General features: G+C 41.5%; 4 protein-coding genes, 2 non-coding genes and 1 pseudogene across 12 annotated transcripts; 6 read left to right on the forward strand and 1 right to left on the reverse strand.

Annotated features, from left to right (window-relative positions):
* The first annotated feature begins 4,431 nt into the window (after positions 1 to 4,431).
* On the forward strand, positions 4,432 to 388,319 carry RANBP17 (RAN binding protein 17). Of its 6 annotated transcripts, none has more exons than XM_059878829.1 (29): positions 4,432 to 4,598; positions 18,666 to 18,812; positions 22,319 to 22,409; positions 31,031 to 31,197; positions 35,733 to 35,798; positions 40,087 to 40,185; positions 41,508 to 41,612; positions 42,390 to 42,555; positions 45,721 to 45,794; positions 47,989 to 48,108; positions 49,462 to 49,608; positions 50,128 to 50,300; positions 52,508 to 52,701; positions 93,520 to 93,625; positions 113,850 to 113,985; positions 276,940 to 277,013; positions 278,037 to 278,117; positions 287,974 to 288,037; positions 288,130 to 288,238; positions 305,484 to 305,587; positions 311,259 to 311,347; positions 320,992 to 321,099; positions 323,245 to 323,327; positions 335,330 to 335,544; positions 339,445 to 339,583; positions 356,590 to 356,756; positions 383,832 to 383,930; positions 385,801 to 385,928; positions 387,902 to 388,319. In XM_059878829.1, exons 1-29 carry the CDS (start codon positions 4,581 to 4,583, stop codon positions 387,990 to 387,992), a joined length of 3,360 nt encoding a protein of 1,119 aa, XP_059734812.1. In that variant the 5' UTR covers positions 4,432 to 4,580; the 3' UTR covers positions 387,993 to 388,319. The 6 variants fall into 6 exon arrangements, 5 of the variants coding, with proteins under 5 accessions (XP_059734812.1, XP_059734813.1, XP_024837191.1 ...); XM_059878830.1 differs by lacking the exon at positions 40,087 to 40,185 and adding an exon at positions 268,478 to 268,537; XR_009491905.1 differs by lacking the exons at positions 356,590 to 356,756; positions 387,902 to 388,319 and adding an exon at positions 268,478 to 268,537 and having other exon boundaries at positions 385,801 to 385,888.
* Positions 115,286 to 115,358, forward strand: TRNAC-GCA (transfer RNA cysteine (anticodon GCA)). Its single transcript has one exon. It is a non-coding gene; the product is annotated as a tRNA-Cys (tRNA).
* A 9,629-nt stretch (positions 388,320 to 397,948) lies between the features above and the next one.
* On the forward strand, positions 397,949 to 400,115 carry TLX3 (T cell leukemia homeobox 3). The gene is made up of 3 exons (NM_001193191.2): positions 397,949 to 398,369; positions 398,726 to 398,969; positions 399,905 to 400,115. Exons 1-3 carry the CDS (start codon positions 397,949 to 397,951, stop codon positions 400,113 to 400,115), a joined length of 876 nt encoding a protein of 291 aa, NP_001180120.2.
* Positions 400,116 to 412,580: 12,465 nt separating this feature from the next.
* On the forward strand, positions 412,581 to 412,651 carry TRNAK-UUU (transfer RNA lysine (anticodon UUU)). Its single transcript has one exon. It is a non-coding gene; the product is annotated as a tRNA-Lys (tRNA).
* A 31,688-nt stretch (positions 412,652 to 444,339) lies between these two features.
* Positions 444,340 to 457,226, forward strand: NPM1 (nucleophosmin 1). 2 transcript variants are annotated; one of them, NM_001035441.2, is given in 11 exon segments: positions 444,341 to 444,497; positions 446,275 to 446,354; positions 446,911 to 447,030; positions 447,323 to 447,416; positions 447,617 to 447,723; positions 447,819 to 447,889; positions 451,360 to 451,414; positions 451,767 to 451,850; positions 452,604 to 452,705; positions 454,468 to 454,542; positions 456,870 to 457,226. In NM_001035441.2, coding segments are annotated over 11 exon segments (885 nt in total). In that variant the 5' UTR covers positions 444,341 to 444,439; the 3' UTR covers positions 456,909 to 457,226.
* Positions 457,227 to 465,793: 8,567 nt separating this feature from the next.
* Positions 465,794 to 501,425, forward strand: FGF18 (fibroblast growth factor 18). The gene is given in 5 exon segments (NM_001076007.2): positions 465,794 to 465,943; positions 466,115 to 466,151; positions 480,963 to 481,143; positions 493,808 to 493,914; positions 500,787 to 501,425. Coding segments are annotated over 5 exon segments (624 nt in total). The 5' UTR covers positions 465,794 to 465,911; the 3' UTR covers positions 501,054 to 501,425.
* On the reverse strand, positions 491,170 to 491,635 carry LOC781186 (40S ribosomal protein S15a pseudogene; annotated as a pseudogene).
* Positions 501,426 to 576,716: the final 75,291 nt, after the last annotated feature.

Raw genomic sequence — 576,716 nt, forward strand, 5'->3', positions numbered from 1 at the left:
CAGTATCCGCAAATCAATCAATGTAATACACCACATTAACAAATTGAAAAATAAAAACCATATGATTATCTCAATAGATGCAGAGAAAGCCTTTGACAAAATTCAACATCTATTTATGATAAAAACTATATGATTATCTCAATAGATGCAGAGAAAGCCTTTGACAAAATTCAACATCTATTTATGATAAAAACTCTCCAGAAAGCAGGAATAGAAGGAACATACCTCAACATAATAAAAGCTATATATGACAAACCCACAGCAAACATTATCCTCAATGGTGAAAAATTGAAAGCATTTCCTCTAAAGTCAGGAACAAGACAAGGGTGCCCACTTTCACCATTACTATTCAACATAGTTTTGGAAGTTTTGGCCACAGCAATCAGAGCAGAAAAAGAAATAAAAGGAATCCAAATTGGAAAAGAAGAAGTAAAACTCTCACTGTTTGCAGATGACATGATGCTCTACATAGAAAACCTTAAAGACTCCACCAGAAAATTACTAGAACTAATCAATGAATACAGTAAAGTTGCAGGATATAAAATCAACACACAGAAATCCCTTGCATTCCTATACACTAATAATGAGAAAACAGAAAGAGAAATTAAGGAAACAATTCCATTCACCATTGCAATGAAAAGAATAAAATTCTTAGGAATATATCTACCTAAAGAAACTAAAGACCTATATATAGAAAACTATAAAACACTGGTGAAAGAAATCAGAGGACACTAATAGATGAAGAAATATAGCATGTTCATGGATTGGAAGAATCAATATAGTGAAAATGAGTATACTACCCAAAGCAATTTATAGATTCAATGCAATCCCTATCAAGCTACCAACGGTATTCTTCACAAAGCTAGAACAAATAATTTCACAATTTGTATGGAAATACAAAAAACCTCGAATAGCCAAAGCGATCTTGAGAAAGAAAAATGGAACTGGAGGAATCAACTTGCCTGACTTCAGGCTCTACTACAAAGCCACAGTTATCAAGACAGTATGGTACTGGCACAAAGACAGAAATATAGATCAATGGAACAAAATAGAAAGCCCAGAGATAAATCCACACACATATGGACACCTTATCTTTGACAAAGGAGGCAAGAATATACAATGGATTAAAGACAATCTCTTTAACAAGTGGTGCTGGGAAAACTGGTCAACCACTTGTAAAAGAATGAAACTGGAGCACTTTCTAACACCATACACAAAAATAAACTCAAAATGGATTAAAGATCTAAATGTAAGACCAGAAACTATAAAACTCCTAGAGGAGAACATAGGCAAAACACTCTCCGACATACATCACAGCAGGATCCTCTATGACCCACCTCCCAGAATATTGGCAATAAAAGCAAAAATAAACAAATGGGACCTAATTAAACTTAAAAGCTTCTGCACAACAAAGGAAATTATAATCAAGGTGAAAAGACAGCCTTCAGAATGGGAGAAAATAATAGCAAATGAAGCAACTGACAAACAACTAATCTCAAAAATATACAAGCAACTCCTACAGCTCAACTCCAGAAAAATAAATGACCCAATCAAAAAATGGGCCAAAGAACTAAATAGACATTTCTCCAAAGAAGACATACAGATGGCTAACAAACACATGAAAAGATGCTCAACATCACTCATTATCAGAAAAATGCAAATCAAAACCACTATGAGGTACCACTTCACGCCAGTCAGAATGGCTGTGATCCAAAAGTCTACAAGCAATAAATGCTGGAGAGGGTGTGGAGAAGAGGGAACCCTCTTACACTGTTGGTGGGAATGCAAACTAGTACAGCCACTATGGAGAACAGTGTGGAGATTCCTTAAAAAACTGGAAACAGAACTGCCTTATGATCCAGCAATCCCACTGCTGGGCATACACACTGAGGAAACCAGAAGGGAAAGAGACACGTGTACCCCAATGTTCATTGCAGCACTGTTTATAATAGCCAGGACATGGAAGCAACCTAGATGCCCATCAGCAGATGAATGGCTAAGAAAGCTGTGGTACATATACACAATGGAGTATTACTCAGCCATTAAAAAGAATACATTTGAATCAGTTCTAATGAGGTGGATGAAACTGGAGCCTATTATACAGAGTGAAGTAAGCCAGAAAGAAAAACACTTATACAGTATACTAACGCATATATATGGAATTTAGAAAGATGGTAACAATAACCCTGTATACGGGACAGCAAAAGAGACACTGGTGTATAGAACAGTCTTTTGGACTCTGTGGGAGAGGGAGAGGGTGGGATGATTTGGGAGAATGGCAGTGAAATATGTATAATATCATATATGAAACGAGTCACCAGTCCAGGTTCAATGCACGATACTGGATGCTTGGGGCTGGTGCACTGGGATGACCCAGAGGGATGGTATGGGGAGGGAGGAGGGAGGAGGATTCAGGATGGGGAACACATGTATACCTGTGGTGGATTTATTTTGATATATGGCAAAACCAATACAATATTGTAAAGTTAAAAAATAAAATTTAAAGAAATAAAAGCCTAAAGCCAAGTCAATAGGATTGAAGTGATCCCCTGGTATTCTATCTGCCTACTACAATAAAAATAAAAAAACCTTCCATGGAGAAAGTTCATATCATCCAGAACTTCTACAGTTTTTCTTCCACACTAACATTCAATAAGAAATCATGAGACAAGCTTGAAAAAATAGGACCAAATTATGGAAGACAGAAGGACCCACATATTGACTCAGATACTGTAGATATCAGATGCTAAGTCACTTCAGTTGTGTCCGACTCTGTGCAACCCCATAGACGGCAGCCCACCAGGCTCCCCCGTCCCTGGGATTCTCCAGGCAAGAACACTGGAGTGGGTTGCCATTTCCTTCTTCAATGCATAAAAGTGAAAAGTAAAAGTGAAGTTGCTCAGTCATATCCGACTCTTAGCGATCCACGGACTGCAGCCTACCAGGCTCCTCTGTCCATGGGATTTTCCAGGCAAGAGTACTGGATTGGGTTGCCATTGCCTTCTCCAGATATCAGATAAGGGCTTTAAATAATATCATTAAAATATTCAAGAAAATAAAGGAATGATACATTTCACCAGAACCTTTGAATCTATTCAAAGAATTGAAGGGGAGGTGTCTAATGAAAATTCTGGAACTGAAAATATTATAACTAAAATTAAGAACTCAATAGAGCGGTTGTATACCAGCTCAGACACAGCAGAATAGAGAGTTTCTATTGACTTGGGTGAAAGGTCAGTAAAAAATATGCAGATGAAACCATGACAAGAAAAGAAGACAAAAATACAAAAAAGAGTATAAGAGACATGGAAAACTCTATAAAAGGTTTAACATACATGTAATTGGAGTGCCAGAAAGAGAAAAATGGGACAGAAGCAGTTATTTAAAGACATACTGACCAAGAATTTTAAGAAATTAGAAAGAAAAAATCGGATATCACATTTAAGAAGCTTTATGAATCCCAAGCAGGAACACCCCCCCCACACACACACACACCACACTCACAGTTACATCACACTCAAAATGCTGAAGACCAAAAAGAAAGAGGAAAAATTTTAAAGCAGCCAGGGGTGGGAGGAGACATATTACCTTCAAAGGAGCAAAAATCAGACTGACAGCTAATTTCTGAATAGAAATAATGGCAATCAGTAATCAAGAGAAAGGCATTTTATAAGTGCAGAAAAAAATTTTAATGTCAAAATAGAGTTCTATACCCAGCAAAACTATCCTTTAAAAAATGTATGTGAAATAAAGACATTTTCATGTTAAAACTGAATTTGCCACTAGTAAACCTGAACTATATGAGGTATTATAGGAATTTTTCACTCTAAAGTACAATGACCCTAACTTTAAGTATCAAACTTCAAGAGGAAATGAAAAGCACTGGAAAGGAGTGACTCTGACCTACTTCTCAAATAAATTCTCATTTCAATGGAATTTTTTAGTGTGAAATGTAAGTTCATGTTAAATGAAATAGAGACAACAAGTAAGTGAACTAGAATTTTACAACTTGACAATATATAGATACTGTCAGTTTAATTTTAACCAAAGTTTAAAAAACCTGAAACCTGGGTTCTGGGAGTCAGGGACCAAGGAGAGCAGTTGACCTGTAGGAGTCAATTAACAAGTGAGTGTTAGGAGACAAGAAAACTTGTGGAAATGGGGGAGTCAGAAGCTGCAGGCAATAGCTGTGCTCTAGGAGTTACGGGTCAAAGAGAGTCTGTGGGAGATGTAGTCAGGACCCTCGGCTGGCAGTTGTGCTGGGGGGTTGTGTCAAGAGGCAGAGGTCTGACATCGCCACCCACCTGAGGCAGCGGCCGTTGAAACGTGAGCGCGGTGGGGGAGGGGCAGTTTAGATTCCTGGCCCCCGGTCCCCGCCCCGTCGGGCCCGCCCGCACGCGCTCGCCCCGCCCCGCCGGCCCCGCCCCGTCCGGAGCTTCGAGCGCGACAGTCGCGAGGTTGAAGCGAAGAGCGAGCGAGCGGCGCAGGGACCCCGTGTCCGGCTGGGGCTTCGGTGGCACCCGCCTACGCTCCCTCCCCTCGGGCGCTCGGGGCGCTGACCGGCGCCGCCTCCTGGGAAGATGGCGCTGCACTTCCAGGTCAGTGCGCTCTGCGCCGCGGATCCCCGCCCCGCCGCTCCGGGAATCCGGCGGGACGCTGGGGTCTGGAGACTGAGGGCCGAGTCCGGCGACGGAGGCCGCGGGGCCGCCGGCCGGTGTGTCGGAGCCCTAGGCCCCGTTCCTGGCCAGGGACCAGGCACTGGTCTGGGCTGCCCACCCCAGGCCCGGGCCCGAGGAAGGGGCGGCCCGAGCTCGGGGATGGCGGGTGGAGGGGCAGGGGCTAGGCTGGAGGTCGAGAGAGAGGTGCGGATGCTGAGGACCGGCCGCGCGGGAGCCCGCCCTCCCGGGTGCCGCCGCACGGCGCGCACCGAGGTTCGGCGGCGCCCGAGCAGGTGGGAGACCGGCAGTACCGATCAGCTTTCCCGCCGCGTCTCCGGCCGCGGCTCCATCGTCAGCCTCCACACAGTTCGGAGGGAGCTCGAGAGGGGCCTGGGTCCGCCGAAGGAGCGGCTCTGCATTTGGACTTGAATTGGCTGGAGTCGGCAGGGGCTCTGTTTGTGGGGAGTTGAGAAGGAGGGCTCTGCAGCAGCCTCTTTGGAGGAGGAAACCGGGGCAGGACGCGCACTAGGAGCGCAGAAACGGTCAGGGTGGGATGCGGGCTGGAGGAAGGCTCAAATATTCAGATATTCTCGGGCACTTTGGCATATGCATCCAGTTATTTATTCAACAAACATTGTAGAGCCTCCTCGGCACCCACCCCGGTACCCCCCCACCCCCAACCCCACCCCCGGGTCTCAAGCACTGTGCAGAGTTGTGGGATAAAGAATTACATCATCTTATTAGCATCCTTGCCCTCATGAAATTCACAGATAATTACAATAAATGTGAAAAATGATGTGATAGAATTAATCACAGGATATCATGGGAATATTGAAAGGGGCACTCAACTCTGGGTGTGTATGTTGGGAAGCAGTGAGGCACAGATGCTGTGCTTGTCAGGCAAGCTTTTTTGAGCTTCCGTTCATCCACTTGTTAATTGAGTTCCTACTTTGCTAGGTACTTAAGATAAAACTCTCTCAAAACTTTATGATTTGTACAGTCAGGGAACTTGCAGTCTAGTGGATCTTGAAAGAACCGAGCAAAGAGAAAGGGAAGGGTAGAGGCGAAAGGACAGTGTGAGTCAAGTCAAAGAATTGTGGAAGAACATGGCGCACTGGGGTAGTTCAGCCTGACTGGAGCTTAGGTTCCTATGAAAGGGAAGGGAGGAGGGGAGGCTGTGGAGGCAGGAGATGACCTTGGAGAGATAGGCAATTTCATAACGTGGTGATAGTGTATCTAAGTGTCCCAACCCTTTGTAGACTTCTTTGGGCCCCCTGAGACTACAATGATTCATTACCTAATTATTGATTCTTCCAAAGGGTACTTTCTTTTCAACCATCCACTCTCCTATCAGGTAATTGACAGCTCAGGAGATAGTAAGCCTGACACATTGTTTTGATTCCTTGCCATTGCTAAGGGTCTCCAGGTCAAAATAATGTTATTTATTGCCACTTTAGTAAAAATGCCCTTTGGGAAATCTTCACTGGCAGAATCTCACAGGGAGGGCTTTGGGATTGTAAATAGATGAACAGTTGTTCATAGTTCAGGTGTAAATCTTGAGGGCAATTAAAAACTATGGTGGAAGTTTGGAACGGTTTCAGAATTGGAAAGATATGCATAATAGTAAATCACCCAGTCGGGAAGATTTCTTCATACTTTAGGTAATGGTGGAAAAATTAGCTCCTAATGGCAGAACTACCGAAATTAGTTTCTTCAGACTCTATGTCACAGCAGCTCTGGGCAGCTTAAAAGTGAAGTTGGACAAATGAAAGACGTGACAGTTTGAGGGGCCTGAAAAAAGCTCTGAACCTTTTCAGTTTGAATTGTTTTCAGTATATGGATCATATTGTTACCCAGTTAACTCAAGGAACATTTATTACTAATAATAACTGGTACCTAGCATTTGGAATTTTTCCATGCTTGTAGATTTTGAATCATACAACTAGCTTGAGAGGTGTGTGTATACAGTTGGCTTGTTGTATCTGTGAGTTTTGCATCAGTGGATTTAACCAACTGTGGATTGAACATATTAAACAATTCCAGAAAGTTTAAAAAAACTTGAATTTGCCACACCCTGGCAACTATTTACATATCATTTACATTGAATTTACAACTATTTATATAGCATTTATATTGTATTAGGTATGGGCTCCCCAGGTGGAGCAGTGGTAAAGAATCTGCCTGCCAACACAGGAGCTGCAGGAGACACTGGGTTCAATCCCTGGATGGGGAAGGTCCCCTGGAGGAGGAAATGGCAACCTACTCTAGTATTTGTTCTTGGAAAATCCCATGGACAGAGGTGCCTGGTGGCCTATAGTCTATAGGGTCACAAAGAGTAGGACGTGACTGAGCAGCTGAGCACGCACACACGTGTATTAGGTAGTAAAAGTATTATGAGATTATTTAAATTGATAGAGATTATATGCAAATACTGTGCCATTTTATATAAGGAATGAGCATCTTTGGGTTTTGGTTATCTGCAGGGTGGCCTGGAACCAGTCCCCCTACTGTATGTGCACACATACATTTTATTCCTGAAGACACTGAGTCTTAGAACAATTGTGACTTGCCCAAGTCTACAGAACTAGAGTAACCCTGCTGCTACTGCTGCTGCTAAGTTGCTTCAGTTGTGTCCGACTCTGTGCGACCCCATAGACGGCAGCCCACCAGGCTCCCCTGTCCCTGGGATTCTCCAGGCAAGAACACTGGAATGGGTTGCCATATCCTTCTCCAATGCATGAAAGTGAAAAGTGAAAGTGAAGTCCTTCAGTCGTGTCCAAGTCTTTGCGACCCCATTTACTGCAGCCTACCAGGCTCCTCCATCCATGGGATTTTCCAGGCAAGAGTACTGGAGTGGGTTGCCATTGCCTTCTCCGAGAGTAACCCTAGTAATTCATAATTCCATATTCTTTCATACCAATATCTTGCAGTCATCTACCCAAACAGGTAGTTAGTAAAAAATTATGCCATTTTGGCATAAGTGGATTTGTGTGAGATTAGGTTACTACTTCACAATCTTTTTCAAATTATGGCACACATAAAGAATGGTAATTGGGTGGTCCATTGATGTAAACTACTCATAACTAAAAGCCTGGCTGCCTGAAGGGCAAGGGGATCAATATCCTAGACATTCCTATAATCCATTCAAGGCACGTGCATTCTGATTAGGAAGTTGTGAGTTAGGATACTCTGTCCCAAAGGAAGAAATGAATCTGGATTGTCTTAGAGGAGACAGTCCAGTTAGTGGGCAAGGAAGAGAGGAAAGAGGTTTCTAGGATCAAGGAAGAGGTAGGCACTTTAGATTTCACAGAGGAATCTTGGAGAGAATTAAGAGGTAACATCAGGAAAACTTTAGGAGATGCAGTTTAGTTGATCTTTTTAGCTTCCCAGAACCTGGGACTATATGCTTCTTAATACCCAGCCAGGCTGCTATACCTGATTTGATCTAGATATGATTATTAACAATTAGAATCATGAGGAGAAAGGGGTTTGGCAAAGATGGTCCTGGGGTTGTGGAGTTGAATGGGTGAAACTATAGACAAAAGAGCAACGTGGTGTTTTATAGTTAACTGAAGAAACTATTTACAGTTTGTGTAGATCTGCTATTTGCCAGGAGCTAGATCAAGCTTTCTCTTGTCGTTTCTATCTTAATCTTCATAATTATTTTGGAAGGTGGTTTTGAAACCTGCAGTTTCAAAAGTGAGGTTTAGAAAGGTTAGATAATTTGCTTGAGATCACTTTAATAATAGTGACTTTTTAAATAGCTGGACAAATTCTAGGCTTCCACAATGATTCCAGAAGAAACCCCTAAAGAAATCCAGGGCACTGTAGGCCACAGTTGTAAAATACTGTTCTGTTGGTCTGCTGTCTATGAATATCATGTAGAGGTGTTGAGTATGAGTCTTTATTTTAAAGGAATTGGTAGGACTCTATGATAAATTGTTATATACTTGGCATCAGCTAAACTGCAATGTTTGAGGGCACAGTTTGCAAGACTACCCTCACTACTGACGCCACTTGCATATTTGAGAGTTTCCCAGTGCCATTCTCAGGGTTAACAGAAGGACTCACACAATTCACTGAAAGCTATCATACTCAAGTTTCTTATTGGGAAAGTACACATACTAAATTGATTGATTGATTGAAAGAGAGGTGCATAGAGCAGAATCTGGGCGCATTCTGAAACAAAGCTTTTTGGTCCTCAGGGCATGTTACTCTCCTATCATATTTGTGTGGCAGTAAGCACTGAATATTGCAAACCAGGGAAGCACAACCTGAGCTTTGAGTTCTGGAACTTTTCTTGGGGCTTCTTTTTGTAGTTGTGATTGGTTGGGTGCCACATGATTGACCTGAGCGTTTAGGTCAAATGAAACCATGCCATGGTGGCTGAGTGGTAAAGAACCTGCCTGCCAGTGCCGGAGATGCAGGTTGGATCCCTGGTCCGGGATCCCTATGTGATGGAGCAGCTAAGCCAGTGTGCCACAGCTATTGAGGCTGTACACAAGAGCCCCGGAACTGTAGCTACTGAGCCCATGTGCCACAACTGCTAAAGCCAAGAAGAAGAAATTTATAGGTAAATATAAAGATGGTGAACAGACAAGGTTGAAAGTATGGACTAGGATATCATCTGCAGGTTGATGATGACTAAAGTAAAAGGTCAGCCTCTGTTTCCACTGTTTCCCCATCTATTTGCCATGAAGTGGTGGGACCAGATACCATGATCTTAGTTTTCTGAATGTTGAGCTTTAAGCCAGCTTTTTCACTTTTCTCTTTCACTTTCATCAAGAGGCTCTTTAGTTCTTCTTCACTTGCTGCCATAAGGGTGGTGTCATCTGCATATCTGAGGTTATTGGGATTTCTTCTGGCAATCTCGATTCCAGTTTGTGCTTCTTCCCGCTCAGTGTTTCTCATGATGTGCTCTGCATATACGTTAAATAAGCTGGGTGACAATATACAGCCTTGAGGTACTCCTTTTCCTATTTGGAACCAGTCTGTTATTCCATGTCCAGTTCTCACTGTTGCTTCCTGACCTGCATACAGATTTCTCAAGAGGCAGGTCAGGTGGACTGGTATTCCCATCTCTTTAAGAATTTTCCACAGTTTGTTGTGATCAACACAGTCAAAGGCTTTGGCATAGTCAGTAAAGCAGAAATAGATGTTTTTCTGTTTTTGCTTTTTCGATGATCCAGCGGGTGTTGGCAATTTGATCTCTGGTACCTCTGCTTTTTCTAAAACCAGCTTGAACATCTGGAAGTTCACGGTTCACGTATTGCTGAAGCCTGGCTTGGAGAATTTTGAGCATTACTTTACTGGCATGTGAGATGAGTGCAATTGTGGGGTAGTTTGAGCAGTCTTTGGCATTGCCTTTCTTTGGGATTGGAATGAAAACTGACCTTTTCCAGTCCTGTGGCCACTGCAGATGGTGACTGCAGCCATGAAATTAAAAGATGCTTACTCCTTGGAAGGAATTAAAAGACACTATGACCAACCTAGACAGCATATTAAAAAGCAGAGACATTACTTTGCCGACAAAGGCCCGTCTCGTCAAGGCTATGGTTTTTCCAGTTGTCATGTATGGATGTGAGAGTTGAACTATAAAGAAAGCTGAGCGCCAAAGAATTGATGCTTTTGAACTGTGGTGTTGGAGAAGACTCTTGAGAGTCCCTTGGACTGCAAGGAGATCCAACCAGTCCAGGGTGTTGAGACAACGTGTGGTTGGGGTCTATAGATTTGTATGTGGCTCAGAATTGACCATTTGCTCTATTTGAGCTATATGTGTGTATATACACACAGGTGCGCACACACACACATATGTATTTGATTGCTCAGCCTCAGGGTTGTTTTTTTTTTGTCTGTAAAATGGATATGCTAAAATATGTAATTTACAGGAGTCTACTTTTTGGATTCGTTTAAAAAATAGAAGATGGAAATACTTTTGTAAACTGTAAAGCACTAAAACAAATATGACCCAATTCATTGTAGAAGGAGAAGTTCTAAGAGGCCCAGAAATAAACCTTCGGGTGCTTAGGAAAAGTTAATAAAGGGAGGAAAAAACAAAGAGTTTGTGGGAAATGAGTAATTGTAAGATAAAGGCACTTTATTAATGGCAGTTAAGAGGTTTAATTCCAGAAGGCAGGAAAGATACAGGGAAGTAATTGAAAAGAATTTAAATTTAATTGAGGTGGGATTTTTGTAGTTCATCAATTTATTGTTTCATTATGAGGGAACATTTTTCTCTAGAACAAAAGAAAAAAACCCTTCATTTTTTCAGCTTTCTTGAGGTTTTCTTGTTATTGCTTAGTGGCTAAGTTGTGTCCAACTCTTTTGTGACTCCGTGGACTGTAACTCATAGGCTTCTCTGTCCATGGGATTTCCCAGGCAAGAATACCATTTCCTTCTCCTTCTTGAAGTTTATTGACAAATAATAAACCACACATATTGGATGAATTTTGACATAGTTTATAACTGTGAAACCATCACTGAAATTAAGATAATGAACATATCTATCACTCCCCAAGTTTCCTTATATCCCCCTTGCTTAATCCCCCCTTGCTGCTTCCCTATCCTTCCCTATCTTCCCATTCTGCTCCCTCCCCAGCCTGAAACCACTGATCTGCTTTCTTTTACTATAGAATCATACAATATATACTCTTTTTTTGGTCTTGCTTCTTTTACCTCTTGATGGATACACGATGAGAGTTACTGTATAGAAAGAAGTTGCATCATCTAGGGGTTAATTGTATGTCAGGTACAAAGGGCAGAAATCAGTCCAGAATAACTTGAAGATCCTTATTTAGACTGTAGGCAGGATTATATCATTGTCTCCTAGGCTATGGAAATTGGGTACTGTCCTTGAATGCTTGATAGTAAATCTATGGGAGTTAGGTGATGTCCAGTGCTACTTGTTATTTATTTGTATGGGCTTCTAATGTTGATACGAAGCCCAGTAGAAAATTTAATAACTCAAACCCAATTTGTCAACACATTTAGAAGGGATCCATTTCTCTGAGGCATGCTTATGTTAACCATATTCTCAGACATCACTATAAAACTAAGATGCAGTTTATCAGTTCACCGTGAAAAGTAAAGTCTCTATAGACAGAATCCCTGTGAAATCAAATGCTAATCAAAAGATTGCTTAGTCGCTCAGCGATCATCACATTATGAGTTTAACTCTATGAAATGTTCACATAATGCTTTTCCAACAGGGTAAGGATTTTTGTGTATGTATCTTTTTCTCTAAAAATGATTTCATTTGCCAGGCATTTAATTGTTATCATTACAGAGAAAGAATAACTTGATTTTTTTTTTTTGCCCTTTGTTTCAGTCTTAGGAGATAGTTCAAATCTTTACCTTTATATCTTGCACTGCCCTTCAGTGGTTAATAATTTGAAAGGCATTTGGGAAAAAAGGGTCATTGATAACATTGTTGATGTAAACAAGCCTGTGTTGGAGTTCTCTAAATCAATATAGCAAAAAGGACAAAATTCCAGAACTTTTCTATATTTACTTAGATATTCTTGAATTGATTAATATTAATGTTTATGTTTCCTGGGGCTGTTATGACAAATTACCACAAACTGGGTGAGTTAAAAAAATGAAATTTTTTTCTTTTATAGGTATGGAAGCCAGAAGTCTGAAATTAATGTGTTGACAGGATTGGTCTCTTCTTGGAGCTCTTGAGGGAGAAACTGTTCCATACTTTGCCCCTAAGTTCTGATAGCTGCTTGCAGTTCTTGGTGGTCCTTGGCTTGTAGATATATCACCCCAGTCTTTGCCTCATCCTTCCTGAGACCTATTTACTTGTGTCTCTGCACCTCAAATGTCCCTGTCTCTTTTATGAATGACTGGATTTAGAGCCTGCCCTAAATCCCTCGGTTTGATCTCATCCCTCCATCCTTAATTTAAGGATTTACAAAGACTTTATTTCCAAATATTTCAAAGGTATTGGGGGTTAGGACTTGGATATATCTTTTAGGAGGATACAGTTCCATCCATTACAATACTATTATTAGGTAATACTAGTAATAAACAACTAATCTTTATAGGGTGTAAAGTGTGCTAGAAGTTATGTGGCCCTAGCTCATTTAATCCTCCCAGCAAACCTATAAGGTATATGCTATTATTAGTCTCAGTTATTGCTGCCTTTTGTTTTTCAGTAGTTAGATTTTGTCACTATTTCTGGCTTCACTTTTTTACACTCAGAGTCTACTTCATCGGAGTCTAGACCTATTGATGTATAGTTGAATGCATGATAGCAGGATCAGTTTATCATTAAATTATTCTGGGCATTATCAGCTCGAAAATTCAGCCCTTTAAATTTATTAGATGAAGGAAAATACTTCTGAGGTTGATCATGAGTCACAAGAGGGAAAGTGGTAGCTCTTTTCATTTTTGTTTCTTACCCTTGGAGGAAACATGAGAATTCATATGTATTCATGAACCATACGTTTTCTACACATTTTAATGTTATAAACAGTATGTAGTAGCACTATTAGGGCTTGTTGGGACAATCCAGGTAGAGGAAATGTTTAAAATGTGGTTCATTTGAGGTCCTTTATCTTAATTATCCTTTTGAAACCTTTCTTTTGTACTTTTATTTTCACTATAGCAAAAAATTCTCTAGTCTGGGATGTTGTGCTCTGGCCTGTATAAAGAAGTGGAAAATGCTGTAAAAAAACAAGGAGCGAGAACTGTAAAGAATAAAGGGAGTTAGAGGAGGTTTCCTTTCAGTGTTTCTTATGTATTCCTATTTGTTGTTGTTTAGTCACTAAGTTACAGTTAGTTGTGTCTGACTCCGTGACCCCATGGACTGCAGTGCGCCAGGCTTCTCTGTTCTTCACCATCTCTCAGAATTTGCTCAAATTCATGTTCACTGAGTTGGTGACGCTATTCAACTTTCTCATCCTCTGTAGCCCTCTTCTGTTCTTTGGCAAAGGTATATGCATCTGAGAGAATGCTTAGACTAGTGTAGCTGTAAACTGCTACATAAGAATTCAGGCCAGAAAGCATAAAAAAATGGCATTACTTTTGAATATCCCATTACTTTGATATGCCTACCTGACATTAAAATCTGTGCCAATTTTTCTTGACCTCCAAAGAATAATTCTCTAAGTTCAAACTGAAGTAGTTTTAGTAAGATGCCTTTAGCAAAAATTCTCTACAGCTGAGAGGAATACCAAACTCATTTAAAAAGTTTTCTTTCAGATTTTATCCATGTATCCTGTATCTTCTGATGAGATTATATTTATAAATGAACGATTACAGAATGAATTGTTCTTTTTTTATTTTTAAAATGTACTTGTTTATCCTCCACCTATATTTTTATACAGTTTTTAAAGGTTAAAGTCACCACAAAATGTTGCCGGTATTGCCTCTGTTTTACAGTATGTCGTAGCCTGTCTTACACCCGGTAGTTTGTGCCTCCCGCTCCCCAAGCCCTGTATTGCCTCTTTCCACATTCCCTCCACAGGTAACCACAAGTTTGTTTTCTGTATCTGTGAATCTGTTTCTTTTTTGTTATATTAACTAGTTTGTTGTGTTTTTTAGATTCTGCATATATAAGTGATATCATTCACTATTTGTCTTCCTCTCCTCTGACTAATTTCACTTAGCATAATGCCCCCCAATTTGGTAAAAGAATCTGGTAATGCAGGAGACCCAGTTCGATTCCTGGGTTGGGAAGATCTGCTGGAGAGGGAATAGGCTACTGACTCCAGTGTTCTTGGGCTTCCCTTGTAGCTCAGCTGGTAAAGAATCTGCCTGCAATGTGGGATACTTGGGTTCAATCCCTGGGTTAGGAAGATCCCATGGAGAAGGGAAAGGCTACCCACTCCAGTATTCTGGCCTGGGAATTCCAGGGACTGTATAGTCCATGGGGTCGCAAAGAGTCGGACACGACTGAGCAGCTTCCAGGTCCATCCATGTTGCTGTAAATGGCACAATTTCATTCTTTTTTGTGGTTGAGATATTCTGTTGGTATGGCAAACCACTTTAGTATTCTTGCCTTGAGAATCCCATGAACAGTATGAAAAGTCAAAACGATATGCCACTGAAAGATGGTCCCCAGGTCAGTAGGTGCCCAGTATGCTCCTGGAGAAGAGTAGAAAAATAATTCCAGAAAGAATGGAGAGATGGAGCCAAAGCAAAAACAGCACCCAGTTGTGGATGTGACTGGTGATGGAAGTAAAGTCTGATGCTGTAAAGAACAATATTACATAGGAACCTGGAATGTTAGGTCCATGAATCATGGTAAATTGGAAGTCAAACAGAAGATGATGGCAAGAGTAACATCGACATTTTAGGAATGAGTGAACTGAAGTGGACTGGAATGGGCAAATTTAACTCAGATGACCATTATATCTACTACTGTGGGCAAGAATCCCTTAGGAGAAATGGAGTAGCCCTCATAGTCAACAAAAGAGTCTGAAATACAGTACTTGGATGCAGTCTCAAAAATGACAGAATGATCTCTGTTCGTTTCCAAGGCAAACCATTCAATATCACAGTAATCCAAGTCTGTATCCCAATCAGTAATGCTGAAGAATCTGAAGTTGAATGGTTCTGTGAAGACCTACAAGACCTAGAACTAACACCCCAACAGGTTGTCTTCTTAGTTATAGGGAACTGGAATGCAAAAGATAGAGATACCTGGAATAACAGGCAAATTTGGCTTTGGAGTACAACATGAAGCAGGGCAAAGACTAATAGAGTTTTGCCAAGAGAATGCACTGGTCATAGCAAACACCCTCTTCCAACAACACAAGAGAAGACTCTACACATGGATATCACCAGATGGTCAAAATCAGAATCAGAATGATTATATTCTTTGTAGCCAAAGATGGAGAAGCCCTATACAGTCAGCAAAAACAAGACCAGGAGCTGACTATGGCTCAGATCATGAACTCCTTATTGCAAAATTCAGATTTCAAGGAAGTAGGGAAAACCACTAGACCATACAGGTACGATCTAAATCAAATCCCATACGATTATACAGTAGAAGTGACAAATTCCAGGGATTAGATCTGATAGACAGAGTGCCTGAAGAACTATGGACAGAGGTTCAAGACCATCCCCAAGAAAAAGAAATGCAAAAAGGCAAAATGGTTGTCTGAGGAGGCCTTACAAATAGCTGAGAAAAGAGGAGAAGCTAAAGGCAAAAGAGAAAAGGAAAGGTATACCCATTTGAATGCAGAGTTCCAGAGATTAGCAGGGAGAGATAAGAAAGCCTTCCTTGGTGATCAGTGCAAAGAAGTAGAAGAAAACAATAGAATGGGAAAGACTAGAGATCTCTTCAAGAAAATTAGAGATACCAAGGGAACATTTCATGGAAAGATACACACAATAAAGGACCAAAACGGTATGGACCTAACAGAAGCAGAAGATATTAAAGAGGTGGCAAGAATACACAGAAGAACTGTACAAAAAAGATCTTTATGACCCAGATAATCACAATGGTATATTCACTCACCAGGAGCCAGACATTTTGGAATGCAAAGTCAAGTGGGCCTTAGGAAGCATCACTATGACCAAAACTAGTGTAGGTGATGGAATTCCAGCTGAGCTATTTCAAATCCTAAAAGATGATGCTGTGAAAACGCTGCACTCAATATGCCAGCAAATTTGGAAAACTCAGCAGTGGCCAGGACTGGAAAAGGTCAGTTTTCATTCCAATCTCAAAGAAAGGCAATGCCAAAGAATGCTCAAACTACCGCATGATTGCACTCATCTCACACGCTAGCAAAGCAATGCTCAAAATTCTCCAAGCCAGGCTTCAACAGTATGTGAACCGTAAACTTCCAGATCTTCAAACTGGATTTAGAAAAGGCAGAGGAACCAGAGATCAAATTGCCAACATACTTTGGATCATCAAAAAAGCAAGAGTTCCAAAAAAACATCTACTTCTGCTTTATTGACTATGCCAATGCCTTTGACTCTGTGGATCACAACAAACTGGAAAATTCTTAAAGAGATGGGAATACCAGAGCACCTGACCTGCCTCCTAAGAAATCTATATGCAGGTCAAGAAGCAACAGAACTGGACATGGAACAACAGACTGGTTCCAAATCAGCAAAGGATATGTCAAGGCTGTATGTTGTCACCCTGCTTATTTAACTTCTATGCAGAGTGCATCATGCAAAATGCTGGGCTGGATGAAGCACAAGCTGGAATCAATTTTCCGGGACAAGTATCAATAACCTCAGATATGCAGATGATACCACCCTTATGGCAGAAAGCGAAGAACTAAAGAGCCTCTTGATGAAGGTGAAAAAGGAGAATGAGAAATCTGACTTAAAACTCAGCATTCAGAAAACTAAGATCATGGCTTCTGGTCTCATCACTTTATGGCAAATAGATGGGGAAACAGTGGAAACAGTGACAGTGTTTATTTTGGGGGGCTCCAAAAATCACTGCAGATGGTAACTTCAGCCATGAAATTAAAAGACGCTTACTCCTTGGAAGGAAAGTTATGATCAACCTAGACAGCACATTAAAAAACAGAGACATTACTTTGCCAACCAAGGTCTGTCTAGTCGAAGCTATGGCTCTTCCAGTAGTCATGTATGGAAGTAAGAGTTGGACTATAAAGAAAGCTGAGTACTGAAGAATTGATGCCTTTTGAACTGTGGTGTTGGAGAAGACTTGAGAGTTGAACTTCAAGGAGATCCAACCAGTCGATCCTAAAGGAAATCAATCCTGAATATTCATTGGAAGGACTGATGTTGAAGCTGAAACTCCAATACTTTGGCCACCTGATGCAAAGAACTGACTCATTGGAAAAGACCCTGACACTGGGAAAGATTGAAGGCGGGAGGAGAACAGGACAACAGAGAATAAGATGGTTACATGGCATCACCAACTCAATGGACATGAGTTTGAGCAAGCTCCAGGATTTGGTGATGGACAGGGAAGCCTGGAGCGCTGCAGTCCATGGGGTTGCAAGGAGTCGGACATAACAGAGTGGCTGAACTGATGCATGTGTTTGTGTGTGTACCACATCTTCCTGATTCATTCTTCTGTTCGTGAACACTTAAGTTTATTCCATATCTTGGCAGTTGTAAATCATGCTGTGAACGTTGCGGTTCATGTAGCTTTTCAAATTAGTGTTTATAGGTTTTTTGGATATGTATCCTGGTTTTTGCTGGGTCATATGGTTCTATTTTAGTTTTTTGAGGAACCTCCCTACTGTTACCAAAGTGGCTACACTACTTTACCACCAACAGTGTATGAGGCCTCCCTTTTCTCCACATTTTTGCCAATATTTGTTATTTGTGTTCTTTCTGATGCTAAGCACAATGAATTATTCCTTGTATCTGTAACATAGAATCTGCAACATGATAGCTGGCTATAAGTAACATGGGGTTAAGTCATAGTTCCTGAGAATCATGCCAGGGTTCACCTGCAGCTCAATGAGTCATTAGTTTAGAAGACCCACACCAGTGTGTATTTATATCTTTTTTATATAGATGGAGCCATTGAAATTGTTACAGTCTGAAAAATAATGTAAATTGACATAATGTCTGCAGCTTGTACCTGGTAGTTCCCCTCAACCATCTCTTTACCTTCATTTGGCATCTCCTCCTTGCTGTCCATTTACCAGTCATACTGATCTTTTAGTGCCTTGAGATGATTACTCTCTCTTCTGGACCCCAGGAAATGCTGTTTTCTTTTTCTGGACTGTTTTCTGTTTCATATGACTGGTCCTTTCTGGTCACTGTAGATATTACCACTTTAAGCATGCCTTCTTAAACTCCTTGAATTAGGCAAGTCCCCCTCTGTACTTCTTTTCCATCACAGAACAATCAATTTAAATTTAAATAATTTAGAGCTAGGAGATTTGCCTTTTTTTCAACACTGTAACCCCTAGTAAGTAGAAGTAACTCAGTAAGCATTTATTGACTTGATGAGTACATGCATGATATTTGCATCTCTTATTTCCTGTGATTAACATATTTGTCTTATTTTTTTCCCACTTAAGTAAAATGCTAATTTTTTTTCTTCTCAAGAGTTTGGCTGAATTGGAAGCATTGTGTACTCATCTCTACATAGGGACTGATCTTACACAAAGAATAGAGGCTGAGAAAGCACTCCTGGAACTTATTGACAGCCCAGAATGTCTCAGCAAGTGTCAACTTTTATTAGAACAAGGAACAGTAAGTATTTGATAATAGCAATTAACAATGAAAGATCGGTAGGTATATGTCAGTGTTAATCAATGCATGTAGGTTAGCAGTGTCGGTTAACTGATAGGTATTACTACATGTCTTTTTACTATGGTTTATTTGACTGTCAAAGAATTGGAATGCCTAGAAAGAATATTTAAGAAAGATCCCAGGAGGTAGAAATAGCATGAATCGAAATACTTGCTTGATTCCTCTTGGTCCCCTTTTAAGTCTTCTATCAGTGGTAAAAGTTGTATTTTAAAAAGTTGGAATTAAAAAAAGTCTAGGTGGAAGAAGCAGATTGTAATTAACTCTGAAATGTGAAAGAATGATTCAGAGGAATGCTGATTACTTCTTGTCTTCCTGTATTATGCAGTTTCATATCCATTCATTCAGCATCATTTAGCAAATATTTAATTGTAAAAGCAGGCATTGTACTACCTACTTGCTTTATCCACATGCATTAAAGTAACTCATAGTTTATCTGAGAAGGCATAGATATTTAAATAAAGAGCTGTGGAGTGATATGATAAGCACTATAGTAAGAGGTTGTAGAGCAGAGGTTGGAAAAAAGCAGACTTTTTCTGTAAAGGGCCAGATTGTAAATATTTTAGTCTTTGTGGACCAAGATGAAAAATCAAGGATGTTTTGTAAATATGCCTATCAGAAGAGAGAAAAAAATTTCCATGAAGTTTTATTGATGAAATTTAAAATAATTATAATTGAGTACAGTTTTTTGTAGTGTAAGTCTACTGATGAAAAGAATTGAATTATTCTTTTAGCCATAACATTTTGCTTAATTGATGTTCAGAGTTGATATTTCCTGTCATTAGCATTGATTTTAAATGTTCATATGTTAATACTTATTTGTAAAGAGATTTTACAAATTTCATCTTTAAAAATGTCTTTTCACACAGATAGATACTGCCAAGTATTGATATCACTTTATGAGCATATGATTTTAATTAAGCATATTCATCACTTAGATGGCATGTATAAAACTGCATTAAAATTTCTCTTGATATTTGCCTTTTAGGATGTGATTATATTCTAAGTTAATCACTTGCAGTTGAAGGTTAGGTGAAGGTGCCTGAATTGCTCAGTTAAATGGATTTTGAAATTTGCTTTGCACTTATATCAAGGCCTGAAAAATGTGCTGTTTCAAACATAGTTTGAACTCAGAAAATATACTCAGGAATAGAGATTTGGCTACTTGTTTTAACATTTGACAGTGTGGAAAGTATATAAAACAGCTTGATATTATTTGTGATTTAATCAGTGTTAGTTGTTATTAGAATGACTCTTGCATTTTAAGTTTCATATTAGTACTAAGCACTATTTGCCTTTTATACAATTTTGTAATGTTAGGTTGAATTCATTAAGAGACTTTTATCAAGTTTGCAGTGAAAACTAATTGCAAAAGCCATTTAATGTTTAACAGTAGTGAATTAAGATGGTTCTTCTCATTCAGAAAATTTTCAGTCTTAGTCCTGAGCCAAAAACAAAAAATTGCAGTAAGACTTCACCACTGCCAGGCTACTCAACTACTGTATGTAGGGCAAGTCAGAATTTTAAGCTTCTGTTTCCGATAGAAATTGTCAGAACTGAAGATGAATTCATGAAAGTGAGTTAAATCCGCTGTTACTACCATTGATTCATTAACACATGATAGATTCAAATCTTTACTGCTGCTGCTGCTAAGTCTTTACTACAAAATATCTGCCGATGACAATAAGATGAATAACCAGACTCTAGACGCTTACGTTTTTACAAGCTTTGTAAATTTGTCCAACTAAGCCTTTTCTGTTCCATATATTTTTACCACTGGTTGTGACACATTTTAGCAACCACTTTAGGTTGTACAAATTAGTATTTTCTCAGCTTCTTTGAAAATATTCTGCCCAGTAGTTTCATGCAGAGTCTTCATGAAGGTTAATTCTTTAGTCCCTTCAAACTTAGCATTGGGTTCTGGAATAAGCAGATCATATTGGTAACAGTATGAGCTGCACATGTTGATAACATCTGTTAACTCATAAAGAGCTAAGGAGAGCCTCCAAATCTTTCACCTGGTTTGAAATTGAATTTTGATGTTGCTCTGTTGTTTTCAACTGTCCGGGCCTTATTCTCATTGAAAGGCAAGTAGTCTGAAATTCATTTTTTCTGCATATGTAACTTTGGCTACTGAAAATAATGGTGATTTAATTAACTCTTTGACGGTAAGTGGCTTTTCTTACTTGGCTAACAAGCCATTTCAAAACCTAACTTTGGTTGTAGTCTTTATTTTTTTGTGGAGAAATTTCAGTGTTATATATATTCTGTTTAAAATTTTCTCCTTTTTCTGACTTGATTCCCTGTGAGTTAGGAATATTGGCAGGAGTACCCAGTCTGATATTGTCAGCATATATTGTATTCTTTTAGGACAGCTATAGTCCCATTGCATAAAAAGCACATTGCTTTGCTCTCTAATTCAATAACAAAATAATCCACATTTCGCTGTGCCTTAAAAGTTAGACATTTGAAGTCTACTCCTATCTTTTCTTGTTTTGACATGACAGATATGTGCTGGTAATAATAAAAGGTACATGTCATGTCGTGCTGATACTCATGGTACTTTATATTTTGTGAGAGTTAGTAAGTACATCATAGAAGTTTATAGTGCATTGAGCAGCGGTAGAAGGCAACGAGTGCCATATACTGTTTTATATGGCACATACACTCCCGCATATTTGACTCTGCTGTCATAGTCTGAAAGCAGACATAGACAATATGTACATGAGTGAGTGTGGCTATGTTCTATTGAATTTTGTTTATGGATTGAAATTTAGATGTCATGTAATTTTCATATGTCACAAAATAGTATGAATATTATTATTTTTATTTTTTGCCAACTGTTTAAAATAGTAAAAACCATTCATAGCTCATGGGCCTTGCAAGAACAGACAGGATTTGATCCACAGGGCTTAGTTTGCTGACCTCTGGTCTAGAGAATAAAAAAGAAAGGACTGTCTTTACAAGAGATTGCTGCGGGTATAGTGAATAACTGAACAGGCTTTTGAAAGCTTGAGTGCACGCAATTGGTGGCCAGAGTGAATACAGCCAATATGGATCTGAAGGAGGGGAGAGGTCAGGATAGGAAAGACGTTGAAAGGAACTGTAAGAGGGTTGTTCTGGACAGAGGATAGTGAAGAGAAGAACCAGATGAATTTGAAGAGATAATCAGAGGCCAGATTATGCAGTACTGTGTAGACATGATAAGTGTATTTTGTTTGAACTTGCTCATTATCTTTTTTTTTCCCCTCTAAACTGCTTGCTGTTTGCAAAGGCTTCCTCAGCTACCCTTATGAGGGATTTTTTGTTCGTGTGTGTATGTATGTCTGTGTTATATTTTATCTTTTGTAGATCTGCCAATTTGGAAAACCATAAAAATAACCAATATGCTTAGGAAAAGTTCCTATCATAGTATATGATAATAATAAATAAAATATATTTCTTTACAGACATCCTATGCTCAACTCCTTGCAGCAACTTGTCTTTCAAAACTTGTTAGCCGAGTCAGTCCTTTGCCAGTTGAACAGAGAATAGATATCAGTAAGTGGTTTATTATGCTTTTTAAAATCATATTGCACTTTAAAAATAACTTCTTTTAAATATACTCAACTGTTAACAGACTTGCAAGTTATTCTGTCATTTTTAAAGATGAGTAGTCAAGTCTCCTTTACACATGTGGTGATGAATGATGATGTGTAATACAAAAATGTGTCATCAAAAAAGCATCTGTTTAGTTTGATAATAAATAATAAGAAGTAGCATTTTATTGTCTGTGCCAGGGGCCCCAAAGCCCTGGATTGCAGATCCACACTGATTCTCAACCTGTTAGGAACCCAGTCACACAGCAGGAGGTGAATGGCAGACAGGCAAGCAAAGCTTCACCTGCTGCTCCCCACTTGGATTACTGCCTGAACCATACCTCTCACCACCAGCACACCGTGGAAAAATTGTCTTCCATGAAACTGGTCCCTGGTGACAAAGGATGGGGATCAATCATCTGTACCATATACTAAGATTTGCACTATCTCGTTTTATTTACCAAACTTCTGAGATGTGCACTATTGTTATCCTCATTTTATAAATGAGGAAATTTCATTTGATAGGCTCTATAATGTACCCAAGATCACACAGGTAGAAGAAATAGAGCTGATTCAAACTTACACAGTTTGTGTGGAGTCCATGCTCTTAGCGATTGTCTTAACTTCATATACAACTAGATGATGGGAAAAGCCTACTCTCTATTCTCAGAATACTGTATCAAAATCATGTGGGATGCATATAAAATTGAAAGACGTTTCCTTCTTACTAGGGAAATAATGTGTTTAGGGAGAACAGTGCTTGAAACTTAGTGTAGTTGGAAAATTGATTCTATGATATACCAATATGTTTTTCAAAGGTAAGATATTAAAAAGATTTTAAGTGTGCGTTTGTTTTTTGTGTGGACAAAGCTCTAATAGTTGAGGTATGGGGTTTTTTTTTTTGGTTATCTTTTTCATATTGGAAGTAGACTGTTGACTCATTCTACTCTCTAGCCTCAAGGTTCACATAGTTCATGTTTGTGTAACAGAAAAATTATAGTATTATGTATGATGGTTCTTTTAAGCTCAGTTTTTGAATGATCAAATCCCACGATGATTCATCATTTGTCTTATATGTTTGATATTTCTCTTTAAGTACCTAAGAACAGAGGGGAACTTCTTCAACTTGATAAAGAACATCTACCCAAAAACCTATGGGCTGAAGACTGTCTAGAGAATTTATCCATTCTCTCATGGAGTTGTGTGTTTAAGAAAGCAAAAGAGAAATCTGCAATTTAAAAAATAAGTCAAATGTTATAAACCTGTCATAACGTGATTTTGTTTAACTTTTTACACATACACAAACATATTTTAGGTAGACTTTCTTTTGGAGCACTGTTAGCTTCACAGAAAAATTGAACAAAAAGTACAAAGAATTCCTGTATACCTCTTTGGTCCTGTACCTGTATAGCCTCCCTCAGTATTAGCATCCACCATTATTAGCATCCTGCACCAGAGTGGGTACCTTCGTTACAGCTGCTATAACCTACATTGATACATCATTATCACCCAAATTCCGTAGTTTACATTAGAGTTCATTGTTGGTGTTGTATCGTCTGTGGGGTTGGATAAATATGTAAATGACACATAGCCTCCATTACTGTATTATATATAGTATTTTACTGCCCTAAAACGCCTGTGTTCCAACTATTCATCTCTCCCTTCCTTCTAACTCCTGGCAACCACTGATTTTATTCTTTCCGTAGTTTTGCCTTTTTAGAATGTCATATAGTTGAAATTATGTGTGTAACCTTTTCAGATTGGCATCTTTTACTTATTAATATGCATTTAAGGTTCTCCATGTTTTCTCATGGCTTAGTAGATCATTTCTTTTTAATACTGACTGACATGTCATTGTCTGAATGCACCATGGATTATCTGCTCACCTACCACAGTTTATCAGTTCACCTGTTGAAGTACACCTTGATTTCTTCCAAGTTTTGGCAATTATGAATAAAACTGCTATAAAGCAGGTTTTTGTGTATATATAAGTTCTCACCTCATTTGGGTAAATACTAAGAAGAGTGCTGGATTGTATGTATGATAAGAGTATGTTTAGATTTATAAGAAATCACCAAACTGCCTTCCAAAGGGGCTGTACCAGTTTTACATTCTTATTAGTGGTGAGAATTCCATGCTCCCACATACTTGCTACATTCGGCGTTTTCAGTGTTGTGGATTTTGACCATTCTTATATGGCTTGCTAATAAAATGTCATGTTGAATGTCTTTTCATATGCTTATTTGTCATCTGTATATTTTCTTTGATGAGGTGTCTAAATCTTTTGCCTATTTTTAAGTCAGGTTGCTTTCTTATTGTTGAGTTTTAAGAGTTCCTTGTGTATTTTTTTTAATTTAATTTTATTTATTTATTTTTTTTGTTTGTTTTTTGTTTTTTATTTTATTTTTAAACTTTACATAATTGTATTAGTTTTGCCAAATATCAAAATGAATCCGCCACAGGTATACCTGTGTTCCCCATCCTGAACCCTCCTCCCTCCTCCCTCCCCATACCCTCCCTCTGGGTTGTCCCAGTGCACCAGCCCCAAACATCCAGTATCGTGCATCGAACCTGGACTGGTGACTCGTTTGATACATGATATTATACATGTTTCAATGCCATTCTCCCAAATCTCCCCACCCTCTCCCTCTCCCACAGAGTCCATAAGACTGATCTATACATCAGTGTCTCTTTTGCTGTCTCGTACAGAGGGTTATTGTTACCATCTTTCTAAATTCCATGTATATGCGTTAGTATACTGTATCGGTGTTTTTCTTTCTTGTAAATAGTCCTTTATCAGGTCTTTTGCAAAGATTTCCCCCCAGTTTGTGGGTTGTCTTCTCATTCCTTTGGTCAGAAGCTTTTAATTTTAATGAAGTCCACATTATCAATTATTTTTTAATGTTATTTGTAAAATGTCATCACTAAACCTAAGGTCACCTATATTTTATTCCTTTTATCTTCTAGGAGTTTGTATAGTTTTGCATTTTATGTTTAGAGTTGTGATCCATTTTTAATTAATTTTTGTGAAAAGTGAAGGTTTTGTGTTTAGATTTTTTTTTTTTTTCGCATGTGGAGGTCCATTTCTGCTACCATTTGTTGAAAAGACTCTCTTTACTCCATTTTATCACCTTTGCTCCTTTGTCAAAGATCAGTTGAATGTATGTGGGTCTATTTCTGGGCTCTCTCTTCTGCTCTATTGATCTATTTGTTCTTTCACAAGTACCACACAGTCTTGATTACTGTAGCTTTATAAAAATAAGTCTTAAAGTTAGGTAGTGTCAGACCTCCATTTGTTTTTCTCCTTTAGTATTGTGTTGGCTCTTCTGGGTCTTTTGCCTCTTATATAAACATTAGAATCAATTTGTCAATATCCAAATTGCTTGGATTTTTATTGGAATTGCAATTGAATCTATAGATCAGTTTGGGAAGAACTGACATCTTGACAGCATTGAGTCTTCCTATTCATGAACATGGGATATTTCTTCATTTATTTAGTTCTTTCATTTTATTCATTAGCTGTGTTTTTTTTCTATAAATGTTCTTTATGAAGTTGAGAAAGTTCCCCCTCTGTTCCTCCTGTTTGCTGAAAGTTTTTTTTTTTGTCATGAATGTCTGTTGGATTTTTTTAAAATCTTTTTTTATATCTATTATGATCATGTGCTATTTCTTCTTTAGCCCATTGATATGATGGATTACATTAATTGATTTTCAGATGTTGAACAATGCTTGCATACCTAGGATACATGCCACTTGGTTGTTATTATAAAACTCTTTTTATGCATTGTTGAATTGCTTTGCCAGTAATTTGTTGAGGATTTTTGTTTCTATATTGATAAGAGATATTTTGCTCAACTATAAGTTTTCTTGTCTTGTTTTTGTCTACTTTTGGTATTAAGGTAATGTTGGCCTTATAGAATGAGTTAGAAGGAATTCCCTCTGCTTCTTTTTGTCCTGGAAGAGATTGTAGAGAATTAGTAGAATTTCTTTCTTAAATATTTGGTAGAATTCATCAGTGAACCCATCCAGGCCTGGTGTTTTCTGTTTTGGAAGGTTATTAATTATTGACTCAATTTAATAGATATGGGCCTATTCAAATTGTTTCTTTCACTTATATTTTTTAAGTGGATACTTAAAAGTGTACTTATTAAGAATGAGTGTACTCAAAAGAAATTTGGAAAAAAGAGAAAAGTAGAAACCTGTAACACAGTTTCAAGCAACAAATGATGTGTTTCCTTTATGAGTTTCTTGGTTTGACTTAACTACTCCTGCTCCCTCAAGTAGATTGAAATGTTATGACCGGTCTGACATGTGTAGTAGAATAATTGGCATGTCAGTTAAAATGGAAAATGTGAAGGTTGCCTCAAAGTCACATTGCCTTTCTTACATCAGCTCCAAATTTTTCAGTCTTTCATGATATGGTCCCAGACTTCCATTGTTTAACTCTATTGCCTGTTCTCTGTGTTCAGGACACTATTTTCTGCCTTTATCAGTATAATTTACAATATCTTACTATTGCTCATCAATTAAAATACCGTTTCTTCTCAGCTTGGCCACAAAGTCGTTTCTTGAGCTTCACACTGGTGGATCATCCTCATAGTCTTGTGTCTTCGTTGGTATTAGCCTGTTAGGTGTACCAGAGGTATTTTTCCAGAACCATGTTATTTCTGCCTTAGTGCGTTTTCTTAGTTTTCTCTAGCCTGGAATGTTATCCTTTTAATCTTCTTTTCAGATAAAACTATTAGTCCCTCAGTCATGTCTGACTCTTTGTGATCGCTTCCTCAGGGGATCTTCCTGACCCAGGGATTGAACCCAAGTTTCCTGCACTGCAGGCAGATTCTTTACCATCTAAACCACCAGGAAAGCCTCCCCCAAAAATGTTAGTTGCTCATTCGTGTCTGACTCTTTGCGACCCCATAGACTTCTCTGTCAGTGGGTTTCTCCAGGCAATAATACTGGAGTGGGTAACTATTCCCTTCTCCAGGGGATCTTCCCACCCTGGGGATAGAACCTGCCTGGCAGACATGTCCTTTACCATCTGAGCCACCAGGTCAATCCTTAAATAAAAATGTAGCTTAGTTTAATTACCTATATAAATCAATCAGTTCTCCTTCTCTTTCTCCCTCCTTTATTCAATCCCTACCTCCCTCTTTTCTTCCTTGCTAACTTCCCTTCAAACAGCTTTATTGAAGTATAATTTACATATCATAAAGTTGATTTAAGTGTACAATTTTTTATTTTTGGTAAATTTACAGATTTGTGTAAACATTTCCATCATACCCCCAAAATGCCCATACTCATTGACAGTTAGTCCTGCTCCCATACCACCAACCTCTAAGATGTTTTCTGCCTGTATAACGTTCACCTTTTGTGGATATTTCATGTAAATCTTACCATGTGTAGTTTTTTTACATCTGACTTCTTTCACTTAACAAAATGTTTTTGCGGTTCATCCATGTTGTAGTATGTGTTGATATTTCATTTTTAGTTATAGAATAATACTCCCTTGTATAGATATGTGATGTCCTGTTATCGTTTCGCCATTTGATGGACATTTGGGTAGTTTTTGCTTTTTTGACCACAATGAGTAATGCTACCATGAACATTGACACACGTTTTGTGTGTGGACATGTTTTCATTTCTCTTGAATAGATACCTGGGAGTGCAATCGCTGGGTCGTAGGTAGGTTTATTCTTAGCTTTTAAAGAACCTGCACTACTGTGGTTCAAAGTGCCTGTACCATTTCGTGTTTTTACCAGCAGTGTGTGAAGGTTGCAGTTTTCCCACCTCTTCACCTCCTAAATCTTACCTTGATCCTCTCTTCATAGTTTCTTTCTGTGTGTATTCTCTCTCAAAATACTTCTTAAGCTAGCTCTTGAGCTCAAATGTTTGTGTTCACAGTATCTGGAATTGTTCTCTTAAAGCATTTGGAGTTAATATTGAGGTATTTATATTCTCTTCACCTTTTCCCTGAAATAACATGCTAGCCTTTTGGACCAAAGTCCAAAGAGATTCTGAATCTCAAAGTCCAAAGTATCAAGAGATTGAGTCTTTCCCCTTTCTTTTATAATCTTTTTGTGTGTTTTTTAATAGACTTTGTGGCATATTTTTTACTTGACTTCAATTAATCAGTCAAAAATATTTCATATTAAATTTCTATAATGTGTAATATTGAAAGTATCAGCTGAATGATCATAAAGTGTGACTACAAGTTTGGACTTAGTAGAGTTTTTTTTTAATTTATTTATTTATTTTAATTGGAGTCTAATTACTTTACAGTTTTGTGGTGGTTTTGCCATACATTGACGTGAATCAGCCATGGGTGTACATGTCTATATGATTTGGCTGGTATTTGAAAACAACAAACAGAAACTCAAACCAGAACAACCTGGCCTCTATGACAAGTTGTTTCACCTCTTTGACTTTCATATTTTTTGCTAAGAAACAGAATAATAATAGCAATATCTTCACGTTGTTGTGAGAGCTACATAAAGCTTTTTTCAGCTCTTTTAATTTTAACTTGTTTCATAAATGCTAGGTGTTGTTGTTATTATCATATGGGCATTTGACATGCAAAGAGCCTCTAGTGTATAGCTTTCCAACTTTCTATTAACTTTTGTCTGGGAATTTTTCCAGCTGTTTGTTTCATTCTCCCATGTGTATTTCTGAACATTTCATTTTCTTCTTGGTATGACTTTTCCTTATTATCTTCGGCTGCTGCTGATGAGATTGCTGTTGTTTTGCTTGATTGTTATCATTGGCACTTGCTTATTAAACTGGAATACTATTATAAATCATGTATTGGGTTGGCCAAAAAGTTCATTCAGTTAGTTATTCACTATAGTTCTTGGTGATAATGAAAAACGTATCTTTTATTTTTACTTAAAATCAAACAGACTTTTCCAATAATAAGCATAACATGAGAATATGTGAAACATTCAACTAACATAACAGAAATAGAGTCTATTAAATTTTTTTTTTTTTGCCTTGGATAGTAAACGTATTAGCTGGTATCTTTTCTCAAGGTGTTTGGGAGTGGTGCTTGTTGATACCTACCTTAAATGTGAAACTTGGTTTGTCTCCCATTTGGTTTTATTATTTTTGAAATTACCTTGCCAGTGGTTACTGCTACTAACATATGGTTTCCTTATGTCCCTTCCAGGTTAAAATTTTTCAGGATATTAAAAATAAAACTAATAGAAGTAAATAAGTCGATTTTCTTTTATATTCAGATGGCTGTATCATTTTCTCAAGTTTTGTCGTGGAAATAAAAAATTATATGTAATGAAGTTTAAAAGAACCATATTGTTTTAATCCATAGGAGAAACAGTTTAATGCTAGGAAAATCTGTCTTTTAATCTAATTTGTGTAAGTGTGTGATTTTAATGTTAATAAAAATTAAGGTTGAAATGTGCCAGTTGTGAGAAATTTTTTTTCTTATGTCACGATTCTCATCATAATTGTCAAGAACAGCTGTTGAAAGTGTTCTCAAATTTTGGAGTTGTTTCCATTAAAGCTATTTTTAGTTAAATAGTGAAGTATTTACTTTTTCTTCACTCTTTTCCCAAATTGTATGCTGGCCTTTGAGGCCAAAGAAGAAGTGGAATCTTTTCCTTTTATAACATTTTTTTCTTCTGTTTTTCTGTTAGACTTTATGGCCTATTTTTGCCTAAGTTACTCCTCCATCGTAGCTGGAATTTGCTACCCACTGTTAATTATTTTGGTGTATAAACTTTATTCTAGGCTTTATTATTCTGTTCATACATTCTATAACTTACATACTTATTTTATTGCATTGTTTTATATGTACTTTTTCTGTCACTTAAACAGCCAGATAGTGTGTGGTCAGTCTTGCTATAACATGACATACGTATTCCTAAAAGTGACTGCCGTGCAGTGTCATGTAGTAAAAACCACTGAGCTTATTAGAGAAATGGGGTTATAGAAATAAAATTGGAACATTTTGTCAGTGACACATAAAAAAGGATAGAAGTCAAAAGGCATAGTAGAGTTTACACATGTTAAATGACTAAGAAATACTAAATAGTAGAATAAAGATGGGGTTTTATCTTGAAGAAGACTGAAGTTTGTCGAAGTGGGCTTACAAAGGGTTGCAATTTGTGAGTGGTAGAAGGTAGAATCTACAAAGTGGTAGAAGGAAGGTGATCTGATATAGGATGGAAAATTATGAAACCAAGAGGGATGAGTGAATTTGGTAACACACGAGATGAACTGAGAAAGCTAGTAGATACATGCATTTTGAGTATGGCTTGGTTTATTTGACTTGGTTGCAGTCTTCTATATTCATCTAGTGTTTTTTTTTTTCTAAATGAAATTATGCAAAAACAAAAATGACATCTGCATTATACTCATACTGTCTCCTAATATATCAGTTGAATTGGAACAAATTTGCTTTATACAGATAAGCCTTATAGGAAAACTGACTATGTGAGCAAGTACATATCTTGGAGAAAGGAATTAACTTTTTGTCAAAGAATGGGTCATCACTGCCTGTTTTTAGATGATTCATAATATGTTACTGAAAAGTCCAAATGATGAAAGAATATTTTTTTATTTTTACAGGAAACTACATTCTTAATTATGTGGCATCACAACCCAAGCTGGCTCCGTTTGTTATCCAAGCTTTAATTCAAGTCATAGCTAAAATCACTAAATCAGGGTGGTTTGAAGTTCAGAAAGACCGATTTGTCTTCAGAGAAATTATTGCTGATGTGAAGACGTTTCTTCAGGTAAGAAGGCCTTATTACATTATAAGAACAAAAGTAATTTTTGTTTGTTTGTTTGAAAAACTGCTTTTCTTAAAGCTGTATAGTTTGTTTTGTGGCTACTAGAATGATATTAATTATGATTTATTATTTATCCTCTGGAGCCTGTATTTTTTATTGCCAGGAAAAGAGGATCATGTCGTATTAACTTCCAAACCTGAAGAATGCAAATTATGTTTTGTAGTTTCAAAAATACATGTTGTCATTTCTAACTGTGTGAGTCTGTGTATTGCATATATGCACACGTGTATATTTTCATGTATTTTATCTAACTTAATGCTTATTACATCTCTTTGAAGGGAATTACATTTTATAAATGAGAAACTGAGGCTTAGAAAAGTTAGTTAATTTGTATAGGGTTGCATAGTGACCTTGTAAAGCATGGTGATAGTACTTCAGCAGGTTTTCTAACTTAAGACACATTAAAAATTTTTTTATCTTATACCATGTTGAGTCATACTAGTTTCTCAAGAATGTTTTTAACCTAAATGACTGAAATTATAACATACACAAGTTCAGGTATTTGGGCTGGAAAAAAAAAGGGAAGAAAAGCCGTGCTGTGTTGTGCTTAGTGGCTCAGTCGTGTCTGATTCTTTGTGACCCCGTGGACTGTAGCCCACTAGGCTCCTCTGTCCATGGGGATTCTCCAGGCAAGAATACTGGAGTGTGTAGCCTATCCCTTCTGCAGGGGATCTTCCCAACCCAGGAATTGAACCAGGGTTTCCTGCATTGCAGTTGGATTCTTTACCAGCTGAGCTATCAGGGAAGCCCAAATAAAAGCTAGGGAACACTAATTTAAATTGTTCCAGTGATTCCATTTGCCATTCCACACAGTATGTTCCAGAGTTTGATATGGGGAACTTAAATCTGCTCTTTTGTGTTCCTCTGTGCCTCTTAGGATGACCATCATGCCCTGTTTGGTATGATTCAGATACTTAAAGATAGTTTGTTCAGTTTAGTTGCTCAGTTGTGTCCGACTCTGCGACCACGTGGACTGCAGCATGCCAGGCCTCCCTGTCCATCATCAATCTCAGAGTTTACTCAAACTCATGTCCTTTGAGTCAGTGATGCCATCCAACCATATCATCCTCTGTTGTCCCCTTCTCCTCTTGCCTTCAATCTTTCCTAGCATCAGGGCCTTTTCCAATGAGTCAGTTCTTTGCATCAGGTGGCCAAAGTATGGAGTTTCAGCTTCAACATCAGTCCTTCCAATGTATATTCAGGACTGATTTCCTTTAGGATTGACTGGTTGGATCTCCTTGCAGTCCAAGAAACTCTCAAGAGTCTTCTCCAACACCATAGTTCAAAAGCATCAATTCTTCAGCACTCAGCTTGCTTTATAGTCCAACTCTCACATCCATACATACTGGAAAAACCATAGCCTTTTTGTTGGCAAAGTAATGTCTCTGCTTTTTAATGTGCTGTCTAGGTTGGTCATAACTTTTCTTCCAAGGAGTAAGCGTCTTTTAATTTCATGGCTGCAGTCACCATCTGCAGTGATTTTTGGAGCCCAAAAAAATAAAATCTGACACTGTTTCCACTGTTTCCCCATCTATTTGCCATGAAGTGATGGGACCACATGCCATGATCTTCATTTTCTGAAAGTTGAGTTTTAAGCCAACTCTTTCACTGTCCTCTTTCACTTTCATCAAGAGGCTCTTTAGTTCTTCTTTGCTTTCTGCCATAAGGGTGGTGTCATCTGCATATCTGACGTTATTGGGATTTCTCCCAGCAGTCTTAATTCCAGCTTGTACTTCATCCAGCCCAGCATTTCTCATGATGTGCTCTGAATGTAACTTAAATAAGCAGGGTGACAATATACAGCCTTGACGTACTCCTTTCCTGATTTGGAACCAGTCTGTTATTCCATGTCCATTTCTAACTGTTGCTTCCTGACGTGCATACAGGTTTCTTAAGAGGCAGGTCAGGTGGTCTGGTATTCCCATCTCTTTAAGAATTTCCCAGTGTTTGTTGTGATTTAAAGATAACATACTTTTAAATATGTGGGTTTCCTAGGTGGCACTAGTGATAAAGATCCTGCCTGCCAATTCAGGAGACATAAGAGACATGGGTTTGATCCCTGGGTCAGTAAAATTGCCTGGAGAAGGACATGGCGACCCACTCCATTATTCTGGCCTGGAGAATCCCATGGACAGAGGTGCCTGATGGGGTACAGTCCATAAGGTTGCAAAGAGTCAGACATGGCTGAGGTAACCTAGCACACACACACTTTTTCATGTAAATTTTATCCCTGATCGCAAGAAAAGTACTTTAGCTGGTGTTACTGAAGAAGTGGTCTGTTATAAATCTCAAGGAAAAACTGGCAGTTTGGATTGAGAGATGTTTGGTGTTGGCTTATTGGCAATTAGAGGCAATTTGGACTTTCCGAGATGTTATTGCTTATACAGTAACTGTCAAATTTAGTCACTATGTAAGGTGTAATTCCATCGTACATTGTAATACTAGAAACCCCAGAATATCAAACTCTAGACTGTACTGCTTCTCTTTTATTCATGTTGTTGAAGTCCTGGTTAACAAATATTTGATTATCTAAAACATCAGTGGAGTAAGTGTATTTTTAGCCCTGAGGAGATCTGCTCTAGGACAGAGGAATAGTTTATTCAGTAACACATGTGTTTCTCACTTCATAGTTGTACATATAATTTTGACTAATGCAGTAGCACCCCTCTCTTGTCATTTACTAAGATTGTACACAGTTCTTCAGCAGTCATTAGTGTAAACAAGAATAGACTTTACATTTCTTTTAAAATAAAGAATGAACTGAATGAAATTAAATCATTCTTGTTGGCTAGCAATTTTTAAGCTCCCTTTTCAGTGGCTGGTAAGTTGAGCTTATTGCATTGGGCTTTAGTGTGCTTTTATCAGTTTTGGAAGGCCAGAAGAAACAGAAAATGTTTTATCTTCAAAGTTTATTATAGTATCACCAAAAAAACACTTGCTTTCTGGGTATTATGACCTCACTTAACCTGGAGTCATGAGAAAGACAATTGACTTAATGTTTTGATACTCCAAAATGATACCCCATGGTTCCTTTGGGTATTAACAGCTTCTTTGAATTTTGTACTAAAAATTATTTTAGGTTTGTGAAATTTTTAATGGCCTGAAATTTTGTACGTCTTTTTTCTCTGTTGTAACCTTCTTGCTGCCATACTTTTAACATTTCCGTCCCTCCGTTCTACGTGTGTATCCAGGAGATAATACTGTCGTCTAGGACAGTGCTATTCAGATTGCTGGTCCACAGTGAGATAAGGAGTTTATGTCAGAATAAATATGTCAGTAAATCAACATGGTCCTTACCTCATTGAGAGAGACTTGCTATGAAAAAAGTGCCAGCTGAACTACACAGTGTACTTAGTGACTATCTGTTTTATATTCTGGTGCAAATTCTTTTGTCATGAACCAGTATCAAACCATTCTCAGATCAGAATCTAGTTTGCAGACTACCGGTAGATTCATGGGCCAACAGTTGTAACCAACTGTTGGGAATGACACTTTAAGGAGCAGTGGCCTGGTTTACAAAGGAGATGGATGCTTCTGTAGTGAGATCTGTAGTTGAGTTCATAGAGTTAAGATTGTCCTAAAGGGCCATAAAGAATTAATGCAAAAATTAAAGATGTTTCCTTTATTTTCTTATTCTGAGATAATTTGAATTTAATTATACCTACCCAGTGTTAGTGAAATTCTGTAATAGAAGGAATGACCAGCTATAAAATTAAGACTTGAAAAGGATCTGTATTGCTTTTTAAAATTATTACACAGTAATTGGATGTTACATTGTTATTCTCATACTCCAGTATGATTTTGCAGTTGGGTAATTTGTTAGTAATATCCATATAAAATCTGAATTTTGATTTGAAGGAAGTTATTGAAATTAAATTGGAAACTGATTATATTAAAACATCATACTATATTGAAAGTCATGTATTTATTTACTGAGTGCATTGGACAGTTCACATGCCTTCATTATAGATCCGTATGTAAATGAATACATGTACACTATTAAATAAAATTAAAAGGGCCTAAGTGACCTTACCTGATATTAGGTCAAGGGATTTAAATTAATTTCTAAGCTATTTATTAATTATTTATTGAATGCATCTATCTCAGTAACCTTCAAGCAAATTTATAGAGCTAAAAATGGTTTTTTGTTCCTTATTTGTAGTCTTAGGAAAATGAAACTCTTGTATTAATATTTTGAGGTTTAGTTTATTGTAAGTCACGCATGCTGAAGATATTTTATAGAATGTATGCAATTCTAAGTTTTTTCCCACTCAACTATATATCTACATGTATCCTTCAAAGAATGAACATGAAATTATTTTTATCTGTGGACCTCATATTGATTTTTCTATATATTTTAATAAATAAGAAAATGTGATGTTTCATAATTTAATTACTTGTAAATATTAACTGGTTTATGCATTAAGAACCAATCATGTGTCTCCATTTAGGCTAAACTTGTTTTTTTTTTTCCAAAGGGTGCTATGGAACACTGCATAATAGGAGTTATAATCCTTTCAGAATTGACTCAGGAAATGAACCTGGTAAGCCTTTCCATCTAATGGTGACATGAAGTTTGCTAAGTAATGCTGTTTCTTTGATGTAAAACTTTGTATTGTATAAAACTCTGAATAAGCAAGTCTTTTTTTTGGGGGGGTGTATTTTCTTTTTGGGATAATTAAGTGTTGGAACACTTTTATTGTTATTGAAAATAATAACAACAAGTAAAGTACTACAAAGAACAGGAAATTAGACATGGTCCTCTATGGCAGTTGGATAATTGTTCTTTTATATTCCATGTATATAGTAATATATTAATCATACAAATAAATTGTATGCAAAAGTGAAACAAGCCTTTATTCCCTTACAAATAAAAGACAAGCAGTTTGGTGAATTGATTTCTCAATAATGGATACACAGCTGCTGCTGCTGCTGCTAAGTCGCTTCGGTCGTGTCCGACTCTGTGCAACCCCATAGACAGCAGCCCACCAGGCTCCCCGTCTTTGGGATTTTCCAGGCAAGAACACTGGAGTGGGTTGCCTTTTCCTTCTCCAATGCACGAAAGTGAAAAGTGAAAGTGAAGTTGCTCAGTCGTGTCTGACTCTTTGTGACCCCGTGGACTGCAGCCCACCAGGCTCCTCCATCCATGGGATTTTCCAGGCAAGAGTACTGGAGTGGGGTGCCATTGCCTTCTCCAGGATACACAGCAGGACTCATCAAAAAACAGGCTACTTGGCACTCACTTACTAGCTTCAGTTTTCACCCTGTAAAAGCAGAATTTGCAGAAGCTACACTTCCCCCACCAGTGCCTTTATGAGCTCAGCAGTTGAGCACATCCTCACCTGTTTTTGTTTGCTTTTGTATTTAACATGGTTCCAAACAGAACAAAAGGAGGAGATGAGTTTTATATGGAATAATGTTATAATAGAGGGAAATGTAGTGTTTATATTTAAGAATTTATATAAGTGTTTATATTTAAGAAGTACAGCTGGCATACATTATGTTAGTTTCAGGTGTAAAATATAGTGATTTGATGTATGTGTGTGTGTATATATATATATATATATATATATATATATGAATTGCTGATCACCACTTAAGTCTGGTAAGCATCTGTTGCCATACAAAGCTATTAAAATATTATTGACTATTCCTCATGCTGTACATTATATCCCTGAGACTTATTTAATTACTCGAAGTTTGTACCTCTTAATCCTCTTTACCTATTTATCCAACTCCCATACCCCATCTCTGGCAACCACCACTTTGTTCTCTGTGTCTATGAGTCTTTCTGCTTTGTTTTCTAAATTCCCCATGTAAGTGGAATCATAGAATATTTGTCTTTCTCTGTCTGACTTATTTCACTTAGCATAATACCCTCTAGGTCTACCCATGTTACTGCATACAACATGATTTCATTCTTTTTAAATGGCTGGGTAATATTCCACTGTGATGTATATATGCCACATACTATTTATTCATTGATCTATTAATAAACACTTCCATATCTTGGCTATTGTAACTCATGTTTTCTTTGGATAAATACCCAGAAGTGGAATTGCTGGATCATATGGTAGTTCTATTTTTAATTTTTTGAGGACCCTCCGTATTGTTTTCCATAGTGGCCGTGTTAGTTAACATTCCCACCAATAAGACAAGGGTTCCCCTTTTTTCACATCCTTGCCAACACTTGTTATCTGTTGTCTATGTAATAATAGCCATTCTGAGAAATGTGAGGTGATATCTCATTGTGGTTTTGACTTGCATTTCCCTGAAGATTAGTGATGTTGAACATCTTCTCATATGTCTGTTGGCCATCTGTATGTCTTCCTTGGAAAAATATCTTTTCATGTACTCAGCCTATTTTTTATTCAGATTGTTTTTTGGTACTGAAGGTAGGGAAGTTTTTAGCAATTATGGCTTCAAGTGTGTTATGTGCTCTTTTCTTTCTGTCTTCTCCATCTGGGGCCCCTATAATAATGCAAATGTTAATATAGTTGTGGTTGTCTTAGAGGTCCCTTAAACTATTTCATTTTTTAAAAAATTCTTTTTTCTTTTAACTCTTCCACTTGGGTTGTTTCCACTACTCTGACTTCCAGATTGCTCATCCATTCTTTTGCTTCCTCTAATCTGCTGTTGATTCACTCTAGTGTATTTTTCATTTCAGATATGGTATTCTTCAGTTCTGATTGGTTGTTTTTTTATATTTTCTGTTTCTTTGTTGAAGCTCTCACTGAGTTCATCCATTTGTCTCCTAATTTTGGTGAGCATCTTTTTGACTGTTACTTTGAACTCTTTATCTGCTAAGTGCTTATCTCCATTTTGTTTAGTTCCTTTTCTGGGGTTTTGTCTGATTCTTTCATTTGGAAGGTAATCCCTCATCTTCTCATTCTGTCTGTGTTTGTTTCTATGTAGTAGATATATCAGCTACATCTCCTGGTTTTGAAACATTGGTCTTAGATAAAAGGTGTTTTGTGGGGCCCTCTGGCACAGTCTCTCCCTGGTCACTGGAGTCAGTTGCTCTGGGCGCTCTATCTCCCCTGTATGGGCTGCATGTGCCCTCCTCTTGTGGCTGAGCCGGGATTGCCGTGGGGGTGCTGGCTTTGGGGCTGGTCCTGACCCAGCTGGCTGAGAGGGCTGGCTTTGAGTGCTGTAGGTAGGCTGATGTGCTGATACTGTGGTTTTCTCATTGTTTCCTCTCAGGGAGCATGTGATCTGATTTACATTTGGTCACTTGACTAAGATAGCCTCTACCAGGCTTCTTCAATTGTAAATTTATTCTTTTCTCCTTTGTAAGTAATAAATATTATGTGGGGAGGTACCTTATACTCTGAAAATACCTTATTAATACCTCATTAAATTTTTAATTTATTCATTTGTTATTTCTATCAGCACAGATTCCTGGTTTCCAACTTTGTTTAATGTGTTATAGTTTGTTAGTAACATTATATTTTGACGTCCAAATATTCCCAAATTTGGCTGTTAGAAGCCCTTTCAAACTGGCATCTCTGTTCATTTGACCTTTACTCACCATCCTTTAGGAAAAGGCAATGGCACCCCATTCCAGCACTCTTGCCTGGAAAATCCCATGGACGGAGGAGCCTGGTAGGCTGCAGTCCATGGGGTCGCTAAGAGTCAGACACGACTGAGCGACTTCACTTTTACTTTTCACTTTCATGCATTGGAGAAGGAAATGGCAACCCACTCCAGTGTTCTTGCCTGGAGAATCCCAGGGATGGCAGAGCCTGGTGGGCTGCCGTCTATGAGGTCTCACAGAGTCGGACACAACTGAAGCAACTTAGCAGCAGCAGCAGCACCGTCCTTTGGACATTTCCTTACTTCCTGTTACACGGTGTTCCAGGCTTATCTTGTGTAGAACCAAGTACATACCTTTTCAGAAGAAGCTTCAAGTTCTGAAGTGCAATTGGGTTTTCTGATAAAAAATACATGGCTTCTGCAGAGACATTTTACTCAGCCTAGTTTTAGAGCATTAACAATTTTAACTATCATTTCTTAAGTACTTCTGAACCAGGCAATAGGGAGATCTACAATCCATAATGAAGATAAAATATTATAGTTGTCAAATGTCAGCCAGGTAAATTCATGCAGGATCAGTAACATGTGTCTTTTAAGAAAAAGATCTAAACTTGAGACTTCCAAAAAATTTAGAATTTTATGTTGTCTTGCTTTTTTAACAGCTAAGACTACTTATTTCACTTAATTCTCAAAACTAACCTATATTCACATATGAGAAAATTAAAGTTTATAGGCACACCATATCTGTAAATGGGCTTCCCGGTGGCTCAGTGGTAAAGAACCTGCCTGCAATGCATGAGATGCAGGAGACCCAGGTTCAATCCCTGGGTTGGGAAGAGCCCCTGGAGGAGGATGTGGCAACCCACTCCAGTATTCTTGAAACATAGTTATACAGTAGAAAATGGATACATAATCCCTCTTCTCAAAAACATTGAACATCTATAAATGAGTAAGCCACGTAGAATGTATTTGTTGTTGTTGCTATAGTCGTTGTAGCTGCTAAGTCATGTGCCTAGAAGGTAACTCTGAAATAAGACCTGGATTTGTAGTTTAGCTCTGTTGCCTACTACTTTGTTCAGTGTGTTTAAACTTATGTATCATTATCTGTAAAGTGAGAATGACACTTTCTGAAGGTCACACTATGATTAGTTAGGTAAATTACTAGCACAAGTCCTAGTATGTACAAGTGCTCAGTAAACCCAGGGTTCTTCCCTCTGTATTATAGATGTGCATGCTGTGCTAAGTCGCTTCAAGTCATGCTTGACTCTTCGCAACTTATTGACTGTTGTCCTCCAGGATCCTCTGTCCATGGGATTCTCCAGGCAAGAATACTGGAGTGGGGCTCTTCCCGACCCAGGGATCGAACCTGAATCTCCTGTGTCTCCTGCATTGCAGGTGGATTCTTGACCACTGGGCCACTGGGAAGCCCATTTACAGATATGGTGTGCCTATGAACTTTAATTTTCTCATATGTGAATATAAGTTAGTTTTGAGGATTTAGTGAAATAATATGTGAAGGGTACATAAGTTGAGATTGTAATAATGGTATATGTTATTACTAATTTGTATTGAGAAATTTTTTTATATATTGAGGGAAACTGAAGAAACATACCTATTAAAAGACAGATGGACGTTTGATTTTAAAAAAGGGAGAAATGCTGCAAATGCTAATTTAAATATTGCATAATGGATAGAGATCCCAGTAACTGCTTTCTGTAGTCACTTTGGACTTCTGTTATGTTTCATGTTCCTGTGAGTAAGTGTGGCATCTAAGTATAGTATGATGGAGCTTAGGAAGTATCAGATAATCAATTATGATCCCACTGCTTTTTTCAAATATAAACATCAGTAAGGAAAATGGTTTATTTTCATTTTTCAGATAGCAAAAGGAACGCTATAGCAACTGTTGCCTGTGGTATTAACAAATCATTAGAGTATCAGACTTCAGTTTTATTTGCTGTTTCCTGGTGATAAATGGAAATATTAATGGTATTAATATCATACTTTTTGCCATATTATATTTTAGATTAGAGGCTCAACAACTATTCTTGGTAAAGTTATTCTTAAAAATTACTTATTATTAACTAGTAAAATATTCAGAAGGAATATATTGTGGCTTATGTAATAAATCAAATTTCTGATTATTTATAATTTATGCCTTGGAATTTTTTTAAAGAATATCAAAATATATGAATCAGTGACATACGCATCTGGTATATATAGGAATATCACTTTCATATGCAAGAATTTCCTGTAGCTGATTCAGTTTACTGATTCACAGAAGATAAAATTTTAAGATTATCTTAGAAATTTTTCTTTTTATAGATGGAGTCTGAGGACCAGGGAGGTTGTTTCTTCCCCAATGCAAAATATGCATGTCTCAGGAGTTGATAGTATCTATCTATTATTTTATAATGTGTGTTTATAATGCCTCTGAAATATTATTTATTCTTGTTTTTAATTTTAGGATCAGTATAGTTTGCAGAAAAAGCACTGAACTAAAACAATCCAGAAACATGGGATGCTAATTGTGGCTCTGCCATTATTAGCTCTTTGAGTAACCTTGAACAAATAACTTACCCTAGCAGATTTTTAAAGCTCTTCTAGCCCTATACTTTATGATTATTTGATCATTGATGTCACTCTTTCTTACATAGTGAACTTTTTCTTTGCTGTTTGGTAAGTCTGGTTAAATAAATTCATCTTGAACTTTTTAGGTTGATTATTCTAGACCTTCAGCAAAACACAGGAAAATAGCTACCTCATTTCGTGATACTTCTCTCAAGGACATTTTAGTGCTAGCATGCTCTCTTCTAAAAGAGGTAAGTTAATAATTGAGCACCCTGTTTCAGAAGAATTTCAGATGAATTCCCTGGTACCCCATTCTGCCTTTTGAGGAGTTATTATGGATACTTTTAAGTACAGTTGTTCAGTTGCTAAGTTGTGTCTGACTCTGCAACCCCATGAAGAGTAGGTATGCACAAATCTAAACAGTTCCAAAAAATTCACTTTTATTTAATAGGGATATAATAAAGTAGGATCCAAAGGTAGTTTGATAACTTGTCTTTGGGTAGTAGTTTCTTTGTTTTCTTACTGTACATTGTTGCAGAAACTAATTGAGACTTTTGAGAGGGGTCGGGATTATTCCCCAGAAGCTTACGACTGTCCCTCCATATTCAAACAGCCTCTGAGAACCTTTGTTAGCTGAATGTGTATCGTTTATTCATGAAGTCCCCCCACTTTTTCTTGAAGAATATTGTATTTTCAGTTTGTTCCAATTGCTCCTTTAAGCTAATGAATCCTGTACATTTATACATTTGTGCTGAATAAAGTATTTGTCCTAAAGTTGCTTCTCACACCTGTAAAAGGTGACCTCCATTTTGCATTTAAATAATGAAAGGTTGTTATCCCCATTTTACAATATTAAGTTTGAGAATAGTCTATTACCGCAACATCCCTTTGCAATTTCTTTTCTTTTTTATTTCTTTCTTTTTTTAAACTAATTTTAATTTGGCACTGAAGTTATTTAAATTAGATTGAGTAAAAATTTTTAATTGATATATTTCATAATATTTTATTTGACTTTGAACCTTTTTCAGATATTGGCCAAGCCTTTAAACCTTCAGGATCAGGATCAACAAAATCTAGTAATGCAAGTCTTGAAACTGGTCCTCAACTGCCTTAACTTTGACTTCATTGGCAGTTCAGCAGATGAATCTGCCGATGATCTTTGCACAGTACAGATTCCAACGACTTGGAGAGCAAGTAAGAAGAAAGTTTAGTATAAGGAATGGTCAACATAAAAGACATAGGATTAAGCAATATTGTTGCATTATGTGCAATTATCTGTTTTTTACTTGGCAATCAAAAAGTTTAAAAAATTGTAACCCAAAGTAGCTGCTGATACCCAGTGTTGAAATCTGTTTTCCTCAATTTAATTCATAGTTACCTCATATTTTGATTTTGGAAAAAAGAGAAGACAGCTCTATTGTTGGAGGAAAATAAGTTTAGGTAGGGAAATGAAGAGTTCTGTTTTCAAATTTTCAGATAAACAGAGTAGGAGAGGGTATAACACTTGGCAAGAGATATCATCATTTTTTCAAAGTTATGAAGAGAGTGAATTAGAGTAGCTAACTTAGCAAAGCAGAATTGCAATTTACTTTTTTACAGAGAGGGATACCAAAAAGGAGCAAACGCATATGCTCTTACTCATCCTGGAAAGATGGTGACAGTAGGGTTTTCCTGTTGAAGTCAGATCGGGGAGTGGGGCTGATAGGCTTGGTGAAGAGCCTGTGTTCTGCACAGACACCCCCGGGGCCTTCTGTACCATCTGTGCTGCTCTGTGACTGCCCTTTTCCCTTCTCTAAGTGCACTTCCCTCTCAGTTCCCAAGACCAGAGCTTTTTTTCCTTGAGAAATTAAACTGGAGAGGTTTCATATTCCAGGGTATCAGATACAGTAGAGAAGGACCATACATTTGGTAAAAACTTCTAATATGGAAATCAGAGACTAAAACAATTAAAAGGAACTTAGTATCTTGATAGTGGTGATGAATGCATGAACCAACATATGTTGTAAAAATTGCGCAGACTAAATACACAGATACCAACACACACAAACACCCACACAAATACATGTAATATTGGGAAAGCCAAATAAGATTGGTGGATTTTATCAATGTGCTTTCTTGATTGTAATATTGTGCTTTAGTTTTGTAGCAACTTACCATTTGGGGAAACTGGGTGAATAAAACATAAGATCTCTCTGTATTATTTCTTGCAATTGCATATGAATCTAATTATCTCAAGAAACATTTTTAAAGGGGAGAGTTAGTAGAAACAAAGTGAAGAGTAGAAATAAATTTCCAAAAGGGTTAATTAATATCCTCAGAGAGATTAAGAAAAAGTAATGCATTCCTGAAACATGAATAGAATGTTGTTTCAAAAACAGAAGTTCAGAGACTGTTCCAAATGTAAAAGTTGCCAAAATAAAACATTCAGTAGAGGAGTTGGAAGATAAAGTTAAAGAAATATCCTAGAAAGTAGAATGAAAAAAAGCAGGAAGAGATTTATAGGAGGAAAAAAATATAAGAATATTAGAGTATGAAACTAGGAGGCTTGGCATTTATTAGGAGTTCAGGAAAGGACAGGAAAAGCAGAAGGAAATTTGCAAACAATACCAAAATTTCTCAGCACTGAGACACATAAATATTCAGATTGGAAGATCCAATAAGTACCCAGTTACATCATTTCATAATGAATGAGAAAAATATATACTAAACTTCATAATCATGACATTTCAGAATAAAAGTGATAAAGATCCTAAAATCTACCAGAAACAAAGTCACCTATAATGGACTGGGATCAAGAATAGTATTAGACTTCTCAACAGTAGCACTGGAAGCAAGAGGGCAATGGAGTAATAATATCCCCAGATTTCTGAGGGAAAATAATTTTCAAACTAGACTGAAATTATCAAGTATAAGAGAATAAAAATATTTTCAGACATGTAAATTATTCTGAAATTTATCCTTTATGTGCCTGCTCTTAGGAATCTACTTGATACACAGGCCAAGAAAATAGAGGATATGGGGTTTTGGAAAGCTTTAACACAAGAAAACAGTCAGCAGACATAAGATAATTATGTAACACATTTGGGAACAGTCATTCTAAGTTGAAGAAGGCTCTGGGAGGAAGGGTGGGAAAATGGAAATGAAAGTTTTTTAATGTTATTGACTATGTGGAAAATAGCATGAAGAACATTTTACACATCTGTCAGAGCATTTGGAAAGAATTAGTGACAGATATCTGTCTATACAACTAAGTACAAAAAAGATGGTATGATTAAATCCAGGGAGTGTTAGAAATGTGATATAATCATAGTTTACTTGGCTCAGCTGTTAGAATTATTTACATAGTCATAATAAATGCATAGAATTGACTTAATCTCAAATTGTTATAATAGTAGATGTATTTTTGAGAGAAGATGGTTTGTAGGAAGAGTGGTGGGAGTAGAGGGGTGGGTGATTAGACATACACTGTAACAAGTTCATTTGATATCTAAAAACAGTCAAATAAAAACATGTAGTACATACAGCCGGAGAAGACAATGGCAACGCACTCCAGTACTCTTGCCTGGAAAGTCCTATGGACGGAGGAGCCTGGTGGGCTGCAGTCCACGGGGTCAGGAAGAGTCGGACATGACTGAAGCGACTTAGCAGCAGCAGCACTACATACAGCATGTCATTTGGAAACATATTTAAATATAGCTGCTGCTGCTGCTAAGTCGCTTCAGTCGTGTTTGACTCTGTGCAACCCCATAGATGCCAGCCCACCAGGCTCCCCCGTCCCTGGGATTCTCCAGGCAAGAACACTGGAGTGGGTTGCCATTTCCTTCTCCAATGCATGAAAGTGAAAGTGAAGTCGCTCAGTCCTGTCTGACTCTTAGCGACCCCATGAACTGCAGCCTACTAGGCTCCTCCATCCATGGGATTTTCCAGGCAGGAGTACTGGAGTGGAGTGCCATTGCCTTCTCCGTAAATATAGCTAAGAGTTGAAAAGTAGTCAGAATGGAGTAGGGGACTGCTCTTTTTTACTGTGTACTTTTTAGTACTGTTTACTTTTTGATATTGTTTGAATTTTTAAATGTTTATGTTATTTTAATATAAATGAAAACAGTGAGAAGGTTCTCTCAGTGAGAACTGTAAATGCTACATAGAAATAAGGAGCATCTGATCTAATTCTATCTTCATATTATTTCCATCTTTCAAAGGGAAATAGCTAGAAATTTAAAAGGAATTAGCCTAACTAGAAATAAAGATTGGCTACATGCTGAGGTCTTAGAGTTCTTGGTTTGTATGATAATGTCTTACTGTGCTAAATATCACTGAATGAAAAGTAATGGTGTTAGATTTTTTTTTTTTTTTTTTCAGTTTTCCTGGAACCAGAAACATTGGATCTTTTCTTTAATTTGTATCATTCACTTCCACCACTCCTATCTCAGTTAGTAAGTAAAACTCATTCATTATTTCATTTAAAAGTACCTGTGATATTTATCTCAGGGTGGTACATATTTACTGTATTTATATTCTTGATTGAGTTTACCTCTCATAAGAAATTCTTAACACCATCTATCTGGGATATGTATTGCTTAACCTATTTGTCAATTTCTACTTATAGTCCATAGTTCCTGCCATTTCACTGGTGAGCCCAAAACCCATAACTGGTGATTTAGTTCATGCCCATAGCCAAGACAACCTATCAACCTCTAAAGATCTTTTTTCCTACTCAGTCCCCAGCTCTTCTTCTGGTACTCAGTCCAGCAGTTTGCCACACCACCTGGTTCCTTCCCTTCTCTTAACCTCTCTCCAGCTCTTTCTTCACTGCGTGGCTCCATGTCAGGCTTGCCATGCAGCCCCCATCAGATGTCTCCAAATGAGAAACCAGGGGGATCTGCTCACTTGGTTTTATGTTCATCACTCCAGTTGTTCATTTTCTTTTTTGAATCAAGTTCTATTGTATGGTAAAAAATTCAGACTCTTTGGTTACATAGAAATTTGAGATTCTGGATTCCATCTTTGTGGAATCTAAAAAAGAGACCAGGCAAGATTGAAAAAAAAAGAAAAAGTTGTCACTTTAATATCTAAGCTTGTAGAAGTAAAATTGGAGGATTCTTATATTGTCATTTCCTGAAAAAAAAAAAAAGTTTGATTTAAATATGAGCGGTATGTTTGTTTAGATATGTCATTGCCTAGAAGGGAGGAATAGGTTGACAAAAACACTGCCCCCTCTCCTTAAAAACATGCTTGCTCTTGAAACGAGGGTTTTATTAAGGGGATGGTTTTTAAACTGGTTTTCACAGGACACTCATGTTTCTAGATGGTACCATAGAACTTCAGCCTTCTGTAGCTTAAAAAAACCATGGTTTCATGCTATGTTTACAGTTATGTTTAGGGATAAAACAAACAAGCTACTGGTGCTTAAAAAGTAGAATGGAAAACTGCTTTAAGAGAGTGTTGCTACCATTTACTGTGCATGCCCTATCATACGATTCTTACCTCACTTCATTCTCACAGTGGCCCTGCAAGGTGAGTATTGTTATCCTCACTATGTAAACAAGTCAACAGACCCAGAATGGCCTAAGTGACTTTCTAGATTTTAGAGCTGAGGTTCAAACTCAGTGGTTTTGGCCCCAAACCTCTACATATTTTTAACTGTATTAGTCGTTCCTAATTCTACACATTGGAAAGAAGTTTTGTTTTTTTGGGATGTTTGTTTGCTTGTGTTTTTTTGCTTTTAACATTAAGGACGGTGACAAACCGAGTAACATCTAAACTGATTTTTTTGCCCATATTCTCATCCTTGCCTTGAGACCCAGACATTTTGTGTGAAATCTCCTAACTGAAATATTTAGATATTGACAGATAATTCTATTTTTTTATAAGTGGGCAGATACACATATGTGGACCAAAACAAAACATATGTGGGCCAGTTTGGGGCCTCTCAATTAATAAATGAAAGGCTTCAGTGAATTCCAGTAGGATAATTAAGAACCTGAGTAGTGAAATTGTCTAATAAAGTATTAACTTAAAGAAGATAACTAGGCCAGGGATAGATAATCTGTGAGAATTTTTATAGGCTATCTAACTGTTTCAGGAACATTTTCCAAATTGTTCTCAAGATATTAATAAATGGTGTGGGCAAGATGGTCTGTCACCAGATATATTTGGGACATGCTAGATTAAATAAAGTTACAGATTTTTTCCTACTTATAGGATACTGCAGAGCATTTTGTGTAGTATTTCCTAAACATATTCTGCAACAACACGATGTTTTCATTTTTTCATTTTGGTGAAGCACCTGGTTCATCAGTTTGAAAAGGTTTAGGCAGCAACAGCAATTGGGAGCCTTTTGAGTGTATTCAGATCCTGGCTCTGCTCTGGTGTATCTAATATATCTAATATATACAAAAATATACAAAAATATTAGAGGAATTTTATATACAAACAAATTCTAATGGTGGGATTGAAGATTTATGGATGGTGGTAATGATCAATGATATTTAGTTTATATTGTTTTTTGGATTCTATAATGCTTTTTCATCATTAAAATTTTAAGAATTTTAATGTAAAAACTAGTGTTCCTTTCGTGTGGCCACAGTTACTTTTAAAGTTGAAATGAATTGTTGTTCCTGTTTTCAGGCACTTTCGTGTTTAGTTCAGTTTGCTTCTACAAGAAGGTCCTTATTTAGCAGTCCTGAACGTGCCAAGTACCTTGGTAATTTAATTAAGGGAGTAAAAAGGATACTTGAAAACCCTCAGGTATTTATGAAGTAATTTAATTAACATTAGCATATATAAATACAGTTTTTCTGCTGAAAGGTGCATAATAAACTTATGACATGGTTATGATTCTGGAAGAAAATACATATCACAGTCTTCTTTCTTAGCTTTCATCTGTAGTATAAATGGGCAGTTTTTAAAAGTACATGTTTTCCTGACTGATGTCTGTGTTGTTTTTATTTTTCCCATAGGAATAGAAGTTGCATATTTTATTATGTTTCTGTTTTTTTACCATTGTGTTTTGCTTGTACTTCTTAAATTACTGAAGTGATTAGAGTTATATCTGTATTCTAAACTAGAAGACAGTATAAATCTGGATGTTAATATTGAAATATGTGGCTTTAAATTATGAAATAATATCTTTTTGTCCTCTTGTGGGCAGTAAGAGTTTGTAGATTTTTAAATCTACTCTCTATGTTAACTGCAAATCTTCAATGGCAATATTCATTTCAGAGAATTGCAAAGCCATTATTTAATTAGTGATTTTGGGTGTCTGGATAAAATTTGTTTCACTTTAGTTTATATCTGTAGTGAAAGTACAGATTTTAAAAGATTAAATGATGATTTAAGGAGGTTTATCTAAGTCTTTTGGCTGTTAATAACTTTTGGGAGAGACAAACTTCTCAAACTATAAAGATAATAATACACATCCTGTCTTCAAGGGGCTCCCTGGGGACACCTTTCTTGGTCTTTCGTTTTAACCTGTCCTTCTCCCAGAGTTCCGTCTATATATTGTAGTACTTTTGTTAAACTTTCTGCTGTACATTGCAGCAGTTTATATGAATGATTTAGAGACAGGGAGTTGCTTGAGAACATCATGCCTGTGGGTACTCAATAAATACTTGTTGAATTAAAATATATTTCTGTTATTTATGTGTACACATTTAATCTAAGTGTAGTGGTATTGCTCTTTTCTAGGATTTCAAGAGCCATTCTTGTTTTCCATCTTACATATTTTTCAGCTCTTGTACTGACTTCTGTCTAACCCACAATACACACATACACATTTGCTCTGTCTGTCTCTCAATTCTCTCTCATGCAAAGTTTTTGGGTGATATAATGGTTACCAAACATTTGATTTAGTTATCATGGTCAAAGCTTCCTCCGAAGCCTCTACTATGAATTCCTTATTACTAATCATTTATGACAACATTAAGCCCAGGGGGAATCATTTTTTTTTAAATTGATACCTACCCAGTTGATGCAAAGTGCAGTAAGTACCCATGAAAACACTGAAACTTAGTAAAATACTCTTGGAATTTTATTGATGGTGATTAGTTTGGTTTATTTTTAAGTTTTTAAAATAGCCTTCCTTTTTGTCTCATAATTTAGGGTTTGTCTGATCCAGGTAATTATCATGAATTTTGTCGATTTTTGGCTCGTTTAAAGACAAATTATCAGCTAGGAGAATTAGTTATGGTGAAAGAATATCCTGAAGTTATCAGATTGATTGCCAATTTTACCATTACTAGTCTACAGGTAAGTAAAAATACATTGTTGATGCTAAACTGTAAATAGAATACTTTCTTGATAAGATTTGGTAGGGATTTTTAAAAAAGTCTGTTAAAGCACTTTGCTAAAAATATTCATTGCAAGATTTTAGGAAAAAGTTCTTTGTAACAAATTTTATAATAATAATTTAGAGGCCATCTGATTATCTAATAATTAAAGAGTGAATTGAGAAACTGTGGAAAAATCTATGTGGAGAAATAAAATAAAGTTTTACAGATTAGGCTTTGGAAAAATTCTTTTTATAAGTTTGGGGAGAAGTTTTAAAACCATATTTTCTGCATGATATCAGCTCTTAAAAAATATTCATGGAAAGAAGATTAGAAGGATGTTCACAAAGATTTAAAATTTGCTATGTTAAATGTTCATTAGTGTTATAATCAGAATAAGTTTAGTTTTAAATGTATGTTTAGTTATTTTGCCTCTGGAGTTCTTATTCTAGGAAGATATGATATCAGTTTAAATAACATTTGCTTTATTTTTTTGTAGCATTGGGAATTTGCTCCCAACAGTGTTCATTATTTATTAACTCTGTGGCAAAGGATGGTAGCATCAGTTCCTTTTGTGAAATCAACTGAACCCCACTTATTAGACACTTATGCACCAGAAATCACGAAGGCCTTTATCACTTCTCGCTTGGAATCTGTTGCCGTAGTTGTGAGGTATTGAAAACTAAATGTTTTTGTTGAATTTTCATCTTCTGCATCTCGGAATTTTTTTTCAAATGGAAGTATAATTTACCTGTGGTAAAATTTGGCCTTTTTCAGTTTTGTGAATTCTGACAAATGTATACATTTGTGTTTAACTAACGATACAATTGAAATATAAAATAGTTCCGTCACCCTAGAAAGTTTTTTTAGGTTCCTTTGTAGTCAGACCTTTCCCGATCCTTAGCCTCTAGCAATTATTAATCTGTTTTGTTTCCCTAAAATTTTTGCCTCTTTTGAATGCTTCGTAAATGAAATCATACAGTGTGTAGCCCTTTAGTCTGGCTTCTGTCCCTTGGCATAATGCATTTGAAATTTTTCCATTTTATGTCAGTAGTTCTTTACTTTTTATTCTGAATAGTATTTCATTTTATGAATATATCATAGCTTATTAATCCATTCATCTTTTGGATTCTTTGTGTTTAAGTGTTTCTATACAGATTTTTGTATGAATGTAAGTTTTTATTTCTCCTGGGTAAATACCTAGGTGTGAGATCTGGGTTGCTAGGTAAATGTGTATTTCACTTTAAAAAAAATTGCCAAACCATTTTCAAAAGTGCCCATTTCGTTCAGCATTCCTACCAGCAGTTTATGAAAGATCCAGTTGCTTTGCATCCTCATCAGCACTTGACAGTCAGTTTTAAAAACTTTTAGTCATTCTGATAGATGGGATGCCTCATTGTTGGTTTAGATTGCATTCCCTTAATGACTGATAGAGCTTCCCTGGTGGCTCAGATGGTAAAGCATCTGCCTGCAATACGGGAGACCTGGGTTCGATCCCTGGGTTGGGAAGATCTCCTGGAGAAGGAAATGGCAACCCACTCCAGTACTCTTGCCTGGAGAATCCCACGGACGGAGGAGCCTGGTGGGCCACAGTCCCTGGGGTTGCAAAGAGTCGGACACGACTAAGCGACTTCACTTTCAATGACTAATAATGGTAAGCATCTTTTTGTGCTTATTTACCATTTCTATATACTTTTTGGTAAAATACCTGTCAAATCTGTTGCCCATTTTTTGATTGGGTTGTTTGTTTTCTTACATTGAGATTTGAGAGGTTGGTCCACTTTGGTCACAAGTCTTTTTATCATATGTGTTTTGCAAATATTTTTTCCAGTCCATTGCTTGCCTCTTCATTTCCTTAACAGAGCCTTTCGAAGAGCAAGAGTTTTAAAGTTTGATGAAGTCCAATTTATCCTTAATTTTTTTCTTCTAGAAGTTTTATACTTTTAGAATTTAAATTCAGGTCCATAATCCATTTTGAGTTAACTTTTGTATATGATACAGGGTAAGTTTCCATGTTCTTTTTTTCCCTTTTTTTCCTTTATGTATATTGAAAACTGGTTATCTCTAACACCATTTGTGGAAAAGACTCTCCTTTCTCCATTGAATTGTCTTTACATTGTTTCCAAAAATTAATTGATCACATACGTATGGTTCTATTTCTGGACTCTATTCTCATTAATCTATATGTTTCTCCTGCTAATACCCTGCCTTGAGTACTGTAGCCTTATAATAAGCTTTGAGATCAGGTAGTGTGAGTCTTCCACCTTGCTTTTCCCTTTTAAAAATTATTTTGGCTCTTCTTTTGCTTAAATTTTAGGATCATCTTGTCAGTATCTACAGAAAATGTCCTTCTGGAATTTTGACTATGATTTCACTGAATTTGTATAATTTATTAATTTGGTGGAAGAATTGACATCTCAGCAATATTGAGTCTTCAGGCAATAAGCGTGTTTATCTTTTATTTAGCTCTTATTTCTTTCGTCAGGGTTTTATAGTATTCAGTCTTTAAATCTTTACATATCTTTAATTAAGATTTAATTAGTATTTTAAGTTTTCTGGTGCCTTTCGAAGGTAATATTTTTCAGATTTACATTTCCATTTGTTTATGTTAGTATATGGTAATGAGTTCTGTATATTGATCTGTATGTTAGCAACTTTGCAAACTCACCTGTTAATACGAGTAGCTTTCATATAGTTTCTTAGGTACTTTTATATACATAATCATGTTTTCAGTTATAGACATTTTACATCTTACCTTCAGTGTCTTTTGTTTCTTTATCCATGATAGAATTTTGATTTAACTTAAATAGAATTTATTTGTGGTGAGTAGAAGTATGTCTCATTCTAATGTTGTCTGTCTTCCTATTATGTATTTGCAGAGATAATTTAGATGACCCGCTGGATGACACCACCACTGTATTTCAGCAGCTGGAGCAGTTGTGCACTGTTAGCAGATGTGAATACGAAAAGACATGTACTCTTCTTGTACAGTTGTTTGATCAGAATGCACAGAATTACCAAAAACTTCTGCATTCAGCTTCCAGAGTAACTGTGGACATGGCAATTCAGGAAGGTCAGTACATTTTATATGACTATTTAGGGTATTATGTTGAATTTTAAGTAGCTTCATTAATCAATTTATTTAATAATTTTATTGTAATTTATTTTTATTTATTTCCCCAATTTCTGTTCTTCTAGTAATCAATTAATTTTATTAACCTTCTGGGTATTTTGGTGGCTTGATGATTTTAATTCTTAAAAGATTTGCAGGGAATATTTCTCTCTGGAATCAGTATTAAAAAAAGCTGATGATGATCTTTGAGTAGAGTTTATTAACTTATAACTGTCTTTTAAGTAATTATGTTTCCTTCTTAGCTATAGCTGACTAAAAATTTTGAGCCCAATGTTGGCCAGTTAAAAGTTACGTAAGACCTGATCATGGTTTTATATTTGTTTATTAGCCTTCATCATGGCTTTTTTTTATTATTATATTTTAGTTTCACAATTTCCTCTTTATTTTTCATTCTTTACTGAAGAAAGATTTATTTCTGTGTATGTCCTTAAATCCTTTCTGGAAAATAGGAAATTAAATACACTTTTCAGATTTTTATATGAGATGACTTATGAGAATGGAACTGGCTGTATATATTTCTAATAGAAGGCAGTTTAATTATAGTTCAAGGATGTTTTTCTTTTTCTTTCATGTTTGTTGATTTTATCTTGTTTGGAAAGTGAGTAGTAAGTGATGATAGTCAAACTTTCAGTGATTTTTCCATCTAAACTCTTTAAAAAAATTCTTTGAAAATTATCCTATATATGTTTACAAGATGTCATCTTAAAATGCCTTTTGTTCATTTTCTGTTTTGCTTTTTGAATCATATAGTACTGCTGAGGGTCTGGATAGAGAAATAGTTAGCCTTCTTTAAATGTTCTCTTCCATACCTCTTGTTATGAATTAAACGAGGGATAACTAGCATGTTGTTTCATAGCATTTCATCTTCATGATTGATTTCTTTCTTTAGTAGAGTTTTGAAAAGTATTAAATATCAAATACATCTAAGTATTGATATAGTAGCAGTAAAAACACTGTCACATGACTTAAACAGCAGGTCAATACCAACCTTCGCTGTTGCCTTTTTTCTGCCAGCAGAAAATGCTTGCTGTTTATCAGTTGATGCCTTTTCTTCATAGTTTTACTGTTGCTGCTGCTGCTGCTAAGTCGCATATAGATATATAATCTGAAAATAATGCATAGTTTTGCATATATTTGAACTTTATACAAATAGAATCAAAATGTATTTATTCTTTTACAACTTGCTTCATTTTTTCTGTGTTGTGTATGAGAGTTTATATTGGTGCTATAGATATAGTTCCTTCATTTGTACTGCTGTAGTGCTGCAATTTATTGATGCATTTCTTGTCAATGGGTAAAGCTTGTTATATGTATTCATTACATAGCTTCAGTAGATCATGCCAAACTATATTTTACAAACAGTGATTATACTACTTTATATCCCACCCATTTTGATCCAGTTCCTCACCAACAGCTCATAATGTTAAACTTTTTGTCAGGCTAGTTGAGGTAATATACCTCACACATATTTTACTTTTCACTCCTATGGTTATTAATGATGTTTAGTGTTTTATGTTTATTGACTGTTTGCTGTCATCATCAGTGATATATATGTTTCATGACTTTTCATTCTCCTCATCATTTGGTTTATTGGTTTCTCTCTTGCTGATGGAGTGCTTTACAATGTTTTAACACTAATCTTTTAGTTGTTTAAATTGTGAATATTGCCTCAAGTTTGTGACCTGTCTTTACATATAACTAATGTGTCTGTTCTCTTAGTTTTCATATCAAATTTTGATTAACTCACCTAACTTTTGAAGAGATGTTATATTTACATTGTCCAGAAAAAAAGAAATTAAAATGTGTTCTGTTTCAGTATTGTAATGTCTTCCTATTCTTCACTCTAACAAATTATGATTCTTGCTAGTTTTGCATCTTTCAAAATTTTCTGTTTGCATATACAGTTAATAAATATGTGAATTCTTATCCAGTCTTACATGGAATGTGGCATACCACACTCATGTTCTACTCCTTGCTTTTTCTCATTTAACAATGTATTTTATAGTTATTCTCAAATGGAGAATACTTTTTTAAAGATGAACAATATTTTATTTTTTTAATGTATCATAATTTAATTAACTGTTCTCTCCACTGCTGAGAGTCATTTGAATTGTTTGTCATCTTCTGCTATTAAAACTAATGCTATTAGTTTTAACTTTGTACTTTTACAAATTACTTTATAGTAATACTAAAGTTAATACTAAAGCATACTGAAGTGTCGGAGAAGGCAATGGCACCCCACTCCAGTACTCTTGCCTGGAAAATCCCATGGATGGAGGAGCCTGGTAGGCTGTAGTCCATGGGGTCGCGAAGAGTAGTACACGGCTGCGCGACTTCACTTTCACTTTTCACTTTCATGCAGTGGAGAAGGAAATGGCAACCCACTCCAGTGTTCTTGCCTGGAGAATCCCAGGGACGGGGGAGCCTGGCGGGCTGCCGTCTGTGGGGTCGCACAGAGTCAGACACGACTGAAGCAACTTAGCAGCAGCAGCAGCACACTAAAGTATACTAAAGTTAACCTGTACTTGTACAGATTAACTTTGTACTTGTCAGTTTATATTTATGCAAGTGTGTCTGTAGGATAATTTCCAAGAGCAAAACTACTTCTGGGAGATAGGAATAATGTATTTGTAATTTTTACAAATATTTCCAAATTATTCTCTGTAAGGACTATACCAATTTACTTGTCCATCAGCAGTCTATGAGAGTTCCATTTTATTGTCTTCCCAGAACAGTTATTACTAAACTTTTGAATTTCTGGCAGTCTTACAGGTGAAAAATGATTTCTCAGTCTAATTTACCATTCTCATATTAGTGATGTTAAACATTATTTAAGAACTGTTTGGTCTTTTTCTGTAAAAAGAATTACTCATTTTTTGGCTCATTTGTTTTGTTAGGTTTTTTAAAATTGATTTTTCACAGCTCTTTATATTTTAGAAAAATGAACCCCTTGCTTGTCTGTATTAAGAGTTTTTAATATCTTTTTCCTTTTTTTTTTCCTGAGTGTACAGTTTGATGAATTTAGCAGATACATAGCCATGTAACTAACAGCACATTCAAGATTGAAAACACTTCTTTCACTCTGTAAATAATTTTCATATGCCCTTCAATTCCATTCCGTAATGCCTGGTCCAGATAACCACTGGTTTTTGTCACTATGGTTCATTTCTTTTAGATTTCTATATAAATGAAATTATACAGTAGGAGGTCTTTTGTGTTTGACTTTGTTTCCTTAGGATAATGCTTTTGAGATTCAAATATTTTGTATATGTAAATATTTTGTTCCTTTCTATTGCTGTGTAGTATTGTGTAGTATGGTTTTCTTTTTACTTTGTTCAGCTGTTTACCTCTTAAGTTACACTTCCAGTTTTTATTGACTTATGAATAATGGTGCTATGACCACTTGCAGACAAGTCTTTGTACCTAAATTTTCCTTTCTCTTGGGTAAATACCTGAGACAAATTGTGGGGTCATGTGAGAAATGTGTGTTTAATATAAGATACTGCTATGCTATTTTATGAAGTGTACCATTTTTCATTTCCATTAAGATTGCTTCACATCTTCATCATCATTTGATATTGTCTTCTTACTTTCAGCCATTCTACTGGGTATATAGGAATAGTATCTCACTGTGGTTGTATTTTGAATTTACTTGATAATTAATGAAGTTGTGCTTTTTTAGGCCATTCTTATATCTTCCTTTGTGAAATGTCTGTTCACATTTTTTCCCCTTTTTATATTGGGTTGTTTGTTCTTTTGTACATAGTCTTATTGAAATTCTAAGTGTTTTTATATTCTGTATACAGTCCATTTTTCACATACATGTTTACAAATATTTTCTTCCTATCTGTCATTTGTCTTTTTAACTCTTAAGAGTTAAACTTTTAAAGAGTTAAGTTTTAACTGTTAAAACTTTTTAACTGTTTCAGAGAGCAGAAGTTGTAAATTTTGATTATCTGCATTTTCAGTTTTTTATTTATGGCTTTATGGTTTTTGTATTGAAGAAATCTGTGTAACTGAAGTTACAAATAGGTTTTATATTTTTCTTCTAAAAGTTTAATAATTTTAGCTATTATGTTCAGGTCTGTGATCCACTTTGAATTAATTTTTGTGAATGATGTGAGGTAAGAAGAATAAGGCCTCCTCACCAACACATATAGCTATCAAATTCTAGCAACATTTGCTGAAAAGACTTTTTTCCCTTTTGTATTATTCTGTGCCTTTGTCAAAAATCAGTTGACCATAGAAATCTAGGGTCTGTTACTGGACTCTATTCTGTACCATAGATCTAAATGTCTATCCTTATGCCAATATTATGCTGTCTTGCTTACTATAACTTTATAAGTCTTCAAATCAGGTAATTTAAGTCTTTCAGTCTTGTTCTTCTTTTTCAGAATAGTTTTGTGTTCTGCATCTTTTGCTATTGTCTTAATTTTAGCATCAACTTGTCAATTTCTTTAAAAAACTCACCAGTTTGATTGAGGTTGCCTCAATCTGTGTATCAGTTTGGGCCATCTTAATATCCAGTTCATGGACATGGTATCTTGCTACACTCATGTAGGTGTTTTAAATTTTTGTTTTACTGTATTCAGTTCACAGCTGTTAAAAATCTTTTATTGAATTTATTCCTGTATATTTTTGATGCTATTATAAATTTTGATTATTCTCTACTATCATACCTATGTAAGTCCAGAATTGATTTTTGTCTTTGTGTCCTGTGACTACTAAATTTACTTAATAGTTTAAATAGCTTTTTTTGGTAGACTTGCTAGGATTATTTTATATGATAATGTCACCTAAAGACAGTTTTATGTCTTATCTTCATGCTGTTTATTTCTGTTTCTTTCCTTATTCCTTCCACTGGTAGGACCTTTAGTAGAGTATTGAACAAAAGTGATAAGAATGGATATTCTGGCCTTGTTTCTGTTTGTACATAAAGACAGCATTAATCCCTCTTATCATTGATAATAAATTTGGTGAAGTTCTCTTCTGTTTCTTAGATTATTTATAATGAATGGGGCATACATTTCTTTGAATGCTTTTTTTGTACCTACTCAAATGAACTTTGTTTTTCTTTTTCATTTTACTAATGTAATAAATTACATTAATTGATTTTCCTGTTAAACAGACTTTATATTCCTAGGATAAATCCTACTTGGTTATGATATTGTTCTCTTATAGAGTGTTAGATTTAGTTTGCAAAAATTTTATCTTATGTTGATGTTCATGAAGGATATTTGTCTTTAGTTTTCTTTTTTTTTTTTATGATGACTTTGGTTTTGGTAACAGGGTAATACTGGCCTCATAAAAAATAAATTGAGTCAAGAAGTGTTTCTGCCTCCTTTATTTTCTGAAAGAGTCTGTGTAATACTGGTATTATTTCTTTAGAGTTTGATAGAATTCATCAGCGAAACCAGTGGGCCGGGAAGATTTATCATTATGAATGAAATTTTGTTAATTGATATGGAACTGTTCCTATTTCCTCTTGCACTTGGGATCAAATCTAATCATTTATGTCTTTCAAGGATGACTCTAATTTTAAATTTACTGGAATAAAGTTATTTCTAATATTCCATTATTATTATTTTAATGTCTATGGGATCTGAAGTGATGTACTTTCTTCCATTCTTCCTATTTTAAAAATTGAGGTACACTTGCCACATACTAGTTTGAGATGTACCATGTAATGATTCGGTATTGTATATATTGGGAAATAATCACCAGAAAAAGTCTAGTTAACATCCATCACTGTACATGATTACACATTTTTTGTGTGTGTGATGAGAACTTTTGGCAAGATCTACTGTTTTAGCAGCTTTTGAATATGCAATACAGTGTTACCATGCTATATATTACATCCTCATGACATTTATTTTTATAACTGAAAGTTTGTACCTTTTCCCCAACTTCATCCATTTGATAATTTTTGCTTTTTCTCTTTTTCCCTGATAGACTGACTGGATATTTATCAATTTTCTTAATTATTTCCAGAAATCAGCTCTTAGTTTCACTGATTAAAAAAAATTTTTTTGTTTATTTTTTATTTCTTGAGTTTTTTGGGAGGAAGATTTCTTATTTTCTACCCTATACTTTTGATTTTACTTCATCTTTTCAAATTTTGGATGGAAGTGTCACCTCTTTAATTTTTAGACTTTTTGTAATTTTCTAATTAAAAACATTTAAAGCTATAAATTCTGGTTTAAGCATTGCTTTAGCTGTATATCATGAATTTTGATCTTTTATTTTCATTATCATTTAGTTAAGATATTTTCTAGTCTCTTATTTCTTTGTTACTTTATGGATTATTAGAAGTATGCTTTTATATTCTAAATAAAATATTTGGATCTTCCTAGTTATCTTATTGTTCCTGATTTCAAATTTAATTCTTTTTTGGGCAAAATAACTTTATATGATTTCAGATATTAAGTTTATTAAGACTTGTTTTATGATGAAGCATATGGTCTATCATGGCAAACATACCATGTACACTTGAAAAGCATATACACTTTACCATAATTGGGTACAGTAGCAGTAAATAGAAATTAAGTCAAGACGATTAATAGTATTATGCAGGTATTCTTTGTTTTCATTTTTCTTTGTGTTTATTTCTTTTATTTATAGAGAAGTATTAAACCTCCAAATACGATTGTGGAATAGTCAGTTGTTTTTAATCACTAAGTCATGTCTGACTCTTTGTGACCCCAGGAACTATAGCCTGGCAGGCTCCTCTGTCCAAGGGATTTCCCAGGCAGGAATACTGGAATGGGTTGCTATTTCTTTCTCCAGGAATAGTCCATATTACTTTTAATTTTCAATTTTTGCTTCGTTTAGACTTTTATTGTCTTCCTTACTAATTGATCCTTTTATCCAGTACTGTCTCATGCTTTCTGTTTATATGGGCTATCCTTCACCATCCATTTACTTTCAGTCTGTCTGTGTCTTTATTTTTAGAGTGTGTCTCTTGTAGATGGTGTATTTGTTGTTCTTGTTTAGTTGCTCAGTCATGTCTGACTGTGACCCCATGGACTGCAGCACACGAGGCTTCCTGGTCCTTCACTGTCTCCCAGACTTTGTTCAAACTTATGTCCATTGAGTCAGTGGTGCCATCCAACCACCTCATCTTCTGTCATCTCCTTTTCCTCCTGCCTTTGATCTTTCCAAGCATCAGGGTTTTTTCCAATGAGTCAGTTCTTTGCATCAGGTGGCTAAAGTATTGGAGTTTCAACTTCAGCATCAGTCCTTCCAAGGAATATTCAGGACCGATTTCCTTTAGGATGGACTGGTTTGATCTCCTTGCAGTCCAAGGGACTCTCAAGAATCTTCTCCAATACCACAGTTCAAAAGCATCAGTTCTTCAGCACTCAGCTTTCTTCACAGTCCAATTCTCACATCCATACATGACCGCTGGAAAAACCATAGCCTTGACCAGATGGACCTTTGTTGGCAAAGAGATGTTCTGCTTTTTAATATGCTGTCTAGGTTTGTCATAGCTTTTCTTCCAAGGAGCAAGCATCTTGTAATTTCATGGCTGCAGTCACTCACCATCCAGTGATTTTGGAGCCCAAGAAAGTAAATTCTGTCACCATTTCCATTCTTTTGCCATGAAGTGGTAGAACCAGATTCCATCTGTTTGCCATGAAGTGGTAGAACCAGATACCATGATCTTAGTTTTTTGAATGTTGAGTTTTAAGCCAGATTTTTCACTCAACTCTTTCACTTTCATCAAGAGGCTGTTTAGTTCCTTTTTGCTTTCTGCCATAAGGGTGGTGTCATCTGCATATCTGAGGTTACTGATATTTCTCCCTGAAGTCTTGATTCCAGCTTGTGCTTCATCCAGCCCAGCATTTTGCTTGATGTTGAATAAGCAGTGTAACAATATGCAGCCTTGACGTACTCCTTTCTCAATTTGGAACCAGTCCATTGTTCCATGTCTGGTTCTAACTGTTGCTTCTTAACCTACATACAGATTTCTCAGGAGGCAGGTAAGGTGGTCTGGTATTCCTATCTTTTAAGCATGTTCCACAGTTATTGTGATCCACACAGTCAAAGACTTTGGTGTAGTCAGTAAAGCAGGAGCAGAAGTGTTTCTGTAACTATCTTGGTTTTTCTATGATCTAACATGTTGGCAATTTGATCTCTGGTTCCTCTGCCTTTCTAAATCCAGCTTAAATATCTGCAAATTCTCAGTTCATGTACTATTAAAGCCTGGTTTGGAGAATTTTGAGCATTACTTTACTAGAATGTGAGATGAGTGCAATTGTATGGTAGTTTTAGCATTCTTTGGCATTGCCTTTCTTTGGGATTGGAATGAACACTGACTTTTTCCAGTCCTAGCTACTGCTGAGTTTTCCTAATTTGCTGGCATATTGAGTGCAGCACTTTAACAGCATCATTTTTTAGGATTTGAATTAGCTCAGCGGGAATCCATCACCTCCACTAGCTTTGTTTGTAGTGATGCTTCCTAAGGACCACTTGATTTTGCACTCCAGGATGTCTGGCTCTAGGTGAGTGAACACACGAACACACCCTCTTCTGTGTATTCTTGCCACCTCTTCTTAATATCTTCTGCTTCTGTTAGTTTCATACCATATCTGTCCTTTATTGTGCCCATCTTTGGATGAAATGTTCCCTTGGTATCTCTAATTTTCTTTTCTTTCTTTTTTTTTTTATCCTATTTCGAGATAGTGCTTTATTTTTTCAATATAAATTTATTTATTTTAATTGAAAGCTAATTCCTTTACAATATTGTAGTGGTTTTTGCCATAAATTGACATGAATCAGCTATGGGTGTACATGTGTTCCCCATCTTGAACCCCCCTCCCACCTCGCTGCCCCATCCCATCCCTCTGGGTCATCCCAGTGCACCAGCCCTGAGCACCCTGTCTCATGCATCGAACGTGGACTGGCAATCTCTTTCACATATGATAATATACATGTTTCAATGCCATTCTCCCAAATCATTCCACCCTCGCCCTCTCCCACAGAGTCCAAAAGACTGTTCTGTACTTCTGTGTCTCTTTTGCTGTCTTGATGTAGGGCTATTGTTACCACATTTCTAAATTCCATATATATGTGTTAGTATACCGCATTGCTATTTTTCTTTCTGGCTCACTTCACTCTGTATAATAGGCTCCAGTTTCATCCACCTCATTAGAACTGATTCAGATGTATTCTTTAATATTCCATTGTGTATATGTACCACAGCTTTCTTCTCCATTTGTCTGCTGATGACATCTAGGTTGCTTCCATGTCCTGGCTATTATAAACAGTGTTGTATGAACATTGGGGTACATGTGTCTCTTTCAGTTCTGGTTTCCTCAGTGTGTATGCCCAGCAGTGGGATTGCTGGGTCATAAGGCAGTTCTATTTCCAGTTTTTTAAGGAATCTCCACACTGTTCTCCATAGTGCCTGTCCTAGTTTGCATTTCCTGTAAGAGGGTTCCCTTTTCTCCACACCCTCTTCAGCATTTATTGCTTGTAGACTTTTGGATAGCAGCCATTCTGACTGGCGTGAAATGGTACTTCATTGTGGTTTTGATTTACATTTCTCTGATAATGAGTGATGTTGAGCATCTTTTCATGTATTTGTTCATGTCTTCTTTAGAGAAATGTCGGTTTAGTTCTTTGGCCCATTTTTTGATTGGGTTGTTTATTTTTCTGGAATTGAGCTGCAGGTGTTGCTTGTATATTTTTGAGATTAATTCTTTGTTACTTGCTTCATTTGCTATTATTTTCTCCCATTCTGAAGGCTGTCTTTTCACCTTGCTTATAGTTTCCTTTCTTGTGCAAAAGCTTTTAACTTTAATTAGGTCCCATTTGTTTATTTTTGCTTTTATTTCCATTACTTTGGGAGGTGGGTCATAGAGGATCCTGCTGTGATTTATGTCAGAGTGTTTTGCCTATGTTTTCCTCTAGGAATTTTATAGTTTCTGATCTTACATTTAAATCTTTAATCCATTTTGAGTTTATTTTTGTGTATGGTGTTAGAAAGAGTTCAAGTTTCATTCTTTTACAAGTGGTTGACCAGTTTTCCCAGCACTACTTGTTAAAGAGATTGGCTTTTCTCCATTGTATATTCTTGCCTCCTTTGTCAAAGATAAGGTGTCCATAGATGCGTGTGGATTTATCTCTGGGCTTTCTGCTTTGTTCCATTGATCTATACTTCTGTGTACCATACTGTCTTGATGACTGTAGCTTTGAGGTCAGGCAAGTTGATTCCTCCACTTCCATTCTTCTTTCTCAAGATCGCTTTGGCCATTCGAGGTTTTTTGTATTTCCATTTGTTCTAGCTCTGTGAAAAATACTGTTGGTAGCCTGATAGGGATTGCATTGAATCTATAGATTGCTTTGGGTGGTATACTTATTTTCACTATATTGATTCTTCCAATACATGAACATGGTATATTTCTCTATCTCTTTGTGTCCTCTTTGATTTCTTTCATCATTCTTTTGTAATTTTCTATATATAGGTCTTTTGTTTCTTTAGGTAGATATATTCCTAAGTATTTTATTCTTTTCGTTGCAATGGTGAATGGGATTGTTTCCTTAATTCCTCTTTCAGTTTTCTTATTGTTAGTGTATAGGAATGCAAGGGATTTCTGCGTGTTAATTTTATATCCTTCAACTTGACTATATTCATTGATTAGCTCTAATAATTTTCTGGTGGAGTATTTATGGTTTTCTGTGTAGAGGATCATGTCATCTGCAAACAGTGAGAGTTTTACTTCTTCTTTTCCAATCTGGATTCCTTTTATTTCTTTTTCTGCTGATTGCTGTGGCCAAAACTTCCAAAATTACGTTGAATAGTAGTGGTGAGAGTGGGTATCTTTGTCTTGTTCCTGACTTTAGGGGAAATGCTTTCAAATTTTCACCATTGAGGATAATGTTTGTTGTGGGGTTATCATATATAGCTTTTATTATGTTGAGGTATGTTTATTCTATTCCTACTTTCTGGAGGTTTTTTATCATAAGTGGATGTTGAATTTTGTCAAAGGCTTTCTCTGCATCTATTGAGATAATCATATGGTTTTTTATATTTCGATTTGTTAATGTGGTGTATTACATTGATTGATTTGCAAATATTGAAGAATCTTTGCATCCCTGGGATAAAGCCCACTTGGACATGATGTATGATCTTTTTAATGTGTTGTTGGATTCTGATTGCTAGAATTTTGTTAAGGATTTTTGCATCTATGTTCATCAGTGATATTGGCCTGTAGTTTTCTTTTTTTGTGGCATCTTTGTGAGGTTTTGGTATTAGGGTGATGGTGGCCTCATAGAATGAGTTTGGAAGTTTACCTTCCTCTGCAATTTTCTGGAAGAGTTTGAATAGAATAGGTGTTAGCTCTTCTCTAAAGTTTTGGTAGAATTCAGCTGTGAAGCCATCTGGTCCTGGGCTTTTGTTTGTTGCAAGATTTCTGATTACAGTTTCAATTTCGGTGCTTGTGATGGGTCTGTTAAGATTTTCTATTTCTTCCAAGTTGTCCATTTTATTGGCATAAAGTTGCTGATAGTAGTATCTTTTGATCCTTTGTATTTCTGTGTTGTCTGTTGTGATTTCTCCACTTTTATTTCTAATTTTTTTGATTTGATTATTCTCCCTTTGTTTCTTGGTAAGTCTGGCTAATGGTTTGTCAATTTTATTTATCTTCTCAAAGAATCAGCTTTTGGTTTTGTTGATTTTTGCTATGGTCTCTTTTGTTTCTTTTGCATTTATATCTGTCCTAATTTTTAAGATTTCTTTCCTTCTCCTAACCCTGGGGTTCTTCATTTCTTCCTTTTCTAGTTGCTTAGGGGTAGAGTTAGGTTATTTATTTAACTTTTTTCTTGTTTCTTGAGGTAAGCCTGTATTACTATTGAACTTTCCTCCTTAGCACTGCTTTTACAGTGTCCCATAGGTTTTGGGTTGTTGTGTTTTCATTTTCATTTGTTTCTATGCATATTTTGATTTCTTATGTGATTTCTTTTGTGATTTATTGGTTATTCAACAGCGTGTTGTTCAGCCTCCATGTGTTGGAATTTTTAATAGTTTTTCTCCTGTTCAGTTCGGTTCAGTTCAGTCGCTCAGTCATGTCTGACTCTTTGCAACCCCATGAATCGTAGCACGCCAGGCCTCCCTGTCCATCACCAACTCCCGGAGTCTATCCAAACTCATGTCCATCGAGTCAGTGATGCCATCCAGCCCTCTCATCTTCTGTTGTCCCCTTCTCCTCCTGCTCCCAATCCCTTCCAGCATCAGAGTCTTTTCCAGTGAGTCACCTCTTCGCATGAGGTGGCCAAAGTACTGGAGTTTCAGCTTTAGCATCAGTCCTTCCATTGAACACCCAGGACTGATCTCCTTTAGGATGGACTGGTTGGATCTCCTGGCAGTCCAGGGGACTCTCAAGAGTCTTCTCCAACACCACAGTTCAAAAGCATCAATTCTTCGGTGCTCAGCTTTCTTCACAGTCCAACTTTCACATCCATATATGACCACAGGAAAAACCATAGCCTTGACTAGATGGACCTTTGTTGTCCAAGTAATATCTCTGTTTTTTCATATGCTATCTAGGTTGGTCATAACTTTCCTTCCAAGGACTAAGTGTCTTTTAATTTCATGGCTGCAATCACCATCTGAAGTGATTTTGGAGCCCCACAAAATAAAGTCTGACACTGTTTCCACTGTTTCCCCATCTATTTCCCATGAAGTGATGGAACCAGATGCCATGATCCTAGTTTTCTGAATGTTGAGCTTTAAGCCAACGTTTTCACTCTCCTCTTTCACTTTCATCAAGAGGCTTTTTAGTTCCTCTTCACTTTCTGCCATTAAGGTGGTGTCATCTGCATATCTGAGGTTATTGATATTTCTCCCGGCAATCTTGATTCCAGCTTGTGTTTCTTCCAGCCCAGTGTTTCTCATGATATACTCTGCATATAATTTAAATAAGCAGAGTGACAATATACAGCCTTGGCATACTCCTTTTCCAATTTGGAACCAGTCGTTCCATGTCCAGTTCTAACTGTTGCTTCCTGACCTGCATATAGGTTTCTTAAGTCAGGTGTTTTGGTATTCCCATCTTTCAGAATTTGCCATAGTTTATTGTGATCCACACAGTCAAAGGCTTTTGCATAGTCAATAGAGCAGAAATAGATGTTTTTCTGGACCTCTCTTGCTTTATTGATGATCCAATGGATGTTGGCAATTTGATCTCTGGATCCTCTGCCTTTTCTAAAACCAGCTTGAACATTTGGAATTTTCTCCTGTAGACATCTAATCTTACTGCATTGTGATCAGAAAAGATGCTTGGAATGATTTCAATTTTTTTTGAATTTACCAAGGCTAGATTTATGGCCCCGGATGTGATCTATCCTGGAGTAGGTTCCATGTGCACTTGAGAAAAAGGTGAAATTCATTGTTTTGGGGTGAAATGTCCTAGAGATATCTATTAAGTCTAACTGGTCTACTGTATAATTTAAGGTTTGTGTTTCCTTGTTAAATTTCTGTTTAGCTTATCTATCCATAGGTGTGAGTGGGATATTAAAGTCTCCCACTATTATTGTGTTATTGTTAATTTCCCCTTTCTTACTTGTTAGCATTTGCCTTACATATTGCGGTGCTCCTATGTTGTGTGCATATATATTTATAATTGTTATATCTTCTTCTTGGATTTATCCTTTGATCATTATGTAGTATCCTTCTTTGTCTCTTTTCACAGCCTTTATTTTAAAGTCTATTTTGTCTGATATAAGTGTTGCTGCTCCTTCTTTCTTTGAGTCTCTATTTGCGTGGAGTATCTTTTTCCAGGCTTTCACTTTCAGTCTCTATGTGTCCCTTGTTATGAGGTGGGTTTCTTGTAGACAATATATATAGGGGTCTTGTTTTTGTATCCATTCAGCCAGTCTTTGTCTTTTGGTTGGGGCATTCAACCCATTTATATTTAAGGTAATTATTGATAAGTCCCTTGGACTACAAGGATATCCAACCAGTCCATCCTAAAGGAGATCAGTCCTGGGTGTTCATTGGAAGGACTGATGCTGAGGCTGAAACTCCAGTACTTTGGCCACCTCATGTGAAGAGTTGACTCATTGGAAAAGACTCTGATGCTGGGAGGGATTGGGGGCAGGAGGAGAAGGGGATGACAGAGGATGAGATGGCTGGATGGCATCACCGACTCGATGCATATGAGTTTGAGTGAACTATAGGAGTTGGTGATGGACAGGGAGTTCTGGCGTGCTGCGATTCATGGGGTTGCAAAGAGTCGGACATGACTGAGTGACTGAATTGACTGACTGATGATCCTGTTGCCATTACTTTGTTGTTTTGGGTTCGAGTTTATACACCCTTTCTGTGTTTCCTGTCTGGAGAAGATCCTTTAGCATTTGTTGGAGAGCTGGTTTGATAGTGCTGAATTCTCTCAGCTTTTGCTTGTCTGTAAAGCTTTTGATTTCTCCTTCATATTTGAATGAGATCCTTACTGTGTACAGTAATTGCCCGGAGCAGGAGCTCCGCCCATGGCAAAGGTCATGAGGAAGGAGGCTCGGCATACGCAAAGTGGGGATCAAGCCTCAGGAGTCCCCCTGGAAATTCTCAAGCATCTACCCCCAAAACCAGAGTCTGCCTACTTTCTGCTTTGTGCTCTCACCTACACCTCTGACTTTATGGGGGGGCTGTCCCCCATTACCTCTCTCTGAAAAAAGAGTTAACTTATAGCTCCAGTTAATAAAGTTTCTGGGTGTGATAGTGTTTCAACCTACAAACTCCTTTGGAAGTCCTCTACCTGCCTAAACAGGTTCTCCCGGCCACATGTGATTGATTGTTCACAGCCTCCCAACCGTGAGAGGCATGAGATGTTCTTAACTGTCTAAATACAGATTCCTTTGAACAGTTAAAAGATTGATTAGAAATTGTATTGGTGAAGGGTTTTTCACTTGTTGGGCCAATGTTTGCTGCTAAGTCTTCATATCGCTTACCTGCTGTGTCCCTGGCAGTATTTGTAACCTTGGACCCTTGAGTTAATTCTTTTTCTTGTTATAGCCCACCACACCTTTGCCCTATAAGAATGCAACTTTAATGCTTTTGGACGGTGGCACTTGACTAAATCACCTTTAGAGAAAAATAAGTTTTCTGAAGAAAGGGTCTTAAAATGTTAACAGGCCTCTGGGCCAGAAGATGATGCAAATCACCTAAACTTTTGCATATGATAAGTTTGCAGGAAGAAAGCCTGGCTTATTGCATGACTCTACCCCTTCCCCCATTATCCTCTATGCATAACTTAAGGTATAAAAACTATTTTGGAAAATAAAGTGCAGGCCTTGTTCACCAAAACTTGATCTCCCCATGTCATTCTTTCTCTCACCTTCTGGCTGAATTATTCAGCCTCTTTTCTCCACTGAATTTCCTCACTGAGCTATCCTTATTTCAGCCTCTTTTCTCCACTGAATTTCCTCACTGAGCTATCCTTATTCTATTACTTTTTATATCCTTAATTAACATTTAATTAAGCAGTTGTTTCCTGATCCTCGCCGACACCGTCCCTGCTTCGAATTCCCTGGATCCACCGGGGCTGGACCCCGGCAAGTAATCTGGGCTGTAGGTATTTCTATTTCATCACTTTAAGTATGTCCTGCCATTCCCTTCTGGCCTAAAGAGTTTCTATTGAAAGATCAGCTGTTATCATTATGGGAATCCCCTTGTGTGTTATTTGTTGTTTTTCCCTTGCTGCTTTTAATGTTTGTTCTTTGTGTTTGACCTTTGTTAATTTGATTAATATGTGTCTTGGGGTGTTTCCACCTTGGGTTTATCCTGTTTGGAACTCTCTGGATTTCTTGGACTTGGGTGACTATTTCCTTCCCTGTTATCTCTTCAAGTATTGTCTCATGGACTTTCTTTTTGTCTTCTTCTTCTGGGATTCCTATGATTCAAATGTTGGGGCATTTAACATTGTCCCAGAGGTCTCTGAGGTTGTCTTCATTTCTTTTAATTCTTTTTTCTTTTTTTCCTCTCTGCTTCATTTATTTCTAACGTTCTATCTTCTACCTCACTTATCCTATCTTCTGCCTCTGTTATTCTGCTGTTGGTTCCCTCCAGAGTGTTTTTTATTTCATTTATTGCTTTATTCATTATATATTGACTCTTTTTAAATTCTTCTAGGTCCTTGTTAAACGTTTCTTACATCTTCTCAGTCTTTGTCTCCAGGCTATTTATCTGTAACTCCAGTTTGTTTTCAAGATTTTGGATCATTTTCACTATGATTATTCTGAATTCTTTATCTCTTCCTCTTTTGTTTGGTTTGGTGGGCATTTATCCTGTTCCTTTACCTGCTGAGTATTTCTCTGCCTTTTCATCTTGTTTATATTGCTGTGTTTGGGGTGACCTTTCTGTATTCTGGCAGTTTGTCGTTCCTCTTTATTGTGGAGGTTCCTCTCTGTGGGTGGAGTTGGATGGGTGGCTTGTCAAGGTTTCCTGGTTAGGGAAGCTTGTGTTGGTGTTCTGGTGGGTGGAGCTGGATTTCTTCTCTGGAGTGCAATGAAGTGTCCAGTAGTGAGTATTGAGATGTCAGTGGGTTTGGTGTGACGTCAGGCAGCCTGTATATTGAAGCTCAGGCCTATGTTCCTGCTTTGCTGGAGAATTTGCATGGTATGTCTTGCTCTGGAACTTGTTGGCTCTTGGGTGGTGCTTGGTTTCAGTGGAGGCTTGGAGGCTTTTGATGAGCTCTTATCGATTAATGTTTCCTGGAGTCAGGAGTTCTCTGGTATTCTCAGGTTTTAGACTTAAGCCTCCTGCCTCTGGTTTTCAGTCTTATTCTTACAGTAGCCTCAAGACTTCTCCATCTATACAGCACCGATGATAAAACATCTAGGTTAATGATGAAAAGTTTCTTCACAGTGCGGGACACCTGGAGAGGTTCACAGAGTTACATGGAGAAGAGAAGAAGGAGGAGGGAGATAGAGGTGACCAGGAGGAGAAGAGGGGGAATCAAAAGAGGAGAGAGCAAGCTAGCCAGTAATCACTTCCTTATGTGTGCTCCATGGTCTGGGCCACTCAGAGATGTTCACTGAGTTATACAGAGAAGAGAAGAGGGAGGAAGGAGACAGAGGTGGCCAGGAGGATAAAGCGGGGAATGAGAAGGAGAGAGACAGATCCAGCCAGTAATCAGTTCCCTAAGTGGTCTCCACCGTCCAGAACTCACAAAGAGATTCACAGAGTTGGGTAGAGAAGAGAAGAGGGAGGGAGGAGATAGAGGCAACCTGGTGGAGAAAAAGGAGAGTCCAAAGAGGGAGTGAGCAGTCAGGCCAGTAATCTCACTCCCAAGTAAAAATGGGTACTGAAGATTGGGTTCTTAAAGGTACAAAATTGATAACAAATACCAAAAAGCAAAGATTAAAAATCTAGAGTAAAGGTTAGATTCTCAAAAATACAATATTAAAAAAACAAAACCAAGTCACAAAAATTATAAAATATATATATGAAGTTTACTTTCAAAATAGGGACTTTTTTTTTTTTGCAGGGTAATAGTAGGTTATGAAAATGAAAAATGAGTAATAGAGGACTTAAAATTTTTTTTAATTAAAAAAATGATAATAGTAAAAATATGTCTAGGAATTTCTCTGGAGCCATTGCCGACAGTGTGGGGTCAGTTCATTTTCAGATAGTTTCTTGATCCGACTTATACTTCTTCTCAGGATCTATAGGCCCCTTCCTGTGTAGTTGGTTCTAACTACAGAGTGTTAATCTGTTGCATCTGTCATTTCCAAATTGGTTCCCTCTGTTTATTTTAGCTTCTCTTTCCTGGTCTCTTCAGTGTCTAATTTCCGCCTTGACACAAGGCGGCAGTGGTGGTTACTTTTCTAGCTCACTTGTTCAGTCGTGCTATGGGGAGGGAGGAACACTGCAAACAAATATCACTGGCGTGTGTGGGGAGTGCTCACAGTGTTTCAGCCGCACTGGGTTTGCCCCCTCTCATGGCGTGTGTGCTTTCATGGTCTACACTTCTCAGGCTCTAGGTTGCTCTGCCGGGAACTGTCTGAGGCAGACCCTGAGTTGTATGCACTTCCCAGGTCTAAGTCGCTCAGGTTCAGGTTCTTGGGTACTCCACAAAGGCACAGACTCAGTTGGGCCTGCGTTTTGTGCTCTTCCCAGGTCCGAGCAGCTCAGGTGACCAGGTAGTTGGTGAGCACAGTCACCCCCAGGTGGGGGTGTGTGTCTTATTGCCTCCCCCATCCCAGCCGCTTGGTTTTCTGGGTGTACAGCGGGTGCGCCTTCTCAGGTTTGTCGTGTGTCTCTTCTGGGGGGCTGATCTCTGGCTGCGACACTCCCGGCGGATGTTGACCATCCAGAATCCCAAGAAGTGTTGGTTAGCAACGACGCCTCCTTGCAGTTTGGTAGAGGATGCCTCTCTGGGACCGTGATTGCCCCTTTTGGGCTCTGGCTGCCCCCGCCAGCCTGTCTCCGGCGGGGGGATGGGCCGGTCCGCATCTGCTAGCTCTGCTCAGTCCTTTGTTCTGTGAGCAGGCCTGGCAGTATCTTAGGTTAGGGCTCTTCGCTGGATAGTTCTCTCTCTCTTTTCTCTCTCTCTCTCTTTCTGGCTGTCCCACAGTCTGGGTTGGTATCTCACGTTAGTTCCCTCAGATTGCCCTCGGGGCATTCAGGCCTTGTCCTTACCCTAAGCAATGCAGCCTGTTCCTCCCTGTCCAGCTCCTGCTTGCTAGTGGCAAATGCGAGCCTCTGGGCTGCTTCTCTGCTGGGAGTTGCCTTTAGGCACGTAATCTCTGGGTTTTAATTATTTGTTTATTTACTTTTCCAGTTATGTTGCCCTCTGGGATTCCAAGACTTGCCACAGACCTGCAGGAGAGTGTTTCCTAGTGTTTGGAAACTTTCTTTTTTAAGACTCCCTTCACGGGACGGATCTCTGTCCCTACCTCTTTTGTCTCTCTTTTTATCATTTATATTTTGTCCTATCTCCTTTCGAAGACAGTAACTGCCTTTCTGGGTGCCTGATGTCCTCTGCCAGCATTCAGAAGTTGTTTTGTGGAATTTGCTCAGCGTTCAAATGTTCTTTCGATGAATTTGTGGGGGAGAAAGTGGTCAGCCTGTCCTATTCCTCTGCTGTCTTAGGACTGCCCCTCTAATTTTCTTGAAGAGATCTCTAGTCTTTCTCATTCTATTGTTTTCTATTTCTTTGCACTGATCACCAAGGAAGACTTTCTTATCTCTCCTTGCTAGTTTGGAACTCTGAATTCAGATGGTTAAATTTCTCCTTTGCCTTTGGCTTCTCTTCTTTTCTCAACTATTTGTAAGGCCTCCTCAGACAACCGTTTTGCCTTTTTGCCTTTGTTTTTCTTGGTAATGGTCTTGATCACTGCTCCTGTGCAATGTCACAAGCCTCTGTTCATGGTTCTTCAGGCACTCTATCTATCTTAATATCACTTAATCCCTTGACTCTATTGTCACTTCCACTGTATAATCCTAAGGGATTTGATTTAGGTCATACCTGAATGGTCTAGTGGTTTTCCGTATTTTCTTCAATTTACGACTGAATTTGGCAATAAGGAGTTCATAATCTGAGCCACAGTCAGATCCTGGTCTTGTTTTTGCTGACTGTATAGAACTTTTTCATCTTTAGCTACAAAGAATATACTCAGTCTGATTTTGGTATAGACCATCTGGTGATGTCCATGTGTAGAGTCATCTCTTGTAGTGTTTTCTTAGTACAACTCTGTTAACCTTTGCCGTGCTTCTTTTGTACTGAAAGACCAAGCTTGCCTATTACTCCAGGTATCTCTGGACTTCCTACTTTTGGGTTCCAGTCCCCTATGATGAAAAGAACATCTTTTTGGGGTGTTCTGGAAGGTCTTGTAGGTCATCATAGGACCATTCAACTTCAACTTCTTCGGGATTAGTGGTTGGGGCATAGACTTGGATTATTGTGATATTCAGTGCTTTGCCTTGGAAATGAATAGAGATCATTCTGTCATTTTTGTGATTGCACCCAAGTACTTCATTTTGGCATGGGAAATAGATGGAAACAGTGGAAACAGTGTCAGATTTTATTTTGGGGGGCTCCAAAATCACTGCAGATGGTGACTGCAGCCATGAAATTAAAAGACATTTACTCCCTGGAAGGAAAGTTATGACCAGTCTAGATAGCATATTGTAAAGCAGAGACATTACTTTGCCAACAAAGGTCTGTCTAGTCAAGGCTATGGTTTTTCCAGTGGTCACGTATGGATGTGAGAGTTGGACTGTGAAGAAAGCTGAGTGCTGAAGAACTGATGCTTTTGAACTGTGGTGTTGGAGAAGACTCTTGAGAGTCCCTTGGACTGCAAGGAGATCCAACCAGTCCATTCTGAAGGAGATCAGCCCTGGGATTTCTTTGGAAGGAATGATGCTAAAGCTGAAACTCCAGTACTTTGGCCACCTCATGCGAAGAGTTGACTCATTGGAAAAGACTGTGATGCTGGGAGGGATTGGGAGCAGGAGGAGAAGGGGACGACAGAGGATGAGATGGCTGGATGGCATCACTGACTCTATGGACGTGGGTCTGAGTGAACTCCGGGAGTTGGTGATGGACAGGGAGGCCTGGCGTGCTGCGATTCATGGGGTCACAAAGAGTCGGACACGACTGAGGGACTGAACTGAACTGAAGTGCATTTTGGACTCTCTTATTGACTATGAGGGCTACTCCATTTCTTTTAAGGGATTCTTGCCCACAGTAGTAGGTATAATGGTCATCTGAATTAAACTCGCCCATTCCAGTCCATTTTAGTTAACTGATTCCTAAAATGTTGATGTTCATTCTTGCCATCTACTGTTTGAGCACTTTGAATTTACCTTTATTCATGAACCAAACATTCCAGGTTCCCATGCAATAAATATTGGTCTTATGGTATTGGACTTTACTTCCATCACCAGTCACAGTTACAACTGGGAGTTGTTTTCACTTTGGCTCCGTCTCTTTATTCTTTCTGGAGTTATTTTTTTATTCTTCTCCAGTAGCTTATTGTACACCTACCTATTTGGGGAGTTCATCTTTCAGTGGTGTATCTTTTTGACTTTCATACTGTTCATGGGATTCTCAAGGCAAGAATACTTAAGTGGTTTGCTGTTCCCTTCTCTAGCAGCCTAGTATGGTGAACAGAGTACAGGTTGGATTTCAGACCCTGTTAGTCCCTTCAGTTAGGTATCTTTTTTTTAGATATATGGATGCCCTGTAATCCTGTATTACAGTGGGTTTTTTTTTTTTTTTTTGTCTTCATCACAATGGCAGCCTTATATCATTTCAGATTTGTTTTTTACATTAATTCAGATTATGTTATAATTTGGTTCATGTTTATCCACCTGTGTATGAAATCACAGTTTTGGTTTTTATATCACAATTAGTGTTTAGTTCTTTCAAAGTAAAGAACTGATAGTAACTTTCACTTCAGTTTGGTCAACTGCATGCTCTGAAAGGCCTTTGTTTTGAACTGCAGTCAAATCCTGCGTTGTTTGGCTTGATATAGGTTCGGGAAAAATCTGTGGTTCTTTCTCCTCCAGTCTTCTACCCTTCATGTCTCTGTTCCTCCTTCTCTGATTATCCCATCTCAGAAGATGAATGTTAAGCAGAATGAAGTGGTGGGTAGCAAAGAATCAATGGTTAAATTGGTGACAAAGCTTTAGGCTAGTAACAAAGTCAGTGTACCGAACTTGGGATTCTTATATTAAGTTGGAACCTTGAGTAGTGATATGGTACTCTGAAACTGGTAGATCCCCTTGGCTTCCAGCTGAAAAGTAAATTAAAAATTTCTCTAAAGAATAGCATACTTTAGGGCCTTGAGAATACTGCAGATTAAGAGCAGTCAAAGAATTCTTCATGATTTTAAAAGCAATGAGCAGACAAATAAGAAAACAAGGTAAATTGACTGATTACTAACAAAAACAATGAATTGTTTATTTGATTTAGATCTCCTCAAGGACATAGCAGAAAGGCAATGGCACCCCACTCCAGTACTCTTGCCTGGAAAATCCCATGGACAGAGGAGCCTGGTAGGCTGCAGTCCATGGGGTCGCAAAGAGTTGGACATGACTGAGCGACTTCAGTTTCACTTTTTACTTTCATGCATTGGAGAAGGAAATGGCAACCCACTCCAGTGTTCTTGTCTGGAGAATCCCAGGGATGGGGGAGCCTGGTGGGCTGCCATCTATGGGGTCGCACAGAGTCAGACACAACTGAGCAACTTAGCAGCAGTAGCAGTAGCAGCAAAGACTTAGGGCTTCCCTGGTGACTCAGAAATGTAAAAATCCACCTGCAGTGCAGGAGATCTGAGTTTGATCCCTGGATTGGGAGGATCCCCTGGAGAAGGGAACAGCTAACTACCTACTCCAATATGCTGCTGCTGCTAAGTCGCTTCAGTCATGTCCAACTCTGTGCGACCCCACAGACGGCAGCCCACTAGGCTCCTCTGTCCCTGGGATTCTCCAGGCAAGAATACTGGAGTGGGTTGCCATTTCCTTCTCCAATACATAAAAGTGAAAAGTGAAAGTGAAGTCGCTCAGTCATGCCCAACTCTTAGTGACCCCATGGACTGCAGCCTACCAGGCTCCTCCGTCCATGGAATTTTCCAGGCAAGAGTACTGCAGTGGGGTGCCATTGCCTTCTCCGTACTCCAGTATAATAAGACACATTTCATGGTTTTAAAAAAATTGGCCAAGGAGAACAAAGCTAGAGGCATCATGCTTCTTGCTCCTGAGCTGTATTATAGAGCTATAGTGATCAAAGCAGTATGGCCTTAGCATAGAAACAGATACATAGATTAGTGGAATAGTATATAAAGGCTGGAAATAAATGCATGTTTACACAATCATTTAATATATTTTGTCAGGCTAAGAATATACAGTGGGGAAAGGACAGTCTCTTCAATAAGTGGTGTTGACAAAATTGTATAGTCACATGCAAAAGACTGAAACTGGACCCCTATCTTTCACAATACACAAAAAGTGACTCAAAATAAATTAAAGACTTCAACATAAGACCTGAAGCCATAAAACACCTAGAGGAAAACAGAGGTAATAAGCTCCTTGACGTTGATCTTCACTATGAATTTTTGGATTGACACTAAAAGAAAAGGCAACAAAAGCAAAAATAAACAAGTGGGACTGAGTCAAACTAAAAAGTTTCTGCACAGCACAGGAAACCATCAACAAAATGAAAAGACAGCGTACTGAATGGGAGAAAATATTTGTAAACATATCTGATAAGGGGCTAATATCTAAAATATGTAAAGAACTCATAGAACTAATTAGCAAAAAAAAAAAAAAAACCAGTGTAAAAATGAGCAGAGGATTTGAATAGATATTTCAAAAGAAGACATACTAATGGATATTAGGTACGAGAAAAGGTGCTCAGTGTCATTGATGTCAGGAAAATGCAAATGAAAATCACAATGAGCTATCACCTCACACCTGTTAGAATGGCTGTTATCTTAAAGACAGAGTATAATAATTGTTTGCAAGAATGTGGGGATGTAAATTGTTGTAGCCCATGTGGGAAACTGTGTGGATCACGACACACTGGAAAACGTTTAAAGAGATGGGAATACCAGACCACCTTACCTGCCTCCTGAGAAACTTGTGTGCAGAAGCAGCAGTTAGAACCAATCATGAAAGAATGGACTGATTGAAAATCGGGGAAGGGAGCACATTAAGGTTGTATACTGTCACCTGCTTATTTAACTTATATGCAGAGTCCATCATGAGAAATGCTGCGCTGGAAGAAACACAAGCTGGAATCAAGATTGCTGGGAGAAATATCAATAACCTCAGATATGCAGATGATACCACCCTTATGGCAGAAAGCGAAGAAGAACTAAAGAGCCTCTTGATGAAAGTGAAAGAGGAGAGTGAAAAAGCTGGCTTAAAACTCAACATTCAAAAAACAAAAATCACAGTATCCGGTTCCATTACTTCATGGCAAATAGAAAGGGAAAAATTGAAAGCAGTGACATGTTTTCTTTCTTGGACTCCCAAATCACTGTGGATGATGACTGCAACCATGAAATTAAAAGATGCTTGCTCCTTGGAAGAAAAGCAACAACAAACCTATTTCTATTCAAAAGAAGTGACATCACTTTTCCAACGTATAGTCCAAGCTGTGTTTTTTCCAGAGTCATGTACAGATGTCAGAGTTGGAACATAAAGAAGGCTGAGCACCGAAGAACTGATGCTCTCAAACTGTGGTCCTAGAGAAGAGCCTGAAGAGTCCCTTGGACAGCAAGGAGACAAATCATTTAATCCTAAAGGAAATGAACCCAAACTATTCATTGGAAGGACTGATGTTAAAACTGAAGCTCCAATACTTTGACCACCTGATGCAAAGAGCCGACTCGTTGGAAAAGACCCTGATGCTGGGCAAGATTGAGGGCAGGAGAAAGGTGACAAAGGATGAGCTGGTTAGATGGCATCACTGACTCAATAGACATAACTTTGAGCAAACTCCAGGAGATAGTGAAGGACAGGGAACACTGTCTGTGAGGTCATGTAGAACCCTACATGACTGAGCGACTAAACAACAACAATATGGAGGGGCCTCAAAAAGTTAAAAACGTAACAATACCGTATGACTTAGCAGTTCCATTTCTGAGTTTTTATTTGAAGAAAACAAAAACTAATTTGAAAGAATGTCTACACCCACATGTTCATTGAAGCCTTGTTTATAGTACTCAAGACATTGAAGCAACCTTTGATGGAGAGGAGTGAGTAAAGAAAATGTGATTGTGTGTGTATATACATAAACATATGTATGTAAAATTATACATTATATATATAAAAGGAATATTTTTTGACCATATATAAAGAATGACATCTTGCCCTTTGTAGCAATATGTAGTGACCTTTAGGGCATTTTAAATGAACTCAGAGAAAGACAGATACTATATGATCTCATTATATGTGAAATCTGAATAACAAGCCAAACTCATAGATACAGAGCAGAGATTGGTAGTTGTTAGAGGTGGGACTTCAGGAATGGTTGAAATGAGTAGAGATAGTCAAAAGTTATAAACTACAGTTATAAAATAAATCATGGAGATGTAATACACAGCACACCAGCTATAGTTAATAATACTGTATTGCATATTTGAGAAGTTCTGGGAGAGTAGAGTTTAAAAATTCTCACCACAGGAAAATAAAATTTGTGACTCTCTGGTGATAAATGTTAGCTAGACTTACTGTGGTGATCATTTCACAGTGTATACAAATACCAAATCATTGTATTGTACACCTGAAACTAATACATATGTTACTTCAATTATATCTCAGTTTTTAAAATTTATTAAATTCATAAAACAAGTCTCAACTAAATTCAATAATCATTGAGCCCACATTTTCTTTCCAATTTGCAATTAAAACTAACCCGCTTTTGAACTGTGGTGTTGGAGAAGACTCTTGAGAGTCCCTTGGACTGCAAGGAGATCCAATCAGTCTGTATACTAAAGGAGATTAGTCCTGGATGTTCATTGGAAGGACTGATAATGAAGCTGAAACTCCAGTACTTTGGCCACCTCATGCAAAGACTTGACTCATTGGAAAAGACCCTGATGCTGGGAGGGATTGGGGGCAGGAGTAGAAGGGGACAACAGAGGATGAGATGGCTGGATGGCATCACCAACTTGATGGACATGAGTTTGGGTAAACTCTGGGAGTTGGTGATGGACAGGGAGGCCTGGCGTGTTGCGACTCATGGGGTCACAAAGAGTCGGACACAACTGAGTGACTGAACTGAACTGCAAAAAGTATAAATTACATGTAGTTGGTAATTTTATAAACATACTTCTAAGTAACTATGGAGTAAAATAAGTCGTCTTGGGGAAAATTTAAAAAGAGAAGAAAATGGAAATATAACATGTTTGGAACTCAGCTGGAGATTTATTTCACAAAAAGAAGAAAGGCATAATTTTGTAACTTAAGCCTCCTAGTTGAATGTTAGAAGGAAGCAACAGATCAAACCCAGAGAAAGAAGAAAGAAGGAAACAACAGAAATTAATGAACCAAAAGATAAAGATTCAGTGAAATAAAAAAATGAAAAGTTGATTCTCTAAAAATACTAATAAAATTGACAGACCTCTCATGAGATAAGAAGGAAAGTGAATTCACAAGTAACATTAGGATCAAGAAGGGAAATACAGATATAACAAAGTTTTAAAAGATAAAAGTTATACATAGTATTTTTTTTAAGGTCAACAAGTTAAAAAACTTGAAAGCCAAAAGCTGGTTCTTTGAAAGGATAAATAAAATTGACAAACCATTAGCCAGACTCATCAAGAAACAAAGGGAGAAAAATCAAATCAATAAAATTAGAAACGAAAATGGAGAGATCACAACAGACAACACAGAAATACAATGGATTATAAGAGACTATTATCAACAATTATATGCCAATAAAATGGACAACGAGGAAGAAATGGACAAATTCTTAGAAAAGTACAACTTTCCAAAACTCGACCAGGAAGAAATAGAAAACCTTAACAGACCCATCACAAGCACGGAAATTGAAACTGTAATCAAAAATCTTCCAGCAAACAAAAGCCCAGGTCCAGACGGCTTCACAGCTGAATTCTACCAAAAATTTAGAGAAGAGGTAACACCTATCCTGCTCAAACTCTTCCAGAAAATTGCAGAGGAAGGTAAACTTCCAAACTCATTCTATGAGGCCACCATCACCCTAATACCAAAACCTGACAAAGATCCCACAAAAAAAGAAAACTATAGGCCAATATCACTGATGAACATAGATGCAAAAATCCTAAACAAAATTCTAGCAATCAGAATCCAACAACACATTAAAAAGATCATACACCATGACCAAGTGGGCTTTATCCCAGGGATGCAAGGATTCTTCAATATCCGCAAATCAATCAATGTAATACACCACATTAACAAATTGAAAAACAAAAACCATATGATTATCTCAATAGATGCAGAGAAAGCCTTTGACAAAATTCAACACCCATTTATGATAAAAACTCTCCAGAAAGCAGGAATAGAAGGAACATACCTCAACATAATAAAAGCTATATATGACAAACCCACAGCAAACATTATCCTCAATGGTGAAAAATTGAAAGCATTTCCTCTAAAGTCAGGAACAAGACAAGGGTGCCCACTTTCACCATTACTATTCAACATAGTTTTGGAAGTTTTGGCCACAGCAATCAGAGCAGAAAAAGAAATAAAAGGAATCCAAATTGGAAAAGAAGTAAAACTCTCACTATATGCAGATGACATGATCCTCTACATAGAAAACCCGAAAGACTCCACCAGAAAATTACTAGAACTAATTAATGATTATAGTAACGTTGCAGGATATAAAATCAACACACAGAAATCCCTTGCATTCCTATACACTAATAATGAGAAAACAGAAAGAGAAATTAAGGAAACAATTCCATTCACCATTGCAACGGAAAGAATAAAATACTTAGGAATATATCTACCTAAAGAAACTAAAGACCTATATATAGAAAACTATAAAACACTGGTGAAAGAAATCAAAGAGGACACTAATAGATGGAGAAATATACCATGTTCATGGATTGGAAGAATCAATATAGTGAAAATGAGTATACTACCCAAAGCAATTTATAGATTCAATGCAATCCCTATCAAGCTACCAACAGTATTCTTCACAGAGCTAGAACAAATAATTTCACAATTTGTATGGAAATACAAAAAACCTCGAATAGCCAAAGCGATCTTGAGAAAGAAAAATGGAACTGGAGGAATCAACCTACCTGACTTCAGGCTCTACTACAAAGCCACAGTTATCAAGACAGTATGGTACTGGCACAAAGACAGAAATATAGATCAATGGAACAAAATAGAAAGCCCAGAGATAAATCCACGCACATATGGACACCTCATCTTTGACAAAGGAGGCAAGAATATACGATGGATTAAAGACAATCTCTTTAACAAGTGGTGCTGGGAAATCTGGTCAACCACTTGTAAAAGAATGAAACTAGAACACTTTCTAACACCATATACAAAAATAAACTCAAAATGGATTAAAGATCTCAACGTAAGACCAGAAACTATAAAACTCCTAGAGGAGAACATAGGCAAAACACTCTCTGACATACATCACAGCAGGATCCTCTATGACCCACCTCCCAGAATATTGGAAATAAAAGCAAAAATAAACAAATGGGACCTAATTAAACTTAAAAGCTTCTGCACATCAAAGGAAACTATTAGCAAGGTGAAAAGACAGCCTTCTGAATGGGAGAAAATAATAGCAAATGAAGCAACCGACAAACAACTAATCTCAAAAATATACAAGCAACTCCTACAGCTCAACTCCAGAAAAATAAATGACCCAATCAAAAAATGGGCCAAAGATCTAAATAGACATTTCTCCAAAGAAGACATACAGATGGCTAACAAACACATGAAAAGATGCTCAACATCACTCGTTATCAGAGAAATGCAAATCAAAACGACTATGAGGTACCATTTCACACCAGTCAGAATGGCTGCGATCCAAAAATCTACAAATAATAAATGCTGGAGAGGGTGTGGAGAAAAGGGAACCCTCTTACACTGTTGGTGGGAATGCAAACTAGTACAGCCACTATGGAGAACGGTGTGGAGATTCCTTAAAAAACTGGAAATAGAACTGCCTTATGATCCAGCAATCCCACTGCTGGGCATACACACTGAGGAAACCAGAAGGGAAAGAGACACGTGTACCCCAATGTTCATCACAGCACTGTTTATAATAGCCAGGACATGGAAGCAACCTAGATGTCCATCAGCAGATGAATGGATAAGAAAGCAGTGGTACATATACACAATGGAGTATTACTCAGCCATTAAAAAGAATACATTTGAATCAGTTCTAATGAGGTGGATGAAACTGGAGCCTATTATACAGAGTGAAGTAAGCCAGAAGGAAAAACACCAATACAGTATACTAACGCATATATATGGAATTTAGAAAGATGGTAAAAAAAAAAAAAACTTGAGATGAATAAATTCCTAGAAAAATAACCTAAAGTCAACTCAAGATTAAAAAAAAAAAGGAAAAACACCAGTAGTGGGAGAAGATATTTGGAACACATATACACACACTAACCCAGGCAAGGTTCACCATCTAGAAGAGTCTGGAAAAATCAATAAAGCAAGTAGTTCTTTAGGGAAATGAAAAACAGAAACAAACATGTTACTACTTATAAGAGAAATGGAAATTAAGGCACATGAGATACCATTTTACTTCCAGTAGATTGGCAAAAGTAAATCTTAAAGGAGAATGTCGATCAAAAATTCTTATATACTACTGGTAGGAGTATAAAGTATAGTCAGTTGGAAACAGAATGGAAATCAGTTTGGTGTTATCTTGGAAAGTAAACATTTGAATTCCTGCTGACCTGGAGCTTCTACTCTTAGGTATGTCTTTTAGAAAATCTCTTCTAAACAAGAGGACATGTTTGAGAATGTTCATAGCCTAAATGTTATTAAAGGCAAAAAATGTTAAAAGTTCAAATGCCCATCAACATGAAAATGGATAAACAGATCATAATATGCATAATACATAATACAGTAGAATATTATATAATAGTAAAAATGAATGTACTTTAAGTATACTTAAAAATTAATTTCAGATATATTTAGTGAAAAAAAAAGCAGTTTCAGAAAACTATATATATTAATAGTATGAGGTCTTCCCCTGGATTAAGAAATGGCAACCTGATCTAGTAATCTTGCCTGGAAATAGTCCATGGACGGAAGAGTCTGGTGGCTACGGTCTATGGGGGTGCAAAGAGTCAGATGCAACTGAGCACGCACATATATATTGTGTGAAACACTTAATAGAACCCCAAAAGAAGTGAGACTAAAAATATATTGGTAGGAATATATGTAATAGTGATAAAACAAAAAATGTCAAAATATTAAGCACCAAATTCAGATTCATGGTAACTTCTAGGGTACAAGGTAAGGGGACAAGCTAGGGGAGGGGTGTGGCGATAGACGCGACAGTATTGGTAAAGCTGTGGTTAAATTGGATAGGGAGTTCATTGGATTTGTTTTACTCTGTAGTCATCCACGTATATCTGAGGTTACCACAGTTAGTAATTCAACCAACCACAGAAAATACCCTCCCCCCTCCAAAAGACTTCGAGAATGTTCCAAAAAGCCAGATTTGAATTAGCCATGTGCCTAGTGGACTGCCGTCTATCGGGTCGCACGGAGTTGGATGCGACTGAAGTGACTTAGCAGCAGCAGCAGCAGCAACAACTATTCACCTAGCATTTATATTGTATTTACCACTGTTTACCTAGGTTTTACATTTTATTAGGTTTATAAGTAATCTGGAAATGATTTAAAGCCTATGAGTGTTATAGGTTATATGCAAACACTGTGTGTGCCATTTTATATAAGGGTATTGAGCATCTGTGACTTCCCTGGTGGCTCAGACGGTAAAGCGTCTGCCTACAATGCGGGAGACCCGGGTTCAATCCCTGGATCGGGAAGATTTCCTGGAGAAGGAAATGGCAGCCCACTCCAGTACCCTTGCCTGGAAAATCCGATGGACAGAGAAGCCTGGTAGGCTACAAACAGTCCATGGGGACGCGAAGAGTCAGACACGACTGAGTGACTTCACTTTCTTTCAGTTTCACTTGAAGATCTGTAGATTTTGTTATCCAGGGGGGTTCTAGAAATAATCCCTTTGGATACTGAGAGAGAAGACTATACTTCGTATACATTACATATATTCTTTTATAAGTATCATATTACGTTACAATGTAAAAAGATTCATTTGTAAAATCAGACTTGTTTTCCTACAAAAGGATATTGAATGGAAGTATAGCTGTTCTACGATACATTAATAAAATTAACTGAAATGTAATAATTTATTGGTATTAAGTAGATCTGTCTTTTGAGTAAAATAAGTCAGATGTGATTCTTGATAAATACAATTCAAAGTTTTTACAGTGTTAATAAAACATCATTTCAGAGTTTCTAATATACTGCCTGTTCCATAGAAAATGTTTAGTATTTGTATTTTCCTTCTATTTGAAAGGTTAGTGAGAAGTCTGTCTGCTCTTTAAAAATATCTGTAGTCTGCTCGAAAATAATCGTTTTATATTATGAAAAGTGCGTAATGCAGTTCTAGTTTGTACTGCTATATGTAGTAGTGTTCAATTTCTGTTGTATAAAGACTTCAGTTAGTGTTGAACAAAGAAAATTATATGCTCTTTTATGTGTGCTTTAATTTAGATGCTTAATGGCTTTTAATGTTACAAAATAAGTTTTTATTATATTATGATCTCATTTGTATAATATTGTCTTGCTCCTCCATATTTGTGGTGATATGGTCATGGTTTAGGAAAACAATAATCCCTAAGAAATAGGTCATTAACAGTAGTTAACGATTACTTGTGATCTATGGTAATGACTGATTTCTTTGGGATTATTGAGGTTATAAACCATAATTACAGATTATTACAGCAATAATTATTTTGTGAGAGGAAAAAATGTTCTGTTCTTGAACAGCTGTGGAAACAAGTGCCCTGAACATTTCAGAGTAAATACAAAAATGGAAAGCTATAATGGAAATATAATCTCAGATCAGATTTAAAAAAAAAATTATAGATATGAAACTTACCTATAGGATATTTAAATTTCTAAATACAGTTTAGATTTATAGTTTTACTTGGTTCTTTAAACTTTCTGGGTATAATTACATAACCAGTGTAAATTTTTAACATCTATTTAAAGACCATCCCTCTAAAAATTCTAGAGCTTTAGGGAAGGATTATGTGTATGAGAAATATCATTCCCCAGTCTGTGAAATGTGAAAATTTTATTTGATAGATTAATAAAAGTACCTTTATATTTCATTGTTCCTGTCTAACACTGATGCTAATTTATTAGTAGTTGTCTATTTTTAGGGTTAAAAATATCTGCTTTTCTGTCTTGTACAATAAAAAATCACTGCTAAAACATGGAAAGAATAACTGTACATTCTACTTTTCTGTATACAAACTTCCATTCAAAATTTACCATAATTTTAGAAAAGAATGTTCACACTTGATCATATGCTATCTTTGCATGCCATTTTTTGATATCAAGTCTTAATTTCAAGGTCACAGAATAAATGAAGAGTAAAAAGTTAAAATTTGATAAATTCATGTCCTATAATTAGTATTTATTATTAGACAATGATACTCATCGCATGAATATCACATGAGGAGAAGGGAATGATAGAAGATGAGATGGTTGGATGGTACCACCAATTCAATGGACATGAGTTTGAACAGACTCCAGGAGATAATGAAGGACAGAGAAGCCTGGCATGCTGCAGTCCATGGGGTATCAAAGAGTCAGAAATGACTGAGCGACTGAACAACAACAACACTTATCACACTGCATTGAAAAAAATCATTTTTTCATTTTTTTTCCCCTCTTACTAAATTCAGTCTGCTGGAGATAGGGTCTCTCTGTCCCTTTTCACCCTGCTTCATATTTATATTCCAGTGGGCAGAACATGACATAGAGCAGATACTCAGAAAATGAAGGAATGAAACAAGAAAGCAGATTGTTGCTTTGTTTTACCTAATCTTGGAATGTGCTCATTGGGCAACTCAAATTATTTGCTGTTCTGCATTTGGCCATGAATGATCCACAAGTATTAATTTGGGTAATTACAAATGTGTAAATTTTATCAAGAAGATGAATTTGCAAATAACCGGATAGACTAGATCATGGATCATACCTTGTATTGAATGTGTGTTGAAAAGTTGCTTTTATTTAAGCAATAGAAATGGAAATACAATTAACATTCATTTTTAATAATGACTCTACATTTTAATGTTTACTTAAATTGATAAATAAGCTGTTAACTTTTTTTTGCTTGCTTCCTGCTATAGTTTCTAGGTAATGATTTCTTAATTCGATGTGTATGCATGCTCAGTCATGTCTTAGTTCAATAACGCATATCTATTTAGTAAGTTATATATGCCAGGCACTGTTTCAGGCCCTGGATAAGGCAATGGCACCCCACTCCAATGCTCTTGCCTGGAAAATCCCATGGACGGAGGACCCTGGAAGGCTGCAGTCCATGGGATCGCTGAGGGTCGGACACGACTGAGTGACTTCACTTTCACTTTTCACTTTCATGCATTGGAGAAGAAAATGGCAACCCACTCCAGTGTTCTTGCCTGGAGAATCCCAGGGACGGGGGAGCCTGGTGGGCTGCCGTCCATTGGGTCGCACAGAGTCAGACACGACTGAAGTGACTTGGCAGCAGCAGCAGCCTGCAATAGACAACCAAACAGAAACCATGCAATTTATTTTCTACTGGAATAGACAGATAACAAAGCAAAATAAATAATAAAATATATTTTGTTAGAAAGTGGTAAGTGCTAAAATTTTTTAAAAATATTAAATCAGGAAAAGGGAATATGAAATGTCAGCAGATTATGTTCTGTAATTGGGTCACAGCTATGGCCGGCATCACCTAAATGACTCTTTATTCTAAAGTCTTCTGTCCTTGCTGGGATGTTTGATGAATGAGCTATAGTTGGGCATTTCTGTCTCCATGAAGTCTCTCTACATCGCTAGGCTTTTAATAGTATGACAGTCTCAGGGTATATGGTCTTATTACATGGTAAATGGCTTCCTCTCAGGGAAAATTCCCTGAGAGCCTGGAGGAAGCTGCCAATTCTCAAAAGACTAAGCCTAGTACTGGAATAAGTGTCAGTTCTGCAATATTCTTTTAGTTAAAGTCCAGCCCAGACTTACAAAGCATTAGCAAAATAGACCCACTTCTTAATGGCAATTGCATACATGGAGGGAAGGAATTGATGATGGGTATCTTGAAGTCATGGGCTTCCCAGGTGGTGCAGTAGTAAAGAATCTGCCTGCCAAGCAGGAGACCTGGATTTGATCCCTGGGTCTGGAAGATCCCCTGGAGGAAATGGCAACCCACTTCAGCATTCTTGCTTGGGAAATCCCATGGGCAGAGGAGCCTGGTGGGCTACAATCGATGTGGTCACATAAGATTTGGACATGACTGAGCAACTAAGCAGCACTAGCAGCATCTTGAAGGCATGCTATCATACTCCAGGTATTGCAGATTTATAGGATAGCTGTGTAAGGCCTGACTGAAAAGGTGACTCCTAAGTAAACTAGTCAACATGGTTGTGTCTTTTTCCAGTTATATTAAACTGTATGCGGATAGACAGAGAGTAGGTAGGGAATTGGATTTAAACAATTATGGTTTTGTAAGATGAAAATGTGGAGGAAGAGAAAAACTGACCTATGCAGAACAGATTATAATGACTGACAACAGAACTGAATATAGGTAAGCAGGTTAGAGAAGACATGAAGGGTATAAGAAAGTGAAAAAAATCCCAAAAAACTATTACAACTAATACAAGAGTAGCAGAGTTGCAGAATACAAGATCAGTGGGTTTATATATTAACAGTGAACAATCAAAATTAAGTGAAGCCTACTTAAAATAGCATTAAAAAGAATAAAATACTTTGGTAAAAACTTTGCAAAAGTGTTAAATCTTATACACTGTAAAATGTTATTAAAGTAAATCAAAGATCTAAATAAGTTGGAAGACATCCATGGTCATGGTTCATTCAGAAGATGGTATTGTTTAGAACCATCCCTCAAATTGACCTAGAGTCAATGTAATCTCTGTCAAAATCCCAGCTGGCTTTTTTGCAGGAATTGACAAGCTGATCTTTAAGTTGATGTGGAAATCCAGGAGACCCAGTATATCCAAAATAATTTTGGAAAAAAATAAATGAAGTTGAAAGACTCATACTTAGTTATTTCAAAATTTACTACAGAGCAGCAGTAATCAAGACAACGTGGTATTGGTGTAAAGGTAGACACTAGATCAATGATATATAATTGAGAGTTCAGGTAATAAATGCTCCAGTTTGTAATCAGGTGACTTTTGATTGGGATGAGAAGACAATTCAATAACAAAGGGATTGTCTTTTCAACAAATGATGCAGGGACAGCTGAATGTCCACATGCAAAAGAATGAAGTTGGACCCCTATGTCCCACAGTACAGAAATCGAAATGAATCATAGACCTAAATGTAAGAGTTAAGGCTATGAAACTCTTGGAAGAAAACGTAGAACTAAATCTTTATGACTTTGGATTGGGCAGTGGTTCTTTAGATTTGATATCAAAAGCTGAAATATCGAAATAAAAACTAGCAGTTTTGTACCACATGAAAATTAAACATTTCTGTGCTTCCAAGGACACCATCAAGAAAATGAAAACAACCCACAGAATGGGAGAACATGTTTGTTAATCACATATCTGACAAGGAACTTGTATCAAGAATATGTAAAGAACTCTTGCAACTCAATAAATAAAAAGATAAATAGCCCAATTTTAAAATGAGCAAAGAATTTAAATAGACATTTCTTCAAAGAAGACATAAAAAAGGCCAGTAAGCACATGGGAAAGGCTCAGCATTGTTGGTCATTAGGGGAAGGCACATCAGAATTACAAGATAACCACTTTATATACCCACTAGGAGAGATATGGGAGAAGGCATGGCACCCCACTCCAGTACTCTTGCCTGGAAAATCCCATGGATGGAGGAGCCTGGTAGGCTGCAGTCCATGGGGTCACTAAGAGTCAGACACGACTGAGCGACTTCACTTTCGCTTTTCACTTTCATGCATTGGAGAAGGAAATGGCAACCCACTCCAGTGTTCTTGCCTGGAGAATCCCAGGGACGGGGGAGCCTCCTGGGCTGCCGTCTCTGGGGTCGCACAGAGATGGACATGACTGACGCGACTTAGCAGCAGCAGCAGCAGCAGGAGAGATACAATAAAAAGATAGATAATACCAAGTATTGGCAAGGATTTGGAGAAGTTGGGCTTTCATACTTTGCTGGTGGGAATGTAAAATGATACAGTTGCTTTGGAAAGTAGTTTGGTAGTTCCTCAAAATGTTAAAATACAGGTTTCATATGATCCACCAATTCCAATTCTTGATATGAATCCCAACTCTTGATATGAAGAGAAATGAAAACATATCTACATTAAAAACTCTATGCAAATGTTCATAGAAGCATTATTTACAAAGCCAAAAATGTGAAAACAGCCCAGGTGTCTATCAACTTTTGAATGGATAAACAAAATATGATATACCCCAAAAATGGAATGTTATTTGAACATGAAAATGATTGAAATCCCAATACAGGAAGCCATAATATGGTTGATCCTTACACGTTATATTAAGTGAAAGAAGATAGTCACAAAGATCACACTGTATGAGTTCATCTGTATGAAATAGAATGGGAAAAATCTAAGGAGACATAAAGTAGATTAGTGGTTGCTTGGTTTCTTAGGGCTGCAGGGGTGCGGAGTGGTACAGAATAAGATTTCAAAAGGGATGGATAGGTTCTAAAGCTAGAATGTGGTGGTGATTGTATGACCCTGTGAATTCATTCAAAAACATGGAATCATATACTTTAAGTGGTATGTGAATTATATTTCAGTAAAGTTGTTTAGGTGTTCAAGTGATTGTAGTTTCCTAATAGAACAAAGGATTGTTGGGAGTTGGAAGATTCATCTTTGTAGATAATTAGAATTGTTACTAGTTACGATAAAAATAATGTTGATAAGAGTGACAATGGACCAGCAACTAACATATTCAAAAGATAAGAAGTAACTCAAAGTAGAGTAGATAGTTGCAATAAGAAAGATAATTTGGTACTATGGTGACACTCTATGGTACTAGGAATCAGCGAACTGAAATGGACTGGAATGGGTGAATTTAACTCAGATGACCATTATATCTACTACTACGGGCAGGAATCCCTCAGAAGAAATGGAGTAGCCATCATGGTCAACAAAAGAGTTCGAAATGCAGTTCTTGGATGCAGTCTCAAAAATGACAGAATGATCTCTGTTCGTTTCCAAGGCAAACCATTCAATATCACAGTAATCCAAGTCTATGCCCCAACCAGTAACGCTGAAGAAGCTGAAGTTGAACGGTTCTATGAAGACCTACAAGACCTTTTAGAACTAACACCCAAAAAAGATGTCCTTTTCATTATAGGGGACTGGAATGCAAAAGTAGGAGGTCAAGAAACACCTGGAATAACAGGCAAATTTGGCCTTGGAATACGGAATGAAGTAGGGCAAAGACTATTAGAGTTTTGACAAGAAAATGCACTGGTCATAGCAAACACCCTCTTCCAATAACACAAGAGAAGACTCTACACATGGACATCACCAGATGGTCAACACTGAAATCAGATTGATTATATTCTTTGCAGCCAAAGATGGAGAAGTTCTATACAGTCAGCAAAAACAAGACCAGGAGCTGACTGTGGCTCAGACCATGAACTCCTTATTGCCAAATTCAGACTTAAATTGAAAAAAGTAGGGAAAACCACTAGACCATTGGGGTATGACCTAAATCAAATCCCTTATGATTTTACAGTGGAAATGACAAGTAGATTTAAGGGCCTAGATCTGATAGAGTGCCTGATAAGCTATGGAATGAGGTTTGTGACATTGTACAGGAGACAGGATTCAAGACCATCCCCATGGAAAAGAAATGCAAAAAAGCAAAATGGCTGTCAGGGGAGGCCTTACAAATAGCTGTGAAAAGAAGAGAAGCGAAAAGCAAAGGAGAAAAGAAAAGGTATAGGCATCTGAATGCAGAGTTCCAAAGAATAGCAAGAAGAGTTAAGAAAGCCTTCTTTAGCGATCAATGCAAAGAAATAGAGGAAAACAATAGAACGAGAAAGACTAGAGATCTCTTCAAGAAAATCAGAGATACCAAAGGAACATTTCATGCAAAGATGGGCTCGATAAAGGACAGAAATGGTATGGACCTAACAGAAGCAGAAGATATTAAGAAGAGATGGCAAGAATACACAGAAGAACTGTACAAAAAAGATCTTCACGACCCAGATAATCATGAAGGTGTGATCACTGACCTAGAGCCAGACATCCTGGAATGTGAAGTCAAGTGGGCCTTAGAAAGCATCACTACGAACAAAGCTAGTGGAGGTGATAGAATTCCAGTTGAGCTATTCCAAATCCTGAAAGATGATGCTGTGAAAGTGCTGCACTCAATATACCAGGAAATTTGGAAAACTCAGCAGTGGCCTCAGGACTGGAAAAGGTCAGTTTTCATTCCAATCCCAAAGAAAGGCAATGCCAAAGAATGCTCAAACTACCGCACAATTGCACTCATCTCACACACTAGTAAAGTAATGCTCAAAATTCTCCAAGCCAGGCTTCAGCAATATGTGAATCATGAACTTCCTGATGTTCAAGCTGGTTTTAGAAAAGGCAGAGGAGCCAGAGATCAAATTGCCAACATCCGCTGGATCATGGAAAAAGCAAGAGAGTTCCAGAAAAACATCTATTTCTGCTTTATTGACTATGCCAAAGCGTTTTTGACTGTGTGGATCACAATAAACTGTGGAAAATTCTGAAAGAGATGGGAATACCAGACCGCCTGACCTGCCTCTTGAGAAACCTATATGCAGGTCAGGAAGCAACAGTTAGTACTGGACATGGAACAACAGACTGGTTCCAGATAGGAAAGGGAGTACGTCAAGGCTGTATATTGTCACCCTGCTTATTTAACTTCTATGCAGAGTACATCATGAGAAACTCTGGGCTGGAAGAAGCACAAGCTGGAATCAAGATTGCTGGGAGAAATATCAATAACCTCAGATATGCAGATGACACCATCCTTATGGCATAAAGTGAAGAGGAACTAAAAAGCCTCTTGATGAAGGTGAAAGTGGAGAGTGAAAAAGTTGGCTTAAAACTCAACATTCAGAAAACGAAGATCATGGCATCCGGTCCCATCACTTCATGGGAAATAGATGGGGAAACAGTGGAAACAGTGTCAGACTTTATTTTTCTGGGCTCCAAAATCACTGCGGATGGTGACTGCAGCCATGAAATTAAAAGACGTTTTCTCCTTGGAAGGAAAGTTATGACCAACCTGGATAGAATATTCAAAAGCAGAGACATTACTTTGCCAACAAAGGTTCATCTAGTCAAGGCTATGGTTTTTCCTGTGGTCATATATAGATGTGAGAGTTGGACTGTGAAGAAGGCTGTGTGACAAAGAATTGATGCTTTTGAACTGTGGTGTTGGAGAACTCGAGAGTCCCTTGGACTGCAAGGAGATCCAACCAGTCCATTTTAAAGGAGATCAGCCCTGGGATTTCTTTGGAAAGAATGATGCTAAAGCTGAAACTCCAGTACTTTGGCCACCTCATGCCAAGAGTTGACTCACTGGAAAAGACTCTGATGCTGGGAGGGATTGGGGGCAAGAGGAGAAGGGGACGACAGAGGATGAGATGGCTGGATGGCATCACTGACTTGATGGACGTGGGTCTGAGTGAACTCCGGGAGTTGGTGATGGACAGGGAGGCCTGGCGTGCTGTGATTCATGGGGTCGCAAAGAGTCAGACACGACTGAGCGACTGATCTAATCTGATCTGATCTGATGATGACACAAGATATAAGGCTGAGTCCTTTACAATGGAGAGGGAGAATGTTCTAAAGGTAAAAATGAGGAACATCAATCTAACAGCTGGATTTGAGGCCCAAGTTACCAGAGGTGCAAAAAAAATCAGCTGCCACTTGAGAGGGTCTACAGAAGTGAGGTCATCAAAGGAGAGCATTATGTTGTTAATAGGCTTTAATACTGTTCATAAAACACATCTCAACTGCATATTGGTACCTTGTCAGTTTCCTACATGGGCCTTTTTTCTGTTAACTTTTTTTGCCCACTAATTTTACGTTGCTTGAAGCTTGAGTTTGTTTTATAAATTACTTGATCAGGGTAGTGTTCTGTTTTTACATTGCTAATATAAAGGCTGCATACTTAGCCAATTATGATTTCATAGTTTTGTGATAGATTAAGAGTATATGGATACTTATCTTACCAGGTAAGATTTTTTTTTTAATTTCTTTTTGAAAAATAATTGATTTGTTGTTAATTGCTCATAAAGATTTCAAAAATCTTGGAGAATTTGAGACATAGATGAGTGACTCTAAAGATGTAATGTGTCTAAATAAGAATTACTCAATAAATACCTTCATTTCTAAAGTCAGTTTTGGCTACTCCAGAGATTTGTGAAAGCTGTAGGTGTTGCCATTTGTGCCACTCTTGTAAAGTTATTTAGTCCTTTGCTGCTACTCCTCATGAAGTTAATTTGGTCATTAAACAATGTAATTTGCATAGTAAAAATTTTGAATTTTTAAAATACAAAAGGAGTAAATTTATTACCATCTGTTATCTTCCAAGCCTGGGCAGTATTAAAAATTATGAGACTGGTACTATCATGGCATAGACTGTTCAAAAAAACCACTGGTCATTGGATTATAGTTACACTTACTAACAGCCCTTGATGTTGACTTTACATTTGGTGTTTTGTTATCAAATTTATGTTCATCAAGTCTTCATGGTAGATATTACTTTCTGCATTTTGCAAATGAAAATCCTAAAACTTAAAGAGGTAAGTAGTTTATGTAAAATCACGTCGCATATTGGTAGAGCTGGGATTCATATTTGTTTCAGGTTCTTAAATCTCATTTGAACTCTTCTACTGCCTTGATGAACTTGATGAAAACCAGCTCTTCACTCTGTGTTAGGAGCTAAGTTCACAGTTTATCACCAGTTTGGAAGAAATTTTGCTCATTTTAGAATATTCTGAAAAATAAGCTTTGTTTCTATCTAACCTTTGTTTCTTTCTAAACTCTTCTTTTTATGTATTAGGACGTCTTGCCTGGCTGGTATACTTAGTTGGAACAGTTGTTGGAGGAAGATTAACATATACCAGTACAGACGAACATGATGCTATGGATGGAGAATTATCCTGTCGGTAAGTAGTAGCCATATAATTTACAGAAGTTTCCTAAGTACTTAGAAATTTAGTTATTGAGCTAGTACTATGAGCTCAAGCATTTTGGACTTGGCCTTTTAGGGAACGTATTATTTTCCTTTCTGTTGATGAGAAAACCAGGGCTTAGAGCTTAAGTGATTTGTAGGAGTCATATCAATGATAAATAGTACAGTCAAATATATTCATATGAATAATATGAGTGAGCTGGTTTTCCATATATTGTACTTCATCTTTAATAATGTATTTCTTTTAGAATTGATGTACTTGTGTGTTTTTGGCTTGTTGCTGCATGGACTTGTTTCTAGTCACAGAAAAGGGGGCTACTCTTTAGTTGTGGTGGGTGGGTTCTCACGGTGGTGGCCCCTCTTGCCGCAGAGCACAGGCTCTGGGGTGCACACGCTTCAGTCATTGTGGCACGTGGCCAGTTGCAGCTCCTGGCTCTAGAGCACAGGCTCAATAGTTGTGGCACACAGACTTAGTTGGTCTGCAGCATGTAGGATCTTCCTGAATCAGGAATTGAACCTGTGTCTCCTGCATTGGCAAGCAGATTCTTTACCACTGAGCCACAGGGAAGCCCCAATATCTTTCTGTATAACAAAATAATATGTATTTTTCTGAACGCTTTATAAAATAGTTTCAAATAAAAAGTTACATATTAATTTGAAGATAACTACTGTCATTTGGTAAAGATCTTTGAGTCTTTTTAATTGATATTTGAAAGTTATATATACTACATGTGTATTTTTCAACTTTTTTTAACAAAAATTGTATTATACTTAAATATTGTAAACTAAAATGGGGATACTAGTACTGATAGTTAATAATAACCCAGGAGAAAGGAGTAGTGACCCCACAAGAGACTGACCCATGTTGCTGTGAGTGTCTAGGAGTCTCTAGCAGAGGCGTGGGCTGGCGGTGGCCTGCTATAGGGTCGGGGGTGCTGAGTGCAGGAGTACGTGCACGGGACATTTTGAAGGAGATCGCTGTTATCTTCATTCAGTTCAGTTCAGTTCAGTTGCTCAGTTGTGTTCAACTCTGCGACCCCATGGACTGTAGCGCACCAGGCTTCCCTATCCTTCACCAGCTCCCGGAGCTTGCTCAAACTCATGTCCATCTAGTCGGTGATGCTATCCAATCATCTCATCCTCTGTCGTCCCCTTCTCCTTCTTCCTGCAATCTTTTCCCAGCATCAGGGTCTTGTCCAGTGAGTCAGTTCTTTGCATCAGGTGGCCAAAGCATTGGAGTTTCAGCTTCAGATCAGTCCTTCCAGTGAATGTTCAGGACTGATTTCCTTTAGGATTGACTAGTTTGATCTCCTTGCAGTTCAAGGGACTTCATTACCTCCACCATAGTGTGGTCTCAGGTCAAACAAAAGGGAGGGAACAGAGCCCCACTCATGAAGAGAAATTTGGATTAAAGATTTACTGAGCATGGCCCCGCCCATTAGAACAAGACCCAGTTTCCCCCTCAGTCAGTCTCTCCCATCAGGAAGCTTCCATAAGCCTCTTACCATTATCCATCAGACGGCACACAATCACACGAACCTCTGTCCATAGTTCTTCAGGCACTCTAAAACCACAATCACAGGAAACTAATCAAATTGATCACAAGGACCACAGCCTTGTCTCACTCAGTGAAACTATGAGCCATGCCATATAGGACCACCCAAGACAGACGGGTCATGGTGGAGAGTTCTGATGAAATGTGGTCCACTAGACAAGGGAATGGGAAACCACTTCAGTATTCTTGCCTTGAGAACCCCATGAGGCAAAAAGATATGACACTCACTGAAAGGTAAACTCCCCAGGTTGGTAGGTGCCCAATATGCTACTGGATATTGAGTGGAGAAGTAACTCCAGAAAAAACAAACAGACAGAGCAAAAGTGAAAACAGTGCCCAGTTGTGGGTGTGACTGGTGATGGAAGTAAGCTCCGATACTCCGATACAAGAGCAAACTGCATAGGAACCTGGAATGTTAGGTCCTTGAATCAAGGTAAATTGGAAGTGGTCAAACAGGAGACAGCAAGAGTGAACATCGACATTTTAGGAAATCAGTGAACTAAAATGGACTGGAATGGGTGAATTTAATTCAGTTGATCATTATATCTACTACTATGGGCTAGAATCCCTTAGAAGAAATGGAGTAGCGCTCACAGTCAAGAGAGTCCGAAATGCAGTACTTGGTTGCAATCTCAAAAATGACAAAATGATCTCTGTTCATTTCCAAGTCAAATGATTCAGTATCAGAGTAATCCCAAGTCTGTGCCCCAACCAGTAATCCTAAAGAAGCTGAAATTATGGCCTGACCACACCATAGTATGGCTACTTGGGTTCCTGCAGACATGGCTTCATTTTCCACCTTTGCCCCAAATGTTTACTTCTTGCCTGATTGAGGAGGAGGGTCTCAAGGCCTCAGATTGGAGGCCATTGAGCTTTTAACCCTGCCTCACCATGGAGAGAGATGCTATGAAGTGGTGGGACTTCCCTGGTAGTCCAGTGGTTACCACTCCCTGCTTCCACTGCAGGGGGCACGGTTTCTATCCCTGGTCAAGGAACTAAGATCTCACATGCTATAGGGCCAAAAAAGAAGTGGGGCCCCTGGGCCAAGGGACTCTTAATGTCGTTCAGAGATACTTGTCTCTTGTAGATCCAGCCTTAATGTTTTTCTGACATCCTAGTGATAGCAGACCCTGCGCAAAGTGGATATCAGAGTTAATACTGTGAGGAGACAAAATAATGAGAATAGTTTTACCAAAGATAATGAAACACTGCATAATGTCTGCATTTTACCATTGATTTGACTGCACCCTTAGAAAACTGAATGTAACAAAAACCCAGGACATTTTTTGGAAATTGTATGCCCTCTAGCAACTGTGTGAATTTTTATACAAGCACTGTTTAATGAGTTATATAAAATGTTATAAAAAAAAAAGAAGCTGAAATTAAATGGTTCTATGAAAATCTACGAGACCTTCTAGAATTAACAACCAAAGAAAATGTTCTATTCATCATAGAGGACAGAAGTGCAAAAGTAGGAAGTCAAGAGATACCTGGAGTAACAGGCAGATTTGGCCTAAGAGTACTAAATTAAGCAGGGCAAAGTCTAACAAGAGTTTTGCCAAGAGAACGCACTAGTCATAGCAAACACCCTCTTCCAACAACACAAGAGATGACTCTACATATGGACATCACCAGATGGTCAATACTGAAATCAGATTGATTATATTCTTTGTAGCCAAAGATGGAGAAGCTGTATACAGTTAGCAAAAACAAGACCGGGAGCTGACTGTGGCTCAGATCATGAACTCCTTATTGCCAAATTCAGACTTAAATTGAAGAAAGTAGGGAAACTAGACCATTCAGTTATGACCTAAATCAAATCCCTTATGACTGTACAGTGAAAGTGAGAAATAGATTTAAGGGACTAGATCTGATAGAGTGCCTGATGAACTATGGATGGAGGTTCGTGACATTGTACAGAAGACAGGGATCAAGACCATCCCCAAGAAAAAGAAATGCAAAAAGGCAAAATGGTTGTCTGAGGAGGCCTTACAAATAGCTGAGAAAAGAAGAGAAGCTAAAGGCAAAGGAGAAAAGGAAAGATACACCCATTTGAATGCCGAGTTGCAAAGAATAGCAAGGAGAGATAAGAAAGTCTTCCTCAGTGATCAGTGCAAAGAAATAGAGGAAAACAACAGAATGGGAAAGACTAGAGATCTCTTCAAGAAAATTAAGAGATACCAAGGGAACATTTCACGCAAAGATGGGCTCAATAAAGGACAGAAACGATATGCACCTAACAGAAGCAGAAGATATTAAGAAGAGGTGGCAAGAATACACAGAACTATACAAAAATGATCTTCATGACCAAGATAACCACGATGGTGTGATCGCTCACCTTGAGCCAGATATCCTGGATTGTGAAGTCAAGTGGGCCTTAGGAAGCATCACTAAGAAGAAAGCTAGTGGAGGTAATGGAATTCCAGCTGAGCTATTTCAAATCCTAAAAGATGATGCTGTGAAAGTACTGCACAATATACCAGGAAATCTGGAAAACACGGCAGTGGCCACAGGACTGGAAAAGGTCAGTTTTCATTCCAATCCCAAAGAAAGCCAATGCCAAAGAATGCTCAAACTACCACACAATTGCACCCATCTCACATGCTAGCAAAGTAATGCTCAAAGATTGAAGGCAGAAGAAGAGGACGAGAGGATGAGATGGTTGGATGGCATCACCGACTCGATGGACGTGAATTTGAGCAGACTCTGGGAGTTGGTGATGGACAGGGAAGCCTGGTGTGCTACGGTCTGTGGGGTAGCAAAGAGTCAGACACTGAACTGAACTGAGTACTAATGATAGTATCTAATTCATTTTGGGCCATTGGAAGGATTAAATGAGTTAATAATTTTAAAGTGCTTAGGACAATACATGGGAAATAGTAAGCACTGTATTACCAAAAGAAACTCCAGAACAATTATTTTTTTAAAAATCAAACATTATATTATGAACATTTTACCTGGACGTTAAATAAAAAATGAAGAAGAAATTGTTAGTTGCTCAATATTCAAGCTATACTGTAATTTAAGTATCTTTGCTTTGGGAATTTTAGGTTGTTTCTCAGTTTTTCCTTATTACAAAGGTGAATATTCTTTTAGCTGTATCTTTACATAGATCAAGATAATTTTATTGGAGTCATATCCTAAAAGCTGAGTAGCTGGTTGAATAGTATATATATGGCACTTTAAAGGCTCAGCACACATCACCACAGGGCCTTCTGGAAAAGTACCAGTTTCTCCTCTGAACCCAAAGGCTATGAGAAGTTATGGTTTTTTTCTGCAGTTGAACACTAGGTAGTAGGATTATTATCTTTTCCAACTAATGTCTCATTTTTATTTGTATTTCCTTGTTTAGAAGTGGTATCAAACATTATTTTCCATTCCTTTTCTTGTCATTTCTATTTTTCTTTGTGCTTTTTTATTATATGTAGATTGTATCATTTGGTTTTCTTTTATGATTCTTTCCTAGTTTATTCATAATTATTCAATATATATCAGTATATATCAAAGATTGTAATATTTTGCTATTCATTTTGAATATGTCTTCTGTATATATTTTAATGTCTTAGAAATTTCTTTTTTACTGGCTTTAAAATATTTATATTCCTGGAGAAGGCAGTGGCTACCCACTCCAGTATTCTTACCTAGAGAATCCATGGACAGAGGAGAGAGAGCCTGGTGGGATATAGTCCATCGGATCGCAAAGAGTTGGACACGACTGAGCGACTAAGTACACAAAATATTTATATATTCAAATGTGGATTTTTTTCTTTCATATTTTTAAAACATTAATTCATTAATTTGGCTGTGTCAGGTCTTAGTTGTGGCATAAGGGACTTTTAGTTGCATCATGCGAACTCTTAGTTGTAGCATGTGGGGTCTAAGTTCCCTGACCAGGGATCAAACCCAGACCCTGTATTGGAAGCATGGAATCTTGGCCACTGGGCCACTGAAGAAGTCCCTATCATATAGTTTTAATGCTCATATTTAGGAAGGTTATTCCATGCCTGGATAATAAAAATATTCACCTACATTTTTTCCTGGTTCTTTTACAATTTCAGCTTTTTATATTTAATTTTTAATATATTCAACATATATTTTATTTTATATGCTTTTTTGAATGTTTCCAAGGTATTAACTAGTCAATGTCAACTCCACTCTCTACCAATTTAAAATGCCACTTAAATGTTACTCAGAATTCTTATGTCCCTTTCTAGGTGTTTCATTCTTTTCCACTGACCTTCAGTTCAGTTCAGTTCGGTCGCTCAGTCATGTCCGACTCTTTGTTACCCCATGAACTGCAGCACGCCAGGCCTCCCAGTCTATCACCAACTCCCGGAGTTCACTCAGACTCACGTCCATCTAGTCGGTGATGCCATCCAGCCATCTCATCCTCTGTCATCCCCTTCTCCTCCTGCCCCCAATCCCTCCCAGCATCAGGGTCTTTTCCAATGAGTCAACTCTTCGCATGAGGTGGCCAAAGTACTGGAGTTTCAGCTTTAGCATCATTCCTTCCAAAGAAATCCCAGGTCTGATCTTTAAAATGGACTGGTTGGATCTCCTTGCAGTCCAAGGGACTCTCAAGAGTCTTCTCCAACACCACAATTCAAAAGCATCAATTCTTTGGCACTCAGCTTTCTTCACAGTCCAACTCTCACATCCATACATGACCACTGGAAAAACCATAGCCTTGACTAGATGGACCTTTGTTGGCAAAGTAATGTCTCTGCTTTTGAACATGCTATCTAGGTTGGTCATAACTTTCCTTCCAAGGAGTAAGCAACTTTTAATTTCATGGCTGCAGTCACCATCTGCAGTGATTTTGGAGCCCCCAAAAATAAAGTCACTTTTATGAAACACTGACACTGTTTCCACTGTTTCCCCATCTATTTGCCATGACGTGAAGGGACCAGATGCCATGATCTTCGTTTTTTGAATGTTGAGTTTTAAGCCAGCTTTTTCACTCTCCTCTTTCTCCTTCATCAAGAGGCTCTTTAGCTCCTCTTCACTTTCTGCCATAGGGTGGTGTCATCTGCATAGTATATCATTATTACCCTACTGAAGTCTTTAATGTGATATTCTCTCTCATTATTATTTATTATATATTCTTAAGTTTTTAATACCTTTGTTGCCACTTTAAATAGAAATTTCTCATTTCATACCATTTATAACCTTTAAGCTATCTCATTTGAAACTATCTCAATTTGAATCTGAATAGAAAGTAAGTTTTTCCTAAGATTCATTATTTCCAATATGAAACCACTTTAAAATATGAATAGGGACATTCTCAAAATGATTTGTTTAATTTTAAACCAAGTGAATAATTTGCTTCTGTACCATCTTTTAGTGTATACACAACATATTTAGTAAAGTGGGAATTAAGTATAATTTTGGCATAATTATTTTGATTATTTTTTAAAGTTTGCATCATCAAACAGAAAGTTACCTAGTGGTACTATTTCCCTAACTATATATATATAACAGGAAATAAAAGTGGTGTGTATTTGCCAAGTATAAATTTTTAATTTTTTTCTTTAGGCAGCAAACATATTTATTTAGCTTTAAATAAGATTTGTTTTGTGTTTAGTGTATATTCTCTAGAAAACAAAGCCTTAGGTGAAGTTTTATCAGCTAATGTTTTGGGGGGAATGGGGAAAAGGCTACATTTTCAGGGAAGAAAGAAGGAAGGAAAAGTGAGTGAGAAAATGAGAGAAAACAAATAGAATTAATACTCATTTTTCACAGATTCCATTTTTGCAGATTTGTGTATTTGCTAAAATTTGTTTGTTAACCACCAATCAATACTCATGGCAGTGACTGCAGCCATGAAATTAAAAGGCGCTTGCTCATTGGAAGGAAGGCTATGACAAACCTGGACAGTGTATTAAAAAGCTGAGACGTCAGTTTGCTGACAAAGATCCATATAGTCAAAGCTGTGGTTTTTCTAGTAGTCATGTATGGATATGAGAGTTGGACCATAAAGAAAGATGAGCACCGAAAAATTGGTGCTTTCGAATGTGGTGCTGGAGAAGACTCTTGAGAGTCCCTTGGACAGCAAGAACATCAAACCAGTCCATCCTAAAGGAAATCAACTCTGGATGTTCATTGAGAGGACTCCAGTACTTTGGCCAACTGATGCAAAGAGCCAACTCTTCTCACTGGAAAAGACCCTGATGCTGGTAATAGCTTACAGTAAACGGTGTCAGATTTGTAATCTCCAAAGAAGAAGATTTAGCTTTGGGACCAGGGACCAGGCTTGGTCACTCAAGAGCTTTCGTGTAGCAGAGTTTTATTAAAGTATGAAAGGGACAGTGGAAACTTCTGACATAGACATCAGAGGGGGGACGTGGACTAGCCCCCTTGCTAGTCTAAGCAAGGGAGCTATATAATTTTTCAATTGATTATTACAGTAAACCAAAAGAATGTCTCAAGGTTGTAAAGGTCTTATCAGACCCATTCCCACAATATACATTTTAAGATAATATAAGTAGTCAGAAGGTTCCCAAGAAGGAGAATCGTGTCCTCAAGCAGGATACATTGTTGTTATATAATCCTTAGTACAGAGTTTACTAAATTGGAAGTGGTCAGACAAGAAATAGCAAGAGTGAACGTTGACATTCTAGGAATCAGCAAACTAAAATGGACTGGAATGGGTGAATTTAACTCAGATGACCATTATATCTACTACTACGGGCAGGAATCCCTCAGAAGAAATGGAGTAGCCATCATGGTCAACAAAAGAGTTCGAAATGCAGTACTTGGATGCAATCTCAAAAACGACAGAATGATCTCTGTTCGTTTCCAAGGCAAACCATTCAATATCACAGTAATCCAAGTCTGTGCCCCAACCAGTAACGCTGAAGAAGCTGAAGTTGAACGGTTCTATGAAGACCTACAAGACCTTTTAGAAATAACACCCAAAAAAGATGTCCTTTTCATTATAGGGGCCTGGAATGCAAAAGTAGGAAGTCAAGAAACACCTGGAGTAACAGGCAAATTTGGCCTTGGAATACGGAATGAAGCAGGGCAAAGACTAATAGAGTTTTGCCAAGAAAATGCACTGGTCATAGCAAACACCCTCTTCCAACAACACAAGAGAAGACTCTACACATGGACATCACCAGATGGTCAACACTGAAATCAAACTGATTATATTCTTTGCAGCCAAAGATGGAGAAGTTCTATACAGTCAACAAAAACAAGACCAGGAGCTGACTGGCTCAGATCATGAACTCCTTATTGCCAAATTCAGACTGAAATTGAAGAAAGTAGGGAAAACCACTAGACCATTCAGGTATGACCTAAATCAAATCCCTTATGATTATACAGTGGAAGTGAGATTTAAGGGACTAGATCTGATAGATAGAGTACCTGATGAACTATGGACTGAGGTTCGTGACATTGTACAGGAGACAGGGATCAAGACCATCCCCAAGAAAAAGAAATGCAAAAAAGCAAAATGGCTGTCAGGGGAGGCCTTACAAATAGCTGTGAAAAGAAGAGAAGTGAAAAGCAAAGGAGAAAAGGAAAGATATAAGCATCTGAATGCAGAGTTCCAAAGAATAGCAAGAAGAGATAAGAAAGCCTTCCTCAGAGATCAATGCAAAGAAAGAGAGGAAAACAACAGAATGGGAAAGACTAGAGATCTCTTCAAGAAAATTAGAGATACCAAGGGACCATTTCATGCAAAGATGGGCTCAATAAAGGACAGAAATGGTATGGACCTAACAGAAGCAGAAGATATCAAGAAGAGGTGGCAAGAATACACAGAAGAACTCTACAAAAAAGATCTTCACGACCCAGATAATCACAATGGTGTGATCACTGACCTAGAGCCAGACATCCTTGAATGTGAAGTCAAGTGGGCCTTAGAAAGCACAGGGTAAACTGTATGGTGACAGATGGTCACTAGAGTTATTGTGGTGATCACTTTTTAATGTATATAACCATTAAATTATAACATTGTGCATCTGAAACTTATATAGTGTATACCAATTATACTACAATAAAAATTTAAACCATCTGAAAGAAAAAAAAAAAAAGCATCACTACGAACAAAGCTAGTGGAGGTGATGGAATTCCAGTTGAGCTATTTCAAATCCTGAAAGATGATGCTGTGAAAGTGCTGCACTCAATATGCCAGCAAATTTGGAAAACTCAGCAGTGGCCACAGGACTGGAAAAGGTCAGTTTTCATTCCAATCCCAAAGAAAGGCAATGCCAAAGAATGCTCAAACTACCGCACAATTGCACTCATCTCACATGCTAGCAAAGTAATGCTCAAAATTCTCCAAGCCAGGCTTCAGCAATACATGAACCATGAACTTCCAGTTGTTCAAGCTGGTTTTAGAAAAGGCAGAGGAACCATAGACCAAATTGCCAACATCCGCTGGATCATGGAAAAAGCAAGAGAGTTCCAGATAAACATCTATTTCTGCTTTATTGACTGTGCCAAAGGCTTTGACTGTGTGGATCACAATAAACTGTGGAAAATTCTGAAAGAGATGGGAATACCAGACCACCTGACCTTCCTCTTGAGAAACTTTTATGCAGGTCAGGAAGCAACAGTTAGAACTGGACATGGAACAACAGACTGGTTCTAAATAGGAAAAGGAGTACGTCAAGGCTGTATATTGTCACCCTGCTTATTTAACTTATATGCAGAGTACATCATGAGAAACGCTGGCCTGGAAGAAGCACAAGCTGGCATCAAGATTGCTGGAAGAAATATCAGTAACCTCAGATATGCAGATGACACCACCCTTATGGCACAAAGTGAAGAGGAACTATAAAAAGCTTCTTGATGAAGGTGAAAGAGGAGAGTGAAAACGTTGGCTTAAAACTCAACATTCAGAAAACGAAGATCATGGCATCTGGTCCCATCACTTCATGGGAAATAGATGGGGAAACAGGGGAAACAGTGTTAGAGTTTATTTTCTGGTGCTCCAAAATCACTGCAGATGGTGATTGCAGCCATGAAATTAAAAGACGCTTTCTCCTTGGAAGGAAAGTTATGACCAACCTAGATAGCATATTCAAAAGCAGAGATATTACTTGGACAACAAAGGTCCGTCTAGTCAAAGCTATGTTTTTTCCAATGGTCATATAGGGATGTGAGAGTTGGACTGTGAAGAAAGCTGAGCACCGAAGAATTGATGCTTTTGAACTGTGGTGTTGGAGAACTCTTGAGAGTCCCTTGGACTGCAAGGAGATCCAACCAGTCCATTCTAAACGAAATCAGTCCTGGGTGTTCTTTGGAAGGACTGATGCTAAAGCTGAAACTCCAGTACTTTGGCCACCTCATGCGAAGAGTTGACTCATTGGAAAAGACTCTGATGCTGGGAGGGATTGGGGGCAGGAGGAGAAGGGGACGACAGAGGATGAGATGGCTGGATGGCATCACTGACTCGATGGACGTGAGTCTGAGTGAACTCCGGGAGTTGGTGATGCACAGGGAGGCCTGGCGTGCTGCGATTCATGGGGTTGCAAAGAGTCGGACACGACTGAGTGACTGAACTGAACTGAACAGAGTTTAAGCTGAGTTGTTTTTGTTATGTAATCATTAGCTCTGGGCATAAAGAAAAAAATGTTTTATGTGACTAAGACTAAGGAATGTAGGAAAAAAATGTTTGTCCTTTCCTTCTCCTTGAGAATTCCCAACCCCGTATCTCCCCCTTGATAGCCCCAGACCCCTTTCTCCTCCTTGGGGATTCTGGACTTCTTATCAACCTGCCTAGGAATTGACTCTCATTTCTCCCTTTTCTTTTAGGAGAATTATGTTGTCAAGGGAAAGAGGTGTCATTTTCATTCCATAACTACTTCCTGCTGTGATTGGGCGTTGTCCCTAAATTGTCCTAACTCTCATATTGAGGGTCTCTGATCCAGGGGCCCCAAGTAATAGTTGGAGGAGGCTGTGGCACTCGTAGGAGCTTGAACAACCATTTATAACCTAAAAGCTTTCAGATGATAAGAAACAAATCCCCATTATATAGTTACAGATGTAAGGCAAGATAGTCATTAAACCAAGTTAAATCATAATCAAAATTAAAAGTTATGTTATGTCAATAGTTACTGCAGTCCATCTTAGGATCGTTAGATGTCATCAGATAAAGAAGAGACGTCACATATTGTTGGTGAAGGCATTCGCAGAATTGAAGAAAGTCCTTTCCTTGAAGTGGAGAAAGCCACCATGTTAAGCCTTCAATTGATGAGGAAGTTGAAAAGCTCAGAGCTGAGTCACATAGTTAATTCTAAGGCTTCAAGATCTATGATGATATCTCTGCACAAAAACTGTCTGTCATTGAGATAATCCCATTTTTGAGGGGCCAGTTCGAGCCCTCGTTTAAGTATGGGTTAAACTTTAAACCAGCTGTCTTGTATTTCTTGAATTAGCTTACACAGATGTCCCTTAATAATGTCATTAGTCTTTTCTCCCTTTTCTGAAGATTAGGGTCTCCAGGAACAGTGTAAGTGATATTCTATTCCTAGAGCTTTCAACACCCCTTGAATTACAGCAGCTTTAAAGAGCCATTGTCACTCTGAACTTTAGAGTTTAAGATCCCACTTACATGATGCGAAGTCCATATAGTAAGATTTTGCCCATTAGTAAACTTAGGAGCTTTAGGCATTAGAGAAACAATAGTAGCAATTACTCTTAAGGCATGTGGCCTTAGCCTTTTTTTCAGTAAGGAACTAAACTCTAATCCTGTGGGCAAGCTCAAAGTTGGAGCCTGCAGAAGAGCAGCTTGAAGAGCCTTAAAAAGCCTTTTGAGTCTGTGGGGACCAAACCCGCTTGTTAGTTTGGGCCTGCTGATTCTCAGTTATAAGTTTATATAAAGGCCGGGCAAGTTCCCCATAACCCAGAATCCAAATGCGGCAATAGCCTGTTATGCCCAAGAATCCTCTCAATTGTTTTAAAGTCATAGGTAAAGGATGATTTAATATAGGTTTAACTCTAGAAAGAAAGTGAAAAGTGAAAGTGAAGTCACTCTGTCATGTCCGAGTCTTTGCGATCCTGTGGACTTTAGCCTACCAGGCTCCTCTGTCCATGGGATTCTCCAGGCAAGAATACTGGAGTGGGTTGCCATTTCCTTCTCCAGGGGCTCTTCCTGACCCTGGGATTGAACCCGGGTCTCCTGCATTGGAGGCAGGACACTTTAACCTCTGAGCAACCTTCAAATCAATGACTGAAAAATATTTGGCTCGTTCAGGGTTTTCAGACAATAAAGTATAAGGATAAGGCACTTATTATTCATACATCTTGAACAAGTCTCCATTTATCATTTGACTCTTTTTACACCCAAAATAGGAGTGTTCATGGACTATATAGGATTATTATAGGGAATTAATAGCCCTTGTTCCTTTAAATTTTCCATGATGGGTTTTAAAACTTCCTTAACCCAGGGCTTTAGTGGGTACTGCTTTTGATGTGGAAATAGGTGAGGGTCTTTGAGCTTGATAATGACAGGAACAGCATTTTGTGTTCTACCCACAGTTTTTACATCAGAGGGGAAAGATTGTGGGCAGGAGGAAAAGGGGGTGACAGATGATAAAACTGTTGGATGGCATCACTGACTCAATGGACATAGTTTTGAGCAAACCCCAATAGATAGTGAAGGATGGGGAAGCCTGGTGTGCTGCAGTCCATGGGGTTGCAAGGAACCGGACATGACTTAGTGACTGAACAACAACAAATTGTAGTCATTCTTGGTTCTGTGCAAAGTGGCTAAAAATTTGAGTTGCCCAGTGTACATTTTCACAGCTGAGGTTGAACAGATGGTGTCTTCTTGTTTCAGCACTCATACCATAAACATGTCCTTTTTGCCTTCTGATTTAGTGCCATATTTTTCATGCCTTGTTCTTTCTGTCGGTGGTCTCACTGTTTAAGATGTCTCTCCATTATAGTGCTGAGGTGCTCTCTGGTGTCCCTAAGCACAAGAAGACTGTAATGTGCCTTACAGAGAAAGTACATTTGCTAGGCAGGCTTTCTTCAGGAGCAAATTTTAATGCTCTTGGCTGTGAGCTCAAAGTTAATGAATCAAAAATATATATTAAATAAGGTGTCTTTAAACAGAAACACATAAAACAGGTTATGTGTTGAGTAGCTGATGAAAATATTGTGACCAGAGTTCCTCAGGAACCTATTCCTTTATTTCCTCTAGGAGCAGTGGGTTAGTATTTGCTAATTCAGTTTTCACAGCAATTTTATAGCACATAACTGCCATAAATAATGAGAGTCAATTATAAAAGGTGGTGCATTCCACACCTGGTTGCACACTTTTACAGATTTCCCCAGAGACCACATGGAACAGCTATGTTTCAAAACAGTCCGTCTTGGTGGTGGCAGGGCAATGGGGACTAAGGGCAAGCAGTTTCTCTCATCACTTACTTCTGTGGCCCACTCTTTAGTGGCTGAAATCTACTCCTGGAGTGGGTAACTTTTCTGTGCTTCTTAGGTTTGTTCCTTGGCCCCTTTGAGGAGATGCTGCGTGTGCCAGAGCTTCTGTTGGTTCTATTGGTTGGAGGTGGGGGCTGGCTGGAGCTATGGTAGGCCTTTCCTCTCCCCTGAGTGAGGACTTATAACTTCAGAAACTGTATGAATCTTTCCTGGGCTACAAGGCAAGTAGTTGAGTCCAGGGATGAGAAGAGGTGGTGGTGGGGATGGTGAGTGTTTAAGCCAAGCAGATTCAAGGTGGGGTATGTACCAGGACTTACATATTTTGTCTATAAAAAAGACATAAGTATGTGTTCTAACATACATAGATTTTGAATTAGACAAGAACTATGTTTTATGTAAAAATTTAACATATCAATTTCATATGAAGAAATTCCAAGTAACTAGAACTGTAATATTATTCGCCTTCTGTGTATTATTGTTAGGTGATAACCATTGTAACTCCTGGGAAAACACTACAAAATTAGAAGTTCAGAAGTTCTTGCCAAAAATTTATGTTATTTTATCAGGAAAAGGTTGATATTCATAAAAACTTTCAATATTATGATAACGACATTTAAGACATGTTTAAAATTTCAAAATATGCTACTTTGACTTAGCAAATAAGAATATTTGTGCTCATGCCACACAATTCTAATTAAATAAAGATAATTTAATAGTGATTTTAGTTTCACTCATGAACAGAATATAAACATTTTGAGAGATTTCCTAGGGATTTGTCTTCCCCTGTGTCCTCTTTACTTTGCTAGTGATTGCTTCCTTTAGGCACACTCCTCTCGGTTAGAGCACCCTCTGTTTCTCCATGCCGTTCTCATGTACTGGCCTCCCACTCATTCCTCATTATTCACTGAAGGCTTTTGCAACTAGCTGTGTTTTGCTCTCTGTCCCAAACCCTGCTGTGGTATAGATAAGTGTCACTTCTTTCCCATTCAGTCGTTTGCTTCCTCTTCTCTACTCAGAAACTTCTGGTGGCTTTTTCTGTCCCACATGAGAGAAATTCCAAAATCTTGGCCATGGCCCAGAGTGTACAGTGCTACTTCTCTGACCTTATTTCCTATACTTTGTCATTCAGCTCAACTACATACACTGGCTTCCTTGGTATTCTTTGAGTATTACTAATATATTTTCACTGTAGGGGCTTTGTGCTTCCCTTGTGCTTGGAATGCTTTCTCCCAGATTTTATATAGTACTCTGTCACTTCAGTCAGGTCTGTATCCAGATGTCTCTACCTCTTTGACCTCCCTTTCCGAAATAACATCCTTATCCTACTCTATTTTTTCCTCTCAGTACTTACTATCTCTTAATGTTTAGTTGTTTATTTCACTAGAATAGGGAAGGAATAAGCTTTATCTGCTTTGTTTGCCCCTGTATTTTTATCTCCTCTGTGTGGCAGAACCTAAACTCAGAGTTTTCTCTTAATCTCTTGAGCAGTATGAAAATATTACACTCTTCTGTGGATAGGTACCGGTGTGTGTGTATATGTGTGTGTGTGTGTGTGTGTGCTCAGTTGCTCAATCATGTCTGACTCTTTGTGACCCCATGAACTGTATTAACCTCCTAAGATACATTTTTTTTTTAACCTTAACTGAGCCCTCAGCATGGCTCAGTAATTCTGTGTTGTTTTAGTAATTCCTATCTTCTGATTACCAAACACTTATCGAACTGGTTCTCTTGCAAGTTTTATCCCACATGTACCTCTAATTCAGTGACTAAAATTAAACTCATCTCTTCCATCCACTCCCAACCCTGACTTTCTTCATGTGTCTCATCACTGTCCACTCAGTTGCCAAGGCCTAAATCCTGGGACTTCTCCTTAACTTTTTCTTTTTTCTCTCACCAGCATCCATATGGTCATCAAAGTCTATCAACTTTTACCTTCTACTTATCCTAGCTAGTTTCAATTATTTCTGTCACCCTGCTGTTTTAACGCCTGTCATCATTTACCTAGAGTCATGCTGTAATTTGAAATCGACACTCTGTTTCCTTTCTGGCTTTCAAAAACAAAGATCTGATTATATCTGTGCTTTGCTTAAACTCTGCAATGACTTTCATTGCTATTGGGATTAAAATTAATGTGGCTTGTCAGGCTCTTCATAATCAGGGTCCTACCTGTCTCATTAGCCTTATCTCCTGCCACTAACTGCTTTATAGCCATACTGGACTTTTTTTCAGCTCTTCAATGAGTCATGCCTTTTTTTTCCCCCTGTCTAGATAACTACACACACTTGCCATTTTCTCTCAATGCTCTCTTTGCTCTGTTACATCCAAGAATGTCAGGAGTTCTTGCTAATTTCTTCATAGTGTTTATTATAGCGCTTGTCATTGCTTATTCTAATTATTTGTTTTATTGTCTTTCCCAGCATAGATTATAGATTTCTGGAGGACTGGGAATATATATGTTTTGCTCAGTGTTATTTTCTGAACTCCTAACATATACCTACCATTATAGTAGGCCTTCAAGTGTTTATTGACTGAAAAACTACTTATGTAATTGGATATAAGGAGAATGTAAAAGAGATAAAAGAGTTAATTATCCAAAAATTCATTTCTTTATACTTGTAATGGTGTGCATATACTTGAATCAAAGTTATTTAATGTATTTTGTATTTGTATTCCCTTCATGCTCCAAAGATAATTTAAGATAAAGGTAAAAATAAATGTAGGCCACTAAATTTAAACTGCAAGTGAATATTCAATAACCTAACCTAACCTATATACAATACAAACTCTGGTGTTAAGCGTTTGTTAGAGGTGGCCACAAATCTTTGAAGAGTCCTATGGCAGAGACTACTAGTTGTCTTGTATCTCTTCTTTCCTTCTTCTGCAGTAATAGAATACCTGAAATGTTTTGCTGGGCATTGGCCACCTGAATAAAGACTAGATTTACTATAATTTCTTACATCTGGGTATGGTTAAGTGACTATATTCTGGGCAGTTTAATGTAAGTAAACGTGGTGTGTGTAACATATATGCACATGGGTTTATCTGAAGAATCTATCCTAAACCATGAAGTGACTGGGCGAGTGAAGGCAATTATAACAACAAGATGGAGGGAACCTGCGTCTGGATACACCATGGCTCACCAGCTAGTCCTAGAGCGTTGCCTTGGATTTTTGCTTGAGAGAGAAATCAACATCTGTATTGTTCAAGCAATTGTTATTTTGGATTTCAGTTACTTGCAGCTGAACTTCCTGTATTAATGCAACTATCAAAGCGTATTTGACAAAAGGGTCATGTACCCCCGCTGGGAACTTTTTCCTACTCTCCTGCTTGGGATAGCATTGCCTCTTAAGCAAATGCAAATCACCAGCTTAATATGAGTTGTAAAGGCACCCCAGCAAACTTGTCTTTTGGTTTCATGTCTTCTTCAGATTTTTGGAATGTATGCTATTTAAAGGAAATGAAAGTAAACAAGCAATTGCATAGAATCAGCAAAGAACTAAAGTAGGAAAAGGGAGGTCCTACTCATAAAGAATTTAAAAGCAGGATATGCATTACTTAAAATCACCTGAATCCAGAGATGAGGCTTGGTGTCTGTATTTATTTAACTAAAACTACTTCAGCAGTCTATGCGTTGAACAATACGTAGACTTTAAAAGCTAGCTTTGTTCCTCCTTTCAAATCAAAGAATAAATACTTCTTTAGAAAAACAAACGTGGTTGATAATATGATTTTTAAATTTGATCTTTATTAAGCTTTCCTTCATAAATTTTAATAGCATTAAAGATATTTAGTGAGTGAAGTTACTTTTAAATAAGTAGCTTAATTTAGCTATTTAACTATAAAAATGGTTGCCAAAATATTATTTCATAACACTTTGGCAGTAAATATCAAGATTTATAAAGAAGTTCATTTGCTGTAAACAAGGTATTTTCTTCCTAGAACTCTTTGCTAGTAGGATAAAGGACAGTAGTTGTATTTCAATGAAATATGTTTATATTCAAAATGAGATTATTAAAACTTAACATAGCCTTAATTTTATAGTTTTAGAAAATTAATAATATGAAAAAAATAATTGGGCAAGATGTTTAGTTAGACAGATCAGTGGAATTAAATAAAATATCCAGAAAGTAATACAAATTCACAAATGGACCTAATGTATATAATAAGGGGTAATTCAAAATGGTGGGCAAAAATAGACTATATGAGAAACAAATGAAGTGTTGAAGCAGCTGGGTAGTCATCTGCAAAAAATGTTGAGCCATATCTCACAAGAGATGTTCAAGATTAAGTTCCAGTGTATCATAGCAGTATATATAAAAAGATGAAATATAAAAGCACCTCAGATTTGGGTAAGATGTTGTTCTTATGCAAAATCCATAAGAGTTGTCTGAGCAGTAGGTTTTTCATTTATTAGCTGAAAGGAAACAAGGTGATTGATGGCTAGAGTTTTAGAAGTTTTCTGCATGTAATCTTTTAGTAATTAAAAATTATAATGAATTATTAATAAAAGACACCTTAGTGAAACCCTAAGGAATAAAAGGGATTGAAGGAGGACCACAGATGATGGACACAAGGAGGTCTCCTGTTATGCAGAACATTAGTTGTTATAAGATTAAAAAATAATAAATATTAGAGATACCATTTTTTCAGATTCCAGTAAGTTCTAAAGTTTAGTATCACTCTGAATTATCTATGTGTATAGACACTCTCCTTTACTGGTGACAGGAGTATAAGTGATTTCAATTTCATTGGAAGGCAACTTCATTGGAATAGCTATCAGAATTATAAATTCATATTCTTTAAGCCAATAATTTGACTTTTACTATAAGGTTTATATTGTAACTGTAAATGTGTGGAATGATGTGTTAAAGGTTGTGAATTGCAGTGTTTTTGTAACAGCAAAATATCATAAGCAACTTTAGTGTCCATCAGTAGGGGAATGTTGAAAATAATATGGTTAATGGCAGCACACTCGAGTATTCTTGCCTGGAAAAATCCCATGGACAGAGGAGCCTGGTGGGCTACAATCTATGGGGTCATTAAAGAGTCAGACATGACTTAGTGACTGAGCACACATGGTCATGTAGTGGAATGTTAAACAGCTGTAAAAAGAGAATAAGGAAGTTCTTTATATCTGACATGAAAAATCTATAAGGTAAATGAAGAAAGCTAGGTTTAACAGTATAACAGCATAGTGTGCTTCGTATGTGTGAAGCGTTTGGAGGAGAATCATGAGTCGTATTCGCCTGCACACACATTCACCAAGTCTCTGAACGACACGCGCTGTTGACAGTGCGTGTGTGTATGTCCTTGTGTGCATGCGTGGATGGACGTGGACGGGTTAGGGCTGGGTCCAGTTGCCTTTGTACAATGAGAAATAAAAGTAGGTACTGTTTCCTCCAGAAGTTCTATTTCTGTCTCTTAAAAATTTTATTATGGTATGCTGATTTTGTTAGCACCAGCCGTTTGGCAGCCGTTCTTTGGAAAATTTTAATGAAAATAGATAATAGAAGGATTTTTTTTTTTTTTTTCGGGGGAAGGGTGGGGGAAAATCCTAGGCTAAGCTTTTTATTCTAGTAAGTTTTTCTTTAGAAATTTTAACTTAGCCTTTAGTTCATTTATGATTTTTGATATAATTGCACACTTATATTAAAAATGTTTGATTTTGTTAAGATCATCTTGTAATTTATTTCAGGTAAAATTTTTATTACTCATTAAGAAAGCGATACAGCTTAATGGATGTGCCTCTTAATTTTTTTTTTTTTGGTACTTTGAACCATGTGAGCTCAAAATATATGGTTTGATGAAAATGTGTTGTAATGAAAAAATACAAAATTACACATTCAATATCACTCTCGTTTACTAAAATGTTTTATAAATATATATTTTTATACATTTTTAAGTTGATATCTATGTTTATATGATATATAATGGTAGGTATTTACCATATAGATGTTATATATTTATATGTATATCACATGTATTTATATATAAAATTTAGTAAATTAATGACTGTTATGTCCATGTAGGTGTCTAGGCATGTATATGTATGTGTTAGGAAAAAAGGATAGAAGGAATTTGACCAGATTGTAGTATCTCTTAGTGTGGGATTTCAGATGATTTTTGAAATATTTTCTTTATAAGCATTTGTATTTTTTCACTTTTTATATTATATAAAATTGTTGATAAATGTTTTAATATTATTTCTCTAAGAACTTTTACTGAAGCCTTTTTTTTCCTTCATGAAAAGAGTTTTTCAGCTTATATCTTTAATGGATACCGGATTGCCTCAGTGTTCTAATGAGAAAATAGAACTTGCAATTCTGTGGTTCTTGGATCAGTTTCGTAAAACATATGTTGGTGATCAACTTCAAAGAACCTCAAAGGTAGGTTTTTACTAGAGATTAAAACTAGTATTATTGAAGAAAAGATGTTCACATGTAACACCTTTAAGCTGAATGATATATTTGAGCAGTTTCTACATAAAAAATTAATTGATCAATTGAAGTCGATTAATTGTTAGTAAAGGCAATGTGAGATTGCTCGCCTTATGCTTAGATTTACCGTTGTCTTTGAAGATTGATTGGCAGTTAGTGAATATTTGTTATGTAGTTAGTCATCAAATAGTTAAGGGTAAAACACTGTACTGAATTTTGCCTTATTGTGTTGTATTTCAAGGTTTAAAACATAAATTTACTCTTTTAGTAGTTCTGAGAGGTATTTGTTTTGATATTTATTTATGTGATTTCTAGCATATTTTCCACTCATTCCTCAGCATTTGTACATGATAAATGATGAGGACAAGAAGAGTAAGAAAACAAGTCTTTGAGAGGCCACAATTAACCCACCTTAGTGAAGGGAACACTTGTACTCTGCTAGTTGAAAGTTTTAGCTTGATATTTGGATAAATTGATCTTAAGGCAGTAAGGTGTTATTGAAGGCGTTTATGTGAACCTAACCAGATATTTAGTAGTACTGTGACACTTGAGTAAGATTCATGAGGTTTTTTTTTTTTTCTTCCCCACATCCTTCTCTGTAGCAAGTCCTAAGAATATTCTTACCTGTAACCTTTGTATTTGTAGTTTGTATTAGTAATGTAGAGGGATTAAGTTCTAGAAAAAGCTTTTTATATTGGACTGAGCTTTTTTGTTCTTGGAAAATTTAGCTAAACCTTCAGTTCATTTATGGTTTTCTCTTAATAGTGGTTGTATAATAGTTTGAAAAGTATTTGATTTTGTTAAGATCATCCTTTAGTTTATTTCAGGTAAAGTTTTCTTCGTTTTTCAAAAAAGTGATGTAGCTTGATACTTTCTTTGTCAAATATACTGTGATATTTTATTGCTGTTTCAGGATTTTTTTTTGTTCAGGATTAATATTAATAAAATTTTCTTAGAATTAAGCTAATACTGAATGAGACCACTAGGGAGAAAAAGGAGTAGCTAGATATAACTGTTTCAGGTTGACAATAAGACAAAGGAGAATCAGACAAAAATTACATGGTATGAAATTTATACACATGGAATTATGATAAATTGTCAGGTTTTAAATGTACCCAGAGAGTTTGTATTTTGCTTTTGCAGAAGTGAATACACTGGAAATATTACTTATCCAATATCTATTTGGTCTGGGTTTTAAATCAAAACAGTGTAATATAGAGTGGAAAAGCCTTCTAATAATTGTGGGGCTTCCCTGGTGGCTCAGACGGTAAAGCGTCTGCCTGCAATGCAGGAGACCTGGGTTCGATCCCTGGGTCAGGGAAGATCCCCTGGAGAAGGAAATGGCAACCCACTCCAGTACTCTTGTCTGGAAAATTCCATGGATGAAGGAGCCTGGTAGGCTACAGTCCATGGGATGGCAAAGAGTCAGACACGACTAAGCAACTTCACTGGTTCACTGGATTCTGTAGGGCATACACAGATTTCATGTGACTGTAGCTTTATGGGTTAAAGGCATACAGGAATTCTCAGGACCTCCAGACCAAGGTCCTGTGACCAAGGTCAGTGTCAAAACAAATAATCTGAAAGTTTCCTGGATTCCTGTACCTCCCTGGGCTGTTAACTTTGTGGCCACTGCTGTACAGTCAGGAAGTCCAGGGCAGAGAGGAGAGACTCTCTGTAGTCCTGGATGTCTTGTGACCCAGCCAGTGTTTAGGTGGGCACAGTCTTAATTGTTCTGCAGTGTTTGCTGCTACTGTGGCAGGATTGACCTTAGCAAGACATGAAAAGTGGGAGATGGTTGTGTTGATATACAGTTGATTGATTTTCCCAAAGAAATGGGAGATCTAGATTTTTATGTAGAACCATTTTATCTCTTAACAGCTTTACTGGTTTATAATTGGAATAAACTGCACTTATTTAAACTGTGGGGCATCCTAGGTAATTCAGTAGTAAAGAATCTGCCTGCCAAGCAGGGGACACTGGTTCAGTCCCTGAGTCAAATAGATCCCTTGGAGAAGAAAATGGCAACCCACCTCAGTGCTCCTTCCTGGAGAATCATGGACAGAGGAGCCTGCTGGGCTACAGTCCATGGGGTCGCGTAAGAGTCAGGCACAACTTAGCGACTGAATAACTGTCTTCTAAAATGCTGTCTACCTGCTTTTCTATTTTGAGGAAAACTGACTTTGAACTCATAAGTTTCTACTTTGCTCTTACTTCCTATGTTTGTTCTGTTTCCTAATCTTACTGGTTTTATTTTCTAAATATCTCTCAGCTCCACTCCTTTCTCAAGCCCCTTATTTTTTATCCTTGTTATTACTGCTTGTCATTTCTCACTAGATTTCAGAAGTCTTTTGGTTTTATTCTGTGTTTCCTTTTTGCCTCCTTCCAGTCCATTTTCTATACTGCCACCAGAGTAATCTTTTCTTTGGTAGAAAGACAGAGAGAATAGTGTAATGAGTCTTCCAGTTTTGTCAAATATGAATGCTTTGTCACATTTGCTTCAGATCTATATATTTCAAAATTAAACATTAAAAACATATTGGTCTGATTCTGTTCTTCTTACTTCTTGCTCAGAAATAACCACTACCCTAAACTTAGTGTTACTTTCATGCATGATTTTGTTCTTTCCCATATTTCTATATATTTGTTAATAAAACATAGTATTATTAACTTTATGGAAAATTGTTAGGTAATAACTTGCCTTTTTTGATCAACATTGTTTTTGAAATTTATCTATGATGATATATACAGTTTTAATTATTTTAATTAATAATTAAGTATAGTACTGTGATATATTACTGTAATAATTAAATATAGTACTGTAATATATTACTATGCCATTATATATTCATTTTTTCTGTTATTATATGTTGGGTGTTTCCAGTTTTAATGTTTACCAAAAAACTGCAGTATGTACTCTTAATACCTGTTCCCTCATGCATATGTGTAAGTTTCTCAAAGGTAAAAATACTAGGGGTGGAATTGCTAGGTTGTGGAATGCTCATTATCTTCAGCTTTACAAGATAATGTCAAGTCGTCCTCCTAAGTGTCGTAACAGTTTATTCTTCCTCCCCCAGCAGAGTAGGTATATGTTGCTCTATATTGTCATAATACTTGCTCTTGTCAGTCTTTAAATTTTGCCAGTCATTACAAAATATATTTCTTCATGTGCCATTTCTCTGCTTAAAATGAATGATTTTCCATTATTTACAAAATAAATTTCTTCTATGGTCAAACTTCACTTACCTTTGCAACTTTTTTTTTGATAATACATTCTCTTCTATGCATGGTGTATGTGTGCTGCTGAATATTTTCCACCCGTATATTTTAATTATCCAAAGAATATTAATAACTGAATGCAGAGTTCCAGAGAATAGCAAGGAGAGATAAGGCCTTTTTAAATGAACAATGCAAAGAAGTAGAGGAAAATAATAAAATGGGAAAGAAAAAAGATCTCTTCAAGAAAACTGGAGATATCAAGGGAACATTTCATGCAAGGATGGACACAATAAGGGACAGAAATGGTAAAGACCTAACAGAAACAGAAGAAATTAAGAAGATATGGCAAGAATACACAGAACTATAGAAACGAGGTCTTAATGACTGGTGTAGTCACTCAACTAGAGCAGACATTTCTAGAGTGTGAAGTCAAGAGGACCTTAGGAGGCATTACTGCAAACAAAGCTAGTTGAGGTGATGGAATTCCATTTGAGCTATTTATTTAAAGTCCTAAAAGGTGATGCTGTTAAAGAGCCGTACTCGATAAGTCAGCAAATTTGGAAAACTCATCAGTGGCCACAGGGCTGGAAAAGGTCAGTTTTCATTCTAATGCCAAAGAAGAACAGTGCCAAAGAATGTTCAAACTACCATACATTTGTGCTCATTTCGCATGCTAGGAAGATTATGCTCAAAATCTTTCAAGCTAGGTTTCAGCAGTACATGAACTGAGAACTTCACACGTACAAACTGGTTTTAGAATAGATAGAGGAACCAAAGATCAAATTGCCAAAATCCATCGGATCATAGAAGAAGTGAAGTGAAGTGAAGTGAAGTCGCTCAGTCATGTCCGCCTCTTTGCGACCCCATGGACTGTAGCCTACCAGGCTTTTCTGTCCATGGGATTCTCCAGGCAAGAGTGGTTGCAAGGCAATTCAAAAAAACACCCACTTCTGCTTCATTGACTACGTTAAAGCCTTTGACTGTGTGGATCACAACAAACTGTGGAAAATCCTTAAAAGAGATGGGAATGCCAGACCTCCTTACCTGCCTCCTGAGAAATCTGTATGCAATCAAGATTCATCAGTTAAAACCAGATGTGGAACAGCGGACTGTTTCCAAATTGGGAAAAGAAGTGACAAGGCTATATACTGTCACTCTGCTTATTTAACTTATATGCACAGTACATTATGCAAAATGCTGGGCTGGATGAAGCACAAGCTGGAATCAAGATTGCCAGGAGAAATACCAACATCCTCAGATGTGCAGATGATACCACTCCAATGGCAGATAGTGAAGAGTAACTAGAGAGCCTCTTGATAAGGGTGAATGAGAGAATGAAAAAACTGGCTTAAAACTCAACATTCAGAAAACTATGATCATGGCATCTGGTCCCATCACTTCCTGGCAAATAGAGGGGAGAAGAAGTGGAAGCAGTGACAGATTTTATTTTCTTGGGCTCCAGAATCACTGTGGATAGTGATTGTATCCATGAAAGTAAGAGACGCTCCTTGGAAGAAAAGCCATGACAAACCTAGACAGCGTTTTAAAAAGCAAAGACATCACTTTGCTGACAAGGGTCCATATAGTCAAAGCTATTGTTTTTCAGGCAGTCTTGTATGGATTGAGAGTTGGACCATAAAGAAGGCTAAGTGCCAAAGAATTGATGCTTTCAAACTGTGGTGCTGGAGAAGACTCTTGAGAGCCCCGTAGACAGCAAGGAGATCAAAGCCGTCAATCCTAAAGGAAATGAACCTTGAATATCCATTGGAGGGACTGATGGTGAGGCTGAAGCTCCAATAGTTTGGCCACGTGATGCAAAGAGCCGACTCATTGGAAAAGCCCTGATGCTGGGAAAGATTGAGGGCAGGAAGAGAAGGGGACGACAGAGGATGAGACGGTTGTATGGTATCACTGATTCAATACATATGAGTTTAAGCAAACTCCATGAGATAGTGAAGGCAGGGAAGGCTGGCATGCTGTAGTTCATGAGGTTGCAGAGAGTCAGACATGACTTAGTGACTGAACAACAGTTTATTCAAGCCATCCCTATCCAAAACATCAATTTTACTTTTGTTGGTTACAAAATTGCACCAAAAGTTGAATTCAGAATGTTAGTTAAAATGTGGTCATTTAATCCATTGTATATTCTTGCCTCCTTTGTCGAAGATAAGGTGTCCATATGTGCGTGGATTTATCTCTGGGCTTTCTATTTTATTCCATTGATCAATATTTCTGTCTTTGTGCCAGTACCATACTGTCTTGATAACTGTGGCTTTGTAGTAGAGCCTGAAGTCAGGTAGGTTGATTCCTCCAGTTCCATTCTTCTTTCTCAAGATCGCTTTGGCTATTCGAGGTTTTTTGTATTTCCATACAAATTGTGAAATTATTTGTTCTAGCTCTGTGAAGAATACTGTTGGTAGCTTGATAGGGATTGCGTTGAATCTATAAATTGCTTTGGGTAGTATACTCATTTTCACTATATTGATTCTTCCAATCCATGAACATGGTATATTTCTCCATCTATTAGTGTCCTCTTTGATTTCTTTCACCAGTGTTTTATAGTTTTCTATATATAGGTCTTTAGTTTCTTTAGGTAGATATATTCCTAAGTATTTTATTCTTTCCGTTGCAATGGTGAATGGAATTGTTTCCTTAATTTCTCTTTCTGTTTTCTCATTATTAGTGTATAGGAATGCAAGGGATTTCTGTGTGTTGATTTTATATCCTGCAACTTTACTGTAGTCATTGATTATTTCTAGTAATTTTCTGGTGGACTCTTTAGGGTTTTCTATGTAGAGGATCATGTCATCTGCAAATAGTGAGAGTTTTACTTCTTCTTTTCCAATTTGGATTCCTTTGATTTCTTTTTCTGCTCTGATTGCTGTGGCCAAAACTTCCAAAACTATGTTGAATAGTAATGGTGAAAGTGGGCACCCTTGTCTTGTTCCTGACTTTAGAGGAAATGCTTTCAATTTTTCACCATTGAGGATAATGTTTGCAGTGGGTTTGTCATATATAGCTTTTATTATGTTGAGGTATGTTCCTTCTATTCCTGCTTTCTGGAGAGTTTTTATCATAAATGGATGTTGAATTTTGTCAAAGGCTTTCTCTGCATCTATTGAGATAATCATATGGTTTTTATTTTTCAATTTGTTAATGTGGTGTATTACATTGACTGATTTGCGGATATTGAAGAATCCTTGCATCCCTGGGATAAAGCCCACTTGATCATGGTGTATGATCTTTTTAATGTGTTGTTGGATTCTGATTGCTAGAATTTTGTTAAGGATTTTTGCATCTATGTTCATCAGTGATATTGGCCTGTAGTTTTCTTTTTTTGTGGGATCTTTGTCAGGTTTTGGTATTAGGGTGATGGTGGCCTCATAGAATGAGTTTGGAAGTTTACCTTCCTCTGCAATTTTCTGGAAGAGTTTGAGCAGGATAGGTGTTAGCTCTTCTCTAAATTTTTGGTAGAATTCAGCTGTGAAGCCGTCTGGACCGGGGCTTTTGTTTGCTGGAAGATTTTTGATTACAGTTTCAATTTCCATGCTTGTGATGGGTCTGTTAAGATTTTCTATTTCTTCCTGGTCCAGTTTTGGAAAGTTGTACTTTTCTAAGAATTTGTCCATTTCTTCCACGTTGTCCATTTTATTGGCATATAATTGTTGATAGTAGTCTCTTATGATCCTTTGTATTTCTGTGTTGTCTGTTGTGATCTCTCCATTTTCGTTTCTAATTTTGTTGATTTGATTTTTCTCCCTTTGTTTCTTGATGAGTCTGGCTAATGGTTTGTCAATTTTATTTATCCTTTCAAAGAACCAGCTTTTGGTTTTGTTGATTTTTGCTATGGTCTCTTCTTTAACAAGTGGTGCTGGGAAATCTGGTCAACCACTTGTAAAAGAATGAAACTGGACCACTTTCTAACACCATACACAAAAATAAACTCAAAATGGATTAAAGATCTAAACGTAAGACCAGAAACTATAAAACTCCTAGAGGAGAACATAGGCAAAACACTCTCCGACATACATCACAGCAGGATCCTCTATGACCCACCTCCCAGAATATTGGAAATAAAAACAAAAATAAACAAATGGGACCTAATTAACCTTAAAAGCTTCTGCACATCAAAGGAAACTATTAGCAAGGTGAAAAGACAGTCTTCAGAATGGGAGAAAATAATAGCAAATGAAGCAACCGACAAACAACTAATCTCAAAAATATACAAGCAACTCCTACAGCTCAACTCCAGAAAAATAAACGACCCAATCAAAAAATGGGCCAAAGAACTAAATAGACATTTCTCCAAAAAAGACATACAGATGGCTAACAAACACATGAAAAGATGCTCAACATCACTCATTATCAGAGAAATGCAAATCAAAACCACTATGAGGTACCATTTCACACCAGTCAGAATGGCTGCGATCCAAAAGTCTACAAATAATAAATGCTGGAGAGGGTGTGGAGAAAAGGGAACCCTCTTACACTGTTGGTGGGAATGCAAACTAGTACAGCCACTATGGAGAACAGTGTGGAGATTCCTTAAAAAACTGGAAATAGAACTGCCTTATGATCCAGCAACCCCACTGCTGGGCATACACACTGAGGAAACCAGAAGGGAAAGAGACACGTGTACCCCAATGTTCATCGCAGCACTGTTTATAATAGCCAAGACATGGAAGCAACCTAGATGTCCATCAGCAGATGAATGGATAAGAAAGCTGTGGTACATATACACAATGGAGTATTACTCAGCCATTAAAAAGAATACATTTGAATCAGTTCTAACGAGGTGGATGAAACTGGAGCCTATTATACAGAGTGAAGTAAGCCAGAAGGAAAAACATAAATACAGTATTCTAACGCATATATATGGAATTTAGAAAGATGGTAACAATAACCCTGTGTACGAGACAGCAAAAGAGACACTGATGTATAGAACAGTCTTATGGACTCTGTGGGAGAGGGAGAGGGTGGGAAGATTTGGGAGAATGACATTGTAACATGTAAAATATCATGTAAGAAACTAGTTGCCAGTCCAGGTTCGATCCACGATACTGGATGCTTGGGGCTAGTGCACTGGGACGACCCAGAGGGATGGTATGGGGAGGGAGGAGGGAGGAGGGTTCAGGATGGGGAACACATGTATACCTGTGGTGGATTCATTTTGATATTTGTCAAAACTAATACAATTATGTAAAGTTTAAAAATAAAATAAAATTAAAAAAAAAAATAAATAAATAAACAAGCACACTAAAAAAAAAAAAAAAAAAAAAAAATGTGGTCATTTAATCTTGGAATGTATTTTCCTTTAAAAATAGATCTACAAAGAATTATTATTTAACCAATGACACTGATAAGCTCTATTTTTGATAGAAAAGTCCTGAATTCTGGCCTCCTAAACTAAGACACCAGAAATTGAGGAGGGAGCAAGTTCCCTTTCCCTCTTTGGATTTAAATTTTCAAATTGGCAAGTTAGTCTTAAGAGTTTTTCTCTCCCTTTTGTTACTCCCAGTTTTGACATCCTATACAGTCAGTCACCACCAGAGGGATATTCTTCTCTAAAATGATCTGTACCTCTCTTTTCTCCGTCACCACACTACATGCAGCAACACACATGCACACAGGAACACACAAGCACACACCTCACAAATTTGCTTTTTCCCCAGATATTTGGCATCTGCTAGGTGTCAAGAGGGAAGAATCTCAATTAATTGTATGGGTGAATTATCCTTGAAAGGATTTGCCATTTCTAAAGAAGATATTTATTAGTGCTGAAGAATTTCTAGTAGTATAACAAAGTGAAGTAAGTGAAAAATCAGGCTGTTTGAGGTAGTTACTTAGACTGAGGCATTAAATGGTCTGGAATACACTTTCTTGTTATCTCTACCTCCATCTCCCTTTTTTGGCTTCATCCTCCTGAATTAGCGGTTTACTAAAATTCAAATTGCTTTTTAGGAAGGTTCTTAGGGCATTGTTATGAAGCTAAAGGGAATGAGGGCAGCATAGTAATTTATAAATAGGTGACCATACTTCGGGTTTGCCTAGGATTGTCCCAGTTCACACTTGTGTGCGTGCTAAGTTGCTTTAGTTGTGTCTGACTCTTTGCAACCCTATGGAGTGTGGCCTGCCAGGCTCCTCTGTCCGTGGAATTCTCCAGGCAAGAATACTGGAGTGCGTTGCCATGCCTTTCTCGAGGGGATCTTCCCGACCCAGGGATCGAACCCCTCTCTTATGTCTCACTGCATTGGCAAGCAGATTCTTTACCACTGTCGCCGTCTGAGAAATGCTCACACTTGTTGCACTCGCATAACTGATAGTGTCCCTGTTTGGATAAGTTATGTGATCACTTTTATTTATAAGTCATATGTTCATAGATAAGATATTGTACTAATTCATAAGTGGGAAATAACTTCATTAAGGCCAGGCAAGTGATCCTCTTCTTTTGATCCTCTCACTCTCCATACCTGAGTAAAAGCCTTTTTTATAATCATTGTGATATATAAGCACATTGCCTCCTTGTAATTCTATGGAATAATTTGGAATTTGCACTAAGACAGTAAGTACCTATTGATGTATTTTCAAGTTATCTAAAATAGAAATAAGAACATTTCAACTTTCAGGTATTATCTTTCTTTTTGGATTTTGAAATTATTTTTCGTAATTGCTCTACCTGTTATCAAGCTTTTTTCCTGTTGAGTACCACATGAAGCAGCAGATGGCATTCTCTCTCTACAATTGTTAGATCCTTCTGTGTAGAATGTTACTAACAGCTAAGGGTAAATTGAGTAGGAAAGCACTTGAATAATGAAACAGAAAAACATATCGTAATAGTAAGTTAAGTTGACTGCTGTAAGTGTAATCCAGTGTTGAAATAATGTACTTGCTGCTTTTCCAGGTAACTTGGATATATTTTTCAGTTTTTTGTAAAAGTGTTTGTGTTTATATTTAACAACACAATTTTAAGGAAAGGTATTTAAGAAATCACAGAAAACTGTTTTGTATATAGGATTTTCACTTTGGTGAAAAATAAGAAGCAGCTTTAAAACATTTAGATAGTAGGCATTTAACATTAAAAAGTATTCTCTAGTGTATCAGATATATCATCATGCTGGTTATAGGGGAGAGAAAGTACCTTCAAAAGTTAAGATTGTCTTTTGAAGTTTGAATGTTAGAGAATAATGATCACTGACTTAAGGGACTCTTTTTTTCTGTTAAGTGTTTTAAAAGACTTAAAAAAAAGTTTTTGAACTTTAATTTTGAGCTACTTTCACGTTTCCTGTATAAACATATCATAATTTGTCCTTGTGATAGAGTGTTATTAGAGCTAGCTACACTTTCCTTCTTGGATAATGGTTAGTACTTACAGTCATAGTTAGTGCTTATACCACTGGACTGTTTTACTACTCACGGGTTTGTTCTTTCAATTGTCATATACGTCTAATACGTGCATATCAATTCAGATGGACACTTTAAAAAAATATGGTTTCTCTACATCCATTTCTACTTAATTCAACTTACATGATAATATTTTTTAACTATTGAAAAACACGTCCTGTGTCTCTGCTTAACAGAAAGTTGAGCAAAGTAGCCTAAGGCCTACTTAATTTTTTTTAATGTTTTTGCTTTGTAAATGGGTTTGCCAAGCTATACTTGGCACTCTACTCCCTAAGTGCATTTAAGTGTTGATTCAAGAGCGTTAAGTACCAGACAAGGAAGTTTGCAGCACAAAAATCTGAAGTTAAAATCTTAGCAGCTGTTAATAATTGAAATTATGATGTAATTTGGAGAAGTATAGGATTTAAGTTGGAAAAATAATGGGCTTGGTTTATTATTTTTAAACTGACTCCTGTGTGTTATTTTAAGGCTTCCCGGGTGGTGCTAGTGGTAAAGAACCCACTGCCAGTGCAGGAGATTTAAGAGACGCGGGTTCAGCCCCTGGGTCAGGAAGATCCCCTGGAAGAGGAAATGGCAACCCACTCCAGTATTCTTGCCTGGAGAATCCATGGACAGAGGTGCCTGGCGGGCTACAGTCCATAGGGTTGCAAAGGGTCAGACATAACTGAAGCAACTTAGCACGCCATGTAATATTTATCATACCTGATCAAATATACCATTATTTGACATATGTAATCATGTAATTCTTTATACATACATTCCATAAATCCTTATTGTCTTCTATGTGCTGTATATTATGCAACATCCTGTAATACAAAGACAATGATTATTTGTAAAAACTTATTAAAAGTATGTAGTTATACACAGAGTATCTTAAATCTTTATTTTTTCCATTTATTTTAAATGGTTATAAATTCTGAAGCATTTATAGAATTTAACATTTGTGGACAAAATGCACAAAGTTAGATTCCATGTGCATTTGGATTATGAATTAGATTATTTTGGCTTGTTCGCCTCATTAATTTTTACAAGTAAGGCAAAAGATAATACTTTCTTTTGGTGTTGATTTTTCTGCCTCAGATACATTTATCCTCTCATCTTTTGATGTTTGAAATTCTTCTAGTGATTCTAAGAAATTGTTGTGATAAAAATAACATGAAATATGTGGATGTGATTAAGATGTATCTTTGAAGAGTTTTCAGCACTAAAGAACACTCGGTTTAAAAATGTTTTAGTTTTTAAATTTTACAACTCAAAAATTTCTCTTCTCCCCACATTGGTCTGTAGTTTTTCTAAGTAGGCGTTAGGTCTTGTGGAAATCATACATGAGATGATCTTTTCCTACAAATCAAAAGGTGAGGTGTGCCAGTCTACTGCATTTATATTAGAAATGTATTGACCTGGGATAATATTGCTAAAATTGGTTATGTTCTTTATTATTTAGTGTCAAAGTAGTTATCAATGGGAATCTCCTCTTCATTCCAGAAAGTATCTTCTTTTCTTCTGTTGATAATTGCTTCAGGTAGCTTGCTTAAATGGAGAAGGCAATGGCAACCCACTCCAGTACTCTTGCCTGGAGAATCCCAGGGACGGGGGAGCCTGGTGGGCTGCTGTCTATGAGATCGCACAGAGTCGGACACGACTGAAGTGGCTTAGCAGCAGCAGCAGCAGCTTGCTTAAAGGGAATCCGAATGAGAGGGGATCCATCCTACTCCTGATGCATAAATTCTGAAGCTGTGTAATATTTGTAAATCATCCATCCCACATCTTTGTTTCTTTTACCTTCAAGGAATGTTTGAAAGTGAAAGTGAAGTCGCTCAGTCGTGTCTGACTCTTTGCGACCCGTGGACTGTAGCCCACCAAGCTCCTCCGTCCATGGGATTCTCCAGGCAAGAATACTGGAGTGGGTTGCCATTTCCTTCTCCAGGGGATCTTCCCGACCCAGGGATCGAACCTAGGTCTCCCACATTGCAGGCAGACGCTTTAACCTCTGTACCACCAGGGAAGCCCTTAAATACAAGAATATAGTCTCTCAGAAAACCTCCTATAGAGACACAGAACTTCAGATCCAAGGAATGCTTAGCACGTTTTATATGATGACTTGATAACTGGAACGATAAAAAAAAGTCATCTTAGCTACAAGTTTGTAAATAAATATGGTTTAAAATATTTCCAAAAGAGTCTTAGGCTTTAAGATGGTGATTCTATATTGTCAGATGTTTTCTACAAATTTAAATGAGGAATACTGTGAATTATTTTTGATCATTTATTTAATAATTTTTTAAAAGTTCTTTATAGTAACTACTTAGTCATTTATTTAATGACATGTTATGCTTTTTTGGTAGCATAAATCTGAGAAAGTATTTTGAAGACATGTTAGTATTTGAAGAATACATATTTTTAGCCTGAGAATGAGCCTAATATTAAGTGGTTAAGCCTTTTAATAATATATTCACATGTGGTTTATATTTTTCTTCCTCAAATATATTGTTTCTGCTAATTTATGTTCTTATATGATAAACAGGATGGGAAATTTACAAGGAAGGCTTATTAAAAAACATACATGAATGATAAGCCAGAATTTCAGGCTGTTTATTAATTTATACATGTATAGTGTGATTAAAATAATGTAAAACAATAAAAAATAAATATTAGAAAAGATAGAAGAAATATAATAAAAATGGCTGTCTATTAATATTTAAATAACAGGAAAAAAATTTTTTTTAATAGTTTCAGATTTTTCCTACTGGTTGTATTATATATATTTGGGAAATCTTGTAAAGTTCAGTTGAACATGCTTAAATATGCTTGTCTATGTCTGAATGACACTGTCTTTTTTCAAATGATAGTTTTAGGCAGCAATTTAATGCAGAGCATTATAGGCAGTTTATAGGATGAATTTATTTAAATGTCTTGTCAAAAATTATTCTCTCTATATATTCTAAGTCATATAAATTTAGTTTCTACTATATATAGATGGATGGAGTGTGCATTTACTAGATTCCTACTAATTTTAGAGAATATGTGTGCTTATATTCCTGCTTAATTCTGTCAAACTAGCTACCTCCAAGTTATGTAATGTTAAGCCTTTTACTACTGTGTGGCAGTAAAACAGATAAATAGAAACATCAGAAGCATGGATTATAAAAGTTAATGTTTATATTTCATCTGGTACATTTATTTTTTCTTTCTGTGGAAAGGCCAAAAAAAATTTTTTTAGCTTAAACAAAGGATAAATGAGCATTCTGAATAAGGCTCCTTTACTGTCCTCATGATTAATGATCACTGAACACTTTTGAAAGATTAGCATTTTTCAGAGCTGCTAAAAAAATATACTGTTTTATTTAATTACAAGAAAGTAAAGGCTCTTCACACTGACAGGTGGTGGAAATTAGCAGGCAGTTTTGAAATTGTGCTGTGCACAAGAAATTAGATCTCATTTTAATTCTGCTTTTCTCAACTAGCAAATGAGGTTAATGCCATACATATTCAGCTGATATGGATGAAGAAATTGATATAAAGTAGATCAACATAGCTACAGGGCTAGATTAATTTATAGGTAAAGAGGCAGTGATAAATGAAAGTAATGTAGTAGTGGTCACTAAACTCCTCTGCCATGAGGGATTCAATAGCGTTAGTTGCTCATTAAAGGCATTGTCGGGGTGCATCAAATAGAAATTTGAAAAGGAATAGCCAACTAACCCCTAATTATCAAAATACAGAAAATACTAATTATACCTTAATTAGCTTTTCTTTTAATGTACTGAAATTTGTTACTTTTTGTGTGGCACAAATGGATAGTTATATCAACAATAAATAGGTTGTTTTAATAACTTTCTTTTACCGCTGGGAAAACTACACTCCAATTTTTAATATGCAATAATGCTTCTCTCTAGCCTGTAGGAGATGAAAATTATTAAGTAGCTTTATTTTTTTGAAGATTTTACAGCAGCTTTGGGAAGAATTATTTCACTATGCATCAATTACTTTTAATTGAACTGAATATTTTTCACATTGTACCAAATGCCTCTCATTTCAGTTTAGCAGCTAGAGTTTAAGAAAGCATCATAATGAGAACTATATACGTCCTCTGTCACATGTTGTAATAAGATAAAGATGATTATTTATTTTGAATTTTTAAAAAGCAACTCAATTCGAAATTATAAGGTAGTCAGTCACCTTATTTATTTCTGGTAGTCAGTGTTAGAGAAATAGAGCTAAATGTATTTTAGAAACTTGACTTACGATTTGTTTTCTTACCCAAAATAAGGTAGCTATCAAACAATCCAGTCGAGAATGGATTTTTCTATTTAGAATAAAGATGCAGTGTTGTAGTGGGAAGCAGCTTAGAATTTTAGTCAAATAGACCTTGAGCCTGATCTGTGCCCCTCCTACTACCTTGAAAAACACATTAACTTTTCTACCTATCAGTTTTCTCACCTAATCATGAGGATGAAGTAAGATACGTGAGAAGAATTTGGATAGAATTTAATACAGTGCAGATACTTGAAAGAAAAAATGTCTATTGTAATATATAAGAAGATAGGACTAAATTTTTAAAGAGCTATCTCTATAAATCTATGTAATGGGAAAATGCTCCTTGAAAGAATTAAATGTAATCAAGTCTTTAGAATATATAATTTCTGATCTTTTTTTGGAATTCTACTGATTTATCACAGATTGATTTTGTGTGTGTGGAGGATTTGGAAATAGTTTGGCTTTGGGGCACATTGTTACAGTCATTATAATATTGGCAGATAATCTAAGTTCATGGTTTTTTCTAATGCTGGGCAGAACTGGGAACTAAAACCAAGCGGTCTGATTCTGAAACCCTCTAGAAGAAGACAAAAGTGTGACTTGTGGCCTAAATCAAATCTATAATTTGTTCAAAAATCTCTATTTTCTATCTTCTTGCTTTTGTTCTTGTGTTGGATTTGTGTTTCCTCCTCCCTCTTTTCTTTTCCTCTTTTTGGGTCATAGTCATTCAGTACACTGACCATTAAGTAGGTCTGTGATGCTAAACTCCAATTTTGTTTTTATTGTAAGTAAAATGAAAAAATATTCATTGGTCTTTTGGGTAACGAATTATATCAATATGTTATGCCAATATCAATTATTTGTCTCTTTTGTTAAAAAAAATCAGATAATTCAAATAGGAATAAAAGAATGGATCACCGGAAAAGAACAAGAAGAGCATTTTACAGTTGATTAAGATATGGATTCTAGTGCTACCTTAAAACCTAAGAACTGTCAGCCTATATTTTAGAATTATGAATGGTCACTAAATGACTATATGTGAAAGTAAGTTGTAAACTGTGAAGCATTGTATATATCACCATATTGCATGAAAAATGACAGTACTACCTTTCACTTGCTCAGTTGTGTCTGACTGTTTGCAACCCCATGGATTGGAGTCCAGCAGGTTCCTTTTCGCCTGCTTACCTGCTTTCAAACTAACCAAAAAAAAAAAAAAATTCAAGTGTGATTGTGATGAGGAGGAAAATAGATGGCTTTGTTTTCATGCAGGGTTTAAGAGAGTGAGAAAGAATGTCAGAAGGAAAGAAAGGAGGTAAGATTTTTATGTTCATCAGGAGAGGAAAGAATTTTAGAGGTTAAAAATAGGGAATTAAGCAGTGGTCTCAAACTGAGACCCCAAATCAAGAGCAATAGTCTACCTGAAAACCTGTTGGAAATGCAAATTTGGGGGCCTTTCTGTGCCTGACCTACTGAATGTGGCGCTCTGGGGGTGGACTCCAGCAATCTTTGTTGTCAAAGGCTCTTCGGGTGATTCTGATGTTCACTGAAGTTTGAGAACCACTCGAACTTCTTTGCTTGAAGATAGATGCTAATTTTTCTATCTTCATAAGGACCTAGATTGTGACTCATCCCCATCCCAGCCCCTTTCATCCTAAATATGTACTCTTTTCTTGCTTTTATTTTAACCCAAGCTCTAAAGAAGGGTAAGGGGAAAATGGCCGCTAGTCCATTATCTGTTACACATTGTGCTAAAATAATCTAGGGGAGTGTGTAAGTCAATAGGACCTACTTTCTCCTCTCCTAAGAACTAAAATGTATACTTTGTTATACAAAGTACTTATGTAATAAACTATGAGTATTCCTAATCTTATTCCTATTTTCAGCATTTCTTTTAATATTATAATTAGTGCTAAAATGAACATTTTTCTTAAAGGATATATTTTTAAAGATAAAGTTATTTTTAAATAAAATTTTTCTTAATATACTTATTTTTTTAAAAGAAGAAAACTACAATCTGAATTAATGGCTTGGACATAGTTCTTTCAAGTGTTGTGACTCTTCCCTCTTCTTGGCATTTTATATGTATTATATTGTTGGTGATCTACAGGCTCATTAATTTTAAGAAATGTTCTTCAGATACTGTAGCAAGATTAGATCAGAAGTCACAGTCTTTTCTGCTTCTAGAATCACGTAGTTTGGATTTAATTCCCAGTCCTGTCTCATAATATTCTTGTGATTTTTGTTGAATACATAAAATTTAAGTCATTCTTTCTTCATCTAGAAAATGATAGTAGTACTTATGTCTTAGTAAAGTTTTGAGATTAAATGAAAGTGCGTGGTGCCTAACACATAGTGCCCAGTGAATAGTAAACAGTAACTGCTGTGACGATGCTGCTGATGACACTTGTAACAACAGGATGACTCTCATTTTCTGCTTCAATTGAGACAGTACATAGTTTTTTTAGAGTTACAAAATGTTAGGAGTCTGAAAGAGACTACAGATAAAATTTAAAGGAGTACTTTCTAAGATGTTTTCTGCAGATCACAAGGCTCTTGGTAATAGACCTTAACAAGTTAATAGCACTTCAAAGGATTTTTGCCGTATAAATTTAGAAATTTGGAAAAACCCATGTACTATATATTTCTCTCTTGGAAATTTATAATGCATGTTAGCATATTAAAAGTTTTATGAAGGCCTTGTCTTAAATAATCCTCAGCATTTATCAGAGTTACTAAACCATAGAACCCTTTTCTATGGAGAATACTTAGTTAGGTTTTACAAAATACAATCTGGGAAATGCTTTCTAGATCATTTACAAAGAAGCATCTCCTCAACCCCATTTCATAGGAATTGGTGACTTACCTAAGGTCACACAGCTATAGATTGAGTTTGGAATCCAGAGCTATTTCTAGTCATTTTCACTTGTTTTTCTAACCAGATTCTGATGTGGAAAGGAACATATTTTGAGTAGAAGATTGGAGATGATTCTATTATGTAGGGTGGCAAGGCAAGAGGAATGAGACTTAATTCTATTTGTCTCTGATTTTAAGGGAATTCAGGATAGTTGTTAAAATATAGATTATCATACTCCTGGGCATTTTGATTTATAGGTATGAGGTAGGTTATCATTGCTAGGTCATGTATTAATAGATTTAGGATTTCCAGACATGAAAATTTACAGATTTGTAAGAATCTTCCGATTCTAAGTGTTATCTTTCTATATTGGCAGAAAGACGATTAAAAATAGACCAGATTCTATGACAAGAAAGGCACATAAACCTCATTTCATGTCCCCCTTACATCTTTTTTTTTTTTATCATCAGGAAAAAGATTGTAATTTTATTTTTTTAAATTTTATTTTATTTTTAAACTTTACATAATTGTATTAGTTTTGCCAAATATCAAAATGAATCCGCCGCAGGTATACGTGTGGAACACATGTGTACCCCTTACATCTTAACATTGTGTCCGTTTGAGAAGAATGTTACTGGTTTATTTGTTCTTTTCCTTTAAATACTCTCTGGTAGTCATTACTCTAAGGACTTAGAGAAATTGAGGAAACAATTTGAAATGCTGGGAGAATTCTGTGTACAAGGTGTTCATCTAAATAATGTTTAAAAGAGTCAAAGATTAATTAAATAAGTTATGATATGGCATTTGATGAAATTATTGGGCAGACAATGGAATTATTTAGGCTGACAGTAAAAAGTTTTTGTAGACTGTTGTATTCCCTCTTTCTAGGCATAGCTGCTGCATATCATTCCATACTTTTTTCTTTTCTGAAAAATTTTATTGACATGGTATGATGCTTTAGATAAAATGTTACATTTTTTAAAAGACAACAAATTATAAATATTTAAAAAATTCATCCAGAAGTATAGAAAAAGATATAAGAATGTTAATGAACCTTGCTTATCTCTGGGTCTATCTTATATTTTCAATTACCTTCCAAAGCCCCTCAAGTAATTTTTTAAAACTTATGGGTAAAGGATAATCTTTTATGTATTACCATATGTGAAATAGATGACCAGTCCCTGTTCGATGCATGAAACAGGGCATTCAGAGCCAGTGCCCTGGGACAACCCAGAGGGATGGAATGGGGAGGGCGGTGGAAGAGGGGTTTGGGATGGGGGCACACATGTACACCCATGGCTGATTCATGTCAATCTATGGCCAAAACCACCACAATATTGTAAAGTAATTAGCCTCCAATTAAAATAAATAAAATTTTAAAAAAGGATAATATTTCTATCTCAAATGGCTGAAAATCTAAAATTCAGAAAGATAGGATGCTTGAAGGATCCTCTTTCTTATTCTTACTGAATTTAAATGTTCAGTTCAGTTCAGTTGCTCAGTCGTGTCCGACTCTTTGTGACCTCATGAATTACAGCATGCAAGACCCCCCTGTCCATCACCAACTCCCAGAGTTCACTCAAACTCATGTCCATTGAGTCGGTGATGCCATCCAGCCATCTCATCCTCTGTTGTCCCCTTTTCCTCCTGCCCCCAATCCTTCCCAGCATCAGGGTCTTTTCCAATGAGTCAACTCTTCGCATGAGGTGGCCAAAGTACTGGAGTTTCTGATTAGTTGAAGCTATTTTCTCCTATAAAGCAAGGCAATGAATGAAAGAATATCACTGGCAGTTGTGATGACAATGAAAGAAAGATAAGTGGAAAAATTGTTTATGGAAATGTGAATTGATGGAATGATTGTAATAATACCTGAACTTGACTTCGGAAAGAGAAACAGTTTTTCTGTTTCTTCAAAAAAAGAAAAGAATGTTTCATGACATTGGTTATTTTGAACATTTGAAATCAGGAACTTATTCCATTGATGCTCTTCTAAACAGCTTTCAACCACTGTACTAAGTGAATATGAAGAAAAATTTCTAGAGGATTTTGATGTCATGATTATAACATGTCAAAGGTTTTCACAAATAGAAAGTGGTAAAACAGAATTCAGACCTAGGTTGGTCTAACTTCAGATTACTTTTTCTATAAAAGCATCATGTTTAGGAGCCTAATTCCCACCTAGACATACTGTCTGATTGTGGAACTAAAAGATGTATCTCAAATTACTTTGTCTTTATTACTACTTTTCTGATTGGAAAGTGAGAATTTATCTTTTGCTAGCTTTACTAAACGGAGTAAGATTTCTCTGTGTTCCTATTTGGAATGCAATGGTTTGTTAAAAAAAAAAAAATACTGAAAAGTGAATTGCTAAGCATAAGAAAAAAGATTTCATTTGAGTCCAGAAAGCTTTATGATGGCTGCAAATACTCAATGTGATGTTTCTGGAAAGGTGATTCCTCAGACGCTGGTGTACATAAGAATCCTGTTGCAGGAGTTTGTTAAATGTAGATTCCTCTGCCTTTTATAGATTGTGATACAGCAGACTTGGGGCAGAATCCAGAAATCTCTATTTTAATAAGTACTCCTGCTAATCTTGATGTTGGTGATCCTGAACTACACTTTAAACAACTCTCATCGAAAAGTTCTACCTCCTGGTCCATATACTGGATATAATATCAAAGAGTGAGGAATGACTCTTCACACACAAGTATTTCTAGCTTGCTTGATTACTTCTCACAGACATGTTTCTGCCGTGCGTGATTTTTTTAAGTGTTTTTTTAAATTAATTTTATTCATTTATTTTTGGCTGTGCTGGGTCTTCATTGCTGCATGTAGTCTTTCTTTAGTCATGGCGAATGGGGGCTACTCCCTGGGAGTGCGAAGGCTTCTCGTTGAGGTGGCTTCTTGTTAGGGAGCACAGGCTCTAAGGCACACGGGCTCAGTAGCTGTGGTGCTCAGGTCCAGTAGTTGTGGCATGGGGCTTAGATGCCCTGTGGCATGTAGAGTCCTCTCTGACCAGGAATCAAACCCTGCAGGGGTCGTCTCCTGCACCAGCAGGCATATTCTTTACCACTGGACCTCTAGAGAAGTCCTACTTTGTTTGATTTAGATTGCCAATTTGTCTGTTTGGCTAAGTTAATTCCGCTTATCATTTCCTCGTTCCTCATTTACTTTGGAGAATTTTATTGCTCTGTGGCATATATTTTTGAATATAGAATTTTGAACATTGTTGTCAGGTTGGAGAAATTGCCATTTCAAACAATTAGGAACTCTCAGACCATTTTGGGATGGAGCCCATGTATAAACCATGAGCTTTTTGCCTTTTTATGTTAGGCATATCTTTGTAAAATTACCAAAATGATTATGATTGGTCTTTACATTGTCATGGTATTTAAATGTTGTATGTGTGTTCACATAATGTAAAAAGTGTGTATTCACATAAAAATAGCATCAGTACTAAAAGTAGTACAGGCATTTGATAGCATTATTAATTTAGTGTTAAGCCCTTCTCGTTCAACAGTTTAATAGTCTTGTTGAGGTCCTTGAGGCATTTTAACCGCTACTAATTAAAAATGGACCTACTGACTGGTCTGTTTTATTGTGCTTTTACTTGTGTCTTGGATGTCTATCCAGATGCTTTTGCTGATGGGAAATTAAATCATCTATTACAGTTTTAATGAAAAAATAGTGTCAGAGGGGCACAGGTATTTGGGTTGTGGTTTTTAATTTGAATAAAATATTTTTTATTTAGGATTGGACATGCCAGGCTTTTTTTTTAATTTATCATTTGTATTTTTTCAAATATAGAAATATTTATGAACCTTGATAGAATATAATATTTTAAAATACTTCACTTTCATATTTCTATTTTATATTTATATACTTGTAACAGCACTGAGAAAGACTAGAGATCTCTTCAAGAAAATTAGAGATACCAAGGGAACATTTCATGCAAAGATGGGCTTGATAAAGGACAGAAATGGTATGGACCTAACAGAAGCAGAAGATATTAAGAATACACAGAAGAACTGTACAAAAAAGATCTTCACGACCCAGATAATCATGATGACGTGATCACTGACCTAGAGCCAGACATCCTGGAATGTGAAGTCAAGTGGGCCTTAGAAAGCATCACTACGAACAAAGCTAGTGGAGGTGATGGAATTCCAGTTGAGCTATTTCAAATCCTGAAAGATGATGCTGTGAAAGTGCTGCCCTCAATATGCCAGCACATTTGGAAAACTCAGCAGTGGCCACAGGACTGGAAAAGGTCAGTTTTCATTCTGATCCCAAAGAAAGGCAATGCCAAAGAATGCTCAAACTACTGCACAATTGCACTCATCTCACATGCTAGTAAAGTAATGCTCAAAGTTCTCCAAGCCAGACTTCAGCAATACGTGAACCGTGAACTTCCTGATGTTCAAGCTGGTTTTAGAAAAGGCAGAGGAACCAGATATCAAATTGCCAACATCCGCTGGATCATGGAAAAAGCAAGAGAGTTCCAGAAAAACATCTATTTCTGCTTTATTGACTATGCCAAAGCTTTTGACTGTGTGGATCACAATAAACTGTGGAAAATTCTGAAAGAGATGGGAATACCAGACCACCTGACCTGCCTCTTGAGAAATCTGTACGGCAGGTCAGGAAGCAACAGTTAGAACTGGACATGGCACAACAGACTGGTTCCAAATAGGAAAAGGAGTACGTCAAGGCTGTATATTGTCACCCTGCTTATTTAACTTACATGCAGAGTATATCATGAGAAATGCTGGGCTGGAAGAAGCACAAGCTGGAATCAAGACTGCCGGGAGAAATATCAATAACCTCAGATATGCAGATGACACCACCCTTAATGCAGAAAGTGAAGAGGAACTAAAAAGCCTCCTGATGAAAGTGAAAGAGGAGAGTGAAAAAGCTGGCTTAAAGCTCAACATTCAGAAAACGAAGATCATGGCATCCGGTCCCATCACTTCATGGGAAATATATGGGGAAACTGGAAACAGTGTCAGACTTTATTTTTTGGGGGCTCCAAAATCACTGCAGATGGTGACTGCAGCCATGAAATTAAAAGACGCTTACTCCTTGGAAAGAAAGTTACAACCAACCTAGATAGCATATTCAAAAGCAGAGACATTACTTTGCCAACAAAGGTCCATCTAGTCAAGGCTATGGCTTTTTCGGTGGTCATGTATGGATGTGAGAGTTGGACTGTGAAGAAAGCTGAGCACCGAAGAATTGATGCTTTTGAACTGTGGTGTTGGAGAAGACTCTTGAGAGTCCCTTGGACTGCAAGGAGATCCAACCAGTCATTCTGAAGGAGATAAGCCCTGGGATTTCTTTGGAAGGAATGATACTAAAGCTGAAACTCCAGTATTTTGGCCACCTCATGCGAAGAGTTGACTCATTGGAAAAGACTGTGATGCTGGGAGGGATTGGGGGCAGGAGGAAAAGGGGACAACAGAGGATGAGATGGCTGGATGGTATCACTGACTCGATGGACGTGAGTCTGAGTGAACTCCAGGAGTTGGTGATGGACAGGGAGGCCTGGTGTGCTGTGATTCATGGGGTCACAAAGAGTCGGACACGACTGAGCAACTGAACTGAACAGCACTGTAAAGTTTAGAACTGAAAAGGTTCTTGATAAATCATCTGAAGCATCATCTTGAAGCAGTTAATTTTTTTTAACCCTATTTTCATAGTGAGGACCTGTGAGAGTAAATGACTTACCCAAGTTCTCATAACTAGCATAGCGATGCATTTTCATGACTTTAACTTATGTCATTGTTCACCGTAATTAAGTTTTTAAATACACTTCTATAATTGTAAATAAAATGGTAGTATTTGTTGTAGGTTTACTTTTTACCATTTGATAATATTTTTCAATAAAAAAATAAGCAATTACAAAAATAAATAGCCTATTTTTTTCAGTTGAATAAGCCGGCTTTATTTTATACTGCTAGTAAAGGCACATTACGTTCAGGCATTGCAATTATCACTGAAATGCACATCCATTAACCGAAACATTAGGCTGAGTATATAATTACTGTCTAGAGCCAATATCTCTGAAGCTGCATCTACACAGTGCTATTAAGCTATAAGCAATATTTGTAAACTAATATTTAAATGATTCAGAATTGATACCATCTTTTGTAAACATAAAAATGAATACCATATATATTCAGCTTGATTGGTTTCTTGTGTGTTTAGGAAAATATGGGTATTGTTAAAGATGATTGAAATATGTGACTTTAGATAGGTGAATTTTAATATAATTATAGTAACCTGAAAATAGTCTTTTTCCCAGGGTTTTTTTTTTTGTAGTAAATATACATAACATAAAATTACTATTTTAACCATTTTAAGTGTACAGTGATATTAAATACATTCATATTATTGTGCAAACATCACAACAGACTATCTCCAGATCTTTTCTCAGCTTGCAGAACTGAAATTCTGTACCCATTAAACTAACTTTTCATTATCCTGTACCCCTACCCCTGGCAACAACTTTTCCACTTTCTGTCCATGTGATTTTAGCTGTTCTAATTATTCAAATAAGTGGAGTCATACAGCATTTTTTTTGGGGGGGTGGGTAACTGGCTTATTTTTACTTCTTGTTCTTCAGTTGCTAAGTCATGTCTGATTCTTTATGACCCCATGGACTGCAGCACACCAGGCTTCTCTGTCCTTCACTATCTCCTGAAGTTTGCTCACATTCATGTCCTTTGATTCAGTGATGCCATCCAACCATCTCATCCTCTGTATTTTTACTTAATGTCCTCAGTGTTCATCAATGTTACAGCATGTGTCAGAATTTCCTTAGTTTTTAAGGCTGAATAATATGGCTGCTGCTGCTGCTGCTAAGTCGCTTCAGTCGTGTCCAACTCTGTGCGACCCCATGTACTGCAGCCTACCAGGCTTCTCCATCCATGGGATTCTCCAGGCAAGAACACTGGAGTGGGTTGCCATTTCCTTCTCCAGAATACTATGGCATTTGAGTATTATTATGTATCATATTTTCCTTATGTATTCATCTATCAATGGACACTTGGATTGGCTCCACATTTCAGCTGTTTTGAAGATTGCTGCTATGCACATGGGTATACGAATGCTTCTTCTAGACCTGCTTCAGTTCTGTTGAGTGTATACTCAGAAGTGCAATGGCTGGGTCAGATGATAATTCTACTTTAATTTTTCGAGGAACTGCCCTTCTTTTTTCCACAGGGACTCTACCGTTTTATATGAGATAGGATGCATTCAGGGTGGTATGGCCATAGACTGACAGCCATCTCACAGTCCTGGTACCAGTGCACAAGGGTTTCAGTTTCTCCATATCTTTGCCAACATTAGTTATTTTTTTTTAATTGAAGTCTTTGATTCATATGAAATTAAAAAATTTATATAGTGTATTCATAGTAAAACTGAAATGTCTATATAATCAAGCTTTTTAACTCAGAAGTGCTTTGGGAGCTTATCATTGCAAAATTGCTTTTAAATTTGAATATTTATGTTTACTGTTGAAATCTGCCTGGAGTTGTATCTACAATAATAAGTACCACTTTTCTTTACTGTTAACACATTTATTAATAGAAAGGTGTTTTGACAGCTGTTACATATAGATGCTTCACAATTTCCTACAATGTACCTTTACAATTGTATAATTAGTATGTTTCAATATAACATAATTTATTTGGCCCTACTAAGTTCTCATGTCAATCTCATGTCATGTCATACAGTGTGGAAGACGGAGTTGAGAGACTTGCTGTCTAGTTTTGTTTCTACCATTAATGCCATATTTTGTGGTAAAAAATAGTTTTAGAATGTGATTAACTTGGTTTCTGTTCCTGTCTTAATCATTTAGGAGGTCTGTGGCCTTTAAGCAATTTACTAACTTCTTTGGATACCAGTTTTCCTAAATAAAACTCTGGAAAGCATTCTGCAGGGTTGTTTTGAAGGTTAGAGATAAAGAATAGAGGTTCACACAGAATTTGTTGTTTAAGTTGCTAAGTCATGTCCGACTCTTTTGTGACCCCATGGACTGTAGCCTGCCAGGCTCTTCTGTCTTCATGAGATTTCCCAATCAATTGGAGTGGGTTGCCATTTCTTTCTCCAGGGGAATCTTCCCAACCCAGGGATCAAACCTGCATCTCCTGCATTGACAGGTGGATTCTTTACCACTGAGCCATCAGGGGTGTTCCCTGTTGCTGCTGCTGCTGCTGCTAAGTCGCTTCAGTCGTGTCCGACTCTATGCGACCCCATAGACGGCAGCCCACCAGGCTCCTCTGTCCCTGGAATTCTCCAGGCAAGAATACTGGAGTGGGTTGCCATTTCCTTCTCCAGTGCATGAAAGTGAAAAGTGAAAGTGAAGTCATACCTATTAATGTTGGTGTAGTTGGGTAAGTTATTTACAGTCTAAATCTAAAACTTAGCCCATTTATAATGAAAGGATTTGAACTAGATTAAGAGAAATGAGTCCAAAGATATAAGATCCTTGAAATAATATGCTAATATTTTCATTTTGTATACTCTTGTGAAAACGTTCATAGTATTCACCAGGTTATTAAAGTGGTTTATGAATCTCCCAAAAGGATAAATATTAAAGTAAGTGAGTTCCAAATTATTTCCTAGTGATGAAATTTTGATTATATGCTACACACTCAACCTCAGTGTGGCCAGAGTTAGGGAAATTCTTTCTGAAAAAAATTTTTTACTCAAGACCTTTGTTGTCAGAGATAAACATTTTTGTTTACCTTAGGTTAGCAAATTATACCCAAAGTAAGTAGAAGAAATCGTTAAAATGTGAGTAGAAATCACTGAAATATAAAATAATCAGTGTGAGTCTCCAGTCACGTGACAACATGGTTATTTGAAAAGATTAGTAAATTATGCAAGACAGATGGGTATAAAAAAGAGAAAAACCCCATAAAATATTAACATCAGAAATGAAAAAAGAAGCATCATCACAGAGCCTACACACATTAAAAGAACAAATAGGTGCTCTCTGATGACCCAGAGGGGAGCTAATAAGGGGTGGATGGGAGGGAGGCTCAGGAGGGAGGGGATACGTATGTAACTGATTCACAGCAGATAAACTGTTTTACAGCAGAAACTAACACAACCTTGTAAAGCATTGTACTCTAGTTTTTTTAAAAAAAGGAAAATTAGGAAACCTTACAAGTAAGTTTACACCAATAAAATTGACAGCTGAGAGAAAACTAACATAAGACATGTAAATTTTAAATAGCTTAATATCTAATAAAATAAATTTATAATTAAAAATCTATTCACAAAGGAAATTTCAGGCACAGATGATGACCTTTGTCAAACATTGGGGAAGGAAATAAAACACAAACTTTCAAGAAAGAGAGAAGGAGAATAAATTCCCCATTTCTTCTGTGACTTCTTTTTTTTTTTTTAAAGAACAGAAATTTATTCTCACATATCTGGAAGCTGGGGAGTCTAAGATCAAAGTACTTGTGATGTATCATGAAAGTCTGCTGCCTAGGCTCTTCTATCTGCAACCCTACATAGCAGAAGAGATGAGATAGACCTCTTGAGTCTCTTTTTTTTTTTTTTTTTTTCAGTTCTATGAAGATAATACTTTTTTTGTTTTTTAATTTTTTAATTGAAGGATAATTGTTTTACAGAATTTTGTTGTTTTCTGTCAAACCTGAACATAAATCAGCCATAGGTATACATATATCCTCTCCCTTTAGAACCTCACTCCCATCTCCCTCCGCATCCCACCCGTCTAGGTTGATACAGAGCCTGTTTGAGTTTCCTGAGCCATACAGCAAATTCCCATTGGCTATCTATTTTACATATGGTAATGTAAATTTCCATGTTACTCTTTTTTTTTTTTTTTAAAAAAAAAAAAAAAAAAAAAACCCTCCTCCCTCCTCCCTCCCCACACCATCCCTCTGGGTCGTCCCAGTGCACCAGCCCCAAGCATCCAGCATCGTGCATTGAACCTGGACTGGCATCTCATTTCATACATGACGTTTCACATGTTTCAATGCCATTCTCCCAAATCTTCCCACCCTCTCCCTCTCCCACAGAGTCCATAAGACTGTTGTATACATCAGTGTCTCTTTTGCTGTCTCATATACAGGGTTATCATTACCATCTTTCTAAATTCCATATATATGCGTTAGTATACTGTATTGGTGTTTTTCCTTCTGGCTTACTTCACTCTGTATAATAGGCTCCAGTTTCATCCACCTCATTAGAACTGATTCAAATGTATTCTTTTTAATGGCTGAGTAATACTCCATTGTGTATATGTACCACAGCTTTCTTATCCATTCATCTGCTGATGGACATCTAGGTTGCTTCCATGTCCTGGCTATTATAAACAGTGCTGTGATGAACATTGGGGTACACGTGTCTCTTTCCCTTCTGGTTTCCTCAGTGTGTATGCCCAGCAGTGGGACTGCTGGATCATAAGGCAGTTCTATTTCCAGTTTTTTAAGGAATCTCCACATCGTTCTCCATAGTGGCTATACTAGTTTGCATTCCCACCAACAGTGTAAGAGGGTTCCCTTTTCTCCACACCCTCTCCAGCATTTATTATTTGTAGATTTTTGGATCGCAGCCATTCTGACTGGTGTGAAATGGTACCTCATAGTCGTTTTGATTTGCATTTCTCTGATAACGAGTGATGTTGAGCATCTTTTCATGTGTTTGTTAGCCATCTGTATGTCTTCTTTGGAGAAATGTCTATTTAGATCTTTGGCCCATTTTTTGATTGGGTCATTTATTTTTCTGGAGTTGAGCTGTAGGAGTTGCTTGTATATTTTTGAGATTAGTTGTTTGTCGGTTGCTTCATTTGCTATTATTTTCTCCCATTCAGAAGGCTGTCTTTTCACCTTGCTAATAGTTTCCTTTGATGTGCAGAAGCTTTTAAGTTTAATTAGGTCCCATTTGTTTATTTTTGCTTTTATTTCCAATATTCTGGGAGGTGGATCATAGAGGATCCTGCTGTGATGTATGTCAGAGAGTGTTTTGCCTATGTTTTCCTCTAGGAGTTTTATAGTTTCTGGTCTTACGTTGAGATCTTTAATCCATTTTGAGTTTATTTTTGTATATGGTGTTAGAAAGTGTTCTAGTTTCATTCTTTTACAAGTGGTTGACCAGATTTCCCAGCACCACTTGTTAAAGAGATTGTCTTTAATCCATTGTATATTCTTGCCTCCTTTGTCAAAGATAAAGTGTCCATATGTGCATGGATTTATCTCTGGGCTTTTTATTTTGTTCCATTGATCTATATTTCTGTCTTTGTGCCAGTACCATACTGTCTTGATAACTGTGGCTTTGTAGTAGAGCCTGAAGTCAGGTAGGTTGATTCCTCCAGTTCCATTTTTCTTTCTCAAGATTGCTTTGGCTATTCGAGGTTTTTTGTATTTCCATACAAATTGTGAAATTATTTGTTCTAGCTCTGTGAAGAATACTGTTGGTAGCTTGATAGGGATTGCATTGAATCTATAAATTGCTTTGGGTAGTATACTCATTTTCACTATATTGATTCTTCCAATCCATGAACATGGTATATTTCTCCATCTATTAGTGTCCTCTTTGATTTCTTTCACCAGTGTTTTATAGTTTTCTATATATAGGTCTTTAGTTTCTTTAGGTAGATATATTCCTAAGTATTTTATTCTTTCCGTTGCAATGGTGAATGGAATTGTTTCCTTAATTTCTCTTTCTGTTTTCTCATTATTAGTGTATAGGAATGCAAGGGATTTCTGTGTGTTGATTTTATATCCTGCAACTTTACTATAATCATTGATTAGTTCTAGTAATTTTCTGGTGGAGTCTTTAGGGTTTTCTATGTAGAGGATCATGTCATCTGCAAATAGTGAGAGTTTTACTTCTTCTTTTCCAATTTGGATTCCTTTTATTTCTTTTTCTGCTCTGATTGCTGTGGCCAAAACTTCCAAAACTATGTTGAATAGTAATGGTGAAAGTGGGCACCCTTGTCTTGTTCCTGACTTTAGAGGAAATGCTTTCAATTTTTCACCATTGAGGATAATGTTTGCTGTGGGTTTGTCATATATAGCTTTTATTATGTTGAGGTATGTTCCTTCTATTCCTGCTTTCTGGAGAGTTTTTATCATAAATGGGTGTTGAATTTTGTCAAAGGCTTTCTCTGCATCTATTGAGATAATCATATGGTTTTTGTTTTTCAATTTGTTAATGTGGTGTATTACATTGATTGATTTGCGGATATTGAAGAATCCTTGCATCCCTGGGATAAAGCCCACTTGGTCATGGTGTATGATCTTTTTAATGTGTTGTTGGATTCTGATTGCTAGAATTTTGTTTAGGATTTTTGCATCTATGTTCATCAGTGATATTGGCCTGTAGTTTTCTTTTTTTGTGGGATCTTTGTCAGGTTTTGGTATTAGGGTGATGGTGGCCTCATAGAATGAGTTTGGAAGTTTACCTTCCTCTGCAATTTTCTGGAAGAGTTTGAGCAGGATAGGTGTTAGCTCTTCTCTAAATTTTTGGTAGAATTCAGCTGTGAAGCCGTCTGGACCTGGGCTTTTGTTTGCTGGAAGATTTTTGATTACAGTTTCAATTTCCGTGCTTGTGATGGGTCTGTTAAGGTTTTCTATTTCTTCCTGGTTGAGTTTTGGAAAGTTGTACTTTTCTAAGAATTTGTCCATTTCTTCCTCGTCCATTTTATTGGCATATAATTGTTGATAATAGTCTCTTATGATCCTTTGTATTTCTGTGTTGTCTGTTGTGATCTCTCCATTTTCGTTTCTAATTTTGTTGATTTGATTTTTCTCCCTTTGTTTCTTGATGAGTCTGGCTAATGGTTTGTCAATTTTATTTATCCTTTCAAAGAACCAGCTTTTGGCTTTGTTGATTTTTGCTATGGTCTCTTTTGTTTCTTTTGCATTTATTTCTGCTCTAATTTTTAAGATTTCTTTCCTTCTACTAACCCTGGGGTTCTTCATTTCTTCCTTTTCTAGTTGCTTTAGGTGTAGAGTTAGGTCATTTATTTGACTTTTTTCTTGTTTCTTGAGGTGTGCCTGTATTGCTATGAACTTTCCCCTTAGGACTGCTTTTACCGTGTCCCACAGGTTTTGGGTTGTTGTGTTTTCATTTTCATTCGTTTCTATGCAAATTTTGATTTCTTTTTTGATTTCTTCTGTGATTTGTCGGTTATTCAGCAGCGTGTTGTTCAGCCTCCATATGTTGGAATTTTTAATAGTTTTTCTCCTGTAATTGAGATCTAGTCTTACTGCATTGTGGTCAGAAAAGATGCTTGGAATGATTTCTATTTTTTTGAATTTACCAAGGCTAGCTTTATGGCCTAGGATGTGATCTATCCTGGAGAAGGTTCCATGTGCGCTTGAGAAAAAGGTGAAATTCATTGTTTTGTGATGAAATGTCCTATAGATATCAATTAGGTCTAACTGGTCTATTGTATCGTTTAAAGTTTGTGTTTCCTTGTTAATTTTCTGTTTAGTTGATCTATCCATAGGTGTGAGTGGGGTATTAAAGTCTCCCACTATTATTGTGTTATTGTTAATTTCTCCTTTCATACTTGTTAGCATTTGTCTTACATACTGCGGTGCTCCCATGTTGGGTGCATATATATTTATAATTGTTATATCTTCTTCTTGGATTGATCCTTTGATCATTATGTAGTGACCTTCTTTGTCTCTTTTCACAGCCTTTGTTTTAAAGTCTATTTTATCTGATATGAGTATTGCTACTCCTGCTTTCTTTTGGTCCCTATTTGCATGGAAAATCTTTTTCCAGCCCTTCACTTTCAGTCTGTATGTGTCCCCTGTTTTGAGGTGGGTCTCCTGTAAACAACATATGTAGGGGTCTTGTTTTTGTATCCATTCAGCCAGTCTTTGTCTTTTGGTTGGGGCATTCAACCCATTTACGTTTAAGGTAATTACTGATAAGTATGATCCCGTTGCCATTTACTTTATTGTTTGGGGTTCGAATTTATACACCATTTTTGTGTTTCCTGTCTAGAGAATATCCTTTAGTATTTGTTGGAGAGCTGGTTTGGTGGTGCAGAATTCTCTCAGCTTTTGCTTGTCTGAGAAGCTTTTGATTTCTCCTTCATACTTGAATGAAATCCTTGCTGGGTACAATAATCTGGGCTGTAGGTTATTTTCTTTCATCATTTTAAGTATGTCTTGCCATTCCCTCCTGGCTTGAAGAGTTTCTATTGAAAGATCAGCTGTTATCCTTATGGGAATTCCCTTGTGTGTTATTTGTTGTTTTTCCCTTGCTGCTTTTAATATTTGTTCTTTGTGTTTGATCTTTGTTAATTTGATTAATATGTGTCTTGGGGTGTTTCGCCTTGGGTTTATCCTGTTTGGGATTCTCTGGGTTTCTTGGACTTGGGTGATTATTTCCTTCCCCAGTTTAGGGAAGTTTTCAACTATTATCTCCTCAAGTATTTTCTCATGGTCTTTCTTTTTGTCTTCTTCTTCTGGAACCCCTATGATTCGAATGTTGTAGCGTTTAATATTGTCCTGGAGGTCTCTGAGATTGTCCTCATTTCTTTTAATTCGTTTTTCTTTTATTTTCTCTGATTCATTTATTTCTACCATTCTATCTTCTAATTCACTAATCCTATCTTCTGCCTCTGTTATTCTACTATTTGTTGCCTCCAGAGTGTTTTTAATTTCATTTATTGCATTATTCATTATATATTGACTCTTTTTTATTTCTTCTAGGTCCTTGTTAAACCTTTCTTGCATCTTCTCAATCCTTGTCTCCAAGCTATTTATCTGTGATTCCATTTTAATTTCAAGATTTTGGATCAATTTCACTATCATTATTCGGAATTCTTTATCAGGTAGATTTCCTATCTCTTCCTCTTTTGTTTGGTTTGGTGGGCATTTATCCTGTTCCTTTATCTGCTGGCTATTCCTCTGTCTCTTCATCTTGTTTAAATTGCTGAGATTGGGGTGTCCTTTCTGTATTCTGGCAGTTTGTGGAGTTCTCTTTATTGTGGCTTTTCCTCGCTGTGTGTGGGTTTGTACAGGTGGCTTGTCAAGGTTTCCTGGTTAGGGAAGCTTGTGTCGGTGTTCTGATGGGTGGAGCTGTATTTCTTCTCTTTGTTCAGTCGCGCTCCTTTCGAAGAGTTGGATTGCTTTTCTGGGTGCCTGATGTCCTCTGCCGGCATTCAGAAGTTGTTTTGTGGAATTTACTCGACGTTTAAATGCTCTTTTGATGAATTTGTGGGGGAGAAAGTGTTTTCTCCGTCCTACTCCTCCGCCATCTTGGCTCCTCCTCCTCTTCTGTGACTTCTAATTTCAAAATCCAACAAGGAAATTTCAGAAAAAGATCGCTGGCCAGCATGCATCATGAATATGGATACAAGACCCCCAGTAATTTCAAACTTCATATCAATTACTATACCTGAAAGAAAAGAGTTTAATCAGTTTAAAGTTAATTCAAATAATAGATAATATACTGCTTATGTTTGTTTCTTTTATTTGCCGCTACATAGGAATGTGAATAACTGTTGATATTATTATCCAGTTTGTAATCAGAAATGACCAGGGTGTTGTATTAGGATAGCTACTTAGTACAGATTATGGCCTCTGTTGTCTCCCTTACTACTGTTCTAATAGGCAGTTAGACTCCTGTTTCTTTTTATATAATTCATCAAGAAGGAATTTAATTTCAACAGATTTTTTTCATGATAATTATGGAAAATTATTTTTTAATTGCACATTAAAAAATTTCAAATCTACAAAAAAGTTTTAAGGATACTGTAACAGGTACCTCTGTACCATACACTTTGTCACGTTTGTTTCATCTCTCATGCTTTCCATATAATACATTTACACGTATGTATTACATATAGATGTTTTGCTGAACCATTTGAATATTACACACATCATGATGATTAACCCTTAAGAATACTTTTCAGGTATCTCCTAAGAACACAAATGTTCTTATATATAAAAATATCATTATAACAGTCAAAATATATTTGAACATCACAAGAACATTATTTAATATATGGTCCATATTTTAAGTTTTTCCAGTTGTCCCAATAATTTCCTATATATTAATAATTTTTTTAATGCTAGAAATAATGATCATATATTGAATTTCCTTATTTCTCTTTAACATAAAATCTTTCTACCATCTTTTTTCATGATATTGACATTTTTGATAACTTCAAGCCAGCTGTTTTTTAGAAAGTCCTGTAATTTGTATATTTCTTATTATTGCCTTATGCTGTTCTATGCTGTCACTTCAGTCGTGTCCGACTCTCTGTGACCCCATAGACGGCAGCCTACCAGGCTCCCCCGTCCCTGGGATTCTCCATGCAAGAACACTGGAGTGGGTTGCCATTTCCTTCTCCAATGCATGAAAGTGAAAAGTGAAAGTGAAGTCGCTCAGTCGTGTCCAACTCTTAGGGACCCCATGGACTGCAGCCTACCAGGCTCCTCCGTCCATGGGATTTTCCAGGCAAGAGTACTGGAGTGGGGTGCAATTGCCTTTTCCGTATTATTGCCTTAGATTTGTTTAAATAATATTGCCAAGAATATTGCATAACTGAAGAAATATAGTTCTTAGTAGAATATTTGCAAAAAGTGCATGTTAGACCAACAGTGAATTGTGGAGCAAATAGATAAAATGATAGAAACAGCAAAGTTTCCAAGATTTTTCTGCAGATACCAATTGTTCATTAAGAGTGTTTTGGCCTACCTTCACTTACCTTATAAATATCCTATTTACTCCACATCTTTGCCAACATAGTCAATCTGGTATTGTCAACCTTTTAAATTTTAGTCATTGTAATGTATGGTGAGATTTTACTATGGTAGTAATTTGTATTTTCCTAATGGCTAATGATTTGGAGCATCTTTTCATGGACTTGTTGGCCTTTCATGTATCTCACTTTGTAAAGTATTTGTTTACCTCTTTTGCATATATCTATTTGAGATATTTATTTTTTATTATCAGTTCAGTTCAGTCGCTCAGTCGTGTCCGACTCTTTGCAACCCCATGAACCACAGCACGCTAGGCCTCCCTGTCCATCACCAACTCCTGGAGTCCACCTAAACTCATGTCCATCGAGTCAATGATGCCATCCGACCATCTCATCCTCTGTCGTCCCCTTCTCCTCCTGCCCTCAATCTTTCCCAGCATCAGGGTCTTTTCCAGTGATTCAGCTCTTTGCATCAGGTGGCCAAAGTATTGGGGTTTCAGCTTCAACATCAGTCCTTCCAGTGAACATCCAGGACTGATCTCCTTTAGGATAGACTAGTTGGATCTCTTTGCAGTCCAAGGGACTCTCAAGAGTCTTCTCCAACACCACAGTTCAAAAGCATCAATTCTTCTGTGCTCAGCTTTCTTTATAGTCCAACTCTCACATCCATACATGACCACTGGAAAAACCATAGCCTTGACTAGACAGATCTTTGTTGGCAAAGTAATATCTCTGCTTTTTAATATGCTGTCTAGGTTAGTCATAACTTTCCTTCCAAGGAGTAAGCTTCTTTTAATTTCATGGCTCAGTCACCATCTGCAGTGATTTTGGAGCCCAGAAAAATAAAGTCAGCCACTGCTTCCGCTGTTTCCCCATCTATCTGCCATGAAGTAATGGGACTGGATGCCATGATCTTAGTTTTCTGAATGTTGAGCTTTAAGCCAACTTTTCTACTCTCCTCTTTCACTTTCATCAAGAGGCTCTTTAGTTCTTCTTCACTTTCTGCCATAAGGGTGGTGTCATCTGCATATCTGAGGTTATTGATATTTCTCCCGGCAATCTTGATGCCAGCTTGTGCTTCCTCCAGCCCAGCGTTTCTCATGATGTACTCTGCATAGAAGTTAAATAAGCAGGGTGACAATATACAGCCTTGACATACTTCTTTTCCTATTTGGAACCAGTCTGCTGTTCCATGTCCAGTTCTAACTGTTGCTTCCTGACCTGCATACAGGTTTCTCAAGAGTGAGGTCAGGTGGTCTGGTATTCCCATCTCTTTAAGAATTTTCCACAGTTTATTGTGATCCACATAGTCAAAGGCTTTGGCATAGTCAATAAAGCAGAAATAGATGTTCTGGAACTCTCTTGCTTTTTCCATGATCCAGCAGATGTTGGCAATTTGATCTCTGGTACCTCTGCCTTTTCTAAAACTAGCTTGAACATCTGGAACTTCACAGGGTTCTTTATAAATTCTGTGTGGCTTCCCTGATAGCTGGTATAAATTCTGTATTCCAGTCCTTTGTCAGATGTATTTATTGCATTTTCTTCCTATCTGTGATTTGTGTTTGTGATTTACTATTTATTTTCTTAATGGTGTTCTTTGAAGAATAAAATTTTTTAACTCTGGTGAAGTTCGGTCTATCTTTCTTTTTTTTATTTTTTGTTTCTTTTTGTGTCCTAAGAAATCTTTACCTTTGCAAGGTCACAACTCTTTTCTCCTGTGTCTTCTTTTAGAAGTACTATATTTTTAGTTTTTTGCATTTGTATCTCTGATCCATTTTAAGTTAATTTTTGTCTGTGATGTGAGATAGTGATTCATTTGTTTCCCCCATGTGGACATTAGATCATTTCAGCACCAGTTGCTGAAAAGACTGTCCTTTTCTTCCATTGAATAATCTTGTTCCCTTAGTAGAAAAACTAATTTTCCTGTCCCCTTTAGAAAACTAAAAATATGTGTAACATCTATTTCTGAAATCTCTATTCTGTCCTGTGGTGATCTGTAAGACTATTATATGCCATTATTATAGTGTTTTGATTACTGTTATTTTTATTGTCTTAAAATCATATAGTGTAAGTACTCTAAATTTTATATTCTTTAAAAAAAATTACCTTGGCTGTTCTGGTTTTTGTCTCTCTTTACAAATTTTACAATCAGCTTATCTATCATTGTAAAAAATACTAGACTATTGCAGTTACATAACACGTATAGATCTTTTCAAAGGAAACTAACATTTTAATAATATTAAGAGTTTCTATATTCTTCCTGGTTTTCTGGTTCCTTGGTTTTATTGGTTATTGAGAGAGAAGTGTTGAAATCTCTGGCATAATATCTGTTTCCTCTTACAGTTCTATCTGTTTTGGCTTCATGTATTTTGAAATTCTGTTATTTAGTCTGTAAACTTCTAGAATTGTAATGTTGTATTAATGAATTGACTACCCCTTTTTCATTATTGACCTCTTTGTTCATTGAAATATTCTTTGTTTTGAAATCTAATTAGTTTGATATTAATATTGTTACTTTCACTTTCTTTTGATTACTAATACTGTTCTTTTACTTTTAACCTTACTATGTCTTTATTTGAATAGAGGAAAGAAAAGCAATGCCAAAGAATTCAAACTAACATGCAATTATACTCATTTCACATGCTAGCAAGATTAGGTTCGTGCTGTTTCAAGTAGGCTTCAGTAGTACGTGAACTGAGAACTTCACAATGTACAAGCTGGATTTAGAAGAGCCACTAGAACCAGAAATCAAATTGCCAACATCTGCTGGATCATAGAAAAAGCAAGGTAATTCCAGATAGAGCATTCACTTTTGCTTCATTGAGTACGCTAAAGCCTTTGACTTTGTGGATCACAACAAACCGTGGAAAATTCTTAAAGAGATGGGAATACCAGACCACCTGACCTGCCTCCTGAAAAATCTGTAGCAGGACAAGAAGCAACAGTTAGAACTGGACATAGAATAAAGGATTGATTCAAAATTGGGAAAGGAGTATGTCAATCTGCTTATTTAACTTACATACAGAGAATATTAGGTGAAATGCCAGCCTGGATGAAGCACAAGGTGGAATCAAGATTGTTGGGAGAAAAATCAACAACCTCAGATATGCAGATGATACCACCTTTATGGCAGAAAGCGAAGAGGAACCAAAGAGCCTCTTGATGAAGGTGAAAGAAGAGAGTGAAAAAGCTGGTTTGAAATTCAACATTCAAAAAACTAAGATCATGGCATCCAGTCCCGTCACCTCATGCCAAATTGATGGGGGAAAAGTGGAAACAGTGACAGATTTTATTTTCTTGGCCTCCAAAATCACTGTGGACGGTGACTGCAGCCACAAAATCAAAAGGCGTTTGCTTCTTGGAAGAAAAGCTATGAAAAACCTAAAGAACATTAAAGAGCAAAGACATTACTTTGCCAACAAAAGTCCATCTAGTCAAAGCTATGGTTTTTCCAGTATTCATGTATGGATGTGAAAGTTGGACTATAAAGAAAGCTGAATGCTCAAGAATTGATGCTTCCAACTGTGGTGTTAGAGAAGACTCTTGAGAGTCCCCTGGACAGCAGGGAGATCAAACCAGTCAATCCTAGAGGAAATTTAAGCCTAAATATTCATTGAAAGAACTGATGCTCAAGCTGAAGCTACCAATACTTTGGCCACCTGATGCAAAGAGCCGAGTCATTGGGAAGGACCTTGATACTAATAAAGACTGAGGGCAACAGAAGAGGGCAACAGAGGATGAGATGGTTGAATGCCATCACTGACTCAGTGGACATGAGTTTGAGCAAACTCCAGGAGATAGTGAAGGACAGGGAAGCCTGATGTGCTGTAGTTCATGGGTTCACAAAGAGTGGGACACAACTTAGCAACTGAAGAACAACAATGATGTCTTTATTTATATATAAATAGGATTGTAGGGAGCATATGGTTCAATTTTTTTTTTAATCCCAGATAGTAAGACCATTTACATTTAATGTAACTGTTGATGTGTTTGGATTTACTGAGTTATCTTGCTGTTTTTCCTGTTTGCTTCAACTGATTTTTTTCACCCCTTTTGTTTTTTCTTTGTTTTACTCTTTTGGCCTTGTTTTGGATTGAGTCCTTTTTTATTATTCCATGTTATCTCCTTTTTTGACTTGTTAGCTATAACTTCTGTTTATTGATAGTAATTCATTGGGGCTTTACAGTACACATAGTATACACTTTAGTCATTGTAATCCCCGTTCAGGTTCTATCACACAACAGTGTACTTGCATTCTCCCCCTTTTGGCCTTGTGCTGTTTGTCATAGAGTTTTGGTGTTGTTTACTTGCTAAGTCAGTTCAACTCTTCTGCAACCCTGTGGACTGTAGCCCTCCAGGATCCTCTGTCCAGGAAATTTCCCAGACAGGAATACTGGAGTTGGTTGCCATTTCCTTCTTCAGGGATCTTTCCAACCCAGGGATCGAGCCTGTACCCCCTGCATTAGCAGGCGATTCTTTACACTGAGCCACCAGGAAAGCCCTGCCGTACATTTTACCTCTGCTTAAATTACAAGCCCCACAATACCTCAATATTATCTTTGCTTTAACCAATAAATTATCTTTTAAAGAGATTTAAATAATAAGAAAAAAGTCTTCTGTATTTATCCATGTAGTTGCCGTTTTCAGTGCTTTTGATTTCTTTGTGTTAATCCAGATTTCCATGTGACATCGTTTTCTTTTTGTTTGAAAGATTTCTCATAAAAGTTTATGTAGCACAGAAATCATGATTACAGATTCTTTTAGCTCTTTGTATTTTTGAAAAAGCATTTATTTGTTTTCTGTTTTGAAAGGTATTTCCACTGGAGGTATCATTTTAGGTTGATAGTTTTTTATTTTTAATACATTGAAGTTGTACCACTGCCATCTCAGTTGTGTTTGTAGTAAGGAATAATTTGTGATCCTTTTCTCTATTCTGTGTATGCAATGCCCTTTTTCTCTGCCTTCTTTTAAGATTTTATCTTTATCACTGGTTTGATTATTATGTGCCTTGCTGTTGTTTCTTCATGTTTTTGGGGATTTATTGAGCATCTTAAACTTGTGAAGTTTTAATTTTTTTAGAATTGGGAAAACTTTTAGCTTTTATTTCTTCAGATATATTTTTCTGTCTCTCCCCTTTCTCTCTTTTGGGAACTTAGAGTTCCCAAAAGTTGCCCAACAGCTTTGACTGATGTCTTTTATCCCTCTATTTTATTTTGAATGATTTCTGTTACTGTCTTCAAGTTTACTAATATTTCCTTCGACAATGTCTGATCTGTTATTAATCACAGCCAGTGTATTTTTCAGCTTAGACATTTCAGTCTTCTTCTCTGTCTGGGTTGGGCCCTTTGTGTATTTTTTTTGTCTCTACTTAACATCTTTATCTCTTTGAACATACGGAGTTCATGTTATCATAACACACTTTGTCTTTGCTGATTCTGTCATTTATAGAATTTTCTTGTTTACATTCCTAATAATTTTTAATTGCATGGCCAATTTTTTTTTTTTTTGTATTTCAATGAATACTCTTGGGTTTTGTTCTGGGAAGCAATTAAAGTACTTGGAAACAATGTGATTCTTTCAGATATTGCTTTTAAGCTTTGCTCTGTGGAGTCAGAAAAGAAGGTTGTCGAGGACAAATTTTGCCTCAGTGCTAAAACAAAAGCTTTCTGAGTATTCTGCTCAATGTGCCATGAATTATAAAGTTTTCAACTGTGGCTATTGAGTACAGGAAATATTTGGTGGCCCTCTGTGAACCCAAAGTACTGTTCTCTCTAGTCCTTTTAAGTGCTTTTTTTTCTTTTTACATTAGATAGTTTCCTCAAATGCATGTAAGGATTGATAAGTACTCCGCTGAAGATTCAGTCCTCTATATATCTCTGAAATTCTCTCTCTTTATAATTTTTTCTTTTCCAGTACTCTTTCCTGCAAACTATAGCTGCTCTCGGCTCTGGACTATGATTTTCTCCTTCAAATTGAGGAGTCTTCTGGGTTTCACCAAGCTTCCACCTCCCTGGGCCAGCCCCAGGGATCCCTGTTTTTTGTTTCCTGACTCTAATATCTTGAAAGTTATTGTTCCATATGTTTAAATTGTCTGGATTTTTAGTTATTTCAGGTAGGAAGGTAAATATAATCCCTATAACTTTGGCAGAAGTCCTGGGTTTTCTTTTTTCAGCTTTTTTTTTTCTTTTAATCTACTTACTTCTTTATATTTAAAGTGATTTTCTCACAGACAGTATCCTGTCACACAATCATTGCATTATAATGATACATTTAGACTAGGTATCAGTAAACCTTTTCTGTAAGGCACCAGACAGTAAATATTTCAGGCCTTGAAGGGAATTTGTGTCACAACTACTCCACTATGTTATTTAGTGCAAAAGCAGCCATAGGCAGTATATAAATGATTTGACATGGTTGTGTTCCAGTAAAGCTGTTTGTGAAGATTGAAATTAGTATTTTAAAAAATTGTCATGTGTCATGAAATACTATTAATAAAAATGTTTTTCAACCATTTATAAGTGTAAATGCCATTCCTAGCTCACATGAAACAATAGATGGCAAGCTGGACTTGGCCTCTGGTCTGTAGATCACTGACCCTAGTTTAGACCATTTCTCTTTAATATATTTATTGATATTGCAGCCATCTTGTTGTTTGTTTTCTATTTGTCCCATCTTTTATTTGTTTCTTCCCCTTTCCCAACAGTTTTAGATTATTTTTAATTATTCCACTTTATCTTTACTGTTGGTGTGTTAGCTGTACTTCTTTGTTTATTTGTTAACAGTTTTTCCTGTGGTTTATAAAATGCATCTCCAACTTTTCTACTCTGAAATGATATTATAGCCCTTCATATGTTATATAAGAACTTTATAACAATATTCTTATATTTTGAATCTCTGTTCTTTATGAAAATCTCGTTTTCATAGATTTAACTTCTACGTTTTATAAACCTCTCAATACATTGTTATTGGTTTTTAGTTGTCAGTTGTCTTTTAGAGGAATTGAAGAATGAAGGGGAAAGTTTTTACATGTACCTACATATGCTATTTGTTACTTCATTTTTTGTGTGTAGTTATAGATTTCTTTATGGTATCTTTATTTTCCATATGAAAACTTTTTCTTTTTTGGTTAACATTTCTTATAGCTCAAGTCTGGTGGAAACTAATTCTCTCAGCTTCTTTTCTTTTGGTTGAAATATTCTTTTTTGCTTTTGCCTTTGAAAGATATTTTTACTGGGTATAGAATTCTGGTTTGACATCATTTTAAAAATATGTTTCATTGTCTTCTGGCTATTGTGGTCTCTGACATAAAGTCTGTAAACATTCTGAAACTCCTTCTGGAAGTCTGCCTTGAAAGTTCAGGTTACCTCAGGTTCTGAATTCTTATATTTGTCTCCTAAACTCAGTGAGAATGCTATACTATACTTAGGGTACACCCTCCTTCTCTACAGTCCAGAATATTTACCTCGTTTGTTTCCTTCTTATAGAAATCTCAGTCCTGCATGCCTGTTTTCCATTTTCTCAAAACCGTTGCTTACTATATTGTATCCAATTCTCTTGTTGCTTAAGGTAGAAAGGTGAGCAGGGTGTGTGTTACTGCATCATAGGTGAAAGACCAAGAAAATAAAAAATAAATGTTCATTGAATTATTGAGAACAACATCTCTGCTTTGAATACTAGAGATTTTAAAACATGAACTGTACAGTCTTGGTCTCTATTTTCATGAAACTTACAATCCAGAGAAAGCAGAGAGAAATAAACAACTAAGCAAATCCAAAAGATAATTTAAGTGCTGTGAAAATAGTCATGCAGGCTGGTATGATAGAGAGATGGAAAGAAGAGTCTAAATTGAAAGGTCATGAAAGACCTTATTGAGGTCATCAATATTTGATGTGAAACTTGACTGATAAAAGAATTGTCATACTGTGGTCTGAGGGCCACTGCATGTTTTGTAAATAAAGCTTTATTGGCAAACAGCCACACCTATTCCTTTATGTGTTGTCTGTAGGTCCTTTTGGACAACAGTGACAAAGCTGAGTAGTTGGCCTATAAGTCTGCCCATATCCATTCTTGCACCTCTCAAAATTGTTTATCACAGATCACAGCTAAAGTGATTGTTTTACAGTGAAAATGAGTGATTCCCATTGCTGTTTGGATAAAGACCATGTCTTTTCCATGGTATAGCATCTGCTGAAGAAACTCTTTTGTCTCCCTCTCCAGCCCTATCCTATGCCCTTTTTTTTTTTTTTTTTCCTTTTCTTTAGGTACATTCTCAGTTCCTGAATTCTTCAAATACTTTACCAGGGCCTCTGCAAGTATTGTTTCTTCTACATGAAATGATCTTTCTCTTTTTTTTGGCTCACTAATTCCTATACTGTTTTTGGTGGATGGCCTTGCTTCCTATCTTAGGGCGTCCAGTTGTATGAAGTCATATTATTTAGTCTTTAGTCTTCAAAGCACTTATCATATTGTGATTATTCACAACTATCAATATAATTAATGTAATTATGTATCTGTCTTGTTCACCATTGTGTCCCCAGCACCAGGCATATTTTCTGACAGTCAGTGTTTGTGGAATGAAATGAAATAATAAATGAGTGTATAGTATATTTCAGTTATCACAAACCCCCTGAAATACATAATTTCTCTTTGGGAGGCTATTAAATTCCTTGAGAAAAATTTAGTAAAGAATAATGATAATAGTTACCATTTATTGAGCAACTTCCACGTGCTTGCTACTCACTGTGCTACATGTACAATCTTACTTTAACCCTCACAGCAACCCTACAATGTCTTTAGCCTTATCCTAATTTTATGTGGGGAAATTGAGGCTCATGAGGGCTACTTCACTTGCCAAGAGTCATACAGCTAGTACGTGGAAGAGCCATGATTCAAACCCAATTAATCTTTCTCTAGAGGCTGTTATATTCTTACACTTTGTGTTGTAATCTCCAGATTATTACTGGGAAAACTGCAATTTCTAACTTTATCACAGGCCTCCAACTGATTTTTCCCTTTTACTCCTAAGAGATTCAAGTTAGTATCTATACATACTAGCTCATATATTCATTATTAGTTAATATTTGCAGGATAATTGTGAAAATACAGGTACTTCTTAGATTAGCAAGCATCTGTAAAATACTGTACCTCTTTTCTGGAATTTTCTATGTTTTAAAAATTCCCTTTATAAAAAAACTCATCTGTTTGTACATTCAGTATGAGTCTATAACAGAGAAAAACAAAAATCACATCAATTATTTATGGGATCTAAGAAACAATATACAAATAGCGTATTTACAAAACAGAAATAGACCCACAGACATAGAAAACAAATGTATGGTTACCAAAGGGGAAAGGGAGGGAGGGATAAATTAGTAGGTTGGGATTAGTACATACACCACTAGTATTCATTAAATAGATAACCGACAAGGACCTACTGTATTGCACAGGGAAATATACTCAATACTTTGTAATAACCTATAAAGGAAAAGAATCTAAAAAAGAATATATATATATATATATATATATATATATATGTAGCTGAATCACTGCTGTACACCTGAAACTAACATGACTTTGTAAATCAACTGTACTTTAATAAAGGATTTTTTAAATAAAACATTAAAAAGCAGAAAAAACCCTTTGGAATCTGAAATAAAAATGAATCTAAAGCATTTGAACTAATCCCAGTAAGATCATATTATGACTAATAATAATAATGTTTTAGTCATCAAGCCTTGCTTCATAATAATTTCTTTCACACTTAAGTTTAAATCCTAAACTTTGTAGCTTCATATAGTGATTTTCATTACAGATATCAACCTTTTGAACTATATAGAAGTATAGACTACTAGACCTACTAAGTAATTCCTGTTTGTTTTATAGAATGGGAGGTGAGAACTAGAATTGAGGAAGGGATTTTTATTTCGTATAAATTTATCAGCTATTAATTAGTTAATCTATTAGATTTTTATAGTAGCTATTGAACTTTTACAAACAGTCTTATTCTGAGTACTTTATTAAGGTAGCATTAATTAGCTTCTGTATCATCTCACCATATCATTTCCTTCATGTGAAATGAAATTTTTTACATATTAATTTCATTAAAATAAAACCTAAGTGATATCCATACATGGAGAATATTGAAATTCTAGAGTTTCCCATGAAGAAAGATAGTTAAATTATTATTAGACATATATGCTACATATATTATGTATACGGTACATACATATATGGTGCATATATTATAGATATATATGGGAAAAATACTAAACTTTTGTAAATAAAAAATAAAAATTTACTGTGTTTAGTAGGGCAAAATAGATGTAAAATCCTGAGTTTGCTAATTATCTAAAATAAAATTTTTTATATCTATAAAAAAGACTAACATGATATTTCTAACTATAGATTCTTAAAAGAAGTAAATCATTAGTTTTGGAGGAAAAAAAAACAGTATTTTTAGAATTCTTTTTTGAAAACTTCAATAAAGATTTTTATACCTATGGAAAACCTAATTGGAACATGTTCAGTTCAGTTTAGTCGCTCAGTCGTGTCCGTCTCTTTGTGACCCCATGAATTGCAGCACACCAGGCCTCCCTGTCCGTCACTATCTCCCGGAGTTCACTCAAACTCATGTCCATTGAATCGTTGATGCCATCCAACCATCTCATCCTCTGCCATCCCCTTCTCCTCCTGCCCCCAATCCCTCCCAGCACCAGAGTCTTTTCCAATAAGTCAACTCTTCGCATGAGGTGGCCAAAGGACTGGAGTTTCAGCTTTAAGCATCATTCCTTCCAAAGAAATCCCAGGGCTGATCTCCTTTAAAATGGACTGGTTGGATCTCTTTGCAGTCCAAGGGACTCTCAAGAGTCTTCTCCAACACCACAGTTCAAAAGCATCAATTCTTCGGCGCTCAGCTTTCTTCACAGTCCAACTCTCACATCCATACATGTTAGAGACATATCAAATCCTGGTCTTTGGAATGCCAGATAATTTGAACTCTAGAAAGCTATTTTCTTTTAAATCACCATTAGAATATAATATCTAAAGGTAATTTAATCATTTGGATTGACACCTCATTGTTGACATCTTTCTTATCTACTCCTAAGCATTTTTAGGGACTTCCTTTGTGGCTCAGTGGTTAAGAACCCACCTGCCAATGCAGAAAATGTGGGTTTAGTCCCTGGGTCAGGAAGATCCCCTGGAGAAGGAAATGCAACCCATTCCAATATTCTTGCCTGGGAAGTCCGCGGACAGAGAGACCTGGGTGGTTGCAGCCCGTGGGGTCGCAAAAGAGTTGGACACAACTTAGCAACCAAACAACAAAAAGCATTTTTAAAAAGAAATATTCTAGGACTAAGTACTTTGCCCACAAGAACAAACTTTTGATCATTAATCTTCCCAAAATCAAACTCAACATGACCATGAAAATGATCAGTAGTAACTAGCATCTTTATTACTCGAATAGCCATTCCAAAAATTTAGACTTTTGATATGTTTGTCTCTCCCAGCTTCTGCAGAGACTTTCTTTGCCTTGTGTACAGAAACGAGGTAGCTAAATAGAGAATATGCATACCTGACTTTTTTTTTCCTCTCCTAAGAAAGGAGAATTCATCCACTGCCACTGTACCTTTTTTTTCTTTTCTTTTTTGTCTTGCACAGAAGACTGACATCTTCCTGTGAAGGGCTTGTGGCAAACCTGTCCAACTCGGGTTTCCTCCTCCTTGAGAACGATCTGATCCATCATCATCTGAACCACTCTAAGGGTCCAGGTGAGGGCAAGTCAGTCTCAATGTTAAGCCAGTTTCTTTTCTGGTCAGGTAAGTCACACTCAGGCATGAATCACACAGTATCAGTCGGCCGTCGTTTTCTAAAGCTTCATAGTCCCCAGAGAGAGATGCAATTCCTCTATCCACTCATTCTAGAACCCACATAAACTATTAATGATTGATCACATCATTTAAAAATTCTCTTTGCTAAATAATGTAATCATTCCAGCATATGTATTCATTTTAAATTCTAGAAATCTTGAAAGGAGTATGTGTCTATGGTAAGAGAGAAAGACATTGAAACAGATAGATAGATAGGTATTTATAGTTACAATTTTGGTGCTGATACTTGTTTTTATTTTTGTTGAACTTGTAAGAGTTTGAAAGTAAAAGTGTTCAGTTGCTCAGTTGTGTCTGACTTTTTGTGACCTCGTGGACTATAGCCCACCAGGCTCTTCTGTCCATGAAATTTTCCAAATAAGAATACTGGAGTGGGTTGCCATTTCCTTCTCCAGCATATCTTCCCAACCCACAGATCGAACCCAGGTCTCCCACATTGCAGGCAGGTTCTTTACTTGAGCCACCAGAAAATCCCCTGTAAGAGTTTAGAGCAACTTAAAATCAATCAAGCAGATATAATCTTGTACCCTTTTAGTTTTAATAGGTTTTAACTGTGTTTGTCGGAGAAGGCAATGGCACCCCACACTGTATTCTTGCCTGGAAAATCCCAGAGATGGAGGAGCCTGGTAGACTGCAGTCCATGGGGTCGTGAAGAGTCGGATATGACTGAGCAACTTCACTTTCCCTTTTCACTTTCATGCACTGGAGAAGGAAATGGCAACCCACTCCAGTGTTCTTGCCTGCAGAATCCCAGGGACGGGGGAGCCTGGTGGCCTGCCATCTATGGGGTTGCACAGAGTTGGACACGACTGAAGCGACTTAGCAGCAGCAGCAGCAGCTGTGTTTGTAGACGTCTTGAAATCAAAGGTAGATTCAGAATATTAGAGCTAATAATATTTACATGCATGGTCATCATGAAGGTCCTTGTTGGTTTGCCATGGATTCATTTATTTAATGTCACAGTGAGTCTATGGCCATAGCACTCTGAATGCTCTGGATATTATCTAATGTCACAATGATTAGACAAGATTAGACAACAAAATTGTTCTGTACCCAATTTCCATAAGCTAGTTATAAGAGGAAATTTATGATTGCTCCTCAAGCAAGTCATCTTAGCTATTTGAAGTCTGCCTTTATACTTTGATGCTATCCTTTTAAGTTAGGTGAATTAGGTCTGTGGCTATGGGACTATTTTCAAGACGACTTATTTTTCAAAAGCTTTTTTCAATTGGAGAAAAATCTTACCTATATTCTGACATTGATAATCTATCCTTTAAAATGCAGTTGTACATTACATGTAATTTGCTTTATAGGTGATCCTTTGTATACCATAATAAATTAGTTATCAATCTTATAAAACTTTAATTTGTTTCATCTTGATAATGACAGTGTATGCATTTAATTGTGAGGAAAACAAAAGTAGTTCTGCTCTGATATACTTTGTCTCTGCCATTTGCCAACACATAGATAGGAATAAATTGGGCTTTTATTTCCTTCCATTGGCTAATTCTCCAGATGACTCATAAGTTGTGAACCAAAGTTAATATACTTCAGTCAAGTTAATATACTTAAGTTTGCTATAGTAAAGAATGACTCCTACTTATGGGAAAAAGCAGTTGTCTTTCTTTCTGAAATTTTGCCAACCATAGAGCTAAGGTTGTATTTTCCACTTTAGTATTGGCTTTTAGAGATGCATTTTTTTTTTTTTGGTGTTTATTATTCAAAAATGTCAGTATTAGTTCTGAGCAAGAGAACTTGTTTTGGCTTGGAAAGCAACTTTTTCAAGTGTTTATTATTTGAAATCACCTGATATTTTACCACTAGAACCAAAATAAAGTAGTTGTTTACTTGATTCTATATCAGTGCAATTAAATTAGTATGGACTTAGACACAGAATTTGTTGAATATAGATCCTGTTTTTTAATTCCCTTATGTTTAATGTAACATGTATAGAAAAACTGAAAATGTTCATTTGGTACTAAAAAATATTTCAAAGATACTTTCTCTTGAATAGGAAAGATATTTATTTAACTCTGCTTCAGACTGTAATAGAAAGTTATTTCCCACTAGATCATAACTATTTTAATATGATTAGGTTCCTGTATGCACACTATATGAGTCTGTGAACATGTCCTTACCCAAGCATATAAATCTGTACAGATACAAATCTGTAAAGTAGCTTACATGTTTAGAAGTCTGAATTACATTGCTTACCCAGGAATGTCATGCACATTAAAATATTTATTAAATATTAGAATCTGCATTGTAATGAATTCAGTGGCCGTATTTCAAAGGCTTAGGAAGTAGCACAGATTTCTCATCATGCTCTTGGGCTGGGGTAATGAACTGTGTTGTTGTGGGATTATAATTTTGAAGACATAAGCAAACTTGAATATCTCCTATGTTTATCCTTCTGATACTCTCTTCTGTCACCAGTAATTTTTTATGTAGATGAATATGTAAATTTTAGACATTTTCACTTTTATAGCAGTGAAATCATTGTAACATGTTTTAATAAATGATCTGAAATTTAGAGATTTAAAAGATTAGATTTTTTAGTCCTCAAAATATCATAGTAGGATCAACTCTTAATTATCTACACAGAGATTTAAAGAATTAAGTGTATATATTTAGATTACCTGTGATAGTGTTTCCATTATCTACACCAGTTAACGTATTTCAGAAACACTTGGTTTGTGTAATAAGGCACATGTTAGCCAGTTTCCCATTTATAAGCAAGACAAAGTCAGAAAGGCAGACTTGCTATGAAAAATAAGTAATTGATGAATTCCAAAACCATATATGTGACTTTTGAACTCTTCCATGCATTATTGATAGGGTTATTCTGCCGTTTCTGAGAAAAAGACATGCTAGACTCCACCATAAGCTTCAAGTTATCTTTTAAGTAAAGTACGTTAAATTTGAAATAAAAATATCTTAGACCTAAGCATTATAAAGATTACATACTGAAATCGGGGTTCTTTTCCTCATTCTCCCTTCCCAGTCAAGATCTGATTGCATTACTCACATTTTATGTTAAAATTATGTTTTGTGTTTCTTTGTTTCCATTTTCTGTGTCCTGTGTAGGGCCAAAAAACAAAAACAAACAAAACAAGCAAAGCCAATGAATGTCTTTCTTCTAAGAAACCCTTTTACTACATCCAAGATGCCAAAAACAGTCCTTTCGTCCCTCCTAAGAGTGGCAGAATGCAATTATATACACATGTTCTATCTGGCTTTTCTTTTGGTGATATCTTGCTATTAACTCATAGAAATATATATTTTACTATTATTTCTACTGTACCTTCAAGTAATTGATTGGATTGCTTGTCAGCTACTAGTATCTCATAATAATAACCAGAGAATATTTCAGATAGGTGGTGCCTGCTTCATAAAATGTCAGTGGTTGCTAAAATCATATTTGGCTTGAAACAGCTAAATTTAGTAGACTCTGGATTTGTATATTGTTAGAATATGATACTTCAAACAAACAAACTATGATTTACTTTTAGTTCTGAAAATATTCAGAAGGGTTTGTTATCTCTTGCAGACCTTTCTGCAAACTACTAATGGGATGAACACAATATATCACTTTTATAATAGTGAGCTATTAAAGGCAAGCATAAAGCAGTCTGAAGCCCATAAGTGCTGCCAACAGCTCCTGCTTTAATGAATTCCCTTTTAGATGTCCATTAAATGCTCATGGCAAATGTACTCATAATGGAAATGGCAAATCTAAATGGGTAGATATGAATAATCCATGGAGTTTAAATTCTGTTTATGATCATCTTCACATTTAGTTTTCAAGACAACGCAGTTTAGTTTTCATTACAGTTTGGAATAAAGAGGACAGGGAGTAATTGATTGCTTCAAGCAGATTAAAATCAATGGTTTTCTTTTCAAAGAACCAGTTCAATGCAGTAATTCCAACTTTAAACGTTGATTTAGGGTATGTAACACAAAATGTTTTGTGCTGTGTGAACTTTTACACAGAAAGACTAGTATTAATTTTATTTCCCTATATATCTATACAGTGAAATATAGAGGTTGTTAGTAGCATGTGCATGACTTAATAGTGATCTATATTAAGTCATTTTGATATTATTGCAGTCATATAATGAATCAATGAGATTCCCGTCATCACTGTAATATTGTTTGTAACCCATTAGCACAGAGAAATTACAGCCCATCATACATCATTACTGTGATTGAGGCTTTATTACCATATTCTCAAATTGCTTGCTTGCTATAAAACTAAATAGACACAAGACAACTATAGGTGGATATACACTATGCATTATTGTGCTATAGTAATGAGGGATTATTGTACAATAAATGGATGAAACTTATGAGGAAAATAAACTTAGCAGTAATAGAAAACTGGAGACTCTTTTTGCATTTTTTATTACTTTAAAGGTCAAATATATTTGTTATGCTTATGTTATTGTTTATATGCTACATAAATCATAGTTGTTAAACATTTTGTAAAGTTTTTTTTTCCAAATGTATCTTTTCGAAGTCTGTGGTCTAATGCACTTTCAGTGCTCAGGGCTGGATTTGGAATCTGTATTTTGCCACTTGTGAGATTAGACACTTTACTGCTGCTAAGCTTGACGTTTTTGTGGGTGGGTAATACCTTTAAACTTCAGGCTATTTTTCAGTACTCTATATATTAACAGTGTGAATAGGTCAACAGTCTTCTGGCTCTTCAGTTGAAATAATAAATGTATGAATGCAACAATATTCTAAGCCATGAAGAGAGGTAAAATACGGAACAATTGCCTGGGGCCTGATTGTAAAAGACTTTTGATGTCTCAAAGAGGGAAATGGAAGAAATATATTGCCTCTGTATTAAAGGAAAAAAATCCCACGACACTAAAACTTGTTAGTTAAATTGTGCATATGTTCATCCTCTCTCTGTTGAATCTTGTTTATGAGTTATAACATTGAGAGCATTATTTAGAACAATAAAAAGCCCAGTGCATTGACTTTTGAGCTAAGATCATTGCTTGGATTGAAAGCTCTGCTCAGTGCAGAGTGGCTTTCTGATCTCAGCTTCATTGTGCTTTGGCACTGTGACAATCTAAATAGCAAATTATAATATAAAACAAAAAAAGCTGGTATAAATATATTCATCATTATAAAGGGCTGTATATATATATAAAGTCTTAACTGAAGCAATAATAACTACCTTCAGAGTTAGAAAAGACAACATATTCTTTCAAGAGAGCTAACTGCTCTCAGGTTACAATATTCTTACAGCCATTGAGGCACTGCTCTTATGCCTATAATGCTGTAATTACTATCTCTTCATAAATCATAGTTTTTATTTAAGACATACAATGGTTGCAGTGGTAGAAAACCAGACCACTTAAAAGCGTGTCTTAACAAAATGAGAGATGCTGCATGAAAGTTCAGAATTGGCTAAGGAGACATTCACCTAAACTGTGCCTCACCTAAACTCTACTACATTCTTAAAATGTGAGAAATTGTAAAGTCTCCTAACCGACTGACTTTATTCCATGCTTGCCAGATTACACAGCCACTTTGAACTACATAAATATTTTTGTGCCTTTCTATTGATTCATGTTTTCACTTCTTGGGAGCACTTTCCATGTTAAAAACAAAGAGAAGAAGCAAGACAAAACTCCAGAAATAATAGAGGTAAAGTTTAGAGATGTTAGATGTGTTTCAAATCTTTAAAATCATCTACCCATGACTCATTTTACACTTAATATAATTTCAAACAAGATTTGAAGTTGTATTAAATTTGTTACGTGCTTCAGAATATTTTGGAGAATATGGGGGTGCATGAATAAAATAAATTATTTTTTGTTGTCTAGTTGGTGAGATACTAATAAATTAACAATTACAAAAATAATGATAAACAATAAAAATAAGCAATAAGTGTTAAGAAGAAAAAGTGAGATATGGAGGATAGGGGTGCTAGTGGGATTGTTTTAATAAAATGGAATATTTATAGAAGGCCTCCTTTCCCTGGTAGGACAGTAGACGGTAAAGAGTCTGCCTGAAGTGCAGGAGACCCAGGTTCGATGCCTGTGTTGGGTAGATCCCCTGGAGAGGGAAAAGGCAACCCACTCCAGTAATCTTGCCTGGAAGTCCCATGGACGGAGAGCCTGGCAAGCTACAATCCATGGGGTCACAAAGAGTCAGACTTCACTTTCTTTCTTTTCTTTCTTTCTAATGAGGTGACATTTTGGCCAAAATCTCAGGAAAGTACAGAACTAGCCATAATGGTATATGTGATAAAATGCACCAAGACAGTGAGTACAGAAATTCTAAGATAGAAGCATGTTTGCTCTGTTTACAGAACAGCAAGGCCAGTGTGGCTCAGCGAAGTCAGGAACAAATCTTGAGAAATTAAAAATAATGGCTTATTAATTTTAAGATTTATAATAATAAATTTAATACCATTAATATTTTTTGTACGGCATTTCCCAAAAACAAAGAAGCCAAACTAGCACCTCTCCTTTATAATTAAACTTATGTTAAAATATGAGAATATATTTTTAATTGTTGAAGGAAGTCCTGTATATCCCAATTGAAATCATTTTTGAAGTACATCATTACAGACAGATGCTATGCTTAAAAATATTTGTTGTTTTAAGTATTATTGATATATCTATGGTAAAAGAGATGATTAATTAATGCTCGTGAGTTGTTTGGATCAAAAAGGAGTTCTCCCATTGCTGATACTTTGAGGATGAACAGGAACATCAGGAATGGTTTTACTTCAGTAGCACTCACATTTGAGTCATCTTTGGATTAAAAGATTCTAACTAGTGCCTTTTTTGCATTGCTTTTCTTAATTATAACTATAAATCACAAACATAAAATTATAGAGAGCGAAATGTTTTCTAAGAACCATTTAATGATTCTAATAATCCACTCTAGAGGGAGGCATCGTATTTTGTCAGGGAAACCAAAGTCACAGAAAGATTCCTACTCTTAAATTTGTACTTTGAAGGGAGTATATATTAAGCTATTTGGAGAAATAGTTACATAAAGTGTTTTCTGCAGTATTTAAAAGAGGATATAGTACTTTGCTTAAAATAAACTAATAATAAGACAGTACTTAATGGATGTACAAGTGGATGAATATGGGATGACTGCAAGAAAGAGATGTAGCTGATGTTATGTATTGACTGATGGCTACTTTCCTGTACTTAGCATTAAACAGTTTGTACCGTGCAAATATTGACCTCTGTCATATGAGTGACTGCAATTTTTTCATGCAGATATTCCTATAATTATTTTGGAATAAGTAAATCTTTTTGAAACAAATATATAAAAATACTGCTCTTCCTTAAAAAAAATCCTAAAGTCACTCTTTTCTTACTTAAAACATTTTATTCTGAAGATTTCAGGAATATACATAGGATAAGATAATGGTTTCAAACTGCATTATAATCAACTGTTCTTTAAATCTTACATAGAAGCAAATGGGACTGAAATGAGAACACGGTGATTGCAGGGAGCCAGATGTTCCAGTGGCTCAGTTCTTACTCTGTCTGTGGTGACCCTGAAGAGTCTCTCTGACATTCTGAGCCCCTAAGGAGTACATTTTGAGAACTGTAGACATATGTAAATGGCACCCCACTCCGGTACTTTTGCCTGGAAAATCCCATGGATGGAGGAGCCTGGTAGGCTGCAGTCCATGGGGTTGCTAAGAGTCGGACATGACTGAGCGACTTCACTTTCACTTTTCACTTTCATGCATTGAAGAAGGAAATGGCAACCCACTCCAGTGTTCTTGCCTGGAGAATCCCAGGGACAGAGGAGCCTGGTGGCTGCCGTCTGTGGGGTCACACAGAGTCGGACACGACTGAAGTAACTTAGCATAGCATAGCATAGACATACGTAGGACTTTGTAATTCATAGGCCATGTGTTATCCCTCTGGTTACTGAACGACTCTACCTCAGTGTCACCTAGTAGATTACATGGGCTAGCAACTATCAGCTGTAATTGTTCAACAGGAATATGTATATTGCATAAACAAGTTATTGTTAGCAGGTTTGTCTTAATTAGTACTAATAATTAGGTATGTCATATGGGATCAGACATTTCTGATTCTCAGTTTCTTTATATGTATGTTCAGTTCAGTTCAGTCGCTCAGTCGTGTCTGACTCTTTGCAACCCCATGAATCGCAGCACGCCAGGCCTCCGTGTCCATCACCATCTCCTGGAGTTCACTCAAACTCACGTCCATCGAGTCAGTGATGCCATCCAACCATCTCATCCTCTGTCGTCCCCTTCTCCTCCTGACCCCAATCCCTCCCAGCATCAGAGTCTTTTCCAGTGAGTCAACTCTTCGCATGAGGTGGCCAAAGTACTGGAGTTTCAGCTTTAGCATCATTCCTTCCAAAGAAATCCCAGGGCTGATCTCCTTCAGAATGGACTGGTTGGATCTCCTTGCAGTCCAAGGGACACTCAAGAGTCTTCTCCAACACCACAGTTCAAAAGCATCAATTCTTCGTCGCTCAGCTTTCTTCACAGTCCAACTCTCACATCCATACATGACCACTGGAAAAACCATAGCCTTCACTAGAGGGACCTTTGTTGGCAAAGTAATGTCTCTGCTTTTCAATATGCTATCTAGGTTGGTCATAACTTTTCTTCCAAGTATGTAGTGAGAGAAAACTGGATTAGGACAAATCAGAAGTTCCTTTCAAGCACCTACCCTTCTATCATTTGATAGAGAGCCTAGAGCTTCCCTTACATGAGGTACAAAATACATCTTAGCCATAGACCATACCTCTGAGAGATTTAAACTTAGATTGGTGAGAGAAAACTGCGACATAAAATGATTGTTGTTATTGTTCAATCGCTAAGTCGCTAAGTCATGTTCGACTGTTGCGACCCCGTGGACTGCAGCACACCAGGCTTCCCTGTCCTTCACTGTCTCCCAGAGTTTGCTCAAACTCATGTCCATGGAGCTGGTGAATCCATCCCAATAATTAGGGACATCTGTTAACAAAGTGTTAATAAATTGTTTTGGATTTTAAAAGCCAAAATTATAGAGACAAATGTGTATAGAAAAGGTCTATTTTAAAATTCGTAGATTAAAAAAGTTCTGCTTGATTCAGATTTCATATAATTTAGGTAAACTAGCAAATTATACACTTAGGAATTGCCTACTAAGAAATCAATGTTACTTCTCTATTATGATCTTAAATATGGTCTTCCAAGCAGGTGTAAAAGGTGTTATTTTTTTCTCATACTGTCTATGAATATTATGACACTTTTACTTTAATGCCTCCTCTGGAACCTATCGGAGAAGGCAATGGCACCCCACTCCAGTACTCTTGCCTGGAAAATCCATGGACGGAGGAGCCTGGTAGGCTGCAGTCCATGGGGTTGCTAGGAGTCGGGCACGAATGAACGACTTCACTTTACCTTTTTACTTTCATGCATTGGAGAAGGAAATGGCAACCCACTCCAGTATTCTTGCCTGGAGAATCCCAGGGACAGAGGAGCCTAATGGGCTGCCGTCTATGGGGTCACACAGAGTTGGACACGACTGAAGCGACTTAGCAGCAGCAGGAGCCTATATTCTTAGACTTTAATGAGCCAAAAGTGAAAGTGAAGTCGTGTCTCTTTTCGACCCATGGACTGTAGCCTCCCAGGCTCCTCTGTCTGTGGGATTTTCCAAGCAAGAGTACTAGAGTGGGTTGCCCTTTCTTTCTCCAGGAAATCTTCTCGACTCAGGGATTGAACCTGGGTCTCCTGCATGGTAGGCAGATACTTTACTGTCTGAGCCACCAGGGAAGTCCTGGTATAGTCCAAACTATAGCGTCAATAGCTTATATAAATTCGGATGCACGATACTGGATGCTTGGGGCTAGTGCACTGGGACAACCCAGAAGGATGGTATGGGGAGGGAGGAGGGAGGAGGGTTTAGGATGGGGAACACATGTATACCTGTGGTGGATTCATTTTGATATTTGGCAAAACTAATACAATTATGTAAAGTTTAAAAATAAAATAAAATTAAAAAAAAATAGCTTATATAAATTCGATTGGCATCTGACTTGAACATCAAGGTTAGAGTGACAAGTTTTCCTAATTGTGAGTATAAATTAGTATTTTCCTAAGTCTATTCTTAAAATGTATTTTTCTTACAAGATCACATAGAGATATTTCAGCATATTAAAGAAATATTTTAGTAATTTTTATGTTGAAATTTTATTTTACTTTGCTAGAAGTTTTAATTCATTAAGTTTTACTTTTCCTTGCCATAATAATGTATTTCCAAACCATTATAAAATTTGTAGAGACTCTTATATTTAATATTTGACTATAATATCCAAATTGGTTTTGCTTTGCTCACAAAGGTAGAGAGAAATCCAAATTTACTCATAATAAAAGTATTAGAGAAACTGTCAATAAATTTACTGTTATAATTGAATCATATGATATCTAAATTGTTGATAATATGATCTGCTCGTTAAACAATAGTGTCTGGAGAAAATGATGGATTAATTGACTGATGGCTAAAGTTTCCTTCAAATATAATGGTTTACCCAGTTTGATTTGATTTGTGTAAAATAACTTTCTCTAATAAACAATTTGCTCAGAGGCAATAGAAGAAATGAATGGTTATCAAACCAAACTTAATTAGTCTATCCTAGATTGATATTACTTGGGGAGTCTTCGTTTTAATTGTGGAGGGCTGGATACAAAGAGTTTGGTTCATTATTTTTTCCTGTATAAACACTATTGTGTAACTACCTATGGAATAATAACATGTGAATTCATTTTAATAAATGCTTGTAAAGTGAATTAGCTAATTATACCAGGCTAAAAATGATTCCTTTAATTATTTTGGATATTTAACTGGTACTTCAATTTTATTATTGTTAGTCTGTAAATGTGATTTGTATTAGCTCTGCCAAACTAATTATAATGTATAACTTAACAATTTGAACAGTTTTGTAATGCTTATAATGTTCTCTTCTCTTGTGTAAGAGAAAACATTATTTCTAGTTTACATGATGATAAGGGTTTAGCACGAATGTAGACCAAAAGAATGGCAGTTTATGTGTAAATAGAGAATAAAAAACCCTCAATTTCCAATATAGTGATTGACATCATTGTATGTATGAGAAGAGTAGCATATTTCATTCAGGAGAAGATAAAACCAGTGAATCCAGTGACTCAGTTTATCTTAAGATGGTATTAGTTTGGCACTTGAAGATATAATATAGAGTAAGAGATTTGATTGATTATTGTTTTACGAAGTAAAAGCATGTTCTTCATGATCTTACCATAGAAGAACTCTATCCACATTCTCAGAAAGATTTATACTAATAACTCATTATGGATATGAAAAACAATATGCTTTTTAATTTAATTTTATATTGGAGTATATTGATTTACAGTGTTATGTTTCAGGTGTGCAGCAAGATGATTCAGTTATGCATATCCATTGTTTTTCAGATTCTTTTCCCGTATAAGTTATAGAATATTGAGTAGAGTTCCCTGTGCTATACATTAAGTCCTTGTTGATCATATCTATTTTGTATATAGTAGTGTGTATGTTAATCCCAAATTCCTAATTTATCCCTGCTCCTACCTTTTACCATAAGTTTGTTTTCAAAAAACAATATACTTAATCATTTCCACTTAGCAAGCTAATTCTAATTGCTTTTGAATCAGAAGTGAGTGAGAATTTTTTTAAAGATTTTAGTAGTGAAAAATGTAGCATTCATTTTAGTCTTTCTGGGAGAGTAAGCAACTACCACAATCAGGACACAGATTTAGTTCCATCACCTAAGAAAAACCTCCCTCATGCTGACGCACCCTCCTCCATCCCTGACCCCTGACATCTACTGGGAAGTTTTCACTCACTGTTAGTGACATTCCAGAATGTCATATGTGTGTGTTTAGTTGCTCAGTCATGTCTGACTCTGTGATTCCATGGACTGTGGCCTGTCAGGCCCCTCTGTCCATGGAATTCTCCAGGCAGGGCTACGCATTCCCTTCTCCAGGGGATCTTTCCACGACTCAGGGATTGAATCCCAGTCTCCTGCATTGAAGGTGGCTTCTGTACCATCTGAGCAACCAGGGAAGCCCAGAATATCATATAAATGAAATGAGAGAGTGTTTGATCTTTTGAAACTGGTTTCTTTCACTTAATGTAATGCCTTTGAGATTCATTCATGTTTTTGTAATATCAGTAGTTTGTTTCCTTTCTGCCCCTCCCCATATTAGAAATATTAATATCAGTTTGTCAAGTTAATATAAATGATCTACCTATAATATGGAAGCTTGTTTTTTTCTTCAGAACATCCCCATCATAACTAGAACTTGATTTTTGCCCTTATTCTTGCATATATAGTTGTCTTTTTAATGTCTGCATTGTCCTTTTATGGATTTGTTATATTTTGTTTAACCTGTCTCCAACATAAATGCATAGATTTTTAAAAATATTCAAAGCTGCAGTAAACATTTCTGTGGATTATTTTTTCTGCATGTGTATCTTCCAATAATTCCTAGAAATAAAATTTCTGCGTAAAAGAATAAACACAGAAATTTGTATGGATCACAGTTTGCTTTCCCAAAAATGTTGAACCAGTTTGTACATGCTTACATTTTGCTCTGTCATTATCTTTCTTTTTAATGTTTGCAAGTCTAGTAATTAATAATATCTATTTTAAATTGTATTTCATTGAATATTAGTGCATGTGAACTCAATGTTGTTTAAATGTCAGTTGTATCCAATTTAATCTGTATTTGATCCAGTCAGATCCTAATTTTAAAAAGCAAAATGTTTTTGGTAGTTTTTGTCTGGGGTTGTAGTGTTTTTTAGGGTCTGTATTATTGTCGCCACTTTAATAGGATCGTGGAGGCACCTCCTTGTAGTTTCAGTTTGTGTTTCCTTAGTCGGTAGTGATGCTGAAATTACTTCTTGTACTTTATTGTCTTCCATAGTACTTTGGCCACCTCATGTGAAGAGTTGACTCATTGGAAAAGACTGATGCTGGGAGGGATTGGGGGCAGGAGGAGAAGGGGATGACAGAGGATGAGATGGCTGGATGGCATCACTGACTTGATGGATGTGAGTTTGAGTGAACTCCGGGGAGTTGGTGATGGACAGGGAGGCCTGGAGTGCTGCAGTTCATGGGGTCACAGAGTCAGATGCGACTGAGCGACTGAACTGAACTGAACTATGTCCTTTTTGGAAAAATGTCTGTCCAGGCTCTCTGCCCGTTTACAACAAATGGGTTGTTTGTTTTCATACTATTAAGTTTTGAGGGGACTTTATAAATTTTGGATACATGTCCTTTGTTGGAAATGTGATTAACAAATGTTCTGTCTTAGTATATAGCTTGTTTTTCATATTTTTAACTGTCCGTTAAAGAGCACACATTTTAAATTTTGGTGAAATCTAAATTACCATTTTCTTACAGATTATGTTTTTGGTGTCATGCATCGCTAAGTAAGCTTTGTGTAAGAATTCTTTGCCTAATTCCAGGACATGAAGATAGTCTCCCAGAAGTTATATAGCTTTGTATGTCTTTGAGGCTATCTTTTTTCCATCCTTTTACTTTACCCTATATGTAAATGTATTTTACCTTAATATGGGTTTCTGGTATATAACATCTTTGAATCTTGATTTTTTTTTTGGCCCATTCTCTGAAGCTCTGTCTTCTAATAGGTATATTTAAACCATGTACATTTAATTATGATTGATATTTGGATTTAGGTCTACACCTCTACTTTTACTTTCTTTCTTCTTTCCTACCTCGTTTCAGATTATTTAAATATTATAGTATTCCATTTTATTTTTTTTTATTATGAAAACATAGTTTTTTTACTACATTTACTAAAAATGAGTTTTCTACTATATGTTATCAAATTTTTTCATGATTACTCTAGGGATTATAATATATGCATATTTAAGTTCACAGTCTGTTTAGAATTAATATTTTATTGTTTAAAGTTGAACACAGATTCTTTTATCCTCCACTGTTTATGTGTAGTTACACTATGTATTACATCTGTATACATGAAAAACCCCTCAGAAAATATACAATTTTTGCTTTGAACCATTATATATATTTTATAGAATAGAAGAGGAAAATTTAATTTATCCAGATATTTACTGTTTCTCTTCTTTTGTCCTTGAGGCTCCACGTTTCTTTCATATCATTTCCCTTTAATCTGAGGAACTTACATTAACTTTTTCTTACAGAGTAGTTCTACTGACAATAAATTCTCTTAGTTTTTTATCATTTTCACCTTTATTCATGAAGGACCTTTTTTTTCTGGACATAGAATTCTAGGTTGATGGTTTTAGCATTTTAAAAATGTTTCACTTTCATCAGACCACATGATTTCTGAGGAAAATTCCACAGTTATTTAAATTGCCATTTTCCATCATTTTATGGTGCAATTTTTTTCTTTGATTGCTTTCAAGATTTTGTTCTTGGCCTTCAGTTTTTGCAGTTTGGTTATAATGTATAGGCATGGGTGTCTTTATGTTTATTCTTTGTGAATCTGTAGGTCTGTGTTATTTGCCAAATTTGGGAAGTTGTCAACCATTATTTTGTTTTTTTCTTTGTTTTTTTCATAGAAGTAAAATTCACATGACTCAGAATTGAGCATTTTAAAGTGTACAGTTCAGTGACATTTAGTTCATTCAAATGTAGAAAATGTTAGTTGCTCATTCATATCCAACTCTTCACAACTTTATGGATTGTAACCCACCAGGCTCCTCTGTCCATGGAATTCTCCAGGCAAGAATACTGGAGTGGGTTGCCATTCCCCTCTCCATGGGATCTTCCCAACCCAGGGACTGACCCCAGGTCTCCTGCTTTGCAGGCAGATTTTTTACCATCTGAGCCATGTTGTGCAAATACCAACTTTGTGTAATTTCAAATATTTTTCATTACTTTAGAAGAATACTGTGTACCCTTTAAGTAATCATTCTGCATCCTCTCCCATCCCATGGGGATAGCTCTAATCTGGTTTCTGTCTCTGGATTTGACTATTCTGATTATTTCATATGAAAAGAGCCTTTTATAGCTGGCTTCTTTCACTTAATGTTTTCAAGGTTCTTCCAAGCTGTAGGAAATATCAGTACTTTATTTCTTTTTATGGCTAAATAATATTCCATTTTGTGGAGAGATAACACACACACACATATATATATACTGTATTTTATTTATCTTTTTATTAGTTGACAAGCATTTGCATTGTGTCCTCCTTTTGACTCTTCTGAATAGCACTAGTATAAACAAAATGTACACATTTTTGTGGATATCTCAGAGAAATAAAGTATTAAAAAAATATATATATATATAATATAAAATAAATATGTATGTGGAGTTGCTAAGTCATATGGTAATTTTATGTTTAATGTTGATTTACCACCAAACTATATTGCACAATGGCTGTACCATTTTATATTTCCAATAGCAATGTACAAGAGTTTCTATTTCTCCATATACTTATACTTATTAACACTTTTAACTTTCTGGGGTGTTTTTTTTTTAGACATGAATATTTGGATTACATATATATGTGTGTGTGTGTGTGTGTGTAATTATAGCCATCCTAGTGTGTGTGAAGTGACATCTCATTGTGGTTTTGATTTTCAGTTTCTTAGTGACAAATCACATTGGATATAATGTGCTTGTATATTTTCTTTGGAAAAGAATATTCAAGTCTTTGCCTATTTTTTAATTTATCTTGTTGAGTTGTGAAAATTCTTTAGATACTAAATTCTTATCAAATATATGATTTGCAAATATTTTCTCTTTAGATTGTCTTTTCAAATTCTTGATGATGTCCTTTGAAGTACAAGTTCTTAGTTTTGTTGACGTTCAGTTTATTTGTTCTTTTGTTGTTTCTTTTGTGTGAAATCTAACAATTCATTACCAAATTCTGAGGTCATGAATATTTATTTCCATATTTTCTTCTAATACTTTTATAGTTTTAGCTCTTATATTTAGCTTGTTGCTCCATTTTGACTTAATGGTGTGAAGTAGGGAATCCAATGGCAGTTGATTAATCATTTATCCCAGCACTATTTGTTGCACGTATTATTTTTTCTCCTTTGAATGATCTTAGCACTCATGTCAAAAAATCACCTATCCTTAGAATTTTGGCTATATTCGTGACTCCAAATTCTATTCCATTGCTCTATGCTATGATCCAAATATTTGTCTCTCCCAATTTCATATATTGAAATCCTCATCTCCAAAGGTGATAGTTTTGGTGGGTGGGACTTTTGCAAAGTACTGAGGTTATGAAAGCAGAGCCATCATGAATGGGATTCTAAAACAACCTCCGCAGAGACCCTTTGTCCCTTCTGCTAAATGAGGATCTGGGAGAGAAGCCTCACCAACCCTTTCTTTCCCACTGATCTTGGGGTCCTACCTGGAAGCCTCCAGAACTGGGGAAAATAAAGTTCTGTTGATTATAAGCTACCCAACCTGTGGTGAAAGCCCACAAACTTTGACCGTCAGTAAGTCTCTATGGCAGTACTATACTGTTTTGATTACTGTAGCTTTGGGGTAAGTTTTAAATCAGGAAGTGTGAGTCCTCCAAATTTGTTTTTCAGTATTGTTTTGGCTATTCAGAGTCCTCTGCAATATCATATGAATTTAAAAGTTATCTTCTATTTCTGCAAAAGAAAGCTATTGAAAACTGTATTGAATCTGTAGATCATTGGGGGAAATATTGCCATCATAACAGTATTAAGTCTTTGAATCCGTTAGTATGGAGTGTCTTTCCATTGAATTCAGTTCAATTCAGTTCAGTCGCTCAGTTGTGTCCGACTCTTTGCGACCCCATGAACCGCAGCACGCTAGGCCTCCCTGTCCATCACCAACTCCCAGAGTTTACCCAAACTCATGTCCATTGAGTTGGTGGTGCTTGAATTAGGTACCTAATTTCTTTCAGCATTATCTTCTAATTTTCAGTGTCCACATCTTTCACTTCCTTGGTTAAATTTATTCCGAGACATTATATTGTTTTGTAAATGGACTCATTATCTTTATTTCCTCCTTGCATTGTTCATTCTTGGTGTATAGAAACTTACTGATTTTTGTGTGTTGATTCCGTACCCCACAACATTGCTGAATTTGTTTAGTAGCTACTGCATGTTTTCTGGACTTTTTAATATATTCTCTGTGTAGAATCATGTCATCTACAGAGGTAGTTTAATTTTTTTCCTTTGCAATTTGTATATTTTATATTTTTTTCTCTCACCTAATTTCTCTAGGTAGACCTTTTAGTAGTACAGTGGTCAATCAGTTCAGTTCAGTCGCTTACTCGTGTCCGACTCTTTGCGACCCCATGAATCGCAGCATGCCAGGCCTCCCTGTCCATCACCAACTCCCAGAGTTCACTCAGACTCACGTCCATCGAGTCAGTGATGCCATCCAGCCATCTCATCCTCTGTCATCCCCTTCTCCTCTTGCCCCGTATCCCTCCCAGCATCAGAGTCTTTTCCAATGAGTCAGCTCTTTGCATGCCCAAAGTACTGGAGTTTCAGCCTTAGCATCATTCCTTCCAAAGAAATTCCAGGGCTGATCTCCTTCAGAATGGACTGGTTGGATCTCCTTGAAGTCCAAGGGACTCTCAAGAGTCTTCTCCAACACCACAGTTCAAAAGCATCAATTCTTCAACGCTCAGCTTTCTTCACAGTCCAACTCTCACATCCATACATGACCACAGGAAAAACCATAGCCTTGACTAGATGGACCATTGCTGGCAAAGTATGTCTCTGATTTTCAATATGCTATCTAGGTTGCTCATAACTTTTCTTCCAAGGAGTAAGCGTCTTTTAATTTCATGGATGCAGTCACCATCTGCAGTGATTTTGGAGTCCAAGAAAATAAAGTCTGTCACTGTTTCCATTGTTTCCCCATCTATTTCCCATGAAGTGATGGGACCAGATGCCATGATCTTAGTTTTCTGAATGTTGAGCTTTAAGCCAACTTTTTCACTCTCCACTTTAACTTTCATCAAGAGGCTTTTTAGTTCCTCTTCACTTTCTGCCATAAAGGTGGTGTCATCTGCAGATCTGAGGTTATTGATATTTCTCCCAGCAATCTTGATGCCAGCTGTGCTTCTTCCAGCCCAGCATTTCTCATGATGTATTCTGCATATAAGTTAAATAAGCAGGGTGACAATATACAGCCTTGACATACTCCTTTTCCTATTTGGAACCAATCTGTTGTCCAGTTCTAACTGTTGCTTCCTGACCTGCATATAGGTTTCTCAAGAGGCAGGTCAGGTGGTCTGGTATTCCCATCTCTTTCAGAATTTTCCACAGTTTATTGTGATCCACACAGTCAAATGCTTTGGCATAGTCAATAAAGCAGAAATAGATGTTTTTCTGGAACTCTCTTGCTTTTTCCACGGTCCAGCAGATGTTGGCAATTTGATCTCTGGTTCCTCTGCCTTTTCTAAAACCAGCTTAAACATCAGGAAGTTCACAGTTCACGTATTGCTGAAGCCTGGCTTGGAGAATTTTGAGCATTACTTTACTAGCGTGTGAGATGAGTGCAATTGTGCAGTAGTTTGAGCATTCTTTGGCATTGCCTTCTTTGGGATTGGAATGAAAACTGACCTTTTCCAGTCCTGAGGCCACTGCTGAGTTTTCCAAATTTGCTGGTATATTGAGTGCAGCACTTTCACAGCATCATCTTTCAGGATTTGAAATAGCTCAACTGAAATTCCATCACCTCCACTAGCTTTGTTCGTAGTGATGCTTTCTAAGGCCCACTTGACTTCGCATTCCAGGATGTCTGGCTCTAGGTCAGTGATCACCCCATCGTGATTATCTGGTCGTGAAGATCTTTTCTGTACAGTTCTTCTGTGTATTCTTGCCACCTCTTCTTGATATCTTCTGCTTCTGTTAGGTCCATACCATTTCTGTCCTTTATCGAGCCCATCTTTGCATGAAATGTTCCCTTGGTATCTCTAATTTTCTTGAAGAGATCTCTAGTCTTTCCCATTCTGTTGTTTTCCTCTATTTCTTTGCTTTGATCGCTGAGGAAGGCTTTCTTGTCTCTTCTTGCTATTCTTTGGAACTCTGCATTCAGATGCTTATATCTTACCTTTTCTCCTTTGCTTTCACTTCTCTTCTTTCCACAGCTATTTGTAAGGCCTCCTCAGACAGCCATTTTCTTTTTTGCATTTCTTTTTCATGGGGATGGTCTTGATCCCTGTCTCCTGTACAATGTCACGAACCTCAGTCCATAGTTCATCAGGCACTCTATCTGTCAGATCTAGTCCCTTAAATCTATTTCTCACTTCCACTGTATAATCATAAGGGATTTGATTTAGGTCATACCTGAATGGTCTAGTGGTTTTCCCTACTTTCTTCAATTTCAGTCTGAATTTGGCAATAAGGAGTTCATGATCTGAGCCACAGTCAACTCCTGGTCTTGTTTTTGTTGACTGTATAGAGCTTCTCCATCTTTGACTGCAAAGGATATAATCAATCTGATTTTGGTGTTGACCGTCTGGTGATGTCCATGTGTGGAGTCTTCTCTTGTCTTGTTGGAAGAGGGTGTTTGCTATGACCAGTGCATTTTCTTGGCAAAACTCTATAGTCTTTGTCCTGCTTCTTTCCGTTTTCCAAGGCCAAATTTGCCTGTTACTCCAGGTGTTGTTGACTTCCTACTTTTGCATTCCAGTCCCCTATAATGAAAGGACATCTTTTTTGGGTGTTAGTTCTAAAAGGCCTTGTAGGTCTTCATAGAACCGTTCAGCTTCAGTTTCTTCAGCATTACTGGTTGGGGCCATAGACTTGGATTACTGTGATATTGAATGGTTTGCCTTGGAAACGAAGAGAGATCATTCTGTTGTGTTTGGGATTGCATCCAAGTACTGCATTTTGGACTCTTTTTGTTGACCATGATGGCTACTCCATTTCTTCTAAGGGATTCCTGCCCACAGTAGTAGATATAATGGTCATCTGTGTTAAATTCACCCATTCCAGTCCATTTTAGTTCTCTGATTCCTAGAATGTCAACGTTCACTCTTGGCATCTCCTGTTTGACCGCTTCCAATTTGCCTTGATTCATGGACCTGACATTCCAGGTTCCTATGCAATATTGCTCTTTACAGGATTGGACCTTGCTTCTATCACCAGTCACATCCACAACTAAGTATTGTTTTGCTCTGGCTCCATCCCTTCATTCTTTCTGGAGTTATTTCTCCACTGATCTCCAGTAGCATATTGGGCACCTACTGACCTGGGGAGTTCCTCTTTCAGTATCCTATCATTTTGCCTTTTCATACTGCTCATGGGGTTCTCAAGGCAAGAATACTGAAGTGCTTTGCCATTCCCTTCTCCAGTGGACCACATTCTGTCAGCCCTCTCCACTATGACCCGTGGCCCCACGGGCATGGCTTAGTTTCATTGAGTTAGACAAGGCTGTGGTCCTAGTGTGATTAGATTGACTAGTTTTCTGTGAGTATGGTTTCAGTGTGTCTGCCGTCTGATACCCTCTTGCAACACCTGCCATCTTACTTGGGTTTCTCTTACCTTGGACATGGGGTATCTCTTCATGGCTACTCCAGCAAAGCGCAGCCGTTGCTCCTTACGTTGGATGAGGGGTATCTCCTCACCTCTGCCCCTGCTGACCTTCAACGTGGAATAGCTCCTCTAGGACCTCCTGCGCCCATGCAACCACTGCTCCTTGGAAGTGGGGTTGCTCCTTCTGGCCGCCACCCCTGGCCTCAGGCGTGGGTAGCTCCTCTCGGCTGCTCCTGTGCTGTCGCAGCCTGGCAATCTCGGCCACTGCCCCTGACCTCCGATGAGGGGTAGCTCCTCCTGGCCGCCACCTCTGACCTCGGATACGGGTTAGCTCCTCCTGGCCGCCACCCCTGACCTCAGACGCGGGGTAGCTCCTCTCGGCCGTTCTGCGCCATTGCAGCCTGGCACTCTTGGCTGCTGCCGCTGACCTCGGACGTGGGGAACAGTGGTCAATAGCAGTGGTAAAACTGTGATCCTTCAGTCTTTCCTGATCTTAGGGCAAAAGATTTTAGCCTTTTGCTATTGAGTATGTTAACTATTTTCCCCTTTGATTCTGTCAGTGTTTGCTTTATATATTTTCAAGCTCTTGTTGTGGTAGGTATGTGTTTATGGTTTTTATATCTTTTTGTTGATTTGACCTCTTTAATCAGTACACACTCTCTCTGTCTCTTGTAAGTGTTTTGGTTAAAATCTGTGTGGTCTGATCTTGGCACAGCCACCCCAGTGCTCTCTTGGTTATTGGTGTGGAACACCTTTTTCCATCCTCTCACTTTCACTGTGTGTCTTTGTGTCTGAAGTGAATCACCTGTAAGCAGCATGTAGTTGTATCAGTTTTTAAAACTGATTCTGGCAATATCTGTCTTTTAGGTGAGTTTAATCTATTGATATTTAAAGTTGTTACTAATAATGAAAGAATTAGTTCTGGCACTTTGCTGTTTATTTTCCACATATCTTAAATATTTTTTTCTTGTGGTTCCTCAGTTCCTTACACACTGCCTTCTTGTACATTTGACAGATTTTTTTCTACTGTCAATTTTTACTTTCTCTTCAATTATTTTTCTGTAAGATTTTTATTTTCTTAGTGATTGCCATGAAGATTATAGTTAACATCCTGAATTTATAACAATGTATGAACTGATCGGTATGAACTGATACCAAGTTTTAACTTCAGTATAATACATGAACTCTTCTCCTGTTCATCAGTTCCAGCCTTTTATGTTGTTATTGTCATAAAATACACAAAACCTGTATAGAATATGCCCATTCAAGTAGATTTATAATTATTTTTCAGATTTTGTCTTTTATATAGGCAACAAAAAGAAGAGTTACAAACTGAAAATAAAGTAATACTAGCTTTTACTTATACCTATGTGATTATCTTTACCAGGGATCTCTATTTCTTTAAATCTCTTTAAATTGTGGTCTAGTATCCTTTCATTTAAGCCTGGAGAAATTCCTTTAGTCTTTATTGTAGGTCAGGTCTAGTGATGGACCCTCTTAGCTTTAATTTTTTTTTTTTGAAATCTGGGAATGTTTTAATTCTTCCTGAATTTTTGAAAGACAGTTTTGCTGGATATAGAATTCTTGATTGACAGCTTTTTTCCCCCCAATATTTTTAAAATATTGGGTTGGGTAAGAAGTTCATCCAGGTTTTTCCATAAGTTATTACAGAAAAATCTGGCCCTGTCTCTCTTGACAGAAACAGTCCCTGAGGGAAGCCCATTCTTTGGGCTTATTTGATAAAGACTTAAATTAACTGTCTTAAATATGTTCAAAGAACTAAAAGAAAGCATGGATAAAAAAATTAAGAGAAATCAGGAGAAGGCTATATAAATACTGAGGTTCTGTTGATTTAAAAAATGGAAATTGTAGAAATTTGGATTTGTGAATTAAATTCTGAAAAGCCACAGAAGAAAATGGAAATAAAGCCAAATATAAAGTAATTTTGAAAAAGTATTAAGGTGATAGAGTGATTAGAGAGAAAAAGAGATAAGACTAGGCAGATCTACTATGATGCTGTTGAAGCTTAAGCTTTCAAAAAGGGCCTGCTGAACCTGTATCTGTGCCTCCTTATAAGAGATAAGTGACAACATTTTTGTCAGGGATATTAAATAAAAGAGGAAAAATCTTACAACTTGGTAAAATTTCTAAAAGATCACTTGAAAAGCTGAAGCATATTGGTATTTCTCCTTTTTGTCTTTACAAAAAAAAAAAAAACTTAGCCCTTCTTAGCCCTTGCCAAAGCAGGCAAATTCTATTTATTAGAAAACCAAATTTCAATAAGATAGATTGTTATAAAATTCATATCTGTAGGTGACTTTAAATGAAATTTGGCTAGTTCAGTCTTATTTTGCAGGTGAATAAACCAAGATTCAAAGAGATTAATTAAAACCAATCTGATTGCCAGTTTTGCTCTTTTTTCAGTGTACTCACCATCCCTCTCTCTTGGATATTTCAAAAGAAGCCTATTAAGGCCAAGTATAGTCTCTTCTTTGGGATTACCTCTACTGTTTGTTTTTATCTGTAGTCTGGACAAATATAATGTTAAAGCTGGGAAAAGTTATAAAGATCAACTATTCTTAAACTTTTGAGAAGCAAAAATCATTTTGAATATTGGATAAAATTCATCCCTTCATTGCCCTTGGACTTAGATGTGTAAATGATTCCTAACATAGATGGAGAAACCCAAGATTCAGAAGCAGGGTGATTTTTTTTGAAGATCCCAAAGTGGCCAGTAGCAGATAAAATTCATATGTTCCACTCATTTATTACCCCTAACAATTAAGTGATCAGCTTCTCTTGTAGCTCAGTTGGCAAAGAATCCGCCTGCAATGCTGGAGACCCCAGTTTGATTCCTGGGTCAGGAAGATTTGCCGGAGAAGGGATAGGCTACCCACTCCAATATTCTTGGGCTTCCCTTGTGGCTCAGCTGATAAAGAATCTGCCTGCAGTGCAGGAGACCTGGGTTTGATCCCTGGGTTGGGAAGATCCCCTGGAGAAGGGAAAGGCTACTCCAGCATTCTGACTTGGAGAATTCCATGGACTGTATAGTCCACGGGATCGCAAAGAGTTGGACATGACTGAGTGACTTTCACTTCACTTTCACAGTTAAGTTCTTCAAATTGTAATAAGTTAATGAAATAGTAGTTTCTTTCCTTTTTGTCTCCCATCTCCGCCCACAAATTGAACATACAAATGCTATTGTACCTATTTGGAGAGTTAGTTACTTCTTCAGAATATCACCATCCTAAGTAAAACTTGATTTTCACTCTTATTAATACATGTACTTCTGCCTTTTTAATGGATACGTTGTATTCTAGTTTATGGATACATCATGCAACTGTCTCTAATATAGACAGGTAAATTTTTTATTATTGCATTCACTGCTGCAATGAACAATCTTGTGCCTATCTGTTCTATAAGTATTTCTTTAACAATTTCTAGATGTTAAATTGCTGAATGAAAGAATAAGCATGAAAAAATTTGTATGGACTACAGTTTGCCTTCCAAAAAGATATTTTCAGTTTGTACCTCACCAAAAAAAATAAACAGTGACTGTTTTTCTATAATGCTACCATTTTTATACTTCTTTGTAATCTTTGCAAATCTAGTAATTGAAAATATTTGACTTATAAATATTTTATTAATTATTAATGCAGTGGAACTCAATATATGTCAGACACCTCAGTGTGACATTTAGATTCAATGCTGTCATGGTCAAAATCTTCCCAAGGTTTTTTGTAGTTATTGACAAACTGATTCTAAAGTTTTGTGGAAAGGCAAATGAACTGTTTCAGTTTCAAAAAAATTTAAGAGAAAAAGTTGAAAGTTCATGCTACCCAGTTTTAAGACTTAATGTAAAGCTGCAGATGGCAAGCCAGCGTGCGTATATTGGCTAAAGGACAAACACATAGTTCAGTGGGATAGAGCAGAGCGTCCAGAGATTGACCCACATAAATATTGCCAGCTGATTTTTTGTCAGTTTAAAAAGAAACTTAATAGCAGAAGGATGGTCTTTTCAATAAATGGTGCTGGAACAGTTGGACATCCATATGCAAAAAGAACCTTGACATGTACCTCGCACCTTATACAATAATTAATTCAGAATCGATCATGGGCCTAAAAGTAAAATGTTAAACTATAAAACTTCTAGAAGAAAACATCAGAGAAAATTTGTGTAACATTGAATTAGGTGATGAATGCTTAAAATTGATGCCAAAAACGCAGTCCGTAGAAGAAGAGAAAGTCAATAAATTGTACTTTAAAATGTTTGCTCTGTGAAAGACACTGTTATAAGGATACAGAGAGAGCCACAGGATAGAAAATATTTGGAAATTGCACATCAGACAAAGGACTTATATGCAGAATATAGAGCTCTAAAAATTCAACCATAAGTGTAGGAGACAATAATGGCCACCCCCGACTATGATCTACATTCCTAATCCCTGAAACCTTTGAATATATTATTTTATATGACAGAGAATTAAGATTGCAGATGGAAATAAGTTTGATCATCTCCTGTAAGATAGGGAGAAGACCCTAGATTATCTGTGTGGGCCCAATGTAATCATAAGGGTTCTTGGGTTCTTAAAAGTGAAATGATAATGTAGAAGAAATAGAGTGATGTGATGTGTAAAGGACTCAATTCATTGGTGCTGCTTTTGAAAATGAGGGATGAGGTCCTTAGAATATACAGGAGGCAAGGAAATAATTTTTTCTCTAGAATCTTCAGAAAGGAATGTAGGACTAGTGATTCCTTGACTTTAGCCCAGTGAGACCTGTATTAGACTTCTACAGAAATTTAAGCCATCAAGTGTGGATATTTTGATACAGCAGTAGAAAACAAATACAGTTTTAAAAATCAGTTAAAAAATAGATCTGAATAGATAATTCACCAGAGAAGATATATGGATGGCAAATAAGGATATGAAAAGATACTCAACATCATTTATCATTAGAGAAAGCAGATTGAAACCATAATAAGATACTACTACAAACTTATTAGAATTATTAAAAATAAACAAAAAATTGATAATACTAAATACAAAGATAATACTAAATGGCAAGGATCTGGAGCAAAAGAAACTCTCATTCATTGCCAGTGGAAATGCAAAATGGTATAGCCACTTTGGAAGATAGTTCAACAATTTCTTATTTATCACTCCCAGGTTTTTATCCAAGTAGACTGAAAACTTATGTTCATGTAGAAACCAGTATGCTTATGTTTATAGCAGCTTTTTTCATAATCACTATAAACTGAGAATGACCAAGATATTCTTCATTAGGTAAATGAATAAACAACACATAAGTGATATGATATATGATTTCATATGATGGAATGGTGCATGTGTATGTGCTAAGTCACTTCAGTGGTGTCTGACTCTTTGCAACACCATGAACTGTAGCCCACCAGGCTCCTCTATCCATGGGATTCTCCAGACGAGAATACTGGAGTGGGTTGCCATGCCCTCCTCCAGGAAACCTTCCTGACCCAGGGATTGAACACCTGTCTCTTATGTCTCCTGAATTGGCAGGCAGGTTCTTTACCACTGGGCTTCCCTTGTGGCTCAGCTGGTAAAGAATCCCCCTGCAATGCAGGAGACCTGGGTTTGATCCCTGGGTTGGGAAGATCCCCTGGAAAAGGGAAAGGCTACCCACTCCAGTATTCTGCCCTGGAGAATTCCATGGACTAGTCCATGGGGTCGCAAAGAGTCGGACACATCTGAGCAACTTTCACTTTTCACTTTTTTACCTAGACTATTGCCACCTGGAAAGCCCACAGTGGAATGGTACTCAACTTTCAGTTCAGTTCAGTTCAGTTCAGTCACTCAGTCGTGTCCGACTCTTTGCAACCCATGAATTGCAGCACGCCAGGCCTCCCTGTCCATCACCAACTTCCAGAGTTCACCCAAACTCATGTCCATCGAGTCGGTGATGCCATCCAGCCATCTCATCCTCTGTCGTCCCCTTCTCCTCCTGCCCCCAATCCCTCCCAGCATCAGAGTCTTTTCCAATGAGTCAACTCTTCGCATGAGGTGGCCAAAGTACTGGAGTTTCAGCTTTAGCATCAGTCCTTCCAAAGAACACCCAGGACTGATCTCCTTTAGAATGGATTGGTTGGATCTCCTTGCAGTCCAAGGGACTCTCAAGAGTTCTCCAACACCACAGTTCAAAAGCATCAATTCTTCAGTGCTCAGCTTTCTTCACAGTCCAACTCTCACATCCATACATGACCACTGGAAAAACTATAGCCATTCTGAAGGCCATCAGCCCTGTGATTTCTTTGGAAGGAATGAGGCTAAGGCTGAAACTCCAGTACTTTGGCCACCTCATGCGAAGAGTTGACTCATTGGAAAAGACTCTGATGCTGGGAGGGATTGGGGGCAGGAGAAGGGGACAACAGAGGATGAGATGGCTGGATGGCATCACCGACTCGATGGACATGAGTTTGGGTGCACTCTGGGAGTAGGTGATGGACAGGGAGGCCTGGCGTTCTACAGTTCATTGGTCGCAAAGAGTCGGACACGACTGAGCAACTGAACTGAACTGAACTGACTAGACTGACCTTTGTTGACAAAGTAATGTCTCTGCTTTTTACTCAACAATAAAATGGAATGAACTGCTTATTCTTGAAGCAACATGGATGAATATTACATGCATTTTGCTGAGAACAAAGCCAGAACTTAAAGACTGTGTAATATGATTCTATTTATATGACATTCTGAAAAAGGTAAAGCTAATAAGATATAAAATAGATCAGAGGAATACCAAGAGGCATGGAAAAGGAGGGATGGTTGACTACAAAAGGGATACACAGAGGAATTTTTCAAGTGATGGAACTGTTGTATGTGGTACTAAAGATGTTGGATTTGTGACGATGCATTTGTTAAAAGTCGCTGAAGTTTAACTGATATAAATTTAAAACATCAACCAAGGTGTCAGAGGATCCCAGAATAGAATGGATACTTTCCAGTGAACTTTATTTACAGTTAAAAAACTGGGTCAACTCTACCTTACTCAGATGATCAAGGTTGAAATCAACAGTGATAAGCAAGTCATAGTACATTTCCGGTGTTCTTGTCAAAGCCCATAACCCCTGTCTAATCATGAGAAAACATCAGATAAACCCCAAATGAAGGCAGTTTACAAAATACCTGACTAATGCTCTTCAAAAGTGTCAACAACATGAACAACAAAGGAAGTGTGAGAAACTGTCACACGCTGGAGAGACCAAGGAAATATGGCAAGTCAGTGCAAGTGGAGTCGTGGAGTGGTTCCTGTAGCAGATTATTTTTGTCATTAGTGGGAACACTCATGAAATCAAGTCTGTAGCTTAGTTGATAGTGTTACTGTAACAGTGATAAGTTTTTAATTTTGACAAATGTATCTTGGTTATATCGGATGCTACCATTTGAAGCTGGATGAAGGATATCTAGGAATTCTACTATATTTACAACTTTACAGTGGATTAAAAAATAAATTGCAGGTTGCTCTAAGGACCCAGCTGAGATAACATTGCACTAATGAAAACACTCAAGCCCATTTTAGAGCTGACTGTCTGAATAATAATGTAAGAAAATATTAGAATAATTATTATTGCTGTGTACCTCAGGAGACTCTGTGTCTTTTACTATCCAGCATAACATTTCATGTTTTGTAAATTGTAGTCATTGTATAAAAATTATATTTTTATTATTTTTGTAAGTAGCAATCTTCTTTCCTTGAAAGTAATCCTACTGATAGTGATGCTATCTCTGTGAAAATATGGCTGATGAGATATATCTAAGCAACATTACCCATGTGGTCCATAAAGCTCACCTGTGGATGATTTTCTGCTTCATGACTATGAAGGCGTTACTGTGATTGAGGGTTCATTCACTCAGCATGTACTACCTACACACTCTGTAGTTACACAGTGGTTAGTTACACAGTGCTGCACCTCCAGACCTAACAGTCTAGTGAGGAAGAGAAAATACATAAAAGGTTACAATATTATCTGAGAAGAGCCTTTAGGTAGTATTTTATTTTAAAAGTCTGTGAGGCCTAACCCAAGGCATTGAATTTCTAACGCTTCAATACCAAGAGTTCAGGAAGTGCTGCTAGACAACTTGGAGGAGGTGGGGAAAGCTTTAACAAATGATAATTTGCATCTTCAAAGCCTAGTTTACCAGGGGAACCTGGGAGAGAAGGGATTATGTACTAGTGTTTCTTAGGCTTTTAAAAATCCATGACATGAGAAATAAAGGAATAAAAAAATTTAAAAAAGAAAAAAAAATAATAAAATCCATGACCCTCCTTTGATTAAAAAAAAAAGTTCATGTCTGTTTTCCACATTATTTTGAAATTTCAACTTAAATGAAATATGGCTAAAAGTAAACCAAAATACTTGTAAACAACTTCAAAACAGTTGAACAAAAATGCTCAAACTATAAATTCTCTTCCCCTCTCCCTACTCTTTCTGTGTCACCCATCATGCTTTAGTTGAAAGTGACAGTGTTAGCCTCTCAGTCGTATCTGTGACGCATGGACTATAGCCCACCAGGCTCCTCTGTCCATGGAATTCTCTAGGCAAGTATACTGGAGTGGGTTGCCATTTCCTTCTCCAGGATGCTTTAGATGGGAGTTTATTGATTCATCTGTTGATATAATTACTTGATAAACAGGCCTGACACCTCTGAGGTGTATATGTCATTATTACATGATCAGAAGGTTTCTCTTAAAAGGCAGAGATTTAAATGCCATAACGGGCATATGGAGGCCGGTTGTGTATGTGAGTTCCTTGTCTAATATGCCGCTAATGCAGGATCACAGAGTGCTGCTTTCCATTCTGCTTTTGACCAAAGTAGATTTTCAGTGGCCTGTGACATTTTACATTAAGCCTGCCTTGACTACTCCTTTCTGTGCCCGGGTTGGTTCAGCTTCCCTTTTATGTGCCTTCTTTGAACCTTTTGCTATGGATTGGGCACTTATCATTTTGACTAACAATTGCTTTTTTCATGCATCTGTGTCCCTAAAAGCTTGCAAACCAATAGAGAGCAGAAATTGTGCTTTTTTGTGTGTGTGCTAGAGTTTATTTCCCAGAATACTGTCATTTCCAAGTAGGCAATGAATATATATTTGTTAAATGATTAAATTTAAATATAAGTCATATTAGCATTAAACAAAATTATACAAGGGGCAAGTTTGTAGTTTTTCTTTCCCACCTCTATCACTCTAGCAGATCTGAGTTTTTCCTCCCACTTTTTTTTCCTTCAGGGAACCTACATATTACCTTGAGCCCTCTGGTATCAAGGCAAGGGTGGAAGAGTAGGATTTGATTAACATATAGTACAGAATAAAAGTTTGCATCTATATTTTAAATATGTCATTATAGTGTTTTCAGGTGGCAAGTAATTTCCCTTTTCCCTGTGCCTCTCAGCCATCAAATTCTGGCTTAATTGTCAAATAGTATATACATACTATACTTATTTCCCATTGTACAGATAAACTGTTTAACCAGTTATATTTAATTATCCATTTAATTAATGGGTAATGGATAATCAAGTTGTTTCTTTATTTCTTTTTGCTTACCGATATTTCTGCATAAACACCCTTATATTTATATATTTATGCTATTTGCTCATTACATACATGCTGTAAGATAACTATTACTTAAGAGGAATTGCTATGTCAAACAGTATGTACAATTAAAATTTTGATAGAAATTGCCACGTTGCTCTCCAAAATATTGTATTAAATCTCACCAACATTGGCCTTTCTATCCCTAATATAGCACTTAAGGACTGTTTTTCATATGTCATTCTAGAGACTTTCATCTGTTTAGTTTATTTATGTAACAGTTGATGATCACCAACAGTTTTTGTTCCCAAACAACTTCCAAATATCAGGTCATGTTTATTTTGCCAGTCTTAAGCAGGTGAAAAATATTATGTCACAGATAACTTAATTGTACTTCTGTAATTATGAATATTCTTTCATATCTTTATTTTCCATGTAGTTGTCTTTATATGTAAATTATGTAAATTACCTCATTTGTATCCTTTGCCCATTTCTTTATCTGATTTTTGTCCTTTTTCGTACTGATTTATAAGAGCTCTTTGTCATATGTTACAGTTTTTCCTAGTTTGTTTGTGTCTTGACTTTGTTTATGATGGTTTTTTAAAACAATATATCCTGTTTCCTTGATGGTGTTTATATTTTAAAGTAAAATGTTGTTTAACCCAAAAGGATATGGTTTAAGGGAAATTTATGGCAACCTAGCAATTGAGTAAGCAAACAGTTTTGGTTGGTGGAACACATATCAAAGAAATCTGGGAATTTCATCTCTCTAAATGAACTTTTCCTTCAAAGACCTGTCCCTACAAAAGGGGGATATTTGATATACCATCACTTTTTATGCTGTGAGGATAAAATTTGTCTTCACTTTAGTTCTAAATGTCTGACAATATGTTATATGTAAATGTCAGTATATGTACATTTTTCTGAAATGGTGCCGTTGGTTATTTTGTGATACTGCAATCCATCACTCACCTCTACTGACTTTTTGTTTGCCTCACTCCACCCTGAACTCCCTCAGGGGTTGTTGAAGTTATAGCGGCTATAGCAGCATGGAGTTCAGTTTCCATAGAGGCAGATGGCAAACGCCTTCGTTGTTCAGTCTTTGACAGTGCTCTTGAGTTCAGTTCAGTTCAGTCGCTCAGTTGTGTCTGACTCTTTCCAACCCCATGGACTGCAGCACACCAGGCTTCCCTGTCCATCACCAACTCCCGGAGCTTACTCAAACTCATGTCCATTGAGTCGGTGATGCCCTCCAACCATCTCATCCTCTGTCATCCCCTTCTCCTCCTGCCTTCAATCTTTCCCAGCATCAGGGTCTTTTCCAATGAGTCACTTCTTTGCATCAGGTGACCAAAATATTGGAGTTTCAGCTTCAGCATCAGTCCTTCCAATGAATATTCAGGACTGATTTCCTTTAGGATGGACTGGCTGGATCTCCCAGTTGGATCTGAGGTTATTGGTATTTCTCCCGACAATCTTGATTCCAGGTTGTGCTTCATCCAGCCCAGCATTTCTCATGATGTACTCTGCATATAAGTTAAATAAGCAGGGTGACAATATACAGCCTTGACGTACTCCACTTGGTAAGTGCCAATTTGTAGTTGTCAGTATTTAAATCTCTGAAAATAGGTCCTGTCATCTGTACTTTAAAGTTGAAGAATCTTGAGGCTCCAAGAAGTAAAATATCTTGCCAAAGTAACTGCTGGATGACAACTAAAGCCTCCTGTTGCTCCCATCAGAAACTTTAGGGTTATACACTGGCTTCTTTTATCAAGTAAATTCCATGCTGTCTCTGCTACTCTTAGTCCATGGGGAGCTGATCTGATTTCCTGGCCTCAGGAATGCAGACTTGACATAGTCCTGGCCAGTCAGATCACCCTATTCCCCTGGCCACAATTATGGGTTTAATATGAGCATATTGAATCAAGGCCCATCCAAAATCAATGAGGTTTAATTTCTGAGAACTTTTGAAACTATTTGGAAAGAGAAATTCACTTTCCACTGAATTTGTAGCTAGGAAAATGTAAGTCTTAAGCTGTTAAGAGCTGCTGTGTTCAAAAAACCAATTTGAGAGTGAATGAAAGGAGTGAAAAGAAACACTGAGAGATGGAGAGAGACCAGATTCTGACACTGTCTCTTTTAACCCCTGAATCCAGGAATCCAACTGTGCTGAAACGCAGAACCAATTAGTTCCTAATGATTTGAAGTGATCTGATATTGATAATGTTCTTTCTCTGTCTCTCTTTTCCCTCTCTCCCTCCCCTTCCCTTTCTCTCTCTCTCACACCCTTCACCTCTCTTCTCCCCATCTCTCTTCTGCTCTCTTCATTCTCCCTCCTTCTTGCCCCTCCTTCCTATCCCTTTCTCCCTCCCTCCCAACTTCTCTGTCTCTGCTGTTTGTGTGTGTGTGTGTGTGTGTCTCTCTCTCTCTCACACACACACACACACGCACACACACACACAGAGCTATGTCCAGCTTGCCCACTAATTCTCAAATAGGAAATGACAATGGATATGCCACGAGGAAGAGGGAGTATTCTGACCTGTTGCCAGATCTTTTTTTCTCATGTCTACATTGCACCTATATTCTGTAATGGTCACTGCAACCCCTTTTTTAAACTGTTTACATGTCTGACTTCTTGTTTGAATTTTACTTGGTGATTTGATATGAATTTTTAATGTAAAAGCACTTAGCATTAGGAGTTTGACATTTTGTCTGACCTTAATCACCAGGAGGATCATGAGAGGTTTATTCAGTGGGAAGAGAACTGTTACAGCTCTGACAGAAATGATGGGAAATAAGTAAACAGCCTTTTAAATCTTCACCAGAAATCAATAGGGTTTAAAGATGATAGACGTTGGTGTTTTTTGCTGCTTAAGGACTTCAACCTTTTACGGGAAAATATCTTCTCAACATGTCAGCAATTTTTTCCATGTACACAATGAATCACTGCTACAAATAGAACATTCTGCATAGCATACTCTTCATCATTATTATAAGGAAAAAATTGTATATGACTGCCCATGGTAATATAGAGCCTTTGGGGGCATTTTTGTATGAAAAAAGAGGGCCATTTCTCACCATTTTGGTTTTTGTCTTATGTGTAATTTATACTCCAAACTTTTTCCTCAACACAATAATAACAGTTTTTACTTATTGAGCACCTACATTCTGCTGGGCATTAACTGTGTGATGTATTAAGGTAGATGATATGATTCCATTTTATAAATGATGAAATTGAGGTGCAGAGGTTCTGCCTAAGGTCATCTAACTGGTGTTATAACTGGTATTGACAGCCCTGGCCCGTAGCATTTGAAGCTTATGCTTTTACCGCTCTTTGAAGTGCATCTCTGAGAATAGGCACTCAGTAGGTGTTCTCACCTTTGACTCTATTTCTTTAGCAGTGGTATCTCTTATTTATTTCTTTCATCTTTTCCCTCAGTCAGTAAAACTGACATAGGTGACAGATCTCCACATCATTTAATAAGAGGATAAGAGCTACACGATGGTCATTGAATAAAGAGATATGGGTTGAGAACTGCTTCCCAATATACTCTGTAGATTTGTTTTTCATGAATGATTTATGAGATATTAGATTGATGTAGCATTTAGCAGTATATTCACAATAAACAGAATCCAATGCAAGTGTTCAAATATAAACCAAACGTGATATGCAGTAGCCTTTGTTTTAAGGTATAGAATTATGAACTTCACTTTTTAAATATTTTTATTCTAAATACTTTAAAACATGGGAAACTTGCCATCATAGAACAGTTGACTTTCCAGGTATTCAGGAAAGTAAGATATTTATTTTATAATTTGAAAATATTCTAATGCAGACTAAGAATATCAACTCAGTTTTTTAATACTAAGTAATCATGAAATATATATCAGTAAATAAAAATTTTCACATAAAATTCCCTGATTTGATTTTTATAATTTATTTTATCTTATTTATGTTTGTTGAAGTCTAGTTGATTTCAGATGTTGTTAATTCCTGTTGTACAACAGAGTGATTCAGTTATTCATATACATATATTCTTTCTTTAAAAAAGAATATTAAATGACAATCCATTTAAAAAATTATGTATTTTTTAAAAGGATTTTAAATGACACTCCATTTTTAAAGTTATTTCTTTTTTTTTTTTTTTTTTCAGAGTTTGGGAGTTTTATTTGCCCTTACACCCAAATGAAAGATTGTTTCTTTTTTTTTTTTTTTCAATTTCTTTTTTTTTTTTTCTCTAATTTTATTTTATTTTTTAAACTTTACATAATTGTATTAGTTTTGCCAAATATCAAAATGAATCCGCCACAGGTATACATGTGCTCCCCATCCCGAACCCTCCTCCCTCCTCCCTCCCCATACCATCCCTCTGGGCCGTCCCAGTGCACCAGCCCCCAGCATCCAGCATCATGCATCGAACCTGGACTGGCAACTCGTTTCCTACATGATATTTTACATGTTTCATTGCCATTCTCCCAAATCTTCCCACCCTCTCCCTCTCCCACAGAGTCCATAAGACTGTTCTATACATCAGTGTCTCTTTTGCTGTCTCGTACACCCGGTTATTGTTACCATCTTTCTAAATTCCATATATATGCGTTAGTATACTGTATTTAGGTTTTTCCTTCTGGCTTACTTCACTCTGTATAATAGGCTCCAGTTTCATCCACCTAATTAGAACTGATTCAAATGTATTCTTTTTAATGGCTGAGTAATACTCCATTGTGTATATGTACCACAGCTTTCTTATCCATTCATCTGCTGATGGACATCTAGGTTGCTTCCATGTCTTGGCTATTATAAACAGTGCTGCGATGAACATTGGGGTACACGTGTCTCTTTCCCTTCTGGTTTCCTCAGTGTGTATGCCCAGCAGTGGGGTTGCTGGATCATAAGGCAGTTCTATTTCCAGTTTTTTAAGGAATCTCCACACTGTTCTCCATAGTGGCTGTACTAGTTTGCATTCCCACCAACAGTGTAAAAGGGTTCCCTTTTCTCCACACCCTCTCCAGCATTTATTATTTGTAGACTTTTGGATCGCAGCCATTCTGACTGGTGTGAAATGGTACCTCATAGTGGTTTTGATTTGCATTTCTCTGATAATGAGTGATGTTGAGCATCTTTTCATGTGTTTGTTAGCCATCTGTATGTCTTTTTTGGAGAAATGTCTATTTAGTTCTTTGGCCCATTTTTTGATTGGGTCGTTTATTTTTCTGGAGTTGAGCTGTAGGAGTTGCTTGTATATTTTTGAGATTAGTTGTTTGTCCGTTGCTTCATTTGCTATTATTTTCTCCCATTCTGAAGGCTGTCTTTTCACCTTGCTAATAGTTTCCTTTGATGTGCAGAAGCTTTTTAGGTTAATTAGGTCCCATTTGTTTATTTTTGCTTTTATTTCCAATATTCTGGGAGGTGGGTCATAGAGGATCCTGCTGTGATGTATGTCGGAGAGTGTTTTGCCTATGTTCTCCTCTAGGAGTTTTATAGTTTCTGGTCTTACGTTTAGATCTTTAATCCATTTTGAGTTTATTTTTGTGTATGGTGTTAGAAAGTGGTCCAGTTTCATTCTTTTACAAGTGGTTGACCAGATTTCCCAGCACCACTTGTTAAAGAGATTGTCTTTAATCCATTGTATATTCTTGCCTCCTTTGTCGAAGATAAGGTGTCCATATGTGCGTGGATTTATCTCTGGGCTTTCTATTTTATTCCATTGATCAATATTTCTGTCTTTGTGCCAGTACCATACTGTCTTGATAACTGTGGCTTTGTAGTAGAGCCTGAAGTCAGGTAGGTTGATTCCTCCAGTTCCATTCTTCTTTCTCAAGATCGCTTTGGCTATTCGAGGTTTTTTGTATTTCCATACAAATTGTGAAATTATTTGTTCTAGCTCTGTGAAGAATACTGTTGGTAGCTTGATAGGGATTGCGTTGAATCTATAAATTGCTTTGGGTAGTATACTCATTTTCACTATATTGATTCTTCCAATCCATGAACATGGTATATTTCTCCATCTATTAGTGTCCTCTTTGATTTCTTTCACCAGTGTTTTATAGTTTTCTATATATAGGTCTTTAGTTTCTTTAGGTAGATATATTCCTAAGTATTTTATTCTTTCCGTTGCAATGGTGAATGGAATTGTTTCCTTAATTTCTCTTTCTGTTTTCTCATTATTAGTGTATAGGAATGCAAGGGATTTCTGTGTGTTGATTTTATATCCTGCAACTTTACTGTAGTCATTGATTATTTCTAGTAATTTTCTGGTGGATTCTTTAGGGTTTTCTATGTAGAGGATCATGTCATCTGCAAATAGTGAGAGTTTTACTTCTTCTTTTCCAATTTGGATTCCTTTTATTTCTTTTTCTGCTCTGATTGCTGTGGCCAAAACTTCCAAAACTATGTTGAATAGTAATGGTGAAAGTGGGCACCCTTGTCTTGTTCCTGACTTTAGAGGAAATGCTTTCAATTTTTCACCATTGAGGATAATGTTTGCTGTGGGTTTGTCATATATAGCTTTTATTATGTTGAGGTATGTTCCTTCTATTCCTGCTTTCTGGAGAGTTTTATCATAAATGGGTGTTGAATTTTGTCAAAGGCTTTCTCTGCATCTATTGAGATAATCATATGGTTTTTATTTTTCAATTTGTTAATGTGGTGTATTACATTGATTGATTTGCGGATATTGAAGAATCCTTGCATCCCTGGGATAAAGCCCACTTGATCATGGTGTATGATCTTTTTAATGTGTTGTTGGATTCTGATTGCTAGAATTTTGTTAAGGATTTTTGCATCTATGTTCATCAGTGATATTGGCCTGTAGTTTTCTTTTTTTGTGGGATCTTTGTCAGGTTTTGGTATTAGGGTGATGGTGGCCTCATAGAATGAGTTTGGAAGTTTACCTTCCTCTGCAATTTTCTGGAAGAGTTTGAGCAGGATAGGTGTCAGCTCTTCTCTAAATTTTTGGTAGAATTCAGCTGTGAAGCCGTCTGGACCTGGGCTTTTGTTTGCTGGAAGATTTTTGATTACAGTTTCAATTTCCGTGCTTGTGATGGGTCTGTTAAGATTTTCTATTTCTTCCTGGTCCAGTTTTGGAAAGTTGTACTTTTCTAAGAATTTGTCCATTTCTTCCACGTTGTCCATTTTATTGGCATATAATTGTTGATAGTAGTCTCTTATGATCCTTTGTATTTCTGTGTTGTCTGTTGTGATCTCTCCATTTTCGTTTCTAATTTTGTTGATTTGATTTTTCTCCCTTTGTTTCTTGATGAGTCTGGCTAATGGTTTGTCAATTTTATTTATCCTTTCAAAGAACCAGCTTTTGGTTTTGTTGATTTTTGCTATGGTCTCTTTTGTTTCTTTTGCATTTATTTCTGCTCTAATTTTTAAGATTTCTTTCCTTCTACTAACCCTGGGGTTCTTCATTTCTTCCTTTTCTAGTTGCTTTAGGTGTAGAGTTAGGTTATTTATTTGACTTTTTTCTTGTTTCTTGAGGTGTGCCTGTATTGCTATGAACTTTCCCCTTAGGACTGCTTTTACCGTGTCCCACAGGTTTTGGGTTGTTGTGTTTTCATTTTCATTCGTTTCTATGCAAATTTTGATTTCTTTTTTGATTTCTTCTGTGATTTGTTGTTTATTCAGCAGCGTGTTGTTCAGCCTCCATATGTTGGAATTTTTAATAGTTTTTCTCCTGTAATTGAGATCTAATCTTACTGCATTGTGGTCAGAAAAAATGCTTGGAATGATTTCTATTTTTTTGAATTTACCAAGGCTAGCTTTATGGCCCAGCATGTGATCTATCCTGGAGAAGGTTCCATGTGCGCTTGAGAAAAAGGTGAAATTCATTGTTTTGGGATGAAATGACCTATAGATATCAATTAGGTCTAACTGGTCTATTGTATCGTTTAAAGTTTGTGTTTCCTTGTTAATTTTCTGTTTAGTTGATCTATCCATAGGTGTAAGTGGGGTATTAAAGTCTCCCACTATTATTGTGTTATTGTTAATTTCTCCTTTCATACTTGTTAGCATTTGTCTTACGTACTGTGGTGCTCCCGTGTTGGGTGCATATATATTTATAATTGTTATATCTTCTTCTTGGATTGATCCTTTGATCATTATGTAGTGACCTTCTTTGTCTCTTTTCACAGCCTTTGTTTTAAAGTCTATTTTATCTGATATGAGTATTGCTACTCCTGCTTTCTTTTGGTCCCTATTTGCATGGAAAATCTTTTTCCAGCCCTTCACTTTCAGTCTGTATGTGTCCCCTGTTTTGAGGTGGGTCTCTTGTAGACAACATATGTAGGGGTCTTGTTTTTGTATCCATTCAGCCAGTCTTTGTCTTTTGGTTGGGGCATTCAACCCATTTACATTTAAGGTAATTACTGATAAGTATGTTCCCGTTGCCATTTACTTTATTGTTTTGGGTTCGAGTTTATACACCGTTTTTGTGTTTCCTGTCTAGAGAATATCCTTTAGTATTTGTTGGAGAGCCGGTTTGGTGGTGCAGAATTCTCTCAGCTTTTGCTTGTCTGAAAAGCTTTTGATTTCTCCTTCATACTTGAATGAGATCCTTGCTGGGTACAATAATCTGGGCTGTAGGTTATTTTCTTTCATCATTTTAAGTATGTCTTGCCATTCCCTCCTGGCTTGAAGAGTTTCTATTGAAAGATCAGCTGTTATCCTTATGGGAATTCCCTTGTGTGTTATTTGTTGTTTTTCCCTTGCTGCTTTTAATATTTGTTCTTTGTGTTTGATCTTTGTTAATTTGATTAATATGTGTCTTGGGGTGTTTCTCCTTGGGTTTATCCTGTTTGGTACTCTCTGGGTTTCTTGGACTTGGGTGATTATTTCCTTCCCCATTTTAGGGAAGTTTTCCACTATTATCTCCTCAAGTATTTTCTCATGGTCTTTCTTTTTGTCTTCTTCTTCTGGAATCCCTATGATTCGAATGTTGTAGCGTTTAATATTGTCCTGGAGGTCTCTGAGATTGTCCTCATTTCTTTTAATTCGTTGTTCTTTTATCCTCTCTGATTCATTTATTTCTACCATTCTATCTTCTAATTCACTAATCCTGTCTTCTGCCTCTGTTATTCTACTATTTGTTGCCTCCAGAGTGTTTTTAATTTCACTTATTGCATTATTCATTATATATTGACTCTTTTTTATTTCTTCTAGGTCCTTGTTAAACCTTTCTTGCATCTTCTCAATCCTTGTCTCCAGGCTATTTATCTGTGATTCCATTTTAGTTTCAAGATTTTGGATCAATTTCACTATCATTATTCGGAATTCTTTATCAGGTAGATTCCCTATCTCTTCCTCTTTTGTTTGGTTTGGTGGGCATTTATCCTGTTCCTTTATCTGCTGAGTATTCCTCTGTCTCTTCATCTTGTTTAAATTGCTGAGTTTGGGGTGTCCTTTCTGTATTCTGGCAGTCTGTGGAGTTCTCTTTATTGTGGCTTTTCCTCACTGTGTGTGGGTTTGTACAGGTGGCTTGTCAAGGTTTCCTGGTTAGGGAAGCTTGTGTCGGTGTTCTGGTGGGTGGAGCTGTATTTCTTCTCTCTCCTTTCGAAGAGTTGGGTTGCTTTTCTGGGTGCCTGATGTCCTCTGCCGGCATTCAGAAGTTGTTTTGTGGAATTTACTCGACGTTTAAATGCTCTTTTGATGAATTTGTGGGGGAGAAAGTGTTCTCCCCGTCCTACTCCTCCGCCATCTTGGCTCCTCCCTCTTCAAAATTCCCTGATTTGATCTGAATTTAGATTTAAAGACACACTGCTGCTGCTGCTGCTGCTGCTGCTAAGTCGCTTCAGTCGTGTCCGACTCTGTGCAACCCCATAGACGGCAGCCCACGAGGTCCCCCCTGTCCCTGGAATTCTCCAGGCAAGAACACTGGAGTGGGTTGCCATTTCCTTCTCCAATGCATGAAAGTGAAAAGTGAAAGTGAAGTCACTCAGTCGTGTCCGACTCCTAGAGACCCCATGGACTGCAGCCTACCAGGCTCCTCCGTCCATGGGATTTTCCAGGCAAGAGTACTGGAGTGGGGTGCCATTGCCTTCTCCAAAAGACACACTACTTTAGTTAACTGGAATTTTAAAAAGAAAAGATGAGATCGCTCTTTACCAGTTTGTTGTAATGCATGTTAGATATATTGAATGCAAACACTATCATATGAAGTGTGTATTCTCTACTCTTTTATTAGACTTTCAAGCAGCAGTCTTAACTTTTAGAATCCTACATTTCCTCATTTAGAAGCTGAAATAAACTAAAAATTTCAAGGATCCATCTAACTCTAAAGTTCTGTAACTCCTTAGGTTTAAATACAGATTTAAAGTCTTTTTTTTCTATCACATATTTTTAAGTAATATATGATGTTAACAATCCTAAAAGTAATTTTTGCTGTGGCATTTTAAAATGTTCTACCTCCCATCCCTTAGAAGCTGAGCTTTTTCTAGTAGCCAGTGATCTTCTCTGAATTGGTATGCTGTGTTGCTCACCTGGCTTGTGCTTACCTCAAGCCAAGTGACTTAAAACCTTTATTTCTCGTATGAAAAAAACATAAAATGTTGTTATTCCAGGCATCCTAAAGGTGCTAATCAAGAAATAACTGATCAACTATTTTCTTGTGTTCTCTGGGAGCCTAAAGATTTTGGGTACGTGGTGATTAATTCTGTGTTCGGTAGATCAATTTAATTGGGTAACTGCTGAGCTTGTAGGAATTAGTGACGAAAGGATGATTCTCAGGCAGTCTCAGTATTGAAAAGTCTGTATTAAACAAATACATCTCAGAATCAAAGTTGTGGTTGTGTATCCCTTTGCTCAAGTTGACACTGACTTGGGATCTCAAAAAAGATTGTTAATAGAAATTAGGAACCCTTCATTCTAGTCTGACTCTTGTCCCCAGTTTTTTGGTCACATAAATTCTGCAGTTCTCAGTTTTCTTGTCTGCAACATGGGGATAAAAGGACCTACTAAACAGGATTAATGTGGGAATTATTTGAATTAACATATACAGGAGCATTTAAACTCCTAATAGTTGCTGCTTTATTGGACAGTCATTTAAGTGTCTTGCTAATAGAAGTTCTTATTACTTGGGTTTGATATATAACCTCAAATTCTTATATTTCAATTTTGGGGGCATGACCAGATAGATGTAACTTTTAAAAGAAAAAAAAACTACTGCTGAGTTTATTTTTAACTTTACTGTCTGACAGTTTTTATCTTTGCCCCTGTTATCAAGTAAACATGTCCATTTTTTAAAAGCCTAAAACTTCCTTAACATGATAAGGAGCACAGAGTAAACAAATTAAGGGAGGGCTTTTCAGTGCAGGGTGTTCTGTTTGTCCCCCACCTTTTCTTGTTTGTCTTTGAACTTTTAATCATCTCGTTAAAGTCATTTACTTTGCATTGATAGTTTACGTTGGTTACTATGGGCTTTTATGTTTAAATATTTTATTTTGATGAGGTCATTTTTTTTTAACATTTGTTTTGGGGACCAGAAATTTTCCAAAGAAGAGAACATGCTTTAAATTTATTGAAGTCAGTGGGGAAGGTATAATTTGTTACCTAAAAAAGTAAAGCAAAACCAATTTTTTTGCTCCAAAGTCTTACTTAATATTTAGTACTGGTCAACCACGATTACGTCTATGTTGGTCCTACTGCTAAGTCACTTCAGTCGTGTCCAACTCTGTGCGACCCCATAGATGGCAGCCCATCAGGCTCCCCCGTCCCTAGGTTTCTCCAGGCAAGAACACTGGAGTGGGTTGCCATTTCCTGCTCCAGTGCATGAAAGTGAAAAGTAAAAGTGAAGTCACTCAGTCGTGTCCGACTCCTAGCGACCCCATGGACTGCAAGCCCACCAGGCCCCTCTGTCCATGGGATTTTCCAGGCAAGAGTACTGGAGTGGGGTGCCATTGCCTACATACATTTGTTCCTTTTAAAGAACATATATGTTTCCTCTTTTCTAATATTTCAGTCTTAAGTTATGTAAAAATAGTTTTCATCCCTTTATTAAATGACTTAATAACAATCATAAATTTCTATCATCAAAACAAAAGGTATTATCCCCAGAATTAGTATCACTTTTTTCTCTCTTCACGATTCGTTGTACATTCTGTTATTGCAACAATTACATATTTATGTATCTGACCCAAACACAATCAGGAGTTTCTTACCTTGTGAAATCTAATTTATATTTAATTTCTAGTCATTAATCTGTGTGTTGGATATTTAGTGAACTCCCAATAATAATATATTGAATGATACTTCAAATTTTGTTAAAGATCCAAAAATACTTATCCAGATTGATCTCTGACTGCATAAACAAGTTATGTTACCATGATTCTTAAAACAAAAATGTTCCAAATGTGTGACTGATGGTAAATATGAGTAATGTCATATTTACTTCCAAAATAAATAGTCATCTTTCATGTTCGTGTCGCCATAATAAAAATTTAAAAATTTCTCCCAACCGTTAAAATAAACCATGTATAAGGTTTTACTTTTCTTAGCTATGTGACCTTCTCCTGTTAAGGTTTATTTATAAAACAACAGCTTATACTAGTTTATTGCTAAAGTCTGACTAGCTGAAGAAATTCTAAACCAGAAGAGCTTAACAGTATTAACAGTCACCTACATTTATTTTTGCTAGGAGATTTTTTACCAAAATAGTGACACAATTATTCTGAAACTCATCCAGCTTCCCAAAAACCTAGGAAGCCAAGCTTGTTCTTACTAGGAGTACTTGAGGAACCTGAACTGTGTACTACCAGATGCTTCTTATATCCTTAGAAAAACTATTATTCACTTTTAATCTCAGTCCTTAAACTCAGTGAATGCCTACTAATGCTTAGTTTGGTTTGGTTCCATAAAATGGAAAGTATTCATCTAAAAAGCAGAGAGACATTACTTTGCCAACAAAGGCCCATTTAGTCAAAGCTACAGTTTTTCTAGTAGTCCTGTATGGATGTGAGAGTTGGACCAGAAAGAAGGCTGAGCATCAAAGAACTGATACTTTTGAACTGTGGTGTTGGAGAAGACTCTTGAGAGTTGCTTGGACTGCAAGGAGATCCAACCAGTCAATCCTAAAGCAAATCAATCCTGACTAGTCATTGGAAGGACAATGATACTAAAGCTGAAGCTTCAATACTTTGGCCATCTGATGGGAAGAGCTGACTCATTAGAAAAGACTCTGATGCTGGGGAAGATTGAAGGCAGGAGGAGAAGGGGATGACAAAGGATGAGATGGTTGGATGCTATCACCAACTCAATAGACATGAGTTTGAGCAAGCTCCAGGTGATGGTGAAGGACAGAGGACCCTGGTGTGCTGCAGTCCATGGGGTTGCAAAGAGTCAGACACGATTGAGCAACTGAACAATAGCAACTCATCTATATTTAATATCTGAACTTCTGTCTTTGAGTTAGTGGGAAAGCAAGTGTATTGTAATGTCAGCTTCCTGCCATCCCTAATCACAAGCACCATCTAAGTCCTTGCCACTGAGGTTTAATCTCCAAAATTTGTTATAAATGATGTAAACACATTTTTAATAACATCATAAACAGTCAGTATGTATTTATATATGGCCTTGTCCACGAAGGACTATTAAGCTACTTGAGGTCAGAAGCTCTACTTTATTAATTTTTTTTTATCTCCTTCTAGAGTTTATTACTATTTAGCACATACTGGTCAATTATGTTTACTAATTTGATGATTGTACAGAATTGCAGAATTATACACAATTTTCAGAATTATTACTGAAGAAAAGAATTCATGGCCTTTGTAATGACCCCTCTCAACAAAAAGGAACACCAAGAACTCAGTTTTGTGTGATAGCTTATGTAAGAGGGGAACTTCTGGAAAAGCATCTGCTGATTGTCATTGTCTATTATGTTATTTCAGGGATAAAGGACAGTTATAATTGCTGCTATACTTTTCATGAAGCCTAAACAGTTCTACATTTTTTATATGACTATAGAAATTATTTTGTTATTTTCAGTTTAGTTTTTATCCAGTCTAGCAATGTAATAAGATTAAGTGTCTGTGTCATGCACTTTTTCACTTGTAGCAATAATCACCTATCTGCATCAGTCTAATTTAGTGCTTTGGGCAATGAAGTAATGCAGACTAAATCAAAGCTGGGCTTGAGCCAAGATGATTCCTGGTTTCAAATCATATAGACCTGAATCTCCCCTAATTGAGGTATGCTGCTGCTGCCGCTACTGCTGCTAAGTCACTTCAGTCGTGTCCGACTCTGTGCCACCCCACAGACGGCAGCCCACCAGGCTCTGCCGCCCCTGGGATTCTCCAGGCAAGAACACTGGAGCGGGTTGCCATTTCCTTCTCCATTTTGAGAAGTATTGAGGTATACCATGCATAAAACACTAAACATGGTACTGGATCATAATAAGTTGCTCCATAAATGATAGCTAATGTTATTTTAGTTTAAAAAGTATATTGTTAAAAATAGTCATTAGATGTGACAACTATTTTAAAGATGTGAAATTCACTGCCTTCAAAGTACAGATTACTAGTGAGAAGGAAATGGCAACCCACTCCAGTACTCTTGCCTGGAAAATCCCATGGATGGAGGAGCCTGGTAGGCTGCAGTCCATGTGATCACAAAGAGTCAGACATGACTGAGCGACTTCACTTCAGTGTATCTTGGGGGCTTCCCTGGTATCTCTGCTGGTAAAGAATCTGCCTGCAAGCAGGAGACCCTGGTTGGATTTCTGGGTCAGGAAGATCCCATGGAGAAGGGATAGGCTACCCACTTCAGTATTCTTGTGCTTCCTTGGTGACTCAAACAGGAAAGAATCTACCTGCAATGTGAGAGGCCTGGGTTCAGTCCTTATGTTGGCAAGACCCCCTGGCAGAGGTCATGGCGACTTACTCCAGTATCTGCCTGGAGACTCCCCATGGATAGAGGAACCTGACAGACTATAGTCCATGCAGTCACAAAGAGTCAGGCACACTGAGCGACTAAGCGCAGCACAGGGTGCAGTGTATCTTGACATATGTTTGTTCCATAGTAGGTTCTGAAAGAGACCAACTTTATTGCAAGGCCTTATGCTTTTTTATTAAGTGGGAGATGATAATCAGCAGTTGCCCATCTAGATGGTGGCAACCAGTATGTATGTAGTTTTTAATTGTGTGTATTAGGTGATGAGAGATTCTGCCTTAGGTGATCACTGAGTACTAGATGAATTCAGTTTAGTTCAGTAGCTCAGTCGTGTCTCACTCTTTCTGACCCCATGGACTACAGCTCGCCAGGCCTCCCTGTCCATCACCAACTCCTGGAGTTTACTCAAACTCCTGTCCGTTGAGTTGGTGATGCCATCCAACCGTTCTTCCTCTGTCATCCCCTTGTCCTTCTGCATTAAAAGTTTCCCAACACCAGGGTCTTTTCCAATGAGTCAGTTCTTTGCATCAAGTGGCCAAAGTATTGGAGTTTCAGCTTCAACATCAGTCCTTCCAATGAATATTCAGGACTGATTTCCTTTAGGATGAACTGGTTGGATCTCCTTGCAGTCCAAGGGACTCTCAAGAGTCTTCTCCAACACCACAGTTCAAAAGCATCAATTCTTCAGTGCTCAGCTTTCTTCACCATCCAACTCATACATCCATACATGGCTAGTGGAAAAACCATAGCTTTGACTAGACGGACCTTTGTTGGCAAAGTAATATCTCTGTTTTTTAATGTGCTGTCAAGGTTGGCCATAACTTGTCTTCCAAGGAGCAAGCGCCTTTTAACTTAATGGCTTCAGTCACCATCTTCAGTGATTTGGGAGCCGAAAATTATAGTCTGTACTGTTTCCACTGTTTTCCCATCTATTTGCCATGAAGTGATGAGACCAGATGCCATGATCTTCGTTTTCTGAATGTTGAATGTTTTCTGAATGTTAAGCCAGCTTTTTCACTCTCCTCTTTCACTTTCATCAAGAGGCTCTTTAGTTCTTCTTTGCTTTCTGCCATAAGGGTGGTGTCATCTGCATATCTGAGGCTATTGATATCTCTCCCAGCAACCTTGATTCTAGCTTGTGCTTCATCCAGCCCAGCATTTCTCATGATGTATTCTGCATGTAAGCTAAATAAGCAGGGTGACAGTATGCAGCCTTGACGTACTTCTTTCCCAATTTGGAACCAGTCTGTTGTTCCATGTCTGGTTCTAACTGTTGCTTCTTTACCTGCATACAGATTTCTCAGGAGGTAAGTCTGGTGGTCATCTCTTTAAGAATTCTCATCTCTTGAAGAATTTTCCACAGTTCGTTGTGATCCACACAGTCAAAGGCCTTGGCATAGCCAATAAAGCAGAAGTAGATGTTTTTCTGGAACTCTCTTGTTTTTTCAGTGATCCAGCGGATGTTGGCACTTTGATCTCTGGTTCCTTTGCCTTTTCTAAATCCAGCTTGAACATCTGAAAGTTCACAGTTCACATACTGTTGAAGCCTGGCTTGGAGAATTTTGAGCATTACTTTGCTAGCGTGTGCTGCTGCTGCTAAGTCGCTTCAGTCGTGTCCGACTCTGTGCAACCCCATAGATGGCAGTCTACCAGGCTCTGCCATCCCTGGGATTCTCCAGGCAAGAACACTGGAGTGGGTTGCCATTTCCTTCTCCAAAGCATGAAAGTGAAAAGTGAAAGTGAAGTCACTGAGTCGTGTCCAACTCTCATGGAAGTTGGCGACCCTATGGACTGCAGCCTACCAGACTCCTCCGTCCATGGGATTTTCCAGGCAAGAGTACTGGAGTGGGGTGCCATTGCCTTCTCCATGCTAGCATGTGAGGTGAGTGCAAATGTGCGGTAGTTCGAGCATTCTTTAGCATTGCCTTTCTTTGGGATTGGAATGAAAACTGACCTTTTCCAGTCCTGTGGCCACTGCTGAGTTTTCCAAATTTGCTGGCACTTTGAGTTCAGCACTTTCATGGCATCATCTTTGAGGATTTGAAATAGCTCAGCTGGAATTGCATCCTCTCCACTAGGTTTGTCCCTAATGATGCTTCCTAAGGCCCACTTGACTTCTCATTCCTGGATGTCTAGCTCTAGGTCAGTGATCACACCATCGTGATTATCTGGGTCATGAAGATCTTTTTTGTATAATTCTTCTGTGGATTCTTGCCACCTCTTCTTAATATTTTCTGCTTCTGTTGGGTCCATAACCATACCCATTTTGCATTTTTCATGTTCACTAGGTATCTCTAATTTTCTTGAAGAGATCTCTAGTCTTTCCCATTCTGTGGTTTTCCTCTATTTCTTTGCACTGATCACTGAGGAAGGCTTTCTTGTCTCTCCTTGCTATTCTTTGTAACTCTGCATTTACATGGGTATATCTTTCCTTTTCTCCTTTGCCTTTTGCTTCTCATCTTTTCACAGGTATTTGTAAGGCCTCCTCAGAGAACCATTTTTCCATTTTTCATTCTTGATCACTGCCTCCAGTACAATGTCAGGAACCGCCGTCCATAGTTCTTCAGACACTCTATGAGATCTAGTCCTTTGAATCTATTTGTTACTTCCACTGTATAATCGTAAGGGATTTGATTTAGGTCATACCTGAATGATCTAGTGGCTTTCCCTACTTTCTTCAATTAAAGTCTGAATTTGGCAAGAAGGAGTTCATGGTCTGAGCCACTGTCAGCTCCCGGTCTTGTTTTTGAATTCAGCTTCTGTTAAATTTTCTCTAGTGAAAATAAGGCCAATAATGACTATGTTGCAAAGTTATGATGAGGATTAGTGATTATATCTAAACAATAACTAGTCCAAGTGTCTGGCACTGTGTAAATTTTTCTCCAAAATGACCACTTTTTTCTCATTATCGCAGACGTCGCTATTGACGTCATTGTCATCTTTATGTAGTGATCTATATGTTTAAAGTGGCGTGTACCTTTGTGGATCCTCCTAATATTTCTCTTTCTTAGAAACTAATCCTTTAATTTATCAGTCTCTTTCTTAGAAACTAATCCTTTAATTAGTCTAGGTATCTGAGAGTAAAAATAGTTTAGATTTTGTAGACTCTGAACTTTATACCATTCTGCCTAAGCCTGTGTTCCAACAGTGATTCTTCTGATCTTTCAGAACTATGCTGTCTTGATTGTAGATGAATTATGGAAGTTTACTATCTGGCTGATGCTGGTATAAATCTGTGATTTACCAAAGAGAAATACATTTAGTTTGTGCAATTTTTATGTGATTATCAATTCTATTTTACTCAGTGATTTTTTCTTGTATTCTGCCTCTACTTTCCTCATAATAATTTCATTTAATTTCATGTTCCTTTATTATTTTTTTCAAAATTCATTAACACCTATTAAGATCAGTTGTGTGAATTCCAAATCTCACTAAGTTTATAATGCTGTGGAGGTTTGTTATTTACTCCATCTTGTGTTCTTTATATCCTCTTGATGTGCTTGTTTTGATGACCTTAATCATGTTTAGAATGGTTCATGGAAAAGAGAGGACTGTGAATGGAACTGACCATAGACCTTATTTATATGCTTGTGTGAGCCTTTTCTATTTTATCATCTTGCAGCTGAGTTTACTTAAGACATTGCTAGCTGTAAATAAAATGTACTGTCCTTTTCATCCAGTATGTTTATAGTCCATCAAAGGAAATCCATTGTTGATGCTGATAAAGAAATACGTAGAAATTGAGATGGGTTTCAGTAGTCCAGTTATAAAGAAATACATAGAAATATAGAAGGGATTTGGTAGTCCAGTTACTTTGACTAGTCATAAGCTTTCTAAACCTTAGTTTTCTCCAGTCCAAAATGGACATGTTAATTGTCCTTTCTGTTTCAGCAGATTGTGTAAAGATCAGATGAAATAATGTGAAATGCATGTGAAAGGATTTGGTCATCCATGATAAGTTAAACTCTATATGACTATACAGTGTTAGTGCCTTTAATACTTTGAGGCAATAGACTAAGTGTTGATATATTTATTAGCTTGTTTTTGCCTCTCTTCCAAAAAGGATTTGAAACAGAGGTCACTAATAAAGTCATTGAATTGAAGATACTATTATTGGCATGAGGAATGAAATGAAAGGAAATCTGAGGAGGAAAATGTTTTATAAATTTGTTGACTTAGTTTGCTGCATAGGCAATAAATATTTAGGAAGCACATCCTCAGAGATAGAATAAAATATATAAATTGGATTGTTGTTGTTGGCAGGTAGGAGTGACTTTTAAAAGAGAAGTGATACTCTATACATCTGGAGAGATATTTTCTGTAAAATGGTAAAATCTTAAAAAGAAGAGGTACAGATTAGATGAGAAATTATAAATTAATTTCACTTTGAGTACTTAGAGAAAATATTTTGACTTACAGGGAAAGAGTAATTTTAGGAAAATAATAATGTAACCAAGATAGGACCTGGATCTGTAAAGAAGAGGCTAAGTTCTTAATTAATTTTTCAAGGCCAGTGTCTATCTTAAAAGGCTAGTTTACCAACAAAAAAAAGTTACTGGTGGAGGAGAGAGAAGAGGAATAATTATAATTTCTGAGAGCTACTAAAAATTCTAAATATGTGGTTGAACTTTTTGAAGTTCATACCCTAGTACTGTACAAAGGGTATTATGATGGTTTTGAATAATTTTTTGAAACATTAATTGTGATTATGATTCTTGACCTCATATCTTGTTTTGTAAACTGATGTTTTATAAAAGAGTTTATTGCCCTCTTCTTCAAGTCGCTACTGAATCATGTTAACTCCTTTTTAAGTTTCTGTTTCTTTCCTCTCAAACTTACCCAAGAAACTAAGTTCCTACACCACTATTTCCTAGCGCTTTTTCTTTAGGCAGGTTTCTGAGCTCTCTGAGCTTGAGTTTTGTCACAAAATGTGGATAATAATACCTACTTTATAGAGTTGGTGTGAGGATTGAGATAATATTCTTAGCATGATAGCTGACACATAGAAAGTATTTGTTAAGAATTAGATGTTTCTATTGTTGGTGTCGTTATTGCTACGATTTTTACAACTGTTCTTATTTTCATTGTTGAATACAATTATTTTTTACAGTCATTTTTAGTGGTCTACTAAGTCAAAGAAAAATCATTGAGAAATAATATATGTTTATAAAAGTGGTGGCCAGGTATTCATTTTATAGGTTAGTAAGCTTTGCTTCTTAGCATGTTGTGAATATCTTTAAACTAGAACATTTAGAGAGGAAAGAACGATTTTCTTTATTTGAAAACATCCCTCTGTTTTACATCTTAGAATAGCAAAAAACCTGTATGTACTTTTTAGAATCATTCTGTCTAAATGATAGCGTGATTCAGAAACTAGGTTCTCTGCAGCAAGCCATTCCAAGGTTGGAGGTATTGTTGGAAAAAATGTAATTAGGATTCATCACAAATTCTTATGTTTTCAGTATTTTGACTGTTAAGTGGTCACCCTGCTTGTTGCCCTTTAGGCAGTCGGTTGAGGTGCATTAGTAGTTGGGTGAGCAAACTGTGAGCATATCTAATTGGGCTCCTAGAGAAAATGACTGACCAGCAGTTTTGAATCCTCGAGCATTCACATATTGAATGCCTGCCGAGGACCAGATCTGTTAAGAGGTCATCATAACCCTTAAGAATCATGTGTTTAGTGATGAGACTGGTAAGAAATGGTACGTGGAGATAAACCTGTGACTGAGGTAAAGACAGGGCTGGAGGGACACCTTCCTTGGGCTTGAGGAGGGCAGGACACAGAAGAGAGGAGCCGGAAGACTTCATGATGGTTATATTTGGGCTTTGAGGCCAAATGGGAGGTGACTGGGTAAGAAGGTGCTGAAAGGCCAGGAGAGGGTAAATTTCCCGTTTGGGGAAATATTACATGGTGGAATAAAGATGAAAATACAGGGCATGAAGGGACAAATGAGACATTTCTGCTGTGGCCTTGGAGGGTTTGTTTTATGAAAGAACTAGTCAGTTCAAAGAAGAAAATGATTAAAATGGTATTCACTAACTGTTGAGTTAGTCAGCTTCAGTAAAAAATTCTTGAGCCTAATACAACCCATTTGGGCATGGATTTGTTTTTATTGTCATTCTTTTATATTATGAAAAGTATTTTCAGAATTTTCATGTAGTTCTCAATACTGGCTGTACAATATGGGAATTTTGTAGATTTGTTGTGGGCTTCCCAGGTGGCGCTAATGGTAAAGAACCCACCTGCCAATGGAGGTGATGTAAGAGATGTATGATCCCTGGGTCAGGAAGATCCTCTGGAGCAGGGCGTGACAACTCACTCCAGTATTCTTGCCTGGAGAATCCCATAGACAGAGGAGCTTGGTGGGCTACAGTCCATGGCGTTGCAGAGTCAGACACGACAGAAGCAACCTAGCACATGGCACGTAGATTTGTCGTAGAAGATTCCAACAGAAATTTTTTAGTGTTGGGGGATAGGAAAATAGATTATCCAAGACTAGCAAAGTACTGATAATCATTAAAGCTTGGTGATGGGTAACTGGGGTTCATTAAAGTATTCATTATGTTGGTTTGAATATTTCCATACTAAAAGGTTTTAAAAGTAAATTTAGAAGAAGCTTTTCTCACAACTAGTACTAGAAAATACTCATGCCTGGGCCCCTCCCTAAACTAATTAAATAAGAATTAATTGGGATAGGACTAAGATATCTTTTTTTTTTAACTGAAATATAGTTGATTTACAATGTTAGTTTCAGGTTTAGCAAAGTGCTTCAGTTATACGTATATATTATATATCTATGTCCTTTTTTATTCTTTTGTTATAGATTTATCACACAATATTGAATATAGTTCCATGTGCTATGCATTAGATTCTTTGTATGTATCTATTTTATATATAGCAGTGTATGCCTGTTAACCCCACATTCCCAATTTACCCCTCTCTCTACCTCCCCTTTGGAAAGCGTAAGTTTGTTTCCTGTGTCTGTGAGTCTGTTTCTGTTTTGTAAGTTCATTTGTACTGTTTCTTTTTAATTCCCCTTTTAAGTGATATCATGTTCGGTTTTCTCTATCTGACTTCCTTAATATAGTAAGTCTCTTAAGTCCATCCCTGATGCTGCAAATGCCATTCTTTTATTCTTTTGTTTTTTTAAGTTCAATATGATTCTAGTATATAACTGTGGTTGAAAAACCTCTGCTTTATGAGATAAACTAAGCAGGAATTATTGTTCTTATTTTACAGGAGGAGAAATTGAGACCCAGAAAAGCTAAACGTTTTGTTAAAAGGCCACATAGATAGTAAAGAATACAACAACTGCACTGTCAGCCTCATATATTCTAGTGCTCATTTTATTATAGCCCTCTGCTTCTACATTGCCCATCAAAGGAATGATTTCCTTGCCTAGTAGTTGTCATATGATCTGTTCAGAACCTATGCTATAGAGAGGTATCTTAGTCCCTACACTCTGTTTTAGAACTAGAACTAGTTCTTCTTCAGACTGGCAGTGAATATTGGATGCAGGCAACGAAGGTTGCTGAATTGGCTTTATTTGTGAGCAGGGGCTCATAATTCAGCCTGCCATTTTCTTTGCCTGCAAATACAAGGACAGTGTAAGTACCTCTTGCAAAGAAGAGATGCTGATATTTTTCTAATGCCCCATGTGCTAGGGCAGTAAATCTACATGCAAATTAAAGATTTTGGTGACAAATGATAACTCTCATCATTACTCTAATCTCTTAACTTTCCTGGGTATTGTTAATTCATAACATAGTTTGAATTGACTTACCACTATTGATTTCTGTATTCATTAGAATGAAAAGAGAGATCTTGCCTTTGCAAGGGAAATACAGTTATCAGACACTTTCTTTCTCAGAGAATAAAAGGACCTGGCAGGATATAAACTGTGAGAATGACAGCTAAATTGACGTGAAGGTTAATGCTTGCTTGCAACATTGATGTTGGAGGTTCTAGTCACTTGTCAGTATGCTGCTATAATCCATGCAGTACATCTTCATTAGGAAGACATACAGCAATCAGTTTCAAATTTCCAGATGAGCCTGTGGCCAGGCCATAATTAACCTTTTGAACCTGGAATTGTAACAGAATGTACTATTGGCTTAGGTTATCAATTATGGTCAGAGTCAATTGATACTTACTCAAAGAAGGCTTACTGGTGATGGATATTATAATCTACCAATTTCCCATTGTTTGACTAAAAAATAAAATTTACATGGCAGAGTATTCCATTTTTTTACTTTTGGAGAGAGGAATTTTTATAAGCCAGATGCTGTGCCAAATAAGCAATTATATTAGTAACTGTTTGAATTTTCTTGGTTTTGATTTGTTTTTTGGTCTCAATTTTCAGTATTGTTTTTAGTTTCTTGAGTATAAGCTGTGTAACTGCTGAGGGGGACTTTTAAAATTACATGGTATGTCAAATTGTAATAGAAAATATTCAGGTAGCTTCTCATCATACTTTAAAGTAGGTTTAAAAGATTAAAATTTCAGGTACAATCATGTTAAGTATTTTGTGTCTTATACTTTTTCAATATTTCACTCAAGTCATATAGTATTATCAGAAAGACAGAGTTTCACTTACTTTGGAAAAACTAAACAGAATATTTGTTAATCAAATAAAACTGAAAATAATATTTGCCAATCCAAATCAAGGAAACATTACTATTTTAATGTTTTTCAAACTGTCTATTACAGATTAAAGGTAACTGCTCATATTAAAAAGCTGTTTGCTTTTTAGCTACATTTATGTTGATTATATATTATCGTTTAAAAAATATTTTCTTTGACTTAACTTTTAAAATGTTTGTTTCTGTATTTATTGTTGGCTGTGCTGAGTCATGTTGCTGTGCGGATTTTTCTCTACTTGTGGAGAGCAGGTGCTATTCTCTAGTTGCGGCGTGAGGACTTCTCACTGCAATGGCTTCTCTTGTTGAGAAGCATGGGCTCTAGGGAATGCGGGTTTTGGTAGTCACGGTTCCCAGGCTCTAGAGCACAGGCTCAATAGTTGTGGTACATGGTCTTTGTTGCTTCACGGCATGTGCGATCTTCCCAGATCAGGTGTCAAACCTGTCTTCTGCATAGGCAGTCAGATTCTTTATCACTGAGCCACCAGACAAGCACTGTATGTTGTCAGTATTGTATAATTTTTTTAACAATTTTCTATTAAAGTTACATGATGCTAATATGTTTGAGAAGTTGTTTCTATAAAAAAGTTTGAGAACTATTATCCTACCCTATTATCCGCATTTTTCAGGACCTTCTTTTTAGTGTATGGTTTGAGTTGTTTAAGTTGATCTTCCAATTTCAGAGAATCCTGCAATTCTGGTCAAGAAGAATAATTTCTTAGTTTATGGGAACTTGAATAGAATTTATATCCTACTGTTGTGTGAAATTGTATGAATCTTAATTGTGTTGAATTCATTCATAGTGCTTTCAGACCTACTGTATCCTTCTACTTTTCTGTCTATTCATTCTATCAATTTTTGAGAGCTTGATATTGCAACTCCAACTAAAAATCTTGATTTACCTACTTAAAAATTGTAATATATAGTAGAACTATATGTAACTTTGTTCTATATTTTCCACTCCCTACTGGGCATTGGGCACGCCAGGGGCTGGCCCACCACCCCTCGCCGGGGGCCCATGGGAGGTGCCAGGTGCCCACCACCATGTGACCCCGGCATGGCACCCGGCCCCCTCCTGTAGATATGTTATCATACTTACATAATTTAAAAAAATTTTAATATTTACTTAAAGAATAGGAACTTTTCTGGTAGCTTACTGGTAAAGAATCTGCCTGCCAATGCAGTGTACATGGGTTCAATCCCTGATCCAGGAATATCTCCCAAGCCATGGAGCAACTAAGCCCACATGCCGCAGCTATTGAGCCTGTGCTGTAGAGCCCAGAGCCACGGCTGCTGAGCCCTCGTGCTGCAGCTGCTGAGCCCACACACCCCGGTGCCCAGGCTCCACAGCAGAGGAGCCACTGCAGTGAGCAGCCCTCACCCCAGGAGCAGAGAGCAGCCTCCACTCTCGACAACTAGAGAGAAGCCCGCACAGCAACAGAGACCCAGCACATCCAGAAATCAAAGGATGAAAGAAATTTTTTAAAAGAATAATACTTACTTATAAGTTGTCAAAATTGCTAGCAGTAATATTTCTTTGACCTTTTGTTATTCTTTGTCCCTGTTTGCCTTCTCAAACAGCTTACAGAACAAGATAACAAGATATCATGATTCTGATATATTTGAATCAGATTTACAGAGTTAACTTTTATGAAATACATAGAAAAATTACATTAAATAGATTGTGTTTTAATGTTAACCATTTCATTTTAATATATGACTGATATTACAGCTAATATGTCATCACCTCTGGAAGGTTATCCAACCACAAAAGGCAAATATCCTTCTTTTTTCTAATTGCTGAATGTTTTAATTAAAAAGTTTATTTTTATATTTTTAATTTTTATTAGAATATAGTTGCTTCACAGTGTTGTGTTAATTTCTGCTGTACAGCAAAGTGAATCAGTTATATATATACATATTTCCTCTCTCTTTTAGATTTGCTTCCCATTCAGATCACCACAGACCACTGAGTAGAGTTTCTTGTGCTATACACTAGGTTCTCGTTAGTTATCCATGTTATACACTGTTGTTGTTCACTTGCCAAGTCGTGTCCATGAACTGAAGCATGCCAGGCCTCCCTGTCCCTCACCATTTCCCAGAGTTTGCCCACATCCATGTCCATCGAGTCGGTGATGCCGCCCAACCATCTCATCCTCTGCGTCCTCTTTTCCTTCTGTCTTCAGTCTTTCCCAGCATCAGGGCCTTTTCCATTGAGTTGGCTCTTTGCATCAGGTGGCCAAAGTATTGGAGCTTCAGCTTCAGCATCAGTGCTTCCAATGAGTATTCAGGGTTGATTTCCTTTAAGATTGACTGGTTTGATCTTATTGCCCAATGGACTCTCAAGAGTATATACATACATATACATAAGTGTGTGTATATATATATATATGTACATACATCAGTCGTGTCCGACTCTTTGCGACCCCATGGACTGCAGCACGCCAGGCTTCCCTATCACCAACTCGCGGAGCTTGCTGAAACTCATGTCCATTGCTTTGGTGATGCCATCCAAACATCTCATCCTCTGTCGACCCCTTCTCCTCCCGCCTTCAATCTTTCCCAGCATCAGGGCCTTTTCCAGTGAGTCAGTTCTTTGCATCAGGTGGCCAAAGTATTGGAGTTTCAGCTTCAGCATCAGTCGTTCCAATGAATATTCAGGACTGATTTCCTTTACAATTAACAGGTTGAATCTTCTTGCAGTCCAAGGGACTCTCAAGAGTCTTCTCCAACCAGAATTCAAAACCATCAATTCTTCAGTGCTCAGCTTTCTTTATAGTCCAACTCTCACATCCATACATGACCACTGGAAAAACCATAGCCTTGACTAGATGGACCTTTGTTGGCAAAGTAATATCTCTGCTTTTTAATATGCTATCTAGGTTAGTCATAACTTTTCTTCCAAGGAGCAGGCATCTTTTAATTTCATGGCTGCAGTCACCATCTGCAGTGATTTTGGAGCCCAAAAATATAAAAAGTCTGTCACTGTTTCCACTGTTTCCCCATCTATTTCCCATGAAGTGATGGGACCAGATGCCATGATCTTAATTTTCTGAGTGTTGAATTTTAAGCTAGCCTTTTCACTCTTTTCTTTCACTTTCATCAAGAGGTTCTTTAGTTCTTCTTTGCTTTCTGCCAAAAGGGTGGTGTCATCTGCATATCTGAGGTTATTGATACTTCTCCCAGCATCCTTGATTCCAGCTTGTGCTTCATCCAGCCCAGAATTTCTCATGGTGTACTCTGCATATAAGTTAAATAGGCAGGGTGACAATATACAGCCTTGATGCACTCCTATACTACTATGTATATATACATATAGTAGTATATATATGTATGTGTCAATCCCATTTCATCCTACCCCCTCTTCCTTCCTTGGTATCCGTAGTTTGTTCTCTATATCTGTGTCTCAATTTCTGCTTTGCAAATATATTCATCTATACCATTTTTCTAGATTCCACATGTAAGCCATATTATGAAAAATTTGTTTTTCTTTTTCTGACTTGCTTGACTCTGTATGACAGTCTCTAGGTCCATCCACATCTCTACAGATGGCACTATTTCATTCCTCTTTATAACTGAGTAATATTCCATTGTACATGTGTAGCATATCTTCTTTATCCATTCCTCTTGATCAACGCTTCAATTGCTTGCTCGTCCTGGCTATTGTTTACAGTGGTGAATATGGGATACATATGTCTTTTTCATTTATGGTTTTTCAGGGTATATATCCAGTAGTGGGATTGCTGGGTCATATGGTAATTTTATTCCTAGTATTTTAAGGATTCTCCATGGTGTTCTCTATAGTGGCTCTATTAGTTTACATTCCCACCAACAGTGTAGGAGAGATCCCTTTTGTCTACATCCTCTCCAGCATTTTTATTGTTTGTAGATTTTTTTGATGATGGCCATACTGGTCAGTGTGAAGTGTTAATTCATTTTAGTTTTGATTTGCATTTCTCTAATAATCAGTGATGTTGAGCATCTTTTCATGCGTTTGTTGGGCATGTATATGTCTTCTTTGGACAAATGTCTATTTAGAGCTTTCACCCATTTTTCACTGGGTTGTTTGCTTTTAAATATTGAGCTGCATTAGCTGTTTATGTATTTTAGAGATCAGTCCCTTGTCAACTGCTTCATTTGAAAATATTTTTTCCATTCTAAGGATTGTCATTTTGTTTATGGTTTCCTTTGCTGTACAAAAACTTTTAAGTTTACTTAGGTACCATTTGTTTGTTTTCATTTTCATTACTCTAGGAGGTCAAAAAAGATCTTATTGCAATTTATGTCAGAGAGTGTTCTGCCTGTGTTTTCCTCTAAAGAGTTTTATAGTATCTAGCCTTACATTTAGGTCTTTAATCCATTTTGAGTTTATTTTGTTTATGTTGTTAGGAAGTGCCCTAATTTCATTCTTCTGCAAGTAACTGTCCAGTTTTCTCAGTCTTTATTGAAAAGACTGTCTTTTCTCCATTGTATATTCTTGCCTCCTTTGTCATAGATTAGGTTACCATAGATGACTGGGTTTATTATCTCTGGGATTTCTCTCCTATTCTCTTGATCTATATTTATGTTTTTGTGCCAGTACCATACTGTCTTGATTCCTGTAGCTTTGTAGTATAGCCTGAAGTCAGGGAACCTGATTCCTCTAGCTCCATTTTTCTTTCTCCGGATTGCTTTGGCCATTCAGGGTCTTTTGTGCTTCCATACAAACTAAAAATTTTTGTTCCAATTCCATGAAAAATGCATTGGTAATTTGATAGGGATTGTATTGAATCTGTAGATTGCTTTGGGTAGTATAGTAATTTTCACAATATTGATTCTTCCAGTCCAAGAACTTGATATGTATCTCCGTCTATGTGTATTGCCATTGATTTCTTTCATCAGTATCCTATAGTTTTCTGAGTCCAGATCTTTTGCCTCCTTAAGTAGGTTTATTCCTAGGTTCTTTATTTTTTTGTTGCACTGGTAGATGAGATTGTTTCCTTAATTTCTCCTTCTGCTCCTCTGTTGTTAGTGTATAGGAATGCAAGAGATCTATGTGCATTAATTTTTTTCCCTGTGCATTAATTTTGTATTCTGGAGCTGTACCAGATTCACTGATGAGCACCAGTAGTTTTCTGGTGGCCTCTTTCCGTTTCTTTGTATCATGTCATCTGCAAGCAGTGACAATTTTACTTTTCCAATTTGTATTCTTTTTATTTCTTTCTCTTCTATGATTGCCATGGCTAGGACTTCCAAAACTATGGTGAATAATAGTGATAAGAGAGGACATCCTTTTCTTGTTCCTGATCTTAGGGGAAATGTTTTGGTTCTTCACCACGGAGAATGATGTTTGCTGTGGATTTGTCACAGATGATCTTTATTAAGTTGAGGTAGGTTCGTTCTGTCTAGGCCTACTTTCTGAAAAGTTTTTTTCATAAATAAGTGTTTAATTTTGTCAGAAACTTTTTCTGCATCTATTGAGATGGTCATATGGTTTTTATCCTTTAGTTTGTTAGTATGGTATATCACATTGATTGATTTGCGTGCATTGAAGAATCTTTGCATTCCTGGCGTAAATCCCGCTTGATCATGATGTATGATTCTTTTGATGTATTGTTGGATTCTATTTGCTATTATTTTGTTGAGGATTTTTGCTTCTATCAGCTTGTAATTTTTTTTTTTTAATGACATCTTTGCCTAGTTTTGGTATCAAGGTGGTGGTGGCCTCGCAGAGTAGCTTAGGTGTTTTCCTCTCTTTGCAGTATTTTGGAAGAGTTTGAGAAGGGTAGATGTTAGCTCTTCTCTAAATGCTTCATAAAATTTGTCTGTGAAGCAGTTTGGTCCTGGACTTTTATTTTCTGGAAGATTTTTAATCACAGTTTCAATTTCATGACTTGTGATTGGTTTGTTCATATTTTCTATTTCATCCTGGTTCAGTCTTGATAGGCTGTACCTTTCTAAGAATTTGTCAATTTCTTCCAGGTTGTCCATTTTATTGGCATACTATTGGCTTGTAGTAGTCTCTTAAGATCCTTTTTTATTTCTGTGATGTCAGTTGTAACTTCTCCTTTTTCATTTCTAATTTTATTAATGAGTCCTCTCCCTTTTTTTTGTTTATGAGTCTGGGTAAAAGTTTATCAATTTTGTTTATCTTCTCAAAGAATCAGCTTTTAATTTCATTGATCTTTTTTATTGTTTTCTTTGTATTCATTTATTTCTGCTCTTATGATTTTTATGGTTTCTTTTTTTGTATTAACTTTGGGTTTTGTTTATTCTTTCTCTAGTTGCTGTAGGTCTAAAGTTAGATTGGGGATTATTTGGGGGATTTTATTTGGGATTTTTCTTGTTTCATGAGGTAAGGTTGTATTGCTATACATTTCCCTCTTAGAAATGTTTTTGCTGCATCCCATAGGTTTGGTTCACCGTGGTTGCATTGCCATTCGTGTCTAGGTATTTTTTATTTCCTCTTTGATTTTTTTCAGTGATCCATTGGTTATTTAGTAGCATATTATTTAGCCTCCCTGTGTTTGTGTTTTTTACAGTTTTTCCTGGTAATTGATTTCAAATTTCATAGCATTGTGGAAGAAAAGATGCTTGATACGATTTCAGTTTTCTTAAATTTACTAAGGCTTGATTTGTGACCCAGAATGTGATCTATACTAGAGACTATTTTGTATAAACTTGAGAAGAAAATGTATTCTGCTGCTTTCACGGGGCATGTCCTATAAATATCAATTAAGTCTGTCTGGTCTGATATTTCATTTAAAGCTTGTATTTCCTTATTATTTTCTGTCTTGATAATCTAGCCATTGGTATAAGTAGGGTGTTAAATCCCCCACTATTAACTGTGTTACTTTTGATATTCCCTTTTATGGCTGTTAGCATTTGCTTTGTGTATTGAAGTACTCCTATGTTGGGTGCATAAATATTTACAATTGTTAAATCTTCTTGGATTGGTCCCTTGATGTAGTGTCCTTCCTGTCTCTTTTAGCAGTCTTTATTTTAAAGTCTATTTTGTATTTCTGTATATTCTCAGAATTGGATTAGAAGTTTCAAGCCTCGTTCAAATTTTTTAAAAATCACTAAGATAATAAATTTTCTAGATTTTTATCAGTAATACTAGATGCCAAAATACATGAAACTATATCAAAGTTTTGAGTGAATATAAATTAGAAATGCCATGTTATTTAAAAAAATAGGAAATTAACAAGTGATATAGTATTATTGGACTTCCCTGGTGGCTTAGACAGTAAAAGCATCTGTCTACAATGCGGGAGACCCGGGTTTGAGCCCTGGGTTAGGAAGATCCCCTGGAGAAGGAAATGGGAATCCACTCCAGTACTATTGCCCGGAAAATCCCATGGACAGAGGAGCCTGATAGGCTACAGTCTATGGGGTCGCAAAGAGTCAGACACGACTGACTTCACTTCACTTCATTGTATTATTAACTAAAGTACAGATTTTGTTCAAATTTCACAAAATTTTATGCTAGCATCCATTATTTGTTTTCATACGTTATTCAAGACTCCACATTCTATTTACTTGCATTGATCAACTTCAGCTACATGCAACAAATTCTCGAAAATTCTCTTTTCATATTTATTCTATTACAAATCTTTTTAAATTTTCTTTGTTATGGCTTCTTAGATACATTCATCATTTAAAAATGGACATTTAATTTCCAAATACATGGAATTTTATTTTAAGATGTCTTTAATATCAATTTCTCATTTTGATATACTAATTTCTCATTTAAATTCCTTCTTCTCTGCAATCACCCTCTGTTTTTTAGTCTAACTTTGCTGAGGCTTTTGATGGCCAAATCAAAGATCTCTCTTAGTAAATGTCACATTACACTTGAAAATATGTAGATGATTTTCAAAAATCTTTTGATATTGGTTTCTAACATAATTGCAGTGATAGAACAGACTCTGTATGATTTTAATACTTTTAGACAATAAAATGTTTGCACCTTGTTTTATGTCTCTGGATATATTCCAGTGTCTTAGTTTACGGTCTGTGGGAACTTGAATAGAATTTGTATCCTACTGTTGTATGAAAACTGTACAAATCTTAATTATATTGAATTGGTTCACAGTGTTTTTCAGGTCTGCTAGATTGTTCTGCTTCTCTGTATGTTCATTCTATTAATTTTTGAGAATTTGATATTGAGACTCCATCTAAAAATCTTAATTTATCTACTGTAAAAATAATTGTATTATAAATATATCATGAAACTATATGTAACCTTGTTCTGTATTTTTAAGTCTCCTGTAAATGTGTTATCATACTTTCATAATTTAAAAAATAAAATAGAAAAGAAAAAAAAAAAGCGTATAGCTACTCTTAAAAGTCTGAAGAGTATAGCTACTCCAGCTTTCTTTTGATTTCTGTTTGCATGGAATATCTTTCCATCCCCTCACTTTCAATCTGTATGTATCCATAGGTCTGAAGATGGTCTCTTGTAGACAACATATATATACAGGTCTTGTTTTTGTACCCATTCAGTCAGTCTGTATCTTTTGGTTGGAACATTTAATCCATTTACATTTAAGATAATTATCGATATATGTTCCTATTGCCATCTTCTTAATTTTGGAAGGTTTGTTTTTATATCTATTGTTTTGTTTTGTTTCCTTCCCTTTGTCTTTTGTTCTCTTTTCTTGTGTTTTGTGCCTAGAGAAGTTCCTTTAGTAATTGCTGAAAGCTGGTTTGATTGTGCTAAATAAATTCTCTTAGCTTTTGCTTATCTGTAAAACTTTTGATTTCTCTGCTGAATCTGAATGAGACCCTTGCTGAGTAGAGTGTTCTTGGTTGCAGATTTTTCCCTTTCATCACTTTCCTGCCACTTCCTTCTGGCCTGCAGAGTTTATGCTGAAAAATCAGCTGGTAACTTTATGAGGTTTCCCTTGTATGTTGTTTGTTGCTTTCCCCTTGTTGTTTTTAATATTTTTTCTTTGTATTTAACTTTTGTTAGTTTGACTAATATGTACCTTTGTGTATTTCTCCTTGGATTTATCCTCTATGGGACTCTCTGCACTTCCTGGACCTTGGTGACTATTTCCTTTCCCATGTTAGGGAAGTTCTCAATTATGATCTCTTCAAATATTTTTCAGTCCCTTTCCTTTTTTCTTTTTTCTAGAACCCCTGTAATTTGAATGTTGGCATGTTTGATGTTGTCCCATATATCTCTGAAACTGTTCTCATTTCTTTTCATTCTTTTTGCTTTATTCTGTTCTGCAGCAGAGATTTCCACCATTGTGTCCTCCGGGTCACTTATCCATTCTTCTGCCTCAGTTATCCTACTATTGACTCCTTATAGTATATTTTTTCATTTTAGTTGTTATTCTTTTCTGTTTGTTTGTTCTTTAGTTCTTTTAGGTCTTTGCTAACTTTTTCTTGTATCTTCTCAATGCATGCCTTTATTCTGTTTCGGAGATCTTAGGTCATCTTTTCTAGCATTACTTCGAATTCTTTTTCAGATAGATTGCATATCTCCTCTTCATTTAGTTGTTCTTATAGGTTTTTATCTTGTTCCTTTGTCTGAAACGTATTTCTTTGTCATCTCATTTTGTCAAACTTTTTGAGTTCGTGGCCTTCTTTCCACCGGCTGCAAGATCTTAGTTCCTCTTGCTTATAGGGTCTGCCCGCTGGTGGGTGAGGTTAGTCCAGAGGCTTGTGCTGTCATCCCCTTGATAGGCTGTTTGATTGGTGTTGTGTTGATCAGAGCCTGCCCTAGCTATTGAGCGGGACCTCACCTTTGCTCTCTGCTTATTGCTACGTGGTCAGGGGCAGGATCTGCTCCCTAGTTTTTGCAGTTGAGGCCCCCAGATCTGTTACTTAGCTGAGATTCTGGTCTGTACTGTGAGGTGAGATTGGAGCACTCCCACTTGGAGATCAGCCACTGAGTTTTCCTCCATTGGAGCTGTTCACCTGTGGTTGTGTTCCATTGTGTCCTCTCTTGCCCATTGTGTGGGCTCATAACGTATACTGCTGTTGGAACTGTTCTCAGTTCTGCCTTAACGGTAAAGATGCCAGCAGTTGGCCTTGGTGACTCTCAGATATTGTTATCATCCGATCACCAGTCCCAGTGCACTGAGCTTAGGTCCCAGTAATGCAGTAATTGTCCACCTGCACCCTCTGTGGTAACTATGTAGGCAGCTTGAACTCTGGTCTGGCCCTACCCCTACTTGTACATCCGCACAGAGCCCACAGCTACTAAAACCAGACTTGTGATAGGGTGTTTGTCTGGTATTGTAGTGACCAGAGCCTGCCCTGGAGAGTCACCAGGGCCTCTGCTTTGCTCTGTGTAGTCACTGCCCTGTCAGGGGCAGGGTCTGCTCCCTAGTTGTTGGATTTGTTGTTCAGTTGCTAAATTATGTCCAACTCTTTGCAACCCCATAGACTGTAGCCAACCAGGCTCCTCTGTCCATGGAATTTTCCAGGCAAGAATACTGGAGTGTGTTGTCATTTCCTTCTCCAATCTTGTTGGATTAAGGGCCCCCAGATCTGCTTCTTAGCTGTGTTCTTGATTTGTGATTCGAGGCAGGTAGGGTTGGGGCACTCCCACTGGAGGGAAGCTACTGGTATTCCTTCTTCGGAGCTGTTCACCTGTGGGTGTGCTCTGTTGTGTCACCTTTCACCTGGTGCACATCAGCATAATTTTCAGATTATGCTGAAGTTGGTACTGCTCTTGGCCCCACCTCAACTGTGAGTAGGTCAGCAATTGGCCCTGGTATCTCCTAGACATTGCTTTCACCAGGCCACCAGAGTAGATCCACTGAAGTCAGGTGATGAGGTCTGCAGAGAAGTGGCCATGAGTGGGAGAGATCCAGCCTTGGTGGGAGCTTTTCATAGCTCCTGGCCACTCTCAAGAAATGGTCAGCCATGGCCATGGCCTTTCTTATTGGCCTGGTGGCAGGCACATGGACCAGCCCCAGCAAGGGTCTTCCCTAGCATTTGGCCACCAGGCACTCATGGGTCAGCCCTGATGGGATCCTTTCCTATTGCCCAGCGACAGGTGCATGAGGGCTTTTTCCAGTATTTGGGGACAAGTATGAGAGGACCAGCCCCAATGGAGTCCTTTCCTATTTTTCACAGGTATGAAATCCAGTGAAATGAGAGCTAAGACTAGCTAACGTCTTTTGAGATATAAATGTCCAGCTAACATAGGACACCATCTGAACCCTGGCAGTTATCATTCAGGTTATATAGTTTTGATAAAATAACATTAATATACTGGTGAGGGTGGATTCTACTCCTAAACATTAACCTATGAATTTCAAGAAAAACGTTGAAAGTGAACTATAATAATGAGAACTCTGCATTCTGAAATCATAAATGTAACAGGGAATATATTTGGTGACTTAGTCTCTTAACATATATTTATTAGATCTTTATATTAATTAGCCCTGGCCCTGCCTTCAGTGACTTTATAACCTAGTTTGAAGAGATTAGATTCTTACGCAAGTGAATGAAGTCTCAAAAGCAGGTGTGTCTATCTCTTTATCCCTATTGTCTAGCACAGAACCTATTCTGTGTTATTGAAGTGTGTGTGTTTTTAATCACATGGTGATGGAAAGAGGGACGAGGGCAGAATCGGTAGAGAAACATAAAGCTACAAGCCTAGCAGTCCTTGTTTCTGAAAAATAAAGCGAAAATGGAGTTTTATCTATCTCATCTTTGAAATGACAATATCAGTCAGTAGAAATCAATTCATAATTCTCTTGCCACACATTTCTGGAAAAAATGAGATATAGCTCTGCTTGTGCCTGGGTTATATAGCTGGATTATAATTAAGGAAAGCTGTGTGGACTTTTAACCTCAAGGAGAGTTGCTCTCCCTTCTACTTCAACCTCCTCTTGCCCCAGACCTGTCTCCACCATTTACTTCAGCCTGGCACTGCTGTTGAGCCCGTAGCACCATCTAGGGGTCAGGTGAGGTGATGGAGAGCAACGTTTCTGTGCATTGGTCACTACGTCCTACTCTTTTGAGACCCCTTGGACTATTGCCCCACCCAGGCTCTCTGTCTATGGGATTTCCCAGGCAGAAATACTGGAGTGGATTGCCATTTCCTTTACCAGGGGATCTTCCTGACCCAGGGATCGAACCTGCGTTTCCTGCATTGGCAGGCAGATTCTTTACCACTGAGCCATCAGGGAAGCATTCCCCAAAGCTTACAGCTTTAGCACTTTCAGAGGTCTTCTCCCCATTTCCAGTTAGAAATTCTGTAAAATTGTCTCTGAAATAGATGAGATTTATAGAGTTTTCTCCCCATGGCAGCCTAAGAAAAAAGTTTACACACATGCCAGAAGACAGTATTATACCACGAATAGTATCATACAAGCTTTATTCCAAACTGCCTTGAGTTCAGATCCACCATCTGGTCTTGTAAGGTTTTTTCTGTTAGAATGTATAAAGTGGTTGGTATCTAGTAGGTCCCTAAAAGTGAGTCATATTATTATGTTTCAGAATCATATGAATGGAATTAGATTTAGCCACAAAGAAAGATCAAGCTCTACAAAAATAAACTATTTTATGCAACATAAGGAAAGAAAATGAACATTAAGCAAATGTATTTTGTGTCAGGGTTCTAATTTTTAAAAAAAAGGATCACAGGTTATAGTGTATATTTAAATCAGGAAAAGTGTATGGTGTATATTTAAATCATCAAATCACTTAATGAGTATTCTGGTTACAACATAGTAGAACTATATTCTCATCAAAGTAAAACTAACTGAGGCTTTAATATGTAATTAAATTGCCCTTTGCACAAGAGCATTAAACCAACAGTTCTTGTAACATTCCACTTCATCATCTGTCTTTCACCAAAACACAAGAAGCCAATAAGAAACATCATTCCCTTTTTGCAGTAAATACAAGAGAACCTGCAAACAAATTACAGGAAAATATCATTCATCTTTTTCATTTTCTTTAGAAATTGTGCTTTTCTTCCTGAATATACCATAATTTTTTTTGCTTTCCTTGCATTTTTATGCTCAATCAAAATACTTTAAAATGCTGTTTTTTGTTGTTTGTTTGTTTTTTTAAAAAAAAAAAAAAACATTTTATTTATACTTAAACATATCTTGTATATTCCCAGTTGGGGAGAACAGATACATTAACATAAGCAACTGTTACCTTGGCACAGTTTTATTACAATGATGTTGTGAAGTTGAAAACCTAGTTTCCCTACTAGCCATTTCTTTTGATGAATGGAAATTTGCAATTTGATAAGGCTCAGGAGTAAAGAATCCACTTGCCAATACAGGAGATGCAGGTGTCATCCCTGAGTTGGAAAGATTCCCTGGAGAAGTAAATGACAACCCAGTCTAGTATTCTTGCCTGGAAAATCCCGTGGACAGAAGGAGCCTGGCAAGCTATAGTCCATGGGGTTGCAAAGACTCAGACATGACTTAGCAACTAAACAGCAACAGCAACAACCATTTTATTTACTCTGGAGATACAGTATACATATTTTTATGCATACAACTTTTTTGAGAAATCTATAATGTTTCGTATGTTTTTAGACTTTTATCTCAAAAATATTTTTCCTAACTCTACTAGTTATTGTTCAGTCACTAAGTCACGTCCAACTCTTTGTGACTCCATGCACTGCAGCAGAGACAGGCTCCTCTGTCTTCTGCTATCTCCTGGAGCTTGCTCAAACTCTTCCCATTGAGTCGGTGATGCCATCTAACCATCTCATCCTCTGTCACTCCTTCTTCTCCTGCCCTTAGTCTTTCCCAGCATCAGGGTCTTTTCCAGTGAGTCAGCTCTTTGCATCAGGTGGCCAAAGTATTGGAGCTTCAGCATCAGTCCTTCCAATGAATATTCAGGGTTCATTTCCTTTAAGATTGACTGGTTTGACCTTGCTGTCCAATGGACTCTTAAGAGTCTTCTCCAGCACCACAGTTTGAAAGCATCAGTTCTTTGGCACTCAGCCTTCTTTATGGTCCAACTCTCACATTCATGCATGACTACTGAAAAGCCATAGCTTTGACTATATGAACCTTTGTCAACAACGTGATATATCTGCTTTTTAGTACGCTTAGTGACTAAGTGCACAGCACAGCACTGGTTTGTCATAGCTTTTCTTCCAAGGAGTGAAATCTTTTCATTTCATGGCTGCAGTCACCATCCACAGTGATCTTGGAGCCCAAGAAAATAAAATCTGTCACTGTTTCCACTTTTTCCCATCTATCTGCCATGAAGTGATGGGACTGGATGCCATGATCTTAGTTTTTTGAATGTTGAGTTTTAAGCAAGCTTTTTCACTCTCTTCTTTCACCCTCAATAAGCTCTTTAGTTCCTCTCTGCTTTCTGTCAGTAGGGTGGTATCTATCATTTGCATATCTGAGGTTATCGATGTTTCTCCCAGCAATCTTGATTTCAGTTTGTGATTCATTCAGTCCAACCTTTCGGACTCTGCAAGTGTGAAAGTGTGACTCTGTATATAAGTTAAATAAGCAGAGTAACAGTATACAGCCTTGACGTACTCCTTTCCCAATTTGGAACCAGTCTGTTGTTCCGTGTCCGGTTCTAACTGTTGCTTCTTGTCCTGCATAGAGGTTTCTCTGGAGACAGGTAAGGTGGTCTGGTATTCCCATCTGTTGAAGAATTTTCCAGTTTCTTGTGATCCACACAGTCAAGGCTTTATCATAGTAAATGAAGCAGGTGATTTTTTTCTAATTCCCTTGCTTTTTCTATGATCCAACGAACATTGACAATTTTGATCTGTGGTTTCTCTTCCTTTTCTGGTTATAAGGGCATGCAATTTTCAGCTATATAGTCTTGGGATCTACCATTTAGTGGTCTTTGGGCAAATTTCTCACACTCTTAGACCCTCCTTCAGCTTTCTTGGCTCTGAAGTTAGAATAATGATAGGTAATTTGTAAGACTATTGTAAAGATTCAAGGAGATTACATGTAATAAGCTTTCAAAAAATTAGATCTCTTCCCTATAAAACAAAACATTCCCCTAAAAAATATCAAGATTGTGTCCTTTTCTTTTCTTGGCCACCCTCACCCATTTTGCCCACCTTCATCCTCTCCCCCACCTCTGGCAGCCACCAGCTTGTTTTCTGCATCTTTGATTTTTGTTTTAGATTTTACATGTATGTGAGAGCTGGCATACAGCGTTTGTCTTTTGCTGTTTTACTTACTTCACTTAGCATAGTGCCCTCAAGATCCACCCGTGTTGCTGCAAATGGCAAAATTTCATTCTCTTTATGACTGAATATTTCACTGTGTGTATATACCACATTTTCTTTATCCATTCATCTGTATGAACATTTAGCTTGTTTCTATGTCTTGCTGCTGCTACTGCTGCTAAGTCGCTTCAGTAGTGTCCGACTCTGTGTGACCGCATAGACGGCAGCCCACCAGGCTCCCCCGTCCCTGGGATTCTCCAGGCAAGAACACTGGAGTGGGTTGCCATTTCCTTCTCCAGTGCATGAAAGTGAAAAGTGAAGTTGCTCAGTCATGTCTGACTCTTAGCGACGCCATGGACTGCAGCCTACCAGGCTCCTCCATCCATGGGATTTTCCAGGCAAGAGTACTGGAGTGGGGTGCCATTGCCTTCCCCATTCCATGTCTTAGCTATTGTGAATAATGCTACAGTGAACATATATAGTAGTTTTTTTCCTTCAGAGAGATACCTGGGTTTCTGGGTCACGCGGTGGTGCTGTTCCTGATTTTTGAGGAACCTCTGTACTGCTTTCCACGCTGGCTGCGCCAGTTTACGTTTCCACATAGTGCACAACGAACACCGCAGTGCAGCTTTTTCTCGCATCCTCACCACGGCTGCTTGTTTCTAGTCTTATTGATAATAGTAATTCTAACAAGTATGAAGTGATACCTCAGTGTAGTTTTAGTTTGCGCTTGCCTGTTGATTAGTGATGTTGAGTACCTTTTCCTGTACCTGTTGAGCACTTTTATGTCTTCATATAGGAAAAATGTCTATTTAGATCCTCTGCCATTTTTCATTTTATTTTCTACTGATTTGTCTAAATTCTTTATGTATATTGCATATTAACCCCTCATCAGATATATGATTTGGAAATATTTTCTCCCATTCTGTATGTTGCCTTTGCATTTTGTAGATGGCTTCCTTCAATGTCGCTAGGCATTTGAAGTGATTCTGATTTGTCTCTCATGCTTTTGTATTTTAGATCCAGGAATGGCTTTCAAACAATACTCCTTTAAGTGGAATGATGTTAATTTATCTAGCTCATTGCCACTATTAAATATATTGTACATGTACACCTTGGGAAAATGTGCTGGTTTTGCAGTCTGTTCATTCAGATGGTTTATGAATCAAAAACAGAGGTCTGTTATGTTCTCACATTCTCTAATTATTGCAAAATAAAGCATCCATTTATTAGGCAAGAATTGTCTACAGTGTGTGCAAGAGTAAGCAGACCTATAAGTGTTGCCTTCAAATTTATACCGAAGTATGCTGAAAAGCATGTATACCATAGCTGTGATAATGAGCAGTACAGTAGAGAGAGGTGATTTATGATACCTGTTTCTGACAACTGTAGTGCTGAGATTCCCAGGGTGTCTGATCACAGCATTAGCATGCTGACAGCTCAGCATTTGGAACATTATGGTGATTTATCCTGCCTGTGCTGTCACCTGCACTGTCAGAGTTTCTTTTTAATGATGGTATAACTATTTTGTTTGTTTGTACTGCATTCTTTTCATTTGGCTAATGCTTTCTCATTAGATTGAACCTAGTAAATGAGAGTAATTAAGTGCTTCCTATAGCTCAGATGCAATGATTAAGTTGCAGAGCTGCTACTGATTATGTTTTGTCATTTATCTCTATTAATCTGAGAATAACCCAGATGATAAACACATGTAATTTTTTGCTAATGTTCAATAGATGAAATTTATAGTTTCTCAGTGGAGCCAAGCAGTAAGTGTATATTCATATATAAATAGTAAATTGTTACATGTGAACTTACTTTAAATCAGCATGCAAGATACAACTAGAAAAGGAAAAGATACCTTCATTGTTGTACGGAGTTTACTTTTACTGAAATTCTTTCTTTATTCCAAAAAAAAACAAAGAAGAGAGAAGAAAACAGGCTTAAATTTAACTTTGTTACAAAGCAAGTTGTTTCTAACTTTTCCTTTGTTTGAGATATATGCAGGGGCAAGACTGAAGTTTGTTTTAATGTAATATATATGAAGTTCTTTAAATCACACGATTCTGACAGTTTTTCAGCTCTTCTCTCATACTCTGATTGTCTAAACTCTAATTATCCATAATGATTTTAGAAGAAAATGGCTCAACTAAATTGTTCATTAAATAACTCAGGGGATTAATCAGATTTTGCCTTTTAATAAATTTAAGCTATAATGTGGAGTTACATATGTATTTTGAAAGACAATATACAGTTATATATTAATTGTTTATATCTGACAATATTTACTGTAAGGAGCTGTATAGTGTTCATAACACTGATTATCATAAGTTATTAATCCTACCAGCTTTTAAAGTTTCTGTAGATAATGCCAAGCCAACTGATCCTTTGTTTGTAATTAGAGACAGTATATGCCAGATTCATGCATTTTAATATAATAATTTGCAAAAATTATTCCTAACTCTTTACAACTCATTTACAAAATGATAGTTCCAACAAACTTTCAAATGTACTAAGAGAATTTGTTTTTAGGAAATTATATTTTGTGACACTATTTTCATAAATGCTTTAAAACATCGTAGAATTGCTTAATCTGTGAATATCTGTGTGCATAGGCTACCTCTAATCTTCAGTTCATATACAGATGGTAGGAAACCTAGTTATTATATTTAATAGTTTGTGCTTCCATGTATGACCACAATCTAATTGGACTGTGATTTATCATACATTGGAAAAGAACATTAACCGTTCTCTTTTTAAAAAGAACATTGTTGTTCTTGAGCTTTCAGCATGTTCTCATGCCCTGAAGTGCTTTAACAACATTCTTATAATTCACTTAAGAAAAAGGTCTTTTAAGCATCCATACACTTAATGCCTACACGTTTAGATCATCTGCAGAATTTCATTTTATGAACAAATGGTATCATCTAAAATTAAATTCCTAAAACACTGATGTTAAGCCTCCTTCAGTGAGTTAATTTTAATAGAATATTATTTTTTGAAAATAAAGACATTGTATACTTCTTCAATGGAGTTTGATATCTTTAATGATTAGTAATGTATTCTTTGGATTCCTTTTTAAAAGAATAAATGATTTTTAAAAGGTAGATTTTGGCCAAACAGTGAACCTTTCCTCCCCTTCAGGTATAGAAATGGCTTCTATGAAGACTAATTGGAAATTGAGGCTATCATAAATATTGGGCATTTATTAAGTTCTCTAGCCATCTATTCATATTGGTTTTCCCTCAATTTTAGAAGATTTAATATTTAGCCTAATAGAGATGATCACCTTTAAAGATCAAATTTTTGATTCTGTGAAGCAAAAGGCAAGGGAGGAAAGGAAAGCTATACCTATCTTTATGCAGAGTTCTGAAGAATAGCAAGGAGAGATAAGAAAGCCTTCCTAAGTGATCAGTGCAAGGAAATAGAGGAAAACAATAGAATGGGAAAGACTAGAGATCTCTTCAAGAAAATTAGAGATACCAAGGGAACATTTCATGCAAAGATGGACACAATAAAGGAGAGGAATGGTATGTACCTAACAGAAGCAGAAGATACTAAGAACAAGGCTAGATGGTTTGTTAATGTTCGTATAATACAGGAATCTGTGTTTTTGAAGTTGTGGAAAATGTCTCTGATAGACATTTAAGTAAAGGACCAAAAGTAGAAAGTCCAAAATTCTTTCCAACTCAGATGATCTTCCGTAGTAGCTATTTCATCAGATAAATCTCTTTTTCTTCTACACACTGAAGTGTTAGGATGAATAATGGTAAGTATATTAGGCCAATGAAATGTTCTTTAATAAAATAATAAGCCCAAGGAGAATGGGCTTTAAAAGTCATGATAGGTTTCCCATCACTTTGTACTTATTTTTTTTAAAAAGCATAAATTGGATAATATTTATGGTGGATCATTTACTAATTTAGAATATATTTCTTTTTCAGTAAAAGCATAATGGTTTTGATATAAGATTCTTTTTATTGAATTGAATATATTCAGTTCACTAATACAAATTGAATATCTGTTTGCTCTTTCTGTATCCCTGATGTTTGTCCTTTCTTTAAGATTCTGGTTTTTAAAATTATAATTCTTAATCACTCCCCACCCCCACCCCATGTCCCCATGACAAACAACAAAAAAGTCTGCTTGAGTTGTTAATGTTAAAATTGTAAGTTGTAACTGTTTCTTTGTCCTTGGTTAAAAAATAATTACAAAAATCGGGTAAAGAGAAAACTGCTTTCCTCCCCTTGTTGGTCAGTTCTATAGAAGTAATTTAAAATACCGTATATTGAATTCTTTGATCATTTCTCCTGGGTGGATAGGGAAAGGAGTCAAAGCTGAGGCAATTGCTTCTGGGCTCTCTTTCTGTGTGCCTGGTAAATGAAACACAAGGAACCTCACCAAACTACATGACTAATGGCAACCTCCAGTGCCGCCTGCAATCAAAGATTAATTTGCTTTATCAAGTTTAAAGAATACCGGGTGATAAATCATGTCAAAAAGAAATAATCACTCAAACGCTGATGTTCTTTTCTACATGTGAGGACAGGTGCTATGAGGCATGCATTTGCCATAAACAGTTAATTTTGTTCTTGTGCCTTTATGTTCATTTTAATTTCTATTTAGTTGACTCTTGCATCAAATAATTTCTCTCATTAAGATCAACTTGCATTCCAACTGAAAGGCCACAGGATTATAGATCAAAATAACATTCTTTTTCTTTAATTTGTGTAAATATTTTCTCCTGAGGAGTATTAATAAATGTTTACATTTTTCAAACATGAGTTAACTAATGCCAAATGGGAAGTGAAATTATATTCTTCTTGTCAAGATGCCTAAGAATATTAATGAGTGTTCATAATAGATATCTGTATGTAACATATCTATATACTTATATAGAATTTTCATTTTGCTCAAATCTCTGCACCCTTTTCTTTTCTTTTTTAAAGAGAGAGAGAAAGAGCTGGAGTCTCTCTTTAATTCTGACCCCTGGGTCCATAATGTAGGATCCATTTTAGGTAAGATTGTATTAACGAGGTGGTCTTCCCAGCACTTTCAGCAAACGCATTTTGAATGGTATCCAAAACCAATCTTGTGTTTTATTTAGAGGCTGTCAGGACTCTTCTTAAAGTGAGACTCAGAGTATCATTTTAGAAGTTACAGTCATGTTCAATTGGAGTCACTTTAAAGCTTGGTGTATGTATTAATAGATATATATTAGTATCACTTTCTACCTTGGATCTTTTCTACTTACTCTATGTTCAGTGACTAATCAGAAATTAAGAAATTATTAATTTTCCTTTTGATGTATATAACATAGAAATGTAAAATAGACTTGAAACTTGAATCTGTGAAGTTATATCATTTGAGCAGTTGTAGGAAATCTTATTCTTGATATGACTCTTCATTTTTTTTTTCCTTATGGTTTCTCCCAGTCTTTCTGTCTAAATTTCAATTCTTTTTCACTCCAATGAACTCTTGGTGGTGCAAGGGGACTAATTAACTTGTTTTTCTTTTCTTTGGTTTCTGATTCCTAGGAATTGTTTTAAAATATTTATAAAGTTTCCTTTTTTATATCAATAGTATCCTAAAGAGAAAAACCTCATCAGCTTATTGGGGTTTCTTAAAACTTTTTTAAAACAAAAAATGTAATTAGAAGATGATTGCTCTACAGTGTTGTGTTGATTTCTGCCATACAGCAGTATTGAAACTTCTTTTTAAACTCAGTAGGAATTTAACTTGCCTATACTTAAGATTCTTTATGAGAAAGTATTTATCATGACCTATTTTATATCTAAAATGAGAATGGGACAAGGTAACAAGGACCCTTCTAATTTGAAAGAATTTTGTAACCCAGGACATACCTATTTTCATGTTAACTAAGTCACTGATGATCATTAATAGTTTGTATAATAATACTCTGCTAGTGAATTCCTATAGAATAAACTCCATAGCAGAGTAAAAATAGGTTTAGTGAATTTCCCAGTGGTTCAATGGTTAAGACTCCATGCTTTCATTATCAAGAGTAGGGGTTTGATCCCTTATTGGGGAACTAAGATCCCACAAGCCTCGTCTTTCATGGAAAAAGAGAAACGTTTAGATTTGAAGACTGAATACAGTTAGCTATGGTCTAACTTCAGCATTTGTATAAAAGTTGATAACTGTATTTGCTTTAGGGGTGCTGTTGAAACGAAGGATCATATTTCTCAGTGGCTCCTGTATGAAAGCGCATGAGAGAAGTTTCTTTTAAAATTTAGCATTAGGGTATGATTCTGTTTGCTTAAGAAACATACCATGTGCATGTGAAGAGAATGTATTTTCTGCTGTTGTTAACTGAAGTGTTCTATAAATAATTAGGTCAAGTTTGTTGACAGTATTATTCATGACAAAAAATTTAAAGAACAACCATTCAAAAGCTATGACTTGTTCTTTTAATGTGTTAAAGTTTCTATGATAAAATGAACAACATGCAAGATCAGATGGATAATTTCAGAAGAGCTGAAAAATTTTAAGAAAGAATTAAAAATATAAATGCTAAAAATGGAAAAAAATCTTTAACAGAGATAAAGAATGTCTTCAAAGGCCTCATCAACATACTTGACACAATGGAGGAAAGAATCAGTGAACATGAAGACTGGTCAAGAGACATAACCCAAACTGAAACACAGATAGAAAAAAGAGTGGGGAAAAATTAAAAGAATGAGTCATAGCTTTTGAGTGGGTGTTTTAAAAAAATTTTTCATGAATAATAACTAAACGTAAGGCCAGAAACTATAAAACTCCTAGAGGAGAACATAGGCAAAACACTGTCTGACATAAATCACAGCAGGATCCTCTATGACCCACCTCCCAGAATATTGGAAATAAAAGCAAAAATAAACAAATGGGACCTAATTAAACTTAAAAGCTTCTGCACAACAAAGGAAACTATAAGCAAGATGAAAAGACAGCCTTCAGAATGGGAGAAAATAATAGCAAATGAAGCAACTGACAAACAACTAATCTCAAAAATATACAAGCAACTCCTGCAGCTCAATTCCAGAAAAATAAACAACCCAATAAAAAAATGGGCCAAAGAACTAAACAGACATTTCTCCAAAGAAGACATACAGATGGCCAACAAACACATGAAAAGATGCTCAACATCACTCATTATCAGAGAAATGCAAATCAAAACCACAATGAGGTACCATTTCACACCAGTCAGAATGGCTGCTATCCAAAAGTCTACAAGCAGTGAATGCTGGAGAAGGTGTGGAGAAAAGGGAACCCTCTTACACTGTTGGTGGGAATGCAAACTAGTACATTCACTATGGAGAACAGTGTGGAGATTCCTTAAAAAACTGGAAATAGAACTGCCATATGACCCAGCAGTCCCACTGCTGGGCATACACACTGAGGAAACCAGAATTGAAAGAGACACGTGTACCCCAGTATTCATCACAGCACTGCTTATAATAGCCAGGACGTGGAAGCAACCTAGATGTCCATCAGCAGACGAATGGATAAGAAAGCTGTGGTACATATACACAATGGAGTATTACTCAGCCATTAAAAAGAATACATTTGAATCAGTTCTAATGAGGTGGATAAAACTGGAGCCGATTATACAGAGTGAAGTAAGCCAGAAAGAAAAACACCAATACAGTATACTAACGCATATATATGGAATTTAGAAAGATGGTAACGATAACCCTATATGCGAGACAGCAAAAGAGACACAGATGTATAGAACAGTCTTTTGGACTCTGTGGGAGAGGGAGAGGGTGGGATGATTTGGGGGAATGTCATGGAAACACGTATAATATCATATAAGTAACGAATCGCCAGTCCAGGTTCGATACAGGATGCTTGGGGCTGGTGCACTGGCATGACCCAGAGGGATGGTATGGGGAGGGAGGTGGGAGGGGGGTTCAGGATGGGGAACATGTGTACACCCGTGGCGGATTCATGTTGATGTATGGCAGAACCAATACAATATTGTAAAGTAATTAGCCTCCAATTAAAATAAATAAATTTAAATTAAAAAAAAAAATACTGTCAACCAACCTGACCTAATTCGTATTTATAAAACACTTCATCTAACAGCAGTTGATTATACATTCTCTTCACTTACACATGATACATTTGCCAAAACATTGTATTTGGGGCCATTAAACAAATGTTAACACTTTTAAAGGATTCAGTTCAGTCGCTCAGTCATGTCTGACTCTTTGCCACCCCATGAATTGCAGCATGCCAGGCCTCCCTGTCCATCACCAACTCCCGGAGTTCACTCAGACTCACATCCATCGAGTCAATGATGCCATCCAGCCATCTCATCCTCGGTCGTCACCTTCTCCTCCTGCCCCCAATCCCTCCCAGCATCAGAGTCTTTTCCAGTGAGTCAACTCTTCGTGTGAGGTGCCAAAGTATTGGAGTTTCAGCTTTAGCATCAGTCCTTCCAATGAACACCCAGGACTGATCTCCTTCAGAATGGACTGGTTGGATCTCCTTGCAGTCCAAGGGACTCTCAAGAGTCTTCTCCAACACCACAGTTCAAAAGCATCAATTCTTTGGCACTCAGCTTTCTTCACAGTCCAACTTTCACATCCATACATGACCACTGGAATCCTCAAAGTATGTTTTCAGACCATAAAACAAAACTAAACTTGAAGTTAATAACAGAAAGGTATCTGGAAGATTACCAAATATTTAGAAATAAAATAGCCACTTCTAAGTAGTCCATAGGTCAAAGAGGAACTCTCAATGTAAAAAATATTTTGAACTGAATAAAAATGAAAATATAGTCCAAAATACTCTAACTTGTACAGTACTGCTAAAGAAGTACTTGGACTGAAATTCATAGTGCTAAATGATCACATTAAAAAGAGAAGAAAGGGTTCAAATCAGTAATCTAGAATAAGGGTTAGCACATTTTCTATGAAATCCAGATAGTAAATATTTTAGGCTTTGATATAGGATCTATGACACATGTTCTTTTTTGTTCTTATTTTGTTTTTACAACTTTTTAAAAATGTGAAAGCCATTCTTAGTTTGAGGGCCATTAAGAAAAAAGATCACAGGCTGGATTTGGCCCTTGGACCATAGATTATATACCTGTGATTTAGAAAATGAGGAAATTAAATTCAAAGCAAGGAGAAGAAAGAAAATAATAAAGAGCTTGAATCAGTTAAATTGAAAACAATAGAGAAAAGTCACTGAAACCAAAATCTAGTTGAAAAGGTAAAGTTAATAAATATCTAAACTGGCTGGCTGAGGGGATGGCAAAAAAGACAAATTCACATCAAGAATGAAAGCATGAGCGAATGCCCTGAGGGTCCGGTGGTCCGGACTTGACACTTTAACTGTTGTGGCCCAGGTTCAATCCCTGGTTGGGGAACTAAGATCCCACAAGTGAAAGGCATGGCAAAAAAAAAAAGGCATGAATATCAGTGCAGATTCCACAGATATTTAAAGAGTAATAAAGTAAAACAGTTTGACAACTACATTAAACGGGCCATTTCTGTGAAACACATAAGCTACTGAAATTTACTCAAGGAGAAATAGATAACCAGAATAGTATTATATCTATTAAAGAAACTAAATTAATTGCTTAAAACCTTCTGATAAATAAAACTCCAAACACAGATTGTTTTACTGGAGAATTCTACCTAAACATGTAAGGAAAAAAATAATTCTACAGCATCTCTTCCAGAAAATAGAAGGGAAAGAAGTATTTACCAACGTATTTTATGAGGCCCAATTCCAAAATCAGACTAAGTAAGATATTACAAAAAAGAAAATAATATTCTTCATAAATGCAAAAATTCTCAACAAAATATTTGTAAATCAATATATAAAGTATATATATAGTATATATAAAGTATATTAAAAAGTTAATACAGCATATCTAAATGGAATCATCCCAGGAGTTCACGGCTGGTTCAATATTTAAAAATCAGTCAAGGTAATTCACCTTCTTAAACCATATGATCATCTCAGCAGATGCAGAAGAAGTTTTTAACACTCGTTCTTAGTGAAAATTCAGTAATCCAGGAATAGTGGAGACCTTTCTTAATCTGATTAAGGCAGCCTATGAAAAACCAATATCATACTCAATACTAAAAGACTGAATTTTTCCAGTAGTCATGTACAGATCTGAGAGTTGTACCATGAAGAAGGCTGAGCGCCCAAGAATTGATGCCTTCAAATTGTGGTGCTAGAGAAAACCTTAAGTGTCCCTTGGACTGCAAAAAGATCAAATCAGTCAATCCTAAAGGAAATCAATCCTGAATTTTCATTGCAAGGACTGATGCTGAAGCTGACACTCCAGTACTTTGGCCTCCTGATGCAAAGAGCTGACTCATTGGAAAAAACCCTGATGCTGGGAAACAAAGAATGAGATGGTTAGATAGCATCACCAAGTCAATAGACATGAGTTTGAGCAAACTCCAGGAGATAGTGGAGGACACAGGAGCCTGGCATGCTGCAATCCATGGGGTCAGAAAGAGTCGGACACGACTTAGTAACTAAACAACAAAAGACTACCTTTCCCTCTAAGATCAGTAACAAGCAAGGATGTCCTTCTCACTGCTCCTTATCAAAATCATACCAGAGGTATTGTCCAGTTCAGTGAGACAGGGAAATTTTAAATGCATATATTGGAAAGGAAGAAATACAACTGTCTCTATTCCCAGATGACATGGTTATGGAAAAAATGCCCAGAAATCTATGAAAAAGGTCCTGAAACTAAAAAATGAGTTTAGCAAAGTTAGTGTACAAAACTCAATTGCATTTTTATATACTAGCAGTGAACAATTAAAATTTGATTTTTTAAAAGTATTGTATTAAAAAATACCCCCCAAAAAACTAACAACATATATGTAGGATCTATATTGTAAAACTATGAAGCATTGATAAGGGAAACACACAGCATTCATGATAAGAAGATTCAATATTATTAAGATGTTAATTCTCTCCCAGATTAATCTGTAGATTTCTTATATTTCCAGTCAGTAATCTATCAGAATTTGTTGTAAATATCAGCAAAGTGACTCTAAAAATCTGGGAATGCTCAGGAAGAATGGTGAAAACAATTTGGGGAAAGAACAGAATTGGAGGACGCACTCACCTGATTTCAAGACTTACCATAAAGCTCCAATGATCAGGCAAAAATATAGACTTCTGTAGATCAGTGGAACATAATGGAAAATCAGAAATAGAACCACACATATTACATCATGTATGTCACTGATTTTTACAAAGATGTAAAGGAAGATCACTGGAGAAAGAGATTTGTCTTTTTCAACAAACAGTTCTAGGTCAAATGTGAATTTTTCTCCATACCTAACACCTTAAACAAAAATTATGTTTAACTCAAAAATTTTGAGTTAAACAGTTAACTCAAAATGAAATCAAAGGCAAGTAACAGATTGGGAAAAAATTTGCAAATTACATTTCTAATGATTTATATCTAAAAAATATAAAGAAGTCTTAAAACTCAACTATATGAAAAACTGCAGTGTGCAGTGCTTAGTCACTCAAGTTGTGTCCATCTCTTTGCTTCCCCATGGTTTGCAGCCCGTCAGTCTCCCCTGTCCAGGCAAGAATACTGGAGTGGATTGTCATGTCCTCCTCCAGGGGATCTTCCCAACCCAAGGATCAAACCCAGGTCTCCTGCATTGCAGGCTGATTCTTTACCAGGTGAGCCACCATGGAAGCCCAAGAATACTGGAGTGAGTAGCCTACCCCTTCTCCAGGGGAACCTCCCCACCCAGAGATCAAACTGGGGTCTCCTGCATTGCAGACAGATTCTTTACCAGCTGAGTTGCCAGGGAAGCCCAAAACACTGCAATACTAGAGCGCTAAAGCATGAAAGATAAAATTCTTATTAAAAGAATCTTGTGTGGTTGCTGACTACAGAAAGTCTCCAGTCATCTCTTCCCTACCCTTCCCACTGTTGACTTGGGCATCCTTTCTGTCTGTGCTTACCCATGTCATGGTGTTTCATCCCATTGTATGAGATTCATTTGCATGCTTATCTTGAATTGGAATCTTCGTCCCTGGTAGACATCCAATAATATTTATGGAAATAAACCTGATTTCTTCCACTGTTAGACTTTTTTTGGTGATTGGCACCATTCTGCCGTAAGTCAGAAAGTTAGGAATTATTTTTATTTCATTTCTTTCTCACTCACTCTCACCAAATTCTGATTTTTTTAACCTCATAAATCTCTCACCAGTCTATCCATTTCTGTCTCCTGCAGCCTTCATCCAAGTTATTATCTATCTGTTTATTTGGGCTCTTACATTACCCTCCTAACTTGAATCCTCACTCTGTTCTTGTTCTCCCACCCAATGCTTTCAGCCCTTTTTATACATTGTATCCAGAGTAATCTTTTCCAAAAAATAAATTCTATCTTTCCATCTATTCAAATAGCTTCATACTGGGTGCTAGTGGTAAAGAACCTGCCTTCCAGTGCAGAAGACATAAGAGACGTGGGTTCAATCCCTGGGTCGGGACGATCTCCTGAGGAAGGGCTTGGCAGCCCACTCCAGTATTCTTGGCTGGAGAATCCCATGGATGGAGGAGCCTGGCAGGCTATAGTCCATAGGGCCTCAAAGGGTTGGACATGACTGACACGACTTAGAGCACACACACATTGTTTTCAGGATAAAAACCAACTTCACATTGCTACAAGCTTTTATTAATCTAGCCCCAGCCTACCTTTGCTTGTGCTTAGTTGCTAAGTCATGCCTGACTCTGCGACCCCATGGACTGCAGTCTGCCAGGCTCCTCTGTCCATGGGGATTCTCCAGGCAAGAATACTGGAGCGGATTGCCATGCCCTCCTCCAAAGGATCTTCCCAACCCAGGGATCAAGCCCAGGTTTCCCGCATTGCAGACAGATTCTTTACCATCTGAGCCAACATGGAAATTCAACCTACCTTTTTAACTTCATGTAATCCCTACTTTCCTAGACAGCCTAATAGCCTTCTTTAGATCCTCAGAAGTTCTGTACTCTCATATAACTCCAAGCCTTTGCACATGTCACTTCTTTTCTCTGAAACACTTCTCTGTTTGTCCCAACCTCATTTTCACCCAGTTAATGCTTACTCACTCGTCAGCTCTCACCTTAAATATCACTTCATCATGTAAATCCTCCCTCATCTCCAAGACCAGCTCTTTAACCTTTTTATGTACTGACAGAACATCTTACACTTCCATTGAAGCAGCTCTTACATTTTGTAATAATGTTTACATGTATGATTATTTAATTATTGTGTGACTCTTTCAGTAGAACTGTAACCTCAATGAGGATGGGGCTGTTTGATTTTGTTTATGCCAGCATCTAGCACAGTGCCTGACACATGTTGGAATATTTATCAAGCTCATATTTGCCAAATTTAGTTGAACATTTATTAAATGAATAAAAGAATAAGCTATGTATGCTATGCTAAGTAATGGAACTGGAACTGTAGCTGAATACATGTGCCAACTTTATATTACTTATTTCTTTTGTGAGCAGAGTGTGGGCTATAAAGAGCAGATTCATATGTCCTCGGTTAAGAAACTCTAATCCAAATCCCTTTTGATGATCAGTCCTCTGTTCCTCTGTTGGATACAAGTCCTGTTGGACTCAACACTCCCTCAGCAGAGGTGTTAGCGGGAGGTTGACTACAGTGAGGGCCAGAAGAATTTTTTGGAGTGATGGAAATGATTGACATAGATATACTGATATATATCTATACACATACACACACACACACACACACATATCAATTGAGATAGCAGTTATGCAACTGTTTGTCGCATTTGTCAAAATTCATAAAACTATGTTGAAAAAAACACCATTGAAAAAAATTCCTGACTGTTTTGAGGAAAGTATCTGCTCTGTACAAAAGAACCTCTTCATCATATCTTTACCTTACTGTGGAAGTTGCATTCTGTGTCACAAAGACACAAAAACCCAAGTCCAGAATGTTCCTCACTGCCTGTGTCTTCCCCCTGCCTTCTATCCCAGTCTAGTTTGATAAAAACTGAATGAATGAATGAAAAGCAGAAATTACTGTTGGCTACTTGGCGTCTGCCTGCAATGTGGGAGACCCGGGTTCAATGCCTGGGTCAGGAAGATCCCCTGGAGATGGAAATGGCAACCCACTCCGATATTCTTGCCTGGAGAATCCCATGGACAGAGGAGCCTGGTAGGCTACAGTTCACGGGGTTGCAAAGAGTCGGACACAACTGAGCAACTTCACTTTGACTTGGTTGTATTAGGGCAGCTCTGATGCCATTCTCTTCCCATGCCAGACTGTCTTTGCTCATCTCAACTTGATTCTTCGTTCTGTCATTCATGTAAGAAATATTTGCAGAGTCTCCCAAAGGTGTTTCTTTTCTTTCCCTCTTATTTTCTCTTTTGGAACAGCTACTTACTGAAAATGAGTATATCAGAGAGTCCCTTTTATTGATGTTTTCCTTAATGAAGGCCAAGACAAGATCCCTTCCCAGTGAAAAGAGATATTCAGACACAGTTCAACTAAGAAAGGTTGTGTTTAAAGGTGATTTATCAAGGATAAAGGCAAAAAGTGCAAAGATATATCTTTTGATCTAGTAAAAAGTCTAACCTTGGATTTGGTTTAATTAATTTAGGGAAGACTAAACTCAAAATGATTGTTTTGCAGAACTGATTTGCAAGGAATATCTATTTCAACTTTGCTACTGCCACCCTTGAATCCAGTTACCCAATTTTTTAAAGATTGCTCATTCAAGAATTTGTTTTAATTATGAATGAAGACCTAGTGCTGAATAATATCTGGTCATAAATAGTTGGTGTATTCATCATATTTTAATGGGTTGGTCCAAAAGTTACAGAAAAACCTGAACTAACTTTTTGGCCAACCAAAGGTATATACTTCCATTTTTTTGCTAACTCTTTAGTTTCTTTTCTGTCTAGTATTCATTGTATAAAAATGTATAATATATTTTGCTTTGAAGTAAAATCAAGACTAAAAGTTTCTAATTAATTAGTGAAATATCAAAAGAATGTAAATTGTTTGAAATATACAAGGTCTTACTATTAGTACAGAATCTTTCTTGCATATTGATATTGGAAATAGAGTTGATGAATTCCTCCCTGATATGGCCATTAGTTTGTTTCTGTTTTTTAATGATAATAGAAGTTCCATTTTGGGTTTCTTTGTTCTATCTCTCTATTAGAATGTTTGTAGAGACTCTCTTTTAAGGCAATAGGTGATTCTTGAAATTAAGACTGATCTCTTTTTTCATATAATTCTTTGTTAAAAAGTAGTTTCCAGTGTTCAAACTGTAATTGAGGAAAAATATTGTTAGAGGTCAGCCATACATTCACTAACTGAATGTCTAGCAAATATGTGCTTCTATTATGTGATAAGGGCTTGGAGTCCAAATCATGATTGCTGTTGGTGGAATCAGAACCAAATACTCTATCTGTCCTTTATAGAAAAGGATAATGTTTTATGTTCACATGGATATGGAATTATTTTGAATTTGCTTTTGCAGTTATAATGCAAATTGTGGGTATATTCAGTTATAGTCTTTTAATATTAATAAATTGCCAGTGACAAGATGGGTGGTTCTGAGTGTGACCAAATAAGTGACCTTTTTTCTTAGTAATACTCTAGAAATACTTGTCCTTTTTTTAGTTTATTAGAATTCATTAGGAAATGAAATATAGGCTGTTTCTAGAGGCTGCCATGCGCCAGTCAGTGTGCTGGATACGTTATTTACTTTGGCCCTTCTAGTAAGTAGGTGAAGCAAGTCTTGTACCAGTGTCAGAGATGGGGAAATTAGGGCTCAGAATAAATGACTGATAGCTAATGAATCGCAAAGAGTCCGACACGACTGAGCGACTGAACTGAACTGAGCTAATGAACCATACAGCAGTGTTTCAGGCCTAGTGTCTTAACTACAAATAGGGCCATGACTGAAATTTTCAAAGGTGTTTACCTTTTCTTTCCATGCATAAGTAATAAAGTATAAATAAAATCTTTCTTAAAAGATTATTCAGTTCAGTTCAGTCACCAGGCCTCCCTATCGATTGCCACCTCCTGGAGTTTACTCAAACTCATGTCCATTGAGTCGGTGATGCCATCCAATCATCTCATCCTCTGTTGGTCCCTTCTCCCACCTTCAGTCTTTCCCAGCATCAGGGTCTTTTCTAGTGAGTCAGTTCTTCGCATCAAGTGGCCAAAGTACTGGAGTTTCAGCTTCAGCATCAGTCCTTCCAATGAATATTCAGGACTGATTTCCTTTCGGATGACTGGCTGGATCTCCTTGCAGTCCAAGGGACTCTCAAGAGTCTTCTCCAACACCACAGTTCAAAAGCATCAATTCTTCAGCACTCAGCTTTCTTTATAGTCCAACTCTCACATCCATACATGACTACTGGAAAAACCATAGCTTTGACTAGATAGACCTTTGTTGGTAAAGTAATGTCTCTGCCTTTTAATATGTGCTGTCTAGGTTGGTCATAACTTTTCTTCCAAGGAGCAAGTGTCTTTTAATTTCATGGCTGCAGTCACCATCTGCAGTGATTTTGGAGCCCAAAAAAAATAAAGTCTCTCACTGTTTCCATTGTTTCCTCATCTATTTGCCATGAAGTGATGGGACCGGATGCCATGGTCTTAGATTTCTGAATGTTGAGTTTTAAGCCAACTTTTTCACTCTCCTCTTTCACTTTGATCAAGAGGCTCTTTAGTTCTTCACTTTCTGCCATAACTGTGGTGTCATCTGCATTCACTTCAGTTCAGTCGCTCAGTCGTATCCGACTCTTTGCACCCCCATGAACTGCAGCATGCCAGGCATCCCTGTCCATCACCAACTCCCAGAGTTTGCTCATGTCCATTGAGTCAATGATGCCATCCAAACATCTCATCCTCTATCGTCCCCTTCTTCTCCTGCCTTCAATCTTTCCCAACATCAGGGTCTTTTCAAATGAGTCAGCTCTTCACATCAGGTGGCCAAAGTATTGGAGTTTCAGCTTCAATGTCAGTCCTGCCAATGAACACCCAGGACTGATCTCCTTTAGGATGGACTGGTTGGATCTTGCAGTGCAAGGGACTCTCAAGAGTCTTCTCCAACACCACAGTTCAAAAACATCAATTCTTTGGCACTCAGCCTTCTTTATAGTGCAACTCTCACATCCATACATGACTACTGGAAAAACCATAGCCTTGACTAGACGGACCTTTGTTGGCAAAGTAATGTCTCTGCTTTTTAAGGTGCTGTCTAGATTGGTCAAAACTTTCCTTACAAGGAGCGTCTTTTAATTTCATGGCTGTAATCACCATCTGCAGTGATTTTGGAGCCCAGAAAAATAAAGTCAGCCACTGTTTCCACTGTTTCCCCATCTATTTGCCATGAAGTGATGGGACCAGATGCCATGATCTTAGTTTTCTGAATGTTGAGCTTTAAGCCAACTTTTTCACTCTCCTCTTTCACTTCTGCCATAGTTCTTCTTCACTTTCTGCCATAAGGGTGGTGTCATCTGCATATCTGAGGTTCTTGATATTTCTCCCAGCAATCTTGATTCCAGCTTGTGCTTCCTCCAGCCCAGCATTTCTCATGATGTACTCTGCATGTAAGTTAAATAAGCAGGGTGACAGTATACAGCCTTGACATACTCCTTTTCCTATTTGGAACCAGTCTGTTGTTCCATGTCCAGTCATTATTATACAGTTTATTTTTAAAGTCTATTTGATCAGTTGCAACATTTTGGGTTTAAAATGGATGATTGTCACAAGTAATGTGATTTTATCTGATAAGCTAATAGAGTAAGTGAAGTAAAGTGTTATTGCTCAGCCATGTCCTACTCTTTGCACCCCATGGACAGGGGTTCACCAGACTCTTCTGTCCATGGGATTCTCCAGGCAAGAATACTGGAGTTGGTTGCCATTTATTTCTCCAAGTAGAGTAAATGAGTCCATAATCAATGCAGTTTTTTAGCACAGCTAGTGAGTCCAGATTTGATACACCTACAGAATAATTCGCTATGGGAAAATATGGTTCCAAATTTTGGGTTTTGTTGCTAAAGGAGAATAGAACAATGGAGTTTTTCCACTTACTAATCTTTGTATACAGTGCTTTGATATACTGAATAACATCATAGAATTATAGCATATTAAAACTGGAAGAGAATGTAAAGTGTGTAGTCCATAAGCTTTCCAGCTTGCTATGTGGTTTCTGTTCTAGCAAGGGTAGGGGGAGCTTGGCAAGTCATCTTCCCCTTCCGTGAACAGTACTCTGCTTTAGTCTGTCTCTCATGGTAGTCTTCTAGGTAGACTCTTATTTCACGTCTTTAAATCTTTTTTTTTTTTTCTTGCCTTTTGCTAATTTTACAGATGGCAATTTAAGGCCCAGAAGTGCAAATTGTCTTTCCAAGGTAATCTCCCTTGCTAGACTAGTTTATTCATTCCTTCAGTAATCATTTATTGAATATCTTCTGTATTCCAGTCACTATCCTTAGAACTCACAGAACAGTGGAAGAAAGAGATAGACAAATAATTAACAGCACAGTGTGACAAAAGAAGTCTATGAAAGAAGTCAAGGGAGGCATCCCATGAGAAATTACATTTGGACTGGGTCTTCAAGGTGGAGATAATTTTACCAGGTTGAAAAAGGGGAAGATGACTGTTGCTCACTGAGGCAACAGTGTGTCCAGAGCCACAGAGGTATGAGAGCATGGCATGTTCGGCCCATTTCGCGAGGCTTGGTGGGGTAAAACCCTGTGCTGTATAGTAGAAGTGGTTCTGTTGTTTTTGTTGTTTTCCGTCACTAAGTTATGTCTGACTCTTTTACGATCCCCTGGTGGCTCAGACAGTAAAGCGGCTGCCTGCAGTGCGGGAGACCCGGGTTTGATCCCTGGGTTGGGAAGATCCCCTGGAGAAGGAAATGGCAGCCCACTCCAGTACTCTTGCCTGGAAAATTCCATGGACTGAGGAGCCTGGTGGGCTACAGTCCATGGGATCTCAAAGAGTCGGACTCGACTGAGCGACTTCACTTCACTTTCACTTTGCGATCCCATGGACTGAAGATCACCAGGCTCTTCTGTCCACGGGATTTCCTAGGCAAGAATGCTGGTTGTTGTTGTTTTTCAGTCTCTAAGTTGTGTCCAATTCTTTGTGATCAAGTGGACTGCAGCATACCAGGCTCCTCTGTCCTCAGATTCATGTTCATTGAGTCTTTGATGCTGTGTAACCAACTCATCCTCTGCTGCCCTCTTCTCCTTTTGCCTTCAATCTTGCCCAGCATCAAGGTCTTTTCCAGTGAGTCAGCTCTGCCCATCACGTGGCCAAAGTATTGGAGCTTCAGCATCAGTCCTTCCAATGATTATTCAGGATTGATTTCCTTTAGAATTGACTGGTTTGATCTCCCTGCTGTCCAAGGGACTCTTCAAGAGTCTTCTCCAGCACCACAGTTTGGCATCGCCCTTCTTTGGACTTGAAGTGAAAATGGTCCTTTTCCAGTACTATGGCCTCTGTCGAGTTTTCCAAATTTGCTGACATATTGAGTGCAGAACTTTAAAAGCATCATCTTTTAGAATTTTAAATAGCTCAACTGGAATTCCATCACCTTCACTAGCTTTGTTCATAGTGATGCTTCCTAAGCCACTTGACCAGCTGTAGGAGACCACACCATCGTGGTTATCTGGGTCGTTAAGACCCTTTTTATATAGTTCTTCTGTGATTTCTTGCCACCTCTTCTTAATCTCTTCTGTTTCTCTTAGGTCCTTGCTGTTTCTGTCCTATATTGTGGCCATCTTTGCATAAATACTGGAGTAGGTTGCCATTTCCTTCTCCAGGGAATCTTCCTGATCCAGGGATCAAACCCACATCTCCTGCATTGGTAGGCAGATTCTTTACCACTCAGCCAGCAGGGAAGCCCTATAGTTGAAGTAAGGGGAAGGGTTATTACTGTAGTTGGGAAGGGCCAGATGAGGAAGAGTGCCCCACAGCAAGTTAAGAAAAGAAAGTTTTTTCTTGTAGGAAAGAGTGCCATTGAAGACTTGTTTATAATTTTATTTACCTATTTATTTTTGGCTGTACTGGGTCTTTGTTGCTAGGTGGGCTGTTTTCTAGTTGCAGCGAGTGGGGGCTGCTGCTCGTTGCAGTGCGAGGGCTTCTCACTGTGGTAGTTTCTTTTTGTTGCAGAGTGTGGGTTCCAGGGCACGTGGGCTCATGCGCTTGGTAGTTGCGGCTCCTAGGCTCTACAGCCCGTGGGCTCAGTAGGTGTGGTGCAGGGGCTTAGTTGTTCCACAACATGTGGCATCTTCCCGGATCAGGGATCAAACCTGTATCTCCTGCCTTGGCAAGCCACAAGGATGTCCCATTGAAAACTTTTAATTAGGTAATAGGAGTGATTGATCGTTTATATATTTCAAAAAAGTTATTCTCGTGGCTGTTTCTTAATTCTTGAGAGAAACAGATACAAACTATGTGTTACCCTTCAACCATCTCAGACTCTTTAACTTACTGGTGTCTACAAATGGTGCCCCTGGCCTTCCCCAGTGACAACAAGAGTTCATTATATGTTTTGTTAAAGGTGTTTTATCCTTTAGAGTATCTATCTGCCACAACACAGCACAGATCAGATTTGGAAGACCTTTTCTGAGTGTTTGACTCTCTGTGGAATCACTTTTTATGTTTTTGCTTCACTTCGAAATGACATTATGACTTACTGTGAGACAGGATAGTTGGTAGTTTTCTTTGTCATCTTCTTTTTTGGATGTCACAGACCATGGAGTGCTGTGTTGGTTCATAGAAACTGAGAATGAGAAGAACACATGATTTTTATATTATTACTTCTCTTGAGTATTCTCACTTGTGATGGATTTTGGCTCCAGGCTTAGATGGAGAAGCAGCCTGTTGGGAGAACACTTCATGTTTCACTTGACTTTTTTGTGACTAAATACACTATTAAGTGATTTTTGTTGTGCTTGCATAGTATTAAATCAGAGGGGCTATCGTTTTATCAAGAAGTGCTTCAGCATGTACTGTGAAGGCTGGACATTAAATACCAGGGTCTGCTGCATTGCAGGCGGATTCTTTACTGTCTGAGCCAATATCGAAGCCCATGATAGTAATGCAATTGTAAAGGGATGGGCCCAAAGTGCCTTTCATATTTATTCTTCTGAAAGCCACATGGTGGACTCTACTTCATTCCCTAGAAATGGTGTTTCTAGACTGAAACTAACTAACACCAAAAAAGTAGGGGAAAGCATTATTTTAGTTACTAAGGTGGATTTTTAGGTACTCAAAGGACATTTCAGAGGAGCCTTCATATACTGTCTAATAGGCCCCACGTGGAAGAATTTATCAGTCACCTGTAGTATTCAGTGCCAAACATTTCACAAAGATTGTCTTTATTTCTTGCAACAATCTTAGGAGATTCTGCCTCTAAGATTAGTAAGGAAATGCATCCAAAGAGATTTCCTTCTGTTTCTTCCCTTGTTCCCTGGTGGCTCAGATGGTAAAGAGTCTGCCTGCAATGCTGGAGATCCAGGTCCAATCCCTGGGTTGGGAAGATCCCCTGGAGAAAAAAATGGCAATGCATTCCAGTATTCTTGGCTGGAAAATCCCATGGATGGAGGAGCCTGGCAGGGTACAATCCATGGGTCACACAGTGTCAGACACAACTGAGTGAGTAAAGCACACACACACACACACACACACACAGCACTTGTATCCTGGGCATTGGGGTGAGGTGAAAAAGCAGTAAGAACAAATAAGACCAAAGACGAGATTTGTATGATGTGTGTAAAATAATTGAAGGAAGACATAGATGATGAGCAATGTGCACGTCAAAATCTAGAGCATATTGAAAAGTGGATGAGGCTTTCTTTGATAGAGCGCGACAAGAAGCTAGAATCATCAAGAGGAGGAATGCCATGTATTATATAGCTTCTAGGTGCTAGTACTCTGCTGGCTGCTTCAATCAGATCATCAGCTTAAGCCTCACAACAATCATGTAGGGTAAGTGATCTTTTCCTCATTTTACAGAAGGAAACCTCAGGAGCAGCATGGTTAAATAACTTCATTCAGACCATATAGCTAGTAAATTTGGGACAGGGATTAAACTCAGGTTCTATATGTAAAGTCCTCTAACACTATAAAGTATGTAAAATGTTGTACAGGTACATTTTCCTGGGAGATGGTCAGTATCTTTAACAGATTCCTAAAGGAATTCATACCCCTCTCCCCAAGTTGAGAACTTATTCTAAATTATGCCACCTTAAAGAGCAGATTGAGGAAATTGGAGCTGTGTGAGCCTTGTTTTATATATATTCCCCATTTAAACATTGTCCCAGGTGATAGTAGTAAGTTAAACCAGAAGGAAAAAAGCTTCACAGTTCTTTAGGGCTGAGAAACCTATTTTGCTAGAGAAGTAGTATAGGGTACTGGGCAAGAGTACAGGTTCTGGAGTCACATTGCTTAAATTTAAACTAACTGTATCATTTCTCAATTTCACATTGGAAAACTGGAATATTTAGTACAAGTATACCTACTTCATGGTAAGTGGGAGAATTTAATTACTAAATAATATATTAAGTGCTTGTTAGCACAGTGGTTCCTCTAGAAAATCTCCCAGAGGATGTTTGACACTGTTAAAGACACTTTTAACATATTGTCACGATTTGCGGGAGAGGTGCTACTGGCACCTAGTAAACAGAGGCCAGAGATGCTGCTAAACATTTCACCCTGCACAAGCCAGTCCCCACAACAAAAATGTCAGTAGTGCTGAGGTTGAGAAACCCTAGTGAGCACAGTGACTGACGTATACATTTCCGTAAATATTCATATTTGCTCTTACTTTGTGTTAACATCTAAGAAAAACATGGAAGAACAAGTGAAATTATGATCCATTCACCTTTTCTGAGCAGCTAAAGAAAAGTAAAAAATTAATGTCAGGTAATAAACTATCTTATCCAATTAACAATCATAAACTCAGTATTATATGGATAAAACCACTTAAAGAATGTGATTTTATGATAACATAGGTGAATATGAAGACATGTAGGAGGCTCTCATGTGTTCTGTGTAAAAAGTTTTATAGTTTAGTATTTGGTATTGATGTAACTATTTTTAGCACATTTCATGATCATGTATAAAAAGTAACTGGTTAAGAGTGTCCTCTTTAGTATTATTCTTGCTGCTAAGTCACTTCAGTCGTGTCCGACCCTGTGCGACCCCAGAGACGGAAGCCCACCAGGCTCCCCCGTCCCTGGGACTCTCCAGGCAAGAACACTGGCGTGGGTTGCCATTTCCTTCTCCAGTGCATGAAAGTGAAAAGTGAAAGTGAAGTCGCTCAGTCATGTCTGACTCTTAGCGACACCATGGACCGCAGCCTACTAGGCTCCTCCATCCATGGGATTTTCCAGGCAAGAGTACTGGAGTGGGGTGCCATTGCCTTCTCCTAGTATTATTCTTACTTGGGTTCAAATCCCACCTCTGTCATAAACAAACTGTCTGACTCAATAGACACATCATCTAACTTCTTTGGTGAAATTATGATATTAATACTACCAGCTTCATTGAGTTATCATTATTGATTAAATGAGATAAAGCATGTAAAGTACTTGGCATAGTACCTAATAAATGATAAGCACTCAGTAAGTGACAGCTGCTCATACTGTTTTCATCATCACTGACATTAACCCTCTCCCTGGAACTTTAGTACCTACCAGTGGTGAGGTAAAAACTAGAGTGACCAACTAGGAGGCTGTTAGCAAAGAAAACGTGACCGTGGCTTCCGTAACTAGCATGTACAAGCCATCTAACTTAACCTGCTGTCTTTAACAGTTCCATAAAATTACCGTCAATTTCCCTCACCACTCAACGAGGTCTCCTTCCTAGTCTGATTCCTGCCAACCTCCATTCCCAGCATCCCTAGCCGCTTTTGGAGATACTCTGAATCTTTACTCCTTTTTATTTACGTCTGAATTGTAATATTTTTCACAAGTATCTATTAAACTGCCAAATAGTTACATAGTTTTGAGGGTTTTTTTTAATCCCAAACCCCACATCACACCATTAAGGAAATCTGAAAGGAAAGGACTGTATTTCTTGTCTTGGTCCTCTCACAGTATGACTGTTCATTTTATTCTTTTAACTTACTGTGTTTTTAGCCTTCTTCTAAATTATCATATTCTTCTTTGAAGTTTCTAGTTTGTTTAGAAGCAAAGCACAAAGTGATATTTTCTGAAAAATAATGTGTAGTTTGGGTCTGCATGTGATAAAAAGACATTTTGATTGCTTTCTTTCTGTTTCTACAAGCTAATTTATGGCAGTTTCTTCTTTTAGTGTACTTGGGCAGCAGAAAGTATAGTCTGCAAGCATGGTTTAAGATTTGAGTTAAATTGCATATATCTATATTAATGTGCTCCATAAGCTAGGTTTTACTACCTCTTTATTGTGCTGTTGTTAAAAGAATTTTCCTAAATCTATGTGTCTTTGTTTTGAAGAAAGATAAATTTTCCACCTAAGTTTAAAACAGATAAACCTACCTACTAAGAAAAGGAAATTACATTTTCATGTAACAGATCTCAGTAGTCTCTTGATTCACAAGTTGCTGCTCTTTATCCTCTTACTCAATAGAATGTATCACACCAGTGAGCAGATGTGGGGAGGAACGCGAGCGGGATGTGGGAGCGGGAGCCAGCAGTGCTGGCAAACGGGCAAGCGCTTCTGTTTTGCTAAGCACCTGCTTTTTTGTATTCAGACTATCCAAACCATCTGCTTTTATATTCTGTTTACTTACTGTCAAGCATTTTGGAGTTTTTTAAAATGCTTTAAAAGTGACTGGGAATTTTTCACAGCAAGCTGGAATCCATACCACTCTTTTAAAAACTTGTGCTTTTAGGATATTTCTATTTAATTCTGAAGACAGTAGTTGCTTTTTAATTTAGGTACAAGTGTGTTAGTATGTTATCTAATTAAAATGTTTTTCTTCCTTCCCAGTTACTTATTCTCAGACATCAGAATTCAAATTACTTTAGGCAGATAGTTGACCATCATATCAACAACAGATACGTACTAACTGAATGTAAATGATTCTTACTTAGCCCTTCTCGTTAAAAAAAAGTATTATGCAATTTAATGAAAATCCATAATTCTTTATAAGATTAGCTGTTTTCAAATATGCAACTAATGTTCTCACTAGAAATAGGACTTAGAGAGGACCTATTGTGCACCAGATACTGTGCTAGGCATTTTGTTCATATTAGTGCTAATCCTCTCAACAACCTTACAAGATAAATATTATTACCTTCATTTTGTGAATGAAGAAATTGATTCTTAGAGAAGTTTAGAAAAGTCTTTAGGGTCATACTTGAGACTGGGGGTTTGAGCTCTAGTTTCTCTACTCTTCTGCAGCGTTTTTCAAAAATGTTCTATCAGAGAGGTGATGCAGTTTGTGACAGAGGGTCTCTGCATAAGAAATCATAGGTGGCACATTTTGTTTAGCCTCAGGTGAGCATACTGCATTTGGTTTGTGAAGTTTAGAGGCTCCTTCCAGCCTCTGATAGTCTGTAGGGATTTTATTTTCTTCTCTAGTCATTAAGAAGTACTGTTGGCACTGGGTCCTCCACTTCTGCTGTTCTTTTTTTAACATCGTTTAAAAATGCTTTTCAGGGTAGTTCAGTCCCTCAGTCGTGTCTGACTCTTTGTGACCCCATGGATTGCAGCACAGCAGGCTTCCCTGTCCATCACCAACTCCTGGAGTTTACTCAGACTCATGTCCATTGAGTCGGTGATGCCATCCAACCATCTGATCCTCTGTCGACTCCTTCTCCTCCTGCCCTCAATCTTTCCCAGCATCGGAGTCTTTTCCAATGAGTCAGTTCTTCACATCAGGTAGCCAAAGTATTGGAGTTTCAGCTTCAGCATAATCCCTCCAATGAATACTCAGGACTGATCTCCTTTAGGATGGACTGGTTGGATCTCCTTGCAGTGCAAGGGACTCTCAAGAGTCTTCTCCAACACTGCAGTCCAAAAGCATCAATTCTTTGGCTCTCAGCTTTCTTTATAGTCCAACTCTCACATCCATACATGACCATTGGAAAAACCATAGCTTTGACTAGACGTATCTTTGTTGGTAATGTCTCTGCCTTTTAATATGCTGTCTAGGTTGGTCATAACTTTTCTTCCAAGAAGCAAGTGTCTTAATTTTATGGCTGCAATTACCATCTGCAGTGATTTTGGAGCCCAAAGAAATGAAGTCTGCCACTGTTTCCACTATTTCCCCATCTATTTGCCATGAAATGATGGGACCAGATGCCATGATCTTAGTTTTCTGAATGTTGAGCTTTAAGCCGACTTTTTCACTGTATTTCACTTTCATCAAGAGGCTCTTTAGTTCCTCTTCTGCCATAAGGGTGGTGCCATCTGCATATCGGAGGTTATTGATATTTCTCCCGACAATCTTGATTCCAGCTTGTGCTTCTTCCAGCCCAGCGTTTCTCATGATGTACTCTGCATATAAGTTAAATAAGCAAGGTGACAATATACAGCCTTGACGTACTCCTTTTCCTATTTGGAACCAGTCTGTTGTTCCATGTCCAGTTCTAACTGTTGCTTCTTGACCTGCATACAGATTTCTCAAGAGGCAGGTCAGGTGGTCTGGTATTCCCATCTCTTGAAGAATTTTCCACAGTTTGTTGATATCCACACAGTCAAAGGCTTTGGCATAGTCAACAAAGCAGAAATAGATGTTTTTCTGGAACTCTCTTGCTTTTTCGATGATTTTGTCGATGTTGGCAATTTGATCTCTGGTTCCTCTGCCTTTTCTAAAACCAGCTTGAACATCTGGAAGTTCACAGTTCACGTGTTGCTGAGGCCTGGCTTGGTGAATTTTGAGCATTACTTGACTAGCGTGTGAGATGAGTGCAATTGTGCAGTAGTTTGAGCATTCTTTGGCGTTGCCTTTCTTTGGGATTGAAATGAAAAATATTTTTACTTAGAAAGAAAAGGAACAAGCATAGCCTGTTTCTAAAAATTTACAATAGCTCATTTGTTTTTTCCTTGAGCTTTCTGCCTGTCAACACTACGTCGTCTAGTAGCCTTTCAAGAAGGCGGTCAGAACTGAATGGCTATGTCTTTACATGTTTTTCGACCTTTGGTCACTACCCAAAAATGTGGTCTGTGTATAACAGACCCCAAAGATGCAATAGTTCAAATGATTTAAAAGCACAGTTAATAGATATAATCTCTATTTATGTTTCAATTTTTTTAGACCACAGCTCAGATCTACACAGTAGAAATCATCAGTATGGATATTTGGCCTCTTCATCCAAGAAAGTTAAACACTTAAGAGAAAAGATCATATTTTGGGGTTTTTAAATCAGGATATTGGTAGAGCTTGAAAATGTCTTGAATATTTAAATTCAGGAGTACCTTTAGCCTTACATTAAGTTCAGGGAAAATAAGAACAAATTCTGCTTTCTTTGGTGGATAATGAAACTTATGGGTCTTATTTTTCTAAGAAGTGCCACAAAATGAGAATACAAATAAATTGATAAGTCCATGAATGAAAGATTCTCAAGTACTTAAGGAAAGATAGAAATATCTGAGCTACATCTCTAACCATTTGAGGTTAATGGTCAAGATTGGAGGGTAGGTCATTGGAGTCATAATCAGTAGGGAACAAAATGAGCTTTCAGCTGACATGTTGTGTTCTTATATAATTAACAAAGGCAGTAATCTCCTTTCTGGCCTACCTCAGACTTTCATCTTGTTCAAGGAAATGGAGCCTAAACTGTCACAATTTTGCCGTCTTGGCATTTCTTTTCAATTCCCAACCCTGGCTACATTTTTTAGTAATACAGCTATACTTTTGGAACTATGGATTTAGTTTTGAGGGATACATGTTTAATTGAAATCTTATGAGCATATGGACCTCCCCCAAGGAACTAGGTGTATAAGGATGAAGGATATTCTCAGCTCAAAGATGTTGGAAATAAAAATTTCTGACTGAAAATAAAGAATTGAAAAACTGAGAAACCCAAGAATACTGTGCCCATGAAGGTAAAAATATCAAGAAGAGGGAACACAACAACACAACAGAAAAGTTAAAGAAGAGTAAAAGCTTTACTTCCCTGGCTGCGGTCCATCACACAGACTGCAGTCAGGCGGATCTTCAATACCCCTTTCTTCATAGGGCCCTGCCCATTCAGAGACCTCTCTGTTGCCTTCATCCAGCCACAGTCCTCAGCTCCTCAGGTCCCCCAGGCTCTAGCTCCACCTACTAGCCAACTTTAGTCTCTACAGACCCCCTCTATCAAGGGATCTCTCTCCATCTTTATCTTAGGTTACATTGTTCTCTTTTTCCTTTGCTGGTTCCCCCTCCTCCCCTACCCCTGCAGCAATCTCCATCCTTCAGTATTTTATTCCAGTTTGCACTCTTACAGTTCTTAATACCTGGATCATATTCATTAAAACCTAGTTAAATAATAAGGATAATGGCAATTCTAACACTCATTCATTGTTTATTTTATGCCATGCACTGTGATAATATGCATTTACAATACATTATATCTTATAGGCCTCAAAATACTCTTATGATAAAAGTGTTCTTAACCTGTTCTGCCATAAAGTAACTTGACTAAGAACACAGTGGTAGGAAGTGACTTGCACAAGATTTGACCTTTAAATCTGTCTAAATTCGCTAAATGGCTAACCTTAATTCCTAGTCTTGATCCTAAGTGTTGTTCTGCTCTGTCCACTTATTTTCTTAACACAGTTAGAGATTCTTTAGGACAGAATCACTATCCTAGCTATATGTGTCATCTATCTGTCACTATTGATTGAATACGGGCTAGGTAGAGTGAGATGATCCGATTTCATGGTGAAAAAAACAGAGAAATTCTATTCTGATTCTAGTCATATTTTTCAGGTAGAATTGTTCATTAGAGCAGGGTTTTCTAAAGAGAGAGTGCATTGTAACTAGCTAATGGTCACTTTTTAAAGACTGAATTAGAAAAGGATATGCACCCCTACCCACATACCTTGCTCTAAGCATCACTTTCCACCTGGATTTTCCTGAGTTACTTCCTTTAAACTATACCAGTAATCTAGAAAGTAAAATGTTTCTCTGAGTTCTGTGAGCCACTCTAGCAAATTAAACCCAAAGAGAAAGGCCACTGGAACCTTCCATCTATAGCTGGTTGGTCAGAAGCACAGGTGACAGCCTGAATTGACTTGCTTTTTGAGGGGGTCTTTCAATTGGTGTTTGAAATTAGGGGCAGGCTTTAGTGACTAAGCCCTTAATTGGATGTGAGACATCCAATTAGTGTCCCCTGAGAAGATAACAGAGCCATTACTTTGCCGACAAAGGGCCATATAGTCAAAGCTATAGTTTTTCCAGTAGTCATGTATGGATGTGAGAGCTGGACCATAAAGAAAGCTGAGCCCCGAAGAGTTGATGCTTTTGAACTGTTGGAGAAGACTCTTGAAAGTCCCTTGGACTACAAGGAGATCCAACCAGTCCATCCTAAATGAGATCAGTCCTGAATAGTCATTGGAAGGACTGATGCTGAAGCTGAAGCTCCAGTACTTTGTCCACTTGATGCAAAGAACTTGAAAAAGACCCTGATGCTGGGAAAGATGGAAGGCAGGAGGAGAAGGGGCCGACAGAGGATAAGATGGTTGGCTGGCATCATCAACTTGATGGACATGAGTTTGAGTAAACTCCGGGAGTTGGTGATGGACAGGAAAGTCCTGTCATGCTGCAGTCCACGGGGTCATCAAGAGTTGGACACACTGAGCAACTGAACTGATCTGAGCTGAGAATTGCTTGGTGGTATTGGGAAAAAACATGTAGACATTAGAAACACATGTAGCTGCCTACTATGTGCTAAACAATGGGACATAATATTGACTAAAAGAAAGATAGTCCTGCCATCATAGTCAGGTAGATAGCACAGAGAAGGCAGACATGCATCGTCATTTGATATGATAAAGCCATGTTTGGTATGCAGAACAACAGTGGGAACATATAGGAAGACACCTGGTGTAATCTTGGGCAAGTCCAGGAAGGATTCTTGAGGGTGGGGCTTGGGGTACTTGGGATTTACTTCAGTGTCATTCAGTACTGTGTATTACATAAGCAGGTCAGTAAACTAGAACTAGGAGTTGCATCAGTTCAATTCAGTTCAGTCGCTCAGTCGTATCTAACTCTTCGTGACCCCATGAACCGCAGCACGCCAGGCCTCCCTGTCTATCACCAACTCCCGTAGTCCACCCAAACTCATGTCCATTGAGGCGGTGATGCCATTAAACCATCTCATCCTCTATCATCCCCTTCTCTTCCTGCCCTCAAATCTTTCCCAGCCTCAGGGTCTTTTCAAATGAGCCAGCTCTTCACATCAGGTGGCCAAAGTATTGGAGTTACAGCTTCAAAATCCTGGTACAAAAAGAGGCCAGAAGTGTCCAACTTTGTATTTTCCACTTTCCTGTTCAAGACTGCATAACAAAACCAAGAAATCTAAGTATCAGTACACTGCAGTTTGTTTAACAAATTGGTGACACTATGAATGTTCCATCCTTTATAAGATGGTAGCTAGTAAAACAAATGAATTCCTCTACCCCTCTCAATTGGCGCCATTAAACACTGACCACTCCTACTCTTGTCAGATAGGTGCCAGATATAAGGCAAGGTTATTTTCCATGCATTGAATAAAATAGCACCTGAGAGAAAGCTTAATTTGGATATTCTATAATAAATGTCTGTTAATACATATTTTTTTTCCTAGTGGCTAGGAAGCAGTGTTGTCAAATAGTGAAAACTGTGATTGGTAAATCACTTGACTGTGTAATCTTGAGCAGTCTTCTAAACTCCATCTAAAAGAAATGGAATTCATGATACACCTGTGCTACCTTCTTTGAATGCACAATTTTAGTGATCTAACGGAAGCAATTCAAGTAACTAAAGATTAAAAATAAAATATTGTCAGTGAGATATAGGAGGGAGAGAATAGGGCCATAGAGAAATAAAGTTCAATTTTGTCAGCTATTTTTCTTGGTTGCTAATTAAGGATTTTATCATTTTAAGTCAGCTACAGTGTGGAGAAAGCTCATGATTTCAGTAAATGTGAATACTACTACTAAAAAGAAGCAAAAGGTAAATTAGGAAATATACCTAGGTTCAGTTCAGTTCAGTTCAGTCACTCAGTCACGTCCAACTCTTTGCGACTCCGTGGACAGCAACACGCCAGGCCTCCCTGTCCATCACCACCTCCCGGAGTTTAATCAGACTCATGTCCATTGAGTTGGTGATGCCTTCCAACCATCTCATCATCTGTCAGCCCCTTCTCCTCCCGCCTTCAATCTTTCCCAACGTCAGGGTCTTTTCCAACGATCAGTTCTTCGCATCAGGTAGCCAAAATATTGGAGTTTCAGCTTCAGCATCAGTCCTTCCAATGAATATTCAGGACTGATTTCGTATAGGATGGACTGGTTGGATCTCCTTGCTGTCCAAGGGACTCTCAAGAGTCTTCTCCAACACCACAGTTCAAAAGCATCAGTTCTTCAGTGCTCAGCTTTCTTTATAGTCCAACTCTCACATCCACATATGGCTAGTGGAAAAACCATAGCTTTGACTAGACAGACCTTTGTTGGCAAAGTAATATCTCTGCTTTTTAATATGCTGTCTAGGTTGGTCATAACTTTTCTTCCAAGAAGCAAGCATCTTTTTATTTCATGGCTGAAGTCACCATCTGCAGTGATTTTGGAGCCCCAAAAAATGAAGTCTGCCACTGTTTCCACTGTTTCCCCATTTATTTGCCATGAAGTAATGGGACCAGATGCCATGATCTTAGTTTTCTGAATGTTGAGCTTTAAGCCAACTTTTTCACTTTCCTCTTTCACTTTGATCAAGAGGCTCTTTAGTTCTTCACTTTCTGCCATAAGTGTGGTGTCATCTGCATATCTGAGGTTATTGATATTTCTTCTGGCAATCTTGATTCCAGCTTGTGCTTCTTCCAGCCCAGCATTTTTCACGATGTACTCTGCATAGAAGTTAAATAAGCAGGGTGACAATATACAGCCTTTGTCCGATTTGGAACCAGTCTATTGTTCCAAGTCCAGTTCTAACTGTTGCTTCTTGACCTGCATACAGATTTCTCAGGAGGCAGGTAAAACGGTCTGGTATTCCCATCTCTTTAAGAATTTTCCATAGTTTGTTGTGATCCACACAGTCAAAGGCTTTGGCGTAGTTAGTAAAACAGAAGTAGGTGTTTTTCTAGAACTCTCTTGCTTTTTGGATGTTCCAACAGATGTTGGCAATTTGATCTCTGGTTCCTCTGCCTTTTCTAAATCCAGCTTGAACATCTGGAAGTTCATGGTTCATGTATTGTTGAAGCCTGGCTTGGAGAATTTTGAGCATTACTCTACTAGAGTGTGAGATGAATGCAGTTGTGCAGTAGTTTATTGTTTGGCATTGCCTTTCTTTGGGATTGGAATGAAAACTCACCTTTTCCAGTCCTGTGGCCACTGCTGAGTTTTCCAAATTTGCTGGCATATTGAGTGCAGCACGTTCACAGCATCATCTTTTAGGATTTGAGATAGCTCAACTGGAATTCCATCACCTCCACTAGCTTTATTCGTAGTTTTGCTTCCTAAGCCCCACTTGACTTCACATTCCAGTATGTCTGGCTCTAAGTGAGTGATCACACCATCATGATTATTTGGGTAGTGAAGATCTATTTTATATAGTTCTTCTGTGGATTCTTGCCACCTCTTCTTAATATCTTCTGCTTCTGTTAGGTCCATACCATTTCTGTCCATACCTATGTTATACCTAGGTTCTCTCCCTGTAAAGATAATATGGTTTAGAGAATACTGTTATTTATGGTGATAATGATTCCCCTCTAAAATGCCTATGAAATGAGATAAAATTATCTCATTGAACCTTTCAGAAAAGGTATCTTCCATGGATTCCTAATTGTTAATCATCATTATCAAATTTCAAAAGAAAGGGAGAAAAAGTAGATTTGAATGGAGAAATGAGTGCTAGAAAATATAGAATTTTACTTCATTTGTATAGTAGAGCATCATCTTGAAGTATATATGAAATGGATCAAAGTTGTTTGTGCTTTGAAAATTGAAACAGTGTTCATCATACATAATTGAACAAAGTTGAAATTTTGTAGGTATGAAACAAACCAGAAAAAAAAAGCCACAGCTATGATAGCTATTACAGGAAATGGAGGAAATTAATAATAAAAGACAATACACTATCTCATAAATACATGCTCATCATGAGATTTAGAGGGTGAAAGCATTAAGCTAATACCCTGATTAATTTAACAATTTAATCCTGGAATTAGAGTACAGATAGTTCAAAATTCATTTGTACCAACCAGAAAACAGCTTTACTTTCATAAAGTAGGGTTTTTATGCAGTTCTTGTAGGTATACGAAGATAATATTCTCTTAAAAATTATTACTTAGCAAGACATATTTGATGTGAATATTTCTTAAATAACCAAGTTTCTGTATCTTTTTTTAAGAAAATATATTAAGGAACAAAGAGATTGGGGGCATTTTTGCCTTATATCCAGTGATCTTGATCTTGCTTTTTATAACTTGTCCTAAGTAACTCGTAGGAGCTATGATTTTTAAAACTGCATGATCACTGGGTACATAGATTGGAGGGGAGGGGAGGGTACTTTAAATAGGTCTCTCTATTCATATTCAGTAAGATTTAAGTTAACTTTAATTAGAACATCTTTGAATACCTTTTTGATGCATAAAATAGTGTATCTAAACATTTTAAAATAAATTTTGGAGAATTTTTAGAAAGTATAAATAGCAAAAGAGTAGTTTACTGGGTAGGCTTTTATTTTATATCAAGTCAACATTTGTGAGTCACTGTTTTTTCCTATCAGCTATTTGGTAAAAGTCCACGATTTGCCAAAATGGTTAATAGGACACAAATATAGACGTTCCATGTGATGTACCATGTAAATGTACACCTTTGTACTTACATGTTTTTGTAGCAAGAGAATTGTTTTAAAAGGCACGTAATTTATTAGCTATCGGTAGCTTCTTTATTGCCTTGCCGCGCTGCAGTAATAAATAAAAGAAAGTGAACTGATTTTACAAATGGCACACAAGGTGCACATTTTGTGGGAAAAAAAAGTCTTTTTTTAAAGAATTGGCATTAAATCCTTTTTTTGTGATGACAAAGAGGCTAAGAGTGCAAACTGTATTTTCTGTTTATCGAAAACAGTCTTTTTTTCTCGGGGGCATTTTTTCCTATGATCATCAAGGGATTTCAAAAGCAATAAAGTGTGGAATCATTGTTCGACTTGAACAGTATTAAAACTTAGGTTTTAATTTCAGTGAAGTAATAAGATTTGAACCTGTCTCACATTACAGCACTGTAAGGCATTTAGCAATTGTATTTTAAAAGAGGTTTTTAAGATGCAGCTCACTTGTAAGCTCACTGTCTGTCAGTAATTAATAGTTTTTCTTCAGCATAGGCTGTTGTGATCAAACCAAGAAATATCTGAGTTTTTAGTAATACATTATGATAATTGTGAGTGTTTATTCCTAATTAGTCTAAATGTCTAATAATTTTCAGCTTGTGTCTCTGGCTGCTTAAAAAAAGAAAGTGATTTTTAAAGCTACAGTGTGTCTTTGGGCTTTTAAAAATATGAATGTAGGTGTGCATGTATGTTTCAATAAGCTTTACTCTCAGCAGAATTATATGTCAGTTGACTCATTCATTAACCAAGTATTTTATCCTTCAATATCATTTCCTAGTTTTTAGACATTACATCATTTGTGTATGTAGAAACAAGTGTTTTCAGATACGATGATATTATGTGTACAGCTAAACCCAAACTGACAGTCTGGATTCTTCAGTACTCATCACTAAAACTTACTTTACTTCTCAAAAAAGGTTTTAAAATATGAGCATTTCTATTAGATCAATGTGGCAACATACTTGCTGATGAAAGATTGTAGTTACCATTTTGAATTGCTATTGAAAATAATTGCCTCTACAAAAGGAAACATCTGTATGATAGCACGTGGTTAAAGCTGCCATCAATTTTTAACATTTGAGGGTTGAGCTATGACCTTTTATGATGACTGTGAACAGTAACTGCCTCCATTAGCCATAAGTTTTGTTTCTTTATTTTAGTAGATGGCCTAGGCTGTAAATATTAGAGAATCTAAAATAAATCAACATATTATCCTAAGGATACAAAATGTAAGAGCTATTTGTGGTCGGGAACCTTTGACAGATCGTTTGGATGAAGCAGATGATTGCCTGCCTAGCGTATCTGGTCTGCATTGCTATGCCTGCAGGCAGTTTAGTGCTATGGTTGTATATTGATGTCAGGGTTAGTACTGAGTGGCTAGCAGTGACAGATGTCTATAATTACAGGCAATGCTTCCAGTATTTCTGAAAAGCCAGCCTATGTTGAACAATTATCTTATTTCTGCCTTGCCAAAGAGCATGTTCCAATTGCTAGTATTAGAAATGGTGAATATAGCGCTTCATCTGCTGCCTTGGGACAAATGTGGGAAAAGCACTTGGTTATAAAACGTAAATGGAAAATATTTTTTTAACATTTTGAATTAGTTCAGTTCAGTGTTTTCCTAATTTTTATCTTCCCATAATGTTTCTGTTGAAGGAATCTTGAAATAACAGAAGCACATTTGGCTACTTATTGGGATTTTGTTTTCCCTTAGGCCTCTGTATCTCCCAAGTGCCAGTATCCCTTGCTTTGCTGAATAGATTTGTTTAAGCAAAGTTGGTTTTGAACAACTTTCTCCAATGTGAATTACATTTTTTTAACTGACTCCCTTTACAAAATTGGAAATACATTTCTATGGACAATCTCCCACACCTTTTGATAAGAATTGCAAAAGGATAGACAGTGCTGAAATGTACAAAAATACCTTAGTGCCCTGGTGTCTTTACTGAGAAATTACAGTTCTCAGTTTTTGTTTGAATCCTTTTTTTTAAGCCTTCAACCACTTGTTGTCCTCTCCTGTCCCCACACGACCACTTCCTTCCAAGCTACCACTTAGCCCACTTCCATGATTCGTTAGAAATGTTTTCATGCCTGACGGTCCCAATTCCCAGCCATCTATTTTTTCCTGGTTATTTGCATTTCTGAGACACAGACAAGACACTCTAATACCACGGTCTCCAGCAGATACAGCTGCATCCTTACACAATACCCTCCAACCTTTACATTGCTGAGGTTCCTAAAGATCATGACACTGGGTATTAAAACATTACCCTGATAATACCTGTATTTTCAGGTAAAGTAGACTGAGAAATACCTAGGAAATAGCATTTGAGTTTATCTGAGTTTTCTTTGTTTATCTCCAACCTTAATCTAACCTTTATTGGGTTTTCTGCTTTCTGCTTAACTCCACTATGTGGCATTATTTGTTACATTTTCTCCTTTAGTCTTCTCAGCAAAATTCCCTTTAATAGGTAGGATTATCTTCATTTTACAGAATTTAAAAAAGGTTTCAGAAAGGTTAAAAACTTGTTCTGTGTCAGATCCTGAGTTTTCAAGCAAATCATTATACTCTAGACTCAAGTTTGCTCTCCAGTGCATCCCATTGCCTTTAGGCGTGAGGAGGCGCTAGTGGTAAAGAGCTCGCCTGCCAGTGCGGGAGATGTAAGAGACGCAGGTTCCATCCCTGGATTGGGAAGATCCCCTGGAGGAGGGCATGGCAACCCACTCCAGTATTCTTGTCTGGAGAATCCCATGGACAGAGGAGCCTGGTGGGCTACAGTCCATAGGGTCGCAAAGAGTCGGACACGACTGAAGTGACTTAGCATGCATGCACTAGGCATGATCAGATTTAAGTGTAATGATTGATAAGACCATTATCAGAAATTTCATCCCCATATTTGCTGTTTTACTTCTCAAGGAAAAATCTCATCTCGACAACCACAGATTGTACCTCTAGTTCTGGCTAGCCGTCCATCAGCAATTCAATCCATGGTCTAGTGTGAGAGGTCAATATTATATTCATATATGAATGGCAGACCCTTTCTGTTCTTACTGGGCCTATCACACAAAAACTTTTTTGCTAATTTAAAACTAATGATGATGTTCTGGAACCCCTTGTCTGTGTACATTTAATTTAACAAAGAAAACTCAGAGAATTGGATGAATTTGTTTACCTGAATTGGGAAGACTTTGATAATTTATTGGGCACAGGGATGTAAATCATCACTTAGCCCTTTAGATGGGAACTTACCCTGGAGACAGCAAACAGGAACTTGTAATGATTCAAAAAAGGAAGATATGGGCTTTGAAATTAGGAGCCTAAGTTGCACAGATGAACCCTTGGGACAGAACATCACCTGCTGCCACAGAGCATTCTGTTTTCCTCCTGTCTCCTCTCTCGTCACATTTCCTTTTCCTTCTCTGTAAAGTAGACGTTATAGGGAGAAGACACAAGAGTAGGAATTAGGCTGTCTTTCACTGGGACTCTATTCCCTGTAATCCCTCTTCTTTATACACTACTAAAGCTGCTCATGTACTAGTTTAGAACAAATATCTATTTTCCAGCAGCTAGTCTAGATAAAGCACAAATAAAAGGGACTGTCATCTTGGTGTATGGCTCATAACCTTAATGTTAGACTAATGTCTGACTGTATCTTATTTAATAGTAGCGGCCGTTTACTGACCACCTAGTCTGATGGCTAGTAGCTAATGTTTATTTGGTGTGTACTGTGTGCTAAAAATTTTCTAAGTGCTCCTGCCAATGCACTGCCAGTGCTATATATGATATAGCATTTGGTGACAATAGTAATAATGGCCACTTCTTTATGGAAATTTTACCATGTGCCCACACTGTTGTAAGTGCTTAACATAAGTTAAGTACTTAAACTCTCTCAAAAATTCTGTAAATTAGGTCCTACTGTATCATCCTTTTTTTATATTTGAGAAAACTGAGGTGTAGAGGGTAAGCAACTTGTTCAAAATCATTCAGTAATTGGTAGACTCCAACTAGTCTTGGCCTTCAGAATAGCTCTTTAACCACTTTATTGGACTGCTTTCTAATTTGTGATATTTTCATTGTGATATTCTTTCCATTTATAGATAAAGAAACAGACTCTTAGAGACTAACTAATTTTACTAGAATCATAGACTTGATTCATTAAATCAAAATATTTATTGAATGCCTTTTACCTGCCAGGCACTGTGCTAGACTCGCAAGGAGCAGTCTCATGCAGAATCCCACATGCATTGCACTACATATGCATTCTGTGTTTCCTCCTGGTTGAAGTTACCTAAAATATGTACTGGGTTAGCATGTTCATTTCTGTCTTCTTACTGAGAGAATAATATTCTTCCTGGGCAGCTGCTTGGTTGGTTGGTTCTTGGTTCACCAGTTAGACTTCTGCATACACTGTAGCTAATTTTCAACATAAAAGTATTCAGTAGGAAGGCTAGGATGAAAGCAGTAGTTAGCCTGTTGCTGCAGATACTGCCTCTTCAGGGAAACCCCGATATTAGTGTTTGAAGACATCAGAAGTCCATCAGAAGGTGAACTCTGATCCGTTGCATTTAGGGTAAGCTAAAGTTTTCACTAACTAGGCTAGTGAGAGAGACAGAAAGTAAAAGATACAAAGGACAATAGGATCAATGTTTCTGAGTAAAGTTTGAGAATGTAATAAAAAGATGAAAATGGCTGATTTGAAGAATAATAAAAAGTACAGTCATTGGTAGCCTTTTTTATTCTTTGAGCTGTTACTCCTTTACTCTTTGTGTCAGTTGTCCTTCCTGAGGGATAGAGAGCTGAGTGGGAGGAAAGTACAGAAGTTGTTCTGAATGTAGGAAATGGGACATGTTTCAGAGAGGCAATATGGAAGCAGTGTGTGTGTGTGCAAGAGTTGGATTAGTGGTAGAAAACTCAGTATGATTTAAATGACTACTGAAATGAGTTTCATTTATTAAACATGTACTTTTACCCATCAGAAGGTGACTTGGCCTACTTACATCATTAGCCCCATTGCCACACTTGCATAATGAGAGTGCCTTGTGGGAAACAACAGTACTAAGAGATCCTTAAAAATAGTTCTGTCAGTTATTATTTATAATTTGTTCTTCTTTAGGGCTATGCTTTAATAATTGGTTTCTTGAATTATTTCATAGAAGCAAATCCATTGTAATCCATATAACCACATCCAGGCTTTGAACAGCTCTATGCCTCTGCTCATAGCCTCCAGAATAAAATCAAAGTCCCATGAATATTTTAAGTGACAGCCACAAAGATCCTGAGCCACATTCTCCTTGTATCTAAAGTTGGGAAGGCCTTCTGCTCTTCCCTTATCCCTGAAATCAGGTGGCAGGTCCCTAAACTCTGTGCTTTTTAGGTTGTACGCCTGAGGAGTGATGTGTCCAGAGTTCCAGAGAAGGCTTGGAAAGTAGTTAAGGTGAGTTGAGCTGCTGGTTATTGTGGTGGATCACCAGTCTTTATGCTTTTCTCACCACAGCCCTAGATTCTTACTATTAAAATAGGCACCTTCACAGTGACAAGTGTAAGGGAACATTTTCTTGATTCCTTTTTTTTTTTTTTTTTTTGCACTGTGTAATCCTACAGTGTGCATGTTTTATAACCAAATGTTCAATAGTCAGGTAATAAGCAGTATTAACTGTGACACCTCTGTTTGGGGTGATTGTGTAGTGTGAAAGCAGCCTAGGTTTCTTGATTATAACACTTCTCAAGTGGCCAATTCTAACCAGTTATCTGTGGACAGAGGAGCCTGGTCAGCTACAGTCCATGGGGTCACAAAGAATCGGACACGACTAAGCAACTAAGACACACTTTCTATTCATACCTGAAAGGAGAAAGTTGTACTAGTTTACACTGAATAGTATCTCTTAATTGAATGGTAATTAGAGCATATGTATCTGCTGTGCCAGAATATGTTTCTGAACACCACCTTTGAAAGGTATAAAGGACTAAACAAAATCATTTACTTCCCAATTCCCCACCCTCTAACAGACTTTATCTAGCATCAGTTCTTTGCTCCAAAATGTAATCATGTCATCTTATAAATTTGCTATTGCCAAGAATTATAAATCAAATACCTGAAATGCTCCCTTTAAACTATGATCTCAGAACCTTCTACCAAAATTAATCAAGCTTTCTTCTCATAGCCTTGTGCCATAGGCATAGTTAGCCTCTTATTGTATGAACTTGGAAAGATAATATATTTACCCTAGACTTTACCATGGCTTTAGCCACAGAAGACTAGTTTAACAGAAGCTTGGCCCCAGATATGGAGTGAGTTGGCAGCCAGCAGGAGCAAAGCTGTGTCAGGACAAATGTACACTCCCCATCTTCTCTAGTTGGCTTTCAGCTGGTTGCACCACAGGAGCCTTTCTGTGGACTGTGTGTCCTGTGACCAATAGCTGGTGCTCTCGACCCAGCTCCCTCTTGGCTAGTGAAGGCCTGTCGGGAGACATTAGGTTCATGCTGGTGGAGATCCTTAGTCAGTGGCTCCCTGAAGGAAAATGAGGCAAACAGCCAGCTTCTGCTGAACAGGTGGTAGTTAGACCTTAGATCTGGTCATGGGTGGGAAGAAAAGAATCTCTCCAAAATTACCAGTATTAACTGGCTTTCGCACTGTACCTGAACCCCTCCTTGTAATAAATGAATGTTTAGAAACTAATCCAAAATGCTCTCTGGCAGCATCTGGAGCCCTTCCTTAGCTGTCTGGATTTGGGCCCAAGTTAGGAATGGAAACCCCACTGGGGTGCAAGCAAAAGAGGAAGCATGTTCTTAGCCATGCATCAGTGGAGGCCCCTACTGGGAGAGGGGATTATCACAGGGCAGCAGGCAGCCCTGCACCCCAGCCTGCTGGGTTCATGCTTTGTGCTACAGGATGTGGAGCGAAGGAAATGTGAGGCCAAAGTGATCGCTCCAAGTTTTCTTATACAATAGCTTATTCAAGCAGATTGGGAACGCCTCTTAAGAGATTTGTTAGGTACATGTCCCCTTAGCAAGATGGCCACCACAGATGGTAGGTTCAGATATTCTAACTGAAATAAATTCTTAACATTCATATTTATTTTATTTTTCCATAACCAGCTTTTGTTTATCAGATGTCATTCTGTATTCAAACTGAATGAGGCAAGCAGATTCCTAATCTTTTACTGCTTGGTTTCCAATATAAAGTATGGTTTTAAAATTAACTTTTGGCAAAAGATTGCTTTACTTAATTTTGGTCCTGTATTTTGTGCTGTTGCTTAAATGATATGGAAAAATTAGCCAAGATTAATGTGGCTCTATTCAGTATCACTAAGTGTATGTATTTAATATACAGCAGTGATTCTTGTACCATTAATTCTCTTGGTCACAAGTTACTTGTGATGGTTATGTTTTATTCTGCTTCAGACATTAACAAGAGAGCTCAATATCTTTAGTTCCAAACTGCTTAGGTCCAGGTCATTAAATACTCTATTAGTTTCCTCTTATACCTTTCCCTTTATTCCCTCCCTTCCCCTTCTGTTTAATGGGTCTCATATAGAGAGCACTGCATTAGCCTCAAGGGCACTTTGAAGCCTGAGAAAAAATGTGGAAATTGGTTTCTTACTCATAAGAAGTGAGTTCATACTCAGTTCCAAAATTATTTTCTAAGGAACGTTAATGTTTTTATTATATTGAATCCTCTCCAGTGACGGATTTTGTTTTACCAAATTAGATTCAGTTAAAAATCTTGATTTATAAGTCATTTCAGTAGATTAAAACAATACTTTAAAATTTATAACTGTTGAGTTTTTAAAATTTTATGGTATCAATTTTGTATTATTGGATGTGAATTCTTTTATACTGAATTGGTTCAGGAAATATATCATCTGGTGGCAAAATATTTTGTTGATTTCCACAGCACTACTAATTTTCTACACTGAGCCTGCTTATAAAAGCTCTTTGAGAAGTTATAACATCTTAAACATTTATAGAAGGCCCAGGGGTATTAACTTATTGTAATTTTCTGAAGATTCATTATCCAGAATCTTAATTCATTATAACAACTCTTATGAAAACCTATAGAACCAGTGTTTTCTCTTATTTTCTTATTTGTGCAGAATGAGAGATTCATTGTTCTGTTTAATTTGTTTCATGTGGTGCTTTTGAGTACATTTCATAGAGGGCTGTTATTGAATTTCTGTGACTGTCATTATATATCCATACAACCTTTAGGAACTAATATTCTGGGTTTCCCAGTCCTGTAATCTACTTCAAATTTAAGATTGACATAATTAGTTTCTTCAAAGTTATAACCAGAATGTTAGAGACAACACTGCAGATACCCAAGACCAAGGATTAGGATTGGAAAAAAAGGCAATTTAAAAAATTATCACAGCGCATGCTTTTGTTCTTTATTAAATTTATAGCTCAAAATCTTATTGCTGTTTGTGTGTGTATTCCCTTGTCTGGTTTTCTTATCTTGTCTGGCTTCTTTTTTAAAAACCAGATTAAGATCATTTCAAGTACCTGCATATGCTCAGGCAATATTTGTCACTTGGTTAGTTTAGAAATTAAAGAACGTATTGGGTCACTGAAGCATTATACTTGTATCCAATGCTCTTTTCTGGAGTTTAAAAGAAGCTCTACAGTAAAATGAATAGAGATAATAAAACATATTAAGACAGTGTCTTAGGAGCATACCTTCTTATGTCTTTAATAATGGTAATTTCTTACATTTCTAATGACTTCCTGTATTTCAAGAACCAGAGAAATGGATGACTGGTTAAAATGTGTGATATTCCTAGCTTCTAAGACAATGACTATCTAGAAGTAGAAAGAATTTGGTTTTGTATCATGAAAATTTGAAGCTTTATGCTCTTAACAAATGCCATTTCTAACCATGATTAGATTGTGTTAATTGGGACTTCCCTGGTGGTCCAGTGGTTAATAATCTGCCTTGCAATGCAGAGGACCCAGGTTCAATCCCTGATCTGGGAACTAAGATTACACATGCTGCGAAGCAACTAAGCCTGTGTTCCGCAGCAGAGATGCCCTGTGCTGCAACCAAGACCTGAAGCAGCCAGATAAATAGATATGAAGACAAGAGTGTGTTAATTGATTGAACATACACAAAGATTTCAAAGTTAATACACATTTTACGGGGTTTTTTTGTTTGTTTTCACCTTTTTTCTGTGTGAAAGTCTTCAGGGTAAGCACTTAACCATTCTGCTACTTTTTATGTAATCGCTTTTCTCTTGGAAAGGTAGTAGCTGGCAGTACTAGCATATACTAGAAAGGGTTTGGAGAAGGAAATGGCCACCCACTCCAGTATTCTTGCCTGGAAAATTCCATGGACAGAGGAGCCTGGTGGGCTACAGTCCATGGGGTTGCACAGAGTCGGACTCGATTGAGCACGTCTACATTAGAAGGGGTCCCTGAAAGGGGTTGGGGAGGGAAGCCGCATTTGTTGGATAGTACTCAATGCCAGGCTCTGTTAGGTACCATCATTTAATCTTCCCCAAAGCCCATAAGGTAGGTCTTTTTATCATTCTTGTTTTCTCAGAAAAACAGGAAACCAAGGTTCAGAGACTTTAACACCTAATTAGTGGCAGAACTCAAATCCAGTTATCTTTGGGACCAAAACCTGTGCCTTTCTGTGTTGCTAAGTTTATCAAGACAGTGTACTAAGTACATCTGGAGCTATAAAAAGAAACAGACATTTTCCCTGGCCTCAGGCAGCATGAAGTAATGGAGGAAATACATATTAACATGGAAAATTATTAGTACAGCAGGATGATGTTCTGTTATGTGAAAAGTGCCGCTAACCGGCCTGCAACAGTGGATGCTCTGAGCATCCAGAGGAGGGGAGAGAGCTCTTCTTAGTGAATCTACAAGGAGGGCTTCTTCCTGAAGTATTATGTAAGCACTGAAATTACTTCTTTCTATAGTAAACAACAAGGACCTTCTATATAGCATAGGGAACCATGTTCAATATCTTGTAATTATCTATAAAAGAATCTGAAAAAGAATATATATATATATGTGTGTGTGTGTGTATAACTGGATCACATTGCTGTATACCTGAAACTAACACAGCATTGTAAATCAAGTATACCTCAATTGAAAAATGATAATGATTTTTAAAAACTACATCTTTTAAAATAATGAAATTTTGCAAGTGGTCACCTGAGTGAGTGGAATTTGGAATATTTTATTTTTACACACAAAAAAGTTCTTTGTATAAAAAGACACTTTTTTTTTTGTTTTTTCCTTTTGTCAAAATAATTATGAATGAAATGGAATCAGCCAAAATGTGCATTTTTGTTATACATTCAACAGTTATTGAGTAATAGGGATGCAAGATGAAAGAGTATCATCTCTGTCCTCAGGGAGTTTGTAGTCTAATAGGAAAACCTGCATGTTTAAAGAAGAGAGGAAGGCAGGCACGATGGACGGCAAAACTAGAGGACAGTGTGTGCGCCTCTGACTCTGCGAAACATGCAGCCAAAGGCACCACGGTTTATGCGGCTTCACCGTGTCCTTCAGAGAGAGATAGCAACACAAATGGGCTCATTAGTCTTTTGTTTCTTAGATATTTGCTTAGTTTTCACTAGGATCAAATTATCTTAATTGATAATGAAAGAAAAGATTAGGACTCTATGAACTGAAAGTGAGCTTTTTTCCCTTTTCTTTCATTCCTATGCCAACTCCTGTATTTTTCCTTACAATGAGTATGTATTGTGATATAGTTTCTTCTTGCTGTTATAAAAATTATTTTGGGTGAAGTGATAGAAGTTTTAGAAAATGTTGAAAACCCCTAAATACTGTGTTAGAATTTTTTCAGTAGAAAACTTTCATTGAATTGTGCTTTATGATAAACAATTTTACAGATATTTGCTCACTGGACAAATTAGTCCTCACCCCCAAATTATGTGTATGTATGGTATAACTGCATTTCAAATGTTTAAAGACATTTTCATATTATCTGCATGCTCTCTGAATTCATGATAAGGTACCTTGGAAAATGTGAGATGGTCTTTTAACAGAAATGCAGTAATCATACATTGATTTTAAATGACCCTGTCACACGTGAAAACAAATCAGATTGTTGCTCTTAATGAGCTTTTCAATTTACTATTCAGTAGATCAGATAAGTGGATTTAAGAGGTAATGATCCTGTTTAGTACTCAAGCTTGACTGTCAGATCCTAGTAGTGGAGAGAAATCCCTAGGGACAAAAGCGTTGACACAGTTCTAGATGGGATAATGGGAATCAAAGCTAATGGATGATAAAAGGAATGGTGCAAGTTACAAGGATAATTGTGGATTAAAGCACTGCCATGTGTCAATGTTGACTGTTTTTTTAGCATCTTATTGGGTCATATCTGATGCTTTGAGAAGCTGTTTTGACAACAGAGCACAATAGACCTGCCTGCTTAGATTCTTTCTTTCTTGAATGCCAGAGACACAACAGAAAACTTCCTTATAGGAACTATCAATTTAAAAATATTTTTAATATGTTTAAATGTTTAAAAATCACATTTTTGTTATTTTTATTATTCAGTGTAGCATGGGGCAAAATCAAATTAATTTGATCTTTGCCATAAAAAATAGCATTTGTAAAATCTTGAAAATGTAAAATTTTATTTTACAAAAATAGAGGGTAGTAGGAGATATGGACTGGAGAAGGCGATGGCACATCACTCCAGTGCTCTCGCCTGGAAAATCCCATGGACGGAGGAGCCTGGCGGGCTGCAGTCCATGGGGTCGCTAGAGTCGGACATGACTGAGCGACTTCACTTTCACTTTTCACCTTCATGCATTGGAGAAGGAAATGGCAACCCACTCCAGTGTTCTTGCCTGGAGAATCCTAGGGACGGGGGAGCCTGGTGGGCTGCCGTCTATGGGGTCGCACAGAGTTGGACACGACTGAAGCGACTTAGCAGTAGCAGGAGATATGAACACCCAAGCAATTACAGTGTGAAAAGCACCATGCTAGAGAAATGGACCAGAAACTATAAGAACATAAAGGAGAGTGCAACCTGGAAATGGAAGGAGGATTCAGAGATGACTTCTGAGTGAGAATCAGAGGAAGACAAAGAAGAAGGATGATTCAGAAAAAATAAACAGCTTGTGAACATATAGAGCTCTGTAATTGCATGACAAGCCTCAGCATTTCATAAGTTTTTCATTGTGACTTTAAGTTGAGGGAAATGATAGAAGATGAAGTAGGTTGGGGCCAAGTTGTGAAGGGCCCTGTGTGCCATAATCATATCGATATCAGATTTTCCAAGGGACCCAATTTATTCCCATTCATGAGAGATTTTAGATCACGTTGAGATAAGGGACACTTCCCTTTTTACAACCATTCTTCCTTGGAGCCTTCTATGTGCTGAAAGGTTTCTGATGATTGAGGATTTGATGGTAACTAACTTCTGTAAGTTCTTTCTCCCTAGCTCCCTCTTTCCATCAAACATCTTTCAAAACAGTGATAGCTTTGATGGTACAAGAGATGAAGGCCTTTCTCATGAGCAAAGTCACAGATAGTATTATTGAAATGCTTTTTAATTTAGGCTCAGAAGTTAGCAGAAGTTAACAGGAGTTTGAAACTCCATCTTCCTTTCTTTCTCTCTCCCCCAGCTTCTCCTCTCCATCTTTCTGCCCCCTCTGACTCCCTCCTCTCCCTCTTTTTCTCCCCCTGATTCACTCTACTGGCCTGAGGAGCTTCTGGTCATAGAACTTAAGTCAAAAGCTTGGAACACAAACTTCTCTTTAAATAATGTTTAAAAGCCAAACATGAGATCTCTGCAATTGGACCACTTTTCTCCCCTGTATTACCATGTGACTCTGGATGATGTGTGGTATCCTGTGATTTCCATCTCACCTTCACAACCAATGGCATTATATCAAGGTAGTGTTTACATACGAAAAACAAAAGGCAGAATAAGTGAAAGCTAAGTTGCCATACCATAGGAAACAGGCAGATCAGGAGAAAGTAAGAGAACAGAACCACAGGGGATCAAATCAGAGATGAGAAATCCCATACAGCTGGTGTCTGGCAGAGAGAACCTGGAATCACACCAGAGCATCAGGGAGTGTGAAGGTGTCAACCCACCTCTCAGCTTTGCCAGGCTATTAGGGAATATTCCATTGGCTGCCAGTGGCATTTTCCCACTTGTAATGGGATATGTATTTATAAGCTCAAGGTGGCTGGGGTTGGGACTGAAATGTTACACCCCAAACTCTGCAACCAGCACACCCTAATGGAAAGCTTAGTGGATTCTCAGGCCCCGGTGTATTCAGCAGAGAATCCCTGAGTCTGGGATTTCAGTCTCAGCATGGAAAGTAAGACCTATCTCTATATTTGGGGGAACTTGTTGAGAGAGATTTGAGGAAAATTTCTATAAATTCTTTAACTTCCTCTTATTTTTTTAATTCTTATTTTTATAAGTGCCTAACATAATCCTGAATTATTTGACGGCTTGCCAAAACCTGGAATAGATGGAAATTTTTTAAATGTTGGAATCTTTTATTGAGGCACTCTACTTTCCAGCCCATCTATGAGATGAGTTTGTTACCACTTTGAAAAAAAAGAAATCATGTGGTATGCTGGGACTAAAATTAGTAGGTGAATGTGGGTTTTTGTGGGTATATATGTATTTCAAATAAGGGAAGTGCTTCCTGGAAGAAAAAGAGGAGTTAGAAAAAATTTTTAAAACTTCTTACTCTGTTCTCCCCACTTGTTCCCTGCATCATTGTGGATACAACAGCATATTAAATCTTTACATTTATTCAGTTTGAATAGTCTGTAGAAAATATACATTAATGATAAAGTTTTTGACAATTAAATGTTTTCATGCAGGTATATGCCCGTATGTCAGAAGTCTTAGGAATAACAGATGACAACCATGTTCTAGAAACATTCATGACGAAAATGTGAGTCCCTGCTTTGGTTCTTTGATTTTTCTTTTGTTGTATTGATTTGATCTTCTTACTGTGCTTAAATATCTTCATATATATTAATTTTTAATAACAGACTTTTAAAATTATGCTTTAATTTTAGAATGGTAGCATTGTTCTTATCTGAAATTTAATTTTACATGTTTAAAATTCACCATCCAAAAGGCATTGTTATTTGTCAAGGTATCCATGCAACTGCAGTATACAGTATCAAAACGTAGTTTTGAGAACTTTACACACTTTGCTGAACTTCAGTTCAGTGGGCAGCCTTTTTAAATTAAAAACAAAGTGCTCAGTTTTAAAGACCAACTCAAGAGATTATTACAAATTGGAATCATTGAGAGAGATTTGGTTGCCTTCAAACAGGGCATTCATTGATTCCAGTAGAAACCTATGGCTATCAGAGACATGTTCTTGGAACCTGTCCTTAAATTATCCTTGTAATATTAGTAGAATTAACTAGTTTCTGGTCAAGAAATAGCGCTGTACACTTGGCCTAAGGTTCTGTGCCTCCACTTGACCCCTTACTTCCTCTGTGTAAAAGATAGGTAGCACTGCCTTATTTGCAGAGAACAAAGCAAGATAAACAAACATGATCCTAAGAAGTAAGTTTTGGAACCCCAAATTTGATGGTTCATTTCTTGGCAGTAAGTGTAAGTCTCTACTTGACTTCCTTTGAAACTCCTATTGTCACTCCCTACTGTGTTTGTTTTGGATACAAACTTAATGTTTCTTTTGTGAAACACTTAGGCAAGTTTAATTTACAAAAAGAAATTTATAGAATAATAGACCATTTGGAGAATAATGTTGCTTGTGCATCGATTGTGTGTAATTTTGAACATGAAATAAAAAGAAGAGAAAATGTTCCATTGGTATTTAAACCCACTTCGTGAGGTATTTGTGATGTAGGTCAACTTACATGAATGATGTGTATTTCCATGTTCTCCCTACACAAGCAAATAGCTTAATTATAATTAAAAACTTTTTTTTCATGTTTAGTGTTACAAACCTTAAATACTGGGGAAGATGTGAGCCTGTAATTTCAAGGACGCTGCAGTTCCTAAATGACCTTTCTGTTGGATATCCTTTTTACTGTATCTGATAATGTATATAAACAAACCTAACAAGTGCATTCTGTTGGCCAGGTATTTTCCTTATTTATAATTTTTCAAGTGGTTTTCTTAAGTAAAAAGCATTTCATTTAGCCTTATCTATAAATGCATAATTTTGAAAGATTTATATTAGCTACATAATATGAAACATTTTATTCAGAGTCACAATTGAATTTATATGGATATATAGATTTCTAACTAGCAAAAGTTACGTTTATATCCACCCAGGTTTATAAATGGATACATAAAAAAGTAGGCAACCACATATGTTTTAATCCATGATTTTTCATAACTGTCAGGATGGTGTTGTTTTAAAAGAACACATATAACTAATCTTAAGAAGGTCAGTATATTCTAAAAACTGTTATTTTATAAAAACTGAATTCCTAAGAGTCAGTATTTCTTCAGTGTTCATTTCAGTTGAAATGAGTATTATTTTCTCTAGTTAATAGGCACAAAGGAGTAACAGAAAGAGAATTATAAGGGTTTTGACCACTTCCTTGATTATTTCCTCTACCAAATCAACATCTTGTTTACTCTAGAATAAGATTTCCCATTACACATTAAATGGTTAGGTCTCTCTTTACCAGATTTTTAAAATCTAAAACCAGAATCATCCTTTCTTACTACATCATAGTTGATAGCATTGTAGTGTTTCTACCAATGAGAGAGAAGCATGTTGATTATGTTTTATATGTTAGCTATCAAATATATAGGAGTTGTGAAAAATAAGTGTTAGTTTAGTTAACCACTAAGATTAGCTGATATTTTAATAGGAAGACAGCATTCTGAAAATGGGTGGCACTGGATAGAAATCTTTAACGTGGGTTCACTCCAGGAATATGTTTGTATTAGTTAAGTTTAAAATTGTGTTCCTTGGCAAACCATAAAAGATTTCCAAAGTATTAGACACCCACTTTTGTGCTGGAATTTAATATGCAACTTTTTATTGGAAAATAATCGTCCTTGTCTGGCAAAATCCACCATGCAATATTTCTGTTAGTAGGTATAATGCAATAAAGACAGGGAGGGCTATTTATCACTACAAATTTTGAGGATTTCAGGATTCTTTTTATTATTTTAATATATTTCTTTGATATTAAATCAGAAAAATGATAAATTACACCTGTCCAGGCTGTTTTTCCTTTTTACTGGAAAGTGATGTACAACCCAATTCCAGTGGTCATTTTGGCTTTTTAAGATATGTATTTTTTCTTATTAAAAAAAAAGCTCAACCTGTATTTTTTTAATAATAATGCTGAAATACTCTTTATTTCTAACATATGAAGTGGTTTATAAGTACTTCCTAGTATTGCAAACTCTGGCCTTTTCACAATGTATTACTTTGAGAACATATTATCTGAAAAGAAGCCTATGTTATTTTATAGCACATATCTGTGTTTAGATTTACCCTATTTTTTAGGTTGAAATTGAAATCTAATATAAAATTAATTTGATTTGTATTCTTTTTTGTTTAATTTACATAAAGCCTAATTTATTTGTATCTGCTATTTAAGATCCTTTCCTATCATTTACATCTTTTATATATTCTTTAATCCTGACTATAATCTTTTATTTTACAAGTCACTTATTGCTTTTGAGCATTCCTTTTTGAAGTTAATAAAAAATCATATTTTCCAAAAGCTTATTAGATAAAAGTTTAAAAGCTGTAACATTTTAAACCAAGGGATGGGCATAATTTCAACTTGGGTACATTGATTTATATTTTTTAACAATTATTTCAGGTTTGCATATTTAGAAATATATATTAACTCAATTTGATTTCAGTGCTCAGTTATTTGAATTATAAATCATTATGTCCCTTCTAGCTGATCAGTCATGAAACATCTTTGAATTCATTTACATAATGGAATATGTGAGTGGTGTATCTATTTCAGTGCAGTTGCTGGTTACCTAATGCATGTTTTGTTGTTTCTAATCGATTTCTTTATTGTAATGTGTTTTTAAATCCTGATTTTAAAGCAATACGTTATTTCTGTGTTAAAAGTAAGATGGCTCAGCGATAGAAGCAGTTATGCAAGATAAAAATCATCACCAACTGACCTTTATAAATGGAAATCTGTTTATATATTAATATTCAAAATATTTATATTGAAAATGCTAGTAACAAATAAATGAAAAGCATGTTATCTTACTGTAAAATTTTTAATGTCCCTTATTACTTTTATAATGCATGTTTTCAAATAATTATTGTTTTGTTTTTTGTATTTTTATCTTCTTCAGCGTGAATCTTACTTATTATTTATGGTCCTCAAAGCCAGTCTCTGAATTTTGGTGTTCTTCTATCTGACTGCTTGCTTAGGAATTAAAATCACAAAGGTCCTAATTTTTAGGAAGTACTAAAAAGCCTCATGTTTATTTACCTAAGGCAGTCATCTCAAACTTTAGTGATAGTCAGAATTTCTGGAGTTCTTGTTAAAATACAAATTACTGGGCCCCACTACCCCCAGAGCTTCTGTTTTAAGAGGTTTAAAATTCTGTTTTAAAATTTAGACCGAGGCCTGAGAATTTGCATTTTCATTAGTTCTCAGCTGATGCTGGTGGCTCACGGACCATATTTTGAAGACTTCTGCCTTAAGTTAATTGGAAAATAGAACTTAATGTCCTCAACAGAAAATCTGAATATTTCTCCTACAGAATCTTCTCTGAGGAAATTTGTCTTCACTTAGAAAAGGCAGATTTGACATTTTTAGAAATAGTCTAGTTTTCTAAATAATAATAATGTGTGTGAGGAGGCTACCATTGTGTTAAGTCCCCAGATTTTAACTGGAAAGCCCTTGTTGCATTTATTCCAAGGTTTCTGTTGGTAAATTTGAAGCTTTCTAAATTGGCAAGTCTATCGTAACTTTAAAATCCATTGGCAGAAAGAGACACGTGTACCCCAATGTTCATCGCAGCACTGTTTATAATAGCCAAGACATGGAAGCAACCTAGATGTCCATCAGCAGATGAATGGATAAGAAAGCTGTGGTACATATACACAATGGAGTATTACTCAGCCATTAAAAAGAATACATTTGAATCAGTTCTAATGAGGTGGATGAAACTGGAGCCTATTATACAGAGTGAAGTAAGCCAGAAGGAAAAACATAAATACAGTATACTAACGCATATATATGGAATTTAGAAAGATGGTAACAATAACCCGGTGTACGAGACAGCAAAAGAGACACTGATGTATAGAACAGTCTTATGGACTCTGTGGGAGAGGGAGAGGGTGGGAAGATTTGGGAGAATGGCAATGAAACATGTAAAATATCATGTAGGAAACGAGTTGCCAGTCCAGGTTCGATGCATGATGCTGGGTGCTTGGGGCTGGTGCACTGGGACGGCCCAGAGGGATGGTATGGGGAGGGAGGAGGGAGGAGGGTTCGGGATGGGGAACACATGTATACCTGTGGCGGATTCATTTTGATATTTGGCAAAACTAATACAATTATGTAAAGTTTAAAAATAAAATAAAATTAGAGGAAAAAAATAAAAATAATAAATGAAAAAAAAAATAAATAAAATATATTAAATTAAAAAAAAAAAAAAAATCCATTGGCCTTTTTGAGAGAAAGTTTGTTCTCCCAGCAGATTCATTATATGTGGCATATACGGCAAATTTAGCAAACATATCTAGTAACTTTTTAATGTACTTTTTAATTTTCTAAGGTTAAATTTCAATAATTCCAGATTCTAAATAGCTTTTTCTAACAGACACAGGATTGAAATGACTCTGTCCTGGGGCAGCCCTTCACAGTTAGTTTTAATACTTGGGTATCCTTTTCCTGCTTTGATATGTTTTCCAGTCGTAAATTCTGGTTTCTGTCTAATTGGGGAAGATGTAAGATTGTTTAAGTGATTAGGACAAGGAAGCTGCCGGGGAAACTGGAGTGAGAATAAGGGTCATAGAGAGCCATCAAAGAAACTTACTTTTTTAAATGCTGAGAGAGAGGGAAGTGTCACATTTCATTCATAATTCTGTTTGGTTTTTAATCATTATTTCAAGTTTTTCTTCCTTTGAAAAGTAGTTGATCAACATTTCTATTGTAATTCATTGTTTACTCAGATTTATAGCAGTTGCATGCATGTCTCTGAGTTTCAGATAGATCATAATGAGAAAGGAAATTTCATTTTCTGTTAGGCCCTCTGTTGGTAGCTGCCCTTATTACATCATCCTCAAAGGTTTGAGAAAACCCAAAAGATAGTCTTCAGCTTCTTAAAAACAGACCTCATTAAGAATTCTACATTAATTCATGAATTTATCCAAACTTATTTTACCCTATTGATAATGTGAACTTCAACAATTCTTAGAATTAATAACTTCTTCATGTTATTGCAAGACCGCATACATCATCCACTGGGCCCAGTACAAAATGAAAATGTGGTGTGCATTGTTCATAAATGATTAAGAATTTAAAGTCTTCAGCAGCAGCACACTGAACCAAGCAGAGGCCTTTATAACCACAGAACTCTGTGCAAGTGCATAGTCTAAACTGAGAAACCATGAATCTGGCTCAGGTTATCTGCTGTAAAAAGAATTCCTTCCATTTGGCTTCAGACTAACTTTCTAAGACTATCTCCCGTAGTTCCTGTACACCAGGATTCGGTGAATCCTGAATGAGGTGGAGCATCAGGAAAGAGTAGAAGATGAAAGTCTAGTATGAAGTAAGGGGAAAGGTTGGAAGTAAAACTGGATATGTCTGTTACAGGAGATATTTAGTAATAAACAGTAGTAATTGTGCTTTTGTGAAACAGTATTAAAATGTATCATTTTATTTCAATGAATATCACCATCTTCAAATGGTTTTCAGAATGTTAAATAAAACTAGTTTCAGCTACATCCCTCAGGCATACTTCTATTAACATTTCTTATCAAAAGAAATGTTGATGTATTTCTTTGTTTGCTGTCTCTATCATCTTTGGAAAAGTCATCCCATAATTAATCTGCTCTATTTGTTTGTATACTAGCATCAACTGTGAGAATCTTCTGTTTCTCCTCTGTAGCCCACTTATGCAGGCCTTCTGTCAGTTCTTTATAGATTCATGCTTTACAAGCTTACCTTCCTTGAGTATAATTTTGATCTGATCATTTCACTTCCCAAAAGCCCAGAATCACATGCTTCTTGGGTCAAAGTAAAATTATTGATTTAAACTTGAGTTCTTTAACGGTACCTAACTTATTGAGTTCCCAAAACTAATTTCCTGATCCACAACTCAACCCCAATTTATACTTTATACTTGGGCCAAAGAAATTTGTTTTGCCTTCCCCTTGATATCCTTCAGGCTTCCCTGGTGGCTCAGACAATAAAGAGTCTTCCTGTAATGCGGGAGACATGGGTTCGATCCTTGGGTTGGGAAGATCCCCTGGAGAAGGAAGTGGCTACCCACTTCAGTATTCTTGCCTGGAAAATCCCATGAACAGAGGAACCTGGCAGCCTGCGGTCCATGGCGCCACAGAGAGTCTAGACACGACAGAGCGATTTTCACTCTTTTTGATACCCTTCATTATCTTTCACTGAATCACCACATATGCTATTCTCTTCGTTTGACCCATTATAACTCACTTAGGTCTCTTAAATTTTCAGGTTTCGCTAAAAACTTGGTAGAGCCATCCTGAAGTAATTATTAATTATAATCCTTAGTCACTGTGTTAACTGAAAGAACTCGAAGGAGTCATTTAATTTCTCTAAGGCTCAGTTTCTTCATTTGTAGAAAGGGAATATCATCTATCTCTTAGGATTTTGTAAAGATTAAATAATAGGGCTTCCCTGGTAGCTCAGTTGGTAAAGAATCCACCTGTAGTACAGGAGACCCTGGTTTGATTCCTGGGTTGGGAAGATCCCCTGGAGAAGGGAAAGGCTACCCACTCCAGTATTCTGGCCTGGAAAATTCCAGGGACCATATAGTACATGGGGTCTCAAAGAGTCGGACACAACTGAGTGACTTTCACTTTCAAATAATATAATAAATATGTAACAGTATATCTGTGTTATCTAACAGTAATAAAGCACCTGGTATTACTGACCCAGTCACATGGTAGATGCTACTAAATGCTTCAATTTTGTTCCTTTTCTTTTTACTTAGTGTTCTTGGACACCTAGTTCTTTTCTGTATTTCTGGGGATAAATATAATATAGCCTAGTATTGGCTAGTTCTCTCTCCTATTAAACTGTAAGTTACTAGCTATTAGGACTGTTTTGTTTCCTTTCCCTATAGTTTCCGAACTTCATCACAGCAGACAGGAGACCATATTGTTGCCTCTCCTGTTGTGTGACTAAACAGTAAGTGACTGAACTCTTATTCCTTACATGCAGTAATTAGTACCCCTTAAGATGCTTCATTTTGGTTATACCTGTTTGGGGTTTTTTTAGTCTAGTACAGTTCATGAGCATAATTCTACTTTTGAAATCACTAATATTTCAGTAATTATACTATATACCTATCACACCTACAGTAATTTCCATCGGGTAATTTTTTATCTGTGAACTTTCTTCTATCATCAGGATCTAATTCTATCTATAATGTTTGTAAACATGTATGGCTTTTACATAATTGCCTGGATCAGTACCGTTATCCACCCTCTTGTTCTTAGTGAATATCATGCATCTAATATGCTACTTTGATTTTAAAAGAGAAATTTCATCACATTTTAACACTTCTTAGTTTTATAATTTTATATTTTAAAACTTTCTTAGTAGTGCATATAATAATGATATTCTTTATAATCAGTGATGTTTTAGGATTAATGAAATACAGTATTACTCAGTAAATACTTGCTGCCATGAATTGAAGTAATACTTGGTGCTGCTTTGCCCACTAGCTGCTAAAGTGTGTGGTACCTGTAACTTAAGAAACCAGGGCTTTGTCAGTTAGGTTATTCTTCTCTTCTGAAGATACAGATTTTTTTCAAACTTTTGACCATCTCTAAGATACACCATTCTTTCAACTTTTTCTTGCCCAAGCTAACTATCAGTGAGACCATCTTCACTGCCATCAGTGTTTTCGTAACCACATGGATATAGACAGGTTTTCTGAGCATTTTGTTTGTTAAGTTAATATCAGCCAGTCTGTGGAGTTTGCTCAGTCCTGACTGTGATGAAGGCTCATTAATGAATTGATGCCTCCTAAAAGAAGTTTCCCTGTCCCTTCTGGGGCCTAGTTCCAGTTTCACTTGTACCTCAAAAAGCTAGTGATCTCTGTAGAATCATTTGGCATATTTCAAATCGAATGGATATGATTCAGCCTAGTGAGAAGAGCTTATAGTTTCAAGTCACACAGACCTTTGAAGTTTGGATTTGAATCCAGAAGTTCTGCCATTTGTATATTCCATGTGTAACTTTTATTAAATTCTCTTACTCTTCTAGACTTCTACTGCTGTTACTGTTAACCACCATTAACCACATGTACTATTATGAACTGTTGTCAACAGGCCTCTGAAATCTAACCTGGTACTACCACCCAACCAAAATGGTGCAGCTTACAAGAATCCTAGTCTCTTAGGGAAGAATGAAAATTATGAAGACGTATCTATTTACCTTTTTTAAAAAATTATATATTTTTGTAAGGGCCATGGCTAGCTTTGAATTGAATTCCTATAGGGAAATATAAGTATTCAGATGAACTTTCATTTTTTCTTTATTGAAAAAAGTTTCTAAAAATCATTCTTAATCTTCTTCTTCACAATGTAATTAAAAGGCAGTGAGTCTGGCCTGGGTACAAAGTGCACAGATGCAATTCTGCAGAAAATGTGTCTTTGGCAGATGAGATTCTTCCTGTGAATGTTCTGTTTATTGCTACCATAAATATTCTATTGTCAAAACATGACTTGCTGTTTATTAGCAGCACTGACAGGAAGATTCCTATTAATGGCAGCATTCTTATTACCCATAGACACTGTCACTTTTAACTTTGCAATTCTAAGAGAATTGCATTTGGTAATTACTTAAGATATTTCTTAGCTTATTGATCCCTACCCCTGTTTAACTGAGTGGAGTTTGAGTGGCAGTTCTTCTGCTCAGTGACTTACACTGGAAAAAATCAAGTGTGCCTCTTTGTAAGCAAGGAGAGACTTGCTGCCTATCAGCCTTGATCTCGTTTCATCCTGCCAGAAACACACAGTGCGTCGAGCACCCGCTGAGAGCAGTGTACTGAGGAAAACATGTACGTGCGGCCACTACACTTAGAAAGCTTACAGTCTAGTCTGGAGATAAGCAAAATATGCAGTTGCTTAACCTGCAACTGGAATGGGCTGCCTTGAGTCAGAGGGGCTTGAATCTAAATCATACTAATTGCCTGTCTTTTGGAAAGTTTAACTTCATTTTTATAGTTTGTTTCCTCATTTGAGAACTAGAGTCTATCTCATGGGATTGAGAGAATTAACCTTGAAAGTCGTAAGCATTCTATAAATGTTCATGCTCTGCCTCTTTGTGTCATCTCCATGATTTATAATTGGCAAAGACAGGTGCATCAACTGATCCTCACAACCCAGGATAGCTTGCATGTATCCTCATTTGTTGAGGAAAACTAAGGCTGAGAGACACAGAGTGTAATACTCAGGCTCATCCAGCTGATTGAATGGTATAGTCAAACTGAAAGCCCAGGTTTCCTAACTTTTGTCTTCTATTCTTATACCCACACTTGAGTGACTAACATTTAAAATTAGGCTCATCAGTGCCAGTGTATAGAGTTAATAGACGTCTGCATTTGGAGATGATGTGAAGGAAAAGAGCCAGTGTTTTCATTGGGACATAAGTGGAACCATGTAAGATTATTATTTTTTTTTTGGAAGCATATAAGATCATTATGGTTTGAAGAAAGGTATGTGTAAGTATGTAGGGAATGCCCCACAGGTGCCCTAGCTAGACCGGAAAGCACAGGACTAGGATAAACCCTAAGTAAGAGCAGAGGGTGTTTGTGTACTGAATTGGTGTTCTTAGACCCCACTTCAGCCTTTCTTTGATGATGGCATTAACCAGAAGTTATTTAGGCTTTGGGATCATGTTTGTGATGTTTTTCAACTCTATTCTCATTCTGAGTTGAACTGTTCAGGGGATAATGTGGTACAGTAGAAAGTACGTGGCCTTTATAGTCAAATCTCAGGTCAAATGTCAGCAGTCTCAGTCCATAGCAATGTAATCTTGGACAAGTAACTTAATTTCTCAGAGCTTCTGTTATCTATCTACGGATTAAACATAATAAATAATATTTAACAGTGTAATTATGAATATAATGCCTTATACCTAGTAGGAATGTAAGAAATTTTAGGTCCTTTAAACCTGTACTTCAACATTTAAGGACCTGCAGTTGCGGTCGCTACATCCTCCTAATTGTATTCTGATTTTCTTCATCTAAAGCAGAATTTCCTTAGGTTTCTACTAACTAAGCTCATGTTTCTTAGAATTGAATAATTTTCTCTTTCTTGATAGCCTATATATAGTCTTTCATAATTATTTTTTATGAAATAATATTAAGTGAAAAGAAGTTCTCAAGTTATACCCCAAATGTAAAAAGGGTCAATTTTAATTTTCCACTATCAAGGCTCTAATAGTAAAAAAAGTTTTTGTCTTAATTATAAAATTCATTCTTTCTTTCCATAACTAGAATATGTATAAGAATGGAAAAGTAATTGCACTGGTTAATAATGGATTATCATTCTTAACAGAGTGGAAGGCATTTCTATAGGAGTAAAACTCTTTAGAAATAATATTTATTCCTCATAAATATAAATTGATGCCATTATAGTTCAGTGTTATTCTGTGATCTGTTACTTACTGGTAAGACAGTCATGTTTCCCCAGATGCCTTAACGTCTATTACCTATATCCTTTTAAAGAAACTTGTGAAGATAGATGCTGTGAAATTCATGCTAAAAAATCACACGGTGAGTCTTATTTCCTTGAATTGATGACTAGAGTTTTCTCGGTAGTTTAGGTCAACCATTAGTAACTCTGGATGCTCTTTTGCTTTCATTAGAGTGAACACTTCCCCTTTCTTGGCATCAGTGGCAGTTACAGTCTCAGTGACTTCAGATGCCGAACAGCCTTCTACACAGCCCTCACTCGTCTTCTGATGGTAGATCTAGGTAAGGTTAAGAATTTAAGCTTAATTAATAAGGGATCGACAGTATATTTGTGTGAATGAAGGAGTGTCATACTTGTGGGTACCATATTTAACTAATTGGAATTTGCCATCTTTGACAATTTTTTACAGCTTTCTAATATTTGAGCATTGACTCATTAGCTTTGGAGCCAAAAGACAAATTTTTGTATAGAAGGTGGTATTTTTCACTCCACTTAGTACTTGTGTTAATTCTTTACTTCAAAATTTATTTTCTGAGTATCCTTTGATCCTTTGGGACTTCGCTAGTAGCTCAGATGGTAAAGAATCTGCCTGCAATGCAGGAGACCTGGATTCTCTCCTTGGGTCGGGAAGATCCCCTAGAGAAGGGAATGGCAATCCACTCCAGTATTCTTGCCTGGACAGTTCCACGGACAGAGGAACCATGGCAGGCCACAGTCCATGGGATCGCACAGAGTCAGACACGACTGAGTGACTAAGACTTTCGCTTTGATCCATTAATTTTACTGCTATAGAAATCAAAGTGTAATCTTAAACACAGAAAAGCTCAATAAAAAAGATTTTCTTTGTAATGGCATTTAATCTAGAGAAATGTGGCAATGATGTGAATGTCCAACAACAGGGAATTATAAAGTTAGCCAGATCTACTTAACTTCATGGAATAGTCTGTGGTCATTAGAAATTTTGATTCGAAGACAAAGTAATATGTGAAATTTTGTTACAATATCAAGCAAAAAAGTAAGGTATTAAGCTGTGCAAATGATGTTGAGCATGCTCATTGGGAGGGAAAAGAAACAATGCCTCAAAAAAAGTCTTGAAATTCTTCAAAAATGTTAAATGTTGTCTTTGAGTAGGGTACTATAAATAACTTCCTCTTTTCTGGTAATTTGAAATTTTCCTTACTATATTATTTTCCTAATGGGAAGAATTAACTTGGTTTTGTTCTATTTTGTTCTATTAGCTTTGAAAAGCTAAAAGTTAGAAGTATCCACAAGTAGATAGCTACCTTAGAATGGGTACTTAAGCCTCCCTGTGTTGACCATGTCATCTGGAATCCCATTTTCCCCCATGTTTGGATACTTCAGGTTAAATTAATCAGTGTATAGACACATGAGAGACTTAAATCAATGACAGTGTCACCTTTAGAGAAAAGAATACTGATGATACTTTTTCTTCTGTTCTCTTGCAATGTATTGATTGATCCATCTATTTAAATATGAATTTTTAAAAACATGATCATATGTAAAGAAAAGGGATAAATAATTTCATTTTGCACATAAAAGGCATTGATCCTTTTGTAATAGAAAGATAACTAAATCCTTCTTTGCTCCACATCTATGTTATTTTCATGCATTTCAACAGAATATATTACCAGAAAGACAAACAGCCAAAAGTTGAGGAAAATGCAACTGGAATGATTAAGGAGCTTAGTGGGATTGATTTCTAAAGAAAGATTAAAAGAACCATGTATGTATAACTTGGCTAAGTGACAAGTAGGGCTTGAGGCAAAGAAAACTGTCTATAAATATTTGAAGAGTGTAAACCAGGCATGCAAAACCCAATCATCTGCTACCTTAGGCAAATGGGAGATCCGAGCGACAGCCTCGCATACTGCACACTGGCCTGCGTTACCTCTCAGCGGCTGCCTCGGAGAGCAGAAGAGCAGTCCAGACTCTTTGTCACCGTCCTCCATAATCATTTAGAGAGCACCCTGTCCTGAGCTCTGAGGACAAGACAAGGACCAGGCAGACACACTGGCCCCTGCCCTCACGGAGCTAGCCTCCTTGCCTTCCCAATTGTCCAAGCAGTAAAGGAGATAGTGAAACCCTTGTCTAGACTTAATTTGTTTCCTAAGCCTTAAAAATGCTCTTAATGACCTGTCAAACAGACTTAAAGAAGCAGGGAGACCAAAGTTAAACAATACTCAATGTAAGTAAACTAAATCTGAGAGTAGATAAAAATTAAAAACAATATCAGCTGCACTCAGGGAACTTGTGCATTGTTTGAAAAGAAATTTTTTATTTAATAGGGTTTTTTCACTTTTAAAAATAATTAAACATATATTATAAGCATCAAGTGATGATTTGTAGTAAATATTGCCAGAGCTTCCTTCCCTTGTTACAAACCAGAGTTCCTTTTCTTCCCCAAGTGTGTTGACCTTCTTTAGAGTATAAATATTGCCTTCTTCATCTTTTCTCGTACCAGTCTCAGCGTCTCTACATTGTAGGTGCTCAGTTAGTATTTGGTGAGTAAAGGACACACCATGCCATCGTCCTGGCTCCTGAGTTCAGCTCCGCCTGCCATGGTCTCTCTCTGGGAGTCGTTTGATCACTGGGCTCTCGAAGACAAAACAAATCAAGTGGCTGATTGCTTTTGCAAGTGTTTATCGACACTTGGCCACTTTTGTGCTCAATGAGTCACTTGTTGCTCTCTGTTCAAGTTATTACTAGTTATTACTTTATAGACAAGCATTTGTTGAGTGTTGTTGAACACAGTTTTATTATTTGAAGCCTGTCTCACAAGCTAGATTGGCTAGATGTTGCTATCAGAATCCCTATATATATGGCTTTATAGTTTTCTGTTGGGTGTTCACTTTCATGAAAACAAGGAAAAAAGAGATAGTGATGTTGTCAAATTCAAAGATCCATGTATTAAATGAGGGAAATATTAGATAATGAGAATTCTTCTCAAATTAAACAAAAAAATTAAAGACGAACATTTTATATCAGTGATTTAAAAAAAAACAGCATAGAAAAAATGCCTAGCCAACCTGCTTGCAGAGCATTGGACATGATTCGTGGATTGAAATATAAAGCATATTCTAATTGAATCTTACAAAGAAATTGAATAGTCTTTGTGTATAAGCCATGCACACTGGAGTGATTTAAAAGGGGGAAGAAATTGGGTGTCACATTAATTGGTATTTACTTTGAAATGCATTTTGGTTTCTATTCAGTAATTTGTACTTTGTATGAATTTAATTAGATGCTATGTGCCCCAGGTTGTATTTCAGATTAAAATGTTGGGGGTGGGGTGTTGACAGTAAACAGTTGTACCACTTTATCAAATTGCTCTTTGGCTAAACTAGACAAAATGTTCACTTGTATGAAGAACAGAATTGAAAGCATTTCATCATCAGAAAGATGATTTTTATGTTGGCAACATTTTTTTTTATTTTAAGAAATTATAAAAATTAATGTAAGAAAAACCCTTCATGAGACAACATACATACAGAAAAAAATAGTGACCAACCATATGTGCATGCATGTTAGCCCTTCCAAGAATCACTTAAAGTTCCCAAGGTTATTTTTAAATTAACTTTGTCAATCTAATAAACTAAAGGAAAGATAATATTACCCAAGCCAGTAAATGGAGAACCTCCAGGGAGCTGTTCAGTGTAAAATACTTGAATAAATAAAAACCTTCTATTTTGTTTAATTTGAGTGGAGGTGAATTCAGTTGACAAATATTAAAGAGGGGAAGTGTGGGAGCGAGCTACAATACACCTTTTTGTTTTGCAGAGAACTAAATATTGTTAGTTGCAGATTAAGTTTTTTACCAACCACAAATTTAGAATTGCTCAGTGTCATAGTTGATTTTCCTTGGACACTTTATGATTGTTCTTTATCTTGAACTACTCCGATGAGAAGCATGTTGATGGGATCTGAGTGAGCAGTGCTTTCCTCAGATATCCAGACTCTTACAAGCAGTCATACTTTTCATGATCACAGGGGTACTAATATTAAAATGATGTTTATGGACTTTAAGAGAGGGTTCTCTCTTTAGGGATGAAGGTAGCATAATATCCATGTACCTTTGTGGCTTCTAATAGGTAATTGGCACCTGAAGATATCTCTAGCTTAAATGTGAAAAATCTGAAATAGCAAGTAAACGACTTGAATAAAAAGGGAAGTTCAGTTCAGTTCAGTTCAGTCGCTCAGTCATGTCCGACTCTTTGCGACCCCATGAATTGCATGCAGCACGCCAGGCCTCCCTGTCCATCACCAACTCCCGGAGTCTACCCAAACTCGTGTCTGTCGAGTCGGTGATGCCATCCAGCCATCTCATCCTCTGTCATCCCCTTCTCCTCCTGCCCCCAATCCCTCCCAGCTTCAGAGTCTTTTCCAGTGAGTCAACTCTTTGCATGAGGTGGCCAAAGTACTGGCATTTCAGGTTTAGCATCACTCCTTCCAAAGAACACCCACGACCGATCTCCTTTAGAATGGACTGGTGGATCTCATTGCAGTCCAAGGGACTCTCAAGAGTCTTCTCCAACACCACAGTTCAAAAGCATCAATTCTTCGGCGCTCAGCCTTCTTCACAGTCCAACTCTCACATCCATACATGACCACTGGAAAAACCATAGCCTTGACTAGAAGGACCTTTGTTGGCAAAGTAATGTCTCTGCTTTTGAATATGCTACCTAGGGTGGTCATAACTTTTCTTCCAAGGAGTAAGCGTCTTTTAATTTCATGGCTGCAGTCACCATCTGCAGTGATTTTGGAGCCCCAAAAAATAAAGTCTGACACTGTTTCCACTGTTTCCCCATCTATTTCCCATGAAGTCATGGGACCAGATGCCATGATCTTAGTTTTCTGAATGTTGAGCTTTAAGCCAACTTTTTCACTCTCCACTTTCACTTTCATCAAGAGGCTTTTGAGTTCCTCTTCACTTTCTGCCATAAGGGTGGTGTCATCTGCATATCTGAGGTTATTGATACTTCTCCCGGCAATCTTGATTCCAGCTTGTGTTTCTTCCAGTCCAGCGTTTCTCCCAGTCCAGTGTTTCTCATGATGTACTTACTCTGCATATAATTTAAATAAGGAGGGTGACAATATACAGCCTTGACGTACTCCTTTTCCTATTTGGAACCAGTCTGTTGTTCCATGTCCAGTTCTAACTGTTGCTTCCTGAGCTGCATATAGGTTTCTCAAGAGGCAGGTCAGGTGGTCTGGTATTCCCATCTCTTTCAGAATTTTCCACAGTTTATTGTGATGCACACAGTCAAAGGCTTTGGCATAGTCAACAAAGCAGAAATAGATGTTTTTCTGGAACTCTCTTGCTTTTTCCGTGATCCAGCAGATGTTGGCAATTTGATCTCTGGTTCCTCTGCCTTTTCTAAAACCAGCTTGAACATCTGGAAGTTCACGGTTCACGAATTACTGAAGCCTGGCTTGGAGAATTTTGAGCATTACTTTACTAGTGTGTGAGATGAGTGCAATTGTGCAGTAGTTTGAGCGTTCTTTGGCATTGCCTTTCTTTGGGATTGGAAGAGTATTCTAGAAGTAGCTGCTAAAGAAAGAAGTGAAAATACAGAGGAAACTCCTTTTCTTTATTAATAATAACTAACATTTGTTTACAAATTTATAGTTTGCAGACCACTTTGACATACATTTTCCTATTTGATCTTCACCACAGCCTACATGAAATGGGTATCATTGCATTGTTTATCTGTTAAGAAAGTGAGATTCAATGACTTGCCCAAGGTCAGTCATATAATTTGTAGCCCTCTGACCATATATTCACTTTTGCTGTTCCTTTGCCTGTCACTTTCTCAAATCAATTAGGGAATGTAACTTTTTCTTCATTTTTATTTGAACTACTTGGACTGAATGAATGATTTGAGGCTGGAGGGAAGAAGGGATTACTTTCCAAACTTCTATCTAAACAGATAATATTCGTGTTTATTATTTGTCCTATATTGGTATATTACAGTTCTGTGGTCAGTGAAAGTCAAATGTAGTTTTAAAATTTTTTCTTAGGTCTAATAGTTGGCTAAAGCATATTTCTTCTCATGGAAAAAAGGACACAGAAGTAGATAGATATCCCAGGAGGATTTAGTGAGTGAGAAGCTTGATCTGAAATAGTCAGTGTTCTGACAGATAGGAAGGATACCTCAACGTCTATCACTTGTGTCCACGACTTGGCAGAGACTATCTGGGAAATAGACATTTGTTGGGGTTGAGGAGGGAGTGGGCAATAATGGGTAAAAAAGCAGCTGGAAATACTTAGAATCTATAATGAGATAATTAAGACTAATTAGCTGGCCCTGTAGGCAGAAAGCAGCCCATTAAATTCAGATCCAGTTTTAATAACTTACCTGGTTTTGAGGGTAGAGTCCAGAGCACCCCAGGGAATGAGATGCTTCAGGGGAGAAATTTTTAGGAAAGGTTTCTTAGACAAGAAATAAGTAATCTTCTGTAGGACAATGTATTTTTCTCCTGGGAACTAAAATAAACATTCTGGTTCCCTAGGGAGAAGAATTAAGGTGTGCCTCAATTTTCTCATCTATTAAATGGAGATACCTACTCTGAAGAACTGGCATGTGGTTTAAATAAGATAAGCATGTGTGAAAGGGCCTGGAACAATTCCTTTCACAAAACAAGCACTCAGTATATATTAATTAATTATGACAAATATTTTATTGAATGCACTGTTAGGGGCATTCACGGACAGACACTGGGACCTCAAAATGAGGCGAATCCACACCCGTAATTCAGCTGTTCTACATCAGTGCAGCTGATGACTTCTCCTGACTGATACTAGAACATCCTGCCCAAAACCCTAAGTCATCTCACAGCCAACTAAAATTCCTTGGTAGTTTAGAGGGAAACTGACAAACCAAGTTTGGGCCCAAGTTAAATCTAGCTATGCACATTTCTCAAGCCTTTTTCTAATAACTTTAGAAGTGCTATCGTCATAAAGTACTGGGGAACAGCAGAAAATGTGGGCCTAGATCTGTAGAAGTCACTGGCTCTTTTATGATATTACTCTTGGTGCTTGGGGTTTTGAATTTTTTTATTTTTTGGCTGCACTGGGTCTTCATTGCCAGGCTTCCCAGGCGGCTCAGTGGTAAAGAATCCACCTGCCAATGCAGGAGATGTGGGTTTGATCCCTGGGTTGGGAAGATCCCCTGGAGAAGTAAATAGCAGCCCACTCTCCATGGACAGAGGAGCTTGTTGAGCTACAGTCCATGGGGTTGCAAAGAGTTGAACATGACTGAGCACGCACACATGCATCTTGGTTGCTGCACTGGGGCTTCTCATTGCATGGCTTCTGCTGTTGCAGAGCACTGGCTCTAGGCATGTTGACTTCAGCTGCTGTAGCACACGGGCTTAGTTGCCCCACAGCATGTGTGGTCTTCCCCGGCCAGGGATCCAACAGGTGGTACCCTACATTTCAAGGCGGATTCTCAACCACTGGACCACCAGGGAAGCTGGTCCTTGGTTTTAAACAGATTGCAGTTATCCTTCAGTATACACAGGGCCTTGGTTCCAGGACTACCATCCCCCACCAGTACCAAAGTCTGCATTTGCTAAAGTCCCTAAAACAAATTGTCATAGTTTTGCAAATAATGTGTACACATCCTCCTGTATACTTTAAATCATCTCTAGATTACTTGTAATACCTAATATGATCTAAATGCTATATAAATAGTTGCCAGCCATGGCAGATTCAAGTTTTACTTTTCGGACCGTTGTAGAATTTTTTTTTCCTGAATATTCCTAATCTCTGGTAGGTTGAATCCAAGGATGTGGAACTTATGGATATGGAGGATCAGTTGTTTTCTTCTTCACTCACTGCCTTTGTGTCTCATTCTGTGCCTCTCCTCTTAATCCTTATTAAGAGCTTCATGGCATTAGACCTGATCTTTACTGATATATTAGTTTCCTATTACTGTTTTGGGGCTTCCCTGGTGGCTCAGATGGAAGAATCCATCTGCAATGCAGGAGACCCAAGTTCAATCCCTGGGTTGGGAAGATCCCCTGGAGAAGGGAATGGCTACCTACTCAAGTATTCGGGCCTGGAGAATTCCATGAACAAAGGAGCCTACTGGGCGATTTTAACAAATTACCACAAATTTAATGGCTTAAAGATTATAAAAATTTATTTTATAACTTTGAAGATCAGAAGTCCGATATGGGTCTCAGCGGGCTACCATCAGTGTTAGCAGGGCAGTGTTCCTCTCTGTAGGCTCTAAGAAAGATTATGTTCCCTTGACTTTTTCAACTTAGAGGCTACCTAAGTCCTTGGTCCATGATCTCCTTTTCCAAGGTCCATCAAATTCTTCTCATTCTGTCGTCTCTCTGGTTTTCCCCCTTCTGCTTCCAAAACATTTATGGACCTTTGCAATTACATGAAACCCACCTGGATAACCCAGGATAATCTTCTATTTTAAAGTCAGTTGATTAGCAGCCTTTTAATTCTCTTTTGTCACATACTCACAGATTCCAAGGATTAGGGTGTAGACATCTCTGGAGGGCCATTATTCAGCCTACCATTCCTACTTATCACTAATACCAAAGTACTTCACACAATACATCAGTTCATCAGTCGCTCAGTCGTGTCTGACTCTTTGTGACCCCATGAATCGCAGCACGCCAGGCCTCCCTGTCCATCACCAACTCCTGGAGTTCACCCAGACTCACGTCCATCGAGTTAGTGATGCCATCCAACCATCTCATCCTCTGTCGTCCCCTTCTCCTGCCCCCAATCCCTCCCAGCATCAGAGTCTTTTCCAATGAGTCAACTCTTTGCATGAGGTGGCCAAAGTACTGGCGTTTCAGCTTTAGCATCATTCCTTCCAAAGAAATCCCAGGGCTGATCTCCTTCAGAATGGACTGGTTGGATGTCCTTGCAGTCCAAGGGACTCTCAAGAGTCTTCTCCAACACCACAGCTCAGAAGCATCAATTCTTCGGCACTCAGCCTTCTTCACAGTCCAACTCACATCCATACATGATCACAGGAAAAACCATAGCCTTGACTAGACGGACCTTTGTTGACAAAGTGATGTCTCTGCTTTTGAATATGCTATCTAGGTTGGTCATAACTTTCCTTCCAAGGAGTAAGCGTCTTTTAATTTCATGGCTGCAGTCACCATCTGCAGTGATTTTGGAGCCCCCCAAAAATAAAGTCTGACACTGTTTCCAGTTTCCCCATCTATTTCCCATGAAGTGATGGGACCAGATGCCATGATCTTCTTTTTCTGAATGTTGAGCTTTAAGCCAGCTTTTTCACTCTCCTCTTTCACTTTCATCAAGAGGCTTTTGAGTTCCTCTTCACTTTCTGCCATAAGGGTGGTGTCATCTGCATATCTGAGGTTATTGATACTTCTCCCAGCAATCTTGATGCCAGCTTGTGTTTCTTCCAGTCCAGCATTTCTCATGATGTACTCTGCATATAAGTTAAATAAGCAGGGTGACAATATACAGCCTTGACTTACTCCTTTTCCAATTTGGAACCAGTCTGTTGTGCCATGTCCAGTTCTAACTGTTGCTTCCTGACCTGCATACAGATTTCTCAAGAGGCAGGTCAGGTGGTCTGATATTCCCATCTCTTTCAGAATTTTCCACAGTTTATTGTGATGCACACAGTCAAAGGCTTTGGCATAGTCAATAAAGCAGAAATAGATGTTTTTCTGGAACTCTCTTGCTTTTTTGATGATCCAGTGGATGTTGGCAGTTTGATCTCTGGTTCTTCTGCCTTTTCTAAAACCAGCTTGAACATCAGGAAGTTCACGGTTCACATATTGCTGAAGCCTGGCTTGGAGAATTTTGAGCATTACTTTACTAGCTTATGAGATGAGTGCAATTGTGTGGTAGTTTGAGCATTCTTTGGCATTGCCTTTCTTTGGGATCAGGATGAAAACTGACCTTTTCCAGTCCTGCGGCCACTGCTGAGTTTTCCAAATTTGCTGGCATATTGAGTGCAGCACTTTCAATAGCATCATCTTTCAGGATTTGAAATAGCTCAACTGGAATTCCATCACCTCCACTAGCTTTGTTCGTAGTGATGCTTTCCAAGGCCCACTTGACTTCACATTCCAGGATGTCTGGCTCTAGGTGAGTGATCACACCATCGTGATTATCTGGGTCGTGAAGATCTTTTTTGTACAGTTCTTCTGTGTATTCTTGCCACCTCTTCTTGATATCTTCTGCTTCTGTTAGGTCCGTACCATTTCTGTCCTTTATCGAGCCCATCTTTGCATGAAATGGTCCCTTGGTATCTCTAATTTTCTTGAAGAGATCTCTAGTCTTTACCATTCTGGTGTTTTCCTCTATTTCTTTGCATTGATCTCTGAGGAAGGCTTTCTGAACTCTTCTTGCTATTCTTTGGAACTCTGCATTCAGATGCTTATATCTTTCCTTTTCTCCTTTGCTTTTCACTTCTCTTCTTTTCACAGCTATTTGTAAGGCCTCCCCAGACAGCCATTTTGCTTTTTTGCATTTCTTTTTCTTGGGGATGGTCTTGATCCCTGTCTCCTGTACAATGTCACGAACCTCAGTCCATAGTTCATCAGGCACTCTATCTGTCAGATCTAGTCCCTTAAATCTATTTCTCACTTCCACTGTATAATCATAAGGGATTTGATTTAGGTCATACCTGAATGGTCTAGTGGTTTTCCCTACTTTCTTCAATTTCAGTCTGAGTTTGGCAATAAGGAGTTCATGATCTGAGCCACAGTCAACTCCTGGTCTTGTTTTTGTTGACTGTATAGAGCTTCTCCATCTTTGGCTGCGAAGAACATAATCAATCTGATTTCGGTGTTGACCATCTGGTGATGTCCATGTGTAGAATCTTCTCTTGTGTTGTTGGAAGAGGGTGTTTGCTATGACCAGTGCATTTTCTTGATAAAACTCTATTAGTCTTTGCCCTGCTTCATTCCATATTCCAAGGCCAAATTTGCCTGTTACTCCAGGTGTTTCTTGACTTCTACTTTTGCATTCCAGTCCCCTATAATGAAAAGGACATCTTTTTTTGGGTGTTATTTCTAAAAGGTCTTGTAGGTCTTCATAGACCCATTCAACTTCAGCTTCTTCAGCGTTACTGGTTGGGGCATAGACTTGGATTACTGTGATATTGAATGGTTTGCCTTGGAAATGAAGAGAGATCATTCTGTCGTTTTTGAGATTGCATCCAAGTACTGCATTTTGGACTCTTTTGTTGACCATGATGGCTACTCCATTTCCTCTGAGGGATTCCTGCCTGCAGTAGTAGATATAATGGTCATCTGAGTTAAATTCATCCATTCCAGTCCATTTTAGTTCGCTGATTCCTAGAATGTCGACATTCACTCTTGCCATCTCTTGTTTGACCACTTCCAATTTGGCTTGATTCATGGACCTGACATTCCAGGTTCCTATGCAATATTGCTCTTTACAGCATCGGACCTTGCTCCTATCACCAGTCACATCCACAACTGGGTAGCATATTGGGCACCTACTGACCTGGGGAGCTCCTCTTTCAGTATCCTATCATTTTGCCTTTTCAGACTCTCTCCACCATGACCCGCCCATCTTGGGTTGCCCCATGGGCATGGCTTAGTTTCATTGAGTTAGACAATACATGCTGCTGCTGCTGCTGCTGCTGCTAAGTCGCTTCAGTCGTGTCTGACTCTGTGAGTCCCCATAGACGGCAGCCCATCGTGCTCCCCGGTTCCTGGGATTCTCCAGGGAAGAACACTGGAGTGGGTTGCCATTTCCTTCTCCAATGCATGAAAGTGAAAAGTGAAAGTGAAGTCGCGCAGTCGTGTCCGACTCTTAGCGACCCCATGGACTGCAGCCTACCAGGCTCCTCCATCCATGGGATTTTCCAGGCAAGAGTACTGGAGTGGGGTGCCATTGCCTTCTCCAAGACAATACATATTATACAATAAATCCTCTGGTAGTACAACAGGTAGTAACTGTTGGCTACCATCATTTACTATTACCATAAGTATTCGTATTACTTGCTTCTCCTTGGTCACTCCCTCAGCTCCCCAGTAATCTATCTGCTATTTGAATTTGAGGAAATGAGAAGTTTCACTGTTTACAGGTAAGAGGGGGGAACCCAGGTATTTGGTGGTGGTAGTTTTTTTTGGGGGGGTGGTGCATGTTAAGATTCTCATACCACAGAATTCATCCTGTTAAAGTATATAATTCAGTAGTATTTAGAATGTTCACTTAGTGTGCAACTATTACCATTATCTGATTCCAGAATATGTTCATCACCCTAGAAAGAAACCCTGTACCTGTAAAATAGCATCCCCTCATTATCCCTGGCTCCTGGGAGCCACTCATCTACTGTCTGTCTCTATGGATTTGCCTATTCTAGACATTTAATATGAGTGGAGTCATATATGTGGCCTTTGTATCTGGCTTCTTTCATGTACCGTGATGTTTTTGAGGCTCATCTATGTTTAGCATATATAGCACTTTAGTCCTTTTTTTGGCTAATATTCCATTGTGCGGATATACCACATTTTGTTTATCCATTTATCAGTTGATAAGCAGTAAGGTTGTTTCCACCTTTTGGCTATTTTGATAATGCTGCTCTGAACATTCATATGTTAAGTTTTGGTAGGGACATATGCTTTCAGTTCTCTAGGGCATATGCCTAGGAATAAAATTGCTGGGTCATATAACAACTCTGTTTTTAACTTTTTCAGTACTTACCAAACTGTTTTCCACAGTCACTAAATCATATTATATTTGCTTCACCATTTTACATTCCCACCAATCTAGATTTTAAATTATACAAAATAACAAATGAAATATCCTATAAATAAAATATCTAAGAGCCAACATACTAAAATAGTTACTATTTGTATTTTAATGTGACTTCGCCAAAGGAAAAAAAATTGAAATTCAAAAATGAGTAACTTTCTGTTGAATCAGGTCGTTGGAAATCCAGTAGAGGGAATTTAGCTTTGGGTATCTCCCTAAAACCTGAAGAATATTGTTTTTATCTATGCATGACTGAGAACTTAGAGTGTTATGTTAATATTTACTTTTCCTGATGCCAGTGAAAATAGTAGCCTATAAATTGACACTTCAACCTCTCACAGTATACTGGTGTCTGAGCCCTTGTCTTGTTAGAAAAAAGAAACTGGCAGCTTCCATTATTATTCATAAAATGTTCACATGTAGATTTGGCATACTGAATATATGACTACATACTTGAATATGAAGTTGTAAGAACACATTTTCTTTTTTCTTATGTACAACAGTAAATGATACCTTTGTCGGTAACACAATGGGGAAAAATCTTTAATAGATGTATAAAGTGTTTCACATGAGTAAACAAAAATGACCAGTTTTCCAGCTGAGATGATACAACATATCATTGCAGTAATAGGAACAGTGCTAATTGGCACATAAATGTTTCTATGGGAATAATGCACCAATATTCCTCATTTGCCCACCTTAAACTCAAGTCATTGTGGAGGAGTCCCTTTTTCTCACCAGAACCAAGCTAATTGCTCTTCACCTTCTTCTAATTTCATGCAACTGCAAAGTTAAGATTTTGTGACCCTGACTTCAGTCCCTACCTCCGACCCCTTCCACCCTGTCGGAGACATAGAAGGGAAGAACATGAAGTAGAGTTGGGGAGTAAAGCAGAACTAATTGGAGACCATGGTTCACTGACATTTACCAGCCAGAAGATGTTGGACAAACTGCTTAACTCCTTCAACCTCTCTGTTCACATTAAATTGAAGGAAATAATCATACCACTTTATAGGATTGTTGTGACCATTATTGGTGTAACTGTGCTTTGAAGGTAGTAAAGGCTACATAGGTGTTTGTTAAGTAGATTAAGTACCAGATTCATTGGCTGCACATGATACGTACTCAAGAAATAGCTATTGTTATCCAGTCACTACACAAATTCTTGACCCTTTTCTAGGCACTGGAAATACAGTCATGATGAAAACAGACTGGGTTCCTTCCCCAAGAAGCTTACATTCTAGTAGGAAAGACAGTGAATAAATAAGCAAATTAATAGCCAATCATAGTAAGTCTCATAAGAAAAGCGAAGTAGTCTATGCGGTTGGAAGGTGGGTGAGGGTGGAGGACTGCCTGGGGTGCTGTTTGGGTAGAGCGGTCTGGGAAATCCTTTCTGAGGAAGTGACATTAAGTAGAATTGCTGCTCACATTGCTTTCTTTAGTATTTGCATCTTGACTTTTCCCTTCACAATTTGGTGGCTTTCTCTTACGCTCCTAACATCCTTGTTTGTCTCAAACTTTGATTGAGGAAAGAGATAGTCAGGAATTTTTTAAATCTGTAACTCAGTTTACTAAGTGAAGGGTTTAAATGTTCCAAGTTCTGAGTTTATCTTTGTTCTGAGTAAACATCCTTACCTTGCTCCCAGAGGAAAGATATTGGGCTGGCGACCTCATTGTCACACTTTATTTGACCACCATAATCACCTCTCTTAAGTTCACGTTACGCTCAAAACAACAAAAATGTTCCTGGCTATCATTTTTAAGTGCCAGACACTAAGCAACAGGGCATACGGGTGTTTTGTCATTTAATCCTCACAGCTACCTTTAAGAAGTAAATATTATGTCTCTTAATTACAGATGAGTGAAGGGAATTTACCCAAAACCAGACAGCTAATACTGACAGAACCAGGATTCAAGCGTAGAACTTTCCAAGCATCCATTCTTTTTAGAACCCTATCTGCCTGCAGTGATCATTATCACTGTTCTCATTAATCCCATCTTTAAAAGAGTGAGATTACATAGTTTAAATATACATATATACATATGTATACATATATACATATACATATATAATGCATTATATATGTAAGGAATTGATGTTTACTTCAGTTAGTAATTTTTCTGTCTTTGGTGTTAAGAAAATAAGATGTTTTAAAAATTTACCTTTAATTGAGCAACTACTTTTCATTCACATACACTATTTCCCTAATACATACCAGGCACTGTTCTAAGTGCATCATCTATTTTGTGTGTGTGTTAAAACATTTAATAAACACAGTAATCTTCAAAGATAGGTATTCTTTCTTATTTTATAGATGAGAAAACTGAGACTCAAAGTGCAAATATCCATACTTGAAAAATACATAGTGGAGCCAGACTCTGGGTCTGTTTATCGCTGGGTCTTACTACATCATTCTCCTTCACACAGAAGCAAAAAGATGCAGTTTCAGCTCTCCAGGAGCAAAGCCAGAGATACTGTCATTGTAGGCTGATAGATGTAATCATTTACATACACATGTTATAAATTTTATCTCATTTAATCCCCACATAACCTTCATCTAATGCTGGTAGTGGTGGAATGATGTAGGTGGTATTTTTAGTGTTAGGGTTAGCTATCTGCCAAAATATCTGCCATTCCCATCAGACTGACAAAGGCCATCTAAAGAATCAAACAAAATGCTGTGGAAACCCAGAGGGAGATGGGAAAGCTTGTAGTAGAATCTTAGAGAGTATTTGAAGGGGAGTTTGATTCAGACATTGGGAAAGCTATCATTTAACCTAGGCTTTGAAAAATAAAACTGGCTCCTGTAAAGATCTCTAATGTTAGCACCAGTTGACAGAGGGTGTGTCTAAGAGGAGTAACTTGGTTGCGTAGTCAACTTTGCAGAGCGGAGATTTTAATTTCAAGTCAGACGCGCTGCCATTGCACCACGAGGTCACTGTACTTTGGTTTCCCTTCACCTAGTACCCTGATCCTTATGTTAAACAGCATACTAGGAAAGAATCATTGGCCTTTTGACATCTCTTTGTCAGCAAAGCGAAGTCCCTGAATCTGTTGGACTCCAGAAACAAAGTGTATACATTTAAAGGGAAAAGAGAAGTCACCAAAGATCAGGATCAAGCCAGATCAGCCACTCCTTAAGAGTCAAAAGGTCCTGATTCTGCCATTGATTTTCTGTGTATGTCGCCTTGGACCACACCCTCCTGTTGTTGTTGTTCAGGCACTCAGTCATGTCCAGCTCTCTGCAACTCCATGGACTGCAGCATGCCAAGCTTCCCTGTCCTTCACTGTCTCCCGGAGCTTGCTCAAACTCATGTCCACCCTCCATATCTGTAGAATAACATGTAGGCCAGTGTTTCTCAAACATTTGCATGCATCTAAATTACCTGCAAGGAGATCCAACCAGTCCATCCTAAAGGAGGTCAGTCCTGGGTGTTCATTGGTAGGACTGATTTTGAAGCTGAAACTCCCAGTTACTTTGGCCACCTGATGCAAAGAGCTGACTCATTTGAAAAGACCCTGATGCTGGGAAAGATTGAGGGCAGGAGGAGAAGGGAACGACAGAAGATGAGATGTTTGGATGGCATCACCGACTCAATGGACATAGTTTTGGGTGTACTCCGGGAGTTGGTGATGGACAGTGAGGCCTGGTGTGCTGTGGTTCATGGGGTCACAAAGAGTCGGACATGACTGAGCAACTGAACTGAACTGAACTGAAATTACCTGGAGGGCTGCTTAAAACAAAAATTGCTGGATCTGGGATGGAACCTGAAATTTTATATCTAACGAATTCCCAGGTGATGCTGATGCTGCTAGGGCAGGGACCAAACTTTGAGAACCACTGGCTTCTTCTCTGAGATCTTGTTTCCTCTCTAATTCTCTATTTAAAAAATGATAGCACAGAAATCACAAGATCTAGACAGTATAGTTCCACCTCCAGCTAAGTATGCTACCTTGAGCAAGTCACTTAACATTTCTCTGCTTGTTTCTTCATCTGTAAAGTGGGGCTCACAATTCCCTGTGGCATAGGATGAATGAGTAAACTTTCTCATTTGAAGGAACCCACTCTTGTGAAGGATAGAATATAAATTGTCAATTGTGCGTATCCATATGTTAAGTGAAGATTCTACCTTCATAGTGAAAAACAGTAGAAGATGTCTCTTCCCACTTTTATAAAAAGAAAAAGAAGCTTATTGCAAAAAGAAGTGTACTCACGGAGAATGTCCTTAAAATCATAATGACCCATGAGGGACCTCATCCTGTTTTGGCAGGACCCCATCCTGTTTCCCTGACATCTATTTAACAAATTAATAAAAAAGAACATAAATAAAAGAGAATAATAACTTAGCACTATCTGGGCACCTGAGTCTGTGAGTCCTTTAGGGCCTTGGCACCTAAAGAGAAAAGGAAAACAGACCGTGTTCTCTGAGGCTTTGAAAGGGGCTTTCCTTGAGGCATTAGGGAAGCTCTGGGGGCCCTAAGAGCTGAAAGGCTGAGGTGCCTGGGGCATGAGTCTGTTTGATCCAATAAAGAGCCAGAGAAAAAAATGGCTGGTAAGTAATTTTGCTATTTCATTTGGTGCAAAAGAGAAGGCAAAACACCAGAATATTCAATGAGCCAAAGCACAGAATGTGATACGGATGTGAATGCAGGCTGACCCCTTCTCGAGAACGTTTCTGAGCCTGAATAAAGCGCTCACTGTGAAGGCTAATGGACAGTAGCATGCATTTTAAACCATGATGACCTTTTGTTTTTCTGATAGGCGAAGATGAGGATGAATTTGAAAATTTCATGCTGCCTCTTACAGTCTCTTTCGAAACAGTATTACAGATATTCAATAACAACTTTAAACAAGAAGATGTAAAGGTGGGTTTGTTTCCAAACATGAGAAAAGGTGATTTTGTTCATTCTAGGACAAAATCTAGGTATAAATTCAGAAAAAGGTCTGCATATTTGTGTGTGCTTCGTGCCCCATCAGTCTTAATTTCCCACTTACATGTGTCTTCGAGGTGTACTTTTCATATAAGTGCTTTTCTAGTTTCTTATACAAATGGACTTTGAGGTTATCAAATGATTGCAGATAGTCAGCTTATGATTAGATGACATATTTGTCTCCCATGACAGTATCTTTTAAAAGAACATTTCTCATGAGTACACCACTTTAAATAAACGTCCCTATTCCCTCATCCACCCCGCACTGTATGTTTCAACATATTTATATGGAGGAATGCGCAAATGTACACATGCTAAAATACCACATCTCTAAATATTTTTAAAACAAGAATTTATATAAATCAAGACTTTATTAAATGGCTAGGCATATATGTATAAATAGGAGCTGGTCTTGAAGTATTGCGTTCTTAAACTGAACAAAGTGATTAGGATAACTGATAGCTAAATAAGGTTTTTATGTGCCTGTGGGAGCCATATTAGGATTGATTTGACAAGTCAGTTCAGCTGTGGCAACAGTCATAATATCTAAGACAACATTATGTTTTATTAGTAAAATCCTTAAGTGTGTAGCAAGCTGTTTGTGACAACACAGCCCCATATTTTAATATGGGGGATGGGGAACACGAGATTTGCTAAATAGGAGTAACACCTTCTGAAGTTCTCATGCATCAGGGCTATATTAAATAGACTGACACTGGTTAATATTCTTAAAAGACTAATGAATATATACCAATAATGTAGGCACCTTTGCTGATGATACTTGAATCATGTTTACTGTTATTTGAGATACGGTGAAAATACTGACCATCATTTTGCACAGCTCTTCTCTCTACCAAAAAGAAATATTAGCACTAAGAAGCCAAATAGAAGAATGATGGCCTTTGGTGATTATTTAGCGTAGTTCATCTACTAAGAAATAATTAACCAAACACTGTACCTTTTATTTTGAAGTAGAGTTTTTGAAATGAATGTTTATCAATGTGCAATTGTCATAGAATTTTAAAACTAAAAAAAGATCTTAGTGATTTTCTGTGTGTTTGTAATGTTGCTGAAATTCTTCACCAGAGTTTCTACTCAGGTTAGCTTTATTTTCAGTTGTCTTCCAAATATTTTTAATGACCGAAAGTAAATCTTGGCAACTTTAAGGTGGCTATTGCTGCCCTTTATATCAGAAAAGAAGCAGTAAGATTGAAAAAGAGTATCTTTTTAAAAATTACATTTGTCTCATTTGAAGATTTCATTATACTCCAAGCCCATTTTGATGTAATCCCATCTAGTTTGATAGAAACCATCTTCCCAGAGTCATTTTTAATGGAGTTCCAGTGATATATCCCTAAACCAGCAAGTTCTTAACGACCCTGGAAAGTGACTGCTTGATTACACTTTAACGGTATTTGCAAATAAAATCACAAGTAATTAAGGGGAAATCTCCAGGCTTTTGAGCAAGTTTGATGCATGATAACTGCCTGATTCAGCTTCATCTAGAGTAATGCTGTGTAGGCAACAGCTACTGAGATCAATAGCAACGTAATGATAGTGGCAGAATTAAGTGAGTAACCTGAGAACTGTGCCTCAGAATGCATGCAGCTGCCACGAACCAAGGCCACACAGTGCACTCCGCGCTTCCGTCCTAAATGTTCATCAAAAGACGCCCTGCAGGAAAATGGAGTTAGATGCTCTTTATTGCTGATCGTGTCTCTTGCCACATTTATCAGGGAAATTGGATTAGCAGTTGGCAGCTGCAGGTAGACAAGATTCTGCAGTGATTAAATATGCAGCTTGGCTGCATTTGTTGTGACAGACCTTTAGTAAATTCTACTGTAAGCACCATCTGTCTAATTTGTATAAAGGAAACTTGGTGCTTTAAGCTACCGATAAAGAAGTAAATCTGTTGCTTTATCATAAACAAAACTTTTGCACTAAATGCTTTTAAATGTAATTTATTAGGTTAAGGCTATTTTTCTATCATGATGAATAAATAATACATGCAAAAGTGCTTTCAGGTACTTCATTTTGCAAGTACTAAAGAGAAAAACAGTACTGTTTTGTTCTTCAATAAAGTATTTAGTATTCCAGTCCACAGGAGGTGATGCTGTTAAAATATCTCTATGAAAATGCCGCAGGACTGCCAAATTCATTTAATTTGCAATCCTTACCAGGATTTTCTAACTCCCTGTTTATAGATATTTTTCAAATGCAGATTTCAGGATGAGCACAAACATTAAGGACCTACATTGCCAAATTGAAATATGGTTGTGAGAGGAGGAAATGCTGTAAAACTCCTAAATTTATAGCTTTATTTTCTTACTTAGTCCTAATAAAATTGAAGAGAACATTGAATTTTTGTCTTGGGTTTTTCTTTTCCAAGTAAAGGGGAAAAGGAAGAAACTGCCATGACAACCCTGGCTCTAAAGCATTAGTTCACAGTAAATGTTTCCCCCTATAATTGTACCCTTAGTAAAATACAGTCCAATACCCTGACTTCCCATGCATCATTTTTGATTTGGCCATGACGTCATCGGTTTTAAGGAAAATGAATGAAAACTTCTAGGAGGATAAAGGAGCAGTTAAATAGGAACCTGCTATCTTTAGTCCCTTCGTAAAAACTCCACAATGTTAAATTATTTAAAATCCTAGATTTTCAGCATGCGCACATTAAAAGTTTTCGCACTAAGTGCCAAATGTTGCAAACAGCACTTTAACAGAATGATTTTGCTTTGATCCCTGTAGCAGTTCCTGAATAATTTATCACAGGTTATTGCCTTAATTCTGGAGAGGGATAGAGCAATAAAGGCAGATGAAAACACTCCAGTTGAAACACCTTGGGGCCTGCTCATTCCTCTGACACGGCTCTTTTGTTGGAACTATTTAGAGGTTATTAAGATGTGTCTCCAGAATTAAGAGTATGCTGTAAGGATGAAGACAGCCATCTTAATTCTAAAGACAAAGCACAATGACCCTTCACCTTCTTTTTCTTTGTTGTTATTATATAGTAGAATTATGAGGATAATATTATAGCTGCCCCCAGTAGTGCCACTACAGTAAAGGGTCTGTCAGACTTTCCATTAGAAACCCTGTTTTGGGGGTCAGGGTGGAAGGAGTCGCATTTCAGCTGTTTCCCAGCCCATCCATCTCACACTTGGCACACAGACAACCGTTCACCATGCAGGAGGCTGAAACGCCAAGCAGTTTCTCCTTGAAGTATCCCAGAAAGGATCCTGAGGATTAGGCACCCCAGACCTGCCCACTCCCCAAAGCAGCCTCACTTTATAAGGACCTCTCATTTTTCAGACTAGTCAAGTATGACTAGCTATAGGAGAAAGGTAACTTTTGAAATAAACCTCTATCCACTGTTTTAAATGAGATGGTAAATCGTGCCTCTTCCTCCCCTAAATTTCAGCCAGATCACCCTTTGCTCTCTGAGATTGTTTGGTAGCCTGGTTGAACTAGTTAACAGTTTTCCTTGTCTCATACCAAAACTGGGTATGTTTTGACTATCAAGAAAGTACTTCTTTAGTGTTGTTTGAGCATCTGTATAGATTATTTCAGTACTATTGCTGCTTTGAGATAAAAAATTGAGCATAATAAATCTGTTTCTTACATTAACATTGCATTTTCCTGCTCAATTGAATCTATTGAAAACATAGTTACTATATTGTCATATGCTTTCTTTGCTTTGTAGTAACGTTTTCTAATATTAAACATTGATATAATTTCATAGATTTGAGCCCTTTTATTAACTTGGATCTTTTAAGCAAGAAAAATTTGTGATAAAATAAACATTAACCTTTTTGTGTAATAAGGATAGTCTAAAATATTTTTAGAGCCTTTTACACTAGACACAAACTAAAACTCATTTTTCCTATTGACCAGTTTAGAGTTGAATGGTGAGTACCTTATGTATATGTGAAAACTTAAGATTATTTGAAGAGTAGCCTGTAACCTGTAATAAAAATAGAACCCAAAAAGGCCACTTTGATAGGAAGACTGCAAAGAGAATTAGAATAGAGTTGCTCAAAGAAGACTTCTTAGAAGACATATTTTGTTCTGGAAGCTGCAAGAAACATGGAAAGCTGAGAAAGAGAAGAAAGGTTCCAGGTGATGAAAATGGGTTCCATAAGAGGCAAAGTATGTTTTGTTTTGTTTTTAAAGTAGCAATCATATGAGACAGCTACAGAGAGACTAGCCGATTATAGAAAAATAAGTACTGGTAAGCTTATGAAAGGAAAAGGAATAAGTTATTTAAAGAAGCAGAAACAAACATTCAGGGTTTACAGATTCAGAAATGCAGATTACCATCATTCTATAAACTGTTACGCAGTATAGAAACTGAATATTCCTATTAAAAAAACTTCCAGTTATATTGAGTCACCTTTTAGGTATGGGGCATGGGAGGGCAGGGAATCAAAAATTACAGATCTTTGTGACAGATAAACTATTTCTGATTTTGAAATTTTTTAGCCATTAAATGATGGTCAGGATTTAATGGCTTCCAGATCCTTAATGCTAATTTAAATGCCCTCCTGTAGAGATTTTCATTTATTACCAAAGTATGAGGGAAAAGAAAATCTGACTAAAAAAAAGTTCAGAGACCATTTTCTAGCAGAGTATTTCCACTGAAAACAGTATCTTCAGAAGTCACAGTTACATATCTCAGTTATCACACCCCCTTGTTTTGCAGTTATGTTTATTTGTACTCTTTGTTCTGACATTCTAGCATCTGTTCATGGGTTTTCTTTCTCTCTGCCCAACCATCATCCTAATGACAGCTTAATTAAGAGTCCAGAGTAAAATCAAATCTCTTTTGTTTAAGAGTCAAATTTTTGTTTTGTTTTCTCTAAAGCTAAATATTTATGGAACACTTATGTATGTATCAGTCTCTTGTTAGGCATTTTTATATAAATTTATTCCTGACTCTACTTCTGTAAGAAAGACATTATTAGCCCCTTTTAAAGATGAGAAAACTGAGACTGATAAATTGCCTTGCTTTAAAGTCTTACAGTTAAGAAGTAAAGCTGGGTTTAAATGCAAGTCTTCTGATATTGAAGAACTCTTTTCCTTGCTTGGGGAATGTGAGTTCCATTCTGGGTATGTCACAGTACCAGTAGGTCATCTGGCCAGTTTTATGTTGTCCGAAGTTACTGAGAGTATTCCTTAGGGATCTTTAAATGCCAGTGTGCTTTCAGGTTAGACTCCATACTGCATAGTGGGACGGATTTCTTACAAGCCACTGTGGTTAAGAATTGTTTTTATAATGTCTGGATCCTTTACATTTCTGTTTTGTGGAATTATCAGTCCTCTTTTTTTTTCTAATTTGGCATTATTCAGGAAAAAATATGTTAATCTAAATGTTTCTATGCCACTGGAATTATGACTTAGCTCAATTTATAAGAAGCAGAGTTGGTCAGCAGATCTGATGGTCTGTTTGCTTAAAAAGTCTATGGCTTTCTATAGAAAGAGATCTGAGCGAGACATTTTAGCTAATGAATCAAAATCAGATATGTGGTCATTATTGCCTGATTATTACTCCATCTGCTCTGTGCTAACGTGAAAATCAATTACTGTGTCTCTTTCCCACTGACAGCGTATGTTGATCGGGCTGGCAAGAGATCTTCGAGGGATTGCCTTTGCACTGAACACAAAGACCAGCTACACCATGCTGTTTGACTGGATGTATCCTTATTACACTGTGACAATACCAGCTCTGTGCACAGAGGGATGCCAGGCCCCTGGCTTTCGTTTAATAGTATGGCACAGTAGGGAAGAGGAAACAAAGCTAAATGAACTAATGTGTAATCAGCTAAAAATTACAGCACAGTGGCAGCAGCACAGACAACTGAGCACAGCACTTGGAGACCCAGCTCTGAGAGGTCACTTTTTTGGTGCCATTAAATATTGACAACTTGAAAATCACATCCCCAAATGATTTGTTTATGTGAGGGTTGCAGGGTTCTTGGGCTAACATCTTTGAATCAAGATCAATGAAGCCTACCATTTGGCATTTTCTGAGGGACTTGGATTTTTACTGTATCTCTAATAGCAGAGCTGATTTCATTTTTTCTCTTTGAGGCTTATTAATTCATCACGCTATATAGTGTTTCATCATCATGAAAACATTAATGGACAAGAAAAGGGGAAAATAAATGGTTAGAATTTTTCACTTGATATAAAATTTGAATTTACCACTGCCAAGGCTTAGTACAGACAGCAAAAAAATTAAGGAAATGAAATCCCCCCACAGAAATGCCTCATCATTATGAATAAAAAGAGCATGGATTTGGTGTTAGGCAGACCTGGCTTGAATTCCTAGGTCTCCATTTGCTGTGTAAACTTTGGCAATTTTTTTCACCTCTCTGAATTTCCTCATCTAAAAAAAGAGACATCCAGTATCATGGCTTATTGTAACCATAGAAATAGGCAGTGCACTTTGTATTAATATAATGTCTGGAACATAACAGGTAATCATAGATGTTACTATTAATATTGTTTTAACAGTATTACATGAATCCTGTTTGATCTTAACAGAAAGTGATAGTTTATGCAAGTTTTATAAGTAACATAATGTTATCATGCCTTTGTGTTCAGTACAGGAAACCATCAGTGTATAAGAGAAATTCTGTAACCTTAAACAACTTCCTTTTTAAGTTACATTATTTCTCAGTTGCTCTTTTCAAACCCTTTTTATCAAACCTCCCTCATAAATTGCAGAAGAAACTTGTTAAAGATAGTCTTCAACTGATGGCACATTTATGGCAAAAACATAACAGGATCTGGGCACAGTTTAGGGACATCTCCACATGTTAAAGAAATTGTTTGACATTAATTTGAATACTGACTTATATTTTTACTTACTGTTAAAACCTACCTCATCAGATTTGTGTGTCCATAGAAGGGTTAGAGATAAGAATTTCCTTCCACTGAGAAATCATATATGTCTTTGTACCAGTATAAAGTACACGTGCAGACTGCAGACTTTAACATAGAAAGTATTACATATGACTCTTCCATTTCTCTAAACACAAATAGAAGCTCACAAAGCAAAAACTCTTAATTTATTTAAAAAATTACTAAAACTTCATTTTGGCACTTTAAAATTGATGATTGTCTTGAAACCAACTACAATTCTAGGATATCCAGCAATTAATGCTTCACATTTTCCTCATCAACAATCTTAACCAAGCGTTAAGATAAGAATGTTCCCCTTAACCATCAAAGAATAGAAATATCTGTCATAATTGGTACTGCCTAAAATTTATAGAACATACTATAATTTAACTTTTTAATTAAGCCCTTTTCATTTCCTCACTTAGCTCCTTCTTTTGGGCACCTATCAGAAATGAAACTTTTGTCCAGCAGATGGCAGAAAATAACAAACGCGAAAACCTTGAGACTTACTGTTTTGTTTTGGACTAGAAACCACTGTCTACTCCTTCTGCCCAGAGACATCGGTGTTATTAGGGTCAGGGGCGGAGGGCGAAGTGTCAGTTATGCAGGAAGTTATGTTAGATTGCCACACGAGGTGGCTTGGTACCGGCCTTGCTTATAATAATTGAGTTTCAGTAGCAAATCAGCTTCCTTGGGAAAAGGCCAAAGGCTTTTCATAATTGTATTGACAACAAAATGAATATGATAAATGGTGTTCATTCAGTTGAGGCAAGATTTATAGTTTTCCTTTGGGCAAGGGATGAAGAGCAAATATTTATAATAATAGTAAAATTTGTTTAAAAGTTACATTATTTGATAATTCAAAGAGCTTTATTAAAATATTTTGAAATACTTTAAGCAGTTTCAGGTGATAAAGTACAGATTCTTTCCAAAGTATTCTAGTAATATAAAAATGAGTAAGTATATGATTTTAAAAAAACATAGATATGAAAGTCATTTATTCTTCCTGAAATATTGATATGTCAAACCGTCAGTGATGGTTCTCACATTACTGCTGGGGAAAGTTTATTTGCCTTTTATCCACAAAAAAAATGTGTGTTCTTTAATTTTCTGAATAGTCCTTAGCATGCAGAAGAAACATCCTGTAAGAGCACATGTCATCTTAGAGTCAAATGCATTTTATTTATGGTGATTATTTGATAAAATGGTATTTTAGTGGTTAGCTGTTTAATTTAAAAGCATTTCTATAAACACTGACTGCATTAACTGGTACACAAACTGCATTGCTTATCACTGTGTCCTTCCAAGCCTAGCTCGCCTGGAACTACACAGCAACCATGTTGGTAGACTGTGCCACTAGAGGACCGAAGACGAGTCGCTGCTGCTTCTTTACCCCTGTAGTGAGAGCGTAGCAGTGAAAAGCATCTCACCTTGCAGTGTGCTTAGTCGCCTTGTTTCAACTTTTCCCAGATCATACACAGACCGAAGTGTCAAAAATCCAGCAGGAAATTGAAAAAAAAAAATGAAGGAATGTGTATGATGTGATTTCCTCACACTCATTCTTTTAATTGTCATAATTCTGATCTTTGATTACACTGTTTTCAATCATGCAATCAGTGCTATTGATTAATATGCATAACGTATTATACAAAGATAAGTCAAGACCATGAGATTTGTAAGGGGGGCAGAAAACAACTTAGAACAGTTCCAGTCCTGATTTTACCACTTAACAACCTGTGGGGTTTGGGGTAAATTACTTAATGTCTCAGAATCACAGTTTTCTGCTCCATAAAACAGGGCAAATAATATTTATTTCTCAGGTATGTTATAAGAAGTGAGTGAACTAACGTGTGTGTATATATATATATATATATATACACACACACACATATATGCATATATATATATATATGTGCATATATGGGCTCAGTACAGTGTCTGGCACAAAGTAAATACACCCCACCACTGTTGCGAGTTCCTTTCCCTAATATGGAATGAGACAAAGGAATCCGATTTGCTCACCTATCCAGCACATTTCTCTAACTATGCTAAAATTCACGAGGGATTTTTCTTAGATCCTACCCCAAAATGAGCTTACGGTTTAATAGAATCAGTTAGGTAACTATCTAAATGACTGTAATAAAATATAGAAGATGGTAAGTGCCATAAAAAAGATATAAAAGTGATTGCATTTATCTGGGGCATCAGGAAAGGCTCTGTAAAGGTGAAGATATTTCTCTGAATCTTAGCAAATAAGTAGGATTGGACTATTGGAATTGTGAAGCAAGAGGTTTTTTGTTGGTCTAAGTACAGACTTAGGAAGGAGAGTAGTGGAAAAGATGTTTTGTCAAAGATACTGCTTATTTTATGGTTGGACACAGGTTGTCTGGGACCCTTGACTATGAGGCTAAGGAACTGAAAAACTTACTCCATAGATGGTATAAAGTAATTAATAGTTTTGATTGACTAACAGAATTGTATTTCAAGAAGAAAATAGTCAGCAGTGTGTTGCACAAACTGAAGTAGGGAAGAAAGTAATCCTGAGAATGTGCTATTCCGCAGGATTTTTTTAGTACATTGTGCTAAGCATGAGAAATTAATAAAATGTTTGCTTTTTATAAGAATGAGTAAAGTGGATTGCTCATTAGAAGCTCATAATCTAGTGTAATAAATAGCTGTAATAAATAACTAATAAACCATCAATGTATTGTAACAAAGACACATGCCAAGGACCATATGAACTTTGAAGAAAAAGAGGTTGGTGTTTGGGGCAAGAAGTAGGTTCCCCAGGGAGGTAAAAGTTGAGCTAGCTGTTGAAAGATAGATAGGCATCTGCCAGAAGGCGTCCCAGCAGCACTTGCCTCCATGAACAAAGATATAGATGGTTCACATTCAGGGAATACTTTAACAATAAGCTCTGAACTGACAGCCTATTTCTGTTCTGGAACCACCTCCTCACACTCTTATCTCCTAAAAGTTTTAACAAAAGCTCTTTTGTTGCCTTCTAGTATACTAGAATGCCTTCTCTACTGTGAAAGCTCAGAGAAAAAGAATTACATTTTTACTAATTTATACTTTGTTGGGGTCCAGCACATAGTAAGTAACTATTGAATGGTTGGATGGATGGATGGATGGGTGTCGTCAATAAGCAAACCTCATGCTTTTCAGTTTTTCATGTTTAACGTCTTGTAAGGCAATAACAAATCATTAATCTTTTTTATTTTTTATTTATCTGGTGTTGACCTTCAGAATTCATTGAACAGATCTTTCTAGGTGAAAGCAATTAGATCAGTGCCACTTCTACCAAAGGGCTCCCCACTGTCTTCCTCCTATCCATATATATGTAGTTCTCACAAGGCCACTGGAAAATTAATCTCCTCGAATGGGTTCTGATTCTCACCCTATAATCTGAGTCTGGGACCCTCACTCTGAAGCCCTTTAACCTCCCTGCTTGGTAGAACTCAACTCCGCCTTCCAGTAATCACTCATTTTCTCTGTGGCAGTCACCTCTGTCAGAAGCATATTAGAATTGGCCCCACTCTCATTCCACACAGAAAAGGGAACATCCTCTCATATCCCCAGGCCTGATCCCATAGTGAATACAGTGTGCTCTGAAAAATATGATGACCCTAATGTCTTAAGAATGCTTTGCAAAGGGACTTCTGGTGCTTATGATATTCTTAGGTTCTGAGATTTGGGCCTTTTCAGTCTCCTGGTGAGGCTCCAGGTCCTTCCCACTCATGAGCACTGACTTTGTGCTCAGCACTCTTGGTGGAGCATTTTCTCATTTGTACTCCGCCAGCACTGCTTCAGAATCTTGGTACTCAGAGCATTCCTATTTCGTGTTTACCACCCATACTGAAGCGTGGATTCACAGGAATAAAAGCCATGTATTACTATCTCTGGATCCCTGGCCCCTAGCACAGTACACAGCACATAGCATTTACCATCTGTAAAAAAAAAAAAAAAAAGGCAACAGATTTCTAATCCATAGAAAAAATAAAACTAAGTTATCTGACAGTAGCCAAAATAGAGTTAATAATCAAGTTTACTAATTTTGTATTTTTCATTTTCATCCAACTGAAATCTCGGACACACACACACTTATCATCTCCCATCTCTGCCTTATTTTCTTTGTAGTACTTTTTAATGTGTCATATATATGTTTAATTTTCTATCTTACTAGAATATAAATTCCATGAGGGCAGGGATTGTTCTAATGTTTGGTTCATTGATGTCTCTAGAGAGTCTAACAGTCATAAGACATTTATAGACCAGGCCTTCAATAAATACTTAAGTAAATTGTTTCTATATATTCAAATACAGCCTTAATATGGTATATCTAGGGGGTCAAAAGTATTGCTTTTTGCATTTTTAGGGAGCATGACACTCTTAAGGTATTTGAGGGCTTATTTTCATTGAATGTTATGTGAAGTATTTCCTGAAGCTTCAAAGTGAAATGCACAGCTTAAAAGAATCGAATAGGTAGGTCTAATCAAGTACGCTACACCTCATATTTATCACAACAAATGTTTTTTGAAATCCATTTTGTGCCAGGTACATGTGTGCAATAACTGCCTATGCACTGCTCTCAAAAACCGTATGATAGGAGAGATGAAGCACCGAGATAGTACTGGCACAAAGGGTACTAGGGCACCAGAGCCATGTACAGGAGACACTCTTAGGTGGGAGGGGTTAGGGTGGTGTCATGGAGGCTTCTTGGAATAATTGACATCTCTAATGAAATATGACGGACAGACAGCAATCAGCAGGAACATACTGGGCAAACACAGGTCTTTGCTCTTTAGAAATTCACTGTCTAATGGAACAGATGGGTAATCAGTTCAGTTCAGTCACTCAGTCGTGTCCGACTCTTTGCGACCCCATGAATCGCAGCACACCAGGCCTCCCTGTCCATCACCAACTCCCGGAGTTCACTCAGACTCAAATCCATCAAGTCAGTGATGCCATCCAGCCATCTCATCCTCTGTCGTCCCCTTCTCCTCCTGCCCCTAATCCCTCCCAGCTTCAGAGTCTTTTCCAATGAGTCAACTCTTCGCATGAGGTGGCCAAAATACTGGCATTTCAGCTTTAGCATCATTCCTTCCAAAGAAATCCCAGGGCTGATCTCCTTCAGAATGGACTGGTTGGATCTCCTTGAAGTCCAAGGGACTCTCAAGAGTCTTCTCCAACACCACAGTTCAAAAGCATCAATTCTTCGGCACTCAGCTTTCTTCATAGTCCAACTCTCACATCCATACATGACCACTGGAAAAACCATAGCCTAATGTCTCTGCTTTTCAATATGCTATCTAGGTTGGTCATAACTTTCCTTCCAAGGAGTAAGTGTCTTTTAATTTCATGGCTGCAGTCACCATCTGCAGTGATTTTGGAGCCCCCAAAAATAAAGTCTGACACTGTTTCCACTGTTTCCCCATCTATTTCCCATGAAGTGATGGGACCAGATGCCATGATCTTCGTTTTCTGAATGTTGAGCTTTAAGCCAACTTTTTCACTCTCCACTTTCACTTTCATCAAGAGGCTTTTGAGTTCCTCTTCACTTTCTGCCATAAGGGTGGTGTCATCTGCGTATCTGAAGTTCTTGATATTTCTCCCGGCAATCTTGATCCCAGCTTGTGCTTCTTCCAGCCCAGAGTTCCTTTTGATGTACTCTGCATATAAGTTAAATAAGCAGGGTGACAATACACAGCCTTGACGTACTCCTTTTCCTATTTGGAACCAGTCTGTTGTTCCATGTAATACAAGCAGTCAACCGTAATACAGTTTGTTATAAGAGTGGTGGTCAAAGTGCTCGAGTGAACTTAGATGAGGAAGAGATTGATGCCCTTTGACAAAAAAAAAGAAAATTTCACCATCCCAGGGGAAGTAAAACTTGAGGTAGATATTGAAATACAGTTTGGAATGTATTAGGCAGAAAAAACATCATATAGAGGAATGGAGGCAAGGGATAGTCCGCATCAGTGGATTTGCTGAGAATTAAGAATGGCTGAACCATAGATAAGGGCAGGAGCACTAAGAGATGAGACCACAGGTAGGCAGGGACCAGATAAGGACCTTGTTTGCCATGCCAAGGAACTTGAAATTTATTCCAAGAGCAGGGAAGAAAATCGTGGTCTTCCTCACCATGGAGGTCACTACCCGTAACACACAGGAAAGGAACAACATGAAGTGATTCAGTTCAGCACTTTCATCTGAAACAAAGACAAGTGTATTAGAAAACATCAGAAAGAGACAGCGTTAGGGATAGGAAAAGAAAAATGAAGCTAGTAGCGTATGAAGGGTTTTTTCTGCTGAAGTTTTAGGGCTTAATTTTATATTCTGTGTGCATTTGGTGAAGAGGAGGCCAGTTGTGGGTAAAGGACCAGTGGAGCTGAGTCAGAGTTTTCCAGAATCTGGTGGTCTCAGGCATGAACTTACCAGAGGCATGCAAGGCATGCACTCATTATTGATGAGGATGTTTGACAATTTCTCCTTTAGTGTACATGGGCCTACTTTTAGCAAACTGACCTAGAGTAGATTAAAGCTACCCAAAGCTTTTCTTTCAACAGTACGTGAACCATGAACTTCTAAATGTTCAAGCTGAATTTAGAAAAAGCAGAGGAACCAGAGATCAAATTGCCAACATCCACTGGATCATCGAAAAAGCAAGAGAGCTCCGGAAAAACATCTACTTCTGCTTTATTGACTATGCCAACAACAAACTGTGGAAAATTCTTAAAGAGATGGGAATATCAGACCACCTGACCTGCCTCCTGAGAAATGTGTATGCAGGTCAAGAAGCAACAGTTAGAACTAGTCATGGAACAACAGACTGGTTTCAAAGAGGGAAAGGAGTACATCAAAGCTGTATATTGTCACCCTGCTTATTTAACTTAAATGCAGAGCACATCATGAGAAATGTTGGGCTGGATGAAGCACAAGCTGGAATCAAGATTGCCAGGAGAAATATCAATAACCTCAGATATGCAGATGACACCACCCTTACGGCAGAAAGCGAAGAAGAACTAAAGAGCTTCTTGATGAAAGTGAAAGAGGAGAGTGAAAAAGTTCACTTAAAACTCAACATTCAGAAAACTTAAGATCACTGCATCTGGTCGCATTACGTCATGGCAAATAGATGGGAAAATAATGAAAACAGTGACAGACTTTATTTTTTGATCTTCAAAATCACTGCAGATGGTGACTGCAGCCATGAAATTAAAAGATGCTTGCTCCTTGAAAGAAAAATTATGACCAACCTAGACAGCATATTAAAAAGCAGAGACATTACTTTACCAAGAAAGGCACGTCTAGTCAAAGCTATGGTTTTCCCAGTGGTCATGTATGAATGTGAGAGTTGGACTATAAAGAAAGCTGAGCACTAAAGAATTGATGCTTTTGAACTGTGGTGTTGGAGAAGACTCTTGAGAGTCCCTTGGACTGCAGGGAGATCCAACCAGTCCATCCTAAAGGAGATCAGTCCTGAATATTCATTGGAAGGACTGATGCGGAAGCTGAACGCCAATACTTTGGCCACCTGATGCAAAGAACTGATTCATTTGAAAAGACCCTGATGCTGGGAAAGATTGAAGGCGGGAGGACAAGGGGCTGACAGAGGATGAGACGGTTGGACGGCATCACCGACTCAGTGGACATGAGTTTGAGTAGGCTCCAGGAGTTGCTGATGGACAGGGAGGCCTGGCGTGCTGCAGTCCATGGGATTGCAAAGAGTTGGACATGACTGAGTGACTGAACTGAACTGAAAGCTTTTCTTCAAGCTATCATCCCGAATGTTCCTTGGGGCTACAGTGAAACTAAACAGCTGATTAAGTTAACAGTTTTTTTAAAAGGAAAAGAATGTATGTAGATAATTTCTAAGCCGAGAGAGAAATACATGGGGTTTACTATTTACAGTGCCCTTCTGGCACAGTGGTAAAGAATCTGCCTGCAATGTGGGAGACCCAGGTTCCATCCCTGGGTTGGGAAGATCCCTGGAGCAGGGACTAACAACCCACTCCAGTATTGTTGCCTGGAGAATTCCATGGACAGAGGAGCCTGGCTGACTACAGTCCTTGGGGTCACAAAAAGTCGTATATGAATGAGCTACTAACACTTTCACTTTCTAATTTTATGTATTTTATTGATAAAAGTTATATAATAAACACTATTTTTTTCTTCAGTAATTTGATGTGCAAGAAACTCGGATAATAGTTCAAATGTTTTTACCTTCATGAACTAAATTTATTTTCCTTTCCTACAATATTAAGTATAATATGCTGTAAATATCATACGTTGCTTACATGGTACTTCGTAAGTATGCTACACATAAAAGAAATGCGGATTCCTTTTTTTTTTTTTCTTTTTCAGTGGCACCAATTTTCAGGAACAGTATTTCTTTTGACCCTTAAATTCTTTAACAAGCTTCATAACAGGTACCCAACATATCTTCCTATTCTTCAGAGGGCTATTGAGCAGTGGTATGGAGAGCCAGCATGTACAACTCCCATCTTAAAACTTATGGCAGAACTAATGCAAAACAGGTAAGAGGTGTGTTAGGCAGGTGGAAAAGTAATCTACTATTTGGTAGCACACATCAGAGATCAGACTTTCCTGCCTAGTGTGTGTGTATTTAAGGCTTAGCAAGAACCCAGGAACCAAAACTTAAGATGATCAGTGAAGGCAATAGAATTAGAGATACAAGGTTGAAACCTTTGGGGAGAAAGAATTAGGTGTATATGGGGACTCTGGCAACTGGGGAGAAAGTTGGAAGGCCACAGCCATCATTATTTAAAAGATTCAAAAGCATGAAATGGAGGAAAGGTGGTTTTAACCGTTTCACTGCTTTCTGTAGAGGAGAAAAGGAGCTGAGAGGTCTCTGAGTTGAGATGCTTTATTTTGTGGATGAGGCACCAAGGGCAATTCATGGACATACAGTTTGTCTCAAAAAGCCCTGGGGATTGTCCCTGCTTTGACTTTTAAGGTATCCTTCTTCCTTTGTGCTAAAACGCATGTATGTGGTTGATTTATGCACTCACAATTTTTATTTAAATAGCACCTACAACACTTCTCAGGAATAGCCTAGTTAAGCCTATGATTTACACAGAGAAGCAGAGATTCAGGTTCTCCTCATATAAATATTAACAAAGGTGTACCTAAAAGAGAAACACTGTAATAAGCTAATTGGTTTTACCACTTTAAATGTGTCATTATGAATATGGCTTAGCACCAGATTACCTGTCACGTAGCGATCCTGTTTCATCAGTTCCTCTTTGTAAACTGCGTGTTGGAAGGGAGCTATCCAGACAGGGAAGGAGTATGGATTGCATCTCTAATCTCTGGTGCTGAGTGTTTCACAGCAATAATTTAAAAATTTTAAAACCAGAGGTGGAAAAAGACCTGGCAAATAAATAAATGTGAGTATTATTCTTTTGAAAGCTGTTAGGGTTTTTAAAAACTGTTCTCTAGGTACCTTAAAGACTAAAGGAAGGGTAGCTATATATTTTATATTAGAAATTTAGTTTTTATTAAATTACTGTTTTTCAGCAAGATAATTAATAGTACATTACTGATAAAACACTTAATACTAAAGGAAAAAAATAATTACATTATATATTTTATATCTGCCATAGATGGATAATTCATATCTAGCACAATTGTTCTCAGAACTACTTGGCAAAAATCTATAATATCAGAAGATGTTATCTTGTTTATATTTCTCTGAAACCTAATGTGAATTGTGTACATACATTTCTTTAATCAGAATTGTATGTCAGCCATCAAATGTTTCTAATAGCACTTCTAATAAGTTATAACTGCACTTAATTCTAAAGCATTTTGAAAACACAGAGAGAACCAGCAATGTATTCTGTTCCTTAGCAAAGTATCTTTGCTTCCTGGTGTTTCTTTGCTATGATGTGTTTCATATTTTTACTGATTCTTTTAGAAATATATGGTTATTTGTTGAAAGCAGAGCAGCAAGGCATATTAGAGCCAACTAAAGTCAAAGTGATGTTTAAAAAGCAAATATTATGCCAGGATGGCATATCAGTCCTTTGCCTTTTCAGACTGTCCCCCGACCTGTCAGAAACTAGGGAAGTAAAATTGTTCTCATTTAGAACTTCTGGGATTTGTTTCTCTTTACTTGAGCTATGTGCAGTGGAAACTATAGCCCCGTATGTAATTTAATGTGTTTGAAATATGCTTGAAGTATCAGATGATCCATTATGAATATGAGCAGTATTAAAGGTACTTAGATTTCCTGTTATATTGTCATTGTTTTAAAGATGTGTATTAGGCACTACAGGAGATCTCAAATATAAATCTCTATACAAGTATCTATATAAACTTACATACTTGGTTTTTTTTTAATTATTATCTATCAGACGTTTGCATGAAAGGAAAGGGGGCTAAGAGGTCTGTAATGTAGGATGTCAGGATATCGTTTTGACAGATAAAAGATGAATTATTTGAATGAGCAAATAAATGAAAATAATTGTATTGTCCTAGTATCTTTAGTAAAAAATTAGCACATACATTTTGTCACCACTTGTTTAATGGAATGATGCTTTTAAGAAAGGATGATTGTACTGTTGCTACTTCTAATAAATGAGAATTCTGGGTATTTTCATCCTATATTTTGTTTATTTATCTGTACATGTAGTCTAAATTTTTGCTGTATTTCTCAGATCCCAGCGTTTGAATTTTGATGTATCATCTCCTAATGGAATTCTTCTCTTCAGAGAAGCTAGTAAAATGATTTGCACTTATGGTGAGTATCCTTTTCCATATTTGTCTCTGCAATATAACTTTTATCTCTTTGGAGGAAAGAAAGATGTTAGTTATTTTGTTCTTTTGAAACTTCATATCTGTATGAATTTGTGAAGTAGATAACAGGGGTGCAAAAAGCTGGGTAGCTATCATATTGACATCAGGAAAAATAAGCAGTATGCCTTTGACTACAGATCTTGCCTGACAAAGCTGATGAATTTCTTTTAGCTAAAACTTTAGTGTCAGAAGCAAAGGGAATACACTATAAATATAATATTGAAGTAGGATATTGAAAAGTTACAGCATATTGAAAATTGCTAAAATTTAGATTAGGGAGTTTAGTATATTGGGTCAAGGAATGCTTAAACCAGTGTGTCACTGACACTGAATTTGGGGGAAATATCCTGGTAAAGAGCAGTAAATATTTTATTATAGGGAATTTGAGGGCACTGTACCCTTAGAATCAGCCTTCTACAGAAATGATTGTCCTATTCAATTATAGTAAAAAAAAAAAATTGGTAATTATTTTTCTGCTTCCCAACTCTGACAGCTTCATCAATGGAATTCTCAACTCTCTGAGACCTTTATGTAACCAGGAAATGCCACAATAGATAAGAATCTTCAGTTAGCGTTCCACACACTGACTGAAAACTGACTACAAGCTGGACTCCTTGCAGTATTCTTCTCCTTGAGAGATGTTTTCCTGGGTCCTCCTTTTCTTTGTCCTCTTCTTTTTTGCCTGTCTGTTCTTCCTTTCCCAAATCAACAGCCAACTCTATGTTCGGCCTCAGAAGTTGCCTGTGATTCTCATACTTCTTTTTGAATACCTAGGAACAGATTCTACAGAATTTTGTAAAGCTTCTGTTGTGTTTTCAGGGTATATCTAATTCCTTTTAGTGTCTTATCATACAAAGATATGTGCCTGGACCTTTTTCCAAAAGCATGATATCTTAGAAAAAACACAGTTTGGGGAGATTAAAAGATCTGAGTACCAGTTCTAGTACCAACACGTATAATTCCATGACCTTCAGTTAAGACACACAGCTAAGACACTCCTTGTCCTAGTTTTCTCGTATATAAAATTAGAAATAATGAATACCTACTGACCTCTCTGTCTAGTTAGGATTGTTACATTAGTCAGTCACGTTCGACTCTTTGTGACCCCATGGACTGTGGCTTGCCAGGCTCCTCTGTCCATTGAATTCTCCAGGCAAGAATACTGGACTGGGTTGCCCATTCCCTTCTCCAGGGCATCTTCCCGTTCCAGGGATCAAATGCTGGTCTCCTGCGTTGCAGGTGGATTCATTACTGTCTGCTCCACGAGGGAAGTCTATAAGGTGCTTCTGAGGATTCAGTTACATGGTGCATGGAAAGGCCTTAGATAAGTTAACTACTGTGCTTACTGTTATGAAGAAATTGAAGCTCATAGGGGTTAAAGATTTGCCAAGTAATACATAGTTAGCAAATAGGCAAATGGGGATTTCATTCACAGTCTGTGTGACTTCAGACGGTCGTCTTCGCATAGTCCTTTCTGCTGCTTGGGAGTTGCCACAGGAAGATCGTACCTAGGGTATTTTTGATGGAGCGCTATTCTTTAAAGTATGGTGATTTTTATCCTAAAACTTAAAGGAAATGAAGGCTCAATAGAAAAATGACCTTCAACTTTGTTACCAGTGACTTTGACCCAGGCACTTTATTACACAGAGTAGCAGAAAAATCTTTTTCAGCTTTCACTGATTCCACATGCCTGCCCCAATCAGCCAAGCTGATTTTGTCTGTCTTCATCTTGAGTAATGTTTTATTACTCATGCTTTTACCTCTGGAGATTCTGATATGCTCATTGAAGGGAGATCCTATGGCTGCCATCCAGGAGTCTGGAAGGTGAGGGGGAAAAAAATGGCTAGAAGGGTGCAGAAGAGCCAGCATTACTTATTTTCTGGGTAAGCCAAGGTGAAGGAAGGGAAAACCTATGGAGGAAGGAGGCCAGGACGCTCTGGGTCCCTCCCGCCCGTCCTCACCGGGTTCCTCTCTGCTAGCCTGCCGCGGGCAGTGTCTGTGCCGTTGGTGATTGAGGCAGTGTGGGGGGAAGGACTCATTTGCAAATGCGCCTGATTTGTTACCTGTTTTGTAGAATACCTCCACCTCGCTGCTCAATGAGACTGGCAGAAAAATAATACTTTCGATATGCTGTTTTATTTATCTACATTCTGTCATGATATACTTTGATGTAAGTTTTTAATTTTGCTTCAGCCCTCAGCTGCTCTTGCCGTTACAGCTCAGGGTCAGCAATGAGGTTAGCCACAGTAGCACAAAACAATTTCCTGTTTGTGCAGCCCAGGTAACATTTGGATGAGGATTAGATTTTACCACATTTTCTACTAGCCCAAGCCTATTATTTCTAATGAGTTTTAAATTGCTTCAAGAACATGTATTTCAAAATTTAGTGCTATGATCCATTCAGCCCGAGCAACTTAATAAAAGAAATTTCTTTCTTAAATTTTTGGTTAAAATGTTGCATGCAGTGTAATAAATGTTATTACTTTGGAAATCTACTTCTCAGTTTTAAGAACTGGGTGTTTTTTATGCTCAATTTCCATTTGTCCGATCTTTTCTTCCCTTTGCCTCTGGGTAATGGTATCTTTAGTGACATCTATTGGTTGAAGAGTGCACAGAAGGGAAAAATAGTGATTGTCTTTATAAGACTGGCAAGAATGAACTGCTCTTATTCCTTCCTTGCTGCTGCTGCTGCTGCTAAATCGCTTCAGTCGTGTCCGACTCCGTGCGACCCCAGAGACGGCAGCCCACCAGGCTCCGCCGTCCCTGGGATTCTCCAGGCAAGAACACTGGAGTGGGTTGCCATTTCCTTCTCCAATGCATGAAAGTGAAAGTGAAGTCGCTCAGTCGTGTCCGACTCTTCTCAACCCCATGGACTGCAGCCTACCAGGCTCCTCCATCCATGGGATTTTCCAGGCAAGAGTACTGGAGTGGGTTGCCATTGCCTTCTCCATTCCTTCCTTAGGTACCTGATTTAAGGAAGCTCAATGTGTAAAAAATCTAAACAAAAAATGGGTAGAACAGCTATAATTATTCACTGTACCTAAGAATTTACATCAGGGTTCTTTGAGCAATATATGTTGCAGGTACATTTAAGGTATGACTTAATACTATGCTTAAATTGAATTTGCAAAGTGTTATACAAGCCACTGTCATTTGCTGTGACCTAGAAAACAGGCCAGTGGTTTTCCAACTGGGTTTTTCAGAGCCCTAGAGATCTGTGATAATACACAGAGACCCTGCAGAGGTGGAGGAGGAGAGGACTCTACTGCCACTTCAACCAGAACTGCAGCTATTTATTGTTACACTAGACTTATTTTCAATAGGAGTCACCTGCTTAAAGATACTTTTTGATAAAAAGAGCTTGAAAATTACTGGTATGTACTACTAGAAGGGTTATGACTTATATTTATGTTTGCTGCTGCTGCTAAGTCGCTTCAGTCGTGTCCGACTCCATTCGACCCCAGAGACGGCAGCCCACCAGGCTCCCCCATCCCTGGGATTCTCCAGGCAAGAACACTGGAGTGGGTTGCCATTTCCTTCTCCAATGCGTGAAAGTGAAGTCGCTCAGTCGTGCCCGACTCTTCACGACCCCATGGACTGCAGCCTACCAGGCTCCTCCGTCCATGGGATTTTCCAGGCAAGAGTACTGGAGTGGATTGCCATTGCCTTCTCCAATATTTATGTTTAAATGATTATAAAAATTTAGCTGAAGGATGTATTGGCCTTGAAATAATTAGAGACTTGATAAAATGTTACCAGGAAATAACAGTTCTGAAAAACAGATAATCCAGGAACATGGATATAACCTTACGTTCTCTCAAAATCATGGTCAGGGACATAGAACAACAGAGTAGTAGAGTAATAAGCTCACCAAAGTTTTATGAAGGAGATGGAATGATCAGTACCCTGAGGGTGCCAGGCCTTGAGGAGTACATTTCACAGTGAATCCAGTGTGTTGGACTTGGCCACTCCTGGACACAAGCAAGGAGAAGGCAATGGCAACCTACTCCAGTACTCTTGCCTGACAAATCCCATGGGCGGGGGAGCCTGGTGGGCTGCAGTCCAAGGGATCGCAAAGAGTCGGACACGACTGAGCGACTTCACTTTCACTTTTCACTTTCATGCATTGGAGAAAGAAATGGCAACCCACTCCAGTGTTCTTGCCTGAAGAATCCCAGGGACGGGGGAGCCTGGTGGGCTACCATCTCTGGGGTCGCACAGAGTTGGACACGACTGAAGCGACTTAGCAGCAGCAACAGCAGCAGCACACAAGCAAAAAATGCTAAGCAAGTTGTTAAATAAGTAAAGGTGCTCTCCAAACAAGTACTTAGAGTTCAATAGATCTTTCAGCCATGCTGCTAATGTTTATCAAGCGTTTACTATATGTTTGATATTGTGAGAATTAGAGAGGAAGACATACACAAAAAAGACCCTTACTGATTCTTCTCCTAGTTGAGTCCAACAGTGGATTCAGTCAAGTCCATAAAGGATTATAACGGACTGTGTTCACTTTCATGCTTAAGAAGCATACAGAGTGCTGTGGGAGCCCAGAAGTTTCTAACTCAAACTGAGGGGCCAGACAAGGAAATAGGAATAGTGCCCAGAAGTTTGAGGAGGGCATTTCAAGCAGGTGATAGCTTTTATAAAAGCATATAAATGTAAAATATTAAAATAGTCTATTACTAAAATGAAGGATCTCAGAATTGCTGTATGAAGTAGAAAGTGAAAATTCCTGATTATCTCATCACTCAAAATCTTTTAACAATTTAGTGTGCAGTCTTTCATACTTTTTTATGTGTACATATACATGTATTATTCCAGAAGTGCTATTATAGTATACTTGCTAATCTGTAATTTGCTATTTTTTACTTATATGATGGCCATTACTTCATACTAACATATATATAAAATCTACCATATCTCTTTTTTCCTTTGGTTTTTCATTATTTTTTCTGCCTTATCTTTTAAAATAGCTGCAAAGTATTCCATCTTATGGTCATACTATAATTTATTTAACTACTCACCTTTTGGTAAATGTAATTTTTATAAACATGCAATCTTTCACTATCATGCACTAGCAAGCAACTGTGTACCTTCAGCTTCGTGAGCATCACTATTCAGTAAGTGTATGTATTGAGAGTAGCGGGTATGGTTGAGACTCAGTGAGTAAAACTGAAAAAAAAAATAGTATGTCAGAAAGTAGTAAGTGCTATGGAAAAAAAAAAAAGAAGAAAGCAAAGAAAGTGTTAGAAGTGCTAGGGATTGGGAAACATGTTGCAATATTAAGTACAGTGATCAAAATAGGCATCATTTGAAAAAATGACATTTGAGCCAAGACTTGCAGTCAGTGAGGGGGTTAATTATGCAGCTATCTCAGGGAAGAGTGTTCTAGGCTGAAGGAACACCAAGTTTTAGGGTCCTGAGGCAGAAGTGTATCTGGCATGTCTGAATAACAGAATATCGGTAGCTGGAACAGAGTGAACAAGAGAGAGTAATAACAAAAGCAATGTCATGTAATGCCATATCCTGTAGACATTATCAGGACTTTAAATCCAAGTGAAAGAGAAGGACTTTAGAATGTTTTGAGCAGAGGGCTGACATGATTTTATATTCGCTTTGACCACGGTGATAGCAGTGGGAGTAGTGAAAAGTGGTTGGATTCTGTATATATCTGAAAGTAAAACCAAATTTCTTGATGGATTGGATATTTTTGTCATAATATGTTTATGACAAGGGATTTTGTCATAAACAACTGGAAGGATGAAGTTACCATTAACTGAGAGAGTAAAGGCCGAAACTGGGTAGGAGGGGGAAATCAGAAGTTCCCTTTTGACTTCATTGAGCTTGAAATGTTGATTTAGACATTCAGGTGGAAGTGTTGAATACAGAGTCGGATATACAAGTCTGAGGATCAGAAGAGGTCTGGTCTAGAAAAACAAATATGGGAGTCATTAACTCTCTAGGTGGTGTTTAAAGCTACAAAACAGGAGAGGTTCGCCAGGGCATGGGGTGTGGATTTAAATATAAAAGATTTAGGTTTAAGTTTTAGAGTATTCTGTGTTAGGAGGGAAGGGAGAAGAGAAGGAACCAGCAAAGGAGAGAATGAGCAGGTACTGAAGTAAGAGAATAATCAGGAGAGAGTGTGTCTAGTCAGCTGTGTCAAAAGCTGCCAGTGAATTGAAGAAGGTGAGGACTAAGAGTTGATCATTACATTTAGGGAAAAGGTTATTAGGAACCTTGAAAAGAGCACTTTTAGAGGAGTAGGTGTAAAAGAGGAAAACTGAAGACACAGTTCTTTTAAGAAGAAACAATTCTTTTAAGGAGTTTCATTAACAGAAGGAAGTAATATCAAGCAGGGAAGTAGGGCCAAGAGAAGGTTTTGTTTCAAAAAAGAAAGACTGCATAGGAGAGAAAGGGGGAATTGCTGTGCTTTGTCTCAAGCCCATAAAAGGAGAGGGGAGCTAGTTCAACAGATTGAGAAGCTGGCTTTCACAGAGACTGTGCATAAGTGCAAATGCTAGGAGATGGTGAGATATGGTAGTGAACATTCGTTTTGGAATGTATTCCCAAAAGTGGATTTACACAGTTTTAATAAATTTAACCAAATTGCCCTCTACAGTGGTTATACTAATTCACATTCCCAACAATTTTCTTAATTTCCCACATGCTTATCAATGCTGCATTGTTTTAATCTTTTTCAACCTGAAAGGGAAATACTGTATTCCTTTCCATATCCACAGCTCGTTTCTGTCTCAAACCACTTATATCCAGGGGATTTGGCTGGTTTGCAGAGACAGAGTGGGTTGAGCGACCTGAAATAATGTCAGCAAGCTTGCTCACATAACTGTTCTGATGCTAAATGAAGACATTCAACCTATAGAGCTGTCAGCTAAGTATCAAATTAACTTTAAAATTTTAGAGATTAAAGGGGAAAAATAAAAAGTAAATCAATGTAACAGATTGCTTTATAAACCAGGAAGTAACATTGTTCATACTGTTAGTTCTTCCTGGTATAAGATACAACTACCATATATCTTAGCCCTTGCACCTTTTTTTAAAACTATTATTGGGACTTCCGTAGTAGTCCAGTGGTTAAGAATCTGCCTTCCAACACAGGGGATGCAGATTTGATCTCTGATTGGGGAACTAAGATCCCACATGCCACAGGGCAACTAAGCCCATATGCCTCTACCACTAAGCCCACACCACAACTACTGAGCCCGCACCGCAACTAGAGAGCCCACACATCAACTAGAGAGCCCGCGCCACAACTCCTGAGCCCGCACCACAACTACTGAGCCCGCGCCACAACTCCTGAGCCCGCACCACAACTCCTGAGCCTGCACCACAACTACAGAGCCCGCGCCACAACTAGAGAGCCCACACCGCAACTCCTGAGCCTGCACCGCAAGTAGAGAGCCCGCACCGCAACTCCTGAGCCCACACCGCAACTCCTGAGCCTGCACCGCAACTAGAGAGCCCGCACCGCAACTCCTGAGCCCGCACTGCAACTCCTGAGCCTGCACCACAACTAGAGAGCCCGCGCCACAACTCCCGAGCCTGCACCGCAACTAGAGAGCCCGCGCCACAACTCCTGAGCCTGCACCGCAACTAGAGAGCCCGAACCGCAACTCCTGAGCCCACACCGCAACTCCTGAGCCTGCACCACAACTAGAGAGCCCGCGCCACAACTCCTGAGCCCGCACCGCAACTCCTGAGCCTGCACCACAACTAGAGAGCCCGCGCCACAACTCCTGAGCCCGCACCGCAACTCCTGAGCCTGCACCACAACTAGAGAGCCCGCGCCACAACTCCTGAGCCCGCACCGCAACTCCTGAGCCTGCACCACAACTAGAGAGCCCGCACCGCAACTCCTGAACCTGCACCGCAACTAGAGAGCCCGCACTGCAGCTCCTGAGCCTGCACCGCAACTAGAGAGCCCACGCCACAACTAGAGAGCCCACACCACAACTCCTGAGCCTGCACCACAACTCCTGAACCTGCACCGCAACTAGAGAGCCCGCACTGCAACTCCTGAGCCTGCACCGCAATTCCTGAGCCCGCACCGCAACTAGAGAGCCTGCACCGCAACTCCTGAGCCTGCACCGCAACTCCTGAGCCTGCACCGCAACTAGAGAGCCCATGCCACAACTAGAGAGCCCGCACCGCAACTCCTGAGCCCGCACCGCAACTAGAGAGCCCGCGCCACAACTAGAGAGCCTGCAGCGCAACTCCTGAGCCTGCACTGCAGCTAGAGAGCCCGCGCCACAACTCCTGAGCCCGTACCACAACTACCGAGCCTGCGCCACAACTCCTGAGCCCGCGCCACTACTACTGAGCCCGAAAGCAGTAACTAGATAGAAGCCTGATGACAGAATGAAGAGCTGCCGTGCGTGTCCCACAGCCAAGACCTGATGCAGTCAAATGAATAGTGTTTTACATTGTGTTCTTCTGAGGGCACAGAGAAATGGTAGAGTGTGGGCCAAAGATCCACACTGTGATACCCTACAGCCAGTTCTCTTTGAAGGAATAGAGGGAACGTGGTCAAATACATAGAACTGTCCTTACTTTGAATTATGTATTAGAAGCAAGTGACATTATTCTACACCAGACACACTCAGCTTTACCGCCTCCTCTTTTTCAGGCCTTAGCTCCCCATGTCTGACCTAACAGGCTAGTAGACTGGAGAGAGAAAAGAGCCCTTACTACTGTGTCTGGCTATAGTTTACATGAGCACTGTGCCGGTTACTGGGGTAAGCATTTTATATATGCTGTCTCCTTCACTCCACATAAGAGCCCTGTGAGTTATAAGTGCTGTTATTGTAACTGCTCCCACTTATGACAGATATGGTCAGTAGGAAACAGTTAAAGGTTTCCCTTTTGATTCTAAACTTCGGAAGTCTCTAATTTCATTACAGAAAATGTATCATTTCTTTTTTACAAGTGGCGACTGTTACTGGCTTCAGTGGCTGCCTTCGTCACCCAGCAGTCCATCAGTGCAATAAAGACCTCCCTCTTAGGAAGGAAGGAGATGGGACTTTATAGGCGTGGGGTGGAATAGGGAAGGCAAAGAGGTTTGTCATACCTATAGAGGAACATTAAAACAAAATCTGCACGTGATCACTTTTGTTTAGAGCAGTGTGAGTCTAACTGCTAGATTTTAAGCTTTTTGAGGGCAGAGACTCCAATTTCAGTAAGGATTGTTGAATAATATAAATTGAATAATGCTGATGGGGTGAATAAATGATGTGGACATGCCTTCTCTTCCATAGTCATTTATAGCCACCATGGAATGCAGAACCACTGGAGCATGATGAAATATAGTTTCCTCTTTCAAAAGTATTACTCATTCTACTTTTTCAAGGTCATAATGGTATGCTAGTTACTGTTTTAATTCACACAGGTGTGTCTGAAATAGTCCGAAAGACATGTATGCCAGATTGCAACTTTAATACAAGATAAAAGTTGTGATTCTAAATAATCCTTCTTGATTATAGGTTATCCAGTCTTTTAGAATCAAAAATTTTCTCCCAACACAGTTCTTAGTCTGCCTTTTCCATCTTGCGCTGAAGAAAATAGGATCTTTACTTTCCCCATAAGGACCTCAGCATAGGAAGTCCCCAGAAGATGGCCTACTTTTCTCTGTTTGGCCCTAGCCTCCTTAACTCAAAATGTGTAAACCACCACTACCACAAAATTATCCAGCTTTTTCCATCACATGCAAGCAGTGCTTTTCTTTCCTGGGAAAGGGAAGGGGACAGGGAATGTGTATGTTGATTTAGATTGAATTGGAGGCGAAGGTAGTAAACCAGTGGTTGAGAACTGCCCTCTCCTGCAGCTCCCTGCTTTTAAAGGCCTTCATGCCCGTGCACATAATCTCTGGAATACTCTTCTCTCCCTCAAGTCCATCTGAGAGTTTGTGATTGGTCACTGAGAAGCAACCTGTTCTGTGAAGCCTTACCCACCCTGCTGTCGTGTCCAAGCAAAGCCAGTCTCTTCTATTCCCATAAAATCTTGACATATGTCTCTGATAGTGTTTGTCACATTGTATGAAATTATTTGTTTACAAATCTATTCTCCCACCAGTAGCTATTAAGGAAATACTATCATATTGAGTTAAAACTTAGCATATCTTTCTAAGAGAAGTTAGGATGAGATCATGAGAGAGGGTACAGAATGTGGTATGGAGTAAATTCCAAGATATGCTTCAGCCAACACAGTGGTGGTATCATTCAAATGTATAAATTATAAGCAAAGCCACTGGGCTTCCAAGGATTCATAGAAAGAAAAAGAAAAAAAAAAGTGTATGAAACTGTTTCAGAAAGGCAGATAAAGGGCAGGAAACCTTCACCTTGGCCTGGTCCTGTTTCTTACTCTGCTAGAATGATTGGTCCTTCTTAACCTCTTAGTAAGCATACAGTTTTCATAATATTCGTATCAGTCGAGATTCAAACAGGGAAAAGCAGACACTGTGACACTGATGGAATAGGGAGTTTATTTTAGGAATTAGGCGTTGTACTATCTTGGGCAAAGATGGCAAAATGGACCTCCAAGGGGGGAGTTGGAAGTTCAGGAGAAAAATCACTAATCAGGCCTCCTGAAATAATGGCATGGTGGACAAGTTGGAGCTGGCAAGGATATCTAAAAGCTGGAGACACCCAGCTGCTAGGGTGAGACCATGAAAGACAGCAGAGTGAGGGGGACTGGTGTAGTGGTGTGGACGCAATGGAAGGCTGTTGCTTCTGTGTGGCTGCCGCTCTGCACGTTTACTGCCAAGCACGTGGTGGGCTTGGGGTCACTGGTCAGCAGGGCTTGCAGTGCTTCACACAGAGCAGGGAAAAGCGAGGACAAACTAAAACCCAAAGGCATTTCTGCATCTTGTTCTCACAGCCTCTAATCACAGCAACCTTCAGAAAGTCCTAGCTGCTACCTCACTTTCACCTTCCAAATCTCATATAGATTTCTCTTTTGCTCAATTCTAGGCCACAACTGTACAGGGAAATGAGTTCTGGGAAACTTAATTCTTATTTAGCCCAATAGACACAGTACAGAACCACAACAGTATGCCTCTAAATTTTGTAAATTGAATTTAGTTTCAATTTTAGAAGTGTTACTTACTTGAACAGGAAAAAGCAGAGCTAAGAAACATATATGACTTTATAATTTTTTACAAAGCATTCTTGGATATTGTCTAGTAATATGCCTTACTAGCACACATTTCAGAAAGAGAAATTGTGGTTGTAAATGCTAACTAGAAAAAAACTGTAAGGTGATTATATAAACATTACTTTGTTTTTGATGGTCAAACATAGAATTTAAGTACAGTTTTTAAATGACCACCTCTTTAGGTCTTCTGAAAAAGGATCTAAGGAGAAAAGGGAAGTAACATTTATTGTGTACTATGCCAAGAACTTGTGTGTCTTATTTCATTTACTTCATGTACCAAACCTGTGATCCTCCAAAAAGTAAAGTAGCTCAGTATCAAGTTCATGTGAAAAAGGTGAAAATGCGAAAATTCACCCCACAATTTAGAGTAACTTATGTATCTAAGTTATCTTTTCTTGACTTAGTTGGTTATTTATTCCTACTTTTTTTCACTTCTTATTGAAGAAGAGATAATGCAAATATTAAAGTATATAAACTAATCTTTAGTACAACTCAATGAGTTTTCATGTATCTACATATATATTCGTGTAATCACCATCCAGACAAAAATACCAAACTTCTCCAGTACCTTTGATTGATTTTCACTGGGCCATTTGTACTTCCCATATAAACTGCCTTGTGTATTTATATTTTTCATTATATGATGGTGTGACTCTTGGAACAACAGTAGGGGAAAATGAACAATAGCAATAAAGTGAAAATGTCGATCATGTGCCTCGTAACTGCTTTGAATTACATCTGCTTATGCCACTTTCTCATTCTGCTTTTACCCTGAAACAGGGACTCAGATCCTGTCCCTTGGGAGCCTCTCAAAAGATCAGATTTATCCAATGAAACTCAAGGGCATCTCCATCTGCTATTCAGCTCTCAAATCTGCCTTGTGTGGAAATTATGTCAGCTTTGGCGTCTTCAAGTTGTATGGGGACAACCACTTTGACAATGTACTCCAAGCCTTTGTCAAAATGCTGCTGTCGGTGTCCCACAGTGACTTGCTCGTAAGCAATCCTATATCATGGGAGTCTTTGTATGAAATGTGAAGTCACACCACCACAGGCTTAGAATTGTTACAGTGAAGCCCGAGAAGTTAGAACAGCACTAGATCATTTTATGTTTTAGGACAGCATTTAATTTAGCTTACAGAATTAGAACAACTTTAGTGGCTGTCTTTATATAATTAAATGTGTAGCTTTGAAAACTGCATCTTCTAACAAATTGGTCATCCAGAGTGTTCCGAGTTCTGTGTCTACAGAAAGTGTAATTAGCAATTTCAACTAACTGCTTACAACTGTGCTCACAATTCAGAAAAGGTCTGTTTCCTGGGGCAGAAATGCAGGATGACTTCAGGATCTTCTCCTTCCTTCATTTCTGCTCTGTCTGCTTCCCATGCTGTTTGGCTTTCCTTTCCCTTAACACTCTGATATGGTGGACAGAGTGCTGAACTAGAAGTTGAGCAACCTGGTATATAGTCTCAACTCTGCCACTCACTGGCCATTTACCTCGAATAAATCACCTTCTCTATTTCTCCAGGCTTCAATTTCCTCACCTCTAAAACGAGTAAATTAAACAAAGTGATCTCTAGGTCCCTTTTCTACCCTACTGTCTAGTTTTAGTGATTTATGTCAGTAGTTTTCAAACTTTGAAGCCCATCAGAATCACCTGGGGTGCTTGCTGGAATTCAAATTTCCAGGCTCCTCCACTGAGCTGTGTCGTTATCAGACGTTTTTTTTTTAAATCTCTCTGCCTGATTACACAAAAGCTAATATATGCCCAGCGTGGTTGCAGTAATTGCTTCAGTAGCACAGCCAAACTTATGCTCAGGCTTTCCCACCTGCCCAAGACTACAAGATCCGGGGGCCTGCATTAGTCAGCCTGTACAAGAAATGCTTCTTGACATTCTAATGGACTAGTGGTACCCTCTTCCACCTTTCTAAGCTAGTCTTCATAAAACCACATCTTGGGAATTCCCTAGCAGTTCAGTGATTAAGACTCTGCAGTTTTACTGCCAAGGACCCAGGTTCAGTCCCTAGTCAGGGAACTAAGATCCTGTAAGTAACACAGCATGGCCCAAAAAACCCAAAAACCAAACAAAAAAATGCATCTTGAGCCAAAGGTGTCCAGCCTCTTTGCAGTAGAATGGAATGCTCATTGAAGGCTGCCTGTGCAACAGAAATTGTGGAATAGAGACTTGAGTCAGATCAGCCATGTGCTACAGCCTCATTGAGGGAACTCTTCATTTAGCACTTGAAGCCCACCAAAAAAAAAAAAAAGAAGAAGCAGCAAACCTGGTATGGCTCCAGGATTTTCTCTGATCTTTTTTCTAGTAGACAAGCAAACCTTTATCTCAGTAATTTCAAAATTGAGGATGCAGAGGACTCCCTTAGAATATACTTCTTAAATGCCCTTTTCAGGACCTCATTCCAGAGGTTTTCATTTTGTTAAGTCTGATCTGGGGATCAGAAAACTGTGTTTTTAACAAGCACCCCTATGTGATTTTTATGGAGGTAGTCTTAATCTCACTTTAATAAATATTGCTATGGTTTATTTCTCTTATGAGTGTTGTGCTTCTTTGATACTGGTTTGAGTTTCATTTGAGGTTTTCCAGGTGTATTTCTCATGCACTTATCTTTTGCCTGTTGTGTATGGTAAATATTAAGCCATTTACCCAGTTATGATTTAGTTATATGGGTTGACATTGTGTGAATACAGCAGATGATGATACCAAATCCTATTATAACAGCAGATTTCTTTGTGTTAAAAAAAAGGTTCCCTAGCCCCTGTTAAGCACTGTTCTGTGTTATATTATTCCAGCCCAGAAAAATAATTCAGTCTTCTAAATTCCATACTACAACAGTGTTGCTTGCGCTTAACCGTTAACCATATAAGGCAAATTGAAATTACGTACTATGCTATACTATAGCTTCAAATTAGGACTTCTAGAGATCAAGATATTTTTATTAGAATTCCTTTAAATACTGAATTGAGAATCATTACGTCATTTGTTCCATGTTAGGTTGGTGCAAAAGAAATTGTGGTTTTGCACTGTTGAACTTTGCCATTTGCACTTTGAATTTGCCATACATTCTTAAATAAATGTGGTTATGTTATACATCGTTTTAATACACATTTATCACTTTATATTTTTTGCTAATGACTTATTACTTGCTGTTTATTTCATATTTATTTTAGACTAGGGAAATTATATTAAAAAGCAAATTCGAGTAATTTTCTTATTTGAGTTCTAATGTGTTGTAAAACGGCAGAGACAGCTCATAACAACAACACATTTTGCCCAGAAACTGCTAATGAACATTGCAGTCAGGCTTCCCTGGCGGCTGAGACAGTAAAGAATCCACCTGCGGCGTGGGACACCTGGGTTCAATCCCTGGATTGGGAAGATCCCCTGGAGGAGGGCATGGCAACCCACTCCAGTGTTCTGGCCTAGAGCATCCCCATGGACAGAGGAGCCTGACGGGCTACAATCCATGGAGTTGCACAGAGTCAGACACAACTGAGTGACTAGGCACAGCACACAGTACAGTGCAGTAGTGGCTCAAGAAGTTTTGCAAAGGAGACGATGAGAGCCTTGAAAATGAGCACAGTAGCTGGCTATTGGAAGTTGACAATGACCAACTGAGAGCCGGCATTGAAACTGGTCCTCTTACAACTGCACAAGAAGTTGCTGAAGAACTCAATGTCGACCATTCTAGTCATTTGGCATTTGAAGCAAATTGGAAAGGTGAAAAAGGTTGATAAATACATGTTTCATAAGCTGACCAAAAATTTTAAAAACTGTCGCTTTGAAGTGGCGTCTTCTCTTATTCTCCGCAACAACAACAACGAGCCATTTCTCAATCAGATTGTGACTTGTGATGAAAAGTGGATTTTATACAATTGAAGATGGCCAGCTCAGTGGTTGGACCAAGAAGAAGCTCTAAAGCACTTCCCAAAGCCAAACTTGAACCCAAAAAAAGGTCATGGTCACTGATGGTCCGCTGCCGGTCTGATCTTACTCCAGCTTTCTGAATCCCCGTGAAACCATTACATCTGAGAAGTATGCTCAGCAAATTGAAGAGATGCATCAAAAACTGCAGTGCCTGCAGCCAGCATTGATCAACAGAAAAGGCCCAGTTCTTTTCTACAACAACGCCCGACTGCATATCGCACGACCGATGCTTCAAAGATGGAATGAATTGGGCTGTGAAGTTTTGCCTCGTCTGCCATATTCACCTGACCTCTCACCAACCGACCACCACGTCTTCAAGCATATCGACTTTGTTCAGGGAAAATGCTTCCACAACCAGCGGGAAGCAGAAAATGCTTTTCATGAGTTCATCGAATCCCAAAGCGTGGATTTTTATGCTGCAGGAATAAACAAACTTATTTCTCATTGGCAAAAATGTGTTGATTGTAATGGTTCCTATTTTGATTTTAAAAAAATGCATTTGAGCCTAGTTTAAAATGATTTATACCCAGGCTTCCTGGCTAGCTCAAATGGTAAAGAGTCTACCAGCAATGCTGGAGACCTGGGTTCAATCCCTGGGTCGGGAAGATCCCCTGAAGAAGGGCATGGCAACCCACTCCAGCATTCTTGCCTGGAGAATCCCATGGACAGAGAAGCCTGGCGGACTGCAGTCCACGGGATTACAAAGAGTCAGACATGATTGGGCGACTAACAGTTTCACACTTTCATTTTCATAATTATTTAAAATTCACAGTCTGAAACTGCAATTATGTTTGCACCAACCTAATTATTTTATATATCTTTATGTTTGTGTTTATTTATATATTTATGTGTAAATAAGGTCACAATTTCCAGTCTTATACATGTCAGTTTTCACTGACTGTAGCATGTCTTTTGCTTCCCTGTGGCTTGACATTTAGTATTTCTATTATAGCAATATCGGAAACTGAGCCAGTCGTATTATCCACTCTTGGAATGTCTCACCCAGGACCACATGAGCTTCATCACCAGCTTAGATCCTCCTGTACTCCTGTATGTCCTCACATCCATCTCAGAGGGACTCACTGCTCTTGGTGAGTATCAGAGAGAGCATTGTTTTCAGAGGAAGAATTTGGTTGTGGTCTCTTAGAGTAGGTGCTTTTGAGATGATCATGGGGGAAGACTGTTTAACCAAAGTGAAAGATTGTAACTATTACTTAAAAGACAGAAAATACCCTTTTTCATATTTTGATGTACAGTTTATTTTTAATCAGCTTTATTAAAGTACAATTTACACAATGTAAAAATTATTGATTTTAAATGAACAGTTCAGTGCATCTTGACAAATGTCTATACATAGTCATGAACCACCACAGCCAAGATACAGAACATTTTCATCACCACAAAAGCTCCCTCATGACCCCTTCTAATCAATCCCTCCCCCTAGTTCCAGCCCCAAGCAACTACTGTCTACTTTCTCTCACTGTAGTTTGCTTTTTCCAGAATTTCATATGAGTGGAATCATGTAACATACAGTCCTTTGTGTCTGGCTGCTTCCATTTAGCATAATGCCTTATTTTGCGAATCAGTTTTTATCTTTCTGTTGCTCAGTATTATTCCATGGTATACGTTACCACATTTGTTAATTTGTTAATATATTTTCACCAACTGATAACATTTGGGTTGTTTCCATTATTTGGTTGTTTTGATAATGCTACTATGAACATTCATGCACAAGTCTTTCTATGGACAAATATTTCTCTTGAGTAAATACCAAAGTGAAATTTCTGGGTTGTATGCTAGATGTATATTTAACATTGTTGAAATCTACCAAACTATTCCAAAGTGACTGTACCATTTTGCTCCCTGCAGCAATGTATAAGGGCTCCAGTTGCCCTCTACTTTCCCTAACACTTGTTATTTTCAGTCTTTTGGGGGGTAGGAGACAGAGGCTGCTTTGGATCTTAGACACGGCATGCAAGAGCTATCATTTTTGTTTCATGCAAGATCTTTCATTGTAGTTTCCCTGCTCAGTCTCAAGTAGTTGAGGCACTTGGGCTTAGCTGCTCCATGGCATGTAGGAACTTAGTTCCCCAACCAGGGATTGAACCCACGTTCCCTGCATTGCAAGGCAGATTCTTAACCACTGGACTGCCAAGGAAGTCCCGATTATCAATCATTTTAATGGGCATGAAGTGGACTCTCTTTGTGTTTTGATTTTGCATCTCACTAATGGATGTTAATTTGGGCATCTTTTCATGCTTATTTGCCATTTATCTGTCTTCTTGGTAAAGTAGTTGTTCCAATCTTCTACCCAGTTTTTCTGAGTTATTTTATCTTGAAAGTGTTTGTTATATATTGTGGATACAAACCTTTTCTCAAATACATGTTTTGCAAATATTTTTTCAACTTTGTCTTGTCTTTTTTTATTTTCTTAACAGTATCTTCTGAAGAGTAAAAGTTTTCAATTTTGAGGAAGTCCAATTATTTTTTTCTGTTAGAGATCATGTCTTTTGTGTCCTATCCTAAGAAATCTTTGCTTATTAACCTGAGGCCATAAAGGTTTTTTTCTGTGTTTTCTTCTAAAAGTTTTATAGTTTTAGCTTTTATGTTTAGGTCTATGTTCCATCCAATTTATTTTTGTACATCATATTATAAGAGGCTTCCCTTGTGGCTCAGCTGGTAAAGAATCCGCCTGCAATGCGGGAGACCTGGGTTCAATCCCTGGGTTGGGAAGATCCCCTGGAGAACGGAAAGGCTACCCACTCCAGTATTCTGGCCTGGAGAATTCCATGGATTGTATTAATTCTTGCAGTCACAAAGAATTGGATGCGACTAAGCAACTTTCACTCACTATTATGAGGTAAAAGCTAGAATTCTTTTTTTAACATGGATATTCAATTGTTCTAGCACATTGTTGAAGAACATTCTTTATCTATTAGACTACTTTGTGCCATTTCTGTACTATCCTAATTTTATAGTAAGTCTCAAAATCAGATAGTGTGGCCTTCTAATTTTTTTTTTTTCATTATAAATTGTCTTGACTATTCTGGCCTTTGCCTTTTTTTTTTTTTAATAAATATTAGAGTCAACTTGTCAATTTCTCTTGTTAGATTAAAGAATGAGCAGGAGAATTTTTATTGGGTTACATTGAATCTGTAGCCCAATTTGGGGAGAACTGACGTCTTAGCAATATTGAGTGTTCAGTTCTTGAAAATGGCATATCTTTCCATTTATTTGGATCTTCTTTATATTTTCTCAACAGCATTTTTGAAGTTTTGAATATTAAGTCTTATCCAACTAAGTATTTTATGTTTTTATGCTTTTGTAAATGGTATTGATTTCAATATCGGTTGTTTTTGCTACCATGTAGAATTGCAGTTGATTTCTTTATATGTTGACCATGTACTCTGTAACCTTGCTAAACTGACTTATTAATTCTGGTAGCATCTGTTACGATTTCTTCATGATAGATGTGTCTTTCTACATAGTTATGTCTGCAAATAAAGATAGTTTTACCTCTTTGAATCTGTATGGCTTTTCTTCATACCTTATTACACTGGCTAGAGCCTATAGTAAAATGTTGAATGGAAGTGATGGTAGCAAACACTTTTCCCTTGTCTTCAGTGTTATGGAGAAAGATATATTATTTCACCATTCAGTATAAGATTAGCTAGCTCTAGGTTCGATTCCTGGGACAGGCAGATCCGCTGGAGAAGGGATAGGCTACCCACTCCAGTATTCTTGGGCTTCCCTTGTGGCTCAGCTGGTAAAGAATTCACTTGTGGTGTGGGAGACCTGGGTTCGATTCCTGAGTGGGAAGATCCCCTGGAGAAGGGAACGGCTTCCCACTCCAGCTTTCTGGCCTGGAGAATTCCATAGACTATACAGTCCATGGGGCCACAAAGAGTCAGACAAGACTGAGAGACTTTTACTTCATTTACTAGGTTTTTTTGTAGAGCTTCTTTATCTTGTTAGGAAAATGTCTTTCTTTTGTAGTTTTCTGAGAGTATTACCATGAATGGGTGTTGAATTTTATCACATTTTTCCTGCGTATACTAAGACAATCTTAGGGTTTTCGTTGTGTCTGTTAATACATTGCATGGTATTAGCCATCATATTGATGGGTATTTGAATGTTAAAGCAACCTTGCATTCAACACTGGGTTACGACATATTGTCCTGCTTATAAATTAATAGATAAAACTTTCTAAAATTTAGATACATATTTTTACATCTATAATAGGTTCACGACAGCTATGATGGATTCTTCTGTAGTTCTTCGTTAATAATTTTCTGTTCTTCTCGTATCTTTGCCTTGTTTTGGTATTGATATAGGGCTCTCAGAAATGAATTGAGAAATGTCCCCTCCTCTCATTTTCTTAAAGAGTTTGTGTAGAATTGTTATCAGTTCTTCCTTAAATGTTTAATAGAATTCCCTACTGAAAGCACTAGGCCTAGATTTTTCTTTGTTAGAAGGTTTTTAACTATAAATTAAATTTCTTTAATGGATACAGGACTATTCCAGTCTCCTATTATATCTTGAGTAGCATTTGATACCTATATCTTTAAGGGAAATTATTCATTTCATCTGAAGTTTATCTGACATTATTGGCATAAAATTGTTCATGTTACCCTCTTGTTATGGCTTCCGTGGTGGCTCAGTGGTAAAGAATCCGCCTGCAATGTAGGAGACAGATCAATCCCTGGGTGGGAAAGACACCCTAGAGAAGGAAATGGCAACCCAATCCAGTAGTCTTGCCTGGGAAATCCCATGGACGGAGTAGTCTGTCAGGCTACAGTCCCTGGGGCTGCAAGAGTAGGACATGACTTAGTGACTAAACTACCACCACCATCCTCTTGTTATACAGTTTGATTTCTGTAGGATCTCTAGTAATGTTCCCTCTTTAATCCCTAACATTGGCAGTCTGTGTGTTTTTTTTCTTGGGAATACTGGCTCTAGGTTTATTAATTTTGTACAGAGAACCAGTTTTCATTTTTCACTGATTTCTCTATTGTTCTGTTTTTTATTTCATTGACTTCATGTATGATCTTTATAATTTCCTTCCTTCAGTTTATTTGCTTTTCCTTTTCTAGTTTTTCAAGTAGAAGCTTACATTGCTGATCTTAGACCTTTTTTCTTTTCTCATATACAGATCTAGTGCTTTAAGCACTGCTGTGGCTATCGCTCATAAAATTTTTATTTATTTGGGGACTTTTTCTATTCAGTTAAAAGTATTTTCTAATTACCGTAGTGATTTCTTCTTTTACCAATGAGGTATTACTTAGAAGCACATTGTTTAATTTCTGATAGTTCTGTTATTAATTCTAGTTTAATTTTATTTTAGTCATAGAATATACTCAGTTGTTGTTATTGGATCTTTTTTATGGTCCAAAGTACAGTGAATGTTTCAGGAGCACTTGAAATGGGTGTGTATTCCATTGTTGTTGGGAAGAATGTTCTCTAACCGTCAGATCTAATTGCTTGATAATGTTCACATTTTCTGTATTTTTACCGGTTATTTTTTTGTCTGTTTGTCTGTTTTCTACTTGTCCTTTGAGTTACCAAAAGATAAGTGCTAAAGCCTCTAACCATAATTATCAATTTGTCCATTTCTCCTTTTACTGCTATCAGTTTTTGTATGAAGTATTTTGAAGCTCTGTTATCAAGTGCGTGTATATATATTTAGGATTGTTATGTCCCCTTGATTAATTTACCCCTTTATCCTTATGAAATGACACAGTTTATTTCTGGCAATATTCTTTCCTCAGAAATCTACTTTGTCTGGTATTACTAGCCTCTCCAGCATTCTTTTGATTACAGTTAGCCTCTTTTTCCATCATTTCACTTTTAATCTTTCTGTGTGTCTCTGTATTTAAAGTTGGTTTCTTATCGACATGAGGTATTTTCTGTTGCAACACCTTTTTACAAACCTGATGACTTAAAACAACATAAATTTGTTCTGTAGTTCTTTACTTCATAAATCTAGCGTGGGTCTCACCAGACTAAAATCAAAGTGTCAGCAGAGCTGTTTCCTGCCTTCTTCAGCCTCTAGAGATTGCCTGCATGCCTTGTCCTGGCTCCTGTCCTCCGTCTGCAAAGCCAGCAGCACTGAATATCTGAGCATTCTCCCACAGGTGCGTCTCCAGTTGATTCTGATGTCTTCTGCCTCTCTTTCACTTTCAAGGACCCTTGGAATTACCTTGGGCCTACCCATATAATCGGGAGAAGGCAATGGCATCCCACTCCAGTACTCTTGCCTGGAAAATCCCATGGACGGAGGAGCCTGGTAGGCTGCAGTCCATGGGATTGCTAACGACTGAGCGACTTCACTTTCACTTTTCACTTTCATGCATTGGAGGAAGAAATGGTGACCCACTCCAGTGTTCTTGCCTGGAGAATCCCAGGGACGGCGGGGCCTGGTGGGCTGCCGTCTGTGGGGATCCACAGAGTCGGACACGACTGAAGTGACTTAGCAGCAGCAGCTACCCATATAATCAGGGATAATCCCCCTATTTTTAGTTCAACTGACTAGCAACCTTAACCCATCTGCAGCTTTATTCTCTGCTGTGTAACCTAACACATTCACAAGTTTCAGGGATTAGGATATGGACATATTTGCCTAACATATAGCATATAGTTGGGTCACATTTTTATACGAAATCTGACTATCTCTGCCTCCTATTAATAAAGTGTTTCAGCCATTAACATGTAATATAACTACCAGTATATTTGAGTTTAAATCTACAATACTGCTATTTGTTTTTTCTTGCTTTGTCTCTTTTTCCTCCCTTCTTTTAGTTTGGATTAATTAAATGTTTTTTATGACTCCATTCTATATCCCCTATGAGCTTATTAGCCATACTTCTTAATTTTTAGTGGTACTCTAAGGTTTATAATCTACACCATCAAATGATGTAATCAGTTTGCATTCAAATAATTACAGTCTACCTCTCTCTCTGTCTCTCCTTCTGGAACTCCAATTACACGTGTTATGTGTCTCTGTTACATTGTTCAAAGACTGGAGAGAACTCCTCTACAGATCTTCAGAGCTCTCTTCTCACATAGTTCCCACTCTCTGATACTCAGTCGCAGAAGTTCCAGCTGCCTCAGCCTCCCCAGATTCAACTCACTGAGACCACTTGGCTTTGTTTGGGTTCCCCTTTCCTGGCCAGCAGCCTGGAAGCTGCTTTGGGCAATAGGCTTGAGCAGTTGTGTAGGTATTACCTCATTTGTCTCCCTCCTCTCTGGTTTAATAGTCCTATACTGCTTCTTGTGCAGTAATTGAAAAATGTTGTTTCATATATTTTGTCCTGTTTTCTAGTTGTTTATGGCAGAAGGAAAAAATTCTCATAGCAGTTAATCCTTCATGGACAGAAACTGAAGTCTTGTCTTTTTTTATTACAGTTTGTCTTAACATTCTTTTATCTCATCTCATAGCAGTACTTGAAGGTTTTGAATTACTTGCAGATGGCTATGTTGTACTCACAAACTGTGATCTTCAGCCTGAAATCTGCATTTTAACAAGTCTCTCAAAGGAATCTTGACAAAGTGGCATAATGGAGGGAATACTGAACTTGAATTTAAGTTCCAGCGCTGCCACTTACGAATGTACTGAGCATAGACGTGGACTCTGTACATGATGCAGTCATAAGTGTTTTCATATGTGTTCTTCATTCATTTCATTCTCAGAAGCACTCTGCATACTAAAACTAGATCAGAGATGTTAATAGTATTGTTTGTCCTTATTTCCTACTTGTTGTACGCTTCCTCCTTGACTGTGTTGATCACTACTTTTTTCCCAGTTACTAACATATAGTAAGTGCTCAATAAGTATATATTGAATGAATTAATTAGGTAATATTGTTTTCACTATACAGATGAGTAAGCTGCTGCCCAGAGAGGTAAAACAACTTGCCTAAGGTCATACAACTAGTAACTGCCTGCTCTAGGAGTCTTTAAAACCCATTCCTCTTCACCTTACCACCCTGCTGGGTCCGCCTGATACAGGTCACAGTTTGGCAGGTGAATTGTGCCCTCTGTCTTCAAGAAAGAGGATTAGACTGTTGAAAGTAATTACTTGTGTTTCTTCTTTTCCAACAGTGAAAAATGTTCAAAAAGACATTTACAGGTATTATTTGAGTTATAAGCAAACTTCAGTTCCACTGTAGCCTCAGTGAGAAAAATGAGAGGGAGGTACAAAACAGTTGAACCAGTGATAGAATAGTGACTTGCCTAAAATGCTTGACATGGTATTAAATTTTTTTCTTAATCATTCACTAGCATTCTTAGTTTGGGGCCAGCTCTCATATGGGAAGAGAGAAAGATAAATGACAAAAGTGATTATATTTTTCCTGTTTTAAATTGCCCATCCACCACCACTATTCAGTTCAGTTCAGTTCAGTTGCTCAGTCGTGTCCAACTTTTTGCAACCCCATAGACTGCAGCACACCAGACTTCCCTGTCCATCACCAACTCCTGGAGCTTACTCAAACTCATGTCCATTGAGTCGGTGATGCCATCCAACCATCTCCTCCTCTGTCGTCCCCTTCTCCTCCTGCCTTCAATCTTCCCCAGCATCAGGGTCTTTTCCAATGAATCAGTTCTTTGTATCAGGCAGTCAAAGTATTGGAATATCCGTTTCGGCATCAGTCCTTCCATTGAATATTCAGAACTGATTTCTTTTAGGATGGACTGGTTGGATCTCCCCGCTGTCCAAGGGACCCTCAAGAGTCTTCTCCAGTACCACAGTTCAAAAGCATCAATTCTTCAGCGCTCAGCTTTATTTGTGATCCAACTCTCACATTCATACTTGACTACTGGAAAAACCATGGCTTTGACTAGATGGACCTTTGTTGGCAAAGTAATGTCTCTGCTTTTTAATATGCTCTCTAGGTTGGTCATAGCTTTTCTTCCAAGGAGCAAGCACCTTTTAATTTCGTGGCTGCAGTCATCATCTGCAGTGATTTTGGAGCCAAAGAAAAGAAAGTCTACTGTTTCCATTGCTTCCCCATCTATTTGCCTTGAAGTGATGGGACCAGATGCCATGATCTTAGTTTTTTGAATGTTGAGTTTTAAGCCAACTTTTTCACTCTCCTCTTTCATTTTCATCAAAAGGCTCTTTAGTTCCTCTTCACTTTCTACCATAAGGGTGGTATCATCTGCATATCTGAGGTTATTGATATTTCTCCTGGAAATCTTGATTCCAGCTTGTGCTTCATCCAGCCCAGCATTTCACATGATGTGCTCTGCATATAATTTAAGTAAGCAGGGTGTCAGTATACAGCTTTGACATACTCCTTTCCCAATTTGGAACAAATCTGTTGTTCCATGTCTGGTTCTAACTGTTGCTTCTTGACCTGCATACAGATTTCTCAGGAAGCAGGTAAGGTGCTCTGGTATTCCTGTCTCTTGAATTTTCCACAGTTTGTTTTGATCCACACAATCAAAGGTTTTGGTATAGTCAATAAAGCAGAAGTAGATGTTTTTCTGGAACTCTCTTGCTTTTTCTGTGATCCAGGGGATGTTGGCAATTTGATCTTGGGTTCCTCTGCCTTTTCTAAATCCAGCTTGAACATCTGGAAGTTCACAGTTCACGTATTGTTGAAGCCTCACTTGGAGAATTTTCAGCATTACTTTGCTATCGTGTAACTTGAATGTAATCATGTGGTAGTTTGAACATTCTTTAGCATTGCATTTCTTTGGGATTGGAATGAAAACTGACCTTTTCCAGTCCTGTGGCCACTGCTGAGTTTTCCAAATTTGCTGGCATGTTGAGTGTAACATTTTAACAACATCATTAGAATTTGAAATAGCTCAACTGGAATTCCATCCTCTCCACTAGCTTTGTTCGTAGTGATGCTTTCTAAGGCCCACTTGACTTCACATTCCTGGATGTCTGGCTCTAGGTGAGTGATCACACCATCATGGTTAGCTAGGTCATGAAGATCTTTTTTGTACAGTTCTTCTGTGTATTCTTGCCACCTCATCTTAATGTTCTGCTTCTGTTAGGTCCATACCATTTTGGTCCTTCACTGTGCCCATCTTTGCATGAAATGTTCCCTTGGTATCTCTAATTTTCTTGAAGAGATCTCTAGTCTTTCCCATTTTATTGTTTTCCTCCATTTCTTTGCGTTAATCACTTAGGAAGGCTTTCTTATCTCTCCTTGCTATTCTTTGGAACTCTGCATTCAGATGGGTATATCTTTCCTTTTCTCCTTTGCCTTTCACTTCTCTTCTTTTTTCAGCTATTTGTAAGGCCTCCTCAGACAACCATTTTGCCTTTTTGCATTTCTTTTTCTTGGAGATGTCTTGATCACCACCTTCAGTACAATGTCACGAACCTCCATCCATAGTTCTTTAGGCACTATGTCTATCAGATCTAATCCCTTGAGTCTATCTGTCACTTCCACTGTATAATCACAAGGGATTTGATTAGGTAATACCTGAATGGTCTAGTGTGGTTTTCCCTACTTTCTTCAATTTAAGTCTGAATTTTGCAATAAGGAGTTCATGATCTGAGCCACCATCAGCTCCCAGTCTTGTTTTTCCTGACCGTATAGAGTTTCTCCATCTTCGGCTGCAAAGAATATAATCAGTCTGATTTCGGTATTGACCTTCTGGTGATGTCCTTGTGTAGAGTTGTCTCTTGTGTTGTGGGAAAGGGGTGTTTGCTATGACCAGTGCGTTCTCTTGGCAAAACTCTGTTAGCTTTTACCCTGCTTCATTTTGTACTCCAAGGCCAAACTTTCGTGTTACTCCAGGTATTTCCTGACTTACTACTTTTGTGTTCCAGTCCCCGATGATGAAAAGGACACCTTTTTTTGGTATTAGCTTTAAAAGGCCTTGTAGGCCTTCATAGAACCATTCAACTTCAACTTCTTCGGCGTTAGTTCTTGGGGCATAGGCTTGCATTACTGTTATATTGAATGTTTTGCCTTGGGAACGAACAGAGATCATTCTGTCATTTTTGAGATTGCACCCAAGTACTGCATTTCCGACTCTGTTGACTATGAGGGCTGCTCCATTTCTTCTAAGGGATTCCTGCCCACCGTAGTAGATACAATGGTCATCAGAATTAAATTCACCCATTCCACTCCATTTTAGTTCACTGATTCCTAAAATTCCGATGTTCACTCTTGCCATCTCCTGTTTGATCACTTCCAATTTACCTTGATTCGTGGACCTACCATTCCAGGTTCCTATGCAGCATTGCTCTTTACAGCATCGGACTTTACTTCCGTCATCAGTCACATCCACAACTAGGTGTTGTTTTCTCTTTGGCTCTGTCTCTTCATTCTTTCTGGAGTTATTTCTCTGCTCTTCTCCAGTAGCATATTTGGGCACCTATATGCTGGGGAGTTCATCTTTCAGTGTCCTGGTTTTTTGCCTTTTTATACTGTTCATGATGTTCTCAAGGCAAGAAAACTGAAGTGGTTTGCCATTCCCGTCTCCAGCGGACCACATTTTGTCAGAACTCTCCACTATGACCTGTCCGTCTTGGGTGGCCCTACACAGCATGGCTCACAGTTTCACTGAGTTAGACAAGGATGTGGTCCGTGTGATCAGTTTGGTTAGTTTTCTGTGATTGTGGTCTTCATTCTGTCTGCCCTCTGATGGAGAAGTATAGGAGGCTTATGGAAGCTTCCTGCTGGGAGAGACTGGCTGCGGGGGAAACCACCATTACCTACCCCCATACTCTTACATATAGAGGCCAGCACAGGGCTTACAAAAGTCCACTCTTAATAATGGCTCTCAACTCATTCATTTAATAAATATTGACTGTGCACATGCTATGTGCCAGGCTCCATTCTAGATCCTGATAGTACTGAAAAGAATAAGATAGGCAAGGTCTCTGCTAACGTGAAGTTTATATTCTAGGGATGAGGGAGAACAGTAAACACACACATGTAAAATATCAAATCATCATAAGTGCTAAACAAGACTTAAAATAGTGAATAGGGAAAGATTCTATGGCTTTTTTAGAAGTGATCAGGGAAAGCCTCTGAAGATGAGCTGTGACAGGGATGAGGTTGCATTCCAAGAAAGCAAAAGATGGCACAGAAGGCAAAACAGGAAAAGGTGGGGGCAAGCGAAAACCAACTAGAAACCATCAGAAATTACCTTAATCAAGTTGATTATTATTAAAATTTTCATTATTAATAAAGAATATATGTTGTTACGAGCATGTTCTTGAGTTGGAGTTAATGTTATAAATGTAATAAAGAAGTAAAGCATTCCGAGAATGTTTAGAAACTTAGAGGCCTTGTTCTTTAGTCTCTCTCACCAAAAACATGCTAAAAAGAGAAGAAAGATACAGATTAGCTAAATCGAATGACAGGCTTGGTGTTTCAGGAGTTGAAATAGCCAGGAAAATAAAGGGGGAGTGAAAAGGGAGAACTACTAGAGTTGGGTACTATGTTACAGACTTTACACACTTTCTCTCTCTAATCTTTAATTTCTCAAAACAAAGTAGGTGGTAGTAAGCACGTTTTACAGAGGTGAAATTGAATCTTCATATAGTCAAATTGAATCTTCAGTCGTCAGTCTAGAAGGTGGAGTCAACTCTAAACTGCTGCATCACCAAAGTAGACCTTTTGTTTTTGAATTTGCCTCTCACACCATATTTTCCCTGGTGGCTCAGATGGTAAAGTGTCTGCCTACAATGCGGGAGACCCAGGTTCAATCCCTGGGTTGGGAAGATCCCCTGGAGAAAGAAATGGCAACCCACTCCAGTATTCTTGCCTGGAGAATCCCATGGATGGAGGAGCATGGTGGGCTACAGTCCACAGGGTTGAAAGAGTCAGACACAACTGAGCGACTTCACTTCACTTCACTTCATATCCCGCTCTGCTATGATGAGAAATTTTGAGTCAAAGGCAAATTTCAGTTCAACCCCATTATCATTCTTCCGACTCTCAGTTAAGCAACTCTTTCCTATAGAGTTAGTTAACTTTTCAGAGCAGCTTCCTGCGGTAGGCCTTGGTGATCAGGAGGGCTGCTGCTGATGCCTGTTCTTCCTGTGGCAGCCAGTTGCAAAAGAGAAGGGGCCTGTGGTGGTTTCAGCGCTAGACAGCAAGTTGCTGGAGAGGACAAAGTGCCTGTCGGGCTTAAAAATTCTGTCCAAAATTGCCTAAATCATGGATTATAAACACCAAGAGCTAGGACGAAATATGAAAATTCATGACGTCTGCCCATTCTTGTATTTCATGAGAGTTTCATTATTTGAATCTCACACAACAGCTTCAGCTGCAAATAAAGAAGACCAATAATAATACATAATCCTCAGCACTGTTCATTCTTTCTTTGATAAAATGGTCCATGGTCCTTACGATTCCACACTTTTCAATCTACCCTGAAATCATTTATCCTTTTCAAAGCCCCCAACAATAAATCAGCCATAATGGAAGCTCTTCTTCTTGCTTTTATTGCATGGATATATGCCCCAGCCTTCATGTCTGAAGTGTTTACCTGGCTTTTTCATAGCTGACTCAGTAGATTGGAACCTTTTAATGCAACCTGCATGGCATGTGGTCACCAAATCTATGTGAAGTCTTGATAATTTTTGTATGATTGATAGCGTATCGCTCTCCACCGGTGAGGGGAAGCAAATCTATTTCCTGCTTGCTTCCTTTTGTAGATGTTAAGTTACTTAATCCATTTACTTTCACGATTGGGACTTCAAAAGGCAGAAATATGAAGGAAAAGAGAAAAGCAAACAGGTTCAACAAGTCTGTGCCTGACTTTTAGGCCTAAAAATTTTCTACTACATTATATACTACTTCCCAGGGTTATATTAATAAAACCAAACTTCCTTTTCTGCAAAGTAACCCAGTTAGTGGGGAGAGAAAAACAATCAATCAAATGCCATAACTATAGGAGGAAATAAAAGCTCCTTTCTTAAAAGCCTATAGCTCCATAGCTTCCCAAAATTGTAGTCCATGCCCGTCTTTTAGACCTTCATTCACCCCTCCTGATTCTGTATCAGCTACCATTGTCCTATTTGAAACGTGTACTTCTGTCTATATTTCAGAACTTGCCCCCAAACTTACCTCTATTTACTATGTCATTTCACTTAGAACAATGTGTGTGAAAGAATTTTTACACTGTAGTGTTACATTGATTCTAGTATTATTACTAAATAGAACTCAAGACCTAAAAACAAAAAGCTTTCTCAGAGTAGCTTTGTCTACCCATTCTTTGGAGAAGGGCATAGCAACCCACTCCAGTATTCTTGCCTGGAGAATTCCATGGACAGAGGACCCTGGTGGGCTACAGTCTGAGGGGTTGCAGAGTTGGACACGACCAAGTACTACTGCTACCCATTCTTTAGTTAAATCAACTGATGTCTCACTTCTCATCTGTGAAAAGCACACATGTGTCTCAGAATTTTAGAGATGAGTAAAATGAATAAGAAAGTAACTAATGCCTTAGGAGTTTATAATCTGCTACTTCCAGCCCTACTCTCCCAATCTACTTCTATTCTGAATCTACTATATTTACCATTTTTTTGAGGCCCATCATGTTTTTAATTGTTTGTCTTGCTGTTTTTGTTACTAATCACAAACTCCCCAGAATTGTGTCCATACATTACTATTAGCCAAAAAAAAATTTGGGCAGCGTCTTGCTCTAAATCAAAACCATGACCTTTGGATAAGCTATCTCTGAGCTTCATTTTTCTCATTAGAAAAATGCAAATAACAGTACCTACTATATACAGAAGTGGTTGTTAGAGTATATGAAATGTTATTTAGTGTCACTTGCCAAAAAATATATATATACAGAGGTGGTTGTTAGAGGTATATGAAATGGTATTTAGTGTACATAATGGCACCCCACTCCAGTACTTTTGCCTAGAAAATCCTATGGGCAGAGGAGCCTGGTAGGCTGCAGTCCATGGGATCACTAATGACTGAGCGACTTCACTTTCACTTTTCACTTTCATGCATTGGAGAAGGAAATGGCGGCCCACTCCAGTGTTCTTGCCTGGAGAATCCCAGGGACGGGGGAGCCTCGTGGGCTGCCGTCTGTGGGGTCGCACAGAGTCAGACACGACTGAAGCGACTTAGCAGCAGCAGCAGCAGTGTCACTTGCAAAAAATATATATATACAGAGGTGGTTGTTAGAGGTATATGAAATGTTATTTGCTGTACATGTTATTTGGTGTTATTTAGTGACACTTCAGTTCAGTTCGGGAGAAGGCAATGGCACCGCACTCCAGCACTCTTGCCTGGAAAAATCCCATGGACGGAGGAGCCTGGTGGGCCACAGTCCATGGGGTCACTAAGAGTCGGACAGGACTGAGTGACTTCACTTTCACTTTTCACTTTCATGCATTGGAGAAGGAAATGGCAACCCATTCCAGTGTTCTGGCCTGGAGAATCCTAGCGACAGGGGAGCCTTGTGGGCTGCCATCTATGGTGTCGCACAGAGTCAGACATGACTGAAGCAACTTAGCAGCAGTAGCAGCAGCAGTTCAGTTCAGTTCAGTTCAGTCGCTCAGTCATGTCCGACTCCTTGCAACCGCATGAATCGCAGCACGCCAGGCCTCCCTGTCCATCACCAACTCCTGGAGTTCACTCAGACTCACGTCCATCGAGTCAGTGATGCCATCCAGCCATCTCATCCTCTGTCGTCCCCTTCTCCTCCTGCCCCCAATCCCTCCCAGCATCAGAGTCTTTTCCAATGAGTCAACTCTTTGCATGAGGTGGCCAAAGTATTGGAGTTTCAGCTTTAGCATCAGTCCTTCCAATGAACACCCAGGACTGATCCCTTTAGGATAGACTGGTTGGACCTCCTGGCAGTCCAAGGGACTCTCAAGAGTCTTCTCCAACACCACAGTTCAAAAGCATCAATTCTTCGGTGCTCAGCTTTCTTCACAGTCCAACACTCACATCCATACGTGACCACTGGAAAAACCATAGCCTTGACTAGATGGACCTTTGTTGGCAAAGTAATGTCTCTGCTTTTGAATATGCTATCTAGGTTGGTCATAACTTTCCTTCCAAGGAGCAAGCGTCTTTTAATTTCATGGCTGCAATCACTATCTGCAGTGATTTTGGAGCCCCAAAAAATAAATTCTGACACTGTTTCCACTGTTTCCCCATCTATTTCCCATGAAGTGATGGGACTAGATGCCATGATCTTAGTTTTCTGAATGTTGAGCTCTAAGCCAACTTTTTCACTCTCCTCTTTCACTTTCATCAAGAGCCTTTTTGGTTCCTCTTCACTTTCTGCCATAAGGGTGGTGTCATCTGCATATCTGAGGTTATTGATATTTCTCCCAGCAATCTTGATTCCGGTTTGTGCTTCCTCCAGCCCAGCGTTTCTCATGATGTACTCTGCATATAAGTTAAATAGTGACACTTACTTGCCAAAAAAATATAAACCTTCACTAACACCTCTGTTGCCTTTCAGATTATGTGTAAATGTGTGACTCACTGCTGGATACCCTCAAGGAAGATCCCAAACTATTTTGTCAGCCTACTCTCTTATGATTCTTCTACACATTCATTTACTCAAGCCATAAGTCCTACTCCCTAAATATACCATGAGGGAAATTAGTAAGAACTGCCATATTTTTCTCCTTCCAGTTTTTTTGAGATATAGTTGACACTGTACACATTTAAGGTGTATAACATAATGATTTGACGTATATACATCCCAAAATGATTACCACGATAAGTTTGATATTTATCATCTATCATTTATCACATTTATCATCACATATAGTTAAAAATATAAGAATGCTCATCCTTGTGATGGGTATTCATAGGATATACTCTAACTTTTATATATAATACACAGCAGTGTCATTTATACCGCTTGACCACCTTCATCCAGTTCCCCCTCCTGCTGCCCAGCCACCTCTGAGAACCACAGTTCTGATTTCTTCTTCTGTGAGTTTGTTTTTGTTTGTAAAGAGTGTCTGGTGCCCAACATAGTCATTCAATATTTCTAAACATTACATGGTGGTAAAATGCTGAGGAGTCTAGTTACCATCTGTCAGTCTACCCAGATATTATTGGCTGTGTTCCCCACACTGTACAGTTTGTACCCGAGCCTCATTTTTTTACTCAAAGTTTGTGCCCCTTACTCTCCCTCGCCTGTTTCTCTCGTTCCTCCCGCGCCCTCTCCTCTGGCAGCCGCCTGCTGGCTCTCTGTATCTCTTTCGTCATGTTTGTTCATTTGGTTTCTTTCCCTTTAGGTTTCACATATAAGTGAACTCATGGTATTTAGCTTTCTCTGTCTGACTTATTTCACTTAGCATAATACCCTCTAGGTACTCATGTTGTTAATTAAACATAGTAAGCTCTCAATAAATATCAGTTATTTTTACTGTGAGAATTTCTAGTTATTTTTCTCCTCATTCAGCTCTGCAACATATTTTACAAATGATGAGAAAGCTTAATTGGCTCCTTCACAATAACACACAGCAAGTAGCTGGAAAAGATGGAATTTGAAACTAGGTTGAAATTCTGTCTTGAAAATCCATACCTTCTCACCATATTATGTATACTGTGCTAATCTCTCCATCTGAAAAATGTCCTTCCTTATGTTTAACTGAAATAACTTTCCCCAGTCCATCTCAGGTGCTGCCTCCACCAAACCCTCCTTGATCCTCATCCAAACGCAATATCTCTCTCAAAATATTCACAGCAGTGTGCTCCTCATTTCTACACAGCACTGTGCTCCAGTGCTTATGTCTAATCATGGTCTCTTTGACACAAGGGCGAGGGTTTCCCTGAAGCAAAGTACTTTGTGCCAAGTTTACAGTTTCCCCTGAAGCAGAGCACTTTGCGCCATGTAGATATTTAATAAAGACACTTAAATTGAACAGAAGGTCATTAAGGTCACATATGGAAAATTCTGTCCAATGCAATCCAGGAATCATTTACTTACTAATGTGTCTCTCTGTGAAGTCCTGTAGTTGATATTTGGTTTAAAGAGATAAGCAAAGCAAAAATCCTCAAAGAATTTATAGTTTGATAAAAGTGCTTTGAAACCAGAAATTGTTTTTTTTTTTTTTAATTTAGGCATTAGAGTGAGATGAAACAAACACGTTAGTCACCAAGTGAATTCTCATTGGTTGTTCACACAGATACAGTCGTCTCCTCCAGCTGCTGTACCAGTTTAGACTACATCGTCACCTACCTCTTCAAGCACATAGCAAAAGAGGGCAAGAAATCACTTCGATGCCGAGAGGCTACCCAGGCTGGTCAGAGACTATTACATTTTATGCAGCAAAATCCAGAGGTCCTGCAGCAGGTAAATGGTGGTTGTTCACCGAGCTTAAGAGATAAGAGTTTTCCCGAAGCCAGTTTAGTCTCTGAATACCTTAGAGCAACTGGTCTTGCCAAGACCCTTTCCTGGTTCTCCTCTAGAAGCATTTTCCATGTAAGTAGGATAGTTGGCCTCAGGATTACCTGCCCTCAGCAAATCTCTAACTCATGCATCTCACGCAGTGAAGCTAGTATTCGGAAAGAGGATAGCACTTTCAGAGACGAGAGAAATACTGAATAAAAGTCAAAGCTGGAACTAGAAACAGTCAACCTCCTATTTGTTTCCTGGAGCCTCTAATAACGTCATCTTAGGTTTGCCTTGTAAATACTCTAGTGTGCTGAGAAACTGCCATTTGCTGGGCTCCTCGGCTGTGCCAGGTGACCTGCTGGGTCATTTTCCCCATTTGTAGATGAGAAATCAAGGTTCAGAGGGGTCATATTCCCAAAACCATAATAAGTGATAAAGCCACGACTTGTTAATTTTCAAATGTTTTCTGACTAGCTAATATGAATTAGGTCTAAGTTTAATGTTCTTTAAAAAGTCACTTCTACAAATCACAGTAACAGCATGCATAAAGATAAACATAATATATATGCCAGAAACATTTCAAAGAGAGTAATATCATTTTGCTATGGAGATAGCATCACTATGATATATTCCCATTCTACTAAATTTGGGAAATGATATCTTTATACTGCTTCCAGTTGTCTTATTTTGCCAAACTATCTCCATAATAGTCTGTGGTTTGCAAATGTAAATACTTTAACATGGTCATTAGCCAGCAAATAAGTCGCCTGCAATCAGCAGAAAATGTCAGTCTGAGTAAATAAATGATGAAAATGAATAAGAAAGCCAAAGAAGAGGTTTTCTTCCTAGCTGTCATTTTTTGCTAATACTTAAATGAAGTTATGTAAACTTTATCTGTGGTGATGTTTCAGTTAACCAGTTAATTTCCTGGCAAGAAGGTGTGGATGAAGATTTTACATAAATAAGCAAAGGGCTGCAACTATTTGGTATGATCCTGAAATTGTTACAAAACATGTTGGTGATTAAACAGGAGGAAGGTAACTCCTTTATTGAGGACCTCCTATGTACAAGGTGCAAGAGCTGTTAAGATCCAGAAGACATTAATTTCTCTTCTTAAGTTTTTCCTGCCAGATGGGAAGGAGAGACCAGTAACTAATTATATGCTATTGGATTAGTACAGTGATGACAGTAGGAGAGTACTTTCAGGGACGTCTCCTCATTTAGACCTCCACAACAACCATGAAATGTGGATATAATCATCCCCATTTTACAGTTGAATAAATTGAAGCACAGAGAGATCAACTGGAAAGTGGAATGTGAACCAAGGTCTGTTTGGCTTAAAAACCGAAGTCCTTACAACTTACTTACACCATTTATTCTCAGGGAACTAGTTGGTAGGGATAAGATCTCAGATTCAGCCAGAATGCTTCTTCAAAATATACATCCTATCAAGATTTGGATACACCTCTCCTCATCCATCCATCTGCAGTAGCCATTGGTTCTGCTGGGAGTGTGTCATAGTGCTCAGGTGTTTTATGAGAAGGCTGAGAACCACAGAATTAAAGCATGTAGCCAGCTAGTGGAGAAAATAAATACCCATGGATTGGCCAGGAATCAAGCCCACCCCCAACCCCACCATGGCAAGTGACAAGTCTACCACCTGCCAGTATTCAACCATGATCGTAATATTGTCCCATAAACTTTGGCAGGAACTTTTAAGTGAGTAGAAAATTTTAGCAAAAATCAATAGGCCATGGTCCTGGACAAATGCCATCAGACTGTGCAGAACAAGTAATATTGTTGTGCAAAGGACAATCATGTTTGTCTTTACTCAGAATTATCCTGTGTTTGTTGGTTTAAGTAATTCCTATGTGTTAATAATACTTGGTAATCCTTTACTTTACAGCATTTGACTAAGTAGTGATATATCTTTATTAACAGTGGAATGCATTCTATTTATTTGGAATGTAGGCTCTCAGATAGCATTTTAAATATTAATGACTGGTTTCTGGTAGTCAGCATAAATATGATTTGCATTAGCACTAGGTTATATCATCTTGAGTGCCTCTGATGTCAGCTATTGGGTATAGTAGTATCTGACATCATCTCCTTAGGTCACTGACATCTTTGACCTCTATTCTTATGCACAGTTTCTGTCGTCTCAAAAGCTCTTTTGAATTGATTTGAAATTTTGACTCTTCCCTTTATGAGGCAGTAAAATTGATAATTATTCAGATGGGAACTGAGCACTGAGTGAAAAATCAATTCCACCCGCTCTCTGCTGCGTATAAAATTACTTCTGAGTCGGCTGGACTGAACGGATGGCCAGAGTAAAAGCAGCAGGCAGAAGTAGTGGGAAGAATTAGCTGGACAGAGCTAATAGCCTGAAGGGATAGACTTGGAAAAGAGGGAGTGGGCCAGTTGGGGGTTATTATGAGCAAGGATGGGTCCCATTGATCATCTGTTTACATCAGCTTTCCAAGACCTTATAAATCAACCCTGAAGAGCAGCAGAATCCAAGATTCAGCCTCTTACCAGAGGGAATTTATATTAGATTATTCTCATTTTCACACTCAGATGAAAAGTGAGCCATTGATTATTCATTGGTTGCCCATTAAATGCTGTTTTTATAGATGATTTGCCTATCAGAGAAGGTAATGAACAAGGTTGCTGCTTCATAACTCAAGGTTTCGGTTTTCAAGGCATCTGTGTCGGTTAAGTAATGCCTAACCCTATTAAAAGGAATGGGTTACAAATTGCTTAACAGTGCTGAAAAACTAGACCCTAATGACTAATTGTGCTTAGAGTTTAGAGAGAGTTTGTCAGCTCTTTAAACTAAACTGATGCAATGATACTGCAATTATTTACTAGTTTGAACTGTTTCCCCTCCCCCCCAAACCTGGACCTATGTTGCTGGAAGCATAATTGCATGAAGAGTGTCAATTCTAAATTGCAAAAGTTATCTCCTCAAGCTTCCACAGCAAATGAAGCATGAACCTACATAAAGGATTTTCTGACATTCTTATAGGCCTTTCCATTTGTATGCAGCTGCTTGGGAAAGACATTTTAAGTGCCTCTCACCTGAAAATGTGTTTATTATGACCTGCTACATGGCTTTAGATCTTCAGTGTTTTTAAAAAAACATTCCCCAAATAAGCCATCTTCCATATTTTGCAAACAAATCTAAATTTTCAAGCATTAAATTTAGTCCATTATTAGAATAAAGATCTATTATAATTAAGTGAATCTATTTCAAGTAAGAATTATTGTCTAACCAGCATTGCTTTACCTTAACAACTGAGAAAAACCTAGTTTATGTATATTAGCAAAAAAAGTTCCCCATGATTTTATGTCATTAGAAAGATAAACTAAAATTTGAAGAACAGGTCAGTAGTAACAGGGATTACACATGGATCTATTACAATAATCTGGAATGTAAGATTTCTGTGTGAAGTGTTTTCAATTTTATCCCTGGTCGTGTTAAGTATTTGCATATATAACTCAGAGGTCAGCGTTCATTTAGTTATATCACAAAGTGAAAGAAAGATCTATCCAAATTAGGTAAATGAAAGAGCATGTTTTATACAAATTAGAGAGGCATTTCAAAGATGTGACTCATTCTCTTTCAGATTATAAGACTAGGACACTGATGTTGAATGCTTCTCTAAATCAGAACTTCTTTTAAAACTAAATATTCTAGAAAGAGTAGCAACTTACGTAGAAATAGAACAAGAATTATATAATGGTCAGTATATATATATATATATATAATGGTATATATATATACCATTATACCATTATTCGATTATACCATTAACTTATTAACAGTGTATTTTTAGCAATTATGTTCTCTAAAATTTAAATAGGCTGAATGGAGTAATTAGAACATTTAGGTTTGAATTTATCTTAACCTCTTCTGTTTAACTATCTGACTCAAGTGAGCTGTACTAAAAACCAGAAAAAGTTCTAATTATAATCCTTTCTTTCTCACCCTCCCTCCCCCTTTGTGCTAACCTAGCATTTAACTACAAATTGTGAAGAGCTGTCAGGAGTTATAAGAATCATACTTCAGATTCTTCAGTAGGGACGTAAGCTGGAGAGAACAGTCACCCTTTTCCTCAGTCAGTCAGTCAATCAATGAAAATTGCTTTTGTATAGTGCTCTTCGTGACATACATCCCAAAGTGAATTATAGCAGAAGGGAAATCATCTGCTCTTTTTTCATTTCTGTGTTTAGATTGAAACGATATTGCTCAACATTTTGACATACTATACAAGACATCTTTCATACTTAAGATTCCATTCCATAATACTAAGTAGGAGAAAGTGCAGTCACATATTTAACTGATGTTGAGATTTTGGCCTATAGAACCTCAGCAAGACTCTTACAGTGGGAAATGCTTAAGCAGATGAAATATATTCATGTCTCTTATGCTCCTAAAAAATTAACCAAATTTTCTAATGTTGTTATAGACATTCCTAGTGAATCCTAATTAGAAAGTATGTTCATGGCCCACTAGCTCAGTCTGGTTAATTTGCAGCTATTATCAAAAATATAACAGCAGATTGATGTCAAAAAAAACATGCAAAAAGAATATTTACAACTGGATCAGAGGATAACATGGATTTAAAGAGAAGCCAGGGATAAGTTATTAGGCATGACAAGTAAAAAAATCAGAATAATAAAATTGTTTTTTGCACATGCTGCTGCAATCATGGTCTTCTTCACAGCAATATATGTATGTACTTTGTATTTATTTCAAGGAAAATAATACTGGCCAATATTTCAGACAAGCTTAAGCTTTTTACATATAAGCTGTTAGTCTGATTCCATCACCACAGTATCTGTAAAGCTGTCATATTATGAGCACCATTTTATAGATAACTAAGGCATAAAAAGATTAAGTAATTTCCTAAGTTACTAGTAGTCAATAAGATCATGTAGTCAATAAATGGAAAAACTAAAATTTTATCTTGATATGTTTCATTCACAGTTCACATACAGCTTAACCACAAAGCTATAGTTTGTTGGTAGCTTCTAACTTGAAGTAATATGTGTGTTTTAAGCATTTACAGTGAGGCAAGTTGAGCTTCCAATAAGTCCCAGGGGTCATCCTTAAGGTAGAATGATTCAGAGCAGTCATCTTATACCCCAACTTTGCACTGCAGCTGAAATGAAACAGATGGGCAGTGACCCAAAGAGACAGTGGGCAAGACAGAGGGAAGTTGCTTTGCCAGCTGGTGTAGAGAAGTCCTGTGGCTTCACCTTCACTGAGGTAGAGCTGGCAGAGCTTCATCTTTTACTCCATGCCCACACCCACTCATTAATTCTGTAGCCAGACACGGAAGGTGAACAAGTTAGTAAGATGTGTATCCTTGCGAAGGCCAGAGTCTGACAGCATAACTGTCTCAGGATGTCCCTTTGTTCCTTTCCTTTACTGCCTCCGGGGCAGCTCTTGAAGTTTACTCTAACCCGATTTCTCTAGGGTGGAATCAGTATGGCAGCTGTGAGATGAAGCTGGGGAAGCAACAAGTGCTTTGCATCGCCTGCACATCTCTGGGCTCTGTCCTGACTCTTACCACTGATTCATCAGTATTGAATGCCATTTTTCACCTCTTTCTGATTGTAAGCAGCCTCTCTTCTCTAAAGGAGGCTTCTACCACTGAGTACCAGCAGGTCTGCTGAGAGTCTCTCACACTGGCACATCTGAAACGACTCTTTTGAGCATCCCTCTCCTACTTTTCACTGTGTTAAGATAAGGTACCGTAGACTAAGGTGCTATAGAGCCAAGTAGGAAACTTGACGGAGGTAGACAGTAATGAAAGCTATGTTCAGTGTACATCCCTGTTTAAAGGGGGCAGTCTCCAAACAGCTTCTAGCTAATTGTTGCCCTGTAAGGTGGTAAGACCCAGTGTTGCCAGATGTATAGAGATTCCCTCCCAAGGAGAAGCCAGAAATCTAGTTTTAAAAATGTTGGTCACTGATTGAAAAATAATATTACTGTGCAGGCCAACACTGTATGTTTGGCTTCCATTTTTTTCACCTCTGTATTCTGTAATCTTAGAGAATTTCAGAACTAAGATCTCTTCATGCACGACCCCTTACATTTCTCTCAGCCCTCTTATGAGGCCTTGCAACAGTGATATTTTTGCTTCTCTCTGATGTTTTAATAATTCTTAAAGCATACTTTTTAAATTTGTTGTTTTAAAAAGATGCCATTATTTTGCTTTTATATATGACCCTATACTTAGGTCTTTACTGAAACTTAAAGAGGAAATTTTATCACATTTGAGTTGTATCTTTGCATGTAGAAAGCATTCAATAAGGGGCAATTAAACTCATCTAACATCCCCCAAATATATATTTTTTTAATTTTCAAAATAGCAAGATAGTTTGAGGCAAAAATAAAGTTAACTTTGGTCAAGTGTGTGTGTGTGTGTGTGTGTGTGTGTGTGTGTGTAATCTAATTACTTAGGATCAAATCAAAGTATCTAATAGGAACAGACTGGGAGCTGACTGTGGCTCAGATCATGAACTCCTTATTGCAAAATTCAGACTTAAAAGAAAGTAGGGAAAACCACACTAGACCACTCAGGTATTACCTAAATCAAATCCCTTACGATTATACAGTAGAAGTGACAAATAGATTCAAGAGATTAGATCTGATAGACAGAGTGCCTGAAGAACTATGGATGCAGGTTCGTGACATTGTACAGGAGGTGGTGATCAAGACATCTCCACGAAAAAGAAATGCAAAAAGGCAAAATGGTTGTCTGAGGAGGTCTTACAAATAGCTGAGAAAAGAAGAGAAGTGAAAGGCAAAGGAGAAAAGGAAAGATACATCCATCTGAATGCAGAGTTCCAAAGAATAGCAAGGAGAGATAAGAAAGCCTTCCTCAGTGATCAATGCAAAGAAATAGAGGAAAACAATAAAATAGGAAAGACTAGAGATCTCTTCAAGAAAATGAGAAATACCAAGGGAACATTTCATGCAAAGATGGGCTCAATAAAGAATAGAAAAGGTATGGACCTAACCAAAGCAGAACATTAAGATGAGGTGGCAAGAATACACAGAAGCACAAATTAAATCTTAAGAAATTTGTCATTAAGAAATATGAAAAAAAAAAAAAAGAATACACAGAAGAACTATACAAAAAGATCTTCAAGACCCAGATAACCATGATGGTATGATTACTTACCTAGAGCCAGACATCCTGGAATGTGAAGTCAAGTAGGCCTTAGGAAGCATCACTACGAACAAAGCTAGTGGGAGTGATGGAATTCCAGTTGAGCTATTTCAAATCCTAAAAGATGATATTGTTAAAGTGTTGTACTCAACATGCCAGCAAATTTGGAAAACTCATCAGTGGCCACAAGACTGGAAAAGGTCAGTTTTTATTTCAATCCCAAAACTACCGCACAATTGCACTCATTTCACACGCTAGCAAAGTAATGCTCAAAATTCTCCAAACCAGACTTCAACATGGACCATGGACCATGAACTTCCAGATGTTCAAGCTGGATTTAGAAAAGGCAGAGGAACCAGAGATCAAATTGCCAACATCCATTGGATCACAGAAAAAGCAAGAGAGTTCCAGAAAAACATCTACTTCTTAATTGACTATACCAAAGCCTTTGACTGTGTGGATCACAACAAACTGTGGAAAATTCTTACAGAGATGGGAATACCAGACCACCTGACCTGCCTCTTGAGAAACCTGTATGCAGGTCAGGAAGCAACAGTTAGAACTGGACATGGAACAACAGACTGGTTCCAAATTGGGGAAGGAGTACATCAAGGCTGTATACTGACACCCTGTTTGTTTAACTTATATGCAGAAGACATCATGTGAAATGCTGGGCTGGATGAAGCACAAGCTGAAATCAGGATTGCCAGGAAAAATTATCAGTAACCTCAGATACGTGGATGACGCTACCCTTATGGCAGAAAGCAAAGAGGAACTAAAGAGCCTCTTAATGAATGTGAAAGAGGAGAGTTTAAAAGCTGACTTAAAACTCAACTTTCAGAAAACTAAGATCATGGCATCTGGTCCCATCACTTCAAGGCAAATAGATGGGGAAACAATGGAAACAGTGAGAGACTATTTTAGGGGGCTCCAAAATCACTGCAGATGGTGACTGCAGCCATGAAATTAAAAGGTACTTGCTCCTTGAAAGAAAAGCGATGACCAACCTAGAGAGCATATTAAAAAACAGAGATATTACTTTGCCAACAAAGGTCCATCTAGTCAAAGCTATGATTTTTCCAGTAGTCATGTATGGATGTGAGAGTTGGACCATAAAGAAGGCTGAGTGCTGAAGAATTGATGCTTTTGAACTGTGTGGTGTTGGAGAAGACTCTTGCAAGTCCCTTGGACTGCAGGGATATCCAACCAGTCCGTCCTAAAAGAAATCAGTTCTGAATATTCATTGGAAGGACTAATGCTGAAACTGAAACTCCAATACTTTGACTGCCTGATACGAAGAACTGACTCATTGGAAAAGACCCTGATGTTGGGAAAGAGTGAAGGCAGGAGGAGAAGGGGACGACAGAGGATGAGATGGTTGGATGGCATCACCAACTCGACAGATGTGAGTTTGAGCAAGCTCTGGGGGTTGGTGATGGTCAGGGAAGCCTGCTGCGCTGTAGTCCATGGGCTCGCCAAGAGCTGGACACGACTGAGCAACTGAACTGAACTGAAAGAGGAACAGGGCTGCACGGAAGTATATAGTTAATAGCCAGGTAGCAAAAGTCCAAAAGGCACTAAAACTCTTTAAGAATGATGACTTTGTGATCACTATCCCTAAAGATCAGTGTAGAAAGTTGAAGTTAATGATTTTAAAAATAAAACACTAATTTTTAATTAAAATGGCTTTTATCTTTGATACTCTGAACTCATTTCTCTGTTCATCTTTAAAAGGATAATTCTGGTCCAAATCCTTTGTTATATACCATATCTTTGCCTTTTTTGTGTAATCTTTGTTATAGAAATATTTGTTGAATGACTATTTCACCTGTAACAAAAAATGGTATTTTAAAATAGAAACCTGCTTATAATCCTGTTGCCTTTACACAGTACCTTTTTTCCCCCAAATCACCTCTGTCCTGATACTTGACCTCACACCTGGCAGAGCCTGAAGCCTTGTGATGGTCAGTGAATGTCTGCACAGCAAACCCCAAAAAATATGTTTAGAAGTGCAGTCTGCAGACAGTGACTTTAGACATCAAATCTAATATGGTTATAAACTACTACTTAACAAAATAAATAGTAATGCTAAGAGTATATTGTTGTATACTATATAATAACTGCTGAAATTACATAGGAAAATTTTAAACATGGGTTTAAAAAAAAAGGTACTTCAAATATTGTTCTAAATGGCTGACAGAACAGAGAGCATTTGTGGGTTTGTTTTTTTCTCTAGGACATGTGTTTGTCTACCTCTAAGCACAGTTCAAAGATGTAACCCACTGATAGCGTAACTTGCCTTATTAATTGAAAAGGATAGAATCCACCAGATGTAGCCAAACCAGCAGAGAGTTGGGTGACTAAGCAACGGCAAAGACAGCATATTGAGTGAGCCAGAATTCTGTCTCCAGGTCATTTATTTCAACCAGTGACAATGCGTCTAAACTCCAGTGCTTCAGCAGTGATTGATGGTTTAATATCATATATAATTTTTTTAATGAAGGAAAACCATTTAAATATGTTACCATTTGCACTGGTATTCTCCTCTGTACATAACCGCGTTTAATCATTATGGGGATTGTTTTTATACTTGTGTAATTTGTATCCAAGAAATAACTGTCAAAACCATCTCATGCTGTTGCTGGAAATGGTACAGTGTGCTTCATACTTGAATAGATTCATTCTTCCCTGCACGTAATTAAGAGTGTTGGAGCTTCACTGCTACCACATAGGAATTCCATGTTTACATTTCTGAGAATGAAAAATTAGCCACAATGTGCTTTTTCAAGCTCCCATTTTCTGGGGCTGTGATATTTAAGTACCTTAGTTCTGTACCAGTGTATGATTTGAAGAGTTTGATTTTAAGACTTTTAATATTAAAATACATAATAAAATTTTATTATCTAATTACAAGAGGGTTTAGCCTCTTATTAAAGTTGCTAAATCAGGCCTGGATTAGCATCATAATGGCACAGTTTGACATGGAATACTCAAAAGTCAAGTTCGAGGGAAGGGATGGGGTTTTTTTGTCGTCGTTGTTTTGGGGGGTTTTCTCCTATGCCTGCCTCTTGCACAAAATAACAAGGGTGAAATGCATGTATGGAAACAAACAAGGAGCGATTTGGTACGCTGGAGAAGGAGTGGAGGTGTCCGCCCAGGATGGTACCCTTAGGCGAGGCAGCTGGTGTGTGTAGTCTTTTGTTTATCTGCTGCTGGTTTATGTAGCCTTTAGGCCGGCACCAGAGACAATCACTCCTGCAGGGTCAGCTGCTGGTCAGAAGCAGAGTAAGGGCAGACTGTGCGTTCAGTGCCGGCCGTGCTTGCTGCACAGCTGGCACCTGCTGCTGGTGCGCAGCGGGAAGGTGAAAGGTCAAGGAGGCAGTTGCCCAAAACTCAAGAATGGCTTGAGGGGACTTGCAGATTAATCTGCTTTATTAACTTCTGTATATTAGATAACTATTGCTATGAATGACAGTACATCTTTTTGAATAAGTCGCATCTCTTTCTCTTTTAAATTAGCTTTTGAGTAATGAATATTAAATAGAAAGCATTTTCAGGGGTAATTAAATGAAAACAGAACGATGTCATTTTACAATTATATTTGTGTGTTTATAGAATAGGGGAATTACAGTGTTTTCCAAGGAGCTAAAAAAAGAAGAGCCAGCTTCACAAAGAAGAATTTGAAATAAATAAGTTACACATCCACTAGCCTTTGTGTTTAAACTGAAAAAAATATGATGTACTTTGTGACTTAACATAGAGTCATTGGGTGCCAGTGGCTTGATTTGGCATTCCCAGGGGCTCCAAGTGTTTTCTTTATGAATTGAAGTGACTGCAATCTGTCAGTTTTCTTTTATCTACAGTTTAGCGCAGTTTTACTAGTATTCTGCAGCAAATGTTCTCAGAATAGCAGAAATGTAGTAAAAAATGAACAACCACCATTCCTTTTCCTTCACACCCATGGAAAGCAGATAGCATTTCATGAGGAAAACAGGTTTAGCCCAGTGATTATTAGATATGCTTTGTAAGATCTCTCACTTGGCATGGCAAATGGCAGACAAGATAGTTTTTAGCCCCTCCATTAATAGTGATTGGCACAATTATCTCTTATTGTAAATTAACACAAAAAAGAGTTCACTGAAATGCATTCTTTTTTAAAGCCTCTCCAAGGAAAATTTCTTAATTCATAGATTAAATACTGACACTAACTCTGGAAAAGCGTTTAACAATCTATTTCTAAAAGGATGATTCTTTTTCTTCTAACTCTCAGTGATTTTTTGTTTTGTATTTTGAAGAATTCATAGGAAAAGAAAGCATAGCAGATGACATCTGTCTTTTTTATGCGAATACAGCACAGGTAGTAACATTTATCCATATTTCACAAATGGAAGAAATTTTGGATTTCATTTGTAACTCCCAAGTTTTGACACAAGTTCAATCTTCCTGCTCTGAGCTGTGTTTCTATGACATGTGAAGATGACACCTGAGGTCGTCTTACTGTGTCACATCCAGGCCAACCCAGGGCTCACCAGAAGGATCCTAAACTTGTATGGGCATCACAGAGGAGCAGACTCCCTTGGCCAGAAAAGATTGGGTTAGGATTATTTCCACATCCTTCCACTCCAAAGCAGAAGAATCTTTACACCCACTCCTTAAAGATTTAGCCTTCTCCTCCATCATGTAACAGAAGTCTTATTTACTGCAGGGTTGCTAGAACCAGAGAGGTCACCATAGAAGGGCAACCTCAGATTCAAAGAAAAGTTTAATGATTATGATGAAAAAGAAGTAGAAATAATTATTATATGCTTGGTTTTTTTTTTTCTATATATGCTTGGTTTTTATGTTAAGTGCTTTATATATATATTAATATACACACACACACATATATACACATATGTATTCCAGTGTGTGTGTGTGTGTTTCTGTTTGTCTCATTACTCTGTGAGGCGTATATTTTTATCTCCATTTTATGTTCAAAATACTGTAATTGCAGCTCTAGCAGTTCACCCAATACTACACAGCGAATAAGTAGCAGAACCTCTGCTCTTAACCACTATACCATATAACTTTTAAATGGCCTGGAAACAGGCTTGAGAGGGATGTAGGATAAGCAAGGGGAGGCACACACGTTCATTCATAAATTCTTAACTGAGCCAAGGGCTCCTTTCTTTGAGTACTGATTGGACGAGAGGGAAACACTTGACCCAAACTGGCTCATCTTCCCTGGATTTAGAAACTAGCATTTAAAAGATAATGGTCAGCCTCAGCTGAATTGAAAACTTGAAAATTCAAGAGCCGTGGGGCAGCCATTCCCTGCCGTATGCTCATGGAGGTAGCCAGTCTGCAGCAAGAGAAAAGAGCCGCCAACATGACGGAAGGATCTGCAGAAGCCAGGCAGGCCCACAGAGAGAGACTGAGAGAGAACCCCCCAGAGTGCTTGTCCCAGTCCCAAGCCCTTGAGAGGCCTGACTGCACTGCCTAGTGTAGGGCCCGGAAGTCACCCCTTTTATCTGCAGTAGTCACTATCTGCATAGTGAAAGGGCCCTTGACTCGGAAGTTGTGAGGGCAGAATGAACCCATGAGTACAGACTCACCTAGCACAGAGAAGGTATTCAATAAATGTGTAAAAGTAGCTTCATTTTGAAAAATAATACATAGATACTACTTTTTAATGTTCCCATCCTTGTCCATTTCCCTAGTGTTCATAATTATAAATGTGAAAAATATCCTTTCCAAGAAATCCCAAGCCCAAGACTTCATTTCACAAGATGATTTGATTTTAAGGCCATGACTTAAGCCAGAGTACCTGCATCTTCCTAATCCCATCTGTGTTCTGCTTTTGTTAGAGTTCTTTCTGTGAATGACAGTTCCAGACTCACTGGACTGGATGGGGGCATGGTGTGATGTGGATTTTATTCATGGGTCCAATCTGACTTTTTCTCACTTGTTCTTTCTGTAAGCTCCAAGCCTTACCTTGCAATGGCAAGAATGAAAAGAAACTCCATAACTCTTTCCATGTGTATATTGTCTTCATACCTAATGTCTCTCCAGATTCTCACAACAACCCTAATGGGTTCAGTTCAGTTCAGTCACTCAGTTGTGTCCGACTCTTTGCAACCCCATGGACAGCAGCACGCCAGGCTTCCCTGTCCATCACCAACTCCCAGAGTTTGCTCAAACTCATGTCCATCGCATCAGTGATGCCATCCAACCATCTCATCCTCTGTCGTCCCTTTCTCCTCCCGCCTCCAGTCTTTCCCAGCATCAGGGTCTTTTCCAGTGAGTCAGCTCTTCGCATCAGGTGGCCAAAGTATTGGAGTTTCAGCTTCAGCATCAGTCTTTACAGTGAGTATTCAGGACTGATTTCCTTTAGGATGGACTAATGGGTAGATAGGGCCAATACGAATACTTTTTAATTTGAGAGGGATAGATACATGAACAAATTCAATCCCACAGTACCTGTATGGATAAAGTATGCATTGGTTCAGAGAGGTGAAATGGAGTCATCCCCGTCAGTCCAGTGGTTAAGACTCCACCTTTCAATGCAGGGGGTACGGGTTTGGTCCCTAGTCAGGGACCCACATGCCATGGGATGTGGACAAAAAGTATGAACATAACAAAACAGAGGGACAAAATAACTTGCCCAAAGACAGAGCCACTAAATAACAGTGCTTGGAATATAACTTGGGGCTTCCCACTGGCTCTGGTAGTAAAGAACCCAACTACCAATACAGGAGATGTAAGAGACATAGGTTTGATCCCTGGGTCAGGAAAACCCCCTGAAGGAGGGCATGGCAACCCACTCTAGTATTCTTGCCTGGAGAATCCCCATGGATAGAGGAGCCTGGAGGGCTATAGTCTATAGGGTCTCAAAGGGTTGGCCCTAACTGAAGCCACGTAGCACTCACGCACACACAGAACACAAGGCTTTTTTGTCTCTAGGTTTTACGGTTTCCGCCGTACGAGAACCTCCCGGGGCCTTAACCTCCTCTCATCCCTGGCATTTCTTGTTACTCCTTCAGCCTTATTCAAGGGTAACAGAGCTTCCCCTGCCTTCATTCCTCTTAGTGGCACTGTGCATGCTACGAGAAACTCTTTTGAATTTCTTGAAAGAATGGCACAGTATGATGTTTAATGATGGCATAATTTATTCATTTTACAGTTATTGCCGATTTTTCACATAGCACTTGAAGGGTAAATTATGTGAAATTTTCTCAAAGTATATTAGTGTGCTGGAGCGGTGACTTCAACCTTCGTATTCATTTGTCTTTAACTCTTGGAAACTTTTAACTATCAGTGGCCATTTTTGCAGCAGTGAGTTCATATAGTATGTCAAGGAAGACTTATTTGGTTGACTTGAAGAACAAGGTAAAGGTAACCTGCTTCTCTGGCCCTTCATGAGATAATGTGGCTTTGTGTGCTTTGCAACCCAGAAGAACTCTTGCATGTTAATTCTGTATCCCTTGCCATGCTTAGGAAAATACAGATGGAACTGCTTTCAGACCAATGAAAATCCATCCTCCTTTCAGAGCTGTTTAATTGTAAATTCTGTATTTGTTGAGGACTTTCCACTTTACAACAATCAAAGCAGAAAGATTTTGTAGTCAGTAGACCTGGTTTTGAATATCAGTTTTCCTACTTCCTAAAAAAAAGCAAGAGCGTTCCAGAAAAACATCTATTTCTGCTTTATTGACTATGCCAAAGCCTTTGACTGTGTGGATCACAATAAACTGTGGAAAATTCTTACAGAGATGGGAATACCAGACCACCTGACCTGCCTCTTGAGAAATCTGTATGCAGGTCAGGAAGCAACAGTTAGAACTGGACATGGAACAACAGACTGGTTCCAAATAGGAAAAGGAGTACCTCAAGGCTATATATTGTCACCCTGCTTATTCAACTTCTATGCAGAGTATATCATGAGAAATCCTGGGCTGGAAGAAGCACAAGCTGAAATCAAGATTGCCGGGAGAAATATCAATAACCTCAGATATGCAGATGACACCACCCTTATGGCAGAAAGTGAAGAGGAACTATAAAAAGTCTCTTGATGAAGGTGAAAGAAGAGAGTGAAAAAGTTGGCTTAAAACTCAACATTCAGAAAACGAAGATCATGGCATCTAGTCCCATCACTTCATAGGAAATAGATGGGGAAACAGTGGAAACAGTGTCAGATTTTATTTTGGGGGGCTCCAAAATCACTGCAGATGGTGACTGCAGCCATGAAATTAAAAGATGCTTACTCCTTGGAAGAAAAGTTATGACCAACCTAGATAGCATATTCAAAAGCAGAGACATTACTTTGCCTAGTCAAGGCTATGGTTTTTCCAGTGGTCATGTATGGATGTGAGAGTTGGACTGTGAAGAAAGCTGAGCGCTGAAGAATTGATGCTTTTGAACTGTGGTGTTGGAGAAGACTCTTGAGAGTCCCTTGGACTGCAAGGAGATCCAGCCAGTCCATTCTGAAGGAGATCAGCCCTGGGATTTCTTTGGAAGGAATGATGCTGAAGCTGAAACTCCAGTACTTTGGCCATCTCTTGCGAAGAGTCTTGGAAAAGACTCTGATGCTGGGAGAGATTGGGGGCAGGAGGAGAAGGGGACGACAGAGGATGAGATGGCTGGATGGCATCACTGACTCGATGGACGTGAGTCTGAGTGAACTCCAGGAGTTGGTGATGGACAGGGAGGCCTGGTATGCTGCGATTCATGGGGTCGCAAGGAGTCGGACACAACTGAGTGACTGAACTGAACTGAACTGAACTGTGTCCTTGCAATAGCTTCCTCACCTCTTTGAGGATAGCAGCACCGCAGCCAGGGGGATTCTATACCTTGTGTGGAGTAGCCCCTGCATCAAGTGGCTGAAGTGCTCCTTGCTGTGGTCTCATGCCCAGACTCCCCAGACTCCCCAGAACTCAGATGTCTCCCACTGCATCGCTCCTTCAGCCATCTGTTACTCCATAACCTGGAACATCAGTATCATGGAAAGGAAAAACAAAAACATTGAAGCACATATTTAGTTGCAGTCACGTGAATATCGAATGCCAAGAAGGAGGAGTGATAGAAGTACCAGGCCTGAAGAGGAATCTCTTAGGCCCCAGAGAGACCCAGCACAGGAGAGCACTAAGCAGGGGCTCCGTTGACGCCCGTGTGTCATGTGGCAGCTCGCTTAGACGGGACAAGGAGGATCCTCTCAGGCAACCAAGAGCGCCAGTGAGAGCTGAGTGCACTGATTTCTCTGTGACCCTTAAGATGGGAAGGAAACAACTTGATGGATGGGCAATACGAGATGAATAAATACTTAGGCTGCATGAGCTCTCTACGGCCACAGGGACCACATTTTATTCAGTTCTGTACCACAGTGCTTGACACACAGTAGGAGTTCAGTAATTCTTTGAGCAATGAATAAGTCTAAGAAATGAAGAGGAGGGGAGAAAAGAAGGAAGGAGAGGTCTCCAGCACAGTACCTGACACATAATAAGTACCCCTCACAGATGTGTTGCATGTGGGCACCTAGCACGTAAGAGTCAATAATAGAATGTTCCTGGCTGGAAATGTATGCAGGTGAAACAAGCAGATAACGAGGCATTGAGAGCTTCTCTAGAGGCCTGGCTTGTTTTGGAGTTTGTACTTTAAGGGAGAAGTTCCACCCTCAGCAGATGGTGAACTGTTCTTATCCCACCAAGGGAGCAAGCCCTCCCTCCCCAACCCCGTCTTCCTCCCAAGCCCCCTGCATTACCAAGAGGCTGGAAGCAAATTGACAGAAACCTGAAGGAAAGTAACTCAAGTGATTTAGGAGAATGGAAAGTCTGGCTTATGGGGCCAGATTAAAGAAGCTAAATATGTATAGCCTGCCTAAGTGACAACTAAATGGGGCATTTGATAAGTCTATAAATACTCGGAAGATGTAAATGCCAAGGAGGAAAGGGAATTACTTAGCATGGCACAATGGAGTATTGGCATAATGGGATAATATTAAGAAAGAGAAGATGAAGGCTGAACATCAATAAAAAGCTTCCTGACAAGGAGAACCGTTCCTGACAGGGGACACTATTAAGTTATGTGCTGTGGGCCAAGGGAAGTAATGGCAGTGCCATTTCTCAGGATGCTGGCAACAGAGCCAACAGGACTGGGGCCGAGATGTGTCCTTACTGAGGCCAAGCAGGTAGCCTTCTGTGTCTGTGGCCCCCCGATCCTAGAAGAGGAAAGAACTGCATCTTCTTGGGAGACCTCAGATGGCTCAGCCTCCTAAAGGGCCGCACCATGTGGAGAATAGTTGTACCAGCCATTTTCCCTTCCACATGAGTGCGTGGAAGGGTCAGTCAACTTAAAGAGTACCCCATTTCCTGCAAGCTAAAGCCCACATTCTCTAGCACACAGGACAAGGCCCTTCACATCAGACCCCTGCCTACCTCACCAGCCTCCTCTGCCACCACCACTCCACACACACCCTCTCAGTGGCCCTCCCACAGAGCTGCTCGTCATTCCACAGACACTTCTGCAAGCCTTTGCACCTGCTCGCCCTTCTTCCCGCTTGACTACCTTATTCTCTACAGCAGGTTGAAATGTCCTCGGTGAAGCCTTCCCTGCCTCGGCAGGGTTCGCCCCCTCTTCTGGCCTCTGAGAGCCTCCTGTGCAGGCGTCTGTCTGTGGCACTTGCTATACTGCGCTGTCACAAACAGCATGTTGCCTCGCCTCCCTGGGCCCTTTGGAGGCTAGGACTGTGCCTCGTTCACCTGTGCGTCCTCAGGGTCTGACAGAGCCTGGCATGAAGCCGGTGGCAGTGAAGTCTGACTGCGTCAAGGAACGAGGTTCTCTTCCCAGCACTGTCAGTCACTGTCGTCCTTTAGCCTCCCTGTGTAATTATTAGGATAAAAGAGCTTCCAAATTTCAGTAACATCTCTAAATCATCTCTCCAAACGCTTGGCCAGCAGTCTCTATGCCAGTTCAACATCTATAAATAAAAACTTCAAATCTGAAAGACAGCATGCCATCCTCAATGGTTTAAACATTAAACTCTAATGGAAAATGCTTCTGTGGGCCAAGTGAATTTTCCCAAAAAAGACTGTTTTCTCCTCACACAAAATCATTTGAACATGTTAAGTAAAATAACCCTCCACTGTTGGTTATAGAGATTCTTAGGTCCATCTAACCAGATCCCTTCAGGAAGTCAGGGAGGATATAGTGGCAGATGAAAGGCAATGCAACTGTGAACCTCCCCCTGTAAGGACAGTGTGTTCATTATGAAGCACAATATTCCCTGCACTCTGCTTGGAGGACGGCTTGAGATGCCCTCATGTCATTATGCCTTATGCTGTTCTGTTGTGAAATATGATATTCATTGGGAAATGTTGTGATGACTGTTCAATAAAGCAGCATGCTGTTTCCCGCTCCCTTTTTTTTGATTTTGCATGGCCTCAGTTAGAGTTTATTTTACCACTGAATATTAAATATAAACGTGCTTGTTGTCATCTCTGCCGTGTGGTGTGGGCGCTGGGTGGAGTTCGTGTCACTGCTCCTAACCCCATGAGCTCCCTGTGGGACCATGGGTCTGCCACCCTGCACCACACACAGCCCTGCCGGGGCACTCCAGTGTCCAGCCCCTTCTCTCACAGGCAGTCTGGAATCCGAGGCCATGTTCTCAAAGCTCTGAATCAACCTGTGGCTTCAGTATCAGGTTGTATTTCTTGGAAAGATTTCTTTAGCTGGGCAGAAAATGGGATAAGCAGTCGAGGATTCTGACCGCTTCTCTCCATCTCCGAGGCTCTCCTCCTTTCTCCTCTGGGCTTGCGCAGTAGTGTCTAAACACGTTGCCCTGCCTCCAGCAGCTCCCCATCATTGCTGTCCCGCAGTTTCCCATCAGTTTTGTTCTAAATCACAGACCTAAGCATTATTCAGAAGTCCTTTGAAGGCTACCCTGTTCATACTGGCCCAAACTGGCTTCTTCATGCAGCATGACACTGAAGGCCTTTCGCAGCCTGGACTCAGCCCAGTCTTCTCCTACCCTCAGTTGTGTTCCTTTCCACTCGAAAGAAGGTCTCTCTGAAAAGCCTGCTACACAGAGCCTGATTATTCCTCAGATACACCAAGCCCTGTCTCCTCTGCCTTTGCTCGTTTTATTTTCTCTTCCTGAGGTATCCTTCTTTCCCAATGATGCTATATGTATCTTTTAAGATTCCAGTTAAATAATTAGCTCTCCTGTGAAGACAGGCTCATCTTTTTAGACAGGAAACATAGCACGTACGCCTTTGTTAGTCTCTCTTGAGCTTACACGTTTGCTCATTTGGAGACCCCCAGAGGCTTGTGTAGGACGTTTGAGGTTCTATGATTGTAAGGCAGTCATTCAAACAGTATACCATGAACTGGAAATGACAGTGGCACTTGAAAAAAACTAGAGGAAAATGGCTCTGGAGTTGAAAGCTATTCCTCTCCATACAGATCCTGCAAGCATTCCTACCTAGAGGATGTTTTTGACAAATGATGCTTAATTTTTACATCAAATCAAAAAATTTTCTGTTTGATGTTGGCAAGAGAAGAGTGAGAAAGAGTTTCCCAAATAGTGCTGAGTGGCAAACCCTGCAGCCTCCCAGTGCCCCAGGTTTTCTGGTTTTATTTTAATGCAGCAAGCTGCTTTATGAGATCTGCAGCTACTTGAAATATGATTTACTACCAGTAAAAAGTTTCAAATGGATAATGAAGATTCAAGAATGAGACTCACAGTGTAGTGTAGTCAATTTTGTTGCTCTTGCTCTCCAGTACATCTCTGCCATTGAACTGAATTATTTATTGTAATTTATTTCAACCATGGAAAATAAAACTGTTTTCATTGTGATGTGCACTGTAACATTCAGAATAGACACATCGCAGGCAGTACTCTCAATTAATTCATCCTGAAGTTTGATTCCAACTTTATCTTCTTTCTTATAAGCTAGGAGACTGGCAGATAATTCTTTCCCCAATAAACTATGATTAAAACGAATGTTTTGAGAACCAAGGGTGATGTTGGTAATGGGGAAAATGGAAACAACAGCAAAACTAGGTTGTGTATGTCCTTAGATTTTACTGTGGACGGAAGGGGTTTTTTAATATTCTAGGCAATTTATCACTTGGAGAAAATACATCCCTGAACTTTCTGTAAGGAGGGGGTGGAGGAGGAGGTGCTCTGCATTTGGATTCAGAACCATGCAATGCTAATGTGACCAAAGCCAGCTGAGCTAACCAGTCCTGTAGTAAAAAAAAAAAAAAAAGGCAAGCTAGCATTGTACAAAGGCCAAGAGCAGAACTCCCAAATGATTTTTCAGAGGAGAATGGGTCACCTATGTAATTGATTGCAATCTTGTTGCTTTGAAAAAGAGACTTAGCTCATACATTTCATTTGCCTTTTTTTTTTTTTCATTTAAAGTGCGCAACAGTTGTTTCTATTATGAGGCTGCAAAGACCCTGAGAGAACTTAGGAACGTGCTTAATGTGTACACATACTAAAAGATTTAATGTAAATCTTTGGGTGGTTGGGCTTCGTTAATCCAGGCAGAAGAACATTTGCTTGTTTGTCCATTACTTTCATTTCTCATAACATTCCACTAATGTCACATTGGTAGACAGCAAATGAAGAAACAATTGATTCCTTTTCCCTAAAGATGACTAGTATCTAATTTGACGAGGATCACATTTCAATATTTGCTGCGCACATGGCCTCAAGAACAGCACTTGGTAATGACAGCAACTCCCTTACTTCCACAAGCCCTGAAAACCTGGAAGCGTTTCCCCCTTCAGAACATTCAGATTCTTCCAGACCCTGGGTCTTCAGCCAGGGCATGGGGCTGTGGGAGAGAGGCCAAGGGCTTCTCTGCTTTTTCCGGTTCTGCTGCACTGTCGTTTTTGTTCTGTGGTTATTGCTGTTGCTGCAGCCAGCCGTCTTCCTCCTCTCCCACCTGGCCTTCCCGAAGTTACAGGTGCCGGAGGATTCCCGAGAGTCAGGAGCTTCCCTCAAGTGTTCGCTGCATTTATCAGGTGTTCCTCAAAATGTCAGCAACTCATTACGTCAAAATCAAAGGCAACCTAGCTTGGCCTGCAGTACACGTAATTTCATATCCTACCCCCCTGCTTATTATTGCCCCCCACCCAGCAGATTAAGGCACTCTGTTCTACAGACACACCCTCCTGGGCACAGCCCTGATCAGCCTGGCCTTGTCCTCCTCTCTCTGGCCCTGCCTAGTCTCAGTACAGAGATGCTTCGTCTTGCTCTCTCTTTCCTTTGGTCTGTCCTTTTGTCTTAAGGGCTTCCGTGGTGGCTCAGATGGTAAAGAATCTGCCTGCAATGCGGGAGACTCGGGTTCCATCCCTGGGTAGGGAAGATCCCTTGGGGAAGGGAAGGGCAACCCACTTGAGCATTCTTGCCTGGGAAATCCCCATGGACAGAGAGCCCGGAGGGCTACAGTCCATGGGGTCGCAAAGAGTCAGACACAACACTTTCACTTTCTTTTGTCTAAACCAAAGCTGCCTTCTCAGGCCCTCCTTCCACCACCTTTTGGAGAAGACAAATTACTCTTGTCCCATTCCCATTTCCCTGATCAACAGGCAGCAAAGTTGCAGGTGTAAGTAAAATGTCATGCAGCCCTGAACCAAGAGAGAGGGGGGAAAGCTGAGGCTCCCTGAATACAGAAGGATTTGATCCCTGTCGGTCAGAGTTCCTATCATCACTGCACGTTCAGTGCTGTCTTTCTGAATTGGATGGGGAGTAAGAGAGAGGAGTTTGAGAGGAGTTTCTTAGATTTTGTGGAATATTTTTTAGTTTTATCAACATACCCAAAGAATATTAACAATGAAAAATGTTCACTCTATAGAGAGTATTTTAAATTGAAGAAAATTAGTTTAATTTCCTAATCCTTTCTCCTATGTTTATTTAAATTGCTATATACCTGGGTAGGAGTGAAACCAATGGTTCAATGGACCATTTTCCAGAGATAATCTATTAATTATGTCTATTGCTGTTCATCTTGAGAGGCTGAAGTTATGGTATCCAGACTTATAAAAACGCTAGGTGGGAGGCAAGAAGGTCTCCTGCCGACTCACCAGGAACCCCTTCCCTGGATTCTAATCACAGGGGCTTCAGTAGCTGTCTGACTCCTGAGCAAGTGGTCGAGTGGCCAAACAGGACACACACGTGGGCAGCACGTCTGGGAGGCCCTCTGAGGGTGGGCGAAGGAGCCATGGCCACTCATACAGGCCTGGCCCTGCCCACGGGCAGCCTCAGAGTGGCAGGCAGCAGCCTCTGGACTTGGGCAGACCTGTGCACGGGCCCTGGTTCCACGTCACATCACGGCAGCTGATAGCTGTGATGCCTGGAGCAAGTCCCTGACTTGCTCAGGACTTCAGCTCCTTAGACTATGAAACGGGGATAATGTCTCCCTCAGGGTTAGCTGGGGGTTGCAGACAGTGTGTACCTGTGCCTCACAGAGTGCTGAGCACCCAGGGGCTTTCTGCAAACATATCTGTTCCCGTCGGGCAGAGAGAAACCTCATCAGGCACAGCTTACTCTTAGGTGGAAATGGCTGTCAGTAAGAAAGATGGTGCCTCAGCCTTTAGCCTCGGTGACCTAAAAGGCCCTAGAGATCTCGTCCAGGCAGCCGCTGGCTAGAGAAGCAACAGTGACTTAGAAGCACTCTCAGGCTCTGCACACAAAAGCAAGAGCCTTGGAGACGAACAGTGTATTGATTTAGATATTCACCAATTTCAGTTTTAGCCATGGGCTGAGGCCAGAACTTCTCTGTTTTCTGTACAGTTCCCTTTCAGCTCTTTAGCTCTTTATATTTTAGTTGATATTTCACTCATCCTTTCCCATTCTTTCATTTATTCATCTGTGCATTCATTCTGTCACCCAATAGCTATTTTCCTGAGCTTCTGGTAGGTGCCAGATGCCACACAAAGCAGGAGGGATACAGAGAAATGTCCCCCATGGTCCCAGAATGGTAGGAGGTCGCAGACCAATCTCCCTAACACCCCCTTGCAGTCATCACCCAGTACCCACTCGAGCCACAGCTCTCAGCCATCCTTCTCCTCCTAGCTTCTAGACCCATTGAACCTCCAATGTCCTTAGAGTACGTCCAGCACAAGCCACATCTGTGCTGACACCTCGTCAGCGTCTGCAGTGAGAGCCTGCTGGAGGGGGAGAGTGGGCCCGCGCGTGTGAACAGGCAAGTCCACTGTGCCTTGCGCTTGTGCTTTACTTCCCGTTTTAGGGCAGAAACGTAGGAGAGCTGAGGAGTGAACAGAGGTCCAGGTAACACAGCACTGCTTTGTTTTATTTTTCCAGGTCAGATATTCGTCAAGTAGCTTCATGTTTTATTTAGAAGGTTACAAGTTTTCAGAAGCACTATCACTCAAAATCCATACTAATACATGTGCCAGACCAAACAGAACTGATTTTTGTACTGTTTTCTATTTTAGCTTTTTTTTGGCTGCAGGAGGTAGAGGATATTGTTTTTACTTTTATTGCAACTCCCAGTGAGGTCAGATAATTGTGAGGAGAATATAATCTGGGTTATCTGTCCATAATCAAGACATGAAATTGGGTGCTTCCTGGAGCCATGAGATTCCACTGGGTCAGGCCGGGCGGGGCAACCATGGTGGGAGCGAAGGAGCACCAGCGATGACTGAGAACCTGTGAAGGAAGTCAGTCTTCACCGTGGCCCTGCAAAGCAGTTGTCATAATCTCTCGTTTTATATGTAAAGAAATAAAGCCTCAGAAAAGACAAACAACGTGACCAGCATCCCAGGTTACATAAGTGGCAGGCCAGATTTGGCCTTAGTTCTCACTGCCTCCAGTCTGTCCCTACCAAACCAATGTTGGTTTTGCTTCACTGATAGAAATTTTCTACAAACTTAGCCCAAGCCTCTTGGGAAGGGCAGCACCTGAGACAGTGAGTTGTCTGCTTTTCCCAAGTGGCCCATTCCCTGATTGGGCAGACTAGCTGCTTAGGATAATACAGTGGATAATGTGTATGCTCTTTGGACACAGGCTCTGGAGAATGTAGCCTGGGATGGGCCAGTTTGAGATGGCCATTCCAGCCATGCCTGTAGGCGGTGAGCAGAGGCTGGCAGAGTGAGGCCCGCTCCTGCGGCCTCCACATACTCAGCGCTGATGGTGCTTTGGACTCAGCGCAGGCTGGGGTGGGCTGCGGCAGAGCAGGCAAGAGCTCTGTCCTTTCAGTCTTGACTTGTTCCATCCATAACCATGAGAGATTCCACAGTACCTGGAGCAGGTAACTTAAGCATTTCACCCAGGACTCTTCCATATGGGGGTGGGGGACCTTTCTCCAAAGGGATTTGCTACACTGATTGAATTGTTTCCCCATATCCTCTCAGATTATTAGAAAAAAGAACTGTGGAAATGAGTTGCCATGTCAATACCCTTTGAGTGGATTTGCTCACTAATTTCCATTTTTCCGGAAGAGTAAAAAAGAAAAAAAAGTCATCTGTTTTAGCCAACTTTATTTTTAGAAAAGTATTTTATTCAAACATCCCCTTACTTATTACAGACATAAATACATGCATTCAGACAAATGAATCCACGGGAGAACCGTATAAAGTAATTGGCACATCACTTCAGCATGCTTTGTCAGTTACTGGAGGACTTTGGTGCCTCTAACTTTCATCTTTTCCATTAACATACCCATTCCGCCTTCAGATTGTGAAGCCCGTAATATTTTAGGCTGTCTCCGCAGATCTGTTAGTTTTGCTTGTCAATTTAATTTGTGGCTCTATGACTTTGGGTGGCTTGTTAGATTGTATACAGAAACACGTGATCTGCAAATGATGTCCAACATGCCAGCATAAGACCCAGCCTCTCGTCAGGACACTGGACACACCATAAATGTGCAATGGCAGCTTTCATTCACAGTCGGCCTGTCAGGATGATGACGATGACGTGTGGGACAGCAGCTGCTTAGAGCCCATCAGTGTTGTTTGTACGTATATACCTTAAATGGGCTTCCCTGGTGGCTCAGGTGGTAAAGAATCCTCCTGTATTGCGGGAGACTCCTGGGTTCGATTCCTGGGTTGAGAAGATTCCCTGGAGGAGGGCATGGCAACCCACTCCAGTATTCTTGCCTGGAGAATCCCTATAGACAGAGGAGCCTGGCAGGCTACAGTCCATGGAGTCACAAAGAGTCAGACATGACTGAGCACACACTCACACACACCTTAAATGTTTATAACACTTTTCACTCTTTGCAGCACTTTTTATATCTACCATCTCATTTGATTCCCTGAGCTTCCTTGTACTGGATTATCATTTCCCTCTTTATGGGTAATGAAACTAAGACACAGAGAGAGAGAGGTTCCGTGCCTTGCCCAAGATCACAGGGTAAACTGGGTTGCAAAAAGGCCAGAGGACAAAGCCAGATGTCACCAAAGCCTAGTCAGGGGTGTTGTGTGTAGTAGACTCTGCCACATAATTGCTGTCTCCCCTGCCTTCCTTCAGGGAAAGGAGCTCTGAAGCAGTGAAACAGGAAGGACTGGAGATGAGGGGTCTAGTGTCCAAGAAGCAGGACCTGTAGCATCCGCTTCACATGGGCGACCAGAGCTTGCTTCATCGCTCTCTGCCAGGACTGCTGCAGCAGCCTCATCTCTGGCCTCCCTCCTGTTCTTTCACCTGCACAGTCCATGTGTCCCAGAGGGAGCTTTCCTAAGTACAGATCTGAGCATGTCTCTCTTTAGGTGCAAATGGCCAGATTCTCCATCGAGGTCTCCCAGCCTGTTCTGGGGTCTTGCTTCTGGCCCACCTCTCTTCTCTCTACCACACTGCATTCCTTACCATTGCAAAACCCTCTGTGTTCTTGCCCAGTCTCCGTTTTTGCTGCTGTCTCTGCTTAGAACACATTTATGATGAACTCCATAACTGTGGCCTTCTCTGTGGAGTCTTCCCTGATTCTCAAGGACCCAGAAGTGTCCATCTTCCCGCCGCTGACCCACAGCATCTTTGCCCAGCCCTGGTTCCTGTTACCTCTAAGGAGTAGTCTGTCCCAGGAAGCTTTTAGCTCCTCAAGAACAGAGGTTGTGGTAGATGTCTGTGTTCTCTTACCTCCTCCCAGGCATCTTGCAGACTTGGAATTTAAGAAAATGGATGAGTATGACATACAGGAGTAGGACTTTCGTGGTGGTTCAGTGGTTAAGACTTCGCCTTCCAATATAGAGGGTGTAGGTTCAATCCCTGGTCGGGGAGCTAAATCCCTCGTGCCTTGTGGCCTAAAACCAAAACAGCAAACAAATAATATTTTAACAAATTCAATAAAGATTTTAAAAAAATAAGCGATGTAGGAGTGAAGTGAGTAAATGAGTAAGTTTAGTGTATGAGGAACGAATGAAAAGATTTTTAACAGCCTGAGCCAGCAGGAACCGTGACTCCCAGGGTGACATGGGTTGGGTTCCCTTTCTCCGTCTGCATGAAGGGGTCATGGAGAGATGTGGCCCCTCTATAATTTGACCATGTCTTTGGTGAAATAGGAGCCTCAACAGTGAGCTGAGCTTCTTGCTCGGTGACCCAGTAGAGAGGAAAGCACGTCTGGGTTGAGAGGCAGGAACTGATCCCCTTGGGCCTGTGGCCTCTGACTTCTCCCACCCAGAAGGTTCTCACCACATGTTTCAGTAGGGGCAGCTCTTCCTCAGGGAGCTGAGAGTCTTTGCCAAGAGTTCCCATAGGCAGCAGTATAGGCTTCCAGAGTCAAAGCTGTTTGTCCAGCAAGTGCCCTCATGGCTGGTGGCCGGATGTGGTGGGCAGCACACAGAAGGCCTGGGGTTGGGGCGATCTCAAGCCAGGGCGCCAGTGTCATCATGTGACTCTGTCTTATAGATGATGTCCGTCCTCATGAACACCATTGTCTTTGAAGACTGTCGGAACCAGTGGTCAGTGTCCAGGCCTCTCCTGGGGCTCATCCTGCTCAATGAGAAGGTGAGTGTGGCTGCTGGGAGGTCCCCAGGAGGCAACCGCAGGAGGAGGGTGCAGCCAGACACCAGGCCAGGCTGTGAGAGAGACGGGGGCCAGCTGAGCGTGAGCGGGCACCTTGAGCGCCCAGGACAAGGCCGTATTCCCCCAGAAGGCCCTTCCCCAGGGGCCTCAGATCTCCTTCAGCTAAGTGGACACCTCAGGCTAGCTTTTCTGGAACCCAGAGCCCCCACACTGGGCAGGTGGTTAGCTCAGCAGTGCTTCCAGCTCACCCTCACTCCCTTCCCTGCTCCAGGAGATGCTGGGCAACAATCTCTTTTGCCCTTTCCTGGGCCTCCTTCCTGATGCCCATTGACCACTGCCCTCAATGGTAGCAGTCCCCCGAATACAGAGGCAGCACCCTCTATCCAGGACGTGCGTCTCTAGCCCTTGAGTGCACGCACCACTCTGGGCTGCCTCCCAGGTTCTCCAGCTTCCCCTTGAACCCACCCCTGGCTCCCCAGCAGTCAGTAGGAACAGTGCATTACTGCTCGGGAGAATGAATTGTCTATACAATCAGAGAGTACTGGGGAAAAGACAGTGAGATTAGAGACAGCCGCATACATTAAAATTCAAACTGAAATCCCAGCCTTGGAAGGAAACTAATAGAAGAAGAAAATATATCAAAAAGAGAAGAGCTGTCTCATCATTCACCTGTGCTGAAGTATCCAATTTTAGCCACATTCAATAGCACTGTCATTCATCTTCCCTCGGTGTTATTGTGATTTAAATCCAAGCTCTATAAAAGAGAGCAGTTCTTTTAAAATGATTGAGAGGGAATAAGGGCAAATTCAGTGTTTAGAAAAAGCTTATGACATCACAATATTATACTTTACTGATGGAGGCAATATTTCATGGTTTGGGATGAAAAACTAATAATTTTCTATTTGGTGTGAGTCACTGCATCATTATAAAAGGGAAAAATAAGTAGTTTTGTGCATTCCCAATCTTGTTCAGGAAGACATTGTGGTTTAAGTATAATGCTTCTGATATATAGTATTTAAGTATTAGTCTGACTACATATTAATTATGTGTGTTTTTGATGTGAGCTGTTTTAATGTATGATGAAAATTAAATATCATGCTGTTTGGGCCTGGAAGGATAAACACATGACTAGCAAAATGTCGTCTTTGTGCTGAAATTAGGCTGTTTCCGATGATTAGGGGCTGCTGTTAGTGTGAGAGCGTGTGTGTAAAAGCCCACAGTCGTCAGCGGAGAGAAAAGGGCTGTGCGGTTCTTTGTGGCCAGGCGTGACGGGTTTTTCTTGGTGGCAGACAGCTCTCCCAGAACTAAGTGAGCGCCTGAGGTGCCCTTCCTCAGCCGAACAGACCCGCCCTGACCCAGGAGTACAGAAGCTTGGGTGCACAGAGCCTGAGGCGGTTTGAGAGGCAGCTCACTGAAGCCTTGGGGGGCGGAGAAGCAGGAGACAGGACGCGGGGCCTGGCCTCAGCTACCCAGGTGCTCCCTGGCTAAGTTCTTTCCTCACCCTAAGAGGCCGTTCCTCTTTCAGCCTTTCTGAGTGTTGAGAAGAGGAAGGCCTTTATGTGCTTGATCCCCCACCCAGGAGGCGAGGACTCCATCAGCCTAAATTGTTCTGTAACAATAAAACAATTATAGCAAGAGATTTTATGAGAGGGGATAATACAGTTTATAGTCAGGAGCATCTCTATTGCTCTGGTTTTCTCTCGAGGCTTAATGTTCACAGTGGACCCAGACCAAAGCCCGTTTGAGAGTTAGGAGCCCTGAGCCCTTCAGAGCTGGTCTGGCCCCTCCCCCACAGCTTTCTTCAGGCCCAGTTTGGAGCCAGACCTCTGACACTTGTTCTGTCTCCCAACAGTATTTCGGTGAACTGAGGGCAGGTCTGATAAACAGCCAGCCTCTCCCCAAGCAGGAGGTCCTTGCCCAGTGCTTCAGGAACCTGATGGAAGGAGTGGAGCAGAACCTGTCTGTCAAGAACAGAGACAGGTGAGCGATGCCCAGTAGTCAGCGTCTCAGGGAGATGGATGTTCCAGGATTGCACTGAACACAGCTCACGCACTGATGTGGCTTTTCTATTACACCTTGTAATCCTCGGCTCAGTTTAGTTCCATCCAGTATGGGTATTTGCTTTCTTCCAAGCAGCATGCTAGGCACTGTAAAGGGTGCATGCACGCGTCCGTGCTAAGTTGTTTCAGTCGTGTCCAACTCTTTGCCACCCCATGAACGGTAGCCCGCCAGGCTCCTCTGTCCATGGGATTCTCCAGGCAAGAATACTGGAGTGGGTTGCCATGCCCTCCTCCAGGGAATCCTCCCGACCAAAGGATTGAACCACATCTCCTGTGTCTCCTGCATTGCAGGCAGATTCTTCACCACTGAGCCACTGGAGAATAAAGTGCAACTTTTGCCCTTAAGCATTTTATAATCCCACAGAAAAAATAACTTATTGAAAGGTTAAAAGAAAGAAAGAGTTATAACTGCTATGAAGGACAAAGAAAGGCTTCCTGACATTTGAACAAACATGGACTTTGAGGTCAGACAGATTCCAATTTAAATTTTATTCCTTTATAAGCTGTGTGGCAGTGAGTAAGGCAGTCAACTTCTCTGATCCTCAGTTTTCTCACCAGTAAAAGAAAGATGGTGATAATTGGTTGTGACATTTAAATGACAGAATATAGTCAACGTGGTGCCTAGGACATAGAATAAATAGTGAGTGAGTAAGTAGTTCCTTCCTCTGTCTGACCTTTAGTTATGCGGTTGGTTTGGCAAGAACAGAGACAGGTAGGCTGCCCGTGAGGTCTTGATGAGGAACACAGATGTCACCTGTGCTTGAATTCATTCATTCATTCATTTGTTCACAAAAGTTTGTTGCGAATCTGCTATGTGCCAGGCACTGGGGATACCAGTGGGGAACTAACAGTTCCAGGTTTTTTTGCCCTCATGGAGCTTCTAGTGGCAGAGACAGACATAATGAATGATGGAGAGAGAAAAATGTTTTCAGGGTAAAAAAAAATTCTTGCCCCATCCTTTTATAAAATGTGGTAGCATTCAAATGGTATGCAATTGAAATGCAAATTATTAATTGCCCCATAGCCACAGGCCAGAACCTGGGCTTTGATAATACAAGGCCAAGTCAGATGGACTCTGTGGACATGTTCCCTTCACTGCTTGTTCTGCGCCAAGATCCTCTGTCAGGCAAATAGGGGCAGCCTCCAAGTTAGGAGGAGAAGAGACTTAGTGAAGGAAGGGGAGGTGCCTTGCTAGATGCCCCAAGGGGGAAGTTGTTTCGCCCGAGGCTTGGGAGTTTGAGTACCACCTCCTGAGCGGCTCTGTGAGTCCCTTGTTTAGTGAGAGTACTAGCCAGCAAGGACGGTGTTCTCCACATGCCAGGCAGGATGCTGAGTGCTTAGGCACTGTCTCTCTTAACTCAGTCAGTTCTTACTTCTCACAGTCCCATAAGGTAGCTGTCACATGGGGTACCAAGACCGAGGTTAAGTGTTCGTCTGAGACCACCCAGTTAAGAAGTAATAGAGTCAGGATCTGAACCCAGGCAGTCTTACCCAGTGCCCCCTCTTTTGGCAGCACTGAGTTTGGTTTTCTCACCCACAAATGACGATCCTAATCACTTGCTCTGGGGAAGTCTTATGATGATTAAATGAATTTATATGTAAACACAACATAAGCTTTGGTTCTTTTCTTTATATTCGTTACTACCTATGTGTAATTCAACTTTTAAAAACAATTCTTAAATGGTATAACCACAGAACACACCCCTCAGAATGATTAGTGTCTTTGCTGATAGCCCTGGTTCTCTGGAAGGGGAAGGGCAGGAGCTACAGTGGCCGTGGCATGGGAGGAGGGAGCTCAGCCAGGGCCCCTCCTGGGTCCTGAACCCCGCCACCAGGGGCTCACACAGCTTCAGCTTTGCCACTGCACTCAAGCCCTTCTTCCTCTTCCCACAGGTTCACCCAGAACCTCTCCGTCTTCAGAAGAGACATGGCCGAGGCCCTTCGTAGTGACGGCAGCACCGAGCCGCTGGACATGATGAGCTGACTGGACTTCTGCCCAAGTGCCGAGAGGCCTTCATCCAGAGACTCGTGGGTCTGGATCCCAGGAGAGTGATGTTGGCTAGCCCAGGAGAATCTATTTTTCAAAACAAACAAACAACAACAAAAACCCTACCTTTTTATAAGTCTGGCCTAATTATAAGAATTTATAATAGTGCACAAACAATGTAAATTCAGCCTTTTCACTGAAAAAAGCAAAAGATGTGTTTTCAGTCTTTCTATATAATATTATTATCTTTGTTCTTATAATGCTCTGAAAGGGTGTAGAAACAATATTTAACCAAAGAACATAATAAACCAGGTTTGTGGCTCAGTGTTTACTAGTTAATGGCTCTGCGATCAAGGTGGTGAATTTGTGGGAGATGCAGCCTTCAATGTGGATCCTGGATTGAGACAAATACCATTTGAACCTGTTAAATTAGTAGTTTGTTATTAGTCTTGTCTGGAAAAGCAGTGTTGGAGCTCTGAGCTGTGGGCATTTCAAACGAGCCTGGGAGCTCTGTGAAGCATCCCACAGGACTGCACATAGACCTCTCTGCCTCAGCAGCGTCTGATAAAGTTGAGAGAAGTAACACAATTAAATGACTTACAAACAACGTTTGCTTTTCACTGGCATAAATCTGAAGTGGTTTAGTCTAGAAGAATTAAGCTGTGCAATTACTGCCTGCAGAGCTATTCCTTCAGAAGGAGTAGGTAGCCCCAGCAAGCAGTTCCGGGCGCTGCTAGCACCCAGTCCTTCTGCCTCCGTTTAATTTTTAAGAGAAGCTGCTGCTGCTGCTGCTGCTGCTAAGTCGCTTCGGTTGTGTCCGACTCTGTGCGACCCCATAGACGGCAGCCCACCAGGCTCCCCCGTCCCTGGGATCCTCCAGGCAAGAACACTGGAGTGGGTTGCCATTTCCTTCTCCAATGCATGAAAGTGAAGACTGAAAGTGAAGTCTCTCAGTCGTTTCCAACTCTTCACAACCCCATGGACTGCAGCCTACCAGCCTCCTCCATCCATGGGATTTCCAGGCAAAAGTACTGGAGTGGGGTGCCATTGCCTTCTCCGTTAAGAGAAGCAGAGGCATCCAATTAAAATGTAGATTCAAAGCCACTTGCCTTCTTGAGCCACCCAAAACGGTTCTAGATGCTAAACTATAGATTTTCAGAGGATGAGGATCAGCTGGTTTTCATCTTGCCATAAAAACTCTTTTTACTGTGGGGACTGCAACTCAACGCAAACTCAGGACAAGGAGAAGGCCTTTACAACTTGTGATGGATGGTAACTAGGCTATTAATTTGAGATTGTCACTGTCAGATGGCTTTGGTATCTCACTGCTCTGTCTTCATGGTTCAGGCTTATAATAAATATTATTCCCTTTATTTCTGATAAGACATGAAAGGTTGGCCTTACTGTTGAAGAGGTAAATCCGCAGGCTCCTTTTATAATCTCATTTCTCAGACTAGTTATTTCTTGAAATTTTTCTTGATAGTTGAGTTTTATAACAGGCTTGTCACATAAAAGCAAAGTTACCCAAGTGTATCTAAAAATTTGTCTTCCATATGTGAACTCAGGAAGTCAGGGAAAAGTGTGTTCTAAGTAGGGTTATTTCTGGTATCTAAGAGAGAAGTAAGCCTCAGCCTTACACTGTGTTTCATTATCAGTAGGATAAATAATTTTCCATGAGAAGGCAAATTCTGAACTTCATAAAACTTAACTTTTTAGAGAAATCTGATTTGAGAATTTTCTCTTTCTCGGGGGCTAATTACTGCATACTACCCATCCCAAAAAAATCCTTCATAGAAAGCCTGTCCCATTCTGGGACTTTTTTTTTTTTAAGTTCAAGACCTGGGAGTTCCCTGGTGGCCTAGTTGTTAGGATTCTGGGCTTCCACTGCCATGGCCCAGGTTCAATCCCTGGTCAGGGAGCTGTGATCCCACAAGCTGTGGGGCGTGGCCTAAATAAATAAACAATAAAATGTTCCAAGACCTAAAAGCACCATGTCATTTGCATTAAAACGGTCACAAGAGAATCACCGTGTGCGCTTGCTTTTCTTGACCACGCCCCCAGAGGCTGCCTGGTGGCTTCTCAGCAGCCCGGGGCTCTGTCACAGCCTTGGAGGCCCGCTGGGGAGGAGGACTTGTCAGGCCCGCCCACCCCACCTCAGCAGGGCCTGCTCACAGCGCTGGGTGTGCAGAGCACCTGTGCCAGGCAGGCACACTCAGCTAGGGGACTGTGCCCTCAGCCCCCGTGTCAGCTGAGGAAACTGAGGCTCAGAGGTGGTACCAGCTTACACAGGCAATATTTGATCCCAGGTCTGTGTCACCTCACAGGCATTCTTGAGATCTCTTCCAAAACCTATATTTGAGAATGGTAAGTTGAAACCAGTTAATGTTTATATCAATTTCCATGTGTTTTTCAGAACTCTATTGCTAGATAACAAATTACCCCAAAACATAGAGGCTTCTCCAGTGGCTCAAATGGTAAAGAAACTGCCTGCAATGCAGAAGACCCACGTTCGATCCCTGGGTAGGGAAGATCCCCTGGAGAAGGGAATGGCAACCCACTCCAGTATTCCTGCCTGGAGAATTCCATGGAAAGAGGAGCCTGGCGGACGACAGTCCATACGGTGGCAAAGAGTCAGACACAGCTGAGCAACTAGTGCTTTCACAGTGGCTTAAACAGCACTGCTTATCTCTCAGTTCCTGCGGATGCTCTGCCTCTGGGTCTCCCAGGCTGTGGTGGGTCTCATAGGCCCTGTTCACCACGAGGCTCGCTGGGAAGGACCTGCTTCCACACGTCCTCGTGGCTGTGGGCAGGAGTCCGCCCCTCATGGGTTGGTGGACTGAGCCTCAGCTCCTAGCCAAATGGCCTCTCCATAGGGTGGCTCACAGCACAGCATCTTGTTTTACCAGAGCAAGGAAGAACACAGCACCCTGGAAGTCACAGCCTCTCATAACCTAACCACAGAGGGGCACCAGTCACTTCTGTATTCTCTTCATGGAAGTCCAGTCACCAGGACCAGACCACGCCCAGGGGGAGGAGTTATACACAGGCAGGGATCTTCCAGCCTCGGCTCTTACCTGGCCTTCACTGGAAAGGTTTGGCTAAAGGTTTCTCCCCAGAAATCTGGAACAGAATTCTGATCTTCCTAGGAAGGCTAAGTTCCATTCTGTGCCCTTTCTGAGGGAGGAAAGGAGAGTGGGGAAGCTGGGACGTTTCCAGATGTTTCCACACACACATTCCCCAGGAACCGCACCACCTGCCCCTTCCCCGAGCCTTGCCAAGTCAGCCTTGGTCAGGGATCATAGGGAGGACTCTTGAGGCCACTTGGAGTTCCATGTGGGAGTTCTGCAGGGTCATCCCATCCATGAAGCCAGCACTCAAGGGCATACCCCATCTTGCAGAGCCCACACAAAAGAGAACTATTACAGTTGATATGTTACCTGCTCTAATCAGGTCACAGGTGTACCTAACTCACACTCAGCAACAGGAAAAAAACAAATGACTCCAGCAGGTCCTCAGGGTCTACCATCCAACCAGCCTCACCCAGAGTGAGGAGGCAAGGAAGGCGTGAGCCACTGCGGCATACCTGGCCCTTCTGATGAGCTCCTAGGGGGCTAATATGTCTTGTGTATGCAGTGTGGGGCGCTAGGTCAAGCCAGCAGCTTCAGCTGATAGCCAAGCAGGAAAGAGTTTGACGCTGTCATGACTGCAAGGCTTTCGCTTTCTGCACTGCCTTGAGAGCCTGCCCCCTGACAGCTGTGTCCTGCTTGTGTTCTAGGTGTTCTGTCTTTTCCGTGCTTCCCCATCAGGCTTCTCTAGAACAGGGGATGTGGGTGCTGCACTGTCTGGTGATGGGAGCAGCCAGAAAAGCCCTCTTGGCCCCTCCCCAGGGCCTCCCACTGGCCCTGCAACCTAGACGGGCCTTTGTGTTACGGTGCTGGGAGCCCCTTTCAACACATGCAGCTGAGCTGGCATAGCTGCAAGCTGCGCTCAGGGACGGAGTGAGCTGGAGAGCTGAGTGCGAGGATAAAGCGGGGTGGTGCGGTGAGAGAAACTGGGCAAAGTGAGAGACGGAGCAGTGCAGCAGCGTAGAGGCGGCAGCATTTGAGAGAGCCGGCACCTTACGGTGAGGAGGGAAAGAGCGCCTGAAGAGCAGAGCGAGGCAGAGCAGCGAGGGAGAGAGTGAAGATCGCAAGATGGACACTAAATAACGGGAACCACTATCATTTAATGAGCAGCCACCTCGCGCTGCAAATCAAGATCTCATTTAAAGGTAATGCCTTCCGGTAAGAGAGTCAAGTAAGCATTATCCCCATTTTAGAGGTGACAAAACTGAGACCAAAAGCCTAACCTGGCCACACAGCCAAAAAGTTGACGAGCCGGGATCAAAGTCGGGTCAGCCTGACTCCAAAACTCATGTTTCTTTTCCACTAATGTCCCTTAAGCTAGGTTCTTCACCACCAGGCTTTGGAGACAGTTGGGTGGGGAGGTGAACACTGACCCACTGGGACCCCCAGATGGGCTGGTCACTCCCCAAGAAAGCCCAGTCCAATACCTGGGCCTCCCAGTGCTGTGTCTATGGGTTCTGCCACCAATTCAGCCTCCTCCCTCCTTTATAAAATCATTCTTGAGACTTTTTAATGTTTTATTGAGGTGTAAGTTTACGATGACAGCAAACCTTTCAAACTACAGCAAGAGTAACCTGCCTCCTTGGCATATTAAAAAATAATGTCAGCGTCGGTTTTTATGTCCCATAGTTGGGATTGCTGATAAGAGCGCTTCCCTGACAAGATTCTCTTTGAGGTTTACAGAAAGCGTAATAAAATATGTAAGTTACATTTCCACAAACAAAAGCTATAACATAAGTTATTTATAAGCGTGAGATACAAACAGTATCACGATAAATAAACCATAAAGGGTACCTGCAACATCCATCTTAATGTAATTTGCCCAACAAAAGTGTTGAAACGGAGTCAAATTTAGTAGAGAAATCTGTCAGGAAGAAAGGAAAGTTGTAAAACACAAAATGGGAAAAATGGCTGACGGGGGGCAGGGAGGAAACAAGGGCATGAGAGGAGGTGTGGAGGCGCCTCTGCAGGCTCCCGCCGCCGCCTGCCCTCACCCCCGGCCGCACACCCCGCCGCCGCGGACCCGCAGCGGGAAGGACGCTCCGCTCCCCTCCCCCGCTCGGCCTTACCCCCCTCTCCCAACCCCGCACGTCGGCAGCGCCCTCAGGCCGCCCAGCCTCCCTGCCAGGCTCTCAGTCTGACTCAGCACAAGGCTCCTGGAGCATTCGTTCACTCACTCATTCACCTTCCACAGGTAAAGCAGCGAATGAGGCTGGGGAGCAGGGTGAATAAGATCAGTTCCAAAGACAACGAGGCAATGATGAAAATAAGCACGGATAAATGATGGCTGGGGGAGGGAGCTGCTTTAAAGGATGGGCAGAGAGGCAGTAGGGGACCTGGGTCCTCAGAGGTGGAAAGGCAGCGGGCGTGGGCGGGGCTGGGAGAGAGGGCGCTGAACTGAGTGCATGCGAGCTCCTGCACACACTCTGACCCCTCGGTCCTCACCCCTCATCTGACCTTGCAGTGTGCTATTCGATTTAATACCACAAACTCGTCATGACCCTCCAGTGGGCCCTGGTCCAGCCCTGCAACATGAACTTGAACGCCAACACCACTCTGCTGTGGAAGCACTCCCGGGCCAGTGGGGGAGACAGAAGTGAGCCACCACAGCAGCTCTCACCCTGCTCCTGGGCTCCTTTCCTAGACTGCCCATTCCTTTCCTATGGCTTAGAATCTTGACTACCTGCTCGAAGAGGGAACACGGGGTATACAGGAAAGGGCTTTGTAGTCAAGAGACTCCTGGGTTCAAACCCCAGCTCCAGCCCTTCCCCCCACATGCCCCTGGGCAAGGGATGTCATATCCTAAGCCAAATGTTTTATAAGTCCCACGACAGGGAAGCAAGGGGGTGTTCAACGGTTCCTGAGCAGCACCAGGTGGCTTCTGCCTTCCTCCTGCTGGCAGAGGTCTTTCAGGCCTCCTGAGGAAGGTTCTTCCCCTAGTCCTCCCCATTGATGGAGGGGGGCCGGGTAGTGGGGAGGGCGGTGATGAAGAGCTCAAACTGCATTACTCCCACTATCAGCTGGGGAAACGGAAGCCCAAAGTCGGGACGTGGTCCAGAAGATTTGAATAGGTGCTCAGTAAATACTTAATGAATGAGTGAATAAGTTTGGGCAGGTGTCTAAAGCTTTCCATCATGAGAAATAGAAGGGCCCCTAGAAATACCAACATCCTGCCTCTCATCCCTGAAGCCCCTCTCTCTCCTATATAACACCCAGCAAGGCCCAGCAGCCCTATGCCTTCTCCCAGCTTCTCCATCAGGACAAGGAGAGAATGCACTGCAACCGGGAAGTCTTTCTGGCCTCAGGAGTCCAGGTCACCAGCTCCCAGTTCTTAGAGATTCTGTGTGTGTGTGTGTGTGTGTGTGTGTGTGTGTGTCTGTCTGTCCATCTGTCACTGTTCAGTTGATAAAAGGTAAGAATGGACAGTAAAAAAAAAAAATTACAATTTCAGGAACACAAAATACACATCAAACAATATTTGGCCAAAAACAGTGCCCAGAGGAAAATGTTTGGCCTTAGATGTATTTAATAAAAAACAGGGAAGATTGACCAAAGTGAACTAAAATTTCACCTCAACAATCAAAGCAGAAATGAATTAATAAAACAAACCATTCCTGAAGGAGATGACATTTTAAAAAAGGATAATGAAATATCCTTTTCTTTCAGACAAACTGATGGCAAACATGATAAAAAGTCACAACTGAGTAACACTGAGGATGAAACGCAAAGGATGTTAACACAGATCCAACATGAGCGCTTCAAAACAGGAGGGAATCTTCCCATAATGTCATTAATGTAACTGTGACTTTGAAAACTTGGATGAACTGGGCAATACTCTAGACACTGGCTTCGGAATTTGAGCAGGCCTCTGAATCACCTGAAGGGATTCTTAAACACAGAATGCTGAACCCAACCCCAGGGTTTTGAATTCTGCAGGTCTGCGCTAGGGTCAAAGAATGCACATTCCTAACAAATTCCCAGGTGATGCTGATGCTGCCGCAGGTCGGGGAAAACAGACTTGGAGAACGCTGTCCAGGGACTACCACCCTCTCCATTTACTCCTCTTCTTGAGCTGCCTACCAGCTCTGTTCTGTCTGGGTTGAGAATGACAAGGAGTTTGTGCTCAGTGGCCCAAAGCACCCGTTGCCTGAGAAGTCCGGGGCCCTAAGCAGTGGGGCACTGTGCTGAATGCTTACCCAGACAACCTCATTCAATCACACAAGATTGGTATGGGTGCTTGACCAGATGAGGAAACTGAGGCACAAAGAGGGCTCCATGAGTCCACAGCCGACAAACAGAGGTGGGAATCCGATTCTTAGGCACTGGGCCACCCACCATGCCCTGGGAGCAATGTCGGCCACATCACCCACACCTCCCTAACTCCATGCCCACATGTCTGTGCAGAGTGGACCTTGCTACTCAGTGTAACAGAGCCAGGAAGTGGCGAAGACAGGCCTGGATCCAGGGCTCTGGAAACCAGGAAGGAAGTGGAGCTGCTGGTGTAGAGCCTTAGCTAGCCTCTGAGTCGGTGTGAGTCTCTTCCGCAGAGGGTTGTCGTGAGGAATAAATAAATGCCCCCACCCTTGCCTGGCACACACTAAGTTCTCAACTCACAGTTGCTCCACTGTTGCAGTTAAAAGTTATTATTATGTAACCACCAGAGTTTCTCATAGGCAATTCCACAGACCTTCTCTCATTTACTTCTCACAGCCACCCTGGGGGTAGCTATTACCCTTTCTGTTTTACAAATAAGGAAAATGAGGTTCCAGGAGAGGCAATGAGAGACCCTATAACCCCCAACCCCCTCCTCCAATGGCAGAGCCTGAATTAGAAGCAGGAGGCCCCAGGCCCAGAGCAATGGCAATATGCCATCTGAAGGTTGTGGTCTGCAGAGAGCAGTGGAGGAGGGCTTGCCCAGGGCCCAGGCATCCTGCTTGCTTCACCCCTCTCTGCCTACCTCATTCTCCCCACCAACACTGGGATTCTGCCAGGGCAAGAAACTTGCAAGGTCATAGAGCAGGTGTTAACCCAGGGACCCAGGCCTTAAGATTGTAATTCCTGAGGCCTCTCATTCTGGGGGGCAGACTCCCAGAAAGAATCTCCTACTTGCCACCCCCTGCCCTTCCTGGCCCTCTGGGACTGACCCTATGGTAGACAAATACACCTTTCCCTCCAAGATACTGAACCTCCACAAATAAAACAGCAAACAAATAAACAGGAATCGTAAGAATAATATATCAGCTGTCAGGCTGGGGAGCGGGTGTGCGAGGCAGCCAAGGCTTCTCCTTGCCTACATCACTGCAGGCCCTGACACCGTGCCCTCTCTACACTTCACTCACAGCGCACAACCGTCCCGCAATTCACACATTCCGTTTTACAAATAAGGAAACCAAAGCCTGAAAATACCGAGTCCCTTGCTCAAGGTCACCCAGCTAGAATGTGACCTGGCCCAAACAGAAACACCCTTCTGGCCAATGGAGCGTCCCAGCTCCGACCGCGTTGGCAAGACCGGGAGCCCAGGAAGAGGCCCAGCCAAGGGGGCAGCAGTCAGTTAGCACCTAACGATTTTAGAATCAGCAGGTGAAAAACGATCTGTAAGCATCCCCTGGAGAGACAGCTGAGGCTGGCGGGCTTGGGGGACGCTGACCACCCTTCGAGTCGTCCTGTCATCGGTGCCCCTCGGCCCGCCTACACAACCTCCGAGGGCGCAGCCAGAACAGGCAGTGATCTCAGCGCCCAGCGTTACTCTATTTGCTCTAAATATGAACCCGCACCCCACCCCCCACGCCCTCTGCCCTTGCCCCTCACCCCTCGGCCCTCGGGAACGCAAGGATCCCAACACCTGCCGCACCAAGGGCAGGTTCCCCCGCGGGTCCACAGTCCAGTCCATCCTGCAACGAATTTCGAGGGACCAGATCTCGCTCCTCACCGGGCAACCTCGGGTCCCGTTCAGCCCGGCCCGGCACGCATGGGCACCTGAGAGTCGCGCCTCGGTCCTTCTGGCCGGTGCCAGGGAGTGTCTCCAAAGTGGCCGCGACGCCGCGGCCGAAGCCCAGGCGGGGGCGGATTCTCCCCACGCGGGTCGGGGTTCTTGGGAGCGCGGGGTCCGCTCCGGTGCTGTCCTCACCCAGTGCGCAGGTAGCGCAGAGCTTGCGCCCCACTGTGCACCCCTTTCGTTGCTCCCGCGGCGGTGGGGTGTCCAGGATCCCGCAGGTTCGTTCCGCGGTTGCAACTCCATTGTAATAGAAAGGATTCACATGGTTTGGGTTTTGTTCAGATGCAGAAAATTTGGAAGAAAACGAACCCCCCCCCCCTCCCCAAGCCCCTCGGCAAATGACAGTTTCACCAGCAGCGCGCCCTCACAGCCCCGCTCGGCTGCAGGGAAGCAGCCCCGGCCGGGAGGAGAGGGGAACGTCTGCTAATTGCAGCTTCGTTAGATTTCGGGTTTGGGAGGCTGCGGTTCGGGCGCTAATATCCGCCGCCCATTATCCCGGCTAATAAATTTGACCTATTGTTCGTTTGTTAAAATGATGTCACCTTGGAACAGTCCCTAAGCTCCTATTTCCATGAATTAGGCCTCTATTGAAAGCCAGGAACCAATGGGAGGAGAGAGGCTTGTTGATCGCAGCCAATGGCTGCAGCGGGAGAGGAATTAGCAGCGGAAACTCCAGGTTCGGTTCAAGAAAGATGACACAGAGCCTGTCGGGCCCGCGCACTCTTGGCAAAGTTTCAGTGCGACGAGAGGCGCCGGGCACTCCATGGCCGCGCCGTAACGGGGACCCAGCCGCCTCCCCGCCCAGCCCAGCCCAGCCCTTCCGCCCGCCCAGGATGGAGGCGTCCGCCAGCGCGCAGACCCCGCACCCGCACGAGCCCATCAGCTTCGGCATCGACCAGATCCTCAACAGCCCCGACCAGGACAGCGCATCGGCCCCGCGGGGCCCCGACGGCGCCAGCTACCTAGGAGGGCCCCCCGGGGGCCGCCCGGGCGCCACATACCCGTCTCTGCCCACCTCCTTTGCCGGCCTCGGCGCGCCCTTCGAGGACGCGGGATCTTACAGTGTCAACCTGAGCCTGGCGCCCGCCGGCGTGATTCGGGTGCCAGCGCACAGGCCGCTGCCCGGGGCCGTGCCGCCGCCTCTGCCTAGCGCGCTGCCTGCCATTCCCTCCGTGCCCACGGTCTCCAGCCTGGGCGGCCTCAATTTCCCCTGGATGGAGAGCAGCCGCCGCTTCGTAAAAGACCGTTTCACAGGTGAGCAGGGTGTCCAAACAGGCGCCGGGCCTCGGGCCTCCCGGGGCCAGAGGCGCCGCGCCCTACGTGCTCCACTCCGGGAAAAGATTTCCGAGGCCCAAGTGCGGTGGAGGCCTCAGTACCCAGGGCCCCGGGCAACCACAGATGGGAGGAAAATCAGGGAGTTTGGGGAAAATAAGCCTGTGCCCGGGGGAAGAGGGGGGCATCCCCCAAACGGCTTGGTGCTGCTGGGGACGCGCGGAACCAACGAAAATAGCGTAGTATTCTGCGCCCCACCGGGCGGCACGGGGTCCGCATGGGGCCTGAACGGCAGTAGAGCTGGGCTGGGCTTCAGGGGGCCTCGTGTGTCTCCGCAGCGGCGGCGGCGCTCACGCCCTTCACCGTGACCCGGCGCATCGGCCACCCTTACCAGAACAGGACGCCGCCCAAGCGTAAGAAGCCGCGCACGTCCTTTTCTCGGGTGCAGATTTGCGAGCTGGAAAAGCGCTTCCACCGCCAGAAGTACCTGGCTTCGGCCGAGAGGGCGGCGCTCGCTAAGTCCCTCAAAATGACGGACGCGCAGGTCAAGACCTGGTTCCAAAACCGGAGGACCAAGTGGCGGTGAGAGAGGCCCGGCCCGGCCCACCTTGCACCGGCCCTTTGCCCGCCTCGTGCCGCAGCCTCGCGTTCCCCCTACCCTGTGCTACCCACTACCGCCCTCCTAGGGCTGCGCCTCTCCCTTCTTCCCAGGTTTTATCTCCCAGCTCGCCCTCGCGTCCGCCTGTCCTCGCTCTCCCTCGCCTCCTGGACTTCTCCATTCCCACCCCTGTGTCACTTTCCTGAGCCTCTCCAACTCTCTCGTTGTTTTATTCCATCTCCTGCACTGCTTGGTTTCCTCTCACCTGCCCACCCCCGCCCCGCCAACACCCCACACTACCCGGGTCTCTCGCGCTGCCCTAAACCGTCTGGCTTGCCCCCTGTTCTCTCGGATTCCCAACAATGCGCGCGGAGCTCCAGGTTCCGCCTCTAGTTCCCCATCCCGACTTCAGCCCTGTCTTAATCCGATCCCTGTTTCCATCTAACCCGCTAACTGCGAAGCGATCGCCTCCTGCAAGAAGGGTTTGAGACAACCTGGGAGAAGTGGATGAGGCTGACCCGGCCGAGGGACCCCGCGAGGTGCAGAGCCAGCCCGCCCACCCGCGGACCCCAGTGACCCGGCTGCCTGCAGGGCCTAGTCAGTTCCACACACTCCCTGTCCTTGTTACCCCACAAAGAAACAATCTTTGTTGTTGGCGAAGCCACAATACCCGGGTGTGCGAGTGGGAGGCCGGCGGAGTCCCCTCCCGGCGATCTCCTGGCGCATAACAAAAACAAGCGATCCCAACCCACTCCTCGAACCCGCGAGTGCCTGGCGCACAGCGCGGGCCGGGAGGCGGACGGACTCCGCGCCTCAAGGCTCTCGGCTGGCCTCGGCTCCAGGGCGGGTTAGGGCCCCGCCGGCGGCCCCGCGGTGCCGGGTGCCTGACGGTGCTGTCCCTCTCCCTCCCCCGGTGCAGGCGGCAGACGGCGGAGGAGCGGGAGGCGGAGCGGCAGCAGGCGAGCCGGCTCATGCTGCAGCTGCAACACGACGCCTTCCAAAAGAGCCTCAACGACTCTATCCAGCCCGACCCGCTCTGTCTGCACAACTCGTCGCTCTTTGCTCTGCAGAATCTGCAGCCCTGGGAGGAGGATAGCTCCAAGGTCCCTGCAGTCACCTCTCTGGTGTGAACCACCAGCGCGCACCGTCGCCGAGCATCTCCGCCCCGACCCGGCGGGGCGCCCCGGGCCCCCAGCCGGGCTGGGGGTCGGGGGGAGTCGTGGCCGAGAGGGGAAGGGCCGGCCAAGCTCAAGTAGGCCCCGGGGCGCGGCTGCATCCCCGCCGTCTGCGGAGGGGGCTGGGCCCGGGCTCCGCGCGGCTGGACAATCCGAGCCCCCGCCCCGCGCCCAGTCCCGCCCCAGGCCGGGGCCTGACAAAGAAAGCGCCTTACGTTTCTCCGCCCCTCGCCCGCAGCCCCCCTCCCCCGGGCCGGGCGCCTGTATTATACTTTGTACTTTTGCCCAAACGTGTACATAATAAAAGTTTTGGCTTTTTTCTTTAGAAACCGGCCACCTGCTTCCCCCGCGGGGGCCGCTGGAGGAGGGGCGGCCGACCAGGCGCCTGGGGGAAGCGCCAGGGGCTGGGGCACCCTGCTTGGAGGCTGGGTCCACCCTTCTCCTTTTCCGTTCCGTTTATTTAAGTCGTTTTATTTAATAAAAAGTTAGCTATTTCACTTAACGCCGCTTTTATTTCGTTTTCGTTTCCAATAATGCTCGGCGACCCCCGACCCTGCGCCCCACCCCTGCGGCAGTAGAGGCCGAGCCGCGGCGTGCGGGCCAGCGCCCACTTCTCCGAGCCTCGTCGGCATTCGCCTCAGCTCGAAGCCTGGCCAGGGGCCCCGCGGAGGATCCGCGGTGCAGGTCAGTGCGCGCCGGCCGCCCCCAGACCGGGTGCCGGCGGGGTGGGTGGACGTGGGAAGGGCACCCTAGGCTCAGAGGTCGCAGAGCAGCGCCAGGAAGAGGAGGGGGCTTGAAAGGGCCTGCCTAGGAGGGTACTTAGGCTGTCCCGAGTCTAACCCACCCAGGGGGCGGGCGGCACCGTGACCTCGAACTTCCCGGGACGCGAAACTCGCTCCCCTCACCCTCCGCCCACACCCACAGGCCTCTGTCTTCCTCCAGCGAGGCCCCAGAGAGGCCGGGGCGGCCGCTCCAGCTGGCTCCGGGGGGTCTGGGCGCAGTGTGCGCGGGCTGTGAGCGCAGAGCAGGGAGCAGGCGCGCTTCCCGGTTCTCCAGACTCTCCGCGTCTGGGGTGCGAGCGTAGCGCACTGCCCCGGGACACCCTCGCCCTTCTGCGTCGCGTGGGGCCGCGGACCGAGCGTGATGTCACGTGACTTCACTGCAGCCCAGGTGTCGTCACTAGATAGGAGGGGGCGGGGCGCCCGGAAGGCCCCGGACCCCAAGACCAGGTGTGGAAGCGGGGTGGCCCAGCACCCCCGCCCCCGGCTTCACCTCGGCTCAGAAGCTGGAGGTTTCAGGACCACGAGCTCTGGAGCGAGTGGCTCCTTAGGATAACACTCGCAGAGTCGGTGAACATTTCGTCTGGCTGGTTGATTTTTTCCCCCTTGAATCCATTCTCCTTTTCAGTCTTTTAAAAACTTATTTTCCAGACTCTCCATTTCTTTCTTCTACAATGTTCTGTTTCTTCCTCTCTTGGTAACTCGGGGTCTCTGTCTTCGGGGATTCCCAGGTATCTCAGATGGTAGAGAATCTGCCTGCAGTTATATATACCTTTTATCCCTTCCTGTACAGTTCTGTGTTTCTCATATGCTTCATTCTCTGTTGCATTTATTTTCTCGTCTTTCTTTGTAGTATTCTCTTCGGCCCATTTCCGACTCCTCTCTCCAGTCCGCCCTCTCTCCTACTTGCCTCTTCTGGTTTTGTCCTTATTGTTTTCCCTTTCTTGCATTCTCGTAGCCTTCGCTTCTCTCCATCTCGATCTCTGTCTCTCTCTTCCCTCCTCCAAGTGGGGCTCCCAAGAGCTCCTTAAGGAGAACCCTTCTGGGCGCGGTCCCAGAGGCCCTGTAGCAGCCCCGCCTGCCGCCGGCCACCCTGCCGGCTCGTGTATTCGGGTGCCTTCGTTGTAGGCGGGATGCGGAATTGGCTGCACTGGCAGGCCTCTAGGAAAGGGAGGGAGTCTAAGCAAGAGCTGGAGCTCCAGCATTTGTGCCCTCAGCCCCACCTCCAAGCCCTGGGAATTTAAAGACATCCCAGAGAAGAACTAGGGTGACTCAGAGCTTTGGGTCTCTTCCTTGGATGTTTTCCTGAAATGCTTCTATTTTCTCCGCCACAAAAGCATAGAGAATGCCCTCCTCGGGATAGGAAATGAGGGCTCTTCGGTTGGGAACTTGAATATCTAAAAACCAGAGTGACTTTCTTTGCCTTCGATGACCCAGCAGCTCCTCCCTCGGGCACTGGGGTCGCTTTCTATTTTCTCTCTTTTATTCTATTCCTCCATAACAAGGCTAAATGGTTTTTGTTTCTTCTAAATGATTTTTGTTGTTTTGTTAGGATGACCCTCGATTCTCGGGGCTTTTGGAGGGACACACACACACACATCTTTTTCCCCTTCTGGTGTCTCACTTTGTGCAAAAGGTCTCTGAAGAAGAAGCCCACCAGGGTGGGCTTTTAGGCAGGCCCAGGGAAAGGGGCCTAGTCCCGCTGCGACCCTCGGTGGGAAGAACGCTTAGAGAGAGCAAACGCCACGGAGTCACTGGTGGGGAAAGAGGGCAGTTTTTCCCCCACCAGTGACTCCATGTTGTTTGCTCTCTCTAAGCGCTTTGTCCCAGTCAAACCTTGTCTAGCCAGAGACCAAACTGCCAGAAGTCTCTTCAAGTTAGGGGGCCTGAACCCACTAGTGCGGGGCCGGGTGGCGACTCTCTCCGAGCCGCGCTCACCCAAGGCAGTGTGGGCGCCTTCGGCGGGCGGCGGGGATCGCTGAGCCGCGGCTGGGCATTCAGAGCCTGACGCCCTCCTCCCGCTGTACAAAGCCTGGAGGCTGCCGCCCTGTCCGGTGGCTGCGCCGGATGAGAACCGAGAGCGCCGGGTTAAGGAACACACTCTGAGTCCCCACCCCAGGAGGGCTGTGAGGCAGAGCTGGGGCGTGGAGATTTCCGGATTAGGCGGGCGCCCCTGAAGCTGAATTTAGGGGAAAGAGAATCTGCAGTAGTCTGGGCTCCTCTCTCTGGATCGTCTCCCATTAGGCCCCACCTCGGCCCTAGGAAACGGCCGAGGCTCTAGAGGCAGGCAGGTGAGTGTGGACGCTCAGCAGGCCTAGTCTCCAGACGGAGTTGAGAACAAGCAGCCGCCGAACTCTGGGCAAGGGCTGAACATTTCGCCTCCTCGCCCTTCCGCGCGGCCTTCCCTAATCTCGTTTGGAGATTGTCTGAAGCCGCGCCCATTTTACAGATTCAGGACAATGAGGCAAGAGGCAGCCTTGTGACCCAGGCGGACTGGTCTCAGGAGCTCTCCCTGAGCGCTGGTTTCTGGGCTCCGCCGGTGCAGGTTGGGCGCCCGGCTACCCTGAGAAGGGCAAGGCGCCCCGCCCAAGGCCTCGCAGTTAAGCCGAAGCTCAGCTCTTTCTGGCAGGCTCCGCGGCCGGGGAGTCCGGGGTTGGGCGATGCAGGGGGGACCCAGGAGGATCGGAGCCAGAGAGAGAGAGACAAACTTGGGGGGCGGGGAGAGGGGACTGGCCGCTCGCTTGAGTGATTTCCCCTTCAGCAGTTCCCAGTACAAACCGGCCGTGGACCACGAGCTTTGCGCGCAGCGTGCGGTTTATAATGACTCGCGCCAAGTCTCTGCAAGGTTTGAATGCCCCTCCTCGTTTTGCAGTTGAAAATTCAGAAATTAATTCTGAATCGCGCATCACCAGTGGACCAGCTTTAACAGCACCACCCCACCGCCCCAGCAAAGCGCTCTAATGCTTGGGAGAAAAGGGGGACTTTGTCTAGGGGAGGCTAGGGAGGAGGCTAGGGGACACCTGCAGCCATCTGACACCAGGCCGGTGGTCAGAGTGAGGCGGAAGGGCCTTCCTGCTCCAGCTTGGGTGGTGGACTCGGGCTCTGAGTTCCAAGATCGCCAACGCCTATCGCTTCCCAGGCTTGAGAGCTTCCCCGCGTTTGCCGTCGGTGCGGGAGTGGGAAGAGGAGCCGCCGCTCCAGCTCATTCGGAGGCCACACTGCACCCTCGGGCGGGGCAGCCGAGCCCGGCCGCCTCAGCAGTCCGTCCAGCAGTTGGGGCCCTTCTCTAGGACTCGCGGCCTAAGGCCGCGCGGCCTGGCCCAGGAAGATCCGGCCACCAGCTGCGCATTGTCAGCGGCCGGGCCCGGGCTGCAGCAAGCGATGCGCACCTGTTCGCCGTCCGGCTGGGCGCTCCGGGTGAGGAGCGTGGCCTCGGACTGTCCGTCGAGACCTCCAGGGTAAGGAGCCACGGGCCGAGCCTAGGTTTCCAGAGCTCTAAAGGGGACTTTCGCCAAAATCCCAGTCTCAGCCTCAGCGCAACTGAAAAGCAAACTGAACGAGGCCGGAGAAAGGCCGGCGTGGCCCAAGCGCCCGCTTTCTGGAGAGCGAGGGTTTCTCAACGCCGAAGGCGATTTCCCTTTTACGAAATCTTCGGGCTTGCGGCGGCGGCGAGACTCCCTAGGTTTCCAAGCACCTGCTAGGTTGTGAGCGTCTCCTCTCAGCGAAGCCTAGACAGGTCACGCACTTTCTTGGTTCAGACGCTCGCAAAATCCTCCCGGAATCGCCACAGTGATCCGTGCCTTCCCTCGTGCCACCCACCTGCTGTGGCAGGGAGTTCTCTGCTCAGTTTTGCCACTCCCTTGCCGTGTGGCCCTGCGAGAGTGGCTTTGGTTTCTGCATCTATACAATTAGGGCTACATAGTCATTAAGGAGTCTTCCAGGGAAAGTGAAAAATAAAGTATGGCTTACGGTACAGCCGATCTTTAATTTATTGAGAATAGAAGCATTAAAAAATGTACTTATGGACGAGAAATCTAATTAAATGACTAATTGCATAGAGGCTCAATCAGAGGTATTGCTCTTTGGGAGGAAAGGGCAGGAACAGGGCAGTGTCCCCCACTGAGGTCAGTTCTCCTGCAGTCACTGAAGGTGGAGAGACCCTGGAGAAGTCATCTGGTAGACTGGGTCTGGGTTGATCTGGTCAGAGGCTGCAGTATATTGGTGTTGCCCTGAGATCCGTGGTTGAAATGATTGGACAAAGTCGTTCTTAGAAGCGTCAGACTGGCTGCCAATTAATGAGTTGCTTATTAAACCCTTTTAATGTGTTCCCAGCTGGTGTGGAGAGGAGATAAGGGGCAGGGGAGAGAAAACCCGTATTCAAACTGAATTTTTGTTCAGAGGCTTTCACACAGTCCCCCGTCCCACTGAATCCCGGAACAGTCTCACGTTCCCGTTCTAAATGACAAGGTTGAGGAGCAGAAAAGGCAGCTGACCTGCCGAGGTTCAACCTATGCCTTAAAAGGGCTCGACTCAAACTCCGGGTCTGCTGGCTCGGCTGGCCGTCGGGTCCAAGCTGGGCTGTGTCCCCACCTGACCACAGAGTGCAGACTGGAAAAGCTCTACCGACCTCTGGGTCATTAGAGAGATTTGTGCTGACCCAGACTCACCCAATTTCAAAGAAACCAAATCTTTAAATGGAGCAGAGTCTTAGATTGGCTTTAAAAGCCTGCAGACCCTGCCCAGCTCCTGTGCTGGTCGGCTACCTGGAATGTCCGGGCTTTGCTATCAAGCCCTATTGACGGATGGATTTATCTGGGACGCGCTGAAACTCTCTAAGGCCTGCAACCTGGCTTGGCAGCACACCCTTTGCCCCTGCTTCATCCCTCATCCAGGAAAAGTCCACTCCCTCTGGTTTACATAGACTGCCCCAGGGAAACTTAGCCTGCTGGAGGAGGCGCTGAGCTGTGCTGAAGCAAAAGACGCTCTCTCAGGAAGGCCTGCCCTCGGTGGCACCAGTGGGCGAGGCCCGCTGAGACCCTGGGGCTAGAGAAGGTGGTGCTGGGCGCAGAGGGGAGCCGGTGAATAGCCTGCATGCTAAACAGCGCATGTGCATCTGCTGTCTGGGCTGCCACAGCTGGGACACTTTTGTTCTTCACAAGTAGTGGGACCGTGGAGGAGGGGAGTGAGGGGAGCAGAGGGGAACCCAACCCCGAGAAGCCAGAGGGAGAGGGCCCTGGGAGGGTATCCTGCTTATTGGCACCTACAGTTTCCAGTTTGTTTGCTGGAGGAGCCTCATGAGCAGGGATGGGGCTGGACCCCCAGCCCCCAGCTCCCAGGGGGTCTGGAGCGCAGCTCTGGCCACCGGGTGTTGAGAGCATCTGCACAATCTATGTAACCCTCCCAACAGCTCCGAGACAGGTACCGTTGCATTTCCCCCTATCTTACAGATGAGGAAACTGAGGCTCTGAGAAGTGACACAACATCCCTAAGGCCATCTAACTTGAAAGACCAGGATATCAACCCAAGGGCACTGACTGCCTCGTGGGTTTTTACCCACTGCGGCTCCTCGAACTGCCTTATTATTAAAGTCAATGTCTTTGCATGTTTGCTGAATACCCTGGAGATTGTCATTCTCTAACAACCTCACACACAAGCCAGAACAGCCTGGGTTGTGTTTACGGCGGTCTTGCTCTTGGTGCTGTACCCTTACTGTCCCCTGTTACTTCTCTTCTGAGCCTCCTGAAGGTGGTCAGGAGGCACTCGGTCTTGTGTTCTTATATCTAATGGATTTAGGGGTCTTCTACTGCCCTCTCTCCCAGCCCAAGCTAACGAGTAGGTTAGTGAGCCCCTGTGGGTACTGATGAGCCATTGTGCAGCCCTCAGCCGCTGGACCCCGAGTATTTTCAGCTCAGGGAAGGAAAATAGTACCTAAATGCTGCTTGTCTCCTTGCCAAAATGCCCACAGCGTGCATGGAGCGTAAAGAGGCCTGGGTTAAAATCCAGCTGCACCACCCACCAGCTATGTGGCCGTGGAAAAGTCACTTTGCCTCTCTGAGCCTGTCCTCTTTTGTACTCGGTAAGGATAGGTCTTCCTACAGGATTGTTGAAGGATTTAATGACAGAACTCACCGTGCACTTCACCAGGAGCCTGACGCAAGAGAAGCTCTGTGATACGTTTATGTTGTTATTAGTGGTAGATTAATTCTCACAAGATAGATTGTTCTTGTTCTCCTCAGAGAGAGTAGGAAGCAAACCCGGAGAATATGAGTAAGTTGCTCATGGTCAGACGTTAAACGGTGGAGCAGAAATTCAAACCCAGTTATGTCAGAGTTCAGAGTCCTGACTTACCTCAGTCTGCAAAGTCTCCCCAGTACAGAATCTTCTAGAACTGGTTGTGGACTGGTTGTGGAAAATCTAGATTTTTCTAAGTCAAAGGCACCAGGTGCTCTGCTGCCTTCTAGGGCTTCCATTTACCTTGGTTGCACACTGCAGCTGCTAAGTATCTGCTTATTAAATAAAAATAATGGTAAGTAGTGTTCCTGGAACAGCTGCTCTGGGCTAGACAGTGACAGTGGACGAAGCATTTTACTCAAGAGATTGCGTTTAACCCTAAAACAATCCTAGGAAGTAGATCTCATTTTGATGATGAGAAATTTGAGGTTTCGGGATGTTAAATAATAGCAACACAGTATGAATTGGAACCTAGATTTCTGACTCCAGAGAGGGGAAAACCTATAGGAGCTGAACACGGTACTTGAGACATTATGTATAGTCTCTCACTCAGTCCTCTCCACCTTATAAAACTGTTTTGAAACCCATTTTACAGATGAAAACACTAAGCCTTGGCCACTTTAAAGTGTATTCGCCCAAGATGGCCTAGCTGCCTGAAGGCAACAGTTCTCAATCTGCCGGCCCCGGCTGCTCCCATCTATCTCCAGTGCTGAGCTCTTCAGCCAGGGTGGGGCTGGGGGCTGCTCTATGGCAGTGGGACATTCAGGTTACGGGAGGTAAGTTCTCACACAGAGTGTGACCTGCCCACAAGTAGGCCAGGCAACATTGATCGCTCCTGGTCTCTGTGAGGCAGGGAATATCAGTGATACTTAGGGACTGGAGGTAAGATGAACACAAAGAGAAAAACAGGGTCGAGATGGTCCGAAGGCCTGCCGGCAAGCACACGGGAAGGAGCCTCACCTCCCTCCCCTGGAGAGCCCAGGAGACATCTCCCCTCGCTTCCTCTGGGCTGGGTGAGTCCGTCCCCACCCACCGTCCCCACCCACCGGCAGAGGTAGTGCTTTAGACGAAGACCCTACGCCTATTATACATTCACGTTCAAAAATAAAAGAGGGTGGACCTCTGTGTTACTCAGCTGCATTGAAGACGTCAAGATGAAGTAAGGTAGATTGTCTGGTTTGGCCTCAAATCCATCAGATGAAAAGCAAAAGACCTTGAACCTGGAGCTACTGAATCCTGAAGGGCAGAGTGGGGGATGACGTCTTGGATTTGTTTCCTCCACGGAAGCCAGGTTTTGCCAGCCTGGCCACGCGCTGCACCAGACAACCTTCTGCGGGGGCCCGTGATGCTCAGCACGCTGGGTGCTTAGTAGGTGGCTCAGTGAGTCCTGGCGATGGTCCTACCTACAGCTTGGGCTGCTCCGCTTGAACAGTGCAGCTGCCAGCCGCCCTGCCTGTCGGGCTGTGCTCGCCGAGTAGAGGTCAGAGTCTGAGGCTTCTCTGTAGGCAGGTTGCTTGGACACCCTGAAGAGCAGATTGAACCTGTGCTCTGTATAGTTTATAAATGATTTGTCAATGGCGACAGTTTACAAAAACATATTTCTGTTGCGGCATCTTCCAGTCGCTGGGATTTATGGCTTCATCTCTCGGATTTGAAAGCGCATCCGCATGCTCTGGCAAATGAGAAAATGTATGAACGATTTGTTGGCTTCTTTTTTTTTTTTTATCAAGTTTCCCCAAATATGTAAAGTCTGAGAGCGCCTTATTCTTTTTAAATGATCATTCATTTGTCTCCAGACTCTATCTTTTGGCACAATTTATTATTCTCTATTTCAAAAAACTTAAATGCATTTTGCATATTAGCACGTAACTCTTGTTCCTGTCTCCTCAGTTGTGGAAAGGGCTGGATTGCTTTTATAAAGAAAAAAATGGCTAATAAAATTGGCCTCAGCACCATTGCTCTGCAATTCTTATGAACAGTAAAGTGGTACTTACCGTCATTGATGTTAAAAGCTATTTCTAAATTATGGTGCCATTTATTATCTCTAGTGTCCAAAGTAAGTTTAAATGATGCTTATAATTCATGTTTTACCAAATTTCCTTTTTCCCCGGAGGATACCTCTGATTAACTTATGCACATTAAAGCGCTTTTTAAATTCTTCTTTTATTGCCATTATGCTCTGAAAATCTCAGCGATTCTCAAAAATGGGTAATAAACTTGAGATAAAATGCTGCAGTTTTAGATCAATGCTGACATATCACTGTGGTGATTTCTACAGAGCTAAAGTGATAATGCTTCATATTTACGGAATATATACTAGGTTATTACTACAGTATTACCATTTTGTTCTAAGATGAAATGAGTAATTTACCAATTTATTAAACAGTTACATTTAAGTATTGCTTAGGACATTATCACCCCAATCTGTTTACTTAGCTTGAAGAGTTACCATTAAGATACCCTGTTTATTTAGGTAAAATTTGTAATCATCATGCCTTCCATTAACCAACTTATTTTTCTGCAAGGCTAATTGTCTGGAAATGAGTTTCTTCTTATTTACTGTGCTACATTCTGCTTAGCTGGCTAAAAACGTCACCCCAGCAAGAAGTGCTAGGGAAATTAATAATACATACAGAGAACAGTTTTAATTAGTATAATACTGAATGTTAATAAAAGATTTATGACACCGTTAAAAAGTTCTAACAGAAGAGATCTTAACAGCTTCAGGCTCGGTTTTTCAGGAGGGGACGTCCGTGGCTGTGCCTTTTGTGGGAGGCCAGAGTGAGGTGATTCTCAGGAGCTGCTGGGGCTCGAGGAGCACAGGCTGGAGGTCAGAGGCTCTGCCTCTAGGAGAAGTTTGGGAATAGAGCGTTCACAACAGGGAAGAGGAATTTGGAACGTGGATGTAGAATGCCAAATCTAACTCGAAAGATACCAAGGTTTCTGCAAAGTAGGAGAGGAACACGGGCCCCCTCCTCCCCGAGATGTTTCTGGAGGCAACACTAGTCTTCAGCCCCAGCTGCGAACAAGACTTTTGAGAGTCTCCACTGCTGTAAGCTCAAAAGCTATGGGGACAATGAATTGGCAGGGAGCTGGGAAAAGAATGCATATTCACTGAGTATTTATTACGTGCCATTTGTTTACACATGTGTACGTGCTCAGTCACTAAGTCAGGTCCAACTCTCTGTGACCCCATGGACTGTAGACCTCCAGCCTACTCTATCCGTGGAACTTTTCAGGCAAGAATACTGGAGTAGGTTGCCATTTCCTTCTCCAGGGGATCTTCCCAAGCCAGGGATAGAACCTAAGTCTCCTGTATTAGCAGGCGAATTCTTTACCACTGAGCCACCAGGGAAACCCTTTGCTTACGCACGCTTATTTTAATTTGCACAGCTGAGAGCTAGCAGTATCTTCCTTTTGCAGGTGGGGAAGTGAAGCCCTTGGGAGGGTGAAGCCCTCCCCTGAGGTTATGCAGCTAGTGAAAGAAGCAGAATTTGAACCCAGGTCTGTAGAAACCTCAGAGCATTGTCTCCTGCAAAGTGGCATCCACTTTGGGGAGAAAGCCAGCAACCCTGTTATTGACCTGCACCCTTGTCCATGATGTCAGCCAAGTAGGCCTCCAGACAAGCCTTTGGGTGCTTCCATTCTCATCTGGATGGGTTGGTGCCTTCCCACTGTCCTGCTTGCCCCAAAGGGGCAGTGTTCTTTCTTTCTGTGTCCATCTCTCCTCTGTGACATGAGCTCACAAGGGCAGGGACTATTTCTTTAGAAATAGTGTAATAATAATGTAATAATGTGCTTGGCACATTGTTGGTGGTGGTCTGTTGCTAAGTCATGTCTAACTCTTTGCTACCCCATGGACTATAGTCTGCTAGGCTCCCCTGTCCTTGGGATTCTCTAGGCAAGAACACTGGAGTGGGTTGCCATTTCATTTTCCAAGGGATCTTCCCAGACCAGGGATCAAATCACATCTGCCTGCATTGGCAGGCAGATTCTTTACCCCTGAGTCACGAGGGAAGCCCACTTGACAAATAGTAGGCCCTTTTGAAACGACTTAAAGGGCCAAGGAAAAAGGAAGTGAAAAGGAAAGACAAACACCGCTTACATTTGCAGCGTTTGCAAGAAATACTGACCCTAGGTGGGTATATTTTGTTTGTAGGAAGTCATCTCCCTCCCCACCACCGAGGCTACACAACCCTGGCTGAAGTATAAGGGTTATTATTGTTGCCATCTTTTCTAGCCCCCAAGGGCCAGGTCTTAGGAGCAGCAGGAACCCTTCGTAACATGAGTTTATTCTCTCCTGGCATGTGTAATAAAAGCTGACCAAGCCAGTTACTTTCTCAATTTCTCTCCAATTTGAGAAACTCCATATCATGAGGCACTTGAGGGCTGATGACTCTTTTATCCTACCCTTGATTAAAAGATAAAAGAAAGAAAATAAATCTAACAAAAGTTCTTGGACCAAAGTTCTCCAGGATATGACAGAATGGCAGGGTGCTTCTTAAAGAAAAGTAGAGCCTGAGACCAGGGTCGCCTTTGAGGCTCTCTGAGAACTGTGCTCTTCCTGACTGATGCCCTCTGCAGAGGAATTTTAGTTCTTCAGTGGATGAATGGATGAACAAATTGTGGTCTGTACATACAGTGGAATATTACTCAGCCATAAAAAGGAAGTACCCACACCTACACACAACTTGGATGAGCCTCAGAAACATTATGCTAAGTGAGAGGAGCCAGGCCGAAAGGCCACAGAGTGTTTTGATTCCATTCATATGTAATATCCAGGAAAGGTAAATCTATAGAGATGCAAGAGAGATCAGTGGTCCCAAGGAACAAGGGAAAGGAGGAATTTGGAGTGATTAGTTAATAAGTAGGGGATGTTTTTCTGGGGTGATGAAAAAGTTTCAAAACTAGAGAGATCTGGTGGTTGTACATCATGAATGCACTGAATGTCACTGAGTTGTATACATTAAAACAAACAGCTTATTAATTATATGTTATGTGAATTTCACCTCAATTTTTTAAAAAGGCCTTTTAGGAATACAAGTATAAGTGTCCAAACCTACATGTACCTGGGTGTTCATCACAGCAGTAGGTGTAAGAAAGAGAAATTGGAAATAATTATCTAAACAACATTTAGAGATTGATCACAGAAAGCAAAACCATTCATACAGTGGAATGAAAGGTACCATCAAAAGAAAGGTGGGAAGTCGCTGTGCAGCACACGGAACTCACCTCAGTGCTCTGTGATGACCTAGCGGGCGGGATGGGGCTGGTGGCAGGAGGCTCAATAGGGAGGGGTATAGTGTACATGCAGCTGATTCACTGTGCTGCGCAGCAGAGACTAGCACGACACTGTAAAGCAAGTATACTCCAGTAAAAATAAATAAATACAAAGAATGGAGGTGGGGATTCCCTGGGGGTCCAGTGGCAGGACTCAGCACTTTTACTGCTGACTCCCAGGTTCAATCCCTGGTCAGGGAACTGAGATCCTTCAAGCTGCATGCTGCTGCTGCTAAGTCGCTTCAGTCGTGTCCGACTCTGTGCGACCTCATAGACGGCAGCCCACCAGGCTCCCCCATCCCTGGGATTCTCCAGGCAAGAACACTGGAGTGGGTTGCCATTTCCTTCTGCAATGCATGAAAGTGAAAAGTGAAAGTGAGGTAGCTCAGTCGTGTCTGACTCTTCGCGACCCCATGGACTGCAGCCCACCAGGCTCCTCCATTCATGGAATTTTCCAGGCAAGAGTACTGGAGTGGGGTGCCATTGCCTTCATGATATGGAAAATAAAAAAGAAAGGGGGAAGCTGATAGGTAATGACATGGAAAGATGTCCCTGATGCATTAGTGAGTAAAATAATTTACTTGCAAAATAATATATATTTATCATAGCCCATTTAAACACACACACACACACACACACACACACACACACACAGGTGTGCCTTGTATTGTCATAGGACAAGACATGGAAACAACAGACACCAACCAAATGACTTGCTCAGGTTACTACTGCGGAAGAATCCTGGAGTGGATGGAGGCTTTCACTTTTTACTGTGCCGTGTGGTCACTGGCAAAAATTAAAGATCTTTTGAAAATAAATGGATATGTTTTGAATTAAGTCAAAAGTTATAATATCATTTAAGATGTGGTAGGGAGTGGTAGTGATCCACAGTCCTATCACCAATTTAGTTTAAATGGCTCAAAAATTTTTTTAAAACACATTGGACAGCAAGATTAAAAGGAAACAACACTAAAATACTCCGAGGGACATCAAAAGATTACGCGTTAGACTAAGCAGGTCCTTGCTTGGACTGCCTTCTGTTTCTTCTGATGCTGAGCACCATACCTTGAAAATGACAGGAGCTCACTAAGTTTCAGAGTTTCCCAGCTGGTGCTAGTGGTAAAGAACCTACCTGCCCACGCAGGAAAAGCGAGTTCGATCCCTGGGTTGGGAAGATCTGGAGGAGGGCATGGCAACCCACTCCAGTATTTGTGCCTGCAGAATCCCAGGGACAGAGGAGCCTGGCAGGCTGCAGTCTATGGGGTCGCAGGAGTGAAACAACTTAGCACACACACTGTTTCACCCCTACTTTCTTACAGATTAATTATTAAACTTACTGCATTTTTCTATAGTTTTCAGTATCCAGTGTGGAAACACTGAACCTAATAGGTTTGCAGACAAAATGGCTGTTTATGTGCAAACTATCACGGCCCTTTTTGGCTAAGCGACTCTGGAGGGCTAATGCTCAGGGAAACTTTTTGATCTCGATTATTGAGATGCTTTGGAAGGTATTTTTAGCCTGAATGATCTGGATAATTATCTCAATCTTTCACTTTGTTTTGACTAGCTCTGCAGACTGGTTTGAGTTCAGGAGGGGTATCAGTTACTTCAACTAAATATTCTTTCAAATTCATAATGTCAACCCATGAGATTTTTATTTGTTGTATGTTAGTTTTTCTCAAACACAGCCAACATTTAAATTTCTGCTGTTGCATCCCTTTTCAAAAGGGAGCATTCTTAGAACTGGAAGGATGGAATCAAAGTGATGAGTGGACCTGAGTGTTTTTGAGTATGTGTGTATGTGTGTTTATGAGTGTGCATGTGATTTTGTATTTGTGTGTGAGTGTGCATGTTCTGTGATAGGCTCTGTGTCAAATTTTCAAGGTGGAAGACAGAGATAATTTTTCTTTCTTATTTTCAGTGGATTATTTTCTGTGGGTTCTAAATAATTGATAAGGAGGTCCCTTTCCGTAATTAAAATGGATGTCCTGACATGTCAACACTGATAGCTTTTCCAGTAATGAGTGAATTTAGATACACGTTAAGTACAGGCTATATTTACCAACCCACCCCCACCCCTGGACAGGTTGCAGTGCAGAGTGTGTGGATGGGGTGACTGGGGGCTGGCAGGAGACACAGGCCTCTCTCACTGGAGGTGACGAGAGATCAGGAAGGACAGAAGCCTGGGGGTTACCTGGACCAAAGCCCCGAGGTGGACCCCAGACAAATAAGTGAGCCAACCACAGAGGTCAACATAGGGAGGCAGTCTGGGCATCCGGACATCATTGGTGCCCTTTGTCTTTTCTTCCAGCCCTCATGCCCTCTCAGTCTTTCACCATCTCCCGGATGCTTCTTTCCTTGATGAAAACCGACGGTCGAAGCCTTTCCTGCCCGGGGGAGAGGGGTCATTGGAATGCTTCCAGGTGGGGTGACCTTCTTACAAACCTCAGAGTCAGTTCACTCACCTTTGGGTTCAGCAGACTTGTCCTCGCCACCTACCATGGGCCCTACTCCAGGGCTGGTGCTGTGGGCACTGTAGTAAAAGGCCGCCCGTCCTGGAGGAGCTCACAGAGTGGGTTGGGCACCTACCAGCAGGGAGGCAGGGGCAGGGCCTGGGCACTGGGGGCTGGGGCGGGGCGGAACGGCCCCTGTTGGGGGCCTGTGCTGACTTGAAGACGGGGCTGGGTAAGGGCTGGGAGGAGCGTGGGGAGAGGGATGGACGCTGGGGTGGCGGGGAGCACAGCGCATGAGAGGCTCAGCAGATGGCAGAGCAGCCACGTGGAGGAGGGCCCACTTCCTGAGGGCGCAATTCCTTGTCCAGGAGCTCAGCCGTCATCCTGTGATGAGGTCAGGAACTGAGAGGCTTTACACAAGCCAGTGGTGGGGTGAGGCTGAATTTTCGGGAGGCCCACTGGTGGTCAGGAAGGAAGAGGGGCCTGAGTGGGACAGAAAGCAGCGGGACTAAAGACTCAAGGTATAAAAGGGGGCTCCCAGAAGGGTGAGGAGAGGCTGGGCCTGGGCTCTAGGAAACTCCTCCAAAGCAAGGCAGGGAAAAGGGAGGGGCAGCGGGCCTGGGTGACAGAGACCGGAGGGCTGAAGAGGCCGCTGTGCCACCCAGGATGCCACGGTCACCCCCTGACGGGGGGCAGAGGGGAGAATGAGACCTGGCAAGTTCAAGTCCCTGTGTGCCTGCTGGCAGCCCTTGACCTTGGGTCAGTTGCTCAACCTTTCTGAGACAGACGCCGTCCCTGCAGTTTGGACATGGTGGCACCTGGTTCACTCGCTTATCTACACTCCACATCCTAGCTGCTCAGTAATAGCGGGGCTGACGATTAGCTGGGGGTGGAATGGGCCGTCCACAAGTGTCCTCACAAGAGGACCCCACCCGGAGGTGCACCCACACACATCCCTGGGCACAAGAGCTGATGTGGGCGGGGGCCCTGGGGGTTCATCACTGAGCCCCCCGAACGAGGACGCCTTTAAACAAGGAGAAGCGAGCCACAGACCCGTGCCGGTGCATTCATTTCCAAGCAGACTCTTGTCAAGGAAAAAAAAAAAGGTGGCAGAGTGTGGGTCCTGGCAGGAACACCCAAGACCACAGATGTATGTGCCCGCCTGCCCCCGCTGTTCCCTCTGTCTGCCTCCCTCTGGCCTCCTTCGTACCGTCTTGGCTTGGATACTGCCAGCTGACTCCAGAGAGGCCACAGGACACCAGGAGCAGGTCGCCACTGGGGAGGGAGTCAGTGGATAACTCGGGAAAAGGGCACCCATTCTTGAAAGGTAGCAAGTTCTCAGCTCCCAAGAACAAAGAGGGCTAACGTGGATCCAAACTTTAAAAAAAAATTTTTTTAGGCAGCACTGCTGACTCCTTAAAGATGTGTCTCCATTTGATTTATTTAAAACACGGCTCAATGTTCAAAGGTTCTTAGAAAGATTTTTTCCCAATTAAAAAAAAAATTCCAGAATCTGATACTTCCTTTGAGGAAAAAAGCCAAAGAATTTCTTGCTTTCTGCCAGAAGTGGGGAGTTGTGGGGGCTTGTGGAGGGCTGATACACTACCCCTGGGTAAGCCTGCAGGCACGGTGGAGAGTCCACTGTTACGGGCAGAATACTCACGGGGACGTCAGTTGACTAACACTCTGAGAAACAGGGGCTCTGAGTGAGTGAGAGACTAAGGCATCTTGTTTTAACTTAACAGTTAGAAAGGGGGAAACCTTCCTGTCTGCACCTACCAAGTTGTGTGTTGGCCTACTTGCAAAATACCCTGCAAGAAATCTGGCCAAGACGCCCAGAGCCCCCGGTCCCCAAGATGCTCCTGCCTTCCTTGGTCCTGTGTACAGTCACATCCAGCACGAGTTTCTACTGCCTCAGCCAGCAACAGGCACGTTCTGAGTGTTCCCTTCATAAAGCAGGGCCAGCTGTGTTTACCATAAACTTAGCTTCGGGAGCAGCCAACCCAAAGGATGCTCATTCTATAAGTTTCTTCCCTTTTTCAATTTATTTATTTATTTATCTTTGGCTGTGTTGGGTCTTCGCTGCCGTAGTGGGCTTTCTCCAGTTGCGGCCAGCGCACTTCTCTGGTTTTGGAGCACGGCCTCTAGGGCACAAGGGCTCAGTAGTTGCAGCCAGAGAGGTCTAGGATGCTTACTGTGATGCCTTACGGCACTGCGCTTCTTCATTTTCGTAACTGAACGTTTTCTTTTGTATTGAAGCGGAGTTGATTAACAACGCGTGATAGCTTCTGTTGCTTGTGTCAGTGCTGACGTGGGAGCTGTCGCCCGTGTGAGATCGTCTGTACCCACGGTGGCCCACCCTTGCAGGTGACTGGCTGTGGGCGCGGGGTGGTGAGTACCCAGGAGACTGGACATGGCGTGGGGAGCCCGACAGCGGCGCTCCCGCAGGCTCCTCCTCTGCGGTCCACACCTGTGCCTCCCAGCCCATGCCCCTGCCCTCCAAGCAGAGAGGTATTGCTCATTGCCCTCGATGCCTGACGGGCAGGGAGCGGCGGGTCAGTACTCCACTCCGGTCCTGGGTGGGGGGTGTGTTCTCACATCTCCTTGACAATGAACTCCAGCTGCCCACAGGGGAACTAGCTTGGAAACACACCTTTTATTGGCTGCTTTCTCTTCCTGTCTCCCTCACCTACCCTCAAGCCATTGCCTCCTGGGATCACTGCCAAATAACCACTTCTGCCCAAATCCTAGTCTCAGTGTCTGCTGTTTGGAGAAACCTGGAAAGAACGAGGTGGGCTTAGCTGCACAGAATCCTATGAAATCGCCATCTATAACCGGAGCAAGTTCATATGGTTTAACTCTATTTCCTAAGATGCCAAAACAACATATCTCTGGTCTCTGTAAACTCAGGCATATCCATGTCTGAAGCGGCAGGCTACGTGCAGGAACAGTTGGATATTTTATTTTCATGTAAGCTCCCCTGTCCTGATGGATGTCTCAGGCTTGTTGCTTTTCAGTGATCACCTGTATTCCATTGCTCTGTTCTATCTACATGTACGACCCGGTCTGTGGGTGTGTAACTTCTGGGGCACAGGGCCCCACATTCGCAAGAGTCCTGCACTTGGCTTAATGATCTGCTGTTGCCATCAAGGTAATTCATTTCAGTACCACTTAAAAAAACAACCAATTTTAAATAACCTAAATGAATAACCTAGTCAATAGGGGACCTTCAATAATGTAGAGAATAACTATGTCATGGAATACTAAAAATAGACTGATAGGTAACAATCTTCATATGGATTGCAAAGTGAAAAACAAGGTGCATTTCTATAAAATTAAAAAAAAATGAGATGGGCTAAATACTCTTTTTTTGTTTTTGTTTATATATATATATATATAAAATTTTATTTTTTAACTTTACAATATTTTATTGGTTTTGCCATATATCAACATGAATCTGCCACAGGTATACATGTGTTCCCCATCCTGAACCCTCCTCCCTCCTCCCTCCCCATACCATCCCTCTGGGTCGTCCCAGTGCACCAGCCCCAAGTATCCAGTATCGTGCATCGAACGTGGACTGGCAACTCGTTTCATATATGATATTATACATGTTTCAGTGCCTTTCTCCCAAATCATCCCACCCTCTCCCTCTCCCACAGAGTCCAAAAGACTGTTCTATACATCAGTGACTCTTTTGCTGTCTCGTATGCAGGGTTATTGTTACCATCTTTCTAAATTCCATATATATGCGTTAGTATACTGTATTGGTGTTTTTCTTTCTGGCTTACTTCACTCTGTATAAATACTCTTGACTTATGCACAGATCAATTCTGGGAGAGGGAATGGAAGAACTGACTTCAAGACTGCTGTAGGGAGGGGAGCTGGAGTTAGGGAGTGGAGGTGGAGGTTGGGAGACAAGGATGATGGTTGGTGATGGACAGGGAGGCTGGGCATGCTGCAGTCCATGGGGTTGCAAAGAGTCGGTCACGACTGAGCGGCTGAGCTGAGCTGAGACGAGGATGCGGGCGACGGTTTCTCACCGCCATACTCTTTTGGTGTTTGACTTTTTTTCTTCCCCTGTATATATATATTTTAAAATCAATTCCAAACATTTAATACTTTAAAATATTTCTTTAAAAGGGAATCAGTAGAGAGAAAGAAAGGAAGAAAGAGAAAGAAACAAAAGAAGGGAGGGAGGGAGGGAGGGAGGAAGGGAAGAAGAACAAGCTAGCTGACAGAGTGCCAACCTAGTCACGCAGCCCTTCTGCTCTGATTCCAACTTCAGGTCTGGAGCAACCAGGACTACAGAAAAGTCTGCAGCTGGTCTCTGGATTGCCCAGATGTCAACTTCCTCATCTTTTTCCTCGGGCTACCATTGCAAGGTCCCACGTAACAATTCTTTTAAAATCTGAAGCAAAAGAAAACCTCTTTTCTTTAAAAAATTTTTAAAAATTATTTTATGTATTTTTAAAAATCCTTGGCCATGCTGGGTTTTCCCTGCAGAGCGTGGACCCTCTTCACTGCGGCATTCAGGCTCCTCCTGCTGCGGAGTGCAGGCTCCAGACCAAGCAGGTCAGTGGTTGGTGGCGTGTGGCCTTGGCTGCCCCTTGGCAATTGGATCTTATTAATAATTCCTCCATCAGAGATCGAACCCATGTCCCCTGTGTTGGAAGGTGGATTCTTAACCACTGGACTACCAGGGAAGTCCCAGAAAACCTCTTTATTTTCTTGATGAATTTGCATATTGTTTCTGTTTTGAAAATAAGAATATATAAAGTGACTATGTCTTCTTTTTTTCCCCTTTTGCTGCCAGGAAGCTCAGAGACAAATTCTAAGCTCAACAATATATTATCCATGTGAGCTGCAGGCTAAATTCTTTCTTTCCTCTGGACTTGATTTTCTACATCTATTACATTTTCTTTGTCCTTTATTCTCTATTTATATTTTAATGAGTTTATTGCACATGAGCTAAGATAATATTGAATAATTTGAATTTTCAACTGAGGTTTTTCTTCCTCCCTGTATTTCTTTGTACCCTGTCTTCCCCCCACTGTCTCCTTCATTCAGTCAACAAGACCAGATGGCATCCTCACCTCAGAGGAGGGATGTCACAGTAGAAGGATGAAAAGACTTTTCAACTTTCAGAGCCCAGACTCTGAGGGACAATGGGCCTGAGTAGTAATTTGGGAGAAGCAATGACCAGTCACACAGAGCAAAGCCGGCTGAAGGTTCTCAGGCTGGAGAAGAAGGGAGCCGGAGGAAATTGACAAGAAGGGGACAGCAGAAAAGCCAGATTGCTGGAGAAAACTCCTGGGGGAAACTTGTGCCCTGCTGCCCGTTCAAAGGGTAGAGAGACTACAAGCCCTGTGGCGGCAGCAGCCGTGTAGTAGATAGATGGGCCGGAGACCACCTCCCAGAGTGTGCTGCCCCCAGAGGGCACAGGACTCATGTAAGATGACTCCCGTACACCGCGGGAGGGGGCGCGTCTGGCAGAGCTCAGAGAGATATCCCGAGGGGCCTGGGGTTGAGAATGATGCTGTGGTGGCATCCGTCATGGACCCAGGACTAAAGTCAGGTGAGGGTCATCATGCAGGTGCCAGCATGCATGGACAGTGGCTGAGGACAGTGGCCTCCTTGCCTTGATGCTCTATAGCATCCCCAAATTGAGATCCACCCACAGAAACCTTGACTTGACTGAGATGGACTTTCTGCCTTATGGCAAAATGTTGCTTATAAAAGAAATGGAGTTGCCTTATAAAGAAACAGTTATACATCTTATAAACCTGAGTTGGGCTTCCCTGGTGGCTCAGAAGGTAAGCGTCTGCCTGCAATGCAGGAGACCCGGGTTCGATCCTTGGGTCGGGAAGATCCCCTGGAGAAGGAAATGGCAACCCACTCTGGTATTCTTGCCTGGAGAATCCCACGGACAGAGAAGCCTAGTAGGCTACAGTCGATGGGCTTGCAAAGTCAGACACAACTGAGAGGCTTCACTTTCCCTTTGAAACCTGAGTTAGCAAAATGTCCATACTCCAAGCCCTCAGTGGAATGCAAAGGAGAAACAAATGAAGAAAGCAGTAAAGAACCTTATCCTAAAGTTAATTCTTTCCAGACCCTTCTATAAGAGGAACCCCAGGACAGACTGTCAGGAGCCCTGGAATGACCCTTTTGATAAGGATAGAGTTTTCATGCTTGGGACAGAACTAGATCCATCTCCCACATTTTGATGGACCAGGAAGGGATCTGACTCACTTCCCATGTCTTCCTCCATAACAAATGCTTTCGGAATGAACTGGAGCTGCCACTGAGCACGGTTAATGGCCTGGAAGCTTCCAGGTGCTTCAGGAAAGAAGCGGCCTTTTAACCACGGTTTTTGGCCTTCATAACTAATGTCACCCTTAAATGCTGTTCGGAATAACAAATGGATGCTTGTCTGATTCTGAAAGCCTTTTCTAAGTGTGCTCCCGTGCTGTATTATTGAGCTGATGGAGACTGCTTTTGTCATCTGGAGTAAGTCGTCTTGACAGTCTGACCGTTAGTTTACCTGTCTTTTGAATGAGCGTAAGAATTATTTCTTGGTGGGAAACTGATGCTGAGCAGATGTTTACAAAGCCCCTTAGGATGCGGGATAGGGCCCTCAGTAGAATTGAGGTTGCTGTTATGTAATAATTTTTCCTTCTAGTTTTGATTAAAAAATGATACATGTGTATCATGTACACAAATGTGTCAGGTGCTAATGGGACACGCAAACCCAGGTTCCCTTCACACTGATCAGAATGCAGGGGGCTGTCCCCCAGCCAGGCTCCCTCATAGCACCAGGTTTCACAGAAAAAATGGGAACAAAAATCTCTTAAAAAATAAAAAAAAATTTTTTTTTTCTTAACTAGATTTCTCACCTTCAGGATGGTGAGACAGGCTGACTCGGCCTTGTGGTAGACTCTGGTGCCCTCTGCTGTCATTCGGGAAACGAAGGTTTCTTCAGGGAGCCATCCGTGCCTACCACAAGGAAGGATGACCAGCTGCTCTTGCCTGGTCAAAAGTTTCCTCTTGAATTTGACTCTAAGAGTTGTTTGCGTTGGAGGCGAGGCCCCCCACGGAGCCCGGGGTGTCTTATTCCGTCAGCCTCGGGTGTTCACTCCAAAGCTGGAACTCGGAAAGCAAAATTGGACCTGAAAAGCAAACTGACCAAACACAAGGATTCCCAGGGAGTAAAACAGAGCTAAAGAGTTTTGGAGGGATCAATAAGGGGCCAATATGCACCGGATGACGCAGCCCCAGGCTGTTGTGTTCTGAGGGTTGTTTATTCATTTAAAAGTTCCCTCTACTTGTATTTTGTGTCCATCAAGCAAGGAAAGGACTTGAATTTGGCCTGAAATGTGGCATTATTCATTGGCGGTGCCCCCTCTTTTCTGAGCCTCTCTGTAACACCTGCCTATGGCCCAAAGATTGAATGTTCATTTACTCTGTAAAGCGAGAAGGATATTTGCCCATTAATTTCAACTCCAGGACTCCAAGCACCATGTAAGTCTCAGTTAATATCATCTCACTTTAGATGACACTCAGAGGAGCAGGAAGACAATTTGTGGGGGAAAGGAATAAGAGGCAGTGCACACTTAACCGGAATGTTAATATTTACCCGTTGCCGCACTTGGTATCTGTGAGGCTCCACAGCCACTAAGTGGGGATTACATCTTCAATTAAGCAGTGCTAGCGGGGGAGTTTGTGATGTTTCACAGAGGGAAACTGCCGAAATCATACTTTAAGGAGAATATTTTTTTTTTAAAGCTACAAAAAAATTGAAATAAAAGCCCGAGGGGAAAAAATAGAGGGAACATTTCTGTTTAGGGAATCCTAATATTTTGGCTGAACACATTATGTAAAATTAAATACTATTTTAAACCAAGGAGATATAATATCTAATTAAGTTTTTGTGGTTGATGGGCTTAGAGAGGATTGTGAATGTTGCATCCATTGAACTGAAAGAAGTAGAAAAATTAAATAACACTGTTCTATAGTGACTTTCACCCAGACATACGAGCAGACTTCCATATTCCACTTTTACTCTGCCCCCTACCTAGGACTCACTGACAACATGAAAAAGAAAATGAGAATGTGCGCCCTGAGCTCACTAAGCCTTGTAATGACCCCAAGGTGCAGGAATCAAGGGTTGTTAGCCTCATTTCCAAGCTGCAACTGGAGGCTCTGAGGGGCTGAGGGAGTCTCACAGGGTCATCTTGCAAGTCCAGGGGTGGAGAAAGACCAGAATCGCCATCTTCCAACTGCATCTGGAACTTCTTCCACCCCAGAATACTCTCTGCTGTATAGCAAGAAGAATATCAAACTTCGGAATGTGGAAGCTTCCGATATTGGGCAGAAGTATGAGAAAGCACCAAGGTCTTAAAGGCTGCTTGAAGTTATAGGGGAATATCAATGTAAGTGTGAAGGAATCAGACATGGAAAACCAGTTTTAAAAGGATAGTGACATCTAAGACTAATTATTACATGAAGGCATTTTCAAATTATTTTATAAAATAATTTTTAAAGAGAGGAAATTAAAAGAATACTATGTGACTTCTGGTCAGCCATTTTCTAAAACTTAACTTGAATAGCAAGCTTTCTTAAACTGAGTAAAATAGAAATACCTACAAAGACAATACTCCCAGTGCAAAGACTGAATATTTCCATCATATTTTATTAGTTTTCCCTTTCAGTTTATCATCACAGATGTACAATTAAAGAACTAACCCACCATTTTAAAAAGTTTAAACCTTGGCAGTTGGTCTATAGTTCCTGACATATATTAAGCAGAGTCACATTTAATATTTGAAGGGGAAAAGAACTCTCAGGACATCTTCATATGAAGTCTAAAGAAATTCGATCAGAAGGCTGTTTGAAAGTAGAATATTCAAATTATAAGTTGGCAATAAGGAAGTAGTTTAAATAATTGAAATTGAGGAATAGAGCTGGTAGGAAGTCGCTCTTTGGTGGTCATTTTTGTTTCAATCGCCACAAGCAAGAAGTAGGTTTTAAAAATACATCACCAGGGCAGAGCAAGTGTCTGTGACAGGCACTTGCAGGCAGGATTCTAGAAATTCCAATCATCTAACAAATTGCACCATTAAAAGTCATAATAGGGTCTAAAAGCCATTCTTAAAAGAACTTACTAAGTAATTTGACCTACATAATCATCTTGTTAAATTCATTTGATATCATGAGACAGTTAGTGAAATATGCATAGTCCATTATATTAAAGAAAAAAGCACACCGCAATGCTATCTGATGTGCACTTTGCAATTGCAGCTATTAGTTGTCTATAAAACTCCTAGACAGGATTTGATTTGATTACTGTTTTATCATTTTACTTTGTAACATATAGGAGTGGAGATTACAGGTCTACTATTGCTTACTAGGAAATATTTAACGAAAGATGTTTTATTTATTAGCATAAAGAGACACAGTGGATTATCGGGTGATTAAAGTGATGATGTGGCTGCCATACTTGTCAAAAACATAGCTCTAATTCAATAACAAGGCGACAGTCAGTCTCTGAGTTGATCTATGCCTGAGCAAACTGGCTCTGAAAGCAGGACATTGCCCGCGTGAAAGGGTCTTGGTAAATTGCACATTATAAAAACACGCAGCAACAACAAACCCGCAGAATGATTTCTCAACTGTGACTTTCCTTTCTGTCCGCCATGAGCCACCGCACCTTATCTTTTGCATCCCTAACATACCAGATCAATAAAGAGCATATTCAATGTTAGTAATCTATGTGGGAAACAATATTTTTATAAGAAGTACATCGAGAAGAGAATCAATAAAGGGAGCAAAGGAAGAAGGAACTAGGATTTACTGAGTGCCTGCTGTGTGCCAGGCTCTGTGTTAAGTGTTTCACAAATATTAGCAGGCTATCTCATTTAATTCTACCGAAAGCTACAATGAATGAGAAATAAGTTTATTTTTAAATTTTGAATTGCACATGTATTTGCTCTTTGTCCTTTGTTTTCCTTTGGCTTAATGTCACTGAAGCCCTGCAGGTAACTTGTATCATCAGAACAACCTAACCTCTAGGTTGGGAGGGAAAGGTTGCTAATATTACTTGTCAATGAACATGTTTACTGCAATTAGTGCCCATATTTTCTTCTCAGCTCTCATCAGAATACTTGATCAGAATTTTACTCTGTGTACAGTTAGGCATAAAATGGATCCTTCTTGAAGTACCAGCTCTTTACTAATCATGGTGAATTTAAAGAAATCTAAGATAAACTACATCATGTATATCAATTTGTTCTTTAATATTTGTTAATTGTATTTGCATTTCAGGACAGAGCTGGTGCTGTTTCAAAGTTAACAATTACATATTCTGATTTATTTTAGTTTACAAGCCAAGAAATGGCAGAGACCCTTTCTCAGTTATGTTAATATGTCGTAAGCTGAAATTGACCTGGTGGATAAGCGTTTCCTGGGTTTAGGGAACAGTTTAATTTCACAGCACTCTCTGCTGTTACTGTCAGTTTATCAGTCTTCTAACTCACTGAGAGCAGTGAGGAGAGGAGCCCTCCTCAGAGAAGGGTCATTGCAGGTCCGAGTCATAGCCTCAGTCTTTGGGTTTTAAAAAGTGTATATTGATGGTGAACCCAAATCCAAGCAAACGTGGGGGACTAATGTGCCCTAGCAATTCCTGAACCCCCAGGAATTCTCTTTGCATCCCCATCTTCTCCCCCAAGCTCCGAGGCTCCTTTATCTGGTTGCCTCTGGACAACATCGAATAGGCATTGCACACTTTGCACCTCCAAACAGAGCTCTTGTTGCAGCACTCTCAGTCAAAACGTGACTTACCCCCAGATCTTCTCATCTCTGTCTGTGGACCACAAGTCATTCAGCCCTCAAACATAGGAGTTGTCTGTTATTTCTCTCTCCTTCTCACCCAGCACGTAGCCCATAGTAAGCCCTTCATAAATATCTGCTGAATTAATTGAATAAGGAAGCAAAATTTCAACATATTAATTTAGAGAAAAGCATCTGTAAAAACAGGAATAGGATCAACATGTTATTTCCTGGTCTCCCTATATGGAGAGAGGCTGACGCCAGTTTATATGTCCTGGTCATCCCTACGTGGCCATGATAAGACACTTTTTGATTCCCACAGCACCCATCAGCTAGGGCAGGCAACAAAGGATCTGACTTTACGTCTCTAGGTTATAATCACATTCCTTCCTTATTCTCTGAATAAGTTTATAGTTTCATCAGAGTGGAACTGGATTGCTGCTAAATCTGCCAATCTGTTAACACTTGATTTCATGGGTTTCTCGTCCTTAGGTAACTCATCTGCACCATGATGTGTGGAATCACTTGCTGAGAATAACTTTTTTTTTGTTCTGGACACCTGGTGTGGCTCCTTTGACCACTGATCTTTATCAGTCAATTTTCTAAATTATCTTAGTTGTTGTTATTGTTCAGTTGCTAAGTTGTGTCCACCTCTTTGCAACACCATGGACGGCAGCACGCCAGGCCTCCCTGTCCCCCACCATCTCCCGGAGTTTGCCCAAGTTTATATCCACTGAATCAGTGGTGCCATCCACACATTTCATCCTCTGTCACTCCCTTCTTCTGCCTTCAGTCTTTTCCAGCACCAGCATCTTTTCCAACGAGTCAGCTCTTCTCAACAGGTGGCCAAAATATTGGAGCTTCAGCTTCATCATCTGTCCTTCCAATGAGTTTTCAGGATTGATTTCCTTTAGGATTGACGGGTTTGATCTCCTTGCTGTCCAAGGGACGCTTGAGAGTCTCCTCCAGCACCACAGTTTGAAAGTATTAGTTCTTCAGTGTTCTGTTTATTGTTCAACTCTCACATCTGTACACGACTACTGGAAAGACCATAGCTTTGACTATATGGACCTTTGTCAGCAAAGTGATGTCTTTGCTTTTCAATACACTATCCAGGTTTGTTGTAGCTTTCCTTCCTAGAAGCAACCAAGTTAGTTAGTTGGATTTAAATTGACACCTTTTATTTTAAAAAATACACTCATAACACACAATTTAATAACACATAAGACTTCCCTGGTGGCTCAGACAGTAGAAAATCCACCAGCAATGCCGAAGACCGAGGTTCGATCTCTGGGTTGGGAAGATCCCCTGGAGAAGGGAATGGCTACCCACTCCAGTATACTGGCCTGGAGAATCCCATGGACAGAGGAGCCTGGTAGGCTACCATGGGGTTGCAAAGAGTCAGACATGACGGAGCGACTTTCACCTTCATACAATTCAAAAAATTAACATCAGGCTAATACCGCAGTCCAGAAGTATCTTCTATTAACATTTAGAAGTATTTTTAAAATAAGGTTTATTGGGATATCCCTGTCAGTCTAATGGTTAAGACTCTGCACTTTCACCACAGGGAGCACAGGTTTGATCTCTGGTCAGGGAACTAAGATTCCCATGCTACATGGCACAGCCAAATAAATAAGTAAACTAGAATTTATTTTTGTGAAAAGTTTTAGGTTCACAGCAAAATTGAGAAATGTAGAGACGTCCCGTGTATACCCTGCCCCCAATATACCCAGTCCAACACCACAGCCTCCCCCATCATCACGTCCAGAGTTGGGTATTTCTATAATCAATGACCCTACACTGGCACATCCACAATTTACATTATGGTTCACTCTTGGTGTCGTACCTTGTATAAGTTTGGACAAATGTATAATGCCAAGTGTCTGCCGTTATTCTATCCCAGACAGAATGGTTTCACTACCCTAAAACCCTCTGTGGTCAGCCTAGTGATCCCTGCCTCCCCACTAATGCCTAGAAACCACTAATCTTTTCATACTGATGTATTTCTTAGTCTCTAGTCTATGTATATGTATATTAATATTATAAAACTGGGAACATACTATACACATAATTTTGTTTTGTTTTCTTTTTAAAGATTAAAATGTTCATTTTACAGAAATTCTCAAATATACATAAGAAGTAGAGAGAAAACTATAATGAATCTCCATGTACCCAACATCTGGCTTCAGTAATTACCAACATTTTTGCCAATTGTGTTTCATCTATCTCCTCCAACTACTCTTCTCTTTTTTTTGGCTGAAGTATCTTCAACAAATTCAAGGTATCATGCCTTTTCATCAATAATACAGAAATATGCATGCATATAAACTGACTTTTTCAATTAACATGACATCATGAATACTTTCCATATCATTCACTATGGTTTGAAACATTGTTTTTAACAACTGCCAAATATTGTCATTGTTTATGTTTACTATAACCCCCTGAGTGCATCTCTGATTATTTCCTTAGGAAACATCTCTAAAAGTAAATTATAGGATCAAAGGATAAGAATTTTAAAGATACAAAAACAATCATAAATCATTAATCTATTTATACTCCATCAGGAGGATGTGAAAGGGTCTGTTTCTTTGAAACTTCACTGACTCTGGGTATTACCAATTGTATGGGTCAAGCTTCCATTGCAGATAACAGAATCTACTCTAGCTGGAAGCAGCAGATTTATTACCAGTTATTATGACTCATTGGAAAAGACTCTGATGCTGGGAGGGATTGAGGGCAGGAGGAGAAGGGGATGACAGAGGATGAGATGGCTGGATGGCATCACTGACTCGATGGACATGACTCTGAGTGAACTCCAGGAGGTGGTGATGGACAGGGAGGCCTGGCGTTCTGTGATTCATGGGGTCGCAAAGAGTGGGACACAACTGAGCTACTGAACTGAACTGAACTGATTATGAAACCACTAGAATATTTGAAAGAGCTGTTTGAGCTCCCAGGAATGAATTCTGAACACACTTCAGAGCTGGCTCACAAAGGGAGCAGCCTCTGGCACAGTGGGAAAGCTGGGAATAAGAAAGCTGCCACCATAATTACAAGCTCTAAGCTCACAGTGCCTTTTTCATGACTTACACTGCCAAAATGGATGCCTCCTACTCCCCAGGAAACTGGGACTGGATCCTGGTCTTGTACTACAAATGCCATGGAAACTCCAATGCCTCTATGACCTTGCTTGCTAGCAGAAACAGCAGAATTATGACTTGTGCCTCATAATATTTATACAGTTCAAATTTCATATGGACATGCTGCTAGATAGAAGATTGGTCATCTGAAACATTCCAATTGTCAGGGAGTCTGGGAAATGTAGTGTTTTACTTTCCAGCTTTCACCCGGCAGCAAGACATAACACAAAGTGATTGGAATGGAGCTGAATGGGCCACACTCTAATACCTGCTACAGTCCACCCCTTTGGTAATACAGCATCCAAACAAAAATAATAATGAAAACCAATATACTCTCCCAATGGACTTACACCCATACAAACAAAACTCAGCTTATCCTAAAAAGAAAAGCCAAATCTCACTGCATTCATCTCTAAGTGATGTTTATTCTTCTTCTGGTATAACCACGTATTGGTATCCTGTTATCTAAGGGCTAAATTATAAAGTTTACGATAGCTCTGTATCAGATATCTTAACTTGCTCTATGTAATATAGTAAGTAAAAAAGAGAAGGAGAAAAAAAGAAATAGTAATATGCATAAAACTTGTGATTACAGACCTCATTTCTTCAATTGGTCATCAGGTAGCCAATACTAATCAGTAGTCAGAGATGCTCTTTTAGAGCTGGTTTATTTGATTCAGAATCCAAACAAAGCCCACATGTTTGGTTCTTTGGTCTCACAAGTCTCTTATTTTATTTCAATACAGCCCCTACTTTTCTTTTTCATGCTTTGATTTATTGGAGAAACCAAATTATTTTTTAAGTGTAAAATGCTTCACATTATGGATTTGCTTGATTGCCTTCCTTTGAAATTCTCTGACTTGTCCTATTATTCCCTCTCCAGTATTTCCTGAAAACCTGTAGGTATTCTAAAGACCTGGTTAGATTCAGGTTCTGCTTGTGTGCTGGCAACGGGAGGGAGCTCATGGGCCTCTTCATGCACTTCCTGTTGCATCACATGGTGATGCATCGAGCGTCCGCTATCTACTTTCAGAGAGTCTAAGATAGATCAGTGCATTCAGGTGGTGCAGCCCTGGTCCCTCCATTATAAAGATTCTCACTAACATTTCACCTAATGATTTAAGCGGCCCTTGAGATCATGATCTGGACCTGTTATTTCATTAGAGATCAAAATTGATGACTTTTCTAATTCTACTAAACAATTAGCTATCCACGAATCCCTGTAGGTCTGTATCCCAGGTCATGTCTTTCTCTAGGCAGGATGAACGACCAGTTACTTACAATATCTAATCTAATTGACATCACTATTTGTTATTCCTCAATTAAAACTGCCAGATTTTGCAAATAAAAATACAGGAAATACATTTTTTTTCTTTGGTTTTGGTTTCTTGGTTGTTTTTTTAGGCCACCCCTTGTGGTTTATGGGATCTTTGTTCCCTGACCAGGGATTGAACCCAGGCCCCGTGTAATGGGAACACAGAGTTCTAACCAATGGACTGCCAGGGGAATTTCCAGGACATCCAGTTAAATTTAAATTTCAGAAACACTAAATAAATTTTTTAATGTGTGTGCTTGAAATAGTAAAAGATTAACTGAATCATATTAAAAACTACTGCAGCTCACCGATGTCTATTAACCATATTCACCATCCGAGTAAAGACAACAGTAAAACCATACTTCTGGCTAACATATCGCAATTACCCCTTAGACAATAAAAACACGGTAACCCTCAATCCGGAGAAGGCAATGGCACCCCACTCCAGTACTCTTGCCTAGAAAATCCCATGGATGGAGGAGCCTGGTAGGCTGCAGTCCATGGGGTCGCTAAGAGTCGGATACGACTGGGCGACTTCACTTTCACTTTTCACTTTCATGCGTTGGAGGAGGAAATGGCAACCCACTCCAGTGTTCTTGCCTGGAGAATCCCAGGGACGTTGGGGCCTGGTGGGCTGCCGTCTATGGGGTCGCACAGAGTCGGACACGACTGAAGCGACTTAGCGGCAGCAGCAGCAACCCTCCATCAAAAAGGAGATACCAAGGCCCATATTTTGGGTTACCAGCTAAGTCATGCTCTGCCTTTGATATCCTGTAATGTAGGTACTGAGTTCCTGAGTTGAGGTAGTTTTCACAGGACATGAGAGAACTAAGATGCTTCCCAGGGGAATGACTGCATTCCAGACATAGTCCTCCTTACTTTATTGTGTACCAGCAACCCAATTTCGCTTTGATAGTCCAGATCACCCTAGCCAGTACAGAAAATCCTGTTTTGCCTGAAGAGCCCTCAGTGGCCAGGCAGCAGTCTCAATTTCCAGTTTAATGGAATCACTGCTATAAACCCTGGGGGAAGCATTCCTTCCTTAGGAACTGAGAACTCTAGACCAGCAAAACCCAAAGTTAAGGGAATGAGAAGCAAAAAGTTTGTTAGGGATCACTCAGTTCAGTTCAGTTCAGTCACTCAGTCATGTCCGACTCTTTGAGACCCCATGGACTGTAGCCAATGGGCTTCCCTGTCCATCACTAACTCCCAGAGCTTGCTCAAACTCATGTCCATCAAGTCTGTGATGCCATCCAATCATCTCATCCTCTGTCATCCCCTTCTCCTCCTGCCTTCAATCTTTCCCAGCATTGGCTTTTCCAATGAGTCAGTTCTTTGCATCAAGTGGCCAAAGTGTTGGAGCTTCAGCTTCAGCATCAGTCCTTCAAATGAATATTCAGAACTGATTTCCTTTAGGACTGATTGGTTTGATCTTCTCAAAGTCCAAAGGACTCTCAAGAGTCTTCTCCAACACCACAGTTTAAAAGCATCAATTCTTCGGTGCTCAGCTTTCTTTATAGCCCAACTCTCACATCCATACATGACTAATGGAAAAATCATAGCTTTGACTAGATGGACCCTTGTTGGCAAAGTTATGTCTCTGCTTTTTGATATGCTGTCTAGGTTGGTCATAACCTGTCTTCCAAGGAACAAGCGTCTTTTTATTTCATGGCTGCTGTCACCATCTGCAGTGATTTTGGAGCCCAAGAAAAGAAAGCCTGTCACTGTTTCCATTGTTTCCCCATCTATTTGCCATGAAGTAATGGGACTGGATGCCATGATCTTAGTTTTTTGAATGTTAAATTTTAAGCCAGCTTTTTCACTTTCCTCTTTCACTCTTATCAAGAGGCTTTTTCGTTCTTCACTTTCTGCCATAAGGGCGGTGTCATCTGCGTATCTGAGGTTATTGATATTTCTCTCTGCAATCTTGATTCCAGCTTGTACTTCATCCAACATAGCATTTCACATATAAGTTAAGTTAAATAAGCATATAAGTTAAATAAGCAGGGTAACAATATACATCCTTGATGTACTTCTTTCCCCAATTCGAAACCATTCTGTTGTTCCATGTCCAGCTCTAAATGTTGCTTCTTGACCTGCAGACAGATTTCTCAGGAGGCAGGTCAGGTGGTCTGGTATTCCTATCTCTTGAAGAATTTTCCACAGTTTATTGTCATCCACACAGTCAAAGGCTTTGGTATAGTCAATAAAGCAGAAGTAGATGTTTTTCTGGAACTCTCTTGCTTTTTCTATGATCCAATGGATGTTGGCAATTTGACCTCTGTTTCCTCTGCCTTTTCTGAATCCAGCTTGAACATCTGGACGTTCTCAGTTCACGTACTGTTGAAGCCTCTCTTGGAGAATTTTGAGCATTACTTTGCTAGCGTGTGAGATGAGTGCAATTGTGCAGTAGTTTGAACATTCTTTGGCATTGTCTTTCTTTGGGATTGGAATGAACACTGACCTTTTCCAGTTCTGTGGCCACTGCTGAGTTTTCCAAATTTGCTGGCATATTGAGTGCAGCACTTTCACAGCATCATCTTTCAGGATTTGAAATAGCTCAACTGGAATTCCATCACCCCCTCTAGCTTTGTTCGTGGTGATGCTTTCTAACCCCACTTGACTTCAGACTTCAAGATTTCTGGCTCTAGGTGAGTGATCATACCATTGTGATTATCCAGGTCATGAAGATTTTTTTTTGTATAATTCTTCTGTGTATTCTTGCCACCTTTTCTTAATATCTTCTGCTTCTGTTAGATCCATACCATTTCTGTCCTTTATTATTAGAGATCACTAGGGGTAGAAATTTGTTGTTGTTCAATCACTAAGTCATGTCCAACTCTTTTGCAGCCTCATAGACTGTAGCACGCCAGGTTCCTCTCTTCATGGCATTTCCCAGGCAAGAATACTAGCGTGGGTTGCCATTTCCTTCTTCAGGTGATCTTCCTGACCCAGGATTGAATCTGCATCTCCTGCATTTGCAGTCGGATTCATTACCATCGAGCTACCAGGGAAGCCCTAGGGGTAGAAATAGGAGTGGTTTTTTCTTTTCTTTAAATCTTTTATAATGTTTAAAAATATTTATTTATTTGACCACACCGGTCTTCATTGCAGCACTTGGGCCCTTCGCTCTCCCTCGTGGCATGCAGGATCTTCTAGCTGCAGCTTGCAAATGCACAGTTGCAGTGTGTGGAATCTAGTTCCCTGATCAGGGATCAAACCCAGGCCCCCTGCCTTCAGAGACCAGAGTCTTAGCCACTGGACTACAAGGGAAGTCCAGGGAGTAGCTTTTCTTGTGATGATCATTTTCACTCTGGATTTCCATGAATCCTGGCTACACGTTAACCACTGATTGGACACATCATGGAGGACACTACTCCAGCCCCACAAGATGTTACCATCTACTGAGGATGTAACTGAATCTTCACAAGACCAGATGAGTGACCAGTGATTTCTAGGTACATGAATCGACTGTCACACTTCATTTGCTATAATGTAAGTTCCTTGGTCTGAAGCAATGCACTGTGGAATGCTATGACAGTGAAAAAGTCTATTACATTTATTGAGTTTGATTGGGGCAGAAGCATTGTGGGCAGGGAAGGCAAGTGAAGTCACTCAGTCGTGTCCGACTCTTTGCAACCCCATGGACTGTAGCCTACCAGGCTCCTCTGTCCATGGGATTTCCCAGGCAAGAGTACGGGAGTGGGTTGCCATTTCCTTCTCCAGGAGATCTTCCTGACCCAAGGATTGAACCCTGGTCTCCCACATTGTAGGCTGATGCTTTACTGTCTGAGCCACCAGGGAAGTCCTAATTTGATTGGGGCAAGTCCGAGTTTGATTGGGGCAGAAGCATTGTGGGCAAGGAAGGCAAATCTACATAGAAAGTTAAGAGTCCAGTCCAGTGAGAAAAAAGTGCTATCCCTTGCAATATGGAGTGACCCATAAAAACAATGTAAATTATTTCTAACATCATATATCTTGTTCATTCCTCTGGGGAATAAGTTGTAAGAAGCTCATTGCTGATCTTTGCTATTGGCAGTTTGGGGTGTAGAATTCCATGTTGCCAAGCCCATGCACAGCCTCTGTTTCTGCCAGTTTGGCCTTTTTTGTTTTTTTAATGAGCTTTTTTGGCAGGGATGGGGTCACTGGAGAAAGAGGCTGACTGACTTTGGCAGACTCATATGATAATTAAGATTCTTTCTTCCTTAGGTTGCTCGGTAGTAAGTATTCACCTAAAATACAATTATCATCATATCCTGTGCCTGTTCAGAGAGGGCTGACCACATATCTATTCCTCAGATTTCCTTAGCACCAATTTTCTAGTTGCCCCCACTCCAAGTCCAAATCACGAATCATTGCAGGTCTGTACTCCTGACCATTTCTTTTTCTAGGCAGAATGTACAACCAGGTACACTACTTAGACTTGAGCGTGCTAAGAGGATGTCTCTTCTCCATGACCCTTCACGGGCCATGGATGAGTAGAGCAGTTATCTACTGCTATGTAACTAACCACACCAAAACTTCATGGCTTAGAATAACAATAACTTTATTTTGCTCATGATTTACTCTTTGGGCCAGGCTCAGTAACAATGGCTCATCTCATGTTGGAAGAGTCAGTTGAGAAACTTGACTGGGGCCTGAAGGAGGAACTTTCAGTTTGGTTCATTCACATGGCTGGCAAGTTGGTGCTGGCTGTTGGCTGGAGCATACCCAGTTCTCTGCTCTTCTCCATGTAGGCCATTCCACAGGCCCCTGAGCTTTCCCAAAGTAAGGTGGCAGATTCCAAGAGTGAGAGCCTCAAGAGCGTTGGAAGTCACATAACATCACTCTGCCGTACTCTATTGGTCAAAGTTCAAAAAGGGGCAGAGTACATAGATTCTGCTTCTTCATGAGGGAGTGTCAAGGTTATAGAAGAACAGATGGGGCAAGAGATATGACTGTGGTCTTCTTCAGAAATATAGTGTCCATAATGCAGATTGAGAGAAAGGAACAAGAAAGTGGCGTTAGGGACCATAGGCACCCAAGCCCCTTGCCCAAGAGACTTACTTGTGTCTTCTGGATTTATCTGAACCTAATTTCAGATATAGATCACTTCCACCTGAAAACAAAGTGCTGCTGTGCATGCCTAACTTTATCACTGGATGAGTAGGACAACATTCAGCTCATGATGGCCGCTCAATTCACACAGTAACTTGATGACCCATAGTCAGGCGTGTAGTTACCACCTGTGTCCATTAGGAAGTCATCTCAAAGGGAGACTCAAAAGGAGTCATACTCAAAAGGAGACTCAAGAGGAGTTATATCAGCAGAGGATGATATAACTTAGATCCTATTTGAGCAGAGAATCATCTGTGGGGGCCTGCCAAAGTCTCCACATAGATCCCTATGTTCCACAGACACGTCAAGACCCACTGGATCTTCTGGGTCACATGGCCCAAATGGTGGAACAGCATCGGTACCTGGACTTCCTACAGAGCTTTCACTTTTCCAGGACCTACTGAAACCTGGTAGCCTTTTGGGTCACTCAGTAAATAAGTTAGAACACTAGTTGCTAGAGTTAACTGGTAACTCATGGCCAAATGAGATATACCTTGCCTCCCAGATCCAAAGAGGCTCACTAAGCACTGTGCTTCTTTCTTAATGGTAGAAAGGGACTGAAACGTGTCTTTCATCCTGGAATGTACATATCAAGATGTCCCAGACCACTGGACCCCTAAAAATTTCACCAAAATATCTATAGTAGTTTCTATTTCCTATTCACCAGACCCAGTTAGCATGATATCACCAATGTAACAAATCAGCTTAATATCCTGTGGAAAGGTAATCAAGGTCCTTTCAGACTAGATCATGACAGAGGTCCTGAAAGTTGATATAGCCCTGAGGTAGGACACTGAAGGTGCCTTATCAGCTGAAAATAAACTGTGTCTGATGATCCTAATTAATAGACATGGGGAGGAAGAAGCATTCTCTAGATCAACAGCTTAATAGCAGGTCCTGGGGCTGTGTTGATTTACTCTAGAATTAAACTCTATCTGGAACAGTGATGCAATAGAAGTCACTACTGAATAAGTTTATGATAACCCACTGTCATTGTCCAAGACCCATCTGTCTTCTGCAAGTCCCAAAAGGCAAGATGAAGGGGGATGGGGTAGGAATCACCACCTCTTCATCTTCTTCCAAGTCCTTGATAGTGGTACTAATCTCTACAATCCCTCCAGGAACGTGGTTTTGCTTTTGGTTTGCTATTTTTGTAGGTCACCCTAAGTAGAGGCAGTTTTGGTGACTTCCACTTGGCTTTTTCTTCCACAATAGCTTTCGTTCCACAGGTGAGAGAACCAGTCGGGGGACTCTGTCAGCTGATGAATATGTCTATGCCAGTTATGCACTCTGAAGGAAGAAGATGACAACCTCAGGTTGGCCAATTACCGATTAAGGACATGGGGAGAGCCAGAAGCCTTCGTGGTGAGGTTTAAATGCAACTTCAACCATGGGCATACCATGCTAAAAAACTGGGTCTAGGCCTTAGTAGTAACAGAACTATGAGGAGCCCATATTTGTAGACTCTCTAAATCTCTTGAGTCATGAGAGGGAGGAAATGGGCCTCCAAGACCTGGAGTGGTGATATCTGAGGGGACTATGTTTGACCTCATAGGAACTCCAGCTTCCTCTGAAGCCATGGGTGTGCAGGAGTAGCCCACTGCCCCTTGCTGGAATCCCCTTGCCTGAAGATTACATGGGTTCTGACCAAGGTGGATGCCTTTCAAGGTGATACTTGCCCTCCCCAACATCTGTCCCCAGCTGCCCCACTGGCTAATAGACCAGTGACTAGAGTCAAGTCACAGCATGGTCCAGATCTGATAGGAAAGAAAAGGGATTACTCCCTGAAGAAGTTACATGGCCTAGAACTGGGAAGAAAAATGCACTGACAATGGATTTTAAGGAATGAGAGGTGAATATAAAGTTTGTTGATAAAGAGGATCTTTTCACAGCCTAGAAATCAGTACCTCAGCAAGGTTCCTGGAGCAGCTCCAGCTGGGGTGACTCCTGAAACTTTGGGGGGAAAAATTATGGCTTACATAAATGCAGTTGTGTTAAAGGATGATACTGAGGAAGAGATAGCAAAACTCATTATGTAAGACACCAGATGATCAGATGAAAGGGAGGGCAGAGGTTCTTCCTTTCATTAAGTGACACAGATGTATTAGTAAGGGAGACATTGTAATCACTAAGAAACTCAGGACTGGCTCTTATCCTGGACCAGGTGGTGATGCAAAGGCAAGGTGGATGGAATTACCCGAATGGGCACTAAGCCTGGAGTATCATCTGTGGTACAGATGAGAAGTTTCTGACAAGCTTTATGGGAGAACCATGGTGCAGACCCCTAGGGTGCTGGAGCAAGGGCAAGCAGTCTGCAGTAGAGAACCACTCAAAGAATGGCATCTGCAGTGTTACTGTGTCCTGGTAAAGACTGAGTATCTGAATGTTGAGTTTTAAGCCAGCTTTTTCACTATCCTTTTTCACCATCATCGTGGCAAATAGATGGGGAAACAATGGAAACAGTGACAGACTTTCTTTTCTTGGGCTCCAATATCACTGCAGATGGTGACAGCAGCCATGAAATTAAAAGACGCTTATTCCTTGGAAGAAAAGCTATGATCAACCTAGACAGGGTATTAAAAAGCAGAGACATTACTTGGCCGACAAAGGTCTACATAGTCAACCTATGGTTTTTCCAGTCGTCATGTATGGATGTGAGAGTTGGGCTATAAAGAAAGCTGAGGGCTGAAGAACTGATGCTTTTGAACTGTGGTGTTGGAGAAGACTCTTGAGAGTCCCTTGGACTGCAAGGAGATCAAACTAATCGGCCTTAAAGGAAATCAGTTCTGAATATTCATTTGAAGGACTGATGCTGAAGCTGAAGCTCCAATACTTTGGGCACCTGATGTGAAGAACTGACTCATTGGAAAAGCCCTTGATGCTGGGAAAGATTGAAGGCAGGAGGAGAGGCGATGACAGAGGATGGGATGGCTGGGTGGCATCACTGACCCAATGGACATGAATTTAAGCAAACTCCCATGATGGTGAAGTCCCATTATGGGAACATGGTGAAGGATAGGGAAGCCTGTTGTGTTGCAGTCCATGGGGTTGCAAAGAGTGAGACACAACTGAGTGTCTGAACAACATCTGATTGCAGGGTCAAATCACTGTTAGACCCACTAAATCATAAAACTTGGGAGACACAGCTTGCTGTGTGCTTAGTCATTCAGTCGTGTCTGACTCTTTGCGACCCCATGGACTGTAGCCCACCAGGCTCCACTGTCCATGGGGATTCTCCAGGCAAGAATACTGGAGTGGGTTGCCATGCCCTCCTCCAGGGGATCTTCCCAACCCAGGGATCGAACCCAGGCATCCTGCATTGCAGGTAGATTTTTTATCATCTGAGCCACCACACTCCACTGCACAATGAAAGTTAATACATCCAGGATTGGGGTGAAGTGGGTTCAAGGCGCACAAGCAAGTTATTTGAACAGATGGCCCAGACTCCATACCACCTACTTCCAGTGCACCAGTGCTTGTAACTGTGGCTTCTTGGGAGGCTCCCTAAAACCAGCTGACTAAGAGAGAAAACCCTGGGCTGGTTTATAGATGGGTCAAGTCAGCATGTTAGTACAAGCTGGAAATGGATGGCTGTCACACAACACCTCCACTCAGAGGTGACCCTGAAAGACAGTGGGGAGGGAGAATCCTCCCAATGGGCAGATCTCTGGATGGTGCTTTTAGTCACCCAATTTATGTGGACAACAAAAAGGTCTCATGCAAGGAAATACAAATACTCACAGGCTGATTGCCCAGGAACTAGAAGGAACAGGATTAAAAGATCAGAGACAGGAAGATCTGATAAGAGTTGGACAGGAAGGACTTAGTGACTCAACAACAACAACATTCTTGAAAAGGGATTAGTTTGTGGATGTTATTATTAATAATTCTAATTATTGTCATATGATATGCCAGGAAAAAGGAAAAAAAAAAAACAGGAAAAAATAATCATACCTAGGAAACAGATAGAGGACTCAAATATCATGAGCTGCTTTAGGGCAACCTTAGGGTAGCGGCATTAATATTTCCTAGTCCTTCCTTCTCTTCCTTCATTTTAGCCATTAGATTGGGGGTGCACACAAAATTAAAATTAATTCCCTACCTACAAGGAACTCACATGTAAACACAATGAAACATGGTAACGTTTAATAGTGGCAGTCAGTGAAAGGAAAATCCCTTCTTCTAAAGCACGTGAGCCTCGGCTGCAGCAAAATTTCCTCATTCAGGACTGTTTGGGCACATCTTGAAACCCGTAGCACAGTTTGGTGCTATCATCATCCCTACCTGGAACGGTTCTTACATTATCTATGATGAAACTCTGCCCCTCTCCTCTCCAAAGGTGGGTGTTTCAAGTAAGGACATAATGCTGCTGCTACTGCTGCTAAGTCGCTTCAGTTGTGTCTGACTCTGTGTGACCCCATGGCTCCTCCATCCATGGGATTTTCCAGGCAAGAGTACTGGAGTGGGGTGCCATTGCCTTCTCTGAGGACATAATGAGAGGATGGATTTAAAATATCTGATAATAGAAAGTTAGAGGGAGAGATGGCAGTTTAGGCTCATTCCTAGATCAGTCTCCAATTTTATATTGCAGTTTTTGCATGGTGTCTTTTTTGATGAAATATAGTTCAACAAATGGAGAAGGCAATGGCACCCCACTCCAGTTCTCTTGCCTGGAAAATCCCATGGACGGAGGAGCCTGGTAGGCTGCAGACTATGGGGTCCCAAAGAGCTGGGAACGACTGAGGGACTTCACTTTCACTTTTCACTTTCATGCATTGGAGAAGGAAATGACAACCCATTCCAGTGTTCTTGCCTGGAGAATCCCAGGGACGGGGGAGCCTGGTGGGCTGCAGACTATGGGGTCCCAAAGAGCTGGAAACGACTGAGGGACTTCACTTTCACTTTTCACTTTCATGCACTGGAGAAGGAAATGACAACCCATTCCAGTGTTCTTGCCTGGAGAATCCCAGGGACGGGGGAGCCTGGTGGGCTGCCATCTCTGGGGTTGCACAGAGTTGAACACGACTGAAGCGACTTAGCAGCAGCAGCAGCAGCAGTTCAACAAAATATATAAATGAAAGTGAAGTCGCTCAGTCGTGTCCGACTCTTTGAGATCCCATGGACAGTAGGTGCACCAGGCTCCTCCGTCCATGGGATTTTCTGGGCAAGAGTACTGGAGTGGGTTGCCATTTCCTTCTCCAGGGAATCTTCCCGACCCAGGGATCGAACCCAGGTCTCCTGCATTGTAGACAGACGCTTTACCATCTGAGCCACCAGGGAAGTCAAATCTTTATTAAGTTTTCAGATAATGCTAGAGTGACATAGTAAGAAGTAAATTTCTTAGTTCAAAGACAAATTTCTCAAAATCTTTGGGCAGGTGGACTAGGACCATAGGAGGAAGGTGGGAGAGAGGCAGTGAATGCCAATAACTCAATTATATGTATCTCTACTCTGTGAATTTATAAGAAATCATCTGTCTTCATGTCTAACAGGTGAATGTATAAAGAAATATGTGCTGAGTTAAACAGTCCCACTTCCTACATAGAAAGCATAGTCTCTTGGGCGATGATTATTTGTCCAGTGGAGAGGTAAACACACAGACATAGGAGGCAAGCAGAGGTTTCTCTCTCCCTTTCATTAGCTTTGGGTTTTGGAAAAGTTACTTAACATATTTAACCCTGTTTTCACATCTGCAAAATGAGAAGAATTATGAGTTGAATTGTGTCCTCCCAGAACTCACATGTCCAAGTGTTAGCCCCCAGTACTTCAGAATGGGACCTTGTTTGGGAATATAATTGTTGCAGATATAGTAAATTAAGTTAAAATGAGGTCATACTGGAGTAGGGTGGGTCTCTAATCCAGTACAACCAGTAGTCTTATTAAAAGGGGAAATTTGGACATAGAAACAAAGAGAATACAAAGGGAGAATACCATGTGAAGATGAAGGCAGAGATCAGAATGATGCTTATAAAAACCAAGGGACCAGCTCTGCCAACACCCTGATCTCAGCCTCCAGAACCTTGAGACACTGAATTTTTCTTGTTGAAGCACCCAGTCTGCGTTGTATTATTAAAGCACTCCTTACAAACGAATACATAGATTAAAATAGTTACAGCCTCAAAGAACTGTAAGATCATATGCATTATATGATGCACAGGAAGTGTTTAATATGGTGATCGGAGCATAGAAAGTACTTAAAAACTGGTTGCTATTGTTATTGTTTAGATTAATAGATTCAACCAACAATGAGTGTATCTTAATAGATGCAGGTTCCTGGGTAGGGAAGATCCCCAGGAGGAGGGCATGGCAACCCACTCCAGTATTCTTGCCTGGAGAATCCCATGGACAGAGGAGCCTGGCAGGCAACGATCCATAGGGTTGCAAAGAGTCAGACATGATTAAAGCAATTTAGCATGCACACGTGCACTGAGACAAGACGTACTCTGCAGTGGCCTCCCCAGTATCCACCCCATGTTCTTTTCAGATATCTGTAAGAATATATATGGGAAACCCCTGGTGGCTCAGTGGTAAAGAATACACCTGCAAACAGCCCATGTGCTATGGAGCAACTAAGCCCACGCACTCTATTAAGCCTGTGTTCTAGAACCTGGGATCCAAAACTACCAAGCCCACGGGCTGCAACTACAGAAGCCCCTGTGCCCTAAGAGCCCATTCCTTGCAACAAGAGAAGTCACGGCAATGAGAAGACCATGCATCTCAGCTAGAGTGTCTCCCACTCGCCACAAGAGAGAGAAGTCAGCACAGTTACAAAGACCCAGCACAGCCAAAAATAAATATTAAAAAAACCAAGTTGAGCAATATATGGATCATATATGTTAAAATATACCAAATCCACCCCCCCCCACACACACACACAACTATGTAATCCTTCCCTTCTCCCCAGATATAGTCTGGAAGTACAGTCACTCAACTACTAACACTGATTAACCTTTAGGGACTAGGAATGGGGATATGAGAAGAAGGGCAGTTTAGTTTTTCACTTGCTTAAGTTTAAATACTTCTAATTTATTTAAAAGATAATGAGTATTTGTTACATTTTTAAGTCTGAGAAATGCAAAAAGCGTTTTTTTTTTTTTAATTCAGTTGATTCCATGAGATCATATCTAGACTAAGTGCCTACAATATTGAAAGAGAAAATGTATTTATATAACATGAGCTATGGCTCCCAAATGTATGGGCTCTGTCCAGAGTTGTATTGAATAATCATGGTCCAGAATCCAGAAAGAAATTACGAAGTGGTTCCAACTTTTATTTTCGAAGGCTTAGAAGACATTAATCCCTTCTCCACCTCCTGTAGCTCCTCTTTTGAGAAGTCCTCATTCTAAACGTCTAAATCCTCCTAAGTCACAGGCCTGTCCTCTCTTTTATCAGCCTTTCTCAGTTTTTTCTCTAGCAATTGCTCACACTCTGCATTTTAAAAGACCCAAAAAGCAGGCTGGCAAAGACTTTTCTTCAAGTGGGGGCAGGGAAAAGGAGGGGAACAGCTTAGTCCATTCACATAGTGTAAGCATTGATTTCTCCAAATTTAGAAATGTTCTTCTGTTAGTAATTGGTTTATGTGCATCATAGTTTATCTCAAGTAGATTGTATTCAGAAAAAAAGAGGGTAGGGAATTACTGCCACTGCTTTTATTCCTTACAGCACTTCTTTATTATTTGATCTGTTGATATAAAAAAGACAACTAGGGGAATCCTAGGCAAGTGTCCAGGGGCTGCGGTTGCGGGAGCGGTGGTCCTCAGTTTGTCAAAGCGTAGCTTGAGATGCTCATATCCAGGCTTACTTCCAAAGAGACTAATTAATAGGCATTTCTTACAAGTCTGATGCCTTCTTTACAGGTCAGAATCTTCTCAGGAATGTTAAAGACTAACAAGTGCACTGCCTCAGACCCTCATACAATGAGGGTCTCATATATGCACCCTCATATAATCTTGCGAGCTGTTTTAGATGGATGTTACTATTGAACTTGGAGCTAGAGAACCCTCACTTGTTTGGGCACCGGCTAGTTTCCTTGTTTGAGAAGTGGGGATAGTCACACATATCTCACAGAACCTTACAGACTCGACGTGTCCGAGTCTTTGCGACCCTTTGGACTGCAGCTCGCCAGGCTCCTTTATCCCTGGGATTTCCCACAGAAAAGCACTAGAATGGGTTTCCATTTCCTACGCCAAGGGATCGTTCCGGCGTCTCCTGAGTTGCAGGCAGATTCTTAACCCTGAGCCTTCAGGGAATAGCAGTTTAAAACCTTCCATCTGGAGAAATCACTCAGGCTTGGTTCCTGCCCTGCTCGTGAGGAATAGGCCGATTTGTCCCTTTTTGCCTCCAAAGGACATAATGAGGAAGGACAACTAAGGAGATGTTTCTTCAGAAAGGACAGGGCGATTAAAAACAGTTGAATAAGAGTGACCAGCAGCTACATCTTTTCTCTCCAACAGATAATATTCCATAGTTTACTCTATGTGGAACCGCAAGCTTTAACTTTGGGGAAACAATGAATTCTGAGCCCAGGTCTTCAGGCAAGTCAAATAAAAACCCGCAGTGGTTATGCCTGTGTGGAGGCCTACGAGGCACGAGGGGATGGAGAAAGGTGAATGGAGCCGCTCTCCGACCCACAACCAGCTCGCCGTCCAATACTTCTCGCCCTCCAGTACCTAACACAGCTCAGCGTTGCCGGCGCCATTTTGCTGGGTGGGCTGCGCAGGCTTTTGGCGCAAGGCCCGCGCGCCAGAGCGGGAGAGGACGTGGAAGGCTTGAAGGAGGGGATCGCGCACTACCCGGGGAAGCACGCCTGCGCACCGGCCACAGCTGCTGCGGAGGGGTGGGGCCGGGGTACAAGTGCGCCTGCTCGGTGGGAGCCCGCGGAGTACCTGAAGGAGGTGGGGGGCGAGGTAGAAAGGAGTGAGGTTGAAGAGCGCTTGCGCGCGAGAGCGACCGGGAGGGGCGGGTGCATCGGAGCACGCGCGCGGAAACGGGACTTGAGGAACTCTCGCGAGATCTCCTGGGTGCTATATATGGACGCGGGGAACCCGCGTCCTTTCCCTGGTGTGATTCCGTCCTGCGCGGCTGCTGGTTCCAATAGTAGTCGTTTAATTCCGTCCGGCTTCTCTCCCACATAAGTGCGTGCAGCCAACCCATGGAGGATTCAATGGACATGGACATGAGCCCCTTGAGGCCCCAGAACTATCTTTTCGGTAACTGCTGGGGGCTTGGAGCGAGGCCGCGGAGGGCCTGGAGGCTTTGATGGGGGGGTGGAATCATGTTGAGGCCTGGGTTGGCGGAGAAAATTAAGCAGGCTGGAGGTCTGAGGGAGTCGGAAGCGAGCTGCCAGGATCCTTCAGCCTGAGGGATGGGGATCCAGGAGAGTCGAGCCGGCAGCACGGAGAGGGTGGGAAGGAGGAGCGGCCTGAAGGCTGGGGCATGAGCGGTCGGGGCCTAGGGCCTGAAGTAACTTGGGAGCGACCGGTTGAGAGTTTGGCGTTAGCTGGCATGGTAGAACTCCGGCTACAGTTATTCTGGGGGCTTTGTGAGTTGATAGGCTTCTGATTCCGGGCGGGTGCCTGATGCTGGTCTCCGGGTTTGTGGTGCAGGAGGTTGTATGGTTTCGGGGTGTGAGGCCTGAGCCTCCTTTCCTAACGAGAAGATGGATTGAGCATGGCGTTGTCATCGGGCCTCAGGGTCAGGAGCTGTGGGGCCAAGACTCGGTCCCGTTGCCTCGGCCGGTTGCACGGGGAGGGGAGGCGCGGCCCGGCCGGTCTTGAGGAGGCCGCGACCGCGGGGAGCACGTGGTTGCCACGTGGTTGGGAGGAGGGGGTGTGGGAGCTACATCCGGGGCTTTCTGGTGTCTTGTCGCCCCCGAGCCCGGCGACTCAGGGCTTAATTGAGGCTGGTGGGCGGGAAATGTTAGGTGAAGTGGTTGGTACAGCCAGGACTCTGGAGGTCTTTGTTCAGTGCTTAACATCTATGTTGGTAGTACTCGTTTAGAGAATCATTTTTCTAATTTCACCGCGCCCACTTTACAGATGTGGTACTGAACTTAGAAGCGGCTTAAGGAAAATTAGACGACGCTTGCTTCCAGAACTATTGCATTACAAATGATTTGGGGCGGTAGAGGGAGACCAGCGAAGGCAGCCTTCTGTAAGGTTTTGGGTATTTCCCTCTCATGCACAGTGTAGCATACTAAAGGTCTTGGTTTTTCAGTCTCACTAAACTTAATTGTTGAAGCCATTTCCTTGTGTCAGGCTTTGAGGCATCTCTTCCAGTAACTATTAGATGGTAATTATTTAATTCTGATGGTATTTCAAATAACTGCCTATTCATGAATGGTAGTAGTAACATGCACTATATACGTTAAGGCTTTTATTCCTAGCATTTTGAAAAACTAGCTTTTCGGATCTATTTCTATCAAAATTTTTATGTTAACTCTATTGGAAATATCCTTAACATATTTCCATGTTTTAATTGCTAAGCAGAATTTAATGTACATAATTTCTGACACCTCAAAAGTGGAATGTTGGCCCCTATAAGGAGTTTAATTCTACACTTGTAGTTTTTATGCTACAAATACAAGCTGTGGATGTAGGTGTTTGTGTAACTCTTGGCACTTCTAAATTTGGTTGGCACTTTTCTTGGGAATTTTGGTAGGTAATCAACTTTTTTAAATAGTGGGATTTTATCAGCATTGTTAGGATGGGTTTCAATTCCAGCTTTACTAAATTTTTGATCCTATTTCTGAGACTATGTAGTTGAGAATTAAATAGTGTAGGGGGAAAGTGAAATTTATAACGCTCTGTATGGATTTTATTTGATGTTGATAAACTTGTGTTCAAGAAATCCAGGGAGTGGTACCTCTTCCCTTTTGGTAGCTAGAATAGTAAAAATTCCTTTATGAGTTAATTCTTTAGTTACACACACTGAAGTTTCAGTGTTATTTTTCTCCTTGTTACAGTTGGTTTTGATCTTAATTTACAGGTTGTGAACTAAAGGCTGACAGAGATTATCACTTCAAGGTGGATAATGATGAAAATGAGCACCAGTTATCTTTAAGAACGGTACTTAAACTTTTAAAAATAAATTACATAACCTTTCTTGATTTCAGCCTCTTAGTTGTTATTACTTAAGTGTGCCTTAATACTTTATAGTAGTGTTTTTCTGAGTTATTGTACATACTTGATTTTCTAAATGTGTGTGACAGGAAACTTGGCCTCTTTACCACTTACTTGGCAATTGTAAAGTCCAGTCACACTGTTCAGCTTTGCTTATTTGTGTACTTCGCTTCTTCAGTTGGATTAAAAAGCCTTTTAAGAGAGTGATAGATACAGATATTACTTTGTTCCCCACAGACAGCCTAAACCTAACTTGTAAGTGTCTAGTAAGTGTTAGGTGACTTATACTTTGCATGTGTGATGACATAAACATCTGTGTTATCAAATGTGTTTTTCTGTTTAGATTTACTGAATCTTAGTCACATAAAACTTGAAGACAGCATTGTGCCCAAGTCAGTTTCTCTGGTCAGTGGTAATAATGAAAGGTTGTAATTGTCTGCTTTTAAAAACAACTAGCTTGAGGGGCTTATAGAAAGTTGAAGCACTGTTTTTCTCTTTACAGGTCAGTTTAGGGGCTGGAGCAAAGGATGAGTTACATGTTGTTGAAGCAGAGGCGATGAATTATGAAGGCAGTCCAATTAAAGTAACACTGGCAACTTTGAAAATGTCTGTACAGCCAACGGTAAGGGCGCGTTAGGACTTTTAGTCTAATTTTGTCTGATTAGATTTTATTCCAATTCTGCCGCATTAAGGTGGATATCATTTAGGTTACTCTTCTGTCACTGGGGTGACTGATAACTCTTGAACATGATGGTAGCTGCTTGTTCATGAAAAAACAGGCTCACTGATTTGTTCATTTGGCTGATGGGTTTGCTTGTTCAGAAACATTTTAAAGTTATGAACAGATTTCATACCAAACATGTAACCTTTTATTTTTTTTCCACAATATTTAATGGTTTATAATTTCTTTTTAGGTTTCTCTTGGGGGCTTTGAAATTACACCACCTGTGGTCTTACGGTTGAAGTGTGGTTCAGGGCCTGTGCATATCAGTGGACAGCACTTAGTAGGTATGTTACACTATTTATTCTTTTTAATGCAGTTGCTTTGTTCCCAATTTGGACTTTATAAAGTATGTTTAGTTCTGGTGCTACTGTCTGTAATAGGTTCAAGTGGGAACCTAGTAATTTATAACTAGAAAAGCAGTGTTTTTTTCCCTGAGTTCTTGCTGTTGAGTTTTAGTAGTGGCTAATAAAGAAATTTATTTTAGCCGTGGAGGAAGATGCAGAGTCAGAAGAGGAGGAGGAGGAGGAGGTGAAACTCCTGAGTATATCTGGAAAGCGTTCTGCCCCTGGAAGTGGTAGCAAGGTTCCCCAGGTATGGATGTAATTTACTACACAGAATGTATTCTTTCCTTTAGTTCAGTAGTTTGGATGAACACTTATGAGTATATGTCCAATTGTTTTTTAAAGAAAAAAGTGAAGCTTGCTGCTGATGAAGATGAAGATGATGATGACGATGACGATGATGATGATGATGAAGAGTAAGTAGTAAGCCCTTAGAAACTTGACCTAGTCGTATGGGAGTGGTTATGAAAACCATTTATCAAAATCATCATGTGGGATTAAGTAACTGTTTTACACAAGAGGTGAATGGTCAGTGGTTGTCAGTTTGTGTTAAAGGATGAGGTATGTAGCATTTTCTAAATATATTTGACTAGGTTCTTTTTTTTTCCCTGAGGAGGATTTAGTGGATACATTACTGTATGCTGAGTCTGCTGTATTTTATTATTGTACAGTAATAAATGGGTTAGGCCTAAAAAGAATCTGAATAGCTCCAGCTGTATACATTTTGTAAGTTGTCACATGATGATTTTTTTCTCCATAAAGTATTTTGGCCCATGGTTGTCTGGTCCTTAGGAGAGAATTAGATTCTAAAAGGGAGAAGGGTTTTATTGGAGAGTTTAATGATTGTAAACAAGATTTGATATGTTTGTTAACTAGGTTGGACTATGGTAAAGTTACAAACATGCTATGGAATAAAATGCTAGTCATAATCAGTCTTTCCTAATAGCAATATAAAAACTTGTTACTATTGTATGTTTAATTGCCTGTCAGCTTTGTTCTTGAGTTCTCATGTTGGTGCATATATACTGAAACCAACTGAAATTGGAATCTAAGATAGACTCTGAGAGAACATGCACTAATGAAAAATTATATCTGCAAATCAGATTTTCAGTAACCTCAACTAGCCAAGCTGGTAGTTATTTAAAAAGGTCTTTGAGCATGATAATGAAAGCAGAAAATAGGAAATTTTAAATTAAATGCTTAAGTTCTAAGTTACCTGCATATCACACAACAAACACAGTATAGTTGGTGTTTGTTGTTACTTGATTATTCTTGGGCTTTCAGGACTTCCTGTCTTTAAAAGGGGTAATTCCTGATGTAACTACCGTGTAAGTAGTTGGTCTTCTTGTCTTCCATGTCTCCTTTAAGTTTTCCTTAGTTAGTTGATCAGGGAGGAATGAATAGTGTAGATGGTAACCGGGTCCAAATCAGGAAGATTTTTAGTAAAAGGGGGAAAAAGTATATAGTCAGATACATGAGTAAGTAGAGGCAGTTAATAGATCCATTGAGGGTACCAAGTTTTAGATTCTGTTGGTTAGGAGACAGTGATCAATGGGTCCTGTTTTGGGGGTGGAAAGGGTATGGTGTGGGGTTGGTTGACTTGCTGTTGATGTAAGCAAGAAAAGCTGAAGACCATTTAGTACATTAAAAGTTTAATATGGCCAACACAACACTGTTAACTATATTCCAGTATAAAAAGTTTAAAAGTTACGGTTTACAAATGCGGCCTTGGTAGACTATTGTTACTCTGAGGGGCCCAGGGAACTGTAACGGGTAACACTACTCTAAGGACAGTTTTTGGGGCCCGGAAAGTGTTAGGTACTCAAGCCTGGTTGACCTGGGCCCCTGGTTAACCAGGGGCCCAGGTTGGGCAAGAGTGGCCATTCTCCAAGTGGCCCGTGCTTAGGGCGGGGTCCTGATGCTCCTTGGGCTGTACTTCCAAGTTTTGGGTTTTCCCACAGGAGCCAGGTCAAGTGAGCGGGTGGTGGAGACTGTTCTGGTTCTGCATTGAGGTGGCAATGGGAAAAGTGGGGTTCTCCAGAAAAAAACACTGTCTCCACCTGTTTTATTAGGCAATATTCTGATAAGTGAAACTGCTTACAGTACTGGTAGTAGCTGTAGACAAATCATTGTCATCTTAGTTTTCATTATGGGATAGCACATGTAGTTTTTGTGTGCTAGGGCCTAAATTGATAAAAGTCACTGATAAAAGTCACTTAAAAGATTTTATATGCTTTTAGTGTAAAATGGTACTTCATGCAATTAACACAGCAGATGTTTTTCTCTGGTATTGGAAAAGAGGTGTTTCTTTGGTTGAACGTAGATAAAGTAGTCTTATTTTTGAGACTATATATATAATACGCAGTTTGTGAGGTAATTAAAATTTCAAGCAATTCCACTATTTCCTGTTTCAGACTTGTGGACTTCTCTAATAATTGGATTCCACCCCCCACCCCCTAGCTTGCACATTTAGAATGTACAATTCGGTAGTTTATGGTATATGCCCAGTTGGGCAGCCAGTTTCAGAACATTTCATCACCTCAGGATGGTATAACCCCTCATTTTCTCCAGCTCTAGTCAACCACTAATACACTTTTTTTTTTAGATTTGTCTGTTTTGGATATTTCATATAAGTAGAATCATAATATGTGCCCTTTTCTGCTGGTTGGTTTCACTGAGCCTCAGTGTTTTTAAGATTCACCTTTGTAGCTGTGCCAGTACTTGTTTTATATTATTGAGCTATAAGAACTTTTGTATGTTTTGGAAACAATCCCTTAGAATTTACAAATGTTTTCTCCCATCCCATGTATTGTCTTCTCTGTGTGACAGTCCTTTACAGACAAGTTTTTTACTTTCATAAAGTCCAGTTAATTTTATTATTTGTGATTTTGGTGTCAAACCTAAGAAACCATTCCAGTTTTATAGTTTTGGCCCATGTTTGATCTTTTATCCATTTTGAATTTTTATGTACTGTAAGGCAGGGGCCAGTTACTGTGAATACCCAGCAGTCCTAGCACCATTCGTGAAAGGTCTTACCCCACTGACTGGTCTTTACCCCCTTTTGAAAATAGTTAACTGTGCTTACATAGTTTTGCTTCTGGACCCTTCAGCTCCATGTCTGTCCTACCACTAGTAAAACATTCTGATTTCTGTTGCTTTGTACTTTTTATACCTTAGTTTGTAATTACTTAACATGAATGCTTCAACATTGTTCTTTCTCAGGTTCATTTTGGCTTCCTTGAGCTTCAATGTTAGTTTTAAGATCAGTTTCTATGGAGAAGCCACCTAGGATTCTTTTAGGGATTGTGTTAAATCTGTAAATTAATTTGGGGAGTTGCCATCTTAGTATTTACTGGTCCATGAATGTGGGATGTTGCTATTTTAATTTCTTTAACCCTATTTACATTTTTCAAAATCTATTTTCAGTTGTAAAAAATAACACTCTACCATCTTAACTATTTTAAGTGTGCAGTTTAGTAGTTTTAATCATAATGACATTTTGTTTAACAGCTTCAGCTCATCTTGTAATACTAAAAACTGTAACCGCTGAATAAAAAGTCCCCATTTCCACCTTTCCCCTGGCAGCCACCCATCTTCTGGTTTCTGTAGTGATTGCTTTAGGTAAACCTCAAATTAGTGGAATCACAGAGTATTTGTCTTGTGACTGTCTTGACTGTCTCACTGAGTGTAATGTCCGTAAGGTTCATCCATGTGCTGCGTTTGACAGGATTTCCCTTAAGGATTGTGCTTTTAGTTCTTTTGTCGACCCTCAAAAGTTTGATTTGCTTTGATTGACTAAACTTGTAGGTTCATCCACTTTTCTAGATAAGCTTTCTAGATTTGTTGAGTACATTGAATAAGTAATAAGCACTTACTTCATTTGTAGTGATGATGATGACGATTTTGATGAGGAAGTTGAAGAAAAAGCTCCAGTAAAGAAAGTAAGTAAGATACAGTAATTTAAGATTGTTTGAAATAGTTAATAACAAAAGGTGGGGATTTTTTGATGCCATTGTTTGATGGTTATCAAAAGTTGTCATAGAAGATGCTGATCTCCTACTTAAAATTGCTCTTGAGTAGGGCTATTTTGGAAACATTCCTAATAGTGAAGAATTAACTTGTTTTCTTTGTGTAATAGTAGCCTTCTCCCCATTAGCCCTTTTGTGAAAATGATTATTTTATCTTAACCCGACTGCTGCTTTTACATGGTTTGGGCAGTTTAATTTGCAGTAAGTCTGTTCTGTAGGGAGGGGCATTGATTAAGATTAATGTGATGAATTTAATTAATTGCAGTCTGTACGAGATACTCCAGCCAAAAATGCACAAAAATCGAACCAAAATGGAAAAGACTCAAAACCGTCAACACCAAGATCAAAAGTAAGTGGTAACATACATACTGATGCAAGCTTCATTGAAGTAGTTAGGTTCTACTGCTCTCAATGAAATTTGGTAGGTCTTTGGAGAAGGACTTTAGGGTGTCAAGAGAGCTAAAATGTGCTTATTTTGTTGGCATTCATCCTATACTGGACAGTTGACCCTTGAACAACAGTTTTAAACCGCATGGGTCCATTTATCACGGATTTAAGTGGTAAACACTACAGTAATGCACACCCGTGGTTGGTTCAGCCTGGACGCAGAGGGATCGCAGGTGTGGAGGGCTGACAGTAAGCTAGTAATACGCGTATTTCTGACCGTGGTGAGTGCTGGGGTCATCTGTTGACATTCACAGGTCAGCTGTATATTGCGGCTGGCTTTCTCAGAAGGGAGAAAGCCAACAAAGATTTCTGTGATACTGTGTTTTTTAAGGGTTCTTGCTTATATATAAAAGGTATATTTATCACATAAGGCAGTTTCTCACAGCTGGCTGCATATTGGGAGATTTTCTCTTAAGTTCTGTGGAATGGGCCCCAGGCATAAAACTGTAATACCTTCTATTCATTCCTGGGTGCCTTCTAGTTTCTTATTCGTTTCGTAAGGAATAATTTAAGGGCAAAAATAATTGTTCAGATGAAATAATTTATACTGGTAACTCAACTCTGGTGTATACACACTTTTTTACAGTAAAGGATTTAAGAATTTTATTTATTGAGAAAATCCAGATACTGTGTTGAAATTTACTTTTTCTTCCAGGGTCAAGAATCCTTCAAAAAACAGGAAAAAACACCGAAAACACCTAAAGGACCTAGCTCTGTAGAAGACATTAAAGCAAAAATGCAAGCAAGTATAGAAAAAGTGAGTAAAATAATATTCCTTAAACTTTCTGGGGATTGGAACACGACTGTTTCTCATTTTTTAATCCTAATATACCTGCCCTTTTGTGGTGTGAAATTTTCTCAAAAATGGCTTACTAGTTTATAATCTCTGGTGATTTTTTTTTTTTGTATATTTAAATTTACATATGCTTTATTTTCCATTATAAAAGAAATACAAGTAAGTTGATTGTAAGATATATTCTGACTTTAGATGTTAAATTAGACCATGTCCCATTGCCTGTTCTCTGTTCATAACATGCCACAGTACCAGCAGAGGGCGTATGAGTCTTCTAAAATTGCGAACAGCTGGGAATGTAGTCTGGCTGTTACTGTTTTTTTTTTTTCAATTACTCACTTTTGACTAGTCAGAAACATTCTTCAACAAATGAATTATTTCTTTTTGCCTTTTGCACCAAGGTGTCACCAGTCAGTACATATGATACTTGAATATTTGAATGACAAACATGTTTACATTTAGTTATCTTTTGTCTTAAATAGTGGCCACATGTGAGAAAAAGATTAGCTTTTGTTCTACTTGCTTGATTTGGAGTTGGGCGAATCTACATTTCATGGACTTTAGTGAACTCTGGAGTATGGCGTAATTGATTTAAATGCCTTGAAACATTTGAGAGGAACCTTTAAAATTCTATGAACAATATTAATATTCTTAGACCTCAATTATTGAAAATAAATGTAGAATTGAGAGGAAAAGTTAATGACTCCTTTTCCCTTGATTTCTCTATGCCTTCTAGGTTCTGCAAGGCTTCGGTAGATTTCCTTTCCTTATGCAGTTATGAGTCAGTTGGAAAACTAACATTTTAGAACCAGAATGTATTTCTTGACTTTGTTTCAGTACTGCTGTAAACCTTTTAGCCTTCCTGGTATCACTGCTGTGTTTTTATCCTTTGCATACAGTGCTAGACTGACAATTTAGATATCCTCCCCCTCAATTTTAATATGGTCCTATCTCCTTGGTTTAATTGCAGGCTCATTGAACAGCCCTGGGCACTACTGATAAATTAAGCCCAAAGATGGGGAGAGGAAAAGGAGAGACACATATAGTCCAAACTGAGTATCATCAACAATCCAGACTGAAGTCTTCTATTTTAATCTCAATCCCCTTTCCTGATTGGCCGCCCACCCACACCCCTTCCAACACCCCTTCCAGGCTGGAAGCAATCAATTGATCTCCTAAAACACTTTGCCTGCTGTGATTCAGTGAACCTTATACTTTGCTTTCTATTTGTGCAGTTGCCTCACCTCTGACCATGTATTTCCCTAGCTGCTCAATAAATATTTGAATCAAATAACAGATGTGGCAGTAATTTAAAAGTGTAAATTAAAGTGAGGTTTATTTTATAGGTGATGAGGCAGTTAAGAACTCACCACACCTGAAACTCCTTTATCTTTCTAAACTGCATGGAAGATTTCAGGTTAACAGTTGTTGCCACTTGTGTATATGATACTCACAGGGGCTGTATGTTTTTTAGAGTGGCTGGGAGTGGGTGGGTGGAAGTCAGAAACTTATTCTGTATGGAAGACCTAGGTCCTAATACACTCTGCAAGTGTCTTTCTAGGCTTTTTTAAAAAAGGATTTATTCAGTATTAAAAGATTTGAAAGGACAAGGAATGATCACAAATAATCCCATGTAATAAATAGCACGCAAATCTTTGAGGAATTTCATAATGATCTCCCTCAAAAAATGCTTCTATACTTAGCCTTAATGCTTTTGTCTCCATAGGGTGGTTCCCTTCCCAAAGTGGAAGCCAAGTTTATCAATTATGTGAAGAATTGTTTCCGGATGACTGACCAGGAGGTAACTGAATTTTCTGGAGATATGACCAAATCCAGAATTTTTATTGTGATTTATTATGGTTGTTTAGTCTCTTTAGGTATTGGCTTCTTTTAAAAGGTTCCTAACCACAGACAACACTTCAGATTAAATACATGGAAACTCTTAAGAATTTAGTTGGCAAAAACTGAGAAGATAACTTTTTTAGTACATTTTTCCCAGCTTTTATATAGTTGGTAAATTATTTCTTGGTTACTGAACTCAGTTTGCTTTTGGTACTGTGTTGGCTAAGGAATGAGCTGTGGTTTTCCTTGCTGCTCCATTTGGCTCCTTGGGGCAGTCTGGTCTTTTTGCTTTCTTACGAGTTGGCAGAGATGATTTTCTCCATAGATGTTATGGGAAGTACATGTTGCTGAAATAGACCTAAGTGTAAAATCTGGAAGCAGGGAGCCAAATTGTACTCAATATATTGATTTAGATTTTGTATTTCTTAATATGAAGGTATTTTGTCAGTAAAAGAAAAATCATGCATTTATTTTTACTGTCTTCTGGTTGACGACTCAGGTTGTAAAGGAAAATGTAAAAGCTGTTAGGGTTGCTAGGCATTGTGTACATACAGGACATGGTCTGTGTTGTTTTTGTCAGGACTCCCTAAATCTCCTGTGTTCAGCTTTATTCAGTAAATTAAGAAATTTGTTATTAGAGCTCTTTTTCTGCCATAATATTTAGTACTTAGATCACTTAATGGCAACACTTTACGTGAGTTGAGCCTTCATTGCCATGGCCTTGAGATAATCAGATTGAATCTTTTTGATTCTTTTGGTTGCTATTCTGTCTTTATGTATATTTGAATTCCAGAATGCCAGTGTATATTCTGAATAGCGGGCATTTTAGTAAAAATAAAAGCCCTTTTAAAATGGTGCAGTAGATAATTATTAATTCAGTGTTGAAAATCATGGCAAGTGAGATATATAAATTATCATCTGTAACTGGTAAGCATAAGAAATACATAATTTAAGCTAATACCAAAGGAAGTGGTAAAATACAATTTTTGATTAAGAAAAATGCACATGAAGATAAGAATTGAAATCGCAAAGGCCTTCCAAATAGTATAATACCAGTCTTGTAGCTGAAATGACTGAACTCACTGCTATCAGAAGTATTTTCTGACTTCAAAACTGAAAGCATATTTTGAAGTGCCAAGATGAAATCCTGTAATAATGAAAAATATAACTCACTTCACTATTAATGGAAATTACCAAAACACTGATGGCATCACATTTTTATTGCATAGTTGCAGATACGAATAATCAGTGTATAAAATACCTTCCATTGCTTGTGCAGGTTTTCTTTCGAGTTGTTTGTGAGAATTAAGCTAATAAAATCTAGATGGGACCTGAGAAATAGCAACCTTTTGCAGAAACTCTTGAATTAGACTTAAGAAAATGTACTACCTTTTGAGGAAATAATTGCAGATAAAAGTTTTGCTGAATGTTTGTATAAAGGTGCAAACAATGTTTGGTCAAAGTTGAAGCATGAATTATTCAGAGGTCAGTATTCTCTATAAAGCAGGTCAAGGAACATCTGATAACCTTTTGACTTTTTCAAATACTATGAAATAGTTTGATATTTGTATTTAACTTAATGATTAGAGAATGACATGATATTCAGTTCCTGTTGATTTGAAGCACTGCAGTATTAGTTTTTAGGAATGGAAAGACAAGTCATGGAAGATGGTTTTATGTGTTTAAACTGGAAGAGCTTGTCTGAGTAACTAACAGAACATGTTATATATACTGCCTCATATGCCTTCTCATTAATAAAATTGGATGTGACCACTCTAGAAACTTCCAGTGTACCAAGATAAAAGCCTAACTAAGGAATTTGTAAGCAAATTCTGTAAAACAAGGAACTATTAAGATACATAGAGATAAAGGAGGCTATAACTGGTATATTTATATAGCTTATTTCAGGTAAATGTAATTTTTTAGTATGTGTCCCATGTACGGGTGCATGTTTTTCTCTGAATTTGGCTCTAAAGCAGGTGGCATTGAGGCAACATTGACCAAACTAGTCTTGATTTCCTTAGCTAAATGTCTAAGCTGTTAAGTGTATATTAGTATGAAAGTGAGTTTGCCTACAAGAATCATAAGATTTTATGTTCAAATTGAAGTATTTGAAATTAAATTATAAGTTTCCTTGAAATCAGTTATTAATTAACTAGAGTGAACCTTTTTGGTGGTGGAATGAAAAATAGGTATTTTGAATTGTACAAAGAGACGAGGTTTAATTTATTGGTGTCTATGAAGTGTTGTGGTTTTTCAACCACATTTCTTTTTTTTTTTTTCCAGGCTATTCAAGATCTCTGGCAGTGGAGGAAGTCTCTTTAAGAAAATAGTTTAAACAGTTTGTTAAAAATTTTCCGTCTTATTTCATTTCTGTAACAGTTGATATCTGGCTGTCCTTTTTATAATGCAGAGTGAGAACTTTCCCTACCGTGTCTGATAAATGTTGTCCACGTTCCATTGCCAAGAATGTGTTGTCCAAAATGCCTGTTTAGTTTTTAAAGATGGAACTCCACCCTTTGCTTGGTTTTAAGTATGTATGGAATGTTATGATAGGAATAGTAGTAGTGGTGGTCAGACAGATGGAAATGGTGGGGAGACAAAAATATACATGTGAAATAAACTCAGTATTTTAATAAAGTAGCCCTGTTTCTCTTTCTATTATCTTCTTTATACTTTGTTAAAGAAATACATTTACATAATCAAATGTTCCTCAGACCTTCCTACCACCCAACCTAGCCTTTCACTCCCAAAGAAAATCTGGCATGTTAAATAGCCTGCAGCGGCCTTCTCAGCCTGGCTTCTCCTGTGTGAACCGGAACAGAAAATGCTTTCTGTGGCTATCTTTTCAGTTTATCCAAAATAGTACATAACATATTTGAGATTCTTGGGGGAGGATACTTTATTGCATGTAGTGGTTACACTAGAGCATTTTGGGACTAATCCTTAGAACCCCTTTAACTGTCTTAGCAAGATTCAGTTGCATGACAGGGCGGGATTCCCCTTCTACCTGTTTTGCCGCCGTCTATCCTCCAATAGCTTCTAAGATTGCTTTATTGATGCTGTTCTGGAGTTTTATGTCTTGCAGTCTTCTGGACCCTGGGTGGACTGTGGGTCTAGTCTCGAGACTCAGGTGTTTTCTTGGGAGGTTTAAGCCTCCTACTAAACTCCCATCCATTCTTAGGCCTTCCGTATGATTCTTTGTTTATCCTCATTCCTTTTTGTTTAAACTTGGAGAGAGACTTTATTTTCTGTCTTCAAATTTGTGTTTTCTTTTTTTAATTTCCAAATGTTCTTCCTTGGTTCTTGCGATGTAGTATCTAGAGTCTGAAAAAGACCTTTCTTATCCATGCACTGTTTACTCATTACCCCGCTCACTCCCAGCCTATTAATTTTATATTTTATATTGATTAGAAGGGTGGTACTTGATGACTGGGTTCTAGTTCCAGATTATTTTGGTGGAGGTCTGAAGATACTAGCTTTTGGTAGTTTTCCAGAGTAGATTAATTTTGGAGGGTGGGAAAAAATACTGGGGTAGTACTGTCTTGTCTAATCTGTTTCCAAGTGTTAGGTTTCTCTTCTAGTCATTTACGTTGTGATTTTCTTCATCAGTTATTCAATTATATCCGAATAAGCTGTGTCTGCCCTTGTAGCTCCTCTCTGTCTTTATTTTAATGGAGGCATGAGATGGTAAGTGTTCAGTGTTCTCTATTGAAGTCACATCCATTTTAAAAGATGTTTAGGTACTTCAGATTTAAAAGATGGTCTGCTTTAAATTGATAGTAAAATCCCAAATCACTTAGCCATCCTATGTTGAAAAATTGCTGGTGTAGTGTTTTTTTATTACTGTTTATAGGAGTGTTAGGTAATTACTGGTATTAGTTAACATGTTCAGAAGTAGAAGTATGCTTGCTGATAGTAATGTCTGAAATTTTTATTGAGTTATGTTGTGTAGAAGTTAAACATTTGGTTTACCTGATGGGCACTTCTGTGGCAGGGAACCTAAAGAACTTCCCGCCATTCTGAGGGAAAGCGATTGGCCTTACTGATTGTTCTGTTCTTAGCTTATTCTGAGGGAAAGCAGTTGGCCTTATTGTTCTGTTCTTAGCTTATTAAATACAGCTAATCAGATCTAGAAGGCTGCTTTTTTTTGAAAGGACAGGAATTAAAGATTCCCTGTGCCTCAGAAGTCTGATAGTGCTATTAGATATCAGCCAATTAAACATAATAGTAATCTGGAAGTTAAATTACTGCTCCTCCCAGGCTTAGGAAATCTCTTTTAAAGACACTGACTTCCCTTTGTTCTGTATAAACTACTCAGTGAAATTGGTCATAAATCATTATTGGTATAAATGCTAAAAATAAGTATAGTTGAGGGAAATCCTATGGACAAGAGTTTGGTGGGCTCCTTTGTCCATGGGGTCGCAGAGTCAGACACAGCTGAGTATATGCAGCCAACTATAGAAAACAACTTAATTTTTTTACTTTTAAATCTCTATTGTACTGCCTCTACCTAATTTTGAAAAACATTTAATGTTTTCATTTATCAATTTGGAGAATGATGGTTGATGTCTTAGTGTACCTGAAAGTAACAAGTGTTCTGAATTCAAATTTTTTGTAACTTGAGTATTTTGAAAAACTTTAAAAAAATGTTTTGTTGACGTATAGTTGATTTAGAATGTTGTTACTCTGCTGTACAGCAGAATGATTGCGTTTATACACATATAGACAATTCTTTTAAAACATGTTTCCATTATGATTAATCCCAGGAATATAGTAAATATAGGACCTTGTTTATACATTCTATGTGTATTTTGCATTTTCTAACACCAAATTCCTAGTCCATCCCTCCCCTACCTGCCTTCCAAGCAACCACGGCTGTTCTGCTTCTGTTTCACAGATAGGACCATTTGTGCTGTATTTTAGATTCCACATAGAAGTGCTACATGGCATTTGTCTTTCTCTTTCTGACTTAGTATGGTAATCTGTAGTTGGGTCCATGTTGGTGCAAATGGCATTATTTCATTCTTTTTTTTAAATGGCTGAGTAATGCCCAATTCTCTCCTCACCCTCTCCAGTGTTTATAGACTTTAATGATGTCTACTGAATTCAGGTTTAAATACTTTTTCTTTATCTCAGACCTTTATCTCTTCCACAGAGCTTTGGTTCCTTATCTTAAAAGTGGCATTTAGAGATCACAGCCTGGGTGGGAGTTGATGGTTCATTAATACTGAGCTGATATTGTATAGCAGACCTAACCTGGATGATCAGATCAGACCCTTTGCAAAAAGAACATTTTTGAGTATTAGGAGGGCAAAGATAACACTTGTCTGCAGGAAGCTTCTCTTTTTGATACCTTTTCATTTTTATATCTTTAGGTCATGGGTGAGAACTCTACAGTTACCTTCAAACCTGAACCAGAGGACAAAATAGGTTAATAAGGGAGGCTATTCAAGACCTGTTCAAATTACTGGATCATACATATGATAATAAAATGAGGTTTATAGTCCTGTGTAAAACTTACAAAAGCTATTTCGTTAATGGGGAGGGGGTTGTGTATACATTGTCAGGATAGGGCTGTTTTTGTTTGAAATTATCTAAGAAAAGGTTAAGAGTCACAAAATTAAAGGTTAGTGGTCTGGGCTGTGGAGATACAGGGTTAAAGTTACTGCAGAAAGTCTAAGGCTACCTTCTAGCCAGATCTTAACAAAAGAACCAGTTGCTTCCTGACTCATGAACTTGGCAGTAGACATCCCATTTTAATGCTGTGAAAGTTCCAAGAGCTGATCTAGAGAAAATTTTACAGCTGCATCTGTGCTAAGGGTCTACTTTTCTCACTGAGCTACTTGATCCTCTTGAAGACTTGAGGCTGTATTTGTCCTATTTTCTTAGGCTGAAAGTTCTCTCATCTTTGTCTCCAAAATATATTCTATAGACTCCCTGAATTTTTTGATTCTTAGGTTTGGAAAGGTGGAAAATGAATTCTCTGTCCCAAAGCATCTAAGTGCTTACGATTAAACAGCAGGCAGAACACTTAACTGCCCTCCAGGGGTTCCTTTCCATTGGGCGAGCAGCCTACATACATTCTCAACTACCCTTGAGACAACCAGTGAAGTTTTGCCGATGAGATCTGCTCAGAAAGTTGCAAACTTGCTAGCCTAGAGCTGGGAATTTGAATGTACATGTGTGTGTCCAACTCCCCAACACCAAACCAGCACACGGCCACCTGGTCTCAGCTACCGTAACTAGCTGGACTAGTAACAGCACTTTCATTGGCCTCCTTAAGGCCACTGTCATTACGATGTATCCGTGCTGCATTAAGCTTGTTAAGAACAGACTGGACTTTGGCCCTTACTTACCAAGCCTTTGTTAAATTGACAAACAAATGGGCATATCCACATTGAGTACTGAAAATGTTAAGTTGTGTCCAACTCTGCAACTTTATGGACTGTAGCCTGCCAGGCTTCTCTGTCCATGGAGTTCTCCAGGCAAGAAACTGGAGTGGGATGCCCTTTTCTTCTCCAGGGGATCTTACTGACCCAGGGATTGAACCCTGGTCCCCCGCATTGCAGGCAGATTCTTTACCATCTGAGCCACCAGGGAAGCCACCGAGTCCTAGCTGGCAATAAAAAGGAACAGTACTAATAACAGCGACCAGATGGGACTTGCAGGTAGTTCAGAGGCTAAGACTCTACTTTGCAATGCAGAGGGCCCGGGTTTGATGACTGATCAGGGAACTGGGGTACCACAGCTGCACGGTGCAGCCAAAAAAGACAGGAGTGAGGATGAATCTCAGGCATGCTGAGCAAAAGAAGCCAGACAGCCAGACACAGAAGAGCAGGTACTGTGTATGGATGCATTTATGTGAAACTGGAATCTAGTGCCAGCAGATGAATGATAACTTGAGACTAGGGATGGGTGTGGGGAGATTGCTCAAGAAAGGTGTTTACAGATGTATAAACATCTGTTGAACTCCAAGCATTTAAAAGTTGTACATAAATAGTGCCTTAAAAGGCCTTTTGAAGGCTTGTCGACTTAAAGCCACTGCCTAAAAGTTGAGAGATGTTACATTCGTTGGGAATTTTTAGGACTTCAAGCCTGGGAGACAGCGTCTCAAGTGACAGACCTGTTCGGAGGAGGTGGGTGGAGGAGTCAGGTTATACAGAAGTTTGCAACAAAGCAGGTAGTCTGAAAGTCAAAAGTGTTTCTGTGAATTAAAACCAGATACCTCAAGGAATTTAGCGCTTTTCTATATATGGGGAAATGCAAGAGTCTGGGCTCATTGAAATCATGCCTTACATACACATCTGGGCTATCTGGGGCCAGTAACCTGCCTTTTTCAAGCTCACTGTAGGGAGTTGGCTACAGCCTGATGGCTGCTGGATCGTAATTGTTGTTCTTCGTGGTTGCTTAAGGGGCTCAAATTCACATTTGGAGGGCCAAAGTCGCTCATCACTGTGACATCCTGGTTTACTGATCGGGCAGGAAATACTCCACTTCTCAGGCTTCTGATAGGTACCTACCCCCTTTTCACCCTCTTGGAACTCTTGGCTAACTTGCACCCATCCTTTTCCCACTTGAAGTTTCCCTGGAATACTTTGCATGGCTGGCTTTCCCACCTTTGGGTCTTAGCCGAAGTATTGCTAATTGGTGCTCTCTATCCCATTGTTTTCCTTCAAAGTGCTGTTAAGCTTGAATTTATCTCTTGGCTTATTTGCTTATTGCTTGTCTTGGTAGAAGTGAAGTCCTTTTTAAAGCAAAGGCTTTGTCTGCCTTCTCCCAGGGCCTGATGCAATAAATAGTGATTGAATAAATTGGAGAGAAGTGACTACCTAACTAGTGACCCATATTGCTACATGAACATGTCAAATTTGAATAGAAAAAGCTCATTTAAGATTCATTTGTATGGTAAATCAGTAGGTTTGAAGGTGTGAATGATGGGGAAAGGGAAGAATGTAAAAATATGATCTGGAGTAGGAAAATTCTTTTCAATAAATTGAGAATGATCCTGCTTTCCTGCTTCGTGAACAAAAAATAATGAGATAGTAACCTGAAAACCCTGATCAGGATTATTAAATAATAACTAAAACCTTTGAAACCTTCATTGTGAGCCAGACCAAGTGATCTCATTTGGTAACTCACAGCAACCCAACACTTGTTGCTGTTCTTAGATGTGGAAGATGTGGCTTGTAGATGAGGAAGCTTGTAGGAATTTATAAGTGTTGGAGGCAATACTCAAAGCCAGGACCTCTAACTCTTCAGTTTATGCTGTTACTCAGAACGTCTCTTCAAGTCAGTCCTATTTGTAAGTGTTAGTTGCTCAGTCGTGCCTGGCTCTTTCCGACCCCATGGACTGCAGCCCACCAGGCTCCTCTGTCCATGAGATTTTCCAGGTAAGGACATACTGGGGTGGGTTTCCATTTCCTTCTCCAGGGGATCGTCCCAACCCAGGGATCGAACCCAGATCTGCACTGCAGGCAGATTGTTTACTGACTGAGCCACAAGGGAAGCCCAATCCTATTTGGGTGACAACTTTGTGAAATCAACAAACACTATGTGAGCCTTAAAAAAAAACTGCAAGCATTTTAGAATATGAGTGATGATGTACTCATTTCATTCAAAAGTAATAGAAAATAGTATCGAAGTGTCGATTCTTAGCCAGGAGATGCTTCAAACACCCCACTTCAGCAGGCAGTAGGCCAAAACTACCTCTTAACTGGTCTCTCAGAGGTCTTAATAAAGTAAGATCAAGCACATGGTGATGTCACAGGACCCATTTCTGTCCATCTCTTTTGTGGTTGGTCATCGCATGCTATCTTGGGATTTACCAGCTCTAGCAATGAGAATGTCTTAAGTAAATTCAGCCCAGTGCTTCAAACAAGAACTTTCTGCATCACTCATCATCTGGCTTTGAAAGGGTTTTCTGCACTTGTGTTCAGTGCTGAAGCAGAGGCTGTTTAAGATAGCCTCAGCTTTGGGCTTCCCTGGTGGCTCAGTGGTGAAGAATCCGCCTGCCAGTGTAGGAGACACGGGTTTGATCCCTGATCTGGGAAGATCCCAGATGTTTTGGAGCAATTAAGCCCTTGTGCCACAACGACTGAGCCTGTGCTCTAGAGCTGGGGAGCTGCAGCTGCTGAGCCTGTGTGCCTAGACCCGGAGCTCCGCAACAAGAGAAGACACTGCTGTGAGGAGCCTGCACACCTCAACTAGAGGGTAGCCCCTGTGTGCTGCTACAAGAGAAAGCCGCAGCAGCAGCAAAGACCCAGCTGAGCCAAAAAGAAACCCATATAAAAAAAAAAGAGTATCTTAAAAAAAAAAAAGCCTCAGCTTTGAAAGGGAACTTAAAGCAGCTTGCAGGGAGGCAGGGAGGCCTGATAACCAGAACAACTGTTGATATTTATATAGGAAGTATTACTGTTGGACAGCGCCTGTGGCAACCCCCTCCAGTGTTATTGCCTGGAGAATCCCTTGGACAGAGGAGCTTGGCAGGCTACAGTCCATGGGGTTGCAAAGAGTAGGACATTACTGAGTGATTAGCACACCTCAGTTTCACTGTAAGTGAAAACCACAGTGAACATAGAAAACCATCAACCATGGCACAACCATGGCTCATAATCAATGACACAAGGAAATTTTTAACCAAATAGTCTGGATTTTTGGGCTTATTCAGTTGCTTTCCTACTATGACTTAGTAGAGCCTGGCTGTCTGGAGCTTCAGACCGTGCGAGGCACTTGTGTGTGATAAGAACATCTACGTTCTGAGGTTGGGAAGGACATGAGTGATGCCTCTGAGGAAGCAGAGGGGCTAAGAAGAGATGCTCTCAGAAGGGACCTGGTTAAGAGAGTCAAACTGCTTAGTATGCAAAGAATAGCAAATCTCAGCCTAGAGGCCAGAAGAGGGCCTGGAGTGGTCGCTGACCAGAGTCCTGCTGGCTCCTCCCGGGCCTGTATAGCCTGCCCGGGCTGGGCTGCAGTGAAACCTTGGGGACGCTAGGTGGCAGCCGTGCGTTTCCAAAGGTGGCTCGCCCATCAGAGAGCCCAGCTCCGAACCAACCCCGGAGCCCTGGAAGGGGGTGGGTGGGGGGCGTAAGAGAAACCCTCAATGCCCCCTCCCTTTCAACGGCAGGGACGGAGATTAGAAGGGAGTTCACTCAGGATGGCCAGCCTTCCCAGAGGGATCTGGGACACGCCACGATCCTCTGTGGACTCACAGGGTGGGTAAAAGAGACCCCCCCTTACGTGGAGCCGCCCCGAGGGTTGGGCCTGACCCGCCCTCTCCCTGCTCCCCACTCAGGCTCTGGTGGGTTTGAGTGCGAGGACGAATGTGGGTGAGGAAGGACATTGTGCACCTAACTGAGTTCTGGGGGACCGCAGCCCTGGCAGTTCTGGCAGCCTTTGCGCCGTGGCGCGGGTCATTGCGCCCAGGCGCGGAATTTCGACGGCTCCCAGCGCTCATCAGCTCCAGCCTCGCGGGCTCTGCCCCTTCGGAGCTGCTGGTGCCGTCGCCGAGAGTCTGAGCGCCTCCCTCCAAGCCGGAGCGCCAGGAGAAGAGGAGGCGGCAGTGGAGAGGCCGCGGCAGGCCCGCAAGCCGGCAGGGCCGCCTTTGATGTGGGCGCGGCGCACCCAGGCGAGCTGAGCGCCCGTCCGGCCGCGCCCCGAGGGGGGAGCCCCTGGGCCCCGCATCCTCATTGTGCCGGCTCGGGCCCGGGCCCGCCCCCGGCCCCCCGCCCCCTCGCCGCCCGCGCGTAGAAAACGCCCCGGCCGCCGCCAGTGGTGGGAGGCGGCGATGCGCACGGCCGGAGAGACGCGGAGGAGGAGACATGAGCCGGCAGGCGCCCAGACGGAGCGGCCGTGACGCGTTCGTGCTGCCGCCGCGCGCCCCGGCCCCGGAGCGCTGACCCCTGGCCCCGCGCAGCCCCACGCCCCGCCTGGAGAGTGCGCCCCAGCTTCCAGACCCTCCGCGCATGCTGCCCCCGGAGTGAGTCGGGCAGCCAGCCTCCCGCGGACGCCCGGACGGCCGGCCGGCCGGCAGAGAGCCAGGTTCCTCGCACCGGCGGGTGCCTCCTGCCCAGCGGCGGCCGCCTCGCAGCCCCCGCGCCAGCCCGGAGGGCGCAGCGCTCGGGAGGAGCCGCGCGGGGCGCTGATGCCGCAGGGCGCGCCGCGGAGCGCCCCGGAGCAGCAGAGTCTGCAGCAGCAGCAGCCGGCGAGGAGGGAGCAGCAGCAGCGGCGGCGGCGGCGGCGGCGGCGGCGGAGGCGCCCGGTCCCGGCCGCGCGAAGGGGACATGTGCAGGCTGGGCTAGGAGCCGCCGCCTCCCCCCCCGCCCAGCGATGTATTCAGCGCCCTCCGCCTGCACTTGCCTGTAAGCGCCCGCGCTCGGGGCTGCCCACCGTGACCGGACGTCTGTCCGTGTGCCTGTGGCTCTGCCCGCCCCGCCGTTCTTTTGACTTTGCGGCTGCGTATCTGTCTGTCTGTGCGCGCGTTTCCCTCCCTCCAGTCCCAATGACCTCCTCTCCCTCTCTCTCCCCCGCAGGTGTTTACACTTCCTGCTGCTGTGCTTCCAGGTACAGGTACGTGGGCTCCTGACTCTGACCTTCCCTCTGCACCCACCTGCCCCTGCCTCTCGGTACGCGTCGGTCCCCTTCCCCCGGGCCGCGCCCCCTCCCTGGGCCCCACCCCTCCTGGGCGTGGAACGGTGCACCTGTTCCCAGGGCCCCGAAGGGCGGCTCCGCGTGCGCCCAGCGCGGGCGGGGAACCGGCCAAGGGCAAGGGGTTCTGTTGCTGGACTCAGGCTGGCGCGGACCCAGTCCGCTTCGGCTGGGAGGAGACCCTCGTAGCCGGAGGGCTTAGTCGCCACAGTGTGCCGGGCTCCGAGCCCCTCGGCCCCGGTGAGGAGTTAGGACGGAGGGATTTTCTCTGCCAACCGTCCCTTCACCATCTCCGCTCGCTCTTCCAAACAAAAAGGCTCCTTTCAACCGAGTAGATTCCGAGTCCAGGGAGAAAGCTTCAGTTGTAAATTACTCTGTGGTTTCAGAGGCGTTTGCAGCATTGAGAGAGAGAGAGATGTGGAGCTAGGAGGGGAGACGGGGGAGAGGGCGCAGAGCGGGGCACCTGAGCCGAGGGACCCTTGCCTGCTAGGCGGCTCCGGAACGGGCCGCGCTTCGCACACCCTCGCCCAAGGTGGTGCAGCCCTCGGCTGCTTCCTCGCCTCGCTCCCCGCTCGCTCACTCTCCTGAATCAGAAGAGGGCTTGGCGCTCAGCCTGGAAAGCACTTGCTAAAATCTGATCTGTTACTTCAGCAGCTTTCAGACTCGGGAAGGTCTTGGCACGCAGACAGTTGGAACGCTGGTGCTTCCAAAGCCGTGGAAATGAAGGAAGAGGGTTGGGGTGGGGGGGCGGTGGCGGGAGGGAAAGAGAAGAGGGACTGAAGGAGCCGACTTCAGCCGATTAGAACCAGACCAGGCTGCTTTAGCTTGGGGTGGGGGGTGCGCAGAGGAAAAGGGACTAGGAAGTGCCAGCTGCCCTAGCCCCCCACCCACCTGAGCTCTGAGGGAGGGGCCCTCGAAGGAGCTGGCCTGGGGCCAGAAGAGACTGTCTGCCCCTGTCCCCTCTGGCCTGAAGGCAGGTGTCCTCCTAGGGCTAGAGAGTATGCTTAGGCCATGGTTTTCTGGATTCTTGAGGTGCCCTGGGGAAGCCCCGAGCAGGGAAAACGGTGGTTCTTCCAGGTGTGGGTGTTTTGTGCCGTTGGGCCAGCGGTCTCTTGCAGAGGGTGGTGGCTGTAGCTGTAGTGGCTGTGGTGAAGGGTCTGCTTGTCTCCCCTCCCCCCCAGGAGAGAGTTGTTACCATCAAGATGGACTTTGAGCTGCGGGCAGCTAGTTGGGACTGCAGGCAGGAAGCATGGATGGACAGACTGATGGGTTCTTTCCTTCTGTTGGCCAGGCTGGGGTCCCCGGTGACTCTTTGAATCAATACAACTGGAGTCAGTAACTTAAGACTGGCTGTTTGCCAAGCAGATGTGACCCTATGTGGTGGCGGGGGCGGGGTGGGGAATAGCTGGTGTCAGAGAGAGAGGCCAGCGCCTGGCATGGCCTGCCTGGTTTGCAGCTGAGTCCCCAGGCAGAGGGCAAGCCCCAGGGTCACTACAGGGAACTGCTTGTCCGACCTGGGTGAGAGCCCTTCCCCAGTGTCCTGAGCCTGGGGGCGGGGACAATGAAATGGGCATGAAGTAGAGAGAGATGGTTTCAGACCTTGTTGCCCAAGCCTCTTGTCTGCTGCCTCTTGGTCCTTGAAGCGGGGTCCAGGAGGGGATGCTCTGTGGTCTTTGTGTTTGCTGGGAGAATGTAAGGGAGGGAAGCTGCACTCTGCATCCCGCCTTCACGTCCTGGCTAGAGCTAGAGCCAGCCTTTGCGGGGAAGAAGCTGGGGTGGCCCGTCTGGGTTAAGTCTTCAAGCAGGTGAGGGAGCCTTCCTCCTCTCCCCTCCCCTCACTGCCCTACCTCTCCCCTTTGCAGTCTTTCCCTTTCTAAACTGCCTTAGGTCTGACTAATGTTTTTAACTCGTGGTCCATGTACCCTTGGGATGTCTAAGGATGGGATTATGGGGAAGGGGTTTGAAACAGTGTTCAAAATGGTGCCCAAATATGCAGTGTCTGAGAGAGTGTTCTCAGCTCCCCATGGATTTTGGAAAGCACCCATGATGGCTGAAAGATAAAGCAACACTACCCTAGGGAGTTACAGACAAGGTTGGCAGGTGCAAATCCTCCTGTATGCTCTAGGGCCAAGATGGAGTGGTCTTAGAGGTGAAGTTGAGGGTGGGTCCCCCACAGGAGCCTGCAGGAGTCTGGAGGCTGCTCCCCGCTGCAGTGTTGGCCACCACCAAGAGAGCAGCTATTTCCTGGACAGTGGGCATTTGGAGGGTGGTTGTGAGTGTACCCTTGGTGAGCAGGACCCAGTGAGGCTCCCCGCATGGTGGGAAGGCTCAGGAATCTGCCACCCTGTGGATGGGCCTGAACCCCAGCTCCATCTTTCCCTATACATGGACCTTTGTGAGACTTAGTTTTATTGTGGGGGGCCCTGAGGATGAGATGGCCTACGATAAGGTGTGGAAGAGGTTTTGCAAATTCTCATCACCCAGGAGGGCACGTGGCTCTGTCGGAAACTCTATATACTTAACGCCCTTCCCTCCCAGCCCTAGTGTTTTGGAGAACTGGTCCTTTATTAGCAATGGAGTTTCTGGGCTCCTGCCTCTTCCCATCTATTAGCCACCAAGCCCCCAGCGGGCCCCCTGCCCCCAGCCACATTTCCATGAGCACAGTCAATGCCAGACACTGCCCCCACCCTGCGACGTGGTGAGCCCCACCCTCCCCCACCGGCAACCCCCAGGAGCTAGAAGCTGGGAATTTAATAAAATCCTTTCTCCACACGACTTGGGACACCATGGATAGCTCAAATCGGAAGAATTTTAAAAATTTCCAAGGGGAGCAAGCGGCGTGACCAGTAAATTGCTTTTCTGCACTTGGCTGAGCGCTGACAATGACACCGGGCTGGGCCTTTCACGCAGCTCGGCTGGCACCTGCCTGACATTGTTCCTGCCGCTGGGCTCCGCTAGGTCCTGGCCTTCCCTAGACAGGCCGTGAGGCCGGAGCCCCCGGTCCCGCCTCCCACAGCGCTGCTTCCTCCCTCACCACGCTCGTTCAAGTCTGGAAGTGTCCTTCCAGGCCTTGGCCTGACCACCCCTACACCTGGCCCCCTCAGTGCGGTTTAGAAGCTTTCTTCCAGTTCACTAGGATGGCGAAGCCAGAGACAGAGTTCTCTGGAACCTCGAAAGAATGGAAAGCAGTCCTGTTGGGTTGCACTTTCAATTTCTCAAGAAGCAGCCTCATGCATCCGTTCGTCTGACCAGTCAGGTGTCCCTTCCTCACATGTTGGCCGCAAGCCTGGTTCTTGCTGGCCCTGGAGCAAGACCAGTCGCTTCCTGGCCTCATGGAGCCCCTGGTCTAGAGAGGGAGTGTACCAGATTCATAGGAGCTCCTTCAGCGCCCTCCTTTCTAGGATGTGAAGTGCTGAGAGTCAGGGAGTGGCCTCCTGGCTGACAGAGGGGGAAACCAAGGCGGGGGAGAAATGACCTGCCTTTGTTGAGCAAGTTTTGCTTATAAGAATTTCCAAGTGGCTCTTGCATCAGGAAGTTTGTTTCATTCTTGCTACCATGTGACAAGGGAGACCGAAGTAGGTGAGAATGATATTCCCATCTCCCAGATGGAGAAACTGAGGCCCAGAGTGGGGAAGCAGTTTGTTCAAGGCCACGGCTAAGCTTCAACTCTCTGAAATCAGGATCTCATATTCTTTCCAGCATACCAGGCAGACTTTTCGAGAAATACTGAAAGAATGCTGATGGGGACACTGAGTCTCCAAAGACATGCTAGGGGTCCTTAATGAGAGATCTGGTGATGGGTTGGATCTCCATGATAGGATCCCTGTAGTTGGGATCAGAGCTGGTGGGGGCCTGGGGGCTGTCTGTGGTTGAGAGCATCTGATCTGGTGTCTTCAGGCCCTGTTTGTCCTGGAATGTTCTGGTCTGAAAGGGTTTCTAAGCTAGAGGTGGGAGTTTTGTAGGGGGCACAGGGCTGGTGGGTTCAGCCCTTTCCCCACATGGAAGGGGAGAGGGGCACCCTGCCAGCCTTCCTGCAGCCCAGGAGTGTCACCTGCTCTGAGGCAAGGAGGTGGATTTTTAAAATTTCCTGTGGTTGGCACCGCCAGGGTCCAGCAAGCTCTGGGTAGCATGTCAGGGCCACAGCATTGCCTCTTCCCTGCCCTGGAGACTGTGAGGGCACAGTGGGGCCCCAGAAGGAGGTGGGAGGGGACAGGGAGGAGACTTTCTGCCCTCAGCTGGCCCTGATCAGAGATGTTCTTGGTGTGGGAAAGCAGGGTGCAGGCACGTCAGGCTGACACCTGACTGGGAGCTACGGACTCGTTATGTGAAGGACGGTTTCTCACAGCACCTAGGCTGTACCTCACAGGCAGCCTGAGATTAGGAATTCTCAGATGAAGGGAGTGAGGCTCAGGGGCATGAAGTAACCTGCCCTCGGTTGCATGGTAGGAGAGTGAGGCAGAGTGGGATTCACCTCTAGCTTGGCCACTCTAGGACCCAGGCTTATGAAACAGCACTTTAGAGGCTCCGAGTCTGCCAGGTTCAGAGAGTCGCTCTGCCTTGTCTTTGCTGTGTGCTCTTGGGCAAGTTACTTAACCTCTCTGGGTCTCAGCTTTTGCGTGGATAAAATGGGAAGGAAACAACCAGTAAAACAGTTCCTCCTCCCTAAGGATGTGGAGCAGGGGGTAGTGCAGAGCCCAGGGCTCTGAAATCTTACCTGCATTTCACAACTTTGCTCTGGAGGACTCCCTCCACCACCCTGTGAGTGGCGTAAGCTCCACTTGCCCACGTCACTCTAGCTCCTGGTGACTGGGGAGAAGGAAGGGGTTGATTGTTTTCTTTCTGAGGGCAGGAGTTGTGTGATGGACATCTGTGTGCTCCCTATCTTGTGCTGGGTTGCACTTGCCCCTCACTCACAGGAACCCGTGGCCAAGCACTTAGAGGAGGGTAATGCCACGGGCCCTGCCAGTGAGGCTGAGGAGAGCCACCGGGCCTCAGGCAGGGCCGGCGCCTGCTGTTGGCTCCTTGGGTCTGAGCACTGGGATTTGTTCGGGAACATCGAAGGGTAAGCGGGCACTCAGGCTTTAGGCAGACTTGCTGATTGTGGCTGGGAGGTGACTGGCTCTTGTTTGCTCTGACATCCAAATGGCATAAGGCCTCAAGTCCATTTAAAATACTGCTTTGCTGAGGATGGGACCAGAGAAAAGCCCCCCCCATGGGCCACAGAGCAGAAACGTGCTGAGGATGCTTGGATTGCAGTCCTGGCTCCGTCCATGGCTCACTGGTGGACCTCCCTCACTGTGCCTCAGTTTATCCACCTGGGGGTCAGTGAATTGAGCTAGGCAGCTTCTGTGAAGCTTGAATATGTGGGCCTTGACATAGGAGAAGTCTTGGTTTGAATCCTATCTGTGCTGCTGAGCAGCTCTTTGGCGAATTTCTTAGCCTTCCACCGTTGGCATTCAGTTTTCCCCATCTGTGTAATGGAGCCATGGAAGGTACCTGCTTCCTAAGGGTCATGGTGAGGAGGACTAACTAGGACAGTGCACACAGAGCAGCTACACTCAGTAAATAACTGAGTCATTGTAATTGTTCCATGGATTATATGCTCTGTGTGTGCTGACATGCTGCACAGTGCTGGAGAAAGCCAGAAGGACCTGCTCCTTGCATCGGTGATATCAGGCCCCCTCTTGTTTAGGTCTGAATTGTATCCTCATTGCATCTCTCACTGGAGGCTCTTATCTCCTCATCAGCTGAGAAATAGGAATAGTAATACCACTCCTTGGGAATAGTCACTGAAGCCATATCATGAACCTGGTATGCAGTGGGCATTCAATTATGGTGCTTCTCATTGGCAATCATGGCTGACCCTGGACTGGGTTTTGAGCAGGATGAAGAAGATATCTAAGGCTTCGGCATTTTTCCTGAATGTTCTCTGTGAAGAGACGGCAGGTGCCTTGGGCAGAGTGGCTTTTTACCACTCTCGCCGTCCCACCTCTGCCCCAGAACCCCTTCGCGCTTTGTCCCTGCTCTATGACCAGTGCATTCTCTGCTGGGGCTCACAGGGATGAATAGGAGCTCAGGCTCTGGACTCAACCTACCTGGGTCATACCCCACCTTGGCCACTTGGAAGCTGCATGATTGAGGGAATTCTTGGCTTCTTTGTGGCTCAGCTTTAATATGAGCATCAGGGTGGGAGCCCCCCTGGGGTTGCATTGTGGTCCCCTGGGGGAAGCTCTTGCTGCAGCACCCGGCTCGTTGCCAGCGCTCAGTGACTGCGAGCTGCGGTGACGCGTTTGACTCTGGTGTGCCCCGAGTCCTGCCTGTCTGCCAGCCCCTGGTTCCTGAAGGCAGAGGAGGCCTGGCACAGACCGACCATGTGGCACTAAGTCAGGTCAGCGAGTAGAGGGCTGTGGGGAGCAGCTTCCCTGAGGGCCGGGCACCTGGATTGAACCCCTCAACCCTGTACCAGCTGGGGGCCACAGGGTATTCAGGACCTGTCCCAACACTCAGGAACTTGAGCGAAATCTGTGCAGAGGGTGTTCTGATGAAGGGCCTTGAAACTAGATTCAGGGTAAAGGGATAATCTGGCCAGGGAAGGAATTCCATTTGAATCTTGAAAAAAGAACAAGCTGGGTGAAGAGTCTGAGCCTGCCTGTGTGTGTGTGTGTATGTGCATCCGTGTACACACAGAACAGCCTTTGCAGGAACATGGAGCATTTCTGCAAGGGGCAGGGAACAGCCTGCTGTGCTCAGGGGACTCCACACTGGTTGGAGTGGCTGGTGCATCAAGTTCAGGAATGGGGCTGATGGAAAAGGCCATGATGGGCCTTGAATGCCGGAATAAAGGGCTTATTTATTACCTCTTTGACATGCAGGACCATTCTCCCCACCCAAGGGCTTCCAGGAAAAGGGACTGGAAGGAACGAGAAAGGGAGGAAAGAAGAGAGCGTGGGTCCGTAGGAGTCCTGCCCCCTCCCACAAGCTGGCTCCAGGGTTGACTGGCTGTGGCACCCATATTGACGATCTGTACAGAGAGGCTGATGTATGGGGAGGAGGCGCCCCCGGTCAGCGCCTTGGGTGGCAGCACCCCCTCCCGTGGTGATGCTCAGCCCTGCCAATCAATACATTGACAACCCCGGGAGCTTAATGGACAGGCTGGGGGTGGGGAAGTACCCTTTGGAGGGTCACTCTGTCCTGACTGGGATGGATGTGGTGAGTGTGATGGCAGAGAGGGAGGAGCCCAGAGCTGCAGGGTGGGTGGGGCCTGGGTCTGAGTGAGCCACGCTGAGCTTCAGGGGTGGCCCGGCCTTTCCCCTCCGCTTCCTGTCCAGGGGTGGCCACCGGGGAACCTGATGGGCTCTGAAGCAGAGACAGGACCTGGTCTTGGCACGTCCATGTTGGTCCACCTTGGGCAGATCCCTCGGCCTCTCTGTGTCTCCCTGCATCATGGGGATGGTGATCACGCTAACCTGCTCAGGTCCTGTGAGCAGTGAGGAAGCGGGACCTGCAAAGTGCTTAGCTCAGGCCCTGGCCCTGGGCACGTGCCCACTAGGTGGGTGCCAGCATTTGCTTCGCTCTCAAGGACAACAATAATCCACAGAGCTCTATGACTGGCATCAGATCCTGGGCAGGAGGCCTGGCTTGCTCTCGAGGAAGAGTTTGGGAGCTGCCTTTCAGCTTGGAGAGGGTGCTGACTCTACCAGGGACCACTCCTGGAGGGGAGTGCAGGGCTTGGGGTTGAATCCAGAATTTGGAGAAGCTCTGAAAGCCCTCAGCACAGCCGGCCCAACGCTGCTCCTAGAGCAGGAGGCAGGCGGTGGTGGAATGTGGCCGGAAGTCTGGGGGCTGCCTCTCCTGGGACCGGGGAGACCCTCCCTTTCTGGGCAGGCTGCCTGGAGACAGGGGCATGGGTTTTGTGAGGCCTCAGGAATGGGGACCTGGGCGGGAGGGGGCAGTCTGAGCCCATCCTCCTCTCTTAGGTAGGATGGGGAGCTCAAGGCCTTCGGTGCTTCCATGTTTAATCCTCCACCTCAGTCCCTGCCCCACTGGCTTGTGGCAAGAGTCAACTGCTTTCCTGAATGGGGGAGAGGTGGGTGACAGAGAGAAGGGAAAAGCAGAGAGAAGCAGGCCAGGCTGAAGAGGAGGGGAGCGTGCATCCTAAGCTGAGCTGGATCCAAATCTTGATCCTTTTTTGCACCAATTCTGTGCAATGTAACCTATCTGAGCCTCAGTTTCCTAATCTGGGAAATGGGGATAATGATCATACCAACTCATAGGGCTGCTCTGGGGACAACATGAGATAATTTACTTAAAGTTGTTCTTAGCACAGAGGACATGCTCCATAAGTTGTGGCTGTTTAGACAAAAGAAAAAGAAAAAAGGTACCTAATGATTACTGGTGTTTTTCTGAGATAAATAATTATAAGCAGTCTCATTCTGCTGATGAGAAAACTGAGGGTTAAAGAAATGGAATAAGTTGGTGATTTGCGATGGAGCCAGGTCACACTTGAGGTCAGTGAGTGTTAGTTTCCTTGGTAAACGTGTATGGTGTGGGTGTCCAGATGTCACATGTGTATATAGGAGACGTGGCCGATATGGGTGGGAGGTGGGCCCAGGAAAAGATAGGACATTCCTGCAAACATGCCTTCAGAGCCATGAGGGATTGGGGAGATGGAAACCCGGAAGCTGGCCTGGTGTGGGGGGCTCACGCCAACATCTGTTCACGCATGTTACTTTCCCTCCAAGGTGCCTAAGGGAGGAGGCTTGGAAGGTGGGTGGGGGCTGGATGGTGAAGGACTACGTGTGGGTGCTGTGCTATGGGTAGGGGGGAGCCAGGTGGATTCTGGAATAGGGGAGCTGCCCACCGTGAGACTGCAGGCACAGATAGCAAGCTCTGTTCCACCAAGCACCACCGTGTCCATGCCAGGTTCTGGGGCACAGCTGCGGGGGGACAATTGAACCCATTTGGCCATTGCTGCCCCATGCAGTTCTTGGGTCTGGGCATGAGTATTCCCATCACAGCCCAAGCCCTCAGGTGAGGGAGGGGGCCCCCAGGAGGCAATCGTGGTCTCAGTCAGGCTTCAGGGGGACCCCCACCGCAGGCTCCCCTGTTGTGGGAAAAGCCGCCTTGACCCAGAAGGCAGGTATGTGGTGGGCGGGAGAAGGAGAGTCTCTTGTAAGGCACCATTCTCTGCTCCAGCAGACCCCTGCCTGTCCAGCCCTGCTCACCTCGTGAGAGCTGTGGCCTTTTGATTCCTGTCACACTGCAGCCTTTCAGCACCCCTGGCGGTTATGCACCTGGACAGGTGTTAGCCAGGCAGAGAGCAGCTCGGACTGCTCTAGGAAGGCCTGGAAGATGGGCCCCCCTTGGGCAGTGAGGCCAAGTAGCAGGAAAGGGAAGGGAGAGGACGCTCCTGAGCGATGCTGCTCTGCTGAGCTCCCAGGGAGACCCGGAGAGGTGGACAGGTGCTGGGCCCTCCTCCACAGGAGGCTGAAGAAGTGTGATGAGGTACCGTGTCTTGAGGTCTTCTTAGCAAAGAGCCTGGAACAGAGGAGAGCTTAGCAATTGATGGCTTCAAAAACCTTCTCTTGGCACTCAGCTCATCTGGTTAGTAAGTGGTGGGCTGATTTTGGCTGCCAGGACCCCCTCATCCTAGCCGCAGTTGTATGGCAAACGTTTGCCAGGTGCAAAGGTGGAGATTCAGGGGTACACCAGGTAAACTGGACTGTGGGGACAACGAACAGTGCGTTATAGTAGTGCCCACAGGCCATAACCCAACCTGAGGCCAGAGGAGAGGAAACCGGTACCTTCCAGAGGAGGTACCTGAGGGCAGGGGCCAGCCAGGCAGAGGGCACTGGGTGCCTTTTTTTTTTTTACTTTTTATTTTGTATTGTAGACCCAGGTGGCACAGCGGTAGAGAATCTGCCTGCAATGCAGGAGACACAGGTTGGATCCATGGGTCGGGAAGATCCTCTGGAAAAGGAAATGGCAACCCCCTCTAGTATTCTTGCCTGGAGAATCCCATGGACAGAAGAGCCTGGTGGGCTACAGTCCATGGGATCGCGAAAGAGTCGGACACGACTGAGCGCACACACAAGGCTTTATCCAGGGCTTTTGTTTTGTGTTGGCGTGTATCTGATTGACAGCGCTGTGATAGTTTCGGGTGGACAGCAAAGGGACTCAGCCATGAAGGATCTGGCCCGTGCAAAGGCCTGCAGCCCCCAGAGGTCCCACCCAGGAAGCCCAGGGCGCTCCCCACCTTTCCAAACGGACGGACTCTGTCTCCATGTCGGAGGCCACCCGGTGACCTCCCTCGGGATTGACCTGGCCCCAGAGTGCGGTGCAAATGGTGGGAGCTGGGCAAGATGGATTGTCCCCACACCCTGGGAATGGCCCCCGCATAGCCTTGCTGACCCTGGGTCAGCCGGCCGCCTCTGCCCAGTGGGCCAGGAGGAAAATCGTTAACTGGAGGCTGCTTCCGGGCGGGACAGCGCCCCTCAGGGACCGGGGGTGAGGAGATTGGTTTGACCTCTGGTCAATAAGGTCTCCTGTGAGCAGGAGGAGATCTGGAGAAGAGGGGAGGAGGCCTGGCCCTGGGGGAGGGGACAGGGCCGGCCCACATTGGAACGTCATTCCGCAGGCCCCTCAGGTGTGGGCCTCGGGGGCACACAAGCTCTGTTCTCCCTGAGCACCAGGGTGTCACAGGAAGTGGGTCCCAGGTATGAGAACTGGCTCTGAATGGGCTGGCCACTGAAGGTCGTGCAAGTGAATCGTGTGCACGCGTGGTGTGCCGGCGAACAGACCCTGCGCCCTTGGGCAGTGCAGTTCAGAGCAACCAACTCACGTTTTCTGAGCCTTGGTTTCCACATGTGCTAAATGGGGTGATAAGCATTCCCGTGTCCTGGGGCTGAAGGGACGATCAAAAGCACTGACGTCTTCCCAGACTGTCATCTGAGCAGCTCAAGTGCCTTGTCCCTAAGGACGTGAGAGTGTGACCTTCTTGTGTCTGCGGGGTTTCACCAAGAGCCTCTTGAAGGTATCCCTGGTATCCTCCCAGTAGTTTTTTATTCTAATATCTATCTCCTGGGCTATGCTGGGTCTTAGTTGTGGCACAGGTGATCTTTGGTCTTCACTGCAGCATATGGCATCTTTAGTTACGGCTTGTGGGGTCTAGTTCCCTGAGCAGGGATCAAACTCAGGCCTCCTGTATTGGGAACGTGAGTCTCAGCCACTAGACCACCAGGGAGGCCCCCCTCAGTAATTATCTATGCCTGCTGAGCACTTGACTCTGTACCAGGCAACTATTCATGGCAGCCCATGAGGTGGGTATCGTTGGCACCTCTCAGTAACTTGCCTGGGGACCCCTAGCTCAGGAGTGGCTAGCCCTGCGTTTTGAACCTGGGTCCTGCTCCCGACGGCACTGGTGGGGCAGGCGGGGCCCAGTAAGGGGAGCTGAAAGCAGCAGTCTGGGGACCGTACAACTTGGGGCTGCCTCTGCCAAGGCCTGCTCTGTGCCCTGTTGGTCCAGCTTCAGAGCCTCAGTGTCCTCACGTGTCATGTGGGATAGTGTTCCCACCATGAGGAGGATAGTGAAGGTTAAATGACGTGGTTCAGCTGAAGTGCCTGCGAGGCTCAGGCTGGGGTGGGAGGATGCGCACAGGTCAGCCAGGGCACAGAGACCTTGGCTTGGGCATGAGCAAGTAAGTGTGTTAGTCACTCAGTCGCGTCTGACTCTTTGCGACCCCACGGAATGTAGCCCACAGAATTCCTCTGTCCATGGAGTTCTCCAGGCAAGAATACTGGAGTGGGTAGCCATTCCCTTCTCCAGGCATCTTCCTGACTCAGCGATTGAACCCAGGTCTCCTGCATCACAGACAAATTCTTTACCATCTGAGCCACCTGGGGAGCCTGGGCTGGGGTGTAGAAATAAGGAAAACACAGCTCCTGCCCTGAGGAGCTCCACAGCTGAGGACATGCTCATGCAGTCCTGACTCCAAGAGCTCTTCCATGGGCTGAATGGCGTCCTGCTCACATAGGAATGGGATCCTGAAAGCCTAGCATGCCTAGAACAAACCTGGAATGCTGTCTGGACTTCAAGAATTACTCAGCTTTCTGGTTAATGGGCTGGGACAGGCATACAATTATCAGGGCACAGGGAAATCTAGTGGCGCTGGTGGTAAAAAAAACCTGCCTGCCGATGCAGATGTAAGAGAATGTGAGCTTGATCCCTGGGTTGGGAAAATCCCTGGAGAAGGGCATGGCAACCCATTCCAGTATTCTTGCCCGGAGAATCCCGTGGACAGGGGAGCCTGATGGGCTACAGTTCATAGGGTCACAAAGAGTCGGACATGGCTGAAGTCACTTAGCACGCACGCACGGAAACCTCATTCAATGTTACATGGGATGACAGGACCCCAGATCTTTTCAGTGTTAACTTGTTCATTCATTCATTCATTTGACAAATGTTTGAGTTTCTACTGTGCTGAGTGCTGGGGATATGGCAGCAAACAAGTCAGGGAGACAGACAAAAACCAGAGAAGTAGATGTCATGTCAGGTTGATGAATAGAAAGAAAAACGAAGCATGGTAGAAAGATGAAGAGCGGCTAAAGTGGGGGCTGCCCCAGAAGCAGTCACGGAAGTCCTGTCTCAGGCTGTGACATTTGAGCAGAGACTCCAGTGAATTAGAGGAACCAGAGGACAAAAATCTGGGCAAGAGCAGTGAAGCAGAGGGAAGAGCAAGTGCAAAGGCCCTGAGGCACCTGTTGGGTTTTCTGTGTGGAATGCTCAGAGGCAAACTCAGGCAGCCAGTGTAACTGGGGGGATGATGGAGGTGGAAAAGTGGTCAGGGGCTCATCTTGCAGGGCCTTGAGGCCACGATGGGGACCTTTATAAAAATGTGATGGGAAGGGACTTCCCTGGCAGCCCAGTGGTTAAGGCTTTGCCTTCCAAGGCAGAGGGTGAGCGTTCCCTAGTTAGGGAGCTAAGATCCTCTATGCCTCATAGCCCAAAAAATAAAAACATAAAACAGAAGCAATATTATAACAAATTCAATGAAAGGCTTTTAAAAAATAGTCCAAAAAAAAAAATCTAAGCTTGATGGGAAGCCCTGGAGAGTTTAGGAGAGGATTACACAAGGTGATTGGATTTGCTGGGAGATGGACTTCAGGCGGGAGAGAGTGGAAGCAGAAAGCTGGTGAGGAGGTGGGTGCAAGTTGTTCAGGTCTCACCTGGACCACGTTCAAGAAAGGAAGACCAGAGAGACACTGTTGGCTCAGCCAGAGGTGGATTCCTGGAGAGTGTGGTCAGACGTGAACTAAACTTCTAGTTGTTGTTTAGTTGCTAAATCATGTCTGACTGTTTGCAACCCACTGGGCTCCTCTGTCTATCGTATTTCTCAGGCAAGAATTCTGGAGTGGGTGGCCATTTTCTCTTCCAGGAGATCTTCCCGACCCAGGGATCGAATGCATGTCTCCTGCATTGGCAGGAGCATTCTTTACCACTGAGCCACCAGGGAAGCCTATAAAAGTGGATGGATTTTTTATGTGTGTGTGTATGCATAGGCTATCTCTGCAAAGTATTAGTCGTTCAGTCTTGTCTGACTCTGTGACCCCATGGTCTGTCCATGGAATTCTCCAGGCAAGACTTCTGGAGTGGGTTGCCATTTGCTTCTCCTGGGGATCTTCCCGACCCAAGGATCAAACTGGGGTCTCCTGCATAGCAGGCAGATTCTATATCATCTGAGCTAACAGGGAAGCCCTAAACTTCTAGGGTACAGGGAATTTGATGGGAGATGCTAAGCAAAAGCTTCTCTACGGGGGGTTCGGGGTGTGGGCAAATGCTTGGTGGTAGGGCCAAGCATAAAGACCATTACAGTATGAAGAGGAGAACCCCTCCCGCATCAGCTCCTGGGGGGAGAAGTGGCAGTGGGGTGTAGCTCATTCATTCCCGGGAAGCCACTTGCCAGGTCTCTCTCCTTTCCCACTGAGGACCTAAACAGCAATGACATGCCCCTAATCCCTGTCCCATCTCTGTGGTCATTTTGGTACTTTTCTTTCCGTTGGCTCACTTTACCCTCACGGCCATCCTGGGTTGCAGTCAGGATGGGGGCTCTGCTCCACTCTTTTACTGGGGAGATATCTGAGGCAGAACAAACTGTGTTCTCAAGGTCACATGGGCAACTCTGGTCAATATTTCTTACTTTAATTTGGGGCTGTGGCAGAAAGAAAGCAAACTTTGCTTGCTGTCAAACAAATGTGTTTTCAAATAGACCTAGACCTGATTCTTAGGTTTGCAACTTCCTGGCTGGGCCACCTCGGACAACTTGCCTCAGCTCTCTGAGCCTCAGTTGCCCCATCTATGAAATGGGGGATAACAGGGCAACTGAGCTTCCCTGGTGGCTCAGCAATAAAGAATCCACCTGCCAACGTAGGAGACACAGGTTTGATTCTCTGGGTCAGGAAGATCCCCTGGAGAAGGAAATGGCAACCCACTCCACTATTCCTGCCTGGGAAATCCCATGGACAGAGGAGCCTGATGGGTTATAGTCCTTGGGGTCGCAAAGAGTCAGCCACGACGGAGCGACGGAGCAACGGCAAACAGGGCAGTTATGAGCATGTGCTGGCGCTTGGCCCAGAGCTGCCATCACGGAGGCCCTCGCTCTCTGCTGTGAACTGGCTCCTGCACGCAGGGGGTCTGGGCTTCCAGGGTGGCTCACTGTCACCCCTTTCCCCGCCCAGGTGCTGGCGGCCGAGGAGAACGTGGACTTCCGCATCCACGTGGAGAACCAGACGCGGGCTCGGGACGATGTGAGCCGCAAGCAGCTGCGGCTGTACCAGCTCTACAGCCGGACCAGCGGGAAGCACATCCAGGTCCTGGGCCGCAGGATCAGTGCCCGCGGCGAGGACGGGGACAAGTATGGTAAGTGTCGGCCCCTTCCTGTCCCACTGTGTGCACATCCTTCCTGCTCGCCGAGACCTCAGGTTCGAATCCCAGCGCTCCCAGATCCTGGCTGTGTGGTCCTGCCCCCAGTGCTGAGTCTTTCTGGGCCTCAGTTTTCTCATCTGTGGAACAGGGATGCAGAAGCACATCCCTGAGAGCCTTGTTGGGAGTAGTAACTGAAGACATGAGTAAAGCCTACTCTTGCTGGTCAATGCCCCATAGATATGAGCTGTCATGGGTGACTGTGGCTTGCCTGGGGCTGGCGTCTAACAGGTTGCTGCTGCTCCCCAAGTGTCATTTCACCTGTCCACGTTCAGATGCTTGGGTGGGAGCCTCTGGGGAATGCTTTTTGGAGGTTTGTGGTGGTGATGGACATCGGCCTGGTGCAAGCGTGTGTGTGCATGAGTGCATATGTGTGTGAGAGTGTACGTATTTGCGTGGAGAGGTATGTGCGTGTGTGCTCTGTGGGCTCAAGTTTGCTCTCTTATGAAACATGGATGCTCATACCACCTGGGGCTGCCCTTGACCTGCCTTTGACCCTGGAACGACCCAGCTCCCCTGAGGTGTTCAGAAACCGTCACCTGCCCCAGGCTGCCTCTGAAGGGGGCCGGAAGGAGTGAAGCACCCCCACTCCCTTCCATCCACAGGCCCCTAGCCCGCAGAGATCCTCAGCCGTGAGGGAGGCACCCAAGACTCCTCCCACCCGGCCCCTGAGCGAGTGCCGACCGCGCCCTCACCGCTTCCTACCTTCCCGGGCCCGGGTTCTGGAAGGTGTCCCAGGTCCCAGCCACGGGCCCGGGGGCTGTGGGCGGCCGCGCCTGCCAGCCTGGGCTGTTCTGAGACGAGGCTCTGCCTGCCCGCCGGTCCCTGCCCATTGCAGTCAAGACAGGACAACAAGACAAATAATTTCTTGGATCTCTTTATCTTGGACACCATTTATTCTCCCTGTGCCCCGGGGCAGGACTGACCTCATGGTGGGCCCGAGTCTGGCAGCTGCGCTGTCACTGGGGGCTGGGTTGGCCGGCCGGGCTGGGCCGTGCTGGGCTCTGGCTCCTCCAGGCCAGCTGCCTCCTCCCTCTCCTGCCCCATCGCTCGTTACTGCCTCGTCTCCCTCCTCTCTCTTCCCCCTGCTTCCTTTCTCGGTCTGGCTGCTTCTCCTTTCATCTGGCATCTCTGTCTCTTGAGTCCACCCCCCTCCCCCTGGCTGCTCCTGTCCATCACTCTGTCTCCCCCATCCCCACCATCTCAGGCTCTCTCCCTGCTTCCCTCCCTCTGACCAGGGTCCTCGCCCTCCTCCCCACCTCTCCCAGGCCCTCTGCTGGCCGCCTCTCTGCAGCCTCGGCTCTCTGCTCCCCCCACTCTGTGGACGCCTGGCTGTGCTGGGCAGACCCAGGTGCTGGTTTTCCCTGGGATCTGCCGTCCAGTTGCTGCCAGGGAAGGGGCAGCTGGCTGGCTGGGGCGGGAGGGAAGTGTCCTCCTGGGGAGTCCCCGGAGTTCTCTCTGGCCCCTCCAGGCTGGGAGAGTACAGGGGGGTCAGGCTCTGGTCTGAGCCATCTGTCCAGGCTCTGAGATCGGGGTCCGGAGCTCGGGAGGGAGAGGAGGTAGGCAATGGCCGGCCCCTCTCTCCAGAAGCCACTTGCCCTCTTGTTTCCTCCGCCTGAACTTGAGGCTCAGTGGTCTCACCAGTGTGGCCTGAGCATCTGTGGGGCTCAGCGGTCTCCCTTCTGTGCATTACAAGGGATGGACTCGCCTCGCCTCTTAAACATTCGTGTGCACCCGAATCGCTGAGAGGTCTTGTTGAAAGGCTCGTGTTGATGTGGAGGGTCTGGCCTGAACTCTGGGTGTCTGACAAGTAGCCTGGAGGTGCTGGGGGCCCACACCTGGTATACACAGGGCCTTGCCCATCCTGGCTTCTCCTCCAGCTCCACGAAGTCTAGATTTAATGATTCTGTCAAGGAACATGTTTATCACTCCTGCAGTCTCCCAGCACCCAGGGCAGCAAGGGGCCTTGCTGGCCGCCGAGACTGCTCCATTTAAATGTCGCATTAGTAACGCAGATGAGGGGCTGGGACCCCATCTGTGAGCCCTGAGAGAGGAAGTGAGACAATGGAGCCAACTGAGGCTTCCAATCTAGATAATCAATACAAATATTATTGGGAGGGTGATTTATGTGGCCAGGTCGAGGAGGAGGATGGGGCTACATTAGCCTGTCCTGCCTGTGGGGGAGGGGTAGCCAGTGGTCCTCAGTCAGGCCAGGCGGCCCAGGATGTCACAGAACCTGCTCTCTCCTCCTCAGGGCTCCGTCCAGCTGAAAGGATGGTGTCTTCTGAGACTTGCATTCATACACAGTTAGAATAGAGTCTGGGAGTTCCAGCAAACACCAATTATAAACAATCCCTATAAATGCGTGGAATCTGGGATCCCTGCAGACCCTCGGAATCTCAGATTGGAGTCTCTGAAACACTCAGAATCTCAGATTCGACGGCATCCTGAGGTGCTAGACCCCTTAGGCAGGTCAAGACGCTGGCCTCCCTTTGCGTGGACGCCTACCCCAGAGCTCTTGGGCAGCTTTACCGCAGTGAGCAGTCTTTGGTGAAATCCTCACAGATGAGCCGGGCTTCTACACCAGGCTGTTCTGCAGGAGGGTCTCCCCATGGCTCCCTGAAACTCTCCCAGAGCACCGGAGGCCCCAAGCGTGGCTGTTCCAGGAATGCGGAGCTTTCATAGCTTTGGGTTCCGCTCTGGAGGGAGAAGTATGTGGGCCGGGGGCTAGTGACATAGGTCATGTGGTGACGCCTGGCCAGCCAGGAACTGGGCAAGCGCCGTCCTGCCCACCTAGGGTTATTGTGTCAGTCCCAACCCTTCCTGCCTTTGGTCCTGGTCACCTCAGTCTGGCCAGTCGTCAGGAGACAGGACCCCTGGGTTCTAGTGGCAGCTCTGTCACTGAGCAGCCTCCAGTGCCCGGGGCAAGCATGTCTGGCTGGCTCTGGGCTGAGTTCCTTCACCAGCCAAGCAAAGATGAGAAGGCCCCGCTGCCTCCAAGGTCGATGCCCTTAAGCTGGAACGTGGAGGCGTCAAGGCACACTAGCTGCAGGAAGCAGGACTGCTGGGTCGTGCGACCTGAGACTTCGCAGAGGAGCACCCGGGGTCAGCTGAGCCAGCCCGCAGGGAAGGGTAGGAGCCCCAGCGTTGGTTACGGTGGTGTAGGAGCCACTCTGCTTCTGTAAGGCTTTTGGTTGCCTACTTTCATGTGATAAAGGTGGCTTTTCCACCTGATTAAGAAAAAACACCTCAAACGCCCAAGTTTTCTTTTTTAAAATTTGTTTTTAATTGGAGGTTAATTGCTTTACAATAGTGTGTTGGCATCTGCCATACATCACCACGAATCAGCCATAGGCTTTGCAGGAGACCGGACTCCCAGGACAGACAGTACTCAGAGCAGCCCTGAGAAGGCCTCTGGAGGGCCTGTGAAAGCCAGGGAGGTGGTCTTCTGAGAGGGTGAGCATGTGGACTCTGGAATCGGAGGGAACTGGAATCTCAGCGCCACCACTTAGGAGCTGGAGGCCTTAGGTGGGAGTTAGCCTTTCTGAGCCCATTTATTCTTTTATAAAATGGGGTTGTTGAAATGAAAGGGTATCTTCTGCTCAAAGATGTTACGATTATTTAAGCCAGAACACTCAGTATGGTTGTCTGGGGGCAGGGGGATGCCGTTGTGGGCTCGGGTGAAGGCTCCCCTCCGGGGAACGGTTCATGGGCTTCCGGAAGGGGTGCTGCCTCTCTCCCCTCAGTGGGCCCTGGCACGTCTGCTGCAGATAGAAGAGGCTCCCGCAGTGTGGCTCCAAGCAGCAGTGGGGGCTGGCCGTGCTCTGCTGGTTGTCTCAGGTGGAAGCGTATTTGGACCCTTCTGTTGGGTGCGGTCTGGTCTCTCGGTTCACACCTGGGTCCCTCCCTCACTCGGGTGGCAGTACGGCCGTGAGTGAGACTACCTGGTCTTAGCCTTCAACGAGCTCCAAAGCCCCTGCTCCTTCCTAGGGGCTGACTCTAAAAGCCGGGGCCTCTTGCTCTCTGTGTCCCTCGGGCCCTTCCCACCCCCTCCCTGCATTGCAGGGTGGCAGAGGACAGGGCATGGAGTTGGTACGCTGTGGATTGGCTCCAGCTTGGCAGGGATCAGTGCTTCCAGCTGTGTCACCGCTGCCCAGGGTCACGGGGACTCAGCCTGCTCAGCACGGGCTCTGCCCCACTGGGCAGCCTTCCTGAGTTCCCCTACTCCCCTCCAAGAATGTGAGCTCCTTGAAAGCAGTGACCTTTCTTCCTGTCCTCGTGTCTACTACATGGCCTGGCAGAAAGCAGGCCCCCTTTAAAGGTTCCTGGATGAGTGACTAAAATAATTACGGGGCAGCACAGAGCCCAGTCAGGGGCTGACATGCGTGACTCATCTGGGAAAGCATGTGGGGTCTTGCAGGACTTTTGCCTAGTGGGTGATGGAAGTGGGCGGGGGCCCTCTGGTCCCCGTTTCCCTCCTCCTGGTACCTGCTGCAGGGCTGGGCTTGAGCGAGGAGCCAGGTCCTTTGGGCTGGCTGGTGTGGGCAAGGCAGCAGTGACCCCCTTCTCTCTGAGTTTGACACCTCATAGTCCATTCTCCATACTGTGGTCCAAAATGTGAGCCTCGGTCACTCATTCAAAGGTGGTCATGTTGTTTAGAAATCCACACCCTCAGCAGGAAGGCCTGACCTGGCTCCTCCCTGACCACAGGCTCCATCACCCCAGTCCTTGCTGGCTCCGCTCCAGCCCCAGCTTCCTGCTGCCCCTCGCATGTGCCACGTGTCTGCAGTTAAGGGCCTTTGCTGGGCCCTCAGCCTGGGGCTGCCCTTCTTCCAGATGTTCCCATGGCGTTTGCTCCCTCACCTCGTTCATTCAGTCGTCACCTTATCAGAGAATTCCTGTCTGTGTCCTCGTGTGCCTGTGTTTCTCTTCCTAGCACTTATTGCTGCCTGTGGTTCTGCTGCGTGTGTAGTTATTCGCTCTCCGTGTCTCCTGCTCCAGTGCACACTCTGAGGCCAGGTGGCTTCTGTCTACTGTCCTCACTGTATCCCTTGCGCAGTGAAACTGTGTTAGTCGCTCCGTCATGTCAGACTCTTTGCAACCCCATGGACTGTAGCCCGCCAGGCTCCTCTGTCCATGGGATTCTCCAGGCAAGAATACTGGAGTGGGTTGCCATTTCCTTCTCCAGGGGATCTTCCCGACCCAGGAATGGAAGCCACGTCTCCCACATTGCAGGCGGATGCTTTACCACAGACCCACCTGGGAAGCATCCCCCTTGCACACAGCCAACCACAAACCAGTGTGCAATACATGTTTGAGCCAGTGAGTGCATGGGTGACCCGTGAGCCTCCAGGAGTGTGGATGAGACCACTCCTCTGGGGCAAGCGCCTGGCACAGTGTAGGTACTTGGGGAATCGGTGGTCCCCTCATTCTCCTCTCCTGTCCTCCCTTCCAGCCAGCCTTGCATCTTGCAGCCAGGATACCATGAGCAACAGAACCAGCTTTTCTGAGAGATGTTCCCAGCTGGAAGGAGCATTAATATATCCGTCTAATACCCCTGCCCTCTGAGCTTATGTCCCACGACTTCTGTCCTCAGTGAGGAGTGGCCACCCACACCTTGGTGACTCTGCATCTCAACCAGCCACATGAGAGCTACAGCTAGGATTAAATATAGCTCCTGATCGATCCTATTGATTCTCTCCCTCTTCCTTTCTGGCAAACCCACATGGCCTGCGAGCCTCCTTGGGTGACTTTAGGAGAAGGGGAGCCATGGGCACCTTTGGAGAAAAACCATAACGTGTGTGCGTGTGTGCGCGCGTGTGTGTGTGTGAATAGCGATACTGAAACCTCTCCAGAGAGGAATCCTTCCTCCTGCCCCGCTTCTTTCCCTTCCCCTCCACCTGGTTCAGAGGGGAGGAAGGGGGTACTGGTTCAGTGTGACCTCCCAGCGCCTTCTGTGGCAAGGATGTTTCCTTGCCGGAGGGTGATTCCTGGAGAGGGGCCCGTGGCACCTGCCCTGGCACTGCAGCAGCCAGCGGCGGCGGGTCAACCTGTGCAGGCCCGGGGGCGCTGCTCTGCCCAGCCTCTCATCGGCTCCCGGCTCCCTGCTTGCTTTCTCAGGTCTTGGAGGTTTAACTCTGAAACCTGTGGGAGAGGGGGAAGGAAACCAAGTCTCCTGCCTGGTGTCCTCCAGTTACATTTTTCTGGGTCTCCTGTGTCCCTCTGTGTATGTCTCTCTGGATCTCTGTCTTTCCCTGCTGTTTCCAACCCTTCCAAACAAAAGGCTTCCAAAAGAGGTCCTGGATCGCCCGCAGGGAAGCCCAGCTGGGAAATCACTCTGGAATCAGTCAATCCATCCACCTACCAAAGTCACTTCTCATCTCTCTGCCGTCGCCAGCCTGCCTGGTGTCTGTCTGCTCTGCCTGAATCAGAATTTCTCTGTCTGTGTCAGACCAGCTCCGGAGTTACTCTGCCTGTGTTCAAATCCTGGTCCTACTGAATGACTTTGGCAAGTAACCTCTGAAGCTCTGCTCAGAGCCTCAGTTTCTTCATCAGTAAAATGGGTGTAATAGTTCCTACCTCATAAGGTTGTTGTGAGGATCTAATGAGACTTTCCATATTCAGACTCTAAGCACAGTGCCTGATGGATGGTAAATGCTCAAATAAGTATTAGCTTTTTAAAACCATCATTGTTACTCCATGCATTTCAACAAAACTGGGAGAAAAAGACAGCTTTTTGTTTTTTTTTTAATAGAAAGGGCTTTCTCTCCAGCTCCTTTTTATTCCACTTTCTCTTTTTCCTTTTCTGCGTTCCTATCTGGATGCTGGAGAAGGGATTGGGCTCTTCAAGCTCCTGGCCTGTATGGGCAGGCGCTGGGCTCCTGCTCTGAGCCGAGACTGACTCTGTGGCCTCCTCTGCAGGAGAGATCCCTCAGTCGCTTGGCTCCTGGCGCATACAGACTCTCCTTCTGGTCAGAATGAGGTCAGAAGCCATTTGCTGCCTCTCTGGCTGTGGCTTGAACCCAGACTTGGGTGCTCCTATGGGCCATCTCCCAGAATCAGCTAGAAGCTATCTTCCTCAGGGTGACTGCTGGTACCCTTCCCTGCCTCGAGGTCATTTGGAAATGGAGCTGCCGAGGGATGGGCCCCAACCTTTGGCTCTTTGGGCGTCTCGACCCACAGACTTCTGCCCCAGGAAGGTGAAGTCAAGGCAGAGACCCTCCTTGTTCGTTCACTAACTTCCCCAGGAAAGGGACTGCCATGGAGGAAAAGTTTGACCTAAGGGGGAGACAGGCTAAGACCCAGACTTCTAGGTTAGCCTGCCTGGGTTTTAACTCCACCACTGCGTGATCTTGGGGCTCCATTTTCTCACCTGTAAAATGGGGAAATAAAAAAAATAGTTCTAATCTCCTGGGATTGTCATAAGGACTGAGATAACGTGTATAGGGTAGAATGGTGACCAACATCTGATAGGCTGTAAATAAATATAAGTTACCGTTGCTTCCCAGAGGGGCAGTACTGAAAGGAAGTCATCTAGTCCTGGCCCAGAGAGGGATAGGACGTTCTCCCTTTGTCAGAATATCTGATAGCAACTCTGAGGCTGGGGGTGGGTTAGTGGGGGAGCTCAGAGTTCTAGTGAGAGGCAGGAGTAACACTGGTGGGGAGCAGAGTTGCTAAAGGCATTGATCGTGGGATCAGACACTGAATTTGAACTTCTACTCTGCTTTTACCAGCTGTATGCCCTTGAGCAAGTCTCTTTACCACCCTGAATCTTGTTTGCTTTAACTTTTAAATGGCATTATGCATACTTGGGGCTTCCCTGGGGCCCAGATGGTAAAGAATCTGCTTGCACTGCACGGGACCTGAGATGTCACCTCCTTCCCTGGTCACACCACCCTCCCAGTCCAGCTCCTGCCATCCCCTGCTCCATTCTCCTCCAAGCTCTCCTCCAAGTGGTCTCCTCATATTTGCTACCTTTTCTGTGTCTGTCTCTGTCCACCAGAAGGTAAGCTCCATGAGGGCAGGCCCTTACCAGTCTCATCCACCACTGTGGTTTCCGGCACCTAGCCTACACTTGGCTTATGGTAAATGACCAATAAGTTAACTTTAGTAAGTATATAAAGGGCTTGATGAGGTAAGTATGAATAGTGTGTGAGAGTGTTAGTCACTCAGTCATGTCTGGCTTTTTGTGACCCCATGGACTGTAGCCTCCTCTCTGAGGAGGTGACATCTGAGTTGAGATGTCAATCTAGGAGATGAGGAGCCGCTGTGGGAAACTGTGGGCAAAGCGATCGCCAGGCAAAAGGCCCTGAGGCAGGAGTGTGCTGGGTGAGTCAGAGCAGGAGGAGCAAGGAGGCTTTTGTGGCTGGAGGACTGTGAGGGAGAGTGGGAGACGGGGGCGGACAGTAGCGGCCAGACCGGGTGCCTCTTAGGGGTCCCCTTGCAGAGTCTGGATTGTTAGTGAGGTGGCACAGTGGTGAAGAATCCGCCTGGCAATGCGAGAGACACGGTTTTGATCCCTGGGTCGGGAAGAGCCCCTGGAGGAGGAAATGACAATCCATTCTAGTATTCTTGCCTGGAAAATCCCATGGAGAGAGGAGCCTGGTGGGCTGCAGTCCCTGGGGCTGCAAAGAGTGGGACACGACTGAGCACGCACGCATGGAGTTCCATAGGAGGCTTTAGCAGGGGAGAGGCACAGTTCTCTGTGCATTTTGTAAGTATCCTTCTGGCTGATCTGTAGAGGAGAGACTGCTGGGGGCAAGCGTAGCAGAGAGTGGAGGAGGGGATGCCAGGCTGGTGAGTGGCAAGATGATATCATTGATGCCTCCTGCCTGGCCTGGGACCGACCTGAGAATCAAACTGAGTGGAGACGAGTTTTCTGGCTCCTGAGAGGTGCGTCTTGTGGGCTTAGGTCTTGGGTCATGAGACGGGGAAGTGTGATGCTGAGGACCAGGCAGGCTCTGGGGCAAACCTGGTCTGGGTGGGTGGAGTCTCTCTTTCTCTTTTTCTGAGAACTGCTGCTGCTATTACTCCCCAAAGACTTTACATAATCTTGGCCCGGCTCCCTCCTCATTATGTCATGTGCTGAGTGGAGTCTAGGTCACTCCGTGGCTTGCTACGGTCGGGGAAGAACAGACTTCTGGCTCCCCAGGGCGCAGCGGCTGGTGCAGACCATCCCCTTGCTGGGGTGGGGGCAGCTGGGCTGGCGGGGGTGGGGTGCCGTCCAGCCCCAGCCCCAGGCCCCTGGATGGCTCACGCAGAGGCCAGGGCTTCCTCAGATGGGCTGTGGCTAATGAGAAGCGGGGGCTGTGTTTTAAGCCAAGTCTCCCTGGAGCTGGGGGCCCTCCTCTGGGACCCAGGCCCCAACAGGAAGAGAGCCAGCCAGACTGGATGTCAACCCGCCCCCACCCCCCCAACCTGGGAAGGGTTGCTTCTCTGAACCTCAGTTTCCTACCCTGTAAAAGGAGGATGAAGGTACCTAACCTTACGGGGGATGTGTGACTTTGGCAGGGTCACAGGGGAGTTGGATCCAGGGTGCAGAGGTGTTCTGAAGACAGGGCCCCAGGCTGGAGCCGGGAGAGGGCAGACAGAGTCCTCTCGGATGTGCTTGGGGCTGCCTGGCCTCAGCCCTGTGGCCTCACCCGCTTTTTATGATTTCCAATCCCTACCCCTCTCCAATCCCAGAGACAATCAGAACAGTCAGGCCCCACTCCTATTGCACAGGTAAGGAAACTAGGGGCTCAGACAGGTGTGTGGCTTACTCCAGGTCACCCCTCCAGGATGGTAAGGCTCTGTAAATCCCTGCCTAGGGCATTTTCTGATGCACTCACAGTGTGGGGTACCTGAGACCCTGGAGGATGCTGAGAAAGTTCAGGACAGAAGGCCTGCCTTGGGGAAGCAAGTTCTGCTTCCCCTCTGCCCTTTTATACATACCAGATTTCTTTTTTTTTTTTTAAGGAAGCATCAGAGTCCTCTGAGGCATTTTATTTGTATGTATTACATCCCTAGAAAAAGAATCCAAGGATTTTCCCTCCTGTATGTTTTCGTCTTGCTTCTTCATGGTCCATGATGCCAGCTGAGGTTGTCAGTACAATGAAACCAAACTGACGGGATGGGAGCAGGTTATTCTGCCATTTTTCTAGATCTTTGAGTTGCACATCAAATCTAGGGCTGATCACTCCACACTTATTTAGTCTGCCTGTGAGGTTCACAACAATTTTCCCAGCCCTGTGATCATCAATGATTTCAAATTCGCCAATGTAACCATGCTTCATCATCACTGTTAGAAACCTGACGATGACTTTGGAGCACGGCCTAATAAGGACCTGGCGTTTGCCTCTCTTTTCGGCATTGTTGATACTCTTGAGAGCATCGGCCAGGACATTCATGCGCACCATTCTGGCGGCACGGAAAGATGGCGGAAAGAGCCATACCAGATTTCTTTTCCACTACTTTTTGGGGTTTTTTTTTGGGTAAATGGGTTTATTTTGCAGTTATCAAGAAACTTAAGGAACAGTTACTGAGTTTCTCCTACCCAGCCTCTGAGAACGGCATCATTTTATTTAACCCTCACATTGGCTGTTAAAGATGAGGGGCAACCACCCCCATTTTACAGATAAAGAAACTGAGGCCCAGGGTCACACACTGGCAAGTGGAGCTAGGGAGTCCTATCCATACATGTGCATTTCAAAGCTCTCACCTTTCCCCTTACACACGCTGCCTTTGTCAGAAGCTCCTGGGGGTCGGGGACTCTCCTGACCCCTAACAACCCCCATCCCAGGTGGGGCCTGAGTTTGTGAGGAGATGCTGAAAGCAAGTCTCAGAAGTGCTGTGGTGATTGACCCTTGGTTCCCAGGGACTAAGCTAACAAGAGAGTTACAGGGAGTTTGGATTTAGGGAAGCAGGGAGCATGAAGGGTGTTCACTAATATTCTCAACTCAGTGTTTACTAGGGGTGGGGGAAGGTAGAGAGAAGAATGTGCCCCCACCTTTGTTCCTAGAATTACTAAATTCTTGTTAGATCTTTAAATTTTATGTAAATTCTTCTTTTTTTCCTTGGAAAGGTGGGTATCACATTTTAATTAGTAGTGGTGTCAAAGGAGGGCTAGATTAATTATTGGAAATCCTGAGTTCCAGATGGTTTTAATTTTCACAGCAGGGCACCAGGGTATATATTTAAAAATTTTTTTTATTAAAATCATACCTCTTGTATTTTAGGGGCACTGAGGTACACTGTTTGTGGCTCCAAGGATACTGTATTTAGAACTATGATTTTGTTATGGAGAAGCAAGCCCCTTGTCACTGAAATTAAAATTTTGTGGGTGAGGGAGGGGCAGGTGTTGGGAAGCAAAGGGTCAGGGGAGGGAGGGTGAGAATGGGGAGTCAGAGGCAAAGAAGGGGGATGGAGGTGGTAGGGAAATCCAGGCTCTGGGATTCAAATTCAGAGAGGGCATGTGACCTGCCAAAGTCACACAGCATCCTACCAGGGAGAAAATGTGAAGTGGCCAAGGGACAGGGAGGGGTCTTACAGTATGCCTAATCAAGAGACAGTCACCCTTCGGCCACTAGATGTTCTTGTTCAGTCAGGCTTTGGGGGTCAGCTCTGACTACCCCATCCAGGATCATCTGGACACCCCATGTTTTTGTGGAGTATGGGGATTTAACATGAGGTCTCCCATTCCAGACCAGAGGGTACTGGGTTCTGATTGGGACTTCTGGGCTCCTGAGAGTTAGTTATCCTTTAGCCTTGGTGGCCTTTTTTTTTCTATCCACACTGTGTGGCATGTGACATGTGGGATCTTAGTTCCCTAACCAGGGATTGAACCCGTAGCCCCCTCATTGGAAGCATGGAGTGTTAACCACCGAACCGCTAGGGAAGTCCCCAAGTCTTAATGGCTTTGACTGAGGAAAGTGAAATATTATATTGATAGCCTCCTTTCCCTGGGGCCTTGAATTACCCTTTCCAGACGTTTCCCCATTTCAAGTGGCCAGGGCACTCCCTCTCTCATATCCCCATCAGGAAGGGGACACCCAGATGTTTGCCCTGGAGGAAGGGGCTTCTGACCTAAATTTTGGAGGAAGTAGCTTAGCATTCCACAAGGCAAGACGCATGTGTATGTATTGTGTGTGTGTGTGTGTGTGTGTGTGTGTGTGTGTGCGCACGCGCACGTGCACATTGTAATGCCTGTGTGAGCTCATAGGCATCTGAATGTCTGACCCTTCAGTCCAGAGACTGCTCTTCTTTGGGGTTATTTGTGTGGTTGTGTGTCCTGAATTGGGGAAGGGAATTGAGGGGCAGGGGAAGGTGGGTGATGAGGGCAGGAGAAGTCACACTGGTATTTAGCACCAGGAGCGATCTGGGTCCCCAGTGGAGTCCAGAGAGTCCAGAGGTTGGGAACAGGTGTCAGAGAGCCTTTCTCCCTGCCTGAGGGGCACATGCTCCAGAGAGACCTGTGGGAAGCACCCCCCGCCCCCACACTTGATTCTGGGGGCAGTGGGAGGTCCAAGGGCAAGGTCAGGGTCAGGGGTCATGTTGCTGAGTCTTCAGGCCAGCCACTGCCCCTGGTAAAAAATGTGTCTTGTTCTCCTTCTGCCTTTCGAAGCCCAGCTCCTAGTGGAGACAGATACCTTCGGTAGTCAAGTCCGGATCAAGGGCAAGGAGACGGAGTTCTACCTGTGTATGAACCGGAAAGGCAAGCTTGTGGGGAAGGTAAGTGGTGGTCTGGGACTTGGGTGGGTCCCCCAGCAACCCAGGGCAGCTGGAGCAGTGCCTCCTGGGCCCCATCAGCCCTAAACGGGAAAGAGGTCCCATGAATGTGTATGTGTGTGTGAGACAGAGATTCCCATTGTGAGATCTCTTCATCACCCCCACTTCTCTGTCCCCTCACCTGTAGCCTGCCAGATTGCGGCTGTGACTTTGGGGAGCACATGGGGCCCCGATCTCTCCTAGTGGACGTGGAGCTCTGGCTTGCTTGGCAGTGGGAGAGCCCCCAGGGGGTCTGAGGCTCCCAGTCTGAATGTACCTGACGTCTGGCAGCAGGGAACCAGCGGGCCAGGGCCTGGGGCTGCAGCGCTGTTTTAATAATCACAGGGGGTTTATGACTCCCCACAGCCACACCTCTGGAACCCAGCAGCCTCTTCGGCCTTGTGATTCTAGCATTTCAGAAAGGTTTTATTACTTTGGAACAGGCATGTAACATATTAGGGCGGGGGTAGGATATGGGTGGGGTGGACCCACGTGCCAGGGATTCTGAGCCTCCACTGATGCTGCATTTTGATGCTGCTGCCCCTTTTGGCCGGAGTGTCCTTGTTTGTGAAGTTCACACACTTGCTTCCTTTGGGTGCTCCTGTGGAAGGTGTTACAGGCAGTAGCTCTATAGTGGATTCATGCTCCAAGTTCCCTTCTCTCTGCAAAGACCCTACTCACCCCCTGTCCAACTTGTATAATGAGGGGGTGGCTTCTGCTGGCCAGTTGGAGTGGAGGGTAGAGGGTAGACCCAGATTCCAAAGAGGATGGCTTCTTCTCCTTGAGGCAAGGCCCTCTGTGACGACCTGCATTTATTACACCTTGTTAGGGTGGGGGAAGGAAGCATGACTTCAGTTTCTGTTTAAGCCATGGCTTTGACTCCCAGAATCCCCCAATTCTTATCCCTCTTCCCCCCTCCCCTCCATATCCTGGGGAGAGGATGACAGGCCAGAGACCTGAGCCAGGAGAGTGTCTCTGATTATTTGTTAATAACAAGGGTACCAATAGCCTCTGTTAATTGAGCACCTACTTTCTGCCAGGCACTAAGCAAAAAATGCTTCAAAATAATACCATAAGGTGGGTCGGGGAAGAACAGACTTCCACCATTCCCATTTCATAGATGAAAAAGCTGAGGCTTGGCCGTGTCCGGGCACTCTTCCCAGGTCACGGGCTAGAGCTTGGCGGGCTTCAAAGCCCAATTTAGAAGGCAAGGATTCCAGCTGGAGCTTCTCAAAGAGCAACAGAATAGTAATCCGTAGCGCGCCCCGGGATGCCTAGGAGTGGTTTTAATTAGTGATTCACTTTCCGCGGACTCACTCACCGCGTCTGTCCGCGGCCGGCCGGCCGGCCAGCGAGGGGTCCGGGGCAGGGGCGGCAGGCGGGCCGGGCGCCGGGTCCCCTGGCCTGGCTGTGCGTTTCCTGCGGCGGCGCGGCCAGCCCCGCGTCGGGCGCTTTGTTCTCCTGCCCGCCTGGGCCGCCTCCCAGGCCGAACCTGCTTGCAGTTGTGGGCTCGCCTTTCTCCCCTCACCCCCCTTTTTTCCCCTGTTTAAAGGAGGGGCCGTGCCCAGTGCCCGCGTGCCCCTCCCTCCCCGTCTGCGTGGTTCCCGGCATCTTGACCCCAGGAGGGCCGTCCTGGGGTCAAAAGAACAGCCCCGTCCCCTCGGGCCGCTGCCCGCCGCCCGCCCGCCCGCCCGCCGGCTGGCCGCTGAGTCACCGCTTCCACAGGAGCCGGCTCCGATTTCCTGCCCCCTCGCCCTCTCTCCCGTCATTAATATTGGGGACGGTTCAGCTGGCGGCGAGGCCCGCCCCGCGCTCCACTTCCCTCCACCCTTGCTACAGGCAAGGTGCCCCTCCACCTTACTGCAGGGTCCCCCCCACCCCCCACCCCCAAGTTTCCCCTCCCGGCTCCCGGGCTGGCCACGGAGGCTCCACGGGCGTCCGGCTACCCATCCACCTATCCCGACTCGGCCGGGTGGGTCCCCCTGTTGGCCCCTACCCAGCCCAGCGCCCACTCTCTGGGTCCTGCAGTTGGGAGCCCCGGGTCCTTGGCTGGCAGTTCTGTCACAGGTCGGCAGCCGATCAGACCTGGGGTTACTCTTGATGGCTGGTCTGTGTCTGGTCCTGCCCTAACTCCTGCCTCTGTTCTGCCCTCGTACCTTCTCCAGAATAGTGCTCCTCCGCTGCCTCAGGCTCCACCTCCAGGCCTTTCCCCTCTGCCCACTCTCAGCTTTTTCTAAAGCTCGCCCCTCCTCTCCACCGGCAGCTTAACCAGAACCAGTCCTCAGGCCCTCACCTTCTACCCAAGAAAGGCTACACTCCTTGGAGAGAGCCTGCCTGCCCTCGTGTTGCTATGTCCCAGACACACGGCACTGCCAGCCTCCACTCCTTGGATGCGGCCTTCAGGCTGTGTGCATGCGGTTCCCTCTGCCAGGACACCCTTTCCCTCGACCATCCACCGAGTCTTGGCTCCTCCCTTCATGATCTCTGGCTTCCCTGACTGCCCAGTCAGCACACCCACCCTGGAGCCCACGGCTACTCACACAGCCCTCTCTCTGCAGTCTGCTCACCTGGGTTGACACTGGCTGTTTTCCTGCTTGCATCCCCCACCAGGCTAATGGCTCTGAGGGCCAATTCTGGATCCATCCATCATGCTTCTTATACCTGCTCAAAGGATACCAAAGAAACAGAAATGTGGTGCTTACCTTTTGAGAATTGACTCAACCTACAGCCAGAATTAGCCACATCAGGCCTGGGAATCTTAAGTGCTGTGACCACACTGAGCCTCAGTGTCCTCTCCTGTAAAATGGGAAGATAATCCTGACACTGAGTAGGCACTTACTTGTTAAACATGAGCTACATTCCCCTTGAAAGTCAGGTTCTTCACCTGTGGGAACCCTTGACCTCAGTTCAGGCTCTGGCTCCTTTGGCTCAACAGGATAGCTTACTTGGATGGCTTTGACCCTGGGTGTCAATCTTCTACGTATCTGGCCACAGCTGGACACATCACTGAACCCCCAAGAGAGCCTCTGCCGATGCTCCAGACCCTTGGCCTTGCTCCTCTCTGCTGCATCGTACTGATCGCATGCCAGAGCTCTTCTCCCAAGCCCCTGAGAGAGAAGAAGCCCCCTTGTCCTTGCCACCTCTCTGGACCCCACCTCCACCTGACCCAGGAGATAGTACTTCCTTTCATTCCATAAAAGAGTTGTTGAATGTCAAGCACTGTGTGCTAAGCAGTTGTTCCCCATCTCTGGAGATTCAACCCAGGTGGATTTTTCTCATCTGTCTCCTCCTGTGTGATCATTGGTGTGTCCCCTTTGGGGCAACATGGGGCCCCAAACCCATTCAGAGCAGGGGGTCCCTTGTACACTGCATGTTTATGAAGATTGCTTTGGTTGAATGTGACTGAAACCTAATTCAAAATGCCTTTAAGCAAAAGTCTTGTTTTTTTTTTTGTCTAGGTCACTAAAAACATCCAGGGGGTAGTTCTGATTTCAAGGAAGACTAGATCTAGGGGCCAAATGATGTCATCAGGATTCAGTCTTCAGATCAAACAGAAGGAATAGGACTCCAGTTTGGAAAGAAGGAGGTTGGAGGTGGTAGATTTCCAGAGATGATCAAATTCTACTAAATCACCAAGGTTCTGGGATGGGCCGTTCCGTTACTCTCTAAATATTGGTGATCTGCCTTGCCTGAACCAATTGAGTCAGCATTTTGGGGGGTGAGGCCCATGCACATGTGTTTTTTAAAAAATCTCTGCAGGCCATAAGCAGGGTCATAGAGGTGGTGAGGAGAAAGGCAAGGGTCAGGCTCCAGGGTGGCCTACCTGTGAGCTTCTTATCCACTGAGTCTGAGTTCAGGTGGGAACTCGTGATGGTTCCTATGGCTCCTCCCAAGGGCTCCTGACCTCTGGGGTGTCAGAACCTCAGCCTGAACCCCAGATCCTCAACCCAGGCAAGAGCATATGTGCCAGGCCCTGTGCTGGCCCTTGAACCTCCAATCACTGCTTCCTGAGCATGGCAGCTCTGTGGTCCTGGGGGACCTGAGGTGTTTTGATGGGCAGCACCCACTCTTCCATACCCTTTCTCCCATGGGCCTGTCTGGGATTAGACAGCAGAGAAGTGAGCTGCAGTGGCAAGTGCAGCTTCAAATCCTGGCTTTGCCTCCTAACAGCTCCATGATCTTGGGAAAGCCATTCTTGTGTATTTGAATTGTTTTCTCCTACCAGGTAGAGTCTCCCTTGGCAAGTTAAGAGGATTAAATGAGACAGTGGATGTGGAAATATGTGGGCTCTAGTTGGCAATCAGTAAATGCTGAATGAATGAGTAAATGGATGAGTAGGGACACCAAGGTGGGCAGGCTGAGAGCTTGGGCCCTCACTGTTCTCAGCACATCTCCCAGGAGGGGCCTCTCACAACTCACAGCTGCCTCTGGGACATTCGTAAGGGATCCAGGAGGCAGAGTCCATTTTCTTTTGGAGGAAAACCAATTAATGTGTCACTCCCTCCATCTGTGTCCCAGCAGAACTCTCATCCATTTAACCACAAATTCTCCGGGTGCCCCTGTCCTGAGCTAAGACCTATGTCGAAGCCATGAGAGCAAGCGAGAAGCAGTCTTGACCTCCTGAAGCTCCTGGGCTGATGAGGAGCAGGCAGATACAGAACTACTCTGTTGGGCAGGCAGGAGAAGGAGTGGGTGTGGAGGGGATTCAGAAGATGGAGTATGTGAGTTGAATAAAGCATGCTGCTAAATGGGAGAAAGGAATGGCAACCCTCTCCAGTATTCTTGCCTGGAAAATCCCATGGACAGAGCAGCCTGGTAGGCTACATGGGGTCGCAAAGAGTTGGACACAACTGAGCAACGAACACACACAATGCTCAAACGGAGTCTTGAAGGAAGAGGAGGAAATACCCTGGGAGCTAGACGGCAGTCAGGGAAGGCTTCCTGGAGGAGGTGGTTACTGAACTGACTCTTGAATGTTGAAAGCAGTTTTCTAGGCAGATATTCTAAGATGGGGAACCAGCCATGGTATAGGCTTTATTCAGTTTTCTCTGACTGTTCCATCAAAACCATCCAAGGGACCTGGACTCAAGTTGGATAGGCAGCTTCTAGAATTATCCATGGGGAGCCCAGAGCCCACTCCTTTTTATCTCCCTTGCACATATGCCCCAGCTTCCCTCACAATAGGCCCTCTCTGCTCACTCAACCCATAATGTCCTCTGGGTCCTGCGTGCTTCTCCCAGGCCCACCCCCTGTATACTCTGCAGCCTCCTCGAAAGATCTCTCCTCCAGAGAATGTTTTCTTACCCTGCCTGTCCCTTTCTGCAAAGTTCAGCACTTTGTCTGCAGGGCCCAAGCTTGCCCTCCGCTCAAAGGTGAACGTTCCTGGAAGCTCCAGCCCGTTTTCCACTTCAAACAAAAGGCTGGAACTTGCACCTCAGTCTCCACACACAGCCAGACCGCTGGGCTTCCAACTTGGCTGGGCACCCGTCTGTAACGAGGAGTGGGCCCGGCCTAAATTTGGAGATGTTAGTTGGAAACTCGAGTGCTGCTAATTCAGGCCTTCCAACTCTGTGTGTTTCCCACTCTGCCACACCGAGCAATTCGGCTTTTTCAAGGAGGAGATTCAAAGTCCGCTTTCCACCACCTTTTGTTCAGATCCAAGGAGGGAGGTCAGACCTTCGGAACCACCTGCTCTTCAGAAATAATGTGAAAAGTTCCTACTGTGTGCCTGGCTCATTTATAAGCATCATTCCTCATAACATCTCTATGACGCAGGAGTCATTTTCCGTGTTTGGTCCAGGCAAGGAATCCAAAGTTTAGAGAATGAAATTAACTAGCCTGAGGTCACATAAGGAAGTGTGAGTTGATTCAGCGTCTGACTATGAATCTAGTGCTCCTTGCCTGGCATAGTGTCCCAGGGAGTTCACCGGGGACCCTAAAATCTTAGAACCATGGGTATAGGCTTTGAAGTTTGGTCATGCCAAAGCCCTTATTTTCAGAGGCTTCCACCCCTCTTCACAACAAACATTAAGATGTACCACATTAAATGTAATTTATGTTTAACTCTGTAACAGTGGAGTTGAATGGCTGTTGAGTAGGCAGTTAACTTGGTCCCCGGTTTCGTGCACATGAGTTGGGACTTCTTTCTGTTGCATGTGATAGAACACAGTCTCAACTGTTTTAAAGGAAATGAGATATTATTGGCCCACATAACAGTGAGGTAACTTGAGCTTCAGATATAGCTGGGTAGGTCCAAAAACTGAAAGATGTGAGGAGGACTTGGTTTCTTTCATTCTCTTCCTCTTGGCTTTCTTCCTCCAAGCTGACCTTGTTGTCAGGCAGCATTTCCCCTCATGGGGGTACAGTGACTGCCTTTGCTTCAGCCTTACCTATTTCCCAAGTTTAAACTGGCCTATGTTTGGGGGGATTATTTATAACAGGATCTTGAGGGCTGCTGATTGGATGACTCAGGCCACGTGCTGTGCTCTGCACCAATCACAGGAAATTATATTTTGATTGGTCAGATCTGAATCTTCTGTTCTAGTAGAGCTGAGGTGGAAGCCCCTGGCTCCATCGTGGGAGTGGAAAAGAAAGGGATCCCTGAATGGTAATGGGAGGCTGGTACCTAATTGGTGAGCAGGGAAGGATGCAGGGGCCGCCAAGTCAAGTCCACTCTAGGGATCCGGGGAGTGAAACTGCTGAGGCCAATGCCTGGGGCCAGGCCCTTTCTACTTTGCCGTCTCAAGCCTTGGCCCCCGTCCCTGCCTTCTCAACACAGCTCTGCCCCTTGCATCTGCCCTTCCTCTCTCACCTGCTCCTTCCCTCTCTTCCTGCAGCCTGATGGCACCAGCAAAGAGTGTGTGTTCATTGAGAAGGTCCTGGAGAACAACTACACAGCCCTGATGTCGGCCAAGTACTCCGGCTGGTACGTGGGCTTCACCAAGAAGGGGCGGCCGCGGAAGGGCCCCAAGACCCGCGAGAACCAGCAGGATGTGCACTTCATGAAACGCTACCCCAAGGGACAGGCCGAACTGCAGAAGCCCTTCAAGTACACCACGGTGACCAAGCGGTCCCGGCGGATCCGCCCCACGCACCCCGGCTAGGCGGCCCTGCCGCGCCCCCCTCAGGCCGCCCCAGCCCACACTCACACTCACGGAGAACTGCAATCAGAGGAATATTTTTACATGAAAAATAAGGAAGAATTTCTATTTTTGTACATTGTGTTTAAGAGAAGACAAAAACTGAACCAAAATTCTTGGGGGAAGGGGAGCGATAAGGATTTTATTGTTGACTTGAAACCCGCTGACAAAAGACTCACGCCAAGGGACTGTTGTCAATGCACAGGTGCTTGTGTCTCTCTAGGAACAGACAACTCGAAACTCGTCCCCAGAGGAGGACTTGAATGAGGAAAACGACACTCTGAGAAACCAAAGTCCTTTTTCCCAAAGGTTCTTAAAGCAAAAAAAAAAAAAAAAAAAAAAGGCAAAAACACAAAAAAGAAAAAAGAGAAAGTAGTGTTCCCCCCACCCAGCCAACTCCCCCTCTTTCCCAATCCCCTGTCCCTGCCCCAGAGTCCAACAAAAATCGCTCTCTGGTTTGCAGTCATTTATTTATTGTCCGCTGCAAGCTGCCCTGAGACACCGCGCAGGGAAGGCGTGCCCCTCAGAATTCTCGGCGCCTCGACTTTCGACGACAGACGGCCTCGTCCAATCACGGTGACCCTGCATTACTCACAGTTCTGGAGGATGCTGCTATCGACCTTCCGTGACTCACGTGACCTAGTACACCAATGAATAAGGGAATATTTTAAAACCAGCTATATTATATATATTATATATATATAAGCTATTTATTTCACCTCTCTGTATATTGCAGTTTCATGAACCAAGTATTACTGCCTCAACAATTAAAAACAATTGACAAATTATTTAAAAAATCAAGAGGCGAGTGGTGGCCGGGGGCAGGGCTCAGGTGCCCTTCCATGTTTGTTCTTGGTCTGAGGTCGTTGGGCTGAGAGCTGGGGCCTCGCTCATTCATTTATCATTCATTCATTCCACACGGCCGTGCTCCAGGCACTGGTCTAAGCACTGAGGATGCAGCCTTAAACAAAGCAGATGGTAACCCTTGCTTCCAGAAAGATTACATTCTAGTGAGTCATGATTCAGTGGTTGACTCAGTCATACGTTCACATACATGTGCTCTCACGCACATTTATGTCCCAAGGGTATTCAAGGCCTTGTTGTTGTTCAGGCACTAAGTCATGTTGGACTCTTTGCGACCCATGGACTGCAGCATGCCAGACTTCCCTGTCCTTCCCTGTCTCCCAGAGTTTGTGCAAACTCATGACCATTGAATTGGTGATGCCATTCAACCATCTCATCCTCTGTCACCCCCTTCTCCTCCTGCCCTCAATCTTCCCCAGCATCAGGGTCTTTTTTCAAGGCCCTGGGGATTTATAAAAAAACATAAAAAAATCACAGCCTGCTGGGAACTTCACTTACAGTTATTCTCTTGATAGCAATGATTCATTGCTTCATGCATTGATTAATTAATTGAATCACTGATTCAACATATATTTATTAAACCCTTACTAAGTGCCAGCCACTCTTAGGTACTGAGAATTCATCAAAACAGATCAAAAAAAAAAAAATCATGAATATGCAGTAAGGCTTATTGATTGAGTCATTTGGGGAGCTGACCCCTGGGTTGTGCCAGGCACAGACTGAACAAGGCACGGGTGGTCCCCACTCTCCTTTCGGTGGTGGAGGGGGTCTGATGCCCAGGTTGGGAGGGGACCTGGTGTTTCTTCCGCAGACCCTCAGGGGCTGGAGCATGAGGAGTGTGTCTGGCCTAAGAAACCTCTGGGGACTTTGGCTTCAAGGTCTTTTTTTCCCAGGGCCTGCCCTAGGGTTTGGGGGAGAGGTCGCCTTGGTCCTGGGGTGGAAAGTGGATTGGGCTTCAGGTTGACTGAGGGTCTCTTCTAGGGTCCTGCTGCTGTCACCTGCCTCGGTTGAAAATGCCCCTTGCCAGGAACGGCCAGAAGAGGTCCCCAGTGAGGCCCTACGGAGAGGGCAGGGGCAGGGGCAGGGGGTGAGGTGGGTGCGGGCAGCAGCATCTTCTCTGCAGAGGGCTCCTGGACAGAGGGAGCCAGGCTTCTTTTAGCTCCCTCTGTGACCCCCTCAGAACTCAGGCCAAACACCGCTCTTGGTTCTGTCTCTTCACCCCTGCACCCTCGCCTTCCTGCCCTTCGCAGTGCATCTTCCTGAGGGCTTTGTGAAGCCCTTTCAGGGGCCTTATCGCACTGTGACTTCAGGATGATTTGTGAGGAAGGGACTATCATTATCCTCAGGGTACGGGTGAGGAGACTCAGAGAAGTTTAGCTGCTTTCCCAAGGTCACAGAATAAGTGGTGGAGTGGGTATCCAAACCCTAGACACTCTTCGATTGCAGTACTTGCTACTTGGTGAGAGCTTACTGGATGTCAGACCCCCTGCTGGGTGCTTCGTGTCCACTTCCCTGGCATCCAGCAAAATCTTGTGTTGGACAGTTGGACTGATGAACAGACTGGGGCTCAGAGAGAACTCTTGACATGCCCAAGGCCTCCGTGAGCAAGTGATGAATCTGAGATCCTTGATGATAATAATGGTGACTGTGGTGGTCATTTATTGGGCACCTATTATGTGCCAGTTCCCTTCACCCTCTACTATTTTATTTCACTGAAGCCATAACCCTGTGAGTTGAACATGTCCTGTCTTTTGTGTCGGAAGTTTCAGAGAAGTGAAATGACCTGCCCAAAGCAATCCAAGCTAGAAAATAGTGCCATGGGTATTCAATCAGTCCATTGAATCAATCACTCATGCATCTGATAAATACATACTGTTTACTGTGAGCCAGATGCTGTCTCAGGGTCTGGAGATACCGTAGTTAGCTGAGCAGAGTCCCCGCCTCACAGAGCTTACGGTCCCTTGGGGGAAGATACAGCAAACTGAATAAATATAAACGCTTTCAGGTGATAGTAAAACATAAGGAAAAAGAAAATAGGGTGAGGAGATAGACGTGATGGAGCTGCTATTTTAGATAGAAAGGAAAGGGAAGGGAAGGGCTCTGGCGGAGGAGTCCCGTGCAGGCACCGAGGGTAAGAGCGAGCCAGGCAGAGGCAACAGAGAGGGCTCAGGGCTAGAAGCCTGTCAGGGAAATAATTTGAGGGGCCCGTGGGCTCATTGCAGAATCAATGGAGGGGAGAAGCTGAGTGTTGCAGGGGCTAAACCACCACTCCTTCCCTGGTGGCTCAGCAATGAAGAATCTGCCTGCCAATGCAGGAGACCTGGGTTCGATCTCTAGGTTGGGAAGATCCCACTCCAGTATTCTTGCCTGGGAAATCCCATGGACAGAGGAGTCTGGTGGACTGCAGGTCACAAAAGAGTCGGACGTGACTTAGCAACTGAACAGCAACAACAAAACCGCCCCTTGAGCTTTTTTATTTGGCGTGAGACGGGGAGCCACGTGTGATGTGTCTGACACTGTCAAGGGTCTGCTCTGGCTCCTGTGTGGGGAAGGACGGGCAGACTGCAGCCGGGGGTGCCTGAGGCCAGGATGAACCTGCACTGCACTGCCTTCTGCTGCTGACTGTGGCCTGCCTCCCCCAAAGCGCATCCTTCTGCTGCTGACTGTGGCCTGCCTGCCCTCCCAGCGCATCCTCAGGCCTCCATCCTCATCCCACAGGCTGCCCACACCACCCACATCCACCAACTTGCCTTGACTCCATCCCAGGTGCCCAGGGCTGGTGGTGATTTCCCCTCCTTAGTCCTCCAGAGACTTGGAGGATCTGGAGCCCTGGATTGAGTCACGCCCCCTGTCTGGGCCTGACTTTGGAAGATGCAGACAGAGATTTCTGGATATTTCCCGAGCTGTGAGAAACATGCTAATCAGTGCAGAGGGCTGCTGAGAAGATTCCTCAGCCAAAGAGGATGTCTTAGGATGCTTCCCTGAGGAAAGCGTTGAATGAGTATTTCCACAGTCCAGCTGCACAGAGCCCACCACTTCTGAGTAATAATAACCACCACTTCTGAAGCATCTTCTATGTACCAAGCACGAGCTTATTGAATCTACCCAACCAGCCTTTGGGGTGGGCATTTTTAGCCTCACTTTATAAAGCAGGCTCAGAGAGGTGAAGTCACTTGCCTGAGGGCACACAGACAGTAAGTAGAGGAGCTAGGATTTGAACCCAGGGCCGTCTGTTTCTATGGTTTGATGACAGCCTGAGTGGCTGGAGCACTCTCCTCTCAGCTCCCTGATCCTGCCTGGGTGTCCATCATCTTCCAGCTCCCAGAGGGTGGAGACAGATATAAACAACATTTTCAGGTGCCTAATGACAGCCTGTCCCTGGCCCTCTGGATCCTCCCCAGGATGCCAGTGTCCCAGAGGTCACGAGGGTGGGGGACCTAAGGTACCAGAGTTGGTTTTCACTTGGCTACTTTGCCAGCTGTGTGATCCTGGGCATGTCATGTCTTCCATGAGCAGTGTCCTTCATTAATCCAACCGTTCTTACCTGGCAGGGCCCATGTGATGTTCAAAAGAGATAGGAGAGCAAATAATTGGGGATTATTCCTGTAATAAGAGCTGGAAGGCACCCATGCAAGTGCTTTATCCTCAGTCTTTTCTCTCTGTCTCTCTTCAGCCTCATCACCGCTGTTTTTCCCTTTGGTCAAGACCCAGGGAATATGTGGGATCTTAGTTCCCTGACCGGGAATCAAACCTGTGCCCCCAGTGGAAGGATGGAGTTTTAACCACTGAACCGTCTGCAAAGTCCCAACCTCATCACTTTAGAGAGGAAAGAACCATGACTCAGGCAGAGGAAGTGACTTGCTCCAGAGCACCCAACAAGTTAATGAGAGAGCCCATTAGAATAGTGATGATGCTGATGGTGAACCTCATGAGTTGTAGCAAAGGGACGTGAGTCAGAGCTCTTCCAGGGAGCTTGACGCTCAAGGGCTCCTTCAGTGGCCAGTCAGGTCCCCCTTAGCATCCTTTCAAAATTTGCTTCTCTGACCCAGAGAAGAAGAGGGCAGAAGGAAAGGGCTGAGGTCTCTTGATCCCAGACCCTCACCCTCTGGTCCTCACCCCTCCAGTGGTACTGTGCGCCTGAGCACCAGAAGTGAATACAGATGGACCCTTGCCTGGTGTTTCAGGAGGCCGGTAGGGGCAGTAACAGTGGGCTCAGTCCCCACATAGGGAGGGAAGCGGGTTTGGGGATGGCAGTGTGCTCTCCGCCTGCCCGCCCCACCCTTTGATTTTTGTTGTTGTTCAGTCTCTGAAGTCATGTCCAGCTCTTTGCAACCCCATGGATGTAGCACACCAGGCTCCTCTGTCCTCCACTGTCTCCCAGAGTTTGCTCAAATTCATGCCCATTGAGTCGGTGATGCTATCTTAACCATCCCATCCTCTGCTGCCCTCTTCTCCTTTTGCCTTCAATCTTTTCCTAGCATCAGGGTCTTTTCCAGTGAGTCAGCTCTTTGCATCAGGTGGCCAAAGTATTGGAGCTTCAGCTTTAGCATCAGTCCTTCCACTGAATATTCAGGACTGATTTCCTTTAGGATTGACTGGTTTGATCTTGTTGCAGTCCAAGGGACAGTCAAGAGTCCTCTCCAGCATCACCATTTGAATGCATCAGTTCTTTGGTGCTCAGCTTTCTGTATGGTCCAACTCTCCATCCATGCATGACTGCTGGAAAAACCACGCTAGGCATTGTTTGGATTCAGTCTCCTCCCCCTGTGGCCACCCCTCCCCTGACTACTGGGATGGGAGGGGGAAGTGATGTCTGTCAGGCACCTACTCTGGACCAATGCTTATGATCACAGTGACGTGCACACAGACTGTTCAGGATGGTTCCTGGTGCAGAGTAAGCTCTTGGTACCTTAGCTGTTACTATCATCACATTTGACTGGCACAAAGACCTTGCAAGACAGATATTAGGAGGGCCCTTTTGTAGATAGGGAAACTGAGGCCCCTAGAAAAATGCCATTGGCCCCAAGTTTAATGGTAGAAAGTGACAGAGCCAGATTTGAATCCAGGCTTCTCTGTTCCTACTTTCCACTTCCCCACCATTCCTCCTCTCCTTGCTTTTGTTGGGGATGGAGAGGGGAATAAGGCACCAAAACTTGGGGCAAGAAAAGTAAAGTGTTCCTACTGGGTGAGTGGGGATGACATGAACACAGGAGAGGCTGGGTCTGGGGTCTTCCTGCTGCCCAGGTGGGCTGAGGAGGGGGCGGGGGGTGAAGCCCCAGCTGAGCACAGGAACGAGATGCTCTCCTGACTGCCTGTCCAGGATGGAGCCTAACAAACCTGGGCTAGGATGCTGGGGGCTCGAAAACCCCATGAACAGGCAGAGCCCTTCCTGCACAGCCCCAAGATTGGGGCTTCCAAAGAAACAGTAGTGAGTCTAATGCCAAAGATGTGAAGGCTGCCCCCCAACCATGCAATTAGCAGTGGGGTCTGTTACAAGCATTAGGTGAGGAGTTGGGGACCAGACGGCGACGAGGCTCACCCTTGCCACCCTGCCCCGGGACAGCCTGGCCCCTGGCTGAAACTCCCAGCTCTGGCAAGGAGAGGAGACGGCAGGTAGCCTGCTGGTGACTGGCCTCCTGCAGAGTGGGCCAGTAATGAACCAGGCATTCCTCCCCTCCTGAGGGCAGCTTCATGGACCTAATGAGCACCTGTAAGAATTTCTCCCCAGCTCCTCCACTCAGTGAATATTCCAATCTACCAGACTGACCACTGCAGCTGCAGGCCCCACTGTGGCCCCTAGGGTGGATCAGAGGTGCTGCTGATTTTAAATGACTCTCATAGACTGATGTTTCAATCATATGGGGCTGATTGTCACCTACTGATCACCAATATTGATCACCTATTGATTACCCCAATTCTCTTAAGTCTCATCCGAGTCCTCTGAGATAGTTAATTTATCTGCTTCCTACAGATGAGAAAACTGAGGCCCTGAGAAGGTCAAGGTCAGGAAGTCAAAGCTTGGTTAAGGTCATCCATCAGACTGCTGGAATCCTGCACATGACTCTTGTTACCATATAACAGTCCCCCAGGGAGCTGGTCTTAACCTGTTCTATCCACAGACAGCAAATCAAAGAGGCAAAGTGACATGCTCAAAGTCACTCAGTTATTAAGCAGTGAAGCCAGGGTTTGAAAGTAGGTCCACTGGGTTTTAGAATCTTACCTCTCTCTCCTGCTGAATCTCTACTTCTGTCTCTGTGTTATTCTGGGTTCTTTGGCTAGAACTGACAGAAACACATGAAATCTGACTTAAGCTTATAAGGAAATTTCTTGGCTGGTGTAACAGAAAAATGCACAGGGACTGGCTTCAGGTAAAGCTGGTGCTCAGTCTCCTTTCCCAGTTTCTGCAACATTGGCTTCATTCTCAAGAAGATTTTTCCTGTAGTTACTTATATCTAATTGGCTTAATGACTTCAGGGAAGAGGGAACATACCTTTTTGTGTGTGTGCATGCCCAGTCACTCAGTCATGTCTGACTCTTTGCTACCCTATTGACTGTAGCCCTCCAGGCCCCTCAGTCCATGGGGTTCGCCAGGCGAAAATACTGGAGTCGGTTGCCACGTCCCCCTCCAGGTTCTTCTCCCTGCTTCACTCCAGCCCTTCCAGTCCACACAGTAACCAGGGATCGAACTCTGCATCTCCTCCGTTGCAGGCAGGTTCTTTACCGCTGAGCCACCTGGGAAGCCCTACCTTTTTCAGGGGCTTTGTAAAAGTCCCAGGGTTGATTCTGGATCAGTTCTCTCTCTTGCATGTTCTTGAACCAACCACTGTGATCAGGGAGAGAGAATATTTGAGTGACAAGGTCTAGTCATGGGCAAGTTCTTGGACCTGGGGTGGGGAAGCCATCGGCCAGTTCTATCAACAGTATCATCTGAAAGGAGCAGAGGGGTGGTTTCCCAAAGGAATATGGAAATGTTATTATTAATATCAGAAGAAAGGGGCAAAAGCAAGAACGGTTTGCTCCAGTGTTCTCTGTTTGGGTGTGCATCAGAGTCCGCAGAAGGGCTTGTTCAGCCAGTCTTCACCCCTACGTGTTCTGCTGTGAGAGGTGCGGGGTAGGCCCAAGAACGGGCAAGTTCCCAGCTGGCACTGCTGCTGGTCTGGGAGCTGCACTTAGGGAATCACTGGTCTGCACCTTTCTCTTACCCTCGCTCTGATCCCGTCTTATCCGAGTGCGTAAGGGCGTGTGTACCCATCCAGGCCTTCAGAATGGGGATGTATACAACTGTGCTATGTGAAGGCTTTCTGAGAGGCCCATGGGTACAATAATCATATGGGAATCGACTCTCCCAGGTGGAGCTAGTGGTAAACAACCCACCTACCAACGCAGAGATGGAGGAAGTGAAGGTTCGATCCCTGAGTTGGCATCTCCCCTGGAGGAGGAAATGGCAACCCGCTCCAGTATTCTTGCCTGGAGAATCCCTGGACAGAGGAGCCTGGCGGGCTACGGTCCATGGGGTCGCGCAGAGTCAGACACGACTGACGCAGCTTAGCACACACAACACGCAACTTTCCCAAGTGCTCTTTCCTAAACTGATCTGCCGGAGAACTTCCCCATGGTCCCTGGCTCCCTTCCTGCCCCTCCTCAACTTTACTGTAGAGAGGTGCACCTCTCACCCTCCCGGCATTGCAGGCGTTGCCTGGGGTGTAGAAAGTTCCAGCTCATGGAATGAAGGGATGCCCTCAGTGTGGGGAGCTCCCCTTAATCATGGTGCCGTGAATCTAAGGCCTCCGGCTTTCCCTTGTCTTTGCCCTATTCTGTAAGGGCAAAATGTGTATCCTGTTTCGGTCCAGATTGGATTATTCTGAATTCAGGTACTGTGGGGTGGTGGGAGTACTGACAATTTTCTTCAATTACCTTGCTTCTTTTATTCCCCAAATATTATCTATAATGCATTTACTACTAAGCGATGGTCTTATGAAAACAAAAGATGTATCAGTGGTGGTGAGAGTAATTTATTTGACTTAAGGGACACCAGCTCACAGCTGAATTCTGTGCTTTACCTCTCCATCTGTCTACCTACCTACCTACCTATCAAACCGTCTTGGAATGGCAATATTCAAGTCTTTGAAAAGAACGTTCTTTGAAATGCCAGTCTGGGTCCTGCTGCATCGTCACCATTCTCTGAGATGAGAAGGAGCCAGGAACGTTTCTCATCTTCTCCTTTGGTTCACGTTTCTGTGGGATGTTTTGCCAATTTCAAGACGAAGTAGCCGAAATGTTCCAAAATTACTTCCTACAGGTCATATCTGAGTAAAACGCAGCAGAGGAAAGTTAGTGTTTTGTCTTTCTTGAACATTTACTAAGACTTGCAGGGGAAATATTTTCATTTAACTTTTGAATAAAGATGACTGGCTACCATAAACCCATCATTTTTCACTTGTTCACTTGGGTGTAAATCTTCTATTTGCTGTCACTTGTCACTACTCATTTATTCATTCTTCTTGTGTATTTATTAGAATTAGATGAATGTAATTTGTAAGACATGGTTTTTACCGAAAAGATATCTTCTCAAAGTTATTTAAGGGAATTCATAGCAAAAAAGTGTGAAGACCCTGATTCAGTTCAATTTGTGCATCTGTGCTTGCTATACTGAGGCATAGGTGTATAGTCTCATTCTGAAAACTCCCCAGGACACTGGTTGCCTGCTTGCCTTCTGCAGGTGGGAGCACAAAGGTGCCTCAGCATGGTCTCATGAGGGGGGACCTCAACAGGCAACCTTTGGGGAGCTCACAGTTGAAGTGAACAGCTGGACTCTAAAACAGTAAATGGAGATTTAACTGCAAGGAGAAAGTGGGGAAGGGCAGTCCAGGCAAAAGGAACATCAATGTGACAGCAGAGAGAAGCAAAAAGATATAAAGATATATGGAATATAACCTGGCCGAAACTAGGGAGTGTGAGGTAGAGTGATGGGAGATGCAGCTGGGAAGGGGAGAGACAGTCAAGGCCATGGCTTTCATAGCCCCCATTAAAAAAAATGTCCACTCATATATATATATATACATATATGCATGTATACTAAGGCACTTCAGTTGTGTCCGACTCTTTGCAACTCTATTGACTGTAGCCCACCAAGCTCCTCTGTCAATAGGATTCTGCCAGCAAGGAAACTGGAGTGGGTTGCTGTGCTCTTCCGGACCCAGGGATTGAACCCATGACTTTTGTGTCTCCTGCATCGGCAGGTGGGTTCTTTACCACTAGCACCACCTGGGAAGCTATATATATGTACATGTATATGTATATGTATCTGTGTGTGTATCTATGTATATATACATGTGCGTGTATATGTGTGTGCATATATATGTATATATATAAAAGGTTTCTCTATTTGGCCGCCTCGGGTCTCAGTTGCATCCTGCAGGATCTTTGGTTGTGGCGCAAGAGCTCCTTAGCTGTGGTGTGTGGATTTAGTTGTCCGTGGCTTGTGGAATCTTAGATCCCCGATGGGGGCTGAGCTGGTGTCCCCTGCATTGGCAGGCAGATTCTTAACCACTGGATCACCGGGGACAGCCCCACAGCCCCCATTTGGCACAGCACTCTTGCACGGTGTGCGTATCTCCAAGTTCACACACACCCTGGTCTGTACACACAGGAACAGTCGCACTCCAACACTCTGCCAAATGCACACCACTAAGCTGGCACAAGGCCATGCCTCCCTGCTGCCTTCCCCGCTTCCTCCTTCCCGCTTCCTTCCTTTTCTGAGTACCTACTCTATACTGGGCTCCTTGGAGATGAGAACTGTGATCTCTGCCCCCAGTCTTATTGAGGAGACAGTTAACAGTGACCACACACTGTGGTTAGGACACAACAGGCGAGGAGAGTACAAAGAGGGAGTCAGTCAGCGAGGATGTCCTGGAGGAGGAGGCCTGGAAGCTGAGAGCTGAAAAAAGGAGGAAGCGCCGGCAAGAATAGAAGGGGGTGGGAGGGGTGGAACCTTCTAGGTAGAAGAAGCAGCATGTGCAAAGATCTGGCTAAGAGAGCAAAGCCTCCAGGAAAACACAGAGAGGGACCCCAGGGAGGATTCGTTATTTCAACTTGGTTGGAAAAAATGGGGGAGGGGATGTTACTCCAGGACTCTCCTCAGGTTTCTGTTTTGCTGGGGAGGCGGGGCCCTGGGCTGATGGACAAGGATGAAGGTGTTGGGTACCACACCTTCCTCAAGAACCCCCAGGGGGCTGCTTTAGATTCACATGTGATTCTGTTCCTCATGGGAAAGCAGTCATTGAGGATCATTCCCAACCAGGGTGACTTCAGGACAAGTGTGTGGGGACACTTTTGGTTGTCACAATTGGACGGCAGCTATGGGCCTCTAGTGGGTAGACACCAAGGATGTTGCTAAACATCATACAATGTACAGAACAGACCCCACAACGAAGAGTCATCTGGACAAAGTGTCAGTTGTACTGAGATTGGAAAACCTTGGCCCAGATCCATTTTTTTCAGCAAAGTGGCAAAATGGTTATTTTTCTAGTGCTATCAATTCTTCTGCAGTGATTGACTGGGATTCTTCTGTAAACAGGAACTTTTCTCCATCAGCTATTCAGTTACCCCAGGAGATTCACACAGAAAGACAAGTACCTGATTTTTTATTTACCAGCTTTCAGAATACTTCATTAACTAGCATTCTCCAAAGATGACCAAAGCATTTTTTTTTAGTACCGCTGTGAGAATTTTAAGAAACTTAATGTCTTTCTTTCCTTGTTTTTAAAAAATATTTATTATTTGGCTGTGCTGTGTCTTAGTTGCAACATGTGAACTCAGTTGCAGCATGTGGGATCTAGTTTCCTGACCGGGGATCGAACCCAGACCCCCTGCATTGGGAGCATGGAGTCTTAGCCACCACATCACCAGGAAAGTCCCAAGAAACTGAATGTCTTTCGATGCATGGCCATGATCAGTCTTTGTGAAGGGCAGATCCCTTCATCTTTGGCCAGTGAGGACTCCTTGGGGTGACTCCTGCGTCTTTCTGTCATTGCCTTACTGTTCTGATCGCTGTTTTGCTTCTGGGTATGACAAGGTGTCCCTGGGTTATCTCGTACATTTTAAAGTTCTTAGAACAGTGTCTTGGACTTGTGAGTGTTCATCTAGCTCAGTGATTATTGTAAGGACAGAAATCAGTTCCTCCAAGTTGCTTCCTCACAACCCCCAGTGATTTCTAACACTTGCTTTCTGTACCTCCAGGCAGTTTAGGGCAGGTCCTGAGTGTGATGAAGGTTCAGGTTAGCCAGAGAGGGTTGCAAACAGTGGCTTTGTTGGGCAGAGGGACTTGCCATCCAAGAGAGCACGTCGATTAGAAGCTAGGGCAAATGGGCAGAAGAGAGGGGCAAATTAGCTAATTCAAGGAGTCAAGCCCTGGCTTTTGTTTTCACTGTCAATTGTAATCCTGCCATAACCTTTGACCTAAGCCTTGGGGGCAATTAGTGCCTGCAGGAGAGTGGTGGTAGGTTTGAACTTCTGCCTCCCTCCTCAGGCTGAGTCAATACCTTTGTATTCCATTACACGTAATTGAGGCGAAGGGGCTTATTTAAGCTAACAAATGATTATTTCCCACAATAGAACCTCCATGCTAGTTAGTGAATTGGCTCTTCTAGGCAGCCTATGTTTTGTCTGCAACCAAAGCCTGTATTTCACTGATGGCTTTGTCTTCTTTCCTCCTGCTTTCTTGCTTCTCTCCCCTGCTCCTCCCCTTGTCCCTCACAATTCAATTGAGTAAATTCAATGTAACTAGCATTCACACTTAGATTTAGGCATTAGACAGGCCAGGCCCTTAGATCTCAGTCCGGGTCTGGGCCACCCCAGATGGATCTGACAGCCTATTGGCAAAGACAGACACATAAACAGATAAATTTTAAATTATACTCTGGTATGGTAACTTTAAATTAATTCAGCAAGTCTAGACAAGGAAGATAGATGATGTGGAGGGGACCTTGTGCAGAAGAGTTGAGAAGGGAGACGAGACTAGAGACATCTGTATCATTAGACATGAGGCTTCCATGGACCAAAGAGGGATTTTATCCAAGTGATTTGAAGGTAGTTATTTAATAGAATGTGGCAGATTTCTCATTACAGATCACAGATTTGGTTTGGGTTCCCTGCTTGCCTATGGGGTCACGTACTTCACAGAAGTCTTATGCCAGTCTTATCCTCAATGGGGTGAGTCTTGATTCATCAATGCTTGTCATACTAATCATATTCCCCTAGCCAGTGATTGGCTTAAGACAGGGGTATATGATTCTATTCTGACCAATGAGCTATGAGGGATGGTCTGTGGCGGCGGCGGCGGCGGTGGTGGTGGTTGGACATATTTCTATGGAAGTTTCTTAACCTTAAAAATGGACACAGGGAAATCATAATCCCCTCTCTGGGTCTAGATTTTGGTGAGGACGTGATGGTTGGAGCAATTGTAGCCTTTTTGCAACCATGAGGAGAACCAGTTGTTATACTGAGGGCAATAGAACAAAGAAGAAAGGAACCTGGATCCTCAATGCCAGTTAAGCTCCTAAATAAAGCAACATGAGGCCTTTCTGCCTTGAGATTCTCACTGTCTGAGATAACAAAATTTTCTTACATATAAGTCTCTTTCAGTTGGGTCTTCTGTTATGTGTTGCTGAAAGTTTCCCAACTAATAACACAGAAGAGAAGGTAGAATTTGAAGAACGAGTCATGAGAAAGAAAAAAGCATTTCAGGAAGGTGACACTGCCCAGACAAAGATACTGAGAAAATAGGAAATGTACATTGTAAGTGCACGGATGGCCCAGTTCTGAGAGGTAAAGTCAGATAGGGTTTAGCCAGGTTAGGCAGCAGCACATTTCCCTCTTTCTGCCTCCCTCTGTTCCCTCATGCTTCCTTCCTCTTCTTCAGCTAGTCTTCTCTCCAAAGGTACATAGGAGTGAGATGCAGGTAGCTGTAATCTTAGCCTATATATAAAGTTTACTGAGTATTCACTCTGCCCCAGACCTTGTGCTGGGCTGAATGGTTCCCTCTGAAACAGGTATCTAGTCTTGGGATAGAGACAAAAATGTAAACCTGTTTCTAAACATGTGGTTAGTTTTAGATGATTTGTGGGCTAATGTTTGTTTTTTATTTGAACAGCTATGAGTTTATTTTAATGATCAAATTCTATACATGGCAGAAATTTACATTTTCCTTTCAAATGTATCTAAGCATAGGGAAGAAGAGTTCATTTAAGGAAAGCTAGTTGGTGATGTTATAGGTGGTACGTGCCTCTGATAAAACTTGTGCAGTGATAAAACCTGTATGTGTGTGTGCATGTGCATGTGTTCGTCTGCTCAGTTTTTTCCCCAGTCATTTGAGAATAGACTTTTATTCTTTCAGAAACTTCTGTTTCTGTAATTTATGTAGTTCTACTGGGAGATGCCATATACATGTATGACATGTATCCCTATTTGTACCATACCATATTCAATTAGTCCAGTATCTTCTCTGAGAATTTGTCAAAGCAAGAAAAGCCTCTCTATAGTGGCAGAAGTTATGAGGCGTGTGATTTGAGAACTGTTGGCTATTCCTTGCCCTGCCAAGGACCCTGACCTGGAGTGAGGGAGGCAGGCAAAGAGAAGGAGAAATAGGAGATACAGTTCATTCTTATTGTTCATGGTAGTTATGTTCTGTAAGTGACCACAAACTGAACTAGTAAATATCCAACTATTGCTCCTCGGGGAAATACAGGTTTAGGTTCCTGTGAGCCCCTGGTCACATTCTCATCAACGATCAATGCAGTGTTGTTGTTCAGTCACTCAGTCATGTCCAAGTCTTTGAGATCCCATGAACTGAGGCATGCCAGGCTTTGCTGCCCCTCACCATCTCCTGGAGTTGGATCAAATTCATGTCCATTGAGTCAGTAATGCCAGCCAACCATCTGATTCTCTGTCATCCCCTTCTCCTCCTGCCCTCAATGTTTCCCAGCATCACGGTCTTTTCCAATGAGTCATCTCTTCGCATCAGGTGGCCAGAGTATTAGAGATTCAGCTTCAGCATCAGTCCCTCCAATGAATAGTCAGGACTGATTTCCTTTAGGATGGACTGGTTGGATGTCTTTGCAGTCCAAGGGACTCTCAAGAGTCTCCTCCAGCACCACAGTTCAAAAGCATCAATTCTTCACACTCAGCCTTCTTTATGGTCCAATTCTCACATCTGTACATGACTACTGGAAAAAACATAGCTTTGACTAGATGGACTTTTGTTGGCAAAGTGATGTCTGTACTTTTGAATATGCTGTCTAGGTTGGTCATAGCTTTTCTTCCAAGGAGCAAGTGTCCTCTAATTTCATGGCTGCAGGCACCATCTGCAGTGTTTGGAGCCCAAGGAAGTAAACTTGTCACTCGTTCCACTTTTTCCTCATCTATTTGCTATGAAAGTGATGGACCCGGATGCCATGATCTTAGTTTTTTGAATGTTGAGTTTTAAGCCAACTATTTCACTCTCCTCTTTCACCTTTATCAAGAGACTCTTTAGTTCTTCTTCACTTTCTGCTTTTAGGGTGGTATCATCTATGTATCTGAGGTTGTTGATATTTCTCCCAACAATCTTGATTCCAGCTTGTGATTCACCACCCCTGTATTTCACATGATATATTCTGCATGTAAGTTAAATAAGCAGGATGACAGTATACAGCCTTGACGTACACCTTTCCCAATCTGGAACTGGTCCATTGTTCCACGTAAGGTCTAACTGTTGCTTCTTGTCCTGTATGCAGGTTTCTGAGGAGACAGATAAGGTGATCTGGACCTTGTGTTACTTGTGTTCCTGTTTAAAGACAATTTACTTAACGTACATTGTTGACTCACTAACATTAAGCTCACAGCCAGCAACGCTCTAACTCACTTCTGAAGGAACCTTATCTAACACACATGTTTTCTCCATAAGACACATCACAGCATTCTTGCACTTAGGATCCCTAGAGAGCACTTCATGTGCTTGGAGTCATTTTCAACAGTGAAATCGTCAACAAAAATCACTAAAATGAGAAAAAATATGGCATTAAATAGACTTAAAAGAAAGATGATTTTTTCATAATATGAGAGCTGAGACCAGAAGGCAGAATGTCATCTAGTTTGACCTTAGCAAACCTTAGGAACACATGACTCAAATTTCTCACCACTCTGTGCATGTCCACAAATGACTATGAAATGCTACAAATATTGATCTGGGTTGCAAATAAATTTAACAAGTAAACAAATTTTCAAACACAGAATCCATGAAAAATGAGGTTTACTATAACACACAGAGAGAGAGAGAGAGAGAGAGACAGAGAGAGACAGAGATGAGAGAGGGGGGGAGGGAGAGTGGGGGAGAGAGAGACTGCTTTTCTTTCTCTGCTGGGATTTGAGTCACAGGCTTTAGCTCCTTCTCTGCTCTTCTTATGGTTTGAATGTTCAGTTTTGTTTGTGTGAGATATTTCAAGCTTCCCTGGTGGTTCAGGGGTAAAGAACCCGCCTGCCAATGCAGGAGACATGAATTTGATCCCTTGGTCATGAAGATCCCTTGGAGAAGGAAATGGCAACCCATTCCAGTATTCTTGCCTGGGAAATCCCATGGACAGAGGAGCTTGGTGGGCTACAGTCCATGGGGTCACAAAAGAGTCAGGCATGACTTAGTGACTAAACAGCAGCAGTAATAACAATGAGATATTTCGGGATCCTTTCTATATCCTCCCCCGCTTTTTGTTTTAACCGAAGCTGATGCAGTTGGAGTTCTGTTGCTTCCAACCAAGAGTTCAGAGTTAGTATATAAAGCTCTTGGCACATAGTAGGTCCTCAGTGAATGTGAGTCCTTCCCTCATGGAATACAGGGTTGACTAAAGGTAACCAATGAGTGTATGTTGTAGGGAGCAACAGTGGTTAAGAAAAAAAGGCTTTATAATAATAACAAAAAATTGAGAGTGACATATTTCCAACTCTTCCCTTTATCCCTACCAGCAGCAGTCACTTCTTGCCATGTTCCAGTACAGATGGAAAAGTCACCGAATTACAAACCCAGTTGCAAGCTATTTTTGGTGGAGTTGTGGTGTGTGTGTGTGTGTGTGTATAATGTACGCATTGGGATTCTTGGCCACAGCCTCTGTTTGTATCAGCTGTCAGCAAATCAGAGGCGCCATACACGTTTGTCATAATTCATTACATTAATTAACCACGTTTGAGAACTGGGCACAGGCCAGAGGGGATGCGGGGGAGGGAGGCCTCCACATTGTTGTGTCTGAACCTCCCGGGTCAGAATTTCCATGGTTTGATGGGCTGCCATCGCCTGCACATGTGTCCCCTGACATGCGGACCTTGATGAAATCATCATGTTTACATCTTTGAATATTCTCTGCAGATGATGCCCATGGCGGGAAGCCAGAGGCAGAGAGCATCCCAGAACTTGGCTCTGGAGGCCCATCTCTGTACCCAAAAGGAGTCTGGTATTACCCTGATGTCCGATACCAGATTGGGCACCCTCTGCTAGCCCACCCCTCTCTGGCCAGTTCTCTAGGCAGGCTGCCTGCGCTAAGCCTTCTGCAGGACAAAGGGTACCGGGCATACCACCCCCACTTAAGGCATGGTGGGGGAAGATGTCCTTTCTCCATGTCCCCCATTTCAGCAAGTGCCAGCTGCCAGGCTCAGAACTTGCAGATAATTCCTGACTCTTCTGCCATATCCAGTCTCCCCCCACATCCTGTTCATTCCCTTTATTCCCCTTCTCAGGTCCCTGGGCTTCAGTACTATCTCACCACTGCTCCATCTGGGCTCCCATCACCTCTCATTGGGACCACAGCAACAGCCCTGTCTCTGCTTCCTTTTTCCCTGTCTCTTGCTTCCATCTTTACTGCAGGCTGCAGCCAGAGGGAGTTTCTATGATGTACATAGCATATCACTCCTCTGTTCCCATTCCTCCACGCTTCTCATTGACCTTGGGATTCTTTGTGATGGCTTACAAGGCCTTTCCTGACCTGGCCCTGCCAATCACTGACTCCTGACTATTTTCAAGCCTTATTCTCCAGCCTCTCTAAAGTTCTTCCAGTAAGCTTTTTTTGGCCTAAGTTAATTTCTTCTGTACGCAACCACAGACCAGGACTCCTGAATCATCAAAGTTTATATTTGTTCTGTATGTCAGATGAAGGGCAATTTTGTTAATATTTTTTCAACAAAAATGTTCTCTGTCCTTACCATGTGCTCCGTAACTGGGCCTCTGATTGGTATTTAGCAACTAAATTTTTAATGACATCATTTAAACTACTGGATTGAACCTGACCTGAAGCCGGTGCCAAACATTTCCCAGTTTTGTTTTTGTTTTGTTTTGGCCATGCCATGCAGCTTGCAGGATCTTAGTTCCCACACCAGGGATTGAACTCAGGCCAGACAGTGAAAGTGCTGATTCCCAACCACTGGACCACAGGGGAATTCCGCTCTTAGTTTTTTAGTCAACAGATTCTCCTTATATTTGAATCAAAATTTCCGTAGCTTTCAACTTGACACAGACATTGAATTACAAGCTATTTTTGGACGGGATGATGCCTGCTTCATCCCGACTCTCATTATTTGCTAGGTGGACTTTGTATTAGCCAGGCCTATTATCAGTCTCTTTTCTTCCTTGGTGTGATTACCCTCTGCACATCACTTACAGTTTGTAAAGCATTTTCACGTCCATTGTCTCATTTAAACATGCCCACGATCCTGGGAGGTATGTATGTGAGAGTGAAAGAAAGTGTTAATCACTCAGTCATGTCCGACTCTTTGCGACCCCTTGAACTGTAGCCTGCCAGGCTCCTCTGTCCATGGGATTTTACAGGCAAGAATACTGGAATGGGTAGCCATTCCCTTCTCCAGGGGATCTTCCCAACATGGGGACTGAACCTGGGTCTCCTGCATGGCAGGCAGATTGTTTACCATATGTATCCAATTTACAGATGAGAGAACTGAGGTTCAGAGAAGTAACAGGCTCACCCAAGCTCACATGGTTAGTGAGAAGCAGGGCTAGCTTTAAAATCTTGTCCGCTGATTCAGAACTTGCATGTTTTCTTATACCTGTACATTCATTCATTCATTCATTCAAGAACAACAAAAATCACTGAATGCCAGACATCAGATCAAAAATGACTATGTCAGAGATTGTGCTAGACTTTGGAAATACACCAGTGAACGAGACAGGGTCCTTGTCCTTGAGGAACTTCCTGACTAGCAAGAGACACAGACGGTAGCAGTGATCTGTGATGGGGCGCCTCTCTATTCTGAGCCTGAATGGCTGATCAACAAGCCACCACTGGAGGGGACAAGCCTCTATCATATCCAATCTCTTTGTTTCCCTGGGTAAAGTTCAAACTCCAGGCTTAGATGGAGTCGGATAGAAGAGACACAATAGACTGTGTACAATGGGGAACAGGCGATTCTGCAAGAGAAAACTGAGACACTAAAAGGAAGGGGAAATAGGAACAAGAAATGTCCACTAAAATTCAGGACGCTTGAGTCACTGGATTCCAAGGTGCCTGAGTGATGGTCAAGAGTTACCATTGCCATGTCCTGGCTTTTAGTAAGTGATTTCCCAATTTGGGACACTAGGGTTTTTTTCCCCTTAAGTTCTTTTGACTTATTTTGGAACCATCTTCTATGAATAAAAGTGTTGTTAAGCCCTGTAGGGAGAAGGTAGAGGTTGGTGAGCAGGGCCAATGCATTTTTAAAATCTTCTTCTGCCGTAATGTAAATACCTCCTATGTACTTTCTCAACCCAAGGCAGACATGACTAATTGAGCCTGGCATTCTTTCTCACTGAGCCTAGCTAGATAAACCCCAGGAATCTTACTGTACCCACAACCAACTGACCAGAGTCATGTGGTGACACCTATCTGCCAGTCCTGTTTTGGAGACTATGGGACCTCGGGAAAATCCCTTTCCTGGCGCCTCAGTTTCCCCATCTGTTTCAATGACTGTCAGGTGCCTCCTGATTCTGACAACGAGGGGTGGGAGTTCTTCCCAGTGGGGAGTCATTTCCATAGGGCAGGCCTCCAGGCTCCAGGTGAAGTTCGCCCCTCTCTTTCCTCATCCTCCTGGCACCTTCAGGACTGAGAAGCGGGTGAGAATCATATCATGTGCTGGGACACAGACTAAAGATTTCCCTCACGGTCGATGCATGTAATGCTGCTGGAGAACACCTGAGACTCAGGGATGTGGAGTCAAGGAGCAAATCGGCAAGGATGGTCACCATTTATTGAGCACCTACTGTGTATTCCTGGCCCCACCTCTAATTTCCAGCACAGCCTTCCGAGTTAATGTTATCCCTCTTTTTTATTTTAGTTTTTACTAGCGTGTAGTTGATCTACAATGCTGTGTTTTTTTCAGGTGTACAGCAAAGCAATTCATTTTTTTTTTCAGATTATTTCCATTATAGGTTTTTACAAGATACTGAATATTGTTCCCTGTATTATAGAGTAAATCGTCGTGCTTATCTATGTTATGTATAGTAGTTTGTATCTGTGGTGGTGAGCCCTTTGTTTTATAAATGGATTGATTTGTGTTGTTTAGATCGATTTATATGTCATATAACATTTGTCTGACTTGCTTCACTAAGTATAATATTCTTTAGGCCCATCTGTGTTGCTGCAAATGGCCCTAGTTTATTCTTTTTTGGACTGAGGAATGTTGCATCCCACATCTTCTTAGGTCACTCTTCTGTTGATGGGCGCTTGGGTTGTTTCCATGTCTTAGCCATTGTAAATAGTGTTGCTATGAACATTAAGGTGTGTGTATATTTTCAAATTAGAGCTTTTCTCCAGATAAATGCCCAGAATTTGGAGTGTAGGATCATATGGTAGGTCTGTTTTTAGTTTTTTAAGGGCCCTTGATGCTATTATTCTCCATAGTGGCTGCACCAATCACCAACAACGTAGGTGGGAATCCACATCCTTTCTTTGTTTGTAGACTTTGTGATGATGGGCCATTCTGACCATTGTGTGACATGATACCTTACTGTGGTTTTGATTTGCATTTCTTTAATAATTAGCCATGTTAAGAATTTTTTCATGTGCTGATTGGCCATTATCTGTGTCTTTTATGGAGAAATGTCCTCTGCCCACTTTCTGATTGGATTTTTTTTTTTTTAATATATTGTCATTCTTATCTTACAGTCAAGAGTGCTGATCTCTGAGAGTAACACACTCCCACAGTGGCAAAGTCAGGATTAGAGCTCAGGTTCTGTGTCCATTGCTCTTTCACCAGTTCCACCTTCTTCCAGCTGGAGAGGCCCTAAGGGTGTGATTTGTAGTCCTTTGGGGGCTTTGCCAGGCCCAGCACCCACCCTGGTCCGGCTCCCCTGGGGGGCACTTTGTCTGTGCACCCAGTGCTGGCGCTCTGCCCAGCTCCCCATCTCTCCTGGCGTCGTGTTCCCTGGGCCTATTGGCCTATGTCTGCACTCTCTCTGGAGGGCTGCCCAGAACTGGAGAAGCTCCACAGAGGTGCCCAGGGAGGGCCATGCCTGAGGACTTCCATTCTCCTTCCACTCTGCCTTTTGACCAGTGACTGGCTGATATTGCAGTCTGAAAGCCCAGTGCCCATGTCTGAAATCTGTGCAAACTCAGAGGGGTAATGTCCACCCCAGAGTCTCACTGCAGGATCAGGCTGAAGCCTCAGCCACACCATTGCACCAGCTTGCACCCTTGCTTGGCTGCCTTCCCTTCCCTGTTGACCTTCTCCAACTCTCTGACTGAAAGTAGTGCTTTAATAAATCACTTGCTTTCAAATACTCAACTCAAAGTCTGCTTTGGGCAACCTGACCTCAGATACCTTCCTTCCCTCCATTTCTTAGGATATTACTCAATCATCATAACTGAGATTTATAGAATTCATTGCAAAGCATTTTTGAGAGATGATCTTACATAGTTCTCTCTGCCTGGAATGCCTTCCCACTGCCCACTTCATTGCTGGACCCAGTTTGGTCCTCATTTTCTCTAGGAAGCTTCTCTGCTCAGCTGCGTGGGGTGATGTTCTCCTTTGTCTCCCCTGTGGCGGAGACCCGCTAGATACACATCAATCCTGGCTCCTCACTTTCCAGCCTCTCGTGCAGTTAAGTGGGGCAGTGTGACTAGTTCTAGCCGATGGAACAAGGACAAGCCAGGTACATGAATTCCGGGCCAGGTCATAAAATGTTCCATGCAGTCCTCCACAACGCCTCTCTCCTGCTTATTGGCTAACATCCAGTAGAGGATTCCAGTAGAAGGCTCCAAGGAGGCCTGGCTCTCCTAATAATTACACGGAGCAGAAGCCCCTGCCAATGTATTGCAACATGTGATGTCTTTTTAAGTCACTAAGATGCAGGGGTTGTTTGTTAAAGCAGCTTGCATTGAACGTCCTGACTAATTCACCCAGCCTCCTGTAACTCATCTCTTGTGACAACAATCATGCTATCTTATAACCGATTGCTTATCTGTCTCACTGAACGGGTTGGAAGCTCCTTGAGAGCAGATACAAGATTCACCTCTCCATCCACAGTGCCCAGGACAAGAACAGTTTCCAGATTTGTTTGTCCAATGACTGCATGAAGCATAAGTCTAGTCTGTAGAATCCAGAGTCACAGCGGCTGGGTTGGAATCCTCCCTTTTGTTGCTTGGATCACCTTGGGCGATACCCTCTTGGATCTTAGCTTCCTAATCCGTAAAGTGGTGGTAATATTAGTACCTACTTCACAGAATTGTCATGAGGATTAAATGTGGGCATGTGTTTAGCCAGAGCCTGGCAAGTAGTAAGCAGGCCGTAAGTATTATCATAGCTATTACCCCCAATGACACTGAAATTCAGAAAGGTGGTTTGAGCGACCCAAGTGAGGGGCAGAAATGGTCCTTGCATTCAGACATTCCTCTTTCTGCTATGCTTTGAGGAGTAAGTGGGGAGCTTGCCTGTCATCTTGGGCTTTTCTCCTGAAGTCTTGGGTGGCAGCCAGTGTCCCCAACAGGAGTGGTGACCTGGGGGGTTTTAACATCTTCAGGCAAAGGGCCTGAGTGACTTCCCTGGAGAGAATCATGCCCTTGGATGAAAGACCCCTCAGGATGGAGATGTGGCCTGGAACCAGGGCCCCTACTGGAGGAGCCGGGGTGCACCTGGGGGCGTCCCTTATTGCGAGAGACAGGCATGGGTTTACTCCGGAGCCGACCGGCCGCCAGCTTCCTCCATTTTCCAGGCCCTTCGCCCTTCTCCTTTCAACTTCTCTCTCTCCTCCTCCAGAAAAATACTCAGCAGTTTTCGAGCTGCTTTGGCAGTCTCTGAGCTTGAATTTCAAGACCTGCGGCCTCCGAGGATGGGAGCCCAGAGGAAGGTTTTTAGCTCTGTGAGACCCAGACGGCAGGAAGCGCGGGGGTTTCCTGAGGGCGGGGCGGGGGAGGGGCACGCCAGGGTTTCCCCGGGCTGAACGGGAGGGGCCCCAGCTGGAGGCCCGGCCTGGCCCAGCTGGAGCGAGAAGGCCCACGTGGAAGGCTGAGGAGTTCCAGGGGAGCCTGGCCCCCAGGGGTGCGGGCCCCCGGCTGTCCTGGGGGCTGCGGGGCCAGAGGCGGCCTGTGCTGTGTGTGCTGAGCTCAGTCCCTTTCCTGGTCTCCCTCCCCCGTCTGATGCACCATGCTCTTGCTCACCTCTGCCATTTGCCTTCCTTTTACCACCTGGTGCCCTCTACTTGCCTTTGCAGATCCCCCTCTTGTCTGTGAGGTTCTCACAGCTGACCCATCGGCCTCCGACAGCCTTATGTGGGCTCTCTCTCAGCGACTGCCTGTGGGGAGCGTGTCTTGTCCTAACCCCAGAATGCCTCTAGACAGCATCTGTGACTCTTCACCTTCAAGCGAGTATATCAGTGAATGAATGAATCAGTGAGGATGGATGAATGAATGAGTGAGAACAAAGGAATGAATGAATGAACAGAAAATGGCTGCCTGTGCTACTGAATGAATGAGTCAGTGAGATCACCAGGGGCTGAATGAACTTGCCCCAGTGGGAGTGAGTGGGGAGCTAGGGGTTTCTGGCGTGACCCCAGGGGAAGAGGCAGCAGTTACAGGGAAGGAAGCCTTGATGGCCAGGGAAGGGGGCTGCCGCTGTTCAGTATCCAGGGAGGACCCAGTTGGCCAAGAAGTCCCTTCCCCTCGCACAGCCCTCTGTCTTCTCTCCGGGCTGTGATGCCCCCTTAGGCTCCCATCCCTGGCCACACTCAGAGGAGAACCCTCCTGGCCCCCGCCCTTGTGTTTTCTTGGCAAGATCCTCCTTGGAGGCTGTTTCTTTTGGATGAAGCCTCTCTCTGGCCCCTCCTCCCCTCCCCAAGTCCCCATAAAATGTTCAAAGTATTTTCTTTTACTCAATAAAACAAACAAAGGCGAGAGCAGCCTTGAGCCCTGAATCTGCAACCCTTGGCTTCGCTCGGCCCGGGCTCGCAAACCACCTCCACGCTGGAGTCTCTGGGGACCCTCCCATGCGCTCCACTTCCCAGATGGGAAAGCAAGGCTCAGAAGGATCAAGAGCAGCTTGCGGAGACTTGACCTGGGACCTTATGACTCAGCTCAGGGGAGAGTCATCCCCCTCTCAGGCGGCCATCTCTGTCTCACTTTGATTCCAGCGATGTCAGCTGGCTGGGTGCTAGGCATCTTCTGCACTGAGGGTCCGCAGTTCTCTCTGCAAGAGGCTGCCATGTAGCTCTGGGCATCCCTGCTGAACGTCTGCCCCACACAGGCAGGAGGGTGGCAGGGCTGACTGAGACGTGGGCTGGGAATCCCACCTGGGGTTCCACAAGGATGGATGAGACCTGGGTGGGTGCATGGGGCAGGCAGACCCATGGGGAGGAATGCAAATTGACTTAGCACACTTGCTATGCCAGGCGTTTATTATAGTAGGCCGTATGCTGGGTGGGCCTTCCCAGGTGGCGCTGGTGGTAAAGAATCCACCTGCCAGTACTGGAGATGTAAGAGACACAGGTTTGAATCCCTGGGTCGCGAAGATCCCCTGGAGAAGGAAATGGCAACCTGCTCCAGTATTCTTGCCTGGAGAATCCCATGGACAGAAGATCCTAGCGGGCTATGGTCCATAGGGCCGCAAAGAGTCAGACAAGACTGAAGTGACTCAGCACACACACCCTGGGTATGATTATCACCATTCTGCAGGTGAGGAAACCAAGGCCATAGAAGTGACATGCCTTGTCCCAGATAATGCAGGGGGAAGTGATGGAGACAGGATTTGAACCCAGCATTTGTCAGACCCCAAAGCCAGGGTCTAACGTGTGCTCCTGGTTGGGTGAGAGCTTGAGGTGGGAAGGGGGACAGGTACCGGTGTGGACTACAGAGTGCCAGGCCCGGAGCAGGGCTCACCCAGCTCCTGGCGTCATGCTTTCCTGTGACTGAAGGCCAAGCTTGCCCAGGCAGATGGATTCTTTCTCTTCTTGCGGGTTTGGACTCTCCTTGCTCGATCACTTCCTCCAGAAGCTTAAGCACTGTCTTTGGTCTTCCATGGAGATAGATGCTCTCCAGCCCACGCATTTGGGCCGGTCTCCCTTCTGCCTGCTTTGGCCCTCCAGCCCTGCGGTGTGTGGAGCCAGCTCCTCCGGAAAGGGGGTTCCCTCTAGACAACCCTGCCCTCCATCTCCCCCTCCATCACTGGCCCTGGCTGGCCCCCTGGGCCCCGGCTTGAGAACAGACACCTCTCTGCCAAACACGGAATGGGAAGGGCCGAGCTGCGGCAGCCTGGCCAGGAGTCCCAGCCAGGGAACGGGGTCAAGAGCGGAGGGGATGGCTGGGGCCGCCGAGGGGCCGGGACCAAGGCACAGGGGGCCTGGGGCTGCAGCCGGGGGTGGGGGTGGGCGGCCTGGAGGTCAAGGGGGAAGCAGGGGGGCTCTCTATCCCCAGCTCAGCCTTGGCATGAGACTCAGGAGTCTTGTAGCCAGAGGGGCACACAGTGGGAAATTGCCTTGCCCCCGGCTCTCTTCTTAAAGGGGCCAGATCTCTTAAAGCAGCATGCTGGGCTGGGCAGGGTCGACGGGAGGCCTCAGCCCTGGGGTCAGAGCGCAGTGTCCTCCCTTGGGCAGTGACGTCCTCTTAGAGATGTCTTGGCTTCCTGCTTCCTCACTGTAATGGCGTCCAGCTGGGCCTGTTCCCATTTGAGGGGCCAGGGGCCTGGGGCCCTCATTTACCTTGCCCTTTGAAGCCAGTCCTGGGCCAGGTCCAGAGAAACGCCTCAGCAATTAGTAAGGAGCAGATGACTCCGCGAAGGGAGCTGTGAGCTGGGACCCCAGAGGCCCACTAGGGCCCGTCCCTGACTCAGTTTCTTCTGCGTCTCCCAGGCCCACTTTATCCACGTGGTCCAAAGAGATTCCAGCATCTCCCCCCGCCCCCCACCCCGAGAGCTCCTTCCCTTCTGGTGATGTCACCTCCACTCAACTCCTAAGCTCCCAGCCCCACAGCACATCTAATGTCCATGATGTGCTTTCCATGCTTCCTAAGTGGACATCATAGCTCAGTGTTTAAGGGCCCAGACAGGCTGAGTGCAAATCTGCACTCTGTCCATTCCCAGCTCTCAGGTTCTTCATCCATAAGTGGAACCATCAGTAGCACTGTGTCAGAGGCCTGTGGAAAGGATTCGCTCAGTTAACACAGCTAAAGGGATGAGAACAGGTACAACAGATAGTAGCCAGGACTGAACTTGGGTTCAGCAGGTGTCAAAGCCTGCTTTCTCTCTGTCACCGTGTGCCTCGGGGTCTCACGCTCCCTGGGAGCCTGTGGCTGGGGAGAGCTGGGCTCGGGGCTAGTCTCCTCCTCCATCCCTCTAGTCTGACTTCATGGATTCCAAGAATGATGGACAGCCATGCGGGGTAGAATGACCCTGAAACCCCACGGCCCCTTCCCCTCCCCAGGGCTCAGCGTCCCTGTCTGCAGGTGACAAGACAGCATGAGTCTCAGTTGAGCTCTAATGTATGAGAAAGGCTTTAGGACGCACAGTGGGTGAGGCCTCCCCAGGTTGGAGGACAAGAAGCAGGCCTTCGGAGCCAGGAAAGTGAGCTGGCTGGGTCCACAGCCTCGGGCCTTGGCCTCAGCCGGCAGCTGGGCTTGGACGCCTGCTCGTGGCCACCCCCTCTCACTGGCCTTGAGGGATTTCCCTGCTCCAGGCTGACCCCTTCCCGGCTGAGAACGCCTCTGCTGCCCACCCAGGAACTGCCATGCCTGGGTGCCTGTGTGTGAACGTGGCCGGGTTCTCGCAGGTGCTGAGATGGACCCGCTCCTGAGCTCATGCTTGGCTCCATGCACACAGCTCCTGCGGAGTCAGCCTGGGCCATCAGCTCAGCCATCCTTCCCGGAGCCTCTGCAGTCCTGGCTGCCCCCTCAGGCAGATTCCCGGTGAATGGTGCTCCTGAGACTGCCACGGGCCCAGGCTGCGTCATTCCCACCCTCCCTGAGCCCTGGGACTGGCTGGGCAGGGCTCCAGCCCTGGAAACTTTGCCTGCTGCTTCTTTTTTTCTTCCTTCTCCTTCGAAACTTCCCTCTCTGATTCAGTGAAAATGTCCTCTGCTCCCCACTGCCTGGCTTGGCCAGTTGACCTCGTAGGGTAGAGAGCCCTGGATCTGGAGTCTGAGCTCTGGTCTGTTCTGCCTTGGCTGCCCTGTGTGGCCTTGGGAGAGTCCCTTCCCTTCTGCGAACCTCAATGTTTCCATCTGTAAAATGGGCCTGGAGGATGGTGGTGAGGGTGAATCTAGCCACAGAAGAACTGCCTTTGTGCCCTCCCCTGTCTGTCCTCTGGCACCCTGGCGGGCACTGTGCTTTCTTTGTAGAGAGGTTTACGCAGGGGTCCAAGTTGGACTTCTCTACTCTGCCCTCCCCACCAAAGTAGCTTACAGGTCCCAGGCCCAGCTATGGCAGCGTTGGGTTGAGACTCATCTGCAGTCCCAAGAAGGTACACATCTAAGATCTAGGTCCCAACTGTCCTGCCTTCCTTACCCTCCAACCCCCAGGCTAGAGGCTAAGGCACCCCGCCATGTGGGGCTCCACCGCTAGAGGGCGCCCACCACTCCCCAAACCGATTAAAACCAAACCAAAATGCTTACCCCAATGGAACGTAACGATAACAGCCAATGCTCATTGAGGATTTACCCGTGTCAGGTGTCGCGCCAGTCCCGACAGACCCCTAGGAGGCGGATAGTGCCATCATCACCACTTAACAGATGGTGAACTGTGCTCTGGAAAAGTAGAGTGACTGACCCAAGGTCACCCAGCTCAGCTGTGTCCAACTCTTTGAGACCCCGTGGACTGTAGCCCGCCAGGCTCCTCTGCCCATGGAATTTTCCAGGCAAGAATACTGGACTGGGCGGCCATTCTCTACTCCTGGTAACCTTTTGGACCCAGAGATTAAACCTACATCTCTTGCATTTCCTGAATTGGCAAGCAGAGTCTTTGTCCCTGCACCACCTTGGAAGCCCCAACGAAACTAGGACCTGTATCCATATCCAACTGGCATCGATCTCAGGCCCAAAGCTGAAGGCTCAGTAACCCTTAGAGTCAGTCCAGGGTGAAGGATGATGACTGGGATGGGAACTAGAGATGGGAGCTAGGATGAGGTGCTCAGAGACCACCAAAAGGAATGGTTTGAAGAAACTTGAAGAAAAAAACATCCAGCAGATGTTTTAATAATTGTACTAGAGACAACACGAAGAAGGCCATGGCACCCCACTCCAGTACTCTTGCCTGGAAAATCCCATGGACGGAAGAGCCTGGTAGGCTGCAGTCCACGGGGTCGCGAAGAGTTGGAGACGACTGAGCGACTTCACTTTCACTTTTCACTTTTATGCATTGGAGAAGGAAATGGCAACCCACTCCAGTGTTCTTGCCTGAAGAATCCCAGGGACGGGGAGCCTGGTGGGCTGCCGTCTGTGGGGTCACACAGAGTTGGACACAACTGAAGCGACTTAGCAGCAGCAGGAGCAGCAGCAGAGACAACATCTTTGAAGCGTCTGCCATGAGCCAGACACAAGTGTCAAGTGTTCTACATACATAAGCTTGTCCTGTACTTAAAATTATCCCATGGGATGTGTTCTAGTGTGATTCCCATTTTATGGATGGGGAAACTGAGGCTTGATGAAAGCAACTGTCTTGCCCAAGCTTACTCATTTGAACTCAGACCTCTTGGCCGAGTTTGTGACTCAGCTTCTACACAGTGCTGTAAAAGTGTAGTTTAGAAATTTGTCTAGAATGAATTTTACCCAGAATCTCAATATTTAAGAGATATAAGTGAGTAGAAACAGAGGAAGCAAGGACCCAGAAGCCTGAGGCCCCCCAGGTCACAGCTGGAAGATCCTGGTCAGATGGATCCCTCTCTGGTCCCAAAGAGGAGCAGGGGTGGCTGAGGGCAGAGAGCTGGTTAAGGGCAGATGAGGAGAAGACTTCAGGCCTCCTGGGCCCCAGTCCAATTCTCATTCTATGCGCTGCCCTGACGTTAAGACAAGTAGAAGAATCTGTGTAGGTCCAGGCCTGGGATGACTGGGGGTGGTGCTTCCGACCTTGACCCCAGTGACTGGGCAATCAATGGGTCTTCCTCCTGGTGAGGAGACCCCGGCCCTGGTAGAGACCTCTGGGTCCCATAGGCTGTTATAGGTCATGGCAGCCAAGAGGTGGCTTGTAAGGTAGATACTGGGCCCCTATAAGCTCCAGCAGTTTTCCCCTAAGCCATCCCAAACAAGCAGCCCCCATCCCACCTCTAACCTGAGTGCAGCCTGGAAGTTCTCCTGGGTAAGATGCTGGAGCAACTTGTGGTCATGTGCGTCGACTTAATGGTCTTACAGCAGTTTGTCCCGCACAAAAGCACCAGGGTGGGATATGGTCCCTGCTGTGTGTGAGGCTTTCTTTCTGCATAATGGGATAACTTCCCAATACCAGGCCCCACCTTGGTCCACCTTATTACATGTACGAATTGGACCTTTGGAACTTTCTGACTTCTGCCGTGATGCTGGAGTAACCAAGTTCAGCTGCAGTGTGGACCTCACCTCCCTGCAGCTGGGGGGACTTGTTTGGTGGGTCAGGCTGGGGCTGTGGGCATCAGAACTAATCATGTGTGCACTGCTGGGGACCAGGCTGGTGCTGAGCATGATCACAGTGAACCCTTACAGCAACCCTGGGAGGGAGGAACAGTTGCGCTTTCACCCCGTTTATGCAGATGAGAATGTAGAGCTCAGTCTAGTTAGAGATGCGAAGGCAGATCAGGGAAGAACAATGCAGAGCAGCGCAGGGGTCACCAATCCACGTCACGCAGGCCAGATGGGCAGGGTTAATCCGCGATGGGGCCAAGGGTGAGGCAATAGGGAATGGTGGGGACTGTGGTGAACTTCAGAGACACACCCGAGTGGGGTGGTGGTGGCTGCTCTCAGCACGAGTCACTTGTTGCCATGTGGACCCGATGTGGTCACAGTCCCTAGTTTTTAAAACCAAAGCAGATATTTTGATATGTGTGTCAATTCTTCCATTTTCTCAAACTTGGAAAAATGTTTTAAAACTAATTTTTACACATCTGGGGCGGGGGGAAAGCATGAATCAGATTGTTAAAAGTTTGTGTGTGTGTGTGTGTGTGTGTGTTTTAAAAAAACCTGGGTAGGCCAAACAAGCCTGGAGATCAAATCCAACCTGGTAAAATGTTAGAGGGGTCTGTGGGATCCTTGAGGCAGGACCCCTAAGTCAGCCCACGATGTCCCCTACAGAAAGAAAAGCTGAGCTGAGGGTGAGGAGAGATCAGGGAAGGGTAACAGTCGAGGAGAAAGGGAAACTTGGGCAGTGGGATGGCCCGAGAAAGGGTGGAGGAGGGAGACGCCGAGAGTCGCCACCGTGTGCTGAGCCACTCCACACATCTTCCGAGGGAAGCTGCCATCTCTGCAGCTCCCAAAAGCAGAAGGAGAAGCATGCAAGAGATTACTTTCATTGGGGCACAGGGTCAACAAACCCTAAGGATACAAGATTTCCTGTCATCCTATTTATTTTGGGGGGCCATGCTGTGTGGCATGAGGGATCTTAGTTCCCCAACCAGGGATCCAACCCGGGTCCCCTGCATTGGGAGCTTGAAGTCTTAACCACTGGGCCACCAGGGAAGTCCCTGTCCTTATATTTAAACTGAGTATTGTTCTTTGAAGGGATATCCTTCAGGCATGGGTCAAAGCCCTATATTGGAGGCACTTTGGGGAACAAAGGAGAGGGGACTGTGTCCACACTTGGGGAAAATAGGGTGGAGAGGGGCCACAGGACAGCTGGCGGCGGGCTTTTGGAGGAGGAGACAGAAAACATTGAGGGAGGATCTCCTCTGAAGCCATCGGAAGGGCACCGTGTTTCCGGCAGCCGCGCCTGGGGTGGGGCTGGGCTGATGGCATCTGAGATCGTGGGGAGGGGCGCCCCTGACCCAGGTCACACACGGTGAGAATGGGATTTGGTTGAAGCTGTTGGAAGGGCTCCAAACAGTGTGCTGCAACAGAGCGCCACTCTATGCCCCAGTCCAACATCTGCAAGGAAGTGGTTTGACCCAGATTAAGATGGCAAATATTTTCATCTCATGAGTCAATCCTCACTGATTGGCTGCGGCTTTGCATTAATAAGAATTTCAGGCTGTGTTGGTTCCGCCAGGAAGAATACGAAGATAGATTAATGATGCCTGCCCAGGGTTCAGAAGAGGGAACAGTTTCTATTCCTGGCTTGTTGCTCATGCACTTCCAAAGGAGAAAAAGTTCTTATCTTTGTTTTCTTGACTCCGTTCCCCTCCCTTCATGGCTTGAGGCACTTCTGCTCAGATGGTCTCATGTGACTTCCTCCCCTCTGGAACCTGGCTTCCACGTCTGTAAGAGGGCAATGCAATGCGGGTAGTGGTAACAGTACCCACCCTACGGATCTTGCAAGATGCTGTAAAAGTGAAACAACCTCTTCGTTATATGATTTCATTCTCGTAAATCCTTGTCTACGAGGTTAGACTCAATTCCCCAGTTTTAAGTATTGTGACTTTATAATGCATTTTAATATCTGGTAGAGTAAGGCCTCTCTTATCCTAATCATTTCTTTTTAATTTTTTTTCATGCTATGCCGCGTGTGAGCTCTTAGTTCCCCAACCAGGGATTGGACCTGCACCTCCCGTATTGAACTGTGGAGTCTTAACCACTGTACTGCCATAAAAGTTCCCCCGATTATTTTTTTCTTTTGCCAACTATTTCATGGCTTTTCTCTCACCATTACCCTTCCAAACAAACTCTAGGATCATTTCATAAAGTTGTGATAAGAGGTAAGATTGTCTTCGGTTTTTCTATAATTTTTATGGAGTCTGATGCTTAAGAGTGTGTGGGCTGTGAAAGCTAACAGTTGGGGTGCAAATCCTGGCCTCATGTTTGGCGATTTGGGGCAAAGACTTATCCTGTCTAGCTTTCATGTCGTCATTTGTGAATGGAGCTCATAGTGGTACCAACTTCATCAGTTTTTACTGATGATTAAATAGTTCGTGGGCAGTATCGCCCGGCCCGTGGCAAGCATGCAGTAGCCGAGAGCTAGCGTTCCTGTCATCGGCTGTGGCCTTTCCCCTCTGCCACCTGCCCAAGCCTGCTGTGGTGCACATGTGGTGACAATGGCCGAGGGTGGGGCTCGTGTGCAGGTGGTACCTGGAGAAGCCAGGAGCTGGTGACTGACTCCAGACTACACAGCACAGGTCTGTGGCACAGGCTGCCACCCAGGACATCAGAATAAATGACATATGTCTCTGATTTCTGGGGCCACAGTGTCAGGAGGAGGCGGACACAACACCCTAGTCACTGTACAGACTGGTAGAAGGTTCCGTCTGTTCAGACAGACGGATGACACCCTGCAGGGTGGCCAGAGTGCTGGCAAGACTTCCAGGCAGAAGGAGGTGATGAGAAAGCTGAGTGCATTCCAGAAGTTGGGCGTGGCCAGAGCAGCTGCATCCGAAGACAAGTTTGGGGACCCCTGTACACATGTACACTTGGAGCGTCAGGCTAGGTGACTTAGGGCTTATTCTGAGGGTAATGGGGAGTCAGTAAAAAAGTCATAAAAGGCACAGAGGGAGGCTGACACCTGGTGACAGCTGTGTTGGGGAAACGAGACCTTTAGGGAGACCCTTGCGGAAACTCCCTCTGGACGCCCTTTGGCGCGGCCCGCTTCCGCACCAGCCTTGGGGTCTTCGATGCAGCCGCTCACCTGCTCCGCCTCCTTCTCCCCTCGGCCCCTCCTCCCTCCTCGCTCCTTCTCTTGCTTTCTGCCTCCCGTTTACACCACCCTCCCCCCTTTTGGGTCCTGTTGCCTGGTCCTGACAAATCTTCACCAACAACATTTTCCAGCTTCATTTTCCCTTAAAAACGCCACCTCATGTATTTGGACACATGAGTACAACTTGGATGGAGGCAAAAACAAAAGACATCTGAGCAGCCAAAATAGAAGTCATCAAGGTCATCGTCCCTACACACTGGTGATTCTGCCCACTCGGGATTCTCACTGAGTGCTGAACTCTTCCTTTACACATGATTCGAACATTATTCCTTACCAAGTTTCCTAATATCACATTTTGAAGCAACACATTACTAGTGCCTCCTAGAATTTTAATATATCATTACTCACCATTTACCACATTTTATGCTCTTCATTTATTTTTTCGTATTGTTATTTTTTCTGATTTTAAACACAACAGACACACTGTAAATATTCTGAGAAAATGCAGACTTGTAAAAGATGATGAGATGGTTAATTTTGTCAACTTGGTTTGGCCACAGTGCCAAATATTATTTTGGATGTTTCTTTGAGGGTGTTTTGGAGGTTAGCATTTAAATTATATCCAGGTGATTGATGGTGGTCTTGAGTTCCACTCTGTCCCTTCTGACTTTCTGCCCGCAGGATCCGTGTGGTGCTGATAGAGGATTGCTAAAGCTCCCAACTGCAGTGGTGAATTCATCTAGTTCTCTTGCCATCCTATCCGCTTTTGTCTCACATACTTTGGTGTTATATTCTGAGGCACATACACATTAAGGATTGTTATTTATTTTTGGAGTATTGACCCCTTTTTCATTGTGTAGTGAATGTCCTTCCCTCTTTGTCCTTTTAAATTGGTGGACTTTGAGTAAAGCAGAGTGCCCTCCGTAATGCAGGTGAGCCTCACTCAATCATTTGAAGGGCTGAATAGGTCTGAAAAGACTGACCTATCCAGAGCAAGAGGGAATTCTGCAGTAAATGGCCTTTGGGCTTGAACTGTGACATTTGCTCTTATCTGGGCCTCCAGCCTGCTGTCCCATCCTGCAGATTTTGAGGATACATAGATGACCTTGGACAGGGTGATGTCTTTTTAGGTACAACACCAGTGTATGATGTATGATAGAAATAATTGTTAAGTTCAACTTCATTAAAATTAAGAACTTCTGCTATGGGACAATGTCAACAGAATGAGAAGACAAGTCACAGTCTGGGAGAAAATCTTTGTAAAACCACATCTGATAAAGGACTGTTAGCCAAAATACCGGGTTGGTCAAAAAGTTCCTTTGGTTTTTAAGTAGAAATAAAAACACATTTTTCATTTCCACCAAGCACTTTATTGAACAACATATTCATCGTTTTGTTCCACTACCTTCTGCCATTTTTCAGGCAACTTCATAATTCTTTCCAAAACGTTCTATCTTTTTGAGCAAAGAACTATTCCAGGTGCCTTTTACAGTCTTCTAGAGAATGGAAATTTTTTCCATTAAGAGAATTTTATAAAGACCAAAATAAATGGAAATCTGAAGGTGCAATGTCTGGTGAATATGGTAGATGAATCAGAACTTCCCAGCCAAGCTGCAGCAGTTTTTGCCTGGTCATCAAAGAAACATGTAGTCTTGCGCTATCCTAATGGAAGATTATACATTTTCTGTTGACTAATTCTGGATGCTTTTCATCAGTCGAGTGCTACCTTCAATTGGTCTAATTGGGAGCAGTACTTGTTGGAATTGATCACTTGTTTTCCAGAAGGAGCTCATAATAGAGGATTCCCTTCCAATCCCACTGTATACACAACATCACCTTCTTTGGATGAAAGCTGGCCTTTGGTGTGGTTGCTGGTGGTTCGATTCACTTGCCCCACAAATTCTTCTGTTCCACATTATTGCACATATCCACTTTTCACTGCCTGTCACAATTTGTTTTTAAAATAGAACATTTTAATTTTGTTTCAGTAGAGAATCACATACAGAAATATGGTCAAGAAGGTTTTTTTTCACTTAACTTATGTGAAACCCAAACATCAAGCAATTAGCATATGCAAGCTGGTGCAAATGATTTTCAGTGCTTCCTTTGGATATTTTGGGTATGTTGGCTATCGCCCATGTGGTATAATGTTGTTTGTTCTCAATTAATGTCTCAATTTGATGGCTATCAGCTTCAGCTGGTCTACCCAACTGTGGCGCATCGTCCAGCGAGAAATCTCCAGCAGGGAACTTCACAAACTTTTGACATGTTCAATCAGTCACGGCACTTTCTCCACACAACACACAAATCTTTTTTTTTTTTTTTTGCATTTCAGTTGCATTTTTACCTTTCTTGAAATAATGAAGAATAATATGTTGAAAATGTTGCTTTTTTCTTCCATCTTCAATATACAAAAATTTACTGGTTTTGGCAAGTTTTTAAAAAAATTCACGCTGCTATGACAGCTGCCACAATACAATCTAACAAAATTGTTCTGAATGAAGTTAAAGATAACTAAGTGCTATTTGAGCCATCTCCTGGAAAAATCAAATGAACTCTTTGGCCAACCCAGTGAATGAAGGACTCTTCAAAGTCAATATAAAAAATGAGCAAAAGACCTACTGAACAGACATCTCACCATGGAGGATATACAGATGGCAAGTAAACATATGAAAGCAGATGAAAAGATATTCAGCATCACATGCTGTTGAACATGAATGCATGTTCAACATCACATATTGCAAATTAAGATGACAATGAGATAACGCTACACACCTATGAGAATGGCAGAGTCCAAAATACTGACATTACCAAATACCGCTGAGGATGTAATGCAGCAGGAAACCTATTTCATCGCTGGTAAGAATGCAAACTGGTACAGCCGCAGTGGGACACAGTTTGGCAGTTTCTTATAAAACTAACCGTACTCTTCCCATGTGAGCCAGCGGTCCTGCTCCTTGATATTTACCCAAACGAATGGAAAACTGTGCTCACGTGTAAACCTGCATATGGATGTTTACAGAAACTTGATTCGTGATGGCCGAGACTTGAAGGTGACCGAGATGTCCTTCAGTAGGTGAATGGATGAATGAATACACTGGGCTACATCCAGACACTTTCTAAAGAGAAATGGGCTATCAGGCCATGAAAAGACAGGGAGGAACCTTACATGTATATTACTAGATGAAAGGAGTTAATCTGAAAAGGCTATACACTGTGTTATCCCAACTATATGGCATACCGGAAAGGCAAAACTAATAAAACAATAAAAAACTTAGTGATTTCCATGAGTTAGGATGAGAGGGATGAATAGGTGGAGCACAGAGGATTTTCAGGGCAGTGAAGCTATTTTTTATGATGCTATAGTGGTGGATACGTGTCATTGTGTGTGTGTGTTTATGATCAGTTGTGTCCAACTCTTTGCAACCCCATGGACTGTAGCCCGCCAGGCTCCTCTGTCCGTGGAATTTTCCAGGCAAGAATACTGGTGCAAGTTGCCATTTCCTTCCTCAAGTCTTCCTGACCCAGGGATTGAACCCACGTCTCTTGCATCTCCCGCAATGGCAGGCGGGTTCTTTACCAGCTGAGCCACTACATGTCATTATGGGCTGTGTTGTGCTTAGTCACTCAGTCGTGTCTGACTCTTTGCGACCCCATGGACTGTAGCCCGCCAGGCTCCTCTGTCCATGGGGATTCTCCAGGCAAGAATACTGGAGTGGGTTGCCATGCCCTCCTCCAGGACATGTCATTATACATCCAAACCCATAGAGTTCACCAAAAGTGAACCTAATGTAAATTATGGACTTTGAGTGGTAATGATGTGTCAATATAGGTCCGTTATTTTAACAAATTGGTGGCTCTAGAGTAGGATGTTAGTAGTGGGGGAGCTTGTGCCTGTGTGGGCACAGGCACATATAAGAACTCTGTATTTTCCACTCAGTTTTGCTGTAAACCTAAAATTGCTATTAAAATAAAGTTTGTTGATTAAAAAAAAATCATCCCATGAAAAGAACAACTATCAAGAGCAGCATATCCTTTTGGAGTATTTTACAAAATGTCTGTCTATATTATATATACATTTACTATGTCTGCAAGGAGATCCAACCAGTCCATTCTGAAGAAGATCAGCCCTGGGATTTCTTTGGAAGGAATGATGCTAAAGCTGAAACTCCAGTACTTTGGCCACCTCATGCGAAGAGTTGACTCATTGGAAAAGACTGATGCTGGGAGGGATTGAGGGCAGGAGGAGAAGGGGACGACAGAGGATGAGATGGCTGGATGGCATCACTGACTCGACGGACGTGGGTCTGGGTGAACTCCTGGAGTTGGTGATGGACAGGGAGGCCTGGCGTGCTGTGATTCATGGGGTCGCAAAGAGTCGGACACGACTGAGCGACTGAACTGAATTGATTATGTCTGCAACTTTGCTTTGTAAATTTTTTGTTTTAGATCTCTTTCATTGACACAAACATCTGTCTTTGTCTTCAATGAATGTTGTTTGATAGTTGTTTGTATTATTTTACATTTCTTACTATAAATGCCATAACAAAATGTCTCTCTTTATGTTTTTGCCCAAGTTTTACTTTTTTTTTTTTGAATTTTCAAATTTTAATTAATAACTTGTTTCACCTCATAGACTAAAGAAATGATCAAAAAGAAATTGTGAGTAACAATCTATAATAACATAGTTCACTCTAACTTGACCCCCCCTTTTCACCCTACAGTTAGTAATATTACAGTTAAAATAACTATATTCTTCTATATTTTTTCTGTTAAGCTCATCTCATAAATTTACAATGCTATTATCAGTTTGCAAGACTAATATAAATTCACTCTATTTTTCTACAATGAAAATTAATTTAGAAGCATATGATGTCATGATGAAAACACAAACATATTAGTAGCAAGGACTTGATCAGTTAAGAATTATTTTTCCTGTAAAACATTCTGAAGCCAAGTTAAATATCCATTCTTATAACATACCTATAATATGAGACTAAGGAATGAGGTTACATATAGACATACATTGATTTGTCTTTTTATTTATTTATTTATGTTTTTAAAAGTAGGCATTTGTAAATAAAAAAAGAGGGACAATATACCTTTAATCGACCTTGATATGTTCAATCAAACTTGTGGATTTTTTTGTAACCAAGTTTTACTTTAAGATAAATTCCATATGTTAACTTGTTCAATTGTCTTCCAAAAATGTTAGTTCAGTTTACAATCCCACTAACACTAAATGACAAGGCCTGTTTTCTCATACTCTCAGTACTAATACCAACCTTGTTAATCTTTATCAAAAGATGAGGCAAATTTTAAAATTTTCTTCATTTCATGATTGCTGGTGAGGTGAAAATTTTTCTTTATTCTTTCTTTTTTTAAAAAAATAATTTTATTTTTTCATGCATCACATAGCACATGGGAACTTCTTTTCCCAACCAGGAATCAAACCAGTGCCCACTCCAGTGGGAGCACTGAGTCTTAACCGCTGGAGCACCAGCCAAGTCCAGAAGAATTTTTTCTTATATTCAATTTTGGTTCTCTGTATTGCCTTTAAATGCCATTTCACATTACATGTTCTCTCAGTGTCATTTCTTCATGATGTATCTCTTCTAAATATCTCCCTGGAGCCCAGGGGAGCAATAAAGGCATAGTAAGTGAGTGAGTAGAGGAATGAATGAGGAAGCAAGACCACCACTTCATATCTCAGAGGTAGCACATGGCATGGAGAAATTCTCCATTTGGTTCCATGATTCAAAAAGGAATCTCTTTGTGCATCTGGCCAGAGGAGGTCTTGGCAGAGGGACATACCCTATTGAGCGGAGAACTCGAGTTTTCTCAGGTGAGCAAGGGCCAGGTGTTGGGACCAAGAATACCCTCCCGCCTAAGGCAAGAATGTGGAACTTAGCTTCTCATGCAAGAACGCTCCCATTTCAGTCATTCAAGTGTCCGATGGGGCAAATACCACCACATTTATGCACTTAATAAGGGAGATGTGTTTTGGAGGAATTTATCTGCAAAAATCGTAGAGCTGGACACTGGTAAGATTTAATGAAAAAAGATAAAGAACGATAACCGAGGTATAGCTCTCTGTGCTATGGGGTAGATTCCTGTTGGTTATTTTACATATCTGCCATGTGTGTGCTCAGTCGCTCAGCTGTGTCCAGATCTTTGAGGACCCATTGACTGTAGCTCACCAGGCTCCTTGGTCCAGGGATTTTCCAGGCAAGAACAGTGAAGTGGGTTGCAGGGGATCTTTCAGACCCAGGGATTGAATTCACGTCTCTTGCATCCTCTGCATTAGCAGGTGGATTCTTTACCACTAGTGCCACCTGGGAAGCTCTATTTTATATATAGTAGTGTGTATATTTGGGGTTTTCCTTGTGGCTCAGGTGGTAAAGAATTCGCCTGCAATGTGGGAGATCTGGATTCGATCCCTGGGTTGGGAAGATCCCCTGGAGAAGGGAAAGGCTACCCACTCCAGTATTCTGGCCTGGAGAATTCTATGGACTGTGTAGAGTAGGACATGACTGAGCAACTTTCACAGTGTGTATATTTTAATCCCAAACTCCTAATATAGGGAACTATACCTAATATCTTCTCAGGGGTAAAGAATCTGCCTACCAATGCAGGAGGCGTAAGAGACAGTGGGTTCAGTCTCTGGGTGGGGAAGATCCCCTGGCGTAGGAAATGGCAACCTACTTCATGGAAAATTCCATGGACAGAGGACCCGCAGGCTACAGTCCATGAGTCACAAAGAGTCGGACAGGCGGAGTGGGCACACACACACACACACACTCAATATCTTATAACAAATTGTAATGGAAGAGAATGTTTAAAAAGATATATATATATGTATCACTTGATGTGCACTAGAAACTAACAGCACACTGTAAATGTAATAACATTTCAATAAAACTTGAAAAAAAAAAATAACCCAAGTAAATCCACCTTTGGATATTGCTGCTGCTGCTAAGTCGCTTCAGTCGTGTCCGACTCTGTGTGACCCCATAGACGGCAGCCCACCAGGCTCCCGCGTCCCTGGGATTCTCCAGGCAAGAATACTGGAGTTGGGTTGGATATTACTCTCCAATTACTGCTGGGTGCGGTATGGAGAAGGCAATGGCACCCCACTCCAGTACTCTTGCCTGGAAAATCTCATGGATGGAGGAGCCTGGTAGGCTGCAGTCCATGGGGTCGCTAAGAGTCGGACACGACTGAGCGACTTCACTTTCACTTTTCACTTTCATGCATTGGAGAAGGAAATGGCAACCCACTCCAATATTCTTGCCTAGAGAATCCCAGGGACGGGAGAGCCTGGTGGGCTGCCGTCTATGGGGTTGCACAGAGTTGGACACGACTGAAATGACTTAGCAGCAGCAGCAGCGGTATGGAGAATAGGCCACACCCACTAGTGTTCAAGCCATTCAGAATGTTCAGGGTCCAGGCTAATTAAGCCAACCAGGGAGCAGCATTCTCTGATGCAGTGTCCGGGGGCCCAGCTAGTTGATTTCTGCCAGTGACAGAAATTTAGCGGTCCGACTGGAGAAGTGGTTGATGGGGTGGGGGGAAATTTTCAAGAATTACAAGTCAGTTGAAAAAGTAAAGTCCACATAATTACTCACATAATAATTAACATTTACTGAGCCCTTACACATCAGTCAGGTTCAAAATGCCCTCAGGGAGGTTAAGTAGCCTGCCTAAGGTCAGGAAGTAGTGTTAAGTCTGTGTCCCTGACTGCTCCACCACTCTGTGCAATAATAATTATCATCGCTGATATTTAATGATTACTTCCTGTGTGCCACCTATTGAGCCTTTAGACGTGAAATGCACAGAAGAACTCTATGAGATGGGTACTCTTACCACTTCATTTTCTGTATGACTGATCAAATAATAATAAAAAAAATCTCAAACCTATCCTAAATACATCTCCTGTTGGGAGAGACTTTGACAAAGGTGGAAAATGTGAATCTGAATCCTTTGTGTAAAAATTAAACCAAAAAACCAAAAGCCCAAACCCAAAGTCTAGTCCATGTAATTACTTAACAAATGTTCATTGACGGAATGAATAAGTGGGGGACCGAGACCCAATTACAGAAGACCCAACGGAGAGCCACCAAGAATGATAGATGACAAGGCACAGTAGGATCAGATAAACATTGGCTGGATGCCTGAAGGAAAGGACAAACGAGGACTGTGCCTAATTATAATCCAAGGCAGAAGACGTGATAAATGGATTGGGGGATTGTAGGACTTGGGCATGCCACATCGTTTGGCCTGTCCCCACCTCCCACATGGTCTTCAAAACGTTCAGGATCAGTTCTGGTACCCTCTGGGTGGCCCCAAGACAGAGGGGGCTCATATTTACATACAGGGGCTCCAGCTCCATCAGGTGGGCACAGGAACCTAGAATCACAGCAGGTGTCCCACACAGAGCTGGCTCCGCTGGTTGTCATGGATACACCCCTATGTGGACAGCTGCACACACACAACACACACTTCTTTGAGGATCCTGTAGAATTCCTAAACAAGGAATGCATTCCTACATGCTTTTTGTTATTGTTGATGGTGTGATGGCCTGGTCGCCCACTCGCATTTACTGGGTACCTACGGTGTGCCCTGCACTGTGCTGAGCCAGGGGCCTGTCCTTGGGGGCCCCAGGAGGGAGAGGCTCCGACTGAGGAATCAGGAGGACTCAGGTGAAGGGGTTAAAGTGTCAGGAAATCCATGGTGGTGCTGATGGGCCCGTTGGGGAGAGCTTGTCAGAAAAACTACGGGGAGCTGGCTCCAGTTCAGACATCTTCCAGGAACACAGAAAACAACCACATTTTACTAATTATAGCGAAGGAAAACATGCTGCGATTACAGCTAAATTACGTTAGGACAGAGCTGGCTGGCTCCGCTGGGGCTCTATCTCTCGGGCTCGGGTTTCAGCCAGGCTGGGCGGTGATGAGACAGGCCCGCAGGCCCGCGAGGCCTTGGCCGTGGAAGACCCCGCAGCCCCGTTCTCCGTGGGGTCACGACCCTGGCGTGACTGTGGGAGTCCTCGGGCCAGTCCCTGTGCATGAGCCACATCGTCTCCGCCCCGAAAGGGGCTTCCCCGGGCGCCTGGGCTGGACCGGAGTGCTGAGAGGGCCGCTGAGGCATCCGGTGCCGCTCTCCTTCCCTCCCAGACCAGAGGGTCAGAGAGCTTCTGCACGACGAGGAAGCTCCGGGCCAAGGCTTTAATCATTTAGAAGGTAACTCGAGTGGGTTGTTTTCCTAAACCTTCTCTCCTGGTGCAGCCACCGGCTCTGTCTTTTCCTTCCAGCCCCCATGGTCTGCACCTGCCAGGGAGGTCTTGGCACCTGTTTGGGGAAGGGAGGGTTGGACCCCCTGCCCCTATAGTTGGTGTAATTATTCCCAGAGGGCCAATGTCTGACTCACGTCTTACTGGTAGGAAGGAGGGAAAGAAGGAAGGACAGAAGGAAGGAGGGAGGGAGAGGGGAGGAGGGAGAAAAAGAGGGAAGGGGCAGGCAGGCATCAGTGTAGGACAGATGGGCATTTGCTGAAGGCCAGGCATTGTCCATACAGTATCTCCCTGAGTCTTTACAGTAACCTGGAGGATGAGAACCCAGCCTGGTGCTCCCACGGGCTCTAGAAGTGTGCACACACAGCAGGTACTCAGTAAACATTTCAGTAATTTCCCAGATGAGCAAGTGAGGGCAGGAAGCTAGGTCGTATTGCTATTTGTAGGTGGGGTTCCTGGAGCTCGGCTGGGACGGTGACAACCATAATATCACAGGGCTGGGGTTCCAGTGCAGCTGTTTGGCTCCATAGCCCATTCACTCACTCCCACACAGGCTGCTCACCTTTGGACGCTAATGAAAGTGACCACTCTAGTAACCACAGGGCCCCCAGTTATGATGGCATCTTTATCTGCAGCCTCAATCTTGTTGAGCCTGGGGCTTAACCAAGGGTATGCTTTAATTCTGTCAGACACTGTGCTTTATTTATTTATTGTGTTGGCCAGGCCACATGGCATATGGAATCTTAGTCCCCCTGATCAGGACTCGAACCTGCACCCCTGCGTTGAAAGCAGAGCCTTAACCACTGGACCAGTAGGGAAGTCCCCAGATCCTGAGTTTAAGAAGCACGGTCTCATTTAATCTTCACTCCACAATTTGGAGATGGGGTCACCCTGAACGTCCTCAGTTTTTTAGATGAGGACCCTGGGGCTCAGAGAAGTAAGTAAAGTGACTCACTCAGTCTCACACAGCTGCTCTGTGGGGGTATGGGGTTCCATCCTGGTCTGTGGGTTGCACCAAGCACCACGCTGTTGGGCAGAGTCCCCGTGGGCCTGGTCTCTGGCTACCTCCTCCAGGCCTGATGGATGGCCAGGCTCAGAGGCCGGGGTGGGAGGCCCTCACCCCTCTGAGGACAGACCCTGCAGCTGTTCTCCAGGCCTTCTGACTGGGAGGACAGTGTTCGGCCAGGGCCCCTGGGCTCAGCTCAGGGAAAACACACCCGCCTCTGCTGCTGCCTGTGGAGCTGGATCCATCCCAGATCCAGGGGCAGCAGGAGGTGTGGCCTTGGGCATGGGGAGCAGCTGGGCTGTGGTCTGGTGGCCACTGTGTTCTGGCCAGTTATGCTGGTGTTTACAATCCACATTTTTAATAATCTGATGTTATACTTGGCCCTAGATCCCTTCTGCAGGGCCTAAGGCTTGACTCCAAGATGGTCTTCTAGTTCCTTCCAACTCCTGCCCTGAAATGAGCAGGGAAGAGAGAGAAAGAGACCTAGAGGGAGATGGGGGGCTGGGAGACAGATGTAGGAGCAGAGAGGGGAGGGAAAGCCACCTGACATTTAGGGAGCTCCTACGGTTTACCAAGAGTATTTTTAACATTAGTTTTAGATGATTTCCACAGCCTCCCAGTATGGTGTGTTTTCTGTGCTCATTCTGTGCATAAAACTGAGGCCCGATGTCTGAAGCTACCTGTCCAAGGTCACACATCCAGGGTGGGTGAGCCTGGATTTCACCTCGGCTGGGTCCTGCCCCAGCGCCTGGGTCTTTCCCAGGATGCTTGCACCCGGAAATGCTGCTTGCTCAGGAGGACTCACCTTTTCCAGGGGCCGAGCAAGCTTTCAATCCAGGTTCAGGGGAGAATAGAGATGAATGACTATGCTCAGGGCAGGAAAGCCCAGACCTTGAGCTGGCCCTTTCTTCCCCTTTCCCATTCTCTCCTTAGCAGTCTGCCCCCTCCTCAGCCTGGGGTGGTGGCATGACTCAGCCGTGCAGTTAAAGGTGGAGCTTTCAGCCAGCCTGCTGCCTGCCAGCCCCTCAGGGCCTACTGAGTCAGGAACTGCAAAGCCAGGTGTCCCTTTTTAGGGAAAGGTCCAGTGTGGAACCATGCCTAGCTGAAGCCGTGAAAGGACTCTGATCTCCAGGCCCCCGCCTCTGCCCCTCTTGTCTGGCTTCTCTCTGAAGTAGCAGGATGGACAGTGAAGTCAGATCATAGCACTGTGTGTTCTAGCTGCACAATTATAACTCTAACAAGTACGTGGTATTGTGCTAAAGGGCTTCCTCATGGCTCCTTGGTAAAGAGCCTGCCTGCCAATGCAGGATACGCCAGATACTCTGGTTCAATCCCTGGGTCAGGAAGACCCCCTGGGAAAGGAAATGGCAACCCACTATGGTATTCTTGCTGGGAAAATCCTATGGACAGGGGAGCCTGGCAGGCTACAGTCCATGAGGTCACAAAGAGTTGGACATGACTAAGCCACTAAACCTCAAAATTGCTCTAATAACTCAGAAAAAAGCATAACTAGTAATTGCAGGATATTTATTATGTTCACAGATGGCTGAATACTTTCTGCTACTCTCTGAGAATTCTCAAATGGTCCTTTGAAGTAGCCAAGATTATTGTTCCCATCATACAGATTTGGGATTTGTCATTACAAATTACACAGCCAGCAAGTGGCAGAGGCCCCATTCTTAATGGCCCTGTCATAGTGCTTTCTAGGACTTTGGCTCTTAGCCTCAGTTCCTTCATCTGTAAAATGGGTCTGCCAATTCCAATCTTAAAGAACTGGTGTGATGATGCAATGAGCAAATTAAGGCAAAATGTTTAGGATATGTATTTTGCTGTTTTTTGTTTAGTTGCTAAGTGTGTCCAACTCTTTGCGACCCTGTGGACTGTAGCCTGTCAGGCTCCCCTGTCCATGGGATTTCCCATGCAAGAATACTGATGTGGGTTGCCATTTTCTTTTCCAGGGGGTCTTTCTGACCCAGGGATTGAACCTGTGTCTCTTGCATTGGCAGGCAGATTCTTTACCACTGAGCCACCTGGGAAGCCCATTTAAAACATAAGGGGTGCCCAAAAGATAGTTGCCTCAATTTGTCAGTCCTTCAACAAGTGTTGAGTGGGTTCCTACCTGAGCCAGGAACACACAGGTGAAGTCTTGCTGCTTTCTGGAGCTGCGAGGTCTGTGGTGAAGACAAGCAGTAAGCAAATCACGACACATAATTGATGAGATGATTTCAAGTGTGCCCCGTGCTGCCAGAGAAACGCATCAGGTAAGGCCTGGAAATGCAGGAGGACGACGCCTGGGCAACTAAGGTCGGGAAGTCTCTATGCCCCAGGGCACTACAAAAGTCCTCAGGGTTGAGCAGAGAGGATACTGGAGGGGCAGAGGGATTCTCCTCCAGCTTCTCTGCAGCAGTCAGGTAAGCCCTGGGTGGTCTGGTTCTAGAAGTTCAAACTGACCCAGCTGAAAATGTCCCAGTTCTACAGGCAAGCATCAGCTGCCTGCAGCTGGGAGCTTGCTCAGCAGACCAGGGGTGGGGACTGGTGTCTGAGGTCTATGGAGGCCAAAGCATAGTCGGGCCTGCCTCTTATGGCCTGGCTGGTGGATCTGGCCTAGTCCTGCCTATTGTTGAGATGACTGGAGTCAGGCCACTGGTTCAAATCTATCTCTGGTGTTTATTTCCTGTGAATGACCTCACTTCATGGAGCCTCAGTTTACCTGATTTATGAAATGGAGACCTTAATAGCCACCTTTCTGTTTTTGAGGATTTGATGGGAGAATGAATGAGCTGTTATCATATTTTACTAAAAATCTCTTGACAGCATATTAGTTTCCAGCTTGTACTATTTGACAAGTTTATTTAATTCCACATCACAAACTCCTGCAAAAGGTGCCTTTGTTATCCCCATGTTACAGATGGGGAGACAAAAGCTCAGGAAAAGTTGGGGAACTTGGTCAAGATCACAGAACTGTGATCTTGTCTATGAAGGAAGAGTAAAACACAGCAGGATACTGCAAATGAGCAGAGACTGCAACTACAGTTTACGGGGCCCCTTCTAGGCGCCAGGCAATTTGTGCACAGATCTAGATCTGCTGGCTTCAGAGGTGGCTTCTCTATTCTGACTTCAGAGTTTCTGCAGGGTGGTGCTGGCAATTTGGAGACATCAGTTCCATTTGGCCTTGGCCTCGTAATCGTGTAGGGCCTTAAACATAGACAGAGGTTCAACAGTCTCTTCAAATATGATTACACATACTGTTAGGATTGCCAGATTTAGGAAATAAAGATGTCTTTAGAAACACACACACACAAAAAAAAAGAAACACAACAAATATTTTTTTAGTGTAAATATGTTCCAAATATTCTAGTTTCTTCTAACTGTTAAGCATGGATATATCTATACTAAAACGTTGTTTGCTGTTTATCTGAAACTTGAATTTTACTGGGTATCCTGTATTCAATCTGGTCACCCTATATACTGCCCCAGAACCATCCTGATGGGATTAAAAGAAAAGAGGTTTCATCTCACCATTTATTGCACTGCCTTGCCTATAATACTATATGGACTGATAATTTTTAAAAGTCCTTAAATTATCTTGAGGCTATCTTGCATTTTGTGGGCTTAAAAATCTTCAGTTTGTTCAATGCTTATATTTAAAGCAGCCTACAGATTAACAATAAGGTCCTACTGAATAACAGGGAGCTATATTCAATATGCTGTGATAAGCCATAATGCAAAAGAATATGAAAAAGAACATATGTAACATACATATAACATATGTATATCTGAATCACTTTCTTGTACAGAAATTAACACATTTAAGTCAATTATACTTCAATAAAACACATAAAGAATAAAACATGCTATGCAATATTTTGTAAACTTAAGTTGATATTTGGGTGGGCAAACTACGGCCTGTGTGCCAAAACCAGTCCAAAATAAAATATATTTTATTTATACAAATAAAGTTTTATTGGCACACAACCCCATGCATTTGTTTACAGATTGTCTATTGTCACACCGCAATGGCAGAGCAGAACTATGGGACAAGACCATAGGGCCACAAACCCAAGATATTTATTTATTTATTTTTAAATTTTTTTATTATTATTATTATTTTTTTTACTTTACAATATTGTATTGGTTTTGTCATACATCATTATCTGCCCCTTTATAGAAATTTGCTGATCCCTTTGCTGTTATTATTCCTATTGAGAGTTTGCATCCTCAGCAGGAGCAACATACAGGTGTTCCTTGCATGTGGAGGCGGTGGAGGGGTGACTGGAGTTTGGAGATGTCATTTCTGAGCCTCTCGACATCTTGCCTGACCCATGGTGGGAGTCCAGTGGGGGTGAGCCCTCCCCCACCTTTTCCCTCAAATTTCCTCCACCTCCTTCTCTTAGAAAGGGAGCTCCCTAGTAAGCCCCCCTCCACTCTCATGGAGGTCTGCTCTGCAAATTCAAAGCAGGTTTCTTCTGCATTTTGAGCCCTGTCTGCTTTTCACAAATTTCACCTGGCCAAAAATAGTCATGTGCCTAATCCCCTGATTCAAATGTTCAGCCCAGGGGGGAGGTCTGTACCCTGATTTTTTGCAGCCCTCCTTCTCTATGGTTGACAACCCCATCTGCCTGTCAGTTGGGGTGCAGAATTTGTCAAGTTCGCATCCTCGGGGCTTAGGGTTCAGCTGGGTTTAATCGCAGCCCTCTTTGGAGAGGGCCAGTGCCAGATTGGAAACAGGAGAAGTGCTGGGTCCGGCAGCCGCATGTGAGAGTTCATCCACTGTCTACTGCTTCATACCTGCCTCTCTTCCCCAGACCTGCAGGGACGATAAGTCACCTCTCCTGTCTGAACACCTGAGAGGAATTCTTCCTTTCTTCCTCCATCTCTCCATCCATGTGTCCATCTCAGAGCCAGTTTCCCAGGGAAACTGACCAAAGACAAACTCTATCTTCATATTCAAATAGGACTTCCCTGGCGGTACAGTGGGTAGGAATCTTGCCAATGTGGGGGACACGGATCCCCTCTCTGGTCTGGAAAGATCGCACATGCCTCAGAGCAGCTAAGCTTGTGCAGCACAGCTGTGGAGCCTGTGCGACAAGAGAAGCAGGCAGTGAGAAGCCCACACACCACGACAGAGGAGACCCCACTCGCTGCAAGGAGAGGAGAGCCTGCGTGCAGCAACGAAGACTCAGCACCGCCAAAAATAAATAAATAGATAGAATTTTAAAAATCTGACATTATAAAAAAATTCAAATAAACCGTTGTCAAGACCTGTAAAGGGTCTGAGATGTTACCTACTTGTAAGTTAACAGATTGGCCTGCAGGGCTTCATGGAGGCTGGCAGAAGACACAGGCCTCCCGGCTCAAAGAACAATCAAAGTACATTGATGCAGCAGGCAGCGTGAATTTCACTGATGTGGGCAGATGTGGAAAGGCCAGGCGAATGCTGTACATGCAGTCGGTTTGTGCCACAGCTGAGCAGCCTGAAGTAGGGGGAATTAGATTGTTTTAGTGGGCAGAAATCTTGCCTGACTTTTGCCCTGGAGGAAGACATTTTCTTTGTTCTACTGGATAGTAGACAAGCGTCCACTGCTGTGGAGGGACCATCTATCTTCCAGGACTGAAAACATAGTTCAGAGCCTCGCCTCCCAAGATATGCAGAAAAGTGGGAGTTGATTCCCATCTGCTGCCAATTTGTTAACCCTAACTAACTATGTGAGCTTTCCTAATGATTGCTTTTGTGCATAAAATGAACAGTGCTCATAACTGTCACGAGTTATTGCAGGCTTTTAAGCTGGTAATAATACATTGCTCTTTGACCAATAAGACATTAATCCTCCAAGGCAATTTTCACTCGGAGTTATATTTAGAATCATTGCCTATGTTCGGAAGCAAAGGTTTAGATATTAACAATGGTGTGTCTTCTAAGTATTACTGATGTCGTTACAGTGATTGGACACGTTGGGAAACCTACATGATTACATGACCATTTGTCACACACAATTTAGGGATGCCAAAAGTGACCGTGAAGTTGGCATTTGGTTACTGGCTTTACAAAGCAGAGACCAAGGCTGAAGCCAAATAGTACATTTGGGTTGAATTCTGAGGCCGAAGTTGAATGTTGAGGCATCTCAAATTATAACACAGAGTACCATTATAGTACCACTGCATTCATTCAGAATAAACTGGAATGTGGAATTGGGAAGGGGACAGAGGGCTGTAGAAGTTGATGAGTGGAGGTCACTTAACACAAAATCTCTGGTAAGCATGGATATGCTTCCTGGCAGAGATGAAATTTAAGGTCGGGCTCTGCAGAATGAGTCGGAATTAACTGGGTGGGGGTGGGGAAACAGCGTTTCAGCCCAAAGGACCAGGATGTGCTAAACCTCAGAGTGAGAGAGAAAGCGAATGCCTGGTGTTTTCTGGAAACCCAAAGAAGCTCAGAGGGGAGCATAAACAGCAAGTGGTGTGTGTGTGTGGGAGGGGAGGAGTGTACTGAGGGGTACAGAGGGAGACAGGGCTCAAGGTCAAGGTGAATTGTGCAGGCCTGCAAGGGCTTAGGTCCACTCCGAACATGGCGAGGGCCACGGCAGGACTGCAGGTAGAGTTGAAAGTCAAGGCTGCGCTTTAGAAGGATTCCCCCGGACAGGAATTGTGAAGAATGGATCACAGGGGGCTGGTTGGAAGCAGGACAACTAGGGAGTGGGGCTTCCAGAGGAAGGGGCAGAGCAAGCCTCCCGCCCCATGCCTGGGAGGAGCTGAGTGGAGGTCAAGAGGGAGCTTCCTCAAGCCCTACTGACCCCCTTCTCTCTGCTGAGGCTTGAGCAACACACTCTCACTCCTTTGATAGAACAGGTAATGGTTCCAGATCCCATTTCCCTGCCTGCCCCTCAGCTCTGCCTCAGATTCTTTCCAGATCTTTCCTTTGCTGATATTTCTGGGTTAGGATGCCTGAACTGGTTGGCCAGAGCTAGAAGAAGGGTGATGCCAAGTTAAAAGCCCCCCAGGTGATTCTACACACAGCTTTGAGCTAGTCCATATCCTGGAAGACTTTTACTGGTCTCCCTATTGTGAAATTCAACCTAGTGTACTTATATCAGGACTAAATTAATATCCAAATACATCTTAACTCAGAAAGACTCCAAGAGTAAACACCGGTTTTGTAGAAAAAAGGGAGAATGACACCAAATTGAGTCCTTGGTACGCACCAGGCACTGGCTCAACACGCATGGTCTCCTCTCGGATTCCACTGATTCACAGCGCCTGGCTAGGCAAGACAAAATCAAGGTTAAGTGACTTGAGCAAAGTCACCCAGCGAAGGGCAGAGCCTGGGTTCACCTCTGAGGGTCTAATTCCGACATCAGATGCTGAGCGATTATGGGAAGCAGTCTAAGCCAGGGGATGCAGGGCGGTGTTCAGTACGGTGAGTGACAGGACAGAGTCTGGCCTAGCAGAGCAGCCGTCGGGTGCCAACAGCCCCCTGAATCGAAGTCCTAGCTAAATATTAGCTCTACAGGGAGGCAGGCACCAGTGAGGCCTTCCAAGCCCTTAGCTGTGTGCCAAGCATAGTGGTGGCCTCCCTGCTCAAAGCCTGGGGCAGAGACTGGTGAAGTGTGCTCCAAATCTGTCTCCTCTTGTCCCCTGAACTCACAGCTGGACTACCTTTCCACACTCCCTTGCAGCTAAGTGAGGCCGTGAAGAGGTGCAGGTCCTGGAGCGTGTGGGAGAGACGGGGCCACAGCCGTGCAGCGCCCTGCAGGATCCTTTGTGTCTCTGGCTTCTTTTATTTCCTGGCCATTTGCAGATGACTCAAAAGACTCAAGCCCTAGGAGATGCTAGAGCCACAGGATGGAAAATCCTGGGTCCCTGGGTGACTCCGTGAAGCAGAACCATCAACCCCTCACTATCATGGGACTTGACGTGCATGAGAAATAAGTTTGTCTTTGGTTAAGCCATAGGCCATTTGGGGGCTTTTTATTTGTTATTTTTATTTTAAATTTTATTTTATTATTTTTCCTGAAGTATAGTTGCCACACAATATTACATGTACAGGTATACCATAGAGTGAGCCATTATTTTTTAAAGTTATACTCCATTTGTGGTTATTGTAAAACATTGGTTATATTCCCCGAGTTGCACAATACATACTTGTAGCTTATTTTATGCCTAATAGTTTGTACCGCTTACTCCCCTACACCTATATTGTCCTTTCCCCCACTTAAAAAAAAATAATTGTATTAATTAATTTGCTTCCTTGCCCACCCCCCACACAGCCCAGCTTCCGTGTTCACTTGGTAAATGGATCAGAACAGTATTTCCCAGCGTGAAACCTGCTGCCTCTAGAACCTAAAGGGTCTTACCAGGCCCTGAACTCCCATCTTCACGGTGGGAGCTGTGAGATGCATAAGTGGTTCTTTAGTCTCAAGGGCGTTGACTCAGCATGCTCCCAGACGACTGGGCCCTTAAACTAGCACTCACATGGCGGGTCCCCACATCTTCATACACTTTCTCTTCCGCTCTCTGTTTAGCAGGTTTCTCACCAAAGTCTCCAGTATACTCACCACTTCTCCTTTGCCTGGTCTGATGAACGGCCGGTAACTTTCTGATACCATGGTCTGATGCTTGGCCACGCCATCTGCATCAGGGTTGCTGTAGTGACTGCTTTCCCCAACCTCTCAAAACACCAGTGAGGTTTCTGGGCTCGCCCCACTGCTGCGTGGCTGGGAGTCCTCTGAGGGGGTGAGAGCAGGCCTGGGCAGAGGGGAAACGGGTGGCCTTGCACTGGACTCGAAGGCCTCCCAATCCCATGGCCATCTCTGGGGTACTTGGAATTGAACCAAGGAGGCCGGTGTTTGGATGGGGGCTGCCCCGAGAGGAGTGTAGCCTTTGGCGAGTCTGAGGGCTGGTCCTGGGGAGGGGCTCGGTTCTGTGCCCTCCTCAGGTGGCCCTGTGGGCAGCTGGGGAGTGAGCACCGTGGGGCTGAAGGGGGAGATCTCCACGGTGCATCACGGATTCCTCTGAGCCTTCTCAACCTTCCACGCTTCTCAAGGTCCCTGCCGTTCACGTTATTCCTCAGTGTGTTTGGCTTCCTCCCTTATCTTTCTATATATGTATGTGCATGCTAAGTCACTTCAGTCGTGTCCGACTCTGTGACCCCACAGACCGTAGCCCACTAGGCTCCTCTGTCCATGGATTCTCCAGGCAAGAATACTGGAGTGGTTTGCCATGCCCTCCTCCAGGGGATCTTCCCCACCCAGAGATCGAACCCATGTCTTTTTATGTTTCCTGCATTGTCAGGTGGGTTCTTTACCACTAGTACCACCTGGCAAGCCCCTTCCGCCATATATATAGATAGATATAGATATAGATAGATGAAGTTCTCTGGAAGAATAAAGAAAATTGTAATACTGGTTGGGATCTAGGTCACTGGGAAATTTGGGTGTGAAGATGGTTGACTTCTCATGTATACATTCTTAGTGTTGTACCACATGCATTAATTTTTATATAGTACACACATTTATGAAATAAATTAATAAAAATCCTAGGAAAATGAAGCACTACAAAACATATGATGTCATTTCCAAGGCAGTTCACAAAATCATCATGAATCACATTTTTCCTAGTCGTCAAAGTGTTAAATAACAATTCTAGCTCCTATAATATTTTTACCAAAGGATACTCTTTTCTTTCAAAAGACTTTGCTCAAAAGCCTCGGATTCTGTACTTTGCTGGCAGGACCTAGTTTAGTGTCTCGTTTTGTCCACGCAACACCGTGACGTAGGTCTTAACATTACCCCGGTTTTCTAGGTAGGGAGCCTGAGGCCCAGAGAGGTTCAGTGGCGGTGGAGCTTGCTAATGAAACTGCCCCTTCATCTGTCCCCACTGTCCCCTCCAGAGGCTAGACTGGGGTTCTCAAAGACGATTTGCTAAGAGGAGACTGAGATATGAACGGGGAGAATGACCTGAGGGGAAGCCAAGGTACAGCCGGGCCTTGAACCAGCGTTTCTGACTCCCAGGCCAGGCCTGCGTCCCACAGAGTCAGGGCCCTGTGCGGGCTCAGGAGGCCTTGAAAGGAGCGGCCTGGTGGGCCGGGAGGCCAGTGGCCCTGGAGTCAGGAGGTCATCACCCTGCCCTGCCCTGCCCTCAGTTGCTCACCCCAACCAAGGGGTCAGGGGGGAAGGGGCTTTATGGCTGAGGGGATTTATGGCAGAGACAACAGTTTGTTCTCTGAGCTGCACAGCCTGAGCCACCCAGGGAGCAGTTTTACACACATCCCTGCAGCCCCCAAATGGGGTTTCCAGCTGGAGCTCTGGGGCCCACCCCTGGGCTGGAGCCTGAGATGGCCCCATTTCCCATCTGTGCAGGAGCCCTACGGGGTCTGTCTGCTCCTGTGAACCCTCCATGAACCCCAGGGAAAGAAGGAGCGGCTTGGAGGGTCCCCTGGTCAGAGCCAAACTCCACCCAGGAGCTCAGAGTAGGGGGAGGTCAGGATCCCAGCCAGGGGAGAAACGAGTCTTTTGGGATCCCCTTGCTGTTCCCTGATAGAAGTCTGTTTATGGCCCTGAGACCCCTCAGTTCAAAGCGATTGTCACCTGCTCAGTCCTTCCGACTCAATCCTCTACCCTCGGTTTTTGGTTCCTTAATCTTCAGCTGATCCTATCTCCCCTTCTTCTCACTGTGCCCCACAGAGGCCCCCGGAACCACCAAGCCACGGTAACCAAGCTTGAACTGTCGACTTCCCTTCCCCGTCTCCCATCTCCTTGTTCTCAGCCGTGATACCTCCGCTTATCTCTGCTCTCAAGCCAGAAACATGGGGTTCTCTCTGATGCCATTATCTTTCAGTCACCAAGTTCTGCCAATGCTGCTTTAAAACATCTCTCAAATCCATAAGCTTCAGAATCCCCTCTTCCTCAGGGAGCTCAACATTTTTTCCTCTTAAGGAACTCATTGGATGAGGCTCACCCATATTATGGAAGGTAACCTGCTTTACTGAAAATTTACCATTAATCTAAATGTTAATCTCATTTAAAAACATCTTCACACTGCATCTTGACTACTGTTTGACAAAATACCTGGGCACCATGGCCTAGCCAACTTGACACATGACATTAACCATTGCAGCATGTATATAGTTTTGAATATGTGGAAAGTGGGTGGCTGAGAGTGGGTGATTGGACATGTGGATGAGATGATGGATAGTATGTGGTTTGTTATGTGTTTGGATGGGAGGATGAATTAATGAATGAATAATGGGATGGTTGGTTAAATTAATAGGTAGGGGACAGACAGACAGGTGGATGTGTAATTGACTGAGTCTGGGTGTGGGCCATAGGTGGTCAAATGGTTGATTGACTAGTTGGACGTTATATAGTGAATCTGTTGCTGGACGCATATATACATGCACTGATGGACGGCTGGGTGAATGCATGTATGAACGGATGATTGAATTAACGGATAATTGAATGGTAAAGTATATAGATTAGATATAAGTATAAATGGGTGGAAGGGTGGATAAGTGAGTGGATGTATATGTGAATAGATGTATTGGACAGTAGGGTTCTTTGGGCAAATGTTAAATTGGGAAAATCTAGAGGTGACAAGACCTTTATTATGGAAGAAAGACTTGGTAGGAGGAAAGCAACATATCACGTACCATTTGTGTGATTTATACGAGCTCCTTCATTCCTCTGAGCCTCTGTTTCTTTATCTTAAAAAAGAGAAATAAAATTCTATCTACCTGGCAGGGTGCTGTGAGGCTCAAGTGAGGTGTGCGTGCAAGTGTCTGGCACAGTGCCCTGAATATTGTTAAGCTTTCAAATGTGTCAGTTTAATGCATTCCTCTGCTTCTCCCCGTCTTTCTCCCTTATGGGTGGTAGGTTATGATTTACAGGGCAGATTCATACTGGGGTCTCTTCCGAATCCTCCCACCCCAGCTTCAACATACACACCTCCCTGACACTGCTGATGTGACCCCCTGAGCCCCACACTGAGGCACTGAATAGACTTCGACCTCTCTCGGCTCAAAAGGGACACCCCTGGCTGAGTCTCTTGCTCCAACTGGAATGATTTCTTTGTCCTCAATGGACCAAAGACATCTGGGCCTGGCTACTGCTTCTCCCTGAATCTTCTCATGATACTTAAAAATGATGAGAAACACATTTGGTCCCCTTGCAGTGGCAATCCATGCTTTCTTCAGGACAGATGAGAGGCATGTCCAAGGCCACACACACAGTCACACACACGCACACACAAACACACCAAGTTTCTATCGGGGTGGGATGAAGTTCATGATATAGCTTGGGAGTCTGAGAAACCCAGGTTTGAATCTTGGCTCTGCCATCTTTTGGGCTGTATGATTTTGGAGATGTCACTTTCCTTTATTGAAACTCAGAGCCCTTCTCTATAAAATGGGAATAATATTGCTCAAGTCCTTTGTGTAAAGCAGTGAAATAATTATGACAAGTTGTCTGGAATATAATAAGCATTACATAAACACAAGTTCCCATTTCCATCCTCACTGGGAAAAGTCTGGTTGGGAAAGAAAGACCTAAGTTGTGCCAACTTGAGTTCCATCTGTGTATTTAGAACCCTAGGTGTAATTTATGTACCATAAACTGCATCCATTTAAAGTGAATAATTTGAGTTTTGACAAATATGTGCACCAGTGAGGCCTTCCCAGGTGGTGCTAGTGGCAAATAACCCACTTGCCGATGCAGGAGACTTAAGAGACACAGGTTCAATCCCTGGGTCGGGAAGATCCCCTGGACGAGGGCATGGCAACCCGCTCCAGTACTCTTGCCTAGAGAATCCCATGGACAAAGGAGCCTGGAGGGCTACAGTCCACAAGGTCACAAAGAGCCAGACACGACCGAGCGACTTAGCACACACACATGCACAAGTGAAACCTTCGCCACAATCAAAACACGAAACACCTTCATAACCGCCTCTGCAGCCCGTGCCTCCCCCAGCTCCATTCCCAGGCAACCGCGGGTCTGCTTTCTGCTTCTGTGGATTAACTTGCATTCTCTAGAATTTTATATAAATGGAACCCCACATGTGCCCTCTGTATGTCTGACTCCTTTCACTTTGATTAATGATTTGGGGGTGTGTCCACGTAGTTGCATATATCAGTAATCCATTCCTTTACATTGTTGATTTGTTCTCCATAGTATGCCACTTTTTATTTGTCATTAACATAATGTTTTAATTATGTTAATGTTTTAATTACTTAATGTTTAATTAATTTACTCACTCATTCAAATGCTTATTTATTACTACTACTTTGTCCATTCATTCATTAATTCATTCCACAAATATGTACAGTGTGCCTACTCCGTGCCAGGTGTTCCTCTGGTATAGCACGGGAGCATATTAATAGAATGTGTCTATGTTAAAGGTATCTATTATATATACTTATAATTACAATGTATATTTATTAGAGGAATTGGAGCTACAGCAGAGAGGACCTGTACTGAGAGAAGGAGATTATATTTTTTAATATAAGCAAATAAATATACAAAACAACAGGCTGTGGTAAATGATATGAAGAGAAACAAAGCAAGTTTTGGAGGCAGGTGTTTACGGAGGTGTGAGCTACTTTTCGTAAAGTGGTTGGAGCAGCTGCTTTGGAGGCAGCTCTGCAGATTTGGGGATATGGAGAAGGGGAGTCAGAAGGGCAGAGGTGTTTGCATACATACGTATCTGGGATATTAAAGAGAAGCAAATCTACTGTCTGGACCAAAGACCGGTGTTGGAAGTAGTTGACATCCAGAGAGCATATTTAGAGGAGGGACACTGATGAGATCCACCCCAAAGAAAGTTTTGTAGAGAGAAGACAGAAACTCGAGGTGCTCTGATATTTAGAGGCAGCAGGATGAAGGGTAATCAGCTGAGGCAGCAGACAAAGAGTGGCCAGAGGGCAGGAGTGGAACCAGGGAAAGTGAGCCCAAAAGCTAAGTGCAAAGGAGGTGTGAAGAAGGAGAGAGAGCATCCCTTGGGCACAGGGCAGCTGGGGGATTGAGGTGGAGGAGGAGGGGGAGGAGAAGCAGGGGGAAGAGGTGGAGGAAAGGGGGGCTGCACGTTGCCCACGGGAGGCCTTTGTGTTACCGAAATGCAGTGCTCATGGAAGGTGGGGATGGTGCAGGCAGGGTTGGGAGAAAGGGACGCGAGGAGATGGAGAGAGTAAGCACAGTCTTTTGAGGCATTCTACCGGGAGGGGAGAAGGAAAGTAGGGTGATCGCTGCTGGGGCTGTGGGAGTCAACGAGTTTATTGTTTTTAAGCTAGGGACTATGTGACATAGTTTTACACTAATGGATGGAGTTGCTATTTACTGAAGACTTTTTCTCTTCAGGCCTGATGCTACATACCCTATTTTTCTCAATTTTTTCTAGAATGTTGTCCCTCCCTCAGCTTTAAGTAACTGCTTTATATGGAGGAGAGGGGTGTCTGAGTGGATCCCAAGGGCCAGAGCGTGGGCTGGGAAGAAGAAGAGACGGGCAGAGGGGAAAGATCCCCGCTTGCCTGGATGGCTTTCTCCTCCTTCACCTCGGAAGGGCCTGCTGGCACCAAGGAGAAGGCAGGCCAAGTCTCCCCAGCTCCTGGCTGAACTGGGAAAAGCATCCCCTCGGCCCTGCTGAGGGAGGCCTGGGCCTGGGAATGGGCTGAGGCAGGAAGCGAGCCCCTCTGCGGTCACTCGGCCTCACTCCGGGGATGAAGCGAGCCCGGCACCTGCTCTGAGGTCACCGCCCTGCCCACAGGCCTCGGGCCAGCCCCTCCTCAAGTCCGCTTCCGCCAGCCTGCAGGCCTTGGGGACTGGGAGGGTCTGGACAAGCAGCCAGGGCGGGGGGCTTCCCTGTCTTTGGACAAGATCTCACTTGGACACAGCTTTTTCCTTTCCTTCGGAGACTGCTCAGGAAGATGGGTGTGGAGTCTACAGATGGTGTGAACCTGATTCTAGGAGATTTCTGAGGGAAGACCAAGGCGACTGACTTGTCCGGGGTTAGGCAGGATTTTCCTGCATTTAGCACTGAGAGTCTGACATCCTGTGAAACCCTTCAGTCCCAGGCAAACCACCGTAGAAATAAACAGTGGATGCGGCTGAAAGTCAAGGGCAAGGACTGACTTACTCAGCCCAGAAGAGGCAGTATGAGAGTGACTAAGAGCCCAGCCGCAGCCCTGACATCAGCGATTCCTAGCTGTGAGACCTGGCTAACAGTTCCTCAGTGCATCCATCTGTACAATGGAGATAATTACAGTTCCTATCTCTTAGTGTTGTTGTGAAAATTATACATAGAGCACTAAAAACTGCCCGACTAATAATAAATACTCAATAGATGCTAGTATTTGGGAATAATTTGTAACATTAGTGCCCCAAGTAGGTACTCAGCAAATGTTTGTTTGATTGGTCTATCTATCTATGGATCGATTGATCTTCTATTTACTTAATTTGTAAGTGAATGCAAGAGTGTACACAACACATTTGGGGAAGCCGGGTGAAAGGCAGACTGATTCTATTTAGCAGGAATCAGAGGCAGCCTCACAGCGAAGGTAGTGTGCAGGCTGGGTATCACAGGTTGGGCAGGAGTTTTCCAGTTAAACAAGGGTGAGGGAAAGAATGCCAGCAGAGTAGCCTGTGCAAAGGCACAGAGGTGTGAGAGCAACCGAGCAAGTTGTTTCACCCCAGGCACAAGCTGTTTAGACACAGCTCAGCAACTCTGTTACCAAAGCAACCAAATCCCGCAGAGATGGGTTTCCGCAGAGATTCTCCTCCACCCACGGCTGCAGATGGGCCTCCCCCTGCCTGGCCTTCTCCAATGGGTGCCCCAGCAGGCGACGCAGCACCTGGTATATAGGATGTGTACAGCAAATACTTACTGCTCGTCGGCTTTGTACTTGCTGCTGTGTTAAGGGCATCGTGTGTATTCTTCTCATTTAATCTTTACTTCGGGGACATCCCTGGTGGTCCGGTGGCTAAGATTCTGCACTCCCAATGCAGGGACCCCCGGTTCGATCCCTTGTCAGGAAACTAGATCCCCCATGCTGCAACTAAGAGTTCACATGCCTCAACGAAAGATCCTTCATGCTGCAATGAAAGATCCCTTTTGCTGCAACTTAAAAAAAAAACCCTGCATGCCTCAAACTGGGAGATCCCACACACTGCAACTAAGACCCCGCATAGTCAAATAAATAAGTTAAAACTATTTAAAATAACTATTTCAAATGAACAAAAACATCACTTTAAAAATCTTTACTTTGACTATCTCCCATTTTAAAGATGAGGAAATTGAGGTATGAAATAAACACGTTGCTTGAACAAGGTCCAAGAGCTGGTAGGTGAAATGCGGGCATTTAAAACCAAGGAGTGTCTGCCCCCTCTCCTGCCCCCTGGTTAAGCTTTAACCGCTCCCTTACATATTTCTTTAGCATTTGGCAAATGGCATCTCTGGCTCCAGTTCTAAGAACAGGAGGAGGTTGGCTGAACTCTGGGATCTCTGCATTTACTCTGGTGGGGAGCTACCTCTGCTCAGCTCAACTCAATAAACAAGAGTCGCTCCCTGCTCCACTGGGCGGCCTTGCACTGGGAAGACAGGTAAGCGGTACAGCCAGGCTGCTTGTGTTCCCACCCTGGCTCCATGCTTCCTGGCAGTGTGGCCCTGGGCTTGCCACTGATCCTCTAGCCTCGGTTTCCCCTCCTCCACAATGGGGGATTAAGTGAGTTGGCTCATATAAGGCACTTGGAGCAGTCAGGGCACGTGGTGAGCCCTCAGGGTATGCTAGCTGTTCTTATAGCAAACTTTATCATTATAGGCTTCCTGGTGGCTCAGCTGGTAAAGAATCTGCCTGCAATCCGGGAGACCTGGGTTTGATCTCTGAGTAGGAAAGATCTCCTGGAGAAGGGAAAGGCTACCCCCTCCAGTATTCTTGCCTGGAGAATTCCGTGGACTGTATAGTCCATGGGGTCGCCAAGAGTCGAACACGACTGAATGACTTTCACTTCACTTATCATTGCAGAGCCCCAGATCCCATGTGGGCATCAGACAGCATGGACACAGGATGGAATAACATGTGACCCTGCCCTGGAGGAGCTCAGGGGACAGGAACAACAGCTCAGAGAAGTGGAGGACCCACTTTTAGGAGTCAATGGCAGGTGTGCTTTTCTTTAAAATTTTTATTTATTTATGTATTTATTTTTGGCTGTGCTGGGCCTTCATTGCTGCTTGGGCTTTTCTCTAGTTGCAGAGATCCGGGGCTACTCTCCAGTTGCCACATCAACTTTCTCACTGTGGTGGCTTCTAGTGCTGTAGAGCACAGGCTTTCAGGTGCACAGGCTTCAGTAATGGCAACACGTGGGCTCAGTAGTTGAGGCTCCTGGGCTCTAGAGCAGAGGCTCAGTGGTTGTGGTTCCTGGGCTCTAGAGTGGAGGCTCAGTGGTTGAGGCTCCTGGGCTCTAGAGCACAGGCTCAGTGGTTGTGGCTCTGGGCTCTAGAGCACAGGCTCAGTGGTTGTGGCTCCTGGGCTCTAGAGCACAGGCTCAGTGGTCGTGGCTCCTGGGCTCTAGAGCAGAGGCTCAGTGGTTGTGGTTCCTGGGCTCTAGAGAGAGGCTCAGTGGTTGTGGCTCCTGGGCTCTAGAACAGAGGCTCAGTGGTTGTGGCTCCTGGGCTCTAGAACAGAGGCTCAGTGGTTGTGGTTCCTGGGCTCTAGAGAGAGGCTCAGTGGTTGTGGTTCCTGGGCTCTAGAGAGAGGCTCAGTGGTTGTGGCTCCTGGGCTCTAGAGCAGAGGCTCAGTGGTTGTGGCTCCTGGGCTCTAGAACAGAGGCTCAGTGGTTGTGGCTCCTGGGCTCTAGAACAGAGGCTCAGTGGTTGTGGTTCCTGGGCTCTAGAGAGAGGCTCAGTGGTTGTGGCTCCTGGGCTCTAGAGCACAGGCTCAGTGGTTGTGGCACACAGGCTCAGTTGCTTCACAACATGTGGGATCTTTCTATATCAGGGTTTGAACCCGTGTCTCCTGCAATAACAGGCAGATTCTTTACCACTGAGGAGCCCTGGCAGGCGGATTCTATTTAATTTACACGGATGTGAGACAACACTTGGGGCAAGAGAGCAGAGTAGGAAGAAAAGTTGTGGATGATCAAGCTCATGGAGTTCAATCCAGGCAGAGAAGACAGCACCCCAAATAAAATGACCAACTATCCTGCAGTTGCAGGCAAACTAGGACATCTGGTCACCCTAGCCCCAGAGGAGACCGAAGCTGTGGCCAGAGGTAGGAGAAAACCAGGACAGTGAGAGGGAGATGGGTGACCAGCACTTATGCTGTGAGCCCCCTGGATTCGGTGACGCAGTCATCATCAGGGGACTAAATGAGAGCAGCTGCTGGGAAGCCAGGGCTGAAAGTTTGGTTGAAGCAAGTTGAGAGTGAAAGCGTGGTGTGGAGGTGAGAGGATAGACAACTGAAAATTTCTGAAACAGTTAGTTGAGAAAGGGAATGAAATCCAAGACAGGAACATTAAAAAATGCTGACAACAAAGAACCCAGCAAAGGAGAAAATAGAGATTCAGGACACAGTGCATTGATGGGTGTCAGATCACCAGGGGAGACGGGATGGGAGAGCCCAGCTGGGGAGACCAGCCTTTGGGAGCAGCTGGACCATCATCTCCATGGTGAGGGGAAAGAAGGAGAGTGGGGAATACAGGGGCGTGGCTGGGGGAGGCAGGGACTCCCATCTGTAGGCTTCCATCTCCCTTATGAAGATCAAGACACTCTCATATCTTACGGGAAACAGGATAGGGCTTGGGCAAGGGTGAGGCTGAAGGAGGAAGGGTGATCAGAGGGTGGAGGAGCAGGAAGGAGCGATGAAATAGCTGTTGTGGAAGGAGGGAGGGCAAGCAGGCTGGAGTGGAGGGTCAGCCTGCTGGCAGCGGGGCACCTGGTGCAGGGGAGGGACTGTGGCTCCAGAGACCATCTGCCTGGCTGGGTGAGCTCCTTCAGATGAGTTCAAAGCAGGAGCAGTAGGGTGTGTAGGGTGGGTGGACCTAATCCAGGCTCATGGCTCAGGGTGATGGAGGCGGAGAAGGCTGGAAGGGGAGAGTATGTCGTGATGACACAGATGTGCCATGGGATCTGGGCTGGAGAAGAGGTGCAGGAACTCAGCTAAGTGGGGGACAGAGCTGCTAGAATCAATGGATGAGTTGAGAACTGCTCAGAGGGAGCAGACGGGGGGCAAATGAACCTCAAAGACAGACGGATGTAGTTGGAGAATGCAAGGTTTGACTTCTTGTATTTCTGGTAACAAATTATGACAGCTGATTTGGAGCAGAGGGGCATTGGTGACAAGGATGTCCATGGTCAGGGAGGCCAAGGACTCGGTTGGGACGTCTGTGGGGGTGTCCAAGGGACCAGGGCAGGAGCAAGACACAGGTTGATAAGGGAGCCCTCAGTGAGTGAAGAGCAAAGGAGAGGCTGGTGGACTATTGTGATGGGGGTGAGGTGTAACCTATCGGCCTGAACCCCAAGGAGTGGGTGATTGAGGAAGGAGGGAGCAGGAAGTTCAGAAAGTGGCCATGGGGAGCAAGGCGGCGCCACCTCCACTTCCTTTCTCTGAGGTGTGAAAGGAAACCCAGCCTCCCCTGGGGGGCATGGTGGGAGGACACCCTCAAGGAAGGGCCAGCTCTGCCGGAGTGAGGGGCCTGAGGCTCTCCGGGTGTGAGGGAGTGCGCTGCTAACGGAGTGCTTGATCTGGAGGGCACCCCAAAAAGGCTCTAAACGGAGGACAGCTGGCACGCTGGGCCCGGGGAGAGACTGTGCAGCCTACGGGGGTGAGGATTCAGAGGGACGGGCCATCCTTCAGGACGTGGCGCTTTGCCCTCAGGTGTCTTGGAGAAGGGTGGACACCTGGGCTCAGAGGGATTCGACTGAGGCCCGGAGGTGGGACCAGAAGCTCCAGGGTGCTGGTGACGGTGGTGGTGGGTAGCTAAGTGGTGCTCCAGAGAGGAGGAAGAGGGACTTTTATGCCTCCTTCTGGGCAGAGGGCTTGTGTCCCAGGGCTGGGTCCGCTAGGACCAGTCCCAGCTGTCTCTGAAAGGGTGCCACCCCCTTGTCAGCCTCTGACCCCTGGGTCAGGGGCCCATCTCCTTGGGAGCTGGGAGTTAGTGGCCAGCCTGAGCCAGCTGCCTGAAAAGGAGGAGGCCCCTGCAATGACCGGCTCTTTTACACCCCAAGGAAAAACAAGGCCCATCTGCAAAAACCCAGAGGTGTGAGCTGGGGGCTTGGCAAACAGGCTGTGAATGAGGAGGCTCCCCGTCAGTGCTCCCACTGAGACGGTGTGGGAAGGCCGGCCAGCCTCCAGCCTGCAACCTGGCGCCCCTCCCTCCGTGGGGCCTCGCAGGGCCTCTGGAGAGCAGCGTGGAGCTGGGAGGGCCTCGGAAGCACCTGGAAGAGCAGGCAGCTTGGGATTCTCAGCAGAGGGCGGCCTGAGAATGAGCTCTGTGCGGGGTGCCGCAGACCCCCACCACCCCTGAGCACCCTGGGGTGAGCGGTCCCCACTGGAGGCCTCAGTTTCCCTGGCCATCCAGCTTCGGGTGTCCAGGGCTTGGGACGCTCCCTCTGGCTGGTGAGGGTGTTCAGACCCTCCCAATACGGGGCAGAAGGGCCCAGGCAGAGGGCCTAGTGCCTGCCCGCTCTCCAAAGCAGCTCAAGTTCCATTCCTGAATATCAATGAGCTGGCCCAGGAATGTCTGCCACACAGCTGGCTGCAGAGGCCGGGTGGGGTGGGAAGGGAGGAAAGGCCTGCCAGGCTCTCCCAGACCCACCTGCCCCGGCAGGCAGGGCAACCTGGGGCGGGACAGACCCTCCCAAGGCCCCAGTCACACCTCGAAGTCTCAAACAAACTCCCGGAGTCTGCTTTCCCACTCTGGGAAGAGGCTGAACTGAGATTCCACTCCTGTCGTCTTCAGCTCCAAATCTGTGATATTTACTCTCTGTTGCTGTAGGGGATGGAGGAACTGCAAATTTGGACAGCTCAGAGGCTGCTGAGCTGAGAGCTGCATTTGTTCATTTCTTTATCCTGCAAAGATGTATGTGCCAGGCTGGTGTTGGGTGCGGAGGATTCAGCTGTGAGCAGGCAGGGGAGGTTTTTGGGACCGGAGAGGAAAAGAATCATCTGATGTGAAACAATGCTCCTTAGTCATCTCTGACCCCAGTGGTTCATCTGAAAAGGCTGGTCAAGGCTGTGTTCCTCTACAGTTCAGAAGACTCCTCCAAATTAGCAAGAGCATTTATAAATGAATCACATCTCAAGATGGACCCCTGCAACTTCAGGAGAAATAAACCTCCAGAGAACTGGGACATCGGGGCTCTCAGATGTGCCAGTTCCTGGGACTGGTGCAGGGAGCAGGCAGGTTTCAAGATTGCTGGACAAGGTTTCTGCAGCACAGAGCTCACAGCCAGGTTGTCAAGGAGCAGGAGCAGGGAGGGGTCAGGTAGGAAAAGGGTCAGAGGTGGGAACTGGGCATTGGAGGAGGAGTAAGTATTCCTCAAGGGATAAAGCAGAGCAGGGCCTTTTGGGTAAAGGAATGGCAGCTTTGAAAGCCTGGCAGGGTGCTATAGCACCACTGGAATGCAGGCAGGGCACCTGAGGTTGGAAGGTGGGCCTAAACTCAGGGGGGAGGTGGGTGTGGCCAAGCAAGGACACTCTCTGCTTGACTCGAGGAATAGTCCAGCCTTGGCCCCCGCCCAGGCAACCATTCACATGTGTCTCCTTGTGTCTGGTGAACAGATCAGGGCTGCCCACGACGAAGGACGAGGTCTTGAAGCTGACCTGCCTGCCCCTCCATCGACACTAGGGTTGAGTCTAGGCCACGAACACCACCACCTGTAAAACGGAAGCTATAATAACGTGCCTGTGGCAGGGCGTCCAGGTGGCTGCTGGGTCACACCTGCTTGGGCACAAAGCTGCCCCTGAAGCCCTCCCTACCCAGACAGCTTAGCCCCAGGACCAAGACTGAGTAACCTCAACACGTTTCTTCCCCTGTCTGTGCCTCAGGTTCTCTGCAGGCTCAGGAGTGCCCTTCAACATCGTCATTCTGATGTCCCAAAGCAGGTAGAGTTGGGTGGCCGCATAGAAGGTTGCTGCAGAACTAATTTAATTAATTGTGGCTGTCATTTCTGATCTCTAGCTCCTATGGGGGGTGAGGGTGGGGAGGGGAGGGAGATTGAGAGCCCTGAGGGCTGGTTGTAATGGTTTCACTGTGGGCCCAGCCCCTGAGGAAAGCCATGCAGCTTGAAGCTGACACCTGGACATCCATGATGTTTAGACCCTGAGTATTCGTTGGAAGGACTGATGCTAAAGCTGAAGCTCCAATACTTTGGCCTCCTGATGTGAAGTGTCAGCTCATTGGAAAAGACCCTGATGCTGGGAAAGACTGAAGGCAAAAGGAGAAGGGGGCGGCAGAGGATGAAATGATTAGGTAGCGTCATTGACTCAGTGAACATGGATTTGAGAACACTGAGGGAGATAGTGGAGGACAGAGGAGCCTGGCGTGCTGCAGTCCACGGGGTCACAAAGTGTTGGACACGACTTAGTGACTGAACAACAACACTAGGCCTGGGATAGGGAACAGACGCAGGCTGTGGACCTTGGGTCCTGTTATCCAGGGAGACCAAAATTCACATTTCGCTCTGGGATCCATTCACCCGCCCATCCATGCATTCAGTGACTGAGCACAGACCCATTCCAACTGTGTGATCAATAATGGTCACTGAAGATGCTTAGAAATCACGGCACCAATGCTAGAAGGATCTCACTCTGGCAGTGGGGCCATTCCACTGAGCACCTCGGGAACTCCTTGCTTCCTGTGTGCACTCAGGGGAGCCCCTTCAATCCCATGAGCCTCAGTGTCCTCCTCTACGTGGTGGGGTTTCACAATCCCCACCCACACTGCCATTGTGAGTTTCACAAGGTGAAGGCTGGAGAACACCTGGGCAGGGCACAAGGGACTCTGCATGGGGGCTGTCCTTAGACTGATGTGGCCTCCTGCCCGAGCCCCCAGCTAGCACGGTGGAGCTGTCCTTAGATTGATGTGGCCTCATGCCTGAGCCCCCAGCTAGCACGGTGGAACTGTCCTTAGACTGACTGTGGCCTCCCGCCTGAGCCTCCAGCTAGCATGGTGGCAGGACCAGCTGTGGGGACTGGAAGAAAGGGGGCAATGGGGTTAGGCTGAGCTGGGCATCTCCTAGCTGTGTGACAGCGGGTCGGCCCTTCAGCTTATCAGAATCCTCATTTGTAAATCAGTGATAATCAGTCCTACCTTGCAGGGTTGGGATGAAGAGGAACAGGACACGATGGGCAGTCTTGATGCATTAAGTTGGGGGCAAATAATGAAGGCTAGCCTCTTTCCCGTTGCTCATCTCCGATGGGCTGGGCTGGGGGTGTTATGAGTCCTGAGGGCTGTTGAAGAGAGAATCAGGAGGCGTCTCCAGTGGGGCCGGGAGTCCCTGAAAAGCTCCTGGGAAATCCCTGAGTGGCACAGTCAGGATGGAGGAATGGATGGAACAGACCAGATTCTGGTTCTCACGGAGCCCCTAGGCTGGGGGTGGGAGAGGGGTGAACAATACCAAATATACAGAGCAGGCTGCGGGAATTGATCTGAGGGAAAGCTCCGGGGAGACGTGCTGGCAGTTCAAGTGGCTGCTTGAGATGGAGAAGTCAGGGAAAGCCTCTCAGAGGAGGAGGCCTTTGAGTAGCGACTAGAAGGGCAAGGAGGAACCAGCTGTTCAAAAGTTGGACAAAGAGGCTAGAACAAGTGCCAAAGCTCTAGGGTTGCAAAGATTTTGGAGGTTTGAGAATGCAAAGGAGGCCGTGCCCATGGAGAGGGGTGGAGGGTTCATGCATGAAGGGAAGAGGGTAAGATACTCAGCTGGAAAGTCAGATCCAGGCCAGATCAGACGGCAGAAAAGTTTATGGAGATGGTGATGACTCATATTTCCCAACTGAGGAAACTGAGGACTCAGAAAGGTTAACCCACCTGCCCAAATGCAAGTTGGCAAGAGATGGCGCCCAGGTGGGTCTGCAGCGTCAGACCCCAGTGAGAGGCAAGGGGCAGAGCCCTCAGGAGCTCTGAGGTCCCCCCAGCCCCGCCCTCGCCCTCTTGAGGGGTGAGGAGGGAGGGGCCGGCCCAGCAGAGAGAACGCCGTGTCTGCGGGAGAGAGTCCGAAGAGGCAGCAGCCTAAACACACGGCAGACCCCGGCCAGCCCCGGCTGCCAGCACAACTGTTGTGTGCCTGCCAAGGAGCCAGATGCCGCTTCTGGAAAAAATATCTTCCTGGCTTGGCACTCTCTGGCCGGCCTGCCTGCCATGCGAGGGGCGGAGGGGCTGCTGAGTGTGGGCCGTTCAGCACCCCAGAACGGCACTGCTGTGCCTTTGAAGCCAGGGCAGGAACAGGGAGGGGAGGGGGCGCGGAGGATGCAAGCAAAATATTTTCGCTAAAAATATTCTGGTCCAGGAGAAGATCTTTTTTCTTTTTTTCCCCTACTCTTGCTGGAAAACCAAAGTCTTATTAAAACAACACCAGAATATTTCATGTTGATATCAATTAGGCAAAGGAGAAGGAATCTTGAATTTTCCTCCCAGCCAGTTTCACATAAAAGGAATATTCTCCCAGAGGCCAAAGGATGAAGGTTTTTAGTTTTTTTTTTTTTTTATTCTGCAAAAAAAAATTCCTGCAATGTGGATGGAAAGTTCCTCATGTCTGAGCGCTCCCTGAGAAGTTGGGGCCCTGGGTCCTGAGGCTGAGTTCTCCCCCTATGTCAGGTGGGACAGGGCAGGTGGCTGGCCCCTTAAGAACCTGTCAGGGAGGGATGCGGCCAGGACTGCCGTGCATCGAGGTAGACCTGTAACCTACCAAGCCCGGCCAGTTGGACTACGGAGCTAAGATGGGCAGATACAGACAGAGCGCTTGGCCTCTGCCTCTGGCATCTCTCAGCTAAGCGTCTCAGGCAGCGTCAAGACAGGGAGTCTACTCTGGAGGGCCAGGTCTGGCCTGGCCCCTCTCCTTGGCTGAGGCCTTTCCTAACCATGATGGCACCACCATTTCTGCACACCTCTTATGTGTCAGGCACTGTAAAATATATATCAATACAGTACCTCCTTTAGTCCTCACAATGAATACAAGAGGGCCGGGGATTACTGTGTCCCCAGCGCCCCTGAGAAAACTGGGCTTGGTGTCACACAGCAATTAGGCTGCAGGGACAAAATTGGAAGCCAGATCCTTCCAATTCTATGGTCTGTGCTCTGTCCTCTGTCACAACCTGTCTCTTGATGGTTCATTGGCTTCCATCCCCTTGGCATCCCCAGATTTGTTCTTCTATCGAGTATTTGGTAAGGAAGTGAGGCTCTCCTGTGTTTGGTATTATCGCAGTCTTCCAACACCAAATCAGAAGTCTAGGGAGCAGCCCGTCAGCCATATTTTCTCCTCTTCTCAACTCTCTGTATTTCCCTTCAGTTCAGCTGAGTCACTCAGTTGTGTCCGACTCTTTGCGACCCCATGAATCGCAGCACGCCAGGCCTCCCTGTCCATCACCAACTCCCGGAGTCCACCCAAACTCATGTCCACCGAGTAGGTGATGCCATCCAACCATCTCATCCTCTGTTGTCCCCTTCTCCTCCTGCCCTCAATCCCTCCCAGTATCGGGGTCTTTTCAAATGAGTCAGCTCTTTGCATCAGGTGACCAAAGAATTTATTCCGGTATTCAATCATCCGTTTATCTATCCATCCACCCACATTCTACTCTTCCATCCATCAACCCACTTTCCATCCATCCACCCATCCATCCATCCTTCTACCCATATATTTATCCACTCATCCGTCTCACGTTTGTTAAGTGCCAGGCACCGGAGATATAGAAATGATTAGAACACAGCTCCTGCTCAAGTCCCATTCAAGTTTATCAAATATTGGAGGTGGAATATAACTTTAGAAAGTATCTAATTCCATCTTCTCTGTAATTCAGATAGGAAGGAATATCTTTATTTTATAGATGAGGAAACCGCAGTCCAGGGAAAACAATGAGACTTGCCAGGAACTTGTGCTTTGCAGCAGAAGCTTGAGAACCTTGAAGACAAAGCAGACTTGAGTTCTAGTCCTCTTTGCCCTGCTAGAACTTGATTTTGTGCAAGTAACTGAAACTCTGAGTGCAGAGGAGAGCAGTAAGTGAGGTCAGAGAGGGCTCCAGGTTATGCAAGGTTTTGTAGGCCATTGTTAAGAACTCTAGCATCTACTGCAAGGAAGAGGGCATCATTGCAGGGTTTTGACCAAGGTAGAGACACAGTTAATTTCAGTTTTAAAAGGACTGCTGTGACTCTTGTGTACAGAATACCCTGGCAAAGGTAAGAGTCCAAGCAGGGTGATGACGAGCTAGGAAGCTATTGTAATAATCCAGGCAAGAGAGGATGGATGGCATTGTGGCTTTATGGCTGAACAGCTGGAAGGATGGAGTTGCCATCACCTGAGAGGTGACAGGTGGAGTCACTTGCGGGGAGATCAGGAGTTCATGCCTGGACATGCTGAGTCTGAGATGAGCAGTAGTTATCTAAGTGTCGATGTTGAATAGGCAGTTAGGTACACCTCTGGGTCAGGAGCAGGTCTGGGTAGAGGTATAGATCTGGGAGTCATTGGTGTATGAATGATGTTTAAAGCCTTAAGATTGGAAAGATCACAAAGCAAAGAGAAGAGACAGAGGAGAGAAAAGGACCAAGGACTGAGCCTTGGGGCCTCCATTACTAAGAGATTTTATTAGTACATGGTGAGCTTGCAGGATACAGATGGGAATAAAATGTGGTTATAGGCCTTGCAGAGTGTGCATTCTAAAGAGGGCAACAGACACAGAAGGAATCAGCGGGTCCACTCAATTTGGTTTAGGAAAGGGCCCAAGGTCTGTGACAGCCTAGAGGCAGTGCCTCATCTAGCCCATGGAACACCCACAAACCTGGCCTGTTCTCATTCCACTCTGATGGGTGTTGCCTGGGCCTGAGTGATTGCTAGACCCCCTGAACTTATCCTGTTCCACGAAAGGGGGAAGGAGGAGTTATGAGTGGCCCAAACCCAGGGATTGAAAATGCAAGTCATTCTCTCCATAGTCCTAGATAAGTACTAACATCCTTGTTTTAAAGATGAGAAAACTGAAGCTCAGAAAGAGAAATCCCATGGGCCCCAGGCCTGACTTTAAAGAATATGCACTTAACACACAGAGATGGATGCTGAGGAAGGGGCTCAGAACCTTCACACTATGGTCTGGGTCTCTCTCCTGAGAGGGTGCCTGCAGGCCTGCCAGGATGCAAAGGCAGGTACTCTCAGGGGCCAGGCAGGGGACATCTATGAGGAATGTGGGCTGGGGCGGGGTGTGGCAACCACAAGCCTGGACTGAGGGGCAGCCACTCCTCAGCTCAGCCAGTTGTGGTCCCATGGAAAGGTGGGCCTAGGGTTGCCAGATCTGATTTCTAACCAGAAGCCGGAAACCTCGTCTTTTATGTGAAATTTCCCACTTTTTAAAGCAGACTTGGGTCCAAGCAAAACATGTCTGCATGCTGAGTTGACCTCATGGGCCACCGGCTCCAAGCTTTGGCCTTTCTGACTGGGTGGCTGAAAAGTAAGGGCTTTAGGACCACAAGGGCCTGGGTTGAAATCTCCAAACCCTCCCTTACGGGCTGTGTGATCTTGAGCAAGACAGTTCACCTCTCTGGCTTTTCATTTCCGCCTCCATCAGTCATCGCTGAGTCGGGTTGTGGGGGGTCCCGGGAGACACTGTGTACAGGGTGCCTAGGCCACTATTGGGTCCTCGCAGATGCTCCATGACAGGCGGTGAGGAGATGGTCTGTGTGTGTATGTTGGGGGTGGGGTTGGGTGAGATTTTATTGCCTGTCTTGGCTTTACTCAGTAGCCGCTGAGTGCTGGAGGGCCCGTGTGCCCCTCACACTTGCCCTGAAGGATGCCTTTCCCTTCCTGACTCCTCTTGCGGGCAGTCCCCATGGGCCACTTATGCCAGCCCTGGGCAGCAGTGGCCTTCAGCCCCCAGCCTTCCCCCGGAGCCCAGCTCCTCCCTCCCTCTGCTGCACAGGAGAGCCGTGGGGACGTCTGGATTCCTGAGGGGATGTTTTCCACATTTCTGGAAACCCACTGCGGTTTGGTTTGCTGTGGTAAAGGCCTTGGCAGGGGCTCAGCCCAGTGGAACGGCTGGTGGCTGGGAGGGGCCCGGATGGAGGAGACATTCATTGAGCGCCCACTGTGTACCAGGCCCCAGGGAGTCACAGATGCTTAAAACTGTCCCTGCCCTCCAAGAATCTCATTATCTTATTACGGATACAAACTCGAAACAGGAGAAGCTAAAAACAGACCTTCAGCCCAAGTGCTTGTCACTCAAGCCAGGAGCCTGCCGCCCCGCCCCCTTCTCGGCCCCACTCCGTCTCCACCTGGCTACCAGTTTGGGTCGCCATTTTCCCATCCATGGATGATGCCCACCGCCTCCTCCCGGACTCCCTGCCTCCAGCCTCCTTCAGTTCTTCTGCGCAGGGCCTGCTGAAAGGGCTTTCTAAAACACAAATCTGCTCCTGCAGCTTCCCTGCCGAAAGCCCTCGTGACCTCACGATGGCGTCCTAGCGTCCCATGCTGGCTCAGAGGCCTTTTGGCCTCTGCTCTTGCCGCCCTCAACAACTTGATCTCATAAGTTTCTCTCCACCTGAGTGTGTCCTCTATGCCGGAAGTCTTTAACTTAACTGTGTGCCCTCTGCTTTCTCTCAGCTCTGGGCCTTTGCACACATGGTTCTCCCTTCCTAGAATACGTCTCCACCGTCGCATTCACCAAGTGAACTCCTAGTTATTCCTCAGGGCTCAGCTTAAATGCCAGTTCCTTCAGGAAGTCTTCCACACCCACTCCCATGTGCTGGATTAGGTGTCTTCATTCTGTATCTCCAGTGTTTAGTTTACAGTGTGGCTCAGATGATAAAGAATGTGCCTGCAGTGTTGAAGACCTGAGTTCGATCCCTAGGTCAGGAAGATCCCCTGGGGAAGGAAATGGCAATCCACTCCAGTATTCTTGCCTGGAGAATCCCATGGACAGAGGAGCCTGGCAGACTACAGTCCCTGGGATCACAAAGAGTCCAACATGACTGAGCAACTAACACTTTCACTTTCATCAGATCAGTTCAGTTGCTCAGTCGTGTCCGACTCTTTGCGAGCCCATGAATCGCAGCATGCCAGGCCTCCCTGTCCATCACCAACTCCCGGAATTCACTCAGACTCACATCCATCTAGTCAGTGATGCCATCCAGCCATCTCATCCTCTGTCGTCCCCTTCTCCTCTTGCCCCCAATCTCTCCCAGCATCAGAGTCTTTTCCAATGAGTCAACTCTTTGCATGAGGTGGCCAAAGTACTGGAGTTTCAGCTTTCGTATCATTCCTTCCAAAGAAATCCCAGGGCTAATCTCCTTCAGAATGGACTGGTTGGATCTCCTTGCAGTCCAAGGGACTCTTAAGAGTCTTTTCCAACACCACAGTTCAAAAGCATCAATTCTTTGGCGCTCAGCCTTCTTCACAGTCCAACTCTCACATCCATACATGACCACAGGAAAAACCATAGCCTTGACTAGATGAACCTTTGTTGGCAAAGTAATGTCTCTGCTTTTGAATATGCTATCTAGGTTGGTCATAACTTTCCTTCCAAGGAGTAAGCGTCTCTAAATTTCATGGCTGCAGTCACCATCTGCAGTGATTTTGGAGCCCAGAAAAATAAAGTCTGACACTGTTTCCACTGTTTCCCCATCTATTTCCCATGAAGTGATGGGACCAGATGCCATGATCTTTGTTCACTTTCATTCCTAATCCTAAAGCTAATTCTGATCCTAATACCAAAGCCAATACTAGCATTTAAAACAGACTAAGACTAATAGCAACAGTTAGAACTGGACATGGAACAACAGACTGGTTCCAAATTGGGAATGGGAGTATGTTAAGGCTATATATTGTCATCCTGTTTATTTAACTTATATGCAGAGTACATCATGTGAAATGCCAGGCTGGATGAAGCACAAGCTGGAATCAAGATTGCCAGGAGAAATATCAATAACTTCAGATACTCAGATGACACCACCTTTATGGCAGAAAGTGAAGAAGAACTAAAGAGTCTTTTGATGAAAGTGGATAAGGAGAGTGAAAAAGCTGACTTAAAACTCAACATTCAGAAAACGAAGATCATGGCATCTGGTCCCATCACTTCATGGCAAATAGATGGGGAAACAGTGGAAACAGTGAGAGACTTTACATTTTGGGGCTCCAAAATCACTGCAGATGGTGACTGCAGTCATGAAATTGAAAGACACTTGTTCTTTGGAAGAAAAGCTATGACCAACCTAGACAGCATATTAAAAAGCAAAGACATTACTTTGCCAACAAAGGTCCATCTTGTCAAGGCTATAGTTTTTCCAGTAGTCATGTATGGATGTGAGAGTTGGATCATAAAGAAAGCTGAGCACCAAAGAATTGATGCTTTTAAACTGTGGTGTTGGAGAAGACTCTTGAGAGTCCTTTGAACTTCAAGGAGATCCAACCAGTCCATCCTAAAGGAAAGAAGTCCTTTTTTTTCTTTTTTAAAATCAATTTATTTATTTTGATTGGAGGCTGATTACAATATTGTAGTGGGTTTTGCCGTACATTGACATGAATTAGCATGGGTGTACATGTGTTCCCCATCCTGAACCCCTTCCCATCTGCCCCTCCTCATCCTATCCCTCAGGGTCATCCCAGTGAAACAGCCCTGAGCATCATGTCTCATCGAACCTGGGCTGGCAATCTATTTCACATATGGTAATATACATGTTTCAATGATATTTTTTCAAATCATCCCACCCTAGCTTTCTCCCATAGAATCCAAAAGACTGTTCTTTACATCTGTGTCTCTTTTGCTATCTCACATATAGGGTCATTGTTACCATCTTTCTAAATTCCATATATATGCATTAGTATACTGTATTGGTGTTTTTCTTTCTGGCTTACTTCACTCTGTATAATAGGCTCCAGTTTCATCCACCTCATTAGAACTGATTCAGATGCATTCTTTTTAATGGCTGAGTAATATTCCATTGTGTATATGTACCACAGCTTTCTTATCCATTCGTCTGCCGATGGACATCAAGGTTGCTTCCATATTCTGGCCATTGTAAACAGTGCTGCAATGAACATTGGGGTACACATGTCTCTTTCAATTCTGGTTTCTTCAGTGTGTATGCCCAGCAGTGGGATTGCTGGGTTGTATGGCAGTTCTCAGAGAAGGCAATGGCACCCCACTCCAGTACTCTTGCCTGGAAAATCTCATGGATGGAGGAGCCTGGAAGGCTGAAGTCCATAGGGTTGCTGAGGGTTGGACACGACTGCATGACTTCACTTTCACTTTTCACTTTCATGCATTGGAGAAGGAAATGGCAACCCACTCCAGTGTTCATGCCTGGAGAATCCCAGGGACGGGGGAGCCTGATGGGCTGCCGTCTATGGGGTCGCACAGAGTTGGACACGACTGAAGCAACTTAGCAGCGTGGCAGTTCTATTTCCATTTTTTTAAGGAAAGGATATTAGTCCTGAGTGTTCATTTGAAGGACTGATGTTGAAGCTGAAACTCCAATACTTTGGCCACCTGATGTGAACAGATGACTCATTGGAAAACACCCTGATGCTGGGAAGGATTGAAGGCAGGAGGAGAAGGGGATGACAGAAGATGAGATGGTTGGATGGTATCACTGACTCAATGGAGATGAGTTTAAGTAAACTCTGGGAGTTGGTGATGGACAGGGATGCCTGGCATGCTGCAGTCCATAGGGTCGCAAAGAGTTGGACACAACTGAATGACTAAACTGAACTGAACTGATTGTCCTTATTAATAAGGTTTTTATAAATACTATTGTAAATGTTTATAGTACTATATTAAGTAAATATGTTGTCATCTACCTAATCATCCCAATATTATTGAAGGTTTAAGTTGTTTCAACTTTCAAACTATTATAAATAATTAAATCAAAGTTAAAAATTTAAGGATTGTTTTTCTAAGATAGATGTTCAGAAATAGAATTACTAGGCCAAAGCTCTTGAAATTTCTGTTATATATTGTTGAATGAATGAATGTGTTAGTTGCTCAGTCGTGTCTGACTCTGCAGTCCCATGGACTGTAGCCCACCAGGCTCCTCTGTCCAGGGGATTCTCCAGGCAAGAATACTGGAGTG

The sequence above is a fragment of the Bos taurus genome, chromosome 20 (genome assembly GCF_002263795.3).
Source record: "Bos taurus isolate L1 Dominette 01449 registration number 42190680 breed Hereford chromosome 20, ARS-UCD2.0, whole genome shotgun sequence".
In the NCBI taxonomy this organism is placed as follows: Eukaryota; Metazoa; Chordata; class Mammalia; order Artiodactyla; family Bovidae; genus Bos; species Bos taurus.

Bases quoted from the DNA above. Each gene is read 5' to 3' on its own strand.
- RANBP17 (XM_059878829.1), top strand. The intron at 321,100-323,244 runs GTAAGAGGTGTG...TGTATTTCTCAG, and splicing joins GCAGAACTAATGCAAAACAG to ATCCCAGCGTTTGAATTTTG. The intron at 356,757-383,831 runs GTAAATGGTGGT...TCTGTCTTATAG, and splicing joins ATCCAGAGGTCCTGCAGCAG to ATGATGTCCGTCCTCATGAA.
- TLX3 (NM_001193191.2), top strand. From the start codon at position 397,949: ATGGAGGCGTCCGCCAGCGCGCAGACCCCGCACCCGCACGAGCCCATC. The intron at 398,370-398,725 runs GTGAGCAGGGTG...GTGTCTCCGCAG, and splicing joins CGTAAAAGACCGTTTCACAG to CGGCGGCGGCGCTCACGCCC. The intron at 398,970-399,904 runs GTGAGAGAGGCC...CCCCCGGTGCAG, and splicing joins AACCGGAGGACCAAGTGGCG to GCGGCAGACGGCGGAGGAGC.
- NPM1 (XM_005221418.5), top strand. From the start codon at position 444,440: ATGGAGGATTCAATGGACATGGACATGAGCCCCTTGAGGCCCCAGAAC. The intron at 447,417-447,616 runs GTATGTTACACT...AATTTATTTTAG, and splicing joins CAGTGGACAGCACTTAGTAG to CCGTGGAGGAAGATGCAGAG. The intron at 447,890-451,359 runs GTAAGTAGTAAG...CTTCATTTGTAG, and splicing joins GATGATGATGATGATGAAGA to TGATGATGATGACGATTTTG.